This window comes from Tachypleus tridentatus, chromosome 11 (assembly GCF_004210375.1).
Source record: "Tachypleus tridentatus isolate NWPU-2018 chromosome 11, ASM421037v1, whole genome shotgun sequence".
In the NCBI taxonomy this organism is placed as follows: Eukaryota; Metazoa; Arthropoda; class Merostomata; order Xiphosura; family Limulidae; genus Tachypleus; species Tachypleus tridentatus.
Window position 1 is genome coordinate 94,009,317 of NC_134835.1, and position 522,672 is coordinate 94,531,988.

The window sequence follows — 522,672 nt, forward strand, 5'->3', positions numbered from 1 at the left end:
CAAAGACGTTTTCTCATTGGATTAGTATAATTTTATCAGTTAAAATGTAATCATTTCTAAGTATCTCCTTAAATTAAACTTAGTTCTTAAGTAGCAAAAACATCAACACAATAATTTTATATCGTCAAAAGATTGTATATCTTTATAAAAAAATTGCATACATCTGTAAGAAAAGTGTACAGAACAACAAAGTGATATATAATGAGGAACTTTTTTTTTAACTAACGACTACTATCGCTAAAATTGATATGATTACTTCACTGGTTAAGTTTTTTGTGATGAGTATGTTTCAGCTGTAAACTGAAAAGTGTTAAAATACGTCGAATATTAGTGTAATAAAATGTTGACGTATTTGTAAAGCACGTAAAGCCTCTAGTTTTTCGAATCAATTTAAAATTTGGAACATGGTTTTTCATTAACATTGTTTAAAAATTAATTAATAAAAACTATTCATGAAAAGGGTGTTTGTAAATTGTGAAACATAAAAAAAGATGTATTTCTTTCAAGTAACTCGCCATTTCAGCTTGATAACTTAAAGGTGTCTCGAACATTTAATTGACATAGTTGGTGTTTTCATAATGACTTGTGTAGTCTTCGTAGAAAAAACAATATATACTATCAATGCATATGAAAAATAAAGTATAAATCTATGTATGTTGCTAAAATATCAGTCGCCAAGCTTTCTCAGTAGAAACAATAACATTATGTCGATAGTTATCGCTAACTATTATAATCACAGAGGTTTTATTTTTATTTTTTGTAAGTTGTGTGTATGAAACATTGTCTCAAATAAATGTGAAAATTTCATGTTTGATATCCTTACGTTTGATTTTCTATTAAGGCAAACACACCATTTAAACGTCCTGTCTTAAAGACGAAATTAATTAGGTTTAAGTCACGTCTTATACGTCATAAATCTTGTATTAACACTTTTTGTCTAAAATGTCTACATGTAAGTGTGTATAAAATATATCAATATTTATAAAGCTTGTACTGAGATGATTTTTATTTGATTGTGGTTTACTTCTCTGAAATGTTTAAAACTGTTTTCTTGCCCAAAATATGTATGTTATTTAAAGCTGAATTTGTGATCACAGACGTGTGTTACCTTGTTATTCTTAAAATACATTTTGTATATATATATATATCTCGATGATGGTTTGAAAAACTTGTATTACTTGATAATTAACTTATTCTAATTTTAGGTTTAAGCAAAACTAACTCGTAAAGAACAGAGAAATCGACTGATTGAAACATTTAAAACAAATCGTTTTAAGTTTAAAAACAAAATTAACCAAAAGGTCAGTTTACTTGACATCCTTAAACAAGCGAAGTAGCAATGTGATGTTTAATAAAAGTAGTTATTTATAAAAGTATTCGACAAGAAAGGAAATAATAGTAAAATATCTAGTTTATAGAATTAACAAATATAATAAACTGTGTTACCTATACAATAAAGCGACTTCCGTCTGTTTATCCATGACGAACATTTTTCACTTTCTGAAATCTTATGACCATGAAACTTTGAATAATTTTTGTGTGCCTCAAAAATAATCTAAAACTTTTTCTAACTTTGAAGAATTTGACTTTTTTTTTCTATCCTTCTTCTTCCCATGTTATTACCTTAGATTTACAGAATACATACGTATAAGGACAATTTAGATTAAATGTGACATATTTGCTAATATAATTAAAGTAAAGAGCCTTAAAAAATCGCCAACTCCAAACAAAAGGTCTTAAAAATCGCTAATTCAATGAAGTTTTCTTTGCTGTATAGGTATATTACTGCTTTAGTTGCAGAAATGTTAGCTGTTACCAACAAACTAAATGATAAATTTCATTATAATAACATCCAAAACGAAATGATGGAGTTAAGCGTTAAACTACAAACTATGTTTTATGGTAGTGAAACATTATTACAAGAGAGAGAATAAATATGTATGTGTTGTCATTTTTTTTTCAAATTAATAAAGAAAATTTTTATTCCAACGTATTAGTGATACAACAGATTAAAAGTGATACAACAGATTTCTTAATGCTTTGCCTCCAATCGATATGTAGTTGCTAGGCAAAGTTAGTAACTAAAATAGAATAGTTTAAAACTGCAAAACAAAAAGCGATTTCACGTAAAAAAGGAAAATGAAATCGCTTGAATATTGTAATTTTTGGTTAAACTGAAAATTAAAATTTATTTTAAAATACATTATTGACTCGTGAACATCGTAAAACATTTATTCTCTATGTAATGAAACTATTTATACGTTTAAAATATATTATTATTGACTTATTAATATTGTAAAAAGGTTAATTTTCTGTTTAATGAAACTATTAATAGACAGCTAAGGTAAAAGTGTCAGTTTCGAGACTGCACAAAATTACCAATTGTTGTCCTTCGTTTGCATCCACACAGAAACTCTAGTGACATATTTAAACTTAATTCTTTCAAATGAAAAAAGTAAAATAAGAATAACTGATGTGGAATATTTATTAATAATTTAAAATCAAATGTTCAGAACTTATTTTTGTTATTTGAAAAGACACAGGGGAAGGCACAAACGGATATAACATTTCTTTTACTTATCGTTTATGTAGTTCTGTCAACCACAGATTCTGGTTTAGGTTTCTTCCTCACGCTCAAAGGTCTGTCAAAACATGATCATTATCCGCATAAAAAATTTAAAATCAGTCTGACTTTAACAAAACTATGAATAAGATTGCACAAACTACTTAGCATGAAACCTCTGTAATAAAAACGAAAACTCATGAGTAATCAACGTTTACATGAGAATTTCTTTTTCTGTTGTAGATTATTACAGTACTTGAATCTTGATTATTTCACCATTTTTTACAATAGTGTGTAATTATAATAACTTTTTAATGCTAATAGATACACTGAATTAATGTTACCACAGTATAAATTCATTTTTCACTTTTTTTCCAGAAATATATTGAAAAGGAATTCTAGCAGTTAATGAAAGTTTCACAGATTGCTCCATTGTGTCCGAAGAAGATACAACAATAAGTGACAACGACAATTGTTAGAATCATCACGCAAAACAAATATATTCTTAGCTTTAACTGTTCACGTCATTTTAGGTTCATGAGGTGATCAGTGGAATATTGTTGTATCCGCACAAAGTGGCACAATGAGCTATCTGCGTTATGTCCAGCGTGAGTTATCTAACTTCTGATTTCAGCGCTCAAGTACATAAACTTACCGTTGACCCAACGAAGCAGCGATAGAGTTCATACTTACCTTATGTTATCTACGTGTTACTCTAAAGAAATTACGGTCACTTCCTCGGTTCTTCTACTTTACTGATTGCCATTAAAATGTTGAAATTGTGCAACTGTTATAAAGAACAAAATTCTTCATAAATTTGAATATTTTTGTTCAAAACCTTTGCAATAATGTATGTACAATAAAAATTGAATCCTTTTATTTTTCTGCTAAACCATTAACTTATTTTACCGATTTCGTAACATCACAGACAATACTTCAGTGAAAAACTATAAAAACAAAACAAAAAACGAAACACCTTTTTTGCAAAGGTAATGAATTTAGGTTTAAAATTTGCATGAAACATACAAATTCCATTTTTCAGTTTAATTCTTTTAAATATGTTTAGATTTTTCAAAAAACAACAACTCAGGTTAAAAGTATGTTATTACTAACGTTTCAAACCAAAACCTTATTGAAAAGGTTTAAATTAACATCAACATAAAACACTTTTAGCGTTTATGGCAACATTTCTATTATACAATACTAAAATTTATATAACTGATGAATGCTTTCATTAATTCGAGAAAATTTTGATTTTTCCTAAATCCCACTAATACAATTTAAATTACCGTATTTTCCGATTAATAAGCCGAATCGCCGAATAAGCCGAGGCCAATTTTCAGCTCTGAAAATGAGGGTTTTTGCTTATTACCGCCCAATAAGCCGAAGCCATTTTTAAGAAGCGACAAGTTTCTTCAAAATGATTTCTTAGTCTCGTTTCAGCGTCAGCATGCATGTTGTGTGTGATCATTGGCGTTCTGTAGTAAAGCAGAACGTGTCGTATTGAGACAGAGATGGAATCAATATGTCATTCGTTATTGGCTCCACTCACTGTAACTAGGTAACCAATGAAATTCCAGAAACAACATGCTTTGCTGATGGGACAAAATTACCTCCTATGGTAATTTTCAAAAGAAAAACATTTCCTAAGAAGAAGAAATTTCCGAAAGGAGTGATCGGCCAATAAGCCGACCCCCAAAAATCAGGTCCAAAATTTAGGGCCAGAAATTCGGCTTATTAGGCGGAAAATACGGTATGTTGTATGTTCCCCTTAGCCAAAGACGATAAAAATATTATCCGTAATAAAAGGACATAAATTTATAAATTTCGTGGAAATAAGTTATGAAATGTAGATATCTCCAGACGAGGAAGTTAGGTTTCCGCCTCAAATCGACTTGCGGTACTACCTAAGGAATGTGCTAAATCCCATTTTTCGTAGAAAAGAAAAATATATTTTCGTATACCAACGATGATGTCTAGCAGATAAAGCTCCATTTTGACAAGGCTTCCTGTCACATGTTAAAAGATATAGTGTAATATTATAAAGAATGAAAATATGCGACTGTCAAAGTAAGTCTTATTGTTAGCTACCCTGTCAAATTATCTTATACGATGAAAGTAGGTTACTGCGCTTTTGAGCAATTCAGAATAGTTATAAAAATGACAAAGTACAAATGATTGAACGTAGAGAGACTGCAGAGAAATACGAGATAAAATTCTTAAATTCTGCTTTTATCTAATTTGCGCTATCACATACATGCAATCAGAATAAAAATTATAAGATCATGAACCAAAATACATAAATGAAATATCATATAATAGGTATATTATACACAGAGAACGACTTTGCTGTTTTTTCTTATTTTTGTTGATGAATTGGTAATTAATTAGCTAGAAAGCTAAGTTTTAAAATATTGTGGACATTTCAATGTTATTTGAATTTATTATTTTTATCTTTAGAAATTATATTTGTATAACAAAAATAACTAGACTTAGTAAGATTAGGAACTCAAATGATATATATAACCTTATAATCTAGGTTTTAGTAGTGTAACGTGTAGTACAACCTTAGATTAGGCTTTGTTATCATTCAACTTGCAATGAGATTGTAAAATAAATTAAATATATTGTTTTATGTAATACATACTGTCTAAAACTGCTTAATTGTCAAACTTTGACTTAACAGTGGCTACTGGTATTTAATTTATAGTATAGGGTGTTTATTTCAATTCTACAAATAATAAAATGATTAATAATAGTTCGGGGTTAAGCATTCCCAGTCTGTTAAGTGCGATAGATGCAATAAATGAGTTTTATTTGAGAACTCTGGACTACTATGCACTTTTAGAGAAGTTAGTAGTGAAAATATTTAATTTATATGTAGAGTTTGCATATTGGAAGAAACGTTGGAGGCTATCCTAACTAAAGTTGAGGAAATAGATAAAGAAAAGTATAAACTGTGGGAAATGACAACAAGACTTCAAGAGGAGCTTAAGCTTTTACATGCAAGGGATGCATCACCTAACAATGACATCTGGGAAGTTAAAAAGAGTAGTATTATGGTTAAAAGTAGTGGACTTTATTGGAAATACTCTATTCTATTGGGTAACAGATTTCAGTCCTTGACGTAAGTAGACGAGGAACTATTGGAGGGAGAGAAAAGAATAGAGAAGGAAATGGATTATGAACTTAAAGAGGTTATAATTATAGGTGATTTCTTGACACATTATATGAATAGAATAGCCTGTGGGGTAAATAGAAATAAAAAGTTAGATTACACTACCCTGGGACACACAACTGACAAAGAAGTATAATGAAGAGGACTGGTCATGATACAGTTTTTGTTGTGCACATAGAGGCTACCAATACAGGGTAAATCAGATGAGCTAATTAATAAGTACAGAGGGTTGATAAAATCATTTAAAATAAAGGCTATAAATTAATTGTTAGAGATTCTGCCCTGAATTAATTGTGGAAATGAAATTTTGAGTAAATCACTAGGGCTAAATGCAAGGTGAAATTAATATGTACAGATACGTAGGTTAGCTGGTTGGACTTGCGGGATAGTTCAAGGAAATTTTTGTAATGAATGGTTTACACGTAAAAAAGAAAGATTCTGGCATGTTTACAAGGGCAATTAGCTCAGCTTTAAGGGAAGTTTTAAACTAGGACCAGATATTGGTAAGAGCAAATATGAACAAATTGAAACAAAGGTGAGAAGTAAAGGAATACAGTATTTAACGTCAGAAATCAGTATAAAAGTAGTTATAATAATAGACTTAATTGTTATTATTGCAATATTAGAAGTATAAGAAATAAAATAGATTACTTTAGGGTACTCAAAAGAATAAAATATTTTAATATAATGGGAATAACTGAAATATGGTTAAATCTAGATGATTCTGATGACAGAAATGTTTTTGAACTACATGGTTATAGGTTATTTAATAGGAAAAGAGAAGTAAGGAGAAGGAGGAGTTGCTCCCTATGTAAAGTGTGGGCTACATCTTGTTGAAGTTGAGGATATTAGGAATAACAACAAGGACTTCTGTTAGTGAATGTCATGGAAAAAGCTCTTAATAAGAGTTTGTTACAAACCACGAGATGAAATTAGTGAGAAACTTTACAATGATATCAAAATTCAGCTATTAATGACGTCATAATTATGGGTGATTTTAATTTCAAACATACTGACTGGAAAATGCTAGAGTAAAACCTTGAGGGAGAAAGGTTTGTGAAAATTATTTAAGATGGATTTCGTCACCAACTGGTCAATGAACCAACCAGAAATAATGCTATTTCAAATCTATCGTTAAATTCTAACATAGAAATAGTTAAGAGGTGGAAATTGGGAAGTATCTAAATACAGTGATCATTGCTGTATTGGGTTTGATGTTTTGTTAAATATAGAAATTAGGAATAGTAATATTTTGATTCCAAATTTTAAAAAGTTTGTAGGAATGCAATAAGAATTATCTGTTGTAAATTGGGTAGCTGAGTTATTTAGAGATGCTTGGCAAATGCAAAACATTTTTAAGTATTTTTTTCAATATTCAAAACAAACATATTCCTTAGAGAAAGAAATTGATAGCTGCAAGTAAAGAACCAGGTTGGATCACAAAGGGTATAAGAGATAAAATTAAAGAAAAGCACCACAACTTTAAGAAATTTAAATTGACTGGTATTACAGAAGATTGTAGAAAATCAAGAAAGTTGGTCAAACATGGAATTATAACATCGAAAAGATACATGAAAAAATTGACTAAAAAGCATAAAATTAATAATAAGGATTTTTAAAGTACATTAGAAGTAAACAAAATATTAGTATGGGGATAAGACCCCATGGTTGCACATAGATCCTAAACAAACACGGCTAAATCAAAGAAATGGTTTATTACCAGACCTTCTAGAAATTTATCAAATTTTTCAATAGACCTTAAGTTACTTACAGTTAATAAACTTACCTTTTTATCGAATATTAACAGAAGTATCATCAAATTTGATAAACAATGTAGACTGGTTGTTTCGGTTTGTATGTCATTACTACTTAAACCTAAAACAAAATTTGCACATTATGTAATTAAATTGTTAGCTAGAATCTGGTCTTGTCAGATTAAAACCTAACATCTGCAAAACTAAATATCCAACTACTAGCTTTTATTGTAAAAAACATTAACAATAAAATATTTAAATGTAATAGTGTGTTAGATGATGTAACCAGTAAGGAGTTACACATTTTATTTCCTCATTAGGAATGTAACTCATCTTAATACGTTTATTCTCTTGACCATATTTTCACTAGTAACTTTGACATTGTAATTAATAGTAATTTGTAAATATTAATGAATAAGGGTCCTAAATTTCGGAAATTTTTCTCAAATTAATTGGAAAAGCACTAAACAGATAATTAATAAACCACTCAGGAAAATTTTCCATAAGTGAAGTAAAGAAAGGTAACTTAAAAATAATCCTATGAAACTGATAAACAGACTTGATGACGTAATCTATAAACTCATAATATACTTTAAGACATTCAAAATTAACAGCACTGAAAAAGTTATAAATAAAAAAGCCAATATTTAGATTCGTTACATAATAAATACATCATTACTCCCACTGATAAAGTAGTTCACGATAACCTTTACTCATATAAATTATTCTTGTTCCACATTAAACGAATTTTTGCAATTTTTTACTTGACAACATACATGTGAAATTTCCATAAAATTTCACTAAAAGGTAACTTACTATACACGTTGCAGAATTGTGTTTTTGGAATTGGTTAGTGGCATGTGTAGGGGCTTAAGTAGAAAACTATAACGGAGATGTCACACCAGGAGGAAAAAGGAATTGAGTGGCGGTGATATATTTGCGGCCCTTGTTTCCTCAGAAAAAAGTTTCTAATTTTCACTGAAAAATGTGCATTTTGATTGTATTTGTGGTTGTTTTTGCACCTTTTATATATGTGTGAATATGTACATCGGTGTATAGAGGATGCGATCGGATAAGCTTCTCTCCCTCTCTAAGCGCATGCATATGTCATAGTTCAAAGTAAATTGACGTATGAAAATATAATACAAAGAGAGCGAAGAGCAGCACATTTAGTTGCCTAACTTCGGGGTCAAATCAAGAAATTTGTCAAAACAGAGAACCTGTATCAATGTAATAACACCAAGTATGTACTTTGTTGAATTAACTACAGCACGTGAAGTAGAAAACCATTGTGAGGTTCAATATATTATTTCTTTACAACTTCTTTGGTTAGCAGTGTCGGTTGGAATATGTAATATATATTTACTAATTTTGTTAATAGCATTCACTAGCTATATCTGTGTAATCTTATTATTAAGATTATTTTGCATTTATAATTTAGTATACATATTTAGAATGCAGGTTTACTTTATTAATTATGTTGTGTTGCTCTCGTTCATAATATTTGTAGGAATGTTAAATTATGTTTTAATATTTTAAAAGTATTATTTTACTCTTATTATAAACATTAATTAACATTGCAAGCCTGATATATAGAATTAAATTTATTTTTTTTTTGGTTATTTTGAATTTAACGCGAAGCTACACATGGGCTCCCAGCGCTAGACGTCCCTAATTTATCAGTGTAAGACTATGACTAAGCTAGTCATCGCCACCTACCGCCAACTCTTGGTCTACACTTTTACCAACGAATAGTGGGGTTGTTCGTAACATTATAACTCCTCCAGGGCTGTAAGGGCGGGTATGTTTGGTAAAACGGAATTCGAACCCGCGAACATAAGATTGCGATTCCAGCGCCCTAACCACCTGGCCATGTTGGGCCGTGGACGTAACGCTAACCTAAATCTCCTAAGGTTGTCGAACATAGTTGGGTTATATTATTAGGTTTACAGTCCCAAATATTGTTAACAGTGAAGGTTATTAACTGACGAAACTGTTCCTTGTAACTTTATAAGATATTCTTAAGCAGAAATATTGAAACGGTATATTTGAATAGCTGTAATTGTTACCTATTAAATTTTATTTTTCGATTTCGTTAAATGGCTTGTTTGAAGCAGATATTTTTCTTTATTCCGTTTTTACCAAAATTTGCAAACTTTTTTTTTTTTCATTTACACGCGTTTGATGCACGTATTGAATGTTTAGAGTAGAGATAACTGGTTAGAAATGGTACTGGTATATCCGGACTTTCCCTCGCATTGTGGCGCTAGAGAATTCCTTAGACTTGCGCTAATGTGTTCTCGAGTCACATCGATCGAGTAGATACTTACTTAGATACTTCGAAATACCTAAAAATTCTACTTTCTGTACTTTTGCTAACGGGATGTCTAGTTAACTTGCATTAACAAACAAATTGATTATTACAATCTAATCAAACTCAAATCCAAATTCTTCATAGTATATAGATCGCTCAACACTTAAGAAATAATGCAGCCATTTTTTATCTTATGGGTATGTCTCTTCATTAAATTAAAGTGCTTATCTTATAGTTCTCCGATTAAATAATTTTATACTAAAAAACTTAAATGCTACTTTTCAACTAAACATAAATAATCTAAATTAAATACATATGTTTTCCAAACATACAGTACACCATTTGTATAACTTAAGTATCTCGAAATATGCTCAAAAATAAATGAAATTAGTTAAAGCTTATCTACTGTACCTTCTTCATTTTTAGCCGCGACACAGGTGCTCACAGAAAAACTCTAAGTTTTCAAGTATAAATGTTTAGTTCATAGCTCCGTTATCTATTAACCGATTTGAGTTTTAATTACAGTTTTGAACTCAGGAGGTCAAACCCTTTCAATTAATGTATTTGAATACACCCAAAGATTCATAGATTAATTAACTCTAATCCTATTATAAATAATTTCAATTTGAGAGTAGGCTGAAAGAGATTTTGAAGAGTAATAAAATTGGATCAGGTGTCCGCGCTCCCGTACTAGGTGTTCCTAAAGGTGTTATTGTTTTAAATTAAACACAAGGCTACACAATGGACTATCTGTGTTCTGCTCATCACGGGTATCGAAACCTAGATTTTAGTGTTGTAAGTCCGCAGACATACCGCTGAGCCATTGGGATGCGTTCCTAACGCACAAAAATTATAGCTAATAAAAAGATCTCTTAGATTAATTTTCTCTAATCCTAATCAGTGATGTCGAGAAAACCCACTTGCAGAGAAATATATATGCAAAAACGGCTTGTTTGGGTTGAGAAAATATATTTTACGTAGAAGAGCGAACAACGTTTCGACCTTCTTCGGTCATCGTCAGGTTCACAAAAAAAGAAAGAAGTAACTGACCGGAAGCTGACCACATGTTTGAAAGGGGTTGTGTAACTGAGTGTCGGAATGCAGAGAGCGTTGTTAGATGTTTGAATATATAATTTTATTTTATTATATTTAATATAGGTATAAAGGCGTCCCTTTATATTGGTTTATTTTGGGTTTAAGTTTTTGTATAAGTAAGGTTTCTTTAATTTTGCGTTTGTTTATGTTTGTTTCTTTATTTAGTATTTGAGTGTTTTCTATGGTTATGTTGTGTTTATTTGACTTGCAGTGTTCGAAAACGTGTGAAGGTGACTTTTTATGTTCTTTGAATCTGGTTTCCATTTTTCTACTTGTTTCTCCAATATAGAAGTCGTGGCAGTTATCACGTTGTATTTTATAAATAATGTTGGTGTGGTGTTTGTCAGTGTAGTTTTTACATAGTATAGACCTCAGTTTTGTGCCTGGTTTTTGAATAAATTTGGTATTAACTGGAATGTCATATTTTGTTTTTGCCAAATGTTGGTTATTTTTCTGCTGATGTCGGGAATATATGGTATGCAGCAGTATATGGTTTCGTGATTTTTTGATTCGTGAGACATATTTACTCTTGTTGGTTGATTTTGCTTTCTGTCTAGGTGTGTGCGTATAATGTTTTCTACGGTTTGTGAAGGAAACTTATTGATGTTGATGAAGTATTGTTTTATTTTGTCTAATTCATCGTTAATTTTATCTGGTGAGCATAGTTTTATGGCTGTGTTTATTTGGTTTCTTAGTATGTTGAGTTTTTGTTTTGTTTCGTGTGCTGAGTCCCAAGGAATGTATAGTTCAGTATGGGTAATTTTTCGGTGGATTTCTGTTTTAAATTTTGTATCGGTTCTTGTAATTTTGAGGTTGAGAAATGATATTTGATTGCTTTCTTCCTGTTCACATGTGAAGTTGATGTTGGGATGTATAGCGTTAATGTGATTGAAAAATTAAGTGTGTGTTCTGTAGATGTGAATCCCGCAACCGTGTCATCTACATATCTGTACCAGTATAGTAGTGGATGTAATGCCGGGTTAATTGCTTGTGTTTCAACTTGTGTCATAAAAATATTGGCTAGAACTGGTGACACTAGGTTGCCCATGCTTAGGCCATTTGTTTGTATATAGTTGTGGTTGTTGAACATGAAGTTCGTCTTCATCGTGGTGAATTCTATGAGAGTTGCTAATTGGTTGCTGGGAATGTCTATAGATGGGTTAGAGTCTCGGATATAGAGTTCTAAGGCTATCTTGCATGCTTCAGTGGTTGGAACTTCTGTAAAGAGGGATATAACACCGAAACTGGCCATTAAGGCTTTATGATTAAGTTGATTTAGATTAGACTTGAAATTAAAAGAGTCTGTGATGAATGAGCTGGCTGATGTTACATATTTGGAGAATGCCCATGCTATGTATTTACCAAGATTGTAATTAAACGATTCATATGTGGACATTATTAGTCGTAATGGACAATCTGGTTTATGAGGTTTGGGGATACCGTATATTTGTGTTGTGCGTGAGTCGGTTTTACGTAGGTAGGAATAAATTGTTTGTGAAATTGTGTTGGCTTTTCCATTTTTAGTAGTAATTTGTTTAGTTGCGTCTCGTGTGCCTTTGTTAGATTTGTGTGTATTGGTCTAAATTTGTTCGTGTCTGATAGGATGTTCTTCATTTTTTGGATGTATTCATTCGTGTTCATTATGACTATAGCGTTACCTTTATCTGCTTTTAGAATTTTTATGTTTTTGTCTTGTTTTAGGTTTTTAATGGAATTAATGTCTCTTTTTGTAAGATTGTTTTTAGCTTTCTGTTTTGTGAAATTATGTTGATGATTTTGTGAGAAACTTCTTTGAAAAAATCGTTTAAGATGTTGTTTTTAGGTGTTTCTGGAAAATATAAATTTGTAATTTTACCTGGGAAGTTTGGCTGTTGAATGTCAATAAAATTATCTAAGTTGTCTTCTTTCTGTTGGTTGTGTTTGGTTATTTCCTTGTTGTTGTTCTCTGTAGAAAGTATCACAAGTCTCCTGACTAGATCTTCTAAACATGTTTTGATTTCCATGGTTGGAATGTACCTAGGTGCTATTGCGAAGTTGAGTCCTTTGTTACGTAGATGTATCTCGTCTGTGTTTAATTGTCGGTCGGATCTGTTAATTATAAGGTTAATCAACGGTTTGTCGTGATGTCTTTTCTGTTGTTTGTATCTTAGTTTTCTAGTATTTTTGTTGTGGCAGATCTTTTTGTCTCTGTCATTCTTAGTATTGATTTGGCTTATGTTTCGTTGTATAAGTCCGTAATTCTCTGGTTTAATGCAGCATGCCAGTTGATGGTCTAGGTTCACTTTTTGTTTTTGTAAGTCATGTAGTTCTTTGTATTTTGTGTTCAACATGGCTTTAAGTAGTTTTTCCTGTAAATTTTGGATAATGTTTGTGTATTTATTAAAATGTTTTGAAAGTTTTAGCTTTACAAAATTAAGGGTTAGTTGTTCCTTTCTACATTGTTGAATGAAATTGATGTCATTTCTTCTGTTGATAACTTGTTTAGTTGCGTCTCGTATGCCCTTGTTAGATTTGTGTGTATTGGTTTAAATTTGTTCGTGTCGAGATTTTTGTTTTTGAATTTCGCACAAAGCTACTCGAGGGCTATCTGTGCTAGCCGTCCCTAATTTAGCAGTGTAAGATTAGAGGGAAAGCAGCTAGTCATCACCACCCACCGCCAACGAATAGCGGGATTGAGCGTCACATTATAACGCCCCCACGGCTGGGAGGGCGAGCATGACCCTCAGATTATGAGTCGCATGCCTTAACACTCTTGGCCATGCCGGGCCTGGAGGATTATTGTAACTGATATTATTATAAACCCACAAAGCAAATCATTTTGTAGATTTCTTTGTTAATCATCCCAAACGTATAGAATTTAATGTTCCTGTAAATCTTGCAAGTATAGTAAATCGTTTGGTTTTCAATGACGAAACGAGAGTTAACAGATCATCAGAAATATTTTTAAAAATTCTTAGTTCAGCGTTATTATCCGGAAAATGTTATATTAAGAGATATAAAAATTGTTAAGAATATTTTTAATAAATAATTTAAACAAAGACATTGATAAACCTAAAGGGAATATTATACCTTCTGTTGTGCTTCGGTATCCAAATGTACATAATAATACATCATTTCATAATAAACAGTAAATGTATGATTCTGTGTTTTCTTACAGCAAAGCCACATCGGACTATTTGCTATGTCCACCAAGGGGATTTGAACCGTTGATTTTTAGTGTTGTAAATCCGAATACTTACTGCTGTTTCACTCGGGGATAAACAGTAAATAGAGAAATGAAAGATGTGTTTAAAGATAATAAAATTCATTCTTCAAAAAGCCAACCTAAAAATTTGTGCATATTTTTGAATAAACTTAAATAAAGAGATTTTTTTAAGAATGGTTCTTTCAGTTGTCAAAAAAAGAACTATGCTTTATGTTATTTAGGTTATATTTAAAGTACAAAATCAATAAAAACAATAAGAAAGATATTTTGCTTTCCATTAATAACTAACTTAATTGTAACTGTAAGAAATAACGAGCTTGAAATATTGGTATGAGGAAAATTGAAGTGAGGGGCTTGAAAACTATCGTAAATATGTGCGTTTTGCTGGCTAGCTTTAATGAATGAATTTTATAAATTTAAGATTCTAAAAGAATCACATTTCCATGTTTTCCATTAGGGGCATGTCATTTATAACATAAAAGATTATTTTCTGAGAATTATTTCCATATTTTTGGTACCACTTTAAATAGATAAATCTCAGAAGGCAGAAATAGTAGCGTTTGTGTATGATCAGTTTGAATTATGAAACCATAAAAATTATTACTAATAATCACAAAAAAAAAATAAACTAAGTAAGTAAGAGGTTTTATATTATGAAAGATTATAGAATAAATTGTATTTAAATAATAACAAGATAAAGTGTGATTAGAAGAAGATTTTAATGAAAAACAATTAACGCAAAGAAAGTAAAGTGGATAAGTTTTAACTAATTTTATTTATATTTGAGTATATTTTAATATACTTAGTTTATGCAAGGAGTGCGTTATATGTTTGAAAAATATATGTATTTAATTTTAGTTGTTTTTTGTTTAGTTGTTAAGTAGTACTTAAATGTTTTTTATGATAGATTTTTTTTATAAAATTACATACGACCACAAAGAACTAGGGACAAATGATGGCGCCTATAATTTTAATCATTTTATTTTTTTATCTTATCCTTTTGTTATGCCCCACGCTAAAACAGCGGTATATCTCCAGGTTTATAACGCTAAAATCAGGTGTTCGATTCCCCTCGGTGGGCTCAGCAGATAACCCACTGTGGCATAGCTATCGGAAAACACAAAAACACACACTATTTGTTATTTCAATTTGTAAATTTGTTAGAGCTTTTGCTTATAATGGATAACAGTTAATTATTTCAACAATAAGCTATATTATTATTTAATATGTCTACACGCTACAGAATGGATTAGAATTTATTATGTAAACCATTAGAAGTTTTGAACAGTTAGTTTGTGTTTTAGCGAAAGTTTCCTAAAGAAGCTGTAAAGCAAAACGTTGAGTGTATAATTACAAAAAAAACCCAACAATTTGATGTTATAATGTCGTTTATTTCTAGTACAAATAACAAAGGCAACTACAGCAAAATTAATAAATATCTAGACCACGTGTTATTAAAAAATTGCAAGGACTTAGAATAAACGAGGTAGTCTTTATTCTGCATAATCAAAATGAAAGGTATAAAATATTTGGTATTCCTATATGTCACACTTTTCCTTCCTTTCTGTTTAAGGCTTGATATCAATCCAAGATTCAAAATTAACTTTAAAAAGTGTTGCCCTTTCACTTAGGTCAAATAACATGGTAATTGTAATGGATTAACTGTTATACATTTGTTTCAGTTTGCAATTTATGTTGTTAAATGTGTGTTGCACAAGTCCCGCCTACTTTCTAAATTTGTAGAAGATTCTCGAGTATAAAAATCATCAATACGAAAACACTGACGTATCTTTGAATATTGTTAACTTTAGAGAATCTCTCCTTATGAATATAAAAGCAAAGCCATAGCAAGACTCAGAGGGGCAGTAATAGAATATTGCCTGTTAGCTACAGTTAGTGTAATATTAGCATTGGAAGCTATAATGTGATTAACTCTTATTAATTGGAAATTGAATTTGATCAGGAACGTTTATATCATGATAGATTTCGAATATTACGAACCGTTCAACTTCAAAGAATTAACTTCGGACGTTAGTATTTCTATGAAGCCATTGCGTAAGTTTAGTAGAAAAGACTCACGTGTGAAGGTTTGTTTTTTGGTTTTAAATTTCGAGCAAAGCTACACGAAGGTTAGCTGCGCTAACCGTCCCTAATTAAGCAGTGTCAGACTAGAGAGAAGGCAGCTAGTCATCACCATCCACCGCCAACTCTAATTGTGTTCAATAGTTTTAGAACTACACTTTCTCTGTGTTAAATGTTTCTTTTTATACCACTATTTTCGCAATAAAATTACAATTATCCACAAATATATATCATAATTTCAATATGAACAGTTCGTTATGCAAGCTATAGACTGAGTGACTTAGTCAGAGACCCCAACGTTTAATTCAGAGCTTTTAATTCCAGAGATGATAAATGATCAACAGTATCAAACATCTAAGTGCTTATTCTAAATCAAATAGAGACCTTAGCTCTTATTTTAATGGCTCAACTACAATTTGAAGTGTAGAGTGTGTTTAACAGAATATCGGTGTTTTCAACTTTGGATTATCTGACTAGCAACCGGTTATGCTAACCACTAAGTTATACCTGCAATTATTAACGGTTATGAAAAAATAGTAAAATTAGTTGTGTATTTTCTCATGTTAGTAATGAATATTATACCATAAACAGCTGAAAACAGCCCAGCCAGTTTGATTGGTGGTCATATTTTCTTCTTCACTCGAATAATGATTTTACTTATAATACTGAAAATTAAACAATATGACATAATATAAATGAAACATTTTAGACAGTTTCGATTATTTTCAAACAAAGTAAGAACAATACTTTCATAATATTTCTTAAGCGCTGCGCATTTTTCGTAAAGATAGTAAGTTATTCAAATAAAGTGATGTCAGGTTATTTCCAAGTTATCAGCAATGCACTCTGTAGTGTTGACTATATATAGCATTAGAATTAGTAATGGCGTTCTCTCTCCCTCCTTGACAGTTTTGTGTACTTTATTTAAAATACCTTAGGTTTGTTTCATAACGTTAATCTAGTTCAAATAACAAATTATCGAACTCAAAAAAAAAAACAATTACAAGTATAATAATTTTTTTAATATATTGTCACCAGATGAGGTGACAATCGCTTTTGATTTAACATGGCTGATAATATTGATTTCGAAGAAATTTTTGGAAGTGATGATTCCAACGTTGGTATGATCTATGAAATAGATTTTCTTTACGAGTTATTATTAAATTGTTATTAATAACTTTTAAATTAATGGATGATAATGGGCTAAAACATTGTATTGAAAGACTTTTGACCTGTCATACCTGTATATATTCATGTTATAACTTGGAAGTTGCATGTTAGCGAAAAGGTTAAGTAATATTAATAGTACATTTTAAGTTATTTCGCGCAATGATTGAAACTAAAAGCTATAAGATGAGTTGGAATGATTAACTTATTATAATTATTTTAATACTGCATTCAGTTATAAGTACGTAGTATTCTACAGTTATGCTACTTTTTTCTGATCTGGACCTCATTAATTTCTCTTAGTTCTACTTTCGTATTACTATCGTGTTAGTCACTAAAAACTTCAGGATGAAAACATGAGTTGTAGTATTTTGAATTTAAATGCATATAGTTTATGAAATACAAAGGAAATGTTATATATTTAGAGTAATTAAAACAATTAAATGACCTGCAAAGACTACTGTAAGGCTATGTATGTAAAGTCTAAACGAATTTAATGGATGCACTGGATATTTCATTCATTGTAACCTTAAACTTAAGAGGGTTCAGCTTCTTCTACAGCATGATATCCACAAACGCCTGTAATATAAAAAATAGTTTTAGCCAATTATTATGAACAAAAATGACAAAATGATTGACTTATCTTGTAAGAGACACCAAATGTAACATTATCAAAACCTGAGTATGGGGATCAAGTATAAAACTTATCAGAGTGACAGTACTGACGCTCTAAGTGTCTAAAAATGAATGAAGGAATTCATACACAAAGTCTTTACAAATAATCACTGCTGCCTATGAAGCTCTGAAAGATGACAAATCCGTTCCTAAGTAATTTTTCCATTGTAATGGATGGCACTATCTTTATCCACTTGTCTTTTACACATGGTTATATTGTTTGTATTTTCATACTTCTAATTTCATTTTTCCATTGTTTAAAGATGTTTAAAACTTTACCATACATGCACACACATTGATATTTTAATTATTAATTATATAGAAGGGGAATAAACATAGGAATTCAATTAAAGGAACACCTTTGTATTCCTCCACAAATTTTTGAACCACACAATGCTTTTTAGCATGATATAATGAGATAATGCTGAATTATTCATCAAGAACCATCACAAATAAAATAAAAAGTATATAAAATCCCTTTTAATCAGAGAGCTTAAACCTTTCTTATAAACAAGCATTTTGGTGTCACATTATGATTTTTCATCCTTGAAGAACAGTTATCTGTTTCTTTATTTCTCTCTTCATTTGTCTGTACTATCATTACTTTAACCATCTCATCCTGATGACACTAGGTTAAACTGTGGTGAAATGTTGATACAGCTTATATAATTCATTTACAATGGATGTCTCATTTTAATTTTGTTTTTTAACTTTATTTCAAATGTTTATGTATATATTGTACTTATAATACTAACTGATCACTTCATTAGGAAACTAAATCAGGTTCGATCCCCCTTTTTTTTTCTATTCCCCAAAACACTGACATATCTTTTCGATATTTCAAAATATAGCCAGTGTACTGTTTAACTAAATATTCACCCCCAGAGAACAGTGATAGTTCTGTGGACTTATAATGCTAGAAACTAGATTTTGATACCAATGGTGATCCCAGCACAGTTAGCTCATTGAGTAGCTTTGTGCTTAACTACAAATAAAGTTAAAAGTCAACTAAATATCTATATGAGGTCATTATACTTACATGCATGCTTTAATTCAGCAATATTAATTTTGAAATAAGTTTACTAAGATATAACTTTAACTCTTCTTAATATGCACATAATTTAAGATATATAAAAGGGTATTATTTAATCTGATCTTGGCATTCAAGTTTTTGTTCTTACACTAATCTTTGATATCTTTCCTAGGTAGAAGAAGTCCTAGTGGCTCCCCAGTAGGTAGTGAGCATTCTGAAGCTGAAGTAAACAGAAGTGATGCATCAGATGGAGAACTTGCTTCTAACCAGGAAGATGGAGAGGTTGTTAGTAATGCATCTGATGATGAGGAAGCAGGAAATCAGTCACAAAACAGTGAACAGTCTGGAAGTGAAAGAGATGAGTCAGATAGAGAACAAGAAGCAGTACAAAGTGAAGAAGAACAGCATAGTAACCATTCAGATGCAGGATCTGAGAAAAATGAAGTAGCTGAAGATGAAAGTGGAAGTGATGATGAGGAAGATGCAGTGCAGTCAGACAGACAACAGAGTGATGAATCTGAAATTGAGAGGGATCCTGAACATTCTGGTAGTGAGAGAAATAATTCAGATGCTGAACTAGAAGGTTCTGAAGGTGAACATGATATTTCGGATAACGAACAAGGAGATCACAGTGAAGTAGAAAGGGAAGAAGCCCATAGTGATGCTGAAAAGTCAGAAGTTCAAAGTGATGCTGATAATGATGAAGAAGAAAAAGAGGTTGGCAATATTGAAAGAGAAGATGAGAATGAGGAAGGAGATTATGATGAAGAGCAGCAAGATGAAGATGAACAAATGAAAATTAGAGGCAGTCAAGAGTCTGATGATGAGAGGGGATCAGGTGATGAGGATAATAGGCAAGAACACAGTGCAAAGTCAGAATCAGAGAAAGGATCAGAAAATGAACAAGTACAGTCAGATCAAGAAATGAAATCAGGTAATAATATTTAAAAGTTAAGTGTTTTTTATTCCTTTACAAAATGTTCATTGTTTCTTTATGCCAAAAAAGTAATAACATGAAATTGTAATAATTCAGATTTTAAATTTACCAAACATTTACTTACAGTAAAAGAAGTAACTTTTATTTTCTCAAGAAAATAATAACAGTAACCTCATTCAAACTTCCTTTATTTATCCTTTCTACTTACAAGATATAAAAAGTAGCTGTGTCTAGGTGCCCAAGAATGGGAGTGAGGAAGGTAACTGTGAAGTACATGTGGTTGGTTGAAAAGTATTATGTTGGCCTACCCTAAAACAAAAGCCAAGAAACAAATATTTTTAGGTAAACATTTAGGCTAACTTACTTGTTTTTTCCTCAGAAGCAAAAAGCTCTAAAAACAAACTTACATTAGTTCTTGTTCTAATGCAATTACTTTTTTACCTGAGGTAAGTGAAACTGGTTCTAGTGCTGTTGCTTCCAAATATGTGCATATGCCTCATTGAAAATGACAAAAAATGGTAATTTTTATATGTAGAAGGCTTAAATCATACAAAGAATTACTTAAGTAAACAAAAATTTACATAATTTTGGAAATGACTGCTGAAAGATTGTTGCACTGAGTAATAAATCGCTAAGGATATTTAAGCCTAACCTTGTTTACGATGAAATAAAATAGGCCTGTATTGATGGATATCAGAAGCTCAGACAGAAATCAACAACTTGCTACCAAGAAACATTGTAAGTATGCTTAACATCATACTGCCAACTTGTGACATAGACTTCTTAATTGTCTTCTCAATTCCTAAAAATAAGCTTTAAAAATTTCTATCAGACCACATTTATTATTAAGTTACTGTTTTTGCATGGTCATATACTTTACCTTACTTGTATTCTTAAAGAAATCCAGAACTATGTTCTGTTTTTTATTGCTTTTTTTAACATTGTGTTTCTTCAACTTCACACAAAAGTCTGTTAGAAAAGTTTGTCTGCCATAAAAGTGTTGTTTGTTAGTATCTACGTCAAATAAAGCTATGTGCAGGAAAATTACTTTAACCATGTAAAATGTAGTGCATTATTGGCTGCTTGTGTGAGTACTCACCAATCAGAATTGGTGTTTCATATAATATTCAATTACAATGTACACTGGTAAATTATAACATTAAAACATTTATTCATTAAGTAAGATAAAATACCAACAATATCTATTAACTTCCAATCAAAGCAAGCTACCTACATAGAATAAAACCAAAAATCAACCTGGTAATGGGTGTGTTAAAATATTAATTTTAATATTTTAAAATCACAAACTCTTTACATTACTTCCAATGCTTTTAGTTCATATGTGTTTTTTAAAGAGTTATGTGGCAAATATGTACATATACTTTAAGTAAATTCAAAGTCACCTCACGGTACTTAATATGTGGTATTGTCATATGGCAATCACAGCAGTATTAAAATAACATTTCAGTTGTATGAAGCTTTGAAATGCAACTGGATAAATTAAAATATATGCTATTATATGGCACTGATGTAGATAAGGGGTGAAAAAATGTGTGTAACAAAAGTGTTTTATTAGATATGTATTAATGTAGGACAAGTTAACAGTAAAATTATTGATAAAGCGTAATTTTAACTTTTTCTTTGGAGTATATCTTGTAATATAATTCTTGACAAGCTTTAGAATCTTCTCTACAGTTTTTGTATATCATTTTTATAATGATAATCTGGTTATTTCAAGATTAACCATATTGTGGGACATTTTTTTGGCAGCAAATAATTTTCTTCTGTTAAATATTTTAAATTTAAAAACAATAAAAAATTGTAATAGCAATATTTCAATTACTTGGATATCTTAAATAGTCAAAACCAGTAATAATTAAAAACACTAATTTTGATTAATGATTATTTTACATGATACTAATTGGTGCAATCAATGCCCAATTGAGTTAATCTCCTATATCTAGCTGTTACTGACTTAATCCTCCAATATTAAACAACACATTGCACATTTTAATACAGATTTTAGGATACATAGCAAATATTACAAATTGTCATGACTTACTTAAACAGTAGTTGAATTCATAGGTGTTGCAGGATTTCATATTCTTTCAAATCTCTGTTATGCATCTGTTAATGATCAAGAAATTCACTTGCATATTCATGGGTAAGCTATCCAGAGAATAACTTGTTAATTAGTCTGATTAATCTGGCCTTCATACCTACTGTTTCCAGTCAAAAGTAAAGAGACATTTTACTTGCAATGTGAAAAATGTTACAAACATCCCCTTCAAAAATAGTCTCACATGTTTGTGTCCAAAGGGGAAGAAAAATTTGAAAACAAGGATCAAATTAGTCAATAGAAATTATTTGGACCTGGCACTTGACTCATTATCTGAGGGCCACAGGTTCAAATCCCCATCACACCAAACATGCTTGCCTTTCAGCTGTGGGGGTGTTATAATGTTAAGGTTAATCCCACTATTTGTTGGTAAAAGAGTAGCCCAAGAGTTGGTAGTGGATGATGATGACTAGTTGCCTTTCCTCTGGTCTTACACTGCTAAATTAAGGAGGGCTAGCGCAGATAGCCCTCGAATAGCTTTACACAAAATTCAAAACAAACTACAGACTAGAAATGATTCAATAATTTAATTAGACAGCATTACCATAACCATAATGAAACTAATTTTATCTGATTAGACTCGTGGTTTTTATTATTATTACCCATTGGATATAAAACTGTATAAGGTGAAGTTATAATAATTATTACAAGTAAAGAAAAAACTTTTAAAAAAATGAAGTAATTTAGAGATGGCTAATATCAATCTTTCAAACACAATGCAAACAAGATAGAAAGGATTGTGTTTGCAACATCACTACATAACAGCACAGACACACAATGCAGTAGAATGTTAGCAAACAAAAATAGGATAAGTTAAACTGTGAATGAATAGTTATATGTATTTTACTATATGCTAATTATTCCTTGTGCTTTATGTAGGGATGATGCAAATTCCATTCCTACTGTATCATATTATTTTTGAAGGATTGATATCAGTCATCCCTACATTTACTTTCTTTTTTTTAAAGTTTTTTTCTTGTTTGCTTGTTCTTTTTAATGCAATGTTTCAGTACATATAGGAATGTTGTACTTATAAGAAAGTTCTAAATACAGTGAGGTTCCATTTGTAATATTTATTTATTTATTTTAGGCTGGTGGTTCCAATTTCACCCTCAACTTAAGCTTTTTAAAGGAATACCAAATTTCTGTAAGAAAGCTAACTGTAAGGGGTAATGATGACATTGTTTACACAAGAAGTATGATTTTCTAGATTACTATTAGTTATTAATAACACTTATGTATACTCCATTTGAAACTGTCACTTCAATGACGAATCCAGAAAATCATAATTATTATTAACAGAAATACTATCTAAAATAACCATGCATTAAATAGAAATTACTCAGTTGATACATTATTTGAATTAAATAGTACTCTGTTAAACTTCTTACATATTTAAGAATACAGATCTTTTCTCCATAACATCATATGAAAGAAAAGCTTAATGCTTAATTACAGATGCAGTTTAATAAACACCACATAATACAAATTTCCAATATTAACTATTCTCATCCATTGCTGCCCTTTGTGTGAGAACTTTTTTCTTTATGCATATCACAAGTCTTCTGCTACCTCTATTGGAGTCAAGTGATTCCAACATGTCTTATTCAAATCATTATGCATCATTTCTCTACCAATAGGAGTGTAACATACTCCTATGACATGACTCCCTCTGTACACCTCTACCGAACTGTTGCTTCTCATTTGACAATGTTTGTGTGCAGGTGTGTTTCTTTGTCTCAAGTTTCATATTTAGCTTTAGTTATAAAAGAAATCACTGTATAGTATTGTAAAGTTCTGATGACCTACTAAAGAGATATTTAAAATACCATTTTGTTCACCAATCTGAGATGTTTCTACATAGGTAGTACTACTGCCTGCCTGATATTACAGAATATATTAATGGTAATTGGACTTTTCTTACGTGACATTTGGACTATAATGTCAACAATGGTTAATAAATAATACTCAGATTTTAAATCCACAATATATTATGCCTTTTTAATAATTTAAAAATTTGACACATAGTGGCATTTCACCTCCAGTTCATAAATCCTGTTTATAACCTTTATTTAGAACCAATTTAGTGTAATATGCTCATGAAACTAATAAATTTAGTCTTGTTAAACATGTTTATTTCAACACTGATACTCAAATGATACTAAATACTAGTAGCATTGCTTTCTCATGCAGAATTAGTGCTAAAAGAATTTTACTGTTATGCAAACAAAATAGAAGAAAGAAACACCTTATTACTGGACAAAGCAGTGAGATTATATTTATACAACTATCTGCTATGCTGATTTTGGTTAGAAACTCTTAAGATTAATGCCATGAAGTTCCATGAAAACAGTAACAATGTATTATCTATTTTATTATTTCTGACTTCCATCTAAATGTACAAAGGAATTTTTTTTATGCACAACACTGTGTAGTGTTTTAGAGAAAACAACAACAAAAAATAATTAGTTTCATGGTTTTATTTAAAAATAACTTTTTAATGAATTTTGTAGATTTATGTAGGATAATCAAGCAATGTACAGTGTAGAAATAATATGTTCCAGAATTTTAAGCCGATATCGAGATACATGACTTTTAAACAACAGAGCTACAACTTGGTAATAATCACAGCTTTGGAACATAATAAGAACAGTAGAAATCATGTTACTTAGCTAATATGAAGTAAAATGCTGTTCAGTTTAATGATTTATGAACAGTATTCATGTGAGGAGTCAACGTCCCTCCACACAAACCCTTAGTTTGTCATTTCTCAACTAAGAACAGTATGCTTAAACTATTTTGTTTAAATAATTTGAATTTTATTTGCAGATAGTGAAGAAGAATCTAGAGAATTGACAAATAGAAAAAGACAGATAAGTAGTGATGATGAAGCAGGTTCACAGAAAGGTAAATTCAGATTTGAAATTTTCATGTGGGTTGTAGAATAATTTGCATGAGAGTTTCCAGAAACTTAGAGTTTGTGTACATTTAAACTTGTTTTTATTTTGATAAATATTTAGTCCTAGAAATATTATCTGATATAAAAGTGAAAATACAAAATAACTTTGAAATAGATTATACCATGTGAAAAATGTGTATTCATTTTTGATTTTATTATAGATTTACAGTCTTAGACTAACTTTTTTCTCTGAAAAGAAATCAGAAAAAGTGATCTTTTCAGCTCCTTTGATAACAGTTTAGTTAAGCATATCAGTTATTGTTATAATATTTTCTTTGGTTCAATAAAGTTAGTGGGTGTATATAAGAATCCCAAAAATTCATAATTATTATTAACAGAAAAACTATCTGAAATAACTATTCATTAAAAACAAATTGCTCAGTTGATATATTATTTGGATTAAATAATACTCTGTTGAACTTCTTACATATTTAAGAATACAAATCTTCTCTCCATAACATCATATGAAAGAAAAGCTTAATGCTTAATTACAGATGCAGTTTAATAAACACCACATAATACAAATTTCCAATATTAACTATTCTCATCCATTGCTGCCCTCTGCCCCCTATGTGAGAACTTTTTTCTTTATGCATGTCACAAGTCTTCTGCTCCTTCTATTGGAGTCACGTGATTCCAGCATGTCTTATTCAAATTATCATGCATCATTTCTCCACCAATAGGAGTGTAACATACTCCTATGACACATGATTCCCTCTGTACATCTATACCAAACTCTTGCTTCTCATTTAACAATGCTTGTGTGCAGATGTGTTTCTTTCTTTGTCTCAACTTTCATACTTAGTTTTAGTAGAATTGTAAAATGGTTCTCATTTAAATTACTTTCAGTTTTATTCAGACTGTTTCTTCACTTTAATTTAAACACAATTATGATCACATTATTATTTATAATTTTGACTTTTGGTTGACTCTTCTTGATTATGAATTCCAAAGTGCATATTACCACTTTAGGGTCATACCTCTGACTAGTGATATGCCTTGGGTCTCGGGTATGAGTATTCTGGGGAGAGATTTATCAGTGTTTGTTTATTCACAGTGAGAAGAATGTTACTTGGGTCAACCTCTATCTTCAGACCTTGCCCTACTTATTCCTGAATATCATCCTCTTCAGGGTGATGAGGACTTGGATATCCTGTTTCCACCTCTTGATTTTGCCATGTTTTTCCATGCTCCTCCTGAAGATTCAGTTAGGACTGCTATGGCATTTTTAGAGTTTGTTTCTTAGAAACACATTGTCATCCTTTCTTACTACATAACCACTTTTCGTGTATCTATTTGGTTTCCCTATATATTCAAGCACATGCTGACCAATTTGCCTCACAATTAAGTGACAGGATTAGCATGGGCTTGAGATCAATCATCAAGAAGGTTCAGGTCATTGGGCAAAAGTCCTTACATATCAACATTCTCATGTTTCTTGTGGTCCATAGGGCTGTGAATCACTTAATTTCTCTCACCAGACATTGTCTGATGAGGGTTCATTCCAACAGTTCTAAGGTGGTAGCACATATCAATCATTAACAGAGCACTTGATCAAGTTCTTTTCATTTTCAAACTTTGGACCTCCTTTGTTAAGCCAACATGCACCACATTCATCTCATTACATTTCATGTTCCAGAATTTGATTGTAGATCATCTTTTCTGTCCTAACAGGGTGGTCTTTAGATTCCCTTGTATTCTGGTGGCTTTGCTCTCATAAAAGGTTTTCCAACATAGATACATTTTCCACGGCCCTCAGTCACAAATCATCCTTCCTTTGGGCTCTGGTAACTCATCCTGTTGATGCCTTCAGCCAAGATTGGTCCCACAAATTCCTTTATATTTATTCTATTCAACTACTACATGATGTGGTCTTTCTCATCCATACCACTCCATGTTGAATCCTTCTGATCACTCCATGTTGGCCAGTTCAGCAGTGGTTTCCTTCCAGTTCCTCTTCCCATGTCTTCCCCCCCCCCCATCTTAATTATCTTTGGTCATCAGTTCTATATCCAGCTATTTGTGTCTTCATCTTTACATCTGGTTTTTATCAGATTCTTGAAAGGAGATTTGGTTTCTTCCATTGAGTAGCTTTTCTTTTGATTAATTCCATACATCCTTCTGCAATGAAGGTGTATCAGCACAAATGGAAGGTGTTTCATTTATGCTGATACACTGATCTATCAACTGGGGATCATGTGTCTGAGTTTCATACCTGGCTTTTTGACTGGGGGTCATCAGTCTCCTTGCTCTTGGGTTATCTGGCTGCCTTATCCCATACCTTTAATTTTTCCTGATATATTTGAGTTTTTACTTCCCACATTCTTATCTTATTAGTACATTCCTTCCAAAATCATCATCCTTCCAAACAGCTTAGTCTTCCAGACTGAAATATTAATGTGACAGTAAAGACAAGTAAAGAAAAGACATGGTCCTAAACAGAAGGGTTTTCCACCCAATTCGCCTACACATAAATAAAAATGGCCACCTTGATACAATGGAACTGTTGAGGTTTGCGTTCTAATCTGATTGCTTCCTACCATCCTGTATGTCTTTCCTCACAGAAAACATTTCTTAAACCTGCCAACACAGTCACCTTTCGGTGGCTTCTTTGTACAGAAATGATAGGCTGTGTGGTGGACGAGTGCATGGAGGGGTGGCACTGTTGGTTGATCAGCATGCCACTCGACACACCCTTGAAAGCCGTAGCCATCCATGCCTCCTTGTTTGTTCACTATACCTGTTGCCTGGAGAGACCTATGATCAATCAGACATAGATACTCTCATTGAACAGTTGCTGTCTCCCTTTTTAATCCTGGGGGACTTTAATGGACATCTTCCCCTCTGGGGAAGTGCTAATATTAATGGGAAGAGTTGCTTCATAGAGTGTATGCTCTCTGATCACAACCTTTCTCTTTTCAATAATGGTTCTTATACCTATTTTCAGGCACCAAGTCTGTCCTTCACTGCTATTGGTCTCAATTTGCTCCCCTTTGCAATTCTTCCATTTTTCATGGAGGGTTGACAATAATCCACAAAACAGTGATCATTTTCCTATAATTTTCAGAGAGACTGGCTGTGGTCAATGCCACCCAACCACTGTGCCTTAGCAGAAGCTGGATCAAGCAAATTGGCCCTCTCTTACTGATCTCACAGAACTTGATACTGCCATTGTCATCAATAGACAACTGCATTTCAGCAGTAACTGACTGTATTATACAGGTAGCTGCTCAATATATTCCTAAAACCTCGACACATTTTCCACAATATCCTCAATTGGTCCCACAAATTCCTTTATATTTATTCTATTCAACTACTACATGATGTGGCCTTTCTCATCCACACCACTCCATGTTGAATCCTTCTGATCACTCCATGTTGGCCAGTTCAGCAGTGGTTTCCTTCCAGTTCCTCTTCCCATGTCTTCCCCATCTTAATTATCTTTGGTCATCAGTTCTATATCCAGCTATTTGTGTCTTCATCTTTACATCTGGTTTTTATCAGATTCTTGAAAGGAGATTAGGTTTCTTCCATTGAGTAGCTTTTCTTTTGATTATTTCCATACATCCTTCTGCAATGAAGGTGTATCAGCACAAATGGGAGGTGTTTCATTTGTGCTGATACACTGATCTATCAACTGTGGATCATGTGTCTGAGTTTCATACCTGGCTTTTTGACTGGGGATCATCAGTCTCCTTGCTCTTGGGTTATCTGGCTGCCTTATCCCATACCTTTAATTTTTTCTGATATCTTTGAGTTTTTACTTCCCACATTCTTATCATATTAATACATTCCTTCCAAAATCATCATCCTCCCAAACAGCTTAGTCTTCCAGACTGAAATATTAATGTGGTCCTCCATTCCCTCACTTTTCACTTTGCTTCCATTTGAATCACTTCCTTGTGCTCCATGTTTCACCTTTCCATTAAAGCATATTTCTTTCTCCTCTTCATCTATGGATATTAAAGGTCTAACTTGTTTGCCATTAATGTTTCACTTATGCTTTACCACCCTACCTATCTTCTTTATCTGGATCATTCCTTCCTCCCAAAAACCTCAACAACTATGGAAAGTAACTACTCCTTTTCATATATTTTTCTTCCTTATATTTTTCATCTCTACCAGTGTCTTATTCCAGATAATTTCTATATCTATTCCATACCCTTTACTGTTATATTGTCTGCACAGCTTCCTTCCATGCTACTCATTCCTGACTCTTTCCATTTGCTACCTTTTTCTGCATGTGGTCTTTTTCCTTCTACCCTCACAAAATATGTTCAATATTTGATGCAACTGACTTATTCCTTCTTGTCTTCATCCCATCAAAATTTGTTCAGATTTGTCTTCTCATCAGATTCAACACCTAAACTTTTCTCTCATTTCGTGTTTTCATCAGCCATTGAAGGAATTCCTACAGATGGGCATGTGGACTACACCTAGTATGTTCATCTCCCATTATTTTCATGGTTTCTTTTTGTCAGGTTTTTGTCTTTCACCTGTAGCCATTCTTTACACTTTGGTGTGATTTTGGCTGGGTAAATTTATATTTATACTTTCTTTTTCTCTCAGGGATCTGTGCTCCACTTATTATTTACAGGGATCCCACTCTGTTTTCAGTGGTGTCTGACTAGGGATTTTGAAATTATAAATTCACAGTCTACAGCCATGTTGACTAGTGTTTTAACTTCCATGGCTTCTTAGTGTACACCTTTGAGATGTGGTACTCCACAAGATCACTTGTAGGTGAATAACCTCACTATGTACTTGCTTTGTAAATTTGCCCAGTCATGGCCTACATGGGTAAAGCAGAAGTTGATAACTCCCAATTCCTGCTGCACCTTGTATTCAATAAATTGATATGTTCTGCTTTTTTAAAATAGGGTTTCTTGGTCACTCGTTGCACTGTCTTAGGTGATTACATTCCTCCAGACTCTCCAAAGCATTGTCATCCCCCATTTCTTCAAGTGGAGTACAACAGTAAATGCTGGGTTTTAGATTTAGAGTAGAAGTCCTCACTCAAATTTATGATTATCTGTATTCCTCCCTCAATTGCCCCCTGCTAGTACAGCGGTATGACCACGGATTTACAATGCTAAAATCAGGGGTTTGAGTCCCCTTGGTGGGCTCAGCAGATAGCCCACTGTGGCTTTGCTATAAAAAAAACACAAACCTCCCTCAATTGTACTTTTTCTGTATTGTGGTTCACAGTGGATGTAAGAGGGATTGTTTCAGGTTCTGTCCTTTTTCTATTCCTCATTGTATCTTTTGCTAAGGATGTTCCATATTCTTGCTTTTTGGATAATTCCAGTCAGTTTTTCTGGTGAGGGAGTTGATTTCCATTATATACACATCCTATTATACCAGATGTCAGGTCCCTGGATTGATAGATCAGAGTGGTTTCAGATTCCCTCTGGTCTCTTGAATTTGAGGCAAAGATGGTATGATACTCATCCTATCCCTGTGTGGATGTCAATTCCACATGGCACAAGTTTTGGATGTAGTTGACTTACTGAATATGGTCTGTTTTGCTCTAGCCACTGTACACCTAAGGACACATCCATCGATATACACACTTTTAAGTCATGTGGGACTGAGTTCCATATACATTTCATGGTTGGGATCACTATCATGCCACAACTCTCTTCCACTTGGGTATGCTGCTCTATTTTTCCACCTTTATTTCCTACACATTTCTTTGATGGACAAAGAGTATATTTGGTTCAGAAGTAGTAGGATTCTCTCAATTAGATCTTTGGATCTGACTCTCATTTCCAGTGGTATCCATATGCTTTTCATTAGTTACTCCTGTCATTCCCTTGCACTAATCTTATCTCCTATTCAAAGTGGGACTCTAGCTAATCTTCTGAGCAAAGTAAGTACCATATCAGAAGTTATAATTTTCCTGTGCTGAAAATGTATTTCCAATGGGTACTACTATCTTCTCACACTTTGTCTCCACTTTCCTCTGGTTCTTATGTCTTCTGCCAAACTTTGAAGTGACAGTTCAATATAGACATGTAGAGGTAGTTGCATAAATCACTTGAGTATGTCACACTTCTGTTGGTGGAGAAGTGATTCATGGTGATTTACATGAGAGACATGTTGGAATCATTTTATTCCTAAAAGGGGGGAGCAAAAGGCTTGTGGTATGAAGAAAAATGTTTGCATGTAGTGGACAACTCAGGACAAGAACAGTTACTTTTATGAGATAAGTATCCACTGGAAATATATTTTCAGTAAAGATAAAATTATAACATTCATGTCACAAGTGAAGAGATCTTATGGAATGAACTATGTTTTTATGAAGGTACACAGTTGGACAAAGCAAGGCAATCAGAGTCAACAAGAAATTGCTGTTTCACTTGCAATACCATTACACAATAGTCTGTATACATTTTTGGATGGTAATTGAGGAAACTTTTTCATGTATCCTAAGTGGTGTAATGTATCTTATGGATAAAATAGATGTGAATTTCATTCCTGAAGTTTATATGAAAAGTATTTTGAAACAAATGATACCCAATCTGAAGATAGTTTTATTTTTGTTATGAGTATAAACAATACATGAAAGTTGAGGGTTAAAAAGAAAAAAATAATTCCCCATACCAAAACATTTTTCATGATGATAAAAGGTTTGAGGTGCATTGTTGTTATGGATACTCTAATTATAACTTTATAATTATACAATGTTTATGTGGCTGAGCAGCAGTTTAACCTTTTATGCTTATAACTTGTAGAAGTCATATGTCTTAAAAACTTTCTTAATTTTTTTAGTGTACATTGTGTGATAAATATTCATAGAAACATGAGAGATTTTAATTTTTGTGCAAAAACATTTAAGTTGACAGTTTCATTACATTTATAAAACACAATGTATAGGTTCAGATGATGAGGATGAGATGCCAAGGAAAAAGGTATGTACTATGATTGATGAAGATGAAAATGAAAGAGAAAAACAAGCAGAAGATGGAGAATCTCCAAAAGGTAAGCTTATAAGAAGTTGTGTTGCCATTGTGTCAGAGATATATGTGAAAATCAATATTGTAAACTGTTTTGTTGTTCATGCTCATTAGTAATTGTTTTATTAGTTCCAAGCAGATAGGATACATTATAAAGATGTTTTAAATAGTCTCTTATATTTTTATTTGTAACACCCAATGTAGGCATCAAAAATATTACTCAAACTCTATTGTGTTTCCAACAGTAGAGATAAGTCTTAAATATCTCATACTAACCTTTTAATAAGGAAGGAAATTAAAGAAAAGAAATCAAACAGAAGGCAACAAATTTTTCGTTTAATACATAGAGCATTTTGTATCTATATTAATGTATATTGTCATGTTTTTTTAAAAACTTGGTAGAGCACAGTATATTGTGTAGTTTGTACTTACAAAGAGGTTGCATGCATTAAATATTTTATTCATTAAATATATCTAACAATAATGATTAAATATTCTAAAAGTTTGTATTATTATTAACAAAATCTAGGTCAATAAATCCTAAGTAAAAAAAAATATTTGTTTTGTACGCCATCATATCACACCATTGTGGCACAATTTCTTGTCATGGCACGAATTTTCACTACTTGTATTCTGTTTTCATGTGGTGGTTTAAATGGTTCTGATGGTCTGTTCCTTTTCAAAGTTTATTTTTCTATTCTGTCTGTATTGCTGCTTTTATTGTTTGTAAACTGTTAGAATCAACTAAGAGTAAGAAATTTGTATTTTCTCTCATTTCTAGTTTTTTTTTATTTAACTTAAATATTTAGATAGTTCTAAAAAACATAGAAGTTGTTATTTTACACTTAAAACTAAACTAGAAGAAGCCACAAAAAATTTGTTTATGGTCAGCCAAAGCTTAGATAGTCTGAATCAGCACGATCTGAAATGGAATGCTGATTTCAAACTCACTTCCACCCAACAATTGTTTATTTGTATTTGTTTTAGGTTTCTTTCTTTATACATGTATTTTTCATAACTGTTGCCTGACTCCATAGCACTTACTCTAAGTTAAACAAATGCAGATTTGATTTGATTTTTAAATTAATATTAAATTCTTAAACCCAATTTAATGTTGCTAGCATCCAACTAAAAGTCCTGATTTACCTGTTGGAAAGTGACGTCATCAAATAACATTTATGTTTCTTTATTTTAAAACTAAACCAAACTATGTTATTACCCACCTCTTATAAATAGACCAGGTATGAGGATAATTATTAGAACATTATAAAAACAATTTCAGTAGAATATGTAAACAATTATGAATTCAAATAGTTAACAAATATTACCAATTCATATTTGATTATTCAGTGTGCATTCATATATCTGTGAAAGGTGTATTTATTGAATTCTGACTCTTAAAAAAATGGCAAAAATGCATTAAAGATCACAAGTATATTTCATTTCCTCAGGTTTTCATATTTTTCAGCTAATGAAAAGATCTAATGTAAAAAAAAACAGAAGTGTCTTACGTAACCTGTAATTAAGAACAAAGTTGCATTTTTCTAATACGGTATGAACTTCATCTCATAAGATTGGCTACTCTTGTTCATTGCTGCTTTCTATATACATTTTTTTAATGCATGCCAAAAGCCTTCTCCTCCCCACTGTGGAAGTTGCAAGATTACAACATGTCTCATATGTTAATTATCATGTATCACTTCACCAATAGGAATGTGATATGCTCATGTGATGCATGCAACTCCCTTTACACTCCTTCAATTAACTATCACTTCTCATTTGGCAACACTTGAGTTCAGATGTGCTATTTTGTTTATTGCTGCATGTTCAACTTTGTTTTTCTCATGAAGTTGTTATTTTTTGCTCATATTTGTTAGTTAATTCAAGTTACTTTATTTCTGCAATCGAGTTTGGTGAAACTTTTCTGTGTAGTGAATTTTGAACTTAACCTTATCACTTTGGGAATTACACCAGTGACTAATGTTTTTTCTTGGGAGACCTGACAATGGATTATCTTCTCTTATACATCAGGAAAATGAATGTGCAACCTTTATCTCCAGCCTTTGCCAAGATTTTTCTGAAACAACTGAGCTTTTGCTAGCAGATGAGGACACTCACCCTCTTTTTCTAGCTCCATAGTTTGACTATCATCCCACTCCCAACCTGGTCTTAATGGATTTTGTTTCTAGTTTGTGAAGTTTTTATCCTTGTCACCTACTTCTTATTCTTCTCATCCTCATAAAATGAAAAATTTCTCCTTTTAGTTTTTCCTCCCTCCCCAATTTTCAGATTCTTGCTGATCCATTGGTTTCACAGTTATATGAGGGATTAACATCTCATACCCCCAAGAACTTCTGATTATTTCACCTTTTCCTTAGATCATACTGCCTCTTCATTTTTAGATCAACAATTGTTAGGTTACTTGTTACCTACTGGGAGCAGCTCCTAAATCATATGACTGTCTTCCAAATGTTCAGTGTTTTTTGCTTGCTTTTGACTGTATCCTTCTTCTGTATGCCTCCCTCTGAGGTTCTCTGCAGAATTCCTGTGGGTTTTCTGGAGATTATTCTAGTCCTCTTTTCCTCCACTTTAGCCTTCATCTTGTTTTCATCATTAAGTATGTGTTTTTTATTGTTTTATTGTAGGATCTTATAGCTCACAGGGCCATATTGGCTTGAGTCCATTTACCCTTGATTTCTCTTATCCAAGTACCAGTGTTGATGTTCTCAACAGGTGTTATAGACATTGTATCTGATGTTGACATTTGGGTATAGTGCTCACGAAACCCTGGCATTGCTGCAGTGTCCTTGTTTGGCATTGAAGTGCATCCCCTCCTCGGGCTCCATGGTTGGTGGGTTACGTGGGCATCGAAATATTCTTTATTTATTATGGATCCCCTAAATAAAAACTTAAATAAAAAAATAGTGAAAAAACAGTCCATAGGTAAAGGACCACATCTTGAAGATTCTGAGCACAAATCTTCAACATCTGTAACACCTGTACCTCATTTTCTTATATTACTGCAGGGCAGATGTCTCCCTTTTTCATTCAGAAGGGACCAGAGGGACTTGCTGGCTCTCCAAAGTCAGTAAAGAAACTTCACTCTGGTGACATATTGGTGGAAACAACCACATCTCAACACAGTGAACTCCTCTTGCATTCAAAGGCAATTGGGGATGTACCTATTGAGGTTACACCTCATGCTACTTTGAATTCATTACGAGAAGTTATTGTTGAGAGGGATTTGAAGAACATACCCATGTCATAGATTCTTGCTGATTTCTCCATCCAAGAAGTTTCTGCAGTGAGGCGTATCTCGCAAAGATGGAATTATGATACTGACCAATGTCCTCATTCTGACATTTACCTTATCACATCCACCTGCCACCATCAAGGCAGGTTATCTTAATTGCAGGGTACAGCCATACATTCCAAACTCTCTCAGATGTTTCCAGTATCAGCGGTTTGGTCACTCGAAGATGACTCAAAGACAGTAAAGAAAAGACATGGTCATAAACAGAAGGGTTTTCCACCCAATTCGCCTACACGTAAATAAAAATGGAACTGTTGAGGTTTGCATTCTAATCTGATTGCTTTCTACCATCCTGTATGTCTTTCCTCACAGAAAACATTTCTTATACCTGCTGACACAGTCACCTTTTGGTGGCTTCTTTGTACAGAAATGATAGGCTGTGTGGTGGACGAGTGCATGGAGGGGTGGCACTGTTGGTTGATCAGTATGTCACTCGACACACCCTTGAAAGCCGTAGCCATCCATGCTTCCTTGTTTGTTCACTATACCTGTTGCCTGGAGAGACCTATGATCAATCAGACATAGATACTTTCATTGAACAGTTGCTGTCTCCCTTTTTAATCCTGGGGGACTTTAATGGACATCATCCCCTCTGGGGAAGTGCTAATATTAATGGGAAGAGTCGCTTCATAGAGTGTATGCTCTCTGATCACAACCTTTCTCTTTTCAATAATGGTTCTTATACCTATTTTCAGGCACCTAGTCTGTCCTTCACTGCTATTGGTCTCAATTTGCTCCCCTTTGCAATTCTTCCATTTTTCATGGAGGGTTGACAATAATCCACGAAACAGTGATCATTTTCCTATAATTTTCAGAGAGACTGGCTGTGGTCAATGCCACCCAACCACTGTGCCTTAGCAGAAGCTGGATCAAGCAAATTGGCCCTCTCTCACTGATTTCACAGAACTTGATACTGCCATTGTCATCAATAGACAACTGCATGTCAGCAGTAACTGACTGTATTATACAGGTAGCTGCTCAATATATTCCTAAAACCTCGACACATTTTCCACAATATCCTCATCCACATTGGAATCCTGCCTGCCACATGGCACAGAAGGCTCAAAAATGGACCTGGGATACTTTTTGTAGTTATCCCACACTCTCGCACCGCATCTCTTTCCAGCAGGCCCGTGCACATGCTCGGTGGGTAAGACGTCAAAGCCACAAGGACCCTTGGATTATGTTCACAACCAGCATATCTTCTACCACCAGTTCCAAAGTCATATGGGACAAGATTCAAAAGTACAGTGGGCAATATATTTCTGTCCCCTTCTTGATCTTGTTCTCTGATGACCAGGAAGAAGCTGATACCCAGAGCATCACTGATACTCTAGGTGAAAGCTTTTGCCAGGTATCTAGCACTTCTGCTTCTTCCTCCACCTTCTTCACCATCAAGACTCAGGTAGAGCGATCACCTCTTTCCTTTCGAGCTGATTGTCTCTATAACTATAATTGTCCCTTTATACTGGTGGAGCTCAAACTGACCCTTTGTTGGTCTGGCAGTGCATTGGTCAGATCTGATGATGTACATTATGAAATGCTGTGCCATCTATCTCCTGTCTGTCTTGCTATTGTTCTAATTGTTTTTAACCGGATCTGGCATGAGAATGTTTTTCCTAATGCCTGGTGCCAGGCTATTATCTTACTTTTCTCTAAACCTGGGAAAGATCCCAAGATTCCTTCAAAACTACCGTCCAATTGCTTTGACGAGCTGTCTCTATAAGACCTTAGAGAGGATGGTTAATGCTCGTCTTGTTGGGTTCCTCAAATCAAACAACCTCCTCTCGCCCACCCAGTTTGGGTTTCGACGACAGCACTCCATCATGGACCACCTAATTGGACTGGAAACGTCAATCAGAGAAGCCTTTCTCAAATGACAACATCTTGTATCAATATTCTTTGACATTGAGAAGGCTTATGACACAACATGGAGGTATGGCATTTGCATATGGTCATTTACCCATTTTTATTAAAAAATTTTTAACGGACAGAAGATTCCAAGTTTGTGTGAGTTTGACACTTTCCTGTTCTTTTCCACAGGAACTTGGGGTCCCTCAGGGCTGTGTTCTGAGTGTCACACTTTTCAGTATAAAAATTAATAACATCACTGAACACCTCCCTCTCACTGTTGCAGATGGACTCTATGTCAACGACTTTCACATCTCATGTCAGTCTTCGAACATGAGGTATATTGAGTAGCATCTACAGACTGCTCTCAGTTGTTTAGTGAAGTGGACCACAGCAAGCATCTTTAGCTTCTCTCTCTAAAACCATTAGCATGCACTTTTGTCATCGACAGGGTATTCACCCTGATCCTGAACTCTATATCGATGAAGATGTGCTGCCTGTGGTTCCTGAGACAAAGTTCTTGGGGCTTATCTTTGACTGTAAGCTGATCTTTATACCACACATCAAGCAGCTATGGGTCAAATGTACAAGAACACTGAACATTCTCCACACCCTCTCTTCCACCTTAATTTTCTTTTATGAATTTTAATAATTTTACTTTAATTTTAACTTTTTACTGGATATTTCACATAGATAGCCTAGTTGTTTTGTACCATAAAACACCAAACCAACCAACTTCCCATCCATCTTACCCATTTTCTCCAGTGTTGACATCTGCCAAACTTCAGTGTAGAGGGAGTGACATGCTTAATGTGAGCATATCATTATCTTGTTAAGATGACTTACAATGATTTGCTTGAGAGACATTTTAGAATCATGTTTTTCCTCTTTCCACCTCAATTTGAGCTCTATTTGTTTATAGGAGGCAGCACTGAACAAGAATAGGTAATCTTGTGATGAGAGGTAAGCAAGTATTGGAGTATGTTTTGAATGTGGGAAAAGTATAACATTTGTTTAGTTTTATACTTTTCCAATATCCTGCATATTTCTGCCATTATTGTGTATAAAAATTAAGACTTGTACCAGCATTCAGACAGTTAACGTGGAAGAATTACTTAAGTTTAAACTGTGGTCTCTGTGTGAACATGAATAAAATCACCTCCATTCATTTGAGGTGTAAATTTTTTAGTTATAATAGCTTCATTAATACTGTAATACTGAGTTTGTTTGTTGTTAAGAATGGTTGCAATCTTTTCATATCCCTGATCATAATGTCATAGAAATTAGTTATACCTTAAGCCTAGAAACAAGGCATAGAATTCCCATATTTAGTACTGGACTATCTAACAATATATATATAAATAGTTTAAATTAGAGTCTTAAAACAACTTTGCTTATTTGTGTTGTGAAGTTCAAAGTTTTCAGTTTTTTATAACAATATACCAAAGAATGCAGATGTCAAGCTCACTGGTACATGTACCTATAACCATGAAGAACTACTAGTCATTTAATATATTATTATTGTTTACCAACATTTAAAGAGTGGTGTGTAAAATCCCCCACCCTCAAAATAAATTATAATTATATCATTATTATTACTGCCTTCCTTAGTTTGATAGAATTTTTTATCCTCTCATATTATGAAACGAAAGAATGATTTTCCAAAATGGAGACATTAAACAGATTTAATTTCCAGCATATGAATAAGGTTGAAACATTTCTAAGTCATTAACAAAGGTGGATGGCTGATGAATTTAATGATTGAATACATTCAACTAATCGTGTGTTCACATATGAGATGGCTAAAAACAAAATGCAAAAAATCAGGTTTTGATACCAGGGTAGGCAGCATACGTAGAGTTCTTTTCTGCATAAAAATACATGTAATAGACATATTTTGATTACTTTAATCACTGAAATAATAATGAAAATAATTATCAAATCCCTAATTTTGATTAGTTGATTATTTTAATGAGTTGTAATGCAAATTAAGTTAAACAACTTGTATTAATCAAAATTAATACTGAAAAATTGATTTAAATTCAGTTGCTGTATAGTGAGAATAACTGAAAAAAATCTGAAACACTAGTTTATTATTTTTACGATGCTAAGTTAATTATAAATTCAGTTAACTTTTTATTTTACATGACACTAACTGATGTAATTGCTGCTCACAGGTAATAAAGTTAATTGCCTAGTTATAATCATTAATATTCTCATAATAATGATTGAGATACATAATTGACTTTAAAGGTAATTAACAACAGGAATTCAAAAAAATCTACTTTTTGATATACATTCTCCTAATCAAGCATTTATTAATCAGAATTTCAGTTTCTTCCTCTTTGTTAATAAGAGAAATTACTTCTTTTTGTCAACATGGGGATTCATGTTTTTCCTCCATTCCCATCAATTTGAATACTGCAGTTTATTGTGAAGCTTTGTGCTAAAACACTGCCAAAAAAGTTACAAAATTAAAACTCTAACTGCCCTATAAAAATCTTTAAATATGAATATGAAAATAGTTTTATCTAAATATGGTTTTTAGAAAGCAGATATTCATTCAGGCAGGTTAGTTTTATCTCTTACATTTTGAATAATGTATTTGAACACTGTATGAAACGCCAAAATGAATATAATTTAAATTCTCATGTTTCAAATTTGTTTTTGTGCTAAAAATGAGCTGTCACTGCTTTCATGATTTCTATACTCAGCATAACATTAACAAATAAAGTAGCAGAGTATAAATAGTTTTATTTTTTAAAATGTGCATCTGCTTGATTGAAAAACAACCTAGTGAAACACTATGTATCAGCTATTAAATAGATGTAAGCTTATTTAAACAGATGTAATCTTAGTTATTAAATTTTTAAATATCTACATCTGTTGTTTGTTAATGTTGATTAGACTTATGAATCTAATGTGTTGAAGGCTCAGAAGATGAGGAACAGCTTCCCAGAAAAAAGGTATATGATATGAGTGATGAAGATGAGCAACAGGAAGATGAAAGAGATAAGCATTCAGAAGATGGAGAATCTCCAAAAGGTATGTTTTGCAAGAAATTAGTTATTATCTTTGTCACATTATTATTCTTGGATGTTATGTAGGCCAGAATCTTTCTAGATACTGTGAAAACTACATCTCAGTAATGATCGTATACAAAATTGTGAAAAGCTTGCAAATAAATATAAGAGACTGAGTGTGTAAGGTTATTTTTATACAATCAGTAATTGAATTCATTTTGATCAGTTACATAGGAAAATGTTTTCGTTTTTTTACTGTGATATTCTAATTGTGGAGGATTAGTACTAATTAAGTACACCATTTCAAAATAAGTCAGACAAAACCTACTTGTATATGTGTCATGCAACATACAAGATAGTATCCTGTACTTCAGATTTCTGTTGCTTATTGAGAACAGCTTCCTATATATTTTCAAAATATGCATTATTTTATTATTTGTGTGTACATATTCTCTTTCTTTCTAAGTGACATGATTAAAGTGGAAAGGAAATATTTCTATGCAAGTAGAGAAACTGATGTAATTTGGGTTATTTTTCATTTTTTTGTCATTAATCATGTTTATTTTTGCTAATTGGACTTCTGTAAAAAAATTATACAAGATTTTAAAGATGGAAATAAAATTTCCACAAAAGAAGCATGTGTTATGAGTGATGAAGATGAGCAAAGTGAAGCAGAAAGAGATAAGCTGTCAGAAGATGAGAAGTCTCCAAAAGGTATGTTCACATGAAGTTACAATGATTTATGTTTGTCCAGTTGATGTTTTAGTTTCCATACCATTTTGTAACTTCAGAATGATATGTAACCTTATATACTACAAACAGTAAAAGATGTTACTTTAACTGCATTCAATAATCGAAAGTAAGGTGTTTTATTTGCTTATATTTTATCTTATGTAATTGTTTCTAAGTATTTGTATTTTACCAAGGAGCCAATACTTGTATATAAGGTAAAGGTGGTACGTCAATATAAAAACTTTTTTCATATAAGATGCAGTTGTTCTGTGTTATGTATATTAGCACAATGCTCACAAATTAATAGATTATGAGAGGATTTTTTAAACTAAAATGTATACTTCAAAATTGAGACCCAAACATGCATTAGCAACTTGTTTTTGAGTCTGTTTCTTTTGTTGTTTTTTATGCATTCTGTGGTTCACTTTTTTTCATATTGATTGACTTATTCTTTTATGTTCTGTAGTTTGCTTATCTTTTGTCAATGAATTATTCTTGTATATATCATTTTGCTCATTATATTTTTTATATATTTGTATGTTTTATTTATTGACCCTTTCACAACATGCTAGGTATAAAATACATGAGTTCACATACACATTTGTACACATTAAGTAATTATACTACAACTTTTTAACACAGTTTGTGTATCTTCACAGAATTTGGTAGACTATTAGGAATGGTTCCACGTCTTTTGTTCACAGAAATTCTGATTTTTCAATGGAGTGTTTTTACTAAAGATTTTTTTGTCAAAATATCAACTCTGTTTTGTTACATATGTGAAGTGATTTTCATGTCATGATTAAAAAATGTTTTTGTCCCAAAAATCTCAAATATTATTTATGTAATATTTTACTCTGATTGTAGGGGATCTGTCAATATATGCAACTTTGTAACCACCATAAAAATTAGGAAATATAAATTATGGTTTTTTTCATTCTTGGATGACTAAAGTTTAGTCTAAATAGCTTAAATCTCATACCATTGTACATATATATATTATTTTTATCATATTGACCTTCCAGCCATACCTGGCTAACAATACAGAAGTTACAAACACAAGGTACAAATCTGATCATATTACCATATCCAGTGATATAAAACTGACTTTTAATATTTACAAAGTTACCTGTCTTGGCTGTATTTTATAAAATACAGTCACATTTCAATTATTATACATTATATATGTATATATATATTATTACTGTTTACAAACACATTTTTAAGCTCTTTCTTCTTTTAGACATCAAAAGTAAATGAAATAAAGCAAACAATTATCTCTTCTAGTTACTTAGTTGCTGCTTCTCATGACTTGTCAAGTCTTAAGAAATTTCACATGTGGAGAATGTGAAGTGAAATAATTTTTTTTAGGTTTTATACATACATTTGAATAATTAAAATATCATAAATTACAATGCTCATAGAATTCCATTATAATTTATTAAGTTTAATAACTAAGTCTACAAAAATATGAAATTTCAAGCAGATTAAACACACAACCTGCCTGCTTGAAATATTATTCAAGAAGAAGGAGATGGTGTCCTAACACATGAAAATTACTGAGAAAACCATAAGGGAGGATATTCTGAGTTTTTGATTGGTTATTTACATGTTATATACATAATTGTATGTAAGGGACCATATCCAAAATTTTGAAACAGGTAAGTTGGATGACAACTTATATTATTTTTATCATATTGACCTACCAGTCATACCTGGCTAACAATACAGAAGTTACAGCATTGATTTTAATTAGTAAATGCAGGAATTTCTGCTTTATTATTAAATTCACTCACAAAAAGAAATATATTTGTTCTTAAGTTTTTCTCAGATTGACAGTTCATCACATATCAAAGTAGATGGATCAATGTTGATATCGATATGAAATTTTAGGAATTCCAAAAAAATTTTAAATTTTCTTGTGATATACTCTTTTTCCCTACAACTGATCATTCAGAAGATATATGGCATTACAGACAAACATTTGGCTATTGTGTATTTAAATGATAATTCATAATAATAAAAAAATGAAATAGTTTTACGCTGATGTAAAGAAGATTCTCTGTTTAACTTCACAAAAATTTTAATTAAAATAGTAAATACTGTAAAATGGTGTACTTTAACTAAAAATTAAGAAAACTATTTCTGTGTATGTACTTAATGCACACTTGTAACAGAGATATATGCATTGATAAAGTACAGAATCATCAATGTTTCTAGATCTGTGTGATGTAGGAAACTTAATTTCTGATACATTACTGAGAAAGCAACGATTGATAATTACAAGCAGTGTGCCAGTGAGATTATAAAAGATTGATAATTACAAGCAGTGTGCCAGTGAGATGCTAAAGACTGATTGCCAAAACCACAGTACATCAAAGTGGCTGCTAAATACTGGTAGTTAGTTACAAGCAGTATATCAGTGTCTCTTAAAATATAATGATAGCTGTAATAATCCACTAGTATGGCTCTTATATAATGATAAGCAGATGTAAGGCAGGGGGCTGATAAATATAGACAGCCACAAGCAACACACCAGTGTGACTGCTAATTATTGATAGTTATAGGTAGTACACCAGTGTGACTGCTAATTATTGATAGTTAAAAGTAGTATACCAATGTGACTGCTAATTATTGATAGTTAGAAGTTGTTCACCAGTGTGGCTACTAAAGAATGATAATTAGAAATAGTACAGCAGTGTGGCTGCTAAATATGGATAGTCATAAGCAGTACATCATTATGGCTAATAAAGTGCAGCTACAAGATAGTGATATAATGTCACAAGTGGTATACCAGTGTGGCTACTGAACAAAAATACTCACAAGTAGTACATCAGTGTGACAAATAATAATAATGTGGTACATCATGTTTGTTACAAAAGACTGATAGCTGTAAGTAATACACCAGTGTGGCTAATAGAAATTTATAGTTACAAGTTGTATTCCTTTGTGGTTACTAAAGATTTTTTTTACTAACAAAATACAAAATATTAATAGTTACTTGGGGTACATCAGAGTATCTAAGAAAATATGGTAGTTTCTATTTGTCAAATCATTTGTGAAAAAATACTTCTAGAATCAATTACTAGTTTGATCTGTTTTTCCCAGCAACTGCTGCTGATCTGTTTGGTGAAGATGTAGGTGATATTAGCTCTGAAGAAGAAAGAGAAACAACTAAACAAAAAGAAAATGAGAATGAAGCAGAAGAAAGAAATGAAACAATGATTGAGGTGGTGTGTTTTCACAAGATGATATATGCATAATTAACCACACTTAAGTATTGTGTTGAAATGTAGTATTGAAAAATTCATATATTCACTTTTGAAGGATTGTAAACTTGTCCCTCAGTAGGACAGCAATAAGTATACAGATTTATGACATTAAAATCCAGAGTTTGATCCCTTGTGGTGGACAGCAGATAGCCCAGTACTGTTTTACTCTAAACTTTAACTCTGTACTCTATGTACAGTTAAAAGGATCGTTTTAGTTTTTTTGTAAATGCTCAACTTTTGACCAATTTTACTTACTTCAGTATAATTGCAAGTTTAGATGTTGCTTATTTTTACTTATGGCTTATTTAATAGCTTTAATTAAGATAAAACTAAAATGGAAATTTTTTTTAAAGTTTAACTCTGTACTCTATGTACAGTTAAAAGGATCGTTTTAGTTTTTTTGTAAATGCTCAACTTTTGACCAATTTTACTTACTTCAGTATAATTGCAAGTTTAGATGTTGCTTATTTTTACTTATGGCTTATTTAATAGCTTTAATTAAGATAAAACTAAAATGGAAATTTTTTTTAAATCTAAAAGTTTGCTGGATTTTATTTCATTGTTCATAAAGTTCTAAAGTTGCTTCTTAACCTAGTGAAAATCATTCATTTCAACATAAAAAGTATAAATGTCTAAATACTGAATTTAAAAGTTATTTTCATTTTAGATTATCTTGTTTGTCTAATCTATAACTATTTTTAAAAACTATTAACCTAATTTAATTGTTAAAAACTTAACATTTTAGGACAGAGAAGAAGAAGAAGAGGAACCTGTTCCTGAAACAAGAATTGAAGTAGAAATTCCTCGTATAACCACAAACTTAGGAAAAGAAATACACTTTGTGAAGTTACCTAACTTTCTTAGTGTTGATACAAGGTGTGCAATTATATACTTTGTGATAATACTATAAATACTATTACTGGATATGTAATAATAAACTATGAGGATATTCTAAATGGTAACAATATAATGGAATGTATGATGCAATTTGCAGCAGACATATGTTTTAACTATATTGTTAAGAGAAAACATTATAAAAAGAGGCCTAAAGATAAGTGTAAATCTTGCATTTTTATATTAAACAAATAGCAAAACAACAACAGGAAATCTGAAATAGATTAACCCACTCACTCCAGGTGTCCTTCACTGTGTGTGACACAAGGACTTACATTTAAACCCCTTGAGGTGAATTCCTGTACATAGTGAGGGGGCCTGCTAGAGAATGTTCTGTACTTTCACTTTACCTTCTCTGGGATCTGAACATCCACCCACGTGTTTGCTGAGCGTGGCAACCCATGAAGGGGAAGAGAGTATCCCTAAAACTTATAACAAAAGACAACATTCCAGTAAACACCATATTTATTCAAAAACCAGGTACAAAACTAAAGTCCATGCTATGTAAAAACTACACTGACAAACACAACACCAACATAATTTATAAAAATTTATAAAATACAATGCAACAACTGCCACGACTTTTATATTGGAGAAACAAGCATAAAAATGGAAACTAGATTCAAAGAACACAAAAAAACACCTTCACAAGTTTTTGAACAATGCAAATCAAATAAACACAACATAACCATAGAAGACACCCAGATATTAAGTAGGGAAATAAATATAAACGAATGTAAAATCAAAGAAGCCAAACTTATACAGCAACTAAAACCAAAATTAAACTAGTATAAAGGAACACCTTTATATCTGTACTAATTAATAACCTAACATCCACCTGCAGCACCCCCTGCAATCCTGTACCCATTTATACTCTTGTCCCCAAGACATGTCCAACAACAGTCACTTTTAAACCCTCTTTCTTAACCTGAAAATGACCTAGTAAGGTCAAAACATTGTTCTCTCCTTGTCAGTAAGTGTTAATACCCTTACCAGCCATTCTGAGATACATTTTTATTTCAAATGGGTTTCTCATCATCAAGACCATCCTGGTTGTTGAGGAATTCAACCCTAACACACCATTTTGGCCTTTAATTCCTATAGATGGGTCAGCATTGGGGTGGCTACCCCAGGATCAATCAGCTGGTCCAGTTGGGCTAGGATCAACTGAGTACCAGGGTTGGATATTCTCAACAGGTGCTGTGAACATTGTGTTTGATACTAGTGTTTGAGTACAATACATTATAGTGCATCCCCTTGTAGGGCTTCATGGTGGGTGGGGTCAGTGGGCTCTGAAATTGTCATTCTTAATTATGGATCTCCAACTTCAGATAATAAAGAAAAGGGACCATTGGTAAACAACCACATCTTGAAGATTCTGAACAGTAATTTTCAACTCCTTCAACATCTGTATCTCATTTTCTTATAATACTTTCTTTATCAGAAAAATCTTTAGGAAAAATGCCTCCATTTTTTATTCAGAAGGGACTAGAGGAACTTGCTGGCTCTCCTAAATCAGTCAAAAAGCTATGTTCTGGAGATATATTGGTGGAAACATTCACTTCAAAACACACTGAACTCCTCTTGCATTCAAAGGCCATTGGGGATATACCCATTGAGATTACTCCTCATGCTACTTTGAATTCATCACGAGGAATTATTGTAGAGAGGGTGTTTGAAGAACATCCTTGAGTCAGAGATTCTCCTCCCAAGGAGTTTCTGCAGCGAGGCATATCTCCACTCACAAAGATGGAATTATGATGCCAAACAGTGTCCTAATTTTGACATTTACATCACCATATCCACCTGCCACCATCAAGGCAGGTTATCAAAAATTGCAAGTTTTGACCATATATTCTGAACCTTCTCGGATATTTCTAGTGTCAGTGGTTTAAAGACATCATGTCGTTGTTCATTGACGTGTGCTCGTTGCAGTAGTAAGGACCATAATGTCTACGAGTGCAAAATGGACCCTCATTGTGTTAATTGTAATGGTTCTCACTCCTCTTACTTTCTTTTTTGCTCTAGGTGAGTGGAGGAAAAAGTTTGAAAGTGGTTCACAACATTTCTTACACCAAAACTTAAAAGTTACTGTCCACCACTTCATCTTGGACATATGGTGCTGCACTTTGTTCCGCTGCTACAGTGGGAGTGCAAACAAATCTCTGATAGAGTAGTTTTCAAACCACATGAAAATTTTGCACCCAATGGTTAAGAGAGTTGATGAGTCAACATTAACATCTATCTCTATCTCCACAATTCTTTCCAATGGCTCCCTGGATCCATTTCCTTTGGCACCATCTTCTAGCATTTCCTCAGGTCCATCTTCTTCTTTGTTAACATTACATTAGGTAAAATAAATAATAATATAATAAAAATATTTCTCAAGACACATACACAAGCAGCTTGAAGTAGCTCATGGGTAATGTAATTCAATAATTTAACATAAGCTGCTTGTTCTCCAAGTGATTTACAGCTTATCAATTCAAAGAGCAATAAAGCAATAGAAATTAATTACAAATAGATATATACTTTTATGAGTTTAGAGCTACCCATTATAAATTAATATAGTTTCATGCTACATTTGAAGCAATTCTAGAAATTAAAGGAAGGTAATTTAAATTTATTTCAGTTTTTTGTGGTGGATGGGTACAGAGTTGCATAGAGTTAAGATAGAAAAATAACAAATAAACAGAGTTAGCAAAGAGGTTTGTTTTGTTTACTTGAACATATAAAAAAACTAAGTCATTGTTTCCAATACATTACATACCTCTCCTCACACAATCTTCATCAGCCTTTTAATGCATTTAATATATTCTCATCTGACTCATTAGCATTTATACCTCTTCAGTTTAAGCTGATCATTTAGTATGCACAGTGAATGAAACAACCCTTCACCAATACAAGCAGGATACACACATCTGGAGCAGCTGAATCCTTCTGTATTACATTTCGTAACTAGCATTCATTATCAGTAAAGAAATAAATAGTAATATATAGTTACCTCTGAATCATTCCTTTTTACTCATTGTGAAATACATGATGTATAATCCTCATCTTAATAAGTGTTAGTCATTTTTTTAAATTTTATTTTCATTGTGACATCACTGACATGTTTGTTTATGTTTTGTAAGACTGAGCTTTACTTCTCCTCCAATTCCCTTTTTTTTAATACTAAACACCAATTTTTCTCCACATCATCTGTATCTTGGGGTTTATCCCCACAGTACACAAGTTATAAGTACTTTCTCACTAGCAATTAGTCCTCCTACATTTGAAGTTTGTCTGATTATAGCCATTTTCTTACTTCATCATTGTATTTCTGATTGCTTTCATTATGATATTCTGTTTACTTGCCTATCTATTGTTCAAGGATCATGCTCTCCTTAGCCACATTGTATATACTCAATTAATTCTTGGGCACTGTCCTCCACCTCATAATACCAAGGATGGACATAAAACCTCAGGTCCAGTTTGGAAGAGTCTTGCTATAATGTTTACCAAGACCTTACATTATTTGTTTGGTCCTCAGTGCTGCTCATTTCACAACACCTCACATTGTATTGAACATCATCTGCATATCAGTCAGAGGTGAGAGAATACTCGCATTAGGTGATTCTAACTAGACAGTTATTTAAGTCTAAATAAATGTGTTCACATATGTGAAAGTATCCACAAAGTACCAACAGTGTAGCAACAAATATCAACTGGTTGGGAAGATATTCATACAAGACAGACTAGACAGGATGAGAAACTGTACACATGGATAAAATTTCACATGACCTTTTACATCATTTGACATCCAATTGAGAGTCACTGGGTACCAATCACTAAAAAGAAATGAGTTCTCTCTAATTGCTGGACCAGTCACCTCAAAGTCTACCCCCATGCAACACCATGTAAAAATTGATGTCTCTGGACCAGAAAGTTATTGGTTGTCCCAAAATTAGACTGTACCAGCTTCAGGGTTGCTCTGGTTCTTCAGTCAAGTTCCCGAGGTATACAAGAGCACAGAAGGGCTGTTTACTTATATTTAAAGTACTTATCACATTTTTTTAATTATATATGACTACAATACAAGAATATTTTTGTTTCAAAATAGATGTATGATCCATATCTTGAGGCTATAGTTATTAAAGCTTTATATTTTGCAGAAATGCATTTAATGAAAGAAAAACATGTAAAGAAAACTTCTTGAGAGTTGAATTGGAAATATGGCTGTAATGATAAAGCATATGAACTCTGGTTGCTCTTCTTGTAGGTCTTATGATTCTGGTATCTGTTGTTGTGGGTATTCTGTATAGTTGGGCACTCAGTATTTGTTGTTGTAGATTCATGTTATTATATACAAAATAATACCTACACCCAGCTAATTAGTTACAATTAATACTTAATTGTTTTGATTTAGTTACTTTTGTAAAATATATCTGTTTATTTACATTACTTTTAACTAATGACTGAGTGTATAGTAATTTGAAGATGCACTCTGTAGTGGGATGTGTGGTATTTTATTTAGTGTTGTACTCAACTACAAATTTGTTCTATGAAGAAATATCTTGTTCTATATATGAATGGTTAATACTTAAAGTTTTTTAGTATAATGATGTTTGAAATATTTTAATACTTCAGGTACAAATTTGTGTTACTTGCTGCTACTATAAGTTTTGTTATCCTGTAAACTGGTTACTTGTGTTTATAGGGACTTTATTTTATGACTAGGGAATAAACTAATGCCTTGTATACAGTGCATTTACTAAAACTGTTTTACTACTGAAACATTGTTTAACACAAAAAGTAAAACATTTTATATAAATGAGATTGATTCCTTATTTTCCTTCACATGAAATGTGTTTTGTACCATATGCAGCACTGTTAAATGAATTAGCATGTATTAGAAGGACATGTTTTTCAAGTAGATACATCTTTTAATTAAAGTTGTTGTATTATGTAATTGGACAAGAATGAAATATAAACCTACTAAGCAGAATTTGGAGTTGTATTCAAATTTAAAACAAAGAAGTATAAAACCATGTACTGAGTATAAATGAAATATATTTCTTTACATGACATTTTTAATAGAAACACCTTTTTTTTTCTGTATAGTTGACTTCTTTGACTAATAATTTGAGTTTCTTTTTTTTCCTTGATCAAACTTATAGTGTAATAACTGCAATTGATATCATAGTTCTTATGATCCTGGTGTCTGTTATAGATTTAATGATACCACATAAGAACTCTCTGTTGGTGATTTTATATGTCTCATGGTTCTGTTATAATTTATTGTGACTGTAATGACATTATATAAAAACTTTCATGGATCTAGAAGTGTAAGAAATCACCTATCTTAATATTTTACTATTTCACTTTTATTTCTTATTATTTCTTCAATGGTATCAACTTTTTCTCTTTTTTACTGTCTTCAAAAGTATTAACAAATTGTAGGGTCTTTTACCACCATTTGTAGAAATGATGAAATATTTTATTCCCCTAGTGAGTAAACTTGTTCTTCCCATATGAAACATATTTAAACTGTAGGCCTGATTGGCAATTTTAAGACATTTATATTCGGATTAGTTGGAAACATAATTATAAAGAAGTGAATTTTTAAAATTATGTATGGTATCAAGAAGTGTAAAAATCAAATATCATTATATTTATTTTTGTAAGTTGATTGTGTTTATATGTATTTAAGTCATGTTTGTGTATCATCTGAAACTAATTATTTTCTTTCATACAAATATGTTAGCCATAAAGCCCCCAGAATGAATAAAGTTGTGGTAGAAACTGTTAAGACTAATTGTTATATATTATATAGTGGGTAAACTTGTGCTTCATATACAAAACACATTTCAACTTTAGACCTAACTGTTGATTTTTAGGCACCTTTTAGAATTTGTACTCAGATGTAATTGTATTGCATCATTTATAAGCTGCAAAAATACAGATAATTCATTTAATCTATTTCCTTTACACTCATGAATATAAAAGTACCACTACTCGGTTAGCCATTCAGAATATTGGGTTTCCATGTGAACTAGCATGCATACACACACAGATTGACTGGCACACATTGTTCTTTCAGTTACATAGTTACAAAGTATTTAATACTGGTTAAGGTATTAATCATTTAATTTCATAATGTTGTTTTAGGCCTTATGATCCACAAACATATGAAGATGAAATTGATGATGATGAAGTTCTTGATGAAGAAGGAAGAGCACGTTTGAAATTGAAGGTGAAACATACATTTTAAGACATATTTATTCATTAGCATCCTGAGAGAAACATGTATTTTTCAGTTTTTTTGTACTAAATATATATCATATGTAAAATTTTCTTCAAGATTGTAATAATTTCTTAAGTATATTTATAACATGCTTTTATCATTGTAACATTTATATATAAATAGCTTACCTCATGAACTTCAAGTGTATACATACACTCACACACAGTTGTTTGTCATGAAATGCACCAATTATTACACATGCATTTTATTAACTAGAAAACGTTTTTAGTCTAATTATGAGTGAAGAGGTACATTTTTCTTCTGGAAGGAAACATCTATGTGTAAATATTTATTTGCATTCAGTGTAACATAATTGTACCTAAAGGTAAAAGAATTAGTGATAAAGCAACACATTTAATCAACATATCAAAACTGCATGTAAAAATGCACATTTATACTTGTATGTTTTATCTAGGTTGAAAACACTGTGCGTTGGCGAACAGTTACAGATGAAGAGGGAAATCAGAAGAAGGAAAGCAATGCAAAAATCATCAAGTGGTCTGATGGCAGGTTAGTTTAGTTTTTAATTGTTATTCTAAGTGTGTAATGTATAGTATAGCTTATCAAGATTTTAATTTTTTTTTTTTTTAAATACCTTTAGCTATCTGAGTTTTAGGCCTCATTTATTCAGACAGGGTTTATAAACAGTATCTTTTCCTTTTGTTCAACACTAATATTCAGATTAATTAAAAGAAGTAATGATATTTAACTGATTTAGTTTACAGCATTTGACATTGTGTTATGTTTCCCATTTTGAACCTATAATTGCAATAACATGATATACTAGGACAAGTAAAATGTTAATGCTTCTGTTAGTGTTAGGGAAGATCAGAATTTAATAAAAACTGCATTGCACTTTTAATGATATTTTTTTAGCCATCTACAGTGTTACTGAATACAGTTAGCGTTTTTTTACATATTTATATTGCAAAATCATTTGATATTTGTGTATTTATTTTTAATTACATCCAACTATAGATTATGGGTGTATACTAACTATAAGATGCACGTAATAACTGATGTATTAATATTATATTGTCTTAGCTTGTGTTGAACATAATCTCACTTTTCTGTGTATTATTTTTTTAAACACATATTTTGAAATATATTATTTGTTTCCATTCACAGTTTATCACTTCATCTTGGTTCTGAAATTTTTGATGTGTACAGACAGTCTCTTATGTCTGGTGATCCCAACCATCTGTTTATTAGACAAGGAACTGGTCTTCAAGGACAAGCTGTGTTTCGCACTAAGCTTACATTTAGGTGAGGCTCAAGTGGAATTATTTTGTTAAGTAGTAAATATAGTTATAACTATTTTAACTGTATTGCATAATTCAGCCTACATGTGTTACTTTGAAACAAGCAAATACAATTATTTATCAATTTTGTTTTTATATAGTTTTCAAAAAATCATCCACTTTTTTTTTTACATTAGTCATATTTGAGATAATTTTGTACTATTTCATAGTTATTCTATCATTTGAAGCAATTATGTTTGTTGAATAATATCTCTTAACACTTCTATCAAAACTATATGTATACATTTATAGGTATTGCTGCCTTGATTATAGTGAAGTTAAATGTACAAATCTTAATCTTGTATTAATTAATGTATATAATAAAGAAGTATAACTTTTCTTATATACTAAATTTATAATTGTGTTTTGTAGACCACACTCAACAGACAGTTTTACTCACCGAAAGATGACTCTATCACTCGCTGACAGGAGTCAGAAAACACAAAAAATCAGAGTTTTACCAACTGTTGGTAAAGATCCTGAAGCTCATAGATCTGAAATGATCAAGGTAACTGTGCAATAGGTTTTTATAAGAAATACACTGTCAAATTGAATCAAAAGTCAGTGGTTACAGTTTATTCAACTTTACTTTTGCATTTCTACTTGAACATAATTCCACTGGTGTATTGTTAGGAAACATAAAAGGTAAATACTGTTATATACTAAAAAAAAAAAAAGTTAATTTCCATCAATTATGAAACAATTTTCTTTGAATACAGTCCAAATTTTTTTATAAATTACACTTTAAGTTCCAGAAATTTATACTGGTTGTTTTTAGCAAACCTTGTCAGATAGTTATAGCTTTTCCTTAGTTACATATTAATCCCACATTTCAACTGCTGTTTTTATAATATAGGTTTTCTTGTAATTTGTATTAACATACAATGTACTACTAAAAACCTAACAAAGGAAGATTTTCTGTTTAAATAATTTTATATATAGAACTATTCAGCTATTTGTCTTCGTAATTATTACTGTAATAAAACTTGATAAAGGGATTTGGCACCTGCTGTACTCGATGATCAAGTTTAAGTGAATAAGCAACTGGTTTAAGTTTGGAAGCCATTTCAATTTTGCCAATTTAGTGCCATGAATGAGGGCTCAACTACGTGAGGAAATCATTAGCAAAATTATTAAAGCCAATGCCACACTAAAATGACTTTTAATGTCACACAGCATAGGTATTTTTGCACCAAACAAATGGCTTGTGTACTACAGCTGAAAACAATAAAAGGGAAGGCAACCCAAGCTCCCATTTATAGATTTACTTTTTAAGCTATCTGTTGTTATGTATCTTTGCTAATGTATAGGAGGTAGTGTTAGCATTAAAACTTCACATGATTATAATGAAAAAACATTTTACCTTTATTAATAAATTTTTATATTGTAGTTATGGCTTAGAGTTTCATGTTTTATAACTGTAATATATTAAGTATAGTTAACAGATATATGTATTTTTATGTTTAGAAAGAAGAAGATCGTTTGAAGGCGTCCATTAGAAGAGAAAGCAAACAGAGGAGGATGAAGGAACGAGCACACTCTCGGGGCCTTAGTGCTTCTTATCTCGAACCTGATAGTTATGATGGGGATGACGATGGAGCAATATCTTTAGCTGCCATTAAGAAGAAGTATAAGAAAGGAGGGGCAGCTTTACAAGGTAGGTACCTTAAGATCATGAGATAATCTCATTAAATGTTTACAGAATCACTGTTGTCATAAATATTTGGTATAGTTCTCTAAATGGACAATACATTTACTGTTTATAAAAACGTTTAATAATTTTGTGAATTAGTGTTTTACAATGCTCTGTATATATTTGCTACCAGAACTGTGTAAGATACTTAATAGGATTATGGCTGAACATATCTAGTAGAGAGGGCACCCAATTGATGATTCTATACAATATTTTTGACAGGTTTAATTTTAGTTGTTTTGTTTGTTGTTGTTTTTTAGTGTACTGATGTTTCACATAATTTTAGCATTGGTTATAGAAGAAAGACTTCATTAACTTGCAAGTACTAACCTTTTATTACTATTGTCAGAAGTTATGAATAATTGCTATACACTTGTATTCATTGAAACTATTGTAGTTGGAACGTGAGTAATAACTTTTATTTGTAAATATTTTTACACAACATAGGTAAAGTTAATTTGTGAATTTTAATGAAAACCCTGATCCATTAATTACTCAGTAATAACATGTTTATATAGGTTTCCCTCTTTCTGCTCCCTCCTCTGTCTTATGCTATGGATCTTTTAACTAATGTTGGAATTGTTAACCATTTTTAACCTTAGCAAGTGTTATAATGAGCCTCTTAAAGTTTAAAAAAGTGTTTTCAAAGTACAGGAAAAATTGTTCCTCCTTTAGAACCTAAGAGTAATACTTTAGTCCAAGCCATATATTGTTTCTTTCTTAAAATTTTTATGAGGTAGTGCAACTAGCTATAATGTATATAAATAGCTCATTACTCCATTTATATACATTTTTGTTTTTCACTAGGCTGAGTTTCATTTTAAGAAGGAAGAACTTTTTTTTATCATTGTATTGAATTTCAGACTTAACCTTCAATATGTGATACATGAAATCATTCTCATTGTAATTATAAAATATTCAGAACAGTTTTAGCTGAATTTTACAACTCTGTATGCATGCTTCAGGAATTGACCTACACATGTAGCAGATGTGAAACAGTCATAGCACTGAACTGCCAACTGTCATAGACATTTTGAAGTGTAATAGCAAACACAATAATGTTCTCGAAGATAAAGTCTGCACTTCTGTATTAACCTTCTTGTTGAGATCTTTTGGCGTGATGTGTTTTTAAACACTGTGGTTATAAACTACATTAAACGTTAAAAACATAGTTATGAATAATCTTGTAATTTCTGGCTTAGTTACTAAGATATAAAATAAAACATAAAAAGCAATGCTTTTAAATCTGATGACTGTTTGTTTTTAATGCATTGCATATCTTCTGCTTATTGTGACAGAGATATAATCCTAAAGTTAGTTCTATTTTTTCATTTTTCAGATGGGTAACTGTAATCTCACATTGTAGCTTATTATGACCACATTATTGTTTGTATATCTGCATTGATGATTAGATCTTCAGAGTTATATTTAAATGTGTATTCTCTTATATATTTATTTTAGGTCGGCAGTCCATATACTCATCAGATGATGAATCTGAAGAAGAGGAAGAGAAGGAGCGGCGATTGGAAGAAGCTAAAAATGCCAATGAAGATGATGACGACAGTGATATGGTAAGTCCTATTATATATATACATTTAATAATCAATGAAAATAATAACCCTGTATTTATATAACAGATGATTTTAAGCAACTCTCATGATATTTTTCTAATAAACAGGTTTGTATATCTACTTTGCATTTTTATATAATAATAAATTTATCAAAATCTGTTTTTATTATAACAGACATTGGAGGTGGAGTATCACTCTGACTTTGTTTATACTGATTGTGAGAAGAATGTTATTTTGACAATACTATTTTACCAATTTTTAGCTAACTTTATACTCGCCTGGTTAATTAATCATACAATGTAGTTTCAAAACTATGAAAACTCTAATTTTATATTTTTTGAGGGGGAACACTGTTAGAAGCAGAGTGGCACTTCTTGTAGTTGTGCAGATTATTGCAATGTTTTAAACAATCATAAATCATAATATGCCATAGATGTACATAGAATATTTATTAATGAATTCAAATTAATTTATTAAAAAATTATGTTTGAGTTAAAAAAATTCTACATTTTGAAACAAACATACATTTCTGCTTCATTAAACTTTTAAATACACGACAATTTTTTTTATTGTTGTTAGGATGTCTTTTATGTTTTGATAAGTTTTTTCTGTCTGATTATTACTGGTATTTTATAATCAATTATATATATATTTACAATAAATGCTCTATCTTACAGGATTATTTTGAGAAAAAGAAAGCTTCTTCAGAAGGAAGGAAGAAAATGGCAACTATAGAAGAGAGTGATGATGACTTGTAAAACTGGTTGTTCTTTAGTGTTAACGCATTGTTATTAATTAATTTTTAATCATTTGAGAATTATATTTCTGTACCTAGCTCATCATTGTCACCTGTTTTAAAATTGACCACATCATAATAATTTGTAAAATAATAATGTTTTAAAGCCATTTTTCTGTTAGTGACCTTTAGAAACAGAATTGAGTATTGACTTGTGCCCACACTGGTCTCATATTTAATTTTCTCTTAAGTTGACTTTGTACAGCAAGTACAGTGTACAGCATTTCAGAAATGTTCTCATCAAACTTGTATTTATAAAAAGTACTTTCATAAAAACAGATTACTGTGTTGTTGTTTATTCAATAAATGAATATTGCTGTTTATAACTTTTAAGAATTTTTTGAATAGATCTTCAGCAATCAAAAAACTGGTAAATAATTACCTTATATGTTATAATCATTATTAACCAACAAATGAAATGTTGAAAGAACCAGTTTAGGGCATTACCAAAATCTGAATATTGAACACTCCTTGAATCCAGTACTAAAACTGTTACATGAAAGAAAATGTTTAGTAAATATTAGATCTATCTTATTTTTAGAATGTGGAAAGCAAACACAACCTATCCTTCATAAGCACTTTTTATTTTGGAAGTGTTTTAACATTAATGTGTTTTTTGCATTTCATAATGCTCTTGTAGTTAAAACAGCATTACATTTATTAGTTTTTAATTTCATCTGGCTTGATATCTGTGTTGTTTAACAAAAATATTACTTACCATAGCTGTTTTCATACCACACAGAAAATAGTTGTACATAATGTTTTAGTGTCATATAGCAAAAGAAACCAACTTTTCTAGCTTTATACGTTCTTTTAGAATACAGTTGCAGTCTCCCATGTTACAGAGGTTTCAAATTATGATGTATTATATTTAGAGCTTATGTGAATCACTTGGGTATGGGAAAAACTCTGATTGCATTATTAAAGATTAAGCCTTTTTTTCTTACTAAAGGATTTTTCCACTACTAAAAATTCATGTTTCAAGTTATTGTGAATAATAAGTTCCAAACTTAAAAATATTCTTAATTTTTATAATAATTTAAATGTCTTTACTGAGGAAGTTAACATTATGATGATCTTGTCATCATGTCAAGGATAATTTTACACCTCTTCGTGCCTTTGTAATCTTTACAACAAGTCACAGGATCACTTAAGATTTTTTGGTTTATAACATACTTCAACAGTACAGTTTCCCATGTTATGTTACTTCAATTTCTTTTTAGCTGTGGCATAGTAGCTCAAAGGATGACTCCATGTTTGTCAAGTACAAACTTTCAGCTTGTAGCTCCATTTCTTGACTGGCCTGACATGGTTAGGGTGCTTGACTTCTAGTCTGAGAATCATGAGTTCAAATCCCCATCACATCAAACATGCTTGCTCTTTCAGCCATGGGAGCATTGTAATATGATAGTCAATCCCACTATTTGTTGGTAAAAGAGTAGCCCAAGAGTTGGCAGTGGGTGGCAATGACTAGCTGTCTTCCCTCTGGTTTTACACTGCTAAATTAGGTATGGCTAGCACAGGCAGGCCTTGTAGCTTTGCATGAAATTCAAAAATAAGCAAACAAATTATTTCTTGACTGATTTAAGATATAATTACAGCTGCAGCTGTTGAGTATTCCCTCTTGTTTAATTTGCTAAAAAAAATATTTATAAAATATAAAATTCATAAAAATAGAAAACTTTCTTCTTTCTTTTTTTTTTTTGACATTTTGAATAGTAATTATTGATGTTACTTGTTATACTAAGTTTTCACAATAGCCAAGATTTTCTAATGGAATCTTAACATCTTGGTTTACCAAATTCTAGTTTTAACATTTGTCCATATTTTGCTTGTGATCAGCATTACAAAATCTTAGGAGCATGTTCTATTCTAAACTGATAATCATTCAGAAAATAACCTGCAGGTACTCTGGCTAGTTGTATAAACTAAATATTAAAGGCTACAGTAGTTGTTTCTTCATCTTTCAGTTTATCAGTTGTGTGGCATTCTTCTCTTTCATATTTCAACTTCTGTTTAGTTTATTAAACTAGTGTTATTGGTGCCAGCAGTTGTATTTTAATTATCTCTTTCTTTAAAGTAATATAATTTATTCAACATTACTGTTGGATGAAAACAGTTAAGTATATTCCTTGTTATAACAGAAATGGTTACTTGATAAAACGTTTGTTATTTAAAAAATGACTTGTTATAAATGGATTTCTTTAAATATGTCATATATCGGGACCAAGTTTCAAAGTTTACTTTCTTAATAGATTAAATTATAAACATTTAAGAAAAACAAAATGGCTGTAAAGTACTTTATTTGCAAAAAATATTAACATAAAAAAATGTGTGAAAACATTACTGTAATTTTTTGTTGTCTCATCCTAAAAGAAGTAAAAAAACTTTACTACACAAATACTTATTTTAAATAGTCTTATCTCACTGACATTGGATATGTCTGTGACTATTATCTCTGTAATAGCAATATGCTCCTGTTATTGAAGTTACCAGTAGTACCTCACTTTGATGCAAGAAACAAATACCTTTCAGTAGAAATGCTTTTGCTAAACATTTTCTAGCACTAGGATACCTTGATGTAGTACTGAATTTATTGCAATATTTATCAGTGTCTGTTCAGAAACCTTTCTGATGTAATTTCTATGAGTTTAAATGTTTTTTCAATATACTTCTCAGCACATAATTTATATAATATTTCTTGAGCTAGGAAAACTAACATGTAAAGCAACAAGTAGCTTTAATATGAGAAAGGTCTCCAAATTTGTTTTTATAACATCTATGTATGACTAAAAGTCATTTACAAGGGTAAATGTCCTTTTAACAATGATTTTAACACATACTGCATCAGTTAAATGCTACAGGATGTTCGGAAAGTTACTGTGCAGTTTTGTATTCATATTTTATTCAGTCTATTTCAAGCCAGCAACTGATAGTGGTGTTTCAACATCGTTTATAATTGTCATTCATATTTACCTCCTGTATTCTATATTGAAACATGTCTGTTAATAAATATATAGTGCACAGTGACTTTCCAAACATCCTGTACAAAAATTATATCTACAAAGTATAAATTTCCTAGAGTAGCTGTATAGATATATAAACTATCTCATAGATGTAACGTTTCTGATATAATGATAAATTTAACACAAGAGCCTGAGGTTACACAAGTATTTATTGTTATTAACTAGCATACACCTGTCAAAATTATGTGGCAAGTACTACCATCCCATTCCATATTATACCCTAACCTCATTTTATAGCTAACTGAAATAAATAAATTTAGCACAATTAAGCTTGGCCAACAAAGAGGCAGAAAATTGCAGTTAAACATCAGTAAATTCCTTTGAAAGCCAATCAAAATTAAGATCATTCATGAAATGATTTGTGGCATAGTCATAAAATAATTATTAGTAAAATTAAATTATATCAATAACTTTTAACATATATATAAAAGCAAGTACATTTTGGTAAAGTTTTGTTAGTCTAGGTACCAAAAATATAAATTGAAATGTATAGGCAACACAACTGGAAGAATATTTGTTAATTTCTTAATTTGAAATTTCTATGGATTAGAGATATTTGTTTTTTATTAAAAACATTGGCGATATAACAGAAAATGGCTCAATTCAAAAACGATTTAAGTTTAAAATTCAATCGATATTCGTACTTTCGTGATAAATTTTATGCACGTGGCTTTAGCTGTGTGATTCCACACTACACCCGAGATACAACAACTGTAATGAGCAGACAGTAATCAAACTATTTTACCTGGATAAATGTATTTTGGCTTTCATGATTCTTCCTATTTCAATGTTAAACCACTGGGCTTTATATAGGTTAGGTTTTCATACAATACATCAGTGGATCTTCTTTATAAATAATGATATTTATTTATGTGATTTACAACATACACATTTACATTCCATACAATTGAAAGTTGCACTGAAAATACTGTGTAAGTATGACAAATACAAAACATTCACATTAAACCGATCTGAAACTTGTAGCCTAATCTGAAATAAGTCAAACACTAAGAAGTTAGAGAAATATGAAAACAGGACTAACTATTTCGGAAAATTTTACCTTTCAACTAAATCTATGGATTTTCTTTGAACAATAATATAGTAGTAAAGATGTTATTTACTAAAAAGATTGTTCCAAACAAAATTCATGGTAAATTTTCCTCCATACGGTTCAGGAATCCTTGTCCTTATACATTTTAGTAAATTATGACAAAAATTACCAAGGAACAGATAATATTGAAAGTTTTCAATTGAAAATGGCTGAAAGTAACATACTTATACCTATTATTCAACTTAATTATGTCTGTCAGTATCAAGGTACAAAAAAAAAGGTTGTATCATCAGATACCTTCTGGAAGTTGAACGTTAAGAGAGAGAGGATAATAGTTATATCCACCTTTAGAAGCCATTTGTCGACGAAGGCTTTCGAGCTAATCAATTATGGGATAACAAAATATAAATTTTTCTTTATTAATTGTATGTTTGGTTATAATTATCAAAATAAAATTGAAATACTTTACTGCAGAGAATAAAAATATCTTGAATAATATTACATAAGTTTTTTATACATGAAAATGCAATATTAGACTTTTAAAACTTGAAGAAGAATATGAGAAGAACACTATTTTACAGCAGTCGTATTGAAACATTCTGAATATGCAAGTCGCCTGAAAACAGCGGGTATAAAATCATTGTGGAACTATACTTTGACTTTGTTCAGCATATTGTAGCATTTCCCTGTGGCTTAACGGTAAGTCTGAGATATTATAATGCTTAGGTTCGAGTTTTAATACCCATGATACGTTATGCACAGTTAACTTAATTTGTAGTTTTCTTGCTTTAAAATCAAATAGAAAAAGGATTTGTAGAAATTAGGATTGGTTGTTTAGGGTTATGTAACAGCCCTTTCCTATGCAAAATATTCATACACTTAGATCATAAAATCGAGTTCAGATCAAGGATTTAGTATTGCCAAAATGGGCATACCTCCTGTACTTAATAGCATTAGATACAGAGAAAAATTAATCAAGCTAGGAACCAGAATTATCCAAAAAGGGACCTCCAAGACGTCATACCGAGCCATAATAAGCAAAATGGAGCGTCTTGTAACATGTGAGAATCTGGAAACACAAATATTAGTCATAAAAGCCACCCACATGACTCAAGCAATAGCATGCAATGCAATCGAGGAATATTCACCTTAAAAGCAACACACATCATATATATGTGCATTGTTTACCTGAAGCAGATATAAAAGTAAAGTAAAACGAGTACCGTCAGACACAGTGCAAAGCGACTGTGAAATAAGTTCTTGGAAACCTCATACACTAGATACAGTAGATTATGGAAACATAGGAGAGGGATGGTGTGTTTTGGACATGATTGCCTTGCGACATTTCCATTTTCAAACTACACTCAAAGACTATTGTTAAAATGCATGGTGACAAGGACTGTAATGATTTAGATGGTCAGACGATTAGGGTGCTATACTCGTAACCTGAGGGTTGAGGTTGAAATCCCCGTTACACCAAACATGCTCGCCCTTTCAGCCGTTACGGTCAATCCCACTATTCGTTAGTAAAAGAGTAGTCTAAGAATTGGCGGTGGATGGTGATGACTAGCTGCCTTCCCTCTAGTCTTAAACGGCTAAATTAGAGACAGCTTGTGCAGATACCCCTCGTGTAGTTTTGCGCGAAATTCCAAAATCAAAAAACAAATGCAACGATTTAATTGGGACTTTAAAATCGTTTTAATGTAACATACTTAACCACTATATTTAAATTGTTCAAAATATTAACATATAAAAACACATTTGGATATAAACAATTAGTTTCCAAATTTGCAATTTATTATTGAATTAAACTAATTATCTGATTTATCTAAAACACCCTGTGATAGGACATTTTCTCATAGTATTTTAATATTAGTTTGATTAAAACTAAAAAATATACTTACGAGTTGAACAGTTACTTCACCTGACCCAATATGAATGGCATGTGTAAAATTTGTTGGCCGACTAATCATTGAGCAATCTATTTTCCCTTCCTTTTCTGAAATATTCAGATTGAAAATTATATAAAATATTATATGGCGAAGCATGAATAAGATCCACATATTTGAATTAAACATATTAATCTCAATAATCAAACACGTAAAAAGAAAAAATATGAAAAACTAGTATCAGATTTCTCGGAGCACATGTATCTCCCATTTAATTAAAATATTGAAATCAGTGGCTTAACTACAAAAGATGCACTCTACATAAAAAATACCTGGGCCTTCTACATTTATTCTACTTATAGGGAATGTTTAATTCCCTCCTGCAGCTGCAAGAGCCTGCTTACACCACTGATTAAAACCATTAAAATAAGTCTAATAAGAAGTTTGATTGTCTTAACGAAAGTTGCACAGTAGACTATGTCTGTTTTGTATACTAAAGTGAATCGAACTCTAAATTTTAGCATTATGATTCTCCAAAGTTGTCAGTTACCCATTGGGAAAACCTAATAAAGATGAAAGAACGTGCATGTTTTTGTGCATAAATAAGTTCACGATCGTAGTTTCCTTCTTCAATTTATTGACGATGACGTTCACTTCTTCTGGCTCCCATTGATTCAACGGTTAGTGTGCAGGCTTTTCATTACTCATGATGGGCATGGTAAGGATAACCCATTGTGTAGCTTTGTATATAATCAAATCACTTCTTTTGCATGTAAAATTTAGTTCCTGTGCATTATATATTAAATAGGTTTTGTTGTTGTTGTTTTTTGAATTAAGCACAAAGCTCACAATGGGCTATCTGTGCTCTGGGTATCGAAACCCGGATTTTAGCGTTGTAAGTCCACAGACATACCGCCGAGCTACTGGAGGAGGCTGAATAGGCTTTGTTTCTTTGTTGTTGTTTTCATTTCGCGCAAAGCTACACAAGGGCTATTTGCGCTAGCCGTCTCTAATTTAGTAAGGAAAGCAGCTACTTATCACTATCCACCGTCAACTCTTGGACTTTTCTTTTATCAAGGAATAGTGGGATTTACCGTACTATTATAACGCTCCCATGGCTGAAAGGACGAGCATGTTTGATGTGACAGAAATTCAAACCTGCAACCTTCAGGTTACGAGTCGAGGATCCTAACCACCTGGCCATGCCAGACCCCCTAATTTATTGACAGATTAAAGAGAAGTCAGCTAGTCAATATCATTCATTCAGCTACTCTTTTACCAACGAATAATGGGATTGATTGTAATTTTATGACAACCTCACAGTTGAAAGGGCGAGCATGTTCAGTGACGAGAACTCGAACCTGTGACTCTATGAGTCTAGCGCCCTAACCATCAGATCATGAGAAACCGTAGTGAATAGGCTAAAGATGTTTTAAGTATGTTTTAAGTTTATTCAAACTATCCAATTTTTCTATGAAAATTTTATTAAATTGATTTAGATCTGTAAAAGTGGCTCACTTGATATCTAACATATTTATATTTACTAATGACCTCTGCAGACCAAATGCAAATTCTAATGTCCTTTACATTTCACAGAAAATTATAATTTTAACGTGCAAAACAGAATCAAGCCTAAATTATGATTTTTATTGGTATCTATTATTTCTTATTACATCAAACTATCAAACTTGTAGTGACCTAAAATGAAACATTTGCTGTTTTTTTTCTTGCCAGTACATTTATTTAGTGAACCAATTAAAAATAGTGCTTTTGTTTCGTTTTTAATGCATCTTTATGCAAGCAAAATCTCATTGATAACAAACTATGCATAATTTATGTTTGTATGCATAGAAAAGATACGTTAAGTGTTCATAAATCGGTAATAGAATGAGACAGTTTCACTTACAGGAGATCTCTGTTTCTTGATACAACAACTGCATAATTCAGCGATTTTAGAAGAATAGTCAATGGTTTCAGAAGTACCTCTCCTTTCATTCTTTTTCATTGCGGAGAATAATATCTAGTATAAATCTGGGGTCCGGAAGTTTTGTGGTCTGATGTATAAAAGAAGAAGAAAAAGTATATTTAATTCTGTGAAATATAATTGTTCATGTGTAGTTAAGATTTTACTTTCTCAACGCCTTTCTTTCAAAAGAAAACTTCTAGATACAACCTTAGAATCATATAGCCTATGTACTTAAAATATTCTATACTTTTATATAGCATTTCACGATATGTTTAGCGATAAAAGAAAATAACTAAATATTTTAAGTAAAAATATATAACAAGTATTCTTAGTGAATGCAATTTCAACAGATAACGTCACAGTCTAAAATATATTAAACAGACAGCGTTGCCTGGTTTTTGAGAGAAAGAAAAAGGTACTCTCTGTTTTAGCTGTTCCATATTTCGATAGGTAAAAAATATTTTGTGAATATATGCGGGAAAAAACCTTATATTTTAAGTTTAAATAAACTTTACACCTTTTTCAAATCAGGACCTCCTTATTAACGATGTTTTGTTTGTTTGTTTTTTCCTTCACTAGCACGTACGAGTGCTTGTTCTTTCAAAGATGATAAGCCTAACTATATTCTTCACCTCCTCAAATATTAAAATTTCAAACATAAAGATGTATGTAATATTGTTTTGTAAATTTAATAATGTGAATGTAATACTATATTCACGTTATGACATTGATGTATGAAATAAACTAAAAATAAAATGGAATAGTGTAATTTATAATGTATCAAAATTTTAAAAAATAAAGAAAACATTTTCAGCCACTGAAGCAAACCACCTGGATGGAAAAAGAAAGAAGAGTAAAATGCATTCGCTAAATTGACTTTAATCTCGTTTTACGCAGTAAGTATTACAATGAAAACTTTGCTTTTTTTCACTACTGTATTTTATGGCAAACGGCATTGTTTTATTTTATAGGCTAGACCTGCTGTTTGCTTTTTCACACACAGCCTTCTAATTCTGTATACATTTCTTTTGAGTATCAGTGGATGTATAATTAATGATTTATAAGTAAACAGACTTATAGTGCTATATTATAAATGTCTAAATTAAATGTTAACTAAAATTTACCAAACAATTTCAACTCTGCATTCGTGTAATATATATGTTTACGATAAAATAACCTTGATCACCTTAAGAATATAGCTCTCATCATTGAGAAACTGATGACTGCTCCATGTGTCTCTATCTTCGTTACCTTTTGGTGAAACAGTTCAGGTGAATGGACAGATAACACTATATCCTCAAGTAAAGTACATTTAAAGCACTGGAATTTTGGTCACAACTCTTCTGTGCACTTAAGTATAAAATGTTCGTTTACCTTAAATACGTTAACCATAAAATATTAATAACGTGGTACAAGGCCAAGAACGCTGCACACTTCTTTTCTACTCAATAATTAAAGCCAATCCTTCTAACCTTTGCGGGACCACTGAAAACGTCACTCCTAACTATTAAACGACCACGAAGCTAAACTTTCTTTACCTATTGAAACAATTTGTTACGTTATTAGTATGAGATTGAAAAGAGCAACAAAATTAAATAATTTCATCCATATTTATGACAGATCTCTCCAGCCTCAATCCTCATTGGGTGCTTTACGAGTCATTCAAAAGTGGCTTTTGTGCTACGCAGGCTGGGTTTCATGGCTTAAAAATCCTAAGGCTCATCTTGAATGCTGAAAGCAATTTAGATCCGTTCTCGTAATTCTGCTTGTCAAAAGTTAAATTTAGTTGATAAGCCAGAAGTGTATACATAGGTTTTTCTACGATAAGTTACATATTTATGAAACTCTATAGACAATTTACAGCTATCAGTCTGATTATTTTGAAAGATGAAAACTGTAAAATAGGTTTTAAGGCAGCAAAAGACTCTGTATTCAGTTCAGAGAAGACCATTACTACAGAAGCTTACAAGCCAAAAGGTCAGAGGCATCTAACCTCGCTTCTAAATTAACGTTTTTCTTCTTTAGAAAGTCAGTCGAAGAAATTAAAACCACTGTAATTCCGCTTAATCGTATATACTTGCCAGTTTATCCAGTATGTGTTAACGAACTTTTGTGTCTTTATTTTGAGCTTGCTATAGAAAACCGACTTTCATGCCCAAAGAAAGATCTGTGTAAAGTTTGTCAAAGTGTTGGTCAAGATTTATTTCGCCATCCTTTAAAAGCATATTACAATAGAAACTGCAATGTTACGTAATAGTTATCATGGCAACAAACAGAATACGGTTTAACAATGGAAGAAGTAGTTTTAAAAGGTTTTAACGGTTCTAGTCAACTGCAGCTTTGTGATTTCAATATTATATGTCTATGATAAGGAATGTGAAACTTTTTTTTTTTTCATTTCACGAGGGTCATTACCAGGAGTTAGTTTGAAAAATCTATCTGAAATCATAAATGCCTTCTAGACGCAACGACGAAAATGGTCAATGCGAAACCTCGAATAATAATACAGTGTGATTTATTTAACATTTTGTATCCCAGGTTATAAAACATTGCCAACCCAAACAGTTGATGCTCCTAATCAATTATTTTTGAAAGCTTATTCCATGCATATTAAATATTACTTTGCTTCAAGCAATGACTTCACACGACCCTGACCACATTTTGTCCAATTTTGTTGAAAGAAAAAATTATTTGGCTTTTAATTAAAATCAACTACGAAATATCATAAGGACGTGATAATTAATATCAGTCAGGTTATGCATAGCTACATTTTAGGTATGAGTAAATGTAGATTACAACTTCCAAGACATCAGGTTATTTATTACTCTAGCAGCATAATCAATAATCAGGATTCAATCGATAACTGGATAATTAAGACAAATTTGATTCCTCGAACTAACCTGCTGCCACTTCATTTTTGAACATTATCAAAGGTTATTACAATTACAGAAGCTTTGAAACTTACACTTAACAACAAAGCAAACAAACCTGTTACGTATACAAGCACAAAGTATGTTAGAGAACCAACACTTCATATTTTTTTTGGTGTGGTTACAAGGTTAAACAAATGGCCTGAGCTCATGTAATGTGAAGGTAGAGACACTAATGCATGACATATAAATATTTTCCAAAAATAACTTGATATTCAATTAGAAGATTTTGACAAAGTTATAAAGTTGGTAGCATACAACCAACACAAAGCTATATTGGAGGTCCAACAGTGAGTTCCATATAAACAGCATATTGAAGAAACAATATTGAGTAACAGATAACCAACAAAAAGCTATATTTGAGATCCAACTCTGAATAACGTATAACAAACACAAAGCTTTGTTAGGTAACCAGCATTAAAGCTAGCTTTAGAGACTCGTGTGTACGCCTATTTTTTTCTCCACTCTTTTTTTTATTACTCTTTGCCCATGTGACATATTTTTAATGCAGCTATTGCTTCTAATTTTCTCCAGTTTCAATTTTGTATTTTTTATTTCACCCCGATTCTTAAGAAACAAAAACTAATTCTCAATTTTAATACGTTTTGTTTATATTTGCTGTATCTGTTATTTGGAGTATATCCACTACGACACCCAGTGGAACGCGTGAGACTCCTATGTTTAGAAATTCTAATTTTTGAACTACTGATCAAATGGAGGACAATCAGTCAGAAGCTCTCGTTGCTTACACGGTTAGTGCTAACTAAATAACGATGTTAAATGTTACCTTCTAACGTGATCAAAATTTCAAGTACGTCTTTCAGTCCTTTATCGTGACTCACCTAACTATTTTGCTTCGTGGTAGTAATTTACTTTTGTTTCACTTTTTGCCCGAATAAAACTTAATGTGCTTGCCCATGTTTAAATTTTGTTTCCCTATGGAAAAAAGGATTTCAAGATATTATATTACGAAATATAAAAGTTTCTTTATAACAACTCTGAATGTGTCCTCTCTTCAGAAACTGGTAATTAACGAGTTCCTTTATTGTCGATTTTAATTTATTTTAATGTGTAAACCTTGGATAAACACTTTTAGTACAGTTTATAGCATCCTAAAATGTTCCTTTTCGTGGTGCTCGCAAGTCTCTATAAATATAGTTAGTTATGGATCCAATCAATCCTAAATTTTAATGGTTCTCTCAAAGTATGGTTTGTTTGGTTTTTTTTAGAACTTTTAAATTGGAACTCTTTCGTAGATATATGTCATTGGCCCGGCATGCCCAAGAATGTTAAGGTGTGCGACTCGTAATCTGAGGGTCGCGGGTTCGCATCCCTGTCGCGCCAAACATGCTCGCCCTGTCAGCCGTGGGGGTGTTATAATGTTACGGTCAGTCCCACTATTCGTTGGTAAGAGAGTCGCCCAAGATGACTAGCTGCCTTCCCTCTAGTCTTACACTGCTAAATTAGGGACGGCTAGCACAGATAGCCCTCGAGTAGCTTTGTGCGAAATTCAAAAAACAAACAAATATATGTTATTACAAAGATTCATATATGAATATACTGTAAATCTACTTGCATAAAACGTGGAACCATAAAAGGAATATCAGAATCAGGACAAATATAAATATTACGAAAAATCTATATTTTCATACTGAGAACGGTAAAGCATTCTAAATTTTAAATATCTGGGCAACGTTCATAAAATCAACATTTCGCAAGATTGATTTATTAGTTTATTCACTATTTACATTGTAGATGTTTGAGACTCATTCTTGGAGTTAAAAACCATTCTCTTAAATAAAACTAGAAAATGCATGACGGTTATAACAGCTTTTCTTTCCTTTTTAAAAAAATTAGACTTATATCTCACAATCTGTTAAATAAGAACAAAAGTTATGTCACATTTATGAAACACAACACAATAACAGAAAACCAGAATATACATTCTACTATTCTGGACAGAAAGCATTATAAATTTATAGTATGTTAAAATAACCACTTACAACGTCCCCCGCCATTATAGCGGTAAGTTTACGGATTTACACCATTAACATCAGCGGTTCGATTCCCGTCGATGGACTCAGCAGATAGCCCAATGTGGCTTTGCTATAAGAAAACACACCCATACCAGGCAGAAATGTTATTATACTGCAATAATATAGTGCTAAAAAAAATCAAAGGAACAAGTACATATTTCAGTATATTTTCGTTATAACGAAATTTATGTGTGAAAAACATATCCGTTCGTCTACAAATGTATTTTTTAAGCTTGCGAGTGAAGTTTGAAGCAACTCAAACGAAACTCGCCTCACTCAAGAAGAATACAACTCAAGGTACCCTATATAAGGCTGTTACGTAAAACTATGCATTCCTCATTAATTCTCGAAAAAATCACCAACATGGATCTTTTGCGGCTCGTTTTCTCAATGTGCACCTTCATCTTGTGTACCCAAGCAGTCAGGCGCCATTTGACAGAGAACAAGGTGGCCAGGGCGGTCCACATGCGTGAGGATGGCCAGACCCAAAGGAGGGTGGCACAGCGCATCGGTGTATCATCGAGCGTCATCAGTCGACTTTGGCGACGCTACCAGGAGACAAACTGTTATGGAAGGAGACCAGGTTAAGGTCGTCATCGTTGTACAACAGCCAGAGAGGACCCCTACCTTGTGACTACCGCTCTGTAGTACAGGTTAGCTACGGCTCGGTCACTGCAAAATGACTTTCAGCATTCCACTGGAACCCATGTGTCGACTCAAACAGTTCGCAATCGTCTGCACGAAAAACGTCTTGGGGGCCAGACGCCAGAGGCGTTATTCTGACATCGCGACACTATGCAGCCAGGTTGGAGTTTGCGCTTCAGCACCTGGACTGGGAACTTCGTCAATAGGCCACCGTGCTGTGGACAGACGAGAGCAGGTTGACTGTGTCTCGTAATAACGGACGTATGAGAGTGTGAAGACGCCTAGGAGAGAGATTTTCCGCCTGTAACATTGTGCAAGTCGACGCTTATGGAGGAGGTTTTGTAATGGTCTGGGCAGGCATATGCTTGGGTGGCCGCACGGACTTAATCATACTTGGCATGGGTGCTCTGAACGCACGATGATATAGAGACGAAATTCTGGAACCCATTGTGAGGCCTTTTGCCGGTTCTGTCGGCGATAAGTTTATTCTCATGCAGGTTAACGCGCGAACCCACGTCGCTAGACTGTGCATGGACTTCATTGACGAGGAAGGAATAGAGACTTATCTAGATTTAAATCCGATTGAACATTGTTGGAATATGTTGTCGAGGCGTGTTAGTGAACACCAGCACCCTCCTCAGAATGTACAGGAATTCCAATAAACCCTGATAGACAAGTGTGTTACCATACCCCAAGATAACATCGGTAGACTAATTCGAAGTGTGCCAAATCGGTGTCAGGAGTGTGTTACAGCCCGTTGAGGTCACACTAGACATTGAATGTCACAAGCATTTATTGAATAAACGAACATAAACTGTTTAAAGTATTGTTTCATATGGGATATCAGTTTTGGTGATACCAGTCATTTTTTAAAATTTTATCACACATTAAAAGTGGATACAGATGGAACTGAAATGAGGCAAATCGCCTAAAAAAATAAAAATATTATCACATTTGGAACACTGAGATAAATTATATAAGAAAACGTACTTGTTCCTTTAATATTTTGAGCAGTTTATGTTTATTGAATATCCCGAAGTGTCTGTTATAAATTTATACCATATTTCAGTTTATTCTGTAGGAGTATTGCAAGTTTATAGAAAGCCAATGGTTGTTTATTTCAGTGAAAATATAAAACTAATTTATCAATGTTGCGTAACTTCAACACTTTAACTTTTTTACTTGCATGACTGTCAAGCAAAGAAATGTGAGCTTTCACAATAAAAACAGAACAAATGTTGTTTGTTTGTTTTATAAACTACTGCTTTAATTCTTTATGACCTGGAGTGATCATGATGTCCAAAATATTTTTAAAAGCTGTTCCAGCCATATTAAGTTTTGGCTAAAGCTTGTTTGTTTGTTATAAACTTTGGGCAACGCTACATCAGAGCTATCGGCGCTAGCTATTCCTAATTTAACAATGGACTAGAGGGAAGGCAGTTAGTCATCACCACCCACCACCAACTCTTGGGCTAATCTTTTACCAACCAAAAGTGGGTTAACCGTCACACTACAACGCCCCCACGGCTGAAAAAACTAACATGTTTGATTGGACGGAGATTCTAACCCGGAATTCTCAGATTGCCAGGCGAGCGCACTAACCACCTGGCCATGCCAGGTCCTTTGTCTGAACTTGACCTCTGACGTCCCTTCTCAATTTACAAAATAATTGAATAGCAGTCTTTCCTGATTTTTATCATTACAATTATTTAAGGGCGAGCATATCAGACAATGAACCTGCTGGTTCGTGTCCCATTACCGCCAAAAAAACAGTACACTTTGAGGACATAGGTGCGTTGTAAGTATTCGATAAGACAAGAGTATCTCAAAAGTTGGCGGTGACCTCTGTGGACTAGTCACATTTCCTTCTAGACTATTAGTTTAAGATATAGACTGCTAAGCATATGAAAAACAATTTAGCTCGTTCCTTTCAAAATATCCTCGCAAAACTATTCAAGGGCTCTTTGTAATATATATATATATATATTACATTTTTGGAACGGTAATGCGTGCTGCAGGAAATATTGAATGAACGTTTTTGTAAGCATGTCAAATGAACGAAAACTTTAATATTTTCTTTTTATACCTTGGTTTATCTGAAAAAACAAATGAGTAATCCAGTTTAGTAGTTTAATTATTGTTTGTTTTTATTTCGCGTGCACAAAGCTACACGAGAGCTATCTGCGTTAGCCATCCATAATTTAGAAGTGTAGGAGTAGAAGGAAGGACTAGCTAGTCATCACCACCCACCGCCAACAAACAGTGGGATTGACTGTAATATTATCACGCCCCACAGCTGAAAGGACGAACATGTTTAGTGTGGCAGGGATTCGAACTCTCGACCCTCAGACTAGGAGTCGAGCACCTTAACAACCTGGCCGTGCCGGACCTAGTTTTATTATTATTACTCCAAGAGATAATGCAGTTAGGCCAAAGCATTCTGTAACCATTTAATGCAGAGAGTTAATAAGGTGTTTTCAAGAACAACTTTCATATGAAAAAGTTAAAAAGCCATTTGCTTTTCTCGGATTTTTAACTGTGAGTAGCAATTCGTAAAATAACAAAGTACTTGTTATTTATACTTCAAATTAACAGACACTATAAAAATATTAAAAAAATTATTATTACCTTTGCAAAAAATAACAATATAATAAGACAACTCAACAGCTCATGATGAAATTTTTGAATGTCATACTAGTTTATCATATTTCTTCTTATCTAAAGCTAATTCCTTATCACAAACCGATCAATAATGACCATTATAACAAATCTCAAATATGCTTAATTCAACAGATTCTGAACACTTAAGTTGGTGCATGAAACACGGGCGATGTGACAACAGTATGAAAGTCGAAATATCTGAATCTTTAATCCAAGTATGTGCCTCCCAGTGGCACAGAGATATGTCTGCGAACTTACACACTAAAATCCGGGTTTCGATACCTGTGGTGGATAGAGCACAGATAGCCCATTGTGTAGCTTTGTGCTTAATTCAAAACAAACAAACAAAAAAGTACTATACGTGTTCACTTATTAATGTCTATTTATTTTTATCGTATATCAATGTATCCGTTAGTATTTTAATTAACCTTTAAATCGATTACTCGTTTTTATCTTTTCCATTATTGATGGGGTAAATATTGCATCATATTAAGTAATTTCACGCTTTTTGTCTATTACAACATTCAATCTAAAAAGCTGATCAACAAGTCAGTCAAACCTCCTGATTTCTATGTAATAGTTGTTGTTTGTTGTTAAAGCGCAGAGCTGAACAATCGGCTATCCAGAGGGATCGAGTCCTGAATTTTAACGTTGTAAGCCTTCATGCTCACCACTAAGCCACCGAGGAACTTTTTTTTTCTATGGGAAATTCTCAGGAAGCTTCAGCATTGTATTAATGGGATTAATTGGAATATTAATGGTATTTTTATTTATCGTATTCTGTGTAACTCGTATGTTCTTATGCAACGAACAAAACCTTAGGTAAACACTCTGTCATCAAGAACTTTCGCTAGCCATCCTGAAGGCCCTATCTTAATTTGTAGTATGTTTGGAATACTGTTTGAGGAAGAGAAAAGACAATCTCACCACATTTGGAGCTACTTTACACGAATATTAGCGACCTAAATAAAGGTAAATGCAAGTAGCAATTTTTAAACTATCATATAATTAATGCATCAAAATTAAGCCTGTTTCCTGTTGAAATAGAGCTCCTGGAGCGAAACACAACTTTCTGCTTCTTAAGCACTGGTGTCGTAATACGGAGTAATATATATTTTAGTTAGGTTTAACATATTAGAGATGTATTTGGAACATAGTATACATACATATATAATGTTTAATAATTTGATAAATTAGATGAAGTTGTGTTTGCTGTGATACTAAAATAAATGCATAGAATCTGATTACGGCTTCAAAACAAACAATCCTGTCTCAAGAGCATCATTTTACAAAAGGCTTGGAGCGAGGGAGTTACAAAGAAAGCTGACCTCGTTTGGTCTCCCCACTTTAGCTGGGGTCTCTACGATATTATATAATTTGCGCATATTTGTTGTTAATCCTGCACATCTAGAAATTGTTCACAGAAATTACCATTTGAAGTCCTCTGAGAAGCTAGGGTAGGTGGGCGCCCCTGTCCTGCTCGTATAATGAGCATTATAAAATATTTTATGATGAATCTGCGTTTATTGCTTCTTCAACACTGATATAGTTCCTTTAAAAGATTTTGTCTATCTATCGATTATACAGTCGTTTATTACTCCAATATATATATATACACATTAGGTCTGTGTTATTCAAAAGTATAACTGTTGTCAAACCTATTTTAAACTGAACATTTTCTATTTTATATTACAACATAGATAAACAAGAGAAAATTGTTACTCTCTCTTTCTAGTATCAGCCAGTTAGATGTTAGGCTTGAATTGTGAATCAAACTCTATATCATGTTTTAAATTCCATAAATACAGATACACATATTTAATCCTGTATTGCTTAAACATTGAAAAGTTAATACTACTTTGAATAATAAAGCGACAAGCATTTTATCTTATCAACAAATTAAAAGATTTGTACTTTGTTTATCATTTGTAATTCTTGAAACAATTCATAGACAAAAAAATGTTTTTTATACTACTGTACATGGCGACTGTTAGCTTCTATTTACTTGGAATTCTACCACAATATCATGAAAGTGAACTAAATATACTAAACGAAAATATGAAGGTCAAATGAGGTTGTTAAATGAGTGATTTGTTACAAAGATTTAAATACCCAGGTTTCAGTAACTTCGGATCAAAATAAGTTAATTATATAGATCAAAGCCAAATACTAGCCTATAATTTAATGAAGCAAATTATATGTAACAAACCGACAAGAGGTAAAATAATGTAATATGTCAATACAATATTGTTTATCTGTTTTTTCTAGAGCAAAGCCACATTAAACTATCTGTCGTGTCCGCTTCAGAGATTCGAACTCTAGATTTTAGCGTTTTAAGTTCGTAACCTTAACCTCAGGGGACGTCTCTACAAAATAAGACAATCACAAAAAGTAATTAGTGAAATACATTTTTCTGTTATAAAATTAACAACATCTTAGGAGATTCAGGCTAGTTCCAAATATAAATACTAACGTAACGATGCAAAATAACCTTTATGAGTACAAAACTTACTATGAACACTAACAATACTTAAAGATATTTTAAGTATTATTAATATTAAAAATCTAATTTTGTAAAATATGTGTATAGGCAGCTTCTCAAACCAAAGATTAATATTAACTACTTGCAAAACACATAACAAACAACAGTTTGTTTCAAGGTTCACCATGTCCATCATGCACAAAACATAAATATACTTAATACTTCTCTCCTGTGTTGTGTTTCATGAAATAAATGGCATTTATTCTATCCACAATTTTACCATAAATTTAAATTGTATGAATTACAAACGTAATTACATTAAATTGAGATCCTTTGTTTTAATTTGCTTGAAACCTCCAAATAATACATAAACAATATCTTAACAAGACTTTAAATTAAGCAATATTTTAGCTAAATGACCAGGAAAATACGTCAGCTCTCGTCGTTTTACTAAAGCCCATTAAACAGTATCTTAACGCACTATCCTTGTTTACATAAATCTACTAAACAATATCTTAACGCTGTAAAGAGTATAACAAATTTTACAAAGGATAATTCATCATCTTACCAGAATCAAAAGTGAAGAGCTAGGAAATTGGAGATTCCGTCTGCAGTCGAAAATTACAAACGGAGCCACAACCTATTTCCCAAGCTGTTATTGGAACAAGCTAAATAAATCAATCGATTTTTTTACTTGACCTGATACTATTAATGTTTTTGTTTGTTTTTTTACTTTGCATTTTGTGTTATTGTTCTTCTGACATTTACACAGCTTTGGTTTCCCTTAAATAAACTAACCACTGAGCAATTCTATTTACATGGTTAGGTACTAGTTCTTCTCTTCTAACAACAAAGCCAGCATACATCTGTTTGCAGACTCTTATTACGATCCTGACGAGGTAAGTTCAAGATGTACAAGACTGAAGGAGGTTCAACACTCCACTCGACCACAAACTCGCATACGACTCCTACATTATCTCCTCCAGTAACATTCAGCTCGTTCGTTCGACGGCTCTGTAAAGTATAATTCCTTAAAGCCTGCTGAAACTAGGTGATGTATATGTTTGTTGAGTTCTTTTTTGCGGGTTGCACAGGTGTTCAATTTCCGAGATAAATCATGCAAAGCAGGCATGAAACATATGCTGTTGATACGTTTAGAACAGGTTGCATGACATCGATGACGTGCAGGCCTCTCCTCGCTTACTTAATTACACTAAACCATATGAGTTTGAACAAGCTGCCTATTTCCGAGTAATTACCGTAAATTCCTGCACATTTATTTTTCTGCTTCAATTGTACGAGAACAACCAAGATGTATCTATCCTAAACATGGCATGCGGTGAACGTTGCAATTATGCTGTACTGTACTCACTCGTAGAAAAACGATCCATCTACTGTTACAGAATACAGTGAGAAACAGTTAAAAATATTTTGAGATAAATCAGAACCACCAGCGAATCACAACATATTAAAAAGACACAAAATAGAAGGTAACAGAAAAAATATATAATAGACCAATATCCAGAACAGAAGGTAGATTAGAATAACCCAAAGGTGATTCACTATGTCCTAATGATTATAAGTTTTTAGTTTTTAACATGTATTGATTTATAAAATTATATATTTTATTTTTCTTTGTTATATAGAATCCACTTTACTAATTCACACATTACTTTTTAGCTTCACGTATAGATTTATCAATTTTTTTATCAAATATTATCGATAACCGTGAAGAAATAAAAGAAGAAAAGTTTAATAATAAAATTAACAGTGGTTTTCTGAAGAAAGAACAAAGGAAATATCTATATTGACACCAAATTAATAGTTATTACAATATTTACATGAGTTATGTTCCATGTGAACCGGTATTTTTACGTCAGAAATCATTAAGGTAGGAATTTTAATCACCATGTAACGTCTGCTATAGTCTGCTTAGTCTGCTATATGATCATTAGCTGGATCAAGTCCACGTCTAAACGTAACATGTTCCCTCACTGGTACAGCGGTAAGTCTACGGATTTACAACGCTAAGTTCAGGATTCGATTCCCCTTGGTGTATTCAGCAGCTAACCTGAGATGGCTTTTCTATAAGAAAGCACGTTTGGCTCCTTTCTTCAAATTCAGTAGCACACCCTACATAACTATTTTATTTAGCAATATTTTTATTTTCATTATACTTCATGATGAAGATAAACACACTTGAAGTAAAGATGGCCTAAGAAAGTCGAAATGCTTTTCTTGTAGTTTATTTTAATTAAAGTATTTAATACCCATACCAGGTGTCTCTGCAATACATTTTTTCTTTATACTTGTTACTAAGTCACAGAGTGTATTCTAAATCTTTATAAACTGTTCATAGAGTAATAATAAAATAGATAGTCAAAAATCGTAAATAATTTTTTGCTCTATAAAATAATGACCAAAGTACAGCTACTGCTAAAACTAGGTAGATAGGAGCTAGGCCTGTTGAAGAAAGATTATGATGAACGAAAATAAGAAATTTAGATTATTCGCCATTTTTCGAATTTGAGTTTGGAGGTGTTATAATGTACGGTCAATCTCACTATTCGTTGGTAGAAGAGTAGCCCAAGAGTTGGCGGTGGGTTGTGATGACTATCTGCCTTCCCTTTAGTCTTATACTGCTAAATTAGGGACGGCTAGCGCAGATAGCCCTCGAGTAGCTGTGCGCGAAATTAAAAAACAAACAAACAAATTAACTTTGAGACGCCCTGTATAACTGAAAAGCAGCATATACACTGTAGATAGGGCGACTATGCCAAGCAGTTCTTCATATCTAGCTTCTGATTACCTGTAGAGAAGAAAACCCAGACAACTTTTGTATTGGTTTAATACAGTCATCCGTGTCATTCTTACGTGAGAGTACTAGCGTCCTCTCTGGTATGTAACAGATATACACAAAATTGATTGATTTTGTTTCGTAAGCTGTGACTAATCAACACAGTAGTACCACTCAAGTAAAACTACAAAGTCTGATGATTGTTTAACTGGGTGTAAAACCTAGATCTAATTAAATATTTATTTCATGAATATTTTGGAACATAGTTATTTGTGAGTCAGAAAACGTAATAGTAATCTTAAAAATAACAAGAAATCAAAAGTGTTTCAAAGAACTAAATCGATTCAACAATAGAAAAAAGCTATTTGTATAGGCATAATAGGCATACATACCGATTCCTGATTAAATAATCAAATGAAACTGTTTTAAAATTACCAAATCAAACCACTTAAACTTTTAGCAATATCCGTTTAGTTCTGAAACTTTGTTCTCATATTTACATGGATTAATGTTAAGTTACCGCCCGGACTTCAGGAGCAACCAAACTTCTTAATAATCTTTACTAATCTGATAGTTTCTTTTTACATCAAAACCTGAATAATAATAAATAGTGTGTAAATTCACACTAATTATACACTACTAATTGTGATATCTATATGGAGTTAAAAGTATTGTTTTTTGATCTAAGCTTTCTTTGTTCTTTATTATTCATATTAACCGCGTGTTTGTTGATAATATCTGAAGTTTTCATTTATTGTATACATATAAAACACTTGCACACGACGCTGTCACAGAAATTATACTAATTGTTTCTATTTTTATTACATATCAAGTGAAACAACAAACCAGCATTCAATGAAATGTATTCGATCAAGCTTTTGTGATAACGGAATCAAATTATTAGTGTTTTGTTTTCTCATTTAATATTTCAACTCAGCTAAAGTTCATATTCAATATACTGAGGCTTAACTATTTTACTTAAAGCTATTCTTTCTTTATTAGCGTTGGCTCTGTCTTATGAAAAATATAATTACTACGTATTCCCAAAACATTATTCCCACCCCCACCTGCATAATAAAATCATGCTTTTCTTTTATAAGTTGCTCAGTCTGCAAACTTATGATTCCTAAAATAGTTTTCGAAACCTGTGGCGAGGAGAGAATAGATAGTTCAGTTTGTAACCTTGCGCTTGACAACAACCGATCTATTTTGATGAAAAACAAATAGGAGATATCTCTTAAATAAATATTTGCCACATATGAGTACCTGCACATTTTGTGAACAAAAATTGCTATGTACAGATTTTATTATTCTCAAACAATATTCAGGTAATCTTTTTGAATTTATATTTATTATCCATTCGACAAATTTGAAGCAACTTGTTTTTGGTAAGTCTAGTATGGAATGCATATTTTTAACATAATATTTATGAAAACAAATTTAAATACAGTCACAATACTGTCGTCTTCAATACATTTATTCATTAAAATGTACGCTTAACAACAAATTGACATGAAATAGTATTACCAAATTTCCAAAAAAATAGTATTTCCAAAAATTACAAAAGTATCAAATGTGAGCCTCTGATATTGCGAGGAAAAGAAAGATGAATTTTATAATTTATGTTAAATACTTAACACAAGATGGCAGCAGGTTACAAAATAATTTAATTTGACTTGAAGTTCAAAATGGCGAACTCAAACGGGTTTGTAAAGTTGCTCGATAGACACAAAGATAAAATTGGAGACTTAAACTTAGTAAAACTAATTCCAGTGTTATACCACCGAGGACTGCTTTCAGAGCACGAAGAAAGGAATTTATGGGACGAAAAAGACCCTTTTAAAAAGTCTTTGTTATTAGTAAATATTATCTCTAAAAAGGGGATAGGGACATTCCGCGAGTTTTGTGTTTGTTTAGAAAGTATATGTCCAAACCTGTTAACAACTTTTCTATTAGACAGTCTGGGAACAGGTAAGTGTACAAAATTTAAAGAAAAAAGTTTCAATATTTCTTTAGTTTCTTAGTACGTTTTAAATTAACTGTTTACAATATTGTTATTAGAGGAATTTATAGGATTAAACGTTTCAGTGTGGAAACTTCTGTCCCATGGACAGGAGTTAACGGCTCAACATCGATTGGCTCGTTCAACATACATCGAGTAAATGTAGCGTACGTAGGTACCGTATCGATAGTTTATGTAAACTTATATTCATCTTTTGAATGCTTTGCAAGTAGTTATGTATAGTCGAAAGTATATTAGCTATTCTGAATATATTATATATATATATAAAACTATTAAAGAAATATATTATTCTTTCTTTGATGTTGATCGTAAACACGCATAGAAAACTTCGCTAAATAGGGGCACATTGTTCTTCTAGTAGTTGGCCTCTAATCTATATCACTTGTTTCAGCTAATGCAAAACTATAGGCTTTACTCTACCTTTAATAGATACAGTATAGAATCTCTCGATAATAAACTCCATCTTAATTTTAAAAGTGATATTTATATAACTATAAATAAATAAAACAATATTTTTAATAACTACAAGTTAATAAGAGCATTTAAGTTTGTGTCACCAAAAGGAACTTCTGAAAATAACCTGTATTTTTATAAAATTCAGAAAAACCGAGAGGTTGTGAGTTTTATTATAGCCAAGTCACACTGGGCTATCTGCTGTGCGAAAGAAAGAGAAAAAAATGAAGATATGATAATTCGTTGCTTTGTTTAAGCATGTTATCTTTCATATAATGAAGTCCCCCGCTGGATTTACAACACTAAAATCAGAGGTTCGATTCCTCTCGGTGGGCACAGGAGATAGCCCCATGTGGCCTTGTTGTAAGAAAAACACATGAAACACAAACATATAAAGTAAAATGATTCTTTTATTTTTCAGAAACAGATAGCCCTTGGTAGCTCTGCACGAAATTCAAACGAACAAAAAATCTTTGACGCTATATCGAAGGAGAAAAATTAGCGGTTCATTGTGGTAGAATAATGTATTTGTAGTTTTATAGGTTATCCTTGCTTGTGCTGTCATCACGTGTTTAACATCATAAAAATAAAGTTTAAAAATCAGGATGTTTATCTGAAGTTTCCGCCTTGTTTATATCCTGCGTCTGAGTCTTGACATTTGAACTAAGTGTGTATACCCATATGAAAATAATCTTATCAACCTGTGTAAAAGTTAAAGTCGTAATTATTATGAAATTAAATAGTAAGGTATCAGTTTCCATCTGTAGTACAAAATACTCACATCCTACAGGTGGCCCGGCATGGCCAGGTGGTTAAGTCGCTCGACTCTCAATCTGAAGATTAGGGGTCCAAATCCCCGTCGCACCAAACATGCTCGCCCTTTCAGCCGTGGGAGTCGCGTTATAATGTGAGGGTTAATTCCACTATTTGTTAGTAAAAGAATAGCCCAAGAGTTGGCGGTGGGTGGTGATGACTATCTGCCTTCCCTCTAGTCTTACACTGCTTAATTAGAGACGGCTAGCGCAGCTAACCTTCGTGTAGCTTTGCACAAAATTTAAAAACAAACAAACACATCCTGCGCAGACATTAGCTAGATGACTGGCCTGGGCATTAATCTAGAATTCTAGATGGTTTATCTTGGTAGAGCCATTTCATATGGGCACCCAATCCGCAGAATGATGTGTTATGTTCTTGCGCTGTTGTAGTGTCAGAAAGTCAGGCTGACAACATGCAAAGTTAGCTTTGATATTCTCTAGATTGTATGGGTGTTTAACTAGCCATTATAACTGTAATCTGTGAAACCATAAATATCTTGGATAAACTCCATATCTTTTGAAATGTATCACAGACAGGACGATAATAATTTGTCTGGACGTTTGTAAGCGTTTAAATAGAGTTTTGGAGCGATCCGCTTCTTCCAGATAACGCTCGTATGGCTTTGCCTTTTGTTTGGCAAAATGTTCTCAGAAACACTTCTTTTGTTTGTTTTGTTTTTAATATTCGCGCGAGTCTATGTAAACACTAACTGCCTCTAACTTTCGACAAAAAGACTAAAGGTAAGGCAGCTAGTTAAGAGCATCTATCTACCGCCTGCTTTTAAGTTGTTCTAATAGAACAGTGGAATTGACCCTCATTCTTATAACTCACATACATCCTCAAATATAGAGCGCATTCCTGTGGGACTGGGGCGCCAAAAAAAGGACCCTTAGATTCATAGTTTGCCACGCTAACCATTAGGCCATTGCTATCACAGTTCCAGGAAAGGTTATTTCTGTAGCTGCAACAAACCATTATGATATTGTGTTATTTATATCCGTTGACAAACAGTTTTAACTTTCTTTTGTCCATTCGATGTGCATCTGATACCTGGTTATAAGGCAACTGTTTTTTATTCTGTTGGAATCACGTCTATCTTTATTTTACTGATATGGGTCAGTATTACAGATATTCGTTTCTTTGAAACGTTAAACTGTGCATAATTTTATAATAATAAAATAGGCGAACTTCCCATCAGAAACATTAAAACTGCTGTGTATCTGGCATAGCTTTATAATAGTAAAATAGGTGAGCTTCCCATTGGAAAAATAAGAACAATGAATGGTTTTAGAATAGTAAATAAAGTAGATGAACTTTCCTTTGGAAACACTGAAGCTGTGTAGCTTGCATAGTTTTATAATAACAAAATAGGTAAGATTCCCTTTGGAAGAAAAAAAACTGTGATTGTTATAGAATGCTGAAATAGATAAACTTTCATTTGGCAATATCAAACTGTGTGCCTTACATGGTTTTATAATAGTAAAATAGTGAACTTCCTATCGGAAATTCCTGTAATATAACACTCCCAGAAGAGGTAGATTTTAAGCGCCCCGTGCACTTGCAAATCACGACACCTCAACTGAATTGCAACGAGAGACCCAGGACTTTTAATCTGTGTAGTCACAAATCAGGGGTTTAGTGGCTAGATATGGAAATTTATCCCTATGTTTGGTAATAAACCTTGTGATTTTTCGGGCTCAGAATTTGTTTTGTTATCAATTACAATAAGACACAAGCACGTGCATAGAACGTTATTCTACCCCCGTTTTCTTCTTATCCATGTTCCTACCACATTGTCTTTTTCACATTTTTTGCATGTATGTGATAATTCACCTTGTTCTAAGTTTTTCTGAGTGACTTGTGGACAAGAGTGTTATAGAGATAAATGCAACCTGTTCAAGAAAGCCACCATTATACGTCTTGTAGACAACATTCCAGTCATATACAAATTCGCTTTCAATCATAGACTGATTCTGTGATGTATCTGAAATTATTGATTGTACATATATATATATATGTATATACGCATACCTATAGCAGAAACGAAATGCTCAATCAAGTAGCTACGTTTTTAGAAAAAATCCTTTACATATTTCTTTGTTTTTATTTCCTTCTTCTAACTTCAATAAAATGTTTCCTTATCATTATTATTTTAAGTGCTGTTGAAGGTTGTTTTGTAATTTAAATCTGAACCGCAACATCTGCTAGGTTAAAAAAAAACCAGTTTCAACTGCCCAGCAAAGGAGAGTAAACAGTCAACAGCAGTCGCCCGATACATGGCTGTTCTTAAGCTAACACTGGGATTAACTGTCACTCTTATAACATACCTATAAATAAATGTGTTGATTATTTTAAGACCGGCACGCTAACCACTGTTGAATGAAAGATTAACAATAATCTTTAAGCCCATTATTTATGATACAAAACACGCTAGTATGCTTTCACTCTTTCATTTACACAGATCAGTTTTAAGCGTTCAACATTGCAATTCTAATTCGTGTAATCCATATATAAATATAGTACCAGATATAATTATATTGCCTGCTATAGCCCGCCTTCGTTGACGCCTCCTGGTTGTGAGAGTAAACCTTCTGCTGGATAGTGACTAGCTCTGGTATCGAGAGTAAATCCTTCGTTGTGTAACAACTACTCCCAGTATCAGCGATAGGTTTGAAACGTTACTTGTATACACTACTTATTTGAAATCCACACAAAACAAATTAAAGAGAAATGTGAGAAAAATGAATACATAAGGTCTACAGTCTAATGTAGTTTTTGTCACATATACCTCGTTTTCAAGACTCTTTAACTTTTAATGTTCGACACATACTTCATAATAGTTTGTTTTTTTTTGCTGCAAACTGTGCAAAGTGTAACAAAAGTTAAGTGACCTCATGAAGTAAAATTTTGCATGTCTTAGTCAATGTGTTACACATATACATCTAAATATTCGATTGGCCGTCAGTGTAACTAATTCATTATACTTTTCTTGCGCATGTTGCGCCATTAACGATAATTTCAGTCATAAATCCAATAATTTCTCCCGAGGGTCAGCCAATTTAGGGGAATTCGTTTAGTCACAAATGCAAATGCTAAGCTCAAAGTGCAAATCAATTGTTATATTATATTAGACTATATCATAAAGTATTTTTAACTTTCTTAATTAAGAAAATGTTTATCAGAAAACATTATTATGTATTAGTTTCTTCTATATGCTTATAAATATGTTAATTATATTTAGTAACGAAATAATAGCATAGCCATAGGTATTCAAATCAGCGGTTGCTTTGATTTTAGGTCACTGTAGTAAACTTTTGGTATATGATGTTTATACTCATAAGAAAATATATTTACTGGTTTATAAACTCCACAATGCTGTGTAAAAACTAATAGATATTTTATAAATAGGTTGTATTTATCCATTGTTTAATCCAAGACCGTAATGAGTTTAAAATTCATTATATGCTTTGGTCAAGAAGAGCAACTACTATTAAATGTTTTTACTGTTGTCAGTTCGTCAGGACTTCCTACTCTTACTCTATTTTCCAAGACTAAAGTGTGTTAAGTTCATGCGTTTAAATTCAGAATTGAAATAAGTGCAGTGTTTTATTGTGACAATATATAAACATAGAAATAAAAGGTTACTCTGTGCGTGTTTTTCTTTCTCCCTGGGGAGGGTATATTTTATTAACAGTGTAAATGAATGGCCCCTTAATGTAACATTTTTGTTTGTTTCAACGAACGGTTTTTAGAACATACAAATAGAGCGTGGAGTCTTTGTGCTGATAGGTGCCGTGGGCATTCAGCTTCAGCCACCTTTAATTTAATATTGTGTTTTTTCTCACGCATATGAATAGTTCGAAACAACAAGAACAAAACTGAATCTTTCATTCTAATTTTCTCTGTGTGTAAATTCAGCGACGGCCCACATGTATCCGTTCACTTGACTATATAATAGAATTAGGGCAGCGTATAAGTAATTATACCTTTTAATTTAATATGTGCAAGGCACACACTACGTTATTCAGCTCCCCGATGTAGTAAAGTGCTTGTCAATATAATGAAACAATATTGCTTTCTGCGTAAAAAGGAAAAAGAGGCGTGTTGTTATAGCGCCTGAATACTCTACACGAAGTTTCATCACGTGATTCAGCAACTACACCGAAACCCTGTAGTTAACTTGAATTTTGAAAAATAAAAAATAGCATATTTAGAGTCTGAGTAAGATAGAATGGGTGTTGTTTTAAATTAGGCTTTCTTTTCAGACTGTTCAGTAGGCGCATGATATCACTGCTGATACCTTTTATAGTTGTAGTTTTACCAGTTTTTGCTCCTAACATTCTGCAAAGGAACTTATACGAACTTATCACGTGATTTCTTCACGAGTTTACCGATTATGGATAAAAATTCAATGAACTAATCTCTGCAACACGCTTAGCTTCAATGTGACGAAACTGATAAAAATAGCTGTCTTATATAGAAGCAACAAGACGTCCAATTACAGTCATACCGAGATTCCCCAAATGAAAGCTGTACTTGACGCAGGTATTATATAGTGCGCCGAGAGACTCGTAGAAATGTCGCGAACTTTTACGTGTTACGTGCAACATTTAATTAACCCACGAATACTGCATTCTTTTGGTTTGCTATAAAGGAAGATAGATAGAGAGAAATATATATATATATATCATGAAGTGTAGAATGAAAGCTGTGATAATATAAAGCGAGTGATAAATAAATTAGTCCATGAATCAATTTCAAAAACAAACAAACAAAAATCGCGTTGTCATAACGACCGAGGAATAGAACGAATGATTATACCCATACTAAAGATAGAGAAAACATCGTGTTTGTGAATATGTGCAGTTCCCAGCGTTGAATAAGGCTGAGAAATTTGCCTGGGCTTTAATTAATAAACTGAAGAGTAAATTTTATTATGCAACCTTTCATCGATACCACATAGTTAAATGACAAGATTTATTTCAGAACTGACGTGCAGATTGATAACTGTTTGTGACCAGTTGTTGTTTGTGTATCTGTAGCGCTTTAAAGACATGAATCACATTAGTTATCCAATAGAAGTGTTATTAGGATGGTTAAACAAGAAAGACCCAGCTAAGCTCTACATTGGTAAGTCTAAAAGTTGTCATTTCTAAAACTGTTTCTTAGAAACGCCGTGATGGTCTGCGAACCTGAGTGTTCTTGGATCGTGTCTAGTTGCTATTAAATTGCACTCCGCATTTTGGAGCCGTGGGTGCGTTATAAGGGTAACGAACAAATCCTACTATTTGTTTCGGTAATTCAACATTTGGCAATAGGTGCTGTTGACTAGCTGCTCTCTCTGAAGTCTGTCAGTTGAAGATTAGGCAGGGTTAGCTAGCGCAGACAGCTATTGTGTAGCTGTCCACGAATATCCGAAATAATTATACCATTATTTCTCCCTTACTATCTTACTTCGGTGTAGAACACAAAAGCTGTATAGACGCGTACTGACGAAAATCATGTTTTTATCAGGAGTCTTACCACGCTTGTATTAGTATCTAAACTTTTTAAATTTGGCGCGTACCAAACCAACAAAGTGAATTTTAGATAATTCTCCAGTTAGTCCTTTCAACTGTTTCTGTTCTAGAAAACAGATTAAAATTTATTTCACAAACTTTCTATTTTGCATAACTTTGCTAAGCTGTGCTGCTGGGATTGTTTGATTGTTTTGAATCACTAACTATTCTCTTCCTGATCTACGATACAATGAAAAGACTTAAGAGTTGTGTTTTAAGCCTCTTGCAGAGTATATCCGTACTTTTGTTCATCATAGCATTAGATTTATCTGTGTAATTTTTGCTGAAAATGCGGTGTTTAAGAATTTCTTTGAGACCGACGAAATAAGTGAAGAAAAGGTGCGTCTTGGAGGTACAGATAAATTTGGTTTAGTTAAATTCTATTGTTTTCGTTAATCATCCAACAATGTAACCTCCTTTTGTACTAACAACGTTTAATAAGCAACCCGAAAATTACTATTTTAACAGTACAATAAGTTTTGCCAAGACATATATTTAAGTATGATAACACCCCCCTCCAAAAAAAAGAAAAATCCGTTAAAACTATATAGAATATGTTTAGCCAGGGAAGGAAGAGTTCTTAAGTATGATGATCCCCTATCCCCAAAATATTACCTTAAAATTATACAGAATATATTTTGACCAAGAAATGTACATTTCTTACACTGATAAATTTGTTTTTGAACTTCGCGCAAAGCTATACGAGCGCTAATTGCACTAGGTCCCTAATTTTGCAGTGTAAGACTAGTGTGAAGCAGCTAGTCATCATCACACACCGCCAATTCTAGGGCTACTCTTTTACCAACGAATAGAGGAATTGATCGTAACATTATAATGCCCCACGGCTGAAAGGGCGAGCATGTTTGGTGTGACGGAAATTAGAACCCGCGACCCTCAGATTATTAGTCGAGAGTCTTAACTATTTGGTCATGGCGGGATTGTTTAGAAAGTAATCCTCTATTGTTATGTGTATGTGAAATAAAATGAACAGATTTTTATTTGGTCAACTTGACAGTCTTTTTTTCACGGATTTTTGCGAATCTGAGTGTATAGATTATAGAATATGCAGCAAACATATACGAGTTTGACATTGAAACTTACAATTTGGTAAGAATTCTGTATTGAACTAAACAGAATAGGAACACGTTTATTTTAAGAAGAACCTATTTTTCCAGCGTTGCCTGATTAAAACCCTCTAGTCCTCACCCACTACTTAAGTCAGAGCACGACGCCCTTCGAAATCTTGACCCCTGTAGCACAGCAGCATATCTGAAGACGTATAAAACTGAAAACTGGGTTTCGATACTGTGTAACTTTGTGCTTAAATAAAAACAAACAAACAAATAAACACTTCGAACTCAGTGTTTCTCTTAATTGAGAAGCAAATTTCATATATCCAAAATTCATGTTTTTTATATTTTTTTCGACGATACAGTTTCTCAGTTCTTTAGTTAACCTTAACTTTATTGGAATAACTTTCAATCCATCCATTAACTAATGGTCAATATTTCCTGTCTTGCTTTTAGACTTTGTAGGTTCAGGGACATCATAGACTTTTTGAATACATTTTGATAATTACTTGTGCACCATATTGCTTGTGACTTTTTTAGTTACAGACTCCCTAATAATGAGTCTCAAAAATTATAGAAAAGTAGTATAATTATTGTAATAAATCCCACTAACCACTACTCGAATCCATGCAGGTTATTTTATTCGAGATGATTGTAAATAAACTTTCGTACGTACAGCGTGTCAATATATATATATATATATATATAACGAAAAGGTATAGCAAAGTGAAATTGAATGAGATTGTTAAGAGTATTATGCCAATGAAAATGCCACAGTTGTAAAAGACAAGATAAAACTGCTGCTGTTTGTATATCCCACTAGTAATGGAACATAAAAATAAGTCTTTAATTGCAGGGTTAAGCGATAGACGTTTGTTTGTTGGATATTGCGCAAAGTTACTCTCGACATTATTTGTGATAGACATTCATAATGTTAAAACACCAGCTTTTCAGTTAGTCTTGTCTCAACGAATAGTGGAATTTGATTGTTATTTTTATAACACATCCACGGCCGGTGCGTTAACAGGGCGTGAACATTGGACTTTTAGTTCCACAGTCCGAAACATTAGCGACTGGGAAATGTTTAACGAATCTCACAAGTTAAAAATCGAGTAATTTTTTGTGGTCTTTTTAAAAACTATAAAAGTTATTTTACAAATATTTCATTCCAATTTTGGTCTGGCATGGCCAGGTGGTTAAGACGCTCGACTCGTAATAGGAGGGTTGCGAGTTCGAATCCCCGTCACATCAAATATGCTTGCTCTTTCAGCCGTGGAGGCATTATTATGTTACGGTCAATTCCAATATTCGTTGTTAAAATAGTAGCCCAAGAGTTGGCGGTGGGTGGTGATGACTAGCTACCTTCCCTCTAGTCTTATACTGCTAAATTAGGGACAGTTAGCGCAGATAGCCCTCGTGTACTTTTGCGCGAAATTCAAAAACAAACACTCCAATTTTATTTTCTACAGCCGAGGTTTAGCGGATCATATGGCTCCGAGTTGTTACTTTCAAGTGCCAACTTTTAGATCATAGCTGCGTTATTTCTTGACCGATTTGAGATCTAATTACAGTTTTAGACTCAGGAGGTCAAACCCTTTCGACTGATGTATTTGACCACGCTCAAGATCTCATAGATTAATTTATTTTAACCCTGCCTAAAAGAATTTCAGTTTGAGGGTAGGCTGGTAAAGATCCTGATGAATAAAAAAAATCGAATCAAGTATACGCGCGATCCACCCCTGGTATTACTGGTGCTTAAAAGTATAGCTCATAAAAAGAGAAATGAAGATCTCATAGATTAATTCTCTCTAATCCTGTCTAAAAGATTTTTCAAGTTTTGCGGCTATTAAAGAATCCCTCCTGTTTGTTATTTTTTATCTATACAAATTATTTCATTATTAATTTTGTTCTCTTCATATCTATGTTTTTATTTCATGCTCTAGAATTATTAATACAGAGGATAAACATTTTTTTTTCTTATAGCAAAGCCACATATGGCTATCTGCTCAGCCCACCAAGGGGAATCGAACCCCTGATTTTAGCGTTGTAAATCTGGAGACATACCGCTGTACTAGTGGGGGGGCTAGGATAAGCTACTCTGAAACGTAGTGGTGTGTATTTTAACTATGTATTTCATTGCTTTTATTTCTTACTCAGATAAGCCATACAAACAACTATCTTTCTATACAGCTTACTGCTGAAAGTGAATGGTAGTTTGTGGGCAGGATGGTATAGGTAATGTGACCACGTTTACGTCTATTTTTTTTAAATTAATATTATTCACCTGCGCGACTACTGAAGAGATATAACAAATGGTGGATTTCTACTGATTTGTGATTTCTGCTTCCACAGAGATTGTCTGTCATCAGTTCACATTTTATTGGTATTTCTCGTTAGCTTGCGTCAAGATTTTCTTAGCTTGTTTACATGTGACGCTAGCCTTAGGATACAAGTAAGTTCCTTTTAAATCTAACTACTATGGACTTTGATTTTGGGCGTCATTCGTCTCCAATTCATGTGTGTTGTAGAAGGAAATGTAAGTATTTCATTTTATCTAATTTTCGCTTTTGCCCATGGTGCCAAACTATAGAGGTTATCATGGGTGCCTGCAAAAGTTTTCCCAGGGAGGAGTGAAGTAGCGTGAAATTGTGAACTGAATAAAAAAATTCATATACATATACTGAATAAGTAAGTAAAGAATTATGGTGTGTCTTTTAACTACGTATTTCTTTGTTTTTATTTCTTACTCAGATAAGCCATACAAATAACTAACTTTCTATACAGCTTACTGATGAAAGTGTTGGTTATTTTATTCGAGATTATTGTAAATAAACTTTCGTAAGTGCAGCGTGTCAATATATATAAAACGGAAAGGTATAACAAAGTGAAATTGCACGAGGATATCGTGTCAAAGAAAATGTCACAGTTGCCATATGTTACCACCAGGGACACCACTATGACTTCTGTTCTGGTCAATTTCAACATCTGTTTGCAATTTGCTCCTCCATTGAGTGTTCAGAATGCATTGCAACCGTGTTGCAGTAGACGTTATAACAGCAACAAACCTCTGGTATGCTATGCTGGACACTTCCCTGACAGTTACATCCCTCGGGTCTGGAATTATGCAAGGCTTAATATGGTACACGCATGACCTCAAAAAACCCCACAACCAAACATCGACTATTGCTCAGATCCGGGAAACTATATGATCATTTACCAAGAAAGTGACGTGAAACGATTCTGCTCCTGCAGAACGTATTTCTCCTGGTTACCATTATGTAGATAGTTATACGAAAACCGTAGTGTGTATCGCTACCATGCAGCATTAATCCACATTGTACTAATCCACATGAGTTCTCATGTTTTTTTAGTGCAATTTTTCTTGTGGTTTCAAGAGTTTGGCCAGTTGATGAAGAAGAAAAGGCTACTATATGTTCAAAACATTCTGTAGAATTAAGGTCTGTAGTATTTGTGAATCATTCCAAAAGGCTTATTGCTCCCTTAAAACCAAACTGTGGACGTATATCTTTGTGGCATGGATTGTTATTCTTTTAAAATCTCGCATTGACTGACTGACTAGAAATCTCTACCTTTGCGTTTGAAACATGAATAAGTATGTTTTAGGCTCATTTGTATATATAGGCGTTGAAACGTGCAAAACAATTCGCAAACAAGTTCCACGCCCAATGCTGATATTTTAAACCACATCAATCCCACTAAAATCACGTTAAACTGTATGCCGTTCTATCTCCAGACCCATATTTAGTCATCGCTTCCAAACCGCGTGAAGCACACCTTATTTTTATAGAAACTTCGTGATGAGGCGTCAAGATTCGAGTGTTGTTAAAGCAAAACGATGCTGAGAGAGTATAATTTTCGCAAGTAATTTTTCCAAAATACATTAGCGATAATCGTATCACATCAGATGAGGTATACGTATTTATGTGGCCATATTCAATGTATTGAAATTATTGGAAAAGTTTGGAAAGATGGCCTTCGGTTCTTTATCAAATTCTACTAAGTGAGTGCTTGTTGTATTTCCACAACACTTTTGATCGTTCTGAGATGTTACACTGTTAAGTTACCTACGAGGGCTGTTCAAAAAATACGCGGACTGTTTGAATTGCGCGGCTCCAGTTGATTCCAGGGGAATCCGCTTGGTGTCGCTAGGTTTGCACAGATCAGCTGATTACGACGCCATTTCCCGATTGCAGATATCTTCATTTGTGTATTAGCTACGCGATTTTAAGTGAAGTGCGATTTTTTCGTTTGGCGGATTTCAGAATGAATGACCTGAAGGAGCAACGACTTGCTGTGAAATTTTGTGTTAAACTTGGAAAACCTGCGACTGAAACTTTTGCTATGCTTAACACGGCTTACGGTGATGTTGCTATGAAGCGTACGGCATGTTTCAAGTGGCATGAACGTTTTAAGGATGGTCGACAGTCCATTGAAGATGATGAGCGCCCTGGACGTCCTTCCACGTCAACTGACGACCCACACGTCGACAAAATCAACACCCTGGTGTGGGCAAATCGACGTCTGACTGTCAGGGAGCTTGCTGAAGAGTGTGGGATATCAGTTGGATCTTGTTACGAGATTTTGACCGAAAAATTGAAGATGCACCGCGTTGCTGCGAAATTCAGCCCTCAGAACTCGTGAGTTTTTGGCCAAACACTCGATCACTGTTCTTCCCCACCCCCCTACTCACCTGACCTTGCTCCTTGCGATTTTTTTCTTGTTCCCCAAACTCAAAAGACCCTTGAAAGGAAGAAGATTTGAGACGATTCCCTAGATTAAGGCAAATGCGACGAAGGAGCTGGAGGACATTACAAAAGAAGCGTACCAGGACTGTTTTAACAAGTGGAAACACTGTTGGGATAAGTGTGTGCGTTGGGGAGGAGAGTACTTTGAAGAGGTCCCAGACCTGTAACTTCTAAATAAAGTACGTTTTGTTTTATGACGTCAGTCCGCGTATTTTTTGAACAGACCTCGTATATTGTTGAGTGATCTCGCGTACAGTGGATGACACGTCTTCAAGATTTGCGATTAACTCAAGTATCGATCTGAACTTGTCAAGGTGACTATAATCTTTCATATTAGTTCCGTATGACTATGTATTTTTAGTGTTGATCTGTATATATATATGTTGAGTTTCTGCAGCTAAGTAAGCAGTAAGTTGACTGGATCATGTTATGGGTTTAAGTGGTGTCTCCAGGCATTTTGGTAAAACAATTACATCTATTTCAGAAATGAATACGGTTTATTTCAACGTTTCGTATCCCGAAGTGTGAAAAGTACTCCATAGGGGAGCACAGATTACCTCTATGGTTTGGGGACGAGCGATTGGAGTAGTAAATAATACTAAATTAAGCGTTTTCATGTATTTTTTGCCAATGCAAATAGCAAGTAATTACTAAAATGCACAACATTGTAATTCGAACCTGTATATTACATCTCGTCACTCAATTGAAAAACGGGGAAGGAGGCAGCAAGATTTTATTTACATTTATTTTATTAATGAAGCAGTTGCGTGCAAAACAAGAAATGTCCCTGATGAACGAAATAAGTTTTGCTTTTAATAACTGAAACTATAGCTTTGGGCTTAGAATGAATGAAACTTTGTTATTTGCACTGAAAATATTAACGTGCCGAAATATAAACATAAAAATACAGTGACAGTAAATGTTTATCACTCTTTATTTCAATTTGAATCGTTAGTGTCTTTCAATTTACATTTCCTTCATTTCATGATTTTTAAACTTATCTATACAATTTATGTTCAAAAATCTATCTTACGCTTATTAGAAATCAATTACTTATCGAACAGATTCTGTCTATACATTACGCGTTACAGTCTCTTGAGATGTGAGCGTGTTTTAAAAGATCATTAACCTACATTTCTTCAGGATTATGTGTACAACTTTTAGACCACGGATGGCTATCTAGATCAGTAGCTTTTAAACTTTTCAGAATCGAGTACCACTTTTTTCAAAACTTTTTTAAAGTACAAATCCAAGCCTCTTTTTAAAAAGTGAAAAATGAAAAAAAATATTAGCAAAAAGTAGTATTTTTAACACTTATCCATTAATGGGAAGGATGTAACTGTTTTTTTTTATGGCACAACTGAAAAATATATGGTGTGATTGTTGTCACTTTGAAGGGAAGGAAACAATGTGGGTGAAAGACGAGCCTTGTAGTGGTCAGACTAGACGTATTAAAACGTTTAGGATTTTTACGTTCATCACCGATATTAGCTTCACATAATTCCAGTGGTGCATGTACCATAACTTAAAAATTATTCTTATAGAATATATGTATACACTTAAATTATAGACAGGTTAAAGTGTGAAATTATTTGTTTCAGAGCAAAGCCATATCGGGCTTCCTGCTATGTCTATCGAGAGAATCGAACCCTGGATTTTACCACTGTAAGTCCTTAGACTTAACACTGTCCATACGAGGGACGCAATACTATTTCATTACAAACCTACACGAAAATTCTTCTACGTCGTTTTGTCAAACCTACAAATGTACAGAACACAAGTATAGAACGAAAGGAGTTTAAAAGCTATTGAAATGTAGTGTTCTTATATATTGGCTATTTAGTTCATTATATGTTAATGTCTCAAATATAATTCACATAATATATATATAATTTTGTTAATATGTACTTAGAAATTGAAATTATTAAAACGGTTTGGTGTGCACCCATGGCGAGCTATAATTTTGCGAACTACTAAAAACTGGGTTTCGATACCTGTGATTGGCAGCAGCACATATACCCCACTGCGTAGCAACAACCAACGTATCCTCCATTGATACAGCGGTAACTCTTCGGATTTCCAACGCTAAAATCAGGGGTTTAACTCTCCTCGGTAGACTCAGCAGATAGCCCGATGTAGCTTTGCTATATGAAAACACACTCACACACACCAACCAACCAGCTAACCCTCTATAGGATGAAATGAGAGTTACAGATTCAGTCTTCTTTGTCCAAATAGGTTTCATGATAATTTTAAGAATTGATTTTCAGTCTGTACTGTTTGTTTTGTTTGTTTTATGAAATTTCGCGTAAAGCTATCTGCGCTAGCCGTCCCTATTTTAGCAGTGTAAGACAAGAGGGAAGGCAGCTCGTTATCACCACCCACCACCAACTCTTGGGCTACTCTTTTATCAACGAATAGTGGAATTGACTGTCACATTATAACGCCTACACGGCTAAAAGGTCGAGCATGTTTGGTGTAACGGGGATTCAAATCCGCGACCTTCAGATTACGAGTCGAGTGCCTTAATCACCTGGCCACGCCGGGCCCAGTCTGTACTGTTACTTAAATATATAAACTTCATTTTTCTGAATCAGTATTATGGAAATTTTTAACAGTAGTCAAATAAGAGTTGTTTTTATAGCATTGCGAGTCAAATATTCCGCTGTGCCGCTAGGGGGCGTTTGGTCAGTATGAAAAATAATGACAGTTACTCTCTTTTATACGTTAAATTGTTAATTTTTATTTGATTTTTCATTGTTATTTTTTCTGTTGAATGCTGAATATTTAAGTAAGGTGCAATTCGATATTTTAAAATAAAGGTAGTGTAATTAGTCTCCTTCTCTATATGGGTACTCGGTGAAGTGGGTAGTTAATTAATTAACAATTTTTCTGCTGGCAGGTTAAAATGCGCATGTTATGATCGTTTAGAGAATTATTTTCAAAAGTTTATTCAGTAACTTTACTATTCTCTATAACACTGAATAATAAAATATTTGTTTTTCAAAGTATTTTGTATTTGTTCTTCTATATTTTAATAAAGATAACTAAAATGTAAGCACTTGTTAATAAAGTTTTTACTGTATACGTAAAAACGGCTGGTATGTGTAGAGAAAATTCTATGTAGAGGAGCAAACAACGTTTCGACCTTCTGCGGTCATCGTCAGGTTCGCTCCTCTACATAGAATTTTCTCTACATATACCAGCCGTTTTTACATATATATATTTTTCTCTACAAGTGGGTTTTCTCGTCATCACGGATTAAAGTTCTTACTGCTTGATGAATAAGTTTGGTAAAAGGGAAATGGGATTTTGTAACTGTGTGCATAAATATTTTTCAGACTATAATAAACGTTTGTACAGATTCAGAGTGCAACCTTCTTACTCTGGGGAATTCTTGTTGTGAACACTGTAGGATACATAAGCTGATAAATTTCGCATTGTATTCTCGTAGCAGGGACCAAGTTGGCTTATTTCTGTGTGTGTGCTTTGTTGTCCTCAAGAGAATTGTATAACAATGTCACATAAACAGTCTAATGACTCAAGCGGTGATTTGTTGCTTTATTTTCAGTACATTCCTACTTCAGTGGTTGACAGTCAAATAAATACAGAAAAGAAATCTGAAATGTTTAGCAGTTCAAACTCTGAAGAGAAAAACTTTGAAATTTGCGAAAAAGAGAATCCAACTAATCCACCCTCTGAGACCTCCTAATCTCGCGATTTTCCCTGCACGTATGCTCTCAGATCAGGTATAAAATGGCGGACTTACAGTTACATCTGATAACTCCACATCGTATTTTTGTTTGTTGAAATTTTGTGTCTTCCTAGTATCAAGATGTCAAAAGCTAAGAGAACTAAGTTATCAATTGAAAAGAAAATCAAGTTGATCAAATGTTATGAAAGTTCAAAACTGAGTCAACGTAAACTAGCAGACTAGCAGAAGAGTTCAACATTGGAAAAAATTTATTCAAAATATGGCGCTCAAATATGCAGCAGATTTTGATATCACTGAATACAAAGCATCAAATGGTTGGCTCAATAATTTTAAAAACAGACATCTTATCAGCACTACACTTCTTTCAAGAAAGAAATCAAGCGTCAACTGAGACATCGTCTTCCATCTTTGATTGAAGGTTACCAGAAAAAAGACATTTACAACATAGATGAAACACGCTTTATTTATTGCACATTGCCAGAGCTTTCACTTGATGCATGTGGTGACCAGCGGGTCTGAGGCAAAAAAAGTAAAGATCACGTTACGGTTGCACTACGTGCCAGTGCACTGGGAAAGTTTAAAAAGCGATTGATCATTGGTCATCTCGAAAATCCTCATTGTTTTCCTAACGCAAAGAAAACAGCCCTCCTTGATGAAATAAAAAGGCATCAATGACCAACAGTCTTTACAAGGAATGGTTGAAATCCTTCCACCAAAAGATGCGTTTGCAAAGCCGGAACGTTCTCTTGTTGGCAATATTCTATATCATAACAACGTGTAACTCACGAACACCCGTATTTTGTTTTTTCCTCCTAAATTGCACCTCGATCCTTTTACAGAAAACGATTTCTTCGGGCTGTCCTAACAAAAGTGAAAAGTGCAACAGAAGCCAACATCTATGCTAAAGAAGTGAACGTGCTTGATGACTGTTACTGGGTTACAGAAGTAGTCGAAGCCATTAATTATACAGAAGTGCTTCCGCTTCTATGAAATCAAAGTGGATGAAGAAATTTCCTCAGTTCCTCGAGATGACAAGAAAGAAGGCATTCCATTGAGTGAGTTGATGGTACATCTGTCAGAGAATTAGAAATGGAGAAGTTTTTACTGCTGCACAGTTTGCAGATAGGAACAAAAATGCTTCAGCCACAGAAGAGCTTGAAGAGGGTTGGAAGCAACGAATTGCAGATGACATTGTAAGAAAGCCTTCTCAGAGTGATGACACCACTTTGCCTGAACCAGAACCACCATCCACCAGCATCAAGTCATCCGTGTGAGCACAACAATGGGCTTTTGACTTAAAACCATTTGCACTTGAGCAAGGTTAGGTTATATGTAGTCAACATATAGATAGATTTGTGTTTGTTTATAAGTGTTTTGTTAATATAGTGAGTTTCCAAAAGTTTGGTGATGTAATGATTTCAGATAATTGGATGATCATTCCTATTGAAAATACCACCTGTGAACTATAATAGAGAACTAACAGATTTATCTTGCAGGCATAAAGGCCCTCAGTGGTACAGTGGAATGTATAAGAATTTATAGCGCTGAAAACCAGGTTTTGATAACCATGGTGGGCAGAGCACAGATAACCCATTGTGTAACTTTGTGCTTAACTTCAAACAAACAAACTTTACAGCCGTAATTATATTATTTTGTTTATCGAATTTCGATTAAATCTACTCGAGGGATATCTGCATTAAACGTACATAATTTTGAAATGATAGACTAGAAGAAAAGCAATTAATGAACACCACCCACTACCAACTTTCTGACTGCTTTTGTCAAACCGAATAGTGGGTTTTGACCGTCACCCTTTTAATGTCCTCGTAATGCACAGCGCGATTTGTTTTTGTTGTGAATAAGGTACAAATCAAGGAACCTCAGATCCACAGTCCGGCATGCTAACCCCTGAGCTACACCCAACCATTTTTATATTACAGGCTGACTGCTTCTCGATGGGTCGGCGAACATTGGATAGTTTGACAACAAAACCTGTTTTTTTCAATGCTGACCATATATATATATATATGTTCTTTCTTTCTTTTTTTTATAGACTCCTTGAACGAAGATAAGGCTGCCTCTCAAGCTCTCAAATTAGGCTTAGAGCTCGCCCTGCGGGAGCGGAACTCTGTCCTCCGTGAGAACGCTCAGGCCAGGGAGGAACGAGATAAGGCCATGCGTCAGTGTCAGGATATGAAGATCGAGAGGGACCGTGCTATGGCAAGCCTGGGGGGTCTTTCACCCAAATTTACAAACAAGTAAGTGTTATTTGTGTTTAATTATGTGAAGTTCGTTCTTACTTATTTTACTTGTTTCATCATTTGCTTTTCATGAGTTACCAATTTAACAACACAAAGTTTTGACACAACTGTTTGTGAGATAATAAATGTATTCCTGTAGAACGCAAGTATCTATCTCACAGCTTCGTGTTACCTATTTTAACAGATAAAACCATTAATTACATCAAATGACACTTCGTGCTTTCTGTGAAAATTAATTTCTACTTTTATATATATCAACGATGTAGTAATCTTATCGTATGCACTGATATTATCAGTAATTACGTAACTCTTTTTATCGCTATGTGCACACAAAAGTCCCCCTCTTGGGTGCTGCCATGTGAATTTAGAATTTTGTCGCCAAGGGCGCAAATCGCTATTAAAAAGTATGTGTGTGTGTGTGCGGAAGGAGGGAAATAAAACTTGTATTTGTATGTGAATGTACATATTTATATGTGACAATCTGCAACTTAAAGAAATCGAACCACAGAAATGTCGGAATTTTTATTTATTTTGCATCTCACAAAATACAGCTTACGTATGTGATTAAAACTCCATTCTTATGATCCTATAGAAAATGGAGAATAAGTTTGATACTTTGTGCTGGCTCCTCAAAAAGTGTTACGTAGTTGTACACCCCTTTCACCGTCTCATAGTTATTTTCGCCAATGTTTTGTACCACTACAAATGAATGGTATTCCCTTTTCAAAAATTTCCTAGGTGTATCATTTCCGTGTTTCAGATAAATATTAAAACACGTGTGTTTTTCTTTTGTATAGAGTTTCTAAAAATGAACGTGGCACAAGTAAAGTTGTTTATCTATAACGTAAAGTTAGTTAATCATGCAATCATAGGTGGTAAACTATGAATAGTGAAACAATTGAAAAAGCTTCATTTCTGTGAACATTTCAGAGAACTCGGGTTGAATTGCAGTGATCCCAACAGTCGCGGTTCTTCCGATTCTCTAGAACAAGACAAACTTCCGCTGAGGAATCAGCTTTCTGAAGCGTTTATTGAACCTGTTGAAGAAGCGGTAAGCTTATTAGGTCATCCGTTAAGAACTCAGACTTGCAATAGTTTATTTGGTTTATTCTGTATATTTTCTCAGAGTTATACAAGGACTGTCAACAGCAGTCGTCCCTAGTTTGCAATCAATAGACCAGAGTGATGAAAACTAGTAAACAGCACCTTCTGCTACTTCTTAGAGTACTCTAATCGAATAGTTGGATTTGACTGTCACTTTTTAACGTACTCACAGTACCCTGTTTTTGAGTATCAATAAATGCTATTAGTTTAATTCCATAAGTTTGAAATATATCGGATAAGAGCCTCACATTATGTTGTATGTTGGCAAACAATCAGTCGCACGTGACATGATGTCGCAGTGTTCATTTTTCGATTTTGTGTAATGCTTTCTTCGTTCTTTCAGTTGCAACAAAATTTTTTATACTTATAAAATACTTTTCACTGTGCATGTCGAATAACAGTCACGTGCTTATATATGTAGTTATTCTGTAACATTTTTTAAGTACAAGATGTACAGATATCGTTCTTAAAAACTGTCAGATTTCAAATCGTTATAACATTATTTTTGGTCAATTACGTGTTCCAAGTATACGTTTGATAGAAGAGAATCATAGAGACGAAGTTAAGTCTTTAGAATACTACAATGCCTAAGTATGACATGCAGGCTTAGATATGAAAACCAAAGAAATTCCGATTGACGCTTTTGTTTTGGTGATACAAAAGAACGCTGACTTTTTGATTGCTGTTGTGGGTGCGGGTTGGCCTTATAATAGAGCTTTGGATTTAGGAACTGGCGAGTCGGTTTCAAATCGTTGCACGCTATTAATATTCTCCACAATTTAAATCAATCCATTAGCGTGAGTGGTAGGGTGTTGCTGATTGGTCAGGACAAATGTTTATACTATGATGTTATAAAACCAGTCAAATACACAAGAGTTTGAAAAAAAAGATTCTATATATGTTATACGTATCGATCCCGTATTGAAACCTTGAATTTTTGTGTGTATGTATATATTTAATTTATAACGATGTAGCATTGACATCGTTGACCTTGCCCGGCATGGCCAGGTGGTTAAGGCGCTCGACTCCTAAACTGAGGGTCTTGGGTTCGAATTCCCGTCAAACCCAACATGCTCGTCCTTTCATCCGTTGGTGCGTTATAAAGTGACAGTCAATCTCACTATTCGTTGGTAAAATAAAAGCTGGCTATGGTTGGTGATGACTAGTTGCTTTCCCTCCAGTTTTCCACTGCTAAATTGGGGACAGCTATCAAAGATAGCTTTGCACGAAATTCAAAAACAAAATCTTGGCTTTTAATACCAGTAGATAATTATTGTATCAAATATAATATATACATTTTGATCAGTGATGACGAGAAAACCAACTTCTAGAGAAAAATATATATGTAAAAACGGCTGGTTTGGGTTGAGAAAATGTTTATGTAGAGGAGCGAATAACGTTTGTACCTTCTTCGGCCAGGTCTTTATCATTATTCGCCTGTCGCCAGACCCAAACTTGGTAATGTATTTTTCATTTCAAAAGTATTATTGAGGTAATTTGCTGGCATGACTGACTCATTTATGACGCATGTTTTTGGCATTAATAGACAACTTTTTAAATAACATGATATTTCTAATCTTGAACTTTGTAACATTCCCACCCTCCTTTTCATTAGCATTGAAGAGCTGCTTAGTTTGCCTGATGGTTTAATAATACAAGAATGGTTTTTGACTTTGAACGGTAGAGTTTGACCGTTTTTCACGTTCAGATATGTACTTGTGTGTTAGTTTGGGAATAAAGATTATTTCTTGTTCACTAACAAAGAAAAGCTGGAATATTTATTGGGAATCAGTTGACTTTAACTTTTAAGCTGCAAGTTTCATCATCATGTATTAGAAGTTACATATTCACCGATGGTAAGAGTGGCTGGCTGTATTTCATTATTGTTTGAATATACGTTTAAACCCTATCTGGTTAACGCCAATGGCCATATTTTAATATCATTGCAACAACAAAAATTCCACTGGTGTATTTTTTCATCGTTCTAATTAAGCAAAACCATGAAGATTAAATTTGTATGAAAATAATAATAATGATAATAGCCGAAGAAAATTAAAAATTACTCTAAAAATATAGGCATTAATTGTTATATCCTGGCGATTGTTTAATAAGTGTATTTAAATATAACTGCAGTGATTGTTGCGCCGAGAGGAACACTAATGTCCTACATCTGTAGTGTTATCATAAGTAATTGTGTTAATTGATTTGACATTTCACTTGGGAGAATATTATTTGAAACTAATACTAATCAACGAGTTCTCTCTCGCCTTTAATGGCCTCGTCTTTTTGGGCTTTTCAAAAGGACCACACGTCAAAGTATATAAAGTAGCACTTACTTCTCAGGCGGCCCGACATGGCCAAGTGTTTTAAGTCATTCGACTCGTAATCCGAGGGTCGCGGGTTCGAATCCCGGTTGCACCAAACATGCTCACCCTATCAGCCGTGGGGGCATTATAATATTAAAGTCAATCCCACTATTCGTTAGTAAAAAAAGTATCATAAGAGTTGTCGAAGGATGATGACGACTAGCTGTCTCACACTGCTAAATTAGGAACGGCTAGCGCAGATAACCCTCGTGTAGTTTTGCGCGAAAATTCAAAACAAACCAAACTTCTTAGGCATGCGTAAACTTTTGCAAGCAACTTTTAAGATCCAGTGTTGAAGATTGTCACTATGCCAAAACGCAAATGTATAGATCTATAATTCAAATATTACAAGAAAAATAAAAAAATGGTAATTTTAAAAGTTGCAAATAGGGTCGTAAGAATGTGAAGAAACAAGGCTAAAGAGACTGTAGACGTAATTGACTCAAACTACAAACCCCTAATTTGACTCCTTGCTCTTATCCACAGATACATTTAATGGAGTCAAAATAGGGATTTCAAAAATGGCTGGTATTGGTATTAAAACTTTAATTTTATTTTAAAATTTTAAAACTTTTGTCTTAATTAAACTTTTAATACCCATACCAGCTGTCTTTAGAATACAGTTATGTAACACGTAAAGCAGAACATAAAATAGTGATAAGAGTGGAAGCTTTTCTATCGTAAAATACTTAAAATTATACACCAACAACAAAAGTAAGGATTACACTTTCAAGATTGACAGAAAATATTGGATTTTATTTACTTTCTCAACCTAAAAATATATATTTAGAACTGATGTAAATTGCTTTTTGATCTGTTAATGTTTTATGAAATAACAATAGAGGACATATATTTGAATAAATTACAAATTTTTATAAACATATTACATCAAAAAGATAAATATGTTCACACAGCACATCCAAATCTTAGATGAAGTTTAATTTAGTTGTACAGAGAGGAAAAGAAACATGTAGATACAAAAACTAAAAAATATGCTTGAAAAAATAAAAACCCAGTCACGAAACAAATATCCAACACGGGCATAAACCATAAAGTGGGACATTATATAATGTGTCCTGGTTTTCTGAGGTACCAGCGGGAGTAAGACCCAAATTGTATTAAAATACACCATCTACCCAGTTTAACACCAATTCCGCCGGTCTCACATATTTAGAAAAAAAAAAAAAAAGAACAGATATGCATGTTCTAACCCACAAGGAGTGGGAAGATGATTGATCCAAGAAAGAAAAATAATAGTTATATCAGTACACATCAACGATAGAGGACAGCAAAACTGCCCTCAAAGTTAGTATTCCAGACCCCAGTACGATGTTTGGACATAAATACCAAGATGTTAAGATACTACTACACTAAGCCTAACTTTTCACTATTAGTATAGATTAGTATACTAATAAGTATACTATAATACCTTGACATTATAGTATGATATAATACCTTGACATCGTATTGGGGGCTGGAATGACCTAACTTTAAGGACAGTTGTGCTAGTTCCCTCATTGATGTATAGTAATGTAATTATTATATGTTTTTGTTGTTTTTCCTTTGAGTAACCATCTTTCCATTTCTGGCTACAGACAACGAAAGGTGGTAAAGGTGTGGTACGTTGTGGACTAGAGCACCCACATTTGCTCCGATTTTGTTTTTTAACTTCCTTCTAAGCATGTTAGGCCAGTAAAGTTGAGGTTAAACTGGGTAAATGATGTACTCTCAACGCAATTTAGTTCTCACTTTCGCCGATACCTCGAAAACCAGGGCCCGTTATGTAATGACCCACGTTATGGTTTGTGTCCCTATGTTGGATATCTGTTTTGTGGCTGCATTTATTTATTTATTTTTCATCCATATTTTCCCTTTTCTACAAAATAAATTGTGTGTGTGATTTTATATATATACGCTTACGCACGCACACACAGGTGCACACACATATATAATATACACATATACATACTTTTATTTTGTTTCTCATAGATATTTTTGATGATGTATTAATTTATCTTGTATAAACCCTATAAATTTTTTTTCGAAATCCTTTAATTTTAAAGTAATGAAGTTAGACTTTGAAGAAAACGTTAACTATTGGAATCATAATGGACAAATAAGAGCCATTATAATTAGTTGTACATGAGCGTTTCATTGCTTATTCTTTTGACTTACCCAGTTTTATCCACAGAAAGCTGTTATTAAAACTAAGTTTTTATTAGTTTTTTTTCATCATCTTTAAATCCTGCATATTTGTGTGCGTGCTTATTTATATACATGTGTGGAAAACTGTTTAGATAAAACACGCGGATTCAAACGTGTAGCATATATGTATATATAAACACACATTAAGAGATTAAACGAACTTCATTTATCCAGCATTTAGCAGTGTTATCGTGAAATTAAGTAACGTTTGGAACCCAAAGGTCAAACCTAGATTATAAGTACACATATTTTGTTCTACATTCTGGACGTAAATCAATGCAAACTTAAGCAAGAGGTGTTGTATTACACTTGTGGAAGGTTAAATGACTAACATCACTGCTGAGAGCTGAAGAACTTGGTTTATACTGTCACGAGATGCTGAGCATTCGTAGATGTTAATACTACCACCACCACTACAGTCATGTATAGGTGCAGCTGGTTGTTGTTAACGTCGCGAGATTAACAACAAAAAATGTATGAGCTTATATGGCTTATGAGGACAAATACTGGTATATGATATGGCAGATGATATGTAAACCAGATTTAAATGTATATTCAGCCAGCAGAAACACTTCTACAAGAGAGAAAGAATTTGATTGGAACGTGTCTCTCCTTTCGTTGGAAGTTTTTCAGCGTTAGTTGTATTGCCCTCTTACGTAAAAGTTTCGTTTTAGTGCTAACTTACTGCATTAGGTTTTGTTAGCGTTTAATCAGAAACGGCTAGAAAATATTTTTTTATTGGATTCGTCTTTGTAATGTACGTGCCTGTTTTTATTGCGTAGTGACGGTCATTTGATAACTGTATGATGACCAGTTTATTAGACTTCATTATTTCCGTATCGTGTCTTACCCACCAACATCCTGTACATCTTTAAGTGGAAGAACATTACAGTGTACTTTAGTATCTTAACTATATGGCACGGATTTTACAGCAGAAATCAACACCATAACCCGCTGGTTTCATAAACTCTTTGGGAGACGTCGAGGTGAGAGGTCACAAAACCAAACCACCAACATCTCCCCGCCCATATCTCCCTATGTCTCCCTGTGGGTACTTCAAACTGTCCAGTATAATTCGGTGATGGCCCGACAAAGAAGGCTCTACTCGACAACCAATAATTGTCCAGGTGACAAAGATTTTGATCGAGAGCGGCCTCAAGACAGAGCTTGGAGTCATGACCGTGAAAGAAATAGACGAAAATCGCGAGAAAAAAGCTTTCAAACTTACGAACAACTACATAAACCTAAAGCAGAGGTATAAAACAATACTTTAATTGTTTATCTGCATTTGAAATATGTTTCTAACTAATTTATAGTAATTTCTAAAGAAAATAATGTTTGAATTACTTACCGTTTTGACTTTCACTTAAAGTATTAAATGTGTAATGAGCAGGAATTTACAATTTCACAAAGTAATGGTTCCTTACACATAAGTAACAATTTAACGTGCTATTATGATAAAATATGATTTTGTAAATTGAAAACCACGAGAAAAGGTATTTTCAAGTAGAATAATTAACTAAATAAAAATAAACTATTTCAATTTATGGTACTGATCAGAGTACTAACCCACTTCTTATGACATTCGACATAGTGCTGCTGCACCCATAGTATTCTTATCGAAAGTGATAACCTACCCATTAAGACGCTCTCACGAATTTCTGACTAATTTTAACAGTTTCAGAAACGTTTGTTTCATCTTATGGGGTGTAGGGGAAACACTCAAATTTTGCCAGCACAGAGTGTTTTAACATGTTGATTTGTGACACATCTTTAGTGACACAACAATGAAGCTCCTGATATTACCAATTTCGATCCCAACATGTTACGATGCAGGGATGAAATTGTCAAAAATGGATGTACTCAGATGGGTGAAGTGGGCATGTTTATGACAAAAAGAAATATATACATGTACACGTGCGAACATGAAAAACGACAATGCAGTTCAAAAAAGTATCGCCATTAAAAAAAATAGTTACAAGATAGCGGCACCCCTAAGATATCAAATTAAAATTGAACTATGTTATTATATATATTCCAGTTTCAAAACAGTCTCCCAATGGCACAGCTGTATATCAGCGGACTTACAACGCTAGAAACTGGGTTTTGATACCTGTGGTGGACAAAGCACAGATAGTCCATTGTGTATCTTGTGCTTACTTTCAAACAAACAAAATAGCTTTAAAACATTTTTACTAATTATCACGTTTCAGATTATGAATTCTTTCACGTACAGTAACAGAGCAAGAGTTATTCTGAATTTTATCTCAAATTACAGAGTGAATTGTTAAATTAAATAAAAAGTGAAAAGTTTTGCCTTTTACATAAATAAATAGCTTCTGCTGTTTGCGATAAAAGAAGTTGTTATCTCATAACTAGCTTCATCAAAGAACTAAAATATACACAGATGGACATTATATACTTTAATTTAGCAACTGACAAATAGAAGTTGATAGAAAATTTCATTGTGATGAAAAAAACAAAAAATACTGTATTTGTTGCTTTTATTATTATTATTATTATTCATACAAACAAGATAATTTTCAGGAAGATTTATCAGATTCTGTGGATTTGAGCTTCGCGCCCAATTACCCCCTTAAAAAAATCGCTCTGCTCACTTTGAGTCGTAAATGCGTTATAAAATTGACAGTCAAATCCCACTATTCGATTTGAGTGGCTCACGAGTTGGTGATAATAGGTGTTGATTATCTGCCTTCCCTCTAATATATCACTTCAAAATTAAAGATATCTAGCGCAGATAGTCCTCGAGTAGCTTTGCGTGAAATTCAACAATTACTTGCCAAATCACTGAAGAAACGTTGTAAAGTTGGTTAAGACACGAAAAATAAAATAACTGTCTTTATTATTCTGTTACCGCTTCGCAGCATACCAGTACTGAGTTTGGGAAGGATTTGGTTATTTTAGTTGAATTAATTTGAATATTAATTAGTAGGGACTTGCCAAATTCACCTTATAGCATACACAAACTTTAGGGATTGAAAAAGTATCTCTGACAACAGTAGGTCGATGGTTCATTAAAAAACACTACAATTATCATAAAGTATACACATCCTTTAGCGTTTCACTATCAAAATAAGCAGATTTAGGTTTACACATTTCTATATCTTCTCACACTCGTGAATTAAGCCACGAGCTTCGTTGTTATAGTATTCGAATTATAACTGAGTGTCTGTGCATGTCTATTTCAAATAATTAGAAATATGAAACTGATAATTTATTGTGACCTTATACATCTTCTATTTGGTTCACATTGTAAAGCGTTAGATAATGGGCATACAATCAAGCTTATAACACCAGCAGATAAGTTTAAACCGTACACTATATTTTTAAAGCCGGAAACATATTTGGACCGGGCGTGTCCGAACTGTGAAAACCGAGGATAAACGTTTGAGACTTGCCGTAAGAAGGCACTTTAAGACTGTGGGCGTGCGATATATATGTGACGACCAAATCCTACTCTTCTTTCAAATGAGAATAGCCCAAGAGTTGGCGGTGGGTGCTGTTAACTAGTTGACATCCGTCGGTTCTATCAATTCAAAATAGGAAACGACTATGCGCCGTTAGCCCGTGTGTAGTTTTGCGCGAAATTAAAAGAAAATATATGTAATCTAATCCATCCTTGCTGGACTAAGAGGTTTAAAATTCACTAACCCCCCCCAGTCCCTCTATCGGATCTAACACCTGTCCCCCATGAGACTTTACCTTCCTGTCTAAAGTCATTCATTCTAATTTTAGTGATGGAATAGTTTGCTTTTGTTTAGTACTGTTTTAACATTAAACGAAAGTGAAGAGCTGGGCTTTGTTTCTAGTACAAAACTACACGTTGTGCCATCTACGTTCTATTTACAGCTGGAATCGAACCCGGTATTTTAGTGTTGTAAAACCTCAAATGCACCGCTGAGCTATGATGGAATATAAAACATTGGAACATTTGAAGATGTAAACTGCTTTTCACACACATACGAGGGCTGTTCAAAAAATACGCGGACTGTTTGAATTGCGCGGCTCCAGTTGGTTCCAGGGGAATCCGCTTGGTGTCGCTAGGTTCGCACAGATCAGTTGATTACGACGCCATTTCCCGATTGCAGATATCTTCATTTGTGTATTAGCTACGCGGTTTTAAGTGAAGTGCGATTTTTTTGTTTGGCGGATTTCAGAATGAATGATCTGAAGGAGCAGCGACTTGCTGTGAAATTTTGTGTTAAACTTGGAAAATCTGCGACTGAAACTTTTGCTACGCTTAACACGGCTTACGGTGATGTTGCTATGAAGCGTACGGCATGTTTCAAGTGGCATGAACGTTTTAAGGATGGTCGACAGTCCATTGAAGATGATGAGCGTCCTGGACGTCCTTTCACGTCAACTGACGACCTACACGTCGACAAAATCAACACCCTGGTGCGGGCAAATCGACATCTGACTGTCAGGGGAGCTTGCTGAAGAGTGTGGGATATCAGTTGGATCTTGTTACGAGATTTTGACCGAAAAATTGAAGATGCACCGCGTTGATGCGAAATTTGTGCCTCAGAACGCGTGAGTTTTTGTACAAACACTCGATCACTGTTCTTCCCCACCCCCCTACTCACCTGACCTTGCTCCTTGCGATTTTTTTCTTGTTCCCCAAACTCAAAAGACCCTTGAAAGGAAGAAGATTTGAGACGATTCCCGAGATTAAGGCAAATCCTACGAAGGAGCTGGAGGACATTACAAAAGAAGCGTATCAGGACTGTTTCAACAAGTGGAAACACCGTTGGGATAAGTGTGTGCGTTGGGGAGGAGAGTACTTTGAAGGGGTCCCAGACCTGTAACTTTTAAATAAAGTACATTTTGTTTTATGACGTCAGTCCGCGTATTTTTTGAACAGCCCTCGTATACACACACACACACACACACACACACATACTTACATACGTACGTACATATGTATGTATAACATGGTTGAGAATAACTTAATTACAGCGTTTATAACACTTTTAAAGAAGGCCACTAAGATTTTTTTATATCTTTAATAACAGTCTTAATAATCGTAACTGTTAGTATTCTTTCAAAAATGTGATTCATTTTTATGTTGTTGTTTTTTTGTAAGATTTGCTTGAAACGTGAATATTTTACTCTGCGTGTATTTTCGGAAATTTTTTGGTACAGCCTGCAAGAATAGAAACCGATATGTTTGTCAAATCTTCACTACTTGTTCGTTGAACGCTCAGTCACAGCCAAATAATCCCTAATGCTCTACGAGTATCGTACACAGGCCTCACAACCCTGAGTCAAGAATATATTGCTTTTCAGCCCAATTCTATTAATATCACGTAATTAAAATAATACACAAATTTGTGGCATCGAATTAAAACCATGTTTCTAATTGTTGCGTGGAAATGGGGGGACGTATAATTATACATTCTTAGGAGACGTCAAAGATTACAGCACTAGCCTTTCACTTGTTCCAACGGTATATCAGGCGAGCATATGAGCTTTAAAAGTGTTAATTTTGGTGTAGCTTACAAGTAGGCCTATACTAGTTGATACGTGTGTTACGAAGAACCGTTCATGTGGTGGGACTGAATTCTTCAGCAGGGCACCTGTTGTAGGCAGTGAGGAAATGATAATATACATTTCTGTTTAGGAGTAAATTAAAAATGTAAAACCAAAGTTGTAATCGATTCATTATTAGAATTTCTGGCCCATTTCAACATTTTGCAGCAGTTAAATCTAGGAGGATGATATTATTGGTCATCCCCCACTCGACAAAAACTGGGGGATATATATCCCCTATCCTCCGGGATTTAAGTCGTTGTCTATATATACATCGATGTGTCTACCGTTTAGGTTCTCATTTCAAGTATCAAAAATTTTGTGTGTGTGTGTGTATAGCAGAAAGCTTTAACAGACTTTAACAACATAACTTCATTTATACGGGATAAAAGCAATTAAATTTCACGATATCAGTTAGCTGCTATTCTAAAAAAAGAAAGAAAAAATGTCTAGAAGCAAGCAGAGCCTCGTTCAGAATATGTCTGTGTATAACTTTAACCTTGTGTATCTGTGTGCACGACTTCCTCCCCAAAGTAAGTTCTTGTGTAAGGTAAACCTGTTTGGTCTTTAGGTAACGGGTGGTGGAAAAGTGGGGGGTGATATGCTTCGGCTGCCACATAGAAAACTTAGAACGATCACACCTTTAATTCTTGGTTTAACGTTGTGGTCATTTGTAACTGTGGTTGTTTCCAACAACATTACTTTGTGAAAAGATCGTGAGCTGTACATAAAACCAAAGTAAAGCTAGTTTGATCTATCGAATACATCTTTCTCAAAAACCACAAATCAACACCCTATTTTTAATTGCATTTGTGTGATATCCACATTACATCAGTGTGATATAATTAACATTCAATTGGGTTTGCGTCACTCATTTCCAACTTTGACCACGCTGTGAAATCTGGACTTTTTTGTTTTGTATACTTCCAGTTACTGACTCAGTTACTCAACTAACAATCCTGGATGATTACTCAGCAGTTGTATCCAAAGTTCTTTGTTTAGTATTACAAATATGTACAGATCAGTGCTATGCCGAGACAGGATGTTAAACACTGTGTTTTGTTCAGTTCTGCGCCTTGATATATCCGATAGTATGAAATATTATAGACGTGTCTCTATTTAACATTCACTATACATCTTTAACAATGATGGCTTATTGTTACTGTAATTTTGATCGCGGAACAGCTTAAAGAAGGTATGGCACTGACATGTTATTGAGTTTTATACAGTTGAGAATGGCACTTACCATGACTTGCGTGTATATAACGTTAGGAATTATTTTAATCCCCCCTTTCCTAGTCTTAAATTACTAGATCCCTTCTACCACCAAAATCCCCGAGGCAGAAAGGTGGGGAGGGGGCACCAACGTGTGTAACGAGGCTTGGCGTGGAATGCGAATATTTTCCACTGCCCCTGTGGGGCAACATTTACAGAAGTAGTACAGTATCGTAATGAAGTTCGGATAAACAACCTGAGAAAGGAAAGAAATTACGAACACTGTCGTTTAAGCTAAACTTTGAGTTGTGGGCTCTGTAGGTGATGCTACTGATCGAGTATTCAGTGTCATGATTCTTAATACAACGTCAAGGTCAAATTTGAACGAAACCACGACTCAGTGATGTGACATCCAGGTTTCGTGGTGTGTATGGATAGATATAATCAAGTACGAGTACTTGACATGTTTACCAGCAAGGTAGGTTGTGTTTCTGCCGTGTTTTATTTGTGCCGTTCTCAAGTGCATATACAACTGTGGATTTCGTACAGGACTGGAAGAGTCAGTTGGAAATGTTAACGCTCTGTGGTTTACATAAATTTTTTAAATACTAATTTTGAAATTTAAAACTGTCAGAAATGATTGTTTTCTAAATACACTATTCGGCATCCTAATATATAGCATTTGTTTTATTTATTTATATAAATTTGGTATTGGATAAAAGTAGGCATTAAAGATGTTATCTGTTCAATAACATTTGTCCACCGCTGGTACAGCGGTAAGTCTACGGATTTACAACGCTAAAATTAGGGGATCGATCCCCGTCGGTGGACTCAGCAGATAACCCGATGTGGCTTTGCTATAAGAAAATAAAAATACACACTTAACATAAATAAAAAGGGCCCGGCATGGCCAGGTGGTTAAGGCACTCGACTCATAATTTGAAGATCGCGGGTTCGACCAAACATGGTTTAGTACTATTAGCGTGGAGGCGTGTTAATGTTACGGTAAATCTCACTATTCGTTGGTAAAAGAGTAGCCCAAGAGTTGGCGGTGGGTGGTGATGACTAGCTGCCTTTCCTCTAGTTGTGGGTGGGTACTGTTGACCGGCTACCTACCTTCTGTCTATCAGTTCTAAGATTTGACTATGCGCAAAATAGTCCTATTGTAGCTCTGCGCAAAAACTCTTTAACAAATATGGAATTTATAAATTGCGAATTTAATTTAGAAATATCTACGAATCGATATAGTATATCCATTATGTTAGGGGTTCTCAAAGTGTTTTCTGAACACCCTTTGAAAATATTTCAGACTGTGACGACCCCCACACACACACACATACACATACATAAAATGATAGCAAATTGCCGTATAATATTCGTTATCGCGGTCTTTTTTATGTTCTCACGACTCTCCACCCACCCTGCAACAGCCTTGGAACCCTCTTGGGTCAGGACCCTAGTTTAAGAAAGGCTGTAGAATTAACACACACGTCAAATCCGCTATCGCTGTTAGAGCAATAACAACTTTTAACCCGCTTTGTAATTTATACTGCGGTCATTCCCCAACTTGAACATGTACCAGCGCAATTTAAACATAGACATGTATAGTGATTCTCAGTTAAAACCTAGAATCACATAACCTTTAACAACAACAGAAAATAAATTGCACTTACCATTTTGACACAGGATTTAGCGGTTAGTTTATGTTACTAATACACTGACAACTATAACAGGCGTGTTTTTATCACCTTGATACAAAAGTTACCGGATGTATTTACTTACAATTATATTTTAACATTATGATGCAGGAATTGTGGGATCTTCATGTTGATATTAAACTTGTATAACGCTAAGAAATATTTATTAATTTAATGCAGGAGTTATCGAGCATTTATTTTGTTAATAAACCTGTACTACGTTAATATATATTTGTTGTTATTTTGATAGCGTAGTTATCGAATATTTGTTATTGATATACTTACAAGATAAAATGTATTTTTATTATTCTGACACGCGAGTCAGAGGGTAATTTACGTTTTTACTAAGGTATTATCTTACTGGGAAAATCGGATTTTTATGTAAAGTGAAAATTGAAATAGAACGGGATTCGAAACCACAACACAACTGACAGAGCTGGTGCTTATTTTGACTAAATTTTCGCTCTTTTTTTTCCATTTAATAAAACAGTTTTAAGTACACCTACTAGCAGAGTGAGTGTATATTTTCCGATTAAATCGTTTGTCAGCGATATTCTGAAGTTTGACAGGTTTGTCATGAAACGTGTGTAGTTTTTTATGTATACAAGTTGATTTTACTCTACGCTTTCTTAGTTCACTTATCTTTGAATGCAACATCACAAAACACTCGTATATAGCTTCTACCTTAGGATTTATTAAGTCACGTGACATTTGTGGTCTGTAAAAAATATGTATGTCAGTACACGCCGTTCATACGCGAATTTCGGTTCGTTTACGGTTAATTGAACATAGTTTTCTATGGGTCATAACATAGGTCAATATACATTGACCTACTTTTCAGGGTTATCATAATTGTAATGATATCAGAGGCTAGGACCGTGAACTCTGTTTGTGTGTGATGTTTGATCCTGATCAGATACGTGATATAGTCGTAATTTTAGGATTGCAGTACGAGTAAACAAGCGACCGCTTTCCAGGCTACACGAAACACGGATTCCTATACTTTTTGTATACCTCATATCTACAACTTGAAAATTAATAAGATATTTTATTATAATCAAAATTGTATAGTAGTGTAATTAAAACTAGATTAATGAAGAAAAAGTCTTTTTTTACGTATTAGACCTACGTTTTATTGTAAGTGAAAGAATTTTACTGTTCCAGAAAAGGGAAGAACGAAAACAAGGAAACACCAACAAACCTTTATTATCAGTTATCGCAAACTTAAATTTTTCAGTAGAATCGTATATAAAACATTTTAGCCATAGACTAAGTTTATTTGACATCTTGGTAGTATGGAGACTGAAATTTGAAAATTTACCTTCGGTTATCGAAGTTTCAAGTTTTAGCAGTTACCTGTAATCTAAACAAATATCGTTTGTAGTTACTAGATGGCGCTACAGTCAGTAACAAAAATTTTCCATCATAAGTTGTTTGTTTTAATGAAATAATTGACTTATTCTTGACAGTGATCCCTGTCGCATTAAACATGCTCGCCTTTTCAGCCGTGGGGGCATTATAATGTGATGGTTAATCCCACTATTCGTTGGTAAAAGAGTTGGCGGTGGGTGGCGATGACTAGCTGCCTTCCACTGTCTTACACTGCAAGCCCGGCATGGCCTAGCGCGTAAGGCGTGCGACTCGTCGCGCTAAACATGCTCGCCCTCCTAGCCGTGGGGGTGTATAATGTTACGGTCAATCCCACTATTCGTTGGTAAAGAGTAGCCCAAGAGTTGGCGGTGGGTGGTGATGACTAGCTGCCTTCCCTCTAGTCTTACACTGCTAAATTAGGGACGGCTAGCACAGATAGCCCTCGAGTAGCTTTGCGCGAAATTCAAAAACAAAAAAACAATCTTGCAGTGATTCATTTTCCTGACAATAAGAAGCTTGACGATTGGAATTATTTTCAGTTCAAAAATTGTTTGACAGATAATAAATGTTAATATTTTAAAATTATGTGTATATATGTGATGAATTTTACAGAAAAACATAACTACATGACTTGTTTGCATCCTTCTCTTTTTTTATATATACTGCTACTTCAATTTTAAAGCATAAAAAATAACTTTTAAATTTCTATGTCACCTTAAATGAATATTTGCTTACTGATATCGAATATAAAAATCTGGCAAAGAAGTGAAGAAATCTAATATTTAATAGGGATATTCAGAAGTGAAATATGAAAAACAGTTTTAAAATCACAACTTTTCATGAGAATATACTCTCATAAGTGGCAAAGAAGATCGTATGTAAATTGAAATATGTCTGTAGCACGAATTTCTAAATAATATAAAATTAAGATGTGCGAATATAATTCCACTGATCAAACCGATAGATGTATCATCTCAGGAGATAAATAATAACAGTATTTAAAATTATTGTTTGTTTTTTGCTACTGTACAAACTGTTAATTTCAATAAGATTATCACTCAGCTTGAATATTTTCATTGCACAAATATTTCAGTAGAATTTGTGCTGTGCTAAACGAGATAGAGAAACAACAAAGTTTACACATTTTACTAGAACCTTTTAACTTCTTTTTTAAGTCAATACATAAGATCAAACTTAAGCATTTTTTAGTATATTTGCTATGTTGTTTTACAAAGCTGGCTTCTTTTAGAATATCTAGGCTCAGTTTGTATGTTTGTTTTTAATTTCGCGCAAAGCTACACAAGGGCTATCTGCGTTAGGCGACTCTAATTCAGTAGCGTAAGAATAGAGGGAAGGCAGCTAGCCACCACCACCCACCGCCAGCTTTCGAGCTACTCTTTTACCAGAGAATAGTGGGATTGACCGTAACACTATAATGCCCCCACGGCCGAAATGACGGACATGTTTCGTGTGACGAGGTCTTGATTAAGAAGGACTTAAACAGTATTTTAATAATACAGAACACCGATACATATGGTTGTCAGTTACGTTAACTGAACGTGTATGAAATGCTTTAATGTTTTATTAATTACATTTTGTTTAATTTTCATAACTATAACGTATCCTTCTCTTTAGTTAATTAACAAAAGTAATTGTAATAATTTGGTCCTGTCTAACAGCACTCACGCTTTCGTTTCGTCATACAATTACAAAATTCTTACATGAAGTAATTTTAATACATCACTGTACGTTATGTTATGATAAGGAAAAATATTCAACGTAATTTTATGCGGTTGTCATGTAAGTTTTATTTTAAGACCTTCTCCTTATTAGGGTTTTAATCTTCATAGACCAGGGAGGGTCAGGTTCACTGGGACCTCTTCCTTCTGTCTGTGCTGTGGTTTTACTTACAGGTGAGAGTTTGTGATGATACAGCATGAGGTTCGTAATTAAGCACACTTGCTTCGACCTCTTCCAGGGCTAATGATAATGTAGGTGTCCGCATTAACAGTCTTGTGTTGTGTATAACGTGTCTAATGTTCGGTATTGGAGTGTCTTACGCTTAAACGAACAGTTTGGTATATACAGACAACACATTTCACTGGTTCACAACTAATACAAGAACATTTTACATAAAAACCCTTTTTTGAATATTTTTATATTAGTTCACAACTTCTGTGGGTTTATAGTCTAGTAATAGGTGGCCTTACTAACTGTCTATTTCTAAAATATATATTACACTAGAAAGGTACTTAGGCTTCGTTCCATCATTTATGTAGTAGCGATCAAGTTTACAAAGTAGCTCGTTCTTTTCAGTTTTTCTCAAAGTACTATAGAAAATCTTGCAAGAGTCTACTATTTTAAGACCTATTTACTGTGATTAACTGTTTTTGAATTTCGCGCAAATATTCGATTTTGTGTGACCTGATAAAATGCAGATTGAGCGAAATATCACAACTACATTTTATTCAGAATGTGAAAGCTTAGACGAAAAAAGGACAAATATTGAAAGTGTCCTCCATATTCCATTTGAAATGTTTACAAAAATGTAGCTGTTATGTCATAGTGACATCCTTGTGACTGGCCCGGCATGGCCAGGTGGATAAGGCACTCGAATAGTAACCTGAGGGTCTCGGGTTCTAATCCCCGTCACACCGAAAGTGTTCGCCCTTTCAGCCGTGACGGTCGATCCCACTATTCGTTGGTAAAAGAGTAGTCCAAGAGTTGGCGGTGGATGTTGATGACTAGCTGCCTTTCCTCTAGTCTTACTCTGCTAAATTAAGGATGGTTAGCGCAGATAGCCCTCCAGTAGCTTTGCGAGAAATTCAAAACAAACCAAAACCTTGTGACTGAAGAAATTTCGATGTGACATAAAGCTGATTCTCCATGATAACACTTACCTTGCATCATCCACATAGATTTTCGCGTCTTATTTATGCTTTACTTCTTTAACTGTTTGTTTGTTTTCAAAATTAGTTAGATAACACTCTTGGTTCATGTTTCCAAAATAACTCTATCACGTTTGTAAATAAGCTTGCAGATGTTTATTATGTATTTTGTTTGCATTTATGATTCTTGAAACTGCGCTACATATTGGCTTGTCCCCTGGTGGGACAGCGGCAAGTCTTTCGATTTACAATGCTGTAATCAGGAGTTCTATTCCACTTGGTCAACACAGCAGATAGCCCGTTGTGGCTTTGCAATATATATAAATATACTTTTGTGACATATGTTATCTTTATGTATGTTTGTCAGCATTTGCTGCTTACGTGTCTGTAGACAAGTTGATACATTAACAGGTTGTAAATGAAGGAAATAATTCTTTAGCTACGAGTATGTTTGTATTTCTTTTATACTTATTAACCCTAATTACATTATAATTTCTTAAATTGATTTTGAATTCTATACATGTTTTACCCCCTTCTTTTGTTGTTTTGTTTTCATAAGGACAGAAACTACACAGGTCCGATAAAAGTTCCATTTATTTTCTGTCACAATAGTTTCAGAGCCTAAGCTGTGAGCAACAAGGTAGCGGAAACGAACTTAAAAAAATCAGGAAATTTGATTTGCACGTTCACCAAAACTCTGGTGAACATAACATTAATTCGCATGTTTTAACATGCTCTTAGTCAGTTACGCTGTGTTATCTCATCTAGTCAGGAACATGTTGTACATGGTATTTAATGACAGGTTAGGTTAAATGTTATTACAAGTGTATCCTACGTGCGCGTGTTCAGATCTGGAAATTCTGTGTGGGAACTTGGAAAGTATGTTGCTACTCTGGCTAATAGTGGGAAAGTATCCATGTCTTATATAAAAAACGTTGGTAAGATTTTAATTATTATTACTAAGATCAAATGGAGAATCATAAAATGAAAGACTGATTTTGACGAGGGCAGCTCACATGTTTCTATCAACCCAGAATGGCTCATTCAGATATCTTTTGGCGAAGAGTAAACATTTCCAGTATAGAACAGTCGATGAAAAGCTTTGAATTTATGACCGTACCTGCTTTCAAGTCCTCTAAATATAGACTCAATACTAAACCGTGTTCATCAGGTCCAAGCACCTTGGCGTAACATCCTCTTTCTGACGGATAATATTTCACAAAATGCTCTGTAAACTGTGTATGCTTTAAAGGTGAGCGAAAAAAGCCAGAACCGTTCGACTCCGTGAAACTATGTAATGTTTATTGAGTCAGACTTGGCCTGACAATGTTTGAAGTTAATAAGTAGTCTTTCATCTTACCCGCCATGTTCGTAGGTCAGCTCTTACCATATTTCCAAAAGAATTACTCTTCTTTCATAAAAACTGGCTCTACTTCTTTAAGTTTCTCTTTGTATGAGTAATTCGAACTATATACAGAAGCAAGTAGAGAAACCGTTGTTATGACTGTTTATTGGGAAGAGGGGGAGCAGAAATACATATTTTAAAAACGAATGTCAGTCAATTAAACTGTAATTCTTTTTTTCTTTGGTCTACGTGATGATTAACAATACCTCACGAAAAAAAAAAGGGGGAGATTTACATCAGAGGGAACCGTTAAATGTTTTTTGTTTTTCTCCGTATGTTTGTTGTAATTTTGTTACATAAAATTGTGGATAGATTTCTAGGATTAAAGAAGTAAAAGTACCTAACTGTATTTCAATGGTTGATGCTAAAGTTGCCTTTAGAAAAAGTAGGAATAATGGTAAGGTGAGATACAGGGAAGTATGACGTAAGACTAAATTTACTGATTAATTATTTGGTCGTTTTTGGTATTACCTTGTTATTTCGCTTAATTTCAAATGTAACCATTATGACAAGTGGTTTACAATAGACACAGTCTAAAACAGTTTGTACTGTCCATCATGAACTCCTTCAATGTTTATTTATTCCGAAGCTCAAGAAACGTCAAAGTGTTGAAGCTAAATAACCTGAAATATGTTGAACTGTAATGCGCATAAAACGTATTTTGATAGTTTAGCAAGTTGTATTATGAAACAAAAGAGTTATCAAATATTTGCTTGGAATGTAACCTCACCGCTTAAGCAACTGTAGAATAAATACTACACAACGTAACAATCTATTTGAATCACAAACGAAGAAAATCCGACAAGTCAGGCGCTTGCTCCTTCTTGTGGGAATTGAGAATACATACAATTTATGTGTGTCAGTTATGGTATATTTAAGCCGCAATGTTATTTGTGAATGTTTATAAATTTTCTTTACCAGTTTTATTCATTCCATAGTACTATATAAACACAAACATACAATTTAATCTATTGTATTCTACGTTTATATATTTACATTCAATTGTGTTTGTTTTGCTGTGTCCACCTTGGGGAATCGAACCTTGGATTTTAGTATTTAATTTCATAAACTTGCCATTGCCCCACCGGGAGATCATCATATCTACGCATCAGTGTCACAATGTAATATTACAATTCTCAGATTTATGCCATGTCACGTGATACGCTTCCGCTAACCTACTTATGACATATCAACATGAATATATTTTATTGTTATATAACAATCTCAACATAATCCGCACTGTTGATCGTGCTTTGTTACTTATTGTAGTGAGTTTAAATAATTTTGTTGTTCCTTGTTTTCACTCTCTACAGAAAAACATTATGGAATTATTTCTATTGTTGTCATCACCAGACGTTCTGACGTAACTGCTGACACTACCAGAATCAGTAATATCATAATGTTTTTATCTCTACAACGGAAATAACTGACAACATAAGAAGCAAGTAAAATTATTATTTGCAACGTTTCGCTAAGGTAGCACATTGTTATTTAAGTTTGCTAAAATAAAACTAGTACAAGTATTTGAAGTTTTCGCAGTCCTAGATTTAAAATATTGAAATAGATCCATATTTTAAGCTTTAAGTTAAGAATTTCAAAAATTTTGAATAATCTTTCAGAGTTTTTTAAATCGAAACTTGCATACAAAGTATTAAACCGATGCATTCCTTAAGTTATTAATGTTTTTTCTTTTAAGTTTAAGTGTATTAGCCGAAAAATATCGCTTACAAAAAGAAGCAAGAAGTGAATTGATTAAGACATTTTAATCATTACAAATCTTTGTTTTATTACACTTCATCTTACTAATTAGATATCAGTAAAGATTAACTACTACATTATATGTTCGGTTAATTTTTGGTTCTGTATATCTTATAGGTAACTTGCAACGGACCAGAACTTGTGGATAACTTATGATGTAAAATAATTCATTAATATCGCCACTATGTTCTCCTACTCTCAGTGGGCAGAACACAGATACTCTTCTGTGTACCTTACGCCTAACAACAAACAAATACATCTTCTCAATTAGTAATGTGCGTGCAAGATAAGCGGCAAAGAAATATTAGTTTCTTCTTCCTTCCTTTTTTACGGCCCCCCGCCAGTACAGCGGTATGTCTCCGGATTTACAACGCTAAAATCAGGGGTTTGATTCCCCTCGGTGGGCTGAGCAGATAGCCCGATGTGGCTTTGCTATAAGAAAAACACACAAACACACTCCTTTTTTACGATTTATTAATCGTTCGCTGTTGAACCTTACTGATCGGCTGCGCTGTTGTAGGCATAATTGTTATTGTGGTTGTGGAAATTTACTTACAGCAATACTTCATATACATTGTAGGCATAATTGTTATCGTGATTATGGAAACTTATAACAATACTTCATTTGCACTGTTGCAGGTAAAATTTACTTATAACGATACTTGAATATTACACCGTATTGACTGATATGATCTTTTTTTTGGGCCCGGTATGGCCAGGTGGGTTAAGGCGTGCAACTTGTAATCCGAAGGTCGCGGCTTCGCATCCCCGTCGCGCCAAACATGCTCGCCCTTTTAGCTGTGGGGGCGTTATAATGTGACGGTCAATCCCACTATTCGTTGGTAAAAGAGTAGCCCAAGAGTTGGCGGTGGGTGGTGATGACTAGCTGCCTTTCCTCTAGTCTTACACTGCTAAATTAGGGACGGTTAGAACAGATAGCCCTCGAGTAGCTTTGCGCGAAATTCAAAACAAACAAACAAATCTTTTTTTTTTGTTCCTTCGTTTTTTAAACTTTAATTTTATGTTTACCTCTAATAGAAGACAGAATAAAAAATCTATGGTTTAAGAAACAATTAATCAACGTTGAATCACGAGTGGGCTGGGTGTGACCTAGTGGTTAGATTTATTGGATTGTGAATTCAAATATTCATGCTTCGCGGCCTCGGCATTGCTGCAAAATCACGTTATAAGAGTTACATCCCACTATTTGGGGAGACATCAGTAGTTCCAGAGTTCACGGTGGGTGCTGCCTTCCCCTAGTCTTTCAGTTCTAAATTAAAAATAGTTATATCCAGATAAACCTTTATAGCAAAAGAGAAGATTCTCGAAAGGATTTAACATTCTTTAATAAGGATACTATACACTCTTTGCCGAGATGCGTTGATACCAAACCGAAATTGTTGGTTTTCCTATAAACCAAAAAATTCATAACAAAATATATTATGGTTTCAACTTTTCAGTACTAAATTTTTAAATATTTTCCATTCGTGAAGAGTAAGAAGCTGTAAATGAAAACGTGTGATTAATTTCACCTCGCGACTCTTCATTTGTGAACCATTCGAAATTTTGTCACACTTGTGATTTACAAGTGCGCATTTTTTTCTTTTATAAAAACAAATGGGTTTAAACTAATTTCATTCACTCCATAATTTATCATTTATTTTTGGCCAATCAACAAACCTGCTACTTTGCCAATCCATATGGGTGAATCACATTCTCAACTGAAAACAAACAGATGCAGATCTATGTAAGTCCGTTACTGACGTTCTGTTTACTTAGACCAACAAAAACTACTCTGGTCCAAATTTGGATTAACAGTGCATTGAATATTACTTCAAGATAATCACCCACTACTTAAAATACTACAAGCTGAGCGTGAACAAACTGACCGTTGGATGAAACTTGCCAGTGCTATAACACTGTGGACTCCCGTTATTATCTGGTCAAGTTAAATGTTGGCATTAGTTTTACAGTAGAAACGTCTTGTGGGCAAGCAATACTGATCTTTATACTGTTATAAATGCTATTGTTAACTGTGTATTATAATGGCTAAAATGTCTTGTTTATAAAGAACTAATGTGTCGATAAACATACAAGTACAAATAGTTCTTTTGATAATGGTACGATTAAAAGGCTTATAGAAAAAAACTTCGACACATATGTTTACATGTTACGTTAAAATAGTTATGGTGTGGGATGTCTATTTCTTCTTAAAGAGCGTTAAAGACTGAAAACCTAGATTACTTCTCCTAGACTATCGTGTAGCGTTGTGCGAGAATTCTGAAACAAATCAATCTCAAATGCTCTTAATGGAGAAAGAAAGAAAAAAGACTCCAAACCAAAAATACAAGTGAACGTTTTTGCTTTTAACTCCATCTGGTGGTTTTCGTGGTGCATTATAATAATAAACAGCCGTTTAGCCTTGTTTTTCCTCCCTTTGATGATTTATTACAATACGTGATATATGGATCGGGATTTAGATTCTTTCATCAGGATCAGGGAGAGCCAGGTACTATCGATGACTGTCAGATGTTAAGATTGTGTTATATTCGCCAATTGTCAATTGAAGGCTTTTACTTATGCTTCTTATTAGTGTGTGTGTGTATTGTGTTGTTGGGCTTAGGATTTTTCTACAGAAGGTGTTTGTGGTTTCTTGGTGATAAATTCAAAGATAAACAAAAATCACGCTCTCCACTTGGTTTCAAAAAATATATATATTCGAACTACTTAAACGTATGTATAACAAATTATTCATTATTTTATTATTTTAGAAATCCTGTACTGAATGAAGTATTGTTGCAGTAATAATACTAATGTAGATCGGAAATAGTATAAAAATAATAAACAAGTTGAACACTACTCAGTTTTTTACTAAAGTAAATATCATACAAATATAAGTACATTATATATCCATGCACATAAATAAGTAATTCACATTATGTATTTACAAACGTCATATAGTTCTGAAAAACTGTGGGTAACAACTTTTATGGATGGGGTGATTTATTTTGTAATGTTTGAAGGACATTCAACTCTAATATTAACATATTGTTCGTTTGACCTGGAGCTTTATTCTTATCCTCTCTCGGTAAGTTTCTGGATTTATAACGCTAGAATCAGGGGTTTGAGTCCCCTCGGTGGGCTCGGCAGGTAGCCAAATGTGGCTTTGCTCTAAGAAAACACACACACCTTTCTTCTTATTTTTCTCTTTGTTTGTCTGTGTCTATCACATGTTTACAGTGAATCGTGAATGGCCATAATTTTAAGGTTTATTTTATTTTATAGTAATTTAACCAGGAAAATTTTCACAGCCACTTTTAAGTTTGTCAACGATGGAAAAGTTGACATATATATTGAAATATAATTTGTTATATTAAATATTTTGAAAGAAGACACTAATTAATGCAGTTTATTCTAAGCCTAGGTGGTAGCAGAGGCGTAAAGAGCCACCCACATCTGTGAACTGTCATTAGATAAAAACAGATTCGAATCCTTAACAGAACAATGATATTAATTCTGATGCCGCTCAAAATGACAAACGTTGGCGCTACGTAAACTTTTTTTGTATGAACTTTTATCTTTGAATGAATGTTATCTAATGCTGCAGCATTGTAGTGTGACATTTGTTAAGAAAATCTAGCTTGTTTAAAAAGAAATAAAATGTAAAATGGTTGTTTCATCAATCTAAAATAAAGTATTTTGGTTGGAAGTAAATGCATTTCTTCGATGTGGTGAACAAAGCTACCTTACTTTGAGGGAAATATTATGAAAATTAATTCCGTATACACAATATATATACACTATAATGTATATAGTGCTTCATGTAAGAATACGTTATTAAAAGTTTGAAAGGAGTTCAAAATTCAACTAATTTTAAGATTACGCAAAACTTATTTCTCTCACTGCATCATTGGTTTATTTTAAACACCAAATTATTTAATAACCACATTCTGTAAAATTAACTTTTATGGTAATGTTGTGTAGTCATTAATGTAAACACAATATTTTTAAATATCTCTATCCACACACACACACTTGTATGTGTGTATCAATTAGTTAACTTAATGCTTTTAAATAATGCCAGTTACGAGTCTAATAAGCTTTCAAAGTTGAAGCTTCTTTAGAGGTACGAGGTAGAAAGGTTTGAGTTATATTGCACGTGGAAAGCTTTGGTTGGAACATGTAATAACATTTTCTAGAGAACTGCGTTTCTCGTTGCTCGTGTTGTTTAATAGCGTTTTGATTGAGAGGGCGTGTCGACATAAACCTTTCTTTTGGAGCCTTGTATATACATAGTTATAGAACTCTATTGATTTATTAAGTGCAAATATTCTAAGGCGGCCTCTAACGGAAGTTGTATTAAAAAGTTTATGCGAGGAGTACATAACGTGGTTTCAGCTGAAATGTTTAAATAATCATTGATTTTTTCACAATAGCAAACGTCTTTTTCGTTGTAATTCAAATTTTGGATAACCTGTGACTAAAACAATATTTTAATGTAAAAAATTGTAACACAAGTAACGATATTTATTTTAATTTTATTCAGATGAAAATATCATATTTAATTTTTAAATTTCTATAATACGAAATATTTATACAAAGCAAGATAGTTGATAATAAGTACATTTGGAAAGCAGCTGGAATACGATATCTTACTATAATTACGAATTTATTTGCTGTTCAAAATCGTAAATGTTAAAAAATACTGATCATTTTAAGCTCCTTTATTAAATTATGAAATTCTTATTACGAGTCACCTTCTCGCCAATTTCACGATAGAAACCATTGAAATCACTTCTGAATGATGGACAAAAACTGTTAAAGCAACGATTTTAACCGTTTACTGACATCATGCCAATTGATGTTCACAAATTATAATTGATTCTTGTGTACCTTACGTGTACACATATTCTCGTGCATACCAACCACGCTCTGATCTTCCAGTATTACGGTTAGTTCGACATAGAATACCTATTTACCAGTCCCAGCATTACCAGGAAATTACTCTTCAAATATGTAACCATTAAAGTATGAAGTGTAAATTTTGAATTAATGTATTTACACTTTACATCTCTGTGCTTCAGGACTTACTGTACACAATAGAAAGCTCTAAATTTATCTGCAGTAGTATAGTGAATTTTCTGTACTAAATTATTACAAAATTACCATATGTGAATATCAGCAATTGGTACGACTGTTAGAGGACTAGATGTACATTTGACATATACGTAATATTGCAAACTTCATGGACATTCTGCGTAGCACTTACACCTTTTAGAAATGATGATTAAATCCTACTGCAAGTACTAAAGACCACATTCCCCCGACGATAGTGCTATCTCATGCTTCTCTTACTTATTACCGATGTGATGACCTACAACTGTGCAAATCCAAAACTAAACAAATTAAAGCATAAATGTCTGTTAGAGTTGCATATGCATGTGGTCGAATAAGGTTGCTGTAATTCCAGTTTTTAAGCTTTTCTCGTGAAAATAGTAATTGGTTTTGAGGTGTGGCTGTGAGTTTATAAGCTTGTTAGCATTTGTAATTTTCAAACTGTTGTGCATTATCTTGTTAACAGTGCCAGAATATATGTTTAACTTTGCTGTAAGGGGGTTTTCAGGTTGGAAGATTCTCTTTCGTAACCATGGCCTTCGTTTTTCAGTTCTGCTTGACTCGGAATGCTGCCCTAAACTTTCTATTATACGAGTTTTCCTGCTTCCGTGGTGAACATTGAAGTTAATTGTTTTCGAAATGTGTCGTTTGACTTTGCTCCGTTTAAAATTTTTTTCTATAAATATTTCTCTTTGAAAAAAAAAAGAAGGTGGGTCGTATATTTATTCAGCCAGTGGCAACCACCGATTACATTTTGGAGACAGTGCACTCTACTTTCGTATGCAAGAGATACGTTTGTCTAGCATGTGACCGTAATTATAGAATCACCCCAACATTCGCAGATTATCGGTTCTTAATTTACACACTTTTTCAAAATACATAAATGATTATTTGTGCTTAAGTGAAATAAGTTGTTCTTATTACAATCAAACTATGTTGTGTTTTTTTTTTTGTAATTTAGATAAATTTGTAAACACTAAACTGCTCCGTTGTCTTAGCGATAGAAGTCAGTTGTCTTGTAACGCTAAGAATCTGGTTTCGATACTCACGGTGCGCAGTGTGTAGCTTTGTCCTTTGCAAAAACCAAACAGACAACACTAAGCTCAAGCATTGAAATATTAAGTATCTGAAATATAACAAGTACTTTAACATCTTACATAATAATATAATTTGGGAAAATGTATGTCTGTCAGTTGGAGTTGTACTTGTCTGAGCCAATTTTTTCTTACTGTCATCTCTAAGTAGCTCCACCCAGGGTTTCAATCGGTTAAAAATTGATTTCTCTAAATGTGAAAATATTAAAGATGTGTACAAACATGAATTCGATAGCCCTTAGTTTTAGATCAAACCGTGGCTTGAAATACCAAAATTATATATATTTTGTCAACTTTTAACACATTTTACTACCAGAATAATATAATTTGGAATGATGGATGTCTGTCCGTCTGTTGCATGTACATATAAAATTTGTTTGCTTGTAGTAAAAGCGCAAAACTACTCAATGTATTACCGACTTCCAGAGGTACAAGTCCCCGTATGTACCGTTTTACAACTGGGAGAACGTATATAAAGATCAATAATAGTTCGCTAAAAACAGTTGTAAGTATAGTTGTAACGTATGATATCAGCGACTGTTATAGATGCGCATTAATTTCTTAGTGCGTACGTCATTAAAACTTGAGAAAAACCTTTTTTCAACTGCAAAATATTGAATAGTAATTTTCATGAAATTGTGCAGCTTCAAAATGATTTTTAAATGCCAATTTTTAGAGTACTGTTTGTCATTTTATTCTTAAAAAAACACGCTACATCTTTATAATTTAAGGAAAATGCACGCGCAACAGTAATTTTTCAACACTCGTTTTTATCTGGATTTTGAAGATATTTTTTTCAGATTTTACATGTGAATTCACTGCAGGCTATAGGTTGATCATTTATGTACGAGTACAAATTAAACAATTAAATTGCCGTTCAATTCAGGTATTAAAAGATGCCATACAACCGTGTCAACCTCTTGAGCATATAATGCCTCTGATATTCAAGTTGACGAATCTATAATACATACATAAATCAATTTATTTTTCCTGTGACAGTCTATATAAAGCCCTCATGCTTAGTGCTCTGTTAAACAGACAATGCTAATTTGTTTTTTGAGATAGAATTTTCGTGCATTCTTTACGTACTGATAGTTGTAACTCTGCTAAAAATTCCACTTTAGTTTCGAAAAGTAAAGTTGTTGTTTTTCTATAAGCTCGGACATTACACAGTAACTAATCCCTGCATGTAGACAGTAACATCAACATTTAACAGTGTGCAAACTCTTCGGCCAAGACTGTATGATATCTCACAGACGTTAAACAGATTGAGGTCTAGTAACTGTGTTGGGGAAGAAAGATACGAGAAGTCGTTGTGATTATTTTTGCCCCATTTTTGGGACAATACATGTATCTTAGAAAAACCCTTGTCTGTCATTGTGGAAATATAGATTTGTAAAGTGGCCATAATCGGCATCAAAGATGATATACTGTGCATTGTACAAGTTGTTTGTTGTTAAGCGCAAAGCTACACAACAGGCTCTCTATACTCGGGCTGCCACGAGTATCAAAACCCGATCTTTAGCGTCGCAAGCCTGCAGATTTACCGATAGCCACAAGGGGTGCCCCTTGTAGATGAATATAAAACAACAGTTCTTCTGAATGAACGTACCACACACGTCACCAACATCTTAAGACAGTCGGAACAATATAAGTAGTGTATTTTACGTAGTCTCAATATTATCAGTTCACTGCCAATAAACAAAACAAAACAGAAAAAAAAACACACAAAAAGTATACAGTATATGCAGACAAGTGTTTTTACACAGATGGAGGAGTAGGCTTAATAAAGTCTCCAGATCACTGTCTACAGACAAATGAAAATACACTGCTGGCCAAAATCTTAAGGTCAATGAACATAAAGAAAAAATATGCATTTTGCGCTGTTAGACTCAACCACTTATTTGAGTAGAGCTTCAAAAGATGAAAATAAAAAAGGGAAAATAAAAAAAACATTTTAGCATTTAATAGGGAAAACGTGAACACTATTAAAGTAGCCTAAATACTAGCTGGTCAAAAGTTTAAGACCATACCAAAAAGAAGTCCTAAACAGGGTAGAAAATGCCCAACAAGAGGTCTCAGTAGTGAGTTGCACGGCGGTCATTGCGAATAGCTTCAAACATTCGCTTTGGCATGGTCGAATGCCAAAAGAATCACGTTATTCGCCATGAAAAAGTCCTTTGCCCTGCGGGCATTGTGGATTGCAGCGTTGTCCTGCTGAAAGATCCAGTCATTTTCACACAAGCGAGAGCCTGCAGTCAATAAGAATGCTCTCTCCGACATACCAGTGTAGCTAGCTGCTGTTTGACGCCCCTGTATAACCTGAAGATTCCATTGTTCCATGGAAGGAGAAAGCACCCCAGATCAAGATGGAACCTCCTCCACTGTGTAGTGTAGAAAATGTCTCCGGTGGAATATCCTTATCGTACCAGTAACGTTGGAAGCCATTTGGACCATTCAGGTTAAATTTTTTTCTCATCAGAGAACAAAACCTTCTTCCACTTTTCTACGTCCCATGTTTAATGCTTCTCAGCAAAGTTTAACCGAGTGTGGAAGGAGGCGTGGCCTTTGAAGACGTTTACGGTTTATAAAGCCTTTCTCTCGTAGATACTGTCTTATTGTTCTTGAGCTGCATTCTGCGTCCGTAAAGGCCTTAACCTGGTTCGACGATCGGCTGGTGTCTTACCGGACAACCCTTCAAATTCTCCTGCTCAACACCGACGAAATTTTCTTGGGCCAACCACTCGTTTCGTATCCCTCACGGTCTTTTAAGAAATTTGCAACAGCAGTTTCACTACGCCCAATCTCACCAGCGATGGCACGTTGAGAGAGACCTTGCTTTTGCACTTCGACAATTCTGCCACGTTCAAACTCTGTCAACTTTTTAGCCCTTGCCTTGTTTTTACCCAATGTAACACAGGAGATGTCAGTGAGAGATGTTTACAACACCAATGCTTGAATACAAATGACTAAATTTCGTAACGTGTTTACCGATTAATGCTTCGTTTCAGTATGATTTTAAACTTTTGACCAGCTAGTATTTAGGCTAATTACATAGTGTTCACATTTTCTCTATTAAATGCTAAAAAAGTTTTTTATATTTATTTTCCCTTTTCTTATTTTCATCTTTCGAAGCTCTACTCAAATAGGTGGTTGAGTCTAACAACGCAAAATGCATATTTTTTCTTTATGTTCGTTGGCCTTAAGATTTTGGCCAGCAGTGTATGAGGTTTAACGTACAACGTAACACGTTTAATAAAAAATGCAGAACTTTTATCTTTACGAAATGGACTCTTGATTCTGCAGAAGACAACAAAACAGAGACATACTTCGACTTGACTCGGCCTTCTCCAGAAATTATGTTAACTTACTTTAACGTAATAACACATCACAAGCCTAGAGAACTTCAAACTTATTACCTAACTATGCATGTAATCGTGTTATAAAAAATAACGAAGTTGAAACACCTATACCTAAAGGCATGTTAGGTATGTGGCCCCCCGTCAGTCATGACATATAGACGCCGACATGTCGGCTCTTTATATGTACTTGAGCTTGTATCTAACACCTGGTGTCCGTTTGGCTTCTTTTTTTTTCTTATTTTTACAATTTTACAAACATTCAAAATATTTAGAAGGAGGACAAGACACTCGAAGTTCACTGACCAGAACACAAACGACAGGTATATGAAGAGCTTTAACAATGGAATATTTAGTGAAATGATTTTGGTAGTTTTGGCTAATAGTTGTTTGGTATTGTGCAACGGAACCAGGAATGAAGAGTGAGGTAAAGACGAAATAGAAGACAAAATACTAAAGGTAATACATAGAAATAATTGAACTTAAATAGTAAAACTCCATCCTAACTTCTTAAATAAAACTCGCTCAGCGGCAATAGCTATATTGTTTTGGTAATTTAGAGAAATGTTTTATAAATTGAAATGAAATTATTATTTTTCAAAATTATTTCATTTTATTTGTAATACAAACAATAACACCAAGCAGTCCCTTACCCTAAAAAACACGTATAAAATATTTTCATAATTTATTGTAGACTCGCTAACAGCTGGAAAATTCGTCAAAATTTTCTAGACAGATGTAGTCCATTAAAAACACCTTACAAGTATACTCTCCTTCGTCTAAATACACCTTTAAAGCGTGTTCCAGTTTTACTTACACGTAGAAGAAATGAATTGTTCTGATTTGACACACCTTTAGTATATTAAACAGTGCTGCCTGTTTTCTATGCCGTTGTCATAGACATATGTTAATGAAAAGTGGGGTTATTTCCTTCGACTTTTATGATATTTATTTTGTATCGATAAATGAACATACGACTTAGCGAGAAACATCGCTCGTTCTGGTTGAAAAATAAATCAACGCTTCATGTCAAAAAAATATGGGTAAATCATTATAACTGATTTGGGAACAACAGATGTTGTTCAGAGATTATGGTAATGACCAGAAATTTTTCAACGTTTTTAACATAGTAGTTTGCTGTCATGGTAACAACTTCCAGTTCGATGATTGGCTATTAAGGTACTCTCATGCTTACTAGTTCACGTGCTCTAGAGATACGTTCACTTCCCTTGTGTATTGCGAGTTTAGGAAAACGTGTTAGATAACTTCAGAATTTGTATATCGAAAGTTGTATAGATTGTGTTCATTCATGTTTTGTTCGATTCTGTTAGACGAAACAACGCGTTGGAAATTTCTTGCTCTTTTAGTTTCCACTTTGTGAAAATGAAAATTCTACAAAAGGTATGTGGAATTTAATGTATACTGGATTTTATTGTTCATGAAATTATATAATGTAAGCTGAGGCAAACACAACATCCCTCAATACATGTTTAGTAGTTATTTCATAATTTTTAAAATAACTCGTGTAAATATGATGTAGAGATTTGGGTGAAAAATGAACCAGTTGTTTGTTTTTAATATTAGGTTTTGTTTGAGATCGACATTCATGATGATGGTTTTGTATACGCCAAAAGTTAATTCTATCACTATAACAGTTGCAACGCTAATCCACGGAAAGAACGACGCAACTTGTACAGTTATTAAACGTGTTGCAACATGTCCGGTGAAGGAAGCCACGAGTAGCAATATATACGTTTAGTTTTATCGTATTACTTACTAAACGTTATATTTGCATCTTACAAACTTGTCATTAAGCACTATGTTACGAGTGTTGATACAAAATGATTATTAACTAAATTATTTTACGCACGCATAAAAATAAATTTTAAGTAAAGAAAGTAAAAACATGAAAGATAATAGTGCACGAAATTACAAACATTTAATGCCTTTAGTAGTAATTAATCATATTATATTTTCCCCTATTAGAATCAGTTCGCTAGGACTTCCGTCATTGGACAATAACCGACAACTATACATTATAGTTGTTTTTAACTATATGTTAAAACATTTTATTAACGCTTTTATTGAGATACATTTTTATTTCAGGTGGGTTTCTCGTCATCAAGAGAAACTTTTTATTCATTTTATGAATACAATATGTAATTGTAATAATGTCAGTATTACTCGTACACCTTTCTTGGAGATGAGTATTTTAAAATTTCATATACAGTGTTCGATGTTTTTAATGGATTATATTTATTTATTGGAAAAACCAAGGCTCCTTCCCCAATCTGAACCAAGGATTTCTACTGTTTGTGTACTTACAGAGATCGTACACAAGGTTAAATCGTTATTTGTTACAGGAGTCATTCTCAACCGGTGAGCCTTGAGTTGCGCAGTTATGGATCGCTGTGCACTAATCTAAAGCAGCGGTTCCAAAACTTTTTCGTCTGCATACCAATTCCGCGTGACAAAAGACTTCGCTGACCAATTACTAGGCCTATTACTCACCTGCTCTGTTCTCTCGTATGGCCTTGGCGTTGGTCGTCAGTAACATGCATTTTGGACCAGCCAGCGAACCACCTGGAGCACTGTTGTGCCCTAACAGTTGACCTAAAGTAGTGAACGAGCTTGAGTTTCGTTGGTCTATTAATTGCAAGGGAAAAAGTAAGCATTTTTTGGGGAAAAAAAAAATAAACATTGCTTTTATTGTCGGCTTAACTTAGAGCCACATAACCAAAGTAAATAATTATTATAATTTTTTTGTGTTTTAATACTTGTGTACACCATTTTTCCTGTTCATTATGAAAATATAATTTTAAACGTCATTTTTTAGTTGTCGTGATGCAAAGCACACGTTCTTTCCACAAAATGACTTATTTTAATATTATTTTCAATACACTGTAACAAATAGAAACTTTCAGCAAAACCTACGTAACTTCATTGGACACTGTTACAAGTCCCGGCATGGCCAGGTGGTTGAGGCACTCGACTCGTAATATAAGGGTCGCGGGTTTAAATCCCCGTTCCATCAAACATGCTTGCCCTTTCAGCCGTGGGGGCGTTATAAAGTTAGTCAATCCCACTGTTCGTTTGTTGTTGTTTTGAATTAAGCACAAAGCTACACCATGCTCTGCTCACCATGGGTATCGAAACCTTGTTTTTAGCATTGTAAGTCCGCAAACATACCGCTGAGCCACTGGGGAGCCTATTCGTTGGTAAAAGAGTAGCCCAAGAGTTGGCAGTGGGTGGTGATGCTTGTCTTGCACTGCTAAATTATGGACGGTTAGTGCTGATAGCCCTCGTGTAGCTTTGCGCGAAATTGAAAACAAACCAAACAAATCACTGTTATGGTGTATTTACAACTAGAAAAGCATAGCTATTTGTTTCTACACAATATCATAATCCAGTTTGTCTGATAGTGACAATGAGTTATCGGTGTTCTGTAATAATTTTTCGGAATTGGTTTTATTAAATTATTGATTCATAATTGGATGAAAGAAAAATTTCTTATATAGGATGCATATTTATATATCTTTTCATGTAGTTTCTTGCATAAAAATTGTTTTATTCAAGAGTGTTAATTTGCGTGAACGGTGGTTAGTTTTGAGAAATTACGTTGGTTCTTTGCTCTTCATGAGACACTGTAGCATATGTAAAAGTTCGAACGCTTGCTAATGCAATTTCGCTTACATTATTGACATTTCTGTTGGCCAGGCGTGTCACTCTGAACCAGAGGGTAAACTGTTTGAGTCCCGCTTCCACAACATCTCACTATTGAAATAGATTAGCTCAAGAACTAACGGTGGATGATGCTCACTAGCTCCTTTCCCTTTAGTCTATCGGTTCAGAATTAGGAAATGTAGATGCAGGTAGTTCCTTCGTATGTTCAGATGAATATAAAAATACAACAACAATAAATAGATGTGTGCGTGTTCATTGGTTGTGTGTATATATAGCGAATAAACAGTGGCTTTTAATTTTCACTGAAATTTATTTAGCTGTACCTGTGATGACATTTTTTACATGTAAAGCAGTTAATATAACTGTGCTTGAATGTATAGAAATAACGTTAATAAGTCAAAGTTTGGTTATATTTACCCGCTGATTCTATCCGCTGAATCAGTCAGTTTTGGTTTTTCAACTGTCAAGGAAACTTAGAAATAGTTGAAGGATTGCCGGACAGAATCATATCGTACACACTTCCAGATAAAAATGAACGTTAGGAAGATTGGAAAGACGGTACTGTACCGTATCATCTGTAATCTTGTGATTTTTTTTTTTATCTTTAATGTAGCGATGTATTATAGTTTGGAATATGCAATTATAGTCAAGTGAATTATAACTTTGTTTTGTCATTTGTGTGCGTGTGTTTGTGTCAGGAAGAAGAGTGAAAAAAGCAATATGTGTCGTGGATTTTTCGAATTAGTTTTAATAGCAGATATTCGATAAACCTAGCACATAATCAGTAATATTGGCCCTCGTGTCTTAGTTTCAAAATTGTTAAAGATATTCATATTCAATGTTGGACAGCTATTTTACTCTGATGTGTCCAGCTGATGACGGTGATTTTAGCCATTCACACACCATTAGTCCAATGAAGTTGCTTGCGTTTGGAACAAAGAAAAAATGGCATTGTAGATATGTGGAGAAATTTATGATAATACAAGTTAACAAACTAATTTAGCAGTGTAAGACTAGATGGAAGACAGCTAGTCATCACCACATTGTAACACTCCCACGGCTGAAAGGGCGAGCATGTGTGGTGTGACGGGGATTCAAACCCTCGACTCTCGGATTACGAGTCGAGTGCCTTAACCACCTAGCCATGCTGGACCCTACTAGGTGGTTGATCAGTCTACCAGCGCATGCTAATTTTTTTTTTTTTTTTTAAATTGACATCACTTGTCTGAGACTGTCCTAGCGACAGATTTCGCTAAATTTTAAGTAAGGAATTAATCATTCAACCAGTACTATCTTGTGTTGTACTGGTTGTACAGTACTAAGCAATTGTGCTGATTATGAATAAGAAGTTAAGTTTGGGATAAAAAAAAACAACCAATAACCATTACTTTTTTTAGGGAGGAATAATATAACTCGTATTCTAGCGGTTTAGAGAAGATTGTTTGTTTGTTTGTTTGTTTGTTTTTGAATTTCTTAGGGCTATCTGTGCTAGCCGTCCCTAATTTAGTAGTGTAAGACAAGAGGGAAGGCAGCTAGTCATCACCACCCACCGCCAACTCTTGGGCTATTCTTTTACCAACGAATAGTGGGATTGACCGTCATATTATAACGCCCCCACGGCTGAAAGGGCGAGCATGTTTGGCGCGACGGGGAGGCTAACCCGCGACCCTCAGATTACGAGTCGCACGCCTTAACACGCTTGGACATGTCGGGCCCGCTTAGAGAAGAATCTGTAGAAGAAATTAAACGTACGGAAAATAGAAAGTATCGATATTCTGTCATGTATTGATGAAGTTTGTGATATGTGAACAACTGAAGCGCCACCATCATTAAACACTAAACCAGTGGTTCCCAACCTTTTTTATGCCCCGCACCCCTAAAATTTTAATATGTTCTCGCAGTAATTATTTATTTAAGAATAAAGGTGAATTTTTATAATTAGTTTTTAATGATATATAAACAAAAACGAAACATTTGGAAAAGAAAAAATATTACAAATATAAACCAAAAAAAAATCTGAAATGTTATCTCGCACTACCTGGGACGCTATCTCGCACCCCTGGTTGGGAATCACAGCACTAAACAAACGATTACCGTTACGTAACGATTAGTGCTAAAAATATTCTGACATAAAAGACTTTTGACAGTAAACATTATATCATTTGAGTTTACGGCCTGCATGTCATAGCGTGTTATAATATTAACTAGTTGTCTTCCCTATAAGCTATCCGTTCAAAATTAGACAGCTAATGCAGGTAGCCCTCGAGTAGCTTTATTCGAAAAAAAAAAGAACAGAAATAAATGAAAACTTTGACGTTTCAATTATATAACAAATAAAGAACTTTAAACTAGAAAAAATCACAGATGATACGAGTTTAAGATATGAATTTAAGTTTAATACAACATTTAAAAACGAAAGCCTTTAATGACATGACAGCACTAAAAGTGAGAACACGACTGTGATACAATTAAAGACAGGAGCATAATCATGTTAAACATTATTTAATATACCTTACATGCATGTGACCGGATATTTCGCGGATGGAGTGAACTATTATGCATTATCCAGTTTCCTCAAATATTCCCTTTAAAATACGAAGAGTTGGTAAAATAATCGTGTTATTTTAAAACGATTTTACTTGCAGTTTAGAACGTACAAAACGTTAGTCATCATATTGATGACGTAAAGGATGGGTGTTTAGAACGTGTTTTTTCTTCTTCTTATAATATATTATTTAATATTGATTTCCAAGTTAATTAATGTCTTGCAGCTGAATCACACATTTCATCCGTTTAGGTTTTCCGCGAGAAATGGGTTTGTTTTTTGTTTATTTGTAAACAAAAAGCTGTACATAGAATTGATTATCTGTGCCATACCGATGCAGGGAATGAACCCTATATTTTAAAAATATAAGCTTTCAGGTTGATCTCTGAATGTACTTCGAGGTGTCCAAAAGACTGCTTTTCAGTTCAGTTTTGAAAACAAAATTCATAGTGAATCATTATTTGTAATAGTCTCTTGATAAAAAAACAGTAGTAGTAACGAAAAGGAAGGATAGTTATTGAAGTTATTATCAGGATTTGCATATAGGTTTAATTCAGTTGATTTCACCAAACATTATACGTTTGTTTGATGGAATACACCACAGTGGTACCTTATTGGTTGAAAATGTTGTTCATGTTAAACTCTCACGTATAACGAATATTGTTTTAATCTGAAATAATGATGCAATATTTTCATTTCCGAAAACAAATTTTACTACTACCTTGTTCTGAAAAGTCTATCTTTTCACTTATTTGTTATTGATTTTGTGTGTGTGTGTGTGTGTGTGTGTGTGTGTTACTTCTTCGACTTTTGCGCACAGGTGCATACCTGTCTATCTAATTCTAGCCTGGCATGGCCACAGGGTTAGGACGCTCGATTCGCAATCCAGGGATTACGGGTTCTAATCTCCGTCCAATCAAACATGCTCACTCTTTCAGCCGTAGGTGAAGATAACCCTCGTGTAGCTTTGCGCGAAATTCAAAAATTTGTGTTTCTACTCCAGTCTGCAATATCGTACCCACGACCATAAAGTACGTATCATGTGTTTACAGCGCGAATGCCATGCACTTCTTTCTTTCTTTTTTTTTTTTGTATTTTGCATGTTCTGTTACTAAGTTGTTAAAAGTTAACAAAAATTAATAATTAACTTTATTACTGTATTGGCTTTTTTATTTTTACAACGGTTTTTAGCCTTTGTTGATTTTTGTTGCTTAACAGAAGGAAGGTATTAAATACATATCCTCACAAAAGGGTTTCACAGACTAAAAACAAAAGTATGAATACCCTGAGATAGGACAAATAAAAATATTATTAGACACATTTAATGTGAGTGGTCGGATAAGGTGTGCTTTCCGAGTCATGATGTAACAAAGCGAATTTCGGTAATCGCTAATGTTGGTGTAGACATCCATAAGTTATTTATCGTTCTTAAAGACACGCTTAAATTTTAACTTACGCTAAGAAAACTTCATCACTTAATATTTAAATACAAATAGTAATTTCTTACAAAATGTGTTGATACGAGTTCGAATTAATGGACGAGAGGGGACAAAAATTACTTTAAAATTTCCTTCTTGAAATATCTAGATCAACTGTCGTGCTTGAATCTCGAATCTCTGTCGGTGTTTGGGTAAGAAAAGTTCATACCCTGGAGGGTCAGGTTCTCTGTGACCTCTTCCTCCTCCCCGTACTTATGTTCTTGACGGATTGGTATTTAACTGCAGAACTGAATATTATTTTGATCCTTTTCAGGGCAATGTCCATGTATTGTGACTCGTATACAGTGATTATTTTATTCTATCAGCAGAATGTCCAGTTTGTTGGTGGCATTTTTTTATTGTTTAATACATATATACATATATATATGTATATATATATTTATTTTTTATTATTATTATTATTTAAAATTTATATAGATTTTTTTCTTTTTTATTTCTTTTTATATTTAAAATATAAGTTAACTGGGGAGAGATATTTAGGACTAGCTTTATCATGTATGAGGTACCTGTCTAGTTCGCATAGTAATTCGTTTTTCATCCAATTCTTATTAAAGTACATTATTGTACTATGTAGGAGTCTATCTGGTATGGTTGGTATGTTTGAGTATTTGTGAATGAACTGAGATGAGTTCTTGGAACTCTGTATGCAGTTGTGAGGAGTGTGTTTTGGATTGTTTATAGTTTAGTTTTAATTATTTTATTGCTTACAGTTATCCATGCTGGAACCGCATAATCTATTACAGGTCTAATATATGTTTTATAGATTTGTTAGTATGTTATCTGTAGATGCTCCACTGTTTTTACCAGTTAGACTCCTAGCATAGTTAGTTCTTCGCCAGACTTTATTTTTAATTTCGTTCACATGATTGATCCAAGTTAGTTTTGAATCATAGGTCAGACCTAAACATTTTGCCGATGGGGCAATCTGGAATAGTGTGCCATTCATATATAATTCTGGCTGTTGTTTTTTGTGTTTTGTCAATTTCGTAAAGACTACGAGTTGTGTTTTTGCTGTGTTTATTTTTATTCTATATTTTTGACAGTATTCACTTATTCTATTTAGTTGCGGTTGTATGTTAGTGGCTACTATCGTGGGTGTTGCGGCACTTTTCCAGACTGCCACATCATCTGCGAACTGTGAAGAGAATCCATGATTCGGATCCCTCAGTGGCATATTGTTTACATACATGATGAAGAGTACAGGGCTAACCACCCCTCCCTGAGGGACACCAGCTTCAGGAGTAAAGTATTCAGAAAATGTTCCTTCAACATTTACTCTACACTTTCTATTTTCCAAAAAGTTAGATAACCAGCGAATAATTCCTCGCGGTAGTTCCATTTCATTCATTCAGAACCTTAGATCATCGTGCCATACAGTGTCGAATGCTTTCTTGATATCAAGGAAGCAAGCGACAGTACATTCTTTTTTATTGAAGCTATCTATTATTGTTTCGGTTAATCTGATTAGGTGGTCTGTCGTTTGTCTAAATATCCTGAATCCATTTTGTTCTTTTGGTAATTTTGATGTTATCTCCAAGAATGTGGAGAGTCTATTACTGATTATTCTTTCAAGAATTTTGCCTACACAGCTGGTCAGGCTGATTGGTCGGTAGCTATTAGGTTTATTTGCTGGCTTTCCTTCCTTATGGAACATTAATATATTTGCAAGCTTCCAAGAAACTGGGATGTATCCTGAGGATAGATATAAGTTAAAAAGTGAATTTAGGTGGTCAAACAATTTCGGAGTGCCCTTTTTTAGAAGGATAGCTTGTATTTCATCTTCACCTGGTGCTTTGATTTTTGTGTTTTTTATTGCTTCGAGTAGTTCTTGAAGGGATATTTCATTTGTTAGTAACGTGCTTGTATAATCTGTGTCGGAACTTGTATTTGTATCAGTTATGTTTATTGGAAAAATTGGTTCAAACTGATGTTTATTGTTTAATATGTGATTAGTGACTTTATTGTAGAAATATGTATCCATATCTGGATCAGTGTGAGTTTTAAAAGTATTTTGGAGTTGATGTTTGAAAGCTTGGGCTATTTCTTTATTTGTGTGTGCTATAGTATTATTATGTTCAAGTGGAGGATATTTCTTTGTGTCTGTATTTTCATTTGTGAGTCTTTTAAGATGTGACCAGAATTTTTTCGGGTCAGTTTTATCACTTAGTTTTGAGCAGTAATTGTCCCATTTATTTTGTTTTTGTTGTTTTATTTGTGTTCTGATGTGATTTCTAATGTTGTTTATTTACGTTTTGGTTTCTCTGTCTCTTGTTATCATGTACTGTCTTCTTAATTGTCTTCGTTTTTTGATTAGATTGATTATTTCTGTGGTGGGTTTCCATGTGTTGTTTGTTGTTTTATGGTGTTGTTTTGGTATTGTTAACTTGGCTGCTTTCTGAAGGCACTCCGTAATTGTTTGACAGTAGTTATCCATTTCAATATGGGTTTTAACTTCTTTTACAACTTTATTAGGTAATAGGTTGTTTAATTCCTGTTTGTAATTTTGCCAATCTACTTTTCTGTAATTAAATTTTTCTTTCCTAAATGTTATATTTTTATGGGGGGCGAGATCAAAGACATAATATATTGGAAGGTGATCACTGTCAACATCTTTTCCCACTTGAAATTTTATTATTTTTTGGCTCAGATTATATGTACACATACACAGGTCTAGTATGTCACTGTCGTGCTTGAACTGTCAGTGTTACAGATCGTTTTGAATGCATGAAATAATAGCGCGTTGTTTAAGATCATTTCATTTTTCATTATGAAATAATAGTTGCGTGGTTGGCTTAGTTATGTAACTGTTGTTAGGGTCTGATAGGAAAATTTTGATCCTGTCACTGATTAAGCTAAAACAGTTATATTCAGAGGTTCCAAATGTTAGTTCGGCTATCGTCGTTGCCAATCTTCGTTATCATAGGTTTTTGTAGACATTTTTTTCAGTGCAGTCATTTTTTTATCGTCTCTGACTCGTTAAAGTCCATATTTAGACGTCTGGCCATGCAGAACAAAAAAAAATGTTCTAACCATACACATTTTAAAAACTATAGAATGATAAAATTTCTTTTCTTTATCAGGCTACCAGGCAATGTTTATCAAGGTTACTTAAGAAATTAATGCCCATTCACAGGTTGTTGAACTTGAGCAAATGCGTATTGTGTAGTTTAACATACAGTCACGTACTGGTCGGTATTTATTATCTCTCAACAACAGCAATCTTTTCAGTAAGTCTAAATCCTGGCGTGGCCAGGCGGTTAAGGCACGCGACTCGTAATCCGAGGGTCGCGGGTTCGAATCCCCGTCACACCAAACATGCTCGCTCTTTCAGCCATGGGAGCATTATAATGTTACGGTTAATCCCACTATGCATTGGTAAAAAGAGTTGGCAGTGGGTCACGATGACTAGCTGTCTTTTTTTAGTTTTACACTGCTAAATTAGGAACAACTAGTGCAGATAGTGCACGAAATTAAAAAACAAACCAAATAGTAAGTCTGTTGTGACACAGTGGTAAGTTTCAATACCAGTGGTGAGAACAACATAGTACAATGTATATCTTTATGCTTAACTCCAAACACACTATTCTGTAAATGGAGAAAGAAAACATTGTGTATTATAAAAATTAGGAGTATGTTAAAAAAACAACTATTTAATCAACAGCATCAATTTCCACCATGTTAAGTCTAAGCTGAAGGGGCCAAGTGTGCCCTGGCTTCTTGTTCATCCTAGGTAAAGGTAAAATTCAGATAAGATAAAACTCTGAATTATACAATGTTTTTATGGTAAGTGTATTGACATACAATGATAATAAAGTAATTGGAATGAATGTTGAATGTAACTAAAACTTTTGTGACATGCACATTGACCTTCTTAAATAATATGATCCTTTAATTCCTTTGAAAGTCTGGACAAAAGCTGCTAAGCTGTAAAGCTTTGTTTCATCCTTGTACTTTATCTTAATATCTCTGTGATTTTGGTTAATTCTGTTATTTTCTGTAAAATGCCCAGGATCAGAATTGCTATTAACACTCATTCTTATAGAAATAGAAGAGGTTAATTTTTAAAAACACAAAAAAACAAAAAAAAACACTTTTAAGAGAACTATCCACGTTCGTCTTGGCTATTCATTGGAAGGAAAGATAGTTTCCTAGTTTAATTATGCAGTTACTCTTCCTCGATGTTGTTTCTGATACCCTTTTAGTCACTCCATATGGAGTTTAAAACCAGAAAACCAGTACATTTTCTTGGGCTGCTGATACTCCACAATCCAGTGCAGGAAGTGGACTTTGTTCTTTGCAGGCTTGACAAGTCTCCCTTCTGGCCTTGGCTTTGTCCACATATGGATCTATTCTGGATTTGAATGAGACATTACTATCTATGCATGAGAACGTAATCTACCAACCTGAACAGGCTGTTCTTACTCCAGCTCACAGTTACAACCATGGTTTTACTAGCAAAACACTTCATTAGGTACAGAAGCTTCACCATATATTCATGGTTTCAAATCATCAATTAATTATTTAATCATCCAAGTTAAAGAGAACAGTTTTACTTCTGGTGATAGATAATCCATTTTTTTTTTCATTACTGTGAGTCCTTTCCTGAAATTTAAAATTCCTTGTGGTGGAAGAAGTCCTATATATTTTTCTTATTTTTCTGTCATATGTGACTCAAAACATTCCATGTACTGACTACCATGGTATGTAATGATGACATAAATACTCTGACCCATATTTAAATCAAACCCTTTTCTCCACAATGAAAGAACTGAATTAAAAGAATGTGTATCATTTTACTTATCCTGTTTAACTTCTCAGTAATGGGTGATAAATAAGTGTAACTTGAGTGTGCTGTGTATGTTTATGCATAGCATACATAGTTGTAATTTTAGTGACCACATGGGATATAGGTCATCACAAAGTTCTGTAGTGTGAATAGGATCAACACTGTTTTAGTGAAATGAAAATATAAAAGTTTTTTTAATTTTTAATCAAATGATGCATGGAGGCTAAACTAAATAAAAGAAACTGGATAATGTAATCAAATAAGATTTGTTGAAACATTATCTTAAGTGCCATAAAATAAAAAATCTATAGTATAAAGGTATAAACAGTATTTGTCACATTTGGGTTTTGTTTCTAAATATGTAGGTATCTGTTTAATATTTTTCTCTTTTTTTTTTTTTTAGAGTGGAGAACGTATAACATGGGAAAATCACAGTGTTACAATCAACCGTGTAAGTAGAGCAAATTAGTTTGTAGCAATGCACATCATGTTGAAATAAGTATTTAATTATACTGATCAATCTGTGATTATTCTAAGTTTTTACAAAATTTCCAGTAAATGTGATAAAATGGTGAGTATCTGATTAAACTTTCTATCCACTGCTTCATAATTGTTGATTATTCATCAAAGAAAATTTGTTGAAATGTATTTCAAATATTGTTTGAGGTTGAAATAAAATGCTGTTTAGGAATAGGGACTGATTATGTTAACATATTGTAACTGTTTCATTAAATGTGCTTTAAATTTGGTAATGAATACTTTAGGTTCCTGGCTATGGTTTTGGAATAGCTGTAAGTGGTGGTCGAGACAATCCACATTTTGCTAATGGAGAACCATCTATTGCAATATCAGATGTGTTAAAGGCTGGACCAGCAGAAGGAAAGCTGCAGTAAGTGCATTTGTTAATAAGTTATAAACAAACAAACACTGTTGTTTTTTTACAAAGATAAATCAGTGTTTAATGTATACTTGATATAGTTTCTTCAAATTAAAGGATATATTAAAGTGTTAGATATGTCTTTTTATAAATGTCTTTCATTCAGATAGACATCTTTATTTAAATGAAAACAAGTGTAGTTACTTTAAGAAAGTTGCAATAGATAATAAAAATGGGTAATGTTATAAACACTCTTCAGAGGTATCAGAATTTTGTAGCTAGTGGGCGTAGTAGTAAAAGTGAAGTTTAGATCAGTCAAAATCTTATAAAACAGTCTATAAACACTACAGGATGTAACCTCTGTCTCTTGTTGCATACTTCACTAAACACTTGGGGTGGTTACAGTGTGGGTTAAAAAAGTAATAAATGTTACACACCAAAATACATATAATAACACAGACACTCAGTATTTCTTGACCTATGTACCCATAAAGAAAGTTTAAATAAATTGTATTTGACACAGTTTACAATCACAAAAGCAAGTAATAATCTAAAGTAAAAATGTAATCACAATATTCAAGTTAGTATAAATGATAAATTGAAACTAAATCAATTACGTACAAAAATAACTTAAGCTGGGCAGACAGCATCTTTCTGATCAAAACACTTAGCACAGCCAAGTAATAAGACAGCCAGCATGCCTTGTTCATGACTGCATGACATAATATAGTAAGTATTTCAAACATAATTCCATTACAATGAATAAGGAAATTAAGTCTTACAACAAGACACTGTAAATTGTTTCTTAAATACAAACATGGCTTAAGTTGATTAATTTAGTTTTTATTTAGTACTTAAGATTTTTTCTATATATATATATATATATATATATATAGAGAGAGAGAGAGAGAGTTATTGTAAATAAATGAAATAAATGTTCACTGTATTTATGTTTTTACAATCATTTTTTTTTAAATAGTGAAATGTATAAAAACTAATCAAGCTTGGTAAAACTGTTTTTTGTTTTTTTTTGTAGGGTAAATAATTTGAAATTAGTATTTGTATGTTTTTATATTCTGTGCAACAAAAATTAAGGGGAACAAAGATTGGAATGTTTAATTTTTAAAAATAATACAGAACAGATTAAGTTGATAATTATAGCTAAATAATTAGACTTTCATTATGAAAACTATGATAATAAATCAAAGCAAACTTAAATTATGAATTTTTGTTTTTTAAAGACTGTTTCATTAATCTGTCAACAAAGTAATTAAATATTTTGTCTAATTTCAGAGTTAACGATCGAGTTGTAAGTGTGAATGGAATTTCACTGGAGAATGTGGATTATTCAACAGCAGTCCAGGTTCTCAGAGAAAGTGGAAGTGTTGTTAATTTGGTGAGTAGATATTGCATATTCTAAAAAAAGGTATAAAATAATAATTTGTTGGTTTTATACCATTGTAAATAATACACCAGAAGTTTGTTTTTATATATCATCAGATATTCTTATGTAACGTCAGTATAATAGTTGGAATTAAAAAGCAATGTGTGTTTGTAATTACATATGATGTTATTACTGTGTGTGTGTGTGTATAGCTATATATGTATGTATCAAAACTGTTTAAAGGCTAATTACCAATTGTTTTATTGTAGTCATATTTCATTGTGGATGTACTAAATGCAATTAAAATTGTGATTGTGATATAGAATACAATTTTTTTTTAATTATAAAGTTTAACATAGTTATATATGTTAGGAATATCACTTATAATATTATTTGGTCTTGGATTTTTCCCATTAAAACTAATTTGTTCTATACAGAATGTAAAAAAACTACTAAGCAGATACCCTGTGTAATAACTAAATTTACCCTGTCATGTTGATGAGTTGATAATGTTTATTTGTTTTATGTACTTTTTTTGTATTTGAATTATCTCTTCTCTTCCAAGGAAATTAAACGTCGCGTGCTTACAAACAGCAGTGGTGAAGATTCACAAACCTTCAAAGTTACTTTAACAAAAAATAAGAAAAAGGAAGGTATGATGATTACTTTTAAGGAAATCATCCAAGTTATTGAGATAGTTGTGTGTTCCTAATTTATATATTTTATTTAATAAAATACAAAAATTATTTCTATCCTATATTACATTCTTGCATTTTATAGACATAATATTTTTTAATAAACCATTAACATTAAAAATACTTAAAATATCTTTGCTTCTCTTTTTGAATCTTGTTTAAAATTTTGAGTTAGTATCTGGATATTTAACAGCTATTTTATAAATTAAATATTATGTAAAGGTTTCTCTGAAGGATTAGAGAAATATTGAAATTGAAACAAACTAGAGGTAAAAAGTTTTCACAAAATTAATATAATAAAATAATGTAAAATACATCCAAAAATGATGAACAAAAGTTAGAAAGTACTTTTTTTAAAATAACTGAGGTTTTGTCATTCAGCTAAAACTCTTTCTTATGAGATTTGTTTTACATCATTGTGTTCTATTATTCTTCATTTTTAATTCAAGACAAAAATAATACAATGATCATTCACTATAAATCTTTTGGTATTTAGGTTGTGTCATTTTTAAAAAAATTATTTCAAATGTTAAAATTTTTGCTCATTATTTTCTTCAAATACTTATGCATTTCAGTCTCACTGGCTCCAATACAGTTTTTAGTTCCATAATTTCACTAAATGTAATAAGACAGTAAATTATACATTATGAATTCTACAACAGGTGAAGTTTTAAGTAAATTTAAACTAATTTAAGTTTTTTATCTCATTGCATTTTATGTTTATTTTTCTTTGGGCTTTGGGACTCTTAAATTTCAAATAATTATTAATCATTGATAATCAGAACTATATCATTTCTTTCCTATATATTTATTTATCACACAAGAGGAAACAATTTGTCAGAGAAAAAATTTCCCCAAATATTGTTTGGTAACATTTTTAAGTAGCATGTTATTTATTACTTTTACTTGTTTAAAAATGGATGAAACTCTTATTGAACTGAGAGGTGCTTGCTTATAATTGCATTATAACTTAACAAAAGAAGGAGAAGTTGCAGGAACAGAGTTCTCTGGACAAGGAAATCAATTCTAAATCCCCCAAAGAAAGAAGCATATCATAATATTTTAAATTATCACTTCATAATTTGTATGTTCCTTTTTAAGGTTATGATTGCAGTAGCCCTTGTTTCTTACATTGAATAAACATGGTCTTTTTGTGTACTTTTCAACAAAACAATTAACTGTAGCAAATTCCAAAGCTTTGCATCTTCTGTTGAAGTCACCATCTTGCCAAGGTGCAAGTCTCTTTGAATTGGTTAAAGGCATAGTGTTTCCTTAAAATATTTCTGAACTTAGGAGCCAGCTGTCTACTCTGGGACATATGTTTTCTTGTTTCTGGAAACATAGGAACATATGTGTTTCTTAAAACACATTTCCTCATATATTCTGGCCTTGTGTATGCATAACTCATAGAACAGACCAAGAAGTATTTATGTAACATATTTACATTCTTTATCTTTTTTTTACGTCTTCATTACATAAAAAGTTTTTGAATCATGTATTTCAGAACAATTTACTAATATGTACATAATCTATATTTTCACTTGCATTGTTTGCCATTAAATTATAAAAAGTTTTATTTACTGTGTAATTAATATTATATGCAAAAATGTACTTATGATTAGTTTCTTTTTTTTTTCCTTTTAATTAAAATTATTTGACAGACAGATACCCTAAAAATAATTTTTTTGACAAGTATGTGACATAAAGGTTTGGATATTTTACTGTTGTTAAGTTTATATTATTGATCCAAGTATCAACTTCTTCTTTTCCATAGTGAAAGTATTTGTACATTAAATGAAATTCATTATGAAAAATTGTGGTAATTTTTTTTTATCAGATTTTGGTATTGTGTTGGGATGCAAAATCTATATCAAGGAGTTCACTAAACGCCTCCCATCAAATAAAGATGGCACCCTTCAAGAAGGTGATATCATTGTTAAGGTAAGTGAATCGTAGAAAACTAAAGTAATAGTAATCTAGTATATTAGAAAAGTGGCATGCCAAATAAAAACTCAAGAATGAAACATCATGAGTGCTGATAATTTTCACATTACTTACTTTACTTGATATAGTTTGGACATTACCTTGGAACAGAGAAGAAACAATACACAAACAGTGGCATTTAACTCTTAGTACATAATACATTTATATGTCTGTAGTAAAGTTTGTTTGAAGACTTGATTTTATTTTTTCAGATCAACAACAACAATACAGAAAATATCAACCTCAGAGATGCAAAAAAATTTTTAGATGCTGCCAAAGAAAAATTACAACTTGTTGTAAGAAGAGAAAACATCAAGACTGTAAATAATAATAATAATAATAATTTACAGGAGATTAGAGCAAGACTGAATAAGGGTAAGAATAAATAAATGTTATCCCACTTGCTTGTGAACATATGAAGGGTGATTGATATTAAATTATAAAACTAAAACATATTGTGAAAACTGATGCTTTCAAAGTAACTTCAGCATATTGATTATATAGAGAAATATCTCTGAAATAATTAGGTATTGACTTTTTTGGTCAATAAAATTCTCTAGAGTAAATTTGTGATAGTTTTTGCAAAACGATTACTCAAATGGTAATTAATAATTTCTTCATTTGTCTTATCAATATCACTGTAAATTGCAGATGTTTCATAAAATTAGCTTCTATTAAATAGCTCCTTAATTTGTCATTACAGATACTGTTTTGTAACTTTCAGAAACTTCTCCAACCAATTTTATTGATGTTTCAAGTACAAGACCTCAGTGGAGTAATCAGAACTTGTATGTCCAAACTCCCACTCGAGGTTTGTTCCTTAACAGTTTGAATAGTTAGGCTGTTATTTTGCTGGTATTATATTCATAGCTCTAATACCTCACTTTATGCAAGTTGTTCAACAGTTTTAATTACCTACTAGTTGTGTTTATTTAAATCATGTTTTTCCAGTAGTAATTTTTTAGTTGTTTTTAGCTTTTTGGTTCTAAAATTCTCTTTGTAGTATGTTACAGCAGTATGCCTTTAAATTTTAAATTTCATTGATAGCAAAAAATATTTATTTGTACATGATACATAAGTACATAATATATGTGATTAGTGTGTAGTGAGAAATTTAATTGTTTACATGGAGCTTTTGTAACTGAAGAAACATCTACATTTGTTCCAAAAATAATTTTCACATAATACATTTCAGGGGACCTAAGACCACCACTACTATCTGACCAATCAGAGTCTAAAAATAATCTTACCAAGTAAGAATAGTAATTTTATATTTTAATTTTGTTGTTTTTCCAAATGCTGATTTTTATCTAATACCGTGTTTCTCCGATAATAAGACCTACCCATAAAATAAGACCTAGTGTGATTTTGGGGATAGTTTTAATATAAGCCCTACCCTTAAAATAAGCCCTAGTTAAGAGTGGCAGGAAGAGGAAAGAAATAAAAAAAAAATTAATTTATTAATTAGTTTAATAGTTAGTTAATTAGTTTGTTTAAGTATTAATCAGTTAGTTTAATAGTTTAATAATAGTTTATTTTAAATGGTTAGTTTAATAGTTTTACTTTGTAACTTCATTTTTTTAATATATCAAAATAAGACATCCCCCGAAAATAAGCCCTAGTGTCATATTTTGGAGTGAAAATTAATATAAGCCCTGTCTTATTTTCGGAGAAACACGGTATGTAACTTGAACTCATGCATGCAAATAGTAAAAATTCATAAATTACCCAGAAATAAACTAACAATTTTTTTTCTAAAATAATTGTTATTGGCAGTTGTGTTTGTCCTTGGCTAATTTTCAGTATTTGTAGTGTTTAGTAAAGGAAACTAATTGTACAAGAGAGCCCTAAATAGAGCTGTGTGTAGTTTAAAACTTTAATATTTCAATTGTTTAGAAATTAAACTACAACACTGTCATTAGTTAGTTATTAGAAAAATGATAATAAATATCTTGTATCTCGTATTTTTTGATATTGCATGTGCTGCAAAAAGTAAATGAATAAAATATATAAATGTTGTTGAAATGAAATGAACAAGTTTTGTTATTAATTATTACCTAATTACCTAATCTGTAAATGACTAAAATAAGGTTGATAATAATTACATTTAATTTCTTAATCTAATTTACACCCTATTAGTTGTTGATGAAAACTGGTGATATATATTTTCTAAACCAGAATTTCTCAAACTAAGGTCTGAAAGGGTAATTCAGAAGGTCTGCAGATCTTACCCAAAAGTTTATAAATTTTATTTAAAATATATAATTTGTAATATAAACAAGTAGTTTTCCTAAAATTAAATTTATATGAATTAAAACATTTAATTTTGGAATACAGCTTCTCATATACATGATTTGTTTTCAAAATAAAAAAACTAATAGGTTTGGGATCTTGAGTTGTTAAAGTTTGAGGAACACTGCCCTAGATCACTACTATTTATTTTATATCCTTGATTGAGCTGATGAGCCTTGGTATTGGGTAAAAGACCTTGTCAGCACTAGATATGGCAGATATAATGTAGTTGATATACTGTTTCATATTTTGTTTTGCTTTCATGGATTTGTGGAATTATGAAGTTTAAATGCTATGTGTTATCCTTTTATAATTATTATCTATTTTAAAATACTTATTGTCTGTTTTCATAAATGCTCTTTTGGAGCCCAAATGTTTATCCTTTTCTATATTTTTAAATCTTCATAGAAACTAATATTTCACAGTTTGAATCTTCAAGAAACATTAGATTTAAATAAGAAATTTAACAAAAATCATGATTTCTGGGGAAAGTATTTGTAATTGAAAGTTTGTATAGTGATTAAGAAATAGTTACTACAATAATTGTATCTTACATAATTCAATTGCAGAGTGCAGAGTGGCCGAAATCGGGGTCCATTGATGGGAATTTCTCTTGGTCATCTAGATCAGCCTGCAACTCCACTTTTGACTGGCCATGGTCACTCTAGAGGTTTACTGACAACAGAAGGAGATAAACCTTCTCTGAGACCACCTCTACCTCGAGTAGATGGTAAAGATATTTTGTAACCTTTTGAAAGTTAAATTCAGCAATGAAATTTCCCTGCATAGTCTGTTTAGGTATTGAGTTCCTAATCATTTAATAAAGCTATTAAACTTCATCAAGATTTCTCTTATTCCCACATTAATTTCCTTCTGTAAATGGTTTATTAAATCATTCTTCTTATGTGAGGAAAAGCACTCAGTTTGTAATGGAACTTCAGTATTTTCAGTGTTTTTGTTTTATTGAACTTAGTATATGATTTGTGTGAGGAGTTTCTTCATCATTTAATATTGCAAAGTTAGACTTACTGTGTCTTGCTGTAGCCTATCTGACAGTACAGAACTCAAAGCTTAATCAGTCGTATTAGGTTTGATCGTCTTTCTGATGTTTACTCTTGTGGAATATTTTCATACATATAAATTTTTTTGGAATTCATTGAAGGATGTTTACCATTTCTATGAATTTTCAAATAACTTTGAGTGACATCTGTTGAAGTTAAAAATAATTTTGACCATGTAATAATTTTTTTGAAATTGCACAGTTTTGGTTATTAAACAAAAACAATATGCTTTGAGAAATGAGATGTACAATTTTGTCTGATAAACCACAGTTTGTCTTAAAACATTTTCTTAAAAAGTTGCAATTGTTTCACGTGCATCCTAACACTAATTATTATAAATATTTATGTTTTTTTTAAATCAACTTACTTTTTAATAACAACTTTCAAACTCTGAAATATGATGAGTTCCTTGATTGCATTAACTGCTTATTTTTCCTCTTTCTCTCTTTGTTTTCTTTTATCACTATGAAATGAATCATATTATTACATAAAGGGAATATGTTTTCATTTTTAACTTAGTTTATATGCTGTATTGGTTCATACGTGATTTCCAACAGCCACATCAACTTTTCAGGTAATTTGTGAAGAGGAACATATGTAATTTCCACCTGTTTATTTTCATCATTTAGTCCAAACTTTTATACTTTTAAAAGACTTATGGTAAAAAATACTAATGCAATATCTACTTGTAGAACTGACTACCAATGCAAGAAAAGATCACAGTGATAAAGAGATTTCTTCAAGAAGAAATAGAAATGCTTTGTAAGTACTTACTTTTAATAAATATTGTGTAGGCCTAATCTGTAGTTATTACTCATTTGGCTTGACATGGCCAGGAGATTTGGGTGCTCAACTTTTAATCTGAGGGTGACGGGTTTGAATTATAATCACACCAAATGTGCTCACCCTTTTAGCCTTGGGGGTGTTATAATGTTATGGTCAATCACACTATTCATTAGTAGAAGAGTAGCTCACAGTGGGTGATGATGACTAGCTGCCTTCCCTCCGGTCTTACACTGCTAAGTTAAGGATGGCTAGCACAAATAGCCCTCGTATCTTTGCCCAAAATTATCAATCAAATATTACTTGTTTTGTATTTAACCTCTGGAAGAGTGTTGTTGGTGTCAGGTAACCTTGTTTGTTGTATTTCATTTACACTGGTGAATGATGAAATAAAAATTAGGCAAAACATTTTAAGTGGTAATTTTTTTCATAAGTTTTAACTCTTCTTTTTGTTAATTTTTATTCATTACTTTTTATTTTCAAGGTGTAGTAGTATTGTTTAATGAGTATCAAAGATACTACAAAAGTAAATTATTTATGTTTTAACACATTAATAGGCCTGACCCCAGACTTGTTTCCTTTCAAAAAGATGGAAGTGTTGGTATTAGGTTAACAGGAGGCAATGAAGCAGGAATTTTTGTTACTTCAGTCCAGCCAGGTAGTCCAGCTTCATTACAAGGTCTTCAGTCAGGTGATAAAGTACTTAAGGTATTTACAAAAAGTTCTAGTGATGTGCTCTAAACAACACCTTAAAATTTATTAAAATTTAAAATCATTCTCAAAGCAATTTTTTACACAAAACTAATATGTTATCCTTAGATTGAAACAAGTGTAATTTATTTAACTTTCTTATTTGGTTTATATTGTCTTTTAAGTAGGTTCCAAACATAGTATTTGATTATTCAGTTTCAGAGTAATACGAATTTTAGTATTTACTAATAATATTTTATCTGAATCTTTAAAACATGGTTTCAGAATAACATATTTTGTTAAGTGTGCAAACAAAAGTGATTATATTGATAATTAAAACAGCAAAAGTGTTATTTTCTGTTTTCTAAATACTTCAGGTAAATAATAAAGACATGAAAGGGGTTACAAGGGAAGAAGCAGTAATGCTTTTGATGAATTCACAAGATCATGTTGAATTAATTGTTCAACACAGGAAGGAAGGTATGAAAGAAGTTTGTGAATTTATTTATAATTACATATATTTTGTTTGTTATATTAATCACATGAGTAATTGTTATTTCTCATCATTTCATGTTTTTTGTTCTGAAATGATATTTTCATAAATATGAAACTAAAAAACCTACTTTGGCTAAAATTTGTATAGTTTTTTTCCCCTAGCAATTTCATACTTTTTTCATGCACAGAATATTACGTAGCATATATTTTCTCCTATTATTTAATAACTGTTTTTATTACTAAATATAACAACTGGAACAAAACTGTTCTACTGGCACAGCAACTGTTGTTAAACTTACAATACGAAAATGATCTGAAATACTTTCAATCAAATGTTTCTGTGTTTACTTTTTTTTCAACATTGTGATTTTTTAAATTTTATTTCCAGAGTATGATGAAATAGTAGCCACCCAAAGGGGAGATTCGTTTAATATCAGGTTAGTTTTCTTAAAAATGTTTTAAGTAATAGGTTTTATCAACTTTACAGTTTAAAACGAATATGAAAGAATTTAGTTGCTTTTGAAATAAAATAAAGCAAATTTTGAGGAAAGGACATTAAATTAAATACTGAAGTTGATTTGTTTCAAGAATAATGCAACAATTCCAGTATAGACAAGTATTAAGTTACACATGTAGAAAACATTAGTTTTGAACATTTTTGTGTCTTTAATTTAGTAATTAAGGGTTAAAAAACTAACACAAAAAACAATTGTTTGCAGAAAAGCACATGATTATTGTGTTGTTAGCTTCCTAGTTCTTAACTGCAGAGAACATGGTTCCAAGCTTTCATGATGTAAGAAAAAACACATAGGTTCAATAAGTCTTGATACAAAATGATAAAAATCCTATAACCTGAGTGATTTCGAAAGTTGGACCTTTTTTCTTCAGGTGGAAACTGGGAATTTTAAATTTGTAGTTAAAATACTCTGTTTCTGGATGTTAACTGAAAAAGATACAAGATGATTTAAGAAGGAATGTAAAGAAGAACCGGTAATTTCATTTATTTTTTGTGAAAAATCTACTATTTTTATTACCTTATTTGTAGTGTATAAGACACACCTCTATTTTCAAGGCTGTCTTCAGGGAAAAAAATATTTTTTACAGTTATCATTTATTTATTTGTTCAACATCAGCATAATCTTTTATTATTCTTTAGAATGCTTCAAAAGTAGTGTCCATAATAAAATAAAATAGGGTTGTTTTATACATTTACATCAAAACATTGTTCATTCAATATGAAAACTTTCAAAATCTTCTTTTGCATCACTGAATTCACTGAAAACAAGTTCTCAAAGTTCACTCTCACTTGTCTTCAAACACTATCATCTTTGGTACCATTAAGACAATTGCTCACATCCCATTTTTTAAATATCTTTATTACAGTTTCCACACTTTGGGGGAGAAAAAAGGTTTTTGGTACTTTTAAACATTAAGGAAACAAACAAACAAACTGCTTACTTACCATAAACCCCTTTAAAGTATTTAAAAGCAGTATTAAAAAGGAAATAAAACAAGGTTGTTCTATATATTCAATGCAAAAATATACTATTCATTCATTATAAAAACCTTGAAAATGTTGTGCATTACTGCATTCACTGTCACTGAAATCAAGTTCTGAAGGTTCACTCTCACCACTTTCCTGAAACAGGATATCATCTTCACTACCATCAAGCTTATGCCACATTTCTTAAATGCCTTTATTACAATTTCAGGTTTAACTCTGTCCTATGAGCATTTACCCCATTCACTCACAATTGGAATGCTTTGTCTCTTCCTTCTTCCAGTAGGAATCACTTCGTAGTTGACCATCTGCATTCATTTGTTCCATTCCTCATGCATGAAGCACTTGAAGGACTTATTGATTGATACATCCAGTGGTTGTAATTTACTTGTTAGCCAACCAGGTATAACAGCCAGTTAGATCATCATTTGGGCAATTTTTTCTTAACTGCATCAGTCTTATGTACTCTAAAATAATCCCATACAAGCAAGGCCGGGGTTTTCAGTAATTCACCTGGACATTTAGCTCTCACTTTCTGAAGCCACAACTTCATCCCATCTTCATCCCTCCATCCCTTGGATGTACATGAACAAGAACACCACTTGGCAACTTTTCTTATGACAAGGTCTTTCTTTTAAATATCAACATTGGTGGAAGTTTTGAACCATTGACACAACATGATAATACTACTGTGTAATGGGTTTTCTCATGTCCACTTGCTCCCATAGTTATATTCTTAGTGCCCTTCTTTTCAGCAGTTTTATTTCTTAAAACATCAAAAGTTAGTGGTACCTCATCCATATTAGAAATTTGTTGATTTTCTTGTGTTGATTATTTATGTATGGAATTCTAAAATTTTATTCTCAAACTCTTCTGGCATCCTCTGTGCTATTTTGGTTCTTGTTTGCATTCCTAGGTTTTTAAGTTTCATGAATCTGTAACACCAAGATGTATGACCAGTAAAATCATCATAATTTTTTTCCTGAACTATCTGTTTTGCTTCAAAAATTATCATTTTTGATGAAAGTACAATTCTTCTTCAAGTTTTGGCCATTTCACTCTCTTATCTCTGAAGTTGCATTTACCACCCCAAGCTGACTGTAACTAATCTTCTTACTTATGCCAACTACAAATCAATTTTTTTGAATTGATTAAATTTGACTAAAACGTTTCTAAACTTTTGAAGTTTCAGAAAAATAAGATATTAAATTATTTATATTTTTTCTGTTATACCTAATAAAAATAATTTGTTATTTAGTGTAGTTATTTGCAACTAGACTCTTGAAAAGTTCACCTGCAAGGTTTTCTTATATATAAAGTATAAAAGTATCATTTATCTTATGGTTTTCACATTTCATTTGTATAATTTATAGAAACTCCTAAATAAATATCAACAATTATTAAGTTAAATATTTATATTTTACTTTCCATATTTTTCCTGTATCACTAACTCTATCTATTAACATAGAGTGCAATGAAAAATTTAAAATTAAAAAACAAAATTGATTTTTAAATGTGTAATTTTATATCTTTGTCTTTTCTCTTATAGTTTAATTTTCATTTTTCTTTCCAGTTCATTGCCTTTTATTATTTATGCAGATGTGTTAAATTGTATTCACAGAGCTTTATTATTATTATATGGTGACTTCTGTACAGAGACTTATTTCACTAATGCTGTGCACACGTGAATGATGCTATCTTGTTTATACACTTTCACAACCCAGGCAATAAGTTAAAAGTATAAAGTCATTAAACCTTTCCAAGTACAATTTTTAAAACACAAATAATACTTAAATAATACCAAGATAGTACAGTTTAACTATAGCATATTTAAATAAGAAACCATCATAATTGTTATAGTTGATCAAGCAAACCACAGTATTAATGGGAGTTGCATGTATAGTGTGAGGAAAACCATGTCATTTTCAAATTAACCATTGGTAGAGTGTAGTGTAAACTTAGCTCTTTATAATGACTATATACACTGTTACCCACTAACTATATGTACATTGTATATCTAAAGGCAAAGTATAGAAGGTGGACATGGCAGTCATCAAGGTTTGAAAAATTTATATTTGTTTGTCCCAAACAAACCAGCTGTTGATATCATCTCTGAAGTAGGCCATACACACACACTCAGCTCATGTACATTACCAGTTTATGTGGCTGAGAGAAAACTACTGATAAAGTTGAGATTTTTCATACTGAGTGGATCATATAATATAAAAACAGCAATATAAGTATTTTTTGGAAAGTATTCTTTGAAACAAAGGAATAATAACATAGATATCATAAAAATCAAATTATAACATGTGTTATGATGTTAATTACATTGATATATATATAGTAAAGTGGTTTAATTAAATTTTGAATGTAGTGTAATACCATATACAGAAAGGAATTTAAAAATGGTACTGGGGCCATAAGGTTTAAGAAAACATGCTTAACCAGAAAGTGTCTTACATGTCTTTATGTTGCCAAGATAGAATTCTCAGATTTTAAAGGTCCAAGGAAAAAGTGAAAAAATGTTTACATTGTGATTCTAGTTATCTCAAAACATTAAACTGTATCTTGCATAGAACACATTTCTGCCTTGAGAGTCATGAAAGTGGAGAAATAAGCTTCACAATTGGAGAGATATTTCATATTGTTGATACCTTATACAAGGGAATTGTGGGTTCCTGGCTAGGTTACAGACTAGATCACAACAATCATGAAGTCCAGAAAGGTGTTATTCCTAACAGTAGCAAGTAAGTCCTCTTTATTTGAATTTCTCTCAACAATATACAATCATAGCTAATAATATATCATGTGGTGGACTATTAACTGAGATTTTTTTTTAATTTAATTTCTGTGTGTTTTAAGAAAATCTATAACAGCTGTTGAAAGCCAGTGGCCTCTCCATCCATATAATTTTGTGTATGTTATGTTAAAACTTGAAATAAGATTAAAAATGTTGAATCACTAGTTTGTGTCTGTTTTATGCATCACATTTACTAAAATTTGAGACTAGTGGCCAGAAACATCTGATTCTGACTTATAGTTAATAGAAACTGCACCAAGTAAAGCTTGGCTGTTTCTTTTTTATTTTTGAAAATCTAATTTCATAAATACCAGAGCAGAGAAGTTGGCTCAACAGCAACAGAGTCAGCGAAAGAAAGACTCCTCTGTTGAAAGTCGAGGGAGTTTCTTTAAAAGAAAAGGTGCAAGACGTTCCAAGTCCTTAAGCAAGGATCATTGGGAAGAAGTGATGTTTGGTAAGTCTAATATTTAGACATGTAACATGTGTTTGTATAAAAAAATTAACTCTTCACTAATTGAATACTGAATGATTAAATGGTAGCATCACATTACCCTTAGTTGTTTATTGAAGTCGACCATAGCAAATTCTCAAAAACCATTTGCATGCACTTTTGCTGCCAACAGGGTATTCATCCCAATACCAAGTTTCGTCTTGGTTATGCTTTTCCTGTGGTCCCTGAGGCCAAGTTCTTGGGACTTATCTTTGACCATAAGCTGATTTTCATCTGACACATCAATCAGCTGTGTGTCAAGTGTACAAGGACGTTGAACATCCTCCATCTCTTATCTTTCATCTCTTGGGGAACAGATTGATGTTTTATGCTAAAGATTTATCATGCTCTCATTTGATCTAAACTGGTCTGTGGTTTATGGTTTTGCCTTGACCTTGGCCTTTAAGATGTTGTACTCTGTTCACCATCTGGGGCTTCGGCTTTCCACACTTCTTCAGCCCACTAAGTCTCGTGAACTTCCTCTACACCTCTGTTATTTGCAGCTGTCTTTACTGTATACTTCAATACCTTGATCTTTACCACAGCATTTCATCTGGGGTTGTGTTTTCCTTCCCTAGTGAGCCATATTTTTCTGAATAGACAGTTGTCTGCCAATGATTATTTTGGTCTTTGTATCAAGGTGCAACTGGCTGAACTCTCTTTTTGGATGACATTGCCGTCTCCACTGGTCAGCCCATCCCACCAACATCTTTCAAATCATCCTTCCATTCCCATTTATACAGATGGTTCGAAATCAGGTAACTCCGTTGGCTCTGCCATGGTTTGTAGTGGTTCGGTGACTGCAGGGGCGTAGATCCTGGGGGATGGGGGTATATATCTCCCCTTAATTTTAGGTAGGGGGTATGGTGCATACAATCATCCCCCCCTACAGTTTGGTCTGTTGAATTATTTTATTGCATCACAGGCCTACAAACTATGTGTTTGTTCTTGTGATTCTCATGTTCTTACCAGTCGAATTACATAATTAGACCTAGATGTAGGCTTTTTCAGTAGCTGAAATGTACATATTTAGTATAGGCATGCTTCTAAGCTTTTCGATTTAAGCGATAGTTCGTAATTATCAGTCAGTAGGCCTAAGTATACATGCAAGTATCGTGGCAACAAGATTACTCTGTGACTGCATGTTTACAGCTTTCAGGTTCACGTAATCAGAGATTACCAATTTTCAAATTGAACAGTTCACATAAGTGGTTGCAAAAATCATCCCCCCATTGAGTCTAAGAAATCTACGCCCCTGGGTGACTGCACACAGTTTCTGTGTTCACAGCCAAATTGTATGTCCCATTTTTTCTTATCATCCATCTCTATTCATTTTTTGAAGATACCATGCCACATGGTAATGAGCTCACTGACAGCAACAGCTAAGGCTGTCTGCTCTGGTGCTATCACTGCCATGCCTTTACGACATATGCACTACGCTCCTATATTAAAGACTCGGCTCCATGTCACTTGGCAGTTGACTTGAAGTGAGCAACATGATAACAAGCTTTTCCAGATCAAACCCTCTGTTGGTCTTTGGCCATCTTGTTTCTGTAAAAATCAGAAGAAGGAAGTTGTTCTGGCTAGGCTATGCATTGATCACAGTTTATAACTCGTTGTTTTCTTTTATCTGTGAATAATGCACCAATGTGTGGCCTTTGTGACACTCAAGTCACAATAGCCCACATTTTACTGTCGTGCTGTCATTACACCTCCGAATGATGGCACCATTTCAGACATGTTTTTATCAAGGGCTTAGCCTTGTCATTAGCAATTGCTCTTCTTAATTGTATTTATAACACTATTATTCAAATTTTAGCCATTGTCTTGTTTTAACTTAATTTTTATTTACACATTACTACAATTTTACTGTTATTTTTTTACTAATTGTTTGTTGCAGATAACCTAGTTGCTTTGTGCCATAAAATGCCAAACAACCACCCAAGTCTCCCATGTAATTAACTGAAATACATTTGTTTTAAAAATAGCATTTAGAAGTATTTCAATATAACATTAATCTTAGCAATAAGTTCCTTGGCTGTGGAAAATCATCCCATGAGCCACAATTTGGCATATCTGATATAAACTCTTTATGCTTATGTGTTGTTATATTTCTATTTTTAAGTTTTATTATAATTTTTAACATAATTAATCTGTTACTTTCAAACATGTATTAATTTTATTCAGGTTTAAAGTAAAAATTTAATATTTGTATGCTACAGAATTGTTTAGATTTTATACATTAATTTTTCTCTTTAAATTTACAGCAGATGGCACATCCAAGTTTCCTGCCTACGAAAGAGTAATCTTGAAGCATAGTTAGTACAAACATTGTATTTTCTAAACTCCAAGCAGTTAATTTGTAGTGTATACTGTACAATCAAATTATTTACAATAATGGTTAATACAGTACTTTAACTTTCATTTTGCAGATTAAAAAAGCATTTAAAATAGAACAAATGCATAAGAAGTTATAGTTAATGCACTTTAAATCATGCATGTAACAGAGATTATAAATTATTAATGAAGTAGAATATTAAAATGTTTATGTATTTGTATGCATGAAAGTGAGTTTAGTATTTCATTAATGAATCAAATAGTTTGTTTAACACTTCACTAATGAATCAAATCACTTGATTATAGTTGAATGTAACAAAGCATTGTATGTTATTTTGAATTTGAAACATCAATATTTATTTTAAGAAAATTAAAATTATGTGCTTAGTATCAAAATACAGAAAGTCTTTATTAGCTACCAGGATTTTGTAAGAGATAAACTGTAGTGATAAATAAGTAAAAGAAAAAGATATTAGACTTATTGGGAATGGTATATCATTGTTAGGTGAATGTCCTTTCAATCAATTGACTGCTTCTTCTGAAATACTAGTTTCCCAACAGCTCTAATAAATGGTCAAATAAAGCAAGCATCCATGTATGCTGAAATCACAACAAAGAATTAACTTTTAGTATTGACAAATTACTAGCACTCTCTTCATTTGTCAGCATAGTGTTTTCAGTACAAACATTCTAGTTTCACTATGTACTTTATCACTCACTAATTCAATTTTCGTTCAACCTGCACTATTTACAATGCTTTCACCTTATTATCCTAACAGCCAATTCAAGATGTTTGCTACTGCTTTTTCTGCTTAAAAATTTTTTCTAAATGTACAGTTTTTTTATCTCTAAAGTCAGTGCCTTCCCTCTGCCCTGTTATGCTTAAATTAGAGAATATTAGTGCAGACAGCCCTTGACTATCTTTGAATGAAATTGAACAAACAACAACACTCAGAAAGTATGTATTATGGTATCTTTATTCTCAGTTTGTAAAAAATATAAAAATGCAATTAATCACATTGTCAAATCAGACAAATAAAAGTTTTTGTGCTTTTTTTGCAAACTGGCTGTTAAAACACAATAAAAGTAATTTGAACTTTTTTAAAATATTTTTGCTAAAGGTTTTGAAATCTGTATTTAGTTGCTTCTCTGATGTTATTTTTCTAATGTTAGTATTTTGCTATTTAACATAAAATTTACATCTTCTGAATCTTTTATTTAAAGTAAATGTATGATATCCTCCTTAAATTGGAATATTTAATTATTTTAAGCTTATTTAAGACTTATTATATGAACATGAAATAAAAATGAAGCTCTTTTATTAATCTGTATATCCAATAGCATTTTAAAATGTAGATTTTACTATAGCTGGATTCATTCGACCTGTTGTGCTATTTGGAGCTCTTGCTGATGTAGCACGATCAATGCTACTTACAAATCACAGTGATAAATTTGGATCCCCACGTAAGTAGCCATCTGAATTGTATTATTTTCCAACATGATGATTATGTAAAAACTAACTAAAACTCTAATACTTCAGGAATACACCATATGTGCAGGAACAGATGAAAATTCCTGAAGTTATTTTATACTTAGTCACTCTAGTATATCAGTTGTCTGTTTGTTTTGAGTATAATAGTTTTCAAACATTATGGATATAGGTAGAAATTTAATTGTAATGTCACTTTTAACATTTGAATTTTTTCTATTTTTTGTATTTCTAAAAAAATGTTCAATAACAAAATTAATTTAAAATAATTTAGCTTCTTATTACATACTTAAATAGCATTAATAAATTTTTAAAAGATTTTTTTTAAAATAAATTATATCAAGAAAAGATGAAGCTGATTTTTATTACTGACTTGTATGAATTTTATATCCACTAATCTGTAAGACCAAACATTAATTTACAGAACTTGATAATGAGTTGGAAGAAACGCTTAAAGGTGAACGGTCGTCAAGAATTGTCCGTCTCAGTGATATAAAGAATATTATTGATAAGGTAAGTTAACAAATGTCTTGGTTGCTCAAAATGCTATTCTGCTTCTTTTTTTTTTTTTTAGACACAGTATAATTTTTTTATTCTTGAAATTAAGGTTAATGTTTTGGGTACATTTTAGTGACTTGTAAATTATATGGAAAAAAATGTTTTATTGCTGCTCATTAAAACATTGTTAGAATTGGGAGGCATCTGAGATCATTCACTTTAATGCAGAATAACTGTTAGGTGTAATAGCTAATGAGGTGATTATATGAAAAAAATAAAACTGTGTTTGATTCAATAGTGTCTGTCACTTATTATTTTTAAGATTAATATTTTAATGTAATAATTAAAATTACTTGGTCATTAATAATTGCTATATCTTAAAGGGAAAACATGCTGTTTTGGACATCACTCCAAATGCTGTTGATCGCCTGAATTATGCCCAGTTTTACCCCATTGTAATATTTTTGAAGACAGAAAACAAACAATTGGTGAAAGATTTAAGATTGAAATTAGCTAGGTCTAGCTGTAAGAACTATAAAAAGCTTTATGAGCATGCTGTTAAACTGGAAAAGATGTGGTCACACATTTTTACAGGTAAATATACTTCTTGACAAGATAATTCATGAAAAGCATTTTACAAAAGATTTGAGGAATTGTTTTCACTTGTAAAACAGTTGTTTTATTACATGTTAAAAAACGTGATGGTTATAATTTTTATTTTATTTTATTTTATTTTTCAGTATTTACTAAGTTATATATTGCATGTTTATATAGAAAATTAATTACCACTGTTAAATTTATGTTATAGATTCTGTTTTATATAATTTATTTGAATGACAAAAACTTAAGTATGTATTTTCAAACAGAATAATATCAAACTTCTAAACCATGTATGTTAGAGTAAATAAAAGTTTATCTTGTTTTACATCATTTATATATATTGTAACATTCTTAGATAAATAGTAATATTCCATAAGTCTTCCTTAAAATAGCAATATTAATTATAAAAGTTTCAAGTATTTATTTGTAATCCTGTGGTTCAATGGTAATGCAGTAATTTTGGAGTATAAATAATAAATTTCATATTAATCTGAATAGAACCTTCTATTGTTTTGAAATTTTGTAGTTTCTCAGCACCAATAGTTATACATAAAGATGTTTGTTTGCTTAATACAAATAAATAATTTGAAAATTGAGATTAGTTCTAACAGCCTAATTGTTTATATATCTTTCCACCAAATTGAACTGTATTTTTTTTGTGGAAGCTTCAAGAGCAGTTCAGACAGTTTCCTAGGATTGCCTTTGATTTTCTTCAAGAATCTCATCACATAAATTTATTCTACAAGTCTGTATAGAAAATATAAAAATTGTGCAATTTTTTGTTTAACTTCAAATTAAAAAGATTTACTTTTTTATGTAAGAATATTTTAAAGAATAAGTCAGTCTAAGTTTTTAGCAATCAAAAGGAACTGCGGAAACATTAAAGTTGTTTTTCAGACCAATATTCTTCATACATCTTAAAAGAGATTAAATAATTGTGCAATTAAAATGAACTATGTGTGTTTTCAAAATTATTCATAATTATTGAACTAAGTTCAAAACCAAGACTGAATGCATTTTTTCAAATATGGTTGTCTTTCTGAAATTATCTGGAGCTTTTGTTTGTATTAACTTTATTTAAACTTTTCATTGTAATCAAATACAGTTTCTTCAAAGCTTATATCAACCAGTTTGAAATTAAGCTGTTAAGAACAGGTTATTAGATATATATTAATCATCATTTCACTGAGCACAGTTGTTAATAAATTCCAAAAGTTTAGTTCAGCTAATTGTTTTATCTCTCCAAGTGTTAAAACTAATTTTGAAAGTTTCTGAGTACTAGTATCTATATTATAAAAAACAATATTGTAATTTTGCACAATTTTAGAAAAAGATTTATCTAGTAACTTTATGATTGTAAGTTACTGTGATATTCTTAGAAAAAAATGTTATTGCAATTTTCCTATTAGAGTGTTATGATGATTTTCACTTAATTACTGTGTTAAAGTTTTATAGATAGTATATTAGTTTCATTTGTATGGCTAGTTTAAAGTTTAAATGTATATTGTAACAATGTAACTTGAATCTTTTTTTGGTTTGACTGACAGTAATTGTAAATGCTCTTTTTAATTCTCATAGAAACTATTACTATAGTAAATGAAGACAGTTGGTACAAGAAATTACTTGATACCATATCAAAACAACAGCAACAAATTATTTGGATCAGTGAATCAAAGGTATGTGTATGAGATTGTTTGCTTGACATGTAAAAACATGTCACTTTGTGATATTCAAATGAAGAAATTTTATTAATAATTAATATACAAAACAATTATGTATATTGAGATAAATTTCAGTAAGTGAAATCATTTGAAAAAAAAATTAAATGATCTTTAGGATTTTTATGTTTTGGAATATTTAGGTATTAGATGATGTTGGGAAAACTTCAATACCAAAGCTGATTTGAGTTAAATTTTGTTAGAAACCAGTGCTTTTTTCATTACATGTTTACTTGTAATATTAATAAATCCTTTACTTAGAATCTGAAATATTAATTTAAAAACCTTCAAAGATGTATGACTAAAACGTTTTTAGTGTATTTTTAAATTAATTTCCAAAAATTTCCTTGAATATTCTTCTTAAATTATTTTTATACATTCATAATATGTAAATATATTAATACTCTAACTCTATACACAAATATAGCCTGAAAAAAACATATCTGATGACTTTCTGTTTCCAATGACTTTACGATTAAGTTATGCATCGTCCCCTGAGAGTGATGTTGACTTAGTGTCAGACTATCACCCTCTGAGCATGCAAGGAGATGTGGCCACACCTTCCATTGGCGTCGACCAGCGATTAGTTAAAGCCTCTAGTGATCCTAGTATAGCAACTCAGGAAGACATTATGAACAATCCTGGATATGCTTCTTCTTCTTCTCAGCAGCAACAGCAGGTAGGAATTGCATAAATAGACTGATTAGTAATATGTTCAGGATGTTGAATTACTACATAATCGTTAGTGCATGTGGTTTTTGTTAAAAATACAAGAAAATGCTCCAACTATTAAGACATTAACATAAATATTAAAAGTTATTAGGTATTACTAAGAATAATCTTAGTTTAACTAAAGTGACTAACTGTTAAGACTAATGTTAATAACAAATTGTAATATTTACTGTATATGCTTCTTTAATATTTGATCTCATGTAATACATGATCCACGATTTTTCACAAAGAAAATCTTAATTTTTCATGTATATGCTTCTTTAATATTTGATCTCATGTAATACATGACCCACAATTTTTGACAAAGTAAATCTTAATTTTTCATGTATCTTACATAAAAGTCAACGTAGGTTTTATTGGCAACCAAAGTAGCAACCTCTCACCCCAAGCTATGTCACACTTTATAGTGAAAACAAATGAAAACAGATAACTCTACCAACATGGATACAGTCACAGGGGTCAACTGCATGATCATTTTAACTTGTATATAGTTTTAACACTATAACTAGAATGACTTCAAATTGTAACATGAAACATTTGTTTTTCCTAAATGGCTTTAAATTCATAATAGTACACATCAATTTATACTTAAATTTTATAGTTTTATTACTCTGAACCATGTTTAACCAATTTTTACACCATTATCAATGATAAATCATTGATGTACATACACCTCACATTACACTCTCAAAATTACACTACACACGAGCTGCTTGTGAGAGTACCTTATGAATACTTTCTATTATATTATTATTTATATTTATTTTACCTAACCTAACTGTAACTCACTTAAAAACTTTCCATTTTTGTAAATAAAAAGTTAAAATTGCTTTTTTATCAATTGAGGATTTGTTTCATATTCTTTGTACCTTTACTGAGTGAGATTTCAACTTCTCAAAAGTATTATAGCCAAGGAGATTGGTCACAAAAATTGAATTATTATACAAATACATATGGTAACTCACTATAGAATCCATGCTTTTGTATCTTTCATATTTTAATGATTAAAATTTGTTATTGAAGCTGCTCATTTTATAATGTATTAATATTTTGTTATTTCTTAATAATCTTTCACTTGATCTTGACTAAATATACTATTATTATGTATAATATCTAAATTTAACTAACTATCTATCTGTTTTAAAATAACTGTATAGATGAGAATGTAAGATTCCTTGAAATTGTAATGAAACAAACTCATAGGAGCTTCACGTTCAGTGGATACTAAAATAAATGTGTCAAAATTACCATACTTCTCTAAACAGGCAACAGAAATTAATAATTAAATGTGTGGTCTGCAGCATTCTTAAAACATGTGGATATCTTTATATGAATCTGCTTGGTCTCAAGTTGTTGGGAAATCAGTTTTGCTTCTAAAAACTGACCAATTTTTTATGCCATTATACATTTTATTGTAGTTTTTGTAAAGCTTTTAAGTTGCTGTTATAAATATGTTGTGATAATGCAAAAGCTGAATTATCTCTCATAACATGGAAGCAGAATAATTAATGCAAAAATTAATTTTATTTCCTTGCTCCAGTATTCTGTTGCATAATTTTCATTGTTGTTATAATTACAATAATATAAGTTTTGTTTGATAAACAAAGCAGTTGCTAAAATAAGGTTATATATTTTTGAGTACATTACCAATTTTGTTTCTTTTTTTTTAATTATATATTTAAATCTAATGACAGAAGGTGAGTGTGAATCTTGAAAGAAATATTTTTTCAATGTTTTTTGCTGAAAATTCATTCATGCAGTTATACATTCATGTATGGTCATCAACTATATCTCCTATTCATATTGACTAATATTTGTGTTTTACATGTAAAAATGAACTGTTATCTTGTTGTTTTAATTAATAATCATCATTGTCTTACATCCATAGTTTTGGGTGGGAATCACAAGTAACTGTAATATGTAATGTGCACTAATCACTGTCAGTAACAATATTTTTTTTACTTGATACTTTGCAGTAATGATTAAATGCTTATGCTTGAGATTCCTTTCTTATAAGTAACAACGTAATTGCAGTATGTGATAATATTGCATTAGTGTCTGATTTCTTATCAGTAATTTAGAAATAATTTTAACCAACTGAACTTTTATATTTTTTACTCAAATACTAATCATTTTTTTCCTTATAATCATCATAGTTTTGTTTGACTTTATATAGCCAGAATTGATTGGTATTTTGAGGTCAGAAAATGTTATTTTCTAAATTAAATTAATATGAAACCACAGGTATTGTATTATTAGTTTACTTAAAAGATGGTCAGTCATTCATTTTTCTTTTTATTGTAATTAGAGATACCTCAACTATATAAAAACTACTAGGTTTCTTGTCTTAATTTCAGTTAATCTGTTATAATCCTTTTTTCAGTAATTAAAAGTAGTGATCTTTTGGTACTGAAGAAAGTATCTTTGAAATATACAATGTAAAAAATAAAATTCACTGGGTTTTAGATGTGATATAATGAACATATCAGTAGCCGAATTAGTTTTTTATTTTTCTTTATTTTAATGTTTATAAAGGAATCTAATGAACTAAATCATCAATTCAAAAAAGATAACAGTAGAAAATTTTTATATTAGCAAGTTTTCATTTTAAAGATTAGTGTTTTGACTTATAGTATCAGGTCCTCATCAGTTAGTGTAGTTAAAATCAAGAAGAATGGTACAGACTCCTGATGTGAGATAAATTTTAAATACTTTATCCACTTTTTGTCCTCTCATCAGGGGTTTGTACTATTCATCTAGAATTTAACTGCCATTTTAAAGTAACTCTTACCTAATGATGACTGACACAATGAGTCAAAACACTATAATCATTAAAATCAGAATTTGCCTCCTGGAAAATTTGGCTGCTGTAGTATTTTTGAATTAATTATTTTTGTTGCTTTGTTAACTTACACCAATTTGTTTTTGAAATGTTTAAAATAAAATATCTTTATCATCTATGCAGATTATAGCTTCACCAACTTTACAATTACAATTAGAGCATTCTGTTCGTGATCAAAATTGGAAACTTGTACCAAACTCAAGACAAAGCCCAGGTATGATATCTAGCTTATAACTTAATATCTAGTAAGAGGTGGAAGTAAGATAATTAATATGTTTTTATGCTTTGGTGAACGTTAATGATATAATAAAACATCTACACAAGTAATAAAGACACTTTGTAAATTTAAAATGATGTAGAGATGGCAGTGCCTACAGGAAAAAAAATTCAATATGATATTTTAAAACTTGTACAAAATGGTCATAAATTCTGTCAATTCAACTGACCTCATAGCAAGGGCCTGTAATAGTCTATAATAATCAAGACATGTTTCAGTTTGACTTGGTTTTCCGTGTAAGTAAGTCTTACACTCTTAATTATGTTATATTGATGCCTAACCTGACATGACCATGATATTATGATAAATAAACTGCATACCAACAATCAAGAATATATAACTTTCAACTACAGTAGTGCTAAAATCAAATATACATCTTAACAGTGTAGCATTATATTTTAATACTGAATGAAAGTTACGTACCTATGATCTTTGTATAGCTGTATTCATCCCTATATTTGCATTCTTTTTGATACTGCTTTCTCTACATAATTTTACATTTACATTTTTTATTACTCATTTTGTGACATTTTTTACCCTGACTTTAAGTTAGTGTATTCTATGAATGTGTAATAAAATTTAGTATTATATGTATATATATATATATATATATATATTAATTAATCTTTTTACACCTTTACTTCATATGTAATATAGATGTAGGCTTCTTAAGTATTCTACACATTACAGTCATCTAATGTTCCTCTATTATTAGCTGGAAATTTATGCTTCACCCTGTACTTAAGCTTTTTAAAGGAACAGCTTGTTTCTGTAACTAACTTCAAAGGATGATGATAACATCATTTACACTAGATTTATGAATTTTGTTTTTTAATTACATGCAGAAAACTACTGATTTCACTTTGTTTTGATTGTTATCAGCTATTTAGTGCAAGTATTGAAAAATAGATAATTTATTTGTATAACTTTTTTAACATTAAGCATTCAGCAGACAATACAATAAAATGACTAACTTGTATCTGTTGTAATGACATCCATCATATGCTACAAGGTATAGTGAAATAACTGTTTGTGTATGTTATTCTTTTATCACTAGCATCTCATCATTGTTATTTGTTAATCTTTGCTTATGGCAATCATCTTTTGTGTTTGAAGCAGAATTTCTTTCTAAAATTTCCCTAAAACTGTCCCAGGATTCAAACATCAAATATTCTTGTTTTGTTTTTTCCCATAAACTTTTCTAATTATTCCAGAATCTCAACAGTACTTAATAATTTGATAGTGATTGCTGGCTGTTCCTAAAGTTTGGAATTGCTTCAATTCATGTTCATATTGGCATAAGGCTCAAATCTTTAACATGATAAAGTTTGTGTGTTAGGGTTATTCCTTTAAAAAGAAATGTTTGAAGAAAATTATCTGCAGCTCATTTTAAGGTTGAACAATAAGCTGATTTAGAGATTTGAGGTAATTTTTTTATGCTTTTTGAAATAAGACAAAAATGTAGATAGAACTCAACTTATACTTTTGTTTTAGTAACGTTATATTTCAAATTCTTACAGATAAGAATGGAAGGGAGAATCTGTTAAAGACCTATCATAGGTCTAATATGAACCCCTATAACACAGTAACAGAGAGAAACAGAACAAGAGTAAATGGAGAACATACAGGTGAAAAAAAAACATAGCTGTATTTTATCTATGGACAGGTTGAACATGAGTTTCTGAATATTATATAAAAACTTTGTAGATAATAAAATAATTCAAAACCAGTTATAATAATGCTTTCGTGTATTTTACAGGCAAATGTATACTACTTGGCCAATCCTTCTGTAGTAATATTATAAAACCTAATACTGTTTAAATTAAATAATTTCCAGTAAAAATGCATACAGTATTTTATTTACAGGTAATGTCTGTTTAGTATTTCACTACTGATGTGTCACAAAAATGATGTTTAATTGGTTGCTTACTAAGTACAGTAAGAAATTTTAATCATATAAATTTTAACACTCAAATTTTGTTTTTAGAAAACTTAATGCAAGTGTAATTAAATGAATAGAAATATTAATTAATGAAACTATAGAGTAAACCTTTTATCCTTTTAATTACTTGTCATTTAATATTTTGTTTATTCTGTGGTAGTTAGTGCTATTTTCTCATTCCTTGCTGATATGAATAGTTCTCAACATGCACATTTTTTGAGTGAATAAAATCAAAGAAGTACTTAACAGTTATGATTAGGATGTAAAGAGAATGACCAAGTCCAGAGTTATGCATCTTTTTTTTATCAACTTTAATTGTATTTATACAAATGACCAGCTTATAGAGCAAGTGTGAGGCTGTTTGACAAACAACTATGTTCTTATGTAGTTTAAAATTCTACAATCTTTGAGTTTCTTAGTAACTCACTATAACAGCAACCTTGTGTAGAGGGTTCATGCTTCTTTCACTTAAGTTTCTATGTACGTTACTAAAATCACACAAACCTGCTTCTGTGATTGATTGGATCACATTTGGTGCTTTTTAGAGTAAAAAATATGCAATTCCCAAGCCCAGATACTGGTAAATGTCTAATTATACTTTCTTGAACCAGTTCATATTTACTTTTGATTTCTTGACAAGAAAATTATAGTTTGTATGTCTGTGACATATTTTCATTGAAAATGTAATTTTGTTAAAACAAGTGATAGAGAATATATCAAAACTTTCCATACCAGTCCTTGAGAATTAATGGGTTTGGACTTTAATGATTAAATTATATTTATATTTTAATGGTATTATTAATCTATTTTTAATTAATAAATGTGTTAGGAAAAGGAAAGTTCACACTAAACAGGCTTTCTTGAATATATAAATTGGCACAAGTGATGAGATTGTATATTAAACTGTTACAAAATGTTATTATTGTATATGACATTTTACATGTAAATTATATTGGTTTCGGTAATGTAAATAAACTAAAAGAATTTATGAAGGTACAAGGAGTAATAACTAAAAATTTTATTTTTATCAGCATATTTAGCATAAGTCATTCCTTGAACTCTTTATTTAATATTTATTCTAACATTGTGTAAGAGTAGCTGTTTTTGTCCCTCATAATTAATTATGTAGGTTTAGGAACTCCTCCTTCAGAGCCAGAACCTCCACCTCTGATAGACAGAAGCAGTAAGCCTCAGAGATTTCGCAGTGCTCAGGAGAAACTGTACATGAAAACAGGTAAATTATGTTCAATAACTTTTCTTTAAATTTTTCTAGGATAGTACAAAATGTAAGTATATATATATATATATGTCTGTATGTATCTAATGGGTTAATTATACATTTTTAAAACCTGGCATATGTTTGTTTATGAAATGGTGTGATTTTCTTCTTGGATAAAACAAATTTAATACAACTTATATTTCTCTTACACTTTTATAATACTGAATGCATTAGATACCAATAAAAGTATTCTTATAAGTGATTGTCATTAATTTCTAATCAAAGTAATCTGCTTATATAGATCAGAACTAAAAATTAACCCAGTAAGTAAAATAGCTAATTTAACATACTTTCTTACTTATAAGGATTAAAATACATTTGTTCTATTTACCTAAACTCTCTGTTAGCAATATTTTCTGCTATAATCCCAGTTGATGCTTCTTATATAGTGAATAATAATTATGTGTACATAAGTTCTTAGGGCTAAGATTATTTTTGCACCATATAATAAAACCTTTGCAAAGCATAGAAAACAATGTTTTAAGTGATTTTATTTAACTTAGAATCCAATACTATTATGTCTTTACATAAAGCAGTTGCTAGAAGGTTAACATTGTATTTTGCCACATCTCAATAAATACTGTAACAAGAAACATAATTGTGAATATTTTCAAATACATTACGATATCTAAGTTTATTGAGTCGGCACAAATCTAGCCAGTTTAAGCACTTTTTTCCACATAAACATGAATCTGGTTAATCTGAACATACTTGCTCTTCAAGGAAGTATAAGTTTAGTTGAGCTAAACACTTGTTTTCCAAATAAACATGAATCTAGTCAGTCTAAACTTTTATTCAAGTGAACATAACCTTGTCTAGCTAAACACTTTCTCAAATAAGCATAAATCTAACATTGTTGAACATACTTGTTTTTCAAGTAAACATGAATCTGGTGTAGCTAAATACGTTTTATTTTTGGTATTCTCAGGTACATTGATATTGATTTCTCTCATGAATAAATGGGTAGGACCAAGTGCTCTGGAGAATATATGGGTAGGGACAGTAAGAACTGATATCTTATGAATGCTGTACTTTAAAGATTACATGATATCTTATGAATACTATACTCTGGAGAGTAAATGGGTATGGCCAACAAAAAATGATATCTGATGGATACTGTACTCTAGAGTAGTAGTTTGTTTCTCCTTAAATCTGACTGAGTTTGTCACAAAGAAAGAGATGGTACATGGTCTTTAACCACATAAACACAGATGAATGTTAAACAATTAAACAGATACAATTGTTTGTAGTGTGTTGGTAATAACAAAGAGAGGGAGAAAGACCTTTATTAAGTCTAACAAAAAACTCTGGTTTACATTTAAGCTTTGAGTCAAGAATTGTAAACAAATGAAAAAAATTAAAATGTTAACATTGAAGATTGCATTTAAACAGAAACAAATTTACTTTAAATTAAACACCAAGGTGGTCCTTATTTGCAGGTAAAATTTCAATTTAAAAATTGTAAAAGTCTCCATAATTTTATTCCAATGTACAAAAATACATTAAATGTCAAATTTGATCCATTTTGGATCACATTTAGAGATTACTTAATAAGGTTGAAGTTCTAGACTGCAGTGGCTTAGTGCTGTATGTACTGTGTGATGTAAGAACATATTTGTTGTGTATTATAAATAATTTGTTTAAAATATATTATTATTTCATTGCACGTACAGTAGTAGAGTTAAACGATTTTGGAGTGGTTAGTCACTTTCACATTGTCATAGTTTCCTTTTTTGCTTAAAACTAATTAAGTTAGTTATACTTATTATAGCCTCTTTTTTTAAGATGATAATTTTGTGTTTTGATTTCATTTCTATACCACACTTTTTGCACTTTAATAGTAAATTGTAAGATCTTGATATACAAGTTTCTTTCTATTCTAACAAAAGTTGATTCACCAAATCAAATGTATAGAAATCTATTGATGCTACACTAGAATATCTATAAAAATTTGTAACGTCTTGTGTCTGTTACAGAAATGTAAATGTACACAATGGGCATTCCTTGCTGTGTTCCCCAAAGATATTAGAACCCAAATTTTTGGTCTTATCACCAAATCACTGGAGGAAGGGCAGTAGTAGTGTAAAGATGAGTGTTTATATATAATTTTAAAGTTATTTTTACTTCCTCAGTATTTGTACAAAAAAAGGACAAGTTTGAGAATACACTTTGCACATTATAACAACAACTTTTTTTTTTATAAATATATTGTTGTATTTTATTCTAAAACCAGTTGTGGACCAATTTGTCTCTGTTACAATAAAACTAATAGTTAACCATTTTATCAGAAAATGTGTTCATGATAAACTTTTGTACATGAATGTTCTTATTTGTTTCTTATCTGAGATTCTTCTTCAGTGTACATTTTGTGTGATAGACCAGATATGTTTAGGAAGAAAACAGAAGTTATTCTAGTGGTTCTTATAACATCTAAAAATGAGTAATTATTACTAGCATGTGTTCAGTGAAGATAAAGAAAATTCTTTTTGAAGCACACTTTATATGATGGTATAAATATATTTTTTCAGAGAATATCTGAAGTGATTTTTCTGGTACTTGATAAAGTACCAGAAACATAAGAAACATAATACACCATGTCTTTATGATATTTACAACTCACTTTCTCTTATTATGATTATGGACAGTCTCATTTCATTAATTCTTAAACCCATAAAGAAAAAAACATCTTCACAAATAAATAATAATAATAAAATTGCCAGTTAACAAATGGTTAACTCTGCATGAATTTGATTTTTAAGTGTATATTGAGATATTGTAAAATACCTTAAGCTATAATTATTGAGATATTTTTGATGTAATTTCAATTTTTTTTCTTTTTTAGGAAGAAGCAATGCAAGAGATTTTGAAATGCCTGATTATATAAATACTGTACCTTCAAGATCCACTATACTTGACAGATCCAATATAAAATCAGTAAGTAGTTTTTAATCTGCTAATAAAACTCAAAAATCATGTTAATGTTTTTTATTACCAAATCTTAGGCATATTTTATAACTCTTTACTTGATATAAATTATATATGAGTCAGAATTCTAAAACTTATTTATTTCTTCGGAGTTATCACTTAATCTTCAATTTATAAAATCTCAAATGTTTCACTAAACTTAATGTTATTTCTCCACAAAGCTGAAGATAGGATCTCACGAAATTGATTAGTTGTTTTTGTTTACCCATAAAGTTATGGAAGGAAAATTTGTAAACAGTTATTTAAATTGCTGAAAGACTACGTGTGTAAAACAACAGTGTTCAAAATAAATATTTATAATTAATTAGGTTACATAAACTTAAATCCCCATAGTTTCTTATTGCTATCTTATGTGTTATATCCTAAATGTTATTTTTTAAGTGCTGTTTGTATTTTGTATTATATAGAGTTTTAAGTCTGGATTTGTTATCTAGAAAACACTTGTTAATCCTGTTATAAGTAACTACTTACATATTATCAGTTGGATAATTGAACATTCAACAAATTTGTCTTTTTTGTATTTTCAGACACTATATATATTTGTGTAATGTAATGTTTAAGATTGAGTAAAGTGCAGGGGTGTAGATTTTTTACACTTGATGGGGAGGATGATTTTTGCAACCACTTATGTGGACAGTTCAATTTGCAAATTGGTAATTTCTGATTACGTGAACCTGAAAGCTGTAAACATGCAGTCACAGAGTAATATTGTTGCCACTATACTTCAAGGTTTCCGTGTAGGTTTGTATAAGTGAGGTGTTGTGAACAGTTTTCCAAATGCTAATAGAATAAAGACAAATGTGTCACAAATTAACTGCCACATGAATTTATTCATGCACACTGCACAGTATAAAAGATGGCCATTATACTTGACAAGGTTACTAATAACTTTCATTGCATGAATTACATTTTCAAATATTAATAAAATTAGTAATTACCCTTGATAAGTTTATGTCTACTGAAAAACTGTTCATGTTGTTTGATAAAAATAATTAAAATGTCTTTGCAAACTCTTGAAAATTACACATCAATACAATGTAGCACATAATTATTCATACTTTTCATTGAAGTAAGATTCATTTAGTCCTCTAGTCTACATGTTCCCAAACGTAGACCTCCTTTGTGATGATTTGTTTATGAATTCTTTCATAAGCTCTTCTATATTTATCTTGTCAGCCCCATCTTTGTGAGTGTGACAAACTGCCACATGGTTGAGGCAGCACTGAGATATAGTTGACCTTAACCACGTCTTCAACCATCTTAATGCAGAAAAGCTGCGTTCACATTCGCAGCTGGATACTGGACATACAAGCAAAACTTTCCTGAGAAGAAACACTTCACTAAATATCTGCTGGCTTGTTTCATGCATTTTACAGTAAGCATCCTTTGCATCTTTCAGATATACTGCTTTTGTTGTTCCTTTGAACATGGGCAACTGAAACTGAGCTGTTATGTAGAGATTTCTGGATATAAGTTTATAACCGAGTTGTCAATCTTGCCAGATGTGATCATGTTCTTAAGTGCCAGATATTGCCTCAATGCAGTCGTTGTTGTCTGCATTGAAACTAGTGGTCAGATGTTCTATGACTGTGTCCACAAATTCAAAATATTAACTTCTGTAGTAATCTCTAGCTGTTGCAGAATGGTGTGCTGAGCCATCACCTCTGATCCTTTTGGGGGGTCTGCGAATGCATGGTAGTTCAATAGGCACCAGATCTAGGGAAGTTACCTTTTTCTCAGCTTCATCAAATATCTTGTTGTAATTTTCCTCTGTTCACAATACCTGCAATTGCTCAACTGTCATTACAGATGCTTCAATCATGTCAGATACTGTCGCTGATTTTGCTTTGAATGCATGGTTTAGTTCCTCTAATGCAGCTAATTGATGCTGAGCCATCAACAATCCTAAAACTGTCTTTCCTTTGTCAAATCTGTCCAGCAGACCTTGTGCTTTCACTGCTAATCTGATTTTACTTTTTCCAGTTGTAAAACCCGGTGGATATGAAGGTATACTCCATTGGCCTCTCCAATTTCCCTGTAAAAAGGCCTCTCTTTTCTGCCTTGGCACAATGAAAGCATATGACTTTTTGAGTCTGATTGTCTGAGTGCAGCCATGGGAACTCATCAAACCACTTGCCCTGGAAGTTGATATTTTGAGGTTTTGCTTTCTGTTGTGGTATTAGTTGTGCATCTGGATGATATGGCTTTCCACACTGTATTTGTGGAGTGTCAGATTTTTCATTACTGCATAAACTTGTTTCACAACTATCTGGTGGTTCATGATGTGTAAGGCATTCAACAATAAAACTGGCTAGACATGCATATGAACAAATGGCGTAGGAAAACCGCACAATATACACGTAAGATTGATGCAGCTAGAAGCTACAAATGGCCTGCCAGATCTAGATCACAGGAGTTTATGCTTGGGAGTAATATTTTCGAATTTCATGCTCTGTTCAATCTGTTGTGATGAAAATTTTACTTAATCTTACACTACGTACAAGACGTAGGTAGATTCTGTGATAGTGCTTGCAAGCCTTGCATGTATACTTAGGCCTACTGACTGATACTTACTTAGATAACTTAGATAACTGTCGCTTAGATCGAAAAGCTTAGAAGCAAGCCTATATTAAAGATGTACATTTCGGCTAATGTAAAAGCCTACATCTAAGCCTAATTATGTAATTGGTAAGAACACGAGAATCACAAGAACAAACACATAATTTGTAGGCCTGTGATACAATTAAACAATTCAACAGACCAAACTGTATGCACCATACCCCCACCTAAAATGAAGAAGGGGATGTATACCCCCCATCCTCCCAAGAATCTATGCCCCTGGTAAAGTGCCTCTGTTTATTACCTCAGACTGAGTTGAAGTGCTTAAGTTTTAATAATTAACTCTTTTGTGCCCAGATAAGGGCAAAATTACACCATTAAATTGAAAATTAATAAAAAAATGAGCTTGTAATTGTTCTTCCACATATAAAAAAAAGAATTTTGGAGTTGAAATTTTCTCAATAAAAAGTTTTATTTATTCGGTTTTATACATAGAACTATTTTTAGATTGCATATTTTGATTTTTAGTTGTATTCAGTAATGATCCCAGGTTTACTAGAAAATAAGTAAATTCATTTGTCTAAATAAATGAAAGTTACTTCAAATAAGGTATTAGAATTTTCAGGAGTTGTAAGATAAGACAATTTGTTTTTTGTAATTAAGGATCGTGTTAGAACAAGTGAACAATATGTCTTAACTACCAATCAAAATGTCCATCCTCTTCCTGGTCATCACCACTTCACCAAAGGTTCAACACAGTCTAGTACCAGACACGTAGAGATAGATTCTGGCAGACATTCTCAGGTTAATCCCAGACATGGGTAAGATGTTATTTCTCAAAACACATGTCATGTTTCTCTTTACATTTTTCACTTTAATTTCAATTATTGTAAAAACATTAACTCTATATTAGTGTTGTGATTATACTGAGGAGAATATATTTTCTATATTTCGTACTTTTATGTTGTGGAGACTGATGTTTTTATTTGATAACAAACACTCTACTAAGCCTTTTTAATGTGTGTAAACGTACCTGACAAAAACCTTATAGATTATTCAATATTCTTAAACAGAGTTTCAGAAACCAAAATACTATCACAGAAATTATTTGAACCTTCTTTTTTTTTCCAGTTTCACACTGTCCTAATTTTTTGTTTAGGTTAAGTCACCTAATTCTTTTTCATTCTTTTTACACTTACAGTTGTATATTTGTTCTGTTTTACCATCTTGAATTATGATTTACCTCTTCTCTTATTGAGCAATAATTTTAAAGAAGAAAGCACTAATTACAGTAAACTTCATCTCCTTCTGTGAAATTACTTTAATGCTGTGTATACACCTTCTGAATTGGTTTGTACTTTTAGTTATCCATTTAAAATCTTTATTATATTTTATCAGTGTATAGAAGAATTATGTTAATTTGATGTTTCAGTTTATTAGAAGAGAAAAAACCTCCATCTCCACCTCCTAAGTCTGCAAACTTTGGTTCTGGGTAAGATAATAATTAGGAAAATTTAAATCAATTATATTAGCTGAAATTGACTTGTATATGGTCCTGTTTACTTTGATTTGGTGATTGGAAGCCACAATTTCCTATTTCAGTAATAAATAATTTTGTTTTAGATAAATTTGATGAAATATACACATAATGTATCTGTTACTTATTATTTCTCCATACATTAGAAATCATTTCTTAACATGTTTTATTTTGAGTTTGCTTGGTGATTACAAGTGTTATTTATTTTATTACAAGTTACAGCTTTTACAGTAAGGAAAAATATTTCTAAAAACAGGTATGACAGGTGATGATGGTGATTTGTTACTCTTTTAAGTAAAATCTCAAACAATACTCATAAAGATATATCTTTATATATCTTTTTATACCTTTCCAATGCTTTATGAAGAGAGTTTTGTAAGTTAGCTAAAGCATAGTAAGTTAAAATAGTATATTTAACTCTAAAGAAATATGAGAATAGTTTTAGACCAATGAGGAAAATAATCAAACCACATTCAGTAAATAGTTAAATAAAGATTTTTGGTGGATGAGACTGAAAAGTTTTTTTCTTTTATACATTAGGAGGATACATAAAAGATTCAAAATGAGTTTTCTCTTCATGTTCAATATACAGATCTGGGTTGTCAAATTTATTTGCATTTATTGTTACTAAACACCAGAGTAACAAACATTGAATAAGTAGGTCAGGATTGTTCTATTTTGTGTTATTGGCAAGTCACAGTATTTTTACTGTAATTTCTAGGGCTACATGTTATTTGTGTGTAAAAAATTACTTTTACTCAAGATCATTGATATTAAAGACCAGAGTAATATAGTAATAGGTAACAACCATTAAACAAATAAGTCTGAAAGTTAAAACACAAAAAATTATCTTAATTTTTAATTTAATTTCATGTTAATTCATTTTCATTTTGCCTGATAACTGGTAGGCCAGTTAAAATTGCCTTATGAACCACCAGTTATACAATGCAAATAATACTTATATCCTTAAAAATTTACTTTTGGTGTGCATGAATGCACATCTATATGTAACTTAACATTTTTTTAAATAACCAGAATGCCTTATTTTATTTCATATCTTTTATATTTTTATGTATTTAGCATTAATTATTCTCAAAACATTACTCTGATTGTTTTTTAATCTAGTTTGCAGTAACCAGTAATAGATAAAATAGAAAATTACTAAACTTTATGAAAAATAGTATTTACTGTCCTAGGTTTAAAGTGCTTACAGTTTTATACAGTATTTTAGTAATAATACAAATCACGTGTCAGATTATTTTAACACGACGATTTTACTTCCAGGATGGAAATGCAGCTCTAAGCTTATTAATATTAGTTTTGTTTCTATTTTTTTCTATATAATTTCAAAAATACAAAGCCAATGAAGAATAACTGATTTCTTTCTAACTTTATAAACTACAGTACTGTTTATTTCTTCTGCAGGACATCTAGTAGTAGACCTATTCCTCCCCCTAAGCCAGCACATTATCAAAACAGACTGTGGAGACAAGATGACCTAACAGATGGAATCAGAAAGAAAACATCTCAGGAAAACTTCTATCATAGGAAATACAACAGTCAAGATGGATCAGGGCATGGCCCAGTTCCTGGGTTTTACCACACCCGTTCCTATTCAGGAGTTGAGGCTCCACCCCCACCTCGGCCTCCTCCACCACTAATGCGAAATACCCACCTTCAACCACCTCCCATTAGAAGAGACCTAGAAGATGTCAGGTATAGCTCAAAACAAGGAAACAGTTCAGACTTTGATTATCATCTTGATTTACACTCCCACATAAAGTCTAGAAATGATATCACAAATATGCCATCTTCATATACTTCAAATCTGATGAATGGCACTGGACCATATCAAAACATTCCACATGGCTCTGCCAGTAATCCTTATAGATATGATATGGCATACTCTCAGGAGCATAATGCCTCTTCATCCCCTCCTCCTGGCCTTTTGGATCTGTTCAAGAGAGAAAACCGTGGTAGTGCATTTGAACTGTACAAAAAATTGGATTCATCCTTACCCACGGGGACTCAAAAGTTAAATCTTTCACCATTTGAACTTACAGGGTGAGTTAATGTATAGGTAGTTTTAGAACTAATACATTCAGTTTGATACAGTTGTATCAAAAGTTAGTCTTTCCACTGTATTTCTAAAATTAAATGTTATGTCCAACTCCTCTAGAAGGTATGTAGTTATCATACTTGTTGGTTTGAATGTAGATAATTAATTTAAATATTACTACGTTTAAGATTGCTACATTAATTGTTAATGTTTAACAACAGTTTAAGTGAGAATGATTGATCTTTTTTGTTTGTTTATTAATAGTTATATTATGTTGGTGGTAAGCTGATATCTGCATGTTGGAAAATGTACACTGTTACTATAAAATGCTCAGCTTGTCTTCAAACTAATTTGCTGAGAACTGGGAAGCTTATGCACTGATTGATTACATTAAATATTTTTTATTTCATTCCATAAACATGAAAAAAAATAACTGTCATAATCAAACCCAAATTTCTACATTAAATCTAAGTAGATAAACTTTTATCTGTTTATGTTTTACCATCAGACCATTGTCTTCTGATTCTATGGATAGCAACCATAGAGTTGTTGCTACAGCAAGAGGAATTTTCAATCACAGTGGGGGAACTTTGATGTCGGAGGAGACTGGTGTTCAAATTGTTATTCCACCAGGAGCATTACCTGAAGGAAGTGATCAGGAAATTTACTTTAAAGTTTGCCAGGACACGAGTATGCTACCTCCTTTGGACAAAGAGAAAGGTTTAAGTTTTTATGTTAATTAGAAAACTATATTTAGCTTGATTATCAAACATCTGCAGCTTGCAATGTGGCTAAAGCTTATCTATAATACAAAAGTTACACAAAACAAATTGTATAAGAGGACTGAAATTTTTTTCTGTAATTTAACATGCTAGTTGTTATTTTTTTATTTCTGTTTTCAAAAGAGTAATATTATAATGGAAAGCTGAACGAGATAAAATATTTTTTACCAGTGTTTGTTATGTTTATCAAGAATAGTTAAAATTTGAATAATTTGCAGAAATTGTTTTAATAAAACAAAAAATAATTTGAACCCTCAGTTATCATTGCCAAGTAAGTGTTTTATACACATGTATCTGAAATTACAGAGTACATTCATCTTGAACCCTGAAAAAGCTGAATAACCATATGCTTTGACATAAAATGAAAAATTATAATAACAATGAAAAAATACTTTAATAAAACCATCATCATAGTCAATGTTTAAAACAATACAACTTTTATCAAAATATTTTGTAATAATATGAATTCTTAAGAATATTGTATGCACCAACTTATTTTGACAATTTTGTATTCTCTAACCTACTATAGAAACATTTTAGCAGTCATAATAGAATGTTAATTTTCAGGTAAATGGTTTAGGTAATTCTGATGAAATTCAAATTATTGCTTCATCACAGTTTCAAGAATGTTTACAAATGTTGTTAAAATATTATAATATTAAGCAAATAAAAATTGTATAGTAATGTGCTATTTGTGTAGTATTATAATAGTTTACTTTTTTGTTGTTGTTTATTGTTCTGAACATATGCAAGTTTCACATAACACCAATAACACCATTAAATTAACTGTGTTTCATGTTACCTTTGTTCCTTTGTTATTCCCAAAGTTGGTAATACCTTTAACCATATGTGGAGAACATTGCTGAATGCAACCTTGTATAAGGATGTTGATAGCAGTGTCCTTCAGTTGTTGTATAGGTGATATATAGAGGTTATGGCCCCACCTATTTTTAGTGAAAATGATCAGTCACGTGATAGCACATGTTGTGCTTGATAAATCCAAAGTATTCTTTTTGAAATTAAGAACCTTTTTTTTAACATTTTGGGTAGATGAGGTAATGTTGAGAACACCTGGAAGAAGTGACAAGCTGACATAAGTAAATTGCAAGTACACACATACTGTTTGTTTTGCAAATCTTTATAAAGATTGTTATGTTTTACACTTGTGTTCAGTCTCATTATTCTGTTTAACTCATTTGAGTAAGAATTTAATTATTACTATGTGATCAATATCTTGAATGAATCTCCTGGGAAATGAACATGAGTCACTGTTATTTTCAAAAAAAGAACTTTTATGTTGTCAGAATCAGGGAATAAAACCTGTATCATAACTGAAAAATATTGCTTGGTCATATTTTGCTTTATTGAATTTTTAACCTGCTTGTTAATATTAAGATCAATATTTAGAATCTAAGAAAGGTTCTTTGATACATTACATGGGCAAAAGTATGTGGACATCCTACCATCACACCCATATGTGCTTGTTAGACATCTCATTCCAAAACCATGGGCATTAATATGAAGTTGGTCCCCCCTTTGCTGCTATAACAGCCTCCTCTCTTCTGGAAAGGCTTTTTACTAGATTTTGGAACATGACTGTGTGGATTTGCTCCTATTCAGCCACAAGAACATTAGTGAGGTTAGATACTGATGTCAGGAGAGAAGGCCTGGCTTGCAATCAGCATTCCAATTCATCCCAAAGGTGTTCAATGGGGTTGAGGTCAGGGCTTTGTGCAGACCAGTCAAGTTTTTCCACACCAACTTTGGCGAACCATCCCGAAACTCTTGCCACAAATTTTAAAGCACATAATTCTCTAGAATGTCACTGTATGCTGTAGTATTAAGATTTCCCTTCACTGGAACTAAAGAACCTAGCCCAAACCATGAAAAACATTCCCAGACCATTATTCCTCCTCTGCAAAACTTTACAGTTGGCACTATGTATTCAGACAGGTAGCGTTCTCCTGGCATCTGTCGAACCCAGATTCATTTGTCAGATAGTGAAGTGTGATTCATCACTCCAGAGAATGCATCTCCACTGCTCCAGAGTCCAATGGCAGTCTGTTTACATCACTCCAGCCGACACTTGGCATTGCACATGGTGATATTAGGCTTGTATGTGACTGTTTGAGCATAGAAACCCATTTGATGAAGCTCCTGATGAACAGTTCTTGTGCTGACATTGCTTTTAGAGGCAGTTTGGAACTCAGTAGTGAGTATTGCAACTGTGGACAGATGGTTTTTATGTGCTACACACTTCAGTGCTCGGCAGTCCCATTCTGTGGCTATGCTACTGTTGCTTCTAGACATTCCACTTCACAGTAATAGCGCTTACATTGATGGAGGCAGCTCTAACAGGACAGAAATGTGATGAACTGACTTGTTGGAAAGGTGGCATCCTGTGACAGTGCCACGTTGAAAGTCACTGAACTCTTTAGTACGACCCATTCTTCTGCCAGTGTTTGTTTATGGAGATTGCATGGCTGTATGCTTGATTTTATGTACCTATTAACAATGGGTGTGGCTGAAATAACTGAACCCATTAATTAAAAGGGATGTCCACATACTTTTGGCCATGTAGTGTATCAAAACAATATGAAACATTCATATTGTTAGGTGTTTGTTTCAGTACTAAGAATAGACAATGGATTTTACTGTTAGAAGTTAATTGTTCAATTTTGTTCTTTCCCAAAATTAGTGAGAATTCAGTTTTTGTGTTTAGATGTATGTTATCTTCAAAGATTTTGTCAAGATTGAGAAGCTTATCACTGTTTGATACTTGTTTCCATAGCTGAACTACTGATGAAATCTTTCAAACATTTCTGTCATGTTTTTGATCATTTTGGATATTACCTACTGTACCTAAAGAACATTCTAAAAATTCTCTCATCAAAAATGGCAAAATAGATGCTAATTATAACTACTCAGTTGCTTTATTGTTATTGTTTTTCTTTTCATTATTTTAATATATCTTCTTCTGTCTGAAATAAATCATATCCTTTGTTATTTAAACCATTTTTATTTATGTGGTTTCTTATACATTATTTTCTGCAAACTCTTACAAGAAATATCTGTTGTTCATTGTCAGCTAACACATGTATCTAATATCTGTTGTTCATTTTCAGCTAACATATATGTCTAATGTCTGTTGTTCATTGTCAGCTAACACATGTATTTAACTATAAAACTTTATATAAGCTAGTAATTGTAACTTACAATTGAATTTAATGTGTGTATGGTCAATAATGTTTTTAAACATCAAAATATTAACTACAGAAAGATCAGAAATTACTATTTTTTCACACACTCTGACAAATAGAAAGCTTAAAAGTTTTTCTTTAACTATTAAAAATAAACTGTCATCTTGGTTAATGTTCAAAGTCTTATTTTTTAATTACAAGGACTCATATCTTAATCTGGAGCCACACTCTATAAATCCAAGATAATATATTCTAATATCACATGGTAATCACAAAAGCTTTAGCTGAATTCATAAATACTGCTGTTCATTCAGACTAACTGGCAAAAGAATTAATTGAAAAAAGTACTCATTATATAATTACTTATTTGTTTGCTTATTGTTTTTTTTTTTACAGATATTACAGAATTACTTTCCATTTGTATGATTCAAGCCATATTGATTTTTTTTTTAACAACTGGATAGGTCCATTACATTGCAGTAGATTCAAATATTTATTAAAAACTAATTTTGAATTTCTCTGAAAAACTGAGTTTGTGATAATGAAATAAAAAACATGACAGAATCTGATGTAAGCTTCTAATATTTATCATACCACTGACACAAACACTGTATGTGTATACTTGCTCATTTGGCAACATGATTGTTTTGAGTGGATTAGAGGACTTCAGTGTGACTGACTTTGCTGAGATCATCTATCACACTGTTTAAAATGTAACTTTACTTACTTCAAAGATTTAGACTCACTTTCCAGAGTGACTAGCATTGTCCATATACAGTCATGTGAAAAAGTTAGGACACCCTATGAAAGCCTGTGTAGTTTTGTAACATATTTGGATATATAGATATTTAATCTCAATTTCAACAATACTGAGAGATTATAGTAATATAACTAAACAACTAAAACTGAAAAAAAAACTTTTCAAGATCTTCTGTAAATGTAATTCCACAAAAATGCATATTCTAACTGAGGAAAAAATTAGGACACCCTACCCCCTTAAAATAAATAACTGCATTGAGATGCTTCTTGTAGCCATCTATCAGTCTCTGACATCAGTCTGAAGAAAGTTTGCCCCACTCCTCAATGCAGAATTTTTTCAGCTGTGACATGTTTGAGGGGTTTCTTGCATGTACAGCCCGTTTCAAGTCACCCCACAGCATCTCAATGGGATTAAGATCTGGGATTTGACTCAGCCATTCCAGGACTCTCCATTTCTTAGTTTTCAGCCAGTTCTTAGTGGATTTACTGGTATGTTTTGGGTCATTGTCATGTTGCAGGGTCCAGTTCTGCTTCAGCTTTAATTTTTGTACAAATGGTCTTGCATGATCCTCAAGCACCCTCTAATACACAGTAGAATTCATGGTGGATTCTATGATTGTGAGCTGTCCAGGTTCTGCTGCAGCAAAGCAGCCCCAAAAAGACTTCCACCTTCATTCTTCACAGTTGGTAGGAGGTTCTTTTCTTGGATTGCTGTATTTGGTTTATGCCAAACATGTCCTCTGTTCTAGTGTCCAAATAATTCAATTTTGGACTCATCTGTAAAAAGTGTGGAAAATGATATTATTCCAGAAGTCCTGGTCTTTGTCTACATTCTCTCTGGCAAACTTCAGTCTGGCCTTGATGTTTCTCTTACAGAGCAAAGGTTTCCTCCTTGCACACCTTGCAAAGTTAAACTTGTGCAGTCTCTTTCTGATTGTAGATGCATGCAATTTCACATCAACAGTAGCCAGAGCCTGCTGTAGGTCCTGTGATGACATGTTAGGGTGTTTGGAGACCTCTTTTAGCATCTTGTGGTCTGTTCTTGGGGTGAACTTGCTTGAACGACCTGACCTGGGCATGTTGGCAGTTGTTTGGAAAGCCCTCCACTTGTTGACTATATTCCAGACAGTGGAATGACTGATTTCAAAATCTTTTGAGATCTTTTTAAATCCCTTACCAGACTCATAAGCTGCTGCAATTTTCTTTCTGAAGGCCTCAGACAGCTCTTTTGCTCTTACCATGGTGCTCACTCTCACTTCAACAGTCAGGAGCACACCAAACTAAATGTCTGAGGTGTAAATAGGGCAAGCCTCATTCAAAATGCTGAGTAATGATCTTCTAATCATGTGCACCTGGTGTGATACACCTGTGTGTGAGTTGAACCATTTTAAGTGGGAATAAATGTGGGGGTGTCCTAATTTTTTTCTCAGTTAGAATATGCATTTTTGTAGAATTACATTCACAGAAGATCTTGAAAAGTCTTTTCTTCAGTTTTAATTGTTTAGTTATATTCCTATAATCTCTCAGCATTGTTGAAATTGAGATTAAATATCTGTATGTCCAAAAATGTTACAAAACTACACAGGCTTTCATAGGTTGTCCTAACTTTTCACATGACTGTAACTGGTCATTCTCATTCAAACTTAAGACAAATTGTAACTTTAAGGTATCACCCGACCTACTGTTGTTGACTTTTATCGACAATGTACAGCATTGGAGCCATACTTTCCACTGGCAACCACATGTTATCTCAAGAAAATGACATAGTACAAAAAGTAGCTATTACAAAAGCAACTTAATGACTTTGTTGACCATGTGTTATGTGAAAACCACATGTACCAGAATAACTGACAAATTTTGAAGAATACTACATTAAAATAAGATGGTAGAAAATGAATGATATATTTATGTACTACAAATGTGATTTATTTGATCTTTAAGCTTTTTATGAAAACATTGCGAAATACAAATGGCAAGATTATAATAGAAATGGTAATAACAAGTTAGCATGAAAATTCGTGTGTTAGTATGTGTTGTGATAAGAGTTTTAGCTACTTACATAATCAGTTGCATTCTTGTTCCTACTACATTTATGCATGTCTCTTGTGAACTAGATATAGTTAAGAAAAGATTAAAGGCTAAATTTAATTAAAATATCATAACTTGAATGTGACTTGCTCATTTTTTTCCACTTGTATTAATTGTTATTTTGAAATGTTATTGTGAATTACAGGAGAAATGTTGCTTAGTCCATTGGTTATGTGTGGACCTCATGGATTAAAGTTTAACATTCCAGTTGAGTTGAGGCTACCTCACTGTGCTTCAGTTAATCCAGAGAGTTGGTCATTTGCTCTCAAATCTAGTGACACACCTGGCAGTAAGTGTCTTTGTTATATTTGCATAAAGAAGCATACTTGTAATATAAACTTTGAAATATAGTGATGCACCTGATATCCAAGTGTCCTTACAACATTTTTCTGAATTAATAACATTAATGCATGTGAAGTATGCATACTTTAGAAATCTTAGTGACAATCTGATATTATTTGCATTTATGTAAATGAATTTGGCTACAGTTTTAAATCTTGAGTTTACATATAGTAATTGAACTTTAAAATTTAAAATGACAGTTATTTCAAACACAGTTACGTTTCAATTAAAAATTATTTAACATGCTTTTATGAGTATATTGACAGTTACCCTTGAGCTGAAGTAATAATATTGTAAAGTAGTTTTAGTTTAGAAATGTCCTTTTATATATTTGAATGTATTGGTAGTTTAATTTTGAAGTTAAATGGTTTACTAGGTTACACATACATACATAATTTAACCTGTTTTTACAATTATGGCATGCCATATGGCATTATCTGTCCTTTATTATATATTTATATATTTCAAGATATTTTTTCAATAGCAGTCATCAGCAGTAACCCTATCTGGACCATTGAACACCTTTAGATGTTGAGTGTAAACTTTCTCTTGAAATTTTGAACTTTTAAGTAAAAATAATAATCCTGTTATTTCAACAATTTTTCACTCAAAACAATTTTAAAATTTATTTTTGCTGTTTTTTTAATATATTAATGTTTCCAAACTGAAGAGTCTTATCCATAAACAATGGTCTTATCAGTTCTAAATTGTTTGTTTCTGATGTGATTTTCCTTATCTTTCTCTGGTTTTATTTGTACAGCCCCTCATTCACACCTTTTTACCAAATTACAGCATGTGATATGAGAAACTACTAACAAAACTTCACTTTGAAAATAGCTACAGGCAAAATTTAGATACAATTAAATATAATAGGTCATCTCATAGGTCACTGGTAAATCTTTGTTTTTGGTATGTTTTTAATGATATGTAGTCAGGAGCAATGATTACTAAAAGTGACAAAATAAAGTAGAAAAAAAATATTAAGGGATGTCAATCAGTTTCAACTGATTGTATATATAAAATGGAAACTAGTTATCAACAACAAAAGTACTTTTAAGATGAATAAAAGGAAGTATTTTTTATTATTTCTTCAAAATAATATCCCTTGAAATTTTGGAAATTTGATACTATAAAAAATGACAGAAAGAAGACATCAAATTATACTATTTTTCCATGTTGGAATTAGATATTATATAGTAAATTTTTACTAAGTTACATGGGAATTTGATCAAATATTTCCACTGTGAGAAGAAAAGAAATCAGTAGATATCAGTGATATCCTACCTGTGTGGAAAAGACTAATTAATTAGTTAAACCTTTTCATATGTTTTTCAAATATAAATTTAAAATCAAAGTATACTTGATTGTTTTTGGCACATTCTTCTACTCTTCACTATCTAATTACAAAATTTCTGCTTCAAATCATTTTAGAATTTTTTAAAACAATTTCAACTTCAAAATAGATTATAAGCATAAGTTTTCAACATGAAAAATTTTATGAATAATTTTAATCCATTTGGTTTTTTGAAATTTATCTTCATAAAAGTTTCAATATTTTATTTTTCTGTGTAGCACATGTAATATTTAAAAACCAACATTAACAGTATCTAATAATTGCATTTGTTCATGTAGGTGGTCAACCTGGAGAGTGGCACAATGTTTCACTGGATAACATGAATGGTGTGGCATCCAGTCACATTAAAGAAAAATATGTCTCAGTTCTGGTGGACCACTTTTAGATTTCTTCCATGCATACTTTTGTTGTTCTGATGTTAAATCTTAAAGCTCTATCTAACGTGATTGAATTAACCAAAGAAAAAAACTAAGAAAAAAATATTGATAAAATTTTTCACTAAATTTTAAATTCATAAAAGACAAAGTAACCTGCTGTTTTATAAAAGGTGTTTTGATTTTCAAAACTGAGACATTAACATTTTTTCAAAATTCCCACAAAGGTGGGAATTAATTTAACTATGAATTTATGATATATAGTTTGTCATATATTCTGACCCCAGTAACACAAATCAAGTCCCATTCCAGTACCCCTCAAGAATACATTCTTTTTTTCAAAATGTGAAGAATCAACATAAAATATAAGACTTCCATGTATAAGGATATAGTATACATTCTTCCAAGTAGACTAATTAAAAGGCATTTATTCCCATGATGTGTAAAACAAGTATAAATTTGAATTTTATGAAGAGTTTGTTATTCAATTCATTGTTGAATTAAATTTGTTATATCCTATAAATATTACAATTTTGATTGTTCTGGTATTGCTGCTATTTCATAATTACTCTTAAGTATGCAATTTCATGGAAAATTAATCACAATTTTTGTAATCTGCATTATACTGTGAAAATAATCTTGAGTCTTAACAATGTATAAGACATGGATTATTTTCACAGGTTTCTAAAGCAATATTAGATTGAACTCAAACATGATATACAGATATAAAACTATTATTGGCAGAAGTAATTATATTTGAAAAATACATATTTTTTTTCAAATTGTAACATGTTCCAGAATCCAGCTAATACAATATGTTGTGAAGTTCTATTTTTATTGAGCCTGGTTTTTTACTTGAAAACACCAGGAAAAGACTTTAAAGTAATGTAAATAGAACAGGTAAAGTATGGATTGGTGTAGAGTGATTCATCTCTCAGATGATAAAATTGGTAAACTCAGTAACACAATACACATCTTTAGAAAATTACTGGCATTGTGGTTTCATATTATAAAGATCAGTTTTTTTAAATATCATGTGGCTATTAAAAAGATGTTTTTAATTAAGTTTTTAAAACTATGATGTAGTAGATATGGATATATTTTCTGTTGAATCATACTGTAAAAGAAACTCAAATAATTGTTGCTTTAACAAAATAAAACAGAGTGTATTTATGAGAAATATGTGTTGTTGTTTTTGTAATATTAAGATCTGAAATTTATTTTATGATTATTAAATATTTTTTAAGCTTTTACTAAATTCTATACAATATATTTGAATTAAAATAAATCTTGCTTGTAATTATTACTACTTTTAACAGGAAAAACTACTGAATGAGGTGAAATGCAAATCTTGTTCTTTCAGTACCTAGTCATTTTTATACGATCTGCTTTTAATACTGGACTTCAATCAATTTTGTAGTTGCTATATCTGGAAATACACTGTTTGTGTATCACTTTGAAGTTTTCTTATTTGAACTTGTATATCTGAGATTTAATGCATTTAAACCTTTTCAAAATCAATTTGAATTTGATCAGTACTGCTCAGTGTAGCTCAGTTTTGATGTATTGGAATTTAGCTAAGGTTTGGTACAATTAATTCATCTCAAAATCAATTTGAATTTTACATGTAAAGATCAGATTTAGAGCAATTAATTCCTTTTGAAATCAGTTATTTGAGTATGTATAGTTCAGATTTGGTGGGTCTAAGTTTTTTTGAAAATCAGTTTCAATGTTTCCATTGAAATGTGTATTTTTTTATGGTCATTTAGCACTTCGTGCAGTCCCATCAAATGAACATATCGTGTAATAAGTGATCATGAATTTATAAAAGACTTATAAGTGTTTTTTTTTTGTTTTACTCTGATATATCAACAGATCTTACAACAACAAAAATCTATCATTAATTGTCTAAGGGCTTAGAGATAACATAGTTATATCATTTAAAACTTAACTTAGGCTCATTACACTGTTGTTAAAACAAGGTTAGGCCAAAATAATGGATGATCTTTCCATTTAGCCATGAAAGTAACTATATATACAAGTGAATAAAATAAGAACAAAAATGTGTTTTGTTTTTCTTCTTGAGAAGTAGTTTTCTTTGTTTCTATACTATAGAATTTGGCAACATAATGATTTCTAGAAGTAAGATTTTCAATATTCTTTCTAGCCACCATTTTATTATGTTAGGAACCACAGTTGAATTATGTTTCTCTGACTTTTTTGAATTTATTGTATATATGTTTTTTAACTTTATGTAACTCCAAAGAAATAAATCTTGAAACTTGTATTAATTTTTAATTTTAATGTTCTTCTGTGTGTCTTAAGTTTCCCAACTGCCATATTACTAAAAATATTAGTGTGTATGTTTGAAACCAAAAATTTGGTTTTAATTAATGCAAACCAGTAAAGTTTGTGCTGTAATGTTTTTATGTAAGTTTCTTTTTTGTGGATAACTTGTAACAGAGTAAATAGATGAAATGTATTAGAAATACTGCTTTATTTTATATAATTGTTCTTTTGCAAGCTTTTGCAACAAATCTTAAATTTGTTGAAAATTATGCCTGGTGTTAAGAAAAGCAATTACCCATAACCATAAAAAAAAATCCATTTCTAATAGAAATCTAAGATGCAAACTGGAATGCTTAGATCAAAATTGGATTAAATTTACTCTTTGTAACATTTTTTGCTTCTTGCTCAAAATAATAACATTTTAAGTTGAACATTACATTGACATCTTTCACTACAATAACTCTACAGTAGTAACGTATCTGAACAATTAAGAAAGAACCATATTCCTTCAACCTATTACCTGTCATTGTATGTGCTCTCTGATTTACCAAACATTAAGGCAGGTCTTGTATGAGGTTTCTTTCTCTTTGTGGCTTACTGGTATGATGAATGTTTTCAGTTCAACATCTCAATAAATTACAAAATGTCTGTATACAGAAACCGTGTTCTTACACCCTAGTCTAAAACTGAGTGATTCTACATCTGTGCTTACTTTTCCAAACCCTCTTCTATATGAGGTTCTTCAACATGTAATAATTGTAATGCAAAGTTTTGGCACATTTTTTCTTTAATTGTTTTGTGTCATAAGACCATACCATCTAGTAGACTGTAAAGAAGATAAACTTGTCCCATCAACTATTCATGGCATTCTTTTATTTGAATCTGGCAACTAACTTTATGTACATGCAAGTGATGTGTGGTAAAACAACCAGTAGGTAAGGTATTGTCAGCACTGAAACACAGATGTTGTAGGATAGAACCATATAGCATTCAAAATGTTCTTGGTTATCATTAGTAGTAAATGTCAGAAAAAATGGGGGTACACCTAGGTTTGATTGGGAAAGTATAAATGAACTCTGTAAAGATAAAAGTGGTAAGATATGGGCTACAATCTATGACAAATCAAGAAATCTTCATCTTCCTAGGACTTGCATATTATTCCTGACAATTCATAGCCAATTTCTCCAACTCAGTTTCATTGTTGTCTGCTCTGATTAAAAATAAAATGCATTTTAGTCATTAAAGTGTTATTTAACTGAAACTCCAGTGTTAGCATTTCCTGAAAAAAAAGCCCATTCCTGCAAGATATAAATGCTGGCAAAAGTGAAGTTGAAACAGTTTTGTCATAAAATGATTTAGCAGTAATTTCTTTATTTGTATATTTATGTGGATACATTGACTACCCAAAACTTCAATAGATCTAAACAAATGGTTTTAATGCAAAGTTTGAAATGCTTAGGAATGAACCACAGATCTAAAAACTTTTATAGTTTATTTTTCCTCTAAATGTGTTCATGTTTAATTTTATCTGTTCAAAGCTACAGAATTTTCTTCTAAAGTAAGTTTGGTTAGGTGTAGTGAATGTGGTGATGGCAAACTATTCAGATGATGCAAATCCTTATCTTATTGAATATTATTGCTCATTTTATGATTTTCACGTTATCACAAATGAAGGAAAATATTTGTTATAAATGTTTAGTAGATGTAAAATGGTCTCAAAAAAGATTACAGTTAACAAATATCGTTATACCTAACCTGACAAAGATTTATCAATTTTTGTTGTTATTTACTTACAGTCAGAAATTATGACTACCTCATTTGACAAAATCAAGTATAAAAAGAAATGTTAATTAATAACAAATAAGCTGAAACTGAAAATTGAACTTTCTGATGAATAAAAAGAAAAATTAATTCTAAAATGAAATGAAGTACTTTAAATGTTTAACAGGAACATTTTGGAAATTTCACTAAGAAATTATAGAGTAATAAATCAATGGATATGAATGCTCTAAGTGGATAATATTTGAAATGATTGTATGAAAATTCATGCAATTTGGTTAAATATTCCATTGTGAGCTTCAGATTTTCAACGGTAAAAATCAGGGGTTCGATTCCTCTCAGTGGACACAGCAGATAGCCTGATGTGGCTTTGCTATAAGAAACAAATAAACATCCATTGTGAGAAAGGAAATATTATTGATATTTTCTCTTCCTGGAAAAGTTAGAAATCCAGAATAGATTACTTACATTAGACAACAATGTTGAAAAAATACATCAATATGGAAAAACCAATGCATTGTCTCACCAAACAGTTAAAAACTTGTCCATTTATCAAATGTCATTAACCTGGACACTACGTGGGAGTGAAAAACATTTCAGCAGTAATTACACTGAACCATAAAGTATGTGGTGATTCACAAATAATAGTTCAGGAGCTCTGATGAGAGCAACTGAATAACCCAGATCCAGCATGAGTGTCACTTTTCATGCAGCAAAAACCTGTAGCACTTGTACAAGCAGAGGAAGATATCCTACACTGTTATAAACCATTGAGGTGCATGATTCTTAATCATTGCTGCATCTGTTAGAATTCCTGAGCAGGATATATTTAAAGCTTAACATAATGTAAAGACTGGATGCTACATGTGCTAATGTTTCAAAAGTTTCATTTGTTTTTTCTAACAGAGGATTGCTGTTTCTCAATTGCAGCCCTGAATAAACTTAGTCTTATTGTAGTGAATGAATGAGACTATGAGTATGTACTAGTTATTATTAATTATTTTCTGAAGTAAGCCAAGTTTATTCTGATTAACAGTGAGGCCAGAAGTTGTGATGGTACATTAATTAAAAGCAAATGGCATTTCTTGCTTTCCAAGCCATTGCTAAAGCTTTACTATACTTTACTGAAGTAAACTGTGCAACAGAGAAGAAATCAACTAATTTGCCAAACATTCTAATCTTAGCCAACATACACAACTTCCTGAGAATGTGTTGAATGATCCATCCCACAGAACAAACATGCCACAAAGTCCACAGAATATGTAAAATGGTTGAGGTCTGAATTAGTTCGACTGCATATATTTATGTATTAGCAGCTTAGCAGAAGGTGCCATACAGCAGAAGAGATGCTATGATAAAGCAGTGAAAGAAAGAAATTTGAGCATGGAGAATGGTTGTGTCTTTGGTACCTGCCTGTGACAAAAAAACAACTTGCTTCTGTCTTGAATGGTTCTTTTCTTGTTCTGTAAAACCTAAATTCATCAAATTGCAAGATGCTGTATTCACATAGAATACATAAACATGTTGACAACATTCACAAGCTGAAGCCATACCTCACTAACAAACCTGCCATACACTGGTTAATCAGGAAATGGAGGTCGATACAGATAAGTCAGGTGATAGAGTATTATCTTGAACATCTTGTCTCACCTGTTGACCCAAACAATGCTACAAGTATTTATTTGACTGTCCAAAGAGAGTTAAACAAGGAAATTCTAGTGTAGAAGCTGCATGAATTAAAAATATTTTCATCTTACACTTCTCTTATTTCATTTACATAACACCTAAACATCCTGTATGAATATAAAAAGTTTTCAGCAAAGCTTTTATTCGATATGTTACATTCATTAACACAGCACTAACAAAATAACAAAAATGAGAGATTGAAAAATATGAAATAAAATAAAAAAACATAATAAATATTCACAATTGTTTATCCTAATATCCTCAGCTTCTAATAGCCTTTCTGTACCTGCTTTCATTTGATATTATGCTTTTTGTTGCATTTTGAACCCTCTCTTAGTATGTGGAAATTTACAATACCTGTCTCCATGATATTTTGCAATTATAATAAGTTTAATTTTCTACAGTTTTAATTTATAGAGTTAATGATAATTTGTAGTTTATACTCAAACATAATGAAACAAAAATATAGTTATTGTTTTATAAAATGCATCAACTGTAAACATAAATTAAAACTTCTTAATCTGGGTAATATTGAGGTTTATGTCTCACTAAAGACTTGGAAATAGTGTTTCAGCACTATTACAGTTCTTTACATGTCAGCAATGAATAAAAGAAAAACTTCAATGGCAAGGCAGTTGCCAAAAGCTAAACAGTTTTTAAACATTCTAAACCATTAGGAATTGATTATAGTGGTGGCTATGAAGGTTACACACCCATTACATTTTATGGAAACATCCAGCATGATGAAAATGGCAAATACGATCTAAAAGCTCATTATAAAAATCCAGGTTTTATTAAGTGTCTTTCAAAAGAGGAACATGAAAATGACAACTTCGAAGGACGTCCATGTCCTGAAAGAAGTGATTTATTTGACGAATGGCAAGGCCTTGATAGTGTCTATGATAATGAAATCAACACAGATGATGATGATTTAGATATGAACAAAGAAATCAATATTCAACGACTTAGCAGAGTGGACTCTTCAGTTTAATGTTACACATTCTAACATTTCTTAACTATTAACAATTTTATTCTTGTAAACACAAAAATGTACGATTAAAATCAAGCAAATCATCTATATATCGTATCCGTTTGTGTACGATATTCGCAAAAATAAAGTTGTTCATGATTTTTATCATTCGTTCATAACTTTTCTTTTCATATTGCACATCTATTGCAGTTTGTGATTTTATCTAACCTCTGACAATTAATCTTTCAATATTTCTGTATTTTCAATATGGCTGGTTGACAAACTGAAGATGACTTAAGGTCGAAACATTGTTCTGTACTTTATTTTAATTAAAGTACTAATACTCATACCAACCGTCTTGAAAATACATGTTTTCTTCAAGTGGGTTTTTCGTCATCACGAATTACCTTTAAGTAGTTCATTACTACTCAATGTACTATTACTGACAAAATAAAATTTATTAACGCAACGGTGTGTGTATGGTTCTTTTTGAGAAATGGAAAGGAAACAGTATTTTAAAAAAATAAGACAAGTTTGAATTAAGTATTGATAATTCTTTGATAAATTGTTTAAGCAGAATTTCATAAAGTCTTGATGGTGTTGTTCTAATGTCACAATAACGTCACACGAAACATATGTAGGAAGTATTGGTGAGGTCACATCCTTTGATGGAATATTTTCCGTCCTTTTCAATAGACATTAAGTTTGCTACATATTTTAACGTTGTTGTGTGTTTCACTTTCTTAGTTCTTATTATTGGACAAAAATAAAAACGAAAAGGTGTTTGTCTTTTAAGTGGTCGTTTATTTATTTAAACTGTAGTTGTATCAAAACGTCCATGATTGAAAAATTGAGAAAATTCTCTGTTATAAACTACCGAAAGACTCGATCCCTAATGCAGCATATAATTTGTAAAAGCTCTCCCAACGGACTTTTAAATTACAAAATCTACAAATATTAGATATAAATACATTTTAAACACTGACATAACTGTTTTCACGCATCTGCTTAAAATTGCAAAAAAACAAACGCTGCAAGTTACTTTCATTTGTCTAAATCGAATTTCTATTACTATTGGTTCTGCGCAAACAGCTGAAATGTGATAAAACCAGTAATACCTCAGGATTAAATTATTAGAACTAAATCATATCCCCCATTCGCACCCATATTGTTGTTTTTTTATAGTTATATTTAAAAACACAAAAAAGAATAAATAATATGTAATAAAATGCATTTTAATTTGAAATATTGATAGCATAAGGCAACTGTATGTAACGGTGGGAAGCCATTTAACTAGATTTATTTTTCAGACGAAACACAACATTTCCTAGTTAAATCGTAATTTATATATATTGGAGCCCTTAAAACACCTTGACAATTATAATATAATTGATATTCATAATTAGTGATTTCAAAAAAAAATTCAAGTAGAAGAATAGAGTGAGTTACAAAAAAGCAAACCTGTTTTCATGATTTAAAACAGACAACAAGATTAATGATGGCATCTATCTTCTTTCTAATAACCCAGGTTGGAATATTCAAGTTAAGTGTTCAATCTAAATACTAGATCAATAAAATGCAAAATAGTCTTCATACGTGTAATTATAATTCAAACAAGATTTGTTGAAGAATGCAATTTTGGGAAATGTGTTTTTAATGAATACTGATTTATGGTATTCTGAGGCACAACGATTTCTAACAGGTAGGTGTAATTGCCGATTTTATTTTTTATTGTTATTCCACAAGTTTCAAGTCAACTGAATGTGTATAAATGGCTGTTGATCAAGAAAACAAACATTAAGATTAATTCAACAATTGTGCTTGACAAAACAAACAAGACTTAACGATAAGCAAAAATAAACACTGTTATCTTGTGTATTGATATAAATAAAGAATGGTCGTAGAAAAAAAGTAAAAAATTAGAAACTAGATAAATAAAATTGGTTGTAAGCAAATGCTGTATTTTATAAAACTAAAATTATAATTTAAACATATAAAACAATTATCCGAATTGTTCTATAGTAATTGGAAACAACAACTAATAATTAATTTGCCCAATGTTAATTGTATTGAACGGATAAGAGTTAGGAGCAACCGTGCCCTAAAGTTCAACGCACCTTAAAACAAAAGTTTTTAATGTAAGATATGTTTCATGTGCAAGTCTAACTTTGCTAATGCTTTTGATTTGTATACAAAGTCAAGTTTCTACTTGTAACAGTGTAATAAGAAATATATAAAACATTTGAAACTTTTATGACTTTAACCTAACTTTTCTAGCCTCTGGGTCTTGTTTTGTTTTTGAATTTCGCACAAAGCTACTCGAGGGCTATCTATGCTAGCCGTCCCTAATTTAGCAGTGAAAGACTAGAGGGAAGGCAGCTAGTCATCACCACCCACTGCCAACTCTTGGGCTACTCTTTTACCAACGAATAGTGGGATTGACCGTACATCATTACGCCCCCACGGCTGAAAGGGCGAGCATGTTTGGCGCGAGGGGGATGCAAACCCGCGAGTCGCACGCCTTAACACGATTGGCCATGCCGGGCCGCTTCTGACATGGATTACTCTACACCTTTTACTTACGTATAGTGAAAAAACTGAAACATAAGAATAAAATATAAAAATCATTACAAATGTTCCCATACATCAAATAACTGGAAATAAAATTATATAATTCTAAGTTTTACCAGACTTAATTCGTCGCACTTACATTTCACTCTCATATTTCACTTATTTCCTCTGCGATACATCTGACTAATGTTAACTTGTTCATGACATTTTACGGGCCATCAGTGTTTAGCCTATTTACCTACGACAACACTGTTACACAAGGAGATCAAATTAACAATAACTAGAAATATTTTCAGTAATCCACTGAAGTAAATAATACAATTTCACAGAAATTAATGTATACTATTACTTTCTTGTCAATTTTTAACGCGGCATTAATCTAAAGTATTCCAAACTAATAAGTCCAAAATAACCAGTAGAAGCAAGTTAGTTAAAAACATAAAAATGCTATAAGCTCGATTAATTTGTTTGTTTTCTTATAACAAAGCCACATCGGGCTACATGCTAAGCCCACCGAAGGGAATCAAAACCCTGATTTTAGCGTTGTAAATTCGTAGACTTACCGCTATACCAATGTATAGAAAACTCGGTAAAATTATTTCTTTTATTTTCATAGCATATACTGTATTGTTTTTCAAAACCTGATGAAGAATTAAAGTACGATTTGATTTTCCTGTATTATTTTTCATATGAATTAATTTAAATTTTTGATGTAATATAATTTAAAATGTATAAAATACCTTCATTTTCGAAATATTAACTACCGCACATGGTTTGTTTGCTTTGCTTGTTTGTTTTGAATTTCGCCCAAAGCTACTCGAGGGCTATCTGTGCTAGCCGTCCCTAATTTAGCAGTGTAAGACTAGAGGTAAGGCAGCTAGTCATCACCACCCACCGCCAACTCTTGGGCTACTCTTTTACCAACGAATAGTGGGATTGACCGTAACATTATAACGCCCCCACGGCTGGGAGGGCGAGCATGTTTGGCGCGACTCGGGCGCGAACCCGCGACCCTCAGATTACGAAGCGCACGCCTTAACGCGCTAGGCCATGCCAGGCCCATCTCACATCTCTCAAGAAATTTAGCTAAGAGTTAAAAATTTGTACTTAAAAACAAATTTAGAGCCATTTCATGAGCCGCTATATCGCAGCAATAATTACCCTATAAGGTGGTTTATACAGTATTTAATTTAGTCGTGCATTACAGAATGACAACTGTGATAAATTTCACTTGACGTAAACAAGATTTATTTGGTTCTGGACTATAACTTCAGAAAAATTTAATCATTTTTTTACTACTATGTGTTTTCTTTATATTTGAAGTAGAAACTTGCTAAATTAGGGACGGCTAGCACAGATAGCCCTCGAGTAGCTTCGTGCGAAATTCAAAAACAAACAAGCTTTGCGCGAAATTCAAAGAGAACCTGACCCTCCCTGACCAAAAATCCGACAAGGAACAAAGGCGAACGCGAACCTCTACTAAAATTGTAAAAAAATTAATTGGATTAAGATGTACATACACTAAGTTATAGAGGTTTAATTTATACCTCTAAGCTTTAGTCGGTTAAAAACTGTAAAAAATATTACATTTATAATGTGCCTTGAGAGGTGTTATATCTATTGTTGTTGTTTTTTTAAGAGTTGATTTGGTATTACACCTGAAATTATATTTCAATGAAACTTTTTGGATGTTATTGTTTTTCATTTATTGAATGAAAGTGTTCAATAAACTAAACTCTATAACTATTCAACATACTATAATATAGTATTACACAGTGTTAGTTAAAATGGTTTGAATTTCGCGCAAAACTACTTGAGGTCTATATGCGGTAGCCGTCCCTAATTTAGCAGTGTAAGACTACAGGGAAGGTAACTAGTCACCCACCGCCAATTCTTTTACCAACGAATAGGGGGATTGACTGTGACATTATAACGCCCCCACGGCTGAAAGGGTTAGCATGTTTGGTACGACGGGAATTCGAACCCGCAACCCTCAGATTACAAGGCGAGGGTCTTAACCATCTGGCCTTAGTTAAAATGCAAGACTTTTTTGAATTATGGTATTTTTAACAACTCGTGTGTTTAGAGGTAGTAAAGCGCTTATGTAGGTTACCCATCTTCTACTTTCTTCAGGAGCTAGGCAGTTATCTGTTTGTTTTTATTAAAATAACAATGATACATAAACAGAGGAATAAAAAGAATTATTCCCGTTTATTTACTAATAAAGAATAGAAAAACGTTTCGACCTCTCTAAGTCATCGTCAGGTTAATGACATAAAAGGTTAAAACATTGTTCTCTACTTTATTAGCTGGTTGGTTTGGTGTTTTACGTAGCAAAGCAACTTAGCTATCTGCACCTACTATATTAGTAATACCCATACCAGCTGTCCAGAGATGCATTTTTACTTCAAATGGGTTTCTTGTCATCAGTAGCTGACCCCTTTGCTATGGCATGACTCACTAGTTGTTTGATGTTGTGTTTTTTCTTTATTTTTGTGTATGCACACCCATGCGCTTACTAATATACTGAGTTTTATTGTTATATTTAAGGCCGTGTCTCTTCGTGTGAACTCATGTTTTTAGGGTGTAATTTATCCAGCAAAAAATAAGGGAGATTTCAGTTGAAGTTTCATGTTGATCTCATTTCAGTGCAATGTTACGCGTTAGCCGATAGTAAACTGTGAAACAAAATGTTTTTCAGAGTGGTACGAAATGAAAAAGATGTAATAACATCTTTGCACTTTCATTTTCGTAGCAAAGTTTGTTTTTGAGAAAGCACCAGGCAAGTGAGGTAAATGAAATTGAAGCGATACTACAAGGGTTTCGGAAAGTCACTGTGCAGTTTTGAAAGCAGCAATAACAGCATTAATTCAGTTTCAAGCCAGCAACTGATAGCGGTGTTTAGAAACAAAATAAGAATGATTTAAGCCTGTATTTATGCTAACGGGGGTCACTTTCAACGTTGTTTATAATTGTCATTCTTATTTACCTCCTGTATTCTATATTGAAACATGTCTGTTAATAAATATACAAGTGCACAGTGACTTTCCGAACACTCTGTAGGATTGCACTGGTTAAAGTTTGAATACACTTCACTTATTCTGAATTTATTTAACTTGAGGTTGTTTCCTTCAGTGTACTTTTAGTTAGCATTTAGTTTCAGCAAAGAGAGTTTGTTATAATTTATAGTAATTTGATTTTCACCATTTCAACACTATTTCATACGATCACTTGGCTTTAGTGTTGTACCATTGTAATTAAATATCCGCGTTTTGGATTTTGAGTCGTCATTCCGTGTGTGACCTATTTCTAATTCCTACTGAAGAGCAACACGAATTTCCCTGTAGCGGGCTTAACTATCCACCCTTGGTAAATTTGCACGATACTACAATATTATTATGATCGAAATGTTGTAAAGCACGATAATATGATTACAAACCATTAAAACTATTTTTTAATATAAAAGTATAAACATTTATCTGCACAAATATAATATTACTGTGTTGTCTGTCAGTGCAACTATCTTGCAGGGTGTGCATGACGTTTTAACAAAATCTGCATTAAGGTTCATTAATGCCATGCGGAGGTACATAAAAGATTTTAGTTTTGTGGTTTTAATAAGCATTTTTTAATCACTACAGAATTTCCACTCTTTCATTCTTCACAACGTGGCAAAAGTTGCAGAATACACTAACTTTGTATAGTATTATCTGCCAAATCTCCCATTACTCTGCAGATCCTTCTGTTACTCTGAAGAAAAATCAGTGCATGCAACAATACCAATCTGATAAATAAGTATTAAAATTTATTAATATAAGAATTATTAGTAAAACGTTTCTTCCACATTTACAAATTTAAGTATGTTGGTTTTTAAATTAATATACAGCTTAACAGTTTTTTCTCATATTTGTGGTTTGTTTTTCTAAGTTTTACACTAACACTTTGATTATTTTACAAGTTGGATCCACACAAGTAAGAAAAGTATTTTTCTTCTTTGCCATTCAGTACATTTGTTCATGTTCAGAATGAATATACTTCAACACCCAGTGTTTCATTAAGAGAATAACTTTAGCATTTTGCCTTGCCCTGTATGCATGATTGTTAATCTTGTAAACCAGTGAAGGTTCAGATATTACCATTCCCAACAGTCAAATTACATACAGTGATAACCACTTTCATCCAATACAAAACTAAGTCTTGAGAAATGCATTGTTTTAGAGTAAAGCTACAAAATTGTTTAACTCCACTATGTCCACAATAAGGAATCAAACCTTGAATCTTTCTGCAAACTCACCAGAGGACTGGAGAAACACAAAACGATAGGATGATATTAAGTTTGTGGGAATAAGAAAATGTATCATTTACAAATTTTGTACACCCTTGTCAACTGTTCTATATCATTTTTACAGATGTAGGTAAACAAAAATCTGTGACTAAACTTTAGAAATTTACTTATTATTTTGTGGCAGGCACACTTTTACACTCTACAGACTCTTTAATGTCTTTCAAAAATAGTTTTAAATGGTATTAAATTTAGTTAACTTCTTAAGATGTTAATATCTGTATTTTAAATAAAATATGCTCCTAATTTCGTGTCTTCCGATTGTACTTAAGAGTATTTTATTAGTCCTCTTTCCCACAGTCTTTTTCAATTAAAAATAAATCTTTACCCACTGTAAGCACAAATAATAATTAATAACTTGTAGTAAAGTTGTGTGCATCTCTCCTTTCTGTCATTTCGTACTGCTTAGTAAACACAAGCTATAGCTCTGCATTCAATATAATTATATGGTGAAAAAGCACACAAAGAAAATATATGTACAAGATGTTATCTGCCCATATACTGCTTTAATTTAATCTTAAACAATTACAAAATAGTTGTTATCCAATTTCTATTGTCCTTAAGTTATAATAACTTGCTCTTTGAAAGACCCTTGGTTCACATTTGCAAAAAACATGGAATGCTACATAATACCCGTATTGCAAACACACTAGAAGCAATTACTAAAGGCAATTTTTTTTCTGTTAGTACAAGAAACCTAAACCTCATAAGCATAAAGAAAATTTAAAATTCTTACAAGTCAGGACTACAGAAAAGTTTAGAAAATTTGTCCATTGCCATTCCTTGTCATTGTCGTGTAAACTCTTGCCATTAAGGTTTCAAAGATCAAGTCCAGATATTTTCATGAAACCAAAGATGAATAGTTTGGAAATAGAAGGTATGAGGTCCTGAAAAGGACCTAGATAATTTCTTATGCAGTTTTCTATAAAAAGCCAAAGCTAGTTTAGGGTAAAACCACTACTAGTTTTTGTTTTTGCCAAGTACTACATATACATATCAGTTATTAGTCTTTGGTCTACATCAATTTATATATAATATATTATAATAAGAGCTAAAAATTCACAGTAAACATCTTCTTCATTTAAAACTCCACTTATTATGTGAAACAAATCTTCAACAGCACAAACTGATTGAAAGTTTAGTAGCCAAGATTTAAAAAGGTGCCCACATTGAAAAGTTGCTGTGTTAAAAAAACGCGAGTACTGTAACATTTTTAAAGTATTATAGCTGAATGCTTTTTTTTTGTTTAAACCACACAATCAATGATTAAGGGTGCTTAATTTCTACACACATAAAAAACTGCAAGCAGCAATTAACAACAGCAAACAGGGAAGAGAATAGTCTTAAAATTTAACTCCAACCACGTAGCAACTTTAAGGCTTACATTTAGATACATTTACTGGTGTTAAAAACAAAGTCATAATGATTCACATAATAGCAATAGTTATAACAGACCAGTTTAAAAACATTTTCTGAAGACTAATATCTTACATTCACAAGCACATATACATGTATCCAGTGATGACATTTACTTACCACAAGAACTAGCCATATATTAGATAAGCCACAAAACTGTAAAATATGAAAATTTTGGAAGCTATAACTGGAATTAAAGTTTAGCAAATTATTTCTGAAATAAGATATATTTTATATTTAAAAAAAGATACTCTATGTATAGAATATCTTAACATCATAAGTTGGACATATTTGAACACTTCCAACCTTAAATTAATGGTGATCTCAAAATCTGAATTATCCCTATTACATTCACTGCAGCTGGAATATATTTCATAGATGTAATGAAAGGATTAATTGAAACCTTGAAAGTTCTTATCATAGATTCCAAAAACCTAGTAATACATCTAAGATATCCAGACCAGTAAACAATTTTAAGACTAATTTTATAAATAATTTTTCTCTTAATTTAAAATAAATTTTAATCCTACATAGTGGTCTAAAAATATGTTGTAACTTAAATGCTGGATAAACCAAATGACAGTTTCTTAAAAGTATAATTTAAATTTGAACTACTATTACGATGTATATGGTTTTTGTTTTATTTTTTTTACAACAAAACCCAACAGTATCAAAGTTGGAAAATAAAATAATTATCAAGAGTTCTTTTTTTTATTTTACTACAGTTTTAAGCAGTAATAAATATATTTTTTAGGACAGTTCTGAAATTAAGAGAAGAAGAAACTTTAGATTTTGAAAATAAGGTATTCTATATTAGTTTTGATATAGAATCTTTATTTACCAATATATCCTTAATATTCTTTATAGTAGTTTTCCCAAGGATACTTTAAAGAACTTACATTTAATATACAACCAATTTCACATTTTATGGCAAAATATACGATACGTAGTTATGGGTTTTGGATCAATTCATTTGTTTTTGTGTTATTATGAAAAACATAATTGAAATAATGCCTTAAAGAGCACAGATTAACTTACGTAGGTATCAAATACCTTAAACAATTAACATTTATCATACAGTGCTTGCAAAAGTTAAGTAACAATACATTTTTAAACAAGTATGTAGGATTATTTACAATTTAAAATATTGCAAAATTACAGAAATCTAAAAAAAACTGTTTATTGATACAATTGCTGTAGATGTAATAGTTATAATGGATTTGTGGTTAGAACTTTAGAGGCTAGAAGTAAGTTAATGAAACCAAAAATAATATACATAACTAAAGAGGCTTCCATTATTTAAATGAATCACCCACCACACTATCTACTTGACCTACACATTAATTGCTTTGTTGCAAAATAGAAACTTAAAATTTAAGAAAGTCATGCATATTTTGTTTGGCCACACCTGTTATACTTTATATTAATGACAAGATTTATTATTTCGCATTAATGGTTTGTGGTTTCGCATGGAGTCAACTGAATGTTGCCACTGCCAGCAAGCTCGACAGAAGTAGCGGAAACAACACAAGTCTCGACAAAAGATTGGTCCTTGCTGCAGCTGACAGGTAGAGCAGATTGCATCTTCTAAGTATGGATCCACTTGCACCTATTATTTAAAAATATTATATTAGTAGAAATACAAACCTACAAATGTAACTAAGGCATTTTACCATATGTCTATTCCCATCTCAAGAGAAATTTTAGGGGTGAACCACCACCAAAATAAGTTCAATATATTATTTTTATAGTGAAATTACACAAAATAAAAGTGTAACAAATTCAGCAGCAGAAAACTTTCCACTTGCTTAGAATCAACACAGAATCTGTTATTAAGATATTTGGGATATTATTAATAAATTTTATCTCCATAAATCACATCTGTAACTAATCATCGAATATTTCTGAAAAAACAAAACTGTGAAATAAGGTAAACTTTCAATGATATAAGAAAATACAATTAGAAAAACATATATGTTAAAACTTGAGGCACACTACTTGTTATAAAAACACACAAAAAATAAAGATTGGATTGAGAAAGATCAAAACTGCATTTGATTGGATTAATTCTGATTATCCATTCTCTTATTTAAATAATCAAATGGACAATCAAAATTACACTATGTAACACAAATTTTGTTACTGGATAGTATATGTTGTTTCTTAATTGCTTATATTGTAAAAGTACAGAAAATGGCCATTATTCCCTACACCTACACAAAAAAAAAAAATTTAGAAATTAACCTATTTTCTATGTAAAAACAGGTAAATTTGCACATTATCATTTACATAAGGTCTGAATTAAACAATATATGAATCAAGATTTACATGTATTTATACTAAAGTTAGACAAAAATGTTTAAAATAGTTTTTCAAGATTTGTGACTGTAATGTAAATCACTTTCATGTATCAGTCCCCAAATATAGTCTTCCATCATGTTTTCATTTTACGCTGCTTGGCATTAGTATTCAAAGTCCAGTATATCTTGGTGGAAGAGCTCTCATTGCTCCTCTGAGTATGCTCCCATGTTCTCCTTGAATTTATCAAGATGATCGTCAAGAATATGGACTTTCATGGACATCTTGCAGCCCATTTTGCCTTAGTTTTTCACCAGAACCTCAACCAATTTCACATAATTTTTGGCCTTGTGATTGCCAAAGAAGCCTGAACCACTGCAACAAAGCTGCCCCAAGCTTTTTTTCTCTCTCCTTCCTACTGAGCTTCTTGGGGAATTCTGTGCACTCCAGGATCTTTATTTGTGGTCCAATGAAGACACCAGATTTGACCTTTGCCTCAGCTTAGGGAAGAAGTCTTAAAGGCTGCAGACTCCTTATCAAGAGCTGTGACAAATTGTTTCATAACCCCCAATTTTATGTGCAATGGTGGGAACAACATATACTAATGGCTCACACTTAACAATGTGCCTCCCCATAGAGAACTCGGTCCACTATGGCCAGTGCTTCCTGGTGTAGTGTGCTGCAATATCCCTGCTGTCTCAAAGGCAAAAATAACAGGGAAGCTTGGTAAAGCCTCCTTGGAGACTCATTAAGAATGACACTATTTTGAAGTCTCTGATAACCTCCCAACCATAGTCATCATACTTCAAGGCTTCTAGCAAGGTCTTGATGCTATTGTATTCCTCTCTGAAGTGCACTGACTTTTAAAAGGTCTAAAATTTGTATAATATAAAATCTTAGTATTCAAGCAAGCAAAAATTGTCAGTCTTACCATCTAGAGTTTTTTTGCAGAGCTCGCATGTAAAATGTTTTGATCCCTGACAGGCATACCAAAATATGCCTTGTAGACTTCACACATTTTAGCAGATGCTGTCACAGAGTACTTTTTCCTTCTTGTCTTGATAAATTGGCCACATACATAGCAGAATGTGTCTGGAGAAAGCTTGCAGCTTCTTGATGCCATCTCTAATAAAATCAGATAGAGCTAGGTGTTCACTTAAGCAGCTAGAACTAAATTGAAGTGGGGAGTGGCAAGCCCCTGTATGTATATATTACTATAAATAATTCTAGAAAAATTGTAAAAAGTTTCTTGAAAATTCTCGTAAGTTTTACGATATTCTATAATGCTCTCAAAAATTCTTACAAGTTGGAGAAAATTGTCTATCAGCTAATCAGCACTGAATTTACCTGGAACGTTTTGGAAAATGGGTAAATTTGAAAATTTTATTACCCAGGTCACAAAACCAAATTTTGAAGAGAAAATAGGTATTTTTTATTTACTTTAGGCATAAGCAATTGGGAAACCTTTCTGCCCAGAAACAAGGAAAAAAATAAAAATTTTGTTACATAGTGTTATTTAAAAACCAACAAATTAAATACAAAAGTGAACTAATCACACACACTAAACTTGCGAGTCCCTAAAACTTCTCAGCACAAGGCTCCACCAGAACATTCAGCATTGTGAATTTATTACAGCTCCATAACACTTTCCTGTGATCCACCACTAACTGTCAAGTGTCTTGTATACAGAATTCATTAGTTAATCAAATATTAAAACGTTTTGGAAGCAAAATGGACAATAACATAAATTGATAGCACAAGCAAAGTAGTCAGGAAATGTCAATAAAACTTTCTAAGTGGAATTCTTAAAATTATTAGTTTTTGAATATTTGCTTCACTATTTCAATCTTTTGAAGAACCTATTAAAACATGAAAAGCTACATGCAACTAACTACCTCAATAAAGTACTTGCATACAAGTAGTTCAAGTCAAATGACACAAAAAAGACAGATGTAGAATGACTGAAAAATGTAACAAAAACTTTATTTTTAATAACGTTAAGTCAACAAAACCATTAGATCTACTGCAATAATAACTTATAGCTAGTAAGTTAAAAGTAAAAAAAAAATCCAAGTAGGGAAAATGGGTTTTTAAATATATATTTGAATAGTTAAGTAATTCTAAAAAGTTCACCTTTTTGGTAAACCTTGATGTTTTAACTTCTATAAAAGCAGCAGACACAGCCTTCATGTAGCTTTTCTGGTTGTTAAAGGTGACCCTGCCAGAACCTTCAAAATAAGGGGAAAAAGAATAACTTATAATAAAACTTTACATTTTTACTGCAAGGATATGATGTGGTATTAGTGTACTAATAATGACAATGATTTAGTATGACAATTTAGTATTAATACATAGTTAAAGTAACTATCACTCCTGTTACGAATTATAATTTATGTCCGATGAGTGATATGTTACGTTAAGCAACATGTAACTTGTAATTTCAAATAACTAGAAATTTGAATTTAGAAGTTAATTAACCATTAATATGTACCAAATGTATGGCACTTACCAACAAAATTGATCCACACAATTTATATTTATTAATTAACACAAATATTTTAATATACATACAAAAAGAATAATACAATTTATAATAAAGTTTATTATAGTATAGTTTGTAATAACTATAAGTATCTGCTAGCCCATCTAGAACTGAATATTTTATTTATGATCTAGGTCTACACTGAGCAAATTAATTTTGAGTTGATATTGTCACACACCTTGCTTAAGTTAGCTAGCTTGGTTGGCCTTGCACCAGTTACAAGCATAAGCTTTTGCCAATGACAATATCTAATGTCCTTGTAGAAATACTAATATCTAAAGTTAATTCATTGAAGTTCAATGGTTTGTAATGTTTGAAATCTAAATAATTCCTGGTGAAATTATGCAATTTTACAATTAACATACATTAATCACAATTAAAGATTCCAAGGGCTGTAGCATACCAACTGTAGCTTTCCAATAATAATAATAATAATAATTGCTTCTCAGCACATCAATGTTTATATACCAATCATGCAAGTTTCTAGAATTTTCAACAATGATCTAGTGGATTTTTGTAAACAAATATTGTCAATTCTCAGTTTGAGAAAAACTCTACAAATTTCAAAAACAGGATGGACTTGCACAATACATAGTTAAAAATACACACCACACGCAAAAAGAAAAAACTATAAAAGCAACAAGCATGTACACTAAAATAAATGTACAAGAGTAAATCTGTTACACTTTCTTCCATAAATGTAAAAAGTATTTTTGAAAGAATCTCTACCAAGAGGACAAAAAAAAAAAAAAAAAAGAATCTCAGCCACTGTCACCACAAATTGGTCCTTCTTAGAACTTCCCTGAAATATGGCAGCAGATTAAAAGTTATTAGTGTGTGTGCATGTCCCATCATATGCACATGTATGGGTGATCATATGATTTAGCCACGAAAAGAATAAACAGACATTTATCTAAAGAGAAGTGGGAGGGGTAACAGGAGTAAAGTTGAAAAAAACTGAGGGGAGGTGCTGACAGAGTTAAGAAATGAGATAAAAGAAAGTACCAAGTTCTACATGTATATATGAACACCCTGTAGAATGTTAAACTGGGAAGTAATGTTTAGTAATGAATAACATGCATAAATCAAATTTATTACTGCAAGACCAGTAACACTTGCTTAGAATTTCCTTGATAATGAAATGTTTATGCAATTAAACTTCCTTTAAATACTCCATTTGACTCTCCAAACATTTATAACACAACTTAATAATTTTGTAATTTAAGAAACTGAAAAATAGTATCTGAAAAAAAGTAAACATTTGTTCAATAGTGCCCAAGCCCCCCCCCAACCCCACTTTCTTTTTCAGACTAGTAATAACCTATGTATGAAGGTTTTGTTTAATAGAAATAAAATGTATGTTGTTTTAAAGGCATGTAACAAAAAAAAACACAAAAAACTCACCTATGGGATACTTGTACTTATCAGTGTCAATTCCAGCATACACAACACCACCAAAAAGATCATTTATGATGTGTGCTAAACCCTCAGCATTTAACATTCCATGCAGAGCTCCAACAAAAATTGTTCTGCTGGGATCAAGTCGCTGTGATGGACACCTTACGTAGTTGCTATCACTAATCACCCAAGGGATGACTTGAACCTAAAATATACAAGATAATCTGTGGGAGAATGTATTTTATTCATTAAAGGTTATAATACTCATTTTATCCAGTTTTAAACATTTGGAATAACTATAATGTTCCCATGTACACAATCTTGTTATGTTTAGATTATGTTAAACGGCAACAAAATCTGTAATTGTAAAAACAAAACAAAACTTAAAAAGCTCGTCTCAAACAGAATTTATACCTTTAGAACTGCATTGTGTAATTAGTTACGGTGAGCTATGCTCTGAAATACCAATACTGTATGCAGACCAAATTTATCAGATGTTAATATATCATTGGCATCTTAAGTTTGCTGTCTGTTTCAGAAGAGGTTGACATGCATGTGAACGTTTCACACATCAGAAGTCATCAATTCAGAATGCAGTGCACAAATTATGAACAAATCGTTATAAAAGTACCATTTACCCTTAAATATGAATAAAGAGATTTTCAACTCAATCCATTTTAGAATTGAAGTTCTATTCATAGAAACCTCACTTTACAGTTCAGTAAAGAGATACAGAAAAACTAGAAAGTCACTATTACAAATACTACAATTCAACTGAATAACTTCAATTTCACTGCAGCTAGGTTATTATAAACAGGATTTTCAAAATTAATCATACATCCAATTATGTCTGTAAATAATCTTATTTTCACAGTAACTAAGCTTACAAATTAAAAAATAAATTCATCTAACAGTAGCCTAAGTAACTATGCTTTCTTCACAAAAACAATAATGCAGATTCTCCAAGCCTCATTAAATTTAAAATAACAAATTATCATGCAATCATTTTATCAAACACTTTTACAGACTGCACAACTTGTGAACAGTTTAAAACATTCTATTTCTATTTATTTGTAAGAAAAACCTTATGCTTATAATGAGAAATTAATGCATAATTTGGCACTAACTTCATGTGTAGGTCAGTAACACTGTAACAAGTAAACAGAGATGAAAAAATATTTGCAAATTAATTAATTGATAACTTCTTTAATAGAACACAATTGAGTAATCAATTAATACAATGCTTCTCAAACCATGGTAACTTTTGCTTGTACTTACAAGCAAAATAAAAAAAAAAAATTTTGATGGGAAATGCTTCCAACCATTTGCTTTACTTGTAGTCAGCAGTTTAAAATTACCAATAGTGACAGCTTTTCCTCATAACAAAGATGGGGCAAGCACGTTTGGTATTTAACCCCAAACCCTCAAGTCACTAAAGCTAAATCAATTCAAAATGAAATAGGTAGAGTACAGGTAGCCTATTATGTAGTTAACAAACAATAGTATTTTAAATAATTGAAAATGGTAATATTTGGAAGCCCTAATTTCAACTGATTAATTATTTTGGTTACATTTGGTTACAAGAACACAATAATTAGAAACATTAATATTTGTGATGCTAAAGTAGTTGCTGCTCATACATAAATTGATTAAAATCACCCAGCTCTACAAGTGAGAAGTAAAAACTAGTTAGTATTTGCCATAAATTAATATTCTCCATAAAAACTTCACAGAAATCAATTGCTAAAAATAAACATTATCTCCCCCTTCTACTCTTGAAGTAACTGTCCTAGAAATGATTATTACCATTGAAATTTCAATTATTTGAAAGTGATGGAATTTACCCAAAATATATTTTCCCCATTTTACAAACAGATGCATTACAAGTACTTGCACAAATTCACCAAATTCATTAAACACAAAGAGGTTAGCATTTTCTCAATATTGATCACTGGTACTTGTTTGCATTTTTTGTGCAAAGCTGTACATTGGGGTATCTACACTAAAATGCTCTTCAAATGTACTAAGTACTCTCTTCAAATAAGATTTAAAGCAAGTTACAGGCATAAAAATATTTCTTAAAAAGGTATTATAAAAACAACATGAAGTGTTAGAACTGTCTAACAGTAGAACTATGGTGTATCCCATGGTACACCACCCTTGTGCACAAAAAGTTCATCTTGTGAAGTACCAGAATCTTAGGATTTATTTTTTACTTTAGTGGGAAAGAAGTTACAAATATCAACAATTACTATAGTCAAAAAAAAAAAAAAATTAGGTTTTATATTACCTCATGAGTTAGCCAAATACAATTAATCCAAGAGTTAACCTTTAAATCTTGCATGAGATTTTTGATTGAAATATGAGTGAGTTTATCATAATTATCAGAAGAAGAAAAATAATTACACTTTTAGCTATACAACTACATTTTAAATAGTAAACATTTATAAAAAAAGTTCACACCCATAATATGGGTACAAACTGTTTCTAAGAAACAACCATTACCTCTTTGCATCTCATTCTACGGGACGAAATCTTAAAGTACCAATTCCCACCATTATTGAAATCATGGGTGCAAGTCTGTAGCAACAACTTGACACACTTCTCAGAGTCGAAAATTATGTATACATAACCAGCTTTTGGTGGATACATTTGATTTTTGTTATCTTTGCCAGGCCACTGAATTTTGATGGATCCAAAAGGTGCAAAAGCTTCAGTAAGTCCAGCTAAAAGAAGAACAAAATGTTACAAGTTTTATAATAATAACAATTTGATATTTACAGGTACTATGTACAAAATTTATTACTTTAAAATACAAAAGTTAAAAAAAGAAAAAAAGATGTGAACAAAAAATTGCTTTTAGAGACAGACTGATAAGTTAGTTTTCTGCAAGCTGTTATCGTATGGTAATGTTCAGACACTATTTTACTTTGGGCTTACAAAAATACATATCCTTAATGATCCATGAAATAAGTAAACATAATAACAGTACTTTAAATAACCTAAAAAGTAACACAAGTTATAATCCTTTAACATGTTAGCTCCCACACGACCTACTGATGGGTTGTGCTCCATTTTCTTTTTAAAGGGTTACTTATTGGTTGGGACACAACAGATCCATATACATTCTTCCTAAAAAGTAATTGTAAAATGATTAGTAGGACCATGAAAAGTATTGGTAAAATAGGTTTGGGAGTCAATATGTTAAAAGAAATAATCTAAATCTCGGATGATTTTTTTTTTTTGAGAAAGTTGTGATCTTAACTTCTCTTTTAAATATTAATTTTTCAAATAAAATGAACATTCAAGTTAATCCCATAAACTTGGGTATCTTTGGTAACATTTTTTCATCTTGACAGATTATATGCTAATGATGCAATTAGACCAGGGGTTCCCAACCTTTTGGCACTTGAGACCCCTTACCTAAAAGTGTGAAACCCATGTGACCCCCTACTTAGGGCTTACTATCAGCAGCTTAATTTTTCTTTCATTTTCTGTGAAGGAGAGGGAAAGAAACATCTAAAAAAAATACTTAAAAATTCTGTAATTATTTATTAGCAAATTAAATCACATTGGTCCAACCTGAATTCACAAAAAGAACGTATATTTCTTAAAATAATATTAACATAGGTTTGAACAGCTATCCAACCCAGCTAGTGAGATGCCTGATGTTGCATTTCAGCAGCAAGCTTTGAAATTCATGGCAGAGCGTTTGTTAGAGCCAGTCTCATGTCATCTCCAACATCCAATCTCTTCCTATTCTTTGTTTTTATATTGACAAGAGTGGAAAATCCTGCCTCACACAAGTAGGTAGAAACAAATGGAACAAGGACACGTAAAGCTATCATGCTGACTTTGGAGTATGACTGATACATAGTGCACCTGAACTGAGTCACGGATTTCACCTTGAAGAGATCACGAGCTGAAGAGTCGTTCCTTAGATCCAGAAATTCATCTTGGATATCATCTGGGATGCTAGATACATCAAGTTCAGTACAAAATTGGTTCCTTACCAAGACCTCCTGTTCCTGTGATAGCTCAGGGAAGTAATGCTCGACTTCCTTTTCTAGAGACTGAAGTTGTTCGGTAATCTCATCCTTGAGGAACTGATCCAGTTGGATCTGAGACTCATCCGTCACTCCACAAAGTTTTTCAAACATAGCGATGTTTCCAAGATTGGTTTTCCGACACCAGTTCTGCAGTTTGGAAACAAAGGCCCGAAGACTATCTTGAAAAAGGAGAGCATGTGTTTCCCTTCCTTGAAGCTTCAAATTGAGCTTGTTCAGCTGGTCAAAATGTCGGCTAGGATGCATAACCCTTTTATTCCATGCTTCATCTTGAAGTGAGCTACAAGATCTTTCCTTTCTTGAGTCTCCAGGAATAGCTTTATTTCATCTTTCATTTCAAAGACACGATTAATAACGTTTCCTTTCGACAACCAACGTACTGCTGTGTAGAAGAGAAGGACTTCGTGGTCAGCATTCATGTCTTTGCATAGTTCTTTGAATAAGCAAGTGTTGAGTGCTTGAGTCATCACATAATTTACAATTTTGATTACAGATTCAAGCACTTCCTGCAGAGAGAGTCTTACTGGCGAGAGCATATCGGTGAATAATGCAGTGGATGCCCTTTGCTTGAGGTGCTAGCTTCTTCACTCTCGACTGGAATCCTGATTTCGATCCCAGCATAGCCCGGTGCCCCATCCGTACAAACCCCACACACGTTTTCCCATTGAAGATCTTCGTCTTGAAAAAAAGTTGAAACTTTTTCCATGACATCATCAGCTTTTGTTGTGGTTTCAAGTGCACTGCAGAATAAGAATTTGTCTTTGATGTCACCTGAATTAATGTATCTCACAAAGACAAGCAACTGAGAGCATGAACTTACATCTGTTGACTCGTCGAGCTGAAAGGAGAACAAAGGGGAACCCTTGATGTCAGTCAAAACCTGTTCCTTCACATCCATAGACATTTTAGAAATGCCCCCATGATGACCCCCAGGGGGTCGCGACCCACCGGTTGGGAACCCCTGAATTAGACCTTTCAATGAACATGTACAAGGTTGGTCCAATAAATCAATCCTGTATTAGAGATGTTGACACAATTCTGAATTTACAATGTACATCTTCACAAAATGTGGCAAGCTTTTATTCAATGGTAAAAGTGTGTTATACACAAAATACGATACTTAAATTTTAATGCCAATGAAATGCTAGTGTTAGTTTGACAAATCAAAGTGCTGAGTGATGTTCATATGAAAAAAGTAAAAAACTTGTCCATCGTACAATTTGAAAACTGCATAAATCCCATGTGATAAGCCTCTACAGCCTCATAAATGCACATTTATAATTTTTTTTCTGCATTCCTTTATAATGCATCTGACATTTTCTGTACTCTAGCAGAAACAGTTATGAAATTAATTATCGAAGGAAGGTAACATAAATGACATCACATTCATAACACCATGTTGAAAGTACTCTGTACAAGGTTGGGACATGCACACCTTGCCCTAACTTGTGTACACAGAACTTAAGTGCATGGATACAAGATTTTAGTCAACATGGGAAAAGTCTCAAGATAATCTCATGCAGTTTCACATTTTAATGAAAATGATACATAATTATAGAAAAACAAATTTCATTTTCTGGCATTTAAAAAAAAACAAAAAAACTTCAAAATGCTCTGCTCAGCCTCTTACATCTTAACCTAAATGTAAAAGTAGGTTTAAAGAGCTTCTGTGCAAGATTAGTTGTTCATAGTTTATATTATTCCCCCCTATCTCATATGTTAGATCCAATTAGGCTGATGGACAATAATTTCATTTCCTAATCCACTCTATATCTAGAGATATAGGATAAATAAAATGTTTAATAAGGGGAACAGAAATAAACACTGCAGTTATTTCCCATTTAGTGTAATTAATACGCTTACAAGTTGTATGAAGATAACTTTATAGAAACATAGTACATGAAAAAAAAACAACATAAAACAAATTGCTTGGAAATCAAAATGATACTAAATCACTTAAAATTTACAAAGTCCATCACAGTCTTTATGCTAATATAACTTACCTTTCTCTGAAGACCTTACATGACCTCATCCTACTTGAAAAATTGCACCCGAGTTAATTACTTGTAAGTGGCTGAGAGTACTTGTTTTGGCCGAATCAACATTCAATTTTATTTCACATTTTTCATAAAATATATTAATTTATGCAGATGAAAAGTAATTCTCTGTAATAAATAGCATTCCTTTGCAAAGTCCTATAAAAAATTTAAGAACGTAATATCAGAAGAAAGACCTTTTACCTTCTGTTATATCCCATGGTACACCACCCAAAAATACTTTACAAGAATAAACAGGATTTTTGTAGATTCGTGGAGGAAGCTGACCACTCCATGTACAGGTAGCTTGACTAAACACTGCAACAAAAGTTACATTTGCTAGATGAGTAAAAAACAAAAACTCATTACTGTTACAGAATTGCATATTTTGTTTGAGAATTTTCACAAGTTAGTAGAAAAACATTAGACTCTGAACAAAATGTAGTACTGCCATCTATAGTAAATGGAAGCATACAAACACCACATTACAATTATACTTTTCACTGCAATTTCTCTGAAAAAATTAAAACTTTTCTGCCCTGAAAACATACTTTAATGAGGGGTTTAATTGAAAATTCAGTTATTTCCATTAATACTCAGTGCAAGAAGATAAACACTTTATTTTATTAATTTTGTGAAAAGATTGGGTTGATTTTTGACCAAATGCAATAAACATTAACAAAGTAATTCTTTCCTACCTGTATATATTCTGTACTAATAATTTAGGCCAGCAGTTGTATACTTTAACAATATTAAAGTACAAATTACCTTTCATCAATAAAATATTGATTAATTTGCCAACCTCAACCATCCTAATTATACTTTCCCATCTTTTAAAGAAAAGTTAACTTTATTTATTAGTTCCTGTTGCCTATTCTATGCAGTTTGTTAAATAACAGGTTAATTAAATTGGGAGCAGTTGCATTTGACACACTTGATAGTATGTTTGACAACCATCTTTTTTTGGTATTATATTTCACACTAGTATATTGTAATTACAGTACTAACATTCTTGCTATTTATTGTACGTTTAAGATGTTTAATTTATCACTTATTATATGTCCATAAACACTAGTTTTAGGCTATATTCTTGGTAACATCCTGCTACTTGACTCCACATTTTAATAGTAATAGATGGCATGGTAACTTATTTTGGAAGTCAGGCTATGCTGAGGTGAGTGTCAGAGCTGTTTAATGGATTTCCATTGGTTACAAGACATTTTTAGGAAGGATTATGGAAACCGAATTAGATCTAAGGAAGAGTTTGAAGTTAACATCTTGTGTTTGTGAGTTCTGTAAATATACGTTATTTTTAACATTGTACTTTATATCATGGAGATTATTTTGCACTGTTAGCTTAATATACACATTTAGGACTGACCTATATCTCATAAGCTGGATGAACCTATTGTTAACAGCAATAGCACTCAAACGATGGAATAACTGTTGATATCTTTATAAGAAGAGTAGATTTAATTAGCTTTTGTTATTAAGGAATGATTTAAATATCATTCTAAGTAGGTAGCTTGTTCTGATCAGAAGTTAATATTAATAACTATTAAGCTTCATAATAAGGATCCAATCAGAATCAATATGGTAAGAAACATAAGAACATTAGAAATACTTTTAACACAACCAACTGAAAACAAACATTCTCAAAGTACTTAATATTTTGTTTAAAACTTACGATCAGACCAGTTACCAAATTTCAGGAGTCCACTTATATTTGTTTTAGCAAAAAGCTGCATGATGGACTTTCTGCACTGATTCTACTATAGAAATTAAAATTTCAAAGTTTATCATTATAAGCACTTAGGCTTACTAATGAGCACAAAGGAACTATATAGTTGTTCTATTAACCAAAATGTAGTTTCTTGAACAAATGTGAAAAACTTTATATCACTAAACTGATGTAGATATGTTTCAAGGACTTACAAGCACTTGAATTTTTTTTTTTTTAATTACTATAGGCCATAATACTAAGCTGAGGAACTGGGAAGAAATAATAGCCTATTGAATGCCAATCATATGAGGGGAGATAATGATTAATTTTCCTTCTCCAAATTATATCTAAATAGGTGTTTCATGAAGATATTTTCTAAAAATTATAAAATTTATAAATGAATTTTAATCTAGTAACAATGTACATATGGAGAATGTTATCCCATTTCCAGCATTTTTTATGTATATTTGTCATCTCCTTACAGTGTTGCTTGATTACCATTTAGACTTGTGTATTTTAAAGTTATGTTCAAATGTACTTCTTAATAAATCCTTATTAGACTGAAACATGTGAAAAACTGATTCTCAAAGACATTCTTACTTGGTCAATTGTATGATCCTGCAAAACTTTTAATTAGGATGGTAAAGGCAGCAAATTGTATTACAAATTTTGTGATTATTTTCCTTGGACTTTCTTCCAAATTTTAGCTTTATTAGCCTCCTGAGCTGAAAAAGCATGCTTTAAATTTGGAATTTTTCAAAACTGAAATGTGATAAACACATGCATTAGAGATTTGGACAAAATATGGAGACATTGATACAGTGTCTCCTTGATAACCAAGCAAACATAACATGAAGTTTCAGCCAATAATTATAATTGTGTACTAGAAATACTAAGTGTTTGGCACAGGTACACCTCATTCAATTTCATTACTCATCTCTATGTCTACAAACATACCCTCAAACTAATTATATGCTCATATATAAAAATAAGAAGTGTTAGAGTGTCTATTGTTTTACCTTAAAGTCACAGCAGATAATGCTTGTGGTAATAGCCTCCCAAGTTCTGATGTTAAACAAGCCAGCTAATATTAATTTTAATTAATTAATGTTAACTTGTTCGTTTAACACAAGTGTTTTAATTTTATCCAACAGATGGGGTATCCCCAACACACTTGGAAGCTATTACCATATGCATTATCTGTTATAACTTTAAGGCAACAACTGGGAATGTCAATTGAAAAATTTAACCAACAACTCTTTACTGCTTATTTTATACTATGTTCATTGTTGTTTTATAGTGCTGATTTTAACTGCCTATTAAAAAATACAGGCAATACTTTTGATTACATATCATTTTTGGTAAAGGTCAGCATTTAAATAAAAATGACATTTCATAGTTAAAACAACTTTAGTAGATATGCAACTCCTTATTTTTTAAATTTCATACACAAGTACAGGCTCAAATTTATTTTATTCCAGTAGATAATTACATGTTAATTAATATCACTTTAAAAATAAGATTTATTGTAAAAAGCTTACTATCCAATAAATTTTGAATGCAATAAAAAGCCTAAACATTATCATCATTATTATTATTCTAAAATGAGAAATCATACACACATGCAGAGTTCCTATACAATTTGGCTGCATGTTCAACTGTATCCACTTCCCTAGAGCTGGAGAAGGAATTCACATTTGCCCATACACGATCAGAGAAGAAAGGTGAAGAGAGGAGAGGAGGATCTTCTAATTTATTTACTAGTATGTTGCTGGTAGTATTTTGGTAGCCAACTGCCCCCAGTGAGTGCGAATTGCTAATTGGAACTCCAAGACTGAGACTACTCTGTTAAAGAAAGAAAAATTAAAATAAAAACTGTTTAATCTAGTTCCTTACAGACAGATGATTCCAATAAGAATTCAAAACTGATATTATCTTACTAATTCAACATTAAGCCAAGAAATTTATAATTAAAACCATTAGACAAATATTTAGCATGAGAAAGAGAGAGAGAGAAAACTAGGAAATTACATAATCTTACCATAAGATCAGAGAGATTACTCAGGTCTGAAACACTACTAATTCCACTAGTGTCAGAGTCAGTTGGTGAAGAACTTCTGGTTTCTCTATAGCTATCACAGCCCATCACAATGGCTTGCTCCAGTGTTGAACTTCCTTGACCACTAAGTTATTTTTAAGGGGGGGGGGAGAAAAAAGATAACCTTAAATAGAAATATTTAAGTTTTGAAGGAAGTGGTAAACATTTAGAACATAAGAAGTTAATACTTTTTATAAAAGGCACTTTAAAATATGAAGCTGAAGAATAAATGTGTACACTTGTTTCATTTTTTTATGTAAGGTAAGGCATGGATAATAAGGTATCATTTGGTCCTTCATGATTGTCCCTTCTCACCTATTCTCGAAAAAAAAAGTAAAAAGCTAGCCACCCTTTATTTTTAAGGAAACTACCAAATCTAAATTTAAATTCTATTTGTAAAATGTTAACCCCTTTACAGCTGAAAGCATCTGTTTTCATAAGCCGGCCACCTTGATAGAAAAATAAAATTGTACCAATTGGGGACTAGCTTGTTCTTTAAAAGTCTTAAAACTTGATTCCTCTCATCCTAAAACCTCCAGAGCACAGCAAAAAAAAAAAAAAAGAGGTATATATCCAATATATCCCTAGGATAATCTTGTGAGCTCTAACAAAATTATCTCTTGTACTTCCTTTCTTAAAGGGAAAATAAGTAACTTCACCTATACATGATAACCTTTCTATCCCTGAATCATCCTACTAGCCCTCTTTCAACTTTTTTTAGAGGGTTAATATTTCACCTCATAAGACTAAATCTGTTCACAGTATTCCAACTGAAGCCTAACTGGCAATACATATAAATGGAGATAATTATCTTTTATTGCTGGAAAAATAGCACTCCTTCAATGGATTGAACTACTTAGGTCAAATTTACTAGCCTTCCTTAATAAAATGCCATTTTCCTATCTAATCTTTCATGTGGAACCTATCAAAATCTCTGGGAAAATCTAAATACACACCTCTTCCATCATCCAAAAAGTTGAGATCAACAAGGAAAAATTTCTCATCAGTGAATCCAAGTTAATTGTTTTCTTACGACATATTTCACTAGATGATTTTGCAACAGTTATTTTATAAAAGACAGGGGTAACATTACCAATTCTTTCTACTAACCACAGAACCAGATTTAGCTATGATGCAGCTCCATGGCATTTAACTTGTGAAAGGCCTGCATTGTATTGAGTTAAAATTTTGTTATACACTTGTCAGTTAACTACCATCAATAATAATAGATTATATGTTGTCAATGTTCAATTTTCATACAAACTGTAGAAAATTAAAAGATTAATTTAAAAATGAATTTCATGTGACTTGCCACCATTCTTTAAACAATTGTTGGTCAGGGTAAATATCCCAATTAGAAAAAAAACCAAAAAAAAACAGAATTTATTATAATACATAAACATTATAATAAACACCTCAATGTAGGTGGTCCTAGTGCAAGTGCCCTATTGTTAATCCAGCACTGACTGACTTACTAAAAATGAAAAATAAAAACTATCCTTTTTTTTTTTTTTAAACTTCCTTTAAAACCCTCAGGAAAATTGTTTGGTCCTTTAATGCTTATGCTTCTTTCGTTTTATCTTTCAGTTTTTTGTTCAAACTAAAGGACTAATACCTACATGATTCAGATCAATCTCGGCATTCTAAAATAACTAAAAGTTAGTGTTAACATTTCTTCTTGCAAAGACAGCAGAGAACATTTAACAGCTCAGTCACCTCACAGTCTTCACCAAAACACTTTCCATCACCATTGAACTCCCATGAAAAGTTTAGTTTCAATTAGAAATAAATCACATCAAAATAAGACATTACCCAACAGGATGGGGCACTGCTGTCCTGATAGACTGTGGTAAGTCCACACTAACTGATGAACTTAAGATACAACCTTGCTGAAGCAGCTGGTTTAGTGAGCTACCCACATCAGGATACCCAGTGTTACCATAATTCAGTTTTCTCACAGGTTGAGTACAGGTTTGGGATATAAGTTCATCATTGTGAGATGGAGATGATCCAGAGATCAAAGCTGCCAAGTTCTGAATATGGAGAGAATTCTGAAGAAATCCAATATTAAAGCCACTAGACTGAGGGTTGGCTAAGAAGCTTTTACTTTGGAGGCCTGCAAAATGTTATTTTACAATACAGAGTTTATTTTAATTAACTGTACTTTTATTTTAAAAAAATAACAACAACAAAAAAACATACATGATTAGCTTAGTATCATTTACCATGCTTTGAAAAGCATGAATGTTTATTAATGAATACAATAATTAAATATGCACAAACATAAATACAGGAGTGTTAACAATAAAAATAGTAAAGTATACTGTTAAAGTACTGTTGCACTTTCTTTGCTGTTGAAACAATTAGATTGACAAACCATCAAAATACTCAAACTAGTTATAATTCTGATAAACATAATCTTCTTCGTGAAAAGAATACAAATCTATACAGAAGAATAAAAATGTTGATGACTAAAGTACAATATCAAAACTAAGTTTAAGCAATATTATCATCTTTAACAAAATAACTGGCTTATCTAGAATAAGCCATTTACAATTTAAGGAGCAAAACTATTAATTCACTTCATTGTGGCTATACATTCTCCCAAAGCATACATCACACATTTTTAAATATAGTTCTTCCACCCACCCACCCACAAGCAATACTGAAGGTGTAAAGACCTTTTAACAGAATAGCTTTGACTGCATAAATGAAAGTCAGTATGATAACGAACATAGTCTAAATTTAAAATTAAACCTTTTTCATTCACACAGACTGTTCAACACAGAAAATACACTAACTGGACAACTTGTTTACTTTTTCAACTGATAAAGCCTTTTATAGTCAAAACTATTATACAGAAAATGCTCGAAATAACTTACTGGAAAGTGCAAAAATATTGAACTAACAGATCACCTTTACTAACCTATAGGTAAAAAGAACTTACAGGTACAAACAAGTCCACAAAAATTACCTGTACAGGTATTCCTCTCATTTAAACCCAAGAGTTCAACTATGGAGGAAGAATCTGCAATTTAAGAAATTAAAATTATCTGAAAAAATAAGAAAAATTAATAAGCAACATTTAATGATTTATTTAGAAATAAAGCATTAACAAAACCAGAAAAAACAAAACAAGCTTTGACACCATGGTCTTATTCTAACATAGTTCAAAAGTTCATCAGGATATATTTATTTTGAATTAAAAAGTCATTTTACCAGAAACAGAAGTTTGAATAAGAATTAACCATGTAAAGTCTTGGTTTTCAATCAGATATTATTTTAAAACAGCTATAACAGATGTTAAGTTGGAGGAATATTAAACCCAAGTAAATCCACAGTTGAAACAAAAATTTAAAACAAATATATATACAAAAATTTAGCTTTGTTAAAGCTGGTGTTATATTTTAATAACTATAATACCCAATGGAACAAATGACATCATGGTAAAGTTTAGTAAACATCACAATCTTATCTTCAGCTTAATATTTAACATGCAAGAAAATCATAAGGAATCCTATTACAGATAAAAAAAAAAAAAAAATAGCCACTACAAATCATGCTTAACCAATAACCTTGGGACTGCAAAGTCAAGGTCACTTTAAACAGCACTTCTTTAAAATACAATAATAATTTATTCTATCATATTTTATTTTGAATTTTTAGTTAACATGGCAGTTACATCATTTCTTGCATATTTGAAACTGTTCATGAAACAAAGATTATCACATGATACAAAAGAGATTAAGAAACAAAAATTATGCATATACACACATATCTGTACCTTGGTTATCATTTCTAAAGTTAGGCTCAGCATAAGAAGGCAAGTCCAAGGTATTGTCAAGCATCTGATTTATACATTGAAAAATCTCATAGTTTCCAGATGGATCACTATTTTTGTTGGATAGAATCCTCCCTTCTGTATCTGATGAACTATGTTGTATCTGCAATTATTTATTTAAGTATGAGATCTAGTACATCATCCATTAAATACAACATCAAAATACTTTTCCCACTGTGAAGGAAAACAGATAGGGCAAAGATATAAACAAGTTACGAAGCCTACCACAGAGATTTCAATAACAATATACCACTTATTAGAAGCATAAATTATAACAGTAATCTAGTGAATTTTCTTAAGTTGCACAAAAAAGGGACAAACTTCCCTCAAGGTTGAATACATAATACAAAATTAAGATTATTATTAATGTTATCTTAGCAATAACAGTTCAAGTTACACACACACACACACACAACAAGTTTTATTCAAAAATTTCTTTCGTGTTAATACAGCAGACAATGATTCTCTTAAAATAAGCCAGTATCCCCCCCCTTTTCTCTGTATTTCAATAAAATTCACTCAGTTTTTCCTATGGATTCTCTCCCCTCCCTTAAATTGCATAATTTATGGTAATTGCACAGAATTTTCCCAGTAAAAATATTTTTATATTACAGAAAACACATGTTGCACATTGTAAGCATTATATTTTTTGTTATTATTACACGAGTCTTCTATAACTCAAAGCTGATAATTCTTTCATTTGCTAGAATTATTGATCGAAAAACAAATTAAAATAAATAATTCACATCACAAAATTATAATGAGTTGCGTATAAGCTACTACAAATGGATACGTCTCTGACAAAAGATGTTACTGGGAAAATTTCTGTACAAGTACCAAATTTATTTCAAGTTAATCATATTTTAATAACGGATACCTTATTACATCTCATATACACAAGTCTAATGGCAAATAATATTCTATCAAATACATTTATCAGCTCTGGAATGGAATTTTACGATTTTAAATAATGTTTTGTAATATTTATCTACCTAAAAACTTATCAGTAGAAAAATTTTCAACTGCACATATAGTTTCATAGTTGCACCTTTTTTTTTGTTTTAGAGCACACTAGGAAAACCCCCAAATTTATCTATAATTTACAAAATCTTAAGATATCCAACGCCAAGCCTTGTAATTTCAGTTACTAATTAATGTATACAACTTGAATTCTTAAAGTGAAACTTTGTGATTACTGATTACATTGTAAGTCTTCGAGGAGACACATATTCAAAAATTAAATACGGTAAAATTTTAATATGAACCTTTAACAAGAAAGCTTTTTTAACACACCATTTCTAAACTCAGAACTAGAAAATGTTATTTTAACTATAAGTTTCGTAAAATTATGATGACTGCAATTGATGAAGAGTAACAATTTTTTTTTAATAACACAAAAATCAAATGCATTGAACAATCAAGAATAATTTATATTATATACACATACACATACAATTTTAAAGTACATGTGGCCTATTTAAGGTGTTACCGAGACGGATTGTAAACCACATTTTTCATAAGTCATAGTTTACCTAGTAGTCCATGTTACGAATAACAAAAATTTCCTTTCACCCTCCACGCTGTAAATTTCTCCGATTCTACATAGCTATCACTGCAGTTTTCACCCTATGCACATTGAACAAGGACGACACGCCGGCTCAAGCACGTGCCGACCCTGCGCCGACAGGGCGGGGCGTAAACATCCATGCCACGTGATATCTGCTTGCTCACTGCAGAGTGTGCAACTTGCCTTACAATATAACTTTCTCCATAAAAATAAGTAATAAAAACACTCTGAATATTTGAATTTCTACGATATATAAACAAAACTTACATTTGGAATTAAAACAGACATAGTTCTTTCCTAATATCAATGTTTTGCACTGCACTCAAGAATTAAAATCGCTAAAATTAACAAGATATCACAATGCTATAAAACACAATTGTGTAACAAGTGACTAACAGTTTTCCCAGTGCGTACTTTCTCAAAATCACTACCAAGTCCATTCAATAGATCTACCAATACTTGTTTAACAGAATTTTATATCCACAACAGAATGTACTGACGAAATACATATTTGCGTAACCTTCTTGGTTGATCATTTTACTCGACTGACTCTTGAGCTCTTCACTCCCATCTGTTCACGTGGAGACTGAACCTGCATACGTGTTTGCGACAGCGGTACGAGTAATCTAGCCTACTGCCCCTTCCGGCAGGCTCTACGTCTGTCTGGTATACCATGGCACAAGACATGAGGCGACGGCCAGGCTGGAAAATGATAGGCTGATCAAGTGAAGGGGATAGCAACTGAAACTTGTCGGGCTTGTTTGTTTTTTCAAACTTTTGTCTCGAATACGTTAAGTGCATTGTTTGAAATATTCATATAATAGAAAAAGTGACCCATTTAGAATTTTACCACATTCAAATAACTACATTACAGCATGCATGGTCACTTTTAATTTTTATCTGTTCTTGTACAAAGTTTGTTTTTTCTTAGTAGTATTGCCAGCATATTTTATTTTCCTAAAATATAAAGCCGCATTGGGATGCCACCTTGTTTTTACCTTTTGGCAAACATATATTTTAATTTTCCTCAAATATAATTTTTTCTCCAAAATTTAAATCATAGTTACTTGAAAATTGAAATACAGAATTCATACTGATATATCTGCATGTATTATATGCACTTGGCGTTACGTCTATATTGATATTTTATACTGCAGTCGCAACTCAGAGAGCATGTAGGCACGGACAGTATGCATATAGATAGATGCACTGTTTATTCACATGGTGCATTGACGTCACAATATATATATATATATATGTTACACATTTTTCAGCCTGCATTTAATTACATCCCAATAAGTTGGATTCGACAGAATGGAATTAAAAAATACGTATCTGAAGACATATATTTGTATACGATGTCAGGTCTACCAACTTTTACAAATCTGTTGAAGGAAGACTTTCATATAAACTGATAGATCGCTGAAGGAAGTCGCCCTCTAATAGGATCTGTCCCCCTAGAAAATTTTCATTCGGTGAAACAAAATTGTACATTTCTTCGATTCATGTAAAACCGATTTTGACCTGGATTCAACCTGTCAAGCAACCACAATGCTTCACAGAAAACGTGATATAATTTTTTTTACTAATGCGAGTAAGCGTGAGAATAGGCCCAGGTGCGTGATTGTTAGTACCTCTATTATGGTGAACTGGATCATCAAGTTGTAATGATGGTCAATGGACAAGGCTGGAGTTACCAAGATGTCGAAATATAAAGGACAGAGTCGTGATAACAATTTTTCGTGTTTTATTTTCATTGCACTAAAATATACTAAACGAATTTCTGTAAACAAAAGCCATTTCATTTTTCCAATTGCCAAAATATTTAAATACAACAAACTGAATTGAAAAAGAAATCACTTAGAAAGTGTTCTGAGCATATATTGGGATTTCAATGTTATGATGATGTATAAGTCTACCAAATGATGAAACAATCGCAAAATAGTTTTAAAACATAAATATATATATGTGAACAAACATACGCTAAGTACTTTTCTTTTTATCACAGCATGTGGATCCGTAAAATCCAAATTACGTAGACTATCTGATTTCAGATTTATTCATTTATGGCGGTTCTTTCCCTAATAAAGCTTCCCCTTTGGAGAGAAAAATTTGTTACACAGTTGGTCAAAGTTGATTTCATCTCCCCTTCCCACTACATAAAACAAGATGGAAATAAAAGCTACAATTGGAACCATTGATTTAAATAAGTTTATAATATATTAATGAAACCTAAGTATTCATTTTGTTTCCTGTTTACAGCTATAAAAATACAAGTTAAAATTATGATATTCAGTAAGAACTCGTTATCTCCTACTTTATATAACTGTTATTGCAAACCTGTAATTGCAATTGATTTAGATTGGTCTAGAAGAATCAACAGCAAATGGTTATCAGTATTTTAACCATAACAAAAATGTTAACTGATTTCAATGAAAATGATCCATGTATGTAAAAATACATATGACGTTTGTGAAAGAAAAATAAATTTGTACATGACGTAGAACAATGGATATTATTTTTGGATTCACGAAATGTAGAATTAAGTAGCATTAATAGAGCGATATGTCTGCGGACATAACACCGCTAGAAATTAGTAGGGAGAGCATAGGTAGCCCATTATGTAGCTTTATGTTCAATTCCAAACACTCAATCAACTAACCTAGCTTTATTTTTTTTATATAACAGAACATTTAAAAAATGTATAACTATATTAACGTCCTTAAGTAGTGTAATTGTCTTAAATAGCTCACTTACCAACAATGAAAACCTGAAAACAATATTTTCTGTTTTGGTGTGTATGTGCGCGTTTTGTCAATAAGATACGTTCCAAATGAAGGCTGCAAATTTGATAAAAAAAGTTAAACCTTTTATCAGATAATTGACTCTCTCAGAAAGACAGCAGAAGTCTGTCAGTGAACGTTTGATATTCAGTAGAAAATCCCATGAATCAGGGACGCCGAGTATATTGATTTCTGTTGGCATGGTTGAAACGTTTCGATAATTTTTTTTATACTTATCATGTTGTTTACAATCAAATAGCCATAGAAAAGTTTGACGAAAAATATAATTCCTGTGCCACACAAGCATCTTGCAAATATTTGCTTATAATAAATGTTTAAGTGTTAATATTATTTTGTGTTTAGTCGTTCAAACTTATATTAATCTTATATTATATTACTGCAGTAATTAGCACCCTAATTTTATATTTTCTGTTTAAAAATAAATTGACTCTAGAAGTAAGGTGTGATATTTTAACATTACAACTTTCATTGTTTCAATAACTCGTACTTTTTCTCTATTCAGAAATATTCATACACACACACACACATATATATATATATACATCTATAGTTCAAGGCAACAGTTACAAGTAGTTGCGCTTAATAGACATTTATATATTCAACTCGTAGTTAACATCACAACGGCGTCGCTGCACAATACAAAAAAAAGTCGTCCCCTTAGTTTTATCATTATAATATATATATATTTCTTTTTGAAGATATCTGTATTTTTAAATAAAGTATCGCTTCATATACATAACTACTCTTTGACTTAAATTGTTTGCTTTTCGAATTTCGTGCAAAGCTACACGAGGGCTATCTGCGCTAACTGTCCCTAATTTAGCAGTGTAAGACTAGAGGGAAGGCAGCTAGTCAACACCACCCACCGCCAACTCCTGGGATACTATTTTACCAACGAATAGTGGGATTGACCGTCACATAATAATGCCTTCACGGCTGAAAGAGCAAACATATTTGATGTGACGGGGATTCGAACCCTCGATCCTCACATTACGAATCGAGAGCCCTAAGCACCGATCATGACGGGCCGCTCTTTGACTTAAAGTCCCAAATATACTCCCATAAACAAACTATCTTACCAATGTAACTATTAAACCACAGAAATCATTTCGAATAAGCTTAAATAGAACATATAATAAGTTTTCGTACAAAAATATTTCTGTAAAATAAAGAAAAGCATTTTTTTAAACCAGTTAAAATAATGATAAAAGTATTTGCTTCCATTATTAACAACCTGGTTAGAGTATTAGGTAAAGAAGTTACACAAAATGAGCGAAATCCGAGATATGTGAATACACAGTATCAAATTATTTTACAGTTATTTTACAGCATTTGAAGGTTTATTTCATGTCTTCCTCCCACACACTCAGATAACTACTTTGTCACGTTCTTTCAACTTTAGTCCTTTACAAAACTAAATGAGTAAGATTCTGCTCTAAGCTACTTAAAGGTCAAAGAACTACCTGCGATGAGGCTCCTCGAATCCCGGATTTTATTGTAATAAGTTCTCGGCCTTATATTATTGTGACATTGGGGATGAGGACCACGAGCAAAGGAATTGGGAGACAGAATAAAACTTTGTGTATTTAAAAAAAAACTTTATCATTATTAATTAACAGTACCAGTCCAACGTAAAACATGGTGTAATATTGAAACCTTTGCCATCATCAAACAACGTTCTTAATCCTACATAAAACATGAAGTAATACTAATAATTTGTCCACCATTTATCAACGTTACAAATTCAACGTCAAACCTACCTAACTAAATCAGAGTTATTAATATAAACTTAATGTGTAGCCATTAACTACTTTGTTATGGAATCAAAGAATAAGGAAACATAACTTTTACTGTACGATAAATGTAAAAATGTGTGAAGCATTTTTAACAGCGTCATAGCACGGCTCTCAGTTCTACAAATACAATTTTTTTAGCTAAATGCTCCGTCATCTCCAAATCAATTTGCGATTTAATTACAGTTTCATACTCAGGAGGTCAAATTGTTCCGATTGATATATTTGACCACATCCAAGGTTTTATAGATTAATTTACTCTAACCTTTCTAAAGTAATCTAAAGAGTCACAGCTGTTGTAGATTCTATCTTGTTCATCGTAAAACGATATTATTAAAAATCCCTGGCAAGACCCGGTAGTTAGGTCCCTTAACTTATAATCCGAGGGTCGCGAGTTCGAATCCCCATCACATCAAACATGCTCGCCGTTTCAGCCGTGGGTGCGTTATAATGTGATAGTCAATCCCACTTTTCGTTGGTAAAAAGAGTAGCCCAAGATCTGTCGGTGGGTGGGGATGACTGTTTTTCTTCCCTCTAGGCTTACACTGCTAAATTTGGGAGATGTACCTTTCCCCGAAACTCAAAACAAACAAACACTTATTGAAACAAAATAAATTTTCTACGGCCACTTCTTTTCAGTTCTAACAAGAAAAATAAATCAAAACGGAGTGTTATGATATGAGCTATTATACACACCGAAAACACAGGTCTGTGTCAGTTTTAACAACATTTTTTTCTTTAATTCAACTGGGCAGATTTCGAAAATAATATTTTTTTTTCTATCACATGAGAATTTTTTACAAAGCGAGAAAAAACATATTTATATCAAATTATTATTTCGTTTACCACAATGAACATTTTTTATTATTATGTTTGGTTTCGAGAACGATTGATAGATACTCATGTCGCGACTGGTCTGAAGAAATTTATAACCAGTGGTTGTCAGGATTTTGGGCATAACGAAATGTAACCCGATTTCAATAAAAAAAAAAAAAATTCACTTATGTAAATACACATATGGAGTTTTGTGAAAAATCTGTATGCGATGAAGAACAATGAATATCATTTTCAGATAAAGCGTACAGGAATTACTGTAGAACATGTAAACATTTCAAGACAATAAGAACAATGAGTCAATACATAAGGGGTATGATATGTAGTATAATGTGACTGAGCTATTAAACACATTGATTATCTAATAAGAACAATGATCCAAGACATAAGTGGTATGATATATAATGTAATGTGACCGAGCTATTCTAGAGACTATTTGTTCAATAAGGACCTTATTAATGAGTCAAGAAGGAAGTTGTTTGAAATGTTAGAAACTAAAAGTTCTGGAGTTAACGTATTATTGAGTTATTCAACTTAGGATATAATTATAAACATTTATATGTAGGGATAGATAATTTAACAACTTTAATTGGAAGTGAAAGTAAAAAGGCTAATCCACAGTATTTTGATCGTCTCTGGCTGGGTGAGATTTCGACAAATCAGTAGAGACGATTCGCATAGAACATTTGTTTGTTGAAACCTAGTTAAGAAAGTGCGTTCCATAAAAGTAGAACTGATTTTTGATTCTTAGTTTTTGGTATGATAGTACTTTTATATCTTTACTTTTGTCGAGAAATCTACTGACGGTTAAAATAGACATTTTTAACTTTTCATTAACATTAATATTCCAAATTATATCAAAAAAACACACGAAGCGTTGCAAATAAATGATAATAACAATTGTTATATGAAAATAATTCGTATCATTAATTCTAGAAGTGAAAAACTGTAGAAAATGATGTTTAAATTTTCTAGATATCTGAACTTAAAGATAAAAGTTGAGCAATATTAGACTAATTGAAATTAGTTAAAATAAATAATAATGAACATAAAAATTATGTACACAGGATGTGAAAAATATGTTAAGCTGCGTAAAACGTTTAACACGCCACTGAATCACCACGAGTCTTCAAAACACTACTAATTCAGTTTCGAAGTGAAGCAAAAATGTATTAGGTTGAGGAATAATTCGTGAGCGTTTTTAAATAATTTCATTCAAGCATTACATGCAAGACTATACAATACTTCAATGCATGAACACATTACACCCAAAACATTTATTATGATACTTTATTTCATGTAATACCTAGGTATATAGTATGCATTGTTTTAAACGAAATTGCAAGAAATTAAATGCGAAAAGCAGATGGTGTCGAAAATGCTCGATTTTGTCCACTTGACATTCCATTTAATGAGCTGAAAATGAAAGCAAAAATTAAAGACATATGAAAATCAAACACACCATCTATTAGAGCAAAAAATTATCTACCAAATGACATGAAATATTTTGCGAAAGCGTTTCATTTATGAATATATTTTTTTAACTTGAAAAAACGCTCACGAATTATTCCTCAACCCAACACTTGGAAAATTCATCGAAATTGTTACACCATTCCTTTATAAAAGCCATCTCCAACTTTTCAAGTATTTTAAAGTAGGAACTCTAAGTTTCAAGAATGTTCCATAGAAGTTTGATGGGACAAAAAATGTAGCCGTTGAGTAAGTCACGTTAGAATACTCATGCACGATGAACTATTTTATAGCAAATGTTACAATTTAGATGAGTCATTGATTTACAGCCACCGTAAAAGACTTCACAAGTGACATAATAGTTCTGCAACACAGAACCTTACCTTCTAGGCTATTTTCGTAGTGATTAGCTTTGGTCTTGCATAGAATGCAATGATTGGACAAAATCTATTGCAGAATTGTATTAAAAAACGCACCTTTCCCTCAGCAATAAACAGTTTGTTTAAACCGTTCTTTGATTATATTCACAATTACCGAGTTCTCGTAGTACACTTGTTTTGGACATCTTTTATCGATCTCCAACATTGAATTGTGATATTTTTTGTTATTATTGCTTTCTCGTCATTGTTTTTATCTTTTGTATTTGAAGGTTTTTTATTCTTTACCGCCTTTGTTGGCATATTCTTAAATATTGTTGTATTTGAGTTAAAACGCCAGTAATTTGTTACAGGTGCAGAAGCTGGTGCACATTATTATCCATGTCATACCTTATAATACTAAGGCAAAATGTTTTCAAACTCAAAAACACTAACAATCTTAATTGTTTTTGTTATTTCATCACAATCTCAAACGAAAGTGAGATCCAAGATAAGTTTAATCGCTATTTTTTGTTCCTCTTCGTCTGTTCCCGGTTTTATTTCCATTTTGGAATGCTTGAAGACTTAAATCCAGCATAAATGTTTTTATTCAGTACTGTTTCCTTTACAACTGTATAGACATGACACATCATAGATGTATTTAGTTAATAAATATACGTATTTTACTTACAAAATATTATTGAATCGTGAATTTACACGCTTTTCAAAAGTTAAAAAGTTAAAGATACGTCAAGTTATTTTAAAGGGTAAAAGTTATTCCAAGTATTTTTTTTTTTGCTACGAAAATTTTTTTTCATTACCTGAAAAAGAATAAAGGAGTGGTTAATGAGCCAAGTAAACTGTGACAAAAAATGATCTTATAAGCTTGTCTTACACACCTTCCTGTGGCTGAGTGATAAGTTTGAGGGCTGATAATGCTAAAAATCAGGTTTCAGTACCCATTGTGATAAAGCAGAGATATCCCACTGTGTAGCTTTGTGCAACAACAACGAAAACTGTCGTACACAAGATTACCTATGTTTAAAACGTGATACCTTCGTTTCTTTAATTTCGCGCAAAGTTACTCAATGGCTGTCTACGCCAACTATCCATAATTTAGATGTAAAAAACAAGAGGGAAAGCAACTAGTCAAAAACGCCCACCGCCAACTCTTGAGCTACTCTTTACCAAAGAATAATGGGATTTATCGTCATGTTATATCTTCTTTACAGCTGATAGAGTTGGTATGTTCGGTGATGGGTTCAAGACCGCTATCCTCTTACTGAGTGCCCTGACCTACAGGCCATGAAAGGTAATAACATCATCGGCAAAGAAAAACATCACAACATTAACAACAACATCAAAATTCACTCTATCAATAAGTTAACTTCAAAAATCTTAACATAATTTTCAATTTTCTCATAATAATGACTGAGAGGCTGATTTCACTAGTTCTAAAATAAAACAAAAACTACGTTTAGAAGAAGACTAATTAATTCGCAAAGCTATTTGTTTGCGAGTTGTGGTTTTTTTATTATTAGCAGTGTCAAAACAATTCATTCTGTAAAAGAAAAGATTAATTTCTCTTTCAAAATTTCCACAATTTTGATGATCAAAAACACTGAGAAAAGTTCATTATCCTAAAGTTCACTTTTGATTACATTTTACCATTTTTCATTCGGTTCCTTTAGGTTATATAGTAGCCACTCTTTCGTATACGTTATAAGAGGTTCGACTCTTTGTGGCGGACAGAACCCATACAGCTTATTATTTGGCTTAGCGCCAAAAGAGAATTAGGTTATTGTTATTTATACAACATTGTTTATCTCTCCTTTCTCACAAAAATTCAAGTGATAGCACACGCAAATAAATGGAATATAAAACACGGACTATCAAGTTACAATAACTACTCTGTAGCTATTTCTTTTATTTACTTTTTTTGCGATAGACTCATCGTTTCTGTTCATATTAGATCTTTCTCAGCATAACTCTTCTTTACGTAAGTTCTTCATTAGCAAATAGCAACTCTAAATTCATTTTAGATTATTCATCCATTTCAGAAATTTAATACCGTGACGAACATAGCTTTATCTTTTCCTATAAGAAATAAATTTAATTACATTTTATTAAGTTCGGTCTATAAGAGAATGAGCAAATAAAAGTCAAGCCATTTGGAGACGTTTAATAGAATCCTGTAATACATAGGTGGCGTTGTATACATCCGCTCGAAAAAGTTGTTTTGTGCATTTACACTTTTAATCCCGATGGACAGAATGTTTACTACAACCTAACTCAAATTGCTTCCCAAACTGGAGAGGAGAGAAACGTACAAGGAAGAAAATGGTTCCATTTGAAAAGTAAAACTGGCTGGAAAAGATCGTAAAAATATATCCAAAAGAGAACCGAAAAGGTGTAAAAAAGACAACTTGGGAGTTTAACTATCTCACGTATTATTTAAATTTTGACCCTTCGACTTTTTTACTCAGCTAAGAGATGGAGATAGTAGTTCTTTACTAATCTGACAAAAAACAAACAAACAAAAAGCTTACATATCGCATCATGAAATCAACCTAGCTGGCAAAATATTCTAGCTGCTTTGTTTCATGCATGTCAATGATACAATGATATCAAATTAATACTCTAATTTTGTCTTGTTATCGCATCTAAGTCCACTGGTATCGAGTATAAAAAAAACAAAAAACAACAAAAGCACCAGCAACACGAAGTACACAAGAACAAGAAATCACACATGTCGTTTTAAATGAAAATTCTTTATTTACCATTCTTTTATTGTCTTCTTTGGGCTACCAAAAGTGGTGGAGCTTCCTCTTCACAATCTTCTGGCTGCTGGGATAGAGAAAACCAAGTGGAATCAAACGACATCAAACTAAATCTATAGAAACGCCAGACTTAAATACCCTAATAAAGTAAAGAAAGTAAGTTATCCCATAATTCTACAGGTTACCTACTTCAGCTAATAGTCTAATATTGCTTGTCTGAATAAGCCACCTTTCAAGCAATCCATATAGAAGCACATACATGACAGTTTGAGACTTACAAATAAAGGGTTTTTATGTGGCCTTTACTTGTATAAAATGATTAGAACACTTTAACGACCTTGAAACACCCAGTTAACGTAATCTAATTAACTACATACATAAACTGCACTGGAATACACAAAACATTAGACGACTCTACCTGAATAAATATATGTTCTGTACCAGTTACAGAAGGTAGAAATGATACGATATTTCAGTTAATATATTGCACACCAGGTATTTCTAGTAGTTCGTTTCCTCTTCGTTACTTATGATTATTTTCTCTAATTCTTACCTTTATTTTGTGTTTCCTGAACCAATATTTTTCTTTAATATATCTTCTGTAATGCAGATACTGTGCTAAACGAGCTCAGAAAAAGTGGTCTTAGTAACATATCATAAAAATATATAAGCGCTTTGGCTTTTGAATTTCGCGCAAAGTTATACCAGGACTATCTGTGCTAACAGTGGGAAGACAACTAGTCATCACCTCCTACCGCCAATTCTTGGGCAACTTTTTATTAACGACTGGGGCATTATAACGCCCCCACGGCTAAAAATGGTGAATATGTTTAGTGTTATAGGGATTCGAACCCGCGACCCTCAGATTACTTACTAGTCGAGCACCCTCACCACCTCGCCAAGCTGGACCATATTATATAACACACACACTATATAGCATTTTGTAATTTATTGTTCGATTTCATTAAAATCCATAATCATACCATAGTAACAAGGTTTATTATTACTAAAAGACAAAATCTTATATAATATATAACACATGGTTGTAAGTTATAAATTTAAGTATCAAGACACAACTTGTTTCATAGTTCTCAAATACAGGGCGCAGAATAATCACAGTATCTCGATATTTTATTTCTAAAGCTTGTTCTTTTTTATTATTTCTTCTCATCATACGACTTTTCTCGTCAGTTTGTTTGTTTGTTAAGCACAAACTTATAGAATGGGCTGTCTGAGCTCTCACCATTGCGAGTATGGAAACCCAGTGTTAACCGTTATTAGCCTTAAGACTTATCGGTAAGCCGCTGAGGGATTTAGAGAAACATTAAGCAAATTTTGAGCAAACCTCGAGCCCGGCGCCAAGTCTTCTGTGATTCTGGTGCAGAAACGTTTGACGGAGCCATTTAAATCTTATTTCAGTTTAATGAAAAAAGTAAAAAGAACCTTAAGATAAAAATTTCCTAAAAGTAATCATATAGCACATTAAAATAAGAATAGTGAAAGTGTTTTGGGGCTATTTGCGATATGGACTCAGTAAAGTGCACTAATCGCAATCCCCCGATTGCACTGATGCATTAACTGAATACAAACAGATTGTTCCAAAACAAACATTATCCACGATTATGAATTTCTGTAGAGAGGACTGCTGTTAGCACTGTCAAGCACCATTATTCAGCATTACTTCAAATCGAGCAGAAATTCCATAGAAATAACAGTATTGTTATTTACTTAATTTGGAACATATAAAAATAATGATAACGTAAAATTCCAGCGTCACGTGACGAATTGTTCAAAAGCCTTTACACTGATATAATTTTAATACAACTGAAAACAAGAGTAACAAGACTATTCATGCGTCCACCATTTTGTGTACACACATAAACACTTCAACATGGCTTCCTGGCATACTTTTCGTAGAGCTAAATAGGGTGCTGTATTAAACTAGGGCCCGGCATGGCCAAGCGCGTTAAGGCGTGCGACTCGTAATCCGAGGGTCGCGGGTTCGTACCCGCGTCTCGCCAAACATGCTCGCCCTCCCAGCCGTGGGGTCGTTATAATGTGACGGTCAATCCCACTATTCGTTGGTAAAAGAGTAGCCCAAGAGTTGGCGGTGGGTGGTGATGACTAGCTGCCTTCCCTCTAGTCTTACACTGCTAAATTAGGGACGGCTAGCACAGATAGCCCTCGAGTAGCTTTGTGCGAAATTCCAAAACAAACAAACAAACGTATTAAACTAAGAATGTAATAGATAATTTATTTTACAAAATTATCAAGTTACAATTACGGATACGATTATTATAGGCATGCGCATCAATTTTGAAAGCGATGAATATAAATTACTTGCTGCTTTCAATTGATTTCTTGTCATGTGACCGATTCACTGACACTCACTTCATATCTTGTGGCTTCCTGTATATGGTATGTTACAAAAATTACATATGTGAGTAGGTGGGGATTTTCTCACTGAAGACAAACCTGTTTTGAAGAAATATTGTAATACACTGCTGGCCAAAATCTTAAGGTCAATCAACATAAAGAAAAAATATGCATTCTGCGTTGTTAGACTCAACCACTTATTTGAGTAGAACTCAAACTCAAAAGATGAAAATAGGAAAAGGGAAAATAATTTTTTTTTTAATTTTTTAGCATTTAATAGGGAAAATGTGAACACTATGAAATCAGCCTAAATATTAGCTGGTCAAAAGTTTAAGACCATACCATAAATAAGTCCTAAACAGGGTAGGAAATGCCCAATAAAAGGTCTCAGGCGGTCATTGCGAATAACTTCAAACATTCGCTTTGGTATGGTCGATATAAAAGTTTGCAGAAGGCTGGCTGGCTGGAATGTTATTCCAAGTGGCGAAGATGGCTTCACGAAGATCATGCACTACTTGAACTTGACGTCCATTTCTAAAGATTTCCCCCGAAATATTTTCAATGGGGTTCAGTTCGGGCGAACACGCTGGATGGTCCAAAAGAAATCACGTTATTCGCCATGAAAAAGTCCTTTGTCCTGCGGGCATTGTGGATTGCAGCGTTGTCAAACTCTGTCAACTTTTTAGCCTTGGCCATGTTTTTACCCAATGCTTGAACACAAATGACTAAATTTTGTTACGTGTTTACTGATTAACGCTTCGTTTCAGTATGGTTTTAAACTTTTGACGAGCTAGTATTTAGGCTAATTTCATATTGTTCACATTTTCCTTATTAAATGCTAAAAATGTTTTTTATTTTTATCTTCCATTTTCTTATTTTCATCTTTCGAAGCTCTACTCAAATAAGTAGTTGAGTCGAACAACGCAAAATGCATATTTTTTCTTTATGTTCATTAGCCTTAAGATTTTGGTCAGCAGTGTATACATGCATATCTTTATATTTCAGTAACATACACTAAAGCACATCAGAGGTGGTTCAATTCGAATTACATTAACTATAAACATATTCGTATACTCATGAATAACCATGTAAGAGACAAAACATATTACTCTAAATTAGAATAACTTACTGTAATTAAAACGAGTATAATTTGAGACCAGATTTAAGACTGAAAAACGTAAGCAATTACATATTTAAATTCAGCTTAGAAGATTAATTGTTACAGGTATCACAGAGTGATCGTTTACGTTAATCAACCGAAACAAGTAAGAACTAATCTTTATACTGTAAAAGCTGCAGTTAGACAAAATAAAACAAAAACTAAGAAATACATGGGCAAACATTTTAACAAGAGATAACAGAGATAGGACTTGTCAAACAAAACGACTGACTTGAAGCCAGAATAAAAATTAGAAGACGAAACGAAAATTAGAGTGTGCGATCTCTGTTGACACAGTTTGCACAAAACATGCATATTTTAATTCTGGAGAGGAGTAGCGAAGTAAATATTTTTCTTTACCCTGAACGTTGTTCAACCCTTGAAAAAGTCTACAAAATGTCACTCATCCACAAGGCTTATCTACTTCATGGTTAGGTGGTTAAAGTAACTCGACTCAAAATCTGAAGGTCGCGGGTTTGAATCTCAATCCCATCAAACATACTCGTCCTTTCAGTCGTGCGTCTGTTGTAATGTCACTGTAAATCCCACTAAAGAACAGCTTAAGCACTGGCGGTGGGTGGAGATGACTAAGTGCCTTCTCTCTAGTCTTTCACTGCTAAGTCAAGGACAGCTAGCGCAGATAGCCCTCGAGAATTTCAAAACTTTCGATTCTAAAGCCACGTGAAGTTTCAGAAGATTAAAAATTTTCAGCATCACAAAGTTTGTCGACTTTTTTTTAATAGTGCAGTGCAAGTATTCCTTTTCTTAGTAGTGTCTGACTGCCAAAAATCTAAAGCCTGCCGTTTTAAAAAAAACATGCATTTGACCATAATACGCCGTTAAGAGGAGCAATTCCGAAAAAAGTAGTAAGTACTTTTTAAGTACAGTAGCGAACGCTGGACTGCGTGTTTGCAACGCAAGAACCTAGCGATAACGTCCAGCGGATTTGAAAGACTTGTGAGCGAAAATACAAAAAAAAAAGCATAACAAAACATCAACCATGTTATACTTGCAATAATCATAGCCATTCACCATATACCAACATTGAATGGTGTACGGTTGGAGTACGGCTGACATATTGAAAGGATTAGGCATAATGGGATGGATTCCTCTCCAAGGATGTTCAGGAAATCATAGAAAAGCAGGGGTTATGGAGTTTGAAATACATTAGGAAGAAATAATTAGAAGTATAGGTAAGGTTCTAAAAGTGAACAAATAAAATAAGATGACGAGACATTACCACTAGGATAACGAACCATCGTAGCTCTTCACAAAAAGGCCCTTTTACCAGGGCTCAGGGCAACTTTGGTTTGATGATGATTTGTACACTTTCTGCTTGATATGTTTCTTCTTGAATGTGGCTATTTATCGTGTAATTTTGATACTAGATGGTAGCTCACTTTCAAAACAAATGAGAACTACCTAACTTTACGTAACTATTGCAGACAAAAATATTGCCAAAGCTATACATGACCCCTGGCGGATAGTGCTTCAGTATTTTAGTAGATTGGACGGTAGTTATATTATTAAATCGCATGAACAACAACTTTTATGGTGTGAACTAGATTAGGTCGGTGTAATGCAATTTTCATCAATTTAAGTTATTTTTAAATCAGAATTAGGGTAAGGATTAGTAGCACATCGTCATTTACTTATCTGAACGCAATTATTTATCATTGTTCTTTTTTTGACTTTTCCTTAACTTTACTCATAAATCAGAAAAACAGAACTTAAGGTATAAATAAACGCCGATATTGCACGACATCTTAAAGTTTAGTTTTTCACGTAACATAATACTCCTAATCGTTTGGGTATGTTTTTTGTTTTTTTTTTACTTACGATGATATAAAATAAGTATTTAAAATACTTTTTAATGACAACGTTTATACTTGTCACATAACAGCTTGATTTAACAACAGTTTCTTGTTCTCGGTAGTATGACAGTTAATAAACTCCCTAGTAAGACTAGAGGGAAGGCAGCTACTCATCACCACCCACCGCAAACTCTTGGCCTACTCTTTTACCAACGAATAGTGGGATTGACCGTAACTTTATAATACCTCACGGCTGAAAGAGCAAGCATGTTTGGTGTGACGGGGATTTGAACCCGCAACCCTCAAATGACGAGTCAAACGCCTTAACCACCTGGCCATGCTGGGCCTAAAATAAAGCGAGTTATCAATATGATTTCACTATTGAAAACAAGTAACAGTTTTTAAACAATATCATATACTACTTCAGTGTGTGTATAGTCATGATTTACTCTTACTAAGTGGTATACGTTTATTATTCTTGCTAATTACTGTCTCTCTCTTACACGTATTTATTAATGTGTTTATATATAACATACATACACATTAACGTTGTTTTCTGCTTATCAATGGGATTGATCGTACATTATAAACACCCCCACGGCTGAAAGGGCGAACATATTTATTGTAACAGGGATTTGAACCCGTGACACTCAGATTATGAGTCGAGCGCCCTAACCATCTGGACATACTGGGCCATGCTCAGCAGCGAGTCTGAAGGCTTGCGTCTCTAAATACCGAGTTTCGATACCCGCGTTGTTTTGCGTAAAATTAAAAAACAAACACTGCTGAGTCCATGGGAGGTGGAAAATAAGAAAGAAGAAGAAAAAAGGCCAAACCTACCAAATGGTTGTATTACATTTTCAATCGAAATTTGATCACATATTTAAATTACGACTATTAAATGTTATAAAGGTTTATATATTTATGTTTTAAATAACCATTTAACTAATCCCACATTAAAATGCACTTTAAACGTATCGGCACAAGACATTTGGCGCCAACATTTTCTCCCACAGTGAGTAGAGTTTTATGTGTCTGACAAAAGTCTAAAAATTGTCAACATAAAAATAACGAGCTTGGTTACTACGTATGTGGACTTGATTGAAACAGATTCAGCCGAGTGTGTGCCTAAGTGGAAATTACACAAATCCTCAAAAGCTGGACGAATTAAGAGCTGTATCACGTTTTGTTAGTTTTTCTCACAATAAATTAGTTAATAAAATATAAGAAAAACGTATGGAGCTAGATCTTTGGTAACAATTTTGCGATCTGGTTCATGAATCAATGTGTAATAGAATATATAACTGAACAAAAAACAATATACAAGTCTATTAAAGTATTAATTTACTAATTTACGTTCCTTACATAATGTAACTAATCTAAACACATGATTAAAGCGACTTATTATGCTCGCCCTTTTGGCCATGGGGCGTTATAATGTAACGATCAGTCCCACTATTCATTAGCAAAAAGGTAGCCCAAGAGTTGGCGGTGGGTGGTGATGACTAGCTGCCTTCCCTCTAGTCTTACATAACTAAATTAAATATGGCTAGCGCAGAGAGCCCTTACATAGCTTTGCGTGAAATTCAAAACAAACCAATGTTTGTTTACGTTTGAAACATAACATTTCCACTAACTGTACATTTCTTTTAGACCTTTCACTTTTATTACCTTAATTCCTGCTACACCTGTAGAAGTCAGGTTGGTAAAGGTATAAACTGAACAGAGCTCTTACGAAAGCCGTTTGGTTATTGTTATTCTGGCACGTACAGGTGTATAGCAAGTGTTTACAGAGATAACTTTTGTTACTGGCACATGTTTAAGCAATTACTAGATTTGTTACTAGTAATTAGTAAGTAATTATCAGTTTTACCGATATATTATTTCAACAGAATATCCAGGTACTGAAATGCCAATCTCGAGTTATCTTACCAATGTGTTGCTCTCTCCATGATTTTGAACAATAAGACTTTTGTGTTAATTCTTTACGCGAGTTAATAAAAACAATATTTTAAACCTTTAAGACTTCTATGAGAAACAAAAACACAGGGAATTCTGAATAATTTAGTTAATCAAATAATAAAAAAAAAACTAGAATCTGCTGCTCGTGTACAATTGATGATGTAACCAGATGAAAACAGTGAACAAATTTAAATTGACAGAAGAAATTGCTTCTGTATATGTAATTAGTAAGAAATATTGAACAATTTCAGTTCACGCAAAAAAATTCTGCTAGAATTATGATTCAATCTATAAAGTTTGTTTGTTTTAAATTTCACGCAAAATTACACAAGGGCTATCTGCACCAGCCATCCTAGTTTAGCAGTGTACGACAAGAACGAAGACAGCTAGTTATTACCACAGACCGCCAACTCTTGGGCTACTCTTTTACTAATGAGCACTGGGATTTACCTTCACGTTATAATGCCTCTACGGTTGAAAGGGTAAGCACATTTAGTATGGCGGGGATTCGAGCCCGTAACCCTCCGATTAAGAGTCGAGCGCCCTAACCACCTGACCATGTGGGGCCTAAACTTTAAAGTTAACTTATCACTCACTTCTAGACAATAAGTTTATGGCAAAATTAATGTCTTCGAATTTATTTTTATTCTGAGATACCGAAAAGAAACTTTCTGGTATGCTCTTAAAATGTATACAACTGGATAATATTAATACAGATATACGTAAAAGGCTGATGAGTAATCATCATAAAATGATGAACTAAATAACGCTTTTCCCTAGAAATGTGATGTTTTTGGTTTGCTTCGTCATTCTAGAACAGGGGTTCCCAACCGGTGGATCGCGACCCCCCAGGGCAGGGGAGTCGCGAAGCCTTGTTAGAAGTAGCTTGGGATAACATTAATTTTATTTCATCAATTACATTTTCATGCTCTTACATTTTTTTGTTTCAGTGCAAAGCAAAACGTATGCTACGTTAGTTCAATGTCATAAGGTGATATTATGGGTGTATGTATGCGTGCCTGTGAGTGAATGTGTATGTGTCTGCAACTGTACGTATGTGTGTACTAGTGAATAGCGAGTATGTAGCGTACACTCGCATGTATGAGGGCTGTTCAAAAAATACGCGGACTGACGTCATAAAACAAAATGTACTTTATTTAGAAGTTACAGGTCTGGGACCCCTTCAAAGTACTCTCCTCCCCAACGCACACACTTATCCCAACGGTGTTTCCACTTGTTGAAACAGTCCTAATACGCTTCTTTTGTAATGTCCTCCAGCTCCTTCGTCGCATTTGCCTTAATCTCGGGAATCGTCTCAAATATTTTTCCTTTCAAGGGTCTTTTGAGTTTGGGGAACAAGAAAAAATCGCAAGGAGCAAGGTCAGGTGAGTAGGGGGGGGGGAAGAACAGTGATCGAGTGTTTGGCCAAAAACTCACGAGTTCTGAGGGCTGAATTTCGCAGCAATGCGGTGCATCTTCAATTTTTCGGTCAAAATCTCGTAAGAAGATCCAACTGATATCCCACACTCTTCAGCAAGCTCCCTGACAGTCAGACGTCGATTTGCCCGCACCAGGATGTTGATTTTGTCGACGTGTGGGTCGTCAGTTGACGTGGAAGGACGTCCAGGACGCTCATCACCTTCAATGGACTGTAGACCATCCCTAAAACGTTCATGCCATTTGAAATATGCCGTACGCTTCATAGCAACATCACCGTAAGCCGTGTTAAGCATACCAAAAGTTTCAGTCGCAGATTTTCCAAGTTTAACACAAAATTTCACAGCAAGTCGTTGCTCCTTCAGGTCATTCATTCTGAAATCCGCCAAACGAAAAAATCGCACTTCACTTAAAACCGCGTAGCTAATACACAAATGAAGATATCTGCAATCGGGAAATGGCGTCGTAATCAGCTGATCTGTGCGAACCTAGCGACACCAAGCGGATTCCCCAGGAACCAACTGGAGCCGCGCAATTCAAACAGTCCGCGTATTTTTTGAACAGACCTCGTGCGTATGCTTCTGTGTCTGTTTAGCTGTGACTAAGTGTGTGTGTGCTCGCTGTCGACACGTGAGTCACATGTCCGTTGCTGATTGGTGAATGACGAATCGCGCGACTGGCCACGCTCCCTTCCCTACCAATACTAACCCCATCATTACTCTACCTGCACCCCTCACAAGTAGTCAGTGTAAGATCTACAGTTACCAAAGCGTTCATTATTCAACATTTTTATTTTATTTTAGCAAGGAGATAAGTAAGCAGTAGAGGTGAGTTGTGTCCATGGCTAAACGGCGCAGATACTCAGAATGCTACCTCAACATTGGCTTCACCACTGTGCTCGCCAACGATTTTGTACTGAACTTGATGTATCCAGCATCCCAGATGATATCCAAGATGAATTTCTGGATCTAAGGAACGACTCTTCAGCTCGTGATCTCTTCAAGGTGAAATCCATGACTCAGTTCAGGTGCACTATGTATCAGTCATACTCCAAAGTCAGCATGATAGCTTTACGTGTCCTTGTTCCATTTGTTTCTACCTACTTGTGTGAGGCAGGATTTTCCACTCTTGTCAATATAAAAAACAAAGAATAGGAAGAGATTGGATGTTGGAGATGACATGAGACTGGCTCTAACAAACGCTCTGCCACGAATTTCAAAGCTTGCTGCTGAAATGCAACATCAGGCATCTCACTAGCTGGGTTGGATAGCTGTTCAAACCTATGTTAATATTATTTTAAGAAATATACGTTCTTTTTGTGAATTCAGGTTGGACCAATGTGATTTAATTTGCTAATAAATAATTACAGAATTTTTAAGTATTTTTTTTAGATGTTTCTTTCCCTCTCCTTCACAGAAAATAAAAGAAAAATTAAGCTGCTGATAGTAAGCCCTAAGTAGGGGGTCACATGGGTTTCACACTTTTAGGTAAGGGGTCGCGAGTGCCAAAAGGTTGGGAACCCCTGTTCTAGAAATAACTTGAAAAGAAACCAACCGAAGTTAATTGATCGAACTGGAACCAGAAGTAGGTTAACTATTTCCTCATATTTTCCACGTGAAATAGTACTGCCTTACAGGCAGCAATATTCCTCGAAGAGCTACCATCAATAGTTGTGGATGAATCTGAATAGTACAAAAACGTTTTTATGTATTTTAAAAGGTACAGCAATTAGTAACAAAACTAACACTTTACGCAACAGCTATTAAGAGAACGAATGCCCCCAACCAATAAAAAAATCTCAATTATACAATGAAATTCACAAATTCAACAACTATTTAATAAACAGGGACATGATTGACTGCCAAGAGTTCAGAATGCGTGACTAACTACGGAATTTAACATTATCTACGTTTCAATACACATGCCACGTAATTATTTTTTTCCAAGTTTCAGTCTTTCAGGTTACTTGACAGTCATGTTTTCATCTGTTCGATATTACTGATTCTTCCATATTCAATTATATATACTTACTTAAAACGTAACAACATCATTTTGCTTTTTATTTGTTTAAAGACTTCTCGCATAGAGTTTCTTGTGGGTAGTCGGGTCTACATAATAACGGGAGACCAGCTGGGCAACATCACCGACTCTTGGACTAATGTTGTCTGAGTGAATAGTGGAATTTTACAGTAACTATTATTAGCACATCTATGGTTCCAGAAGTGTGGAGTGAATTTTTGTGGAAATAAACCATAAACCATGTAACCCACCATTCACACTCTGAGTAAGTTCTAAGGAAGTGACGGCGAACCTATGGCACGTATGCCCAACAAAGGTGGCACGCATGAACATTTTATATGGCACACAGCATGCAGTGCCGCTTTACGATTCTGCTAGCCCATAACAAACAAACAATACACACACACACACACACACATATATATATATATATAATGATTATCATTATTGCCATATGCAACAGCGAATGATTTTTTCCAACCCGGGAGCAGTGAGAAGTGTTCACAGGAAACGTCTCACACCCTCTTGGCACCAGCTTTACGGTTGTGGGTACGTGGCATCCGATGACACGTTTTGAATTCTTCGCAGACCCAGTATACACATCAATATTTAAGTACAAGTAGAAGTAAACTGTTGGTATTGGCTTCGCTCTCTTTATATATTTTTTTGCTGTTTGGGAGTGAATATTGGATATTTAGTGATAATAACGGTAAATATGAATTTATTTTTTTGCAGTAAGTATACGAGTTATATTGTTAAAATTATATTATTTGGCATGGTATGCATATTTATTAGTTAGTTAATTACAGATTTATTTTTATATCAATTACATAAATTTTCATCTGCTGTTATGTTATGGAAAGTTAAAATATCGCATTTAAGTTAATTGGCAAGATATTTTTAAACTGTATTTACCATTTTCAGCTTGTCAGAATGCCAGCTCAACCAGCAAAGAAACAAAAACGTTCAAATGAAAGGAACAACAGCAGAGATTTTCAAAAATCTTGGACTAAAAGATTTGGCATGAACAAAGAGGGTGATAAAGCATTATGCATCTTATGTTCTGAAACAGTGGTGTGCAGGACTACCTCTGTAAAGCAGCATTATAAAGCTGTTCATAAATGGCTTTGTGATAAGAGTGAGCAAGAACAAAAATAACACATTTCTCAAGAAATCATCGACAACATCATGTAATCAAATGTTTTGATGGAATTAGTTTCAGATAGTTCCAGCTTAGCTGCTGCTAGTTTTGAGATTTCAAAGATTATTGTTCAACATGGAAAACCACTTAGTGATGAGGAGCATATTAAAGAATCATGGCTAGAATGTGCTCATTTTCTTTTTGATGGTTTTCCAGAAAAATAAAAAAATATTCAGTGCATTAAGGAACTGTCAATGAATAGAAACACAGTAAAAGTTAAAATATTAAAGATGGGAACAAACATAGCACGACAGCTAACAAAAGATGTTGGTTCATGTAAATTCCTTTTCGTTTCTCTTGACAAGAGCATTGATGTTACATCATTATCTAGGCTAGCCATTATTGCTTGATTTTGTAGGGGTGATTAAATCTGCAAAGAAGTGGTTAACTTGGTAACATTACCTGAACATACTACAGGGACTGAAATATGCAAGGCAGTAGTAAATGAGTTATCCAATTCACAGGTTGACCTTTCAAAAATAATTTCAGTGACAACTGATGGTGCCCCCAGCATGATAGGTAAAGAAGCAGGTTTTGTAAATGTGTTTGCAAAATATGTTGAACATCCACTGGTAGTCTGTCATTGTATTATACATGAGGAGGCTTTGCATGCAAAAACTGGTTTTAAAAAGCTTTAAAAAGAAGTGATGGAAATTGTAACTAAGCTAGTTAATTTTATTTCTGCACATACTTTGACAAAAAGAAAATTTTAGAATTTACTGAGACAGGAGAATTCTGTATACACAGGACTACTTATATACAACAATGTTTGGTGGCTAAGTAAAAGGTTCTGTCCTTAAATGATTTATTCAGTGTTTGGAGAAAATTCCTCTGTTTACAACTAATGAAAAATTTTCTTGTCAAGACTTATTTGATGTTGTGTGGATTTGTAGGATGATGTTTTTTACAGATTTCTCATCACATTTAAATAACTTGAACACCAAACTGCAGGGATCTGGCAAAACACTTCATGTTATGTTCGATAACATAAAAGCTTCTGAAATCAAACCAAAAAAATTTTAAACATAATGATTACAATAGCACTTTTAAATATTTCCCAAACCTAAAAAACAAAAAGAAAGACATTGAAATTCATGAAAAAATATGCATTGAGATCTTACCGATTTACAAAGCAGTTCAATTTGGAGGTAAAAAATTGCAACTATGAAGTATTGAAAGGGATTGGTTAGTGACTGGAATAACACAGAAAATTGCAGAAAATGAGGTTCTAAAACTCTGGAATTATATTCTTGAAACTTTTGACTGTCTGAAAAATGTTGCAATGGCAGTACTAACAGTATTTTCATCAACATATTTATGAGAGTCATTATTTTCAGTGATGAACTTTGTAAAGTATAATTATAAGGGTAGACTTGTTGAAGAAACTAGTGCTGCATGCATAGCTCTCAAAACAACAAAGATAAAATATCTGTCATTGCCTGGTCTGACAGCAAAAGTCTCACTAAGAGCAAAATATGTTTATTTTCCTTCATTGTTTTTTTTTATTGTTTTTATGTCACATAATTTGAACCAAAGCTTATTATTTTACAAAATGCTTTTTGTTAATAGTAAAACAATGAATAAACATAAATAAACAAGAAGACTCCTTTCCTTAAGAAGAAGTCCATTATTATTGTTACTAATTCAATTTTATTTCTTGTGAATTACTATAGTTATTAATAACATGTAACTCCTAAAGCTGTTTCATTTAAAATAATTCAGAATAATAATAATAATAAAAATATATGATAATCTCCTGCTAAAAATTACCATGGGTACATGATAGAATTTTCAAGATTATCCCCAATTTGGGCACACACTCTCAAAAGGGTTCGCCATCCCTATTCTCAGGAAATCTTAGGAAAATAATCAGTATTACTATCCATTCAAAGAGGCCATAGTTTCTGTGTCAAACTTAGGACTACTTTAAAACCAAAGCTTAAATCATCCTTTTTCCAAGATAGCTTTAAAACATTTTGAAATACATCACATGAATAACAACAAAATAACAGTTAGTTAAAATATTTCTCCAAATTTTCATTATTATATAAATAAAACAAAAAAAATTAATTAGAAGAAAAAGATGAAATTCTTGAAATTTGCCAAATCTAATTTAAGTATTTCATTATAATAAAAACTTAGATTATTATTTCTTGTGTGAATAGTTAAATGTTATATTTAGATATAAATAATGCTATGAATAGCATGTTATATTAACATAATCTACCAAGTAAAATGCATCCAAAAGAGACATACATAGTGGTACTGACCTGGTCGATGGTGATCTACATCTCCATCAACATCTGTGAACAAATGATAATTTAAAGATGTCCTCAGCTGAGATAATGTTATGAATTTAGAAAGAGGTCATCTACAAAATCTATAGCATTTTTGGTGGTCTGAAAAAATCCACTATCAATTTACAGATTGTAACCTATTCTCCATAATTACAATGTTTTGGAATTCCAAGAAATTTATAATTTTGGAATGGTTGTTGTTAAGCAAAAAGCTATAAAATGGGCTATTTGTGCTCTGCCCACAGAGGGTACCAAACCAATTTTTATCATTGTAGGCTTACAGCACTACAATGCACTAGTGGGCAATAGATAAAAGAGCGAGTAGCATTGTACTCAAAAGTCTTAGCATGAGTAAGATAATAATCTCCTCTTTTTCATTAAAAGTATGATTAAGCTACAATCTTATTCTATCTTCTATGTGTTAACACTAAAACACAGGGAATGAATGCAGAATGAAATTATAGGATTGAGAACTATGTAGAAAGCAAACATTGATGACACACCACCTCTGGGATCCTATTACTGTCAATATCTTCCCACACTATAAACAGCCCATTAGGTAATTTAATGTACCTGAAAGGACTATAGGATAAACACAAACAAAAGCAAGAGTGATAAAAAGTAACACAGATTATTTCTAAAATCTATCTAAAATTGACATGTCTTGATCTAATAAATCTTGAAACCATAAAATAAAGAGGGCAGGTTTGACAGACAAAACTATCATATCATTAATATCTTAAACATGCCTCATCAAACCATAAAAACTCTTCTGATACCATAATGAAATATATTCAACTCAAATAAAAATTAAAATAACAGTTCTGTAGCAACATAAGCATGATGATTTTCACGTGCAAGTAAAAATTAAGATATATACGTGGGGCAAGCAAAATATATAATTTACATTGGTTAAAATACTAATCAACTATTTTTTTTTTAGATGTAATGACATGATATGATTTTGTTTTCAATTTCCACTATATATTTTAGAACATCGTTTTCTGAAGTTACTTCAGTGTCTTTACAATTACAGTACCACAATGATAAGTGGAGCAAAACAGTACAGGAATTAAAGTCCCTCCTTAACTTCAATTACTACTGAAATTAACCTACACAAGTATCAACCTTCCCTGGTGCAAGCATTCTAGGAGTAACTAAGAAAATGTGCAACATCAAATTTTCAAAAAAAAAGCGAAAGTATTTCTACAAATTTCCTGCAAAATAAAATAAAAACCGAAATGTTGAAATAAAACTTGTATTAAAAAAAATTATAAAATCAACTTTTTTAAAAAAAAAACAGATAAAGCTCCAGCATTAGTTGTTGACTTTTGGCTTCTTGTTGGAATTTTTATTCATATGGCTAAAATAAAAATTTTCTGCCTTCAGTGAAACAATTTTATTAGACAAAATAAAGTCAGAGATGCATAAATTTTCAGAAACTTTGCAGCTATTTTTAACTTAAAAAAAACATATGTAAAAATACAAAACACTTATGAAAACATGTAAATAGTTGAACCTGAAATTACTAAACTCACAAAAATATCATCTGAAACTTAGAATACATTTTTTCTCAGTGTATTTGCTGTAAGCTTCCTTCCTTCATGAGGTTGGTACATAAGAATTTCAAATTTGTTATAAAAAAATCAAGTGTGGAGAGGGTAAGGGAATTTTTGTTGCCATTCAACTATTTGTAAGCTGCACTAAAATAATTCATTTACTTAATAAGTTTCCCTACTCATATGTTTATTTTACTGAAGTAATAGGATCGGCAATTAATTATTTGTATACAATAGTTTTATCCTTAGGCTCAGTAAAGGGTTGAATTTTGCCACTTGTTAAAGGGGAGTAATGTTAAATCACTTTGAACATGTTAGATTTATCAGTAGGCCATAAATAATTTTTATATAAAGAGAATGCGATAAGTACTATCTATTGATATTGACTTTAATATTTCAAGATTTTTTATTATACTTTTTCTTTTAAAAACAAAATGGCCTGGAGTATGCATCATCAGGCCAACTATGGTATATCTATCATGACTGGCTATCAGCTTGACCATCACATCATCACATACATAATGCATGCATAATGGTGTAGAAAATAGATTTGGTGATATTTATGTTACTAATGTTTATTAGTGTGTGTGTGTTTATATTTATCTTAACATGCAGCAAAGCTTTGTATTTAGGGTTATTTTGTACAAGAAAAGATCTGAAGTTTACAATCTTGAATTTTCACTTTGCTATAGTTCAAGACGAAAGATAAGCATACATGTAAAACAAATACTCAGATGTATACTGCATTAGACAAGAGATTTGGAAACTTTGGTAAAATGGAAGTAGTCATTCACAACAAATGGAAGACTATGACATGAGTCACACAATCTAAATTTGCCAGTAAACTCTAAGTTCCTGGAACCAATTAACTAAAACAACCACTAAGAGCAGCTTCTATAAAATGTGACAGTGAAAAATATAAAAAGTAGATAAATAACAAAATAATAATTTACTACACAAACAGTGAGACACCTCAATCATATGTTGCATAGTTATTCAACAGAGACTGATTAATGCAGAGCATTTTATGTTTATAGTCTTTCTCATTGGAATGAAGCAATTCACAATCTTCCATATAACAAACTAAGTACATTTCATATGTAAAACTGAGAAGTTTATATACATCCTTTTTTTTTTTTTTTTTTTTTAAGTATGAGGTACAATATCAATTTGTTTGCAATAACTAGTCAGAAACATCAATGGAATCAAAACACAAGAAACAACATCAATTCTGTTATGTTTATCAGAACAGTATTAGCAGAAATTCATTTTAATCAGAATGCGACTTACCATGGTAACTTGTAACAAATGAGTAACACATTTGTAAAAGTCAAATAAGTGAACTAAATGGTATAATTTTATCAATACTGTTACACTGCTATTTTTGCATTCTAAAATACTATTTTAGAAACACCACACACCGAAACTTGACAGTACTGCAAAATTTTTAACTTAGAAAAATGAAGCGAATGTTTAGATTTTCTTTTACTGTTAATATGATGGTCTTTTATTTGAGATAACAATTTCTTCACAATTCCACCCATAACTGCCTCTACAAATAAACTTGTGTTCATGTTAACGATTCATGAAATTTTCAAAAAGTACTAATGCTGTTGTACTGATGAGCAGCTAGTTTATACACTATACAAAATTTACTGTTATTGTTATTATAAACAATCTCTCAAAAACTAATAAAGTAAAGTGAACAAATGTAGTAGATAACATAATTACATGATGTACAGTAAATTACTGGGATAAGCCTTATTTAAATGAAAAACTGAATATTTTCACCAAAGAAGTAAATTTTTTTTTAGAACAATTTCATCAATCTTCCAGAATACAAGAGACCAACTATACCATTACCTTAGAAACAGTTAAGCACTAGTTAAAACAAAGTTATTAGCCCCTCAACATTAGTACATGTTTGTTGGTAAGATCAATACAATCTCCATTCTTAACAAAAAAAACTGTTCTTAGAAAGACTTAAACACTAGTTAAAACAGTGAAGTTATTGATCCATTAAAGATGAATTCTTACTTATACTCTTCTATGAAATGCTGAAATAGCCACATTTATTAGTAGAACAATAAAGCTACAGAATTACAACTACTGATCTCTGATAAAAAAACTAGTTAAACACAAATGTTCATGAGCAAGTTCTGAAAAAAATTATTCAATGTAGATCAGTGTCACATAGGCATAGATACATTTTAAAAATTACAAAATAGATAAGAAACAATAAAAAGGGCATAGTATTAATTTATAAAATTTTAAAGGGACAAAGAGGAGCTTTTTAGCCCATGAAGGATGTCCCTACTGGCTCCCAACTATAATAACCCCTCACTACTCATGTATTTATCCAATCTTTTATTCAATTCAGTTAAATTTTCTGACTTAACCACCCTTGAAGGCAGCTCATTTCAAAAGCCAGCCACAGTTTAAAAAGTAATACTGTCCAAGCTGTAGATGACTCCTACACTGCCAGAATTTGAATTTATGACCCATTGTCCTAGTGTTTTCACCATTAAACACAAAAATGTTAAATGGATTAATATCATCAATACCCATAAAAATCTTAAACACTTCAATTACATCCCCTCTAATCTTTATCCTCTCAGAGGAAATACATTTAAGACAATCTCACCATCCCAAGTATCAGCCTAGTAGCTCTTCTCTGAACCTTCTCCAATAATTCAACATCCTTCTTAAGGAGGGAAGCCAAAAACTATTTTTTAAATGAAGCATTACAAGTGATTCATAGAGTGAAACAATAATACCACTTGTCTTGCATTCAATATTTCTACAGACATCATTCAACATTCTATTAGCCTATTGCTAGCTACAATACACTGTTTAGATGACTTAAGTGATTTTTTTAAATCACATTTTGCTTCAGTTAGTCACCCCAAAAATCTTAATGCCATCTGTAAACTTCAATGTCAATGTCATTTATATTAATCACAAACAGCAGAGGACCGAGTACAGAGTCCTCAGGTACACCACTTGCAGCTGTGATCCACTCAGATCTAGCTCCATTTATTACTATGCTCTGCTTTCTATTCTACAGCCAATTTTCTACCAAATTTGATAGCATTTCTCCTATGCCCACATATTTAATTTTGTAACAAGTCTTTCCTGAAGCACCTTATCAAATGTTTTCTGAAAACTAAAGTAAACCAAATCTACAGTGTTTCCTCCATCAACTTTTGCAGTAATATCCTCAAATAATGCCAGATTTGTTAAATAAGACTTTCCCTTAGTGAAACTGTGTTGATTTTAAGTGACTCTTCAATGCATCTTTAATCACACTCTCCAAAACCTTTACAACCATTAATGTTAGACTAACTGGCCTATAATTGCTTGAGCAATGTCTATCACTTCCTTTAAATATTGGACTAACATCAGCCAGTGTCCAGTCTTCTAATACCCTTCCTCAATGGACTATAAAAAATATTAGGTAGCAGTTAACAAATTTTTAAATTTCCTTTAAAAATTCTAAAATAAAAGTTGTCTGGTCCAAGGGATTTACTAATTTTGAGGTTTCCAAACTTTTCTCTTACAATTTCAATGATATCTTAAATCAGTATTTTCCCCATACATTAAGTGCTCTGATTCAGGCATAATACTTTTATCTTTCTTCATAAAACTGAAGAGAACATACAATTTAACAACTGTATTATCTCAATCTTCCAAGATCAGCTTCCTACTATCATTATTAAGGTCCAATCCCTATCCTGACAGTTTGTTTACCCATCATATACCTAAAGAATTCCTTATTGTTTGATTTAACCCTCTCAGCCAACCCTCTTTGATATACAGTTTGTCTTTTTAACTTCGTTTTTGACAAACTCTCTTAATTTTCTATAGTCCTTCAATTCCTTAGTATGTTTAAATTTCTTGAATTTACCATGTTTATCCCTAATATAATCTCTCAAATCTTTACTTAACCATCTTGGCTTATTCTGCTCTATTGTTCCCCTTTTTGCGTTTCTGTGGGGAATATGTATGTTTTGTATGTACATCCATTTTTCCCTAAACAAGTTCTACATCTGTTCAAGAACCCCTAACAGCTCTTTAGTCTAATCTACAAAAGCCAGATCATGTTTTATTCCATCAAAATTAGAATCAATACACTATTCTTCTTCAGTTGAAAATGTTGTAAAATTAAAAACCTAATCATACTTGTACTTAAATGCTCACTGGATTCTAATATTGTATCTTATAGGTTCTATCACCAGTTGGTGTATAAAAGTATCCTGAACAATTTCCAAATACCTATTCCCCTCACTGTCAGACTCTAAATTTGCCCAATCAATAACCCTGAAATTAAAATCTACCATAACAACAAATTCTTTTTCAGGTAGCATTCACATATCATCATACAAGTTCTCATTAACTTCCACATTCTGACGTGGTGGTCTATAGCTTCATTACAAGACTTTTCCCTATATACCCACTAACTCAAAATGACTCAACCTCGGTACTTTTTTTTTTAATAACCTCTAACTCAACCCAATGCAATTCACTTCCCCCTATTTTTAGGAAATACAAGTAATTATGAAAAAAAAAAGGGACTTGAACTGCATATAATTAGTATAGTTTATACAACTACAGACGTAAAGGTTTGAAATGAATCAGTCAGCTCTGCACATTTAAGAAAGTGTTCAATGAAAGTTGGTAACTTTGCTCTTTCAGTCTATTCAAATGTGGAATGAAACTACATAACAACATAGTCTGCAAATCCATTAAACAAATTAACAGCTAGCTGAAAACATAATGAAAACACCCAATAAAATGTAGAGTAAAAGTTGATAGCTAACACAGATGATCCACCAATTATAAGGACTCACCTTAATAACATTATGTTTATGCTGCATACTAAGAAAAATATGCTGTTCTTAAATTCTTTTTTTACAGCTTGTTTCAAGTACTTCCATTCTTAATATGTCCAAGCCTTTTCTCTCTGCATTTTCCTTTAAGGGTAGTTGTATATAACAAATATAAAAAAAAATCTTTGTGAAGAATAATATCTTAGAAGCACTCCACAGTGAAAAATATAATCCATATTAATATTAAAAGCATTAAGATGACTCAAATATAACTAAAAAGGTATAAAATATCTACAATGATTAATTTAACAGTTTAAAAACCAACAACCAAATCTAAGCTTGGATTAGTAGTTTTTATAATATAAAGCTATTCCACTAATTTTACATAGAAACTGCTCTTTATCAGAATAGCAGAAATATTTTTCTCAAATAAATACAACCAATGAAACAATACTTTTTTCTTTTTTTTAAATCAACAGTCAGTTGCAATCTATTAGTTTTCAAATCTACCATAGAAACAATCCATTTTTATGGTTATTTAAACCTTGTCAACATTTATTTTTTAAATATTAACTTGATTTTTTTTTATTATTCTGATCGACTTTTATACCAAATAATAAAATCCTAGTTTGACTTTTATATAACACTGGACAGACTGGTTTGTTACGAAAAACTCTTTCCAGTCTTATCATCAAAACAATCTTTATCATCTTACAGTAATTACAAAAATGAGAAAAAGTAGAGTAATTTCAGTATCTATACAACTGGAGATCATTTGAAAGCTTAAATTAAATGAGTAATTTAACCCATTTCTAACCTGCAAAAGAAATGTGGAATATGTATGTTTCAAGAAAATGTCATCTCTTAGTTACCCAAGTTTATATTATTGTAAACTGAAAATGCATAATGGATAATACTTACTTCTGCTTCAACATTGGCCTTGTCTATCTAAGCATTCATATTGCATGCTTCAGTGATTTAAGACCCCAGTTAAATGCCTTTAGCAATATCTAATTTGGAAATCACTCCACCCACATCAATGCATTCTCTATTCTGGTATTGTATTTCTGCACCTCATTACTTTTTTCGGAGTTACAATATCCCAGTCACTAACACCAGCTTTAAAAGAGGAGAAAAAGCAGGTAACAGTAAATAAAATGTTAATTCCATAGCATACATACCATCCACTGACACTATAGCTAGAATCCAAAATTGAGAAGGTGGAGGGGCCAGTGCAGGTATTATCCATACAGGAAGCATCTATATAAAACAGGGACATACCAAGATAAGAGTGGTATGCAAGTGGGGAACCTCACTACAGGTACACACTTCAACCAGAATACAATTCCTCTACCAAGGATGAAATAGAACATGATTAGCCATCATTATAGGCCAGCCCCATCCAGGGGTTGGAATTAACTCAGCACAAACTTGGTCCCCGAGACCAACCTTGTGACCATTTTGCGTTTGTTATAGTTCTCATGCTATAACTTTTATATTAGTACTCATATGTTTATAAAGTTTGGCAGATTATCAGTAAACAATACAATTCTTTGGTAGATATGATATCAGATTTTGTTATTATTATGTCTTAAGGTTTGTTAAGAAATGTTTTTATTTTCTTTAAAACATGTTGGATAGGCAATATGTAGAGTAATTTACACGTTAAGATTAAAACCATTTTTTATACATTAGAAAAGTTTCAAATTTCATGTGTGGAATCCCTATAATGTCAAAACAGTTAAATCTCTTAAACAAACTTTATTTATATTATCTGTTACTTTCACTAATGAATCTGCACAGGTTAAGTTGATTTAACCAATCTTGTAACCACCATAAAAATTAAGAAATAAATATATATCATGCCTTTTTCATTCTAGGCTGACTACAACTTACCATCATGAAAACATAAGTATTTAGACTAAATAGCTTGAATATTATAACATGATACATATTTATTATTTTTATTATATTGTTCTTTCAGCTGTGTCTGGCTAACAATACAGAAGTCATAATGATGTGTTAGTATATCCAATAATATTAAACTGTGCAAATTCACCACAGGACACAATATTTGGTTCACTTTAGAACTGCAAGTAGTAAAAATGTGAAGAGACAAGGAAGCAGGAATGAATATTGGCTATTCAGTCACAAGAAATATGTGTCACTGAATAGATATGAACTTGAATATTCTGGTTAGAGGATGTTAAATATTTTAAAATATTGTTGCATAGAAGTTTTTACACATTATACAACTATAGAGGGAGGTTTAGGCAGATCAACAACAAAGAAAACTAGCAAGTCTTTATCTTTGAAATGAAGCAGAAGAATATCTGCAAGTTATGGTTAATGCAAGCTTCTATACTTCAGTGTTAGTTTTAAACATTTCTAAAAGAAAATGCTTTCCCAAGAGTAATTTTTTTTTAATAATCAAAAAAAAGAAAAACTTGCAACTAAACTGTTCATTAACAATAAAGATTCTTGAAGCAAAAATCTTAAAAATATATACATACCAAAATATATTTCTTGAGATGTCCACACCAATCAGAAACTCCATGTTCCATTCTTTCCAAATCATAATATTCAGAGCAGTGGTTGAAATTTACATATTTTTCTCCTAAAAATATAACTACATTTATCTTGATTTTCTGGTGCCTCAAACAAAAAATTTGAATGATGTAGAGATGGGAAAGATAAAGTTTTCCTTTCCACATATCTTTTCTTTATTGTAAGTTGCAGATCCTTAAAAAGGTCAAAAAATAAAAAGTAGCATACAAATATTTTGGAATTAAGATATTCTAGAATGTAATTGACAATAAATTTTCATGACCAGAAGAATTTTACATTTCAGTCTGTATGTATCATTAAATTCGTACAAAACCAACAAATAATACTTTGATCAGTTTTGAAAAGTTTTCCAGTGTTATAACCACAAACTCAATAAGCTTAACACCCAAAAAGTCATAATAATTGGATTTTGTCCACTTCTAAGCTCCAATATTATCAAGAAACAAACTAAAGATGATATAACTAACAGTCATGCAATATTTAGCTAAATTGTTATTTTCTTTATTGTTAATAGACTAAAACAATGAATATGCCATCCTGTTTAAAAATTTTAATTCCTAATATTACAAATTTTTTTTTTTGAGGAATTAAAAAAATAAAAGATACAAAAATTATGTTCACATCCAAAAGCAATATTTCTTTTAATTCTACAGTCCTTGATAGGAAACAAATTACATTTTATCCTTTACTGTTATGCAGAAAAATCTAGAAACAATGAACAATATGCAATAAAGTAGTCATGATGCAGGAAATATCTATTTAACTTTAATAAATAAAGTAGCAATTTAAAATACAACTTGTTTAATGTGATGAGATTTTATGTTTCACAAAAAAAAATTTCTAGTTTTTTAATCAAATAAAAATTTTTTTAAGAATCTTAGGAAAGCAAAAATAGTATTATATTAGCTTTAACAGTACTGTTGTGTAAATATCATGGAAATCATCATTAATACTATCAATGATCTTGGCTTTTAAAATCAAATATAAATACTGTACAATCTACAATACACAAAATATAAGATTATGTAAAACTTAAGTAAGCAGTCTGGTAGTGTACATGAAAAAAAGTAAGATGACAGATATTCTTTACTACAATAATAAAAAGTGTCATTAATCAATTTGATGCAATTTCCTTTTAAGCCTGACATTTTTCTTGCCCTTTATTTGTCAGTATAAGATAAAATGATACAATGAATGATGTCCAACAAGATACAATTTTGTGTTAATTTCAAACTTCCAATGAATCATATGAAAACAGAGTTGCAGTTTATGTGTAGGAGTAAAATTTATCATTCTAACAGGTAATCTGACAAAATACCTGAACAACATTTCAACGACCAATTCCCCAAAACATTTTATTATACCTTACTTGAGTGCTTCATATATACCCTAAAACTGATTGTATATAGATACAAAATTAGATAATAGTAAAAACTAACAGGCTACTTGTACAACTGTAATAAACTTTTTAGACTTCAATTACATTCACAAGTTTTACTGAAGACAGCCTAGCCAAATATATCACTGGCAAACAGTGTTTATTGCTCTCTCTTTCTATACATATATATATTTAAATAAAAATAACTGTATGTGTAAAATTTCTTAAAATTCCTTCCTTCCTAACAAGATCTCTGGAAGCCGAACAAGCATAAATAAAATGTTATTCACAATCTTCCTACAAAAATAATATACTTTTTTAAACTGTTATAGTAAACAAAGTTTGACAATCTTCTTTGATACAGTTCCTGTTATCCTATAATATATTTTATATCATCATAAAAGAAATTCATTATAAAACCAATTATATTCTTAATATACTGTGGTGATACAATAAAAAATAATATTTTCCAATACATTAAAGCATCTTCTACATCACATATAAATAAATAATTAACAAGTGCCATTTTACTACCTCTGGTATTTTATTTATTAGTCACTCATTCATACACAATATGAATAATTATACAAATCTGATGATGATATTAAGATTTTCAGTGTTGCTAACACTGAGGGGCATATGCTCTTGCTTTACAAAAAGATATTTATTATTTAGCGAGCTGGGCAAGTAAATTGTAGATGGCTTTTAATTATAATAAACAGAACTTAATGCATGTGGAATATCATAATTTGAATGATGACTATAATTTTTTTGGTTGGATTAACTTTAAAAGTGTGATGAAAAAGATGATCTTGGTGCTGTGATTGATCAGTCTCTTAAGCCATCCAAGCAGTGTGCTGTTGCTAGAAATAGGATAAATAGGGTGATGTCACATTTGGAATATTGCATTTAGTCTCAGGCTTTTTACCTTAGAAAAGACATTGAACTGTTGAAAAGGGTCGAGACTAAGGCTACTAGAATTATTCCTTGGATGGAAAGGTTGTCATATCACAACAGATTAAAATTTCAGAAATATTTTCTCTTGAAAAAATAACAGAGGGGATCTGATGGAGATGTTTATGATTGTAATATTGATGTATAACCTTTTTTGTACTTAATGGTGAGAATAGTATGATTAGGAGGAGAATGTATGTAAATTTTGATATGCTTGTTACTTTTAAAATGTAAATATTCATGAAGTTTCAACCTCTTACACATTGTTTCCTATATTCAAGTTTACAATATGTTTAAGAACATTCAGTAACATTCCTCTAGTTTAAAACTTAACAAATACAGTTTGTATTACAGTTGAGGTAATACTACAAGCCAATTTACATGCAAGACAAATTTTGGCTGAGTGTTAAATTTTGTAGAATGAAAATATAGCCCATTATTTATATCAATGAAACTGAAAATACCTTAGATTACAGCTTAAAATTAAACCAAAATATACAGCTATTAAGACTAATGTTTTTGATCTTTCACCATACAATGTTCCTTTAGATGCCAAATGCATTCCTGTTACAGAAACTAAATGTTGTAAATAAATAATGGGACACCAAGAAGATATTTACCAATGATGAATGTCCCAACTCCAAACATCCTTCAATAAACAGAAAACTAATCATTAATTCATCCCTTATGCCCCAAACATTTATCAGCCACTTTCTTAAACTATTGACAAGTTACAGCCTCAATTACTTTAAATGATATGTTCCTTTTACTATATATCTTATTGAAGATATAATTACCTCATTTAACCTTGGTTCAAAATTCACAAATTTTGATACTTTCTTTTTAACCTAAAAAATAACAGCATGAAATACCAGGTTGTTGATTACTACAACATAAACTTCAGGTAATAAAGCACCATTTGATCAATCAGGTCTGTCCTTGTACATCTACCTTTGGAAAAGTAAAAATTGAAGTTCACCCTTTTGTTTTGTTATTAAAAAATCATCAGTTACCTTATTAAACCCTTGTAAAACACTAACATTCTTTTAAAGTTAACAGCAACTCAAATCCATAACTCAGTCACCTTATTAGAAAAATAAAACTGTCATCTTCTGGAGTCTACCATGCATTTTTTTTTTAAACTTGAAAACTAGGGTCTTCTCATCTTTTTATTTTCAGGCTATTATCCTGTCTTTTCTGTAGATAATCTTATAATTTTCAAATAGATTATCTCTTACTCTTCTTTTCTCAAGAAAAAATAATTTATCTCAACCTATCTGAATAAGGTAATCCTTTCATTTTTTAGAACACTCTCATAGCCATCCACCGAATCCTTTCTAGTAAGTCAATTCCAATTCTTAGATAAGAAGACCAATATTACACACATTATTCCAAGTGACATCTAACTTGCAACTTCTAGAAAGAGATAATTACAATAAATATTTGTATATACATCCTGAATTTCTATTAGCCTCACCAGAAGAAACAGTACGCTGCTTCAATGGCTTATTACTATTATGCCAAGATCCTTTGCTTTAGTCACATCTATATTAAACATTTGATCTAAATTATGATTCTACTAATATGTTATCTTGCACTAACTATAGACAACGGTTACTTGCCAAATATTTGTTCAACTTACCAATCAATCCAAGCTATTCTGTAGTATGTCAACACCCTAAATACAACTGAAAATAATCAAAAGTTTAATGCTGTCACAAGAGTGCACTGGGTGTTTAAAGGTTGCATTTTCCTAGAACTTTAATTTTTAAATTAACTATACTCAATTCATAAAAAACCTTTCCCTCTCTCTCTCTCTCTATATATATATATAAAATAGTACACATCTCCCATTTATTCTGTCCACATAGTTGGTGTAAATTATTTAATGTTAATGGGAAAGATATATATATATATATATATATATAATAAATGGGAGATGTGTACTATTAAAACGTAATATAAAACTTATGTATAGGATGCTAATAGTGTAAACAAGTTAAACATAATAATTTTAAATAACATTTTGTGAGTTTGAATAGACTGTAGGTTATATATATAATATTAACACCTGTGCTATATTATATATAATTTATATATAGTCTATACTTATGCTACATAGATTATAATAATGTGATACAGACACTACATTAATGTTGATTATAACGCAAACAGCTGCCCATTAACTTTTCACTAAAATTAAACGCAAGAAGGAAATTATACCATTTCTTGTCCTCGCAATTAGTTTAATTTAAAAATATTTTAAATTATCTTCACTATTCCCTCTCGTGTTGGGAAGTTTCATTCGCTTAAAATAGTATCATTAATTGTTTGAGTTTTAAACGTTTGTAATGCACTTTGAATTGCGGTTATACACAGCAAATTTGCATGATTTTGCGTCAAAAATAAAATAAATATTTTATTTGTTTTGCGTTTCACTACTCTGGCTTCCTCGGGAATTTCCAACTGATGGTAAAATTCGAAAGTGGACAGAAAGTGCATTGGACATACTTTTCGAAGGTAGAGTGGACAGTACTTAGAGATGAAAAATCTTCCAAACCAGCGTTTAATAAAACCTTTATTATTTTGTAATTTAATTATATTTTATTCTAAAATAAAAGAAAATTTATTCATGAAATAGCCGGCAAAGCCAGGTGGGTTAAAACGTTCGATTCGTAATCTGAGGGTCGCGTGTTTGAATCCCCGTCGCACCAAACATACTCGCCCTTTCAGCCGTGGGGGCTTTATAATATGACGGTGAATGTCACTATTCGTTGGAAAGTAGCCCAAGAGTTGGAGATGGGTGGTGATGTCTAGCTGCTTTCCCTTTAGTCTTACACTGTTAAATTAGGGACAGCTATCGCAAATAGCCCTCGTGTAGCTTTGCGGGAAACTCAACAACAAACAAATTTATGAAATAGTTTTCTTATATTTAAGGATGGATCGTTGGCTTAAAAAAGAGAATTAGAAGACGCACTTTCTCAACACACATCTGCACCGTCTACGTCCAAAGATGGTGAAAAAAATGAAACTGACATATCAGAAAGTACTCTGACTCATGGAAGGGAGGATTCTACTCCAAAGAAACTGGGCGAAGCTGCAACTAAAAAAACGAAAATATGACGAAAGCTATCTCCCCCTCGCTTTTATAGATGTTAATAATTTACTTTATTGTGTCTTATGCAACAGAAAATTGTCAAATAGTATTATGGTGCCAGTTAAGTTGCGGCGTCATTTTGAGACCAATCATTCAGAGTTTCAAGAAAAAGGTTTGTTTTGTTTTTGAACTTCGCGCAAAGCTACACGAGGGCTATCTGCGCTAACTGTCCCTAATTTAGCAGTGTAAGACTAGAGAGAAGGCAGCTAGTCATCACCACCCACCGCCAACTCTTGGGCTACTATTTTACCAATGAATAGTGGGATTGACAATCACATTATAATGCTCCCACGGCTGAAAGGCAAGCATTTGGTGCGATGAGGAATCGAAACCGCGACTCTCAGATTACGAGTCGAACACCTTAATCCACCTGGTCATACCGGGCCTAAAGAAAAAGGAACTGAATATTTTAAATGTGGACGTGATCAGCTCTTTAAAAGTTAAAAATTAGTTGTTACAGTTTTTCAAGCTAGAAATGAAAAAAGCCACTAAAGCATCTTACAGGGTAAGTTATCTTAATGCATTGGCTGGAAAAGCGCACACAACAGCTGAGAGACTAATAAAACCTTGTAGAGTTGACATTGCTGAATGCATGTTGGATGAAAAGTCAGTAAAATAAATCACAGCAGTGCCACTTTCCAACAATACAGTAGCTCGTTGAATTAAAGAATTAGCTGCAAACATGACTACTGAATCAAACTTTCATTGAATTTATTTGGGGTTTAAATGAATTTTAATATGTATAGTCGATAAATTTGGATTTTTTCCTACTCTAGAAATAAATACATTTTACATTCATGTAACATTTTTGTCTGCAGAATCTTACTTTTACCTTACATCAACAAACGTGGCTTGTTGTTTTGCTTGTATTCGTCCAGTATCAGCACCAACTAACCATCGAAGAAGATATTGTTCTATGTAAATTCTTGCCAACAAACATAACTGGTGCTGAAATATTCAGTACAATGAATAACTATTTTAATCTTATGGTTTATCCTGGAACAACTGCGTTAAAGTTTGCACTGATGGTGCAAAAGCAATGGTGGGTAAAACTGCTGGCGCCTAAGCACTAATCAAGGCAGTGCCACCAAACTGGGCCTGGCATGGCCAAGCATGTTAAGGCGTGCGACTCGTAATCTGAGGGTCGCGGGTTCGCATCCCCGTCGCGCCAAACATGCTCGTCCTTTCAGCCGTGGGGGCGTATTAATGTGACGGTCAATCCCACTATTCGTTAGTAAAAGTGTAGCCCAAAAGTTGGTGGTGATGACTAGCTGCCTTCCCTCTAGTCTTACACTGCTAAGTTAGGGACGGCTAGCACAGATAGCCCTCGAGTAGCTTTGTGCGAAATTCAAAAACAAACAAAAAAAACAAGCTACCAAACTGTACTATTCGTTCGAGTCGTTGTATTCTTCACCGCCACGCACTAGCGGTAAAAAAACAATGCCAGTTTCACTTGAGAATGTCCTTGACGAAGCAGTAAAAATTATTAATTCTATTAAATCTCGACTCTTGAGAACACGAATTTTTAATGTTCTGTGCGAAGAAATGGGAAGTTCGCATAAAGCATTACTGGTGCATAACGAAGTACGATGGTTTTCTCGAAGAAAAGCACTTGTGCGATTGTTTGAGTTGCGAACTGAACTAGCCGCTTTTTTTCATGGAACACCATTTTTACTTGAAAGAACGACTGACAGACAAACTATGGCTATTTCGACTTGGGTATTTGGCAGACATTTTCTCGAAAATGAACTAAGTGAGCCTATCACTTCGAGGAAAACAACTGACAGTATTTGTTGTCAATGATAAAATTCAAACCTTTAAGCGAGTATTAAAATTTTGGACTACTTGTATATGCTATCGTGAACTTGTCAGCTTCACAATACTGCTTGTTTGTTTGTTTTACGAATTTCGCACAAAGCTACTCGATGGCTATCTGTGCTAGTCGTCCCTAATTTTTATGTTATTTTTTTACCAACGAATAGTGGGATTGACCGTTTCATTATAACGCCCCACGGCTGAAAGGGTGAGCATGTTTGGCGCGACGGAAATGCGAACCCGCGACCCTCAGATTACGAGTCGCACGCCTTAACACGCTTGGTCCACAAAGAAAAAAAGAGGTAAGAATGAGTTACTGTTTCATCTAAAATGATGCCGTGTTAAGTAGAATCCAAATATGTTAGAATCCTCATGTGCTATGACTCGTGGTCAGGCTAAGAAATTAAGCCCAAAACAAGTGATAGACATGATAGTCAGAGAATGACATTATAGATTTGCTTCATATATATATTTGGATCCGATGGGGATCTTGTGAATAGTTTTCCTTCTGGCAATTCCTTGATGAATGACAATGACTTATGTGGGGGACTTGGTTCAGTTGGTGTAGTTTTATTTGCTAAAAGTGAACTGATCACCAAGTAAGAAAAGGATTCACAGATCTCTTAGCTGTTTAAATATGTACTCCCAAAAAGATGCATCGGAGAAAGTTTCATATGGTTGCTTTTTCAAAAATGGTATGCTCATGAGAAAATGGAGACCACAAGATGTACCAGCTTCAGAGGACTTTGCTAATGTACTATGTTTAATGTAGTGGTATAAGTGTGTATATAATATCTTAGTTAAAAATTATATGCCAATTTTAAATTTTCTAAGGATGTAGGTGTAATGGATTTCACATAATGTATTTATTTTACTACTTGTGTTTGTTTCAGTTTAATCTACATTATGTGTACTGCAAAAGTTCCGCCTGTTCTCTAAATCTGTAGGACATTCTTTAGCGTAAGAATAAACAATGGGGATTGCCAGGAATGTTGCTAACTGAACATTCTAAAACCTCGTCTTGAAATCTGTAAATCACAATACACGAGAAGATATTTTAATAATATCGTTGGCTTACTACATTCGGTATACTATAAACCTCGGAAGCAACAACAGTGATAAACGCTTATTAATTGGAAAACTACAGATATTTTACCAAGAAAGTTTACAGATTTCGAACATTACAAACCGTTTAACTTCAGTGAAATAACTTCGAAAGTTTGCATTTATACGAGGACATTAGACATCTTCGTTGGAGAAAAGTCAGCTTGTAAGTGTGGGGCTGATCTTATTTAAATTTCCTCTAACACTCTTTCTAATTACTTTGGGGACAAAAAGTATAACTTAACTTTTCATCTCCAACCACATACAGTGCTTATACTAACTTAGTCCTGCTACTTTCTACAATAAAGGTTTGGCATTACCAGGTGGTTAAGGCACTCGACTCGTAATCTGGGGGTCGCGGGTTCGAGTACCCGCACCTCCAAACATGCTCGCCCTTTCAGCCGTAGGGGCGTTATAATGTGAGTGTTAATTCCACTATTCGTTGTTAAAAGAGTAGCCCAAGTAGAAATGCACAAATGTGTTTCACAAGCTTAGATAACTAGTTTTTGTAAAATTTTATCTTTCAAGGGCTAGGTTTTATACCATCTGTGGTTATTATGTGAATTAAGAATTACACTTATGTTCTCAATAATTGACATTTGCATGGTTAATTTTTAGAGTTGCCCTTCAAAATCTAAATATTTTTAAAAACTTGTGGCAAACACTGTAACACTGTCTAACTAATAGAAGCATTCAGTGTTATAAGCCCGTAAGAGATCTTGCACTATAATACCTTCTGTTTTTAAGCTATCTGCTTACAAATGTAAGAATGAGTGTTCTATCTTTAAGTTTTGTATTTTCATCTGAACAGTATACTTGTTCAGTGTTTTAACAGGATGCCCTGTTACTGAAGCTAGGATACTTTTAGAAACCTTCTTCCAAGCATTATTTAACAATGTTGGATTTTTATTCACCAGTTATGTGCTTCATTAACTTCAATAACACTACAGACACTCAATCTCTTATTTCATACAGCTAGAACCACTTCTAACTCTGTTTTGTAATTATAACTGGAATTGAGTTTTTTGACTCTCTCTACATTGGGTTACTGTTATTTTTTGAGAACTTTCTGTTAAAAATTCCAGTCATTGGGGATCTTCTGTTTTCTGCCTTTTGTGAACATTTGTAAATTTTGGCTATGTAGCCTTTAATACCATAATTATGTTATCTGATCATTTCTTTTTTGATAGCAATTTTATTGTCATGTGGCCTATCGTTCTACATTTAAAATATTTAAAGCTGTTGGATTTGTTCTGTTTCTTTTGCCAACTTGCTTTATCGTTTCTTTTGTAGTTCTTCCTATAATTATTTTGCTCACATCCAGTGAAGTGGCATCAGGTATATTTACTCCATTTACATTTCTGAAAGTTATATTGCTCATTAAACTCAATAATATGACCTCAAGGTACCTTGTATCACCAGTTCACTTGGATGTCTATAAGCTTTGTATAATCTGTTTCATAGCTCTTGTAGTTCATGCCCCAAAACTCTGACTGACTCTCTTCTTTGTTGAGTCAAATAATGTATCTGTGTCACAAGTGTTTTTTGGTGTTTCTTGCTTCCTTATATTCGTGACCCACTGTGGCCAGGTCATTAGGATGCCCGACTCGTAATCTGAGGGTTGCTGGTTTGAATCCCATTCAAATTAAATGTGCTCACACTGTCAGCCATAAGGGTATTATAATGTTATGGTAAATCCACTATTCATTGGTTAAAGAGTAGCCCAAGATTGGGCAGTGGGTGGTGTTGATTAGCGTCCTTCCTTCCAACCCTACAGTACTAACCCTCATGTAGCTTTGTGCAAAATTCAAAACAAAACTTATATTCTTCTACTAACTTGTGCACAAAACACAGGAAATCTGCATTTTCATGCAGTTCATTATAAGCCCTAATGTAATACTTTGCCTTTCATACCATTCAACGTCTTAAAATATCTGTTTTTTTAGCATCAGTACACCCAGAAGCTCTAGCAGCTTTATTTAACACATTGATAAAAGTCTCAATGTCTTCATCAAGTGTACAGTGGAACATCACTCTCAGATCATTTATGAGCACATCTCTGTATGGACAAGTATGCAGCCTTGCACCTTCACCTATAGTACTGTTTACTTATTTATTACTTAAATTTACTTACACTACCTATATTACTTAAACCGACTCGCTTACTTCATTTTTGCTCTAACTAACCTGTTGTTATTTGCTCCAAAAAACTTTAAATATTGCATAAATTTGTAACGTGGATGCTGTGTAGGCTAATCATTTAGAGTTCGACTTTAATTTCAGTTAGAAATATATTTATTTTAAACGGGGGTGGACAGTTGCGAGTGGAGTACACAAATCACTAACTCGAGGAAGTTTATAATTAGAATAAAGAACTGAATCGGTGACTGATATCAGTTATCACATCAAGTTTTTAATAAATACATTCAAATATTCGTTTACATTTGCGTCAACATTGGTAAGTCATTACATCACGAGAACTAAAATTAATTCAGTAATTGGTTATGATCGAAGACGATAAATTGGCAACCTTTTTGCATATGTTTTTCTTGGTTTCCTTCTGGGGCCCGGTATGGCCAGGTGGGTTAAGGCATTCGACTCGTAATCTGAGGTTTGTGGGTTCGAATCCCCGTCACACCAAACATGCTCGCCTTTATGGCCGTGGGGACGTTATAATGTTACGATCAATCCCACTATTCGTTGGTAAAAGAGTAGCCCAAGAGTTGGCGGTGGGTGGTGATGACTAGCTGCCTTCCCTCTAGTCTTACACTGCTAAATTAGGGACGGCTAGCACAGATAGCCCTCGAGTTGCTTTGTGCGAAATTCCAAAACAAACAAATAATTCTTCATACCACCTGGAATGCATTTTAGTTTATATTAACATACATATTTCCTTTATTAGTTAAGCATCATTATATAACTTCTCTTATGCTTTCACTAAGTGTACAATATTTCTTTATATTCCATATATATGTGTGCTGAACATAGAATTTTATAAAGTTCATACTTCTTACTCCTGAAGCACCTGAAAATATCGTAAAATGCCGCAAATGCTTCACAAATATTCCATAAAGCAGCAGATACGCTACTTGACTGGTCAAGTTATAAAATGTAACTTGAATTTGCACCTAATTTTAATTAGACTTAGTTTATTCCATATTTAGACTTGAAGGAAATTTAAAATGTTTTAGGGCCCGGCATAATGTGACGGTCAATAGCTTTGCGCGAAATTAAAAAACAAACAAACAAAATGTTTAAATATACGAAATATATACTGTAGGAGTATAAGTTATGTAGTTCTTGCATATTAAAAATATATTAGTATAAGATAACGTACAATTGTTATTTATGTTCATCTAAAATAGCAATCTAATCAATTAATTTTGTTTCTTCACAGTTAAAAATTATTTCATTAAATCAAAGAATTTTCTCATTTAATATTTGAGTTTAAGAAACCTTCAAGAATTCATTTGGCATTATTAGAAATATGTTATTTCTGAGTTTGCTTAAGCCAGAAACATGAGACACCCTCATGAAAATGCAGTGAAAAATGATTAGATATATATATCTTAGTGATTAGGGCACTTCACTTGCAGTATGAGGTTCTCGGGTTCGAATTCCCGTTCCACCGAACATGCTCGCCATTTCAAGTGTGGAGATGTTATATTATGACAGTCAATCTCACTATTCATAGGTAAAAAAGTAGCTCAAGAGTTGGCGGTGGGTGGTGATGATTAGCTGCCTTCCATCTAGTCTTTCATTGCTAAATATAGGACGGCTAGCGTAGATAGTACTTGTGTAACTTTGCGCGAAATTATTTCAAGTTTTTGAATACATAGAGCCTACAGTTAACTGATCATTACAAAAACAAAGTGCATGCGCATTTACTGTTGGAAAGGAGAGGTACAATGGTATATTGTCCATTGGATGACAATGAGAAAAGTCGGCGTGAAAGTGGTTGCCCAGTACAGTGATTTATGGAATAAAGGGTAAGTAAATTGAAATAAATGTGTAAATGAACCTATTTGAGTAAAATAAAAGGGAATAAAGCTAATTTGTATTAAAAAAGCGTTGTTGTGGTAAATAAAATGTTTATTATTAGGATAGAGTTACATAAAGAGCTATCTGTATTCCGCTCATCATGGGTATCGAAACTAGGTTTGTAACGTATAAGTTTGAAGACACTGCTATGCCACTCAGGGAGGTGAGATACATTTATTAGCAACAGATAAACAATTACTGGTGGAGATAATACGGATGAGATTTTACAATGCATCTAAGTTTCTTCAGAGTTGAAACCAATATTATTAGACCTATCTCTTGAAGTAGACTGAAGATTTTCTAATGGCTAGCAATAACTTAGCATACTAGATACACATTTATAATGCATAAGGGCTTACGATACATTTCTGTAAAACCGATTTCTGCACCAGAAAGTACTTTAAAAAAATGGCAGTCAAATCCCTCTATTTAGTTACGGAGTAGCCCAAGAAGTCGTTTTATTACTTATAAATTACTATAATTAGTTTAGTTATCACCATTAGATTCCATCTAGGAACATAGGGCCGCAAGCGATTGCGTCATCACCACCCACTGCCAACTCTTGGGCTACTCTTTTACCAACGAATAGTGGGATTGAACGTAACATAATAACGCCCCCACGGCTGGGAGGGCGAGCATGTTTGACGCGACGTGGGCGCGAACCTGTGACCCTCGGATTACGAGTCGCACGCCTTACGCGCTTGGCCATGCCCGGCGACGGTCTTATTACTGCTCCATAGGAATACAGAGAGGACGTAGAAAAATTTGCGGTAGCTATCTCCGAAATGCAAAGTAAACAAAACCATGTGTGAGCAGTTAAAATTTCGAAAATAAAGGTGTTTATAGATTTTAAATTATATTACATCAAAAATTTACATTAATTCATAAGAAAAATAATACAGGAAAATCAAATCATACTTTAATTCTTCATCAGGTTTTGGAAAACAATACAGTATAGGCTGCGAAAATAAATAATTTCACCGAATTTATAGTATTTTCAGGTTTTTAGTTAACTGGCTCTTATTGGTTATTTTGGACTCATTAGTGTAGAATAACTTAGATTAATACCGCGTTTGTAATTGACAAGAAAGTTATAGTATACATTAATTTCTATGAAAATGTGTTATTTTACATTAGAGGATTACCGAAAATATCTTTAGTTATTGTTAATTTGATCTTCTGTGTAAAAGTGTTGTCGTAGGTAAACAGGCTAAACGCTGATGACCTATCGTATATATTGATAACATACATGTCATGAACAAGTTAACGTTAGTTAGAGATATCGTGGATGAAACAAGAGAAAGATGCGAGTGAAATTGTAAGTACGACGAATATAAGTCTGGTAAAACTTAAAATTCTATAATTTTGTTATTTCCAATTATTTAATGTATGGGAACATTTGTAGTGATTTTTAGGTTTATACATGTATGTAAAATTCTATTGAGTGAAGGACTTTGTTCGAATTACAGTTAGCCTTTGTTTTTTTTCTTTTTCAGGTGGGAAGGGTGAGGGCAGTTAAGGCACATTGAAGAGTTAATACATATAACTGATTAACATTCTTTTATACATAGATGATACTGTCACTGATACTAGATTTGAATAGCTATTATTATAATAGGTACCATACTATATGTTTGCATTTACAAACATGTAACTACAACTTATAAGTATAATTTAGTTGAAGTACAAAAAGTAAAAGTAATACCATTAGTAACATTGACAGAATGGAAGAGTATTATGAAGACATGACCAGGTTTGAAATTTTGCCTGTTGTTGAAACATAGTAAAAGCAAATGTTTATTTATTTTGAGGGAACTTTAGCCACCCTTTTCGTGGCGTGTGGTTATTAACATGGATGGATAAATATTTTGTTTAACCCCAAATCATGATTACTCATGAAAATAACCTTACTTGATATTTTTCTGTGCAATGAGTTAGTGATTGTGCAGAATACACCAAAACATGAAGAATAAGAATAGCGTACAAAATGAAATACCATTGAAACTCTGAAACTTTTGTTTGTTGACAATAGTACAAAAACTGTTGAACTGTAAATTTATTTATACAGATATACATTACTTTTAAAGCATAGAAAATAAAAGGTTATAATATACCCAAAAGTACTGACAAAAAACAATAAAAACCTGGCAACCTTTGCTAGTCTAGCATGGCCAGGTGGTTGGACCACATGACTCACAGTGTGGGGGTTGTGGATTGACACCCTGTTCCATCAAAAATACTTGCCCTTTCTGCCATGAGGGTATTTCATAATTTTTTTTTTAACTATTTGTTTCATCTAGGCTATCCATGTTTTTTTAGTAGTACTGTTACTAGAAGTAATACCACAATATTCCAAGTTATGTAAAGAAACTCCCTTTTCTTATCTCCAACCGTGATCTTTTAAATGCTCATTCAATCTCACAAACCTGTTTGATGCTGTAATTTCTAAGTGAAATTATTCTATAGGTTAGTAGTTCTCAAACTTTTCTGGCTCTTGTATGAATTTCTATTTAATTTTTTTTTGAAGTACAAACCCAGAGCTAGCTAAAATAAAAAAAATGAGATAAAACCTAATAACAAAAATTACTATTATAAACACTCACTTAGTAATGGTAAGGATATGATTGTTTTTCTGACACATGTGAATAATGTGTGGTACAGTTTTTATCAATTTGAAAACATTAGCAAGACTATGGAGGCAGATGATGAGTCCATAAGTGACGAGAGTATTGTGTATATACGTACATAGGAAGCTGAGATAAAATTTTATTATGTTTTTATATTAATTGTGTTATGCACCCATGATATGAGCTTTGTATACTGGTTTGAGAATCCCTGTTATAGACCAGTACCTTATAAGAAAAATAATACAGCATAATCTGGACTTGTGAATGAATTTAACATAAGGACAATAATGGAACATTTTATTTTGTTCAAAACTTCCTCTGTACACCCACTTTCAAGAAAAACAAAAAAATTACTTTATTTTCCAGGAAATTGTGCCAGATGACAACAGTTAATCCCTGATCATTTATTTGTAAAAAAAATTGATGTGAACTGGAACCTAGCATGTTTTAACCAAATCTTAAACTTGTCTTCTCCTTCTATTTTTTTCAGAACAAGCAGAAAGAATTCATAGATGTAGCTATTTATCCTATTGATTTGTATTATAATTCTTTAAACTTCTATAATATCACTTCTCAAGAGAAATAGAGTTCTTGACCTAATTCTGTGAGGTAACATTTCCATTATAGTTGTCCCATCCATTTAAAAAACAAACATTCAGAACATGCCCTGATCATAAAAAAATATCAGTCCTTTTAAACTTAGTGAATCTGCCATATCCAGAGGAAATTCACCTCAAAGGCCATTGTACATCACAATGTCAAATTTAACTTTAAGTGCTGAATAAGTATATACAGATAAAAAATCTTAATGTGTAAGTGAAGAGTGTGCTTTTAGTTAAATGATAAACTTAATTTGATTCTCTTGACAGAATAGATGTTGTATCTTGAGGTTTTTTGTTGGACTAGCTCTCATTTTGGAACACTGATGATTGGTGCACTGGCCACTCATTGGAACAACCAACTACTAGTAATTTGGTTTATGTTACCTCAACCTCAGACTTAGGCAACAGATGTATTCCATTAGGATGGTATGGTATTACACATCTAGGCCTTCTTCTTGGTTCTTATGTTACCCATGGTACTAGCGATGATTCATTCCAAATTGTTGGGTTCCTTGATAGCATTGGATTGGCAGCTAAGCCCTAGTTTCTGCTTTTGCAACACTTATAGGAGTGCTCATATCTTTGGCTTCCTCTTTGGCCACTCCTGTTGAAGCAGTCATGATCTGACATCTTATACTCAGTTATACAGAAGGTCAAGCTTCAAGAATGAAGGTTATGTGGTCCTTCATATGGTTTCAGGGTTTACTTTCTAAAGTTTTCACATATTTGTCTCAGGCTTTGCTTAGCCCTATGATGGACATTTATCAGTAAAAATGGCACACATATATCAGCATGGTATATTAAGAGGAGGTTGAACCTGTTTTGATCAGAAGCGATAATCATAACTTTTGACAAAGGCTATACACAATTGCTATGTATAAGGCATTTTTATATGCAAAAACGGCTCGTTTGGGCTGAGAAAACACTTTACATAGAAGGTCGAAACGTTGTTCGCTCTTCTATGTAAAGTGTTTTCTCAGCCCAAACGAGCCGTTTTTGCATATAAATTTCTCAACAAGTGGGTTTCTCGTCATCACTGATTATGTATAAGGCAATTTTATTGACTATTATTCAATACTCTAGAAATGGATTATTTGAATCCCCATTACTGTCCAGCTTCCTCATATAGTTTTCAGGTCCTTTGTTCCAAATAACATTTTCAGTTACTTAACTCGTATATAAAGCTTGCATTGAATGGCTATTCTCAAAACCCGTTTCAGACCTTAACCTCACGTATCACGTATCACATTTCCATAAATATTTAACTTCTGTTGGTGCTGGCTTTTGGACATCACCAGTCAGAATGGTTTTTCCTGATTGTGAACAGGATTTTTATCATTCAACCTGTGTCTTCAAACTGGTTCTTCTTCTGTAATACACTGGTAGCCAGGGAAGGGGATAAATCCTTTTTACCATTTCATCTAATCACTAATTTTTACCTTTATGACTGATCAGGTCTCGATCATTTGTTATGCCCAGTAAAGGTTTTGAAGTGTTGTGTTTCTAACTCTAATGCCTTAAGTGATGCTAGACGACAACTTTTGATTCATTGGGATCATTCAGTTTTCCAGGATTTATCACTGGTTATGTTGACCAAGTATGTATGAAGATGATCTGTATCACTCATTCCCCCTTTGGTGTGGATCCCTGTACATGGTAAGGGGACCACCCAAGGAAGGTTCTGTTCTTTCAGTTTACCTCTTCTGGGAACTAAACATCCACTCACTTGTTTGCCATGCATGGTGATCCATGAAGCGGAGGAGAGGATCCTGGTGGTTGAGGGGTCCATCCTAACACACCACTTTGGGCTTGAATTCCGACAGATGGGCAGACTTGGGGTGGTCCCCTAGGGTTATTCGGCTGGTTTACTTGGATGTTCTCAACAAGTGTTGTGGATGTATCTGATGCTGGTATTTGAGTATAGTGCTCATGAAACCCTGGCATTGCAGTAATCTTTGTTTGGCATTGTAGTGTCCCCTTGTAGGGCTCCATGGCAGGTGTGGTCAGTGGGCACCAAAATTCTTTCCTCATTATGGATCCTCCAAATAAAAACTGTAATAAAATAGTGAAAAATAGTCCATAGGTAAATAACTTGATGATTCTGAGAAGCAATCTACAACATCTGTAACATCTGTACCTCATTTTCTTATACTACATTTTCTTTCAGACAAACCTTAAGGGCAGATGTCTCCCTTTTTCATTCAAAAGGGACTAGAGGGACTTGCTGGCTCTCCAAAGTCAGTCAAAAAGCTTTGCTCTGGTGACATTGGTGGAAACATCCACATCTCAACACAGTGAACTCCTCTTACATTCAAAGGCGATTGGGGATATACCTATTGAAGTTATGCCTCATGCTACTTTGAATTCGTCACGAGGAGTCATTGTTGAGAGGGATTTGGAGAACATCCCCAATTGAGAGATTCTCACTGGTTTCTCCACCCAAAGAGTTTCTGCAGTGAGGTGACCAGTGTCATTATTTTAACATTTACATAAAATGCATCCACCTGTCACCATCAAGGTAGGTTATCTTAATTGCAAGGTACAGCCATACATTTTAAACGCTTTCAGATGTTTCCAGTGTCAGCAGTTCAGTCACTCGAAGACATCATGTTGTGGTTCCTTGACATGTGCTCATTATGGATGCAAGGACCATGATGTCTAGAAGTGTGAAATGGACCCTCATTGCAGCAATTGCAATGGCTCTCACCCATCATATTTTCGTTCTTGCCCTAAATATTTGGAAGAAAAAGAGATGCAGTGTTTGAACAAGATTCAAAACATTACTTTCCCTGAGGCTCAAAAGTTGCTGTCCACTATTTCATCTTGGACGTATGCTGCTGCACTTCATTCTACTACTACAATGGGAGTGCAGACAGATCTCTCTGTGCCACCAAAAGAATCATTCTCAAACCATATGAAAAGTCTTTTGACCTCCATGGTAAAAAAATGTTGGTGAATCAAAGTCAATACCCATCTTTGTTATTCCAGGAAACCCCAAGATCCACTTCCTTTGGTTCTGGGTATGGGCATTTGCTTAGATACATCTTCTTTTCACTTCCCAAGATACAAAACGATCATTTGTTCACATCCTGGGTCGATTGGACAGGTCTTTGTTGTTGGAAGAGAATTCCAACAGACTTCCCTCGAATATGGACAATAAAGAAATAAGGCATAGTCATAAACAGAAGGACTCTACCAAATTTGCCTCCACATAAATAAAAATAGCTATGTTGATATTATGGCACTGTTGAGGTTTACGTTCTAATCTGGATGACATCAAATAATCTGATTGCTTCCTATTATCCTGTATGTCTTTTCTTACAGGAAACATTTCTGAAACCTGCTGATACAGTCATCTTTTGGCAATTTTCTTTGTACAGAAATGACAGGCTGTGTGATGGAGGAGTGCATGGAAGGGTGGCACTGTTGGTTGATCAGCATGTGCCCATCCTAACTTTGCCATTCGACACACCCTTGGAGGCCATAGCCATTCATGTTTCCTTAGGTTACTCCATTACTGTTTGTTCTCTCTAGCTGTTGCTTTGAGAGACCTATGATCAATCAGCCCTTGATGCTCTCATTGAACAGTTGCCATCTCTCTTTTAAACCCTGAAGGACTTTAATGGACATCATCCCCTCTGGGGAAGTGCTGATATTGATGGGAGGGGTTGCTTTGTAGAGCGTATGATCTTTGATCACAACCTTTCTCTTTTCAGTACTGGTTCTTCTACTTATTTTAATGCATCTAGTCATTCCTTTACTGCTATTGATCTATCAATTTGCTCCCATTTTTCATGGGAAATACCCACTGGAGGACATTGTGCAGGCTGGTATGTGGACCTCCCACCCTACTTTTATCTCACATTATTTGCATTATCTGGCAGTATCTTCATCTAAGGGTTTCCAACTAACCCCTGTACTTTTCTTAATCACATCTGATAGATTATACTGAGGTGGAATATTTTTATTGGTCTTTTTGTCTCTACTTTACCTTTAGAGCTCCTTATCTTGTTTTTACAGGATTGCAGTCTGTGGTAAATGATGCCCAGGCAGTAGAAATGGGTAGGGTTTATTCTATGCTTTACTCATGGTACTCCATGAATAGTGATCCAGCATATTACAAGAATACTATCAGTCTATTGGTAGTCTTACAGAACACCTCATTTCTACAGAGCATTGGACTGAATAAATTGGGATTAGGTTGCATTGTTTCCAGAGCGCGCTTTTCATCAGGACTCCCCAATGTGCATTCCCTCTAGATTCTCCAAATAGAGCTAGCAAGTCCTTATCACGTTTTTCAATATCTGGGATGCTGAACAGAGGTCATTCCTCCAGAGAATTTGAGAGAATTTTTCCATTCTTTGAAAAAAGGACAAAGTTGAGGGGTCCTCCTACCTGGACTCCTGGATGTTTTTCCCAGGTGTTGGGAAGAGAGACACTAACATATGAGAGAGCCTACTGTAGTACGAGTTCAGATTTGACATTTGCTACGCCGTGGCTGGGTTGAGTATGACCATTCTTTTTTACCAATATTTATTGTGTACATTGTTTGTGGGAGAGGCCCATTGTCTCATAATTCTAAATGCAGAGTGGTTCCATTCTCAAGTCCTTGGATGAGCACAGTTTGTTTCACATCTTCTACATAATTCTAGAGTCAAGAAGAATTTACCCTGCCCACTTAGTTAGGTAGAGAAGATGGGTGTTCATAATTTTGGACTGAAAGAGTTCTGTTTTCTCAGGTTGAGTATGGCACACAGAATACTGTTATTCTGAGTTTGGGGTGTTGCTTTTCAGACTTCTTTGATGTTGCTTACCTTCTTGTTATGATTCTGGTAGCTTGGAACTCATCATTGTATGGCTACAGGCTGGAATCCAATTACAAGTACACATACATATTGCAGTCCAATCATTCTAGTCACTTGTGTTGGGTATAGGTGACCATGGCTGTATAATTCCAACCCTGACCAGTGGAACCTAGTTGGGGCCTGGCTAATAGTGATCATAGATCATGTAAAATTCCACCCAAAGTAAATGAATTAAGATCCAGGTGAAGAACATACCTGTTCTAGATATAATGTGATTTCTTCACTAGGATGCTAATCTTCTCTTGGCATGTCCATGATCTGTGCAGATATTTTCTTTATGGATAATGCCCTCACCAGCTACTCTACCTTCTCAATGTTAGATTCTAGCTGTAGTGTGAGTGGAAGTAAGTATGTTTTGGAAGTTAACATTTTCTTGAATCAAAAATATATCTAATAATACCTCTATTCATACTCTCCTGTTCTCTAACGTGCTCAAGTAGGGGGGGACCAAGTCTAATAGCAAAGATGAAAATGGTTTATTGAACAAGAAATGTTTACTTACCAAAAATGAGCTGAATAAGGTAGATTTCATTAAGGAAAAAAAATGTAATTTTTAATATTTGTAAGCCCATTAAAGAATGGCAAATATTGAGACAAAATTTGTGAAGGATGTGGACATTAGCATGTAGCTAATTCTAATTTATTTTTTAGAAACTTGTGAGTTATGTTTGTCAGGAAGTCAGTCAGGTAGTCATTGTGGTTAATTCAAGTGTTTAATTTCTCTATGTAGAATAAGGTAATTCAAAAAGATTAAAATTCTGTTTAAAAGTGACATGACTAGGTTTAATTTGAAGAAGTTGGAGCTAAAGCTCAGACTAATATATAAACATATTCTCTGCATTAAATACTTATTCCAATATAAATATCAAATAATTGCACTTCTACTTTCAGGGCTTGTGTATGAGTACATGTGTAGTGACTGTAAGGCCATGCACATTAACAAAACAAAACGACACATGAAAACTGAAGCCTAACGTCTAGAAGTATTAGACAGAACCCTCCATCCTTTATTCATTCACATATTAAACCACAGGTTAGTGTTTCTGTAATGGTTTCTCTTTCATTATTGCAGGATTATCACACCTTGTATTCTACATTAAATAAAATTTATTAATTTCTAAAGACCATTCAACACTTTAATGACTTACAAACCTTCTTAGACCTAAAATTATTATAAATTTAACTTAAAACTCAGTTGTTTGTTAAGAATAATTATATCTCATGTAAATTATAATTCATGATACACTCATGACATTGTCTATAATTTTTTTCCTTGCATCTACCACCTTATTGAATGTCAAAATGAATTATTGATACTATAGCATTAGTTTATAAAATTGATTACATTTTCAGATTTTATTTCAAAATGTTCAAACTTTTTGTAAGTTAAAATATTTTGTGTTTTATCAACCATCTTCATCTTTATTATTGCACTTAACTCAAATTTACATTTTACACTGGTAGTTCTTTTTTTATACATATGTAGTTGAGCATCCACATGTATGTTTTGTTCAACTGTCTTATTATAACTGGTTATGTTAAAAAAATACCAATAAACAAGGTGAAAGCAGGTTTTAGCATTTAATGAATTAGGGGAGGGAAGCTGAATTGTGGTCTCATTTTTTAGGGGTCACAAGCTGATTATATTTTATTAATAAATGTTATTGGTTAGATATTTATAAATTCTATATTTAAATCTTATAATAGTTGGATGAATGAGAAATATTTATAGACTAATTTCTTGAAATTAGTGTTTAGTAGGTTGATTTAGGCATCAACCAAATTATATGTTATATGCAAAATGTTATCAGTGAAGATATCCAACTAATTGAATAATGTTTGCTACTGCTATAGGATTTTTTCTTCTCTAACTGGTTTGTGTTTTCATTTAGAATTCATCTTAGTTTCAATTCTGTATTTTAAAATTTAAATTTGTAGGTAAATTAAATTTATTTATCTTGCCAACTACTTATTAATTATTTTTCATTTAATGTTTTATATTGTTTACAGTACTTTGTGTTTAGTCATAAATGTTATTAATTTTTGTATACTTTATTTATTTTACAGTTGTAATATTATTGTGGATCAAAACGTTCCTTGGTGTGTAATAAAATATTAACCTGGAACCTGTACGTTGAGACAGAGAAGTAGCTAACAAAATGAGGGTTTGTGCAGCAGGTTCTTGTAAAAGTAATTCTGAATTAAATTTAGGATTAGTTTTTCACCCTCTTCCTAAAGATGACTTTGTGAAAGACCAATGGATTGATTTGCTTGACATAGATGACTCCAAAATATCTGATCAAACTAGAGTGTGTTCTCTACACTTCAAATCCAAAGATTATGGAACTTTAAAAAGAAACTTAAAAGCAAGTGCATTGCCATCTCTGTATCTTTCCAAGGAGAAAGCTGTTCCTGCTGTAGATGTTTCTGATGTCACAGGGGAATATGGTGATGTTGAAGGAAAGAAAGGGGAAAATAATTCTGATAGTGATAAGCAGAGCTTAGATAAGGATACCCATCAAGTTACCACTGAAACAAAAAAGGAAGAAGAGGTAATTTTTTATCCCATGTTTATTATATTATTCTGGAAGAATACAGCTATATAGTTTTCCAGCTTGTTCTAACAGTATTTAATTCTTTCTGAATCTTGATTTTATAGATAAAATATTTTTGACACATTTTATAATCATAATTGGTTTATTCCAATACAGTACCTTACCTCCACTGACAGATATAGCTTTTCTAGTTCACTGGTACTCTCTATATTTAAGAACCTTTTCTCGTGCTACAAGCTTTAAGTTCTCACATATTCCCTGATCGCTGTGATTCAACTGTGTCTTCCCCTCGGTGTGGATTCCTGAACTTGGTGAGGGGACCTCCCAGGGAAGGTTACCTCCTCTGGGAACTAAACATCCACCCATGTGTTTTCCGTGCGTGGCGACCCATGAAGGGGAGGAGATGATCCTGGTGGTTGAGGGGCCCAACCCTAACATAACACTTTGGCCTTGAATTCCTGTAGATGGGCAGCCTTTGGTTGGCCCCCCTTGGGTCAATCGGCTGGTCCACTTGGGCTAAAGTCAACCAAGTACAAGTGTTGGAAGTTTTCAATGGGTGTTGTGGACATTGTGTCTGATGCTGGTGTTTGGGTATAGTGCTCACGAAACCCTGGCATTGCTGCAATGTCCTTGCATGACATTGTAGTGCGTCCCCTCATAGGGCTCCATGGTGGGTGGGTCAGTGGGTACCGAAAGTTTCCTTTTTTCATATGGATGCTCCTACGAAAAATTTAAATAAAATAGTGAAAAAACAGTCAATAGGTAAACGACCACATCTTGAAGACTCTGAGCAGCAATCTTCAATACACATACCTCATTTTATTATATTACATTCTCTTTCAGAAAAACCATTAGGGTAAATGTCCCCCTTTTTTATTCAGAAGGGACTAGAGGGACTTGCTGGCTCTCCAAAGTCAGTGAAGAAGCTTTGATCTGGAGACATATTGGTGGAAACATGCACATCCCAACACAGTGAACTTTTTGAATTCAAGGGCAATTGGGGATGTACCTATTGAAGCGCATCTCCAGGTATCTAGCACTTCTTGGCCATCAAGACTTGGGCACAGCGTTCACCTCTTTCCTTTTAAAATGACTGTCTCTTTGACTATAATCGTCCCTTTACACTGGTGGAACTGAAAATGGCCCTTCATCGGTCTGGCAGTACATCTGTTGGACCTGATGATATACACTATGACTTGCTGCACTATCTGTCTCATGCTTCTCTTGATATTCTTCTAATTGTTTTTAATCGGATCTGACAGGAGAATGTTTTTCCTAATGCCTGGTGCCAGGCTATTATCTTACCTTTCTCTAAGCCTGGGAAAGATCCCAAGTTTCTTTCAAACTACTATCCAATTGCTTTGACGAGCTGTCTCTGTAAGACCTTAGAGAGGATGGTTAATGCTAATCTTGTTTGGTTCCTCGAATCAAACAACCTCCTCTCCCCACCCAGTGTGGATTCCGACAACAGCACTCCACCACGGACCACCTAATTTGACTTGAAACATCAATCAGAGAAGCCTTTCTCAAATGACAACATCTTGATCAATATTCTTTGACATTGAGAAGGCTTATGACACAACATGGAGGTATGGCATTTTGCAAGACCTCCATATATATGGGTTACATGGTCATTTACCCATGTTTATTAACAATTTTTTAATGGACAGGAGATTCCAAGTTTGTGTGGGTTCGACACTTCTCTTCTACAGGAACTTGGAGTTGCTCAGGGCTGTGTTTTTAGTGTCACACTTTTCAGTATAAAGATAAATACCATCACTGAACAACTCCCTCTCAAATGGGCTCTATGTCGATGACTTTCACATCTCATGTCAGTCATCGAACATGAGATACATTGAGCGGCAATTACAAACTGCCCTCAATCGTATACTGAAGTGGACCACGGTGAACGGCTTTAATTTCTCTCTCTCTAAAACTGTTTGCATGCACTTTTGCCGCCAATGGGGTATTCACCCTGATCCTGAACTCCTTATCAGTCAAGTTTTGCTGCCAGTGGTCCCTGAGATTAAGTTCTTGGGGCTTATCTTTGACTGCAAGCTGACCTTTATACCACACTTAAAGCAGCTACGGGTCCAGTGCACAGGAGCACTGAACATCCTCCGTGTTTTCTCTACCACCAGTTGGGGAGCGGATCGATGTTCTATGTTAAAGATATATCATGCTCTTATTCGATTAAAACTTGACTATGGATCAATGGTATATGACTCTGCCAGACCCTCAGCCTTAAAGATGCTGGAACCCATTCATCATCAAGGACTTTGACTCCGCACTGGGGCTTTCTGCACTTCCCCAGTTCAAAGCTTATACGTAGAATCTCGTGAACCTTCTCTGCACCTTTGCCGTTTGCAACTGTCTTTACTATATTCTTCGAAACTTCATTCCTTACCAAAGCATCCCACTTGGGGATGTGTTTTCCTTCCTCAGTGGGCCATACTATTTCAGAACAGACAATCTGCCATTGCTCCATTTGGCCTTCGCATCCAGGCACAATTGGATGAATTGGATCTGTTCTTGGATAACTTTGCAGAATCCACTGGTCAGCTCATCCTACCATGGCTTATTACAGTCCCCAAATATGACCTTTCTTTAAGTCATCTGAGAAAGGCAGATACTCCCGATTGGAAGTACTGTCTTTTATTTACTGAACATCTTTCCAACAATCTTTCCATTCCAATTTATATGGATGGTTCCAAATCAGGTAATTCTGTGGGCTCTACCATGTTTTGTTGTGGTTCGGTTGTTGCGTGCAGAATCCCCTCTACAGCTTCTGTGTTCACTGCTGAATTGTACGCCATATCTCTTGCCTTGGATCATATTGAAGCTAAGCAGTATTCCAACTGCACTATTTATACTGACTTGCTTAGTTCTCTACTGGCCCTGGAATCGCTTCATGTTGGCTCACACCCTGTTCTCGCTGATATTCAAAACTGACTGGCCCATTTATCATTAACATCTACTTCTATCCAGTTTTTATGAATGCCACGCCATGTTGGTATTCGCAGGAATGAGCTTGCAGACATGGCAGCTAAATCTATCTGCTCTGACACTATCACCACTGTGCCTGTTCCATACATGGATTATGGTCCTGTATTCAAGGCTTGGCTCCGTGCCAGCTGGCATTCCACTTGGAGTAAGCAACGTGACAACAAGCTTTTCCAAATAAAACCCTATATTAGACTTTGGCTGTCTAGCTTCCGTAAGGTTCAGAATGAGGAAGTTGTTCTAACTAGACTGGTCTCAGTTTTTTAACTCATCTTTTTCTTTTATCTGGAACTGTTGCACCAATGTGTAGTTTGTGTAACACTCAAATCACTGTAAGCTACATTTTACTTTCTTGCCATTGTTACGACTCTCAACGACGGCACTATTTTAAACATGTTCTGTCCCAGGGTTTGTCCATAACATTGGACAGTGTTATTGGTGATGGTGACACTGTCCACCTTAATAAAGTTTTTAGTTTTTTAATGGCCATTAATCTTTTTAATCTCATTTAAGTGTTTGATACTTATTCATTACACCTTTTTAATTGTGGTTCCCTTTTAAGAGTATCAATCTTTCTAGTTGAAATTGGAAAATGGCCAGAACATTGAATAACTCGACACCAGGACTGGAAAGGCCAACTTCAGGTGACTAACGCTGCTGTTTGAACTACCCGTTAGTCGTCCTGGCGAGTTGTTATTACAGTTTTGCTGTATGTCTTTTAACACTTATTACTCTACCTTTTGGTACTGGCCATAGTGACACATAACCCAGAACCAGGACTGGAAAGACAAACTTCAGGTGACTGACGGTGGTTCTTTTACTTACCTGTTAGTCTTCCTGGAAGGTTATGATCATTACCATTATGCTAGAGAAAGTCCTGTACAACTTCTCGTACTCTGCTTTCTCTCTTAACATTGTAGACTAGGTGTCAACATTGGTTTTATGTTTTTTCTGTTTTTCAATGCAGTTTTGTTTTACCTTCATTTCCTTTTATGTATTTTACTACATTTAATTTAATTTTACCTTTATACAGATAGCCTAGCTACTTTGTGCCATAAAACACTAAATCAACCAACCAATCAACTGTGTTTTGCATGTAAATTATCATGTGACAACCTTCTGTCAGTAGGAGTGCAACAAACCCTCCTGATCACTTCTCATTTGGCAACACTATAATCAGGATGTTTTTTATTTATCACACATTGGTGGGCCACTTCTTCTGGACTGAAGATGCCCAAGATACATGTTTCTTACTTTTATACCCACTTTCCTTGTTTTTCATCCCTCTATATGCTATCTTAGCTACGTTCATCACAGGGTTGGGTACCAGTTTCATGCCTCACCCTTCAATTTTGTTTCAGATCCATCAGTCTTTTGTTGGGTGGTCAAAGTTTTACATGACTTCAGCATAATGGAGGATTGTACTTACACCTTCTGTTGGCTCATTCCAAACAAGAGTCATCACAACATACTCATCTGTTTGCCCATGTAGCTTAAGTGGTTAGAATTTCCAGCTGGAGAAGTCTTTCCTGTTATCTACCTAACATTCTTGTCTTTTGGGGGTATCTTTTTCAACTCTCAACTCTATTGGGCCCATCCCTCTTCTCTTTGATTACTTTTCATGGGTGAGACATCCTTCAGTCTGATGTTGTATATCTAAATGGGTCTATCTGAGGGGATGTTGTAGCTTTGGAATGAGCCATAAAAATTGTAGTTCACACCTTTGATTGGGATCCCTTATCCTATCCTGACATGCATGTTGGCTTGCAGTGGCTAGGTTTTGGATTCAGAGCAGCACCAATCAACATGAGTCCTCACACATGTAATACTGGTGTCTCTTTTCCCTCAGTCAGATGGCCTCATGTTCACTGCTAATGTGTTGTGGATCATTGTGGATGAACATGCAGGTTGCTACAGTTCTCTCCCTTGTGCTTCCCCTGGAAGTTTTAAATATACTGAGAATGATTCTGCACTGGAATGGTTCCTGTCTGATTGGTTTTGAGTGGAATTTTGCACAGTGTGATAACATTTTGATTATTCTGATCATTTGGGTTTCCAGTTGCTGAATTGGTAATTTATTATAAACTTTCTTACATGCCTTGTTCGTAGATTGGTGGGCATGACAATTATCTCTGGTCTGCTGAACTTGATGTGAAGATATGATCTTCTGCACTATTCTTACCTGGGTCTTGGATTACAGTTGGCTTGTTGTCTGTATGATCCTTTTTTATACCTCCTCATGCATATCAGTTCCTGATGGGTGGACTTAGGTTTGTAGTTTACTTATTGATTATATGATCCTCATTTTAAAAAAAAATGTATGTTGATTCCAGGTGGCTGGGTTTTGGATGCAGTTGACTTTCACAGTATGGCTGATCACACCCTAGCCACACTACTTCTTGGGTCACATTCTTTTACTTTAATCTACATTACTGTCACCCAAGCAATTTAGATTTTGATATCCTGTGGTTTTGATCCTGTCCAAACATTGTTTTCTTCATTTTGGATGTGCTCCTCTCTTTGTTTGCAACACATCTTTCCACACTAGACATACAGTATACCTGGTATAGGTGTAGTACAGTCTCCCATGTAGGATCCTTTACTGCAAGGATTTTCACTTTTTGGATGCTCTTCAAATGCTTTCTAAGGTGCTTTTTTCTTTTCCTGCACTGGTCTGTCCACCCATTCATTGTGGGATTTTTACTGTATCTGTGAGAGAGGGAGAGAAGGTACTGTATTGAAAGTTATAATTTTCCCATATTAAAAATATATTTTCAATAGGTACTTTCTTCCTCTCACCCCTCCTTCCCACTGAAAACCAGCACTTCCATTTTCTAATATTGATAATTTGGAAGAATTAAATAGAGGGAGTCTCGTGTCAGAATGGTGTATTGCATTCCTATTGATGAGGGTTGTTGCATGATAATTTGCATATGAGACACAGTTGAACCATGGTGATTGTAAGATGCGTAGTTTGTGGTATGTGAAAAAATTTTTGAGTATAGAGGGCAGCAATGAAGAAGAATAGCTATTTGTGAGAGGAGGTAATTACCCATTGAAAATACATTTTAAGTATAGGAAAATTATAACTTTTATAAAAAGAAAATATGAAATTTTGCTGGAAAATATTTATATTGGATTACCTACCATAAAAATATTTCTGAAATATTAGAAACTTCTTGAACTTGTCCTTGTGTACATCTATGAGTATGAATTGTGTAAATGTATATATATGTAAACAACTGTATTCATTAACATTTTACTGATACATTTATGAAGTTGCACATTTTGTGAACTAACAAATTCTTGAAAACCAAAATACAACATACAACACTGCTTAAATTGGACATCTTTATTTTTTGAGTCTAACCTGAAATTTTGTCTTTAAATATCTTTGTTGTTTATTTGTCATAGAAACCAGTTAGAAGAGCATCTCGTAAAGCAGCTCTTCTTGCTGCTGAAAAGATTCAGCGTGCTGTGAGGGAATATGGACTGTTGGAAGGGGTAAGAAGTGAAACACCAGAGCCAGAACCCAAGAAGGATTCTACAGTAAAACTAAACCTTTCTAAAGCATTGAAGGTAGAATTAATAGAAAAACAACAATCAAATATGACACCTACAATGCCACCTAGTAAAAACATGATTAGACCCATTACAGTAGGCTATTCACATACTGAACAAAATGCTCTCTATATGGAATGCTTTGAAGAAGTCCTTTCTCCAGTACAGGTTGCAGCATATAGACAAGCACAGCAAGAATATGATAAAGTAATGAAATACATCTTGTCACGGAGGGCCTCCAAAAATGAGAAAGTTAAGATCATATATACTTCACATGAAGGTGAGGTACTCAGAATTGGACAAGTAGGAGATTCTGGTAATCGAATTACAACTAGTCCATCAACAGGAGTAGGGAAAATCATCCCAACTAGCATTGTTACAAGACCTCTGGCTATAGAGGTAAGGCTAGTGCAGGTGACCTTTGTATTGATAGAGAAATCTGGTATTGTACTATGGAACCCAAAGTTTTATTGTGACAAGATTTTGTAAATAATTGCTGTGGATGAGATGTATGATTTTGTCATATAATTAGTATTGCCGTATTTGCTGGGAATGAACTTGTATTAAAACAAAATGTAGAAACAAATGATTCATGCTGTGGCATAACATCATATTATTAGTCATCTCACCAAAAGTAGTAATTTATTATATATATATGGAAGGTTTCTAACTAATTTACAAAGATATTCTAGTAGCTAATTACTAGAAATTATTTTAACTTAAGTGTTGTTTTTGCTCTGACATTTGTCCAAAAAAAGTAGTAAGCATGTGACCCAGTGTTCAGTGTAACTCTGTATTTTAATTTTACATAAATAACTAAAAACAGGACTTTACAAAATATTTAAGATGCTGTAAAAAAAAAAGTGTTGATTTAATTGTCATTGTCATGTTCAGATGCTCAACCTGTATACCCAAAAAAACAAGTAAAGTTGGGAAAGAGTGTTTTTTTTTTATTGTGGAGATTATAATTTGTTGTGTTTTAAGACTTCAGGTTTGCTTTTGATAGGGCCCACAAAATGCTAAACCATCATCAGCTCAGACCATGAGTGGAGAAAGCAGTGCTTCTAAGCTTCTAGTTGAAAAAAATACAGGAGTAATTATGGGGTCATTACCAAAGGATATCACCATACTTCAGTCAACTACAGGGCAAACTAAAACTGCAGGTATGTGTGTATGCATTTATGCACATGCTAAATAAATTACATTCTATCTTTTGACAGTTTGTAAAATGAATGTAATTATGCTATTTTGCTCAAAATGGTTGGGTTTAAATCTGAAAGTTGAAATGAGATTGCTCTGAACCTTATATTGGTCAGGATCTATGCTTTGTTTTGCCCTGCAATAAATTACACTATTAATTCACTTATCTGCACTTTTTTAGAGAAGTCTTTAGGTATATGTGATTTTCAATAATTTTTATTACAATTCAAACCAGAGGGTATCACTGGTTACACATTTTCAAGATTGAGACCAGATCTTGTTCAAAGCCAGTAATAACTTTTAAAGCTCACCAGAAAAAAAGAAAATAGCTGATTCCAATTTAAAATTATCTTGGATCAAGTTTGATTTGTAACTTAAAGAACTGCTTCCATAGAAAGTATATAATGATGTTTTTAACAGATTTAAAAAATGGAACTTTAGTTAATAATGTAAAATAAAATGTTAACAAACTTATTTCATATATATAAGTTGTTGAACTCCTTTTTATCTTAAAATATATTTAAGTTATAAATATTTAGATTTATTGTTCAATTTTAAGTTGGATTTGAGTAGAAAGTAAATATTGAGTGGCAAGGTTTGGACTCTATCAACTGTAGAACTTGTTTCATGATAGAAGCAATAAGAAAAAAAATCATTTAAACTAATTTATAAAGCTAGGTGTAATTGTACAGGGTTTCCAAATGTGTTCTGGTTTAAGTGTAAGTAAAACCAAAATTAAGAGTAACAAATATTTTTATTTCTTGCTTTTGAAGTTCACATGTCATACTCCATTGTGGTCTACAGAATGCATAATTCTTTTTGTGATGCATGGTATGCACACATTTTAATAATGTCATGACAGTACAAATTGCAATGTTAAGTATTCTTTGTGGTTTCATTTTAGAGGCTACTGACTGACTGAAAGACAAAATACTAGTATATTGTGGTGCAAGTGTTTAAAACAGGTGTCCCCTTCCAGATGGTCTTTGGCATTATTCCCCTTTCAGGGATATAATTAATACTGTCTCATCTTGAATTTTTAGTTTCAGTTTGTTAACCAACATTAAAAGAAACTGAAATTCTAAAATGAAAACTTTTAAAAATATTTTTAAACAGTCTTTTTTCAACATAATTTTGTATTTTTTACAACAGAAAAAATTCATAGATAAACTAAATCAAATTACATTAATTTCTTTAAGTTGAAACTAGATACTATTTAAGCATTATCCCCATAAGGGTGGTTTGAAGACCACTTGTAGAAATTACTCTTTTAACCATTGGTACTACTATACAGTAGTGTGTTGTCAGTCAGTTAGTAGACAATAAAATTACATTACGTAATGGATGTTTAATCAGTGAAAATGTGCAGGGTCATTTAAAGAACTATATCATGATTTGTCAGTGCTAAAGTGTCAAAACAAGATTGGCTTATTGTTATTGTGGACATCACAAAAGAACAGATATTTATTTGGATCAACACATAGGTGATAAGAATGAGTGCCATGAATCATGAGAAGAATTAAGCATTCTGTAGGCTTACAACAGTGCATGATTTTGATCAAGTTAAGATATATTTATGGGAAGTTGTGTCTTTTGCTACCTAGAAGGTATACACATCAGGTATAAATGTATTTGAATGAACAATTATGCACAATCAGGTTGTTTTGCAAAAACTTCATAATTTTTCAACCAATTTCTCTAAATACCATGCCAGTATAATCCTAAAAGTATCAAGCTTAAGTGGCTATGTTCACTTATAAATTAAAGATTGTAAAATTAAATCTGTTTTGACTGATTGTTCTGATACTTTCTGTTGACATGATATTTATGTATTGTACATCATTTGAAAGGTTTTGAGCTCTACTATCTGATGATATAGACAATTCAAAGATCCAATATGTGTGGCATGTGCTAGAAGTCATGGAAGAATGTGAAAAAATGCTGATTGTAAATATTGCCTGTTTTCTACAAAAAGATATGCATTTACTTTATATCTAATATTTTAAATAACACAATAAATATGTAGAGCAGGTTTTCAGAATTATTTTGGTAGTTATCTGATAAAAATTGGTTGAGAAATAACTTTTGAAAAGGATTTTCTAAATGTGGTGATTTTGGCAAAGCTATGCCTTTCCAATTCCTGACATTTTTCACATTGAAGGCCTAGACTGAAGGGGAGGGGAAAAGTAAAACCAAGGCACACCTTTAGTAATGAATGTGCCTTCTGTTCCAACACATCAATTTTGCAGCCTACTCCAAGCTTGTCAGGTATTGTTTGAATATCGTTATTGCAAAAGAATTTGCCCATAAATAATGTAGCATGTAAGGAGCTTTAATGATGAAAATAACAAAGTTATCAAGCCCTTTGAAAATTCTGTGCGTTTTACTTGTCCACCTTTGATTTTGAATATCATTTTTTCTTACCAAGGTGTCCGTATTTCCCAAATGGAATCTCTTTTTGTCTAACAGGATTTACATCAAGAAAGAGAATGTCAACAACCGGTATAACAGATGAAGAAAAACTGGTTGAGACACGGAAAAGGAAGCGTGAATGGGCTTACAAAAACAGGCTTAATATGACCCAAGATAAACGGCTTGAGATGAGGTCAAAAAATAAAGAGCAGCAGCAAAAATATAGGTCCAGTTTGTCTGCAGAAAAACTGTTACAAATAAGATCTAGAAACAGAGAACTGCAGCAAAAACATAGGTCAAGTTTGTCTGAAGAGCAACAGCAAAAAATAAGATCTAGGAACAGAATACAACAGCAACAGCGTAGGGCTAATATTTCTCAGGAGCAACGACAACAAATAAGGGTCCAGGATAGAGAACGTCATCGACACCAACGGACACAAATGAGACAACTACAGCTAACTGTTTATTCATTTGCTGATTAAGTGAAATTATATTGGAAGATTTTGACCCATTAGATTGTCACCATGTGAACTTCAAAAGCAAGAAATAAAAATATTTATTACCCTTAATTTTGGTTTTATTTACTCTTGAAACAGAACACTTTGGGAACCCTGTGCAAGTACATCTAGTTAGTAAATTGTTATAAATTGTGTGATTTGGTTAAGGGATATATGTGACAACTCTGTCAGTTTATAAAAAGTTAATTTATATATTACTTTATTAATCAGTGATGATGAGAAAACCCACTTGTAGTGAAAAATATATATGTAAAAATGGCTGGTTTAGGTTGAGAAAATTTTTATGTAGAGAAGCGAACAACATTTTGACCTTTGGTCATCGTCAGGTTCACAAAGAAAGAAAGAAGTAACTGACTGATAACTGTCAGTTATAAAGAGGTAACTGCTTTTTGTTTGAAGGGGGTTGTATAACCGAGGGTAGGAATGTAGAGGGCATGCTTAGATGTTTGATTATATTTATTAATATAGGTATAAAGGTGTTCCTTTATATTGGTTTAATTTGGGCTTGAATTGTTGTATAAGTAAGGCTTCTTTAATTTTGCATTTGTTGATGTTTGTTTCTTTATTTAGTATTTGGGTGTTTTCTGTAGTTATGTTGTGTTTATTTGATTTGCACTGTTCGAAAACATGTGAAGGTGACTTTTTGTGTTCTTTGAATTTGGTTTCCATTTTCTACTTGTTTCTCCAATATAGAAGTTGTGGCAGTTATCACACTCTATTTTATAAATAATATTGGTATCGTGTTTGTCAATGTAGTTTTCACATAGTATAGACCTTTAGTTTTGTGCCTGGTTTTTGAGTAAATTTGGTATTAACTGGAATGTCATATTTTGTTACTAGTTTTTTTTGGTTATTTTTCTGCTGATGTCAGGAACATATGGTATGCAGCAGTATGTGGTTTTGTGAGTTTTTAATTTGTGGGATATATTTATTTTTGTTAGTTGATTTTGCTTTTTGTCTAGGTGTGTGCATATAATGTTTTTTTGTGGAGGAAACTTATTGATGTTGATGAAGTATTGTTTTATCACGTCTAATTCGTCGTTAATTTTATCTGGTGAGCATATTTTTATGGCTGTGTTTATTTGGTTTCTTAGTATGTTGAGTTTATGTTTTGTTTTATGTGCCGAGTCTCAAGGAATGTATAGTTCAGTATGGGTGATTTTTCGGTGGATTTCTGTTTTAAATTGTGTTTTGGTTCTTGTAATTTTGAGGTTAAGAAATGATATTTGATTGCTTTCTTCCTGTTCACATGTGAAGTTAATGTTGGGATGTATAGAGTTAATGTGATTGAAAAAATTAAGTGTGTTTCAACTTGTGTCATAAAAATATTGGCTAGTACTGGTGGTACTGGGTTGCCCATGCTTAGGCCATTTGTTTGTTTATACTATAGGTCTCTACTATGGAGAAACTACACTGACAAACACCACACCAACATTATTTATAAAATACAATGTGATAACTGCCACAACTTCTATATTGGAAAAACAAGTAGAAAAATGGAAACCAGATTCAAAGAACATAAAAAAATACCTTCCCATGTTTGTTAACACTGCAAATCAAATAAACAACATAACTATAGAAAACACTCAGATACTAAATAAACAAACATAAAGAAACACAAATTTAAAGAAGCCTTACTTATATAACAACATTCCCAGTATGTTTGCTAAAAGATTAACATGTTACTAGCCTTGAAGTAACTTTCACATGGCTGAATCATTATATGATGATGTAATCATATAACAAAAACTATACCAATAGGAGAATGATGAGGCAAGTGAGAAATGTGCCTCAGAATGGGGAGGAAAGGTGGGAACATGTAAATAGATGAGCATTAATTGGAAATACATTTTCAAATGAGAAAGATGTCAACTTCTGAGATAATAACTCATCTGTTGACACAAATTAACTAGTACTGTAATTTTTAGTTTTAATTCTTTTTGCTTTTCACTGTTAGTTATCCTTACTTTAGGCTTACACAGATGAAGTTTCAGTATTTTGCTTTATCATTTATCTGACATTAGGTTCCTTCATGTATTGAGCATTAGTAGATATATTGGAATATTTTGTTCACATTGTGGCATAATTGGTTTTGATACTTGTGTTTTTCTTTTGTAACCAATGCTTATGGGGTTTATATCGGTTCTGTGTCCAAGAACTAGAGATCTGAGAACCTAATATGTTAAAGAATAAGGGTAGTGATTAGTAATGGTGGCATGACTTGGTCCTGTAGAAGAACTCTAGTTTTTAGAGCTAGCATAGCTGGTTCGAATCTGTGTAGTGCAACAAAATATGCTTAAGAATGTCAGATTCACAAATCTACTCTGAAGCTAACCAATTTGAAAATGTTATCTTAAGAACTGAAAGTATTGGCTCGTATTATATTTGTGAAGCAGAAGTTATATACACAGTTTAAAGTAGGATACAAGACTGTTATCTCTTAAAACTGATAAGTTTCTTGACTGGACATGTTTCATGTAGTAAGACTTCATACCAAATTTAGCACATGACATTAACCAGATTTAGCAAGTTTCCAGTTCTAGATTAGAGCTTTAAAAATTACGTAGTTATGAAATGTAAGCTACAGTAGCACAATGTATATACTAACATACCAAACTTATTCATTTGTAACTGGCTTGGTGAATTAGTCAGTCTCATTACTGCTATACATAGGTGTAGAAGTTATATTTCAGGAAATATGGCTTACTTTTTCTGACTCTGAATTTACATTATGGAGACCATGGTTATGCGTGATTTTGTGTTAGTGCGTGCTTCTATTTTATTTTTTCTGCCACTTATTCTTCAGTTGTTTCTGATCAAAGCAAGTTTCCTGTATAGCTCAGAATGAAAAACTAATATTAATGTTGTTAAAATAATGGTTTTGACTTGTGCAGTGTCAAAAAACAAAACTTAGAATTAAAATGCTTTGCTTATTTATTTGGGTAACTTTACTGTTATCAGTATTTTCAACTATGAGAGAGCAATTCATAGGAAATGGTCTTATTTATTGCCTTTCCAGTGGGACCTCTGGGGCCACTGTAAAGTTTTAATGGATTTATTGTTTGGCTTGTCTTCCTTTTCTACTTTAGTGCCATTGACCTACACTTGGTTTCAGATAGATAATAATGTATTTCTAGTAGAATCCTCACCTTGACTATAGTTTTGCAGTTACAAGTGATAAAAGCCTATTTGCTCTAGATATAGTGACTTTATTCTTTTCCTAGTTTCATTTCATCCTCTTGTAGTTGTGAGCTATGTTTCAAATTTCATTCAAGTTTTGCATTTGGAATATCTTTTGGTCTAATCTAATAATGCAATGATGGCTTCTTATATTAAGAAGCAGAGGTAATATAGTCCCAACAACTTTAATTTACTTTGCTGTTACTCTCCTATTCTGGACTGATTCTAAAAACTGTTAGTTGCCTGCTTGCCACATTCTTAGTGTGATTACCGAAGTTACTGAATGCACATCCAGACAAGGTTTTCCATACAGTAACACCTTCAAGCTTTCTGTTAACTGTATCATTGTAGGAGACACCACAACATATTACACTACAAATTTAGTCTGTAGTTGAATATGCCAGATGACAAAATTGGCATTACCTTTATGTGCATGTTTTTTTTTCTTTGTATCTTTTCTAGCAGTTTGTTCTTAAGGAACAGGACTCTAGGATTGAAATTATGACATATTTGTCCACTGTCTTCTCTGCCAGTTTCTTGTAAATCGTCTGACACATCTGTTGACACAAGTTATTTTCAATGTTTGTACCATTGTTGAGGAGACTTTTCTTCTCTCATTTCCCTTTTCACTGTGAAGATTCTAGAATGGTGTAATGCAAGAGGACTATTTTATAATATATTGCTAATTTTCTCTGAAGTGTGCTTGATTTTCCAATAAAATGTACCATTTGTAATGATTTTAGAAATATGAACTCTCTGGAGGACAGTTGTCTCACTTCCGAATATTCTTTCTATATATGTGTTTTTCGTGTGGTTATTTCATGCTTTTAAATTTTGTTGTTTGGTACCTCACCCATTTTCTTCAAGGCTTAACTTTTCAAACAGTTTTTTATGTCGCTAATATCTCATGATTTTGCAGAAGTAGAAGATGCTTCTTTTAACAGAACTAGCTGAATTTATACTCATATATCCATTTTATTTCCTTACAACATCTGCTTGATATTATTTTCACAATTCTTTTCTAGTTACATATATGAAAGATAATTTCCAATGTTTGGAATTTCTGTTACAAATGTGGTTGTAAAGTATATTTCATTATATTCTTTCAAGACTTAGTTTCACTCATGGTGCTTATCAAGTTCACTAATTACGAAGATATTTTGAGAATTGTTGTCAAGCATATAAGCTAATCTTGTTATTGTTTTATGTGAGATTTGTAAGACTGAGTCAACTGCCCTTCTACACATTTAGATTCATTAAATTGTAGTGTTCTTTTGCTTTCATGTTCAAAACTGGTATCTTAACAGTTTAGCCATTTTAGGAGCAGTACTCAGTGTTATTATGAAATAATTTTGTACTAACTTATAAATGTTAAATAGAGTAAGATAATTTTTGTACTAGCTACTATGCTATTTAATGATAAAACAGCTTTAAAAATAATGAGAGTGGAGAAGATGACATGTTTTTGTATCCTCATAGTTACCTTGCAAACATGCAGAGAAGCAGTATAAATTTACAAAAAATTATCTCTGCAACCCACTAAGAATGCAGAGCATTTCCCATGTTATTGTTGTTTTTTCATTAATATTGCTGAGTCAACTTTATGTTCACACTTATTTTCAAATACTTTAGGATAAAAAGTCTTGCTTGTTGCCTCATTTGAATGTGAATTTTATTTTAAACATTCATAATTAGCTAACATTTGAAGCACTAAAGAATACTGAATTAAAGCCTTGTTAACTTTTTAATGTAGTGTTTTAGTTACAAGTCTTCATTTAAGATTGTAGCATTATGTTGTTATCTTTAACATGTTTCATTTTATTATGCTATTATTAAATTACCTATATGTATTTATTTTGTTTGGTACAAAGTATTGAAATGGTTAATGTGACACAGACAACAGAATTTAACTAGTAGATTTTATTGACACCACATATATATTTTAAAGTTTTATCTAGCTATTTTATTAAGGAAAGAAATATAACTTTGTGTCAAAATATTACAATCACAGTTATTTACTGTTTTGATGTGACAAACTTGTAAAAACAAAAATAAATGAATGCTTGTATCATTGTATTAAAATTTACTAGGTAAAATATATTAGTTTTGGTTTATCATATAGTTTGCAATTTATATAATATATTTATTATTTTTCCATTGATTTATGTTTCTGTGATACCTTTATACACACATATATATAATCTTTGTACAATACATTACGTAAAAATCACAGAAGATATTATTTATGTAGTTTATTGTAAATTTACTATCAGTGGAATTTAGTTTCTGTAATTTTTTTATATACCAGTTACTCTTTTACTGCCATGTTTATAGATAACACTATGTAACACAAATTTTGTTATAAAAGTACAAATAATGGCTGTTATTCCCTGCTTTTGTGACCTGGATAATGAAATTTAAAATTAACCTATTTTCTATGTAAAAACAGGCAAATTTACACATTTTTGTTTAAATAAGTCTCAATAAAACAACATATGAATCAAGATTTACATATATTTATACTAAAGTTACACAAAAATGAACAAAAATGTTCACAAGTTCGTAGTTTTTCGAGATTTGCAACTGTAATATAAATCACTTTCACGTATCATCCCTGAAATATAGTCTCCCATCATGTTTTTGTTATATGCTCCTTGGTAGCAGCATTCAAAGTCCAGTATATCTTGGTGGAAGTGCTCACCTTACTCCACTGAGTATGCTTCCATGTTCTCCTTGAATTTACCAAGATGAGCATCAAGGATATGGACTTTCAGAGACAATTTGCTGTAGTTCTTCAAAGCCTCAACCAGTTTCACATAATTTTTGCCCTTCTGATTGCCAAAGAAGCCTCAAACCACTGCAACAAAGCTACCCCAAGCTTTTTCTTCCTTCTTACTTAGATTCTTGGGGAATTTTGTGCATTCCAAGATCTTTATTTGTAGTACGATGAAGACACCAGCTTTGACCATTGCCTCAGACAACTTAGGGAAGACATCTCGAAGGTACTTGAAGGCTGCAGACTCCTTATCAAGAGCTGTGACAAATTGTTTCAAATGACCCAATTTTATGTGCAATGGTGGGAACAACACCTTCTGGATGTCCACTAGTGGTTCACACTTGGCATTGTGCCTCCCCACAGAGAACTCGGTCTGTTGTGGCCAGTGCTTCCTGTTGTAGTGTGCTGTCCCAAAGGCAAAGATAACAGGGAAACTTGGTAAAGTTCCCTTGGAGACCCATCAGGAATGCCACCATTTTGAAGTCTCCAATAATCTCTCAGCCATACTCATCATACTTCAAGGCTTTTAGTAATGTCTTGACGCTGTTGTATTTTTCTTTGAGGTGTACTGAATGAGCCAGGGAAAGAGATGGATACTTATTTCTGTTATGGAGTAGCACAGCTTTGAGGCTTCTGGATGAGCTATAAGTGAAGAGGTGCCACTTGTTTGTGTGACAGACAATTCTAGTTGCCTTGCACAGACTGGATACATTGTGGCAGAAGCAAAGCCCATCTTGATGAGTGAAGAAGCTTGAAAAACGTTGATGACGCTTCCTCTGACTTGCGACTTGCACACTTTCATATAACAAATCTCTCTCCTTGAGCCTAGATGTCAAAAGCTTGATATTCGACTTTGTTAGACCAAGATCTCTGATCAAGTCATTGAGGTCTCTTTGGTTGGGATAGTATGGGTTTCTTTCACCAGCTGCACCTCTGAAATTGTAATCTGGATCTTCAATGTTTACCTCCTCTTCTACAACATTCTAGAAAGTTCTTGAAAACTCTTTATTAGCTACTCAGCACTGAATCTACCTGGAATGTTCTGGAAAATGGATAAATTTGAAAATTTCATTACCCAGGTCACAAAAGCAAAGTTTGAAGAGAAAAATAGGTCTTTTTTCCATTTACTTTAGACATAAGCAATTGGGAAATAATGCTTTCTGCCCAGGAACAAGAAAAAGTAAAAAAATTTTGTTACATAGTGTAATCAGCTCTCCCAGTATTAGGTTTGTTTTTAGGTACTGACAGAAACATGTATCTAAAATTATTATTTCACTTATTCCTTCTTGTATTGCCTGGCATGGCCAGGTGGTTAAGGCTCTTGACTCGTAATCGGGAGGGTCGCAGGTTTGAATCCCTGTCACACCAAACATGCTCACTCTTTCAGCCATGGGGGCATTATAATGTAATAGTCAGTCCCACTATTCATTGGTAAAAGAGTAGCCCAAGAGTTGGCAGCAGGTGGTGATAACTAGCTGCATTCCCTCTAGTCTTACACTGCTAAATTAGGGATGGCTAGTGTAGACAGACCTCATGTAGTTTTGTGTAAAATTCAAAAGAAACCAAACCAAACCTTCTTGTATCAAGGTGAAGTTTAGAAATAATTCCATGAAATCTTTCATATATGAATAAGTTCTCAGGTTGTAAATAAGTAAAATAATTTGTACATTTCAAAAATTTTTAAATTAAATGCTGTGCAACACCTATTACTTCTAAAAATTACTTACAAAATTATAAATTGTATCTTAATATCACACACTTCTAGGTTAAAACAAAGGATGAATAGTGTGTTCTATATATGTAGTCATGGCAGTGTTTTAGAGGGGGGGATATGGATAATCCCATGGCAGTGAAGGAGTTAAACAACTTTTAAAGTAAAGTCGTTTTTTATTAGTTTTTATCTGAAAATTAATAAATGCCTGTACTAGCCATTTTAGAAAGAATATTAATAATAATTATCTGTTGTTTCAAGTGATTTTTAACATTTTCAGTAACAGAGGCAGCTCAGAGAAGTGTTGTCATACCCAAGGTAAATTTTTCTTTTTTTCTTCTAATATCTGATTCAAGATTCTGAAGAAAAATGAAAATGGTTTGAGTGTGGTGCAGTGGTAAGTGTGCCAGACCATGCATCTGAGGTTTCATGGTTCACACCTTGTAACTGCTCAAAAAAATTCACACTTTAGGATGATAGGTGCTTATAACAGTGATGGTTAAATCCCACTATTTGTTTTGAGTTATCCTATGTGTTGGCAGTTGATGATGTTGACTTGCTGCATTCATTCTAATTTACCACTTCAAAATTATTGACAGCTAATGCAGATAGCCCTTGAGTAGCTTTGCTTTAAGTTGAAGTTTCACATAGAATAGAGGGGAAAATTGTATTGATTTTTGTATTACTATTTATCTGTACAAGTTTTGTAAATTTCACTTATTAAATAGGAAAGTAACTTTGTATTCCTATATTTATTTGGGATTTTGGTTTTCAGTAATGATTAAAATAATATGATACAAATTTAGTTTATATTTTACTAAAAATTATTTTATTTTACTTTCATAAATTAAGGCTTAATTAATTCTTTATTTGAAAATAATTTTACCACTACTTTTTAAAGTTATGTTTCATAAGCTTTGATATTGCCAACACAGCTTTTGGTCCAGTTTCTCAGTTTTATCTTTCCTTACTGAAAGAAACGTTTCCAAATTTATTTTTAGCTATAGAATTTTATGTGCTAATTATTTTTCTAAAGTACTCATCTACTGAAAACTTGTGTATAGCTCAATGACCTATTTTATTTGCATTGTTCTAGCAAGATGTTCGAAGTGGTCGGTTGGAAAAGCCACCCATGTTACACACGACTCTAATTCAAGGTTCCAGTAAAGCTATTTCTGCTCATTCCTTAATGGACATCAAACCCAGACCTTTAACCCAAGTTACACCTGAAAAAGTAAAAGAAAGTATTGATAAACTGAGTAAGTATCTGTTGAAAATCAGGTACATATCTTACAAGTTACAGATTAGTATGTAGTTGAAAATCAGTAGTTTGATTTTTACTATTTACCATGAAAAGTTGTTAATAAACACAGGAACTTGTATATAATGATAAATTGGATATCTAACCTCTTCACAGAGAGCATCTACATTCCCTATATGTCTGTTTAAGAGAATTGCATGCTATTAGACAAGAGCTAACTACCACTTATTTTTTATATTATTTTAAATTAACGTGTTTAATGCAAACTGTACTGATGTATGATGATGATATCGTGTGGTAATAGTCCTTCACGATTAGAAGAGTGATAAAATCTTCATGCTCAGTAACTTTCCTTAAGCACTTGTATTTTAGCATTACATTGAACAAACCTGTTAATTTATCTCCTGTATGTTCCCCTCGGGGGGGATTCCTGTACATTGGAGGGGACCTACAGGAGATGGTTCTGTTCTTTAAGTTTTTCTCCTCTGGGGTCAAAACACCCACCTGTGAAGGGGAGGAGAGTATTATGGTTATTAAGGGATCCAACCCTAACACACCACTTTGGCCTTAAATTCCTGTAGACGGGCAGCCTTGGGGTGGGCTGGTTTACTTTGGCTAGGGTTAACCAAGCACCAGTGTTGGATGTTCTCAACAGGTGTTGTGGACATTGTATCTGATGCTGGTATTTGGGTATAATGCTCACGAAACCCTGGCTTTGCTGCAGTGTCCTTGTTTGGCATTGTAGTGCATTCACTCCTAGGGCTCCATGGCGGGTGGAGTCAGTGGGCACCAAAATTCGTTTTTCATTATGGACCCTTTAAATAAAAACTTAAATAAAATTGTGAAAAACAGTCCATAGGTAAACAACCACTTTTTGAAAATTCTGCGCAGCAATCTACAACATCTGTACCTCATTTTCTTATACTACATTTTATTTCAGACAAACCATTAGGGTAGATGTCTCCCTTTTTCATTCAGAAGGGACTAGAGGGACTTACTACTTTGAATTCATCACAAGGAGTCATTGTTGAGAGGGATTTGGAGAACATCCCCAATTGAGAGATTCTTGCTGGTTTCTCCACCCAAGGAGTTTCTGCAGTGAAGCATATTTCTATTCACAAAGATAGAATTATGATGCTGACCAATGTCCTCATTTTAACATTTACATCAATGCGTCCACCCTCCACCGTCAAGGTACGCTATCTTAATTGCAAGGTATGATCATACATTCCAAACCCTCTCAGATGTTTCCAGTGTCAACAGTTCAGTCACTCGAAGACATCATGTTGTGGTTCCTTGACATGTGCTCATTGTGGTTGCAAGAACCACAATGCCTATGAGTGTGAAACAGACCCTCATTGCATCAATTGCAATAACTCTCACCCATCTGACTTTCATTCTTACCATAAATGTTTGGAAGAAAAAGAGGTGCAGTGTTTGAAGAAGATTCAAAACATTACTTACCCTGAGGCTCAAAAGTTGCTGTACACCACTTCATCTCGGACGTATGCTGCTGCACTTCATTCCACTACTACAGTGGGAGTGCAGATGGATCTCTCTGTGCTGCCAAAAGAATCGTTTTCAAACCACATGAAAAGTTTTTTGACCTCCATGGTAAAAAAAAGTTGATGAATCAAAGTCAACACCCATCTTTGTCTGTTACATTTATTCCAGGAAACCCCAAGATCCACTTCCTTTGGTTCTGGGTATTGGCATTTGCTTGGATACATCTTCTTTTCACTCCCCAAGATACAAAACAATGATTTGTTCACATCCTCAGTCAATGGTATCCTCTTCCAACAACAAAGACCTGCCCAATCAACCCAAGACAGGATCCATGGAGGTCAACAGACCTCCCTCGAATAAAGACAATAAAGAAATAAGACATGGTCACGAACAGAAGGGCTCTTTACCCAATTCCCCTCCACATAAATAAAAATGGCCATCTTGATGCAATGGCACTATTGAGGTTTATGTTCTAATCTGGATGACATCAAATCACTTATTGCTTCCTACTATCCTGTAGGGCTTTTCTTAGAAGAAACATTTTTTGAAACCTGCTGATAGTCATCTTTTGGCAGTTTTCTTTGTACAGAAATGAAAGGCTTTGTAATGGACAAGTGCATGGAGGGGTGGCACACAGTTGGTTTATCAGCATGTGCCCACCCTGTCTTTGCCACTTTACACACCCTTGGAGGACGTGGCCATCCGTGTTTTCTTGGGTCTTACCATCACTGTTTGTTATCTCTACCTGTTGCTTGGAGAGACCTATGATCCATTAGCCCTTGATGCTCTCATTGAACAGTTGCTAACTCTCTTTTAAATCCTGGGGGACTTTAACGAACATCATCCCCTCTGGGGAAGTGCTGATATTGATGGGAGGGGTCGCTTCGTAGAGCGTATGCTCTCTGATCACAACCTTTATATTTTTAGTACTGGTTCTTCTACTTATTTTCATGCACCTAGTCAGTCCTTTACTGCTATTGATCTATCAGTTTGCTCCCATTTTTTCATGGAGAGTTGACAGTAATCCACAAGGCAGTGATCATATTCCTATAATTTTGAGAGAGACTGGTCATAGTTGATGCTACCCAAACCTGCAGTCATCCCAGTGGAAACGGGATCACACAAAGTGGCCCTCTTTCACTGCTTTCGCAGAACTTGATCCTGAAATTGTCTGTAAGCCATCAATAAACGACTATGTGGCAGTAGTAACTGACTGTATTATACAGGCAGCTGCTCAATGTATTCTTAAAACCTCAACGTGTTTTCTAAGATATCCTCATCCATGGTGGAATCCTGCATGTTACATGGCATGGAAAGCTAAAAAAACAGGCCTGGGATACTTTCCGTAGGTATCCTACACTTTCGCACCACATTGTTTTCCAACAGGCCCATGCACATGCTTGGTGAGTAAGATGTCAAAGCCAGAAGGACTCTTGGATTAAGTTCACAACCAGCATATCTTCTACCACTAGTACCAAAGTCATATGGGACAAGATTCGAAAGGCCAGTGGGCAACATAATTCTTTCCCCCTCTCGATCTTACTCTCTGATGGCCATGAAGTAGCTGATACCCGGAGCATCACCGATACTCTTAAGTGAAAGCTTTTGCCGGGTATCTAGCACTTTTGCTTCTTCCTCCATCTTCTTAGCCATCAAGACTTGGGCAGAGTGATCACATCTTTCCTCTTGAGCTGATTGTCTCTGTGACTGTAATTGTCCCTTTACACTGGTGGAACTCAAACTGGCCCTTCATCAGTCTGTCCTGATGATGTACACTATGAAATGCTGTGCCATCGATCTCCTGCTTCTCTTGCTGTTCTTCTAATTGTTTTTAACCGGATCTGTCAAGAGAATGTTATTCCTTATGTCTGGTGCTTTGGTCCTCCCTTTCTCTAAGCCTTGGAAGGATACCAAGATTCTTTCAAACTACCATCCAATTACTTTGACGTGCTGTCTCTGTAAGACCTCAGAGAGTATGGTTAATGCTTGTCTTGTTTGGTTCCTCGAATCAAACAACCTACTATAGCCCATCTAGTGTGGGTTCCAATGACAGCACTCCACCGTGGACCACCTGATTCGACTTGAAACGTCAGTCAGTTAAGCCTTTCTCAAACGACAACATCTTGTATCAATATTCTTTGACATTGAGAAGCCTTATGATACAACATGGAGGTATGACAATTTGCAAGATCTCCATATATATGGGGTACTTGGCCTTTTCCCCTTTTTTATTAAAATGTTTTACTGAACAGGTAATTTCAAGTTTGTGTGGGTTAGACACTTTCTTGTTCGTTTCTACAGAAACTTGGAGTTTGTCAGGGCTGTGTTTCCAGTGTCACAATTTTCAGTGTAAAGATTAATGCCATCACTTTTGCAAATGGGCTTTGTGTCAGTGACTTTCACATCTCATGTCAGTAATCAAATATGAGGTATATTGAGCGGTAGCTACAGACTGCCCTCATTCATTTACTGAAGTGGATCACAGCAAACGGCTTTAAATTCTCTCTCTCTAGAACCATTTGCATGCACTTTTGCCACAAACGGGGTATTCACTCTGATCCTGAACTCCGTATCAGTGAAGTTGTGCTGCCTGTGGTCCATAGACAACGTACTTGGGGCTTATCTTTGACCATAAGCTGACCTTTATACCATACATCAAGCAGCTATGGGTCAAATGTACAAGAGCACTGAACATCCTCTGTGTCCTATCTTCTACAACTTGGGAAGTGGATTGATGTTCTATGCTAAAGAGATAGCATATCTTTATCGTGCTCTTATTTGATTGAAATTAGACTATGGATCACTGGTCTACGGCTCTGCCAGCACCTTGGCCTTTATCAAGGACTTTTGGCTCTTCACTGGGGCTCTCTGCACTTCCCTAGTTCAAAGCTTATACACAGAGTCTCATGAACCTTCTTTGCACCTCTGCCATTTGCAACTGTCTTTACTGTGTACTTCAGAACTTTGTTCCTTATCAAAGCATTCCACCTGGGGTTGTGTTTTCCTTCCTGTGTGAGCCATACTTTTTCAGAACAGACAAGATGCCATTGCTCCTTTTGGCCTTTGTATCCAGGCACAGTTGGATGAATTGGGTTTGTCCTTGGATAACATTGCTGTATTCACTGGTCAGCCCATCCCACCATGGCTTATTACATTCCTCAAATGTGACCTATCTTTAAATCATCTGAGAAAAGCAGACACTCCTGAGTGGAAATACTGTCTTTTATTTGCTGAACATCTTTCGAACAACTTTTCCATTCCTATTCAAACAGATGGTTCAAAATCAGGTGACTGTGTGGGCTCTGCCATGGTTTATTGTTGTTAGGTGGTTGTGCACAGTATCCCATCTACAACTTCTGTGTTCACTACTGAACCACATGCCATTTCTCTTGCCCTGCATCACATAGAAACTAAGTGGTACTCTCTACTGGTCCTGGAATCACTTCACATTAGTTCACACCTTACTCTCACTGATATTCAAAACTGCCTGGCATGTTGTTATTCGCAGTAACAAACTTGCCAACACTGCAGCTAAATCTGTCTGCTCTGGCACTATTGCTGGTATGCCTGTTCCATACATGGATTGTGGTCTTTTATTCAAGGCTCGACTCCATGCCAGTTGGCAGTCAACTAAGAGTGAGCAACGTGAAAACAAGCTTTTCCAAATAACACTTTCTTTTGGACTTTGGCCATTTTGCTTCCGTAAGGATCAGAAATAGGAAGTTGTCCTAACTAGACTACGCATTGATCACAGTTTTTAACTCATGGTTTTCTCTTATCTGGGACTGATGCACTAATGTGTTGTCTGTGTGATACTCAGGTCACAATAAGCCACATTTTACTGTCTTTGCTGTTGTTATGACTCTCAACAACAGCACCATTTTAAACATGTTCTCTCCCAAGGTTTATCTGTAATGTTAAACAGTGTTATTGGCAATGGTGACACTGTCCACCTTAGAAATGTTTTTCGTTTGTAAAGGCCATTAATCTTTTTAATGCTATTTAAGTTTTTTAATTTATAAATTAGACCTTTTTTTAATGTGTTTCCCTTTTAAGAATCAATGTACATCTCATTCGATATGAAATTGGAAAATGGCTGTAATGCCAAATAACTCAAAACCAGGACTGGAGAGGCCAACATCAGGTGACTAGCACTGCTGTTTGAACTATCCGTTAGTCATCCTGATGAATTATAATTAAAATTTTGCTACAAGTCTTTTAAAACTTTTATTACTTTACTTTCTGAAAATAGCCATAACATCAAATAACTCGAAACCAGGACCGAGAAAGCCAGCTTCAGGTGACTGATAGTGATTTTTGTACTTATCTGTTAGTTTTTCTGGCGAGTTATGGTAATTACAGTTGTGCTACAGAAAGTCCTTTACAATTTGTATTACTGTAGATTTTCTCTTACTGCTGTACACTAGATGTAAAAATTGGATTTAATGCTATTTATATTCTTAATTGAAAAATTAAGCTTTGTTTTGTTTTACCTTAATTTCCTTTTATGAATTTTAATAATTTTACTGTAATTTTAACTTTTTACCAGATGGTTGGCACAGATAGCCTAGTTGCTTTGCGCATTAAAATGCCAAACCAACAAAACGACCTGTACGAGGTCTGTTCAAAAAATACGCGGACTGTTTGAATTGCGCGGCTCCAGTTGGTTCCAGGGGAATCAGCTTGGTGTCGCTAGGTTCACACAGATCAGCTAATTACGACGCCATTTCCCGATTGCAGATATCTTCATTTGTGTATTAGCTACGCGGTTTTAAGTGAAGTGCGATTTTTTTTCGTTTGGCGGATTTCAGAATGAATGACCTGAAGGAGCAACGACTTGCTGTGAAATTTTGTGTTAAACTTGGAAAATCTGTGACTGAAACTTTTGGTATGCTTAACACGGCCTACGGTGATGTTGCTATGAAGCGTACGGCATGTTTCAAGTGGCATGAACGTTTTAAGGATGGTTGACAGTCCATTGAAGGTAATGAGCGTCCTGGACGTCCTTCCACGTCAACTGACGACCCACACGTCAACAAAATCAACACCCTGGTGCGGGCAAATTGACGTCTAACTGTCAGGGAGCTTGCTGAAGAGTGTTGTAAATAAGTTGGATCTTGTTACGTGATTTTGGCCGAAAAATTGAAGATTCACTGCTTGATGCGAAATTCAGCCCTAAGAACTCGTGAGTTTTTGGCCAAATACTCGATCACTGTTCTTCCCCACCACCCCCCTACTCACCTGACCTTGCTTCTTGCGATTTTTTCTTGTTCCCCAAACTCAAAAGACCCTTGAAAGGAAGAAGATTTGAGACGATTCCCGAGATTAAGGCAAATGCGACAAAGGAGCTGGAGGACATTACAAAAGAAGCGTACCAGGACTGTTTCAACAAGTGGAAACACCGTTGGGATAAGTGTGTGCGTCGTGGAGGAGAGTACTTTGAAGGGGTCCCAGACCTGTAACTTCTAAATAAAGTACATTTTGTTTTATGACGTCAGTTCGAGTATTTTTTGAACAGACCTCGTACTTTGTATTTTCTTTATAAACATCCATGGCAGAAAGACAGAAGAGTGACATTGTATGTTTTTGAAGTTGTCTACAGATGGCGATACACACTGTGTACAAATAATTCAGATGCTATCATGGAACGAACGTTGTCGTGTCTTTATACTGTGCAGAGACAACACAAATAACCTGTGAAATTGTCTTTATATCATTAAATCAATAATGCTAAATAGGCAGATGTCAGAAATCAAATTTTATTATTGTATTTAATTTCAAACTAATACTTGAAATTCTTTGGTATTTCGTTTTTCACCTGATATTAGGGTTCATGCTGATTTGATTATTTTCATGAACAAGTTTGTACTTGTAAGTACATGCTTTATCCTTCATGCCTTTTTAATTTTTTTTTGTTCTGGCTTACAGGCATTCTTATTTTGCTTTTATAAATTCTCAGTCTTTGGAATTTTGTTTGCTTGTTTGGGAAGCAGACTTCTTGTCTTCTGTTTTGCTCTCTAGTACTCAACTTTAAAAGCTTTGACTTTTTGCAATGCCATCCTATGTTACCCCATCTTCCCACACCTTTATATCTGAAGAGCTTCATTCTGCTCCAGAGGAGTTTTCTGGAGAGGTTTGTTTCCTTCTCTTTACCACATTAGCCTGTAGAACTTCTGCTCTGTTCTCTTTTTACTTTGCTTTTCTACTGTTGGGACTTGTTGGGTCATGATGTGCTCCTTATGCTATGCAAGTCTTATTTGCATGATCTTCATTGGGTTTCCTTTCTTTGCCATGACATCTTCAGTGGTGTTCTTGGTTCATTGGAGATCATTCCAGCACACAATAAGTGAAAAGATGAATTATTGGGATGAACTGCCTTTCTTGGCCAGATTACGTTTTGTGCACTTATTGGTCTCCCACTCCCATATTTTTTGTTGGGTCTGCAAGATTTAGACTCCTCCTGGTTGCCATTCTGACAGATGTCTTTCATATTTCTCTCAACTCCAAGTTTCCTCTCTTCTGGTTTCTTATCCTTCAGCTCTGGCTGTCAATGCTGTCAGATAGGATTGGTCTTATTTCTTCCTGTATGACTATTCTCTTGTTTGACTTCTTTCTTATGTCCTTGCTCTGATACGTGACACTTCTGGTGGCACTTCTATGACCAGTTCAGTTTTGGTTTCCTCTGCTTCTTCATTTGACATTCAGACTCTCTACCCTCAGTTGCTTCATCCTCACATGTCCAAAGGTTTGTTTTTTTTATTCAGAGGTACCATTGTTATCTCTTCATAAGTTGGATTTGTTTGTTTTATCACCCCTTGGGCCAGACTCTGATCACACAGCTTTTTACTTATCCCATTCCTGTTGATTTTCTAATTTGTCTGTTATTGTAAGTGGTGGGATGTTTATTTTGGTCCATCCATTACTCTCTTCCTCCCAGCTGTCTCACTGTGAGCAACCTCTCTTCTATCTCAGTTTTACTCCTCTACCCAGATTGGTCTTTCTTCTTAGACTTTGACTATTTGGGAAGGTGACCCTTTGGCTTTTCTTCTACCTCTCACCTTTATGATCATTCAGCCCTGGAGTGGCTCTTGTGTCTGGTTCAAGATGTTTGGTGTTGCTTACCACCCACTTTTCATTTTTGGGGTCTCCCCAAACATTTGTTTCTACCTTGAGACTCCTCCCTTACCTTACTGGATGGATCCATCAGTTTCTCTAATTGGCATATTCTTCCCTAGATCTTGATGCTCACAGGCTATTTTGCATTTTATATCAGCTTTGTCACGTATCATGCTCTTTGGCATCTAATTTTTACTGGTCTTTGTGTAAGATCCACTAGGTAGGGATGTGGAAACTTCCCACATGTTTATTACTCATTATCTTCATCATCTAGCTGTTTCATCACCTGCAAGGTTTAGACTCCTCCTGGTTGCCATTCTGACAGTTGTCCCACTGTTTTTGAGATGGATAAGTATGTATTTTTTCTCTTTCTGTCTGACAGAATCCTATCGTGTGGTTGATGCTGCTTTTCAGTGTATGCTTATATCCCAAAATCCACAGCAGGTCAAGAGCAATGAAAAGCACTCATACTATCCACTTGTCTTCTGTCAGTATTTGGTGTTCTCCAAGACCACTAGAGGTATGCTCATGTTGAATATTGTAATTACACAATTGCCTAATGTAGACAGTTCAATTCCAGTGACTGTCATGGAACAACTTAACATAATGGAAATGACTTCCAACTTCTTTGATTTGTGCTTGCAGGATTTTAAATATAGTTTTGCAATTATCCATTGCACTTTCTTCAGTAAGACTTTTTCAGCAGGTGGACCAATGGGGATCTGGGAACTTTGTGCCACCCCAGTGCAAATCCCTACTCTCTACAGGTGGAGTACAGGAGAGCTTTGCAAATTGGGTGGTGGACCTTGAAGAATTCCTTAGTAATTGGACTTAGCATAGTAAAGTGAGAAGTAAAGTAGTGGTGACTCTGTATGGTATGAGAAATCCCCCAAACAGTGTTTGTGTCCTCTTACAGTCAACATTTGTCCAGTGGAGTGGAGGTGTGTATACACTGTGTCAGATTTTATGTATGTATAGACCAGATTCTTTACAGCAAGTGTCTGACTTGTTGGGAATAAATTTCAACAATAAACAAACAGTGTATAGTCCACTTGTTTTAAAAGAATATATTAAAACAAGCCAGTGTATTTACAAACCTTCATTACACTGTTGGTTATCACAGTTGTATTCAGAACTTTAAATAATTTTTTGTTTGGCAAAGCCCATGCAGGCTGGTTCAGTTACTAACTTGAAGTAATTTTGAATGCATACTGATAGCCTGACCAAGGCCTAGAATGTTCCACACATTACAAGGTATCATGGTGCAAAAATACTCAATTAAAACAACAAAAACAACTTAGAAGGTTCTAGTAACAAGATGTAATAATACAACAATTGAACTGTACAACATATAATTTGAAAACAACTACTAAACAAATCTGCAGAGAACTGTTGCTTCTAAAAATAAGTATAACACTTGAACTATATAAACTATCTACATTATAACACTTGTACTTAGTGGAAACAGCCATGTACACCTGACAGTGTATGGTCTGATTATATTCTAACAACAATATATATATTTGCTTGCCAACTGCTTGTATACCATTGCTTAGCTGATCCTATTCAAACTGTCCTTTCCTGTGAAACGTGGAGCTATTTTGTCTATACCTTTTTCTCATTGTGGGTATAAGGTATACCCTTGCTAAGATGACATGTAACCTCTCTTGAGCATGCTCCTTTGGAGCCCTTCTCATTGTGTTACACTCCATGGATTTTCTGAAGAGAACTTGTATAGTTTAAATTCTGGAGCAACCTCTTAAGCTGTTCAGTGTGAGGTTCTAGCTGTTCAGTGTTTGGATGTGAGGTATTGTCTCAGAAGTTAACATTTGTATAATCTGAAAACAATACCAATAGATATTCACCTCCACATAAATTCCCACCCACCTGCCCTACTTAATATACATAGAGGTTGTGTTGTCCTATTGGTAAAGAGCTATTTTTTGCATGATGATTATTAAACACGTGAATTTAAGCATATTTTAAGTCTCTTTGTCAGAGGTGTGTGGAATACAGCTGTTATCTGTTTGGAGGGCAATATCTATTGGAAATAAATTTCCAAATTAGGAAAGTTTTAAGTTCTAAAATCTTATGAGTGAAAACATAGGATAATGTGTTATGTAATATATCTACAGTCACCAGTCAGGGCTTAGATTTAGTTTGAAAACAGTATATAAGTTAAAAACTTTAATATTTTTTTATACATAGCATTTAAAGAGATGCTTTTTCTTTGTATCTTTTTTAATCTTTCCATAATTTCATTTTATAGAAAAAAAACTGGCAGAAAAAGAGTGTTTCCAAGAGCCAGTGTTTTGGTTGGTTAATCTGAAAATGCTACCTGATAATCCTTTATGTTTAGCTTGTACAAAAAGCTCTTTAGACCTTGTTCCTGATTTAGGAAGTATAGATGGATATATCTGGAAATGTGGCAATCAGAGGTGATTATAGTATATGATTGATTAATGTCATAAAAAAATAAATCCATTGGAATTAGTGTTATTCATTAGTATTGTTTTTGATTATTCTAATAGTCAATTAATTGAAGTTATGATTGAATTGGCTGTCACAAGTAATTGAAATCAGGATTTCTGATTATTTTTTATTCTCTTAACAATTCAATTATACAAAATATTTTCATTACATTTGTTTGTTAAATGCAAAACTATATTGTGGGGAAATGCCTCATTATTTGATGATTTTGAGTTGGATTTGTATTGCTATTAAATTTGCTCTGTCTTTTTTGTTATAGTAAAGCTACTATGACTGTCAGCCATTGTCATTAATTTTGAGGTGTCTGACTAGAGGGAAAGCAACTGGCTGTCAGTACCCGCTGTTTTTTTTTTCTAGCAAAATGTGTTACATAAAGTGTAAATTTACTGTTTTTTTGTTTTTTTTTACATTGTGTTATGTATTGGCTTGATGGAAGAAAGTAGACGGTTGTTGTTAATGGAGTTCAGTGAAACTGGATTAATGTTGCAAGAGATGTACCTCAGGGCTCAGTCATAGGACCATTGCTCGTTTTGATTTACTTGAATGATGTAGATGAAGGAATTGTCAACAAATTACTTAAATTTGTTGATGATATCAAGGTCTTGGTGTTGCTAGCTGCAAAGAGGATGCTACTGCTTTATAAAAGGATTTAGATCATTTAATGAGTTGGGCAGATAATTGCAGATGAGTTTTAATTATGATAAATGCAAGATATTGCATGTGGGTAATCATAATTTAATTTATAAGAATGATATGGATGGGAATAACCTTAAGACTTATAAAAGAAAAGGATATTAGTGTAATGGTTAATCAGTCTCTAAAGCCATCCAAGCAGTGTGCTGTTGTTAGTGGTAGGGCTAATAGGGTTTGGTTGTATCTACAGAAATACTGAATACAAGTCTAAAGAGGTTATAATTTTATTGAATAGGCACTGGTTAGGCCACATTTGGAGTATCATGTTCAGTTTTAGGCTCCTTACCTTAGGAAACACACCAAATATTTGGAAAGAGTTCAGAAGAGGGTTACTAAAATGGTACTTTGGATAGAAGGGTTATCATATGAGGCAAGATTAAAATCCTTAAATTGTTTTTCCTCTTGAGAAAAACAAGAGTTAGAGGGAATCTGATTGAAGTATTTAATATTCTAAAAGGAATTGATAATGTTGATTCATCAACATTTTTCATACTTAGCAGTGGGAATTATAGAATTATGGGACAAAAAATTTAGATTAAGGCAAGGTAGAAGCCATCTTGAGCTAGGACAATTTTATTCTTTAAATATGATGGTCAGCTAGTGGAATGGATTGCCTTTAGTAAACATTTGTTATTTTGTTTATAATTGCACTGTTGCATTCTTTAACCTCCTTGCTACATACAGGTCATGAAGTTTTCAAGCTATTTTCAAAATTTAACCAAACAATTTTATTATCAATGTGTGTTAATAAATTTAGCATCATACTACTTATGTCGGTTTTTGGACTCTTTATTATTTCAGATATAATTAATTATTTTTTAATGTTGTAAAAGCAGATGTGGATCTGTGGGAAGGGGTCTACACTCCACCATTTTTTTTTTTTTTTGCAATAATAATTATATTTAGAAGCTAATAAAAGCAGTCAGATGTTTTAACTATCACATGTGTTAATGTCAGTGTTTTTATTTTAAAGGATTTTTTTTTTATTCTGAAGTCAACTCAGCTGAAATTTACAGCAATCCAATGAAAGCCTCAACCAATAACTTTTTAAGTTTATATACAACAGTATGCATGTCAGTTAAATATTGCCATGGTAAATTTTCCCATATCACCTTTTTTCAGAAACTAATGTGTGTGGACTTTGGAGATTTGGATTTTTCTTTGCTATAAATTATTTTGTGGCTAAATTTATGTTCCTTTATACTTAAACATACTGAAATATCATTAACCCTCAAGGCTTTCTGTACCAAAGTGAGTAAATTTGTAGCTAAACTTCAACTATTATATCTCTAAATTAACAATTGTGTAAGAACAGATGCTTACATGTTGAATGAAATTATTTATAGCCATACAAAAACAAAACAAATAAATAGTCAGTTAACAGTGTTTATTGATAATACAGAAATATTTGAAAAGTAACATGCACATCTGGTATTCCTTTTCTTTGATAATTTAACACAGTTAAACAACCTAGTGTTTTTTGCAGGACCTGATACACTGTTTTGCTGTGATTTATTATGGGTATACACATTAACATTTAATAGAATTCAAATTTTAAATTTGTAATACTTTATGCAGTAAAATTAAAAGACTGATTATTAAGAAAAAAACAATATTGCAAATTTATTACAAAGGCAACCTTCTCAGTATTATGTAAATCATAATTATGAAACAGAAGTTTGATAATAATCTTCTCTAAGTTCAGCTTGTCCACTTTGACAGATTATTTTTAAAACTCGGTGCTTCTTGATCTTGTAGCAAAACAAAATGTGAAATTATCCAACCACTGCTAACATTGGTCTTTCCATTTGTTTCTTCCATTTTGTTTGAATAATACTGAAAGCTGATCAAAGAACATTGATTAAACCTTGAGGTGAAGTAACTGGCAAAATGAGTTTTAACAACCTGTGACTTTGGGCAGACCATCACTTTAACTGTTTTTGATGTATGTATATATTAAAAATATTGCATACTCCTTACTAACATTAAATGATTAAAAGAAAGATGCCCTTGTGCTGCAAAGTGAATTTGCAGTTGCTGCCATCCATTTTTCTCAAGTTTCACACTTGTGTTTCTTGCCATATGCATGGTATTATGGTTAGCATTATCCTGAAATTAAAAGTAGTAAGGGTGTGTTTGTTAAATGTTCCATGTAAAATTTTCCAAAATCTGGATGATTTGACATGGAATGACCCATATGTTTTTCCTATTCAGATTATGCTATTCCTAAAAAAACAAAAAGTAACAAATATTAAATTTTTGTCCTTAACCACAAAGATACACAATAACTTATCTCCACTATGCTGACCAGTTTTTATTGTACTAGAGAGGGAGAGAATTGTAAAGTAAAAAATAATCAAATTCAGAGCATGAATTTATTTGTAGCAACACACTGCATTAAAATAAAATTTAAGTACTAGTAAGGGCCTAGGCTCTTGTTGTATACACATGAACTGAAAGTCACTTGGAAGTTACTTTAATGTACTTGTAAAATATCCAACACAGAGTAGAGAGATGCAGGGAAGCATGCAGCTAACTAAGATAATGATCTTAACTAAAAAGTCATTTCAGTGAATTTCTTTATATAATAATTTTAACTGAAACATATAGTAAGAGTTATGAGAATACTTCCTAACCCCATATAAATTTTAAAGTTAAAAACCATCTAGCTTATGATAAAGAAAAGCGTGCCTAAAGCTTATAAGTTGGCTTAAATAAATATGAAAGACAAGTACTTAATATTATACAACTTGCAGAAGTAATCATTATGAATTTAAATATTTTGATAGTCTAGTACCAGAAGCATCATAAAACCGTAACTACAACTTCAAAACTACTTTTGAGAATGCCTATGGTCAGTACTAAAATTATAGAAAATCGTGCACTTCTGAAATGTTATAAACATTTAGCATATAAGTAGACTTATCCTACCTTTACAAAGAAAAGATACTATTTAATCAACTTTCCATTCTCAAAAACACATTAAAACTTATTTAACTGGCAAATCTAGTTTTAATTGTTACAAACTGACATCACTGTAGTATGAAAGTCTAGATCTTCCACAGATGCTTGTAAATGTTTTATAAGCTAAGTACAAAATAATTTATCTGACTTTGAATGTCAGAAATCCAGAAACATTTAACAAACACACCCTTAATACTTTTAATTTCAGGATAATGCTAACCATAATACCATGCATATGGCAAGAAACACAAGTGTGAAACTTGAGAAAATTGTAAAAAAAACAACTTTGGTTTATTTAATAAGCCATAGCTCTAAGACTTAATATGATACAAAGCTGAATTTTGTTTTCAAATTTTTTATAACATATCAGTTGATAAATCAGCAATTGGTGTAATTAAAAGTCTATTGGATCTCCTGTAAAAAAATTTAGTTGATGCAACTTTTTATGATTAAGCTAAAAATAGCTCTACTTCAGGCCACAGTTTTACCATATCACGAGTTATTCAGCCTTTTCAGATTTTTACCATATATTTTTACATCTCTGAATATGATCTACAAAACAAAGCAGGATTGTGTTCAACTTACGATTTTGGGTTTTCAGGTGATTTTACTGCCTCACTATGCAAATCCTAAGAAAGATAAACTTGGTTTGAGACCATTTTTGAATTCTGTGAGATTAATTCAGTCAGTATAGCAACTTTCAGCCTTCTACCACCATTACTCTTGCAACTTTGAGCAGCCAAAGTTGCCCAAAAATGAATTTGTCAAAAATAAAAAAATGAACTAAATTTTACAGGGCTATAAATCAGAAACTATTAGAGATATTTATCTAATCTTTGGTGATGTTTCATTATATGGGTAGATGAGCACATGTGAATTTTTTCAAGGCATTCTGTGGGGGGTCACCTGCAGCCTCTTGGATGATTTGACATGGAATGACCCATATAGAATCAATGTTAATAACTTTATTACAATTTAAAAAAAAAATCAAAATGCATTCTGTGTTGATTGGTTTATACCTTTATATTGTTTAATTCACTCATATGCCCTTTGATGCTGACCTTTATCAACTATGAAATCTTAAAATGTACTTGTAGAAGTAAATCTCTCTCTCATTTTTTTTTCTCCAATAATATATTTCAGATGTTGCAAGAAATCCCAAATTGTTCGACCAAATTTCTTTGGGAGGTTTGGCATACCCTTGTCCAAGCTTTTGCAGTTGACTTATCACTGGGCTGTTCAGTCAGATCTTCAAAATATCTTGGATGAAGTAAATGTAGATGTGTATATGGCAAGGTCAGTGTGGAGAGCTCTGCAAGAGGTATGTGCTAGGGCACTTGTACTTAAGTCAAAAAAATTAGGAGGTCCTGGTACCACAGTTGAAATTTCTTTTGCATATATGGGAAGATTTAGTATACTTGGAGCATATGATCGAGAAAGTGGAAAAGTTCGTATGAAAGCCATTTCATCAGCAATGGGCTGGTCTGCAGCTGTTTACATAAGAAGTTTGGAACCATGGTTGTTACCCAATTCTGTGATAGTGTCCTCAGAGGAGAGGTTGAAAGATATTTCTAAGGCTGGTCATACATTCCTTGTAGCTACTGGAGCTTCTTCTACACAAGAGGGAGAACATAGTGTTTATAACATTAAGAACTATCTCCATATTCAGCTTAATGCAATGTTTGGATCATTCATTGTAGCCCATCTAAAACTCGAGACTGTACAAGGCTATCTTGATGAAATTCAGTGGAGAGAAAGGTTTGGTACTTGTCCAAATGATGCTTTTTGGAATATTATTACAGAGATTGGTGAGCAAAATGGAAATAAAAGTGAGTTTTCTTTCATTACATAGAGTGAAAAATGTTTTGTTATTTTAGATTGTAGCTCACAGAAGTAGAATGATTAAAAAAGAAAGAAGTAACATTGTGTTTTTTGTAAGAAAATGATCAATGTATATGTAGAAATATTTGACACTTACAAATGCAGAGTATTTATTTTTTTCAATACAGATAAATTTCTTAAGAAATACAAGCTTGCACAAAGTAATTTTTGATTTTTCAAAGTTAATAAAACATTAATAATTATTTGGAAAAGGAAGAGAAAACTAAAAATGAATATGACATCTAGAGAATAAAATACCATACCATATGTTATTATAGATTCATAGTTTCAGATAAAATGAAGGGAAAACTTCAGTTATAAACTTTTATCTGCTCTTTTTAAAAATATAAAATGCTTGTCATTTAAATTCAAGTATAAGATTTAAATGTATGAAAAAACAAGCTAATAGAGATTAATTAAGTTCTAGTTTCTTTTGGCTAAAACTACATTTATGTGTACTCTAACATTCTTTTTGTGTTTACCTTACACATGTCAGAATATTTGTTATATGGTTTGAATAAGTGTAGCACTTTTTCTTGCAGTAAAAACGTTTTAATTCTTAAGTTTCATGCAGTCCTTGCATAGAAATACATAATTTTTTGTTTTACCTTCAAACTCTGGACATAATTTGAACCAATTGCCTTGAGTAAGACAATTGTTGCCTTTGTGGGACCTCTTGACAACAATCTTTGTATATGTTGATCCAAATGTTGAAGATCTTTGCTTCAGGTTAATTTTACCAGAAATACTTTGTTGGAATGAAATGTGATTCAGAGTCTTTTATGCAAGTTTCCTACAGCTGTTAGAGAATAAAGAAAACTTTATTTTTATAAGATTGTAACACTAGGGTTTTCAGTCCACTGACCAGTCCAAACAGTTTTTCTCAAATTGTAGAAATACTTTGATCTATGCTTCAGTGAGTTTGATGATAACTGGAAAATTGTAATTTTGTAGTCTTGTTCATGTAAGAGGGGTATATTTCATTTGTATTGTCAACTTGGCACTCAAAACCTGTGTACAACACCTTACAGCATGTTCTGAATTTTATTATTTGCCTCAGGAATTAAATGTACAAAAATAAGCCATATTGGACTATAATAAGCAACAGGCTTTCCAAATATTCATATCTACAAGAAGTTGGGATGATTATTTTTAAGTTTATGGAAAACATCACAACTATTAATGGAAGCAAGAATTTTTCCTAAATTTTGTCTTGTATTCCTTCATGCAGTGATATTCTCATTGTTAGTGTTATTGTTATTCTTTAGCAGAGATACTGCTTTAGATACTAAGTACCCAATTTGTAAAGCTTCAGCATCCATATGTTGTTTTAAACTAGGGATGTTATTAATTTAATTGTGAAATTTATTAATTCTTAACAGTTAAGTTTGTTCATCTTTATTACAAAGATTCAAGATTTGCATTTTTGAAATAAAAGATGCTCTGGACTTGTGTAGCCATGATGTTTGCTTGTTTAATAGCAAAATGTTTTTTGTAAGGTACTACCTTTTCTAAAATGATTACTTTTCAAAACTTAATATTAAAAGAAGGTTGGGTTTTCTATAATATCTGTTGTGACATATTCTGTATTGCCTAGTGGTAATATTTCTATTTGGTTCTTATTTTGGTTACAACAGTATATAACAAAACGTTTTATTTTGCCTACAAAGTAGAATTTAAAAAGCTGTGTTAAAAGCATTGTTTTTATTCATTCCTAATTCAAGTTTGTGGGCGCTTTTAAAACTAATTTATTCATTGATTTGAAAGTTGTATGCATAATTTTTGAAGGTAGTGTCTTTGAATTATAAAAAAGAAGTCCAACTTTGAAAGTATATGAGCAATTAATTCTTTAATTCTGTTATATGAGCTTTATGAAACACTGGCTTTCAGAACCTAAACAGTAGACTTGCATAGTGATGAACTGATAATATAAAACTTTATTTTTTTCTCAAAACTTTGACAAAGCGTAATCTAACTATATAAATCAGACTTAAAATAATATATTATTGAAGGAAGTCTGATAGAACTAACTAAAACAAATGTTACTGCAGTAAATTGTTACAACAGAACTAAAATATGTAAATATAACAAAGTGCTTAATCAGTGGTATGGTATCATTGCTGTAAATTATGTTTAAGATATTACTTATTAAGGCTATGTAGCTTCTCTGGATTAAGCATGAAATATCAATAAATTTAATATTACAAACATCTGTGCAGAATACTTTCATGATTTAAAATATAAACTTTGCTTTATTTTAGTTTCTTCAATTGGTCTTGAAACAAAACAAAACCAGCTCCCTGAAAATGTGATTACCCTGATTGGAGAGAAAAATGACCTAAAATATCGAAGAGAGTATAAAGGACAAGTAAAGCGTCCAGCTGAAAGCCCAGTACAAAAAGCATCACCATCACCACCACCAGCAAAGAAGTCAAAACCTGGTAATATATGGTGAATAATTTTAAAAAAAAGCAGACAGTGTATTTTTATCCAAACTTTTATAAATGTAATGTATGTTTAATCATATCATTTTTTTGTTGGTTATGATGAAAGATGGATAAAAGCAAAGTAGTGATATGTCTACAAAGCAGATTTAATAAAACCATATTCTGTATGAACATTAGAACAATATGTGTGTTTATCCTCAAAACAGTTTTGTTTTACAGGAAGTTTTTTTTTCCTTCATACAGTAGTGTATCCTATGTTTATATATTTTTGAGCTTTCTATAATAACTGTAGCTAATGAAAACGTTCATACCTCACATCACTGATGTTTTGTATTCCACCATATTATTCTACTTTTGGGTGTTCTACAAGCTTTATCCTTTATGGCTGTGAATTGGGTCCGGTAGATTAAACTTTTTTCCTGTAACTTGTGTATGACTGTTTTCGTCAAAAATATTTTCAAACATGGTATGAAACTATTCCTGCAGTAACAACAGATACAAAATATACTTACTATCTGTTGATGATGTAGCTATTCTTTGACATTGGCTTTGCTCCTTTCTTTTATACCCCACATAAATGTCCTTTGCAATATCTCGTTTCCAAATTTCTCCAACCTCGTTAGTGTGCCCTCTACCCTAGAACTGTATATAAGCATCTCAACAAAGTAGTGGTCACGGTTTTCTCTGACAAACTATTATGGATTGTAATTTTCATACCGTGTTGTACATTTCAGTATAATCATAATTTAAAACAGTAAAACACCCCAAACCAAATTAGGCATGATATTTGCAGGTATGGTTTCCCATATTACTGTTGTCAGCAAGGTGTCTAATCTGACCTTCCCTAATCTTTCTTTCTCATCTAGCATCTCTGTATGATTGGGAGAGGTCACTTTCATTTGGAGTTGTCCATGTTTTTATCTGCTGAGAAATGGAGACAATTTTCTCCAGGTGTTTTTCTGCTAAGAGAATTTGGATTCTGTTTTCTAACACTTTTTTAATTCTGCTTTTCATGAGCTTGATTTGAATCCTGTTCCTTTTCATCGTATAACCATTTGGATTTGTGAGATTTTGGAGCTTTTCTTTGTCTCTTTTGAGTTTACTCTTCCCTTCTTGGTAGTATTGAGGAGGGGCTTATTAGTTCATTCTCCATTTAGAATTTCTGGTTTAGGCTTGAAGATTTACTCTTTTATTATGTCACTGGATAGATAAACCTTGTATTTTCCTTTGTCTGTTTGCTTTCCTTGGCTTTCTACCTCCTGCTGAAAGTATATCTTTTGGCTACTGTTATCTAGTTGTAAGTTGGATTTGTTGGCATGTTTGTAAGACTTTCTTTCTCCCTTTAATTCCTGTTATATATATCCTGACAGGTCACTTCTTTCTAAGCCTCTGGTAATTAGGGAAAGGGATACATTCACCTCTGCAATCTTTTTGCCATCTATTTCTCACTTCTGTAATTGATTATAATCTGATAATCTGTTTTGGTCTATTAGACCTTGGAGTAGTATGTGACCAACTTTACCTCCTTTTGTGGTGATTGTCGCAATTGTATATTCATTGCAATCATTCAACTTCACTTAATTTTCTCCATTTCCTTAGAGGTGGATTCCCAAATATCCATTTGCATATTTTAGTCTTTACAGGTGAAGTATTTGCTGAGTCCTGTTTCACCAGATTCAGCACATTTGTATTTTGATACCCATTTCATTTATCCAGTGGGAGACATTTTATGGGCTGGTATTGTATTCTGATATTCAGACTTCTCTCATTGCTTTTTTCTCACATTCTTTACATGCTCATGTAGCTTTCTTTAGGGAGTTTTCCCTACCCCATAGCCATTTGTAACAACATTTGGTGGATTATAAGGAAGAGGGATGATTTTGTCACAGTCTTTTCTCTCTATTTTTCAGGGTCCCATGCAGTTTGCTTTCAGTGTGTCCCACTTTGTGGTAAGTATTGCCTAGGCAAGAATGCTTTTCTTAATTCCATACTAGCAACCAATTTGATTATTCTTACTACTAGTTGCAGCAAGCTCTCTAGAAATGAGGTGCTTAATAAGTCTATATAGTTGCTTGCCAGATGGTGTTACCACATTATGATGGACTGCCAATCATGGACTGTTATGAGTAAAGCTGAAGGGGATTCTGCCTGTCCCTTGTATCATTGGATTGAATAAATCAGTGTCAGTTTGTTTTTAAAATTCTGGGAACTTGGTTTACCTATTGTACCATTTCCACAGCACTGTTCCTCAGAACTCCCTAATGTGCATTACCCCCCATATTATACTAGGGGAGTTAGGGAGTCCTTACCACACCCAGTTTGCACTGACTTTGTGCTAATAAACAGAGACTTTTCTTTCAGGGCATGTTTCTCCAATCTTGGAGAAGAGGACATAGTTGGGAGCATTCCTGTTTGGATCCCTGGATATTCTTTCCAAAATGTCAGTAGGAGTGACACCAGCCTCTTCAGGAGTCTACTTGTAATTCTGGTTCAGATTTGACACTATGCTGTTGTGTTGGTGTGTGCATAGTCCTTCTCTTTGATCAGTGTTGGTTTTGTACATTGTTCATATGAGGAGGTCCACTATCTCCTCATGATTCTAGATTCAAAGTGGTTCCATCCTAGGCTCTTGATTAGAGCACAGGTTCTACATCCTATCTATAATTCTAGTGGCAAGTGAAATAATCCTTGCCCTCTTGGTTGGGGAGTGAGAATGATGCTCATAATTCCAGATTTTTATGAGATAACTCTTTCACTTTCAACATAAGACAGTTCTTTGCTTGATGTCTTAATGTCTGCTTACAACATGGGCAGTTGAATAAATATACATTGGGTACACAAGCTGCTGTTTTAGTGATAGAATTATAGAATGTCTGAATATACTGTTGTCTCAAGCTTTCAGTTTACATCAGGTTTTCAAAAAAGCAGGGAACAAACTGATTGGTTTCAAGTTAACTTCCAAAAAGTATTAAAGAGAAAATCTTACTTCAAAATCTGACACAAAGAATAAAAATGTGCATTTACTGTATGTTATTATTGAGTGGCTCTTAACATGACTGAAATGCTCAACAGTTACTTTCTGTGGTTGGCAGTATAAGTAGTTCAGAGTTTAGCTGTGAGTAAAATCAAGAGTGCAACATAGTTAACGTTTTTAAAATCCCTGAAATAATTTACTTTGATAGATTAACTTAAATTTTTACCCTCACTGGGGGTGGGTACTTTTGCTTGTTAATAGATATTTTAAAACATTTATTACAAAATAGAGCTTGGTACAGGTTTTTTAAGACATGTAGGAGTTACCTTTGACTATCAATACCAAGCAGGTGAGTCAGTAAATTTGATATAGTATTTGTACAACTGGACAGGAAGAAAATTGCCTATGGATTGTAATTAAACAGACTAAGTAACATTGAGGATATAGTGTGGCCTAGTAGCTAATCAAATGGTTGAGAGTTCAAGGTTTGCTTGTATTTTGTTGTTTTGTCCTTGGGCAAGACATTTTACCCAAACTGCTTCAATTTCTATCGAGCTGTGAAATGGATACTAGCTGATGGCTATGGATTAATCTATGTTGGACTGGTGTCAATTTTAGGGGAAATTTTTCACCTTTGTCATCAACAGTTTTCCTGTTTGCTGTATTTTATTTTTAATAAGTTTGTTTGTTTTCCAACATTTCAGATGAAACTGTTTATGTTGTCCTTTCTGAATATTACTATGCAAAACAAGAAGGAGATAGTGAGGCAATAGCAAAAGAATCAAAAGAAAATATTAACTTCAAGGTGAGTTCATAATAGCCATCAAATATTGGTTTGTAAGTTAGTAGTTTCCTGTTTTAGTAACACATTATTACTATTCAAAACTAATACAAAATATGCTGTAAATTGTAGTAAAGAGTAAAATAATTTTAAATTAATGTGCATTTGGAATAGTCCTGGATGATTAGTGGAAATTGTTAATAGATTAATCTTCAGGCACAACAATTTTATATTAAGTTACTATTTGTTGTAAGTGTAAGCTGTTGTACAGAAAAAACATCTTATATACACAGTGTAATATGAAACTTTTAAAACTGATGACATTCCATGTGTGTTCCTTACAAGTTTTTGCAAGAATACTAAAACTGAATAAACTAAATATTTGTCTTTAGAGAAAATATCAAAAAAAGTAGTAAATATTTTTATCACAACATGTAAGAGGTAATATATTACTCAAGGAAAAGAAATTCTTACTAATCCTGGAGAGAGAAGAGTAGCATATTTGCTGTTTGGCTTGAAAACTTGTGGTGATACTAGACTTTGTTTTAGAGATTATAATGGTTCATGAAAATAAAAGTGGTAAAAGATGTATTTAAACATGTACATACAAATTTAAATCTTTAAAAACCAATGTTTCAGTGCTTATTATCATTGTGAAAAGCTTTAAAAATAATTAAGAAATATTAAGTATAAAAAATTACATACTTTTAAACAAGATGTTATTGAAATGGATTGAAATTTAGAAAGAACAAATAAAAATGATTAGTATGTTTACATTTTACAATTCAGGTTGGATAAACTCTAGAAATGCATGGTGGAAAGAAAGAAATCAAATAACTTGAGCTTTACTGTACAAACTAAAATTTAAGTGGTTTTGTGATGGCAGGCAGACTTTTGCTGTCTCTTTTTAGTGCTTCCTATTTAGCCAGAGCTAGTCATTGCCAAACAGTCCTGTTTGCATAAAAAGGTTTAATAATCACTCTGAAATTCTGACAAACACTGTTAAATGAGCAAGTAAGTTATTCAACACAACTTTTTTTGATCAAATAAAGAATAAATTTTTGGTTTTAAAGCAGTATTTTCCAAATTAGTAATTGATATGTTTGTAACTTGCAATAAGTAAGCAATAGATTAATTTAAAGCTACACTATTATTTACACACACAATGTAAACATGAACAACAGATATGACATTGGCTAGTTATGTAACCAGTGGCCATTATTTGTGCAGAATGTATTCCAACCCAATGAGCACTGTTGCACCAATGGAAGTAAATAATAGGCCAGTTTAAGTTAATGACTCAACTATGATTTAGAAATGAGTTTTGAAGTATACCAATGAATGATATCAAAGACACTTACATTATGTTTGCAGTAACTAAAGTTTTCATGGCCATATTTAAAATTTCAATTATTGAAGTTGATAACTGAGCAAAATCTGTTTCATATTTAAATAATGGAAATAGATACTGGACATTTTGTTTACCCAAAATATGCTAGGAAAGACACTGTCTTTTACTCTTTCCATTTATAGATGATAAAGTACGTTTTCATGTTAGTTCAATTTTAATTTCATTTAAATTAGTTGTCAAAGAAAATGAAAACTTTTGGCTATAAATAGTCAGTCATTAAGTTAACATCATTATAACCTAAAATTAACTTAGTCAGCTAATTGGTCTTGTGGCACTAATATTCTGTTAAATTTCTTGATTTAGTCAAAAATGTTTGAAAGAGTTTCCCTACTTAAACCTGCTCTTGACTTGGTGTTAAGATACATGTGGGTATTACAAACTGAACTCTTACTACAGTTTTAAAATATCTTTACTGTAATTTTAAGGGTGTTAAATTTTCTGTTTCAAAACTTGTTTACTGCTTTAATTTTCTTAAAAGAAAGACAAAATGTACATTTTAAACTAACTTTAAGAACATTATTATTTGTAAGGAATAGAAATATCCTAATTCCTGTAAATTTTTCTGTGTACAACTGAGGTTGTTGGTTGGGTATAAAATAATGTTTTTGAGATTCATTCTATTGAAAGTGGTAATCATCTATAAACTTTTAAAAACTTTTCAGTGTCATTTTTGCAAGAAGCTAATAGAGAACAATATTAAATTAATGAAGCACATAAACTGTCACTTTGAGAACACACGACAGAAAAATCCAGACTTGAGCGACCTCACACAGTGCAAGTACTGCTTCAGAGACTTCGAGACACCCTTCAGTATGCAGTGTCACGTTGATACGGTAAAATATGAATTATGTTACTTTAGTTGAGGTATAGTGTCACACAAAAGTAACAGGTGAATGGAAGCTGAATATTTGTAGTTCACAACTCAGTCTGAATACAGATTATTACTTTGAATAGAAAAACAAAATTTCAAGATACAAAGGACTTGATCCAATTGAATTTTATATCATTAAATGATTCTGAAACTCCAGTCAGTACAAATGTAAATAAATTGTTTAAATGATAACTGTTGAAAAATATGTCTTAAATATTTCTTATGCAAGAAAGTTTAATTTAAGGAAATGTTTAAAATCTAACAACAACAACTACAGTACAGTAATTTTGTGCACCTGGTGGTGTTATAAGTAAACTCATGTTTGGTTTGAGGCATATAACTAAAATATATACTTGAAGTTCTAAGTTCAAGGTTCTTATAATATTTTCTTACTTGACATTACAGAAAAGTGGTTTATGTGATGTATTTTCCATGACCGTTCAGTGTTTTTAAACTTCAGTCAAAGATCACAACATTTCTAAAATGCTTTAAGAGCAAGTTTAGTAAGTGCATTTGCTCATGAAAAGTTTAATTTACAAATTTTATTTGCATTGATAAGTTAAAAATAAATATCTGTCACAAAAGTAAATGGTGTTCTTTTGTGTTTTTAAACTATTGTGTTATTATGGGTTGATATTAATGTAGGCAGTATTAAGTATTAACATTTCACTTGGTATATTTAATTAGAAAATTAGGTTTACCTATGGCTTTGTGACATTGTGCTTTCATGTTTTGAGGTTTGCATGTGAATGAAAATTGAAAATAACTTTTAAATACCACAGGTACTCTTATTGATTTATAATTATTGTTTTTTAATAGTTTGATTCAGTTTTATTAGTTTATATATTGACTGCTGTAGTTGGGTATGAAATATAAATTTGTATTATTTTAAAAATCAGAATAAGTTAATTATTAGGTTTATGGCAGGTATATTTCTGTATGAATTTGTTGTTAAGTGTTATGATGCTATCTTTTAATCTGTAAATATATTTTATAACATTACCAAACTGTTTATAACTATTCATCAGTCAGTGATTTTTATTATTATTTTGCTTGACTGAAGATTGTAATAACAATATTTGTGGATTAGCAAATATATGTTCTCAGTAATTGATTGTCACTTCACAATGACAAATCAGTAGTGGTATATTCAAATTTATTTTTTATTGTAAAGAAAATAATTCAGGGTTATTAAGTCAGATTTTTTCCTGTTTTCCTAGCTCCATGTCTCATTTTTCAGGCTAGTGAGTTTGAAAGCAAGTACTCTGGTTCTTGCTGTGTTACAATGCAAGCTATACCCTCTGAATGTCCTAATATATTTAATTATTAGTATGAGAAAATAATTATGGAAATTAAATTTATGTAGGTAAAACTATACATGTGATGGTCCAATACATTTAAATATTGTGTGAGCCAATAGAATATCAATATATACATCATTTAACAGAACTCTTTAATAATCAAGGTGAGACATCTGGTAATTGGAGAGCAGAAATGGATAAACTTGCTTAATTGTATGGAAAAAGAATTAAATGGAAATTTAATGTGAAATTCAAATGTGTACCTGTAGATGTACTTAAATACATACTTGAAAGTATCCTTAATGTTAGTTCTTTATTATTATAAGAATCTTGTAGAAATAGGATAATTATTGGCTTTGATTTAAATCTGTCACAATGATTAATTTTTTTCTGTGGTGCTTTTTTTTTACATGTCCTTTTTAAATTTTGATATATAGTTCTAAATGTTCATTTTTTTGTACAAACGACAAGTAAAGTGTTATACATTAAGTATTGTACACTGAATATTACCATTTCTGCCATTTAGGTGCACATGAAGACTGACACTCTAACATGTCTAATTTGTAACCAGGCTTTCACATCTAGAGCAGCTCTTACTGCCCACATGAAGGCTTTGCATGTAGAGTGTGAAATGCCATATATTTGTAAGGCTTGTGGATTTAGGTCTTCAATGCATCAGCAAGTGCTAGAACATTTTCAACAGGTTTGTAATAATGAATTCTGTTTTCTTCCTCCCACTTTTGAAAGATATGCTGAAGTCTTTTTTACTTTCTTTTAGCTAGAGAATATTTCATTGCAAGGAATAGAAATAGAAGCTAAATTTCAGGAGTTGTCTACTGAAAAATACATGTAATCTTGAATGATTTAAAATTTAGGAGAAAAGATGATTAAATCTGTAAATATTTTTGTTCTATAATATACTCTTCAAAAAAAGAAAGGCAAAATATGAGACAAATTGTTAACAAGTTTATTCCGGGTAGTTCTGTATGACATGTGTGAAACTTTGCATATTCACTGCTGAACATCCAAAGTCTGCAAAGGCGAAGTCCACGCTCACTAGGTGAAGTTTAACGTCACTCAACGTCAATAACAAGTATGCCCCCGTGAGCATCAATAACTGCTTGGCATCTCCTGCCCATGGAAGCGATGAGATGATGAATCACATCCTGTGGAATGGCTGTCCACTCAGCCTGCAAAGCTGCTGCAAGCTGAGGTAGAGTCTGCGGTTAAGGTTGTCGCCGTCGCAGATGTCAGTCCAACTCGTCCCAAAGATGTTCGATGGGGTTTAAATCTGGTGATCATATTATTTCAAGTCACATGCATAAATGTAACTTTCATTCAGGGCTGTAACTAAAGTATTTGATACCCAGGGTGGATTCTTCCTTTTGTACCCCCCCAGAAATGATTTTAAAATTCAAATACACATTAAAATATATCATGTTTGCAAGTAAATTTTTAAACAGCACAGTTCTGGCATAAGCTAATTGGAAATAAGAAAAATGCAGGACGTTAAAAATTAAGTGACTAGTTAATACTGCATTTTATTTTATACAAAAAACACTGAAAATAAAATCTCAATGCTTAGTCTATTCTTCAAAGGTAAATAGATAGGATTCACAATCTCTGCTTTCAATCCTTAATTTCTCTAAGTTGATCAATAATTTCATTAAAATTCACATTCTTTGCATATTCATGTTGAACTGAAAGTGAAGCCAGATTTGTTAATCTTATCTGACTCGTGGTTGAGCGAAAGTCATTTTTTATCAATTTCAATTTGGAAAAGCGTCCTTCACACAGACAGTCAAACAGAATCTCAAACACAGTGACAAGCTTGGCAGAGATTCACAAAAATCCCATTTCACAGTAAACTCTAGAAACTGTATTTCTGATAATTTCTTTGCCTCTTTAATGCTGATTTGGACAGCTTCCAAATGCCTCCGAAGTTGTTCAACTTTCACACTGCTATTTTCATCAGAGAATTCATTGAAAGTCTGAGTTAGATTTAAAATACACTTCTGAAGTTCTTTTGTTGCTTGGCTGAATAACATTGAACATTGACAGAATTTGATCCATTGCCTTGTGTATGTGGTGTGACAGTGTCAAGTGAACAAGACTTGGAATGTCAGTTGCAGTCAGCTAGCTATGCTCAAAAACGTTAACAGAAGTTTTTTTTTGATGTAATTTTTTTATCAAATATTTAATTTTCGTTTGTAAATTTTGTATTGCCAGTAAAAATAAAAATTTATTTTATAATGGAAATTAACACTAAGCTGTTGTAATAGTTTGAATATTTAAAATGTTTTTTCTTACTTCAGCAAATTTTTCATTTGGTTTGAAAACTTTTACTGGTATTTCAACTCTCTCAATGGCACCCCTCTCCTGGCTGTCATATGGGGTGAACTGCTCTCCTGACATCCATGTGTCACTGCTTTCATTTATAACACTTAATCAGTTTTTAACTGTGTTTTATGATCGTGAAGACATTTCCAAATAAAATCTGAAAAAAAAACAAAAAACATTTCTATGTAGTGAGGGTGGAACAAATATCTAATTGGATATCAATTTTGAGGTGAATCTGATAATCAGACAGAATTTCCATCAATAGAAGCTTAATTATTTTAATTAGTGTAAATAAGTTGCATGAAAATATATACAACAATGAAATAAAGTGACTTGTTAATCAGATTTGAACATAATGTTTTAAAAATTATCAATAAAATGTTCATATTATGAAACAGTACTATCTTTTAAAACTAATATTAAAAATATTTATGCAAAATTCTACTGCATAGTAATATGTTTAATATTCCGTGGTAAAGCTATTCCACTGGGAAAAAAAACAGGAATTTTTAGTGAACTGTTATTAAAAAAAACTTAAGTTATCTATAAAATATTTAGTTTACCATCCATCTGTAAAAGTCTCAAATAATGGATTATTTTGGCTTTCATAGCTTTGTTTTTTGAAATCATATTTTTTTTTTTGTAAATGGACTGTAGCTGGAAAGTTCAGTGGTGGTTTATGGCTTATGACAGAAAAACAAAGCATTGAACATTTAAAGCAGCATACAAAATAAGTTGCAATTAAATATTACAAAAAACTTGAATTTTGTTCTGAGTTATGATAATGCCAGTTTCAAAATTGATAAATAGTTGTTGGAATGGTTTCTGACCTTATTAACTTGTAGATCTTTTTGAGGGGTATAGGAAGAAATTAAAAGTTATTAATTATTAGTTCATAAAAAGTAAAGTAATTGAAGTAGACATCAAATAAGAACAAAATGCAAGTTTTGGTAAGCTAGTCAGTGGTGGAAACACTGACTTAATCTTGGTTGTGTTTTATAAGTTAAACTATAAAAATCAATGTATGCTTATTGTTGCATTATATTTCTGATGTTTCACATTTAATACATTGGAAAAATCAATAAGAGATATTTCTAACACAAAATCATTAAAGTTCACATTGTACAACTGGGATGTGAATATAATAAGAGTACTATTTCCACAGATAAATATCAGAAAGTGAACTTTTCAGTTTTATATTATTAAGATGTTTTAGGATAGGTTAACAAACTTATCTATTTGTGTTAATTTAAGGAAAGCATCTGTAACTGCTAGTATAGTTTGGTTATAGATTGGTTATAAAAGGTAAGTTGAGGCAGATGAGAGAGAAGAGGAATGACTTGTAGAAAGTTGATGAAGTATGAATTCTCTCAATATGCACAGCTACAAGTTGCTTGAAAATAAATTGAATTTATAGTGAATGTGGTTGGAAGAGAGACTGTAGGCTACTACAGAGTTTGTTGATAGTACTTTAACTTTCTAAGAAAAATTTGCATGTGTTAAATGTAGTGATATACTGTTGCAGGTGCAAGCTGTGGTAACATAGGCAATATATTTAGTATCTGTATATATACATATATATGGTTCTTTGTGATTTCTTATCTATAGAACAGTGCAATGCCCTTGGAACGATATTTGTGTAGCAAGATTGCAGATCTATAGGATATAACTTTAGAAGAAGGAACCACAAAGAAGTGTATGTCATAGCTGCAGCGAAAGTTAGTGAGAATGATTACCAAGGAAATTGCAATTGCAGCAGTCCTGTTTAAATCCTTTCCGGTCATATTCCTGTCAAAGCTCATGAAGCTAATAACCTTTTTGTACCTTTGACCTGGTGATGTGATCTAAGAAGCGAGTATTCTCATATAGCAGAGGATGGGTGAATACTCATGAAGATGTAATCAGAGATTACCTTTGCTGTACTTTGTTACCATGAGCATTGTGGGTATTCCTTTTCCTCTCATTGAGGTCTCGTGTTCTAAGGTGTCACTTTGACATGATGGGAGATATGCTTTGACTCTCATATGAAATTGAATTATTGGTACCATGAAATATTATCCCCTTAAATCCATATCTTAGAATTGTTGCTGGTACATTGAATTTTGGATTTTTTTTTAAGGATAGTCCATAGATGTCTCATGGTGATACATACATTTAACTCTGCAGTTATCTCCATCAGCAATCATTGGGGGGACTCTTTTTTCCTCATTTCTACACTGTTAACCTCCTTTTATAGGCTTATTTTGTACAAGTACTTTTAATAGCTTGATTTATTCAGGGTGCTCTGAATCTTGTTGTGGATCATTTCTTCAGTGCTGCCAAGATCCTACCTTATGTATTGGTCCCTTGTTTTTCAAATGTTCATGTTGCTGTTCTCTAATCTGGATATGTTCTTCTTGATGTTTTTGCTACTCTTCACATCACCTTACTTCCCCTTTTCTGGTTTTGTGTTTCTCATCTATCAGCTTCAGCTGGGGATGCATTCTTTTAGGACAGACCTAACTTTTTTTATTTCCATGCATACCCTTTTACTTGTCTTCTCCCTCATGTTTTCCCTCATTATGGACACTTCATCTTGAATCCTCCTACTAACTTCTTCATCTATTGTGCCTTCTGTCTTCTTCTCCCTCTTCTATCTAGCAGTGCCATCACTCCAACTTTATGTGCGGCTTTGGTCTGATCCATTACGTGAGGTGTTCCAGATTCTCTTTACATGTAGCCTTCATTCTATCTTGTTCAGTTCATCCTTCTTCCCTCCTTGTCCATCCATTAGAAGCATTCATATTTCACATTTATCTTTGCAACATGGCTGGTTACCAGGTAATATACCTAATTAAAAAAAATGTTTATTTTTATAAGCCTATATTCTCCTCTTCTATCTTTTTTGTTAGCTTTACTACCTTTGTCCTCCTTGTTTTGCAGTCTTTCCTGATTTGGACCTGTTTACTGTCCTCTACACTCTACCTCTCTTTGACTCTTTAGTCTCTTGTTCCTTGTACCACCTTTTGCTTAGGTCCTTCTTTTTACTTTTTGACTATGGCTGTAGGAGATATGATGTATATGCAATTGCTACTTCCTGAATTTTTTTGTCTTCCATTTCTCAGCTTCCATTCTCATTCTGTTCCAAACACTTTTCTCTGTCAATCTGCATTATTCAGTGTTCTTTAGCCTGTTCTACCCCTTTTCATGCTTTTATATCCTTATTCACTGAAATTCCTCATCACAATATTTCATCTATTACTTTCATGGGATGGTTAAATCACCTCATCCATTTAGCCTGTGCTCCATTAGATGTAGATTCATTTCAACTTTTTTAGATCCCTTTACCAAGCGTGCCCCCCTTCTCTATCTCTGGTTCTTCAATTCTGTCACCCATTGAAAGAGTTTGTACGAACTGCTATGCGATCTACCCCCACTTACTTTTGCCCCACATTTTCTTCATCATCTGGCCATCTCTTTTTCTTCTAGATATCAACTTTTTCCTGTTACCATTCTAAATCCCCTCGGGACTTGCTGGCTCTCCAAAGTCAGTAAAGAAGTTTCAATCTGGTGACATATTGATGGAAACATCCACATCTCAACACACTGAACTTCTCTTGGATTTAAAGGCCAATGGGGATATACCTATTGAGGTTACATCTCATGCTTCTTTGAATTTGTCATGAGGAGTCATTGTTGAGAGGGATTTGGAGAACATCCCCTTGTGAGAGATTCTCGCTGGTATTTTCACCCAAGGAGTTTCTGCAGTGAGGTGTATATCCACTCGCAAAGATGGAATTATGGTGTCAATCAATGTCCACATTCTCACATTTACGCCACCACGTCCACATGCCACCATCGAAGCAAGTTATCTTAATTGCAGGGTACAGACATACATTCCAAACCCTCTCAGATGTTTCCAGTATCAGTGGTTCAGTCACTCAAAAACATCATGTTGTGGTTTCTTGACGTGTGCTCGTTGCTGTGGCTAAGGCCATGATGCCTACAAGTGTGAAATAGACCCTCATTGCATCAATTGCAATGGCTCTCACCCATCATACTTTCGTTCTTGCCCTAAATGGTTGGAAGAAAAATGATAGGCAGTGTTTAAAAATGATTCATAACATTACTTATCCTGAGGCTCGAAAATAGCTGTCCACCACCTCATCTCAGATGTATGCTGCTGCACTTCGTTTCACAACTACATTGGGAATGCAGAAAGATCTCTCTGTGCCTCCAAAATAATCATTCTCCAAACAAATGAAAAGTCTCTTGACCTCCATGGTTAAAAAAGTTGATGAATAAACTTCAAAGCTTATCTCTGTGCCTTACATACATTCCAAAAAACCCCAAGATCCACATCCTTTGGTTTCAGATACAGGCATTTCCTTGGATACATCTTCTTCTCCCACCCCAAGATGCAAAAGAATCATTTGTTCATGTCCTTAGTCACCGGAATCCCGTTCCAACAGCAAAGGCTAACTCAGTTGACCTCCCTCGAATTAAGGACAGTAAGGAAAAAAGACGTGGTCGTAAATAGAAGTGTTCTCCACCCAATTTGCCTACACATAAATACAAATGTTCACCCTGATACAATAAAACTGTCAAGGTTTAAGTTCTAATCTGAATGACATCAAAACAAATTGCTTCCTATCATCCTGTTTGTCTTTCCTTACAGGAAACATTTCTGAAACCTTTTGGCAGTTTTCTTTGTACAGAAATGACAGGCTGTGTGATGGACGAGTTGCATGGAGGGGTGGCACTGTTCGTTGATCAGCATGTGCCCATCCTGTCTTTGCCACTTGACACACCCTCGGAGGCAGTAGCCATCCGTGTTTATTTGGGTCATATCATCACTATTTGTTCTCTCTAATTGTTGCCTGGAGAGACATATAATCAATCAGACCTTGATGCTCTCATTGAACAGTTGCCGTCTCCCTATTTTATCCTGGGGGACTTTAATGGACATCATCCCCTCTGGGGAAGTGCTGATATTGATAGGAGGGATTGCTCAGTAGAGCAAATCAATCCCTGCTGATTTCTCCAAGCCCGTTCCCTTGGCTGTGGTTTCCCTAGATAGTAGATAGGGAACCTTTCTCTTATCAATAAGAGAAACCTTATCAATAAGGTTCTTCTACTTATTTCCATGCACCTAGTCATTCCTTTACTGCTATTGATCACTCAATTTGCTCCCCTTCATTATTCCCTCATTTTTCATGGAGGGTTGACAACAATCCATGAGGCAGTGATAATTTTCCTATAATCTTGAGAGAGACTGGCCGTGGTTGATGCCACTCGACCTGCGTGCTCCGGTAGAAGATAGATCAGCCAAATTGGCCCTCTTTCACTGATCTCGCAGAACTTGATCCTGCCATCCTCTGTAAGCCATTAATAGACGACTGTGTGGCAGCAGTAACTGACTGTATTATACAAGCAGCTGCTCAATGTATTCCGAAAACTTCAACACGTTTACACTATACCCTAGTGCATGATAGAATCCTGCCTGCCACATGGCACAGAAGGCTCAAAAATGGGCCTGGGATACTTTCTGTAGATATCCCACACTCTGTAACCTCATCACTTTCCAGTGGGCCCATGCACATGCTCGTGGGTAAGACGTCAAAGCCAGAAGGAATCTTGGATTAAATTCACAACCAGCATATCTTCTACCACCAGTTCCAAAGTCATATGGGACAAGATTTGAAAGGGAAGTTGGTGATACCCAGAGCATCACCGATAATCTAGGTGAAAGCTTTTGCTGGGTATCTAGTACTTCTGCTTCTTCTTCCACCTTCTTAGCCATCAAGACTCAGGCAGAGCAATCACCTCTTTCCTTTCAAGCTGATTGTCTCTTTGACTATAATCGTCCCTTTACACTGGTGGAACTCAAACTGGCCCTTCATTGGTTGGACCTGATGATATACATTGTGACATGCTTTGCCATCTGTCTCCTGCTTCTCTTCCTATTTTTTTTAAACTGGATCTGTCAAGAGAATGTTTTTCCTGATGCCTAGTGCCAGGCTATTGTCCTACCTTTCTCTGAGCCTGGGAAGGATCCCAAGATTCCTTCCAACTACCATTCAATTGCTTTGACGAGCTGTCTCTGTAAGACCTTAGAGAGGATGGTTAATACTTGTCTTGTTTGGTTCCTTGAATCAAACAACTTCCTCTTGCCCACCCAATGTGGGTTCCAATGACAATGCTCCACCATGGACCACCTGATTTGACTTGAAACATCAATCAAAGAACCCTTTCTCAAATGACAACATGGAAGTATGGCATTTTGTGAGACCTCCATATATATATGGGTTACGTGGCCATTTGCCCATTTTTATTAAAAATTTGTAATAGACAGGAGATTCAAAGTTTGTGTGGGTTTGACACTTTCCCATTCTTTTCTACAGGAACTTGGAGTCCCTCAGGGCTGTGTTCAATGATGGCATTAATTTTTATACTGAAAAATGCCTCTCACTGTTGCAAACAGACTCTATTTCAACGACTTCCACATCTCGTGTCAGTCGTTAAACATGAGGTATACTGAACGGCAGTTACAGACTGCCCTCATTCGTTTACTGAAGTGGACCACAGCAAACGGCTTTAACTTCTCTCTCTTTAAATCTGTTTGTATGCACTTTTGCTGCCAACGGTGTATTTACCTTGATCCTGAACTCCATATCGGTGAAGTTGTGCTGCCTGTGGTCCCTGAGACAAAGTTCTTGGAGCCTATCTTTGACTGTAAGCTGATCTTTATACCACACATCAAGCAGCTATGGGTCAAATGTACAAGAGCACTGAACATCCTCTCTTCCACCATTTGGGGAGCAGATTGATGTTTTATGCTAAAGATATATTGTGCTCTTATTCGATTGAAACTTGGCTATGGATCACTGGTCTATGGCTCTGCCAGACCATCGGCCTTAAAGATGCTGGACCTTATTCATCATCAAGAACTTCAGCTCTGCACTTCCCCAGTTCAGAGGTTATACACACAGTCTCATGAACCTTCTTTGCACCTCTGCTGTTTGCGACTGTCTTTACTATATGCTTTGAAAATTCATTCCTTACCAAAGCATCCCACCTGGGATTATGTTTTCCTTCCTTGGTGGGACATTTTTTTTCAGAACAGATGGTCTACCATTGCTCCTTTTGGCCTTTGTATCCAGGTGCAGTTGGATGAATTGGGTCTGTCCTTGGATAACATTGCTGTATGCACTGGTCAGCCTATCCCACCATGGCTTATTACAGTCCCCAAATGTGACCTATCTTTAAGTCATCTTAGGAAAGTAGACACTCCTGATTGGAAATACTGTCTGCTATTTGCTGAACATCTTTTGAACCATCCTTCCATTCCTATTTATACAGATGGTTCAAAATCAGGTGACTGTGTGAGCTCTGCCATGGTTTGGTTGTTGTGTGCAGAATCCCCTCTGTTCACTGCTGAACTGTACGTCATTTCTCTTGCCCTGGATTACACAGAAGCTAAGCAGTACTCAAACTGCACTATTTATACTGACTGCTGGCCCTGGAATTGCTTCAGATGGTTCACACCCTGTTCTTGCTGATATTCAAAACCAACTGGTCCACTTCTCTTTAACCTCTACTGCTATCCAGTTTTTCTGGATACCACATTGGTATTTGCACGAATGAGCTCGTCGACACTGCAGCTAAATCTATCTGCTCTTGCACTATCACCACTGTGCCTCTCCCACACATGGAGTATGGTCCTGCATTGAAGGGTCGTCTCGATACCAGTTGGCAGTCGACCTGGAGTAAGCAATGCGAAAACAAGCTTTTCCAACAAAAACCTTATATTGGACTTTGGCTGTCTTGCTTCCGTAAGGATTGGAAAGAGGAAGTTGTTCTAACTGGATTATGCACTATGCATTGGTCACAGTTTTTTAACTCATCGTTTTCTTTTATCTGGAACTGATGAACCAGTGTGCAGTTTGTGTAACACTCAGATCACAATAAGCCACATTCTACTTTCTTGTGTCATTATGACTCTCATCGATGGTACCATCTTAAACATGTTTTGTCCCAAGGTTTGTCCATAACGTTAGACATTGTTATTGGTGATGGTGACACTGTCCACCTAAGTAATGTATTTAGTTTTTTAAAGGCCATTAATCTTTTTAATGCCATTTATGTTTTTTAATTTATACATTACACTTTTTATTGTGGTTCCCTTTTAAAAATCACAGTTCATCTCGTTTGATTTGAAATTAGAAACTGGCTGTAAAATTAAACAACTCAAAACTAGGACTGGAAAGGCCACATTCGGGTGACTAATGCTGCTGCTTGAACTATCTGTTAGTCATCCTAGTGAGTTATTATCATAATTTTGCTAAACGTCTTTTAAAACCTTTTTATTACTTTCCGTTTTGAAAATGGCCATAACGTCAAATAACTCGGAACCAGGACTGGCAAGGCCAACTTCAGGTGACTAACGGTGATTTTTGTACTTACCTGTTACTCCTCCTGGTGAGTTATGATAATTACAATTATGCTAGAGAAAGTCCTTTACAACTTGAATTACTGTAGTTTTTCTGTTAATGTTGTGGACCAGATGTAAACACTGGTTTTATGCTATTTATATTTTGTTTTACCTTAATTTCCTTTTATTAATTTTACTAAATTTACTTTTAACTTTTTACTGGATGTTTGGCACAGATAGCCTAGCTGCTTTGTGCCATAAAACACTAAATCAACCAACCTTTCTAAATACTCCTTACTGGCTCTGAATGGGAATGATCTCTTTTTATACATGCCTTACCTTTACAGTGGTATGTTTCTACATCTCTGGATCCTGTTCAGTGGCAAGTGGTGCCTGTCTGGGTATACTTAACTTTAAATCTGTACCATATGATCTTACAGGTCTATAACTCACTGTTGAGATGGGGTGTTCCACAAGATGACTAGAGGATTATTCATTGTATCGTGTCATAAAAAAATTCTGTATCAACTTGTGGAGTATCGTACGTAAAGCAGTGTTAAGACTGCTACCCATCCCTTCAGTTTTAGCTGAATAGACCAGGACTGACCTTCTTTTCAAAATAGGATTATCATGGTCACCCATTGCACTATTTTAGTGTTGCATTCCTCTGGATTCCCCACTACATTGTTCTCCCCCTCTTCCTGTGGAATATGAGAGCTCTTCCTAATTACCAGTCGTACTTGCTGGTGTGATGGACCATGTAGGCTTCCTCCTGAGTGTGATCACTTCCACTCAGACAAGAGTAAGGACCAGGAGACTAATTCCCAATGCTACCTGGTTTTGGACTGGATGAATCCATCGCGTGCATTTCACCCACCCAGCTGGCTTTTCCCATTTTACTGCTGCCTGGGTGTTAAGTCCCTGATGGTTTGGTGATGAAGTGGCATATGACAAGCCAATATAAGTCTCTCCACATGTGGTTGGTAGGGACCCTCATCCTATTGTGAAATATAAGAAACATTTTTGCCACCACCTTATTTTTGGGTCAGAGCTGACTCACCATTGTTGCATTCTCCCTTCCTACTGCTACTCAGCATCAGGTTCCTGAATGGCCTGGTGTTGGTTGTGTACTGGGTCTGCACACATGTTGATTGTTGGAATGGAAGTTGCTTTTCCCTTCTGCTTCCTGGACTTTAGATAAAGATAGTCGGGACACTCCTTTTTACCATGAATTGGAACACAAATATCCAGTACTGCCTGGGTTTTGAACAGGGGTTGATCAATAGATTACATTCTGATGCAACCTAGCCCAGGAGTGGGCAGAATATTGTTTCTGTCTTGGTTACCATAATTTCTGGCAGTTGTGGAAAGAACATAGAGGTATTTGTACAACCAGTGTTAAGGTGATACAATTAATATGGTAGAAATGGTTGGCTCATGATAAAAAGAATTCATTAAGTGACATATCATACTGCTGAGTGGGCTGGTGTTTTTTTCTACCAGGTTATATATCAAGTTATCCCTAGAGTGGGTAAAAAGTATACCTGGTACAGGTGCGGTGGACTCGGTAATGAATGTGATACTATATGTTTACATATATTAGGATCTCACTCCATGGGTGCTCGCCTAGGTAACTTTTTCACTGGTTCCTCCAACTTTACAGTATTGGATTCTTGCTATTATGTGAGAGTTGATAAGGTACTGTATCAGAAGTTAACATTTTCGTACACTGAAAGTATATTTCCAATACATATTTACCTCTCCCACACTTCTCACTTCTGGTGCATCTTTTATTTATTTTTTTTCCTAATTTTGGATTCATGAGTGTGCTCTACAGTATATAGGGGTAAGACTTGATTTTGCTTTACAGTATAGAGAGAATGATCTGCTCTAAAAGGACATCTTCTATTGATGGAGGGTTGTTACATGCTCGTGTGGATGGCACAGTGCAGCTACATGTGCAAACACATGATGTTAGATGGAAACCTAAAGGCTAGTTGTGAATAAAAGTTTCAAACATGGAAGGCAACACAAATTGAAAGTTATTATGGAAGATGAGGTAATTATATGTCAGATATACATTTTCAATATGAGAAAATATTGACTTTCATTTCTGAAACAACTCATGCTGTTTTTATATTTTAAATAAATTTAGTTAAGATTGTTGCCCTATTACTGGATCTTTGATAGATTAATGCATTTAATGTTTAATGTTCATGTAAGTCTGCTGTGATACTCTTAAATCTTAAAAAGTGAAAGTAATTTGAGACATTCAGTTGATAAACATTTTGAGCTATGTTTGGAAGGTGTTAAAAATTATTTAACTGCAAGCAGTTTGTAAGATTTGAAATGTTGGGTATTACTTGGTTTGTGGTACACACTTCTGTTGATCAGGAAGACTATAATTTATTTTTTTAAATGAAGTTATGTTTGAGATTTTCAGTTTCAATAAGGTATATAGATTTAATGTTTGTGAAGTTGACAAAAAGTTACAAGTATAACAAAAACGAAGTTTATTAATTGAAATGAAAGTAGCACACATTATCATATTTAATCTTCTAGATTTTGTCATGCCATCTGTTCACAAGATTTATTTGATCTTGTATGTAGTGAGGCATTCTAGAACAGTGTTGGGTTGAAATTTATTTTCAAGGACAAAGCTTTAGACTTTTTCAATGTTCAGGTTGTCATAAACAAAACCATTGGTGAAAAGGCTTGTAAGAAAATGATAAAGAAATTTTCAGTGTTTTTAACTTTTGAGTGAATTTCTTGTTGCTAATACTGTAGTGTTTGAGATGGTTAAGGATGATATTAAAATTAAGTTGGTTGTGGTTTATTAAGTTTATTACTGTTGCATATCACAATAAATTAATCTTCTTAACACTAAGTAGGCCACACAAGAAAGTGATTTGTATATACTGACACTAGCAGGTTCTATTCAAGGCAAGTGACTCTTAAACATTAATTTGAACGTCTTCACGGATTACTAATCTGAAATTTGCACTAATTGTTCTTTGTAAGATAATGGCTCACATATATAGAACTTTAATTATATCTATTTTAGTTTTTTACACAGATATTTCATTGAAGCTAACTTATTGATTTTTGTTTTTATTATAATATTTGCCAGGTTCACAATGGCTCTGACAGATTGCTTTGTCACTACTGCTTGAAGGTGTTCAGTGCTCGTATATCTCCTGTCCAGAAAACTGGAATGACCCAGAACTTCTTCCTTCATCTTCAGAAACATCAGCTTAAGTCTCAATCTCGCAAGTGTCCAGCATGCTGCTTGGTTTTCGTTAATTGTAATCATGTCAAAACACACCGAGCTGTGGATCATGTTAGCATGGCTGAAGCACATGGTTAGTTTCAGATGTTTTTGCTGTTGTGGTTGGTTGTTACATACAAATCTCAATGTTGGATTACAAAATGAAATAATTGACATCTATTATTTTCTAAAACATAATACATATTTTGTTAACATGTATAATGTTGATATCCATAGTGTGATTTAATGCACTTTAACCAGGGCTTTAGTGTTTTTTCAATTTCTGCTTCTTTCTTTACACAATTACTGAGGCATAACTTAATATGTAACCAAATACTTAACACTGGTTATATCTGATGCACCTTACAGTAGAAAATATTTAGTATTAATTATTTGTTAGAAACAATAATGTTATGTTTAGTGGTTTAACTCATTTATATCATAAATTACCTTGTGCTTGTTTAATTAAAAGTATTGTTAAACACATTGAATGGTAAATAAATGTTAACTCTTTCCAGGTGGGTCACTGGTCAAAGGTCCATTGAATGCAAAACTGGTTCAAATTAGAAGTGTTTGATGTAAAAATATAAAGTCTGTAGTTTTGTTACAAATTAGGAATCCAAGTACTAATACTTAAAAACTGGAATATAAAATACAAACCTCTTATCTTTTCTATTTCCTGAGATATCACTCATGTACTGAATCAAACACAGTCGCACCGCTCATATCCATTTTTGGAAACAGTCCTTATATGCAGTTACTTCTATATATGACATTTTAATAACCAATCAAAAACTCAATGTCCCCCCTAGTGGCTTTCTTAACCATTTTAAAATATAATGGTGTCCTCTCTTTATTTTGAGACAAACCTTTATGGTGGTAAGTTGAGTCTTTAGCCTATTGGAAATTTCACTTTTTTTTTTAAACACAAATATGGCTTAGTTACTAAACTTGATAGATTGTAATGTAAATCAATGGTATTGATACGGTATTTTATGATTTTTTTGTTTACTCAAATGTGTATGTAAAATCTAAAAAAGAATTTGTTTCACATCCTCCATATATGAAATTTTAAAAGGCATAGCAGTGAACAGATACAAAGGTCATCACTACAAGAGACGATTGCTTTACTTCTATATTTACTGTCCTATGTTTTAAGAAAAATAAGATAGAGAACTTGTTTCTAAATAGTAATAATCTATATACATTATGTATAATAATTAAAACATGACTGTATCTTACAAGAGACTAGACTACTGAGACACAGCCAACACAGGGTCACTTTGTAATGACTAAATTTCAATTTTATATTATTTGCTACAGTAACATGTGCTGTGTCAATGCATCTTCTGTATTGATAGCAAGGAATGGCTGAGGGGTCAATATGATAAGAATAGTAAATATGTAGTATTATGAGATTTAACCTATTCAGTCTAAACATTTATGTTTTTGTGTTGTAATTTTAGACATTCTAGATTGAAAATGATGTAAGGTATAATTATTTCTTTATGGTGGTTATGAGATCTATTGAATCGACTGAATTCATACAGAGATTCATTTGTGGAAATAACAAATATAATATTTTCCTTATGAAACATTTGATAACTATCTGGACATAATAAGGACTTTGATTTTGAAACTGGAAAATGTTCTGATTCATAAAAGTATCTTTTTAATCTTAAAATGAGAATTACCTGGTATTTTACCTATATCTAACATACAAAATGAAAAAAGGTATGAGAAGAACATTGTTTAACAAACCTCAAGACTTTATAAAAGTTCTGATATTTTTATGTGTGAAAGCATTGTAATGTTTACTGATAATCTGCAAGGTTATGCTTACTAACTTAAAAGTTATAGCATGAAAACTGTAACAAGCACAAAATGATTATGATGTTGGTTCCAAGGACTGAGTCTGTGATAATATTAGAATCTATTATTGTTTATATTTTACTTTGAATTTCTGAGTCAGCCAGAAATAGACTTTTTTTTTTATATATATAGATAATATTTTGATTAAATTTTACCACAGGTTATGATATTATTGTAATATAATATCTGTAAAGATTCTTACAGAATTTGAATTGGGAATTGTTCTCACAGAACAATCAATAGATTTTCTTACAAGATTGCACGTAATTGAAGCATATAAGCAGCATCACATTTAAATCTTACTTGCAAGTTTAAAGTGAGAAAATGCTTTATGTGCTAATGCAGCAAATATGAATGTGATACCAGTTGCAGAGAAAACAAGCTATAAAAAAGTAGAATAAAACAATTCAAATGGCTTAAGAAATGCATGTCTACCTACAGATAGATTATGTTCACAAAATTATCAGATGTGCACAGCCATGCACAGAGTGGTGAGAATACTTAACTTCATGGCAATTGAAAGTTACAACATCAACTGTACCCCTAGAAATAAACAGTAATAAAAGATTAAGCCCTCCAGATCTCTATATTTTATTCCAACTTTTCTGAATTTCTTTATCATATTTAGACCCTACTTTGTTACCAAAAGTTACAAAATTAGTCCAGTTGCCTCACAAGTTAGTTGTTAAAAAAAGGGGAGTATTGAAATAATTTGATCGATACTGAGTTTCTAGGATACTAGTTTTAATGTAATATGATGACCTACAGTTAAATATAGAAAATTGTTTTTAGTTCAATTTCTTTTTTTCTAACTTTCCCTGTTTTTTTAAGCACGTAGATAGGTATATCTTCACATGGAATTGGTAAATATTTGTAAATTGTGTTGTCAGTGTGGTAATTATGCATATCAGATATTCTTGTTAATGATAACTTTGCAAAAAAATAAAAAATAAGAGAAAAGTTGTACAATAAGAGCACTACCACTGCTAAAATTTTCAATCAATTTTGATTGCAACATAAAATTATGTTTAGAAACATTTGGGATCGTGGAGATTTACATGTTTTTATAAAAACATTTTATTAAAGTAAAATGGTTCATACTGAATGGATGAGTTGGTGTATTGCAGGTGTAATCCGAATGAAGTGCGAGAAAAGTGAAAAAGATGTAGTGGTGAGAGATCCACATGTAAAAACAGTGAAGATGAGTAAAGGTAAAACATCCCCTATAACAAAAGAAGTTAGTTCACCTGTTATGTTCAAAACATCAGAAGACAAGTACGTGGACATTGTTCTTGTGGATGACACATCTTATTTGCACTGCATAGAGTGCAAGGGTACTATTGATGATGAACACTTCAGGTATGAATCTTATTTTAATGTCTGCTTAATGATTTCATTTTTATATATTGACTTGTGTATTTAGTTGTTAGTAAATTCTATGAAAGTTAATAAATATTAGAGTATGATGCTGTGTATATTCAATCAGTTTTTAATTGTAAAAGTTGTCTTCAACAGAAGCTAAATATTGCTGTGTATACTTCAGCACTTTAATAGTAAACATTGATTGCCCTTACAGTGAATTACACCAGATGATGAATACTGTTGTGTGTATTTCAGTACTTTTTAATAGTAAACATTGTCCTTACAGTGAATTACAACAGATGCTGAATACTGTTGTGTATATTTCAGTACTTTTTAATAGTAAACATTGATTGTCCTTACAGTGAATTACAACAGATGATGAATATTGCTGTGTATACTTCAGCATGTTTAAGTAGTAAAAATTGTCCATACAGTGAATTACAACAGATGCTGGATATTGTTTTGTATGTTTCAATAGTTAACAATGTCTTTACCTTTAATGACAGCAACTGCTAAATGTTTCTGTGTAAGTTTCAGCACTTAACATTGCCTTTTCATTTAATGGTAACACCTGCTGAATGTTTAACTTCTTAAGCATTGAAATGTTCTTGTGCAGTAAGGATATCTGAGTTTCATTATATGCTTTCAAAATGTGTTAAATGAATGTCTTGTACATTTCCAAATTAAAAAAAAGTTTTTAAGTTTAAATTTTGTTTTATGTTTCAGTGCATTAAATAATCTAGTAATCTATTAAAACTTGCTTTCTTTGTATTAAAAAACAAACAAATATTTTAAGCTTTTTTAGCTCGACTTTATTTAACCTAGGTGTATCAAAGTATTTTTAATGGAGCTCTTCTAATTTAACAAAAATAGTGTATACATTAGAGTTCAATTGTGAAAGCTCCTTTTTTTGTTGTACAAATAAGCAAACTATAAACATTATTGATATAAATGTTTATATGATAGTACTCCAAACCTTTTTTTTTTTTTTTTCATAGGAAGTTTATGAGTTGTAGCCAGTGTGGATATGCCACAAATTGTAGCAAAGCATTTGTAAATCATATGGTTGTTCACAATTCCATATCAAACAAGAAGAAATCTTCACTGATTAACTTAAAGCCAATCTATTGTCAAGGACCAATGTTCTGTATTTGTGGATACAACACTATAAATGGAAATGATATAGGTATAAAAAAGAAATAAACTTTAGTTATGGTATTATACTTTTTGTTTTCTGAGTTTATTTATCTGTTTCTCCCAATTAGTGCCAGACATTAGGAGTAAAAATAAGTATTTATTGAATAGCTGGTAATTTGTTGAAAAATTGTGTAATTACCAGTGTGTTTAAAGCTTCTAATTTTTGTTGTAAGTTAACATTCAGTGTTTGGCTTTTGAATGTATAATGTGATAACTAATTGGATATGTGGGATTAGAATGTAAACCTGTTAATGGCCATTTGGAAATGTGGGTTGCAAGTAACATTGCTCATATTTTGGTTATGTATGTAGGAAAAGTAAAAAGACTGTTTGGCCAATTTTGATACCTAGTAATATGGAAAGCATGGTAGGACTTAAGAATATCATGGCAGTTATATCTCTAAGCCTAAATTCAGATAGTTTAGGTTTACTTTTTTTTAGATTAATAAGCTGAAATCTGTTAGCTAATTAGAGTTATGAACATGGTAATAAATCACAGAGTGAGTGATTGTTTAGGTCTGCAAAGTATTCATACTGACCGTAAATGTATAATTGTACTAATAAAAGACTTAATTTCAATATGTTTTGAAAATCAGGTGTAGTTAAAAAGTCTTATGTATATCAAAGTTGTATTATTAAAATTAAGTTACCTATCAAAAAGAATGTGATATAATGGCATTGTTTTATTTTTAGCTCAACATTTAGTTGTTTGTGGAAAGAGATCCTGCTATCCAAGCCGGGCCAAAGCATTAGCAGCCACTATCAAACAGGAACCAGACAGTAATCGACTTCAGCCACAGTCAGCTTTCTTCCCACCACTGGTGGTATTAGATGCAAATGAAGAGGAATCTATTAATGAAAGTTTTGCAAGAGTTCAAACATGGAGGAATACAAGTTCAGAAAATGATGTAAACACTGAACCAATAGATAATGTGTCTTCTCCAGAGAAAGTTTCATCTGTTTCCAAACCAGGTTAGTTTTTATAAATTAATTTTTAATTTGCTTTTACTAACAGCATAACATACCAATAGATGAGAAGAAACTAAGGATTATATCATAAAAATATAGTCTGGCAATCTTTCTAATGACTTAAATAATATTCTTTTTCATAGATTTACTGATAAGAGTAAAGAGTTTTAAAAAATCCATGAACAGTAAGATGATTTGCCAGATATGAGAATTGAAATGTGATATAAGTGATAGCTTATTGATGTTATGAGTATTGTTAAGTACAATTGAGCTTATATTAAACACAGGAACTTAACTACAGTAAATTATCATTTGTTTGATGGTGTGGAGTTGTGAGTATAGGTTTCAGGTTTTACTATATACTGTGTAAATCAATATATAGCTATAATTGACAAGTTCTTTATAGAGAGCTCCAATGAACAGCCTCTGCACATGCTTAATGTGCTTGGCCTTGTTCGGAAACCACCTTCTACATCAGGAAGAGAGAAGAAGATCAGATGTAGTAAGAGCGCTTTGTTAAAAACTGCAAGCATGGATACTGAAGGTAAAGAAAGCACTTCTAAAGACTCAGAGAAATCTTCAACTAGTAAATTAGGAAGTGAGATAGACTCTCCTGATAATGAAGGTGAAAGAAAAGGAAATGAAATAAAGATTAAAACAGAAGAAGCACCTGTTATGTTTTCTAATTATTCTGAAATTGAAGCAAAAGGTCTTCAACTTCATAAGAGTAATAAAGCCAAGAAAATTACGTCTGTGTCAGTTATGAATACAAATAGTCCTGACATGCTGGAAGTGAATTCTGACATATGTGCAGATAATAAAGAACAGGAAGTTTTGACTGCAGACCTGGAAAACCCTTCTGATAGCACTGAAAAAGAGCTAACAGAACATTTTAGCTCTTGTGACCATGAAGTTGAACTGAATAGTTCTGTTCAATTTGACATGGATACAGGAGGAAAAGGTGGGAAGGAACCCTCTGATATTAGTATCAAGGAAAATAATGAGATGGATACAGCCAAAAAACCATAATATCTAAATTGAGTGTTGTAGTTACTAAACTGGATGAAGGTAGTAAAGAGTTCAAAATTAAAGTTGTTTGGTAGAAAATCCATAAAATTGGTTGAATATTGATTTTTTTTTCTATTAAATGCAGTAAAAGAATCAATAAAAGTGTGACTAGTATTATGTATTAGTTTGCCATCAAAATAGTGCATTACACTTATATATACATAGAATACATGTAGCAATGACTGGTTCTACTGTAATGAGGTATTGTTTGCATGTGTTTACATATGTATGAGCATTTAGTCTGATATTCATGAAAACTGACATCAAACAGTAACCTTGATGTATGTGTGTTAATTTTTGCTTTAACCAGTTAGTGGCATGAAACACTTTTCAACTAAACTAGCATGAGAAAAGTATTTTAGAGATGCTTCAGTAAATCTAGGTGAAGAACCATTCTAAAAATTATTTGAAAGTGTTCTTAATAACAGGTTGACATCAAAAAGCTTTCATAAAAACATTTTAGTGTGACAGTTGTTTTTATCACTTGGCTTATCTCTGGTTACTGCAAATGAAGTTGAGTTTCTTAGAGATAGAACCCCATAAATTTTATTCACAGAAGTAAATTAAATATAATGTATTAACTACATACTTAAATAACAATGATATACTTTATCAATAAGCTGTCAACTTTTGCTTACACTAACTTAAAACTGATATTGTAGAAATTAGAGATTTCAATAAATAAATCATTTTGCCATTAAATCTCACAAAATAATAGTGTTCTTGATTGTATATTAACACACAAAACCAGTGACCTAGAGTTTGGTGGACTCTCAAATAATATTTAAAATGCTCATACATTTGTTGAAATCTGAGGTACAGTTGCCCTACTACCCTTGACAATATACCACTTTTAGTATTTTCCCACAGTATGTGTAAAAGGTAAATTCTGTTTGCTTTATAAACACTTTTTGTGTCACTGTGTAATTACCTTGTGAACAAAGAAAAAAAAATGAGTGAATCAACAGAAATTTTTATTTTATCTTTTGAAATCTTATTGATTTATTGTCTAGGATATTTGTTGTACCATATTCTGTTTTTTTCCCATAAAAACAAAGTTAATTTTGAACAAGTTTCTCTCAAGATTATGAATATTAATCAATCCAGTTTTTGTATTAGAATGCCATGCTTTTTTATACATCAAGAACATTGTGACCAATCTTTGCTACTTAAACAACTCTCAAAGTTGAATATATTACATGCAGAAGTCTTTTTGAACTCAGTATTAATTATCTGTAAATATATATTTGCAATATGTCAATATCTGTTTGTTTTATGAAGTATATTGAATTTTGTATCAGTTATGCAATTACGTTTTTGTATGGTTGGATTTATTTCTTGATATCAGACAGTGATATCCAAATTTAATGAAAGTAACAGACTTAATGAGCATGTGTTAGAAAAGTTCATGTGTATTTTAGATCCTTTAAAAAAACCATAATTTAATGTATTCATCGTGAACTCATCAATAAACTACTGCTTAGTAACATTTTTAGTATGTTTGCACAAAAAAGATTGAGAAATTGTCATTGAATTTTAATCTTAACATCATTATTTTGTACATTAAGAAATATAGTTGGTAAATTTAGTCCATTTTAGTCATTCATTGAGGGAAAAGAACTTGAATATTTAGTTAGCCATCTTGAAACAGAAAAATTAATGTATACTTATTTCATGTTACATGGATTAACAAGATATAGTTCAAGTGTTGACTGACACTGTATCAAGAGAGAGAGATGGTAGAAAAAGTGCTTTAATACATACTATCCCTATTTTCCCTTAACATAAATCAGTCTTACATATAATGTTGTTCTTTACTTTTTTATTTACCATATTTTAATATTTATTTAGCTGAAAAAAATACTGTCATAAATTCACACACACTTTTATACTACATAATTATTAAGAGTATGACTAGAGGAATGCTAACAATACATCATTTTCTTTTTTGCTTCGTACATGGTAGATTAATTACTAAATCAAACATTTTTCCTGTAAAAATTAAGAGTTTCAGTTCTGATTTCACAACACTTACAAAGATGTTATTTACTTGTAATAACCTACAATTGTGAAGAAAGATTTTGGAAAATTCAAAATAATGGCTGTGATGCTAAGGTACTGAGTACTTCAGGTTTATTGAAACAATATTTTTCCACTTAATCTTTCTTGAATTACTTGTGATCATTTAGAAGATAATTTGAAGCTTACTTGAAAAAAAGAAAAGTTTTAATTTTGTTGAGTACATGCACCCCCTTGAAAATGGTTCATGAGTCATCTTCTAGCTATAGTGTAAATATGTAGAACTTAAAGTGATCTAATAGAAGATTTAATAGTATTACAAAGAACTAACAAAAATATACCTTAACTGTTGAGATTATTATTGATGGCAGACTGCTGAAACCTACAATGCTCAATGAAAAACTATAATTTGTTTAAAATATACAACACTGTATTAAAAAAACAAACTTACTCTTAGAGTATATACTACAAAAAAAATAATGATTATGTATTGAAAAAAATTAAATCCTTACAGTCGTACAGATCGTTCCCAGTAGTTAAGGGTTAGCTGTTAATTAACGGGGATTATTTTTCCCTGGTTGAATTTTTAAATGTGAATATATTTCAGCATTTTCATCAAACTAACTGTGGAAACAATAAAAAAAACTGGATGTGAAATAGACAGTAGCTATTTATTAATTTGCTTCTTATTAGAGATTAGTATGATATTTTTTTAGAGTGCATTCTGTATCTAGTCACGTAGGGATTTTCAGGAATTCACAGAATGAATGATAACTGTTCATGTATTGTGTCTCAGCCGTCTGCTGAGCTCTGCATGTGTGAAACGTGATGTCATTGGCATTGGATACAGCAAACATAGTGTGGTTGTACCATATACAGATTGTGTTAAATATATAATAGGCCTAACACTAATGTCTAATCACAAGTAAATTAATAATGATCATGCTTACTTGAAAAAAACATTCACATCATAGAAATCGTTGTAATAACTATTTATGTAATGTGCTTTTATTCTGCTTTAAAATTTTTATTACTAGTCGCATGAAACAACATATACGAATAGTATATCAATACTTTAAGTAATTTAAACTCTATAATGGTCAGTTGAAAAACCTTGAAAATTATATAAATACTATATGTACTGCTTTAATATAAAAGGCCTTAATGCATTTCGTTTGTTGATCCAATCTCTCGATTTGAGTCTGGAATAAGCGAAACTGCAATCTACAACAGAGGATGGAGCGAACTAACGAACGAACGTATTAAGCCTTTGCGTCACAAACTGTTTTCAATTCCCCACCTGGTGAAAATGTGCTGTGTTTCAGTACGACACATGCTTCATCGTTATATGGTGCTGAAATATTATTTAACTTTAAATGTTTTGAAAGTGAACAGGGCTGAATAATTTGATATATAGATCAGCTATGATAAATGGAAAAAGGATAAATAAAAATAATGCATGTTTATCTACTTTATGATTGGTGTAAATGCATATTATTTTGATTTAATCGTGTCTCAATGATACCTATACGATTTTCAGATCACCAAAACAACACACACTGACGCCACAACTCCTTACCGTGAATTTCGAGATTTGCTTATTTTCTCTGAAAGAAACAAATCATTTTAAACCTGTAAACCCAGTAATTCATCATGCACTCATATAAAAACACAAACAAGAAAAATTTAAACTTTCTTCTCAACGGTCTATGTAAGAGACCGTTTATAAACTGTTTATGTTTATAAACTGGTCGTTTATAAACCACAAATAATAGCTCATTCTTACCCTCTTCTTAAAACTGGTAGTTTGTGATAAGTTGTTTAGTTTCAGTTTGAAGTGTAATAAGTTTTTGGTTTTTGTTTTAAGTGTAAGAAGTTTCGTTTTAGTTTTAAGTGTAATAAGTTATTTGATTGTTTAATTTTAGTTTTAATTGTAATAAGTTTTCAGTTTTGAATATCAGCAAGAACAGACAAGATTTACTGGAAAAACAGGTAAAAATCTGGTTAAAAACAATGAACACAATTTTCTAGCAACTTCCAACACTGGTACTTGGTTGACCCTAGCCCAAGTAGACTAGCCGACTGACCCAAGGAATTCAAGGCCAAAGTGGTGAAATAGGGTTGGACCCCTCAACCACAAGGATCCTCTCCTCCCCTTCACAGGTCACCACGTATGGCAGTAATATGGAATTCTTCCAATAAACTGACACTATGTCAAGGATATATATGTGTTTTAACATAATTTTTTATAACTTCAAGACTTGTGTATGAAGGCTGCTAATAAAATAAATTTTAAGCGGCAAACACTTGGGTGAACGTTTAGATTCCAGAGGAGGTAAACTGAAAGAACAGAACCTTCCCTGGGAGGTCCCCCGCACCACGTACAGGGATTCACAATGAGGGCTATCTTAGTGGAAAAAGTTTTTCATGTTTTTCTATAGCTAATTGTTGCATAACCTATTAGGAAGTAAAATACTGATCATAGAGTAAGTTCCGTAACAGGTTTTCTTTAATCGTTTTTACAACATGCATTACTCTTACAAGTAAACCTTCAACTTCTTTACAGACTTCCTAAAATATAGTAGTATGTAGTAACATCAAAACAGTTTACATAAAACTTACCATCATGTACAACTTGTTTATCAGGATTTTTACAGTCTCGTGAGTCGTGTCCATCTTCACCATACTTGAAGCAACCAGATTTACTCCTCCTATCCCCACTTGTGTTAGGACAGAGTCTCGCAACACACGTACATCTTCACCACACTTGAAGCAATCAGATTTACTTCTCCTCTCCCCATATACATTAGGACAGTCTCGTGACATCTTCACCACACTTAAAACATCCTGTTAAGATGGTTAAAGGAATACTATGTAACTATATGCATGTATTGTCACTCTAACTGAAAATAAATTAAAACTTAACACAGAATTTAATAAGGATATTATGTTATATATTTTTAATGTTGATTTAAAAAAATTTATAATAATCTACATTAGTGTTGTAAGTTGAAAGGATTAGTTAGATTTGATACATTCTCAAACTAAGGAGTCATGTTAAAGCAGAAATTTAAATTCTGACAAAGCAACAGGATGCAAAAACTAAAACCATGTTCAAAACTTACAAAAACGTTTCCCCAGAAATATTAAATGTAAAAGATGAGCCACAGTGAACCCCATAATAAAGATTGTATTGTTCTATAATTCTGTGTAAAAACTTCAAAGTTATGTATAGCCATCCCCAATTCTTAATTTATATACTAGAGAAAATGAAGCTACTTCAATATCACTCACTACTTATGTCTAACCAAAGTGACATGTAACCGTCACTCTTTATAGCATACCCATGTTTTTATGGCAACAGGTTACAAGTTATAAAATCTTATATTAATAGTTTTAACGTTCTAAAGTCTTGGCAACATCCAGCCTAATCAAGTAAGGATACTGATTCTAATATATCCAACCTTAGTATCTGCAAAAGCTAAGTCTTTTTCTGAATCAGTATGTTTTCCGTTTTCTCCCAGTTGAAAATACTCATCAAAAACAACGTACTATGTAACTATATGCATGTATTGTCACTCTAACTACAGATTATCTGAACCTATACTTCAAAAATTCGGACATAAATAAGTTACAAATAAAAGAACATTTAGATTTAAATTTTATTCTTTTTGGTACAGAGAAACATTACATTTGAATAACATTTTCACATAAGGATTAACAAATCCTGTTCTTTACACTTTCAAAACTGTTATTATAAATAAAAAGACAAATTCACAATTCTTATATTCTAAATTCCACCCCTAACTTTCCAGATAAAATGTGAGACTAACCTGCACTTTTTCTTTCAACTTTGCCTTATAATACTATCAAGTTACACAAATGCAGCCTATTAACTTGCTATAAAAGAAACTGGAACATAAAACATTATGGCAGAACTGAAAATCTTTCAAAACACTACAAAGTAACAGATGGTAAGTATTATATTTATATAAAAAAAAGTTTAATCTAACTAACATATGTAATTAACAAGATAATTATTGCCAGTTAACACCAGTCACAGATTACAATCACATCAGAATTAATCAATAACTGGTATACCTGAGCAGCATAGGTTGGGTGTACAATTTGACTGAAATAAAAAGATGAAATCCCATATTTCTCACAAATTCAAATAAAAACAAGTTAGTTTGTATTATACTCCAGTATACACAATGTTTTTGTTAAAGCACACCATTAGTTTTCATACTATTGTATTAACAAACACCCTTTAGAATTCCCAATTTTCAAATATAAATAACTTTAGACAATAAGAAGTCTTGATATTATCAAATTTTCTGATTAACACCATTTTAAAAATCACATTTAACATAAACTAAACATGATGAAATCCTACAATTCTACCTCTCCACCAATAGGAGAGCATCATAACCTTCTTGCACAACATCTCCCCTTAAACACTTGCACTCGAAATAATGTCATTCTTACAAGAAGCAAGAACGCCAGAAATGTGGAGGATGGGTAGGAATCTATCACAGGTGAGTGTCCATCTGAAACACATTCTCAAGTCACAAAAATGTTAACTGCTAAGATCATACCTCTTCTCTATGGACAAAACATACAGAATCCTACAACAAAATGGTGGAGAAGTTGATGCACACATTTAACCTGTATGAGATCCTTACAGAAAGAAAATTAAGTATGACACTTAACAGTGAGGTCTCTATAAGGGATGCATCTATGGGAGACTATCTAATCTTGATCAGGGTATACTATTCTCCAACTAAAGGAAAAAGACCCTTATGTACCACAGAGATGGATGAAATTTGATAGTAACCAACAAAGCACACAAGTTATCAATGAGCCAAGAAGTGTAGTGTTGTTAGGGCACAATCAGACCATACTGTGTATGGTTCACCTCAAATCGACTTCACACTCTTGTTGCAAGAGGGCTGTTTGGAGACAGATATAAACTACACAAACAGTATAACAATTAATGAGGAACTCTCTAAGGTTCACCAACCTAGTAGCTAGGAATCTGAAAAACATTGAGAAGAATTTACACTTGGGAGACCTGGGGATGTATCAAGATCCTCATCAGATACCTGCCAGAAAGGTCTTTTACTGGTAGGCCCTGCATGGCCAAGAGCGTTAAGGCGTGCGTGCGACTCGTCCGCATCACGCCAAACATGCTCACCCTCCCAGCCGTGGGGGCGTTATAATGTGACAATCAATCCCACTGTTCGTTGGTAGCCCAAGAGTTGGTGGTGGGTGGTGATGACTAGCTGCCTTCCCTCTAGTCTTACACTGCTAAATTAGGGACGGCTAGTACAGATAGCCCTCGAGTAGCTTTGTGCGAAATTCCAAAACAATCTTTTACTGGAGACAGTAACATGAGACTATTTTTAAAACTCTGCAAAACAAGAAGTTGGAAGACATCTTCTTGGCACTGGTCTTTTCCATGACAGTCCATGGAATGGTACATGTTCAACCAGGCATCTTTGATAAATGTAATACCAAGGATACCCCTATCAACCTTACAGAAGACCCTAACTTAACAGTGAGGACTGGTAATGCCAGGGCAAAAGGACTGAACACTTTTTTTATTATTATTATTACCCTAAACCATATGAAAATTTTGGAAAATAAGTATACTGTAGGAGGCAATGCCAGCTGTCTAGCAGGATCCAATAAAAGAGAAGGGGAGCTGAAAAAGAAAATATACTTACCCTACTCAAAAGCAGTGTGAAGATTGAAAAAAAGAGCTTAGAGTTAAAACTCAGCAGGAAATAAAACAGGTTTTAAAGATAATGTATGAAAGACATTTGAGAGTCATCCAGGGAATAATATGCAAACTGAAGGAGTTGGCTTATCCACACAACAACAGATCTAGACAATGAGGGGTCCAAAGGTGGATTATAAAAACGGCAGGAGCCCTTGAAATACGTATGTGACAAATAACACCAAGACAGCCCAAATCAGATGCAGAAGATGAGTCTAATTGAGTATATAGGAAAGAAACAGGAGGGAGGTAAATAGCAGAAAAAGTACAATCACCATCCCAAGTAACAGAAGTCTTAGAAAAGCCTTGTCTGGGTAAAGTAAGTATAAGTACAATGTAAGACTGTAAAAAACACCAATGATATTAAAATCAGAACAATGGAGACCACAAGTAAGGAAATGGAAATATGTCTACAAGCCAATAATTCAAACAGAGCATGTGTGAGTGAATATAAAACCAGTGTCAGGTCCCAATGAGGAATGAAAAGGGTCAGAAAATAGTGGGAAAGGCAAAATGTTGAAAACCAAGCCATCCAATAACCAGCTAAAGTGAAGACTGACAATCCATAGCTAAACAACCATGTGAAAAGGACTGAACAGTGAGTCACAGTAGAACATCCTTGAGGAAGGAAGTGATGGACAAAACAGTGGTGAAACTTTTGCCACTTCTGTTGACAGAAAAACAAAAGAAAATGAAGGACAAGAGGAATATGGTACACATTTGGAAAGTATAGATGGTTATGGACCAGGCAAATCCCATATATGAAGATGAAAGGATAACACCCCTAGATGAAAACAATGTGTGAAGTTGGAGCAATAGAGGGGTGACACAGGTATATAGAAAATGATTAAATCAGTTCTGGTTAAGAGCTTCAACTGTCAGAGCTCAAGAGAAAAGTTTGGTGTTGAGATGAATGGCAAAAGCCTCCAAGAGAAACACAGTAAACCTGACAAAACACCTGAAAGTGGAGAAACTGCCCTTTGGAGAGAATCTGGTCCAGCCAAGAGAGTTAATATGCCACAAGCACATGGCAAATATCAATGGGAATAAATCACAAACAGCAAGTCCAACATGTGGAAAGTCCTTAAATAATCCCTTAAATTAGGGATTACCATCCCTAATACTTGATGTAAGAAATAAGTGCAGAATTTTCAGAGAAGATCATGTACAAATGATTCACAAAAAGAAATAAGAAATGATAAAATGATGAAGAAACTGCATGTTTCTCATAGGAGTGTCTGGAAAGGTTCAGATCCAGTTATTAGAGTGGGTAGGGAAACAAAGGGATGCTTAATGTGGTGTTGGCATAATCATGCCACCAGGATAAATCCTCAAGAAGAGAAAGGAGGAGATACACAAACGACAACTCTGGTACACTCGAGAAATTTGTGCATTATGCACATTATGTAGTTCATTGAGATAATGTGAGCTACATGTTTTCCAAGTGTTTTGCAACCTGTTTGGTTGGCATATTAGTTAAACTCAGTTCAGATGGCAATAAAACTGTTACAAAAAGGCTATTTAGAATAAATATATCTAGTTTCATGTTACAACCTGAAGTCATGGAAAAAAAAAAAGAGTTTGGGTGGAATAATACAAAATACAGACTAGTTTTACTGACTACAATGTTTCAAGTTTATTTATGATGTTTAAATTTAAATTTCAGATGATTTAAGCATTTTTAATCTACATGAAATTCACTTTGCACCCACAGTAGTCAATTTTCTGATTCCACATTCACAGTGACAGAGACTTCATTATAAATTATGTTTTTCTCAACAAATTTAATGATTATTCACAGTTGATGAAATTTTTATGAAGATACACAAAACGTATTAGAAATTATTGTGGTGAAACTAAAGAGATAAATTGGGGGTCACAAACTTGGCTGATTCAACCAAGCCCATACTGAAATGAAATGATGGTAATGTCTGTTGGTTATGGGTTCAAATCCCTGTCCCCAAACATGTTCATACTTTTACCCATTGGGATGTTGTAACATTAAAATCCATTACACTCTTTGTTGATAAAAAGAGTAGTTCAAGAGTGGGTAGAAGGTGGTACTAACTAGCTATCTTTTCTTTGGTATGTCATTGCTAAATTAGGGATGGCTAATGCAGTTAGCCCTTAAGTTCCTTTGGCCAAAATACAAAACTAACCGAACATTAAAAAATATTAAAATACTAAATGTTCAGTATATCACCTGACTAAATATCACAAAGATTTAGAGCAAATAAAATCCAAAAAGCCCAAGTGTGTACTTACAAGTATTCTCTAGCTCTTCTGTATTCAGTTGTAAACTGTTGCCTCTTTGATATTTTGGAGGCAAAGAGGTTTGAAATTGTATGGCAAACACCACTTATACCTCTTTTTAATTTTTTATCATCACACCTTGAATAATGAAATTCTGGTACCTAAAATAAATACAAAAATAATTTTTTTAAACTGGTGTATGATTTTTAGAAATGCTGAACTCCTCAGAAATACATGCAAAATGTATAACAAATTTATCACAGCATAATTTATAACCAGTTGAAAAACTTAAACTATTCTTCAAAAGAGAGAGAGAGAAAAAGGAAGAAAAATATAATATCACAATAATTTATGTTTGAAGCAAGATATACCCAGTTTGCCACTGAAAAAATATCTCACTGTCTCTAAATTGATAAAATTATCAATTATCTGTAAGATCATATAGGATGAATCGTACTTTAATCAATCATTTGTATTCAGTTGGTTATAAATTTAATAACACTTAGTCTCAGAAAAATGTATAAGCAATTTGTGAAGTTGAGCAAGTTGAAAATGGGTGTGGCAAGAGGTTCTTGCATTTTCATGGGTTGTTCTAAAGTTCCATATGATTGAAGGATATAAGATAAAAATTTAGAAGATTAATGACATTTTACATAACATTTCATAGTTTAAGGGGGAAGTTCAAAAGAGGAAATAACTGAAGAACAAATATTCAAATTCTCACACTAGGGTAATTTAAAGTTGTTTTTAAATATTTTCTTATATTATTAAAAACTTAAAATTTATATAATATTAAAAGCTGCACTATCATCTATGGTTTGTTATCAAGTTTGTTTGTACATCATGGTAGTTAATTGGTTTAATTATATTTTGAATGTAACTTGACACGTCAGTTTGACCAGCCCGTGTGCTAAGAGTTCATACATCCCAAGTGTCTTGTTTGGATCATGAAAGGTGTCAACCAATGTACTTTCAAAGTTTTATTTAGACTGTACTCTGCCCTTAAATACAAAATGATTAGTAAGCGTACTGCAAGTGATTCCAGTGCCAGCAGTAAGCCTAAAAACTGAGACAAAAGTCATCTGAGTAACAACAAAACTGAAAACCATCATGAAGTTTGACGAAAGCCAAACTTATAATAAATTCCAAAGCATTTAAGTTCTCACCATCAACTACAGCAACTATCAACAAAGAAAAAATTAGCTATTAAGTTATCGGTATTGCCCTAAGATAGCAAAGGCTCCTTAACAGATTTAAAACAAAAAGCATAATATACACAGCCTAAAGGCAGCAATTGCTGACAAGGAAGCAACATCAATGTGCCAAACACTTTTAAAAGATATTATTGAACAAAGAGGATATATGACCCGTCAAGTTTTCAACATTTGAGAGACTGATCTATATTGGAAGAAGACAGAACAGGTTTAAATAACAAAAACAATTTTTGAGGATTGGTTTACAACTTTTTCTGCTTTTGCAGTAGAGAAATGTTTTTCTATGGAAAATGCTTCCCATAAAGCACTAGTGGTTGATGAAAACTCACCAAATCACCCTAACAACCTAATTTACATATCAACAAACATTTCTGTGGAGTCTCTTACTCCAAACACCACTTCCTTGATCCAACAAATAAATCAATACGACATGGCCTCTTTTAATGCATATCACTTATGACTAATCTTCAGATAAATGATCAGGGGCAGTGGACAGCAACAGAAACACCTAGATCAGAGGTTTCTGGAAACCATTCAACATCAAGAATGTAAAGAGGTTACTTTATGAATGAAGTTTGGAAAAAAACTGGCTAAAATGTGTGCACAATTTTCATCCTCTTGTTAAAAAAAAATCACATTATTAGCACATCAGTTTAGATTTTAATGGAATTGAAGAACAACTCATCAGTGACTTACTGAAATCATACTATAAACAAATCACCAATGAAGAACTGATAAAACACTGACCAAATATTGGCTGCTTATGAATATAAAGACGACTAAGAACCACAATTGTTTTTAAAACAAAAAAAGCTGTCAAATTCATTTTTACTATTTTATCAAACTGTGAAAATCCAGACTAAAATGACCAAAATTGTAATGAGTTCTAAACACTATTAAACATTACCAGAATTTACTTTGTGAAAATAAAAGAAAAAATCAATGCATATTAATATATATTAACAAATAACAGTTTTGTTAAACAACATTGCAAGATTTCACAGACAGAGCTCATATCCTCACTCTAATGTTTCACAAATGTTTCCCCTATCATAAGGCGAACACCAATTTTTTCAACATTGTTAGAAATCCAATAACCTTTTTTACCACCAATAACATGAGTAACACTTTTATAGAACAATAAAACTTTTTTCAAATCTTTCACACATAATTTGTTGATTTATGCACAAAGCTAGCACTGATCTTAAGTAATTAATAAAAACAAATGTTATACTAATAATTATGCCACTAGATTTAAACATTTCATACGAATTAACTCTTGAAATGAATTCCTTTTTTTTTTCTTAGAACCAGCAGTTTGTTAAATATATAATGAACTATTTAGAGTTGACAACTCAAGATAAGGAATATTTTGGTAATATAAATAAAGTCTGAAGAAAGACACATTAAAACACAACAATGAAAGATACAGCAAAATAATAACTTTACAAATAAGCAAAAACTTTGAAGACTTGCATTTATTACTTTAACTACATGAAATTAAAATAAATCTTGTAGTAACCACACACAAAATGTTAGTTTAATTAAATTTTAATTTCTTATAATAAATATTATATTTCATCTGTTATTTTCTTATGTAAAACAAACACCTGAACCATCTTTTAACAATTCATCATGAAATAATACATTTATAATGAAAAAAACAATATTTACTTGATGAACATGTTCTAGTTCCAACCCTTCATCTTTCAAATTTGCTTCAAAGAGTTGTTTAATATTTTCATGAGGACCACTGTCATTCTCTGATGACAGCTTGTAAATTAACACAAAGTCAGTTCGATGGCATCCGTCATCAAATGGAGAAGGTTCCTAGTTAATACAATTCCCAAATTTTGTAATCCTAACTATGTTTTCATTTCATCTAAACAAAATCATTATTGGTTTGTCTAAATATTTTGTTTCTTGTTCATAACAAAAATAATTTAATATATACAAATATACTTGATCTTTTTTCACCAATCAAATGTGAATCTGTATTTATAAAAAAATTATTAATTGGCTTCTAAAGAGTATATAAACATGTTAACTGAAATATCCTAGTGACAGTTTGTAATTTCTGTACATGTAAAGCTCATAAGTTACATAAATGAATAGGTTTTCTTACCACACGACATGGGGAATCTTCCCCTAAACTAAGCCCCACCAAAAAAAAAGCTTTTCAAATTTAAGGTTTTTTTTCTAAATGAAAACTTTTGTAATAAAAAGTAAGGGGCCCTTAAAACAGGACCATTTTAAACAGTTGTAAAAAATATCTTTAGATATAAAACCAGACAATGTTTATAGACATAGTGTGTCTTTAGCATATGAATGTTCTGCACCATGGAAATCACCAAATACAATTCTTCCCCTCAAGAAAAAAATAATGAAAGAAAATCATCTTTAAATGTTACACAATAGTTAATGATTTTGAAAAAAAGCATTTAATTTTAGTGATTGATATAAAAAAAATATATGTACATTAAATTCCCTTGATAAAAAACAATAAACATGTTATATACATGAAGGGGCACAGTAAATATTTATATTATTAATAAATATACAAAATATCATATCAAAATTACACTTGTCTTCTATATATATGTATATAAAATGCTAGAAAGAATCAAGCCAACTTAAGGTGTATATAAAACAAATTTATTCCACCATTCAATACCTCAATTATTGAACTACGTAATTCACGTGACACTTGTACATTAAAAACTGTTAATAAGATTTTATTTTTTTACATACACCATTAGAACTTTAAAATACAAGAAATTTGAATATTTGTTGATGTTTTTAAGTGAAAAAGTTAGCAATTTAACTATTTTGTAATGATAAAACAGGAGAAGTGCTAATAAACATGCATTATGTAATAAATAATAAACAGATTCATAAACTCTTATTAACTATTTGAACAATGTAATGATACTTTTGTGTATTCCTCAATCTGTCTTTCAGTTGAACTGTCATCTGATGCTGATCTGATATCTTCAGTGTTTTTATTATGTTTCATTATTTTTTTTATATTATATGTGGTTTACTTTGTTTGTAATTTCATGCAAATCCACACAAAGGCTACTGATGTGAGCTTTTTCTAATTTAACAGCGAAATACTAGAGTGAATGCAGCCAGTCATCACCACCCACTGCCAACTCTTGGGCTACTCTTTTACCAGTGAAAAGTGACTTTTACATCAAAATAACCTCACAACTGAAAAAGCAAGCATGTTTGTTGGGATGGGGATTTGAACCCACAACCTTCAGATTGCGAGTCAAGTGCCCAACCTATCTGACCATGTGAAACACATGTATCATTATAATTGTACTATTACTATTAGAGTATGTGAAACCAATTTTGTATGATTCCTAGAATTCATTGAGAATTCCCTACTATGAACAAGTAGAACTATGCCTAATATGAATAAAATTTCCTTCTGACTGATGCTGTATGTGTTGTCCACTGTCTGATTTGGTTTAACAATGCTTGATGTCCAACACATAGTTAGGCCATATGTTATTTTGGAAAGTTTTTGTAATGCAATCAGAGACAAATTTATGCAGTTACTGTCTGTATGACATATTTTTGCCACACCTTTTGCTAAAAAAACAAAAAATCTGATTTTGTGATACGTGAAAGGGATCTAGTACAATGTTTCACTTCCATCATTACTGACTCTCACTTGAAAACAAACTAGCTTTTGATGTTATATTTCTATCCATCAATACAAATTTTTGCAAAATTTTATGTCACTTTGATAAAGCATAAGATGCATACTTTGTGAATAATTATAAGACCTGAATGCAGTAATCAAATGAAGACAACAACCAAAATTTATCTAATTTTAATAAATATTCAACAAGTTTTTCGAACGATGTTTCAGTCATGGGCAACTGCTCTAAGTTTTTCTTTATGTGAATTGAATCATTGTCATTTTTTTGTGTTCAGACAAAATTTATTTTCTAATCATCTTTTAAAAATTTTTAGTTTCTTGTATTTGACTGAAAAATGTATTTGACAATTGTTTTATTGAAATAGAACCATTTCTTTCTAACATAACATAATACATAACAAAATATATTGGGAGACTGATCTGAGATAAATTATAATACAAAACAATCAACAATATAATTTCTCTAAAAATTAATTTTAAGATAATAATGAATCACTATCAATATTGCAGCCACCATTAGCTTTACTTCTCTTTAATATATTACTATATATAATTAATGCATGTTCTTTACAGGTGTATTATTACAGTATTAATAGTAATTTTGCTACAGTAAATGTATTTACCATTAGTGTTATATCTTGCTCTTTGTCATAATAATAATAATAATGATGTTAGCTTTCCAGATACTTCTTACAGTTTGACTTTATTCATTACTTCCTGTACTTACACATTACATCAATTACATTTGTTCAGGATTTGGTTAGAGAATTTTAAAAACCCTATTAATTAACTTTATTTTGACTAGAATTTCATTATATTAGGAAAACACCAACAGCTTTCTAAATATTTAAAAGTACTTGTCTAGTTTGTTGTTTGTTTTTTTCCCATTAGGGAAAGTTCAATCAGAATTTTACAAGCTGTGCAATGCATGTGGAAGGACAAGTCAGATCTAAACATTTTACTTCACCTGGTTTGAGGACAATTAGTTCACTAGTTTTACAGTTTTAAACAAACACAAATGTAGACATTTATTGAATAATGATTTGAGGTAACATGCAATGAGAAATAAACACTTAAATGCCAATATAGTAAAAACATCATCTACATGTATCCAAGTAAGAATGGTCTTTCTCAAATGATATTAAAAAACTAGATAAGCTTTTTAAACAGCATTTTGTTTAACCATAAATAATATAATACAATTTATTATTTTAATAGTTTACAAATGCAAGTTTTTAAGCTATAACTGTACTTGTAGAAATCAGGGAAATCCAAATTAAATTATCAATAGAGAAATGGTTCATAAAAACAAGATAAGTACACTTATCTATATATGTGTACAGAGGTATGCCAATTAGTTGGCAACTAATCAATAACTCAGCCAAAATAGACAACTTGTCTAATTACAATGGTAATGTAGACAAAAAATAACAAAGCACCCATTGACTGTTTTAGCACAGCCCCACAACCATTTTGCACTTCTGATAATTTTCTTGCTGTAATTTCTAAATTAGTATATGCTCAAGAAATTTGATAAATTCAGTAAAAATTACAATACTTTCACATGAAAAACATTAGAATTTTTTGTTTTAAGTCTTAAGGTTTGACAAGCAATGTTTTCTCATCCCATTTTCTTTTTGAATGTTGATTGCCCAACATGCAAAGTAATTTTTAAGTACTTCTGTGCATTAAAAACTTTTATATTTCATATGCAAAATCCTTATAATGTTCAAATAATTATCACACAATTAAGAAAAGCTATATTTTATCAGTTATTTTTACTGAATAATATGCACAGGTTTAGTCAATTTGACTAACCTTGTAGCCACCATAAAAATTAAGACATATATATTACACCACTTTTGTTCTAGGATGATGACAAATAGTGTAAAAACACAATTGTTTAGACTAAATAATTTAAATCTTACAACATTATACATTTGTATCTATTATTTTCATTAGATTGACCTTTCAGCTGTCCCTGGCTGACAATACATATGTTAAAATGATACAATATACATGTACCCATGTTACAATATCCAAGAATATAAAACTGACCTTTAGTCTATACAAAGCAACCTGTCTTCGCTGTGTTTTAGTGGACTAGTATTTCGTAAAACAGTCACATTTCAATTATTATATGTTACATATATGTATTTAAACAAACAAAACACACACATCATTACTATTTACAAATAAGTACTTAAACTAATTTTTCTTAAAACACAGAATAGTGAAGAAAAAAGTAAAGCAAATAGTTATCTCTACTTAGAACCTTTGTACTCATTTGTTGCTTGTTACAGGATGCTAAGCTTTAAAAAGTTTCAAACATGGAAGATGTGGACATTTTCTTTAGGTTTTATAATAACACCGAAAAAATTAAAAAACAAAGATGTACACATGTATATGTACACAAATACAAATGTATTTGAAAACCAAAATACTACAAATTACTACATCTATACCATAGAATTTGGTATATTTTGGTCTTAAAAAAAATGAAGTTGACCACATTAAAGACTCAACTGACCAGCTTGAAGTTTTGTATCAAAAGAATGAGATGAGGCTGTAATACTTGAATATGGCTCAGAAAGCTACTAAGGGACATTCTGAACTTTTGACTGGTTATTCACATCTCAGACAAAAGTATGTATGGGAGTGTTTCCAAAACAATACTATGTTTGAATCAGTACATTAGCAATACCCTCATTAAAGAGAAAAAAATAGATGGTTCTTATTTTATGTTACAGCTTATTAATATTAGTAGTTTCAAGTATAATCTAAAGTTTGGTACCAAATTTATTAATATAAAGTAGGTATAAAATAATAGTTCAACGAAAGTTTGAATGTGAAGCAACAAAGGTAAAGATATGGCCTTTGACCCTCATGGAGATAGTTAACCAGTAGCTTGACTTTTTTTTTTTTTTTTTAAATCAGTACATCCCTGTCAAAGGAAAGAAATTTTCATTTTTAAAAGTATTTTACAAATGACTAATCACACATTTCAATACAAACTAAACTTTTGTAATTTCAATGACACACACAAAAGCTTCAATATGTTAAATAATTAAACAGCAGATAAATATAACTACATAAACCACATACTTCTCAAAGTTTCAGCAAATATGCTATGATGCATTACAAACATTTACTTATAGATTTGTATACAAGTGAACACACATGCAGTGAGCTCCAGGCTGATGTTCGTTTTGGCTGATTAGAAACAAAAATATAGCGAGGTTTGAATTATGAGCTGTCTAATGGTCCTCACATATTTATTACTTTCAAATACATCAAGAAATGAATATGATTAAACTTTGTAGAATGGATGGAAATTGTGTTGCCTGTTGTGGAGACACAAGTGTAGAGGACGATGTTTTGAAAGACGGAAGACTTGGAACATCATCCTCTACACTTGTTTCTCCATAACAGGCAGTTGTCATCCATTCTACAAAGTTTCATCATGAATACTTTGCCTACACAATTTATGAAAGAAGAAATAAATAGTTTTATAACATTCTATGTATTACATACATACCTGTAATATGAAAAGTTGTGCACATCTAATGAATGCATAAGGAGTTACGCAACAATACCTGACCAAGTAAGAAAAGTCAGGTATAAACTAAGATACATTTCAGGTAGTATCAACAATCAACTGTTTATCTATCAACAAATGCCTCCACAGCAGAGAAAACTGAGAAAGTTGAACTTTATTAGACTGAAAACAAATTCCACAAAATAAATTAACAAGAAATTCAGAAACTAGAATTACAAAGAAGATGAGGAGAAATACATGCATATAGGCTGCTGCTAATTTACTGTCTTCGATTATAACCAATCATTGAACTAGCTTCAGTCTTTAGTTCTACGAATTACAAGAACCAACATAATTCACTCAATTAAGTGACAGATGCACTTGCTTGTTGGTATGTACATTATTTGGAAAATAATAAGAATATCAAAGAAATCTCTACAAAACCTGTGTTTGACCTAAAAGTCAGCATTCTGATTCGTGATACCAATCTGCTGGTGTTGAAACTGCCTGAGCCAAACACACCCACAATGAAAAAGTATTTTCAAATCTATATTACCAGAAATTAAACATCTTACACTCAAGTTCCATTCGAGTAGCTGGTGCTGTTGCTTTCAGTCAAATTACATTGTTAGGAATTGGATGCCAAGTGATTACTATTAAAGAAAGTTATGCCTGAAAATTTCACTTAATGTGATAATTGATAACTTACTGGTTATGTTAAGAAACTTGATGGATGCTACTGAAAGTTTAGTACTGGTCAGACTGAAGAATTTATAATTTTAACAGCAAAACTTTCAATTATATCTTTGGTGATCGTGATGTTAAAGACATTATTTAAGTACTTCTTAAGTACTTAAGTACTTTAAGCAGTGATCACATGCTTAAAAGGTGCCTCAGACAGCAGAAAATAATTAAAGAAAGTTTAGCTCTTATATGCTTTAAAAAAAAAACAACTTATGTTTAGGCTAATACAGTATTTTCAGTATGAAGTACATTTTGTAAATTGTACCATGTAGTTTCCTTGTACACACAATAGCTTATAAGAGAACAGTTTTGAAAAAATAAACCTAGGATAAACATGGGTGAGTTTCCAGTGAACATTTCACTGAAATATATATATTAGCTGAAGTTTGAAAAGCCACCTAGCCCTCTTTTCCCAAAGCTATGGGGTTGTACATAAACTGTAATACTTGATTAGATTTGTAAGGCCTCTAGTTACACATTTCTAAATTAAGCAGCCATGATTTGTCTTGTAAAAACCAAAGTTCATTTCACATTAAATTTCAATGAAAAAGTTATTTAATAAATGTTTAATTATTGTATTAAATGCAACTTAATGATATATGTGCTGCTATCCAGTCAACAGCTTTGTTTTCAATCCTTGAGAAGCACTACCTAATACTGAAGTATTAGGTCACATATACCACAGGCAAGACATACAAAATTTATTCCAGTACTGCTGGATTTTGTTCTATACTTTTCTTTTGGTTTCAAATAACTCATCTCCACTGTCCCCATCAGAATGTAGTGTTGTACATTATTTTACCAAATTTAAAGTTTCTAAGTCAAAATAACTTAAGAAAAAAGGATATGTTTAGAATTAAGCACAAAGCTATATGATGGGCTATCTGTGCTGTGTCCACTGTGGGTATCAAAACCTGGTTTCTAGCATTATGAGGTAGAAAGATGTATCACTGTCCCACTGAGGGAGCAGAAAAAAGGACAATACAGAAATTGTGAGTAATAGCTAATGAGTGTATGTAAAAATCAAATTAAGGCCATATATGGGAATGTACTGATTCATTTTGTCTCAGCCTAAATCCAGCTTTTGGATTACAAAATCATGTGAAAGACAAGCAACAGGAAACTACATTTTCATTGTTACAATGATACCAAACAAAGCTTTATATGGCTCAGATGTCCAACTTTAAGGTTATATGCATCACATGAGACAAAAAACAAGTAAATACAGAAATTATTCCAGTAATACCATGATTCTTGCTATACTTAAGTGTTTACCTGCTTCCTGATATATATATAAAAAATGGTTTATTTCTTTGTAGTTAAGTACAATGGGCTATCTGTGCTGTGCCCCACCATTGATTACAAATCTTTAAATGTTTTGTTCCACTCTGACAGTTATAAGTAACTGCACATCTTACTGCCCTAAATAACAGATCTTAACACTTATGATGGAGCTTTAAATATCCATTTAAAGAAGAGTGTTGCTGTAACAGCAATGCTTTTATTACTAGGCTACACATAAGAATGCTAATGTTCATTTTAGATCTAAGCCTAAACAGGTATCCACACTTTCACTGTAACAATGATAAATATAAAACATTATATAAACTCGGGTTTATAACACATGCAAGACTTGCAAAGTCTTGTCATTAGAATACCTGGAATATTTTATTATTAATAACATCAGTCAGTGCCAAGATACAATTTAGAGCAAGTTATAACATTCATTTTTTTTAAATGCATGCCATGGATTTCAAGACCTGGTTTGTTGAACAAACCAAGTAACATATGCACGAGAAACCTCATGTTAACACTCATTTTTCCCACAAAATCATAAATTAAGAGTACAGAAATACAAGTTTAAAACATACTCCCCTTTCAACTGGTAGGAAACCAGATTAATGTAGCACACATTTAACTTTCAATCAAAAACTTAAATCAAAAAGTTAAATATTTTCATTAACTTTATAAACCAGTGAAAGGGCCATTACTATTACTTATGTCACATACATGTTCATAAATAAACATATAAAAATATTGGAGCCTTTGAAGAAACACTGGTGGTTACTGGGTTGAGATGATGACCCATTTTTGATGAGAAATATGAAAGGGGGGAGAGGGTGCATTAAATACCTGATGACAGAAGTTATTCCTACATTAATTGTTGACATGGCATTCTATAAACAAGATCAATAAGATTAACTGGTTGAGTCTACACACTATTTGAGAAACAGATTTGTTTATTATTAGTACCTTATCTTTTCTACACACAATCAAAACAAATTTATGCAAAATTGCTATTTACAATACCCATCTTAAGTGATTTGTATTTGCAATATGTTTATCATCACAGCTTTTAAATATTTAAGACATGTTAAGATAGCAGATTGCTAATTCTGTAATAAAAACTAATTCTTACTAAGTCGTGTATATCAACCGGTGCAATAACGACTTGCTTAGTACAGCCAATCATGTGATTATTTACAAATTGATCTGTAATGCACTTAAGTATTGCTAGCAAAACAATCTACAGGTATACTGAAGAAATAAAAATGTCATGTCAAATGTGAAGTGTGAATTTTAAAAGTTAAAACAGATGGACAATAATTTATATCAAATGATATTGATAATAATACCCAATACCCAATGACACTTTCACTGTCATCTGGAAGAGAGTCAAGTTAAACTCCTTTACCACACTAAAACATATGCACAAAAGTCAAGGTGAATTGCCTGTGCCATACTTATAGCAAGGTAGATTGAGCAAGGCAGTCAGTAATGTGAACAGTAACACTAAAGTCTTAGGTATTCAGCCCCCAATTTTGATCTAATTAGCAGAAAAACTTTTTAGCCATACAAGACCTTCTCAGGTCAATCCATTAAAATACAAAATTTAATTAACCCAATTTTTAAAATATGGACACCATATTCTTCATTTTGCTAGCCTGGCACATGATAAATTTCATTGCTTCATTACTATCCACTATTTTCTAAAAAATTTATTTAAATGTTAAAGATAATGCACTAAACTTAACTCATTTCAAGTTTTGGCACATGCCTTAATACGAAATAACAACTTTCATAGTGTTAAATTAGATGAAATGTGGAAACTTGACATGCATGACAGTGTCTCATACCTTAATACAAAGTGACATCTAATTTCCAGACTAGTGAAGTCAAAAATTAAATATTCTTTCTTTTACAACAAGAACGTCACCCTAATTCTATCATTACTCTTCACGACACTTATGACTCTTAACTAAGATGAATCTGAAATCAAACTTTTGATCAAGACACCGACAACCTCACCCTCTTTACAATATTTTCATTGTCAGTGATGTCGAGAAACACACTTGTTGAGAAATTTATATGCAAAAACGGCTCGTTTGGGTTGAGAAAATATTTTACATAGAAGAGCGAACAACGTTTCGACCTTCTTCGGTCATCGTCAGGTTCACAAAGAAAGAGGTAACTGACCAGAAGCTGACCACATGTTTGAAAGGGGTTGTGTAACTGTGTGTCGAAATGTAGAGGGCGGTATTAGATGTTTGAATATATAATTTTATTTATTTTATTATATTAATATAGGTATAAAGGTGTTCCTTTATATTGGTTTATTTTGGGTTTAAGTTGTTGTATAAGTAAGGCTTCTTTGATTTTGCGTTTGTTTATGTTTGTTTCTTTATTTAGTATTTGAGTGTTTTCTATGGTTATGTTGTGTTTATTTGACTTGCAGTGTTCGAAAACGCGTGAAGGTGACTTTTTATGTTCTTTGAATCTGGTTTCCATTTTCCTACTTGTTTCTCAATATAGAAGTCGTGGCAGTTATCACATTGTATTTTATAAATAATGTTGGTGTTGTGTTTGTCAGTGTAGTTTTTACATAGTATAGACCTCAGTTTTGTGCCTGGTTTTTGAATAAATTTGGTATTAACTGGAATGTCATATTTTGTTACTAATTTTTGCCAAATGTTGGTTATTTGTTTGCTGATGTCAGGAATATATGGTATACAGCAGTATATGGTTTCGTGGTTTTTGATTCGTGAGCTGTATTTACTTTAGTTGGTGGTTGATTTTGCTTTTGTCTAGGTGTGTGCGTATAATGTTTTCTACGGTTTGTGGAGGAAACTTATTGATGTTGATGAAGTATTGTTTTATTTTGTCTAATTCATCGTTAATTTTATCTGGTGAGCATAGTTTTATGGCTGTGTTTATTTGGTTTCTTAGTATGTTGAGTTTTTGTTTTGTTTCATGTGCTGAGTCCCAAGGAATGTATAGTCCAGTATGGGTGATTTTTCGGTGGATTTCTGTTTTGAATTGTGTGTCAGTTCTTGTAATTTTGAGGTTAAGAAATGATATTTGATTGCTTTCTTCCTGTTCACATGTGAAGTTAATGTTGGGATGTATAGAGTTAATGTGATTGAAAAAATTAAGTATGTGTTCTGTAGATTTAAATCCCGCAACCGTGTCATCTACATATCTGTACCAGTATAGTGGTGGATGTAATATTTTTATGACACAAGTTGAAACACAAGCAATTAACACAGCATTACATCCACCACCATCCATTACAGCCACTATCAAAATGTAAAGTAATAAAAGCGTTAAAAGACATGTAGCAAAATTCTAATAATAACACACTAGGAGGACTAACGGGTAGTTCAAACAGTAGCAGAAGTCAACTGAACTTCGCCTTTCCAGTCATAGCGTTAAGTTATTTAATGTTACAGCCATTTTCTAATTTCAAATCGAACTAGAAAGATTGTGACTCTTGAAAGGGAACCACAATAAAAAGGATTAAATGAAGAAATATAACACACTTAAATGACATTAAAAAGATTAATGGCTGTTAAAAAACTAAAAACTTTATCAAGTTCGACAGCGTCACCGTCACCAATAACATATTTAAAATAGTGCCGTCGTTGAGAGTCGTAACGATTGCAAGAAAGTAAAATGTGGTTTATAGTAATCTGAGTGTTACACAAACACATCGGTGCATCAGTTCCAGATAAAAGGAAACAATGAGTTAAAAAACTGTGACCAATGCGTAGTCCAGTCAGAACAACTTCCTCCTTACGAAAACAAGACGGCCAAAGTCTAATATAGGGTTTTATTTGGAAAAGCTTGTTTTCTCATTGTTCACTTCAAGTCGACTGCCGAGTCTTGAATACAGGCCAGATCAGCTAGATTTAGCTGCAGTGTCGGTGAGCTATTTCCCATGAATGCCAACGTGGCGCGGTATCCAGAAAAACTGGATAGAAGTACATGTTAAAGAGAAATAGGCCAGTCGGTTTTGAATATCAGCAAGAACAAGGTTGTGAACCAACATGAAGCAATTTCAGGGCCAGTAGAGAACTAAGCAAGTCAGTATAAACAGTGCAGTTTGAGTACTGATTTAAATACACAGATAAGATTTACTGGAAAAAATAGGCAGAAGTTTGGTTAAAAACAATGAACACAATATTCTCACGACTTTAAGTACTTATAATTGAAAACTTCCAACACTGCTACTTGTTGACTAGCCCAAGTAGACTAGCCGACTGGCCCAAGGAATTCAAGGCCAAAGTGGTGTAACAATAAAGTGGTTGGACCCCACAACCACAAGGATCCTTTCCTCCCCTTCACGGGTCGCCAGTATGGCAAACACGTGGGTGGACATTTAGAACCACTAAATGATAAATAATTTATATCAAGTTCACAGAACCTTCCCTGGGAGGTCCCTTCACCACGTACAGGGATTAACTAGTGGAAAAAGTTTTCATGTTTTCCTGTAGCTAATTGTTGCATAACCTATTAGGAAGTAAAATACTGATGATAGAGTAAGTTCTGTAACAGGTTTTCTTTAATCGTTTTTACAACATGAATTACTCTTACAAGTAAACCTTAAACTTCTTTACAGACTTCCTAAAATATAGTAGTATGTAGTAACATCAAAACAGTTTATATAAAACTTACATCACGTCCAACTTCTTTGTCAGGATTTTTACAGTTTCGTGAGACATGTCCATCTTCACCATACTTGAAGCAACCAGATTTGCTTCTCCTATCCCCACTTGTGTTAGGACAGAGTCTCGTGACACACGTACATCTTCACCACACTTGAAACAACTAAATTTACTTCTGTCCCCACTTGCGTTAGGACAGTTTCGTGAAATGTGTCCATCTTCACCACACTTGAAAGACTGAGATACATCAGTAATGACTTTGTTTGGAACATTTTTTTCTCATGGAGAATTACTAAAATTTTGCTATAAGATTTATATTCCCACGGTCACTGATGTTGTGCTACATGTGACCAAGCAGGTATTGTTGTTATGTTATAACTGTTTATAGAAACATGTTATGTATACACTATATATAACATTGAACTTGCACAAGAATATCTTTTGATTTTTAATGAAACCTTAATTGCTCTTACAAAATGTAATGATTCGCGCAAAAACATATTTCGAGGAAGCCTTACCCAAAATTTACTACTATGCAATAAAAAAGAACAAGTTGTATCCTCTGCTGTAATATGTACAAAATATTTTTTTACGGTATAAATATGGTCATGCGCAAATATACGCTGGGATAAATATATCCCAACGGTATTAAAAGTGTTTAAACTAAACAAATAGGAACAAGAGCATCGAAGCGTTTGATTGTAGCTCCCTAAAGTGTTATTATTTCATTATCCTTTAATGAAGACGAATTGGACGAAGAGCAGAGAGAGAAAAAAGAAAGCCCAGTATTTTCTGACTTAACTAGTGGTACTTTTAACGAACGTCGGGTTCGTTGACACACAGGCCTATCGCTCTCTAGTTCTGAATATTTACTAAAATTTGACATGTACCGATCCACGAGTCATCCGTTACCTGACGCAAACCGACTACTACGGGTTCACTGAAATGATTACGCAATGTATTAAGCACACATCAATTTTACGCTACAACTTAATAAGAGATAAACAAGATGTGTATTATTCTAACAAACTAACACATGTCTAGAGATTGTTCCACAGAACTAATCTAAGAGGCAATGAGTTATTTAAGGTTTTATATCTGATTTTTAATGCATATTGCTATGGATCATAACCTCATTATATGTCACGTATAATGTAACATGCTATACTTTTATTTTTTCTTGGTTTTACGCTTAATTCGTTTGGTTGATATAGTATGAAAATATATATATCGAATAAAGAAAGTTTGTAATTATAAGATTTTATCTATAGATCTATTTATCTATTGGCTAAATTTTAAATAAGAGGGAATCCTCAATAACATCGGTTGTACTTGAAAAAACAAAAAAGCAAAACAAACAAGAACACGCAGAGCCATTTTATGAGTCGCTCTGTCACGCCTAAAAAAGCTACTTCCACGCATCTGTTATGGAACTTCCATAGCGTTTAGTAAAGAACAAATACTAGTAATAAAGAAAGCATTATGAATGTTTTAAACAAATTAACATGTGTAATGAAAAATTGTTAAAAAATATGGTTTTATTGCAAAATTCATACACGATAGAAGCACTTTGTACTGAAGCTCACTTGTAAAGTTTGTTTGTTGTTAAGATGAAGTGACCAGTAGCCCAATAGGTTTTCCTCCTTAATTAAATGGCGTTAAATCGTTGGCAAATGCAGAAAGAAATGTGACTGGTTTTATCCTCACGTTTAATATTTTTTTCCAAATGTTTTATTCTACCATTGGTGTTGCTTTCCATCTCATTGAGGCCCGGCATGGCCAGGTGGTTACAACGTTTGAATCGTAATCTGGGAATCGCAGGTTCGAATCCCCGTCACACCACCCTTGCTTGCCCTTTCAGCCGTAGGGGCGTTATAAAGTAGAGTCAATCCCACTTTTCGTTGGTAAAAGAGTAGTCCAAGAATAGCCAGCTGCCTTCCTACTGTTAAATTGGGTACGGCTAACGCAGACAGCCCTCGTGTAGCTTTGTGTGAAATTCAAAAACAAAACAAACAAACCTTTACATCTTAAGTAGTGTAACTGATCCTATTTTCAATCATATTTATTATTATTCATTTTTCTTCTTTGAATATTATATTTATTTCACTTAACTATTCTCTTCTCTTACATTTTCAATTTAAAAAAAAAAACAACCTACAACTTTCTTGGTCATTTTTTAAGTTATTTTTGTCTCATCCTGCTAATTTTCGGTCTCTTTGTTTTTAAATTTTGTGTGTCTGTTTTTAGTCTCATCTTAATTTCCGGTCTCGTTCCCGTTTTACGTTTTCTGCATCTTTCTTCTCATGTTCCAATACTTTTCCCTCTTTCTTCCTGACCTTTGATTACTTTGATTTTCAGCAGTCACGATCTCACGATCAGGTTGCATCTTGAATTTAAGTCGAGGCTCTATCTTATTTTCATCAAAATAATTCCACTTCTTACAGTTATGTTGTAACATGTAACATGTTGGACGAGATTTTTTTTACCCATTTGGTGAATATAATGCCAAGACCAACCCATTTAACGTGTGTGTGTTTTTCTCATACTAAAGCCACATCAGACTATCTACTGGGTCCACCGAAGAGAGGTGGGTTAAGGTGTTCAACTCGTAATCTTAGGGTCGCGGGTTCGAAACCCCGTCGCACCAAACTTGCTCGCCTTTTCAACCGTGGAGGCGTTATAATGTGACAGTTAATTCAACTTTTCGTTGGTAAAAGAGTAACACAGGAGTTGGCGGTGGGTGGTGATGACTAGCTGCTTTCCCTCTACTCTTACACTGCTAAATTATGGACGGCTAGCGCAGATAGCTTTCGTGTAACGAAATTAAAAAACTAACAAATAAATACACCGAGAGAAATAGAACCGCTGATTTTAACGTTGTAAATCAGTAGACTTAGCGTTGAATTTACCCTCACAGATTAGCTTATTCCATCTTAATGTTTTGTACAGGCTACTTTCACCTTTAGTGGTCAGCCGAAGTACATAAATAACGTTTGAACAGAAAGTCCGGGAACGAAGAAAATCGCCTAACTCACAAATAAACGTACACAATTTATTTTTAATTTATTGATTAATTGAATAAACGCAATAAATTTCAGTTCTACCATCGAACTCATACACTCTCAGAGTACTTCACTAAATAACTTACTCTTCATTTATTACCCATATTTGTATCGTACCTTTGTTTCACAAACCTTCTCAAAGATTACATCATAATGAAGTTCCTAGATATTGTGTCATCAAGAATAACAGCTTTCTATATCAAACATATAAATTAACATACTAAAACATTATTAATTAAGAAGTATTTAGAGGTTTGTACGATTACGAAATTAACAGCTAAACAGATTATTTGTTCAATACAAAACAGCTTTAACATTTATAATTAATATTTGTCATAAGACGCTAATATTAGACCTGTTGTATTTTTAACGGGCCTGGTATGGCCAAGCGCGTAAGGCGTGCGACTCGTAATCCGAGGGTCGCGGATTCGCGCCCGCGTCGCGCTAAACATGCTCGCCCTCCCAGCCGTGGGGGCGTTATAATGTGGGATCAATCCCACTATTCGTTGGTAAAAGAGTAGCCCAAGAGTTGACGGTGTGTGGTGATGACTAGCTGCCTTCCCTCTAGTCTTACACTACTAAATTAGGGACGGCTCGGTGCAGTGGGCTAACAAACTACTGAAGAACCTGTTGAGGAATCCGCAAGCGATTGCGGCCCTATGTTCCTTGATGGAATCTAATGGTGATAACTAACTATATTTTTAACACTGCATTCTTTATATAACTCCTTAGGGATTCTAGATAATGACAGTATTTCTTGATGACGAGAAACCCACTTGAAATAAAAATGCATCTCAGAAAGGCGTGCCTTTGATATTAAAACTTTCATTGAAAATAAATAAGAATTTGATATGATATTCATAAATTTATGTAAAATTCAGGAACTTTAGTATGTTACTACTCTTTCCATAGATTAAAATGTGATATATGCATATATCATATACATGTATAAACTAGTGGTATTTTTAATGTTGTAACGCTTATGTTACGGGTCATTTTAAATTTAAGTTACAATATTGTTATTGATTTTTGTGTGATTGTTCTCTTTTTTTTTTGCAACGTTTTTTGTTTTTTTTTTCATTTCTCGCAAAGCTACTCGAGGACGATCTGCGCTAGCCGTCCCTAATTTAGCAGCGTAAGACTAGAGGGAAGGCGGTTAGTCATCACTACCCATCGCCAACTCTTGGGCTACTCTTTTACCAACGAATAGTGAGATTGACCACAACATTATTACGACCCCACGGCTGAAAGAGCAAGCATGTTTGGTGCGACGGGGATTTGCAACGAGGAGGAAGTTTTATGGGACAACGATAACTAATTTATTTTTTTTTAATTTTTTTTGTTACCCGTCATTTCTTGACGGATTGAGCAAAGCTGGTATTTGATAATCCCTTCTGGCTTTATAAGCTCTTATAGTTAACAAAACGCATCGTTGGGTCAATGAATACGGTAGGCATAGTTTGCATTAAACACTATTATATACTCATCTTCTCAGAAAAACACTGTTATGATATCCAGGACAAACTTAAACTCATTTCGAAAAGGCCTAGCCTGAACCTTTTGAAGCAAAATTATTTTAAAATATAATATCGACACGAAAACTTACGAAAAGGACAAAAAAATCTAAGCTCGTAAGATATCACAAAATCTACTTAGAAATTAAAAACTCTATAATTAATTATAACTCGAAACCATTATAAAGTGAAATCGAAATTTAAGCAATATCTAACCTTTAGAGTACGTATTTTTAATACCATTTTTCAGTTATCTTTTATATTTTATATTTTTATTTGCCACTAGACAACGAAATTACAGCTCAATGCATGGCATCTATTAGCCATCAACAAAGCATCTGATTAACTTATGTGCACAAGAGTCCTGATTTACATGCTTTTCTAGCAATGTTTCTTTACATATAAGAGCCAACTTACTATGACAAAGACCTCAGCGCCACCCAGTGACCGTCGTTTTGTCTAACTGTGAGAGTCGTCTTATAATTAACAATGTGTGTCTTCGTCACGCGTCACTAAACGAAGATAACAACAATCTGAAATAAATACCAATAGTATAAAGGAATACCACCTCCCAAAACAAAAGTCATCTGTTTCTATGCATTGTAGATTAATCTTAAACTATTTTTTTTTTCTAAGTTGGGTATTTTTACGAGAAAACTTATTTGTTTGTTTGTTTTGAATTTTTGCGCAAAGTTACATGAGAGCTATCTGCACTAGCCGTCCCTGAGTTAGTAATGTAAGACAAGAGGGAAGTCATCACCACCAACCGTCAACTCTTGAGCTATTTTTTTTACCAACAAATAGTGAGATTCACCGTATGACTTCCCCACAGTTGAAAGGGCGTGCATGTTTGGTGTGATGGGGGTTCGAATCCGTGGCTTTCAGATTACGAGTCGAACGCCCTACCCACCTGGCTTGTTCTAGCAAATTTCCAGTCTCGGTTATCCAAACAAACTTTAAGTTTTATTTATTCGTGACAAAACGTTTGAATTTTAGTAAACAAGAAATCAAACTTACCTAAACCTGCTGTAGGTTATCATAATGATACTAAACGAAGACTCAGCAAAGAATATACCCCGTTTTTATTTATGATACTTAAAATAACGTTGGTAAATTACACCTACGGTTATCGAATGTTGATTATAAACATTTTGTAAGACTGGACGATAAAAATAATTGAGCAAATTACACGATTATGCTTAGAAAGTTCATATTTCCTTGTAATAATACATCAACGCACGACTGGGCGATTTTATAGGGTATGTTAGAAAAGTCTTATTGTTTCTGAAAGGGGCCTGGCATGGCCTAGCGCGTAAGGCGTGCGACTCGTGATCCGAGGTTCGCGGGTTCGCGCCCGCGTCGCGCCAAACATGCTCGCCCTCCCAGCCGTGGGGGCGTTATAAGTTACGGTCAATCCCACTATTCGTTGGTAAAAGAGTAGCTCAACAGTTGGCGGTGGGTGGTGATGAATAGCTGCCTTCCCTCTAGTCTTACACTGCTAAATTAGGGACGGCTAGCACAGATAGCCCTCGAGTAGCTTTGTGCGAAATTCCAAAACAAACAAGTTTCTGATATTTAATTTTCTTACGTAAAATAATTTCTCGTTGGAATGATCGCAGCACTATCTTTAGAATTCAATGTAGAATCTAAAATGATTAATAATGGGAAAACAATATTTACGTGTACAGTGATGCTGTTTTGTTTTAAAAATGTGTAATAATGTATTTTTCTGAGCTTTTAACCTCAACTGAAGGACGAAGTTTCAAGGAAAGTCTCTATGGACGTGTTTCATCTCGTCAAAACATGAAAAAATCCAAACGAAACCATGGCATTTGTCCAAATCTAGTATAGAAGTTAGTTTTATTAAAGGTTTTATAAATATGTCCAATTGAAAAATCTTATTTTGTGTGTGTGTTAATTTTAGCATTGTAATAACAAGTTGACCTGATGTAATAATTCTACAGAACAATACGTTGATATTAATATAAGAAATCTACAATTAATATTAAAAATTACTATTACACTTTACATAACACACGAAAATAAAAGTATCATTAGACCTTTCCAAGCTGTCTCGAGAAAAAAAAACAGAAAAAAGGTTAAGCCCAGTGACGTCGTTAACTAACAGATTTGAAGCTTTGGTCCCAAGAATCAACTACTATTTAAAATAGTTAAAATGTAATTTCATTGTAGAAGTTTACGTATTATAAATTCAGGGCGCTGTCAAATACGTCTAAGGGGGAGTTTCAAGGTCGCCGTCAAGCAGAGCAGACGTGCAAGTCAAGAGCTGCGAGACAAGTGCATTGAAGACTAAATTATCCTGTGAAGTGCATAAAGTTTTACTAAAAAAGGTTACCCCTTAGTCCTTATCAGGACTAGTAAAACAGTATGAAGAGAAAGAAGATAGTGACAAGATCCAACGGAAAAGCCCTTTCCAACGACGAGATCATGGATATGCTGAATAGAGCTATTGAAGGACCAGCCTCTGAATCACTGAGTAGTTCGACTGAGAGTTCCGAAGGTGAAAACTCAGGAGCTGAAGAATCACGAAGACCAGAATCCCATGAAACAAACGAGACATCCAACAAGAGGAGGCTGAAGAAGAAGAAGAAAAAGGACATGGTAAGTATAGTTTCTGACTATTCTACCAACCCTAACCTTAACGACGCTAATAATAGTTCTAAAAATCAAAGTATTAATAACATAACCCATGTTAACGAAGACAAAGCCACTTGCTCTAACAATAATTACTTGAATACAAACAACACCACCATCGCCACTAATTCTGAGAACACCATCACTGTCACACAAACACACAATTCTCCTAACTACAGAATCCCAACTCTGTTCATCGAAGGAGTAAACAAAACAACACGCATTCCACAGATTGTCAATCAACTGAGGTCCTATTACCCGGGCATTCAGTTTAAAGACATCAAACGTCTCCCTAATGGAAGAATCATGATTAAATGTACCGAACCTCAAGAGTTTGCTCATATTTTGGCCCACTGGCCCAAGGATGCCTTCGGTGTTCAAGCCACTATCACAACACCAAAAACAAACACACCAAAACTAACAGTCATAATCAGAGGTGTCGATTTCGACATTGAAGATCATGAAATCACTGAAGAATTAACAACTCAAGGCTTTGACATTGCATCATCGAACAGAATCATCTCATTCAGAACGAAACAAAAAACGCCACTGATCAAGGTAACCGTCAACAAAAAAGACGATCAGGACAAATTATTAAAAAAACGGTTGCTTTTTATTTTTCAAAAGACACACGACCGAACCGGAAAAGACACACCAAAAACCAATAATCCAATGCTACAAATGTCAACGGTTCGGACACACAAAAACTAATTGTATGGCCAAGGATAGATGTGTCAGATGTGGCGGATCTCACGAGGTCGCTCAGTGTCCTAACGAGCGTAACCAAGTTAGATGCGCCAACTGTCAGGGCCCCCACGCAGCCAGTTACAAAGGCTGCCCCAAATACACCCAAATACGTAACAGATTCCTTTTCAAAACCACGAACAACAATAATCAAACCCACGGCTACCAAAAGAACACCAAACAACCTTTACTACCAACTCCAACCGACTCACAAATCAAACACGCTCAACCCCAACCAACACGTACTTACGCGGACGTAACACGCCCAAAAAACAACACAAGCATTTAACCCAACAGATTTCACCACAAACTTGCTAGCAATGCTGATAGAATTGAGTGATCTCCCCTCATTCGAATCGAGGCACGAGTCACTCAAGGCTGTTTGCAGCCTTGCAAGTCACTATTTTAACCTCCCTCACCTGAAACCACACCATCTTTCACTCAAAATTCACGCGAGGGAAATAAAACAACACAATGATACAACACATTAAAATCTTACACATCAACTGCCAAGGAAATCTTAAAGACAAAAGGATAGAAATATACAACATAAACAAACATATAAAACGCCAACATAATCATCATTTCAGAAACACTTTGCACAGAGAAACAAAACACCACAATCCCCGGATTCATCTCACACAACATACCTCACTCAGAAAACAACAGAGGTATAATAACTTACTTTAGTACAAAAATATCGCATCTAATCTCGATAGAAGATTCATTTAAATCTGACATTAATGAGACCATTTTTTGTAATATACACTTTAACAACCGGCTAACTATTCCGATTCTAGCCATATATTGCTCACCAACCAAAAATATCGACATTAACTTCCTTCAAAATGTGTTAATCGAAAACCCAAACCAATTATTATTGGAGACTTTAATTCACCGCACACAGAATTAAGGGTAACAGAGACACACGCAGAGGATCCTGCATAAAAATTTTATTTCTAGCAATAAAATGCACTTAATTAATGACAATACACCTACACACTTCTCAGCCGCTAACGGCTCATATGATGTACTCGATTTCATCATCGCACCCAAGGACATGGTTAATAGAATATCTAACTTTAAAGTGCATGATGAAATCACCAGTGACCACTTCCCGTGTCATGTATGATTCATCCGCGCCACCCGGCTGTGGCGTACGTGACTCCTTCCGCATACACCTACACTGAAACAGACTGGCTCACTTTTAATGCCTCTCTGCACTCATACCTACCCCGCCCAATCGAACATGTAAACAACAAAACAGAACTAGACAAATATGTTGACCAAATTACAGAAGCCATAAAGAAAGCCACAAGAAACACAATTCCTAAATCAAAAAGAAAACAATCACTTATTCAATGGACTCTAACACCAGAAATTCACGCACTAATAATCAAACGTAGACAATTACGACGAATACACTACATCACACGTGATCCACACATTAAAACAGAAATCAATAGAACAAATACAAAAATTAAACAAGAAATTAAAAAAGTCAGAGAAAACAATTGGCATAACTTCTGCAAGAACTTAGAAAACCAAGAAAAATCCAAAAGAATTCTGGAAAAATTCAAGAGTATTGCGTCAGACAAAACACAAATCACATGTTACAACACATCACACACAACAATAAAATCGCAAGGACGGACGAAGAGAAAGCTGACTTATTAGCTGACTATTACAAATCCGCTTTTAGCGATTTAAACTCAGTAGATTTCGACACACAACACCAACACCATGTCAACAACTACATAAATGCAAACCAAGCTTCATTCTCACCAGGATTTCCCGGAGAGACACTAGAAGCATACTCAAATTCAATCAATAGAAAAATAACCATAACCGAACTAAAGATTAATATCAAAAACTTGAAGAACACTTCCCCCGGACATGACCAAATACCAAATATTATTCTCAAAAAAGTTCCACTCTCCTACTACAACACCTCACAAACATCATGAACATTTCATTAGCGACAGGGTATTACCCTGACACGTGGAAAAAAGCCATCATAACAACGATCCCCAAGAAACAAACTAACAGAACAAATCCAGATAATTTCCGCCCCATCAGTCTGTTAAGCTGCCTTGGCAAACTGATGGAGAGAATTATCTCCAACCGTCTCCTCCATTTTGCGAATCAAACAACATCCTTCCAGAATCTCAAAATGCCTCCAGAAAAATAGACAAACAACAGATCACCTCACACGACTCACCGAATCAATATACAAAGCTTACAACAACAATCAAGTAACCATCGGGGTATTCCTAGATGTCAAAAAAGCATTCGACAGCGTTTGGCACAATGCCATCATATACAAACTAAACCACCTACAAATAAATCCTACGATAGTCAAATGGATTTCAAATTTTTTAACCAATAGAACAGCACAAGTAAAAGTCAATAAAACCATATCCAAATTATTTAATATAACGGCAGGAGTGCCCCAAGGATCAGTCCTCTCTCCACTTCTTTACATAATTTTCGTCAGTGACATACCTTTTCCAAATCTAACATACACACACAATTCACAATACGCAGATGACATCGCAATCTGGAGCACCTCCAGAAACCCAGTAATGGCCATGTCTCGCGTACAAGAATCACTAAACAACGTCTCAACATGGAGCAACAAGTGGAGGGTCGTGTTAAATCCGACAAAAACACAAGCAATCACCTTCTATAGAAAACTAAAGAAGCAAAGAAAAATCTAGAAAAATAAATCTATCACTTGGAAACACAACCATCAACATGAGCAAAACATCACATTCCTTGGCGTCACTTTCGACACAAAACTAACATGGAAAAAACACATAAACAATATACACTCATCAATAAGAAAAGGATTTCATATCTAAAGACTACAACTGGTAAACAATCAAAATGCGCACCGAACACCATTATACAAATATACAAGGCTTACATCCGTCCACTAATAGAGTACGGATGTCAAGTAACATACAACATGTCAAACAACACACTCCAAAAAATCCAAGTGCAACAAAACAAAATATTAAAATCCGCATTCAGTTTACCATCTTTTACACCAACAAATTATCTACACCAAATTAGTAATTTACCAACTATAAGAGATAGAATAACAGAACTTTCTCTGAAATATTATCGAAAAGCAGAAAACAGAAACAAACTAACGGCATCACTACACAAATTATCAAGTGCACCAACAAAATACATATCACCATACAACATATTTCAAGAATCACAATCCACTCAACAAAGAGTTTAAATACATAAACACTATGTTATTAACATGAATTCCTTTTTTTTCAGGTACAGGGCACACGACAGGCAAAACTTTCGGCGCCTGTCGTGTGAAAGTGGGTTTTCTCGGGGTACTCCCGTTTCCCGCCACATCAAAATCTTCAGGCATTGGATTTCTAGATCCCAGCCCAGGCAACCTTTTTGCCAGACCCAGAATCGGGCCGTTTGATTTGATCTGAACTTGAATGAATTACATTCATGTTCACATCTACCCAACTTTTTCTTTTCGAGACAGGTCCCGACCTTTCCTTCTTTCCACTGCTACCTTTGCCTCCACCCAAAAGACCATTTAGTGAGACATTCCCCACCCAAAAAGTCAAGAATAATAACGATAATTAATTTATTAAAATAATAATAAAAAAAAAACCACCACTTAATCCTAATAACAATCCACGAAAGGGGACGAAGAGGAACTACAAAGTTCCTGAACACCCCAGTTGGAGAGAGAACTCTTCGGATTTCTCTCTCTCTAAACTGAACCCCTGCCACGTTAGTTTAGTTTAGTTTAGTTTAAATACGTCTAAGGCATGAATCCTGTGGGTGATGCATTTGTTTAAAACTGTGTGTAAATAAATAGTTTTCTTTCTGCCGAAATCTATCAAAAACAATGTTATAAAGCGTAAATTAAGAAACACTATTTTAATATAAGGACTATACATGTTCCAGAAGCCCAGAGGCGTAGTCGGGGGGGTTTGGTGGTTAACTCCCCACGGACCCAAACAAGTTCAGTTGCTATCTGTGAAGTTTCATAAAGATCCGTGATTGCATGGCAGATAGTTTCACACACAACAAATGGTCAAATGCAAATTTGTGATTGAACACTCTTTTAATACAGCAAGTTTTGTCAGAACTAGAGAAATACAATCGAATATCTATGAAAGGTTCAAACGCCTGTTCGTTCTTCCCAATTTATAGGGAAGGCAACTAGTCATCATCCACTGTCAAGTCTTGGGTTAATCTTTTACCAACGAATAGTGGGATTGATCGAACATTATAGGAAAGGACGACCATGTTTAATGTGACGGGGATTCAAACCAGCGATTCTCGGATTACGAGTAGAATCCATTATCCACCTGGTCATGCCCGGCCTACTATAAAGTAAAACAGATGTCGACAATTAGTGCTTCTAAAATAGGGTTTGCTATTAAAAGACATGAAATAGTAATTACAATAAATTAAAACACGAATATTTGATATGAATGCTGAAAAAAAGATTAAACACAGACATCTGATTTTAAAATAATAAAAATGAAATCATAATATAATTCTAATGACTGTTAAATTGAATTAGCGCTTCGTGACTACATACATGTATATCTTTACACTAATTGTTCAAAATTCTTTGCTGTCCGCCTGCGAACCATTAAGTTTATATCATTATACATGGGTACAGTGCCAATAAGTTTATTATTTGAAGAGTACTTTCTAAATTGTTTCTGAAATATAATTAATTTCCTCAAAACTTCATCATTTGTTTCCAAGTTTTTATTTTATTTTATTTTAACAATAAAAATGATATTGTTACAGCATATAACGTTGATTTTCTTTCAATCAGTAGACTTGTTTCGGTTCATGTATCACAAGAGCAACAACAACAAACAAATAAATATCTTTATGCTTTTTATAGCAAGGTCACATCGAGTTATCTGCGGAGCCCAATAAGGAAAATAGAACCCCTGATTTTAAAGTTATAAATCCCTAGATTTACCGCTGTGCTTACGAGGGGCAACAAATAAATAACAATTTATTTGAGTAATTATTTTATGAGTTTTATGTATCCTCACTCCCTCAGAAACTTATATCTAATTCAGATTTTTGTACAATGAGTTTTATAATAGTTTTAATTCACGACAAGTATAATTACCATACTTAAAACACACAAATGTAAATAAAATATTAAATTTAATAATTTAAGTGTCGAATTTCCCAACCATTCTTCGAAGAATGTTAGCGTTTCTGTCAAGAGGTATCAAAGTGTTTGTGTGGCGGTGAAGTTATATGAAAAGCGTGAATATAAATATTTAATATGTATATGAAGAAATTATTGAAAAACAAAAGTATAAATTTAGACTTTTGTTTAGTAGAAGAAAAGTTATTTATTCTGTTTTTGGGTGCTCCTTTAATCTTTTTCTTTTTAAACAATCAGCAGCAATTGTCGCTGTACAATGCTAAATTAAGCCTGTAAGCTGATGACAATTTGGAGCGTGACTAAGTTAACTTAGGGGGTCTACACTTTATTATAGCTACTTTTTAGAACGAAGTTTTACAGTTGAAGTATATCATCAACATATCCATATACTTAAAAGAAAAAGCATGTCAGCAACTCGACTGTAGTGGTAGCTTAAAACCAGTGTTTAACATTTTGTGGGTCACGGACCCATTTGAGTGTGAGAATCTATATCGAAAGCTATGAACCCCTTCCCCAGACAAATTTATATAAATACATAACATAATGGAGGAATAAAATCAATTTTTTGCCCCCCAGTGTACTGATCTCCTGAAGCCCTTCCATGGCTTCCAGTTAAATGTTACGAACTTTCGATTGAAACTATGGTTAGACACAGGTGAAGGCTGTAAAGTAGGAAACTAATTGACAGGAAAATATATAGAAGAGGTATAAAATATGAAAGTATTATACAATTAAGAATAATTGTCACTACTGTAGTGTTAGAAGTATTAGAAATAAAATTCATGGATTCAGAGCAGTTGTGGATATAGAGGATTTTGATATTATAGGAATCACTGGGACTTTGTTAGATATGAACAAATTTTATGAAAATTTTTTTGAAATATCAGGTTATGGATTATTTAGTAGAGGCAGAGTATTGAAAAAAGGGAAGGAATAACTATATGCAAGGAGTAAGTTTCATCTGGTTGAGTTAGAACATATTAAGAAAATAGCACTGGGTTTGAGTGAGTGTTAGTGGATTTAAAGGGAAAAATCTTTTTTAACTACAATTTGTTATAGACCACTAGCTCAGAATATGGAATTTCGTGAGAAACTGTATAATGAAATCAGAATGGTAAGTGAAAAAGATATTGTTATGGGATATTTTAATTTCAAGGATGTTAATTGGAAATATTTTGCAGTTTGACAGTGAGGGGGATAGATTTTTGAAGATTGTTCTGAATACTTTTATGCACCAACTAGTGATGGAAACTACAAGAGAAAAACTATATTAGATTTAATATTAGCTTGCAATGTGAATATGATAGAATTGAGGTTGGTGAGTACTAAAGTGCAAGTGACCATGACATTATTAGGTTTGGGATTTCACTACATGTAGAATTTAAGAATAGTACCCTGATTAGAAGTTTCAGAAAAGTACATTTTGATGTAAAGAGACATAAACTAGCTTCTATAGACTGGACTAAAGAGCTGGGAGGGGATCTTGAACATGTGTGGGAAGTATTTAGTAAAAAACATTATATGCTTACAGAACATGAATATTTACTACAGAAAAAAAAAAATAGGCAATGAATAAGAATAAGCCAGTGTGGTTTCGTAAAAGTTTAAGAGGTTGTGTGAGTTATAAGTATAAACATAATGCATTCATGAAATATAAAATTACCTAAAATAGGACAATAAGAAATAAAGATGGTTAAAGAGAAAGTTCAAATAATACATGTGAATGAGGGTTGGTTCAAAGAGTTCAAAAGTACAGGTGATCTAAGGAGGGTGAAATGTTGTTCTGTACTTTATTTTAATTAAAGGGAAAGTGTTGTTTAACCAGTCTTCTGATCTACTTAGAGGATGTTACTCTAAGAGTTGATGAAAGAAGAATTTTGAATTTGGTTTACTTGATTTTTATAAAGCATTTGATAAGGAACATCATAAGAGACTTGTTACAAAAATTAAATCTGTGGATATGAGGGAAAAGTTATTAAGTTGGACAGAAAAGAGTGTCAGGAGTGTAGAAAGCAGAGAATAGTAATAAATAGCTTCAGGTCTGACTATGTGACAGTTATAAGTGAGGTGCCTCTGCACTGGGCCCTCTGCTGTTTATGACTAATAAAAGTTTACAGATAACTTTATTATTTCTGGGTTGGCTACCTGTATAAAAGATGCTGCATACTTACAGGAAGATTTAGATAATATGATGCATTGAGTCAGTACATAACGGATAATGTTTAACTATTCAAAATTAAGGTGATACTTGTAGACTTTTACAATTCAAGTTGAAAAACTGTGGTTGAAGAAAAAGGTCTTGGAGTTTTGATCACAAAATCATTTAAACAGTGTATTCTAGCCAGCAGTCGAACTGATAGGATTTTGGGTAGCATATGTAGAAATATTGAATATAAGACAAGAGATATTAATATTTCACTGTATAAATCATTAATAAGGACGTATTTAGAATACTGTATACAGTTTTTGGCTCCTTTCCTCCACAAAGATATTGAATTGTTCTTGTAGGTTCAAAGAAGAAGTGTTAGGATAATATGTTGGATGGGAGATTGTCCTATGAAGAGAGATTAAAAATCCCTTTTTTTTTAAATAGGACATTTGATTTAGGTGTTTAACATTATTAAAGGGATTAAAAATCCCTTTTTTTTAAATAGGACATTTGATTTAGGTGTTTAACATTATTAAAGGGTATCAATAGTATAGATCCATTAAAGTTTTCTTCTCCATAGGAGTGAAAACAATAGGGAAAACAGTTATAAATTCAAATTTTGGCAGTCTGGGATTTGTTTGCAGAGTAGATAATATTACTTTTCAAAGAGTGTTGTGCTTTTGGAATGAACCTTCTGAAGACATGAAGGAAAAAATACAGGGTTAAATACCATAAGTTTATACTGAGAGATAAGTTTGAAAATGTAACGAACTGTGGGAAAGTTATGTATTTGAAAAACAATAAATTGGGAATTCAGAAAAGAATGTATGAGAAACAACAGGCTTATGGTGTTAAAATAGGGATTGGATTCTGAACAAATTCTAATGGCGAGGTTCTTTTTGGAAAGCTCAATATAATCTAGGTTTCAAATGTTCTCTTTGTTGTTTTTTATGTTTTTATAAAGGAGAGATGAGTATTCTCAATTCTGAACATTTTATGGGATGTTTTGGAATTGATTTCAAACATATAGAAGTTAATTTTTTGGTATGCAAGTCTCATGTTCAAGAGATTTTGTGTTTTTAAACTCTCACTGTTTTTGACCAAGCTACAAGTTATTAATATAATACACTGTACTAAACTAGGTTATCATCTGTATCATGTATTCTGCCAACTGTAGGCTGTTATCCTTTCATGCATTGACAGAATATTGTACCAAGCTGTATGTTTTCAGGCATGTAGTATATTTACAAGATATTCTAGTTAAGCTACCTAGGTTTATTCATCATAACAACCCTTTTTATAATAGGTGAAACATGCTTCTCCTAAATTAAAAGCCCTTTGTTTTTGCAAATGTTTGTAGTTATGTTTATTATCTTTAAAACTGAACTTTACTAATTTAAAAAAATATATAATCATTTAATTTTTTCTTTTTTACTATTCATTTTCTTAATTTTTATAGAAATACACTGTAATTACAAAATCAAATTATTGAAATATGGAAGAGAAAATTACAGAACAACTTTCAGAGCTTTCTGGCTTCAAGACTGACAGGTAAGTAGAATAAAGTAAGATTTTGTGGATTAAATTTCAGTATTTTTCAGATCTGTTTAGAATAATTTTTGCTGACAGAGAAAGCTAAACTAACTCCAGTGAAGATAATTGTAAGTAATATTTTTTACTAAAGAAGAAAAAGTATTCATATTTTTAATGTTAACTGAAAAGTTATTTTGATAATTGTAAATCCCTAAGTGTTTCATTAAATGTTGATAGAGTAAGTGGTTATTGTAAATTGTTTAAGTATGAAAGATACTTTGTTTTATAGTCAACATAATGTTTAGGAAGAATAAGGGACCTGTTGGTTCATTGTGGCCATTTCATACTCTAAACTAAACTAAAAATGTTGAATAAATAATTTTATCAATAAAAATCTTAAAGCCAGGCCACAGTTAAGGTTATTCTCATCCAAATTATAATTCAAATTATGATAACCCAAGTGCACTATCTTGCATTTATTATAATTTAAAACTCATCTGCCATTTATTTATCCAACTCATTAAATCATTTAAATCCTTTTGTAGAAAAGCAGTATTCTCTTCACAGCTAGCAACACCCAAAATCTTAACGTTATAAGTAAATGTGAGTGATTCACTGATCATTTCTTCACCCATGTAATTATATGTAAATCATAAAGAACAAAATTCCAGTTTGTCTGAATTCCATTTGTAACAACACCCTGCCTTGTTTTATTCTGCCACTCTTTTATCCAATTTTCTAACTTATTTCTTGCACCTATAAAGATAATTTTTACAAGTATTTTATGTGGCATTTTGTCAAATGCTTTCTCAAAATCCATAAATTCCAAATCTACACTCTTACATTAATCTACACAAACAGAATTTTTTTTCAATGAAAATTAGAAGATTTTTAGGACAAGATTTTCATTTAATGTTGATTATCCAGTAAAATTCTAAACTTTGTTAAATAAGTTTGCAATATTTTATTGGACTTTCCAACACATTTCCCACAACTCGTGTAATACGTATTGATCTGTAATTAATGGGACAATTTTTATTACCTCTCTTGTAACGAGGAGTGAGATTAGGTAGTTTTCAATCCATTGGCACCTGCCTATTTATTCAGAGGTGAGTTATTAGTTTTGTGACTGATTCTTTGGGTTGCTTCAGCCTCACATGTTTGTGTCAGGTGGATTGAGTTGTGGTGTTCCACAAGATTACTTAATGATTATCTTCTCAATGGACCTGCTTCATAAATATGTCTTTCTGGACCATACCATTGATGGACTAAATGGGTAAAGCAGAAGTGGGTAGCTGCAGAACTCTGCCATACTTTTATTGAATAAATTGGTATGGTCTGCTTTTAAAAATAAGGTTTCTTGGTTGGCCATTGCCCTGTCTCAGATGTTGAAGTTCTTTCAGATTGTCCATTGCATTTCACCTCCTTTTTTTTCTGGTGGAGACTGGGAGCTTACCACTTTCTAGTTCTGAGCTACTGGGGTAGTGGACTTGGAGGCATCCCTCTGAATGGTTTAATGAAATAAAAACTCGGTACTGAAATACCATTCAGAACCAGTGGTGTTCTGCTGGTTTAGATGATTACAAAGCATACAAAAACCAAAGGAGTAAGATACGAAATTACAGTTTTTCTAAGATTAGGAACTCTCATTCGAATCCCCATGTGAATGTTAGTTCCCTGTGGTTGGATTTTGGGTTTCAAGACATCAGTCTTCATCACTCAGTTATATTCCATCCATATTGTCGGTCACAGTGTAGCTATTTCAGATTGTTACAATTCTTTCCCTTCTGCTCTCCCTTGATGCATCTTGTTCTGATAATGTTATTATGCCTGAACTAGTTCCATTTAGTTTAACTGTTGAGGGTATTTTCTATGGTAGGCATCTTTTCTATACCAGATGTTGGGTTCCTTGATTGATATATCATTTTCTATTCTTCAAGTATGCTCTTTTCTGGAGTCAGGGGTGGGTTCAACTCCTTTCCAATGTTTTGAACTTGAGGTCACTCAAAATGATTTCACCCTACCCCGTGTGGATATTGGGTCCTAGCTGAAGGGATTTTGGATGTCATTGACTTGTTCAGTGTGGTCTGTTGTGCCCTAGCTACTCTACCCTTGGGGGCACTTTCATCATTTTTTTCCTACACCATTTTATTGTGCTTCTCTGTTTTTCTGTTCATATTTACCATACTTTTGACAGTGGGTGTTGAGCATACCTAGTTCAAATGTGGTACAGACTCCCACATCAGATCTTCAAATCTGTCTTGTCTGAAGGTCTGTCCTTTGGACACTTTTGGAGGATGCTTCTTTTCTTACCTTGTACTGGTCCACTTGGACCATAGATACCAGCTATTTATGTAAAGGGAAATAATGTACCATATTGGAAGTTATAATTTCCAACAGACACTTACTTCTTCTCACACTTCCTGTCCTTCATCCACACTGAAAACCATTGTTTCCATTCTCTGCAAAAAATGAAAGTGATAATCTGTTATAATTGAATAAAGGGAGTCACATGCATAATGAGTACATGTGGCACACTCATTGGGCATTAGCAGTAGATGCATGCAGTCAGGATTAGACTGGATTGCACCTGTATGCCTACTCACTGATTCATATGTTACCCAGAAATCTAGCATTAATTTGCTCTAGCCACTGTTGCATTTTGTTAAATCATCCTACTGAGAGAGAGAAAATAATGAAACTTAGTCTTTAATACATGAACTTTATCAAATAAATAATTGCAGAGTTTGTTTTGTTTTGTATGTTCTGAATTTCGTGCAAAGCTACTCAAGGGCCATCTGTGCTAGCCGTCCCTAATTTAGCAGTGTAAGACTAGAGGGAAGGCAGCTAGTCATCACCACCCACCACCAACTCTTGGGCTACTCTTTTTATCAACGAATAGTTGGATTGACCGTCACGGCTGAAAGGGTGAGCATGTTTGGTGCAATCGGGATTTGAACCCGCGACTCTTGGATTACGAGTCAAACACCTTAACAGTAGTCCGGCAAGTTTGTTATTTTACCTATATAATGTACCTATATGGATTTTGTACTGATAATTTGTTTAGTAAAACTAAATCCAACACAGTTATAGGTACTCCCTTAGAACTTTAGGTTTTCTTTCTTATGTATATTCATTATAAACATTTCTGAATATATCTTATTTAATATCTAGACTTTTTTTTTTAGTTCAAAAGGAGAAGGTAGTATGAGTGTGCAGGTTGTAAAATATCAAAAGATGTTGAACAAATTAATAGTTACAATACTTACCAACATCTAGAAAGGTAAGACTTGAAAATTACCATACATGTATTAATATATAACATTGTGTTTTAAAATGGAAATTTATTTACAAAGTAATATTTTTTATAATTAAGTACTTTATTTGGTAGTGTAGAATAATTCCATGTAAATAGGAACTTAATATTGACACACCAGCATAACTGATTTGTCTTAAAAGCCAGCTGTATTTGGAGGAAAGATGTCATGAATGTAAACTAAATGTTCTCGACATGACATCTGGTATCAATAACCTGGACTTAACATGGTGTTTTGCACAAGATACTTTAAAGTTGTTCAATTTAATTCATTTATGTAGGAATTTAATATAAAATATTGCTTCATTGATGTCAATTAAGAATTATGTTAGTAAATATCTGTCATACTCTTCTCTCTTGGAACTCAATTCTTCTCGTACATGAGAAGAAAAATACCTGCTTAAATTTTATCATTATTCTTATCACATGAAAATGGAGATTTAAGATTGTCATTAGAAAGAGTAGCTCATTGACAATTTAGTTTTATATTAGATTTTTGTTATTGTGATTTCTATAAGAATAAATTTTATGACAACTGCCTATATTGCTTGAGTTTTGAATGGTACATTTTAAATTAATTCATTTTCAGTCATTCTGTTAAAATGTTTGAAGTTATTTTTTATCAAAATTATTTTAACTATTTTTGTATCTCTAGTGTCATAATAAATTAAGCACATAATATGAAGAAAGTAGTACATGTACGTGTAACATTTCAACTTTTACAGCTTGGAAGTTCTGAACCTTTTAAGATGGCATTGTCAGAATACACTTCATGAAACATTTTGTAAGGTAGATGAAGCAGAAAACTCTTGGTCAACTAATATGATAATTTTTTTATCTCTGTGGATCAGTTGTGTATTTTAATTTACAGTTGCTGAAGATCTGGAAAAGCAAGCTCCAGTGTCTTCAACTCTTTTAACCTGTGTTAATAATTGTGGAGAAGAATTTCTTCACGTTTTTGTCATGGAAAGACTGAGTAGTAAAGACCAGGAATGTATGAGAACTGGTGTTGGAGATATAATAAACCTGAATGAGATAGTTCTACATAGTTTAGGTAGGTTGTTTAATTGAAAAGCACTCTTGAGATATATATATATATATGCACGCACACAGTTTTTCCTTTTTTACTGATATATCCTGTGTTTTCAGTATCCTATCCATCTCTGAATATCCCATATTTGAAAATTTCTGTGATAATTAATCATAGATACAGAATACAATTACATACAAAATAAAATTATAAATGTCATAATATGATTTCAAGTTTGTCTGGATAGAATAACACACAAAATTCCAAATTACTAACTGTAAGATTTGATTTGGCTTCCTCCTTCAAATATGTTATGCTTAATTCTACTTCCTGCATTCATTGATACAATTTGTCAGTTTACAAAAGAAAGCTACAAACCTGTGAACTATTATCTATTTATATTTGTATAATATCTACCTCTGACCTTCTATTAACAAACCTGTAAATCTATCTGGTTGTTTATATTGAACCACATTTTAGTAATACCCACAACATCAAAATCCTCAGTTTTCACAATTACTTTGAACTGCTTTATTTCTAATATTTCTAGCATTGGAATAGCAACAATTAGTTAAATATTTTAAAACAAATTCATATCTTATGTGTGTTGTAAATGTTTCCCTATCAATTATATTTCTAGTTTTACTCATATCATAGCCCTCACCTCTGTATAGCCCTAGTTTAAATTTACTACTACAGCTATGCTAAGAGCCTTTGCTAACATGATAGCTTCTGCTTTTTTATGTGTAAGCCTAAACTTCAGAAAGATTAACCTTCCCATTAAAATTATCCTACAAATCTAGCCAACCTATGTTCATCCCTACATACTGGTTAAAGCCTAGCATTCAACCATAGTGACTAACTTAATATCTTGTCCCCAGACGTTATTCTTGACAATATCCTTGACAAAATCAAACCACCACCTTTTCTTAAATTATACTTATCAATAAACTCCTTAGATCCATCTTTCCTAACATCACTGTCCTCAACATTAGCACCAAAACTGTGCTGCTACTAGAATCTTTAACTATCTCTCTGGTTCTTTCAGCTGTATCCTGGATAGCATAAGTGTATTATTGTTGCTCCTATATACTCCACTCACTACTTTTTGTAACTAGAGTTGTCTACAACTATAACTTTCCTATCCTTGACAAAAGCATACCTTGTGATCCCATCTGTTTCCCCTAGTACTTGTAAATCTACAAAAACTCCCAGTTATGTAAAAGCTACACATAAAGATATACCCTAAAACTGTGTAAAGTATTAATTCAGTTTTGAAGTTTTTCTCACGGTAAATCTATAGAGGAGCATTACAAAAATTATTGATGTTAAAAAATTTTTCTTGCATTTTATCTTGTACAGAATAACAGTGTATGTCTGTGTTCAACCAACTGTAAAATATTATTTATTGAAATTTCAAGAAAGTTTCCATCTCCTTATTTAATGAACATTAAATTCTGTGATAGTTAAAAATTAATAACATTTAGTCATATAAGACAAAAATTAACTACCTAAGAAACTAATAAAGTTATTTATTTACTTGGTTCACCACATGACAACAGTGTTTCTGTACTGAAATGGTACTAACTCCTAACTTTAGTGTACTTCTGTGGCATCAGCCTTCTTTCTCTTCAGACCTTCTAACTTCATTCCCACCTTCAAACTTTTTTTTTTTTTTTTTTTCAGTTTCTTGTTGAGTTTCTCTGATGGTTTAAAGTTCAGCAGCTAAGTCATTATTATTACACAAGGTGGTAACCATTTTATACAATAAAGACATTGCCTGTAAAATACAGCAGGGGCTTCACTACAATAATGTTATTAACATTTATAAATACAAAGTAATTGTATACGAGTTTACTAATTCACTTTCACAAAAATACTTAAAACTTCTCAATAAACAATCATCAGACTAGAAGATTAAATCTTAGTGCTAAAGTTAAAAACTATACAATTAGTTCATTTAAATGTTCCAATACCCTTAAAATATATTTATGTGAAAAACTCAATAAACAGACAAAATATTTATTTACAAATTGCAAAAACAAGATTTCAAATTTCACATATGTTAAAAAGAAACAAGGTACTATTTCTCATATTAAATCAAAATGTGCCTTACAGTCATCAACTGGTCATTAAGTTCTCTGTGGCATGACCTTGTTTCTATCATGAGCCATTAAAAATCCTCACACACAAATTGGACGTGATGGTAAGTTTTATGTAAACTGTTTTGATGTAACTACATATTTTACAAAGTCTGTAAAGAAGTTGAAGGTTTACATGCTGAAAAAAGGATTAAAGAAAACCTGTTCCAGTCATCAGTATTTAACTGCCTAATGAGTTGTGCAAAAATTAGCTATAGAAAAACATGAAATAAAGTATACTTTTTCCACTATGATGGCCCTCATTGTGGATCCCTGTACGTGGTGAGGGGACCTCCCAGGGAAGGTTCTGTTCTTTCAGTTTACCTCCTCTGGGATCTAAACGTCCACCCATGTGTTTGCCATACGTGGCAACCCGTGAAGGGGAGGAGAGGATCGTTGTGGTTGAGGGGTCCAACCCTAACTCACCACTTTGGCATAGAATTCCTTGGGTCAGTCGGCTAGTCTACTTGGGCTAGGGTCAACCAAGTACCAGTGTTGGAAATTCTCAATTATAAGTACTTAAAGTTGTGAGAATATTGTGTTCATTGTTGTTTTTTCCAGTCAATCTTAAAGGCAGTATGAAGATTGAAAAAAATAGCTTAGAGTTAAAACTCAGCAGGAAATAAACCAAGTTTTAAAGATAATGTATGAAACACACGTGAGGAACATCAAGGAAATAATATCCAAACTGAAGGAGTTGGCTTACGCACTCAGTAATAGTAGAGGGCAACAGATCTAGACGATGAGGGGGAAGGTAGAGTAAAAAAATGGCAGGATGATTATACTAATTATATACTGTATATAATTATGCTTGTCATTGTCTAACAATGATGCTGCAAGAGATAATTCTTTCGTGCACAACAAACAGCTTTTTCTGAATCAGTATCTTTTCAGTTTTCTCCCAGTTTATAATAGTCATCAAAAACAACGTGTGGTGAAAAACTACACATTATACGAACCTATACTTCAAAAATTCAGACATAAATAACAGTTACAAAAAAAAAGGACATTTAGAGTGAAATTTTATTATTTTTGGTACAGAGAAACATTTTTATGGAAATGTATTTTCACATAAGGATTAACAAATTACTCTTCTTTACACTTTCAAAACTGTCATTATAAATAAAAAGACAAAATTCACAATTCATATATTCTAAATTCTCCCTCCCATAACTTTCCAGATAAAATACGAGACTGACCTGAGTTTCATACCAATTACATAATAAACAAAGAATTACACTTAATAATACAAGTTTAAATAAAGATATTTCTTGTAGACGTCTTTCATTCAGAAGTTTTTAAGAATGAACTGCTAGCATTACTGAACACAGATGCTACTCAGCAAGATCTTAAAATGTTAACAAGAGATGGACATGTTCGAAATAAAAGCTTGTCGATAAAGCTTGTATTGAGGTTTGCACAAATCCACACAAAGGCTATCTGCACTAGAAGTCCTTAATTTAGCAGTGTAAGACTAGAGGGAAGGCAGTTAATCATCATCACCCACAGCCACACCTGAGGCTACTCTTTTACCAATGAATAGTAATGAATGGTAATGAATATGACAGATTGACTGTCATATTATAATGCCTCCATGGCTGAAATGGGCAAAACTGAAAAGTACTACTGAAGATCTTACAAAACAAATATATAGTCGTGTTACTTGCATCTGAACTTAAATACTGAGGTTTTGTCATTACTTTAATAATTTCTGTGACACACAAAGTATAAAGACTTTCTTATGATTATTTTGGTGCATTCATGAAAAAATTCCAAGCTATATTAATTTCATTCTTGAGAATACAAACATCAAAAAACCCTTACATTATTTACAGCTGAACAGAAAACAAGAAAAACCTTAAAAAATTACAAGTAATTACATAACATTTCCTTTTAGGTTTGTTTGTTTTGGAATTTCGCACAAAGCTATTCGAGGGCTATCTGTGATAGCCGTCCCTAATTTAGCAGTGTAAGACCAGAGGGAAGGCAGCTAGTCATCACCACCACACCGCCAACTCTTGGGCTACTCTTTTACCAACGAATAGTTACTTCCTTTTAGTCATTAAGAAATCAAAGTAAAAAAAATAAATAAATAAACAACAAAACACGTACACACACATACACTTATATACACATACCACTATAAGCAGGTATTTGATCCATATCATATTGAATAAAGCCATAAAAAGTGCATTTTACACAACTAGAAATAGGTAAATTTCATATCCCTAACTTTTCTGATTTAAGTCACCTACCAGGTTAAAGGTCATGATGCACACTGAGGTAGTGAGAGAAACCATGCTGGTAAGTGTCTGATTGCCACTCAACGTGAAGTACAGAACAGTTTCAATGAATATTCTGTAGAAAATCACACCAACAACAAGAGCTGTAACCTAAAGAATAAAATCATAATCTCTTAAGTCTATAAAGAATCACTGCATCAAGAGCTACTGTAACACAGAATATATACCTAAATTTAAAATAGTTTCAAGGAACTTATATATATATATATAAACTTTGCTGTAGCAAAATATAACTGCAGTCTGGCATTTAAAGTCCAGATTTCTTTGCACAATTGGAGGTTGTTTGTCCTTTTACAGAGTGGTTCACTAGGTCTTTACCTAGATTTTCTAGGTTTTGTAGGTTATGATAAAACAAAAACCATGAAACCTGCAACTGATCAAACAACTCTAAAGTTATGCTTTTTTGTGGCATCTTAACCCATTTTATAATTACTAAAAATGGGCAATTTCACAATTTTTTGTTTGAGACGTGTACAAAAATATCTTTGTACCAGATACCATACAAGTTGGTCAAAATATGGCTGAGTAAATGATCATCAAATATCTCTAAATTATGCTTTTATCAGATCTCTTACAGCCACCCCAAAAAAAAAAAAGAAGAAAAAGGATTCCAAATGGACAAATGTAGCTATTTTTGTTTGTCATTGTATTGAGCTCATTAATATTTACATTTGTGCCAGTTGTCTTCCAGACTGCTGTAAATATAACCACACATGAGCCCAAAATATATATTTTTGGGTTGTTTGACATCTGACCCCTTATAAAAGCCTAAATAAAAAAAAATTAAAATACTGACTGTACATATTGGACCAAAGTATGGCCCTACCAAGTTTCAAGATAATTTGCCAAGATATGTAGGTATGGAAGTTGACTGAAAAGGGCTTGGATGAAGATGAAACAACAAAAAATCTATATCTCTCACATGAAGTAAAAATGTATCTCAAGATGGTTGGTATGGATATTAAAACTCTCTTTGTTAACCTGGAGCCCTAAAAAAGTTGAAACATTATTGTCTAATTTATTTTAATAAAAGTTTTAATACCCATACCATGCATCTTGAAATACACTACACCTCTCTGTGGAGATATAATAATGAGAAATAACTGTCTCGAATGTTATATTGCAGAAAATTGGAATCTGGATTCACTGAAAATAATAAAAAATCATCCCAAGTTTACAAAGTACATTTTTTAAAAACAATTTTACTTTAAACATAGAACCAAAAATCAGTGGCCATGAAGTTATAAAAGTCATCTTAATTTCAGAATGCAGCCTTACTCTAAAACTTATTCTAAGTATTTTTCACTTATATGGTTAGAAGAATATAACATATGCAATGTTGTTCCGAGTGGCTGCTTTTATATTGGACTCACGTGAAACAAGTTTACACAAAACCTTGATAAATAATTACTTCAAAAGACACAAATCTTTATTTAAAGAGATGTTTACACTGTTACTGTGTTAAATAAAGTCTTCATTACCTATTGAACCAATTTCTAAACTTCATTGTTCTCAAAATTGGTTCTTCTTTAAATCTGAAATCTTAAATGTTCACATAACTTTAGTGTACTTCAAATTAATTCATAAATAAATACTCACAAGTAGTAACACCATAGACCAGGAAAATATGGTGCACGAGACTCGTCTCTTCCAAATGGAAACACATGGTTCATTTACCTGTTAAGTGTACATCACAGAAGCATTTGGAAAAACACATCAGTAAAAAACTAAGTAATAAATTTTCATAACTTGTAAAAAATAAAGTTCAAATACGTGGCCTTAGAAAAAAGAACAAGAACTGATAAAAAACTGCTGTAATATTCCTTCTGAAGTTCAATTTACATTATTTTTGAAGGAGATAATAAAACCACAACTTTGCTATTCGAACATCTAATCTGTTTGTTTGTTTTTTAAAAAAAGGGATAAAATTTAATGAACTTTAAATGATTTGCTTTGTTTTGAATTTCGCGCAAAGCTACACGAGGGCTATCTGCACTAGTCGTCCCTAATTTAGCAGTACAAGACTAGAGGGAAGGCAGCTAGTCATCACCATCCACTGCTAACTCTTGGGGTACTCTTTTACAAACAAATAATGGAATTGACCGTCACATTATAATTACAAGTCAAGTGCCTTAACCAGGTCGGGAACTTTAAATGAGAATATTTCAAACAAGCATAAAAAGTTGACACTTTAAACTTTCAATCTCAAACAATTTCTATCAACATCTTTTAAACTTTTATTATTATCATCTATTTTTTATACTTTGCTATCTTTGCACAACTCATTAGGCAGTTAAATACTGATGATAGAGTACGTTCTGTAACAGGTTTTCTTTAATCCTTTTTTCAACATGTAAACCTTCAACTTCTTTACAGACTTCCTAAAATATAGTAGTATATAGTAACATCAAAACAGTTTACATAAAACTTACCATCACGTCCAACTTGTTTGTCAGGATTTGTACAGTCTCGTGAGTCGTGTCCATCTTCACCACACTTGAATCAATCAGATTTACTTGTCCTGTCCCCACCTACATTAGGACAGTCTCGTGACATGTGTTCATCTTCACCACAGTTAAAACATCCTGTAAAAAATGGTTAAAAGAATACTATGTAACTATATGCATGTATTGTCACCCTAACTGAAAAGAAATTAAAACTTAACACAGAAGAATATTATGTTATATATTTTTCATGTTGATTTAAAAATTTATAATAATCTATATTAGTGTTCAAAGTTCAAAGGATTAATTACATTTGATACTTTCTCAAACTATGGAGTCATGTTAAAGCAGAAATTTATATTCTGGCAAAGTAACAGGATGCAGAAAATAAAACCATGTTCAAAACAACTTACAAAAACCTTTCCCCAGAAAAATTAAACTTAAAAGACGAGCCACGGTGAACCCAATAATAAAGATTGTATTGTTCTATAATACTGGGCAAAAACTTCAAAGTTACATGTAGCCATCCCCAATTCGTAATTAATATACTAGAGAAAATTAAGCTACTTCAATATCACTCACTACTCCTGTCTAACCAAAGTAACAGGATTTACTTTTTTTATGTTTTTATGGCAACAGGTCACAAGTTATAAAATCTTATATTAATAGTTTTAACGTTCTAAAGTCTCGGCAAAATCCAGCCTAATTAAGTAAGGGTACTGATTCTAATCTATCCAACCTAAGTATCTGCAAGAGCTAAGGCATAAGAAACAATAAGTTAATAACCCTTTCTTCATTAATATTATAAATACAATCTAATATGAAATTGTTTTTGGTCGCAGTTTCTTTACACAGATAATTCATTACTGCTCATGTTTCACAACAACTACTGTAAACTACAATAGTGTAAAAACAAATGCAACCATGAAGTTGTTACATGTAATATTATACTCCATGATATCAAACTAGTGCACAACAAACAGCTTTTTCTGAATCAGTATCTTTTCACTTTTCTCCCAGTTTATAATAGTCTTCAAAAACAACGTGTGGTGAAAAACTACAGATTATACGAACCTATACTTCAAAAACTGAGACATAAATAACAGTTACAAAAAAAAAGGACATTTAGAGTGAAATTTTATTATTTTTGTTACAGAGAAACATTTTTATGGAAATGTATTTTCACATAAGGATTAACAAATTACTATTCTTTACACTTTCAAAACTGTCATTATAAATAAAAAGACAAAATACACAATTCATATATTCTAAATTCCCCCCCCCCATAAATTTCCAGATAAAATACGAGACTGACCTGAGTATCATACCAATGACATAATAAACAAAGAATTACACTTAATAATACAAGTTTAAATAAAGATATTTCTTGTAGACGTCTTTCATTCAGAAGTTTTTAAGAATGAACTGCTAGCATTACTGAACACAGATGCTACTCAGCAAGATCTTAAAATGTTAACAAGAGATGGACATGTTGGAAATAAAAGCTTGTTGATAAAGCTTGTGTTGAGGTTTGCACAAATCTACACAAAGGCTATCTGCACTAGAAGTCCTTAATTTAGCAGTGTAAGACTAGAGGGAAGGCGTTTAATCATCATCACCCACAGCCACACCTGAGGCTACTCTTTTACCAATGAATAGTAATGAATGGTAATGAATATGACAGATTGACTGTCATATTATAATGCCTCCATGACTGAAATGGGCAAAACTGAAAAGTACTACTGAAGATCTTACAAAACAAATATATAGTAGTGTTACTTGCATCTGAACTTAAATACTGAGGTTTTGTCATTACTTTAATAATTTCTGTGACATGCAAAGTATAAAGATTTTCTTATGATTATTTTGGTGCATTCATGAAAAAATTCCAAGCTATATTAATTTCATTCTTGAGAATACAAACATCAAAAAACCCTTACATTATTTACAGCTGAACAGAAAACAAGAAAAACCTTAAAAAATTACAAGTAATTACATATAACATTTTCTTTTAGTCATTAAGAAATCAAAGTAAAAAATAAATAAATGAACAACAAAACACACACACACGTATATACACATACCACTATAAGCAGGTATTTGATCCATATCATATTGAATAAAGCCATAAAAAGTGCATTTTACACAACTAGAAATAGGTAAATTTCATATCCCTAACTTTTCTGATTTAAGTCACCTACCAGGTTAAAGGTCATGATGCACACAGAAGTAGTGAGAGATACCATGCTGGTAAGTGTCTGATTGCCTCTCAACGTGAAGTACAGAACAGTTTCAATGGATATTCTGTAGAAAATCACACCAACAACAAGAGCTGTAACCTAGAGAATAAAATCATAATCTCTCAAGTCTATAAAGAATCACTGCATCAAGAGCTTCTGTAACACAGAATATATACCTAAATTTAAAATAGTTTCAAGGAACTTATATATATATATATATATTTAAAAAAACTTTGCTGTAGCAAAATATAACTGCAGTCTGGCATTTAAAGTCCAGATTTCTTTGCACAATTGGAGGTTGTTTGTCCTTTTACAGAGTGGTTCACTAAGTCTTTACCTAGATTTTCTAGGTTTTGTAGCATATGATAAAACAAAAACCATGAAACCTGCAACTGATCAAACAACTCTAAAGTTATGCTTTTTTGTGGCATCTTAACCCATTTTATAATTACTAAAAATGGGCAATTTCACAATTTTTTGTTTGAGACGTCTACAAAAATATCTTTGTACCAGATACCATGCAAGTTGGTCAAAATATGGCTGAGTAAATGATCATCAAATATCTCTAAATTATGCTTTTATCAGATCTCTTACAGCCCCCCCCCAAAAAAAAAAAAGAAGAAAAAGGATTCCAAATGGACAAATGTAGCTATTTTTGTTTGTCGTTGTATTGAGCTCATTAATATTTACATTTGTGCCAGTTGTCTTCCAGACTGCTATAAATATAACCACACATGAGCCCAAAATATATATTTTTGGGTTGTTTGATATCTGACCCCTTAAAAAAGCCTAAATAAAAAAAATTAAAATACTGACTGTACATATTGGACCAAAGTATGGCCCTACCAAGTTTCAAGATAATTTGCCAAGATATGTAGGTATGGAAGTTGACTGAAAAGGGCTTGGATGAAGATGAAACAACAAAAAATCTATATCTCTCACATGAAGTAAAAATATATCTCAAGATGGTTGGTATGGATATCAAAACTCTCTTTGTTAACCTGAAGCTATAAAAAAGTTGAAACATTATTGTCTAATTTATTTTAATAAAAGTTTTAATACCCATAACATGCATCTTGAAATACACTACACCTCTCTGTGGAGATATAATTATGAGAAATAACTGTCTCGAATGTTATATTGCAGAAAATTGGAATCTGGATTCACTGAAAATAATAAAAAATCATCCCAAGTTTACAAAGTACATTTTTTAAAAACAATTTTACTTTAAACATAGAACCAAAAATCAGTGGCCATGAAGTTATAAAAGTCATCTTAATTTCAGAATGCAGCCTTACTCTAAAACATATTCTAAGTATTTTTCACTTATATGGTTAGAAGAATATAACATATGCAATGTTGTTCCGAGTGGCTGCTTTTATATTGGACTCACGTTAAACAAGTTTACACAAAACCTTGATAAATAATTACTTCAAAAGACACAAATCTTTATTTAAAGAGATGTTTACACTGTTACTGTGTTAAATAAAGTCTTCATTACCTATTGAACCAATTTCTAAACTTCACTGTTCTCAAAATTGGTTCTTCTTTAAATCTGAAATCTTAAATGTTCACATAACTTTAGTGTACTTCAAATTAATTCATAAATAAATACTCACAAGTAGTAACACCATAGACCAGGAAAATATGGTGCACGAGACTCGTCTCTTCCAAATAGAAACACATGGTTCATTTACCTGTTACAGTGTACATCACAGAAGCATTTGGAAAAACACATCAGTAAAAAACTAAGTAATAAATTTTCATAACTTCTAAAAAATAAAGTTCAAACACGTGGCCTTAGAAAAAGAACAAGAACTGATAAAAAACTGCTGTAATATTCCTCTTGAACTTCAATTTACATTATTTTTGAAGGAGATAATAAAACCACAACTTTGCTATTCGAACATCTAATCTGTTTGTTTGTTTTTTAAAAAAAGGGATAAAATTTAATGAACTTTAAATGATTTGCTTTGTTTGGAATTTCGCGCAAACCTACACGAGGGCTATCTGCACTAGTCGTCCCTAATTTAGCAGTATAAGACTAGAGGGAAGGCAGCTAGTCATCACCATCCACTGCTAACTCTTGGAGTACTCTTTTACAAACAAATAATGGAATTGACCGTCACATTATAATTACAAGTCAAGTGCCTTAACCAGGTCGGGAACTTTAAATGAGAATATTACAAACAAGCATAAAGTTAACATTTTAAACTTTCAATCTCAAACAATTTCTATCAACATCTTTTAAACTTTTATTATTAACATCTATTTTTTATACTTTGCTACCTTTGCACAACTCTTTAGGCAGTTAAATACTGATCATAGAGTACGTTCTGTAACAGGTTTTCTTTAATCCTTTTTTCAACATGTAAACCTTCAACTTCTTTACAGAATTCCTAAAATATAGTAGTATATAGTAACATCAAAACAGTTTACATAAAACTTACCATCACGTCCAACTTGTTTGTCTGGATTTGTACAGTCTCGTGAGTCGTGTCCATCTTCACCATACTTGAACCAACCAGATTTACTTCTCCTGTCCCCACTTGCGTTAGGACGGACTCGTGACATGTGTCCATCTTCTCCACACTTGAAGCAATCAGATTTACTTCTCCTGTCCCCACTTGCGTTAGGACGGACTCGAGACATGTGTCCATCTTCACCACACTTGAAGCAATCAGATTTCCTTCTCCTGTTTCCACCTACATTAGGACAGTCTCGTGACATGTGTTCATCTTCACCACACTTAAAACATCCTGTAAAAATGGTTAAAAGAATACTATGTAACTATATGCATGTATTGTCACCCTAACTGAAAAGAAATTAAAACTTAACACAGAAGAATATTATGTTATATATTTTTCATGTTGATTTAAAAAATTTATAATAATCTATATTAGTGTTGAAAGTTCAAAGGATTAATTACATTTGATACTTTCTCAAACTATGGAGTCATGTTAAAGCAGAAATTTATATTCTGGCAAAGTAACAGGATGCAGAAAATAAAACCATGTTCAAAACAACTTACAAAAACCTTTCCCCAGAAAAATTAAACTTAAAAGACGAGCCACGGTGAACCCAATAATAAAGATTATATTGTTCTATAATACTGGGTAAAAACTTCAAAGTTACATGTAGCCATCCCCAATTCGTAATTAATATACTAGAGAAAATGAAGCTACTTCAATATCACTCACTACTCATGTCTAACCAAACTAACATGTAACTGTCACTCTTATAGCACACTCGTGTTTTTATGGCAACAGGTCACAAGTTATAAAATCTTATCTTATATTAATAGTTTTAACGTTCTAAAGTCTCGGCAACATCCAGCCTAATCAAGTAAGGATATTGATTCTAATCTATCCAACCTAAGTATCTGCAAGAGCTAAGTCATAAGAAATAATAAGTTAATAACCGTTTCTTCATTAATATTATAAATACCATCTAATATGAAATTGTTTTTGGTCGCAGTTTCTTTACACAGATAATTCGTTACTGCTCATGTTTCACACCAACTACTGTAAACTACAATACTGTAAAAACAAATGCAACCATGAAGTTGTTACATGTAATATTATACTCCGTGATATCAAACTGGTGCACAACAAACAGCTTTTTCTGAATCAGTATCTTTTCAGTTTTCTCCCAGTTTATAATAGTCACCAAAAAACAACTTGTGGTGAAAAACTACAGATTATACAAACCTATTCTTCAAAAATTCAGACATAAATAACAGTTACAAAAAAAAAAGACATTTAGAGTGAAATTTTATTATTTTTGTTACAGAGAAACATTTTTATGGAAATTTTTTTCACATAAGGATTAACAAATTACTATTCTTTACACTTTCAAAACTGTCATTATAAATAAAAAGACAAAATTCACAATTCATATATTCTAAATTCCCCCCCCATAACTTTCCAGATAAAATAGGAGACTAACCTGAGTTTCATACCAATGACATAATAAACAAAGAATTACACTTAATAATACAAGTTTAAATAAAGATATTTCTTGTAGACGTCTTTCATTCAGAAGTTTTTAAGAATGAACTGCTAGCATTACTGAACACAGATGCTATTCAGCAAGATCTTAAAATGTTAACAAGAGATGGACATGTTGGAAATAAAAGCTTGTGTTGAGGTTTGCACAAATCTACACAAAGGCTATCGGCACTAGAAGTCCTTAATTTAGCAGTGTAAGACTAGAGGGAAGGCGTTTAATCATCATCACCCACAGCCACACCTGAGGCTACTCTTTTACCAATGAATAGTAATGAATAGTAATTCATTACTAATGAATATGACAGATTGACTGTCATATTATAATGCCTCCATGGCTGAAATGGGCAAAACTGAAAAGTACTACTGAAGATCTTACAAAACAAATATATAGTAGTGTTACTTGCATCTGAACTTAAATACTGAGGTTTTGTCATTACTTTAATAATTTCTGTGACACGCAAAGTATAAAGATTTTCTTATGATTATTTTGGTGCATTCATGAAAAAATTCCAAGCTATATTAATTTCATTCTCGAGAATACAAACATGAAAAAACCCTTACATTATTTACAGCTGAACAGAAAACAAGTAAAACCTTAAAAAATCACAAATAATTACATATAACATTTCCTTTTAGTCATTAAGAAATCAAAGTAAAAAAATAAATAAATGAACAACAAAACACACACACACGTATATACACATACCACTATAAGCAGGTATTTGATCCATATCATATTGAATAAAGCCATAAAAAGTGCATTTTACACAACTAGAAATAGGTAAATTTCATATCCCTAACTTTTCTGATTTAAGTCACCTACCAGGTTAAAGGTCATGATGCACACAGAAGTAGTGAGAGATACCATGCTGGTAAGTGTCTGATTGCCTCTCAACGTGAAGTACAGAACAGTTTCAATGGATATTCTGTAGAAAATCACACCACCAACAAGAGCTGTAACCTAAAGAATAAAATCATAATCTCTCAAGTCTATAAAGAATCACTGCATCAAGAGCTACTGTAACACAGAATATATACCTAAATTTAAAATAGTTTCAAGGAACTTATATATATATATATATAAACTTTGCTGTAGCAAAATATAACTGCAGTCTGGCATTTAAAGTCCAGATTTCTTTGCACAATTGGAGGTTGTTTGTCCTTTTACAGAGTGGTTCACTAAGTCTTTACCTAGATTTTCTAGGTTTTGTAGCATATGATAAAACAAAACCATTAAACCTGCAACTGATCAAACAACTCTAAAGTTATGCTTTTTTGTGGCATCTTAACCCATTTTATAATTACTAAAAATGGGCAATTTCACAATTTTTTGTTTGAGACGTGTACAAAAATATCTTTGTACCAGATACCATGCAAGTTGGTCAAAATATGGCTGAGTAAATGATCATCAAATATCTCTAAATTATGCTTTTATCAGATCTCTTACAGCCCCCCCAAAAAAAAAAAAAGAAGAAAAAGGATTCCAAATGGACAAATGTAGCTATTTTTCTTTGTCATTGTATTGAGCTCATTAATATTTACATTTGTGCCAGTTGTCTTCCAGACTGCTGTAAATATAACCACACATGAGCCCAAAATATATATTTTTGGGTTGTTTGATATCTGACCCCTTAAAAAAGCCTCAATAAAAAAAATTAAAATACTGACTGTACATATTGGACCAAAGTATGGCCCTACCAAGTTTCAAGATAATTTGCCAAGATATGTAGGTATGGAAGTTGACTGAAAAGAACTTGGATGAAGATGAAACAACAAAAAATCTATATCTCTCACATGAAATAAAAATATATCTCAAGATGGTTGGTATGGATATCAAAACTCTCTTTGTTAACCTGAAGCCCTAAAAAAGTTGAAACATTATTGTCTAATTTATTTTAATAAAAGTTTTAATACCCATACCATGCATCTTGAAATACACTACACCTCTCTGTGGAGATATAATTATGAGAAATAACTGTCTCGAATGTTATATTGCAGAAAATTGGAATCTGGATTCACTGAAAATAATAAAAAATCATCCCAAGTTTACAAAGTACATTTTTTAAAAACAATTTTACTTTAAACATAGAACCAAAAATCAGTGGCCATGAAGTTATAAAAGTCATCTTAATTTCAGAATGCAGCCTTACTCTAAAACTTATTCTAAGTATTTTTCACTTATATGGTTAGAAGAATATAACATATGCAATGTTGTTCCGAGTGGCTGCTTTTATATTGGACTCACGTTAAACAAGTTTACACAAAACCTTGATAAATAATACTTCAAATGACACAAATCTTTATTTAAAGAGATGTTTACACTGTTACTGTGTTAAATAGTCTTCATTAACTATTGAACCAATTTCTAAACTTCATTGTTCTCAAAATTGGTTCTTCTTTAAATCTGAAATCTTAAATGTTCACATAACTTTAGTGTACTTCAAATTAATTCATAAATAAATACTCACAAGTAGTAACACCATATACCAGGAAAATATGGTGCACGAGACTCGTCTCTTCCAAATGGAAACACATGGTTCATTTACCTGTTACAGTGTACATCACAGAAGCATTTGGAAAAACACATCACTAAAAAACTAAGTAATAAATTTTCATAACTTGTAAAAAATAAAGTTCAAACTCGTGGCCTTAGAAAAAGAACAAGAACTGATAAAAAACTGCTGTAATATTCCTTCTGAAGTTCAATTTACATTATTTTTGAAGGAGATAATAAAACCACAACTTTGCTATTGGAACATCTAATCTGTTTGTTTGTTTTTTAAAAAAAGGGATAAAATTTAATGAACTTTAAATGATCTGCTTTGTTTCGAATTTCGTGCAAAGCTACACGAGGGCTATCTGCACTAGTCGTCCCTAATTTAGCAGTATAAGACTAGAGGGAAGGCAGCTAGTCATCACCATCCACTGCTAACACTTGGGGTACTCTTTTACAAACAAATAATGGAATTGACCGTCACATTATAATTACAAGTCAAGTGCCTTAACCAGGTCGGGAACTTTAAATGAGAATATTACAAACAAGCATAAAAGTTAACATTTTAAACTTTCAATCTCAAACAATTTCTATCAACATCTTTTAAACTTGTATTATTAACATCTATTTTTGATACTTTGCTATCTTTGCACAACTCATTAGGCAGTTAAATACTGATCATAGAGTACGTTTTGTAACAGGTTTTCTTTAATCCTTTTTTCAACATGTAAACCTTCAACTTCTTTACAGACTTCCTAAAATATAGTAGTATATAGTAACATCAAAACAGTTTACATAAAACTTACCATCACGTCCAACTTGTTTGTCAGGATTTGTACAGTCTCGTGAGTCGTGTCCATCTTCACCATACTTGAAGCAATCAGATTTACTTCTCCTGTCCCCACTTGCGTTAGGACAGTCTCGTGACATGTGTTCATCTTCACCACACTTAAAACATCCTGTAAAAATGGTTAAAAGAATACTATGTAACTATATGCATGTATTGTCACCCTAACTGAAAAGAAATTAAAACTTAACACAGAAGAATATTATGTTATATATTTTTCATGTTGATTTAAAAATTTATAATAATCTATATTAGTGTTGAAAGTTCAAAGGATTAATTACATTTGATACTTTCTCAAACTATGGAGTCATGTTAAAGCAGAAATTTATATTCTGGCAAAGTAACAGGATGCAGAAAATAAAACCATGTTCAAAACAACTTACAAAAACCTTTCCCCAGAAAAATTAAACTTAAAAGACGAGCCACGGTGAACCCAATAATAAAGATTATATTGTTCTATAATACTGGGTAAAAACTTCAAAGTTACATGTAGCCATCCCCAATTCTTAATTAATATGCAAGATAAAATGAAGCTACTTCAATATCACTCACTACTCCTGTCTAACCAAAGTAACATGTAACTGTCACTCTTATAGCACACTCATGTTTTTATGGCAACAGGTCACAAGTTATAAAATCTTATATTAATAGTTTTGACGTTCTAAAGTCTCGGCAACATCCAGCCTAATCAAGTAAGGATACCGATTCTAATCTATCCAACCTAAGTATCTGCAAGAGCTAAGTCATAAGAAATAATAAGTTAATAACCGTTTCTTCATTAATATTATAAATACCATCTAATATGAAATTGTTTTTGGTCGCAGTTTCTTTACACAGATAATTCGTTACTGCTCATGTTTCACACCAACTACTGTAAACTACAATACTGTAAAAAACAAATGCAACCATGAAGTTGTTACATGTAATATTATACTCCGTGATATCAAACTGGTGCACAACAAACAGCTTTTTCTGAATCAGTATCTTTTCAGTTTTCTCCCAGTTTATAATAGTCATCAAAAACAAAGCGTGGTGAAAAACTACAGATTATACGAACCTATACTTCAAAAATTCAGACATAAATAACAATTACAAAAAAAAAGGACATTTAGAGTGAAATTTTATTATTTTTGTTACAGAGAAACATTTTTATGGAAATGTATTTTCACATAAGGATTAACAAATTACTATTCTTTACACTTTCAAAACTGTCATTCTAAATAAAAAGACAAAATACACAATTCATATATTCTAAATTCCCCCCCCCCCCATAAATTTCCAGATAAATACGAGACTGACCTGAGTTTCATACCAATGACATAATAAACAAAGAATTACACTTAATAATACAAGTTTAAATAAAGATATTTCTTGTAGACGTCTTTCATTCACAAGTTTTTTTAAGAATGAACTGCTGGCATTAATGAACACAAATGCTACTCAGCAAGATCTTAAAATGTTAACAAGAGATGGACATGTTCGAAATAAAAGCTTGTCGATAAAGCTTGTGTTGAGGTTTGCACAAATCTACACAAAGGCTATCTGCACTAGAAGTCCTTAATTTAGCAGTGTAAGACTAGAGGGAAGGCAGTTAATCATCATCACCCACAGCCACACCTGAGGCTACTCTTTTACCAATGAATAGTAATGAATGGTAATGAATATGACAGATTGACTGTCATATTATAATGCCTCCATGTCTGAAATGGGCAAAACTGAAAAGTACTACTGAAGATCTTACAAAACAAATATATAGTCGTGTTACTTGCATCTGAACTTAAATACTGAGGTTTTGTCATTACTTTAATAATTTCTGTGACACGCAAAGTATAAAGATTTTCTTATGATTATTTTGGTGCATTCATGAAAAAATTCCAAGCTATATTAATTTCATTCTTGAGAATACAAACATGAAAAAACCCTTACATTATTTACAGCTGAACAGAAAACAAGAAAAACCTTAAAAAATCACAAGTAATTACATAACATTTCCTTTTAGGTTTGTTTGTTTTGGAATTTCGCACAAAGCTATTCGAGGGCTATCTGCGATAGCCGTCCCTAATTTAGCAGTGTAAGACTAGAGGGAAGGCAGCTAGTCATCACCACCAACCGCTAACTCTTGGGCTATTCTTTTTTACCAACGAATAGTTATTTCCTTTTAGTCATTAAGAAATCAAAGTAAAAAAATAAATAAATGAACAACAAAAAAAAAAACACTTTGATACGCATACCACTATAAGCAGGTATTTGATCCATATCATATTGAATAAAGCCATAAAAAGTGCATTTTACACAACTAGAAATAGGTAAATTTCATATCCCTAACGTTTCTGATTTAAGTCACCTACCAGGTTAAAGGTCATGATGCACACTGAGGTAGTGAGAGATACCATGCTGGTAAGTGTCTGATTGCCACTCAATGTGAAGTACAGAACAGTTTCAATGGATATTCTGTAGAAAATCACACCAACAACAAGAGCTGTAACCTAAAGAATAAAATCATAATCTCTTAACTCTATAAAGAATCACTGCATCAAGAGCTACTGTAACACAGAATATATACCTAAATTTAAAATAGTTTCAAGGAACGTATATATATATATATATATATATAAAAACTTTGCTGTAGCAAAATATAACTGCAGTCTGGCATTTAAAGTCCAGATTTCTTTGCATAATTGGAGGTTGTTTGTCCTTTAACAGTATGGTTCACTAAGTCTTTACCTAGACTTTCTAGGTTTTGTAGGATATGATAAAACAAAAACCATGAAACCTGCAACTGATCAAACAACTCTAAAGTTATGCTTTTTTGTGGCATCTTAACCCATTTTATAATTACTAAAAATGGGCAATTTCACAATTTTTTGTTTGAGACGTGTACAAAAATATCTTTGTACCAGATACCATGCAAGTTGGACAAAATATGGCTGGTAAATGATCATCAAATATCTCTAAATTATGCTTTTATCAGATCTATTACAGCCACCCCCAAAAAAAAACAGAAGAAAAAGAATTCCAAATGGACAAATGTAGCTATTTTTGTTTGTCGTTGTATTGAGCTCATTAATATTTACATTTGTGCCAGTTGTCTTCCAGACTGCTGTAAATATAACCACACATGAGCCCAAAATATATATTTTTGGGTTGTTTGACATCTGACCCCTTAAAAAAGCCTAAATAAAAAAAATTAAAATACTGACTGTACATATTGGACCAAAGTATGGCCCTACCAAGTTTCAAGATAATCTGCCAAGATATGTAGGTATGGAAGTTGACTGAAAAGGGCTTGGATGAAGATGAAACAACAAAATCTATATCTCTCACATGAAGTAAAAATTTATCTCAAGACGGTTGGTATGGATATTAAAACTCTCTTTGTTAACCTGAAGCCCTAAAAAATTTGAAACATTACTGTCTAATTTATTTTAATAAAAGTTTTAATACCCATAACATGCATCTTGAAATACACTACACCTCTCTGTGGAGGTATAATTATGAGAAATAACTGTCTCGAATGTTATATTGCAGAAAATTGGAAACTGGATTCACTGAAAATACTAAAAAATCATCCCAAGTTTACAAAGTACATTTTTTAAAAACAATTTTACTTTAAACATAGAACCAAAAATCAGTGGCCATGAAGTTATAAAAGTCATCTTAATGTCAGAATGCAGCCTTACTCTAAAACTTATTCTAAGTATTTTTCACTTATATGGTTAGAAGAATATAACATATGCAATGTTGTTCCGAGTGGCTGCTTTTATATTGGACTCACGTTAAACAAGTTTACACAAAACCTTGATAAAAAATTACTTCAAAAGACACAAATCTTTATTTAAAGAGATGTTTACACTGTTACTGTGTTAAATTACCTATTGAACCAATTCCTAAACTTCATTGTTCTCAAAATTGGTTCTTCTTTAAATCTGAAATCTTAAATGTTCACATAACTTTAGTGTACTTCAAATTAATTCATAAATAAATACTCACAAGTAGTAACACCATAGACCAGGAAAATCTGGTGCACGAGACTCGTCTCTTCCAAATGGAAACACATGGTTCATTTACCTGTTACAGTGTACATCACAGAAGCATTTGGAAAAAACACATCAGTAAAAAACTAAGTAATAAATTTTCATAACTTGTAAAAAATAAAGTTCAGACACGTGGCCTTAGAAAAAAAACAAGAACTGATAAAAAACTGCTGTAATATTCCTCCTGAAGTTCAATTTACATTATTTTTGAATAAGATAATAAAACCACAACTTTGCTATTCGAAAATCTAATCTGTTTGTTTGTTTTTTAAAAAAAAGGATAAAATTTAATGAACTTTAAATGATTTGCTTTGTTTCGAATTTCGCGCAAAGCTACACGAGGGCTATCTGCACTGGTCGTCCCTAATTTAGCAGTATAAGACTAGAGGGAAAGCCAGCTAGTCATCACCATCCACTGCTAACTCTTGGAGTACTCTTTTACAAACAAATAATGGAATTGACCGTCACATTATAATTACAAGTCAAGTGCCTTAACCAGGTCGGGAACTTTAAATGAGAATATTACAAACAAGCATAAAAGTTCACATTTTAAACTCTCAATCTCAAACAATGTTCTATAAAGATCTTTTAAACTTTTATTATTAACATCTATTTTTTATACTTTGCTATCTTTTAAACTGCATGTAGTGCAGTTATAATGAACTATTTTATCACCCTTTTTAAATTAAACCTTAGAAGACCATTTACCCAAAATAACTGAATTTTTCAAGAATAAGGCATTATTTTAAGTTTAATCATTTTCAATTATTTTAAGAAAGAATTCATACAAAAGGTACATAGCTTGTAAATTTTGTTTGACAGAGTATATTTAGTTACAGTTTTGTTGTAAATCCAACACCAAACACTTTTACTGTCATCATAAAACTTACAATCTGATAATCAGCTACAACACTGTAAAATCATCATTAAAAGAAAGACAAAACTACACAAATGGTGGGAAAAACTGGACAAAAAATCAGATTTTTGTTTTGATGTTTATTATAAATTGCTAATAGTGATGTTCTTACCCCTGTAATAAAGTTTCCTTTTCTTTACTGTTGATAACTGAGCTAAATATTCTGGCCTTAGATGTTCCTGGTGATATAAAAAACAAACCACATCATGATCAACAGTTCAGGTAAGACATCATATCTGTGTGTTAAGAAATTTACATTTTTTTAAACATGTATTTTTGAGAAACTTTCTCAAAAGAATACCTCTAGGGAACATTCAAACATTATTTTAATGAGTTAAAGTTTGAAAAGATGTTTAAAGAGAAATACTAGAGACTAGCCATACATATCATACTGGAAACAAGCAAAGTTAAAATTCCTGAGCACCCAATCAAGGCAGGAAAACAAGGTCATTAATCCTCTCACATCACATGCGAGATTTCAGTTATGGAAGTTTGAAGTCTTAAATGTGAAGCAAATTTGATGTGCTTTATGTTGGTTTGAAATTAAGGCCATTTCAAGTATTGCAGATATACAATGTTGGACGTTATTATGTTTTTTGCTATGGGCATCCATTACTACACATCTCATGAGGATTTTCTTAGTGAGTTACTTTCCCAAAACTCAGGTCCTTTGTAAAGGTCAGTTTTATATTACTAGATATGGTAACATGAGCACACATGCACCGGGTCATTGTAACTTCTATACTGTTATCCAGGCACAGTCGAAAGAACAATATAATAAAATAATAAATATATATACACACACACACACAGAGGGTGGACAAGAAAAGTGGCCCTGTTATAAATGCTGTTAATTTCTTATATATTTTAATAGATAACAGAAAAATGTGTAAAATTCACTTCACGAGATCTATTCAAACATGATATCAAATAAATTAACAACATTTTTAAGGGAGAGGCACTTTTTTGTGCTCCTCTTGTATATAAATGTATAATGTTATCAAATTTAAACTATTTTATATGTGTTATAATTATAATTATATATGTGTTATAATGTGTTATTCTAGAATGAAAAAAGGCATTATTTATAGTGGTCAAATCTATCAAGTCCATGCAGAGTTTCATAAGTAAAAATAACAGACAAAACATTAAGTTTTTTTCTTTACAAAAATGTTTGATAATTATCTGGAGGTTATAAAAACTTTGTATGTGAAATTTGAACATTTTCTGATGCATACAAGTATTTTTAATCTTAAAATCAAAATTACTATGCATGTTGGATAGTCAACATGCAAAAAGAAAATAGGCACAATAAACACATTACTTTAAAAAAGTATTAAAACTGAATAACAAAAGATTTGATATTTTGTGTAGGAAAGGTCTAACAGAGTCTGAAGAAGAGAATATTATTTATTCCTCTTCAGCATTAATGTGTAAATCTATATAATACTGACCCCAGAGTGACATAAACACAGCAAGAAATACAGCAGCAACATTGTCGAAAAGATGAGTTATTTTTGCAAAAGTGAACGTCTGGCCTAATCTTCCGTATCTATATCCTTCTACGTCACACCATGGACATAAAATAGCGTCCTTGTAGTCTTCACAAATGTCCTTACTGTAAAACCAAATGCATTTTAGTTTTAAGTCTATAGAATAAACACAGTACAGCTAGACATCCAAATCAACCATAATATACAACTATCAATTTCAATGATAATGCCACATAAAATAACTGATTCACTGAAATTATGTTTAACTCAATTTATCACAAAAATTATTTAAAATATTTTAAGGTAAATTAATGGTTCAAAACATATCAACCAATAAAAAATTAATGGTTCCAATTATTATTATTTGCAATTATTCCAGATACAAATGGCTTGTGTGAAAATAATTAATTAGCTAAACACTGATTAATTAGTCCAGTTGATTAATCACATACCACTTTCCATCAATCACATAGCTCTAAGTAACTGATTTATCTGAGGTATAATTTTATCTTTTTTCTCCCCCTTATTCATACCTGTGAGCATCACCCAACAAGGTAAAGCACCCATACAGAAAACACAACACTCCTACTAATGAAGCTGAAATCAGCATACAGGTGTAAAATCCAAGCCAAGCAAAGTACAGGCCAATCTTAACTCCAAAATACTCCCAGACAAAATTGACAGGAACAAACACTGAAGTGATTTGTATCAAACAAAATATAGTGGATACAATAACTAATGAGATACTCCAAAAAATCAATCCTTATGAATTTATTTTTTATAAAGATTTGTCTCAATTTTAAACTCTGACTAGTATGAGAGCAAGGTGATTTTCATGCTAAAATTAATAAAATTTATATATCTTTAATATTTCAGTTTCCAAATTTCATTTGCAGAGCTTCTAGAATCTTCTAATTCAATATCAAGTTATTTTTGGTAAAAAAATTTACATGTTATGCATTATTTTCTCTACCCTTACACCACATGAGCTTAGGCCACTGTAACCACACCAAAACAAAATATGAAATAACATTTTTCCTTTCTAAAATCCCTGCAAATTACAATAGAAGCTTATCATTATTTATCCTGACTATTGTCAGGCTTGTATCAGTTAAATATGACAACTTTCTATATACTAAGCCTACGTAACAAGCTAGGAATCACCTTGTATACACTTGGTTCAAATTACAGCATAAAATTATGTAACACACACGATCTTCAGATGTATATACAAATATTGCAAATAAATTAATCTATTTCTTCATTTATATTTTCTCATGTCACCTAATAAGTTTTTTTTTTACTTTTATAACAAACAAAATATGTACACATAAAATAACAAAAATCTAGTACTTAATTGTGAATGCTGTAATTTCTTTTGTTGTCAAAAACTTTAAGTGTTGAAAGATGCTAACCCAAATTTTCACTGGGCTGTTTTTTGATTTTTTCCCAAATTATTTATTAATTTCAAATATATACTTTAGAGCACAAACAGTAATAAACACAAAGCATACAATGTTCTATAATTATTACAATTTACCTGGTTTTCTAACCAAACATTGTGCATTAAAACAATTTCCTATAACATTATGTTATGTATTAGGAAAATCTGCAAGTCTGAAAGTTGTATTCAATCTCAGTCAATCAAATACAAGTGAAAAGACTACCTAAGTTCAGCAACTTAGAACAAACAAGTGCCATCACGTCATACAGAAATGACTAAGACGTTACAAATTAACATATTTTACTTTTGAAATTCAGATATTAAAACTATATTACATAATAGAAACATTTCATTAACTACATACCTATACTATTAGATCTACATCTATTTTAATTATTACCACATCTTTATAGAATTTCATAGCTCAATGAAAATAATACATTAGCAACACGAGAGAATTCTCTACCTCCTATCATGACTGACTCTCCTTATATATAATTATTGTATTTGGAATAATCTCTTTCAAAACACAACCAGTACGAATAAATTACCAACTGAGACTCTAAACATGACATACAAATATAAGATGTTTTTTTTGGCAATTTCAATCTTTAGGCAATGCTCAAAACTTTTATAAAGTTTCTTTTTATATTAAATAAATAAATTCTGTCCAGGTAATTAATTATTAACACTCACTTGATGTCATCAAGAGGTTTTTTTTTATATATTATCGAAAATGAAGCCCAGTTGTTCATTAACCATTTCCGAGGAGCTTTTTCATCTGAAGAATCACATTCCCCCCTAATAATACATCAAAGTGAATTATCAACATAACTATTATTTTACTGTCACAAATTCATCAGGTCATAAACCTGATATAATACACACTCGCTGTACAAATAACTGTAAACAATACTTTTAACATATGAAAAATTGTACTTTCACAATACTTTATCAGCATCAAGCACACTTGAAATGACGAATCCAATAAGTTAACTGAAAGGAAAGGCAGCTTCATACACATTACCATTGTGAAAAAAAATAGAAGAAAAACATGGTATAAATACATAAGAGATGAAATATTTCAATATAAAAAAATGTAGAGAGTGATTGCAATGACTTTTATTCGTCACTATATATCATATAATATATTGGAACCACGTATCATACGTAACAAACCCAAGCACACACGTCAAGTACTTTAGGGTTGCCAGTGACTAATTTTTTTTTAGTAGTTTAGGAAGCATATAACCATATTATTATTTACCAAATTTTCATTTTCTTATTTTGATGAAATAAGGTTTCATTATACTGTTCTGCTGAACCATTGAAAACAGGATTCAAAATTAAAGCTTACAGAGAAATAAAAGAAACTCATTGGATTGCTAATCTAAATACTGTTCAACCTTTTGGACTTCATCTAGAACCTGGAATCGATGATCTTCATTCAGTGGTTTCATCTTTGTCAAAAAAAATATTTTTTTTCTTTCCTTATTTCTCCTTCTATCGTGAAAGCTGAATTTAGTAAAACATACTATTTAAGATAATTTTTTATAAATTGATTAATATTTTTTTTTCAAACTGTCTCCAGGTGTCACCTTTACTTCACTAAATGCTTAAGTATAGTTTTAAATACACACATATTCAGCCATTTCTAAAGTAAAATATTCCTAACACCTTTTCGCATACATTCTCTTACACTGGAAATGAGACATTTACACCAGAACATAGAGAAATAGACATTTCTTCTCGAAAACCAGATGACCTTCCTGATGTTACTAAACTACCTTATTTGTATATCACTCATTTGATTACACCACCATTTCCTATTTGTAACTGAAGAAAGGTCCACCTTCAAAAAGTGCTCAAATTACGAGGTTTGTATTAATGTCTATCAAGACATCTTGAACCTACATGTTTTTACAACATCTTGAACGACATGTTGTATATTGTCTAAATAAAAAAGCACACACACCTACAATACTTATAGTGGGTAAGAGCAGAATTAACTCACTTCTTTCCAAACTGTTTATTATCAATAGACTCTATATGTATTGTATCACAACACATAACATCACGTTTTTGCCTGTTATAATGCTAACTATATAGGACTGACCTAAACATTAGGGAAAGTTGCTTATTTTCTACATAAAATACAGAGTGGACCATAGCTGAAATTATTTGAATTAACTGTGCATTGGTTTCCATTTTTGTGTGATTGTATCAGGAATAACCAGGGTTACAGGGATTTATTCATTTCTATTAAGACTTCTCAAACTCGCAACTTTTTCTAACACCATAATTATACTGTTCTCATAACGTCTTTAAACAGGAGACAGTGGTTTCTACGTACAGGCAGTAAAACCATAAAATTAAAACAAGAGTATGGGAAAATGCCAAGTTGAAACTTTGAAGAAAATAGGAAACCTAGCATTCAGAGAGGGAAAAACACATTTGTTCATTCTATTTCACATTTTTCAGTTTCTCATTTCACTGCACATTGGTAATTTCATTACTCTTAATACTAGGGTTGAAAAAATAGTAGATAAAATATAAAGTTTTTCAGTTTCTCATTTCACTGCACATTGGTAATTTCATTACTCTTAGTACTAGGGTTCAAAAAATAGTAGATAAAATATAAAGTTTTGCCAGTAAAATAGCTTTGAAAAGAAGAATTTTTTTTACTTTTAAGCATGGAAACTTTCACTCAGACTGATTCATTTAAGGCTTTGGAAATTCACAGGCAGATCTTTATGGGAAATATTGTAATAGAAATATTGATTACTTGTGTACAATACAGTAATGGCTACTGAAAGCTTCACAAATTTCATAGATGAATGTGTCATAAATTAGTACTTACAGCTTCACATGAGCAGGTGTTTCCCTATGGAAACATAGGGTGTTAATATTATTTATCACTATTAATTTTTATATTTATGAATATTATTCAGCACTATTACATTTTAGGACTAAAACTTAATCCACTTGAAAATTACAAGATATTATCAAGTGTTAATAAGCAAAGGTAGCCAACTGATCAATCGGTACATTCTAATAATTATAGCTTCTTGTTTTCTGTGTATTACTTATGAATATTACATAGTTCTAGTCAGTTTGCTAAAAAAAAGTATATTCATTAACTGTTCACATCATGTGATAAATAACAGAACTTCTAGTACACACTAACAGTCTTACGTCAAACTACATTAAAAAATACAAGTCTCTAAATTTAAATTGTGAAGCTTAATATGACAGAAAAGTTCAGGTGAACGTTCCATCTTGGGATTTTATATATACACGAGAAAACAAATCAGCAGCTGGTCCGTGCAAGGTCAAAACTAAATATAATGATGATAAGTGTGAATCATTATAACCCAAAGGGTATTTTAAGATGCAGATATTTAAATGTTAGCCCTAAAAATACACTGTGACTTTTAATTAACAGATTTCAAAACATTATTGCTACGAAAATTTTGAAGGCTATCTGTGCTAGATGTCCCTAATTTAAACTAGGGACATCACTGCCCACTATTAACTCTTGAGCTACTCTTTTACCAATGGATTGACTGTTACACTATAATGTTACACTATGAAAGTGAAAGGCAAGCATATTTGGTGTGTCAAGAATTTAAATCTGCAACATTCAGACTGTGATTCATACTGGACTATATAATTTAAGGATATATAAGTAAATGAAAAAGGTAAGCTATGCAAATTTCAGATTCTTACTTGTGATTATGTTTAGCTCGTGTTTCAATCTTAAAGAAAATTTTGGTAGTTCGTGTTAGTAAATCCTAACATGATAGAGAAAAGTTACATCTTACAACCTTTGTTACGTTACTTTTCACAATTTAGAAGTTAAAACTGATTGGTCAAAATATAAAAGTGAACTAGAAACTAAATTTATTAAAATAGACTCTTCATCAAAGTGTTTAATTCATTTTTGTGTACAACATGGGAGGCGGTTGTGGCACGAGCACTTTGAATCACCCACAGCAGAAATCACAGCAAGAGTTTACTCATAATTTATGAAAGCTAATTTCTACTCAAAACTGAAATTTGTATCACCACTTATATATGATGGTATTTTCTGTAAAACTTTATTATAAGTAAACAATACAGAAGAAATTAGTACAAAAAATATCAAATTTAGAAATAAACATGTTCTTTATAGCATGAGATATTATAACGTTTATAATTAGTTACTTTTAGCACCTCTCCGAAAAAGCTAACTACACGCATTTTAATTATTATAAACTCATCACTAAATGTTATCATTTTAAAATGCAAGGAAAAACATATAAGCATGATACATAAAAGAATTTCATATTTTATACAATTAATTGAAAAAATTCAGTTTTTGCTTCCAGATTATGTAATGACTCAGTTCATAATAAAGAAAATTATTTTCAAAAAGTATAAATTTAGCATATGAATTTTTTTGAGTAATTCTGATGTACAGTAAATTATGCAGAAAGGAAATTAAATACAATAAATCTCAAATAGCATTATTTCTACCAGGTTCCTTGACCAACTGGTAAATAAATCAATCTTGAACACTTTACATATTCCCTTCTTTCTCTCATGGTTTGACTCTAACATTTAAATATTAGGGTGTATTACAGGATGGCTGATATGGGTATTAACACTTTTATTAATATAAAATATCAATTTCTGATCCATTAAATTTTATACAACTTTCAGCCAATTCCAACTATTTGAAGAAACAAATCTCATCATAACTACTATTTAATCCTGAGCACTTTAGAAAGTGGACCTTTGTCTTCAGAAGAAAACATTCACAGATAAAAAGTGGTCACATTATATGGTTATTATTTTTTGTCCAGTCTTCTTGAACCTACGTGTTTTTTTGAAATCGTTATAACTGTATGAATAGTGTATTTCAGTTTCTACTCGTACACTAGTCTAATATTTACATAGGAAGCTTTAAAACGTGCATATACGACGATACTGATTAATTCTTGTGAATTATTTAGCTAGATAAGCTATAAAACTATCTAAACAATAAATGTGTAACACAGGTGGTCATCCAATCCACCATTTCTCTCTGGGGCTTAATCTGAAAGAAGATTTGTGCATCTATACAGTAATTGTTTGTTTGAAGCTCTGTATTGAAGAAAGTATTAAAACCAGGTTTCTAGTACTGTAAGCCTGCAGATATAAAGAAATATAACAATTACAAAAGGTGTAATGCATATCACATGAAAGTTAGTGAATGCATTAGTTCTCTTTCTATTGTAAATGTAATATATGAAGGGCTTTAAATATAAAGTACAAGTGAAAACACCTATGATCTCAAACAGACAGTCATGCCATACAATGATTTTCGTGCACGTTACTGGTAAGGTAGAGTAGTGGATATTGTTATTCATCTTTGATGTAAACCTTTTCAGTTAAACTCACGTCCTTTCCAATAATAAAAAAAAAGTCCAACAGTTGCAGCTAAGTGACACTGACTATTTTCTCTCTAGTCTGTCACTTCAAAATAATGGATGGCTAATCCAAATAGTTCTCAAGCAGATTTTCACCATATTAATAAATAGTCTAGTGTTTAACAACACATTCTGAACTTTTGCTTTACTTAAAAAAGCAAAGGATATCTTAATCTGAAGTGACAATAAACAAAACATTTTCAACAAATGTAATTTACATACAAATCATCCTATTTTTAATAATCTGATCAAGCTGGTATTGGGTATAGTTAAACAAGATGTAGTCTAATACAATATATAACCACATGGTGTTTGTGCTATATTAAAAAAAAACAATTTGTAAACTACTAAATTTATTTGAAAATTTTAATGTTACTGATGTTTAAAGTTTCCAAGTTTAGACTAAGAAAAGATTATTCACCATTACATAACTAAGATAAAAAGCATCAAATGGAATAAGAAATACTTAAAAATAAAGATAGTTGTAAATACAGACGTAAATGTAAGAGAAAAATCTAGAAAAATTGCATGAACAATTGTCATATTTACTATAAGGAAATTAATACATTATATTTATAAACAAAGTTATACCTACAAAAACTGATATTAGCAAAGATGCAACTTTCTACCAAAGTACCAAAATGCATGTACATTTTATTTCTTAATTGCACAAAATACCTCCTCATACATTACAAATTTCATCCTGTTACTACTGTTCAACAGAGCCAACTAATGAAAACTACAAAATCTTCATTTCTACTTAAATACAGAAGAAATCAGTACAAAAAATATCAAATAAACATATTCTTTATAGCATTTATTATATTTGCATAACTTGTACTGTTCTTAGTGACGTCCATTAAATGATTACTATTTTTGCTTCATTTATTATTACTATAAATTTACACAAGTAATGGAATGAATTAGCAGTAGTGGGCTTATGCCTGATAATGGGTCTAATAATGTCTATATCATAACAAAGAATAAAGTAAGTTACTTTCGGTGTCTCAATTTATTTATACACTAGCTTTAATCATTAGTCTCAAGTTTTATAGCTGTAAAAACTTTGATAACAACTGTCATGACAGACAAAACCTATTTACCGACTGAACCAAAAAACTGATAATTGTACACTATTAATCACATGAATAACTCATTTGATAAAACTCACTGTTTAATTGCACATATCCTGAAAAACACAGAACCCCTGGGGTGAAAAGCATGGGTTTTGTAACTGACCCCTCACTGTAAGTCCATCAGTTCACGATACTTTTACCATTCAAGAGGAAACCCTTTCAATCTTCTAAATAATCTAAAAATAATTACATTATTACTTTTTAGTGCAACTGTTACATCTGCACTCGTCATCCCTAATTAAACAAGGAGAGACTAAAGGGAAGACACCTAGTCAACAACACCCACTGCCAAGTCTTAGGTTACTCTTTTACCAACAAACAGTGCGACCGATCTTCACAATACAAGTTCCCTACAGTCTGCAGGGAGAGCAAGGTCAAAAGTTCTTATAAGATAGGATCTGTAGTTTTGTTTAGTCCTATTTCATAACTTTTTGTAAGGATGGAGATTAGGAATTTTAATAAGAAGAAATATGTGGTTTTATTTCTAATTCAAAAAATTAAGGGCAACTGCCCAGTAAAAACACGTGTTTATACTTTATTTGCACCATTTAATAACAACATTAAACCCTACTGTTAATATCCATTATACCAGTGGCTCCCAACCTTTCTTTAACCCGCACCCCTAAAAAATTTTAATATGTTCTCGCACCCCTCACAGTAATTATTTATTGAAGAATAAAGGTGAAGGTGGCCAAAACAAATTTTTATAATTAGTTTTTAATGATATATAAACAAAAACAAAACATTTGGAAATGAAAAAATATTACAACAAACTAAAAGTTGCATAAACCCTACATGGCCTACAAAAAAATAAATTTTCATCAATGCATAAAATGATATTTCTTTGAATTTGAAATGTTCAAATATTCATAAGCCAATTTAAATTTAATGACTCTTTTGTTCCTGTACAGTACCCTTAATATAAACAAAAAAAAAACTGAAATCTTGCACCCTGGGAACCAATGAATTAAACACTAATGTTATTCAAATACAATGCCAGTGTTTTAATTTTAAAACTTACAATGTATTAAAAAATCATGCATCAGATAATTCTCATATTTACACATGTATTTCAGAAAATTGTTATTACATTAACACCACAGGTGTTAATAATATTGTGTGGTGATTATAATTTTGGTAGGTATATTGATTTACTACAAGTAAGACCAAGAAATAAATTTGGTTTAAATTTCATACACATGTACAATTACATCCACAAATACTTGATTAAAACTTTATATATACAATTTACTTTTTAGAGGACAAATCTATACAGTAAACAAAAGTATATTATGCAGAATTGAAACTTTATTTGTGTCAAGTAGAAATACTTTAAAACATCCATGAAAGGGGAGAACATGGATCCACTAATTGATTGATTAGTGCCATATGCCACTTTGAACACAGCTTCGGTTATGTCGTGGTTAACAGAGAGGCTGTAATTTAGTGGTTACGTGAAAAAAAAGTTGCTGCAATAAATAACAAAAAGAACCAGCCATATCTGGTTTTCAACAAATAAAAATTTAGTATATTCTCTCATTTCTTTTCTGTGCTATAATTTTCACATAATGTTTACACACACCTGGACAAAAAGCAAAATCAACAAGCAAAAGTAAATATACCCCACAATTAAAAAATCATGAAACCATATGAGGCCGCACACTATATATTCCCAACATCAGCAGAAAAATAACCAACATCTGGCAAAAAACTAGCAACAAAATATGACACTCCAGTTAATACCAAATTTATTCAAAAACCAGGCACATAACTAAGGTCTATACTATATAAAATCTAAACTGACAAACATAACACCAACATTATTTATAATATACAATGTGATAACTGCCATGACTTCTATATTGAAGAAACAAGTAGAAAAATGGAAACCAGATTCAACTAACATAAAAAGTTACCTTCACATTTTTAAATACTGCAAATCAAATAAACACAACATAAGCATAGAAAACATCCAAATTCTGAAGAAAAAAAAACACAAACAAATACAAAATTAAAGAAGCCTTCTTATACAACAACTCGCAAAATAAACCAATACAAAGGAACACCTTTATATCTATATTAATAAATATAATCAAACATTTAAGCACACCCTCTACACTCAGTTACACAACATGTGGTCAGCTACTGGTCAGTAACCCTTTCTTTCTTTGTGAACATGGCGATGACTGAAGAAGGTAGAAAAATTGTTTGCTCCTCTACCAGCACATTCTCTACCCATACCAGCTGTTTTTCAATAAATAATTTTCTCTACAAGTATTGTTATCACGGAATAAGTGATTTGGATTCTCTACCAATCCATTTCCTACTTAGTTGCTCTACATGTATATCAAAGGTCCACTCATGTCAATACATGAGGAAAATACAAAAGGGGAAGAGCTGGTTTCCTTCCAACTTCTCAAACTCTAAACTTTTAAGTTTGAGGAAGAAGCTGTCAAATCATCCAGGGTGGGCAGGTGATCCCCACAGAATACCTTGAAAAAATTCACATGTGCTCATCTAGCTGAATTCTTTTTCTTCTAATTTCCTATGACATATCAATTCCTGTAACTAAACGTCTTTTAGATCTCCTGTAAAAAACTTTAGCTGCATGAAACTTTTTATGATTTAGCTAAAAATAGCCCTACTTCAGACCATACTTTGACCATGTTACCAGTTATTCAGCCTTTTCAGATTTTTACCATATATTCTTACATATATGAATATGATCTACAAATAAAAATAGAACAGAACCTACCCTCATTGGTCCCCTCACCATGTACAGGGATCCACAATGACAGCCATCTTAGTGGAAAAGGTATACTTTATTTCATGTTTTTCTATAGCTGCTTGTTGCATAACTGATTAGGCAATTAAATACTGATGATAGAGTAAGTTCTGTAACAGGTTTTCTTTAATCGATTTTTTCAAAAAGTAAACCTTCAACTTCTTTACAGACTTCCTAAAGTATGTGGTAACATCAAAACAGTTTACATAAAACTTACCATCATGTCCAACTTGTTTGTCAGGATTTTTAATGGCTCGTGAGACGTGTCCATCTTCACCATACTCGAAGCAACCAGATTTACTTCTCATGTCCCCACCTACATTAGGACAGTCTCTTGACATGTGTCCATCTTCACTGCACTTAAATAATCCTGTTAAGATGGTCAAAGGAATACTATGTAACTATATGCATGTATTGTCACCCTAACTGAAAATAAATTAAAACTTAACACAGAATTTAATAGCAATATAATGTTATATATTTTTCATGTTAATTTAAAAAATTTGTAATAATCTATATTAGTGTTCTAAGTTGAAAGGATTAGTTACATTTGATAGATTCTCAAACTAAGGAGTCATGTTAAAGCAGAAATTTAAATTCTGACAAAGTAACAGGATGCAGAAACTAAAACCATGTTCAAAACAACTTACAAAAACTTTCCCCCAGAAAAATTAAATGTAGAAAACGAGGCACAGTGAAACCCATAATAAAGATTATATTGATCTATAATTCTGTGTAAAAACATCAAAGTCATGTATAGCCATCTCCAATTCTTAATTAATATACTAGAGGAAATGAAGCTACTTCAATATCACTCACTACTCATGTCTATCCAGAGTGACATGTAACACTCATGTTTTTATGGCAACAGGTTACAAGTTATAAAATCTAAAATTAATAGTTTTAACATTCTAAAGTCTGAACAACATTCAGCCTATTCAAATAAGAATACTGATTCTAATCTATCCAACCTGCAAGAGCTAAGTCATAAGAATAAATAAGCTAATAACAGTTTCTTCATTAATATTATAAATATAATCTTATATGAAATTGTTTTTGGTCTCAGATTCTTTATACAGGTAGTTCACTACTGCCCATGTTTCACACCAACCACTGTAAACTGCAAAACTGTAAAAACAAATGCAACCATGAAGAAAACTTTTTTATGGCTTTAATTTCTTTCAGACGGGTAGTTCACTAATGCCAGTTGTTACATGTAGTATTATACTCTGTGATATCAAACTGGTGCATGTTTAATGATTCTTGTGAACAACAAACAGCTTTTTCTGAATCAGTATGAGAAGAATTTACACTTGGGAGACCTGGGGATGTATCAAGATCCTCATCAGATACCTGCCAGAAAGGTCTTTTACTGGTAGGCCCTGCATGGCCAAGAGCGTTAAGGCGTGCGTGCGACTCGTAATCTGAAGGTGGTGGGTTCGCATCCGCATCGTGCCAAACATGCTGGCCCTCCCAGCCGTGAGGGCGTTATAATGTGACAATCAATCCCACTGTTCGTTGGTAGCCCAAGAGTTGGTGGTGGGTGGTGATGACTAGCTGCCTTCCCTCTAGTCTTACACTGCTAAATTAGGGACGGCTAGTACAGATAGCCCTCGAGTAGCTTTGTGCGAAATTCCAAAACAATCTTTTACTGGAGACAGTAACATGAGACTATTTTTAAAACTCTGCAAAACAAGAAGTTGGTAGACATCTTCTTGGCACTGGTCTTTTCCATGACAGTCCATGGAATGGTACATGTTCAACCAGGCATCTTTGATAAATGTAACACCAAGGATACCCCAAGCAACCTTGAAGAAGACCCTAGCTTGACAGTGAGGACTGGTAATGCCAGGGCAAAAGCAGTGGCTACTGTTTTTTATTATCATTATTACCCTAAACCATATGCACATTTTGGAAAATCAGTATATCGTAGGAGGCAATGCCAGCTGTCTGGCAGGATCCAATAAAAAAGAAAGATGTGCTGAAAAATAAAATATACTTACCCTACTCAAAAGCAGTGTGAAGATTGAAAAAAAATAGATTAGAGTTGAAACTCAGCAGGAAATAAAACAGGTTTTAAAGATAATGTATGAAACACATGAATATCATCCACATGTATTAACATTGAAGGAATAATATCCAAACTGAAGGAGTTGGCTTATCCACACAGTAATAGTAGCAGGCAACAGATCTAGACAATGAGGGGTTCAAAGGTAGAATAAAGAAATGGCAGGATGATTGTTAATTTTCTGCCAATATTTTGCTGTGATTATATCTATTAAACGTTTCATTATCATAACTATGATCTATCAGCAACATCATGTTAGTCTCTATTGTACTTCTAGTGTTTGTTTACAGACTTAAAGTTCAAACTCTGTTGTTTATTTTTTATTTCACTGCATTAGACACAGCAGAAGGCTTTGCTCTAACAATGTATTGCGCCAATTTGTTGCTGTGATTCTGTATGTATTAAACATTTTCTTAATGTTGTTGTAATCATACCACTGTCATTATGCTTGTCTAACAGAGCAATAGAGGAATGACACAGGTATATAGAAAATGATGAGACCAGTTCTGGCTAAGAGATTCAACTGTCAGAGCTCAAGATAAAGTTTGGTGTTGAGATGAGTGGCAAAAGCCTCCAAAAGAGACACAGCAAACCTGACAAAACACCAGAAAGAGGAGAAACCACCCTTTGGAGAGAATCTGGTCAAGCCAAGAGAGTTAATATGTCATAAGCACATGGCAAATATTAATGAGAATAAATCACAAACAGCAAGTCCAACATGTGGAAACAAAGTCCTTAAATGGGTAACCCCCTAATACTTGATGTAAGAAATAAGTGCAGAATTTTCACAGTAGATCATGTACAAAGGATTCACAAAAAGAGATAAGAAATGAAAAAATGATAAAGAAACTGCAGTGTCTGGAAAGGTGGAGATCCAGTTATTAGAGGGGGTAGGGAACGAAAGGGATGCTTAGTCCAAAAGTAGAATAATTGTTAATTTTTGCCAATATTTTGCTGTGATTATATCTATTAAACGTTTCATTATCAAAACTATGATCATATCAGGAACATCATGTTAGTCTCTATTGTACTTGTAGTGCCCAATGATGTAGTGTTCGTTTACAGACTTAAAGTTCATACTCTGTTGTTTAGTTCACTGCATTAGACACAGCATCAGGCTTTGCTCTGAAACAATGAATTGAGCCAATTTGTAGCTGTGATTATGAAGGTATTAAAAATTTTCTTTATGTTACTGTATTCATACCATTGTCATTATGCTTGTCTAAATTTTACTTATAAAGTTCAGTGGATGTCTTTCCTTTCAAAAAGTAAAAGCTGTTGAAGCTTTATCATAAAAAGTTTAGTAGCAGTTAGCAAAAGTAATTTAGGCTTAAAAATGAAACTCCCCCCCTCCCCAGAACAATAACATTTTCGTAATTTGTTTACCACAACACAAAATTTACATATTCCACCGTATGTTTGTCCACATGTCTTAAGACTTGTTTTCCTTCTTTTTTCAAAATTTATTCAGTTCTCATGGTTTCAGTGATTCAAAATCACTGAAGATATTTAAATTTCCATGCACTTCACTTGTATTACTGCTTGAAAATAAAGAAAGATGTGTAATTATTATGAGTATTTTGCATATTTGAATCCCAGTTCACAATAATGGCCCCAAGTAACTGAATCCTAGTTGATTCTTACCTTCACCACAATAGTTCTCAACATTTCATGTTCCATCCTATTAACTGAACCCAATTTCGTAATTACCTTCACCATAATGGATCTTGACATTTAATGTTTTATATTTAGGATATAACTGATTGATGTAGTAAGATCTAAAAATTAATGGATAATGTCAGTATCAAATAAAAATTAACATCACAGTGATTCACAACTTTACTAGCAAGTGTTTAGGTGTTACGATGTAAATAAGGGGAGGGTTTGGTACAGTTTTCACAGTACGTGTAAAATTAGAAAACATAACTTCTTTTATGAATAACTTCTTAAAAAATATTTACATATAATTTACTTATAAATTACTGAAGCTCTTCTCTTAGTTATCAATTCAGAGATACAAGCACTACTTCATGTTATTTATTTTCAACAAGATTAGTTGTCAGTTTTTATTAGTTTTATCATTGTCATTAATCTTATAAAAATAAAACTGATTGTTATTGTAACCACCAAAGTTTCATTCCAATGACAGAATAAACAAAGAATTACACTAATTAATACAAGTTCTTGTAAACATGTTTCATTCAGAAGTTTTTTTAAGAATGAACTGCTAGCATCACTAAACACAGATGCTACTCAGCAAGATCTTAAAATGTCAACAAGAGTTGGACATGTTGGAAAGAAAAGCTTGTAGATAAAGCTTGTGTTGAGGTTTGCACAAATCTACACAAAAAATATCTGCACTACAAATCGTTAATTTAGCAGTGTAAGACTAGAGGGAAGGCAGTTAATCATCACCACCCACAGACAATAAATAGTGGTGATTGACTGTTATATTATAATGCCACCATGGCTGAAATGAGCAAAACTGAAAAGTACTACTGAAGATCTTACAAAACAAATATTTCGTAGTTCATACTTGCACATGAACTAACATACTGAGGTTTTGTCATTATTTTAATAATTCCTCTGGCATGCAAATTATAAAGATTTTCTTATGATTATTTTGGTGCATTCATGAAAAAATTACAAGCTATATTAATTTCATTCTTGAAAATGCAAACGTGAAAAAACCCTTACATTATTTACAGCTGAACAGAAAACAAGAAAAACCTTAAAAAATTACAAGTAATTACATATCACATTTCCTTTTAGTCATTAAGAAATCAAAGTAAAAAATAAATAAATAAACAACAAAACACGTACACACATATACACTTATATACACATACCACTATAAACAGGTATTTGATCCATATAATCTTGAATAAAGCCATAAAAAAGTGCATTTTACACAACTAGAAAGAGGTAAATTTCATATTCCTAACTTTTCTTATTTATGTCACCTACCAGGTTAAAGATCATGATGCACACAAGGTTCAACAGTGCAGCAGTGACTGAGGTAGTGAGAGATACCACATTGGTAAGTGTCTGATTGCCACTCAATGTGAAGTATAGAACAGTTTCAATGGATATTCTGTAGAAAATCACACCATTCCACAGCAACAAGAGCTGAAGAATAAAAACATAAAGAATCACTGCATCGAGAGCTAGTGTAACACAGAATATATAAATTTAAAATAGTTTCAGGGAACTTAAAAAAAAAAAAACACACTTTGCTGTAGCAAACTATAACTGCATACTGGCAGTTAAAGTACAGATTTATTTGCACAGCTGGGGTTGTTTGTCCTTTTACAGAGTGGTTCACTAACTCTTTACCTAGATTTTCTAGGCAGCTAAATGTTTTGTGGGATATGATAAAACAAAAACCATGAAACCTGCAACTGATCAAACAACTCTAAAGTTATGCTTTTTTGTGGTATCTTAACCCATTTTAAAATCACTAAAAATGAGCAATTTCACAATTTTATGTTTGTCAATGTTTGGGACGTGTACAAAAATATCTTTGTACTAGATACCATGTAAGTTGGTCAAAATATGGCTGAGTAAATGATCAACAAATATCTCTAAATTATGCTTTTATCAGATCTCTTACAGCCCCCAAAAAAAAAAAAAGAAGAAAAAGGAATCCAAATGGACAAATGTAGCTATTTTTGTTTGTCATTGTATTGAGCTCATTAATATTTACATTTGTGCCAGTTGTCTTCCAGACTGCTGTAAATATAACCACACATGAACCCAAAATATATATTTTTGGGTTGTTTGATATCTGACACCTTAAAAAAGCCTAAATAAAAAAAATTAAAATACTGACTGTACATATTGGACCAAAGTATGGCCCTACCAAGTTTCAAGATAATTTGCCAAGATATGTAGGTATGGATGTTGACTGAAAATGGCTTGGATGAAGATGAAACTACAAAAAATCTATATCTCTCACATGAAGTAAAAAATATATCTCAAGATGGTTGGTATGGATATCAAAACTCTCTTTGTTAACCTGAAGCCCTAAAAAAGTTGAAACATTATTGTCTAATTTATTTTAATAAAAGTTTTAATACCCATACCATGCATCTTGAAATACACTACACCTCTCTGTGGAGATATAATTATGAGAAATAACTGTCTCGAATGTTATATTGCAGAAAATTGGAATCTGGATTCACCGAAAATAATAAAAAATCATCCCAAGTTTACAAAGTACATTTTTTAAAAACAATTTTACTTTAAACATAGAACCAAAAATCAGTGGCCATGAAGTTATAAAAGTCATCTTAATTTCAGAATGCAGCCTTACTCTAAAACATATTCTAAGTATTTTTCACTTATATGGTTAGAAGAATATAACATATGCAATGTTGTTCCGCGAGTGGCTGCTTTTATATTGGACTCACGTTAAACAAGTTTACACAAAACCTTGATAAATAATTACTTCAAAAGACACAAATCTTTATTTAAAGAGATGTTTACACTGTTACTGTGTTAAATAAAGTCTTCATTACCTATTGAACCAATTTCTAAACTTCACTGTTCTCAAAATTGGTTCTTCTTTAAATCTGAAATCTTAAATGTTCACATAACTTTAGTGTACTTCAAATTAATTCATAAATAAATACTCACAAGTAGTAACACCATGGACCAGGAAAATATGGTGCACGAGACTCGTCTCTTCCAAATAGAAACACATGGTTCATTTACCTGTTACAGTGTACATCACAGAAGCATTTGGAAAAACACATCAGTAAAAAACTAAGTAATAAATTTTCATAACTTCTAAAAAATAAAGTTCAAACACGTGGCCTTAGAAAAAAGAACAAGAACTGATAAAAAACTGCTGTAATATTCCTCTTGAACTTCAATTTACATTATTTTTGAAGGAGATAATAAAACCACAACTTTGCTATTCGAACATCTAATCTGTTTGTTTGTTTTTTAAAAAAAGGGATAAAATTTAATGAACTTTAAATGATTTGCTTTGTTTGGAATTTCGTGCAAACCTACACGAGGGCTATCTGCACTAGTCGTCCCTAATTTAGCAGTATAAGACTAGAGGGAAGGCAGCTAGTCATCACCATCCACTGCTAACTCTTGGAGTACTCTTTTACAAACAAATAATGGAATTGACCGTCACATTATAATTACAAGTCAAGTGCCTTAACCAGGTCGGGAACTTTAAATGAGAATATTACAAACAAGCATAAAAGTTAACATTTTAAACTTTCAATCTCAAACAATTTCTATCAACATCTTTTAAACTTTTATTATTAACATCTATTTTTTATACTTTGCTACCTTTGCACAACTCTTTAGGCAGTTAAATACTGATCATAGAGTACGTTCTGTAACAGGTTTTCTTTAATCCTTTTTTTCAACATGTAAACCTTCAACTTCTTTACAGAATTCCTAAAATATAGTAGTATATAGTAACATCAAAACAGTTTACATAAAACTTACCATCACGTCCAACTTGTTTGTCTGGATTTGTACAGTCTCGTGAGTCGTGTCCATCTTCACCATACTTGAACCAACCAGATTTACTTCTCCTGTCCCCACTTGCGTTAGGACGGACTCGTGACATGTGTCCATCTTCTCCACACTTGAAGCAATCAGATTTACTTCTCCTGTCCCCACTTGCGTTAGGACGGACTCGAGACATGTGTCCATCTTCACCACACTTGAAGCAATCAGATTTCCTTCTCCTGTTTCCACCTACATTAGGACAGTCTCGTGACATGTGTTCATCTTCACCACACTTAAAACATCCTGTAAAAAATGGTTAAAAGAATACTATGTAACTATATGCATGTATTGTCACCCTAACTGAAAAGAAATTAAAACTTAACACAGAAGAATATTATGTTATATATTTTTCATGTTGATTTAAAAATTTATAATAATCTATATTAGTGTTGAAAGTTCAAAGGATTAATTACATTTGATACTTTCTCAAACTATGGAGTCATGTTAAAGCAGAAATTTATATTCTGGCAAAGTAACAGGATGCAGAAAATAAAACCATGTTCAAAACAACTTACAAAAAACCTTTCCCCAGAAAAATTAAACTTAAAAGACGAGCCACGGTGAACCCAATAATAAAGATTGTATTGTTCTATAATACTGGGTTAAAACTTCAAAGTTACATGTAGCCATCCCCAATTCGTAATTAATATACTAGAGAAAATGAAGCTACTTCAATATCACTCACTACTCATGTCTAACCAAACTAACATGTAACTGTCACTCTTATAGCACACTCGTGTTTTTATGGCAACAGGTCACAAGTTATAAAATCTTATCTTATATTAATAGTTTTAACGTTCTAAAGTCTCGGCAACATCCAGCCTAATCAAGTAAGGATATTGATTCTAATCTATCCAACCTAAGTATCTGCAAGAGCTAAGTCATAAGAAATAATAAGTTAATAACCGTTTCTTCATTAATATTATAAATACCATCTAATATGAAATTGTTTTTGGTCGCAGTTTCTTTACACAGATAATTCGTTACTGCTCATGTTTCACACCAACTACTGTAAACTACAATACTGTAAAAACAAATGCAACCATGAAGTTGTTACATGTAATATTATACTCCGTGATATCAAACTGGTGCACAACAAACAGCTTTTTCTGAATCAGTATCTTTTCAGTTTTCTCCCAGTTTATAATAGTCACCAAAAACAACTTGTGGTGAAAAACTACAGATTATACAAACCTATTCTTCAAAAATTCAGACATAAATAACAGTTACAAAAAAAAAAAGACATTTAGAGTGAAATTTTATTATTTTTGTTACAGAGAAACATTTTTATGGAAATTTTTTTCACATAAGGATTAACAAATTACTATTCTTTACACTTTCAAAACTGTCATTATAAATAAAAAGACAAAATTCACAATTCATATATTCTAAATTCCCCCCCCATAACTTTCCAGATAAAATAGGAGACTAACCTGAGTTTCATACCAATGACATAATAAACAAAGAATTACACTTAATAATACAAGTTTAAATAAAGATATTTCTTGTAGACGTCTTTCATTCAGAAGTTTTTAAGAATGAACTGCTAGCATTACTGAACACAGATGCTATTCAGCAAGATCTTAAAATGTTAACAAGAGATGGACATGTTGGAAATAAAAGCTTGTCGATAAAGCTTGTGTTGAGGTTTGCACAAATCTACACAAAGGCTATCGGCACTAGAAGTCCTTAATTTAGCAGTGTAAGACTAGAGGGAAGGCGTTTAATCATCATCACCCACAGCCACACCTGAGGCTACTCTTTTACCAATGAATAGTAATGAATGGTAATGAATAGTAATTCATTACTAATGAATATGACAGATTGACTGTCATATTATAATGCCTCCATGGCTGAAATGGGCAAAACTGAAAAGTACTACTGAAGATCTTACAAAACAAATATATAGTAGTGTTACTTGCATCTGAACTTAAATACTGAGGTTTTGTCATTACTTTAATAATTTCTGTGACACGCAAAGTATAAAGATTTTCTTATGATTATTTTGGTGCATTCATGAAAAAATTCCAAGCTATATTAATTTCATTCTCGAGAATACAAACATGAAAAAACCCTTACATTATTTACAGCTGAACAGAAAACAAGTAAAACCTTAAAAAATCACAAATAATTACATATAACATTTCCTTTTAGTCATTAAGAAATCAAAGTAAAAAAATAAATAAATGAACAACAAAACACACACACACGTATATACACATACCACTATAAGCAGGTATTTGATCCATATCATATTGAATAAAGCCATAAAAAGTGCATTTTACACAACTAGAAATAGGTAAATTTCATATCCCTAACTTTTCTGATTTAAGTCACCTACCAGGTTAAAGGTCATGATGCACACAGAAGTAGTGAGAGATACCATGCTGGTAAGTGTCTGATTGCCTCTCAACGTGAAGTACAGAACAGTTTCAATGGATATTCTGTAGAAAATCACACCACCAACAAGAGCTGTAACCTAAAGAATAAAATCATAATCTCTCAAGTCTATAAAGAATCACTGCATCAAGAGCTACTGTAACACAGAATATATACCTAAATTTAAAATAGTTTCAAGGAACTTATATATATATATATATATAAACTTTGCTGTAGCAAAATATAACTGCAGTCTGGCATTTAAAGTCCAGATTTCTTTGCACAATTGGAGGTTGTTTGTCCTTTTACAGAGTGGTTCACTAAGTCTTTACCTAGATTTTCTAGGTTTTGTAGGATATGATAAAACAAAAACCATGAAACCTGCAACTGATCAAACAACTCTAAAGTTATGCTTTTTTGTGGCATCTTAACCCATTTTATAATTACTAAAAATGGGCAATTTCACAATTTTTTGTTTGAGACGTGTACAAAAATATCTTTGTACCAGATACCATGCAAGTTGGTCAAAATATGGCTGAGTAAATGATCATCAAATATCTCTAAATTATGCTTTTATCAGATCTCTTACAGCCGCCCCCCCCAAAAAAAAAAAAAAAGAAGAAAAAGGATTCCAAATGGACAAATGTAGCTATTTTTGTTTGTCATTGTATTGAGCTCATTAATATTTACATTTGTGCCAGTTGTCTTCCAGACTGCTGTAAATATAACCACACATGAGCCCAAAATATATATTTTTGGGTTGTTTGATATCTGACCCCTTAAAAAAGCCTCAATAAAAAAAATTAAAATACTGACTGTACATATTGGACCAAAGTATGGCCCTACCAAGTTTCAAGATAATTTGCCAAGATATGTAGGTATGGAAGTTGACTGAAAAGAACTTGGATGAAGATGAAACAAAAAATCTATATCTCTCACATGAAATAAAAATATTATCTCAAGATGGTTGGTATGGATATCAAAACTCTCTTTGTTAACCTGAAGCCCTAAAAAAGTTGAAACATTATTGTCTAATTTATTTTAATAAAAGTTTTAATACCCATACCATGCATCTTGAAATACACTACACCTCTCTGTGGAGATATAATTATGAGAAATAACTGTCTCGAATGTTATATTGCAGAAAATTGGAATCTGGATTCACTGAAAATAATAAAAAATCATCCCAAGTTTACAAAGTACATTTTTTAAAAACAATTTTACTTTAAACATAGAACCAAAAATCAGTGGCCATGAAGTTATAAAAGTCATCTTAATTTCAGAATGCAGCCTTACTCTAAAACTTATTCTAAGTATTTTTCACTTATATGGTTAGAAGAATATAACATATGCAATGTTGTTCCGAGTGGCTGCTTTTATATTGGACTCACGTTAAACAAGTTTACACAAAACCTTGATAAAAAATTACTTCAAAAGACACAAATCTTTATTTAAAGAGATGTTTACACTGTTACTGTGTTAAATTACCTATTGAACCAATTCCTAAACTTCATTGTTCTCAAAATTGGTTCTTCTTTAAATCTGAAATCTTAAATGTTCACATAACTTTAGTGTACTTCAAATTAATTCATAAATAAATACTCACAAGTAGTAACACCATAGACCAGGAAAATATGGTGCACGAGACTCGTCTCTTCCAAATGGAAACACATGGTTCATTTACCTGTTACAGTGTACATCACAGAAGCATTTGGAAAAACACATCAGTAAAAAACTAAGTAATAAATTTTCATAACTTGTAAAAAATAAAGTTCAAACACGTGGCCTTAGAAAAAGAACAAGAACTGATAAAAAACTGCTGTAATATTCCTCCTGAAGTTCAATTTACATTATTTTTGAATAAGATAATAAAACCACAACTTTGCTATTCGAACATCTAATCTGTTTGTTTGTTTTTTAAAAAAAGGGATAAAATTTAATGAACTTTAAATGATTTGCTTTGTTTTGAATTTCGCGCAAAGCTACACGAGGGCTATCTGCACTAGTCGTCCCTAATTTAGCAGTATAAGACTAGAGGGAAGGCAGCTAGTCATCACCATCCACTGCTAACTCTTGGAGTACTCTTTTACAAACAAATAATGGAATTGACCGTCACATTATAATTACAAGTCAAGTGCCTTAACCAGGTCGGGAACTTTAAATGAGAATATTACAAACAAGCATAAAAGTTAACATTTTAAACTTTCAATCTCAAACAATTTCTATCAACATCTTTTAAACTTTTATTATTAACATCTATTTTTATACTTTGCTATCTTTGCACAACTCATTAGGCAGTTAAATACTGATCATAGAGTACGTTTTGTAACAGGTTTTCTTTAATCCTTTTTCAACATGTAAACCTTCAACTTCTTTACAGACTTCCTAAAATATAGTAGTATATAGTAACATCAAAACAGTTTACATAAAACTTACCATCACGTCCAACTTGTTTGTCTGGATTTGTACAGTCTCGTGAGTCGTGTCCATCTTCACCATACTTGAACCAACCAGATTTACTTCTCCTGTCCCCACTTGCGTTAGGACGGACTCGTGACATGTGTCCATCTTCTCCACACTTGAAGCAATCAGATTTACTTCTCCTGTCCCCACTTGCGTTAGGACGAGACATGTGTCCATCTTCACCACACTTGAAGCAATCAGATTTCCTTCTCCTGTTTCCACCTACATTAGGACATGACATGTGTTCATCTTCACCACACTTAAAACATCCTGTAAAAATGGTTAAAAGAATACTATGTAACTATATGCATGTATTGTCACCCTAACTGAAAAGAAATTAAAACTTAACACAGAAGAATATTATGTTATATATTTTTCATGTTGATTTAAAAATTTATAATAATCTATATTAGTGTTGAAAGTTCAAAGGATTAATTACATTTGATACTTTCTCAAACTATGGAATCATGTTAAAGCCGAAATTTATATTCTGGCAAAGTAACAGGATGCAGAAAATAAAACCATGTTCAAAACAACTTACAAAAACCTTTCCCCAGAAAAATTAAACTTAAAAGACGAGCCACGGTGAACCCAATAATAAAGATTATATTGTTCTATAATACTGGGTAAAAACTTCAAAGTTACATGTAGCCATCCCCAATTCTTAATTAAACAAATGTCCTTACTGTAAAACCAAATGCATTTTAGTTTAAGTCTATAGAATAAACACAGTACAGCTAGACATCCAAATCAACCATAATATACAACTATCAATTTCAATGATAATGCCACATAAAATAACTGATTCACTGAAATTATGTTTAACTCAATTTATCACAAAATTATTTAAAATATTTTAAGGTAAATTAATGGTTCAAAACATATCAACCAATAAAAATTAATGGTTCCAATTATTATTATTTGCAATTATTCCAGATACAAATGGCTTGTGTGAAAATAATTAATTAGCTAAACACTGATTAATTAGTCCAGTTGATTAATCACATACCACTTTCCATCAATCACATAGCTCTAAGTAACTGATTTATCTGAGGTATAATTTTATCTTTTTCTCCCCTTATTCATACCTGTGAGCATCACCCAACAAGGTAAAGCACCCATACAGAAAACACAACACTCCTACTAATGAAGCTGAAATCAGCATACAGGTGTAAAATCCAAGCCAAGCAAAGTACAGGCCAATCTTAACTCCAAAATACTCCCAGACAAAATTGACAGGAACAAACACTGAAGTGATTTGTATCAAACAAAAATATAGTGGATACAATAACTAATGAGATACTCCAAAAAATCAATCCTTATGAATTTATTTTTATAAAGATTTGTCTCAATTTTAAACTCTGACTAGTATGAGAGCAAGGTGATTTCATGCTAAAATTAATAAAATTTATATATCTTTAATATTTCAGTTTCCAAATTTCATTTGCAGAGCTTCTAGAATCTTCTAATTCAATATCAAGTTATTTTTGGTAAAAAAATTTACATGTTATGCATTATTTTCTCTACCCTTACACCACATGAGCTTGACCCACTGTAACCACACCAAAACAAAATATGAAATAACATTTTTCCTTTCTAAAATCCTTGCAAATTACAATAGAAGCTTATCATATTTATCCTGACTATTGTCAGGCTTGTATCAGTTAAATATGACAACTTTCTATAAACTAAGCTCACGTAACAAGCTAGAATCACCTTGTATACACTTGGTTCAAATTACAGCATAAAATTATGTAACACACACGATCTTCAGATGTATATACAAATATTGCAAATAAATTAATCTATTTCTTCATTTATATTTTCTCATGTCACCTAATAAGTTTTTTTTTTACTTTTATAACAAACAAAATATGTACACATAAAATAACAAAATCTAGTATTTAATTGTGAATGCTGTAATTTCTTTTGTTGTCAAAAAACTTTAAGTGTTGAAAGATGCTAACCCAAATTTTCACTGGGCTGTTTTTTGATTTTTCCCCAAATTATTTATTAATTTCAAATATATACTTTAGAGCACAAACAGTAATAAACACAAAGCATACAATGTTCTATAATTATTACAATTTACCTGGTTTTCTAACCAAACATTGTGCATTAAAACAATTTCCTATAACATTATGTTATGTATTAGGAAAATCTGCAAGATCTGAAAGTATTCAATCTCAGTCAATCAAATACAAGTGAAAGACTACTAAGTTCAGCAACTTAGAACAAACAAGTGCCATCACGTCATACAGAAATGACTAAGACGTTACAAATTAACATATTTTACTTTTGAAATTCAGATATTAAAACTATATTACATAATAGAAACATTTCATTAACTACATACCTATACTATTAGATCTACATCTGTTTTAATTATTACCACATCTTTATAGAATTTCATAGCTCAATGAAAATAATACATTAGCAACACAGAGAGAATTCTCTACCTCCTATCATGACTGACTCTCCTTATATATAATTATTGTATTTGGAATAATCTCTTTCAAAACACAACCATGTACGAATAAATTACCAACTGAGACTCTAAACATGACATACAAATATAAGATGTTTTTTTGCAATTTCAATCTTTAGGCAATGCTCAAAACTTTTATAAAGTTTCTTTTATATAAAATAAATAAATTCTGTCCAGGTAATTAATTATTAACACTCACTTGATGTCATCAAGAGGTTTTTTATATATTATCGAAAATGAAGCCCAGTTGTTCATTAACCATTTCGAGGAGCTTTTTTCATCTGAAGAATCACATTCCCCTAATAATACATCAAAGTGAATTATCAACATAACTATTATTTTACTGTCACAAATTCATCAGGTCATAAACCTGATATAATACACACTCGCTGTACAAATAACCTGTAAACAATACTTTTAACATATGAAAAATTGTACTTTCACAATACTTTATCAGCATCAAGCACACTTGAAATGACGAGAATCCAATAAGTTAACTGAAAGGAAAGGCAGCTTCATACACACGTACCATTGTGAAAAAAAATAGAAGAAAAACATGGTATAAATACATAAGAGATGAAATATTTCAATATAAAAAAAATGTAGAGTGATTGCAATGACTTTTATTCGTCACTATATATCATATAATATATTGGAACCACGTCATCATATTAATTCAAACCCAAGCACACGCGTCAAGTACTTTAGGGTTGCCAGTGACTAATTTTTTTTTTAGTAGTTTAGGAAGCATATAACCATATTATTATTTACCAAATTTTCATTTTCTTATTTTGATGAAATAAGGTTTCATTATACTGTTCTGCTGAACCATTGAAAACAGGATTCAAAATTAAAAGCTTACAGAGAAATAAAAGAAACTCATTGGATTGCTAATCTAAATACTGTTCAACCTTTTGGACTTCATCTAGAACCTGAATCGATGATCTTCATTCAGTGGTTTCATCTTTGTCAAAAAAAATATTTTTTTTTCTTTCCTTATTTCTCCTTCTATAGGCGGAAAGCTGAATTTAGTAAAACATACTATTTAAGATAATTTTTTATAAATTGATTAATATTTTTTTCAAACTGTCTCCAGGTGTCACCTTTACTTCACTAAATGCTTAAGTATAGTTTTAAATACACACATATTCAGCCATTTCTAAAGTAAAATATTCCTAACACCTTTTAGCGACATTCTCTTACACTGGAAATGAGACATTTTACACTAGAACATAGAGAAATAGACATTTCTTCACGAAAACCAGATGACAGTCTTGATGTTACTAAACTACCTTATTTGTATTACACATATCCTCATTTGATTACACCACCATTTCCTATTTGTAACTTGAAGAGGTCCACCTTCAAAAAAGATGCTCAAATTCTGAGGTTTGTATTAATGTCTATCAAGACATCTTGAACCTACATGTTTTTACAACATCTTGAACGACATATTGTATATTGTCTAAATAAAAAAAGCACACACACCTACAATGCTTACAGTGGGTAAGAGCAGAATTAACTCACTTTTAACCAAACTGTTTATTATCAAATAGACTCTATATGTATTGTATCACAACACATAACATCACGTTTTTTTGCCTGTTATAATGCTAACTATATAGGACTGACCTAAACATTAGGGAAAGGTTGCTTATTTTCTACATAAAATACAGAGTGGACGAAAAGATGAGTTATTTTTGCAAAAGTGAACGTCTGGCCTAATCTTCGTATCTATATCCTTCTACGTCACACCATGGACATAAAATAGCGTCCTTGTAGTCTTCACAAATGTCCTTACTGTAAAACCAAATGCATTTTAGTTTTAAGTCTATAGAATAAACACAGTACAGCTAGACATCCAAATCAACCATAATATACAACTATCAATTTCAATGATAATGCCACATAAAATAACTGATTCACTGAAATTATGTTTAACTCAATTTATCACAAAAATTATTTAAAATAATTTAAGGTAAATTAATGGTTCAAAACATATCAACCAATAAAAATTAATGGTTCCAATTATTATTATTTGCAATTATTCCAGATACAAATGGCTTGTGTGAAAATAATTAATTAGCTAAACACTGATTAATTAGTCCAGTTGATTAATCACATACCACTTTCCATCAATCACATAGCTCTAAGTAACTGATTTATCTGAGGTATAATTTTATCTTTTTTCTCCCCCTTATTCATACCTGTGAGCATCACCCAACAAGGTAAAGCACCCATACAGAAAACACAACACTCCTACTAATGAAGCTGAAATCAGCATACAGGTGTAAAATCCAAGCCAAGCAAAGTACAGGCCAATCTTAACTCCAAAATACTCCCAGACAAAATTGACAGGAACAAACACTGAAGTGATTTGTATCAAACAAAATATAGTGGATACAATAACTAATGAGATACTCAAAAATCAATCCTTATGAATTTATTTTTATAAAGATTTGTCTCAATTTTAAACTCTGACTAGTATGAGAGCAAGGTGATTTTCATGCTAAAATTAATAAAATTTATATATCTTTAATATTTCAGTTTCCAAATTTCATTTGCAGAGTTTCTAGAATCTTCTAATTCAATATCAAGTTATTTTTGGTAAAAATTTACATGTTATGCATTATTTTCTCTACCCTTACACCACATGAGCTTAGGCCACTGTAACCACACCAAAACAAAATATGAAATAACATTTTTCCTTTCTAAAATCCCTGCAAATTACAATAGAAGCTTATCATTATTTATCCTGACTATTGTCAGGCTTGTATCAGTTAAATATGACAACTTTCTATATACTAAGCCTACGTAACAAGCTAGGAATCACCTTGTATACACTTGGTTCAAATTACAGCATAAAATTATGTAACACACGATCTTCATATGTATATACAAATATTTCAAATAAATTAATCTATTTCTTCATTTATATTTTCTCATGTCACCTAATAAGTTTTTTTTTTTTTACTTTTATAACAAACAAAATATGTACATATAAAATAACACAAATCTAGTACTTAATTGTGAATGCTGTAATTTCTTTTGTTGTCAAAAACTTTAAGTGTTGAAAGATGCTAACCCAAATTTTCACTGGGCTGTTTTTGATTTTTTCCCAAATTATTTATTAATTTCAAATATATACTTTAGAGCACAAACAGTAATAAACACAAAGCATACAATGTTCTATAATTATTACAATTTACCTGGTTTTCTAACCAAACATTGTGCATTAAAACAATTTCCTATAACATTATGTTATGTATTAGGAAAATCTGCAAGTCTGAAAGTTGTATTCAATCTCAGTCAATCAAATACAAGTGAAAAGACTACCTAAGTTCAGCAACTTAGAACAAACAAGTGCCATCACGTCATACAGAAATGACTAAGACGTTACAAATTAACATATTTTACTTTTGAAATTCAGATATTAAAACTATATTACATAATAGAAACATTTCATTAACTACATACCTATACTATTAGATCTACATCTATTTTAATTATTACCACATCTTTATAGAATTTCATAGCTCAATGAAAATAATACATTAGCAACACGAGAGAATTCTCTACCTCCTATCATGACTGACTCTCCTTATATATAATTATTGTATTTGGAATGATCTCTTTCAAAACACAACCAGTACGAATAAATTACCAACTGAGACTCTAAACATGACATACAAATATAAGATGTTTTGGCAATTTCAATCTTTAGGCAATGCTCAAAACTTTTATAAAGTTTCTTTTTATATTAAATAAATAAATTCTGTCCAGGTAATTAATTATTAACACTCACTTGATGTCATCAAGAGGTTTTTTTTTATATATTGTCGAAAATGAAGCCCAGTTGTTCATTAACCATTTCCGAGGAGCTTTTTCATCTGAAGAATCACATTCCCCCTAATAATACATCAAAGTGAATTATCAACATAACTATTATTTTACTGTCACAAATTCATCAAACCTGATATAATACACACTCGCTGTACAAATAACTGTAAACAATACTTTTAACATATGAAAAATTGTACTTTCACAATACTTTATCAGCATCAAGCACACTTGAAAGACGAATCAATAAGTTAACTGAAAGGAAAGGCAGCTTCATACACATTATCATTGTGAAAAAAATAGAGAAGAAAAACATGGTATAAATACATAAGAGATGAAATATTTAAATATAAAAAAATGTAGAGAGTGATTGCAATGACTTTTATTCGTCACTATATATCATATAATATATTGGAACCACGTATCATACGTAACAAATCCAAACACACCGTCAAGTACTTTAGGGTTGCCAGTGACTAATTTTTTTTTAGTAGTTTAGGAAGCATATAACCATATTATTATTTACCAAATTTTCGTTTTCTTATTTTGATGAAATAAGGTTTCATTATACTGTTCTGCTGAACCATTGAAAACAGGATTCAAAATTAAAGCTTACAGAGAAATAAAAGAAACTCATTGGATTGCTAATCTAAATACTGTTCAACCTTTTGGACTTCATCTAGAACCTGGAATCAATGATCTTCATTCAGTGGTTTCATCTTTGTCAAAAAAAATATTTTTTTTCTTTCCTTATTTCTCCTTCTATCATGAAAGCTGAACTTTTGTTTTTTTTATATAATCTATATAAAATAATCCTGAGCACTTTATAAAGTGGACCTTTGTCTTTAGAAGAAAACATTCACAGAAAAAAAAAAGTCCACCTTTCAAAAGTGGTCACACTTTATGGTTATTATTTTGTGTCGAGTCTTCTTGAACCCATGTGTTTTTATTAAAATCATGAAAACTGTATGAATAGTGTATTTTAGTTTCTGCTCATACACTCACCTAATATTTATATAGGAAACTTTAAAACATGCATGTACGACAATACTGATTAATTCTTGTGAATTATTCAGCTAGATGTGTAACACAGTTGATCATCTCTGGGGCTTAATCTTAAAGAAGATTTGTGCATCTATACAGTAACTGTTTGAAATGCTGATAACAACACAAGGGATATCTGTGCCCACCATAAGTATTAAAACCAGGTTTCTAATACTGTAAGCCTGCAGATATAAAGAAATATAACAATTACAAATGGTGTAATGCATGTCACATGAAAGTTAGTGAATGCATTAGTTCTCTTTCTATTGTAAATGTAAGATATGAAGGGCTTTAAATACAAAGTACAAGTGAAAACACTTATGATCTCTCTTTCTCTAAACAGACAGTCATGTCATACAATGGTTTTCATGCATCTTACTGGTAACGTAGAGTAGTGGATTCATCCTTTCCAATAATAAAAAAGTCCAAGAGTTGGAGCTAAGTGACACTGATTAGCTATTTTCTCTCTAGTTTCTCACTTAAAAATAATGGATGGCTAATCAAATAGTTCTCAAGCACATTTTCACTATATTAATAAATAACCAGCATATAATTTACAAAAATGTATAGTTAGTGCTTAACAACACATTTTCAACAAATGTAATTTACATACATATCCTATTTTTAATAATCTGATCAAGCTGGTATTGGGTATAGTTAAACATGATGTAGTCTAATGCAATGTATAACCACATGGTGTTTGTGCTATATAAAAAAAAACAGTTTGTAAACTACTAAATTTATTTGAGAATTAGTTTAGACTAATAAAATCTACCATTACATAACTAGGATAAAAAGCATCAAATGGAATTTACTTTAGGTGTTTCAATTTATTTATACACCAGTTTGAATCACTGGTCTCAAATTTTATAGCTGTAAAAACTCTGATAACAACTGTCATGACAGACAAAACGTATTTACCGATTGAACCGAAAAACTGATAATTGTACACATGAAAATCATTTGATAAAATTCACTGTTTAATTGCACATATCCTGAAAAACACAGAACCCTGGGTGAAAAGCATGGGTTTTGTGGCTGACCCTACTGCAAGTCCATAAGTTCACGATACATCTACCATTCAGGAGAAAACCCTTTCAATCTTCTCAATAATCTAAAAATAATTACAATATTACTTTCTAGTGCAACTGTTTGCAAAATCAACTGCTACATCACCACCCACTGCCAAGTCTTAGGTTACTCTTTTACCAACAAACAGTGTGACTGATCTTTACAATACAAGTTCCCTACAGTCAACAGGAAGAACAAGGTTAACAGTTCTTATAAGATAGAATCTGTAGTTTTCTTTAGTTCTATTTTATAACTTTTTATAAGGATGGAGATTAGGAATTTTAATAAGTAGAAATGTGTGGTTTCATTTCTAATTCAAAAAAATTAAGGGCAACTGCCCAGTAAAAACAAGTGTTTACACTTTATTTGCACCATTTGATAACAACATTAAACCCCACTGTTAATATCCATTAAACCAGTGGTTCCCAACCAAAATTTTAATATGTTCTTGCACCCCTCACAGTAATTATTTATTTAAGAATAAAAATGAAGGTGGCCAAAACAAATTTTTATAATTAGTTTTTAATGATATATAAACAAAAACAAAACATTTCGAAATGAAAAAATATTACAACAAACTAAAAGTTGCATAAACCCTACATGGCCTACAAAAAAATAAATTTTCATCCATGCATGAAATTTCTTTGAATTTGGAATGTTCAAATATTCATAAGCCAATTTAAATTTAATGACTCTTTTGTTCCTCTTTATTTCTTACAAGTTTTTCAAAGCATGGCACAATTTTTGAATATGTCGGACAGTACTCTTGATATAAACAAACAAAAATTGAAATGTTATCTCGCACCTCCAAGGGATACGAGCACCTCTGGTTGGGAACCATTGCATTAAACACTAATGTCATTCAAATACAATATCAGTGTTTTAATATTAAAAATCATGCATCAGGTAACTCTCACATTTACATATGTATTTCAGAAAGTCATCACATTAACACCACAGATGTTAATAATATTGTGTAGTGATTATAATTTTGGTAGGTATATTGAATCCTTGTAAAAGTAAGACCAAGAAATAAATTTGGTTTAAATTTCATACACATGTATAACTACATCCACAAATACTTGATTAAAACTTTATATATATACATATACAATTTAGTTTTAGATGACAAATCTATGCAGCAAACAACAGTATATTATACAGAATTGAAACTTTATTTGTGTCAAATAGAAATATTAACACTAAAGAACTACTCTAAATTACTAATTTGGTGTTTAGATCTTGATACAATATCGGAATATTCTTTCAAGTTGGAACTAACAAATGTTGTATTACCCCAAGACATTTTGAATAAATGGTTGGATGTTATAAACCACACACACCATTGATAGCATCATTGCAACAAAATAATAATGGGAAATATAATGTAATTACAAACATCGTAAAATATAACCAATGTCCATTTTCCTTATTGGCTATGTACTTTCAATAAAAGTATCAGCTTTAATTACTCTTTTTATGACTGTCTTTTCTCTTTTTCTTTTCCAACCAAATCCTTCAGCTTTCCTAACAATGTTATATTAGAAACTGGTGATGAGAAAATCCATATATAATTTAATTTTACCATGATTTAAGCCATAACTGCATTAGCCAATTAACTCTAAGGTCTCATTTTAATAGCCTTCATTTATATTTACATTATACAATTGGCATGTTTCTCAAACAATTATTTAATGAAAGGGTATAACTGTTAACGAAACTGGTATCTTAACTGTCAATAAGTTTACACTAAATGCCTTAAAAACGCATTCATTCAGTTTATTAACACATAAAATTATGTACAATTAGAAGATGTTTCACAGATAATATTCAATTCTACAAAAATATGTCTGACATATATAAATCTAAATTTTTCAACCTTTTTATCACACTCATTTTTATTACTCACATAATGCATATAATGTTTACACACACACATGGACAAAAAGCAAAATCAACTAGCAAAAGTAAATATACCCCACAATTTAAAAAATCAAGAAACCATATCAGGCTGCATATCACATATTCCCAACATCAGCAGAAAAATAACCAACATTTGGCAAAAAACTAGCAACAAAATATGACATTCAAGTTAATACCAAATTTATTCACATAACTAAGGTCTATACTATATAAAAACTACACTGACAAATATAACACCAATATTATAAAATACAATGTGATAACTGCCATGACTTCTATGTTGGAAAAACAAGTATAAAAATGGAAACCAGATTCAACTAACATAAAAAGTCACCTTCACATTTTTTAAATACTGCAACTCAAATAAACACAACATAACCATAGAAAACACCCAAACCATAAATAAACAAACAAATGCAAAATTAAAGAAGCCTTCCCAAACAATAACTTAAGCACAAAATGAAGGTGGTCCTTTGTGTTGGTTTATATCTAAGTATAATCAATCATCTAAACACACCCTCTACATTCCTACACTCAGTTACACAACCACCTTCAAACATGTAGTCAGCTACTGGTCAATAACCCTTTCTTTCTTTGTGAACAAGAAGATAACTAACGAAAGTCGAAACATTGTTTGTTTTTCAATATATAATTTTCTCTACAAGTGAGTTTGTCTCGTCATGACAGAATATGTGATTTGGATTGTCTACCAATCCATTTCCTACTCAGAAGAAGATGAAGGGTCATTCAATGGTCAAATCATCCAGAGGTGACCCCCACAGAATGCCTTAAAAAAAATTCAAGTGCTCATCTACCCATATCATGAAAAATTGCCAAAGATTAGATCAATATCTCTAATAGTTTCTGACTTACATCTCTGTAAAATTTAATTTTTTGGGGGGCAAATTCATTTTTTTGGGCAACTTTGGCAGCTTAAACCAGGTGGTAGAAGGTTGATATTTGCTACACAGACTGAATTAATCTCACAGAATTCAACAATGGTCTCAAACCAAGTTTATCTCTCTTATAATTTACATTGTAAGGTAGTAAAATGACCTGAAACCCCAAAATCCTAAAAAACATTGGTTTATGTAATAAGCCATTGCTCTAAGACTTAATATGGTACAAAGCTGATTTTTTTTTCTAATTTCCTATAACATATCAGTTGAAAAATCAGCAATTGTTGTAATTAAAGGTCTGTTAGATCTGTAAAAACATTTAGCTGCATGTAACTTATGATTTTGCTAAAAATAGCCCTACTTCAGGCCACAGTTTGACCATGTCACCAATTACTCAACCATTTCAGATTTTACCATATATTCTTACATCTGTGAGTATGATCTACAAAACAAATCAGGATAGTTATAAATTTTTTTTAAAGTATCCTCTGAACATACATTTTTTATTTAAAAAAAAAATTAAGTTCAGGTGTGTTATTGTGTGCAAACATATCCATACATATACAAACATATTTGAAAATACCTGTCAGAATTGTATGAATCCCACTGAAATATTTTCACCCTTTCACAATGTCAAAATGAAGTTGTAAGAAACAAGAAAGAATTAATTCATTTCTGAACATGTTTATTGGCATAACTAGTTAGATGGCAATGCAAATATATTATATATGCATTACAGTTATGCAGATATGGCTGAGTTTAAGATTCATAATATAATAAATACAAAGGAAAATCAGACAAAAACACAGTGCTACAACAAGGGATAACTGAGAAAGATTACAGTCACACCAATCATGACAATGAAATGATTCAAAAACTGCTTTTGCAATAAATTAGCCTTCACAATATCAAATAAACATTGCTTTGTTCAGACAGCTTGAATAAATTTCTGAAATTCGAGTTTAATTATGCTGAAATCACTTTGACTTAGAACATAGTGGCAAGAACTACTGCCTTGCACAGTAGGTGCACTTATCAGACAAAGAATATGTTAGCAACGACTCCAGCTTTCATCTTTGCAGACCATGAGAACAGTTTCTTAATTTCTTCATAAATGACACCAACACATCGAAATGTTCATCTAATCTATCTTTTATGCATGCCACATATTTCCCTGGCTGATAATTGTCATTCCTATCATAAGACCCTATTTGAGCTGCTGCAGCATCACTTTCACTGCTACTACCAACAGTTACAATTGTGTACACATCTGATAGCCTTCTCATCATTGTTGGTAGAGTGGGGAATTAAGCTATGATGTGACCTAATACCTGCTGCAGTTTTGCATTTTTCATAGCCTCAAATAGATCAAACTTTATACACTTCTGCAGGACTGATTCCTGATTGACAAGAAAGACCTGAAAGTGGTCCTTTGCCCAAAAAATTTATTATTTTACACAACCTTGATTTTTTTGAAGATCATGTTCAGAGATGTAAGAATATATGGTAAAGGCTGATTAGAATATTTCAATGGGATTCTTAAATTATTGCAAAATTGTATGGATATATTTGTACACAGTTTTTTTTTCAAGTAAACAACAACTCAAAAGGTAGATTGAACACCATCCTGACTTTTTTTTGTAGATCATATTCAGAGATGTAAGAATATATGGTACATAACTGAAAAGGCTGAATAACTGGTGACATGGTCAAACTGTGACCTGAAGTAGGGCTATTTTTAGCTAAATCATGCAACTACATTTTTTTACCGGAGACCTAATGAACTTTTATGTACAACGGATTTATCAACGGATATGTTTTGGGAAATTTGAAAAGAAAATTTAGCTTTGTATCACATTAAGTCTTAGAGCTATGGCTTATCAAATAAACCAATGTTTTTTTTACAACTTTGGGTTTTCAGGAGATTTTAGAACCTCACAACTGACACCTAAAAGAAAAACCAATAATGAAGAAATTGCAAAGCAAAAGAGTGTAAAAGTTCATTTTTTTAAGATTTCAGTTTCGGTTTTAACCGAAGTTTTTGTTTCTTTCAAACCCAAACTGAAACCTAACAGAAAACACTAGAAAGAGAAAACGTGCGATTGGAACCGGAATATCATTTTAATATCTTACACTTTAGAATCTGAATCTATTTACATACTGTTTTGATGAGGTTTAGGGTTAGAATATAAAAATTTTCCTTTACTTACGTACGTATCACTTGGAGACTACTGGATCACGTTAACGTCAAAGAATTTTTGTGATATAACTTTAAACAGGCTGACAAAAGTTAGAAGTGGTAATAAACTTTTTCTTATAAACGTTTGTTTCATCGGATTTCGACCCTTTTTCAAATTACTTTTTCATTTCTTGCGGTCTTTTTGTTGACGTAACTCACATAACTCACACGTTATGCGTAAATATCAATAATTCTGGAAAACCTCAAAAAAAAACCTCAACTCGTTACAGTAAAAAACAAATTGGCTACATTAATTTAGAGAAATATCATTTTGATATCTTGCACTTTACAATATTAATATACTGTTGTTTATTCCTAACATAATATTGTTTTGAAGAGTTAACGCACATAAATTGTTGTAAACAACTGAGCATGCGTAGATTCAAATATATCGATAATTCTGGAAAACCGTAAAAGAAACAAAAATCCTATGAAAATGAACTTTTTCTTTCAAATCGAAACTGAAACCTATTAATGTAGAAATTCAAAAGAAAAAACCAGTAATGAAGCATTATTAAGGAAAATACTGTTTTTCCTTCAGGTTTTACTTTTAATTTGAAAGAAACAGAAACTACGGTTCAAATCGAAACTGAAACCTAAAAAAATAAACTTTTAAAAGAATATGATTTTAATATCTTACACTTTAGTATATTTATATACTGTTTTGAAGACGTAACGCACATAAATTGTTGTAGACAACAGCAAGTGAGCATGCGTAGATTCAAATACATCAATAATTCTGGAAAACCGAAAAAGAAACAACAAAACCTAAGAAAATGAACTTTTTCTTTCAAATCGAAACTGCAATTAAATTTCAGTTTATTCACCTGTATTCGAAAGCAATACCCTTTCAAAGTTTATTTTTTAGGTTTTCAACGGTATTTTTTATTTCTTTCAAATCGAAACCAAAACCTAAAAGGAAAACTATTAATAAAGCAATTCTAAAGGAAAATACTGTTTTACTCTCAAGATGAAAGAAACAGTAACTACGGTTCAAATCGAAACAAAACATAAGAAAATAAACTTTTAATTATTTTTCGTACTAATTTCTTCAGTACTCCAATCTCTTTCAAATCGAAACAGAAACTTAAAATTAAAATCACTAATAAAGAAATACGAAAGCAATATCTTTTCATAGTTAAAACAAGCTAATTACGACTAGAAACGCTTAAAACCGGTCTAAATGACGATTTCTTTACACATAAAACAGTGTAAAAACAAGGAAATTGAAACAACAAACGATTAAAACCGGTCTAAAACACAAATTCTAATAATACATAAAAAAGTGAAAAACAAGTTAATTCAGATTAAATTAATTCTTAAAACAGATTAAAAAGACGAATTCTCGTAAAACACTGGAAACAGCATAAAAACAGTGTAAAAACAAACAAATTGACACTAGAAATGCTTAAAACCGGTCTAAGAAACCAGCATAAAACAGTTTAAAAACCAGACAATTGAGACAAGAAACGATTAAAACAGGTTTAAAAGACGAATTGTTATAAATCGCTGGAAACAGCATAAAAACAGTGTAAAAACATGGAAATTGAGAGTAGAACCGGTCTAAAAGACGAATTCTGGAAATACGAAGTAACACCATATAAACAGTGAAAAACAAGATAATTCAGACTAGAAACGCTTAAAACAGATTTAAAAGACGAATTCTTCTAAAATGCTAGAAACAGCATAAAAAAAATTGTAAAAAGCAACAAATTGAGATTACAAACAATTAAAAAAAGTCTAAAAGAACAATTCTTATAAAACGGTGAATATAGCAGAAAAACTACAAAAACAAGGAAATTAAGAGCGCTTAAAACCGGTCTAGAAAATTAATTCTTGTAAAACGCTGGAATCAACATAAAACAGTATAATAACTAGCAAATTGAAACGAAAAACGATTAAAACAGGTTTAAATGTTATAAATCGCTGGAAACAGCATAAAAACAATGTAAAAACATAGAAATTGAGAGTAGAAACGCTTAAAACGTTGAAACCAGCATAAAAGAAACCAGTTAAGAATTCTTGTAAAATGGTAAAATCAGAAAGAAACACAGAAGCATCCAAGAAGTTGAGATTACAAATACTTAAAACCGGTCTAAAAGACAAATTATTGTAAAACACTTGAAACAGCATGAAAAACCGGTCTAAGAAACCAATTCTTGTAAAACGTTGAAACCAGCATAAAACAGTTTAAAAACCAGACAATTCAGACAAGAAACAATTAAAACAGGTTTGAAAGACGAATTGTTATAAATCGCTGGAAATTGAGAGTAGAAACGCTTAAAAGCGGTTTAAAAGACGAATTCTGGAAATACGAAGGAACACCATAAAAGACGAAATGTTATAAATCGCTGGAAACACCATAAAACAGTGAAAAACAAGATAATTCACACTAGAAACGCTTAAAACAGATTTAAAAGACTAATTCTTCTAAAATGGTGTTTCTACCATAAAAACAGTGTAAAAACAAACATATTGAGAGTAGAAACTCTTAAAACTGGTCTGAAAGCCGAATTCTCGTAAAACGCTGGAAACAGCATTAAAACACAGTAACAAATAGCAAATTGAGACTACAAATGCTTAAAACCGGACTAAAGACGAATTCTAGAAATACGAAGAAACACCATAAAAAACAAGTTAATTCAGACTAGAAACGCTTAAAACGGGTCTAAAAGACGAATTCCTGTAAAGCACTGGAAACAGCATGAAACAGTGTAAAAACCAGCAAATTGAGACTAGAAATGCTTAAAACCATTTTAGAAAATTAATTCTTCTAAAACGCTGGAATCAACATAAAACAGTATAAAAGCTAGCAAATTCAGACAAGAAATGATTAAAACAGGTTTAAAAGACGAATTGTTATAAATCGATGGAAATAGCATGAAAAAAGTGTTGAAACAACCAAATTGAGAGTAAAACTCTTAAAACCGGTCTAAGAAAAGAATTCTTGTAAAACGCTGGAATCAACATAAAACAGTGTAAAAACCATGAAATTGAGACTAGAAATGCTCAAAACCGGTCTAAGAAACCAATTCTTATAAAATGTTGGAAACTGCATAAAAACAGTTTAAAAACATGGAAATTGAGATTAGAAACGCTTAAAACCGGTCTAAAAGACGAATTCTAGAAATACGAAGAAACACCATAGAAACAGTGAAAAACAATTTAATTCAGACTAGAAACGCTTAAAACAGATTTAAAATACGAATTCTTCTAAAATGGTGTTTCTACCATAAAAACAGTGTAAAAACAAACATATTGAGAGTAGAAACTCTTAAAACCGGTCTGAAAGCCGAATTCTCGTAAAACGCTGCTAACAGCATAAAAAAAGTGTAAAAACCAACAAATTGAGACTAGAAACAATTAGAATAGGTCTAAAAGAACTATTCTTGTAAAACGGTGAAAACAGCAGAAAAAATACCAAAACAAGGAAATTGATACCACAAACGCTTAAAACGGGTCTAGAAAATTAATTCTTGTAAAACGCTGGAATCAATATAAAACAGTGTAAAACTTGTAGTCTCACAAGCAAAGTGAGACTAGAAATGCTTAAAACCGGTCTAAAAGACGAATTCCTGTAAAGCACTGGAAACAGCATGAAACAGTGTAAAAACCAGCAAATTGAGACTAGAAATGCTTAAAACCATTTTAGAAAATTAATTCTTCTAAAACGCTGGAATCAACATAAAACAGTATAAAAACTATTAAATTCAGACAAGAAATGATTAAAACAGGTTTAAAAGACGAATTGTTATAAATCGCTGGAAATAGCATGAAAAAAGTGTTGAAACAAAAAAATTGAGAGTAAAAACTCTTAAAACCGGTCTAAGAAAAGAATTCTTGTAAAACGCTGGAATCAACATAAAACAGTGTAAAAACCATGAAATTGAGACTAGAAATGCTCAAAACCGGTCTAAGAAACCAATTCTTATAAAATGTTGGAAACTGCATAAAACAGTTTAAAAACATGGAAATTGAGAGTAGAAACGCTTAAAACCGGTCTAAAAGACGAATTCTAGAAATACGAAGAAACACCATAAAAACAAGTTAATTCAGACTAGAAACGCTTAAAACCGGTCTAAAAGACGAATTCTAGAAATACGAAGAAACACCATAGAAACAGTGAAAAACAATTTAATTCAGACTAGAAACGCTTAAAACCGGTCTAAAAGACAAATTCCTGTAAAATACTGGAAACAGCATAAAACAGTGTAAAAACCAGCAAAATGAGACTAGAAATGCTTAAAACCGGTCTAAGAAACCAATTCTTATAAAATGTTGGAAACTGCATAAAAACAGTTTAAAAACATGGATATTGAGAGTAGAATCGCTTAAAACCGGTCTAAAAGACGAATTCTACAAATACGAAGAAACACCATAGAAACAGTGAAAAACAATTTAATTCAGACTAGAAACGCTTAAAACCGGTCTAAAAGACGAATTCCTGTAAAATACTGGAAACAGCATGAAACAGTGTAAAAATCAGCAAATTGAGACTAGAAACAATTAGAATAGGTCTCAAAGAACTATTCTTGTAAAACGGTGAAAACAGCAGAAAAACTACCAAAACAAGGAAATTGATACCACAAACGCTTAAAACCGGTCTAGAAAATTAATTCTTCTAAAACGCTGGAATCAACATAAAACAGTGTAAAACTTGTAGTCACACAAGCAAAGTGAGACTAGAAATGCTTAAAACCGGTCTAAAAGACGAATTCTTGTAAAACGCTGGAAACTGCATTAAATTGAGAGAAGAAACGCTTAAAACCGGTCTAAAAGACGAATTCTGGAAATACGAAGAAACAGTGAAAAACAATTTAATTCAGACTAGAAACGCTTAAAACTGGTCTAAAAGACGAATTCCTGTAAAATACTGGAAACAGCATGAAACAGTGTAAAAACCAGCAAATTGAGACTAGAAATGCTTAAAACCATTTTAGAAAATTAATTCTTCTAAATCAACATAAAACAGTATAAAAACTAGCAAATTCAGACAAGAAATGATTAAAACAGGTTTAAAAGACGAATTGTTATAAATCGCCGGAAATAGCATGAAAAAAGTGTTGAAACAACCAAATTTAGAGTAAAAACTCTTAAAACCGTTCTAAGAAAAGAATTCTTGTAAAACGCTGGAATCAACATAAAACAGTGTAAAAACAATGAAATTGAGACAAGAAATGCTCAAAACCGGTCTAAGAAACCAATTCTTATAAAATGTTGGAAACTGCATAAAAACAGTTTAAAAACATGGAAATTGAGAGTAGAAACGCTTAAAACCGGTCTAAAAGACGAATTCTAGAAATACGAAGAAACACCATAAAAACAAGTTAATTCAGACTAGAAACGCTTAAAACCGGTCTAAAAGACGAATTCTAGAAATACGAAGAAACACCATAGAAACAGTGAAAAACAATTTAATTCAGACTAGAAACGCTTAAAACCGGTCTAAAAGACGAATTCTAGAAATACGAAGAAACACCATAGAAACAGTGAAAAACAATTTAATTCAGACTAGAAACGCTTAAAACCGGTCTAAAAGACGAATTCCTGTAAAATACTGGAAACAGCATAAAACAGTGTAAAAACCAGCAAAATGAGACTAGAAATGCTTAAAACCGGTCTAAGAAACCAATTCTTATAAAATGTTGGAAACTGCATAAAAACAGTTTAAAAACATGGATATTGAGAGTAGAATCGCTTAAAACCGGTCTAAAGACGAATTCTAGAAATACGAAGAAACACCATAGAAACAGTGAAAAACAATTTAATTCAGACTAGAAACGCTTAAAACCGGTCTAAAAGACGAATTCCTGTAAAATACTGGAAACAGCATAAAACAGTGTAAAAACCAGCAAAATGAGACTAGAAATGCTTAAAACCGGTCTAAGAAACCAATTCTTATAAAATGTTGGAAACTGCATAAAACAGTTTAAAACATGGATATTGAGAGTAGAATCGCTTAAAACCGGTCTAAAAGACGAATTCTAGAAATACGAAGAAACACCATAGAAACAGTGAAAAACAATTTAATTCAGACTAGAAACGCTTAAAACCGGTCTAAAAGACGAATTCCTGTAAAATACTGGAAACAGCATAAAACAGTGTAAAAACCAGCAAAATGAGACTAGAAATGCTTAAAACCGGTCTAAGAAACCAATTCTTATAAAATGTTGGAAACTGCATAAAAACAGTTTAAAAACATGGATATTGAGAGTAGAAACGCTTAAAACCGGTCTAAAAGACGAATTCTAGAAATACGAAGAAACACCATAGAAACAGTGAAAAACAATTTAATTCAGACTAGAAACGCTTAAAACCGGTCTAAAAGACGAATTCCTGTAAAATACTGGAAACAGCATGAAACAGTGTAAAAATCAGCAAATTGAGACTAGAAACAATTAGAATAGGTCTCAAAGAACTATTCTTGTAAAACGGTGAAAACAGCAGAAAAACTACCAAAACAAGGAAATTGATACCACAAACGCTTAAAACCGGTCTAGAAAATTAATTCTTCTAAAACGCTGGAATCAACATAAAACAGTGTAAAACTTGTAGTCACACAAGCAAAGTGAGACTAGAAATGCTTAAAACCGAACTAAAAGACGAATTCTTGTAAAACGCTGGAAACTGCATTAAATTGAGAGAAGAAACGCTTAAAACCGGTCTAAAAGACGAATTCTGGAAATACGAAGAAACAGTGAAAAACAATTTAATTCAGACTAGAAACGCTTAAAACTGGTCTAAAAGACGAATTCCTGTAAAATACTGGAAACAGCATAAAACAGTGTAAAAACCAGCAATTTGAGACTAGAAATGCTTAAAACCATTTTAGAAAATTAATTCTTCTAAAACGCTGGAATCAACATAAAACAGTATAAAAACTAGCAAATTCAGACAAGAAATGATTAAAACAGGTTTAAAAGACGAATTGTTATAAATCGCTGGAAATTGAGAGTAGAAACGCTTAAAAACGGTCTAAAAGACGAATTCTGGAAATACAAATTAATTCAGACTAGAAACGCTTAAAACAGATGTAAAGACGAATTCTTCTAAAATGGTGTTTCTACCATAAAAACAGTGTAAAAACAAACATATTGAGAGTAGAAACTCTTAAAACCGGTCTGAAAGCCGAATTCTCGTAAAACGCTGGAAACAGCATAAAAAAAGTGTAAAAACCAACAAATTGAGACTAGAAGCAATTAGAATAGGTCTAAAACAGGGGTGTGCAACATTTTTCGTCGGTGGGCCATATAACCAACTTCATCAATCAAGCGGCCCCGCTTAAAAAACAAGCTTATTCGTGTACATGCACAATAAATAAAAAAAAATTCTCAAAATGCAAGCAATAATATTTTATATTTTTGCATGAGTGATCATTTTAGTGCGACACTTGAAATTTAGAGTCCTTACAGAGCTTGTCAATATCAGCTTCGAGAGAAGTGGTTCCCACTCTTAACTGACTGGTCAAATGTTCATCAGTCAGCTGACTTCTACATTTGGTTTTGATGAGCTTCATTTTGGAGAAAAATTGCTCACAGCAATTCTTTGTGCATGACGGGACAAATTGGGAAACTTTTCACGTACACAGAGTTTGTTGTACTGTTGAATAACCTTCCCTCATCATCAATTTTTCGTTTCTTAACTGCTGACATTTTACTAGCCCTGAAATCAAAACAAAAATTATTCTCACGAAAATAGCAAAGTAGAAAAAAACATAGAATTTATTTACACATGGAACCTCTTATGAACAGAAACACATGTTTCTAAATTGGCATCCCGATCATAGCCTTCCGGTACTTAAATTAATTGAGAATAGCAAAATACAGTGTGACCTCGCCAATTCGCGGTTCGCCATTCGCGGGTTATGCGAAAACGCTTAAAACCGGTATAAAAGACGAATTCCTGTAAAATACGGAAAACAGCATGAAACAGTGTAAAAACCAGCAAATTGAGACTAGAAATGCTTAAAACCGGTCTAAGAAACCAACATAAAACAGTTTGAAAACCAGACAATTGAGACAAGAAACGATTAAAACAGGTTTAAAAGACTAAGTGTTATAAATCGCTGGAAATTGAGAGTAGAAACGCTTAAAAGCGGTCTAAAAGACGAATTCTGGAAATACAAAGGAACACCATAAAAACAGTGAAAAAGAAATTAATTCAGACTAGAAACGCTTAAAACAGATAAAAAGACGAATTCTTCTAAAATACTAGAAACAGCATGAAAAGTGTAAAAACAAACAAATTGAGAGTAGAAACTTAAAACCGGTCTAAGAAAAGAATTTTTGTAAAATGGTGAAAACAGCATAAAACAGTGTAAAAAGAAGCAAATTGAGACCATAAATGCTTAAAACCGGTCTAAAAGACAAATTCTTCTAAAACACTTGAAATAGTATAAAACAGTCAAAAACCAAACAATTGAGATAAGAAACGATTAAAACAGGTTTAAAAGACGAATTCTTGTAAAACGCTGAAACCAGCATAAAAACAGTGAAAAACATGGAAATTGAGAGTAGAAACGATTAAAACATGGTCTAAGAAGAGAATTCTGGAATCAACATAAAACAGTGTAAAAACCATGAAATAGAGACTAGAAATGCTCAAAACCGGTCTAAGAAATCAATTCTTGTAAAATGTTGGAAACTGCATAAAAACAGTTTAAAACATGGAAATTGAGAGTAGAAACGCTTAAAACCGGTCTAAAAGACGAATTCTAGAAATACGAAGAAACACCATAGAAACAGTGAAAAACAATTTAATTCAGACTAGAAACGCTTAAAACCGGTCTAAAAGACGAATTCCTGTAAAATACTGGAAACAGCATGAAACAGTGTAAAAATCAGCAAATTGAGACTAGAAACAATTAGAATAGGTCTCAAAGAACTATTCTTGTAAAACGGTGAAAACAGCAGAAAAACTACCAAAACAAGGAAATTGATACCACAAACGCTTAAAACCGGTCTAGAAAATTAATTCTTCTAAAACGCTGGAATCAACATAAAACAGTGTAAAACTTGTAGTCACACAAGCAAAGTGAGACTAGAAATGCTTAAAACCGAACTAAAAGACGAATTCTTGTAAAACGCTGGAAACTGCATTAAATTGAGAGAAGAAACGCTTAAAACCGGTCTAAAAGACGAATTCTGGAAATACGAAGAAACAGTGAAAAACAATTTAATTCAGACTAGAAACGCTTAAAACTGGTCTAAAAGACGAATTCCTGTAAAATACTGGAAACAGCATAAAACAGTGTAAAACCAGCAATTTGAGACTAGAAATGCTTAAAACCATTTTAGAAAATTAATTCTTCTAAAACGCTGGAATCAACATAAAACAGTATAAAACTAGCAAATTCAGACAAGAAATGATTAAAACAGGTTTAAAAGACGAATTGTTATAAATCGCTGGAAATTGAGAGTAGAAACGCTTAAAACGGTCTAAAAGACGAATTCTGGAAATACAAATTAATTCAGACTAGAAACGCTTAAAACAGATGTAAAAGACGAATTCTTCTAAAATGGTGTTTCTACCATAAAACAGTGTAAAACAAACATATTGAGAGTAGAAACTCTTAAAACCGGTCTGAAAGCCGAATTCTCGTAAAACGCTGGAAACAGCATAAAAAAAGTGTAAAAACCAACAAATTGAGACTAGAAGCAATTAGAATAGGTCTAAAACAGGGGTGTGCAACATTTTCGTCGGTGGGCCATATAACCAACTTCATCAATCAAGCGGCCCCGCTTAAAAAAACAAGCTTATTCGTGTACATGCACAATAAATAAAAAAAAATTCTCAAAATGCAAGCAATTATTTTATATTTTTGCATGAGTGATCATTTTAGTGCGACACTTGAAATTTAGAGTCCTTACAGAGCTTGTCAATATCAGCTTCGAGAGAAGTGGTTCCCACTCTTAACTGACTGGTCAAATGTTCATCAGTCAGCTGACTTCTACATTTGGTTTTGATGAGCTTCATTTTGGAGAAAAATTGCTCACAGCAATTCTTTGTGCATGACGGGACAAATTGGGAAACTTTTCACGTACACAGAGTTTGTTGTACTGTTGAATAACCTTCCCTCATCATCAATTTTTCGTTTCTTAACTGCTGACATTTTACTAGCCCTGAAATCAAAACAAAAATTATTCTCACGAAAATAGCAAAGTAGAAAAAACATAGAATTTATTTACACATGGAACCTCTTATGAACAGAAACACATGTTTCTAAATTGGCATCCCGATCATAGCCTTCCGGTACTTAAATTAATTGAGAATAGCAAAATACAGTGTGACCTCGCCAATTCGCGGTTCGCCATTCGCGGGTTATGCGAAAACGCTTAAAACCGGTATAAAAGACGAATTCCTGTAAAATACGGAAAACAGCATGAAACAGTGTAAAAACCAGCAAATTGAGACTAGAAATGCTTAAAACCGGTCTAAGAAACCAACATAAAACAGTTTGAAAACCAGACAATTGAGACAAGAAACGATTAAAACAGGTTTAAAAGACTAAGTGTTATAAATCGCTGGAAATTGAGAGTAGAAACGCTTAAAAGCGGTCTAAAAGACGAATTCTGGAAATACAAAGGAACACCATAAAAACAGTGAAAAGAAATTAATTCAGACTAGAAACGCTTAAAACAGATAAAAGACGAATTCTTCTAAAATACTAGAAACAGCATGAAAAGTGTAAAACAAACAAATTGAGAGTAGAAACTTAAAACCGGTCTAAGAAAAGAATTTTGTAAAATGGTGAAAACAGCATAAAACAGTGTAAAAAGAAGCAAATTGAGACCATAAATGCTTAAAACCGGTCTAAAAGACAAATTCTTCTAAAACACTTGAAATAGTATAAAACAGTCAAAACCAAACAATTGAGATAAGAAACGATTAAAACAGGTTTAAAAGACGAATTCTTGTAAAACGCTGAAACCAGCATAAAAACAGTGAAAAACATGGAAATTGAGAGTAGAAACGATTAAAACATGGTCTAAGAAGAGAATTCTGGAATCAACATAAAACAGTGTAAAAACCATGAAATAGAGACTAGAAATGCTCAAAACCGGTCTAAGAAATCAATTCTTGTAAAATGTTGGAAACTGCATAAAAACAGTTTAAAACATGGAAATTGAGAGTAGAAACGCTTAAAACCGGTCTAAAAGACGAATTCTAGAAATACGAAGAAACACCATAGAAACAGTGAAAAACAATTTAATTCAGACTAGAAACGCTTAAAACCGGTCTAAAGACGAATTCCTGTAAAATACTGGAAACAGCATGAAACAGTGTAAAATCAGCAAATTGAGACTAGAAACAATTAGAATAGGTCTCAAAGAACTATTCTTGTAAAACGGTGAAAACAGCAGAAAAACTACCAAAACAAGGAAATTGATACCACAAACGCTTAAAACCGGTCTAGAAAATTAATTCTTCTAAAACGCTGGAATCAACATAAAACAGTGTAAAACTTGTAGTCACACAAGCAAAGTGAGACTAGAAATGCTTAAAACCGAACTAAAAGACGAATTCTTGTAAAACGCTGGAAACTGCATTAAATTGAGAGAAGAAACGCTTAAAACCGGTCTAAAAGACGAATTCTGGAAATACGAAGAAACAGTGAAAACAATTTAATTCAGACTAGAAACGCTTAAAACTGGTCTAAAAGACGAATTCCTGTAAAATACTGGAAACAGCATAAAACAGTGTAAAAACCAGCAATTTGAGACTAGAAATGCTTAAAACCATTTTAGAAAATTAATTCTTCTAAAACGCTGGAATCAACATAAAACAGTATATAAAACTAGCAAATTCAGACAAGAAATGATTAAAACAGGTTTAAAAGACGAATTGTTATAAATCGCTGGAAATTGAGAGTAGAAACGCTTAAAAACGGTCTAAAAGACGAATTCTGGAAATACAAATTAATTCAGACTAGAAACGCTTAAAACAGATGTAAAAGACGAATTCTTCTAAAATGGTGTTTCTACCATAAAAACAGTGTAAAAACAAACATATTGAGAGTAGAAACTCTTAAAACCGGTCTGAAAGCCGAATTCTCGTAAAACGCTGGAAACAGCATAAAAAAGTGTAAAACCAACAAATTGAGACTAGAAGCAATTAGAATAGGTCTAAAACAGGGGTGTGCAACATTTTTCGTCGGTGGGCCATATAACCAACTTCATCAATCAAGCGGCCCCGCTTAAAAAACAAGCTTATTCGTGTACATGCACAATAAATAAAAAAAAATTCTCAAAATGCAAGCAATTATTTTATATTTTTGCATGAGTGATCATTTTAGTGCGACACTTGAAATTTAGAGTCCTTACAGAGCTTGTCAATATCAGCTTCGAGAGAAGTGGTTCCCACTCTTAACTGACTGGTCAAATGTTCATCAGTCAGCTGACTTCTACATTTGGTTTTGATGAGCTTCATTTTGGAGAAAAATTGCTCACAGCAATTCTTTGTGCATGACGGGACAAATTGGGAAACTTTTCACGTACACAGAGTTTGTTGTACTGTTGAATAACCTTCCTCATCATCAATTTTTCGTTTCTTAACTGCTGACATTTTACTAGCCCTGAAATCAAAACAAAAATTATTCTCACGAAAATAGCAAAGTAGAAAAAAACATAGAATTTATTTACACATGGAACCTCTTATGAACAGAAACACATGTTTCTAAATTGGCATCCCGATCATAGCCTTCCGGTACTTAAATTAATTGAGAATAGCAAAATACAGTGTGACCTCGCCAATTCGCGGTTCGCCATTCGCGGGTTATGCGAAAACGCTTAAAACCGGTATAAAAGACGAATTCCTGTAAAATACGGAAAACAGCATGAAACAGTGTAAAAACCAGCAAATTGAGACTAGAAATGCTTAAAACCGGTCTAAGAAACCAACATAAAACAGTTTGAAAACCAGACAATTGAGACAAGAAACGATTAAAACAGGTTTAAAAGACTAAGTGTTATAAATCGCTGGAAATTGAGAGTAGAAACGCTTAAAAGCGGTCTAAAAGACGAATTCTGGAAATACAAAGGAACACCATAAAAACAGTGAAAAAGAAATTAATTCAGACTAGAAACGCTTAAAACAGATAAAAAGACGAATTCTTCTAAAATACTAGAAACAGCATGAAAAGTGTAAAAACAAACAAATTGAGAGTAGAAACTTAAAACCGGTCTAAGAAAAGAATTTTTGTAAAATGGTGAAAACAGCATAAAACAGTGTAAAAAGAAGCAAATTGAGACCATAAATGCTTAAAACCGGTCTAAAAGACAAATTCTTCTAAAACACTTGAAATAGTATAAAACAGTCAAAAACCAAACAATTGAGATAAGAAACGATTAAAACAGGTTTAAAAGACGAATTCTTGTAAAACGCTGAAACCAGCATAAAAACAGTGAAAAACATGGAAATTGAGAGTAGAAACGATTAAAACATGGTCTAAGAAGAGAATTCTGGAATCAACATAAAACAGTGTAAAAACCATGAAATAGAGACTAGAAATGCTCAAAACCGGTCTAAGAAATCAATTCTTGTAAAATGTTGGAAACTGCATAAAAACAGTTTAAAAACATGGAAATTGAGAGTAGAAACGCTTAAAACCGGTCTAAAAGACGAATTCTAGAAATACAAAGAAACACCATAGAAACAGTGAAAAACAATTTAATTCAGACTAGAAACGCTTAAAACCGGTCTAAAAGACGAATTCCTGTAAAATACTGGAAACAGCATAAAACAGTGTAAAAACCAGCAAAATGAGACTAGAAATGCTTAAAACCGGTCTAAGAAACCAGCATAAAACAGTTTAAAAACCAGACAATTGAGACAAGAAACGATTAAAACAGGTTTAAAAGACGAATTGTTATAAATTGCTGGAAACAGCATAAAAACAGTATAAAAACATGGAAATTGAGAGTAGAAACGCTTAAAACCGGTCTAAAAGACGAATCTGAAATACGAAGAAACCCCATAAAAAAAGTAAAAACAAATTAATTTAGACTAGAAACGCTTAAAACAGGTTTAAAAGACGAATTCTTCTAATTATGGTGTTTCTACCATAAAATTTTAAAACACAATAAAAATATGGAAATTGAAAGTAGATACGCTTAAAACAGGTCTAAAAGAACAATTCTTGTAATACGGTGAAAACAGCAGAAAAACTGCAAAAACAAGGAAATTGATACCGCTTAAAACCGGTCTAGAAAATTAATTCTTGTAAAACGCTGGAATCAACATAAAACAGTTTAAAACTTCTAGTCTCACAAGCAAAGTGAGACTAGAAATGCTTAAAACCGGTCTAAAAGACGAATTCTTGTAAAACGCTGGAAACTGCATTAAAACACAGTAACAATTAGCAAATTGAGACTAGAAATGCTTAAAACCGGACTAAAAGACGAATTCTAGAAATACGAAGAAACACCATAAAAACAAGTTAATTCAGACTAGAAACGCTTAAAACCGGTCTAAAAGACGAATTCCTGTAAAGCACTGGAAACAGCATCAAACAGTGTAAAAACCAGCAAATTGAGACTAGAAATGCTTAAAACCATTTTAGAAAATTAATTCTTCTAAAACGCTGGAATCAACATAAAACAGTATAAAAACTAGCAAATTCAGACAAGAAATGATTAAAACAGGTTTAAAAGACGAATTGTTATAAATCGCTGGAAATTGAGAGTAGAAACGCTTAAAAACGGTCTAAAAGACGAATCTGAAATACGAAGAAACCCCATAAAAAAAGTAAAAACAAATTAATTCAGACTAGAAACGCTTAAAACAGGTTTAAAAGACGAATTCTTCTAAAATGGTGTTTTATGGTGTTTCTACCATAAAATTTTAAAACACAATAAAAATATGGAAATTGAAAGTAGATACGCTTAAAACAGGTCTAAAAGAACAATTCTTGTAATACGGTGAAAACAGCAGAAAAACTGCAAAAACAAGGAAATTGATACCGCTTAAAACCGGTCTAGAAAATTAATTCTTGTAAAACGCTGGAATCAACATAAAACAGTTTAAAACTTCTAGTCTCACAAGCAAAGTGAGACTAGAAATGCTTAAAACCGGTCTAAAAGACGAATTCTTGTAAAACGCTGGAAACTGCATTAAAACACAGTAACAAATAGCAAATTGAGACTAGAAATGCTTAAAACCGGACTAAAAGACGAATTCTAGAAATACGAAGAAACACCATAAAAACAAGTTAATTCAGACTAGAAACGCTTAAAACCGGTCTAAAAGACGAATTCCTGTAAAGCACTGGAAACAGCATCAAACAGTGTAAAAACCAGCAAATTGAGACTAGAAATGCTTAAAACCATTTTAGAAAATTAATTCTTCTAAAACGCTGGAATCAACATAAAACAGTATAAAAACTAGCAAATTCAGACAAGAAATGATTAAAACAGGTTTAAAAGACGAATTGTTATAAATCGCCGGAAATAGCATTAAAAAAGTGTTGAAACAACCAAATTGAGAGTAAAAACTCTTAAACCGGTCTAAGAAAAGAATTCTTGTAAAACGCTGGAATCAACATAAAACAGTGTAAAAACCATGAAATTGAGACAAGAAATGCTCAAAACCGGTCTAAGAAACCAATTCTTATAAAATGTTGGAAACTGCATAAAACAGTTTAAAACATGGAAATTGAGAGTAAAAAACGCTTAAAACCGGTCTAAGAAACGAACATAAAACAGTTTGAAAACCAGACAATTGAGACAAGAAACGATTAAAACAGGTTTAAAAGACTAAGTGTTATAAATCGCTGGAAATTGAGAGTAGAAACGCTTAAAAGCGGTCTAAAAGACGAATTCTGGAAATACAAAGGAACACCATAAAAACAGTGAAAAGAAATTAATTCAGACTAGAAACGCTTAAAACAGATAAAAAGACGAATTCTTCTAAAATACTAGAAACAGCATGAAAAGTGTAAAAACAAACAAATTGAGAGTAGAAACTTAAAACCGGTCTAAGAAAAGAATTTTTGTAAAATGGTGAAAACAGCATAAAACAGTGTAAAAAGAAGCAAATTGAGACCATAAATGCTTAAAACCGGTCTAAAAGACGAATTCCTGTAAAATACTGGAAACAGCATAAAACAGTGTAAAAACCAGCAAAATGAGACTAGAAATGCTTAAAACCGGTCTAAGAAACCAGCATAAAACAGTTTAAAAACCAGACAATTGAGACAAGAAACGATTAAAACAGGTTTAAAAGACGAATTGTTATAAATTGCTGGAAACAGCATAAAAACAGTGTAAAAACATGGAAATTGAGAGTAGAAACGCTTAAAACCGGTCTAAAAGACGAATTCTAGAAATACGAAGAAACACCATAGAAACAGTGAAAAACAATTTAATTCAGACTAGAAACGCTTAAAACCGGTCTAAAAGACGAATTCCTGTAAAATACTGGAAACAGCATGAAACAGTGTAAAAATCAGCAAATTGAGACTAGAAACAATTAGAATAGGTCTCAAAGAACTATTCTTGTAAAACGGTGAAAACAGCAGAAAAACTACCAAAACAAGGAAATTGATACCACAAACGCTTAAAACCGGTCTAGAAAATTAATTCTTCTAAAACGCTGGAATCAACATAAAACAGTGTAAAACTTGTAGTCACACAAGCAAAGTGAGACTAGAAATGCTTAAAACCGAACTAAAAGACGAATTCTTGTAAAACGCTGGAAACTGCATTAAATTGAGAGAAGAAACGCTTAAAACCGGTCTAAAAGACGAATTCTGGAAATACGAAGAAACAGTGAAAAACAATTTAATTCAGACTAGAAACGCTTAAAACTGGTCTAAAAGACGAATTCCTGTAAAATACTGGAAACAGCATAAAACAGTGTAAAAACCAGCAATTTGAGACTAGAAATGCTTAAAACCATTTTAGAAAATTAATTCTTCTAAAACGCTGGAATCAACATAAAACAGTATAAAAACTAGCAAATTCAGACAAGAAATGATTAAAACAGGTTTAAAAGACGAATTGTTATAAATCGCCGGAAATAGCATTAAAAAAGTGTTGAAACAACCAAATTGAGAGTAAAAACTCTTAAACCGGTCTAAGAAAAGAATTCTTGTAAAACGCTGGAATCAACATAAAACAGTGTAAAAACCATGAAATTGAGACAAGAAATGCTCAAAACCGGTCTAAGAAACCAATTCTTATAAAATGTTGGAAACTGCATAAAAACAGTTTAAAAACATGGAAATTGAGAGTAAAAACGCTTAAAACCGGTCTAAGAAACCAACATAAAACAGTTTGAAAACCAGACAATTGAGACAAGAAACGATTAAAACAGGTTTAAAAGACTAAGTGTTATAAATCGCTGGAAATTGAGAGTAGAAACGCTTAAAAGCGGTCTAAAAGACGAATTCTGGAAATACAAAGGAACACCATAAAAACAGTGAAAAAGAAATTAATTCAGACTAGAAACGCTTAAAACAGATAAAAAGACGAATTCTTCTAAAATACTAGAAACAGCATGAAAAGTGTAAAAACAAACAAATTGAGAGTAGAAACTTAAAACCGGTCTAAGAAAAGAATTTTTGTAAAATGGTGAAAACAGCATAAAACAGTGTAAAAAGAAGCAAATTGAGACCATAAATGCTTAAAACCGGTCTAAAAGACGAATTCCTGTAAAATACTGGAAACAGCATAAAACAGTGTAAAAACCAGCAAAATGAGACTAGAAATGCTTAAAACCGGTCTAAGAAACCAGCATAAAACAGTTTAAAAACCAGACAATTGAGACAAGAAACGATTAAAACAGGTTTAAAAGACGAATTGTTATAAATTGCTGGAAACAGCATAAAAACAGTGTAAAAACATGGAAATTGAGAGTAGAAACGCTTAAAACCGGTCTAAAAGACGAATCTGAAATACGAAGAAACCCCATAAAAAAAGTAAAAACAAATTAATTCAGACTAGAAACGCTTAAAACAGGTTTAAAAGACGAATTCTTCTAAAATGGTGTTTTATGGTGTTTCTACCATAAAATTTTAAAACACAATAAAAATATGGAAATTGAAAGTAGATACGCTTAAAACAGGTCTAAAAGAACAATTCTTGTAATACGGTGAAAACAGCAGAAAAACTGCAAAAACAAGGAAATTGATACCACAAACGCTTAAAACCGGTCTAGAAAATTAATTCTTGTAAAACGCTGGAATCAACATAAAACAGTTTAAAACTTGTAGTCTCACAAGCAAAGTGAGACTAGAAATGCTTTAAACCGGTCTAAAAGACGAATTCTTGTAAAACGCTGGAAACTGCATTAAAACACAGTAACAAATAGCAAATTGAGACTACAAATGCTTAAAACCGGACTAAAAGACGAATTCTAGAAATACGAAGAAACACCATAAAAACAAGTTAATTCAGACTAGAAACGCTTAAAACCGGTTTAAAAGACGAATTCCTGTAAAGCACTGGAAACAGCATCAAACAGTGTAAAAACCAGCAAATTGAGACTAGAAATGCTTAAAACCATTTTAGAAAATTAATTCTTCTAAAACGCTGGAATCAACATAAAACAGTATAAAAACTAGCAAATTCAGACAAGAAATGATTAAAACAGGTTTAAAAGACGAATTGTTATAAATCGCTGGAAATTGAGAGTAGAAACGCTTAAAAACGGTCTAAAAAACGAATTCTGGAAATACAATTTAATTCAGACTAGAAACGCTTAAAACAGATTTAAAAGACGAATTCTTCTAAAATGGTGTTTCTACCATAAAAACAGTGTAAAAACAAACATATTGAGAGTAGAAACTCTTAAAACCGGTCTGAAAGCCGAATTCTCGTAAAACGCTGGAAACAGCATAAAAAAAGTGTAAAAACCAACAAATTGAGACTAGAAGCAATTAGAATAGGTCTAAAACAGGGGTGTGCAACATTTTTCGTCGGTGGGCCATATAACCAACTTCATCAATCAAGCGGCCCCGCTTAAAAAACAAGCTTATTCGTGTACATGCACAATAAATAAAAAAAAATTCTCAAAATGCAAGCAATAATATTTTATATTTTTGCATGAGTGATCATTTTAGTGCGACACTTGAAATTTAGAGTCCTTACAGAGCTTGTCAATATCAGCTTCGAGAGAAGTGGTTCCCACTCTTAACTGACTGGTCAAATGTTCATCAGTCAGCTGACTTCTACATTTGGTTTTGATGAGCTTCATTTTGGAGAAAAATTGCTCACAGCAATTCTTTGTGCATGACGGGACAAATTGGGAAACTTTTCACGTACACAGAGTTTGTTGTACTGTTGAATAACCTTCCCTCATCATCAATTTTTCGTTTCTTAACTGCTGACATTTTACTAGCCCTGAAATCAAAACAAAAATTATTCTCACGAAAATAGCAAAGTAGAAAAAACATAGAATTTATTTACACATGGAACCTCTTATGAACAGAAACACATGTTTCTAAATTGGCATCCCGATCATAGCCTTCCGGTACTTAAATTAATTGAGAATAGCAAAATACAGTGTGACCTCGCCAATTCGCGGTTCGCCATTCGCGGCCCCGCATATTCGCGGGTTATGCGAAAACGCTTAAAACCGGTATAAAAGACGAATTCCTGTAAAATACGGAAAACAGCATGAAACAGTGTAAAAACCAGCAAATTGAGACTAGAAATGCTTAAAACCGGTCTAAGAAACCAACATAAAACAGTTTGAAAACCAGACAATTGAGACAAGAAACGATTAAAACAGGTTTAAAAGACTAAGTGTTATAAATCGCTGGAAATTGAGAGTAGAAACGCTTAAAAGCGGTCTAAAAGACGAATTCTGGAAATACAAAGGAACACCATAAAAACAGTGAAAAAGAAATTAATTCAGACTAGAAACGCTTAAAACAGATAAAAAGACGAATTCTTCTAAAATACTAGAAACAGCATGAAAAGTGTAAAAACAAACAAATTGAGAGTAGAAACTTAAAACCGGTCTAAGAAAAGAATTTTTGTAAAATGGTGAAAACAGCATAAAACAGTGTAAAAAGAAGCAAATTGAGACCATAAATGCTTAAAACCGGTCTAAAAGACGAATTCTTCTAAAACACTTGAAATAGTATAAAACAGTCAAAAACCAAACAATTGAGATAAGAAACGATTAAAACAGGTTTAAAAGACGAATTCTTGTAAAACGCTGAAACCAGCATAGAAACAGTGAAAAACATGGAAATTGAGAGTAGAAACGATTAAAACAGGTTTTTAATGACGAATTGTTATAAATCGCTGGAAATAGCATAAAAACAGTGTTGAAACAACCAAATTGAGAGTAAAAACTCTTAAAACATGGTCTAAGAAGAGAATTCTGGAATCAACATAAAACAGTGTAAAAACCATGAAATTGAGACTAGAAATGCTCAAAACCGGTCTAAGAAATCAATTCTTGTAAAATGTTGGAAACTGCATAAAAACAGTTTAAAAACATGGAAATTGAGAGTAGAAACGTTTAAACCCGGTCTAAAAGAATTCCTGTAAAATACTGGAAACAGCATGAAACAGTGTAAAAACCAATAAAATGAGACTAGAAATGCTTAAAACCGGTCTAAGAAACCAGCATAAAACAGTTTAAAAACCAGACAATTGAGAGAAGAAACGATTAAAACAGGTTTAAAAGACGAATTGTTATAAATCGATGGAAATAGCTTGAAAATAGTGTTGAAACAACCAAATTGAGAGAAAAACTCTTAAAACCGGTCTGAAACCCGAATTCTCGTAAATCGCTGGAAACAGCATAAAAACAGTGTAAAAACATAGAAATTGAGACTAGAAATGCTTAAAACCGGTCTAAGAAATCAATTCTTGTAAAATGTTGGAAACTGCATAAAAACAGTTTAAAAACATGGAAATTGAGAGTAGAAACGCTTAAACCCGGTCTAAAAGAAGAATTCTAGAAATACGAAGAAACACCATAGAAACAGTGAAAACAATTTAATTGAGACTAGAAACGCTTAAAACCGGTCTAAAAGAAGAATTCCTGTAAAATACTGGAAACAGCATGAAACAGTGTAAAAACCAGCAAAATGAGACTAGAAATGCTTAAAACCGGTCTAAGAAACCAGCATAAAACAGTTTAAAAACCAGACAATTGAGACAAGAAACGATTAAAACAGGTTTAAAAGACGAATTGTTATAAATTGCTGGAAACAGCATAAAAACAGTGTAAAAACATGGAAATTGAGAGTAGAAACGCTTAAAACCGGTCTAAAAGAGGAATCTGAAATACGAAGAAACCCCATAAAAAAAGTAAAAACAAATTAATTCAGACTAGAAACGCTTAAAACAGGTTTAAAAGACGAATTCTTCTATAATGGTGTTTTATGGTGTTTCTACCATAAAATTTTAAAAGACAATAAAAATATGGAAATTGAAAGTAGATACGCTTAAAACAGGTCTAAAAGAACAATTCTTGTAATACGGTGAAAACAGCAGAAAAACTGCAAAAAACAAGGAAAACACAAACGCTTAAAACCGGTCTAGAAAATTAATTCTTGTAAAACGCTGGAATCAACATAAAACAGTTTAAAACTTGTAGTCTCACAAGCAAAGTGAGACTAGAAATGCTTAAAACCGGACTAAAAGACGAATTCTAGAAATATTAAGAAACACCATAAAAACAAGTTAATTCAGACTAGAAACGCTTAAAACCGGTCTAAAAGACGAATTCCTGTAAAGCACTGGAAACAGCATGAAACAGTGTAAAACCAGCAAATTGAGACTAGAAATGCTTAAAACCATTTTAGAAAATTAATTCTTCTAAAACGCTGGAATCAACATAAAACAGTATAAAAACTATTAAATTCAGACAAGAAATGATTAAAACAGGTTTAAAAGACGAATTGTTATAAATCGCTGGAAATAGCATGAAAAAAGTGTTGAAACAACCAAATTGAGAGTAAAACTCTTAAAACCGGTCTAAGAAAAGAATTCTTGTGAAACGCTGGAAACAGCATGAAACAGTGTAAAACCAGTAAATTGAGACTAGAAATGCTTAAAACCGGTCTAAGAAACCAGCATAAAACAGTTTAAAACCAGACAATTGAGACAAGAAACGATTAAAACAGGTTTAAAAGACGAATTGTTATAAATCGCTGGAAACAGCATAAAAACAGTGTAAAACATGGAAATTGAGACTAGAAATGCTTAAAACCGGTCTAAGAAATCAATTCTTGTAAAACGTTGGAAACTGCATTAAAACACAGTAAAATATGGAAACTGAGAGTAGAAACGCTTAAAACAGTTAAGAATTCTTCTAAAATGGTAAAATCAGCAAAAAAAACACAGTAGCATCTAAAAGTTGAGATTACAAATGCTTAAAAGACGAATTCTTGTAAAACACTTAAAATAGCATAAAACAGTGAAATACAAGATAATTCAGACTAGAAACAATTAGAACAGGTCTAAAAGAACAATTCTTGAAATCGGTGAATATAGCAGAAAAACTGCAAAAACAAGAAAATTGAGACTACAAACGCTTAAAATCGGTCTAGAAAATTAATTTTGTAAAACGCTAGAATCAACATAAAACAGTACAAAAAACAAGCAAATTTAGACAAAAAACGATTAAAACCGGTCTAAAAGACGAATTCTTGTAAAACGCTGAAACCAGCATAAAATAGAGTAAAAGATAAGTTGAGATAAGAAACGATTAAAACAGATTTAAAAGACGAATTCTTCTAAAATGGTGTTTCTACCATAAAAACAGTGTAAAAACAAACATATTGAGAGTAGAAACTCTTAAAACCGGTCTGAAAGCCGAATTCTCGTAAATCGCTGGAAACAGCATAAAACAGTGTAAAAACATGGAAATTGAGAGTAGAAACGCTTAAAACCGGTCTAAAAGACGAATCTGAAATACGAAGAAACCCCATAAAAAACAGTAAAACAAATTAATTCAGACTAGAAACGCTTAAAACAGGTTATAAAGACGAATTCTTCTATAATGGTGTTTTATGGTGTTTCTACCATAAAATTTTAAAACACAGTAAAAATATGGAAATTGAAAGTAGATACGCTTAAAACAGGTCTAAAAGAACAATTCTTGTAATACGGTGAAAACAGCAGAATAACTCTATTCCCCGCTGATTTCTCCAAGCCCGTTCCTTGGCTGTGGTTTCGCTAGATAGTAGATAGGGACAGCGATTTGAACAAACGCTTAAAACTGGTCTAGAAAATTTATTCTTGTAAAACGCTGTAATCAACATGAAACAGTATTTAAAAACTAGCAAATTGAGACAAAAAACGATTAAAACCGGTGTAAAAGACGAATTCTTGTAAAACGCTGAAACCAGCATAAAAAGAGTAAAACCAGACAATTGAGACAAGAAACGATTAAAACAGGTTTAAATGACGAGTTCTTGTAAAACGCTGGTAACAGAATAAAAACACAGTAACAAATAGCAAATTGAGATAAGAAATGCTTAAAACTAGCAAATTGAGACTACAAATGCTTAAAACCGGACTAAAAGACGAATTCTAGAAATATTAAGAAACACCATAAAAACAAGTTAATTCAGACTAGAAACGCTTAAAACCGGTCTAAAAGACGAATTCCTGTAAAGCACTGGAAACAGCATGAAAGAGTGTAAAAACCAGCAAATTGAGACTAGAAATGCTTAAAACCAGTTTAGAAAATTAATTGATACCACAAACGCTTAAAACCGGTCTAGAAAATTAATTCTTGTAAAACGCTGGAATCAATATAAAACAGTATAAAACTATTAATTTCAGACAAGAAATGATTAAAACAGGTTTAAAAGACGAATTGTTATAAATCGCTGGAAATAGCATGAAAAAGTGTTGAAACAACCAAATTGAGAGTAAAAACTCTTAAAACCGGTCTAAGAAAAGAATTCTTGTAAAACGCTGGAAACAGCATGAAACAGTGTAAAAACCAGTAAATTGAGACTAGAAATGCTTAAAACCGGTCTAAGAAACCAGCATAAAACAGTTTAAAAACCAGACAATTGAGACAAGAAACGATTAAAACAGGTTTAAAAGACGAATTGTTATAAATCGCTGGAAACAGCATAAAAACAGTGTAAAAACATGGAAATTGAGACTAGAAATGCTTAAAACCGGTCTAAGAAATCAATTCTTGTAAAACGTTGGAAACTGCATTAAAACACAGTAAAAAATATGGAAACTGAGAGTAGAAACGCTTAAAACAGTTAAGAATTCTTCTAAAATGGTAAAATCAGCAAAAAAACACAGTAGCATCTAAAAGTTGAGATTACAAATGCTTAAAAGACGAATTCTTGTAAAACACTTAAAATAGCATAAAACAGTGAAATACAAGATAATTCAGACTAGAAACAATTAGAACAGGTCTAAAAGAACAATTCTTGAAATCGGTGAATATAGCAGAAAAACTGCAAAAAACAAGAAAATTGAGACTACAAACGCTTAAAATCGGTCTAGAAAATTAATTCTTGTAAAACGCTGGAATCAACATAAAACAGTTTAAAACTTGTAGTCTCACAAGCAAAGTGAGACTAGAAATGCTTAAAACCGGTCTAAAAGACGAATTCTTGTAAAACGCTGGAAATTGCATTAAAACACAGTAACAATTAGCAAATTGAGACTAGAAATGCTTAAAACCGGACTAAAAGACGAATTCTAGAAATATTAAGAAACACCATAAAAACAAGTTAATTCAGACTAGAAACGCTTAAAACCGGTCTAAAAGACGAATTCCTGTAAAGCACTGGAAACAGCATGAAACAGTGTAAAAACCAGCAAATTGAGACTAGAAATGCTTAAAACCATTTTAGAAAATTAATTCTTCTAAAACGCTGGAATCAACATAAAACAGTATAAAAACTATTAAATTCAGACAAGAAATGATTAAAACAGGTTTAAAAGACGAATTGTTATAAATCGCTGGAAATAGCATGAAAAAGTGTTGAAACAACCAAATTGAGAGTAAAACTCTTAAAACCGGTCTAAGAAAAGAAATCTTGTGAAACGCTGGAAACAGCATGAAACAGTGTAAAAACCAGTAAATTGAGACTAGAAATGCTTAAAACCGGTCTAAGAAACCAGCATAAAACAGTTTAAAAACCAGACAATTGAGACAAGAAACGATTAAAACAGGTTTAAAAGACGAATTGTTAGAAATTGCTGGAAACAGCATAAAAACAGTGTAAAAACATGGAAATTGAGAGTAGAAACGCTTAAAACCGGTCTAAAAGAGGAATCTGAAATACGAAGAAACCCCATAAAAAAAGTAAAAACAAATTAATTCAGACTAGAAACGCTTAAAACAGGTTTAAAAGACGAATTCTTCTATAATGGTGTTTTATGGTGTTTCTACCATAAAATTTTAAAAGACAATAAAAATATGGAAATTGAAAGTAGATACGCTTAAAACAGGTCTAAAAGAACAATTCTTGTAATACGGTGAAAACAGCAGAAAAACTGCAAAAACAAGGAAAACACAAACGCTTAAAACCGGTCTAGAAAATTAATTCTTGTAAAACGCTGGAATCAACATAAAACAGTTTAAAACTTGTAGTCTCACAAGCAAAGTGAGACTAGAAATGCTTAAAACCGGTCTAAAAGACGAATTCTTGTAAAACGCTGGAAATTGCATTAAAACACAGTAACAATTAGCAAATTCAGACTAGAAACGCTTAAAACCGGTCTAAAAGACGAATTCCTGTAAAGCACTGGAAACAGCATGAAACAGTGTAAAAACCAGCAAATTGAGACTAGAAATGCTTAAAACCATTTTAGAAAATTAATTCTTCTAAAACGCTGGAATCAACATAAAACAGTATAAAAACTATTAAATTCAGACAAGAAATGATTAAAACAGGTTTAAAAGACGAATTGTTATAAATCGCTGGAAATAGCATGAAAAAAGTGTTGAAACAACCAAATTGAGAGTAAAAACTCTTAAAACCGGTCTAAGAAAAGAATTCTTGTGAAACGCTGGAAACAGCATGAAACAGTGTAAAAACCAGTAAATTGAGACTAGAAATGCTTAAAACCGGTCTAAGAAACCAGCATAAAACAGTTTAAAAACCAGACAATTGAGACAAGAAACGATTAAAACAGGTTTAAAAGACGAATTGTTATAAATCGCTGGAAACAGCATAAAAACAGTGTAAAAACATGGAAATTGAGACTAGAAATGCTTAAAACCGGTCTAAGAAATCAATTCTTGTAAAACGTTGGAAACTGCATTAAAACACAGTAAAAATATGGAAACTGAGAGTAGAAACGCTTAAAACAGTTAAGAATTCTTCTAAAATGGTAAAATCAGCAAAAAACACAGTAGCATCTAAAAAGTTGAGATTACAAATGCTTAAAAGACGAATTCTTGTAAAACACTTAAAATAGCATAAAACAGTGAAATACAAGATAATTCAGACTAGAAACAATTAGAACAGGTCTAAAAGAACAATTCTTGAAATCGGTGAATATAGCAGAAAAACTGCAAAAAACAAGAAAATTGAGACTACAAACGCTTAAAATCGGTCTAGAAAATTAATTTTGTAAAACGCTAGAATCAACATAAAACAGTACAAAAACTAGCAAATTTAGACAAAAAACGATTAAAACCGGTCTAAAAGACGAATTCTTGTAAAACGCTGAAACCAGCATAAAATAGAGTAAAAGATAAGTTGAGATAAGAAACGATTAAAACAGATTTAAAAGACGAATTCTTCTAAAATGGTGTTTCTACCATAAAAACAGTGTAAAAACAAACATATTGAGAGTAGAAACTCTTAAAACCGGTCTGAAAGCCGAATTCTCGTAAATCGCTGGAAACAGCATAAAAACAGTGTAAAAACATGGAAATTGAGAGTAGAAACGCTTAAAACCGGTCTAAAAGACGAATCTGAAATACGAAGAAACCCCATAAAAACAGTAAAAACAAATTAATTCAGACTAGAAACGCTTAAAACAGGTTATAAAGACGAATTCTTCTATAATGGTGTTTTATGGTGTTTCTACCATAAAATTTTAAAACACAGTAAAAATATGGAAATTGAAAGTAGATACGCTTAAAACAGGTCTAAAAGAACAATTCTTGTAATACGGTGAAAACAGCAGAATAACTCTATTCCCCGCTGATTTCTCAAGCCCGTTCCCTTGGCTGTGGTTTCGCTAGATAGTAGATAGGGACAGCGATTTGAACAAACGCTTAAAACTGGTCTAGAAAATTTATTCTTGTAAAACGCTGTAATCAACATGAAACAGTATTTAAAAACTAGCAAATTGAGACAAAAAAACGATTAAAACCGGTGTAAAAGACGAATTCTTGTAAAACGCTGAAACCAGCATAAAAAAGAGTAAAAACCAGACAATTGAGACAAGAAACGATTAAAACAGGTTTAAATGACGAGTTCTTGTAAAACGCTGGTAACAGAATAAAAACACAGTAACAAATAGCAAATTGAGATAAGAAATGCTTAAAACTAGCAAATTGAGACAAATGCTTAAAACCGGACTAAAAGACGAATTCTAGAAATATTAAGAAACACCATAAAAACAAGTTAATTCAGACTAGAAACGCTTAAAACCGGTCTAAAAGACGAATTCCTGTAAAGCACTGGAAACAGCATGAAAGAGTGTAAAAACCAGCAAATTGAGACTAGAAATGCTTAAAACCAGTTTAGAAAATTAATTGATACCACAAACGCTTAAAACCGGTCTAGAAAATTAATTCTTGTAAAACGCTGGAATCAATATAAAACAGTATAAAAACTATTAATTTCAGACAAGAAATGATTAAAACAGGTTTAAAAGACGAATTGTTATAAATCGCTGGAAATAGCATGAAAAAAGTGTTGAAACAACCAAATTGAGAGTAAAAACTCTTAAAACCGGTCTAAGAAAAGAAATCTTGTGAAACGCTGGAAACAGCATGAAACAGTGTAAAAACCAGTAAATTGAGACTAGAAATGCTTAAAACCGGTCTAAGAAACCAGCATAAAACAGTTTAAAAACCAGACAATTGAGACAAGAAACGATTAAAACAGGTTTAAAAGACGAATTGTTATAAATTGCTGGAAACAGCATAAAACAGTGTAAAACATGGAAATTGAGAGTAGAAACGCTTAAAACCGGTCTAAAAGAGGAATCTGAAATACGAAGAAACCCCATAAAAAAAGTAAAAACAAATTAATTCAGACTAGAAACGCTTAAAACAGGTTTAAAAGACGAATTCTTCTATAATGGTGTTTTATGGTGTTTCTACCATAAAATTTTAAAAGACAATAAAAATATGGAAATTGAAAGTAGATACGCTTAAAACAGGTCTAAAAGAACAATTCTTGTAATACGGTGAAAACAGCAGAAAAACTGCAAAAACAAGGAAAACACAAACGCTTAAAACCGGTCTAGAAAATTAATTCTTGTAAAACGCTGGAATCAACATAAAACAGTTTAAAACTTGTAGTCTCACAAGCAAAGTGAGACTAGAAATGCTTAAAACCGGTCTAAAAGACGAATTCTTGTAAAACGCTGGAAATTGCATTAAAACACAGTAACAATTAGCAAATTGAGACTAGAAATGCTTAAAACCGGACTAAAAGACGAATTCTAGAAATATTAAGAAACACCATAAAAACAAGTTAATTCAGACTAGAAACGCTTAAAACCGGTCTAAAAGACGAATTCCTGTAAAGCACTGGAAACAGCATGAAACAGTGTAAAAACCAGCAAATTGAGACTAGAAATGCTTAAAACCATTTTAGAAAATTAATTCTTCTAAAACGCTGGAATCAACATAAAACAGTATAAAAACTATTAAATTCAGACAAGAAATGATTAAAACAGGTTTAAAAGACGAATTGTTATAAATCGCTGGAAATAGCATGAAAAAAGTGTTGAAACAACCAAATTGAGAGTAAAAACTCTTAAAACCGGTCTAAGAAAAGAATTCTTGTGAAACGCTGGAAACAGCATGAAACAGTGTAAAAACCAGTAAATTGAGACTAGAAATGCTTAAAACCGGTCTAAGAAACCAGCATAAAACAGTTTAAAAACCAGACAATTGAGACAAGAAACGATTAAAACAGGTTTAAAAGACGAATTGTTATAAATCGCTGGAAACAGCATAAAAACAGTGTAAAAACATGGAAATTGAGACTAGAAATGCTTAAAACCGGTCTAAGAAATCAATTCTTGTAAAACGTTGGAAACTGCATTAAAACACAGTAAAAATATGGAAACTGAGAGTAGAAACGCTTAAAACAGTTAAGAATTCTTCTAAAATGGTAAAATCAGCAAAAAACACAGTAGCATCTAAAAAGTTGAGATTACAAATGCTTAAAGACGAATTCTTGTAAAACACTTAAAATAGCATAAAACAGTGAAATACAAGATAATTCAGACTAGAAACAATTAGAACAGGTCTAAAAGAACAATTCTTGAAATCGGTGAATATAGCAGAAAAACTGCAAAAACAAGAAAATTGAGACTACAAACGCTTAAAATCGGTCTAGAAAATTAATTTTTGTAAAACGCTAGAATCAACATAAAACAGTACAAAAACTAGCAAATTTAGACAAAAAACGATTAAAACCGGTCTAAAAGACGAATTCTTGTAAAACGCTGAAACCAGCATAAAATAGAGTAAAAGATAAGTTGAGATAAGAAACGATTAAAACAGATTTAAAAGACGAATTCTTCTAAAATGGTGTTTCTACCATAAAAACAGTGTAAAAACAAACATATTGAGAGTAGAAACTCTTAAAACCGGTCTGAAAGCCGAATTCTCGTAAATCGCTGGAAACAGCATAAAAACAGTGTAAAAACATGGAAATTGAGAGTAGAAACGCTTAAAACCGGTCTAAAAGACGAATCTGAAATACGAAGAAACCCCATAAAAACAGTAAAAACAAATTAATTCAGACTAGAAACGCTTAAAACAGGTTATAAAGACGAATTCTTCTATAATGGTGTTTTATGGTGTTTCTACCATAAAATTTTAAAACACAGTAAAAATATGGAAATTGAAAGTAGATACGCTTAAAACAGGTCTAAAAGAACAATTCTTGTAATACGGTGAAAACAGCAGAATAACTCTATTCCCCGCTGATTTCTCCAAGCCCGTTCCCTTGGCTGTGGTTTCGCTAGATAGTAGATAGGGACAGCGATTTGAACAAACGCTTAAAACTGGTCTAGAAAATTTATTCTTGTAAAACGCTGTAATCAACATGAAACAGTATTTAAAAACTAGCAAATTGAGACAAAAAAACGATTAAAACCGGTGTAAAAGACGAATTCTTGTAAAACGCTGAAACCAGCATAAAAAGAGTAAAAACCAGACAATTGAGACAAGAAACGATTAAAACAGGTTTAAATGACGAGTTCTTGTAAAACGCTGGTAACAGAATAAAAACACAGTAACAAATAGCAAATTGAGATAAGAAATGCTTAAAACTAGCAAATTGAGACAAATGCTTAAAACCGGACTAAAAGACGAATTCTAGAAATATTAAGAAACACCATAAAAACAAGTTAATTCAGACTAGAAACGCTTAAAACCGGTCTAAAAGACGAATTCCTGTAAAGCACTGGAAACAGCATGAAAGAGTGTAAAAACCAGCAAATTGAGACTAGAAATGCTTAAAACCAGTTTAGAAAATTAATTGATACCACAAACGCTTAAAACCGGTCTAGAAAATTAATTCTTGTAAAACGCTGGAATCAATATAAAACAGTATAAAAACTATTAATTTCAGACAAGAAATGATTAAAACAGGTTTAAAAGACGAATTGTTATAAATCGCTGGAAATAGCATGAAAAAAGTGTTGAAACAACCAAATTGAGAGTAAAAACTCTTAAAACCGGTCTAAGAAAAGAAATCTTGTGAAACGCTGGAAACAGCATGAAACAGTGTAAAAACCAGTAAATTGAGACTAGAAATGCTTAAAACCGGTCTAAGAAACCAGCATAAAACAGTTTAAAAACCAGACAATTGAGACAAGAAACGATTAAAACAGGTTTAAAAGACGAATTGTTATAAATTGCTGGAAACAGCATAAAACAGTGTAAAACATGGAAATTGAGAGTAGAAACGCTTAAAACCGGTCTAAAAGAGGAATCTGAAATACGAAGAAACCCCATAAAAAAAGTAAAAACAAATTAATTCAGACTAGAAACGCTTAAAACAGGTTTAAAAGACGAATTCTTCTATAATGGTGTTTTATGGTGTTTCTACCATAAAATTTTAAAAGACAATAAAAATATGGAAATTGAAAGTAGATACGCTTAAAACAGGTCTAAAAGAACAATTCTTGTAATACGGTGAAAACAGCAGAAAAACTGCAAAAACAAGGAAAACACAAACGCTTAAAACCGGTCTAGAAAATTAATTCTTGTAAAACGCTGGAATCAACATAAAACAGTTTAAAACTTGTAGTCTCACAAGCAAAGTGAGACTAGAAATGCTTAAAACCGGTCTAAAAGACGAATTCTTGTAAAACGCTGGAAATTGCATTAAAACACAGTAACAATTAGCAAATTGAGACTAGAAATGCTTAAAACCGGACTAAAAGACGAATTCTAGAAATATTAAGAAACACCATAAAAACAAGTTAATTCAGACTAGAAACGCTTAAAACCGGTCTAAAAGACGAATTCCTGTAAAGCACTGGAAACAGCATGAAACAGTGTAAAACCAGCAAATTGAGACTAGAAATGCTTAAAACCATTTTAGAAAATTAATTCTTCTAAAAAGCTGGAATCAACATAAAACAGTATAAAAAATATTAAATTCAGACAAGAAATGATTAAAACAGGTTTAAAAGACGAATTGTTATAAATCGCTGGAAATAGCATGAAAAAAGTGTTGAAACAACCAAATTGAGAGTAAAACTCTTAAAACCGGTCTAAGAAAAGAAATCTTGTGAAACGCTGGAAACAGCATGAAACAGTGTAAAAACCAGTAAATTGAGACTAGAAATGCTTAAAACCGGTCTAAGAAACCAGCATAAAACAGTTTAAAAACCAGACAATTGAGACAAGAAACGATTAAAACAGGTTTAAAAGACGAATTGTTAGAAATTGCTGGAAACAGCATAAAAACAGTGTAAAAACATGGAAATTGAGAGTAGAAACGCTTAAAACCGGTCTAAAAGAGGAATCTGAAATACGAAGAAACCCCATAAAAAAGTAAAAACAAATTAATTCAGACTAGAAACGCTTAAAACAGGTTTAAAAGACGAATTCTTCTATAATGGTGTTTTATGGTGTTTCTACCATAAAATTTTAAAAGACAATAAAAATATGGAAATTGAAAGTAGATACGCTTAAAACAGGTCTAAAAGAACAATTCTTGTAATACGGTGAAAACAGCAGAAAAACTGCAAAAACAAGGAAAACACAAACGCTTAAAACCGGTCTAGAAAATTAATTCTTGTAAAACGCTGGAATCAACATAAAACAGTTTAAAACTTGTAGTCTCACAAGCAAAGTGAGACTAGAAATGCTTAAAACCGGTCTAAAAGACGAATTCTTGTAAAACGCTGGAAATTGCATTAAAACACAGTAACAATTAGCAAATTGAGACTAGAAATGCTTAAAACCGGACTAAAAGACGAATTCTAGAAATATTAAGAAACACCATAAAAACAAGTTAATTCAGACTAGAAACGCTTAAAACCGGTCTAAAAGACGAATTCCTGTAAAGCACTGGAAACAGCATGAAACAGTGTAAAAACCAGCAAATTGAGACTAGAAATGCTTAAAACCATTTTAGAAAATTAATTCTTCTAAAACGCTGGAATCAACATAAAACAGTATAAAAACTATTAAATTCAGACAAGAAATGATTAAAACAGGTTTAAAAGACGAATTGTTATAAATCGCTGGAAATAGCATGAAAAAAGTGTTGAAACAACCAAATTGAGAGTAAAAACTCTTAAAACCGGTCTAAGAAAAGAAATCTTGTGAAACGCTGGAAACAGCATGAAACAGTGTAAAAACCAGTAAATTGAGACTAGAAATGCTTAAAACCGGTCTAAGAAACCAGCATAAAACAGTTTAAAAACCAGACAATTGAGACAAGAAACGATTAAAACAGGTTTAAAAGACGAATTGTTATAAATTGCTGGAAACAGCATAAAACAGTGTAAAACATGGAAATTGAGAGTAGAAACGCTTAAAACCGGTCTAAAAGAGGAATCTGAAATACGAAGAAACCCCATAAAAAAAGTAAAAACAAATTAATTCAGACTAGAAACGCTTAAAACAGGTTTAAAAGACGAATTCTTCTATAATGGTGTTTTATGGTGTTTCTACCATAAAATTTTAAAAGACAATAAAAATATGGAAATTGAAAGTAGATACGCTTAAAACAGGTCTAAAAGAACAATTCTTGTAATACGGTGAAAACAGCAGAAAAACTGCAAAAACAAGGAAAACACAAACGCTTAAAACCGGTCTAGAAAATTAATTCTTGTAAAACGCTGGAATCAACATAAAACAGTTTAAAACTTGTAGTCTCACAAGCAAAGTGAGACTAGAAATGCTTAAAACCGGTCTAAAAGACGAATTCTTGTAAAACGCTGGAAATTGCATTAAAACACAGTAACAATTAGCAAATTGAGACTAGAAATGCTTAAAACCGGACTAAAAGACGAATTCTAGAAATATTAAGAAACACCATAAAAACAAGTTAATTCAGACTAGAAACGCTTAAAACCGGTCTAAAAGACGAATTCCTGTAAAGCACTGGAAACAGCATGAAACAGTGTAAAAACCAGCAAATTGAGACTAGAAATGCTTAAAACCATTTTAGAAAATTAATTCTTCTAAAACGCTGGAATCAACATAAAACAGTATAAAAACTATTAAATTCAGACAAGAAATGATTAAAACAGGTTTAAAAGACGAATTGTTATAAATCGCTGGAAATAGCATGAAAAAGTGTTGAAACAACCAAATTGAGAGTAAAAACTCTTAAAACCGGTCTAAGAAAAGAATTCTTGTGAAACGCTGGAAACAGCATGAAACAGTGTAAAAACCAGTAAATTGAGACTAGAAATGCTTAAAACCGGTCTAAGAAACCAGCATAAAACAGTTTAAAAACCAGACAATTGAGACAAGAAACGATTAAAACAGGTTTAAAAGACGAATTGTTATAAATCGCTGTTAAGAAAACAGCATAAAACAGTGTAAAACATGGAAATTGAGACTAGAAATGCTTAAAACCGGTCTAAGAAATCAATTCTTGTAAAACGTTGGAAACTGCATTAAAACACAGTAAAAATATGGAAACTGAGAGTAGAAACGCTTAAAACAGTTAAGAATTCTTCTAAAATGGTAAAATCAGCAAAAAACACAGTAGCATCTAAAAAGTTGAGATTACAAATGCTTAAAAGACGAATTCTTGTAAAACACTTAAAATAGCATAAAACAGTGAAATACAAGATAATTCAGACTAGAAACAATTAGAACAGGTCTAAAAGAACAATTCTTGAAATCGGTGAATATAGCAGAAAAACTGCAAAAACAAGAAAATTGAGACTACAAACGCTTAAAATCGGTCTAGAAAATTAATTTTGTAAAACGCTGGAATCAACATAAAACAGTACAAAAACTAGCAAATTTAGACAAAAAACGATTAAAACCGGTCTAAAAGACGAATTCTTGTAAAACGCTGGAAATTGCATTAAAACACAGTAACAATTAGCAAATTGAGACTAGAAATGCTTAAAACCGGACTAAAAGACGAATTCTAGAAATATTAAGAAACACCATAAAAAACAAGTTAATTCAGACTAGAAACGCTTAAAACCGGTCTAAAAGACGAATTCCTGTAAAGCACTGGAAACAGCATGAAACAGTGTAAAAACCAGCAAATTGAGACTAGAAATGCTTAAAACCATTTTAGAAAATTAATTCTTCTAAAACGCTGGAATCAACATAAAACAGTATAAAAACTATTAAATTCAGACAAGAAATGATTAAAACAGGTTTAAAAGACGAATTGTTATAAATCGCTGGAAATAGCATGAAAAAAGTGTTGAAACAACCAAATTGAGAGTAAAAACTCTTAAAACCGGTCTAAGAAAAGAAATCTTGTGAAACGCTGGAAACAGCATGAAACAGTGTAAAAACCAGTAAATTGAGACTAGAAATGCTTAAAACCGGTCTAAGAAACCAGCATAAAACAGTTTAAAAACCAGACAATTGAGACAAGAAACGATTAAAACAGGTTTAAAAGACGAATTGTTATAAATTGCTGGAAACAGCATAAAAACAGTGTAAAAACATGGAAATTGAGAGTAGAAACGCTTAAAACCGGTCTAAAAGAGGAATCTGAAATACGAAGAAACCCCATAAAAAAAGTAAAAACAAATTAATTCAGACTAGAAACGCTTAAAACAGGTTTAAAAGACGAATTCTTCTATAATGGTGTTTTATGGTGTTTCTACCATAAAATTTTAAAAGACAATAAAAATATGGAAATTGAAAGTAGATACGCTTAAAACAGGTCTAAAAGAACAATTCTTGTAATACGGTGAAAACAGCAGAAAAACTGCAAAAACAAGGAAAACACAAACGCTTAAAACCGGTCTAGAAAATTAATTCTTGTAAAACGCTGGAATCAACATAAAACAGTTTAAAACTTGTAGTCTCACAAGCAAAGTGAGACTAGAAATGCTTAAAACCGGTCTAAAAGACGAATTCTTGTAAAACGCTGAAACCAGCATAAAATAGAGTAAAAGATAAGTTGAGATAAGAAACGATTAAAACAGATTTAAAAGACGAATTCTTCTAAAATGGTGTTTCTACCATAAAAACAGTGTAAAAACAAACATATTGAGAGTAGAAACTCTTAAAACCGGTCTGAAAGCCGAATTCTCGTAAATCGCTGGAAACAGCATAAAAACAGTGTAAAAACATGGAAATTGAGAGTAGAAACGCTTAAAACCGGTCTAAAAGACGAATCTGAAATACGAAGAAACCCCATAAAAACAGTAAAAACAAATTAATTCAGACTAGAAACGCTTAAAACAGGTTATAAAGACGAATTCTTCTATAATGGTGTTTTATGGTGTTTCTACCATAAAATTTTAAAACACAGTAAAAATATGGAAATTGAAAGTAGATACGCTTAAAACAGGTCTAAAAGAACAATTCTTGTAATACGGTGAAAACAGCAGAATAACTCTATTCCCCTATTGGCTGTGGTTTCGCTAGATAGTAGATAGGGACAGCGATTTGAACAAACGCTTAAAACTGGTCTAGAAAATTTATTCTTGTAAAACGCTGTAATCAACATGAAACAGTATTTAAAAACTAGCAAATTGAGACAAAAAAACGATTAAAACCGGTGTAAAAGACGAATTCTTGTAAAACGCTGAAACCAGCATAAAAAAGAGTAAAAACCAGACAATTGAGACAAGAAACGATTAAAACAGGTTTAAATGACGAGTTCTTGTAAAACGCTGGTAACAGAATAAAAACACAGTAACAAATAGCAAATTGAGATAAGAAATGCTTAAAACTAGCAAATTGAGACTACAAATGCTTAAAACCGGACTAAAAGACGAATTCTAGAAATATTAAGAAACACCATAAAAACAAGTTAATTCAGACTAGAAACGCTTAAAACCGGTCTAAAAGACGAATTCCTGTAAAGCACTGGAAACAGCATGAAAGAGTGTAAAAACCAGCAAATTGAGACTAGAAATGCTTAAAACCAGTTTAGAAAATTAATTGATACCACAAACGCTTAAAACCGGTCTAGAAAATTAATTCTTGTAAAACGCTGGAATCAATATAAAACAGTATAAAAACTATTAATTTCAGACAAGAAATGATTAAAACAGGTTTAAAAGACGAATTGTTATAAATCGCTGGAAATAGCATGAAAAAAGTGTTGAAACAACCAAATTGAGAGTAAAAACTCTTAAAACCGGTCTAAGAAAAGAATTCTTGTAAAACGCTGGAAACAGCATGAAACAGTGTAAAACCAGTAAATTGAGACTAGAAATGCTTAAAACCGGTCTAAGAAACCAGCATAAAACAGTTTAAAAACCAGACAATTGAGACAAGAAACGATTAAAACAGGTTTAAAAGACGAATTGTTATAAATCGCTGGAAACAGCATAAAAACAGTGTAAAACATGGAAATTGAGACTAGAAATGCTTAAAACCGGTCTAAGAAATCAATTCTTGTAAAACGTTGGAAACTGCATTAAAACACAGTAAAAATATGGAAACTGAGAGTAGAAACGCTTAAAACAGTTAAGAATTCTTCTAAAATGGTAAAATCAGCAAAAAACACAGTAGCATCTAAAAAGTTGAGATTACAAATGCTTAAAAGACGAATTCTTGTAAAACACTTAAAATAGCATAAAACAGTGAAATACAAGATAATTCAGACTAGAAACAATTAGAACAGGTCTAAAAGAACAATTCTTGAAATCGGTGAATATAGCAGAAAAACTGCAAAAACAAGAAAATTGAGACTACAAACGCTTAAAATCGGTCTAGAAAATTAATTCTTGTAAAACGCTGGAATCAACATAAAACAGTTTAAAACTTGTAGTCTCACAAGCAAAGTGAGACTAGAAATGCTTAAAACCGGTCTAAAAGACGAATTCTTGTAAAACGCTGGAAATTGCATTAAAACACAGTAACAATTAGCAAATTGAGACTAGAAATGCTTAAAACCGGACTAAAAGACGAATTCTAGAAATATTAAGAAACACCATAAAAACAAGTTAATTCAGACTAGAAACGCTTAAAACCGGTCTAAAAGACGAATTCCTGTAAAGCACTGGAAACAGCATGAAACAGTGTAAAAACCAGCAAATTGAGACTAGAAATGCTTAAAACCATTTTAGAAAATTAATTCTTCTAAAACGCTGGAATCAACATAAAACAGTATAAAAACTATTAAATTCAGACAAGAAATGATTAAAACAGGTTTAAAAGACGAATTGTTATAAATCGCTGGAAATAGCATGAAAAAAGTGTTGAAACAACCAAATTGAGAGTAAAAACTCTTAAAACCGGTCTAAGAAAAGAATTCTTGTGAAACGCTGGAAACAGCATGAAACAGTGTAAAAACCAGTAAATTGAGACTAGAAATGCTTAAAACCGGTCTAAGAAACCAGCATAAAACAGTTTAAAAACCAGACAATTGAGACAAGAAACGATTAAAACAGGTTTAAAAGACGAATTGTTATAAATCGCTGGAAACAGCATAAAAACAGTGTAAAAACATGGAAATTGAGACTAGAAATGCTTAAAACCGGTCTAAGAAATCAATTCTTGTAAAACGTTGGAAACTGCATTAAAACACAGTAAAAATATGGAAACTGAGAGTAGAAACGCTTAAAACAGTTAAGAATTCTTCTAAAATGGTAAAATCAGCAAAAAAACACAGTAGCATCTAAAAAAGTTGAGATTACAAATGCTTAAAAGACGAATTCTTGTAAAACACTTAAAATAGCATAAAACAGTGAAATACAAGATAATTCAGACTAGAAACAATTAGAACAGGTCTAAAAGAACAATTCTTGAAATCGGTGAATATAGCAGAAAAACTGCAAAAAACAAGAAAATTGAGACTACAAACGCTTAAAATCGGTCTAGAAAATTAATTTTGTAAAACGCTAGAATCAACATAAAACAGTACAAAAAACAAGCAAATTTAGACAAAAAACGATTAAAACCGGTCTAAAAGACGAATTCTTGTAAAACGCTGAAACCAGCATAAAATAGAGTAAAAGATAAGTTGAGATAAGAAACGATTAAAACAGATTTAAAAGACGAATTCTTCTAAAATGGTGTTTCTACCATAAAAAACAGTGTAAAACAAACATATTGAGAGTAGAAACTCTTAAAACCGGTCTGAAAGCCGAATTCTCGTAAATCGCTGGAAACAGCATAAAACAGTGTAAAAACATGGAAATTGAGAGTAGAAACGCTTAAAACCGGTCTAAAAGACGAATCTGAAATACGAAGAAACCCCATAAAAAACAGTAAAAAACAAATTAATTCAGACTAGAAACGCTTAAAACAGGTTATAAAGACGAATTCTTCTATAATGGTGTTTTATGGTGTTTCTACCATAAAATTTTAAAACACAGTAAAAATATGGAAATTGAAAGTAGATACGCTTAAAACAGGTCTAAAAGAACAATTCTTGTAATACGGTGAAAACAGCAGAATAACTCTATTCCCCGCTGATTTCTCCAAGCCCGTTCCCTTGGCTGTGGTTTCGCTAGATAGTAGATAGGGACAGCGATTTGAACAAACGCTTAAAACTGGTCTAGAAAATTTATTCTTGTAAAACGCTGTAATCAACATGAAACAGTATTTAAAAACTAGCAAATTGAGACAAAAAAACGATTAAAACCGGTGTAAAAGACGAATTCTTGTAAAACGCTGAAACCAGCATAAAAAAGAGTAAAAACCAGACAATTGAGACAAGAAACGATTAAAACAGGTTTAAATGACGAGTTCTTGTAAAACGCTGGTAACAGAATAAAAACACAGTAACAAATAGCAAATTGAGATAAGAAATGCTTAAAACTAGCAAATTGAGACTACAAATGCTTAAAACCGGACTAAAAGACGAATTCTAGAAATATTAAGAAACACCATAAAAACAAGTTAATTCAGACTAGAAACGCTTAAAACCGGTCTAAAAGACGAATTCCTGTAAAGCACTGGAAACAGCATGAAAGAGTGTAAAAACCAGCAAATTGAGACTAGAAGCAATAAGAATAGGTCTAAAACAGGGGTGTGCAACATTTTTCGTCTAAAAGAACAATTCTTGAAATCGGTGAATATAGCAGAAAAACTGCAAAAAACAAGAAAATTGAGACTACAAACGCTTAAAATCGGTCTAGAAAATTAATTTTGTAAAACGCTAGAATCAACATAAAACAGTACAAAAACTAGCAAATTTAGACAAAAAACGATTAAAACCGGTCTAAAAGACGAATTCTTGTAAAACGCTGAAACCAGCATAAAAGAGAGTAAAAGATAAGTTGAGATAAGAAACGATTAAAACAGATTTAAAAGACGAAATGTTATAAATCGCTGGAAACACCATAAAAACAGTGAAAAACAAGATAATTCACACTAGAAACGCTTAAAACAGATTTAAAAGACGAATTCTTCTAAAATGGTGTTTCTACCATAAAAACAGTGTAAAAACAAACATATTGAGAGTAGAAACGCTTAAAACCATTCTAAAAGACGAATCTGAAATACGAAGAAACCCCATAAAAACAGTAAAAACAAATTAATTCAGACTAGAAACGCTTAAAACAGGTTATAAAGACGAATTCTTCTAAAATGGTGTTTTATGGTGTTTTTAAAACACAGTAAAAAATATGGAAATTGATAAGTTTAAAACAGGTCTAAAGGAACGGTGAAAACAGCAGAAAAACTGCTAAAACAAGGAAATTGAGACTACAAACGCTTAAAACTGGTCTAGAAAATTTATTCTTGTAAAACGCTGTAATCAACATGAAACAGTATAAAAACTAGCAAATTCAGACAAGAAATGATTAAAACAGGTTTAAAAGACGAATTGTTATAAATCGCTGGAAATTGAGAGTAGAAACGCTTAAAAACGGTCTAAAAGACGAATTCTGGAAATACAAATTAATTCAGACTAGAAACGCTTAAAACAGATTTAAAAGACGAATTCTTCTAAAATGGTGTTTCTACCATAAAAACAGTGTAAAAACAAACATATTGAGAGTAGAAACTCTTAAAACCGGTCTGAAAGCCGAATTCTCGTAAAACGCTGGAAACAGCATAAAAAAAGTGTAAAAACCAAAAAATTGAGACTAGAAGCAATAAAGGTTTAAAACAGGGGTGTGCAACATTTTTCGTCGGTGGGCCATATAACCAACTTCATCAATCAAGAGGGGCCACTTAAAAAACAAGCTTATTCGTGTACATGCACAATAAATAAAAAAAATTCTCAAAATGCAAGCAATAATATTTTATATTTTTTGCATGAGTGATCATTTTAGTGCGACACTTGAAATTTAGAGTCCTTACAGAGCTTGTCAATATCAGCTTCGAGAGAAGTGGTTCCCACTCTTAACTGACTGGTCAAATGTTCATCAGTCAGCTGACTTCTACATTTGGTTTTGATGAGCTTCATTTTGGAGAAAAATTGCTCACAGCATTAGGTGCTACCAAAAAGGGAGGCAATTCTTTGTGCATGACGGGACAAATTGGGAAACTTTTCACGTACACAGAGTTTGTTGTACTGTTGAATAACCTTCCCTCATCATCAATTTTCGTTTCTTAACTGCTGACATTTTACTAGCCCTGAAATCAAAACAAAAATTATTCTCACGAAAATAGCAAAGTAGAAAAAAACATAGAATTTATTTACACATGGAACCTCTTATGAACAGAAACACATGTTTCTAAATTGGCATCCCGATCATAGCCTTCCGGTACTTAAATTAATTGAGAATAGCAAAATACAATGTGACCTCGCCAATTCGCGGTTCGCCATTCGCGGCCCCGCATATTCGCGGGTTATGCGAAAACGCTTAAAACCGGTATAAAAGACGAATTCCTGTAAAATACGGAAAACAGCATGAAACAGTGTAAAAACCAGCAAATTGAGACTAGAAATGCTTAAAACCGGTCTAAGAAACCAACATAAAACAGTTTGAAAACCAGACAATTGAGACAAGAGACGATTAAAACAGGTTTAAAAGACTAAGTGTTATAAATCGCTGGAAATTGAGAGTAGAAACGCTTAAAAGCGGTCTAAAAGACGAATTCTGGAAATACAAAGGAACACCATAAAAACAGTGAAAAAGAAACTAATTCAGACTAGAAACGCTTAAAACAGATAAAAAGACGAATTCTTCTAAAATACTAGAAACAGCATGAAAAGTGTAAAAACAAACAAATTGAGAGTAGAAACTTAAAACCGGTCTAAGAAATCAATTCTTGTAAAATGTTGGAAACTGCATAAAAACAGTTTAAAAACATGGAAATTGAGAGTAGAAACGATTAAACCCGGTCTAAAAGAAGAATTCTAGAAATACGAAGAAACACCATAGAAACAGTGAAAAACAATTTAATTCAGACTAGAAACGCTTAAAACCGGTCTAAAAGAAGAATTCCTGTAAAATACTGGAAACAGCATGAAACAGTGTAAAAACCAGCAAAATGAGACTAGAAATGCTTAAAACCGGTCTAAAAGACGAATTCTTGTAAAACGCTGGAAATTGCATTAAAACACAGTAACAATTAGCAAATTGAGACTAGAAATGCTTAAAACCGGACTAAAAGACGAATTCTAGAAATATTAAGAAACACCATAAAAAACAAGTTAATTCAGACTAGAAACGCTTAAAACCGGTCTAAAAGACGAATTCCTGTAAAGCACTGGAAACAGCATGAAACAGTGTAAAACCAGCAAATTGAGACTAGAAATGCTTAAAACCATTTTAGAAAATTAATTCTTCTAAAAAGCTGGAATCAACATAAAACAGTATAAAAAATATTAAATTCAGACAAGAAATGATTAAAACAGGTTTAAAAGACGAATTGTTATAAATCGCTGGAAATAGCATGAAAAAAGTGTTGAAACAACCAAATTGAGAGTAAAACTCTTAAAACCGGTCTAAGAAAAGAAATCTTGTGAAACGCTGGAAACAGCATGAAACAGTGTAAAACCAGTAAATTGAGACTAGAAATGCTTAAAACCGGTCTAAGAAACCAGCATAAAACAGTTTAAAACCAGACAATTGAGACAAGAAACGATTAAAACAGGTTTAAAAGACGAATTGTTATAAATTGCTGGAAACAGCATAAAAACAGTGTAAAACATGGAAATTGAGAGTAGAAACGCTTAAAACCGGTCTAAAAGAGGAATCTGAAATACGAAGAAACCCCATAAAAAAAAGTAAAAACAAATTAATTCAGACTAGAAACGCTTAAAACAGGTTTAAAAGACGAATTCTTCTATAATGGTGTTTTATGGTGTTTCTACCATAAAATTTTAAAAGACAATAAAAATATGGAAATTGAAAGTAGATACGCTTAAAACAGGTCTAAAAGAACAATTCTTGTAATACGGTGAAAACAGCAGAAAAACTGCAAAACAAGGAAAACACAAACGCTTAAAACCGGTCTAGAAAATTAATTCTTGTAAAACGCTGGAATCAACATAAAACAGTTTAAAACTTGTAGTCTCACAAGCAAAGTGAGACTAGAAATGCTTAAAACCGGTCTAAAAGACGAATTCTTGTAAAACGCTGGAAATTGCATTAAAACACAGTAACAATTAGCAAATTGAGACTAGAAATGCTTAAAACCGGACTAAAAGACGAATTCTAGAAATATTAAGAAACACCATAAAAACAAGTTAATTCAGACTAGAAACGCTTAAAACCGGTCTAAAAGACGAATTCCTGTAAAGCACTGGAAACAGCATGAAACAGTGTAAAAACCAGCAAATTGAGACTAGAAATGCTTAAAACCATTTTAGAAAATTAATTCTTCTAAAAAAGCTGGAATCAACATAAAACAGTATAAAAAATATTAAATTCAGACAAGAAATGATTAAAACAGGTTTAAAAGACGAATTGTTATAAATCGCTGGAAATAGCATGAAAAAAGTGTTGAAACAACCAAATTGAGAGTAAAAACTCTTAAAACCGGTCTAAGAAAAGAATTCTTGTGAAACGCTGGAAACAGCATGAAACAGTGTAAAAACCAGTAAATTGAGACTAGAAATGCTTAAAACCGGTCTAAGAAACCAGCATAAAACAGTTTAAAAACCAGACAATTGAGACAAGAAACGATTAAAACAGGTTTAAAAGACGAATTGTTATAAATTGCTGGAAACAGCATAAAACAGTGTAAAACATGGAAATTGAGAGTAGAAACGCTTAAAACCGGTCTAAAAGAGGAATCTGAAATACGAAGAAACCCCATAAAAAAAAGTAAAACAAATTAATTCAGACTAGAAACGCTTAAAACAGGTTTAAAAGACGAATTCTTCTATAATGGTGTTTTATGGTGTTTCTACCATAAAATTTTAAAACACAATAAAAATATGGAAATTGAAAGTAGATACGCTTAAAACAGGTCTAAAAGAACAATTCTTGTAATACGGTGAAAACAGCAGAAAAACTGCAAAAACAAGGAAAACACAAACGCTTAAAACCGGTCTAGAAAATTAATTCTTGTAAAACGCTGGAATCAACATAAAACAGTTTAAAACTTGTAGTCTCACAAGCAAAGTGAGACTAGAAATGCTTAAAACCGGTCTAAAAGACGAATTCTTGTAAAACGCTGGAAATTGCATTAAAACACAGTAACAATTAGCAAATTGAGACTAGAAATGCTTAAAACCGGACTAAAAGACGAATTCTAGAAATATTAAGAAACACCATAAAAACAAGTTAATTCAGACTAGAAACGCTTAAAACCGGTCTAAAAGACGAATTCCTGTAAAGCACTGGAAACAGCATGAAAGAGTGTAAAAACCAGCAAATTGAGACTAGAAATGCTTAAAACCAGTTAAGAAAATTAATTGATACCACAAACGCTTAAAACCGGTCTAGAAAATTAATTCTTGTAAAACGCTGGAATCAATATAAAACAGTATAAAAAAACTATTAATTTCAGACAAGAAATGATTAAAACAGGTTTAAAAGACGAATTGTTATAAATCGCTGGAAATAGCATGAAAAAAGTGTTGAAACAACCAAATTGAGAGTAAAAACTCTTAAAACCGGTCTAAGAAAAGAATTCTTGTAAAACGCTGGAAACAGCATGAAACAGTGTAAAAACCAGCAAATTGAGACTAGAAATGCTTAAAACCGGTCTAAGAAACCAGCATAAAACAGTTTAAAAACCAGACAATTGAGACAAGAAACGATTAAAACAGGTTTAAAAGACGAATTGTTATAAATCGCTGGAAACAGCATAAAAACAGTGTAAAAACATGGAAATTGAGACTAGAAATGCTTAAAACCGGTCTAAAAAATCAATTCTTGTAAAACGTTGGAAACTGCATTAAAACACAGTAAAAAATATGGAAACTGAGAGTAGAAACGCTTAAAACAGTTAAGAATTCTTCTAAAATGGTAAAATCAGCAAAAAAACACAGTAGCATCTAAAAAAAGTTGAGATTACAAATGCTTAAAAGACGAATTCTTGTAAAACACTTAAAATAGCATAAAACAGTGAAATACAAGATAATTCAGACTAGAAACAATTAGAACAGGTCTAAAAGAACAATTCTTGAAATCGGTGAATATAGCAGAAAAACTGCAAAACAAGAAAATTGAGACTACAAACGCTTAAAATCGGTCTAGAAAATTAATTTTGTAAAACGCTAGAATCAACATAAAACAGTACAAAAACTAGCAAATTTAGACAAAAAAACGATTAAAACCGGTCTAAAAGACGAATTCTTGTAAAACGCTGAAACCAGCATAAAAAAGAGAGTAAAAGATAAGTTGAGATAAGAAACGATTAAAACAGATTTAAAAGACGAAATGTTATAAATCGCTGGAAACACCATAAAAACAGTGAAAAACAAGATAATTCACACTAGAAACGCTTAAAACAGATTTAAAAGACGAATTCTTCTAAAATGGTGTTTTATGGTGTTTCTACCATAAAATTTTAAAAGACAATAAAAATATGGAAATTGAAAGTAGATACGCTTAAAACAGGTCTAAAAGAACAATTCTTGTAATACGGTGAAAACAGCAGAAAAACTGCAAAAAAACAAGGAAAACACAAACGCTTAAAACCGGTCTAGAAAATTAATTCTTGTAAAACGCTGGAATCAACATAAAACAGTTTAAAACTTGTAGTCTCACAAGCAAAGTGAGACTAGAAATGCTTAAAACCGGTCTAAAAGACGAATTCTTGTAAAACGCTGGAAATTGCATTAAAACACAGTAACAATTAGCAAATTGAGACTAGAAATGCTTAAAACCGGACTAAAAGACGAATTCTAGAAATATTAAGAAACACCATAAAAACAAGTTAATTCAGACTAGAAACGCTTAAAACCGGTCTAAAAGACGAATTCCTGTAAAGCACTGGAAACAGCATGAAACAGTGTAAAAACCAGCAAATTGAGACTAGAAATGCTTAAAACCATTTTAGAAAATTAATTCTTCTAAAAAGCTGGAATCAACATAAAACAGTATAAAAAATATTAAATTCAGACAAGAAATGATTAAAACAGGTTTAAAAGACGAATTGTTATAAATCACTGGAAATAGCATGAAAAAAGTGTTGAAACAACCAAATTGAGAGTAAAAACTCTTAAAACCGGTCTAAGAAAAGAATTCTTGTGAAACGCTGGAAACAGCATGAAACAGTGTAAAAACCAGTAAATTGAGACTAGAAATGCTTAAAACCGGTCTAAGAAACCAGCATAAAACAGTTTAAAAACCAGACAATTGAGACAAGAAACGATTAAAACAGGTTTAAAAGACGAATTGTTATAAATTGCTGGAAACAGCATAAAAACAGTGTAAAAACATGGAAATTGAGAGTAGAAACGCTTAAAACCGGTCTAAAAGAGGAATCTGAAATGCGAAGAAACCCCATAAAAAAAAAGTAAAAACAAATTAATTCAGACTAGAAACGCTTAAAACAGGTTTAAAAGACGAATTCTTCTATAATGGTGTTTTATGGTGTTTCTACCATAAAATTTTAAAACACAATAAAAATATGGAAATTGAAAGTAGATACGCTTAAAACAGGTCTAAAAGAACAATTCTTGTAATACGGTGAAAACAGCAGAAAACTGCAAAAACAAGGAAAACACAAACGCTTAAAACCGGTCTAGAAAATTAATTCTTGTAAAACGCTGGAATCAACATAAAACAGTTTAAAACTTGTAGTCTCACAAGCAAAGTGAGACTAGAAATGCTTAAAACCGGTCTAAAAGACGAATTCTTGTAAAACGCTGGAAATTGCATTAAAACACAGTAACAATTAGCAAATTGAGACTAGAAATGCTTAAAACCGGACTAAAAGACGAATTCTAGAAATATTAAGAAACACCATAAAAACAAGTTAATTCAGACTAGAAACGCTTAAAACCGGTCTAAAAGACGAATTCCTGTAAAGCACTGGAAACAGCATGAAAGAGTGTAAAAACCAGCAAATTGAGACTAGAAATGCTTAAAACCAGTTAAGAAAATTAATTGATACCACAAACGCTTAAAACCGGTCTAGAAAATTAATTCTTGTAAAACGCTGGAATCAATATAAAACAGTATAAAACTATTAATTTCAGACAAGAAATGATTAAAACAGGTTTAAAAGACGAATTGTTATAAATCGCTGGAAATAGCATGAAAAAAGTGTTGAAACAACCAAATTGAGAGTAAAACTCTTAAAACCGGTCTAAGAAAAGAATTCTTGTAAAACGCTGGAAACAGCATGAAACAGTGTAAAAACCAGTAAATTGAGACTAGAAATGCTTAAAACCGGTCTAAGAAACCAGCATAAAACAGTTTAAAAACCAGACAATTGAGACAAGAAACGATTAAAACAGGTTTAAAAGACGAATTGTTATAAATCGCTGGAAACAGCATAAAAACAGTGTAAAAACATGGAAATTGAGACTAGAAATGCTTAAAACCGGTCTAAAAAATCAATTCTTGTAAAACGTTGGAAACTGCATTAAAACACAGTAAAAATATGGAAACTGAGAGTAGAAACGCTTAAAACAGTTAAGAATTCTTCTAAAATGGTAAAATCAGCAAAAAACACAGTAGCATCTAAAAAGTTGAGATTACAAATGCTTAAAAGACGAATTCTTGTAAAACACTTAAAATAGCATAAAACAGTGAAATACAAGATAATTCAGACTAGAAACAATTAGAACAGGTCTAAAAGAACAATTCTTGAAATCGGTGAATATAGCAGAAAAACTGCAAAAACAAGAAAATTGAGACTACAAACGCTTAAAATCGGTCTAGAAAATTAATTTTTGTAAAACGCTAGAATCAACATAAAACAGTACAAAAACTAGCAAATTTAGACAAAAAACGATTAAAACCGGTCTAAAAGACGAATTCTTGTAAAACGCTGAAACCAGCATAAAAGAGAGTAAAAGATAAGTTGAGATAAGAAACGATTAAAACAGATTTAAAAGACGAAATGTTATAAATCGCTGGAAACACCATAAAAAACAGTGAAAACAAGATAATTCAGACTAGAAACGCTTAAAACAGATTTAAAAGACGAATTCTTCTAAAATGGTGTTTTATGGTGTTTCTACCATAAAATTTTAAAAGACAATAAAAATATGGAAATTGAAAGTAGATACGCTTAAAACAGGTCTAAAAGAACAATTCTTGTAATACGGTGAAAACAGCAGAAAAACTGCAAAAACAACGAAAACACAAACGCTTAAAACCGGTCTAGAAAATTAATTCTTGTAAAACGCTGGAATCAACATAAAACAGTTTAAAACTTGTAGTCTCACAAGCAAAGTGAGACTAGAAATGCTTAAAACCGGTCTAACAGACGAATTCTTGTAAAACGCTGGAAATTGCATTAAAACACAGTAACAATTAGCAAATTGAGACTAGAAATGCTTAAAACCGGACTAAAAGACGAATTCTAGAAATATTAAGAAACACCATAAAAAACAAGTTAATTCAGACTAGAAACGATTAAAACCGGTGTAAAAGACGAATTCTTGTAAAACACTTAAAATAGCATAAAACAGTGAAATACAAGATAATTAAGACTAGAAACGCTTAAAACCGGTCTAAAAGACGAATTCTAGAAATACGAAGAAACACCATAGAAACAGTGAAAACAATTTAATTCAGACTAGAAACGCTTAAAACAGATTTAAAAGACGAATTCTTCTAAAATGGTGTTTCTACCATAAAAAACAGTGTAAAAAACAAACATATTGAGAGTAGAAACGCTTAAAACCGGTCTGAAAGCCGAATTCTCGTAAAACGCTGGAAACAGCATAAAAAAGTGTAAAAACAAACAAATTGAGACTAGAAACAATTAGAATAGGTCTAAAAGAACTATTCTTGTAAAACGGTGAAAACAGCAGAAAACTACCAAAACAAGGAAATTGATACCACAAACGCTTAAAACGGGTCTAGAAAATTAATTCTTGTAAAACACTGGAATCAATATAAAACAGTGTAAAACTTGTAGTCTCACAAGCAAAGTAAGACTAGAAATGCTTAAAACCAGTCTAAAAGACGAATTCTAGAAATACGAAGAAACACCATAAAAACAAGTTAATTCAGACTAAAAACGCTTAAAACCGGTCTAAAAGACGAATTCCTGTAAAGCACTGGAAACAGCATGAAACAGTGTAAAACCAGCAAATTGAGACTAGAAATGCTTAAAACCATTTTAGAAAATTAATTCTTCTAAAACGCTGGAATCAACATAAAACAGTATAAAAACTATTAAATTCAGACAAGAAATGATTAAAACAGGTTTAAAAGACGAATTGTTATAAATCGCTGGAAATAGCATGAAAAAGTGTTGAAACAACCAAATTGAGAGTAAAAACTCTTAAAACCGGTCTAAGAAAAGAATTCTTGTAAAACGCTGGAAACAGCATGAAACAGTGTAAAAACCAGTAAATTGAGACTAGAAATGCTTAAAACCATTTTAGAAAATTAATTCTTCTAAAACGCTGGAATCAACATAAAACAGTATAAAAACTATTAAATTCAGACAAGAAATGATTAAAACAGGTTTAAAAGACGAATTGTTATAAATCGCTGGAAATAGCATGAAAAAAAGTGTTGAAACAACCAAATTGAGAGTAAAACTCTTAAAACCGGTCTAAGAAAAGAATTTTGTAAAACGCTGGAAACAGCATGAAACAGTGTAAAACCAGTAAATTGAGACTAGAAATGCTTAAAACCATTTTAGAAAATTAATTCTTCTAAAACGCTGGAATCAACATAAAACAGTATAAAAACTATTAAATTCAGACAAGAAATGATTAAAACAGGTTTAAAAGACGAATTGTTATAAATCGCTGGAAATAGCATGAAAAAAGTGTTGAAACAACCAAATTGAGAGTAAAACTCTTAAAACCGGTCTAAGAAAAGAATTCTTGTAAAACGCTGGAAACAGCATGAAACAGTGTAAAAACCAGTAAATTGAGACTAGAAATGCTTAAAACCGGTCTAAGAAACCAGCATAAAACAGTTTAAAAACCAGACAATTGAGACAAGAAACGATTAAAACAGGTTTAAAAGACGAATTGTTATAAATCGCTGGAAACAGCATAAAAACAGTGTAAAAACATGGAAATTGAGACTAGAAATGCTTAAAACCGGTCTAAGAAATCAATTCTTGTAAAACGTTGGAAACTGCATTAAAACACAGTAAAAATATGGAAACTGAGAGTAGAAACGCTTAAAACAGTTAAGAATTCTTCTAAAATGGTAAAATCAGCAAAAAAACACAGTAGCATCTAAAAGTTGAGATTACAAATGCTTAAAAGACGAATTCTTGTAAAACACTTAAAATAGCATAAAACAGTGAAATACAAGATAATTCAGACTAGAAACAATTAGAACAGGTCTAAAAGAACAATTCTTGAAATCGGTGAATATAGCAGAAAAACTGCAAAAACAAGAAAATTGAGACTACAAACGCTTAAAATCGGTCTAGAAAATTAATTTTTGTAAAACGCTAGAATCAACATAAAACAGTATAAAAACTAGCAAATTTAGACAAAAAACGATTAAAACCGGTCTAAAAGACGAATTCTTGTAAAACGCTGAAACCAGCATCAAATAGAATAAAAGATAAGTTGAGATAAGAAACGATTAAAACAGATTTAAAAGACGAATTCTTCTAAAATGGTGTTTCTACCATAAAAACAGTGTAAAAACAAACATATTGAGAGTAGAAACTCTTAAAACCGGTCTGAAAGCCGAATTCTCGTAAATCGCTGGAAACAGCATAAAAACAGTGTAAAAACATGGAAATTGAGAGTAGAAACGCTTAAAACCGGTCTAAAAGACGAATCTGAAATACGAAGAAACCCCATAAAAACAGTAAAAACAAATTAATTCAGACTAGAAACGCTTAAAACAGGTTATAAAGACGAATTCTTCTAAAATGGTGTTTTATGGTGTTTCTACCATAAAATTTTAAAACACAGTAAAAATATGGAAATTGAAAGTAGATACGCTTAAAACAGGTCTAAAAGAACAATTCTTGTAATACGGTGAAAACAGCAGAAAAACTGCTAAAACAAGGAAATTGAGACTACAAACGCTTAAAACTGGTCTAGAAAATTTATTCTTGTAAAACGCTGTAATCAACATGAAACAGTATTTAAAAACTAGCAAATTGAGACAAAAAAACGATTAAAACCGGTGTAAAAGACGAATTCTTGTAAAACGCTGAAACCAGCATAAAAAAGAGTAAAAACCAGACAATTGAGACAAGAAACGATTAAAACAGGTTTAAAAGAAGAATTGTTATAAATTGCTGGAAACAGCATAAAAACAGTGTAAAAAATGGAAATTGAGAGTAGAAACGCTTAAAACCGATCTAAAAGAGGAATCTGAAAAAAGAAGAAACCCCATAAAAACAGTAAAAACAAATTAATTCAGACTAGAAACGCTTAAAACAAGTTTAAAAGACGAATTCTTCTAAAATGGTGTTTTATGGTGTTTCTACCATAAAATTTTAAAAGACAATAAAAATATGGAAATTGAAAGTAGATACGCTTAAAACAGGTCTAAAAGAACAATTCTTGTAATACGGTGAAAACAGCAGAAAAACTGCAAAAACAAGGAAAACACAAACGCTTAAAACCGGTCTAGAAAATTAATTCTTGTAAAACGCTGGAATCAACATAAAACAGTTTAAAACTTGTAGTCTCACAAGCAAAGTGAGACTAGAAATGCTTAAAACCGGTCTAACAGACGAATTCTTGTAAAACGCTGGAAATTGCATTAAAACACAGTAACAATTAGCAAATTGAGACTAGAAATGCTTAAAACCGGACTAAAAGACGAATTCTAGAAATATTAAGAAACACCATAAAACAAGTTAATTCAGACTAGAAACGATTAAAACCGGTCTAAAGACGAATTCTTGTAAAACACTTAAAATAGCATAAAACAGTGAAATACAAGATAATTAAGACTAGAAACGCTTAAAACCGGTCTAAAAGACGAATTCTAGAAATACGAAGAAACACCATAGAAACAGTGAAAAACAATTTAATTCAGACTAGAAACGCTTAAAACAGATTTAAAAGACGAATTCTTCTAAAATGGTGTTTCTACCATAAAAACAGTGTAAAAACAAACATATTGAGAGTAGAAACTCTTAAAACCGGTCTGAAAGCCGAATTCTCGTAAAACGCTGGAAACAGCATAAAAAAAGTGTAAAACCAACAAATTGAGACTAGAAACAATTAGAATAGGTCTAAAAGAACTATTCTTGTAAAACGGTGAAAACAGCAGAAAAACTACCAAAACAAGGAAATTGATACCACAAACGCTTAAAACGGGTCTAGAAAATTAATTCTTGTAAAACACTGGAATCAATATAAAACAGTGTAAAACTTGTAGTCTCACAAGCAAAGTAAGACTAGAAATGCTTAAAACCAGTCTAAAAGACGAATTCTAGAAATACGAAGAAACACCATAAAAACAAGTTAATTCAGACTAAAACGCTTAAAACCGGTCTAAAAGACGAATTCCTGTAAAGCACTGGAAACAGCATGAAACAGTGTAAAACCAGCAAATTGAGACTAGAAATGCTTAAAACCATTTTAGAAAATTAATTCTTCTAAAACGCTGGAATCAACATAAAACAGTATAAAAACTATTAAATTCAGACAAGAAATGATTAAAACAGGTTTAAAAGACGAATTGTTATAAATCGCTGGAAATAGCATGAAAAAGTGTTGAAACAACCAAATTGAGAGTAAAACTCTTAAAACCGGTCTAAGAAAAGAATTCTTGTAAAACGCTGGAAACAGCATGAAACAGTGTAAAACCAGTAAATTGAGACTAGAAATGCTTAAAACCGGTCTAAGAAACCAGCATAAAACAGTTTAAAACCAGACAATTGAGACAAGAAACGATTAAAACAGGTTTAAAAGACGAATTGTTATAAATCGCTGGAAACAGCATAAAACAGTGTAAAACATGGAAATTGAGACTAGAAATGCTTAAAACCGGTCTAAGAAATCAATTCTTGTAAAACGTTGGAAACTGCATTAAAACACAGTAAAAATATGGAAACTGAGAGTAGAAACGCTTAAAACAGTTAAGAATTCTTCTAAAATGGTAAAATCAGCAAAAAACACAGTAGCATCTAAAAGTTGAGATTACAAATGCTTAAAAGACGAATTCTTGTAAAACACTTAAAATAGCATAAAACAGTGAAATACAAGATAATTCAGACTAGAAACAATTAGAACAGGTCTAAAAGAACAGTTCTTGAAATCGGTGAATATAGCAGAAAAACTGCAAAAACAAGAAAATTGAGACTACAAACGCTTAAAATCGGTCTAGAAAATTAATTTTGTAAAACGCTAGAATCAACATAAAACAGTACAAAAAACTAGCAAATTTAGACAAAAAACGATTAAAACCGGTCTAAAAGACGAATTCTTGTAAAACGCTAAAACCAGCATAAAATAGAGTAAAAGATAAGTTGAGATAAGAAACGATTAAAACAGATTTAAAAGACGAATTCTTCTAAAATGGTGTTTCTACCATAAAAACAGTGTAAAAACAAACATATTGAGAGTAGAAACTCTTAAAACCGGTCTGAAAGCCGAATTCTCGTAAATCGCTGGAAACAGCATAAAACAGTGTAAAAACATGGAAATTGAGAGTAGAAACGCTTAAAACCGGTCTAAAAGACGAATCTGAAATACGAAGAAACCCCATAAAAACAGTAAAAACAAATTAATTCAGACTAGAAACGCTTAAAACAGGTTATAAAGACGAATTCTTCTAAAATGGTGTTTTATGGTGTTTCTACCATAAAATTTTAAAACACAGTAAAAATATGGAAATTGAAAGTAGATACGCTTAAAACAGGTCTAAAAGAACAATTCTTGTAATACGGTGAAAACAGCAGAAAAACTGCTAAAACAAGGAAATTGAGACTACAAACGCTTAAAACTGGTCTAGAAAATTTATTCTTGTAAAACGCTGTAATCAACATGAAACAGTATTTAAAAACTAGCAAATTGAGACAAAAAAACGATTAAAACCGGTGTAAAAGACGAATTCTTGTAAAACGCTGAAACCAGCATAAAAAAGAGTAAAAACCAGACAATTGAGACAAGAAACGATTAAAACAGGTTTAAAAGAAGAATTGTTATAAATTGCTGGAAACAGCATAAAACAGTGTAAAACATGGAAATTGAGAGTAGAAACGCTTAAAACCGATCTAAAAGAGGAATCTGAAAAAGAAGAAACCCCATAAAAAACAGTAAAACAAATTAATTCAGACTAGAAACGCTTAAAACAAGTTTAAAAGACGAATTCTTCTAAAATGGTGTTTTATGGTGTTTCTACCATAAAATTTTAAAAGACAATAAAAATATGGAAATTGAAAGTAGATACGCTTAAAACAGGTCTAAAAGAACAATTCTTGTAATACGGTGAAAACAGCAGAAAAACTGCAAAACAAGGAAAACACAAACGCTTAAAACCGGTCTAGAAAATTAATTTTGTAAAACGCTGGAATCAACATAAAACAGTTTAAAACTTGTAGTCTCACAAGCAAAGTGAGACTAGAAATGCTTAAAACCGGTCTAACAGACGAATTCTTGTAAAACGCTGGAAATTGCATTAAAACACAGTAACAATTAGCAAATTGAGACTAGAAATGCTTAAAACCGGACTAAAAGACGAATTCTAGAAATATTAAGAAACACCATAAAAACAAGTTAATTCAGACTAGAAACGATTAAAACCGGTCTAAAGACGAATTCTTGTAAAACACTTAAAATAGCATAAAACAGTGAAATACAAGATAATTAAGACTAGAAACGCTTAAAACCGGTCTAAAAGACGAATTCTAGAAATACGAAGAAACACCATAGAAACAGTGAAAACAATTTAATTCAGACTAGAAACGCTTAAAACAGATTTAAAAGACGAATTCTTCTAAAATGGTGTTTCTACCATAAAAACAGTGTAAAAACAAACATATTGAGAGTAGAAACGCTTAAAACCGGTCTGAAAGCCGAATTCTCGTAAAACGCTGGAAACAGCATAAAAAAAGTGTAAAAACAAACAAATTGAGACTAGAAACAATTAGAATAGGTCTAAAAGAACTATTCTTGTAAAACGGTGAAAACAGCAGAAAAACTACCAAAACAAGGAAATTGATACCACAAACGCTTAAAACGGGTCTAGAAAATTAATTCTTGTAAAACACTGGAATCAATATAAAACAGTGTAAAACTTGTAGTCTCACAAGCAAAGTAAGACTAGAAATGCTTAAAACCAGTCTAAAAGACGAATTCTAGAAATACGAAGAAACACCATAAAAACAAGTTAATTCAGACTAAAAACGCTTAAAACCGGTCTAAAAGACGAATTCTGTAAAGCACTGGAAACAGCATGAAACAGTGTAAAACCAGCAAATTGAGACTAGAAATGCTTAAAACCATTTTAGAAAATTAATTCTTCTAAAACGCTGGAATCAACATAAAACAGTATAAAACTATTAAATTCAGACAAGAAATGATTAAAACAGGTTTAAAAGACGAATTGTTATAAATCGCTGGAAATAGCATGAAAAAAGTGTTGAAACAACCAAATTGAGAGTAAAAACTCTTAAAACCGGTCTAAGAAAAGAATTCTTGTAAAACGCTGGAATCAACATAAAACAGTGTGAAAACCATGAGATTGAGACTAGAAATGCTCAAAACCGATCTAAGAAACCAATTTTATAAAATGTTGGAAACTGCATAAAACAGTTTAAAAACATGGAAATTGAGAGTAGAAACGCTTAAAACCGGTCTAAAAGACGAATTCTAGAAATACGAAGAAACACCATAGAAACAGTGAAAACAATTTAATTCAGACTAGAAACGCTTAAAACCGGTCTAAAAGAGGAATTCCTGTAAACTACTGGAAACAGCATGAAACAGTGTAAAAACCAGCAAATTGAGACTAGAAACTTAAACCCGGTCTAAGAAAAGAATTTTTGTAAAATGGTGAAAACAGCATGAAACACTGTAAAAACCAGCAAATTGAGACTAGAAATGCTTAAAACCGATCTAAGAAACCAGCATAAAACAGTTTAAAAACCAGACAATTGAGACAAGAAACGATTAAAACAGGTTTAAAAGACGAATTGTTATAAATCACTGGAAACACCATAAAAACAGTGAAAAACATGGAAATTGAGAGAAGAAACGCTTAAAACCGGTCTAAAAGACGAATTCTGGAAATACGAAGAAACACCATAGAAACAGTGAAAAAGAATTTAATTCAGACTATAAACGCTTAAAACCGGTCTAAAAGACGAATTCCTGTAAAATACTGGAAACAGCATGAAACACTGTAAAAACCAGCAAATTGAGACTAGAAATGCTTAAAACCGGTCTAAGAAACCAGCATAAAACAGTTTAAAAACCAGACAATTGAGACAAGAAACGATTAAAACAGGTTTAAAAGACGAATTGTTATAAATCGCTGGAAACTGCATAAAAACAGTGTAAAAACATGGAAATTGAGACTAGAAATGCTTAAAACCGGTCTAAGAAATCAATTCTTGTAAAACGTTGGAAACTGCATTAAAACACAGTGAAAATATGGAAATTGAGAGTAGAAACGCTTAAAACAGTTAAGAATTCTTGTAAAATGGTAAAATCAGCAAAAAACACTAGCATCTAAAAAAGTTGAGATTACAAATGCTTAACACCGGTCTAAAAGACGAATTCTTGTAAAACACTTAAAATAGCATAAAACAGTGAAATACAAGATAATTCAGACTAGAAACAATTAGAACAGGTCTAAAAGAACAATTCTTGAAAACGGTGAATATAGCAGAAAACTGCAAAACAAGAAAATTGAGACTACAAACGCTTAAAACCGGTCTAGAAAATTAATTCTTGTAAAACGCTGGAATCAACATAAAACAGTATAAAAACTAGCAAATTGAGACAAAAACGATTAAAACAGGTTTAAAAGACGAATTGTTGTAAATCGCTGGAAACAGCATAAAATATGCAAATTGAGATTAGAAACGCATAAAATCAGTCTAAAAGACGAATTCTCGTGAAACGCTGGAAACAGCATAAAACAGTGCAAAAAAAGGAAATTGAGACTACAAACGCTTAAAACCGGTCTAGAAAATAGTATTTTCCTTTACAATTGCTTCATTAATGGTTTTTTCTTTTAGGTTTTGGTTTCGATTTGAAAGAAACAAAAAATACCGTTGAAAACGAAACTAAAACCTAAAGAATAAACTTTGAATAAAGTTTCGAATTTCTACATTAATAGGTTTCAGTTTCTTTTTTCGAAAGAAAAAGTTCATTTTCATAGGATTTTTGTTTCTTTTACGGTTTTCCAGAATTATCGATATATTTGAATCTACGCATGCTCAGTTGTTTACAACAATTTATGTGCGTTACGTCTTCAAAACAATATTATGTTAGGAATAAACAACAGTATATTAATATACAAATATAAGATATCAAAATGATATTTCTCTAAATTAATGTAGCCAACTTGTTTTTACTGTACGTCTCAGTATAAACGAGTTGAGGTTTTATCAGAAACTAGGTTTTCCAGAATTATTGATATTTACGCATGTTCACGTGTGAGTTATGTCATCAAAAGACCGCAAGAAATGAAAAAGGGTCGAAATCCGATGAAACAAACGTTTATAACAAAAAGTTTATTACCATTTGTAACTGACAGCCTGTTTAAAGTTATATCACAAAAATTCTTTGACGTTAACGTGATCCAGTAGTCTCCAAGTGATACGTACGTAAGTAAAGGAAAATTTTGATATTCTAACCCTAAACCCTAACGCTATATGAGTACGTCAGCAAAACAGTATATAAATATATTAGGATTCTAAAGTGTAAGATATTCTAATAAAACTTTATTTTTTTAGGTTTCAGTTACAGTTTGAACCGCAGTTTTTGTGTTTCTTTCACGGTTTTTTTGACGGTTTCTAGAATTATTGATATATTTGAGTGTGCGCATGCTCACTATTTCTGTGCGTTACGTCATCAAAACAATATTATATTAGGAATAAACAACAGTATATTAGGATTCTAATATTAAAATGATATTTCTCTAAATTAATGTAGCGAACTTGTTTTTTACTGTACATCTCAGTATAAACGAGTTGAGGTTTTATCAGAAACTAGTTTTCCAGAATTATTAATATTTACGCATGTTCACGTGTGAGTTATGTCATCAAAAGACCGCAAGAAATGAAAAGGGTCGAAACCGATGAAACAAACGTTTATAAAAAAGTTTATTACCATTTGTAACTTTTGTCAGCCTGTTTAAAGTTATATCACAAAAATTCTTTGACGTTAACGTGATCCAGTAGTCTCCAAGTGATACGTACGTAAGTAAAGGAAAATTTTATATTCTAACCCTAAATCCTAACTTTGTGTGAGTACCTCATCAAAACAGTATGTAAATAGATTAAGATTTTAAAGTGTAAGATATTAAAATGATATCCCTTTAAAAGTTTATTTTTTTCGGTTTCAGTTTGAATCGTAGTTTTTGTTTCTTTCAAGTCGAAACTAAAATCTCATAGAAAACTCTACAAAGATAAAAAGTGCGGTTGAGACCGAAACTAAAACCTAAAAAAAAGACTTTGAAAGGGTATTCTGTTCCAATTTATTCATTAATAATTTTTATTTTAGGTTTCAGTTTTGGTTTGAAATTAGAACGTAATACCCTTTAAAAGTTCATTTTTTTAGGATTTAGTTCCGGTTCCAAACGCACGTTTTCTCTTTCTAGTGTTTTCTGTTAGGTTTCATTTTGGGTTTGAAAGAAACAAAAACTTCGGTTAAAACCGAAACTGAAACCTTAAAAAATGAACTTTACAGTCTTTTGCTTTACAATTTCTTCATTATTGGTTTTTCTTTTAGGTGTCAGTTGTGAGGTTGTAAAATTTCCTGAAAACCCAAAGTTGTAAAAAAAAACATTGGTTTATTTGATAAGCCATAGCTCTAAGACTTAATGTGATACAAAGCTAAATTTTCTTTTCAAATTTTCTATAACATATCCGTTGATAAATCCGTTGTACATAAAAGTTCAATAGGTCTCCGGTAAAAAAATGTAGTTGCATGATTTAGCTAAAAATAGCCCTACTTCAGGTCACAGTTTGACCATGTCACCAGTTATTCAGCCTTTTCAGTTATGTACCATATATTCTTACATCTCTGAATATGATCTACAAAAAAAAGTCAGGATGGTGTTCAATCTACCTTTTGAGTTGTTTACTTGAAAAAAACTGTACAAATATATCCATACAATTTTGCAATAATTTAAGAATCCCATTGAAATATTCTAATCAGCCTTTACCATATATTCTTACATCTCTGAACATGATCTTCAAAAAAAATCAAGGTTGTGAAAAATAATAAATTTTTTGGGCAAAGGACCACTTTCAGGTCTTTCTTGTCAATCAGGAATCAGTCCTGCAGAAGTGTGTAAAGTTTGATCTATTTGAGGCTATGAAAAATGCAAAACTGCGGCAGGTATTAGGTCACATCATAGCTTAAATCCCCACTCTACCAACAATGTATATGAGAAGGCTATCAGATGTGTACACAATTGTAACTGTTGGTAGTAGCAGTGAAAGTGATGCTGCAGCAGCTCAAATAGGGTCTTATGATAGCAATGACAATTATCACCCAGGGAAATATGTGGCATGCAATGGTATGCGAGAAACATAAGAGATAGATCAGATGAACATTTCGATGTGTTGGTGTCATTTATGAAGAAATAAAGAAACTGTTCTCATGGCCTGCAAAGATGAAAGCTGGATTCCTTTCTAACATATTCTTTGTCTGATAAGTGCACCTACTGTGCAAGGCAGTAGTTCTCGCCACTATGATCTAAGTCAAAGTGATTTCAGCATAATTAAACTCGAATTTCAGAAATTTATTCAAGCTGTCTGAACAAAGCAATGTTTATTTGATATTGTGGAGGCTAATTTATTGCAAAAGCAGTTTTTGAATCATTTCATTGTCACGATTGGTGTGACTATAATCTTTCTCAGTTATCCCTTGTTGTAGCACTGTGTTTTTGTCTGAATTTCCTTTGTATTTATTATATTATGAATCTTAAACTCAGCCATATCTGCATAACTGTAATACATATATAATATGCATTGCCATCTAACTAGTTATGCCAATAAACATGTTCAGAAATGAATTAATTCTTTCTTGTTTCTTACAACTTCATTTTGACATTGTGAAAGGCTGAAAATATTTCAGTGGGATTCATACAATTCTGACAGGTATTTTCAAATATGTTTGTATATGTATGGATATACAATAACACACCTGAACTTAATTTTTTTAAAATAAAAATGTATGGTCAGAGGATACTTTAAAAAAAATTTATAACTATCCTGATTTGTTTTGTAGATCATACTCACAGATGTAAGAATATATGGTAAAAATCTGAAAAGGTTGAATAACTGGTGACATGGTCAAACTGTGGCCTGAAGTAGGGCTATTTTTAGCTAAATCATAAGTTACATGCAGCTAAATGTAACAGACCTTTAATTACAACAATTGCTGATTTTTCAACTGATATGTTATAGGAAATTAGAAAAAAATCAGCTTTGTACCAAATTAAGTCTTAGAGTTTATGAACCAATGTTTTTAGGATTTTGGGGTTTCAGGTCATTTTACTGCCTTACAATGCAAATTATAAGAGAGATAAACTTGGTTTGAGACCACTGTTGAATTCTGTGAGATTAATTCAGTCTGTGTAGCAAATTTCAGCCTTCTACCACCTGGTTTAAGCTGCCAAAGTTGCCCCAAAAAATGAATTTGCCCTCCAAAAAATTAAATTTTACAGAGATGTAAGTCAGAAACTATTAGAGATATTGATCTAATCTTTGGCAATTTTTCATGATATGGGTAGATGAGCACTTGAATTTTTTTTAAGGCATTCTGTGGGGGTCACCTCTGGATGATTTGACCATTGAATGACCCTTCAGCTTCTTCTGAGTAGGAAATGGATTGGTAGACAATCCAAATCACATATTCTGTCATGACGAGACAAACTCACTTGTATAGAAAATTATATATTGAAAAACAAACAATGTTTCGACTTTCTTTAGTTATCTTCTTGTTCACAAAGAAAGAAAGGGTTACTGACCAGTAGCTGACTACATGTTTGACAGTGGTTGTGTAACTGAGTGTAGGAATGTAGAGGGTGTGTTTAGATGATTGATTATACTTAGATATAAACCAATACAAAGGACCACCTTCATTTTGTGCTTAAGTTATTGTTTGGGAAGGCTTCTTTAATTTTGCATTTGTTTGTTTATTTATGGTTTGGGTGTTTTCTATGGTTATGTTGTGTTTATTTGATTTGCAGTATTTAAAAAATGTGAAGGTGTTAATGTGATAACTTTCTGAAATACATATGTAAATGTGAGAGTTACCTGATGCATGATTTTAATATTAAAACACTGATATAGTATTTGAATGACATTAGTGTTTAATGCAATGGTTCCCAACCAGAGGTGCTCGTATCCCTTGAGGTGCGAGATAACATTTCAATTTTGTTTGTTTATATTCAAAAATTGTGCCATGCTTTGAAAAACTTGTAAGAAATAAAGAGGAACAAAAGAGTCATTAAATTTAAATTGGCTTATGAATATTTGAACATTTCAAATTCAAAGAAATTTCATGCATGGATGAAAATTTATTTTTTGTAGGCCATTTAGGGTTTATGCAACTTTTAGTTTGTTGTAATATTTTTTCATTTCCAAATGTTTTGTTTTTGTTTATATATCATTAAAACTAATTATAAAATTGGTTTTGGCCACCTTCATTTTTATTCTTAAATAAATAATTACTGTGAGGGGTGCAAGAACATATTAAAATTTTGGTTGGGAACCACTGGTTTAATGGATATTAACAGTGGGGTTTAATGTTGTTATCAAATGGTGCAAATAAAGTGTAAACACTTGTTTTTACTGGGCAGTTGCCCTTAATTTTTTTGAATTAGAAATGAAACCACACATTTCTACTTATTAAAATACCTAATCTCCATCCTTATAAAAAGTTATGAAATAGAACTAAAGAAAACTACTTTTAATACTTACGGTGGGCACAGATATCCCCTTGTGTTGTTATCAGCATTTCAAACAGTTACTGTATAGATGCACAAATCTTCTTTAAGATTAAGCCCCAGAGATGATCAACTGCGTTACACATTTATTGTTTAGATAGTTTTATAGCTTATCTAGCTGAATAATTCACAAGAATTAATCAGTATTGTCGTACATGCATGTTTTAAAGTTTCCTATATAAATATTAGGCGAAATACACTATTCATACAATTTTCATGATTTCAATAAAAACACAAGGGTTCAACAAGACTCGACACAAAATAATAACCATATAGTGTGACCACTTTTGAAAGGTGGACTTTTTTTTTTTCTGTGAATGTTTTCTTCTAAAGACAAAGGTCCACTTTCTAAGGTGCTCAGGATTATTTTATATAGATTATATAAAAAAAACAAAACTTCAGCTTTCATGATAGAAGGAGAAATAAGGAAAGAAAAAAAATAATTTTTTTGACAAAGATGAAACCAGTGAATGAAGATCATCGATTTCTGGTTCTAGATGAAGTCCAAAAGGTTGAAAAGTATTTAGATTAGCAATCCAATGAGTTTCTTTTATTTCTCTGTAAGCTTTAATTTTGAATCCTGTTTTCAATGGTTCAGCAGAACAGTATAATGAAACCTTATTTGATCAAAATAAGAAAATGAAATATTTGGTAAATAATAATACGGTTATATGCTTCCTAAACTACTAAAAAAAAATTAGTCACTGGCAACCCTGAAGTACTTGACGGTGTGCTTGGGTTTGTTACGTATGATACGTGGTTCCAATATATTATATGATATATAGTGATGAATAAAAGTCATTGCAATCACTCTACATTTTTTTTATATTTAAATATTTCATGCCTTATGTATTTATACCATGTTTTTCTTCTATTTTTTCACAATGATAATGTGTATGAAGCTGCCTTTCCTTTCAGTTAACTTATTGATTCGTCTTTTCAAGTGTGCTTGATGCTGATAAAGTATTGTGAAAGTACAATTTTTCATATGTTAAAAGTATTGTTCACAGTTATTTGTACAGCGAGTGTGTATTATATCAGGTTTATGACCTGATGAATTTGTGACAGTAAAATAATAGTTATGTTGATAATTCACTTTGACGTATTATTAGGGGGAATGTGATTCTTCAGATGAAAAAGCTCCTCGGAAATGGTTAATGAACAACTGGGCTTCATTTTCGACAATATATAAAAAAATTCCTCTTGATGACATCAGGTGAGTGTTAATAATTAATTACCTGGACAGAATTTATTTAATATAAAAAGAACTTGATAAAGTTTTGAGCATTGCCTAAAGATTGAAATTACCAAAAAAACATCTTATATTTGTATGTCATGTTTAGAGTCTCAGTTGGTAATTTATTCGTACTGGTTGTGTTTTGAAAGAGATCATTCCAAATACAATAATTATGTATAAGGAGAGTCAGTCATGATAGGAGGTAGAGAATTCTCTCGTGTTGCTAATGTATTATTTTCATTGAGCTATGAAATTCTATAAAGATGTGGTAATAATTAAAATAGATGTAGATCTAATAGTATAGGTATGTAGTTAATGAAATGTTTCTATTATGTAATATAGTTTTAATATCTGAATTTCAAAAGTAAAATATGTTAATTTGTAACGCCTTAGTCATTTCTGTATCAATGTGATGGCACTTGTTTGTTCCAAGTTGCTGAACTTAGGTAGTCTTTTCACTTGTATTTGATTGACTGAGATTGAATACAACTTTCAGACTTGTAGATTTTCCTAATACATAACATAATGTTATAGGAAATTGTTTTAATGCAGAATGTTTGGTTAGAAAACCAGTTAAATTGTAATAATTCTAGAACATTGTATGCTTTGTGTTTATTACTGTTTGTGCTCTAAAGTATATATTTGAAATTAATAAATAATTTGGGAAAAAAATCAAAAACAGCCCAGTGAAAATTTGGGTTAACATCTGTCAACACTTTAAGTCTTTGACAACAAAAGAAATTACAGCAAGTACTAAATTTTTGTTATTTTTTATGTACATATTTTGTTTGTTATAAAAGTAAAAAAAAAACTTATTAGGTAACACGAGAAAATATAAATGATGAAATAGATTAATTTATTTGCAATATTTGTATATATGTATGAAGATTGTGTGTATTACATAATTTTATGCTGTAATTTGAACTAAGTGTATACAAGGTGATTCCTAGCTTGTTACATAGGCTTAGTATATTGGAATTTGTCATATTAACTGATGCAAGCCTTCGATAGTCAGGATAAATAATGATAAGCTTCTATTGTAATCTGCAGGATTTTCGAAAGGAAAAATATAATTTTTCATCATTTGATATTATGAAAATGATAATTTGATAAATATGATTAACTGCCTTCCATCTAGTCTTACACTGCTAAATTAAGGACTTCTAGTGCAGATAGCCTTTGTGTAGATTTGTGCATACCTCAACACAAGCTTTATCGACAAGCTGTTATTTCCAACATCTCTTTTTAACATTTTAAGATCTTGCTGAGTAGCATCTGTGTTCAGTAATGCTAGCAGTTTATTCTTAAAAACTACTTAATGAAAGACATCTACAAGAAATATCTTTATTTAAACTTGTATTATTAAGTGTAATTCTTTGTTTATTATGTTATTGGTATGAAACTCAGGTTAGTCTCGTATTTTATCTGGAAAGTTATGGGGGGGAGAATTTAGAATATATGAATTGTGAATTTTGTCTTTTTATTTATAATGACAGTTTTGAAAGTGTAAAGAATAGTAATTTGTTAATCCTTATGTGAAAATACATTTCCATAAAAATGTTTCTCTGTAACAAAAATAATAAAATTTCACTCTAAATGTCCTTTTTTTTTGTAACTGTTACTTATGTCTGAATTTTGAAGAATAGGTTCGTATAATCTGTAGTTTTTCACCACACGTTGTTTTTGATGACTATTATAAACTGGGAGAAAACTGAAAAGATACTGATTCAGAAAAAGCTGTTTGTTGTGCACCAGTTTGATATCACGGAGTATAATATTACATGTAACAACTTCATGGTTGCATTTGTTTTTATACTATTGTAGTTTACAGTAGTTGGTGTGAAACATGAGCAGTAATGAATTATCTGTGTAAAGAAACTGCGACCAAAAAAACAATTTCATATTAGATTGTATTTATAATATTAATGAAGAAATGGTTATTAACTGATTGATTCTTATGACTTAGCTCTTGCAGATACTTAGGTTGGATAGATTAGAATCAGTATCCTTACTTGATTAGGCTGGATGCTGCCCAGACTTTAGAATGTTAAAACTATTAATATAAGATTTTATAACTTGTGACCTGTTGCCATAAAAAACCTGAGTGTGCTATAAGAGTGACAGTTACATGTTACTTTGGAGTAGTGAGTGATATTGAAGTAGCTTCATTTCCTCTAGTATATTAATTAAGAATTGGGGATGGCTATACATAACTTTGAAGTTTTATACAGAATTATAGAACAATACAATCTTTATTATGAGGTTCACTGTGGCTCGTCTTTTAAGTTTAATTTTTCTGGGGAAAGGTTTTTGTAAGTTGTTTTGAACATGCATCCTGTTACTTTGTTAGAATTTAAATTTCTGCTTTAACATGACTCCTTAGTTTGAGAATGTATCAAATCTAACTAATTCTTTCAACTTGCAACACTAATATAGATTATTATAAATTTTTTAAATCAACATGAAAAACATGTAACATTATATTATTCTTAAATTCTGTGTTTTAATTTATTTTCAGTTAGGGTGACAATACATGCATGTAGTCGCATAGTATTTTTTAACCATCTTAACAGGATGTTGTAAGTGTGGTGAAGATGGACACATGTCATGAGACTGTCCTAATGTTGGAGAGGACAGGAGAAGTAAATCTGGTTGCTTCAAGTATGGTGAAGATGGACACATCTCACGAGACTGTAAAAATCCTGATAAACAAGTTGTACATGATGGTAAGTTTTATGTAAACTGTTTTGATGTTACTACATACTACTATATTTTAGGAAGTCCTTAAAGAAGTTGAAGGTTTACTTGTAAGAGCAATGCATGTTGAAAAAAACGATTAAAGAAAACCTGTTACGGAACTTGCTCTATCATCGATATTTAACTTCCTAACAGGTTATGCAACAATTAGCTATTGAAAACATGAAATGAAGTATACTTTTTCCATTAAGATGGCCCTCATCGTTGATCCCTGCACATGGTGAGGGGACCTCCCAGGAAAGGTTCTGTTCTTTCAGTTTACCTCCTCTGGGATCTAAACATCCAGGTCAGTCGGCTAGTAACTTTATGATGTAATGCCAAAAACATTTCATTGTTTTTAACCAAACTTCTACCTGTTTTTCCAGTAAATCGTATCTGTGTATTTAAGGCAGTACTCAATCTGCACTATTTATACTGACTTGCTTAGTTCTCTACTGGCTCTGGAATTGCTTCATGTTGGTTCACCACCCTGTTCTTGCTGATATTCAAAACCAACTGGCTCATTTCTCTTTAACATGTACTTCTATCCAGTTTTTCTGGATATTGGGCCACATTGGTATTCATGGGAAAGAGCTCACGACACTGCAACTATCTGCTCTGGCACTATCATTGCTGTGCCTATTCCATACATGGACTATGGTCCTGTATTCAAGATTCGGCTCTGTGCCAGCTGGCAGTCGACTTGAAGTGAACAATGAGGAAACAAGCTTTTCCAAATAAAACCCTATAGTGGAGTTTGGCCACCTTGCTTCCGTAAGGTTCGGAAAGAGGAAGTTGTTCTGACTGGTCTAAGCATTGGTCACAGTTTTTTTAACACATCATTTCCTTTATCTGGAACTGATGCACCGATGTGTAGTTTGTGTAACACTCAGATTACTATAAGCCACATTGTACTTTCTTGCCATCGCTATTTACTCTCAACGACGGAACTATTTTAAACATGTTCTGTCTCTAGGTTTTTCCATGACATTAGACAGTGTTATTGGTGAAGGTGACACTGTCCATCTTGATAATGTTTTAGTTTTTTAACAGCCATTAATCTTTTAATGTTATTTAAGGGTTTTATATTTCTTCATTTAATCTTTTTATTGTGGTTCCATTTTAAGAGTCACAATCTCTAGTTCGATTTTAAATTAGAAAATGGCCGAACATTAAATTCCAGAACTGGAGAGGCCAATTTCAGGTGACTAATGCTGCTGTTTGAACTACCCGGTCAGTCGTTCTGGCCATTTTTATTACAATTTTGCTACATGTCTTTTAACACTTTTATTGCCTACTTTTGATAGTGGCTGTAATGACCCAGAACCAGGACTAGAAAGGCCAACTTCAGATGACTGACGGTGGTTCTCGACTTACTTGTTAGTCTTCAGCTGCCATGGCAATACTGTAACTG

The 522,672-nt window shown here is 32.4% G+C and overlaps 7 protein-coding genes and 4 long non-coding RNA genes across 85 annotated transcripts; 5 read left to right on the forward strand and 6 right to left on the reverse strand.

The window, feature by feature from the left end:
* Window positions 1-17,158: 17,158 nt before the first annotated feature.
* Window positions 17,159-57,050, forward strand: LOC143232796 (uncharacterized). Of its 4 annotated transcripts, none has more exons than XM_076468658.1 (15): window positions 17,159-17,312; window positions 19,239-20,000; window positions 24,952-25,029; window positions 31,961-32,065; window positions 40,136-40,249; window positions 40,828-40,941; window positions 44,068-44,189; window positions 44,977-45,107; window positions 51,276-51,360; window positions 51,827-51,921; window positions 52,540-52,677; window positions 53,085-53,220; window positions 54,180-54,369; window positions 55,867-55,976; window positions 56,654-57,050. In XM_076468658.1, the coding sequence occupies exons 1-15, from the start codon at window positions 17,258-17,260 to the stop codon at window positions 56,732-56,734; spliced, it is 2,316 nt and encodes a 771-aa protein (XP_076324773.1). In that variant the 5' UTR covers window positions 17,159-17,257; the 3' UTR covers window positions 56,735-57,050. The 4 variants fall into 4 exon arrangements, with proteins under 4 accessions (XP_076324773.1, XP_076324774.1, XP_076324775.1 ...); XM_076468659.1 differs by having other exon boundaries at window positions 40,861-40,941; XM_076468660.1 differs by having other exon boundaries at window positions 40,864-40,941.
* Window positions 57,051-59,932: 2,882 nt separating this feature from the next.
* On the reverse strand, window positions 59,933-76,486 carry LOC143232798 (uncharacterized). The gene is made up of 4 exons (XR_013017744.1): window positions 76,027-76,486; window positions 64,645-64,792; window positions 62,754-62,848; window positions 59,933-61,228 (listed from the first exon to the last, which is right to left on the reverse strand). It is a non-coding gene; the product is annotated as an uncharacterized LOC143232798 (long non-coding RNA).
* Window positions 76,487-79,926: 3,440 nt separating this feature from the next.
* Window positions 79,927-190,548, forward strand: LOC143232799 (tight junction protein ZO-1-like). 15 transcript variants are annotated; one of them, XM_076468664.1, is made up of 35 exons: window positions 79,927-80,226; window positions 98,710-98,914; window positions 99,848-99,968; window positions 142,965-143,012; window positions 143,326-143,450; window positions 144,732-144,834; window positions 145,388-145,475; window positions 147,355-147,458; window positions 147,713-147,875; window positions 148,225-148,311; window positions 148,696-148,753; window positions 150,362-150,522; window positions 151,546-151,615; window positions 152,194-152,344; window positions 152,704-152,806; window positions 153,210-153,258; window positions 156,346-156,510; window positions 156,902-157,072; window positions 157,440-157,579; window positions 159,883-159,933; window positions 161,321-161,416; window positions 161,866-161,954; window positions 162,323-162,533; window positions 164,118-164,215; window positions 164,685-164,936; window positions 167,955-168,045; window positions 169,629-169,736; window positions 171,180-171,284; window positions 174,172-174,263; window positions 177,537-177,694; window positions 178,306-178,365; window positions 179,836-180,474; window positions 180,978-181,189; window positions 187,444-187,587; window positions 189,273-190,548. In XM_076468664.1, the coding sequence occupies exons 1-35, from the start codon at window positions 79,944-79,946 to the stop codon at window positions 189,377-189,379; spliced, it is 4,908 nt and encodes a 1,635-aa protein (XP_076324779.1). In that variant the 5' UTR covers window positions 79,927-79,943; the 3' UTR covers window positions 189,380-190,548. The 15 variants fall into 15 exon arrangements, with proteins under 15 accessions (XP_076324779.1, XP_076324780.1, XP_076324781.1 ...); XM_076468665.1 differs by having other exon boundaries at window positions 159,886-159,933; XM_076468669.1 differs by lacking the exon at window positions 79,927-80,226 and adding an exon at window positions 85,842-86,677.
* A 12,943-nt stretch (window positions 190,549-203,491) lies between these two features.
* On the reverse strand, window positions 203,492-226,680 carry LOC143232801 (cytoplasmic polyadenylation element-binding protein 1-like). Of its 4 annotated transcripts, none has more exons than XM_076468680.1 (11): window positions 226,259-226,680; window positions 224,368-224,527; window positions 223,531-223,611; window positions 222,396-222,699; window positions 220,527-220,668; window positions 220,108-220,330; window positions 216,967-217,080; window positions 213,165-213,385; window positions 210,666-210,864; window positions 208,853-208,947; window positions 203,492-206,030 (listed from the first exon to the last, which is right to left on the reverse strand). In XM_076468680.1, exons 1-11 carry the CDS (start codon window positions 226,277-226,279, stop codon window positions 205,845-205,847), a joined length of 1,746 nt encoding a protein of 581 aa, XP_076324795.1. In that variant the 5' UTR covers window positions 226,280-226,680; the 3' UTR covers window positions 203,492-205,844. The 4 variants fall into 4 exon arrangements, with proteins under 4 accessions (XP_076324795.1, XP_076324796.1, XP_076324797.1 ...); XM_076468681.1 differs by having other exon boundaries at window positions 223,558-223,611; window positions 226,259-226,675; XM_076468682.1 differs by lacking the exon at window positions 226,259-226,680 and adding an exon at window positions 225,957-226,227.
* Window positions 226,681-233,862: 7,182 nt separating this feature from the next.
* Window positions 233,863-263,878, reverse strand: LOC143232802 (protein GVQW3-like). Of its 19 annotated transcripts, none has more exons than XM_076468691.1 (7): window positions 263,726-263,866; window positions 263,224-263,269; window positions 259,195-259,423; window positions 257,863-257,941; window positions 256,703-256,825; window positions 236,029-236,092; window positions 233,863-234,544 (listed from the first exon to the last, which is right to left on the reverse strand). In XM_076468691.1, exons 3-5 carry the CDS (start codon window positions 259,393-259,395, stop codon window positions 256,776-256,778), a joined length of 330 nt encoding a protein of 109 aa, XP_076324806.1. In that variant the 5' UTR covers window positions 259,396-259,423; window positions 263,224-263,269; window positions 263,726-263,866; the 3' UTR covers window positions 233,863-234,544; window positions 236,029-236,092; window positions 256,703-256,775. The 19 variants fall into 19 exon arrangements, 15 of the variants coding, with proteins under 15 accessions (XP_076324806.1, XP_076324805.1, XP_076324800.1 ...); XM_076468690.1 differs by having other exon boundaries at window positions 236,029-236,095; XM_076468697.1 differs by lacking the exons at window positions 233,863-234,544; window positions 236,029-236,092 and adding exons at window positions 248,658-248,993; window positions 262,202-262,230 and having other exon boundaries at window positions 259,195-259,298; window positions 263,726-263,872.
* Window positions 263,879-272,697: 8,819 nt separating this feature from the next.
* LOC143232805 (uncharacterized) lies at window positions 272,698-363,609 on the forward strand. 7 transcript variants are annotated; one of them, XM_076468706.1, is made up of 18 exons: window positions 272,698-273,016; window positions 280,684-280,825; window positions 281,860-282,344; window positions 288,765-289,310; window positions 289,918-290,074; window positions 300,989-301,026; window positions 301,805-301,967; window positions 312,861-313,029; window positions 317,882-318,567; window positions 320,881-321,060; window positions 324,745-324,845; window positions 326,895-327,065; window positions 328,931-329,107; window positions 342,288-342,519; window positions 345,425-345,656; window positions 346,658-346,845; window positions 347,549-347,827; window positions 363,270-363,609. In XM_076468706.1, the coding sequence occupies exons 3-18, from the start codon at window positions 281,952-281,954 to the stop codon at window positions 363,278-363,280; spliced, it is 3,723 nt and encodes a 1,240-aa protein (XP_076324821.1). In that variant the 5' UTR covers window positions 272,698-273,016; window positions 280,684-280,825; window positions 281,860-281,951; the 3' UTR covers window positions 363,281-363,609. The 7 variants fall into 7 exon arrangements, with proteins under 7 accessions (XP_076324821.1, XP_076324820.1, XP_076324816.1 ...); XM_076468705.1 differs by lacking the exon at window positions 363,270-363,609 and adding an exon at window positions 352,943-353,341; XM_076468701.1 differs by lacking the exon at window positions 363,270-363,609 and adding an exon at window positions 348,231-350,377.
* On the reverse strand, window positions 347,516-404,487 carry LOC143232808 (uncharacterized). 3 transcript variants are annotated; one of them, XM_076468713.1, is made up of 8 exons: window positions 404,350-404,487; window positions 402,137-402,289; window positions 401,304-401,381; window positions 399,657-399,794; window positions 361,835-361,990; window positions 358,959-359,107; window positions 353,534-353,758; window positions 347,516-347,704 (listed from the first exon to the last, which is right to left on the reverse strand). In XM_076468713.1, the coding sequence occupies exons 2-7, from the start codon at window positions 402,188-402,190 to the stop codon at window positions 353,749-353,751; spliced, it is 585 nt and encodes a 194-aa protein (XP_076324828.1). In that variant the 5' UTR covers window positions 402,191-402,289; window positions 404,350-404,487; the 3' UTR covers window positions 347,516-347,704; window positions 353,534-353,748. The 3 variants fall into 3 exon arrangements, with proteins under 3 accessions (XP_076324828.1, XP_076324830.1, XP_076324829.1); XM_076468715.1 differs by lacking the exon at window positions 347,516-347,704 and adding an exon at window positions 350,626-352,265; XM_076468714.1 differs by lacking the exon at window positions 347,516-347,704 and adding an exon at window positions 350,626-352,518.
* On the forward strand, window positions 380,761-435,409 carry LOC143232809 (uncharacterized). 26 transcript variants are annotated; one of them, XR_013017763.1, is made up of 5 exons: window positions 380,783-381,258; window positions 390,841-390,932; window positions 395,102-395,284; window positions 416,863-416,911; window positions 434,039-435,409. It is a non-coding gene; the product is annotated as an uncharacterized LOC143232809 (long non-coding RNA). The 26 variants fall into 26 exon arrangements; XR_013017762.1 differs by having other exon boundaries at window positions 380,829-381,258; window positions 390,841-394,197; XR_013017764.1 differs by having other exon boundaries at window positions 380,830-381,258; window positions 390,841-393,842.
* On the reverse strand, window positions 406,943-441,658 carry LOC143232807 (uncharacterized). Of its 4 annotated transcripts, XM_076468709.1 has the most exons (8): window positions 438,948-439,085; window positions 436,541-436,849; window positions 415,730-415,807; window positions 414,088-414,225; window positions 411,699-411,851; window positions 410,867-410,944; window positions 409,222-409,359; window positions 406,943-407,147 (listed from the first exon to the last, which is right to left on the reverse strand). In XM_076468709.1, exons 2-8 carry the CDS (start codon window positions 436,748-436,750, stop codon window positions 407,094-407,096), a joined length of 849 nt encoding a protein of 282 aa, XP_076324824.1. In that variant the 5' UTR covers window positions 436,751-436,849; window positions 438,948-439,085; the 3' UTR covers window positions 406,943-407,093. The 4 variants fall into 4 exon arrangements, with proteins under 4 accessions (XP_076324824.1, XP_076324825.1, XP_076324826.1 ...); XM_076468710.1 differs by lacking the exons at window positions 415,730-415,807; window positions 436,541-436,849; window positions 438,948-439,085 and adding exons at window positions 440,592-440,669; window positions 441,422-441,658; XM_076468711.1 differs by lacking the exon at window positions 415,730-415,807.
* Window positions 441,659-445,632: 3,974 nt separating this feature from the next.
* On the reverse strand, window positions 445,633-455,005 carry LOC143232812 (uncharacterized). The gene is made up of 3 exons (XR_013017775.1): window positions 454,924-455,005; window positions 447,742-447,845; window positions 445,633-445,736 (listed from the first exon to the last, which is right to left on the reverse strand). It is a non-coding gene; the product is annotated as an uncharacterized LOC143232812 (long non-coding RNA).
* A 58,416-nt stretch (window positions 455,006-513,421) lies between these two features.
* On the forward strand, window positions 513,422-521,389 carry LOC143231553 (uncharacterized). The gene is made up of 3 exons (XR_013016977.1): window positions 513,422-513,524; window positions 518,398-518,501; window positions 521,096-521,389. It is a non-coding gene; the product is annotated as an uncharacterized LOC143231553 (long non-coding RNA).
* The last annotated feature ends 1,283 nt before the right edge of the window (window positions 521,390-522,672 follow it).

What these genes read in the sequence shown, in the direction of transcription:
- LOC143232801 (XM_076468680.1), bottom strand. Translation starts at nt 226,279, where the DNA reads ATGTCTGTTTTAATTCCAAAT. An exon ending in CTTTAGAAATGATAACCAAG is followed by an intron (nt 223,612 to 224,367) that starts GTACAGATATGT and finishes CTTAAATTGCAG; the next exon opens with ATTCTTCCTCCATAGTTGAA. An exon ending in TAAGTACAAGTATCCCATAG is followed by an intron (nt 208,948 to 210,665) that starts GTGAGTTTTTTG and finishes CTTATTTTGAAG; the next exon opens with GTTCTGGCAGGGTCACCTTT.
- LOC143232802 (XM_076468688.1), bottom strand. Translation starts at nt 245,150, where the DNA reads ATGAATGACCTGAAGGAGCAACGACTTGCTGTGAAATTTTGTGTTAAA.
- LOC143232805 (XM_076468701.1), top strand. Translation starts at nt 281,952, where the DNA reads ATGAGGGTTTGTGCAGCAGGTTCTTGTAAAAGTAATTCTGAATTAAAT. An exon ending in AGGGCAAACTAAAACTGCAG is followed by an intron (nt 290,075 to 300,988) that starts GTATGTGTGTAT and finishes TAACATTTTCAG; the next exon opens with TAACAGAGGCAGCTCAGAGA. An exon ending in TATAAATGGAAATGATATAG is followed by an intron (nt 346,846 to 347,548) that starts GTATAAAAAAGA and finishes TTTTATTTTTAG; the next exon opens with CTCAACATTTAGTTGTTTGT.
- LOC143232796 (XM_076468658.1), top strand. Translation starts at nt 17,258, where the DNA reads ATGGCTGATAATATTGATTTCGAAGAAATTTTTGGAAGTGATGATTCC. An exon ending in GAGCACGTTTGAAATTGAAG is followed by an intron (nt 51,361 to 51,826) that starts GTGAAACATACA and finishes TGTTTTATCTAG; the next exon opens with GTTGAAAACACTGTGCGTTG. An exon ending in AGGAGGGGCAGCTTTACAAG is followed by an intron (nt 54,370 to 55,866) that starts GTAGGTACCTTA and finishes TATTTATTTTAG; the next exon opens with GTCGGCAGTCCATATACTCA.
- LOC143232807 (XM_076468709.1), bottom strand. Translation starts at nt 436,750, where the DNA reads ATGGACACATGTCTCGAGTCCGTCCTAACGCAAGTGGGGACAGGAGAA. An exon ending in GCATCATGACCTTTAACCTG is followed by an intron (nt 411,852 to 414,087) that starts GTAGGTGACTTA and finishes CCATTTTTACAG; the next exon opens with GATGTTTTAAGTGTGGTGAA. An exon ending in CAAACAAGTTGGACGTGATG is followed by an intron (nt 410,945 to 411,698) that starts GTAAGTTTTATG and finishes ACACTGTAACAG; the next exon opens with GTAAATGAACCATGTGTTTC.
- LOC143232808 (XM_076468713.1), bottom strand. Translation starts at nt 402,190, where the DNA reads ATGGACACGACTCACGAGACTGTACAAATCCTGACAAACAAGTTGGAC. An exon ending in GGTCTATGGTGTTACTACTT is followed by an intron (nt 399,795 to 401,303) that starts GTGAGTATTTAT and finishes TTTATTCTTTAG; the next exon opens with GTTACAGCTCTTGTTGTTGG. An exon ending in AACTAGAACATGTTCATCAA is followed by an intron (nt 359,108 to 361,834) that starts GTAAATATTGTT and finishes TATTTATTTTAG; the next exon opens with GTACCAGAATTTCATTATTC.
- LOC143232799 (XM_076468664.1), top strand. Translation starts at nt 79,944, where the DNA reads ATGGCGAACTCAAACGGGTTTGTAAAGTTGCTCGATAGACACAAAGAT. An exon ending in CCAGCAGAAGGAAAGCTGCA is followed by an intron (nt 143,451 to 144,731) that starts GTAAGTGCATTT and finishes GTCTAATTTCAG; the next exon opens with AGTTAACGATCGAGTTGTAA. An exon ending in GTGGAAGTGTTGTTAATTTG is followed by an intron (nt 144,835 to 145,387) that starts GTGAGTAGATAT and finishes TTCTCTTCCAAG; the next exon opens with GAAATTAAACGTCGCGTGCT.